This window comes from Myotis daubentonii, chromosome 6 (assembly GCF_963259705.1).
Source record: "Myotis daubentonii chromosome 6, mMyoDau2.1, whole genome shotgun sequence".
Taxonomy (NCBI): Eukaryota; Metazoa; Chordata; class Mammalia; order Chiroptera; family Vespertilionidae; genus Myotis; species Myotis daubentonii.
The window spans coordinates 41,808,768-42,385,483 of NC_081845.1; the positions used below are offsets into that span (position 1 = coordinate 41,808,768).

At 38.4% G+C, this 576,716-nt stretch overlaps 2 pseudogenes; one reads left to right on the top strand and one right to left on the bottom strand.

The window, feature by feature from the left end:
• Window positions 1–258,959: 258,959 nt before the first annotated feature.
• LOC132236465 (ferritin light chain-like) lies at window positions 258,960–259,590 on the bottom strand (annotated as a pseudogene).
• Window positions 259,591–301,588: 41,998 nt separating this feature from the next.
• LOC132237838 (small nucleolar RNA SNORA17) lies at window positions 301,589–301,725 on the top strand (annotated as a pseudogene).
• The last annotated feature ends 274,991 nt before the right edge of the window (window positions 301,726–576,716 follow it).

Genomic DNA, 576,716 nt, shown 5'->3' on the forward strand with positions numbered 1-576,716 from the left:
TGCTTTACTAGTTTGGAGAAATTTATTCTAGAAATAACTACTTCCTCTACTTTTCTGAGATTGAAAATAGATGTTGATTTACAGAGACTTTGAAAGGCTGTGATCTGAGTGAGAATACAAATATGTTGTGCTCACATTAGAGCCATAACCTCTTTGCCTTAGTGTGGTCTCTAGAACTATAAAATAGGCTTAATGTCAGAAGTCAATTGAGAACACATGTTCTCTGTTAATTGAATGTTTATGAATAGACTCCAAATAAAATGTTAGAAGTTTTTCTCCAACTGCCTATTTTAAATTGAAATTCAAAGGACAATTTTTAAAAGAAAACATTTTATTTTGAAGTAATTTTAAATTTACAGAAGACTTGTAAAGTTGATACAGAGTTTCTGTATATCCGTAACCCTGCATCCTCTAATGTAACACCTTACATAACCGTGGATCACGTATCAAGCCAAGAAATTAACAGCAGTACAATACTATTAAACTATAGACTTTATTTGGATTTTGCAAGGCTTTTCTCCTGTGGGGCACATTTTTAAATCATTTTTATTTAGAGTACAGAATTATTTTATTTAAAAATAATAAAATTATACCTTTAGGAAATTTGTCAGTCTAATGTAGACATATGCATAACTGGGAGCTGTTCCAGGAAAGTTAATGAATAATATTAAATAATTTTAAAAGATAAAGACATTAAAACATTCAATATCTTAATTTTTTTATTCTGACCAATATATTCATTATTCTGTCTAATGAATATAGTTTTAATTATATGGATATTTCTTTCAAATGAATGTTGTTTCACTTTTCTTACAAGTCAGGAGTTAGGCTGTAAAGAAATTTCTATAACAATTCTTTTATCCTGCAACCTTTAAAAATCAGTGACTCACAAGATTTTCCCTGTAAACATTGAATTTTGCATATTGTGGAAAATACTTCCAGTTTTGATGAAAGATAGGTTTTGTTTTTAAAGAGTACATAAAAAGCACAACTAGCAACCTGATGAATAAAAAGATAATTACAAAGGTGTATGGGGAAATGGTATAATTAGTATTCTTTATAAAAAGATTGTACATCAATCTTAGCAACATTAATACATTTTAAAGGACCATTGCCTTGGTCCCACTTTGCCATTTTGTGCTACTTGTGCTTGGTACAGGCATGATACCTTGGATTGCTGGCTTTTCAGATGCTTTGTTTTCATAAATACCTGAGTACTAGGCTCAATAGAATATCAAAGGATAAATGAATTTCTAACTTTAAAAAGCTCCTGATGACTTAATGTGCTAGAGAGTCAGAGAAGGAATCCTCTCTGGAGCTTCAAAAGTATTGAGGCTTTCCTCTCATGTTTTCGCAACAAAGCAAATACTATCTAACAATGTCAATATAAAGTGAAGTTTAAATACATACGAATATAAAATATTTCCCAAACTTTAACCCTAGGAGATATGTTGTGATTTTCAATAAGAGGTTTAAAAGGCAAATGCTGGAAAGATACTCAGGAAGGTGAAAGTGAGGGTAATTAGTGTGAATGTAAGGGGCCTAGATTAAAATGTCTGGGCCTGAACTTCTATTGAATGTGGCAAGGGAAACCTTAAAATTGGAATTGCATTTCTTCTTTTGTAGATGAAATACAAGGTGGGGAAAAAGTAGGCTTACAGTTGTATGAGAAATAGTTTATTCTGGTATTATTATTTATTCTTGTATTATTTTCCATACTCACAACTGTAAACATAATGTTGCCCCACTGTGTATATCAAGGAGAGGTTTACAGGAAAAGCATGTTTTCCCATTGCTTCCCATACAGTTCCGTTTGGAAGGTAAATTTTCACTGGTGGTGGGAGGATCAGTGTTGTTCGAGCCAAATTCTAATTTAAGTCTCCTTAGTTGGCATTCAGTGGTGCCAGAGCAGGGAGTTTGGCCTTAAAACTACAGCTATTCCCGAAAGGAAGCCTATTTAAAAGAACTGTTGGTGATGAAAGGTTGGCATCCCTATTGATTTTTATGTAGGCCAGTGTTGTGGAGAGATTAAAACAAAGAGCTGGAAGTAGGGGAGCTCTCTGAGGCTTCTTTCCTTTGGGTTGGTTCTGTTGAGCTGGTTCCTCTCATGGTGAGGCCACGGGGCAGGGGAGGAATGCTTTCCAAGGTTGTTTAAATGTGTTTTTTGTCTTTATATTTGGAAGTTCTCCATAGTCCAGAACTGCCTCTTTGAATTTGCAAAGCTTGGTATCACTGTGGTTGCCGTGGTCAAGAAGACCTACTGTGTAGTGCCTTGTTACTAATAGCCAGTGGCAGTGTTATATAGGGGCTGTCTCTTTTGATTTAGTATTCTACTTACTTTGGGATTATAGAAGCAACCTTGTACAATGTTCCTGAGAAATTCCTTAGCTTTTCAAAGTCAAGCAAGGAGGTGTTATTCATTTTGACATGGGAGTTCCTTTTTGGCTCACCTAAGTAGGCTTGAGTTTATATTAGATAAACAATGGTGATTAATCCAAGAGTAGTTCAATTTGAATCACAAACCTTAATTTATTTAATTTTCTTTGCTGATATTAATTGGTAGTTTATCACATTTTATTTGCCTCTGTGAGTGGTGGAGTCCAGCTGGGAACTTAAGGGGGCTACCAGGGAAAAGAGCTGCTAAAGGAGAGATTGGCTTTAGTATCCCCAATTGGTGGGTGGCTGGTGATGTGCTTCTGTTCTTTAGATGGAGTGGATGCAGTATCCCTGAGCTTAGGGATGCTTCAAACTAACCCCATCACGTTCTGAGTGGTTGAGGAAATAATTAAAATTATAAGCAACAGACACTTACCTAGGGTTTAATATCCCCTGTGATGTTATTATGAGATTATATTAAGAATAAAATGTAACTTAATGGCCAACTGTTATTATTGTCCTTTAATTTGCCACCATTGCATGCAGCCTCATCCCAGTCCCTTCAGCAGAGGCTCAAGGGGAGACAACATATCTGTATATATAAAAGCCTAAGCAACCGTACAACCGAACAACCGGTCGTTATGATGATGCACACTGACCACCAGGGGACAGACACTCAACACAGGAGCTGCCCTCTGGTGGTCAGTGCACTCCCACAGCAGGAGCACTGTTCAGCTGACCAACAGGTGCTAGATGCGGGGCTCATGGCTGGCGAGTGCAGCTGCAACGGTGCGAGCCTCTCCCACCTCCATGGCAGCACTACCGAGCTGCGGCAATGGCAGGAGCAGTGGGGCCGGGATGAGCGGGACAGGGCTTGGGCTCCTCCCTGGTCGCCTGCTGCTTCGTGCACTGTTACATCCCTTGGGGGATGTTGGACTGCCTGTTTGGCCTGCAAGGACCTGGCCAAAACTGGCAGGCTGACATCCCCCAAGGGGTCCTGGATTACAAGAGGGGGCAGGTCAACCTGAGGGACCCCACTGGTGCACGAATCTGTGCGACCGGGCATCTAGTTATTATATAAGTAGGATTGACTGAAAGCAGAAAATGTCAAAAGGAGGCTGGTCACAATTTGAAAGAACTTTCTTGGTGGCTATATCAGCAATTTTTAACCAGTGTGTGTGCCACAATAATTTTTAAAACATGCAATACATGACTATTTAGCCAGGGACACTGACCTCTTTTCCCTGAGATTGTCAAATACAAAAATAACAGCAGGCAATGCAACAGTAGCCACCTGTTGCAAATGAATCATATACCTATTTTTTGTCAGATCAGCAAAAAAAATAACATTTTTTGGTGTGCCGCAGAATTTTAGTAATTCATTTATGTGTGCCATGAGCTGAAAACGATGGAAAATTATTGGTCTATATGAGTTATGTATTACTCTGAAGCTTAGCTGCTTAAAACAACCACCATCTATTATCTCACAGTTTCTATGGGTCAGGAATCCAGACATGGGAGCCTCCTCCTCAGTTTCTCTCATAGGCTGCAATTAAAGTGCTGGCTGGGAATGCAGTCTCATCTGAGGACTCAACTGGGAGAGGATCTGTTTCCAAACTCATGTGTGTGGTTGTTGGCAGGATTCAGTCCTACTTCAGTGTCCTGCCCCATGGGTCTTTCTATATAACAGCCGACAGCATGGCATCTGACTTCTATCAGCGTGAGCTAGTGAGTAAGAGAGGACATGCAAGACAAAAGCCATGGTCTCTTTGCAAATTAACCTCAGAAGTGACATCTTATCTCTTTATCTGTATTCCATTCACAGAAGCAAGCTTCTAGGTCCAACCCATACTCTGGAGGGAGGATTACACAAGTGCATGAATACCAGGAGCTGGGGTCATTGAAGGTCGTCTTAGAGTCCCAGTGATGGCGAACCCTTTGAGCTCGGCGTGTCAGCATTTTGAAAAACCCTAACTTAACTCTGGTGCCGTGTCACATATAGAACTTTTTTTTGATATTTGCAACCATAGTAAAACAAAGACTTATATTTTTGATATTTATTTTATATATTTAAATGCCATTTAACAAAGAAAAATCAACCAAAAAAAATGAGTTCGCGTGTCACCTCTGACACGCGTGTCATAGGTTCGCCATCACTGTCTTAGACTTAGAGGCTGCCTACACTTTACACTAGGGCTTTTCCTATTTCAAAGAAAAATGGAATCACTATCAGTTATGTAAGTTGTTATCTGTTTAGAAGTCACTGAGTAGGTGAAGGATAGGTCTGAAGTAAGGTTATTATTGGGGGAAATGTGGCTAAACCTAGTGGAGCATGCTCTGCAATTGCACTTTCAGTAAACATTTTTCCTTCACTGAGGTCAAGGACCTACTTGTTAGTCTGAATCCAGTGTTTTTAACCCATCGTATCCTTCCCATATTAAGGATAATCTATAATGTCAGTTGTTTTTTTACATAATTCTATAAGGTAATTGGATTTTAAAAATCTGAGAAATTAATTCAGAATGATATTTTAGTAAATGATGCTTTTTAAATGCCTTCACTTATCTAGGTCATTAATTGTATTTTGTCATGGAAATTCCCTGTGGGCTCCTCATTCTTCAAGTCTTCAAGCCCTTAAATGTCACTTCCTCAGAATGGTCTTTCTCCACCATCTTCCTTAAATAGTCCCACACTCTACTTTGTTTCTTTTTCTCCACACCATTCAGTTTGTTACCTTCCTAGCACTTCCCATTATTTGAGAGTGTTCACCTCATTTCTGTATTTATTCTCTCTCTCCTCTCACTAGAATTTAAGCTGAAGGAAAGTATGGATATTATTTCTTTTGTTTACTATTATATCACTGATGCTTAGAACAGTATCTTAGTCCATAGTAGGTACTTAAGAAATATTTGTTGAATGACTAAATATGGAATTTTAGAAACTAAAGCAGAAATAGGGAGAGCTGTCCAGGGAAGCCTTTAGGTTCTCCTTCCATCACACCTCACTCCTTCAACTGTTTGACTCAAATAGATTATGCTGTGACATCACTGGCCCTTTGAGTCTGAAATTCAACTGTAACATGCTCCTAATATTAGCTGCTATAGTTAGGAGGCTCATAGAGGCATACTTCTAGCTTTAAAAGCTACAAATGTATGATTCTTTTTTTCTTGACCAACGAAAAAAGAAAAAAGAAAAAGAAAATGTAGGCTTTGACAGAAGGAGCACACAATCTTTGCAATTCAATTGTCTTCTGATTTCTACAGTGATGTCTCCTGCTATCAGATGTGATGACCAGATTCTAGGGATCCTTGAATAATTGTGGGATTGCATGGAAAATGACAGAGAATAAAAGCAAATTATAAGAAAACAGATTCCAATAAATCTGTAGAAGGTGATTGCTTAAGGTTGAGTTTTTTTTGTGTGTGTGTGTTTTTTTTTAATTGAGGATAGTCTTGCCCTGAACAGAGTGGTAGTTTAAATAATAATAATAAAAAATCTTATTCTTTCTTTGTTTTGGTTTAATTTTCCCTTAATGTAGAGCATGGCTTGATAGTTGTGTATTGTGGTTTAATACAGCTCATCATTGTACCGCTTTTCCATTGCAGCAAATTGGGTTGAAAGCTTGAGGGATTTCTCCTGCAGTAATTCCCCAGATCTCATTCCTGGTCAGGACTGTGCAGTTCATTTCCATTAGCAGATAGTCCTCCTTTTTCTTCTTTGCTTCCAGACTCATAATTCTATGCTTATCTGCACTGAACTTCATTTGCATTTATTAGCTGGGTAGGTACTTGAAATATCTAAAACCCTTTTATCTGGCTGCTTTGTTTCTCATTATTTGCTGTCTCTTCCAATTTAGTATTAACTGCAAACTTGAAATGTTTTTTCTGAAACTGTTCAAATTCTTTGCATACCAATGTATAGCCTGGAACTGATGTTTGCTGGGGGTCCAGTCGGTAACCTGGTTCTGCCTTGAAAAGCTATAACTTTTCACATTTTACCTATTTCACTTGGGTTATGAACTGTTTATGTAGATTTAGACATTTGCTTTTTGGTTGAACATTTGGACCAGTGAGCTCTGCTCTGGTAGACAGTGTTCAAAGGAACACAACAATGAACAAAACGGGCTGCTTGCCCTCATGGAGCACAGAGCTTGTTTTGTATAGCGAAATGAATATATTGTCCATATCATTTTGCCCTCCACCCAATACCCCAATTTTGCTGACCTTCCCCTTTTTAGGCTTTGGGACTTCATTGAATAATATTATAAAAAATGACGTTATGAAACACAGGATTATTTTAAAGACATTTTAAACTTAGAGTCCAGGAAGTGAGGTAGAACGGCAAACCTAGGGTTTTGTGAAAGTGCTAAGGGAAGGGTGAGGATAGGCTGCAAGGGCCGCCCAGTGGAGGGGCCAGACTCAGACTTCAGGAGCCATCCAAGACTTGGAAAAAAAGGGGTGTGAAGAGCATTTGGGAGGACAGGAAGGAGTTAGCCAGGAGGGTACTTTTGGCTTCTGGAAATTGCGTTTGCTAGCATACTATAATATGAAAGACTTGTTTCTGTTCAGGACAGCAGTAGTAATGTTCATTAGGGTAATTGGGGGCGGGGCGGGGAGGGACTCTTCAGAGGAGACTGAAGAGTCAGCAGACACTGGGTATTGAAGGGTTGTGTGCTCTATGGAGACATTTGGACCTCATTGTAAAGATCATCATGATCCACTGAGCGAGTTTAAATGAGGTGGGCAGATATGAACAGATTTGAAATTTAGAAAGTGACCCCTCTTATGTAAGTATGGGTCATAGATTCTAGAGGTTTGCTAAAAAATTCTAACTCCTAGGAGTTACTTAGATTCCTGACTTGAGTTAATTGATGAAGAGTGGCAGCACCATTCACCATGGAAAAGAATGGAGAGGAGGAGCTGGCTTGTTAGAAGAAATGAAGTCTTTGTTGAAAGCAGGTTGAATTCAAAGGGCTATTGGGATACTTATGACCAGACAGTTTAAACAATTAAAAGTACTGGCTAATATTTATTTATTTATTCAATAGAGAAGATTTATTAGGCAAGCAAAGAGAAAGTGCACTGAAAGAGAAATTTCAAAGAGCTGCCCTGGGGAGTGGGCTAAGGGCTCCTTTTAACCCTTTGGAGGTGGTTTAATGGCTCTCTTCTTCAAACTGACACGTTGGGGTTTGTCCAGTTGTCTTCTGTTCTTGTATTGAAGTTAGATGGGGCTTTCCTCCAGCCCCTTGTTCCTCTAAAGGTGGGGATCTACCACGTGGCTTTACCATGTGCCAGAGGAGAAAAGGTCAAGAGAATCACACCTGCATGACCAGAGGCATTCTAGAGTGGAGGTCTTAGGGGTGAGGTCCTGATTAACAATACTTATCTCCAATACTTGCTCTACCAGTTTTTTCCATTGCTAAGTGTCTGGGACATTCTGTCCTGGTGACCTTCGGTAACTGGCCCATGGTCCTTGCTCTGCTCATGCCTGTCTAACTGCCCACCACAGTTCTATAGAAAGTAATGTCTGGCTAATATTTATTGACTATGTATTAAGTGCCAGTTGCTTTAAATGCATTATCTCATTTAACCATTGGAATAGCCTTCCTATCCTATTTCTAGATGAGAAAATGAAGCCTGGAAAGATTAAGTACCTTGTGTAAGCACACTGACTTGAGCTTAGCAGAAAGGTCTGGATTGGACATATGTTTGGTATATTATACAAGGATAGGCAAAAGTAGGTTTACAGTTGTGAGTACACAAAACACAGAATTTATTCTTGTATTATTATTTATCATTATATATTTTTTCCATATAAACACCTATAAAACTACTTTTGCCTACTCCTGTACTGGTCGATGACATGGAAGAAGATGGAAGCCTGGGAAGCACAAACATATTGGAGTCCTGCAGAGGAAGAGGAGTCTAAGGGAGGAAACAGAGGAAGACAAAAACCAAGAGGGAAGGTGTCATGTCAGGAACACTGGTGCCGCCAGACACCAGTAGTGTCATTGATGATAATCTATTTATCGTCTTGAACATCATCTGTTTTTCTCTGTCAAATGGGGATAGTATTACTTTCAAACCTCTCTCATGCATTAGTCAAGATAGAACCTATCAAGCACTTAATATGCTACATGGCATATAGTAAGTGCTCAGTAAATGGTAGCAGCTGTTATTTCTTCAAAGCAGAAAGCAATGAGAGATAGTTTTAAGAAAAAGAGAGTAGATACCGCTTTTAAATGCTGCAGGGAATTAGATTAATAAGGGAAACAGCATAGTATGTGGGATAGAAACACAGTAGAATCCAAGATTTTTGATAACTGTGAAACAGCAGGAAAGAATTTCCCTCACTCATGCATCTGCTATGAATTTTACATTACAGAGAACAAATACCTTGGTATCAGTTTTCCTCAAAATCAATCACAGTGCATCCTGTGAGTTATGAGTGCCAATACTCATGAAATGAAATGTTGACCATTTATAATTACTTGAAAATAACATTACAATGAAAAAGTTTTAAGGACAGCCTTAAAACCTGCTATACGTCAATGATAAATCAGAGGATTTGGCAAATGACAAAGGTAACTGAAGTTCAAGATTTAAATTTCCCTTTGTTATAGCACTCTTTTCCCCACCCCCCTTCATGGTGTCGTTTTACAGAGGCCCAGTCACTTTAGGACCCCAGAAATGAAAAGAGAGATTCATATTTGCGTGACCATTTCACTCCCGGTGGAATTCTTGACATTGGATAATTTCTTTTACTTCCTCATTATATATTTTTTTCATCTGTGAAATCTGAAGGACAATTTTGGATTGAATATAAAATCTCCCAGTTTTAAAAATTATGACAACTAGTTGCCAAAATTTACTATGGGCCAAACAAGTCATATTTGTGCGCAGTCTTTGGTTCCTAGACTACCAATTTGCAGCTTCTGGTTCACACACATTTTCAATATAATTCTGATATTTTAGTAAGAAAGGATTTGAGAGCCCCTACTGTGTGTTCAACCCACAGAACTGTGCCAGGCATACTAAAGATGGGAGGTAGTTTGAGGCAAAGCTTTTGGCCTTGAGGGAGTTATACTGTTAATTGGAAAGATAGGATTTACCAATGAGAAATGTAGAATACAGATTTCTGAAAGAGTGGAGTTGTAAGGGCATTAAAAATAATCAATCCAACTTTCCTTTTTATAGTTGAGAAATCTGAATCCCAGAAAGACCAAATACACAGGGCCAGTGAGTAGCAGAGCTGTTCTTGAACAAGGCTTTCTGAGCCTTAGACAAGGTCTTTCTGGTGTATCTTCTTGTGATAATGATACTGTTGGAGTTCAGAGGAAGAGAACAGTTGGGGCAAAGTCTTCATCAAGGATACATGACTGGAGTCAGAGCCTGGAGGATGAGAGGAGGGGTAACTATTTGGTGTAAGGGGAAAACATGGAATAAAAGCAAAAGCAATGCCAAATAAAAAGTTAAGAGTAAAGATTCTGTACTAGGATGTATCAGAGGAATTGCATATAAAGTATTACTAAGCAGGTATTAGAGAACTGAAAAAACTCAAGGGGATGAAGAGGTGTTGTAGAGGCAGTAGCTGCAGAAAGCAGCCATCATCTCTAGGGTGGAACAAAGAGAAGTTGGGATTCTTAGAATTTAGAATTTTGGAGGAGTGATCCCAAGGAAATAGGACTCAATCCTCAGAAGAAGGACTGGTGCTGGCACCTTTGAGGGGGCATGACAAGGCGGACTCTGGGATCTGAAAAACACCACCAACCAACCAAACAGAATCCCAAGCCTAGCAAACCAGAACTGCCACTGCAACTAGAACCAAGTAATTGCCTCCTCTGGGGCAAAGAGCTCTTCCTGATGCGGACAGATGTGAGGAGCAAATAGGAAAGAGCAAGATTCTTTTCCTTTTCCAGTCCTTTCTCCTGATGCCCTTACTGGCAGAACCCAGCTGGCAAACAGAAACGTGACCTGCAGAGAACAAGTGTCAGCACCAGAAAGCTAAGTTGAGAAGGTGAGTGAAGCTGAGAGACAAAAGCTTTTTCATAAGCAGCACAGTCCGCTCTGATGGGCAGCAGGGAGGTATGTGATCAGAGGGAATGGTCATGTTGGGTGTGGTGGGAGATAAGGCCACAGAGGTTGGCTGGGACAGGTGATAGACAACATGCAATGGTGCAAAGAGCCATTTAGACTTGAATTTCACATAGGATTAGAGACTAGAGAGAAAGATGGGACTCTAAGTCATGATCATATGGTAGTTAATCAGTTATGTCCCTTAGCAAAGCCATTTTTCTCTATAGGTGAGAAGAGGGGCAAATGGATGTTGATTTTAAGGGAATGGATCTTTCTCAGGAGCCAATAGAAGGAAGTAGTAATAAGTCAAGTCTTGAAGCCTGGGACGAAGGCTTTGGTTAGCAAGAATTTATGAGGTAGAATTTAATGTCCAACTCACATTATTCTATTCATTGACATATACGTTTTGCCTGCTAGTCTATTGGCCTCTGAAGGGGGAGGGTATGTCCCATTCACCTTTGTATATGCTGGGCTCAGAAGATTGTCTGAAACATACTAGTCCTAAATATATTTTAAGTAGCTCTGCTGATATGATGTTTGGTAAAATGTAATATCTCTGTGACAGAGACCATGCTGTGTATCTGTCCAGGTACTCACTACAGCTAATATGTTTTAATTATTGGTAGAATAAATGGATTGGATACAGTGCCATATACTATCAAAATGTGGCAGACTTCACGAAAGTGTCTTGTGTTAGCTTTTGCTAGTAATCTTTCTGCTTAATAAACAGATCTCAAATCTTCAAATCTCAGTAGCTTATGAAAGAAAGAGGGTTTACTTTTCCTCATGCTATAGTGGCTTTGGGTCAGTGACATGGCTTTATTTCATGTTTCACTCTTATCCAGGTTGGTGGTTAGATTTTAGTCTGCTCCACATGCTGTCTTCATTCTGGGGTCTAAAATAAAGGAGAGGCCCCTACGTGGAACAACCCCATTCTCATAACAGTGGGGAACAGCCAAACTGAACTAAATCAAACCATAAAAGCACACCAAATAATTTGTCTCAGAATGAACATGTGTCCCATTTGCCAAAGAAATCATGTAGTCAATTCATGGAGCTACCAGTTGTCCGTCAAATACTAATCTAGATGTTACTGTGAAGGTGTTCTTTAGAAGTGATTTACGTTCACAATCAGTTGACTTTAAGTAAAGGAGATTATCCTCAATAATATGAGTGGCTGTATCTGATCAATTGAAGACCTTAAGGTTTTCTGGAGAAGAGGGAATAAATCCTGTCTGAATTGCCAGCCTGCCAGCCTGCCCTGTAAATTTCAGACCTGCCAATTCCCACAGTTGAGGGGCCAACTGACCTCTTAAGATAAGTAAGCCAGGTCCTTAAAATAAATTTCTCTCTCTCTCCCTCTCTCTCTCTCTGTAGGTCGACGGATCTATTGGTTCTATTTCTCTGGAATTCCTGACTGATAGTCCTGTAGTTTTTGTTGTTGTTTTTTGTTTTGTTTATTACTTTGTCCAGCATAAAGCAGAGGTAAAATATTCAAGAATAACTCTCTAGTATTAGGAGGGCTTATTTTTGGAAAGTGAAATTCTAATTATTAATAGAGTCGAGGAGAGAAAATAGGCCAGATCCTGAACCAGGCTCTCATATCAATAGTAGAGTTCGAAGCAGGAGGATTAGCAAATGGGTGAGTTAGGTGAAAATGTCATAGATTCTGAGTGGCAATTTGCTAAAAGCAACAGTTCACAAACCTAAAACAAATACCTGAACTTGTGAATAACATTCTGACTATATTATAACAGCTGGCCATTATCAATCCTAAATCAGATTTAATGAAGTGATTTTATGCTCTACCTTCTTCATCCTTCTTGGTAACTGACACAATGTCTGTGAGTGGGCTTTTTGTTTGTTTATCCATTAATTTAATATTTACTGAGCATTGTTATGTGCAAGACTCTGTCCCAAGGATGGAAATAATTAGGACATAAAAGATATGTTGTCCCCTCCCTTATGGAATTTGCATTCTAGTAAATGAGTTAGATGTGAGACAACTTGCAGATACCATTAATTATTTAGTTATGACTGGGACATGTGCTTAAAGAAGTAGAGGGCGCTGTGGGTGCTTATACAAGGAGATCCTGACCCAGCCTGTGGAAAGTGATGGTGAGCGAACTCTACAGGAAGAATGGGGCTGGTGGGGCAGGAGAGGCAGGAGAGGTGTTGCAGGCAGAGGGAATGTATGTGAAGCATCTGAAACAAGAACTAGATGGACTTATGCAACTATTGTCTGTTTCCTATAGCAACTGGAAAGTCACTGCAGAGTGTTAAGCAGAGGCATGAAGTGGTTGAAGGAATGAAGTGATGTTTGAGTTACAAATATAGTCATTGTACTAAACAGGATAGGGAGACTGGAACATTTGATGATTCTATATAATTGTCTTAATTTTAGAGAATAATTTCTTTCCTGGTGTGTGTGTGTGTGTGTGTGTGTGTAATTCTCTGTTGTATTTTATCCATTTGCTATAAATAGAAAATATTAACATGAGCAAAAACAGAGCTCAAATTTATGATGAATAAAAAATGAAAAACAATATCACTAATCACAAATAAGGACCATTTATTAAAGAAATACAATTAATATTTTAGGAAAGTGAAAGAAAAATTTTCAAAGTAAGGCTACAGATTGAATTATTGAAAGCTAGTAATACATGTAAGGACTCCCAAAATATTTCTCCAAGGTTGCCACTTTAATTATAAGCCATCACAATATCTGCACATTGTTCATAATGGATGGTTGAATCATATATAATTATAACTAATCAAAAACCATTACAAATGTATTTACTCTTTTTAAACACTTTCCTATTTCATTACAAATGGCCGAGTGAACACTTCCACAACCATTACGAACTATATTTCCATTCAATTTACTATTAAGATTTCTTGGACAGTTACAATGTGGCTTTTGTGCATTATAAATATTTCATCATCTCTCTGTGCTAATCTATTTCTCATTTGTTTGCCAAAACTTATGAAGTGCTTATTAAACATTGATAAATAATATTACAGCACCTGGTATGAAATATTGCTGTCTTGCAAATTAGCTTATTGGTAAACCTTAGGGTTGGTGATACTTTAATCTGCATTATCCAGTCTTTATACTTCATTATAAGCAATGAATATTACTATTCCATTGGGTTGGGGGGAAATGAATCACTTCCAGTGAAATCTTCACCAATTTAAACAATTTTCTTGTTCTACAGAATTAATCAGGTGCCTGTTAGTCTGCGAGAGAGGGCAAGTAGGAGTAACAGAATTCTTTTCCATCTAGAAACTTCTCAGACTCATTGGAAATCTTTGGCCTACTGTGCCCAACTTTCCTTATACATTCTTATTTTTATTTTGAATCTCTCTTGCATAAATGGGCATCATCCTGTTCAATATTTCAAAAGTTGATGGCTTGGATTGTTTTGCTATGAGTTGAGATGGACACTTAATAACTTATGGCAAGTAAAATCATGCATGAGAAAAAAATCTCTTCTATGTTTTAATTAATAGAATCATAGAATGTTAAAGTTGAAAGAGAATTTTAAAAATTACTTAACCTGGTGATGGTAAATTGCTACACATGCCCTCACATTTTTCTTCGATGGTAGACATTACTAATTGAGCACAATCCTCTTTTCGCAGGGCCTTAATGTAATCTGAGAATCTAAACACTTTCTTCCATTACCAGATTACCATTAATGGAACTTCAGGTGAAATCTATTTACTGTCTCTGATCATATTTAGCATCTCATTATACAGGCAAGGAAATGAAAGCTCTTAAGAATGAAATGATTTGGCCAAAGTCACTCTTCTGGTCAGGGACAGAGCTGAGGTTCAAGCCTAGGTCTTTTGAATTCTAAACTAGCATTTGTCCTATCATTCCCCATGCAACTTTTCTTTCCCTATACTTTTACCCTCCAAAGGCCCTTCCAAATGACCATCTTTATTTTCTCATACTGTTTCAATGATGGAAATTGGAAATCATTCTTAATTTCCCAAAATTAAGTGTTTGAATTGCGTTGTCATTTTTTTCTTCTCAGGTTTGGTGTTTTTCAGGGAAGGCTGTAGATGAAGTATGTATATTCAGCAGTATATTTGGTGGAAAATATTTTAATGTATTACAAGCATGCATACCTGATATAAAATTATATAGAATGTCAATTATATATTACTACTTTTCACACTAGAGCCACTTACCTTAATTCCAAATTTGAGTTTATTTTCTAATTGAGCAACTGAATGAAAGTTTCCCTTTTTTTTTTTTAACTAGTGAAACATTTTCAGGGAAGACAAACATAATTGCCTTCATTATTTACAAGAAAAAAAAAGAGACATACCTTATATAACTCCCTGAGAAAATTTGAGACTGTAGGGAGAAAGATGTTACCTTTTCTTTAGAGGAGGATAATAAAGGAACTACTCTGATTATATTTAAATAGATGCCCAGTGTGGTACCAACTTTATGGGTGCTGAGAACTGTAATGGGCCTCCTATTAAAAATCACATTGACCCTCCATTGACTCTAATGACTTCTGTCTTTTGAGAGTTGGATTCCTTTCTTTATTCCATATGGGACTTATTATCCTGAGGGAAAGTTAATAAGATCTCTTCCAGGCCTGTTTTGCCATGAGCCTTGTTAAATTCCAAGACTAATAGGAAATGAATTGAGCTAATAAAAAGATACCTTAACAGTTCAAAAATCTTGGGGAAATTTTTTGAAAAGACATTTGGCCATAGCATTAAATAACAACCTTAAACATTAGCTACAGAGCCCATAATGATTGCTTGTCCTGTTGATGCATGCCTATCCCCTCCTTATCTGTACTAGCTTCATGATTAACTATTTGGAATGGCATTCATGGAGCTAACTAAGAAGTTGCTTGTCAGTTAGCACAAAGTGCTGGTAATTAACTTCCTAAGGCACCTCTCCTGTTGGGCAAAAAATAGGCTCGATAAATTTATACCATGTCATACCATATGACAGAAGCTCATCCATTCTCTAATTTCAAACAAGGTATCAGAAACAGGTTGAGTTTCTTGACAAATATCACCCAGAATTGACATTTATATAAGACCAATTCATTTTATAACAGTGATGGCTCACTTTGAGAAGAATGTATAGTAACAAACTAAGAAGGTATTTTGAGCTGAAAAGGAGTGAAAATTCTTATTATTTGACATTGTTTCCAGGAACTCTTGGTAAAGTGAAATCTAAGTCACAAGAAGCCTAAGGACTTTCAGTTGCAACTGTGGACTCCTGGGGAGCTCAGGTGAGGGAGAAATGTCATTTCTGCGATTTGTAATGGGTTGGTTGGCACAAACCGCATAATAGGAATCTGAGGGAAGTGAAAAATTTTTTTTCTATCTTTTTAAAAAGCAAAAAATATGCTGCAATTATTTTTAAAGGAAAGTTAACAAAAGTAAATAGCAAGATCCCTCTCATATTTCTTCTCAGAGTCATTTATTACTAAAACACAAATAATTAAGTGAAGGTTTATGTTTTTTAAATATTAGCCTTGATGGGTCCATTTCTGTGGATACTAGGGCTGCTTCTTGAAGCACTGTATTTTCCTCTGAATAGAGATGGCAGGAGTATAAGTTGCTAAGTGTTCAACACCAACATGAAGGTATAAAAAACACTGGATTTGGAGTCAGATGACCTTCATTCAAGCCTCAAATCTGCCACTTTGCAGTTATATACTTTAGGACATGTCACATAACATTCTCTGTCCTCAGTTTTTTCATCTTTAAAATGGAGTCAATAATACCAGCCCAACTTATTCCATAGGCTTGTATGTCACATGAGTAGAGATCTATCAAATAAATAGGTGATCAGTCAAGAACTGGACAATTTAATCAGAAAGGGACTTCCAGCTGAACTTTATTTTTATTTGAAGAGTGTAGTACGTTTCTCTCTACATTTATTTTCCTTGTCTGTAACAACCACTGGACTTCTTAAAACATTATCTTGACTGTGAGATCTGAGAAGCTAACTTAGTGACCTTGAGATCTAGGAGCTAACTGACCCTGCTGTTCATTCCAGGATTAATTTCACACATCCCTCCTTGGTTCTCTTGTATTTCTTTATTGCTTATGCCTTATTATAAGCCGTGTTTTATATGGACCCACAAATACAGAGGAATCAATATCTTTGGTGAAGTGGATACATTAATATAACATTTCCAGCAATGAAAGTTATGTAGAAGGTATATTCCATTTTTGCGGTGAGTTATATATTACAGCCATACAAATAACACAAGTCAGGAGTAAAAGAAAACTACATGTCCAAAGCTCAATTTCAAATGTGGTAAGGGACTTTTTTACACACCTTCATTTACTTATTAGTACACATTGACGATAGTGGCAGTCCATACAGCAGTGTCACATGACTCTTGCTGAGCGTGTCCAAGGTGCCAGGCACAACACTAGGTGTTGACATGCATTTTACATTTACTACTCCTAACAACCCTGCCAGGCACTCCTTACACATTTCCTATTTTACAGATGAGGGAGTGAAGCTCCAAGAGTTAAATAACTTACTGATACACATAGCTGGCAAGTAGAGATGGCAAGGATATGAAGCCAGGCTGGACTGATTCCAAAGTCCAAACAATTCAGAACTGTTCACTGCACTGTCATACCTTCCCCCCAAACAGAATGCCTTTTATTTATTTTCTAGGGTACTAACTTCTTGTGTAACTCATTAGAATTTGAATCTTCTTCATTGTGTTATATTTATTTCATGTTTTTAATTTATTGGAATAACAGAAAGGAAAGAAGGAAGGAAGATAAGGAAGGAAAGGAAGAAAGAAAGAAGGTAAAAGGAGAGAAAGGCTTATGCAGGTTAAATCAGTTTTTGAGGGTTTTAGTACTCATTTCTCGACAGAATGATATACTTCTGTTTTAAAAAATTATCTGTACTCCTTCTGTAACCAATTTGTTAATCATGTTTTGGTGACTGATTTTTGGGCACATCTCCCAGAAACTTTAAGGCAACCTTTAACAAACACTAATAAGTCTGTATGCAAAAGTAGCCTATTATTATTCATGGACAGTATTATGTAGAATTAAACTTTTGGAAACTGCACCAAACACATTCAGCTCAACATGAAAGTAAGCTGAATTTCCATTTGGTTTGCTTCTCGCTGAGCCTTCAAATTATAAAGTGAAGCAAAGCCAAAAGATTAATACAATGAAAACAAAGATTGGGAAATTAAATGACACGATACAATTTTCTGCCTCATTGGGCTGGCACCAATAATATGCAAAGGAAAGTCTGCTTAGTGTTGGTTAGCTGCTATATAAATGCAGGACAATCACTCTCCTTCTTGAGGGAGACTATTTTCTTGAATCATACAGTCATTGACTCTTCCAATTACCAGAGTCCCCACGCACAGTTTTATTTTATTTTTTTAACTTCATTTTTTTCTGCTGTACCACAGTATTATTATTATCATTATTATTATTATTAGCATTTACACAGGTACATGCTTTTACATTATCTGAAATATTTTAATGAGAGCTCCAGGGCATCCATAAAAACCTGGAGCCTACTACCACACTCATAATTAAATAATAATAATATTTTATAAAATGGATCTCTATAGGTACCTGGAGGCCATAATAGTCTGTCTTTAAATCATGCCTATCAGAGAAACATTAGCTCATGGTTGATATCTCACATTCAGGCTTCTATTGGCATGCCACCCATAATGTATCATGGCTGATCATTGTCAAGATTCCTTCTAAAGTGATTTGTGTGATAAGAAACTGCTTTAAGCTACCCCTAATTTTATTTGAAATTACTTTTATCACAGTTGCATTCAAAAGCTGTCATGTCTATACTACCCAAATTCTCCAGATGATTCAAACATCCTCTAGAGAATTAAATTGTTCATTAACTTTCAAATTTCCCTCTAACACTGCCAGACAATATAAACCAGTCAACAGCAATCCATCTCCTGCCAAGTGTGGAGCATCAGACTTGATCTGAAGAAGGTACAATAAAGAACAGACTGCTGCAAGTCTCCAGCCCCTTGGAGAGAAATTGTTCTCTTCAGTATCACTTCTGGTTATCTGCAGGTACCAGGCAGAAGCCAAGAGAGGAGCTACCCACCTACTTCCCCCCAAACCCAAAGCCTTCAATAGGATTCTTGCTCTTTTCTGTCTAAGGCAAATCCTTTCACAAGGGAAAAATGTTGAAAAAAAACAATATTTACTACAGAGGCTAAGCAACTATTTGGTGGACTTGACTTAGTTATTCCTCTCTGGAGTTCCCTATAAATACTTATTTTTAGAAGTCAATTTTAGACCTTTTCCCCTTCAGATTTCTTAAGAGTCTCTGGAAATATTGATTTCCAATTTTCCATGTAAACAATCAAAATGCTTAAAAGATGTGTAAGTCCTTTCAAATAATGGTTAGTGGAATTCAGAACTGCTAGGTGGTCAGCCACAGAGGGACAGAGTTGGTATGGGTCACATGGAGTAGAGCGGAGTAGAGAGAGAGGACCCCTGTTGCTACTAGATTTTATTTTGTTTCCTTTTTCACTGTTTTGAATTTTAAAATTAGTAGCTTGGGGTTCACTCAATTTTTGCACACACACAAAAAAGAATTGTTTTTATTTCCTGGTTTTCTTCAAATTTGTATCTTGCTTGCCTCCCAGATATGATTGGGATGGAGATAGTGAAAACCTGCTTTGGGGTCATCTGCTTTGAGGCTTTTTGATTTGGTACTTTTGAAACATGATACTAAACCCTGACACACTTGTAATTAAATGATAATAATATTTTATAAAATGGATCTCTGTGCCATTTTATAAAATATTATGTCTATGGGTACTTGAAAGCCAAAATGAAGCTGAAAGATTGAGCTTCTCATCCTGGCTCTTCTCATTATTATGTTTTTATCTTCTGAATAGTAATGAACCACCTTTACCCTAGAAAAAGAATACTTCATATTTTGTACAAAATTCTAAAATGAATTTAGGAGCCACATTATTTCACTTGAGAGAAACGCACTGAAATGTTTAATCTCACTTTTTTGGACCGAATAGAGTGCACAGAGACTAAAGAATTTCTCTTTGGTTATTTATTAAAATGAAAGCTTCAGGTTTTCCTCACTGCCTTTCTATTTCTGGAGATGGCATGGCATGGCATGAGTGCGCACATGGGTTTTGGAGTATGACTGCCTTGATTTGAATCTGGTCTCTACCACTTATAGCTATTGGCCATGGGTCAATTACTTCACCTCTCCCTGCCTTGATTTCTTCAGCTATAAGATGGAAATAATGTTAGGACATTTATCATAAAGTCATTGTGGGTACAAATTGAGTTAATACATGTACAGTGGTTAGAAAAGTCTCTGTCTTTCATCCCAGATATTTTTCCTGGCCTAAATATCTTAAATAATAAAGTAGTTCAAGAAAAATAAAGGTTAATAAACAGATGGTGGCAAACCCTTAATGATTAGTAACAATTTTCTGGGCTGTGAATGCTCCTTTCGATTTCCTTTATCCAATATTTCAGAGACTCTTGATGCTTTCATTACCGCGGTGGAAGAAAAAGAAGGAATGAAACGCAAAAGTACAGTGGGCAGATTTTTAACAGTCTCCTTAGATGAAGAAACATTACAAGTGCTTCAGTCTTCAATGTAATCTATTGTTGCTGGACTTAATCATAAATTCACTAGAGGTCCAGTGCACAAAATTTGTGCACTCGAGGGTTGGGGGGGGGGTGTCTCTCAGCCTGGCCTGCACCCTCTCCCAGTCTGGGAGCCCTCGGGGGATGTCTGACTGATGGCTTAGGCCCTAAGCTGGCAGTTGGACATCCTTAGTGCTACCGCGGAGGTAGGAGGGGCTCCCGCCACTACTGCTGCGCTTGCCAGCTGTGAGCCCAGCTCAGGGCTTCTGGCTGAGTGGTACTCTCCCTGTGGGAGCATACTGACCACCAGGGGGCAGCTCCTGCATTGAGCATCTTCCCCCTGCTGGTCAGTGCATGTCATAGCAACTGGTTGTCCCGCTTTTGGTCGATCTGCACATTAGTCTTTTATTATATAGGATTTTGGCTTCATGCACTTTTTTGGTTCAGTTGAAGAGAAGCATGATACTTGTGTATTGTTAAGGAAAAAAAACTTTTCAAGGCACCTAAATGTTTCTACAGTGCTACAAATTTGTTCTCATAAGAAAAAAAAAATGATGTCTACTGAAAAGAGAAATAAAATAAGGATAGATTTTGGGACATTTCTTAACTTTTGAGACCATGTGTTTTGGCTATTACTAAAAAGCTATTGTAGGAACTGATGGTAGAAATTGCTGGGATTTCCTTGACTTCAATAAATTTTTGCTAAATAATTTATCTCCAGTGGTCTATAAATTGATGTGGACAACCCTATTCTCAGCCCTGCATAATTCGCTCCTGAATGTGTTGATTTTTCTGTTTCTATGACAATGATGGAGTCTGCAGGATTTTTTTTTGAAAATGTAAAACTTTGGGCAGAGTTTAAAGCCTATAGAATTTATTTTTATTTAAATTAAAATATATTTTGATGATGACTCTGAAAATAACATTAGTAAAATCAACATTTGTTTTTGGCATATGGAAATATACTTTAACTACAATTTCAAAATGCCAGTAGGGGTTCAAAACAGAGAATGCCTTTTTTTCACTTAATTCACACTCCACTGAGTCACAGAAATAGTAATTTTTAAGTAAGTTATCCCAGGAAACACAAGGTCAAACTACCCTAAGGTTATTTAGTATTGTTTATAAAGTTTAGACTTTTACTTCAATCAGCACATCAGTCATCGAAGGGTTAAAGATGAGCTTGGTGAAAGAAGGAGGGGACTTTGGAGGCCATTTCCTCAAGCTTTTAGCATTCATGGCAGGTTGAGTCACACCAGTTTTTATTAAATGATGCATAATTCAGTGATAAATTGGTTTAGCGCTGCCTGTTACAAGTCAGGTCTGAGGGTTTACAGGGGTCAGTCTAGAGGCACTGTGGCTTTTTCATGTCATTAGTTTTCATTCAGTTGCAATGTGTAACCACTCTGGCACATGTCTTTCATTAGTGGGTACAATGCTTGCTTTGTGTGTGAACATCCTTAGATGGTAAAAGCCAATTTAGAGCTTTCTCACCTTCCTTTTATGTGAGTGGATTCCATCAGACCCACATGTGTGTGGAGCTAAAGGTTTTTGTGATGGGGTCAGGCTCATTTCCCATTTGCATTGCATTCTGCCCAGCTGACTAGAGGCTCTCTCTGAAGTTAATGGGTGTTGAACACTGGATAAGACCATCGTGTCAACTTGCCAAACTTCTTCCTCTCTGGAAGTCAGAAAGCTCTTGGAACACTATTTCCTTTATAAAGCTTTCTTTTGCTAAGTGGAAGACAGGGTGAGTTATTTTTTCCCATTAACTCAGGTACAAAAACCAGACTTGTTTTCTACCAGCACATAACACCCCTTGCCCGCCCCCTACTGGTTCAAATAAGAAATTATTTGAATGTAATTAGATTTTGGTAAGGTTTCTGTGTGCAAATAGTTACCTGCATGTTAATTAGTTCCTTGTGGGAATATCCATCAGTAATTAATACAAAGCTGGGGATTTAAAACATTTTGTAGAGAGTCAATCGTTAACAGTGAACACATGGACATTTGGTAAAATAGATGATGTTTTCTGTCAATCTCTCCACTTTTTTCTTAGAATCATTTTTTTCTGTTGAGATAGACTTGTTTTGGAAGAGAGCACTGTAGCTGTGGTAGGACATATTCTCTGAGTGAGTCAGTTGTTCATACTTTTAAGTTCAAAATGTGTGTCTGAATACCCAGGTTAGTGGAAAGAAAAAAGCTTTGAGTTTGGACCAAGAGGAGTTAGATCTGGGTTCTATCACTTTTTGTGAATGTGATATTCAGGTCTGATTATCTGTGTCTCTGTTTTCTCAGTTGAAAAAATGGATATCATAATACTTCTTTCTCTGGGTTGTTGTAAGTATTAAATTTGATAATATATTTAAACATGCCCTGGGAAGTGCACTCATTCATTCAACAAATACTTTGAGGACCTACTATGTACCAGGTACATTTCCAAGCATGGAGGATACTACAGGTGAATGAACACACACACACACACACACACACACACACACACACACACACACACACACAATGCTTATAGTGAGATGAGCACGATAATATGCATAGTAAATAGTGTATTATAGTGTTTGTTAGGCAGGGTAAGTGCTATGGAGGAAGTAGGGTATGGAAGTAGGGTATGGAATACAGGAGTGAAGGGCTATTCTAGTGCCATAGGATATCCAGGAAAGGCTTCTCTAGGAAAGTGGCATTTGAGCAAAGACTTGAAGGAGGTAAACGAGTAAACTGTGGATATGTGGGGAAAGAACATTCCAGAAAGAGGGAACAGCCAATGGAAGGGCTGTGCTTGACATGGCTTAGCTAGTATGGTGGAGAAAAGAATAGTAGGAGATGAGGCAATAGGGGCCATTTCACTTATGACTTTTATATCATTATGAGGGTTCTGGATTTTATAAAAAATGGAGAGTAATTGGAGGGTCTTGACCAGAGGGGTGATGTGATCTGTTTTAGTGTGTTAGTTAGAGTTCTCCCGGAAACAGACTTTGAGATGTATAGCTGTGTGTAGTATATTTATTTTGGAACTATTCTCAGAAGCAACACCTGTGAGAGGGTTGGTGAGCATGACTGGGCAGAGGGAAAAGCTGAAATGTGATACAGTTGCAACAGGGTCCTCAGCTGATCCACAGGGAGTCTGGGATGGCATGGCCCTTCAGAGTTGTCCCAAACTGAGGGAAAGGAGTGAAGATTTTGTACCCCCACATTGATCAGTCATTGTTTACCTTATGGGAAGGTCAAGGCTTTAGTAAGGCAGTTCCTACTGCATAAGTTTAAGAAGGGGACTCAAATGTAAGCCTTTGGCAGCCAACATCCCCAGTTTCTGGGGTAGCAAATACCTCAGGGGGGATCTGGGTGATGCCCCATAGCATGAATTACACTAATGTTTCTATCAAGGCCATGCTGACTGCTATTTTAGAATGTGCCATCTGGATAAAGGGAGAAAGGAAAATGACCAGTTAGTAGACTGTTGCAAAAACCCTGGAGAGGATTGATGGTGAATTGGATCAGAGCAGGATGATAGCAGTGGAGGAAATGAGAAGGTACATTTTGAATGGAATACTATAGGATTTACTGATGGATTGGATGTAGGCTGTTAAAGTAAGAAAGAAGTCAAGGGTAATTTGAAGTTTTTGCCTGAACAACTAGAAGGAGAGATTTTTTTTTTTTGTACTTCTTTGTTAAAAAATCTTTATTGTTGAAAGTATTACATGTGTGATATGTCCCCTACCCCCTCATTAACTCCTTTAGAAGGAGAGATTTGCTATTAATGGGGGTAGGGAAGACTGTGAGAGAAGCAGGATTGAGTGAGGGGGAATCAGGAGCTCAGTTTTAGACATGTTGAGTCAGAGATGCCTACTATACATCCTAGTGGGTGTGTTGAGTAGGAAGTTGGATATAGAATTTGAGCAGGAGAGATATTTTGGGAATCCTTGGCATGTACCTGGTATTTAAGACTGTGAGACTGGTTGAGATCACCAAATGCAGTGAATATATGAGTAATTCTAGGGATGATCCCTGAAGTCTAGCTTCCTTTGGCTACCTTTAGGATTCATAATAAGTTACCTCCTTAGATAAAGAAGATCCTGGCTCCCCTCCCCCCTCCACCCCCAGCAAGCTGTGGAATTGTCTTACAGTGAGTTTGTGGTAGACAGAATAATGGCTCCCCAAAGATTTCCATGTCCTAGTCTCCAGAATCTTTCAATATGTTGTTATCTTATATGGCAAAAAGGGCCTTGTAGATGTGATTAAGTCAAGATCTTGAGATAAGAAGAGTATCTGGATTACAAAGGTTGTCTCAGTGTAATCATAAGGGATCTTATAAAAAGAAGGCAAGAGGGTCAGAGTTAAAGATGTGATGGTAGAAGCAGAAGTTAAAATTATGTTTTTAAAACGAAGGAAGAGGCCACAAGGCAAGGAATGCAGGCAACCTCTACAAGTTGGAAAAGGCTAGGAAATGAAATTTCTCCTAGAGCCTGCAGGAGGCATGCAGCTCTGCTAACCCTCAAATTTAGCCCATAAAACCCATTTGGACTACTCTCTAGTGCTGTAAGATAATAAATCTGTGTTATAATGTGGTAATTTGTTATAGCAGCAATAGGAAACTTAAGCTAAATATAGGCTACTTTGCCATGTAGGTCCTAAATTGTGCATTGGGGAATTAGGAATAGGTAAATTTTAAGGGTCTAAAATATTGATGTTTGCTTATAAGTGAAAATCCCTTCAACTGCTTGCTCTAGCTATCATCTATCTATCTATCATCTATCTATCTATCTATCTATCTATCTATCTATCTATCTATCGTCTATTTATCATCTATGTATCTAATCTATTCATCCATCCATCCATTATCCATCTTTTCTCTATCTGGTAAATAGAAAGAAGTTCCATATGTCCCTTGTGCCCTTGATTTTAATAATCTGTTTATCAAGCCATCAGTATTCTGTTGCCAAAAGAATTTATAAGCCAATTAACCCTGGTGGCTGGATACTTCCAGCAGCACAACATTGTCCCCCACGTCACAGTCAATGCAGGGAAAGAAGAATGCAGGGCCTCCAGGGGCTCATTATTCAGCAACCCCTTCGCCATAAAATGTGCTACTTCTGTGAAGCATCCTTTAGTTGTATTTTAATTTTATAGCCCCCTGCATTGACCATTTTGCAAAATAATGATCCTCTTTTTATCAGCCCCTCTGCTGCCAGTCAGTAATTTATCTGAACGGATTTTTTCAGCATCAATATACAGTACAGATCCAGGTGAGGCATTGGCTGTAATAACGGTGGGCCACCATGCAGCAGGCAGAATTTAAAGTACCCATCACTTACACCGGCAAAATGGATGTACATCTGGAACTCTGTACAAATTGTTTCCAAAAGAAAATGCACCGCTGAATTTGTGTACAAATTTGAATGCTAGTGTTCATCTGAAAGTCTGTGTTATATGCATATTTAAACCTATGTTTTTTGTTTGTTTGTCTGAGGAATGATGCTTCTAGAAAGGAAGCCTGGTATAATATAATAAGGTGCTTTTATTAACTTTTTTTTTGGGGGGGGAGAACAAACACCCTAGATTATAACTCTCTTCTACCTCCATATATATTTTTTTCATACTGAGTGCAGTAATTACTTTCAAGACTTCTTTCAGCAAAGGCTTAAGTTTTACCCCCAACCTTGGTGCCCTTTCCAATTTAAAATGATTTTGAAGTTGTTTGGGAAGTTCTGAGCAGATCATCATGTTATGTTCCTTGACCTAGAGTAAGTGCAAAGTATTTGCCTGCTGTTAGAAAGCTACAGTGTCCACTGTTCCTGGGGTGGCAGGACCATGGAAACTGTGGGGAGAGAAAGACCACTTTGTTGTTGGGGATTCAGGTTATTACCTTCCCAGATTCCTGCATCTGTCCTCTTCAGAGGACAGTTTTAAAACCTGTGTTATTGATGACGACTTGAATTTTATTTGTTGCTTCCCCCAACCCTCAGCCCCCTGTTACCTTTTATGTCAGCTAACTCTTAGCAATGAACATTTGAATGGGATTTTTCCACATAAGCTTAAAATATTCGAACTGCTTGTGTCAGCTTTGATTATGTGAGGGGTCATGCTGGTCATTGTTATAGTTGATGGAAGCCTTTTGGCTTCCAAATATTTCCACGTAGCAACTTTTCAGTGTGGTTTCAATGCATAACATTTAAACTATCAATGAATGATTTTTATCCTTCCAGTATTTTTGTTCCCCTCACTTTCCCCCATCTTCTGCTGCTGTCCCTGTCCTTCTTCTAGGTTTTCTAACATAGGTACTCAGGAATAGCTGATCAAGTACGTTACTTGCATCTTGTTGTGTGTGTTTTAGGGACTTGGTTAGCCCTTCTGTCTCCCAGTCCCCATGGCTACCTTTGATTTTCCCTTAAGTCTGTGATCAAATTTAATAGAGTAATGGATTCATGAATTATGATTGTGAGATTTAAAAAATGATCTGTTACTGTCAAGGCAGAGGATAGTGACTTAAAGCATTTGCTGGTGTTTGGCTATGAATTATATGACAACCCACGTACACATGTGGAGGGGGTTGTGCACCTGTAATGAATAATGAAGCTGGGATTCCCTAGGGACAGTGTACTATGGCTATATTTGCCATCTGAATGGATGGAGTTTCTTGCAATCCAAGGAGACTGTGACTTACTTCTGAAGTCCTATATGCATGATTCTTATGGTAAAAAGAAATTTTCCAGAAGTGCGAGTCTAGGGAAATAATTATTTCTTTATGCTGCTCAGACTTGAGTGGATATTCACCAGTCTTTGTTTAAATTCTTAACTTGTAAGAAAAAGTTTTAAGGTTTCTTTTTTTCAGTTGTGAATTTATAAGTATGTATTTGACTAGTAATCAAGGTATAAATAATTCACTTTTGAACATTTTGTAATTAGCTGAGACATAAAGGCTAGATCAAGAATTTCACTGAATTTCCATTAGTTTCATGCTTCCTATTAATTTTTTCCTTTGATACAATTAAAGTACTACTAAATATGCTCAAGCATATGTGCATGTATAAACGCAAGCGCTCATATAGGCAGGAGTCAGGAGTATCATATGCTGTGTCCAACCTCAAAAAAGGCTAAAAAATTAATGAACAGGGCCGCTCTGTCATGAATCCTGTTTCCTGATAAGATAAACAATGACCCTTCATTTGAAGCTAAAATTTTTAATTAAGATGATTCTGCAGTAATTATCTCAGTTGTCTGCTTCACTGGATTTTAATGAAAAAGATTGATTAGGTATAAAACTAGTAGCATAATTAAACATTCAGGGTTGCATTGGCCATTGAGGGGAAAGTAATGTGATTAAACCCTAAAGTACATCCTTTAACAAGGCATTTTAGATAGTCATATCGGGTATAGTGTCATTAAGCTTCATTTTTATGCATAGCGTTAACATCTTAAAGTAAAAAACAGGTTTAGCCACAACGGCTTATTTACACAAAAATATCTATTGAGCACTTACTATGTGCCATAGTGATACAGGGGCATAAAACATAGTCTTTAGAATTAAATACACTGTTCAAAGTCTGAGTTCCTTTAATTAGCAGAATTGAGGTATTGGGGAAGCCCATAACCACTCAGCATATTAATTGAAAGAGAATAAATACTACATTGTGTGGTTTTTGAGTTTGTAAATGAGTCAACACATACTTTGCCCTACTGCAGTGCCCAGTACTGACTAGAATTCAGGGGTCCTCAAACTATGGCCCGTGGGCCACATGCAAATACAAATATTGTATTTGTTCCCGTTTTGTTATTTTTTTATTTCAAAATAAGATATGTGCAGTGTGCATAGGAATTTGTTCATGGTTTTTTTTTTAAACTATAGTCCGGCCTTCCAACGGTCTGAGGGACAGTGAACTGGCCCCCTGTTTAAAAAGTTTGAGGACCCCTGAACTAGATGCTCTGTAAATAGGAGCAATGATTACTATAGGTTTTATTTTGAAAGTATTATAGAATTTTTTTGAATCAGTCAGTAAATGCAGTGTGTAGACTCCCACTAATTTACAAAATATTCAAGCAAAGAGAGAGGGAAAAATGGTGTTGGTAGTCAATATTATGGAGTAAAAAGCACTATGATATTTTAAAATTTCTTTGCAACAGTAATGGACAAATATTACAACAAGCAAATATTATAACAATCTGGGGGAAATTCTTTTCTTCTATTGTTTATAAGAAATGCAGAGTAGTTGGCTTCTGGATTGCTTAATTTTCTTATTGCTTTAGAATGCAGGATTCAATGAACAAATTTCTGGATCTGCCAGGATCAGTTCACATGATCTCAGTCAGTTTCTATTGGCCAAGCTTGTTTACTAGGAAGTTGGTATGGGTTAAAATATGTGTGTAGTGTTGCACAAATTAATCCATCCTAGCTTCATAGGCAAGTCCTAACCTTATAACCCTGCTTTCCGTGGCATGGTGCTGTAATGAACTGAGCTAACCATTTACAGGCAGAATCAATAGTGCTGCGTAGACACAAGTGAAGAGAATGTCAGAATACTAGTAATCCAGGTAGGTTGAAGTTAATCATCAAGTACAGCCTAGAGCTCAGAGTGAACTTCAGGCAATTTAGCCCATGAGGTGGCTACATTGCTGTGCTGATGAGGTGCTAAGGCATCCTTGAATAGTGACTGCACTTGACGCCAGAGGGCTCTGGATTTGAAACTTAGATGTTTGATTTACTAGTGGCCTAGTCTTGTGGAAGATATCCTCTCTGTCTTCTTAATAGGGACTCTGGAATCTGTACATTTAATTTGATGAGACTAAAGTGAGAATCCTGTATTATAAAGAGGTAATATGCAAATTGACCCTTACACTCTCACATCACAAGATGGTCACCCCCCGAAGGCGGGAATGCAAGGAGGTGGCCATGGTTGTGCTCATGTGTGCTATGGTTTGTCCTCACACAGCAGCAGCTGCTGTAGGGGAAGAGACGATGGGACCTGCCTAGCAACCCCGGCTCAATTGGAAACCAGCAGGTCTATGCCCCAGGCACCTCATTGCTTGGTTTTGAGGTGCATTTTTGTTTGTATTTTTTTTGCTGTGTGAAAGAAGAAAAAGAAAACAGAAAGCACGACCCCTTCTCAAACTGGCTTACTCAAACATTTTGGGACAAATCCTGGACACCCATGCCAGAGAGAGGCCTTGTACCAGCCGGCCCAGAGCTGAAAGCATCAGAGAAAAATCAAATGCTTCCTACTCAGCGCATACTAATGTTTCTAGCATGCTGGCCATCACCTTCTGTGGTACCTACACCATCACCATCACCACTGCTTTCTTTTCCAAAAGAGATACATATTCTGTGTTTCATTATTTTCTTTCCATTGAAATGACACAATATAAATTTTCATTTGAGTTTCTCAATTGTATCTAGTTACATAGCACTGTTTAGAAACTTTTCTGAGTCTGACTTTATCAATAATCTACCCAGCAAAGATTAAATCCATGTGTGTATGGTTATACATTTTTATTTTATCGGACTAACCCAGGACCATTTCAGTGATGCAAATTGTGTGCCCTCTGGTTTAGCTGAAACAGTCCTGGATTTCTCAGAAATCTTGATGAAGTCTCCCACAGTTGTATATATATAAAAAAAAGATGGTCACCCCCATGTTGTCAAAAGATGGCCGCCCCACATCATCACAAGATGACTGCCACCACATCATTACAAGATGGCCAACCCCACGTCATCACAAGATGGCTGGCGGGGGGGGGGGCGGGGGGTACAGTTGGGGGCAACCAGGCCTGCAGGAGAGGGAAGTTGGGGGGGACCAGGCCTGCAGGGGAGGGCACTTAGGGGCAATCGGGCTGGCAGGGGAGCAGTTAGGTGTCAATCAGGCTGGCAGGGGAGTGGTTAGGGGGTGATCAGGCTGGCAGGCAGGCTGGTGAGTGGTTGGGAGCCAGCAGTCTCGGATTGTGAGAGGGATGTCCCAGGGATCAGGCCCAAACCGGCAGTCAGACATCCCCCGAGGGGTCCCAGATACCCACCACCCCCAGTGAATGAATTTCATGCACCGGGCCTCTAGTCAAGTATAATAGTGGAAGTGGAAATGTCAAATTATACAAAGCATGATTCATTTATTCCTATATTTGTCAATTTATGGAACAACTGATTTATCCAAATAGTGTGCCAAGCAGTGAAAATTCAAGCACGAATAAGATAGGCCCAAGTCTTCAAGAGTATTCTGTTTAAGGGGAGAGATATAAAAACTACCATAGAAAATTACCATTCAGCGTGATAAGTGCCAGGCTAAATGTATGCCTGGAATATCTTGAAAGCCCAGAGAAGTATCTAATCCAGACGGAAGAGTTTAGGGCATGTTTCCAGGAGAGAGTGACACTTGATCTGAATTATGAAGGATGAAGACACTAGGTCAGGGAATCAAGGGAGAAATGGCATATTGGAAAGAGGGAGCTGCTTGAACGAAGGCTTGGAGGTGCATGAGAGAGCATTGTGTGCAGGGAATGACTGTGGAAAGGATGGGGCCTAAGATTTCCCTTGGGGCAGGGAAAGTGGCAGAGACAAGACAGGTGGTAGGCATGAATACTTGAGCATTATCCTGAAAGCCTTTAGGTATCACAAAGGGGATTTAGCCAGGTTCATGTGTGGTCAGATTTATGTTTTGTGAACATTATTTTGGTAGCACTGTGAAGGCTAGATTAGAGAGGAGAGATTGGAAAGAGGGAGAAAAGCTGAGATATGTTCATTCTACAAAAATTTTTTTGACTATCTGATATGTGCCAAGCAGTTTATAATGTGCTGGCATAAAAAGTCATGTAAGACATGAGGCCTGCCCTCAGGGAGCTTTTGAAATTTTGTCATAGATGCATAGGTAAGACATTAACCTCAGGTCTGTGTGAGAAGTGCATGGTTGAGGCTGTTATGATTACCCAGATGAGAAGGAAGAGCTGAATGAAAACTGTGGCAGTGAAGGTAGAGAGGATGAGATGGATTTGAGAGAGTGAAGAGGTATCAGGGGCAGGACTTGTTTAAAAATGAACAAGTAATTATGTATCTAATTAGTTGTCTGAATCTAGACCAGAAGATGGGAAGCTTTTCCTCTTGGGCATCCTTGACAGCCAGGTCATGGTACACACTGTAAGCCCCATTGGAATTTTATAAGGATCTTATTAATCTTGAACCTGAGATAGCTCCCTGGATATTCTGGACTCCTGGACTTGGTGTGCCATTAGGGAACTACGTAGAGATAAGGACTGTGTTGTTAGCCAGTTTATTTAATATTGCCAAGGGCAAACAGTGCCTCTGCTTTTGCAAAAAAAGGCTCCTCCTCCCTCCCCCCCCCAAAAAAAAAAGTACTGCAACTTTAAATGAGGGTTCAGTTCCATTGGGAGGTAGGTTGGCTTATCCCACCAGACCGTGGTCCTGTGAGGTGCTGTTGAAGGCAAGGAAGAATGCAGAGCAGGCTGCAGAAGAGGAACGCCCTAAGTCCCAGCCTTGTGTTCAGTTACTGAGATGAAAGAGGTAGCTTCCTCTGTCCTTCAATTTCTTTTTCTTTTTCACTGCATGAATATTTGAAAAGTTAAAAATTACTACTTCTCCTCCTGCCCATTCTGGCTCTTTTCTGTCTGTTTCTCCCCTTTTCTAATACATGTTGCTGTGGTCAGCTCATTTGTATTCTTTCATGATTGTATATTCAGTGTGTATGTGTGAACTGGTTAGGCGATCATTTAGTCTGTAGGTTACAGAATGACAACAGATAGATGTGGATAATTTCACACGAGACCTAGAAGAGAAAAAGGTATCACCTAGAGATTGAGGTTTTAAGACTGGCAGGCAGCTGTGAAGTGACCTGGCAAATGTATCTTTGGATATTGTTGCTAAACTTGACATTATGTTGCTATCTTTTTGGGGAGTATTTGATATTGTGCACATGGTGTTGGATGATATTAGAGGGTAGATTTTGTTTTTAACCTTCAGATGCAGAATGAAGGTTGCTTGTGCCAGGCACATTAGAGTCACTACACAAAGTAAATCAAGTCATTTCTAATGAGCTGGAGAGACTGTAAGGCAGTTTGACTATGAAGTGGGGAGGAGAGTTGCTATGAATTACTGAGAGCTGCAAGGAAGCTCTGCTCAGCCTTTACTTTGCATGATGATGTGCATCTGGAAAACAATGTCTCCATACTTCTCTCTTGTTATCTGGTATAGACTTCCTTTGAGAGAAGAAAGGAATGGTACACACCCATTCTACCTCGGAGGCTGTTTGTTAGCCAATGCTGCCCGCATAAGAGGACAGTGGTAGTCATTACTATGTTACGTGAACTTTTCTGGAGTAGATGACGGTTCATTATTTACATTTGGAAACATGGGAGACACTTTAGGAGACCTCCTTAGGATGGGAAAATACCAGACCCAGAAGAGTCTCTATAATTTGTGAGATATGAAGCTAGTTAATCTTTGTTTTGTTAACATGGAAAAAAACAAAGGCTTATAACCTGGTCATTTCTTCTCATCAAAATATTTTATAAGCATTTCATTTCACTTATTTTGCAAAACAGAATGTTCAGTTTGTGACACTCAACAGTTACTTGTCCTCTTCCTTTATGTATTAGCAAATGGGATGGCAGATGGGAAGTGGGTGACTGTTTTACATTAGTGCCTAATTGGAATGGAGGTTTTCACTTATTAATATAAAAAGATGGCTGAAACCGGTTTGGCTCAGTGGATGGAGCGTAGGCCTGCGGACTGAAAGGTCCCGGGTTCGATTCCAGTCAAGGGCATGTACCTGGGTTGCGGGCACATCCCCAGTGGGAGATGTGCAGGAGGCAGCTGATCGATGTTTCTCTCTCATCGATGTTTCTAACTCTCTATCTCTCTCCCTTCCTCTCTGTAAAAAATCAATAAAATATATTTAAAAGTAAAAAATAAAAAATAAAAAGATGACTTCTGTATAAGTATAAGTTATAGAGGCACGTGCATCTTTTATTAATGTGCAGAATTGAGGATTTATTCATAAAAATTTATCTACTATTGAAATTAGGCTTTAGTTCCCACTAGTCTGTGAATTTCCTAAGGCAGAGAATAGTGTCTGTTTCACTATGCACATAGTAGGCATTCAATAATTTGTGTAAAAATGAATTACATCAGCTTATAATGATGTTATTTGTCATCATAGAATCACACTTAGGAGTCTAAGAATTGACATTCAAATTCTTCATATACTTTGCAACTAGTATGTTGTTACCTAGGTAGTGAAATAATGAGATATGATTTTTTTCATATATGACTTTTTTCCCTTCAACATTTTAGCATTAAATATACTTTAATCAATAATATGCTTTACTAATAGTTTATTTATGATAGTGTTCAGATCTAAATTTGAATGTTTCATAAACCACAGTTGCAGTAAACATTATTCATGTTATCATTATAAGTTTTTATGCGGTCATACTGAATAAAAATGAACTTTAATGACTCCACTTGTGCAATTGCTTAAAGGAACAGCTTCTGAGAGATATTAAGTATTTTTACCTTCTTCCCTGATTATAGTTTACACCTGTCAATCTAATCTGTAACCAGTAAGGACTGTGACTGGCTTTTATTATGAAAATTAGGGACGACTAGTAAAAATACTCAGATAGAAATTAGAACCATATATATGGAAATATATATATGTGGAAATATATATTTAAATATATATAAAAAACATATATGACATCTGAAGGATTCAGGTAAATTAAGGTTTAAGAACATTAATTATATACTAAGTTGTTCTCTACATGCAATGAAGGATGTACTGTAAAGTGACCATAATATTTGGAAGAAATCATTTCTGTGACCTTTCTATGTATAATTAATAGACCAGAAATATGATAAATTTGGTAAAATAATAAAATACCTCAAAGACAAACCCCCCCCCCACATAATTTCCCCCAGGTATAAAGAAAAGCAGAAAAAGAGTGACTTTTTTTCAGTGCATTCTAGAGTCATATAGATTTTAGGGCCTATTAGTAGACAGTGTTTCTATGTTTACTTTAAAGAATTTAAAATATTTCAATCATGAATGTTTTCTTCATTAAAGAAGCAAGTATGATAAAAATTAAATGTTCTTTAGAAAAAAATCAGCATAAATATTGGAATAAATTATTACTAAACCTGACAGAAAACAATATAAAACAAAAACAACTCTCCTATGGCTAAAAAAGGGAACATGTGTAAGTTTATTTGGTATTATTGTAATTGCTAGAGGTCTTGAAAACAAAATATACATAAATAAAATTAGAATACTTTATAAGCAGCAAGAAATGTTGTTCCATATTTTTGCATGATCTTCACTAAACTATAGAAGTACAGTGAAACAATGTTTCCCTCCAATAGCCACTTTTGAGAAGGTTTAAATGATTATAGGATTGTCAGGTAGTAGTGACAGGAAATGAGTATGCTGAAGACACTTCCATTTTGACAGTTCAGTAATGACTTGGAGCTAATTTTAGTTGGTTTCTGTTCAGAAAGAAATGAAAAGATCTTTGTGAAGAATGAAAACCCTCATCTTTGGATTTCAAAGAGGAAATTATAATAAGTAGGAGCAGGTTTAATCTACAATTTTCATAGCAATTACAACAATAGAAGAAATTGTGGAGTAGGAGATATTATGTTCTTCTCCTGCCAAGTTTCAAAGCTGCTGGCCCTATCAGATGCACCCAATGTGAAAAATAACTCATAATTAAAGAAGTAATGATTGAACTAGCAGCCAAGTGCTTACTAAATCACTCTTCAGAAGTGTCTGCCATCTAGGAAAATCATGGTCCATAGTACTTGAAAATTAACCACATGGGTCCTGAGAAAATGGCACAATGGCAATACCATCAGACACATTACTCAGTGATGCAAACATTTGTTTCTTTCATTCACTAACTATTTAATGAGCTTTACTTTGTTTCAAGCATTGCTCTTGGTGCTGATTATATAATACTGAACCCGATGGCCAGGGTTCTTATCCTTTTAGAACATACAGTCTTGTTGGGGGAATAATAAAGAGTAAATAGCAATTGTATTATTGTATCCAAGAGGAAGAGCACAAAAGTAGCATGTCATCAAGATCTGGACCTCACAAAAGGTGTTCTGAGGGAAGTGCACTGGATAGTGATATCACACATCATGGCAGTCTCTGTCATTAGATCTAGTTCTGTATTGGCTGAGTGGAAGCTACTGAGTTCAGTCCACTAGACATGCAGGAATAGCATGGAAGGAAGAAAGGGGAATACGATATAAAACATTTTACTAAGAATTAACCTATGAACCAAAATTCTAAGATTCATGAAAACAACAACAACAACAAACTGATGCTAAGGAAGACTGCCAAAATATAAACAAGCAAAATCCAAATGAACAAATGATCAGTACATGAACTCATGCTGTGATTAATTAATTTTATACAATCCTGAAAAAAGACTTTGAAATGATTGTTAAAAGAACAGAAACATGTGAGACAAAACCGAAGAGGAATAAAATAATGCAATGGTAAATCCAATTAGATGTTTTGGGAATAAAAATATAGTCAGTGAAATCAAAATGCAATATATTGGATAGATTCTAGAAGGGACACAGTAAAAAAAGAAAATAGTAAACTTGAAGATAGAATTGAAGTACAAAGAAAGAATATAAAAGATTAATTTAGTACAAAGAAAAGATTAGTACAAAGAAAAATATAAAATATTAATTGAGAACTTTCAATATTAATTTAATATGTTTCAAAAAGAGAGAATGGAAAAGATATTAGAGAATCAATATGTGAAGAATAATTGTTAATGAAATGTCTTGAATTTAACATTATCACTCAAACTCTGAGTATGAAACTATAATCCTTAATAAATTCACTTTTAGTCATATTATGATGGTCATTAAGAATAAGGGAGAATCTTAAAAGTTATCAGAGAAACTATACAAATTATCTGCAAATTAATAACAATTAGACAAACAGCAACCTTTTACTCTGACAGTAGATGTTAGAGGGAATGGAATGGTATTCTAAAGTGCTGAGAGAAGATATAAGTAAACTTAGAAGTATAGTCCCCAAAATCATGTAAAAGAGTTAAAAGTGAAGCTCTATATAAAAATAATAGATGTGGAGCTGTTCAAAGGTTCCCGTGTGTGGTACTTATTCTAATTATCAGTAGGCTAGAAGTACTATATAATTCAAGATATTGCTAGAAAAATTTTTACTTGTATTTGAATCTAAATATACTAAAGTAAATCACCAAAAATAATAGCAATTCAAACAACAGCTTTTAAATGAATAGAAGGAAGCAAAAAGAAAAAAAATCAGATAGTGGAAGTAAGTCCAAGTATACCATTAATGCTATAATCACAATAGATGTTCCTTGATCAATCTCATCTGTGAGAAGTTGGATTATCAAATTGGTTATAAAACTCAGTCTGCCTACCTTGAATCCAAGAGAAATACCAAAACCAAAATAATGCTAAAAGGTTTAAATTGCAGGACACCAAAAAATCTGTGCAAAAATCCAAATTAAAGTAAGCTGAGGTTCTCAAGTAAAACAGAATTTAGAGTAAAAAAAAATTACATGTAAAATGATACACTACCAAATAATTTAAAAAAGAAATAATCTACCAAGATGTTACAACAATCAATATAGATATGTGTATATAAAAAAACACTCTTCAATTACATAAAGCAAGAACTAAAAGGAGTAACCAATAAACCCTCAATCATAAGGAAACTGATCAATAATATAAAATTCAACTGGGGAAAAAGGGGGACATCTGTAATATTTTTAACAATAAAGATAAAATTTTAAAAAGAATAAAATTTAGTAAAGTTCAGAAGCATTGAAAAGTAAAATAACTTCTCTATCTCTATCTCTCTATATGTACCACATGCACTTCTATGTCTTTATATCTATAGCATCTCCAACAATGACCTTATATAATTTATGGGTTAAGGAGGAAAGCAATGCAAAAAGCTGTATAAAAACAAAACTATATATCAAAACTTGTGAGATGCTGGTAAAACAGTGCTTAGAGGTAACTTTCATAAAAAGAAGAAATTCTGAGAATAAATGATTCATGTTCTGTCCCAGAAACTAGAAGAATAAAGACAATAAATGAACATAAAACTATTAAAAAGAAATAATAAAGATGAGAGAAAAATTAGTGAAGTAAAAAGCCAAAAAACACAGAAAGATCAACATAATCCAAACTAGTAAAGTAACTTGAAGAAATTAATTCTATAGCAAACTCCTACCAAGACTGATCAAGAAAAATGAAAAAGGCATAAACAAGTATGCGAGACGTTTTTTTAGTGAGGAGATATAGGAACTATATAGGTTATATATACTTATATTAATGAATGATATAAATAGTGAAGATTTTTAAAATCACAAGTGAATACTCTGAGCAACTTTATACAGATACTAGTGGCCTGGTGCATGAAATTCGTACACATTAAAAGGGAATTAGAGGAAATATTTTAATATTGCTATTTGCCCTTTATAATAGAAGTGTCAGAGATGAAAGAAAATTAGTAAAATGTATATAAAAATCTTCCTCCTATCAGAGTCTGGGGCATGCCGCAGGACCCAGAGTCAAGTCCCTGCCCACCTGTGTGGGCCTCAAAATTGCGCAAAACCCAGACCTGGCCAGCCCCACCCCTGTCAAGCCCCACTGGATGGGGTGCGCAGCCTCAGGTTCCCCTCCCTGGCCTGGCGCCATGCAGCCTCAGGTCCCTGCTGATTGCTTGTTATGGCTCACTATAGGAACTCTGCTTCCTCTGTGGGCGTAGCCATCTTGTATTATAGAAACCCTGCCTCTGCTGTAGACACAGCCATCTTGTGACGGCTTGATGGAGTGAGGGTCAATTTGCATATTGCCGCTTTATTATATAGGACTAGATGCCCAGTGCACGAAAATTCGTGCAAGAATAGGCCTTCCTTCCCCTGGAGGCTTTCCTCTGGTACCTGGGACCCGGGCTGGCTCCGGCCCACCCCCCCGCCCCGCCCCAGCTTTGTCAGGAATGACGTAGGGAAGACATCTGGTCTAATTAGCATATTACCCTTTTATTATTATAGATGTTTGAGAAAATACATGAAATGGATAATTTTTGAGAAAAAATATATACCAAAGTCAACATAAGGAGAATTAAATGGATAACTACTAAAGAAATGGAATTAATAATTCATTTTACTTTCTCCAAAGACACAAAGTCAAGCTAGTTTTCTAGGCCAATTTTATCTAATTTTCAAATAGTAGAAATTCTTATTTTATATACTCTAGTGACTACAAGAAGAAAAAAGTTACCTAACTTATTTTGAAAGGGCTGATATATCTTTGATACTAAAACTAGACAAGGACAATAAAAGAAATATAAATTATAGTTACAGTTATTTTTTAATGAAAACAAAACACAAAAATAAAAAAATGGAAAATCATAATCCAGAAATGTAAAAACAGTGCACCATGATAAAGTAGAATTTTCCTAAGGAATGCAAGGTTTTTCAACTCTAGAAAATGTGTTGATGTTTTTATGCATGGTATTAGAAAAATTGTTGGGACACAAGTCACATATTTCTGCACATCTTGCAAGCAGACACTGATAGATTTTGGTTTGGGAAAAAATTTTAAGCGTGTTTATAAAGTGAACAGTCTTGGAAAATAAAGGTAGTGTCTCCCTTGGAACAAAAGGTAGGCATTCTAACTGTACAGCCTAATAAAGATAATATCTCCCTCCAGAAAAGAGGGGAGGCGTTTTAAGATTTGGGTCTCGTAAGCTCAGGGGTTCTCTCTTGTAATGAACCCTACTGCTTGTGCAGTGTCCACCCAGCTCCATCTGTGGTTTTCCCATGAGACTTGGAGGCAAGAGAACCTGACAGAAATATGCTGATATTCATGCTGTTCGCGATGTCATGGGTAAAAAAAGTCTTTTGACTATGACCCTGGAGTTTCATGTCTTCTGCCAGCATCCATGAAGTTGTGGCAGGCTAACTTGAGAATCTGCAAATAAGGAAAAAGCTCACCCCCATCACAGTTCCTGGTGTTAGCTGCAGACATAGCATTTAGAAAAACTCAAAATTTATTCATGACAAAAATTTTTAGCAAACTAAGAATCAAAAGTAACTATTTTAATCACTAAAGCATATATGTAAAATATCTACAGTAAGCATAGTTAATGAGATTTTAGAATGATTTCTATTTATGATGAGATCAAGATAAAAGAACTCTGCTTATATTGGGTAGATCTTAGACAATGAAGCAAGACAAGCAAAGCAATTAGAGGTATAAAGATTAAAAAGAAAAAGATAAAATATATTAAAGAGAAATTTATTCAAGAAAATCTATAAGCAGACTAATAAAATCAAAATGTTCAGCAAGCATCCTAGGCTTATGAGCAGACTTGGCGTTAATACATCTGTATTTTCTCCTAAACTTGGGACAAGGTTCATATCTTGCTCATCTGGGTATACCCAGTATCTATATCAGTGTCTGGCACATAGTAGATGCTTATTAAATTGTTGAACAAATGAAAGTATTGGATACATAATATATGGTCATATGTATTCCTATGCTTTCAATTAATAGATGAGGAGATTGAGACTCAGAAAGCCTGTTAGGTTCAACTTTACATAGTATATATTATTCATAGGGAAGATTCAGATATTTTGAATTCAAGTCTATCCTTTCCATATACTACCTTTGATGCTAAGGTGATAGCTTTTATTTTATTAATTTCCTTATTTTATTTTTAAAAAACTTTATTGTTGAAAGTATTACATATGTCTCCTTTTATCCCCCCATTGACCCCTTCTAGGCTGCCCCTGCATCCCCCACTCTCACCCCTAGGCCTTCACACTATTGTCTGTGTTCATGGGTTATGAATATATGCATACAAGTTCTTAGGTTGATTTTTTTTTGTAAATTAGGCTGATGAATATTTCATAATTATAGCACTGATCAGATTTAATAAAGCAAAATAAGAACTTTGCTTAGAAAACAAACCTTTTTGGGTTTATTCTTTCTTTTACATCTCTTTTTAGATCATGTATTTTAGTAGGCTAGTTTTCTTTTTGTTTCATGTTGAAGAGTGTCAATAACTAGGCACAGTGCCTGAATCATCCACAGAGGATACTTAATATGTTGAGTAAATTCTGGCATCAGCATGTTCTTGTCTAAATTATCTCAAGTAATTAATTTCATGGAACGTTGCCTGGGTGGCATATTCATACCCCTATCTTCTCATTCTTAGCATTCCCAGGAATGTTTGTGGTACTGGGTAGACAATTAATACAATACCAGATATAGATAATTAGCAAACCCCTCTATATCATGCCTCTGCATTTCTGAGCTAGGGAATATCTGTCAGTCAACATGGTGGCTAAAAATAATGGAAGTTATTCTAGTTAGACTTCCTGAGTTGTATCAAAGGGCTTTACTGCCCCTGGCATCTGGTTAGGTTTGGCCAATGCCCCTCCTACTCCCACTCCTACCCCAGTGGGACATCAAGGCAGTCTATACTCTATACTTGTGCTGTCCAGAACAGTAGCCACTAGCCCAGCCGTGGGCAAACTACAGCCCGCGGGCCGGATCCGGCCCGTTTGAAATGAATAAAACTAAAAAAAAAAAAAAAGACCGTATTCTTTTATGTAATGATGTTTACTTTGGATTTATATTAGTTCACACAAACACTCCATCCATGCTTTTGTTCCGGCCCTCCGGTCCAGTTTAAGAATCCATTGTGGCCCTTGAGTCAAAAAGTTTGCCCACTCCGGCTAACCACATGTGGCTATTGAGCACTTGAACTGTCGCAATTCCAAATTGAGTATGCTATAAGTGTAAAATACACACTGGATTTCAGAGACTTATAAAAAAAGAATGTAAAATACCTCATTAATGATTTTTCTTTTAAATGTTAAAATGACATATTTGATTAAATAAAATGTATTATTAAAATTAATTTCACTTAGTATAATTTAAAAAAAATGTGACTACTAGAACAAATTACACTACATTCGTGGGTCTCATTCTATTTCTATTGAACAGAACTCCTCTATGGAATTCTTTCTCCTCCTAGACACTTGCAATCTCATTCTCCCCTCATCGGGTTTAGGGGTAGTGACGGCTCTCCTGGGCCAGCTCTGGGGTTTTGCATTATCCCTGGTTGTACCCTCATACCCTACTAACACTACTAACTTTGTAATTAGTATATTTTGTGAGTAATCCTTCCTGGACTTTTTTTCTAATAATTTCATTTTCTGTTGGGACCCTGACTTACACAATGAGTATTTGACATGGGGCCAGTAGATGAACACATTAACTATGCCTTCCACCTTTGTGGAAATGATTGATAATAGAACATTGTTGATCCATTTCTCATCTGATTAAAGATGATTAAAAATGATTGTAGTGTGAAAGTACTTTTATTATTGTTACCATTATTTTTATACTTGTTTTCATTCACAACCTTCACTTTAATTAGACTTGTACCCTCAAAAGAAATAGAAAGATTTGAAAATGACACTTCTCTGTATAGAAAGCCAACAACTCAAATGTTTTATAAACGTTTAAAATCTCCTTTGGTATTTATCTATCCAATAATGTATAAAACATTTATAAGGTCAAGAAAATGGTTTTGGAGGCTAATAATGATAGTACTAACAACAACAGTAATAAAATCACTTTGGCATATGCAGCTTTTTTTCTACTTTTAATTCAAATCAGTATTTTTGAGTTGTGGTAAATAGCAAGATAGGATACAGAGTTAGGATAAAATTAACTTATTTCTATATTCCTCCCTTCAAGAACAACAATAACACCTATTTTACAGTATCTTTTGTAGAAATAAGGCCCATTCATATACTTGGCTTCTAGTAGGAGGTTAGAATTTGTGATTCCAGTCACCTCAACACTTACCTTTTTAAAATGCTACTCGGTTTACTCTTCTCACAAAATTTTCCAGAGATGCCTGTTTCTAGGATTGCTGAATGTTTTAATGGGTAAATACTTCTGTTCTAAATTGGCACCAGAGGAAAAATTCCAGACATCAAAATTTGTATAGACTCTCCTTTTCCAGCAGTGTTCTGAGGCCATCCAGGGTTCCATAGATGGGGGAAGGCAGAGCAGGACGGAGGTACACAGGTTGGGCACCAGCTTCTTCCATCTCTTTAAAGCAGAGTAGCTCCAGTTCCACACTTAAGACCCATGCTTGAAAAAAAGTTAACTTTACTCTAAAAGAAATTTAAATTCTCTTTCATGAGAACATTTCTTCCTCTTCCTCCTTTTTTTCACTTTAGTAAAACATCTAGGATTTAATAGGGTAGGAGCAATTTTCTCATTTATAAATGAGGAAACTTAGATTTAGAAAGTTTAAGTGAGATTGTCCAAGGTCACAGAAAAAGACAAAGTAATTGTTGGCTGGGCCTAAGTCCAGGTCTCCCATCTTCTATTCAGAGTTCTTGGATGTTCACCACAGTGCTTCCACCTGCAGAGTGACACTGATCATTGTGAAACTGGGCAAGCCATCAGAAATGGAGTCTAGATAAAGATGTTTTTAAATGATTCCAAAGCAATGGGCTGAACACAAGCCAAACCAGGTGCTTAATTGCTTTTGTTACAAAGCCTGAATAGCCCAATCAAGGCGCTGCCAAATTCATCTTGGTAGCAGGTATCAGCCACTGTCATGATCATAGCTGATGAATTAGAGTCTGGCCAGAGAACTCTAATCATGTGGTACCGTACTTACTGGTTGGGGAATGGGTAATTCAATCAGACTTCCTCTCTTAGAAAGTTTGAACAATGAGACATACAGCTGGTGTCAGGAAAGTTTACAACATAAGGTAGGAAGAATAAAGCATGGAGTAGAGAGGAGTATGCAGTAAGAAGTTAGTCCATTGAGTGAGAGAGTTGAGAAGCTGAGTCAGAGTTTTTGAGTCCCTGGCAGGGGTTCTCTAAAAGCCCAAGTGCTTGTGTCTCCCCATCTCTATATTCAGTGACAACACATTGGTAGCTTGAAATTGGCCTTGAAGGTGTTTTTTTTTTCACACAAAAGAAATTAACAAAAGCTTCATATCAAGTTTCCTCATATAGAGCTTGCTGTTAGATATTTACCAGACACCATTGTGCAGAGCTCTTGAGTAGCCAGTGATGGATGCACCTTAGAAGGGAGTGACTTCTGAAGCTCCTGCTGGGTTGCCGGAGCTACTACTGTGTGTTTAGGGACGTACTAATCTCACTGAGCTGTGTGGAAAGTGAACTGCAGGCCTTGTAGACATTATCTTCCTTACCTCCAGGCAGTAATTCTCCATTTAAGGTAGCCCAAATGTCTTTCGTTTTTACAGTGTGAAAGACCACAGCAGTCTTCATGGTGCCAGGCAATTGATTTAGCTGATATTCACACCTCTATTTGTTGTTTTGGCATCATTTTTACTTGAGGCAACAACCTTTTGTAAACTCAGTTTGGATATATTTGTATCTTGATCAAGTTAGGAAATTCACATGCGCTCCTTCCTCTGGTGTAAAAGTCAGCAGAACTTTGTTTTTGAACTAGGTTCAGAGGTTCTTGCTGTGTTTATTTGCAACATATGAAATAGCTTTCAGCATGCTGACCTGTTTTCTGGGTTTGCTTCTGATATTGTTACTATCTTCTTCTATACTAATAAAAGGGTAATATGCTAATTAGACTGGATGTCTTCCTGACGTCCTTCTGGACAAAGCCACAGTGGTGGGGGCCAAGGCAGAGGCGGTTAGGGGTGATCAGGCCGGCAGGGGAGAACAGTTAGGGGTGATCAGGCCAGCAGGGGAGGGCAGTTAGTGGTGATCAGGTCAGCAGGGGAGGGCAGTTAGGAGTGATTAGGCTGACAGGGGAGGGAAGTTAGGGGCAATCAGGCAGGCAGGGGAACAGTTAGGGGCCGATCAGGCTGGCAAGGGAGCAGTTAGGGGTCAATCAGGCCGGCAGGCAGAGGTTAGGGGGGCAATCAGGCCAGCAGGCAGAGGTGGTTAGGGGCGATCAGGCAGGCAGGCAGGTGAGTAGTTAGGAGCCAGCAGTCCCAGATTGCGAGAGGGATGTCTGACTGCTGGTTTAGGCAGGCAGACGAAGGTTGGCAGTCGGACATCCCCAAAGGGGTTCCGGATGGAGAGGGTGCAGGCTGGGCTGAGGCTCCCCCCACCCATGCACGAATTTCATGCACCAGGTCTCTATAGGGAATAATTACCAAACCTGTATTGCTGGTGTTGGGGATCTCACTTTTTCCTCAAGAAAGCCGTACCCAACAGTCTTAGTCAGTCTCAGGTCTTCTGCTCTGCAAGGCCTCTTCCTTCTCTCTACCCTTCTGGTTCCTCCCCCTGTTAACATGTTGGACTCAAAAGCTCTCCTGCTCTAGGATGCTTCTGTATTAAACACAACAATCTTTGTTCATGCCTTTTCTCTGTTTCTTTAATGCATTCCCATTCATCCTTTTCAATAGATTCATACTGAAGTAGTTCTTAATGGTTTCCCATATCTACAATCTAGTATTGCTCCATATAAATGACAAATTCCTGGGTATTAGAGAATATGCTTTTCTTCTATTTCCTTTGCTGCTGCTTCAGTTTGTGGTTACTAAATAATTAGAAGAAGAACATATTTATGATTATTTTTAGCATTTAGTGAAACATGTGTCCAATAATAGACTTACAGCAATTCTTGGAGGCAAATATTTTAATCCCCATTTTTTGAATGAGGACACCTGAAAAGTTCAAGGTAGTTAAAATAATTTCTTAAGATCTTATAGTAAATGCAATTGGGAGTGTGTGTCACCACCATTCCAATATTGGGAGAAGATCCTGAGTTGGTTTTCTTCAGTTCTCTAAAAAGGGCTACTTAGGATAGCAGTCTTCAGAATCTTGGGTCCCAAGCAACTTCATTCTCTGGTCCTATTTTGTTTCCTCCCTTGCTCCAGACTGGATGAGATTTTGCCAGTACTGACTTTATATTGGGGAAGGTAGGGTTCCTGCTTAAGTTGGCACACCATACTTTGGATACCTTCTGCTAAAGTTTCTATGTCTCTTTCTGGAGCCTGGACACAGTCAGGGTCTGCAGTGTTTTCTGGGTGGGCAATATGGGATTAGACTGGAACCCATGTAAGTTCTGGTCTTATTTATTTCTTTTGGGCACTCTTTGACCTCTCTTCTAATGGGTTCAATTAAGGAGCTCTGGGACTCTAGCCTATGAAGTTGCCAAATGACTGGGCCAGTCCCAAGAGAGCAGCCTGGTGAGAAGATGGCTCTTGCTGGCTGGCATGGTATTTTTCCCCCCAAGGAATTGTCATTATGGTGCTGACATGTTGATTTCAGGTGACTTTCATGTCAAACAAGTTGAATAATCTTTACATACATTGATTAGACTATAAACAAATACAAAAGTACCTCTTATAAACCCACGAGAGGCCCGGTGCATGACATTTGTACACTGGAGGGGCTACCTCAGCCCGGCTCTTGCAGTCCGGGACCCCTCAGGGGATGTCCACCTGCTGGCTTAGGCCCGCTCCCCTTGGGGAACCCTCGCTCCTTACTGCCCGTCTGCTTGCTGCTCCTTACCTCTGGGCTCACTGCTCCTTAGCGCTGGTGCGGAAGTGGGAGAGGCTCCTGCCACCACTGCTGCGCTCGCCAGCCATGAGCCTGGCTTCTGGCTCAGTGGCACTCCCCCTGTGGGAGCGCACAGACCACCAGGGGGCAGCTCCTGTGTTGAGCGTCTGCCCCTTGGTGGTCAGTGCGCGTCATAGCCACCAGTTGTTCCACCGTTCAGTCGATTCACATATTTGGATTTTATTATATACGATTATTAGAAATCTTCATTGATAAATCCCTATATCTCATATGGCCCCATGAATTTCATAAAATATTTTAAAAATAACATTTTTATATAGGCAGAAACATTACAAAAACTATTTGCCCAGGGCCCCGTAAACCCTAGGCACAGCCTTGCCCTTTAGGGAAAACTACCCTGGCTCTCCACCCATTATTGATAGAACCTAGTATTCCTGACTTCCTTTTGCCTTAGTTTTTGAATTTCAAATACTTGGCTTATGCAAACCAAAAGCATTGACTTTTAACAATATAGCCTCAGGATCAGAGAAGATAGAGTGAAGAAATGGAAAACTGAGAGCCAAAGATCTTAAAGTCAAATGTATTATATTTTTGAATTACAAGATTCAAAAACCAGCCTGGACTGATTACAAAGTCTGTGCTCCTTACACTTTATGACATGGATGCAAATTTTATTCCAGGTCTTTGTACGATCATATTGTTGGTCATCACTCAAAGTTAAACTAATTCCAATGATTTCATGAAATAAACAGTCTGAGAGACTTACTAGTTAGCCAGATAATTGTTCAGTTTTTCTATCACAGAGTTTGGAGTGGACAGGGGCCACCAAGTGGTTAGATAGATTGGCTCAGAAGCATATAGTCCAGTTTCAAATCCCTTTCCCACCACTGACTCACGACTCTCTCTCTCTCTCTCTCTCTCTCTCTCTCTCTCTCTCTCTCTCTCTCTCTCTCTCTCTCTATATATATATATATATATATATATATATATATATATATATATATATATATATATATATATATAATTTAGGGCAAATCATGGAACCTCTCTAAACTACAGTTTCCTCATCTGTAGAAGGAGGATAAGACTTATAAGAATAATACTTCTCTCATAGGGTTGAGGTAAGGATTTATTAAGACAAAATGCTGTTAAGCCAACTCAACCATTGCTAAAAAATTATATTTTACTTGTAAAAGGAAGTTTTGCATTGTTTGTAAGAAAAATTCTAGCTATGAGCACCTCCCTTCAATGCCACAGTCATTTTGCAACTAGGGGGTGTGCAGCAAATGCTCATTGTTGCTCCATGAATGAATGAGCCTAGTTCACTGAGACAGATGAGCCATTCCAAGAGCAAGTGGGAAGGCTCAAACACAGAGAGAAGGGATTTCTTAGCAGTAAATATCGAAACACTGAGAAGTCCAATTCAACCACCATTTTGCAGGAAATGCGGGGGTTAGGAGGATATGTGAAGCAAACACCATGGGGAGGCAATCACCAAGATTCAAATTATGTAGAACACTGTAGCTTGTTTAACATGAATTTCAAGGAGGAAAAAAGAGAGTAGGAACCTAGATTAAAAGGAATAAGAGATCTATTGACCAAGCACCATGTATAGAATTTACTGAAATCTTACTTAAAACACATTTTAAAAAACATGAGCCAATTGGAGATACTTGAAGAGTAATCAAATATTTTAGGGTATTAAATAATTACTATGAATTTGTAAGATGATAAAGTTATTGGGTAAAACATTTAGAAGTATATACTGTAGTATTTACAGATAAAATGATAATTTGTCTGATATTTAATAATGTGGAGTTTGGATCACTGATGTTTTACAGATAAAACCAAGAGTTAATAATTGATACAGCAGAGTAGTATCTACATGGTGGTTTAATATACTATTATTTCTTCTCTGGTGTATGTTTTCCATAAACTTTCCATCATAACCATCATAAAAAGTAAACATGCAAATAAAAAAGAAAGAAAACAACAAGATAGAAAGATCTAGTCAGTTCAACTCTGTATTCTTTCCATTTAGTGGTAATTGTTTTTAAGGACTCTTTGGTTAGAACTTTTCTTAAATACTTATGACTATTAAATTTCTGGAAAATAACATTATTTTCAGATATTTAAAACTTTTAACCAAAGTAACACCATGTTTGACATTATTATTGTACTTTTGTTTTTCCAATTGAACTAACTGCAAAACTGTACATTTATTACATTGATGCCTTCAGGTGTATCCACAAAGGAAACCACTGGTTCTTTCAACTCATCTCTATATTAAATATAATATGAGTAAAGAAAATAAAAAACCTAGGAAATTCTAATTCAACAAATCTCTTGTTGAGTTGACATTGCCCCTATTAGGTTTCTCCATGGCCTACCCATAGGATGCATGTGCAAACCCCTTTGTTCAAGAGTTCCCCATCCCTCCATCATCCCCCTTGTCCATAAACAGATCATGTCCAGTGCCTTGGCTATGGACCAGGGAGCCTCCTGATTGAGCAAGGGTCCCAGAAGGTGAAGATATTTATTGGCTTGTGACCATAGCCTTGTATTTTGATCTTAGCTATTAATTGTGACTTTGGCTGACCACTGGGGATAGATTCTCTGAAGAATCCTCATTCATTTTCCTTCTTGTGTACTGTTGTTATTTTATTTTCCTGCTTTATAGTTTCGTGGCCTTGTTTTTCATCTCAGCAGATACCACCTAAGATTTTCTCCGAGTAAGAGTGACAAGAACTTGGGGCTTGAGGTCCAGTCCTATTTGAAAACTTGTGACCTTGAGTACATCACCTGAGTTCTGTCTTCAATTTTGTTTTCTTAAAATTGGTTAAGTAGTTAATTCTTAAAAGTCGTTAGTAATAATAACTACTTCACATGGTAGCTGTAGGGCATAATGAAATAACGGATAGAAAAGCCAAAAAGTGTGGGATAGAATCTCACACCAAAACATGCTGTATAAAATTTTCACGTGGGACATGCATTTACTATTGAAAAAAATCTAGGATAATTTCCTGTAGGTTTAAAGAAAATATGAGAACCATATAGGTTAATTATCTTTCTGAGAGGATGTAAATTATGAATTCCTAAGGCACAAATGGTTTTGCCAAGATTAGAAGACTCAACCTACTCTCTCAAAAAAAGATAAATTATGTTCTTAATAATTATGAATCATAATTAATATTGAATTTTGCTAGAGGACACTGGTAGAATATTGCTCTTATAATAGTCATTTCAGATTCCTGAAATCTTAGGAAATTAATAAAGATAGGTAGAAGAGGAGTTAAAGCTCTAAATATTTAACTGAAAAATACTTTGTTTTCATCAATCTTATATACTAGTAAATTTTATGAAAGTGAATTTTTGTTGAATTTAGTTTGTTTTCATATCAGTGGAAAGCAACATTTTATTCAATTGTTATATAATTGGCAAATTTTAACTGCCAAAAATTTTTTATAATACCTGTGCCACATTCTTTAATTTACTCCTGGATAAAATGCCAAATTATATTACTTTTAAATACTGAGCTTTTTCTTATATCTGTAGCAAAAACCTCTTCAAGCAGAATTCCTTACATAACATCTATAAGGCTTAAGTTTACATTTAAGTTTTAAAAAATATTCCTTTTATTTGTAGCATTGTTGATATTCCTGAAATAGTTCTCAAATTTTTCCACTGAAGTACAATACTCCAAGAAAATAAATGCAAATACATAGGTGGCACTCTTTCCCTTTTGACAGAGATCAAAACCAAGCAATGGAGGTAATTATAGAAATTTGGAGGACTGTCGCTGATAGGTTCTCCTACCAATAACATCATCTCTGACTGCCATGTGAAGCTACACTTTGCTTCAGCTGCAGCTGAAGGTCAATAACGGTGGCTGAGACCTCACCATGAACTTTTAGTTAATTTTAAGGCAAGAGAAAAAGTGGATTTTGGGTTGAGTACAGGGCAAAGGGGAAAAAAAAAAAGGAATGTTACCAGGTGGCACTGAAATAGCATCAAACAGCAGATCCTTCACAGGCTTTATGTTGCTACCAGAATTCTATAACTGAGTATGTTGATGTAGCGGGTTAAGGTTTCAGTAAGATGTCTGAATGTACTGTGTGTAAGTAAAATGTGACCAGCACATTTGGGATGTTTTGTTTTTGTTTTTTCTAGAATATTTCAGTCGCCTTAGGGAAATGGGGATGGCCAAAACTAATTTTTTTTACACATGTTTTGAAGGTCATACAATACCCATCACTATCTAAAATGATCCTTGTAGTTGTTGTTTTTGATGTTGTTGTTTATGTGTTTGTCTCTTTCTCTTCATTAGAATGTAAATTCCAAGAGAGCAGAGACTTTTATATACTGCTAAATCACCTGTGTCTAAAACAGGGCCCAATTCAATAAATATTTATTGACTGGGTGCTGCTGGGTGTAATTATATATTTTGATTGAATACTAGAGTGAGGTAGGCATTACCCATAATTCAGATATAAGTACAGGGTTAACTTAAAAGTCATCCATTTGTGTCGTGTCATTTAAAAAAATTTCATGAACTATGGGAGTACACTCACGAAAGCTTTTAGAAAAGAGCCTTTTTTCATGAAATATATCTGCAAAGGGCAAGTTTAGAGCTTGGAAATTTTTGTATTAGATGAAAGGTGAGAAGAACAAAGATTTGGAAGGAAGCAATTTTTGAGATGAATAGGCACCCCACATCTAGATATACAGGGCAGACAGGAAGCATGCAAGGAGGAAGAAACTCCTGGAGGTTGGCAAAGGAAAAGGGAACGGGAATGAAGGCTGAATCTGAGTGGGGCCTTATATGGGGGAATTGTGGAAGAGCAATTTCTAGAAGCACCATGATAAACGATGTTGACCATCTAGGCAAGGAATGTACTTTTGACTTTGAAGGTAATGCAGAGTGAAAGTGGAGCTTTAGATATGTAAAATCATTACAGCAGATGACTGTGTAAATAATATTTGGAACTGATTTTTTAAAGTAGGAGAGAAGAGTGTGATTATCATCACAGGAAGTATGTTTCATATATGTGAGGACAACATTAACCTGCACTGCAAAGTTAGCTTATTATGTCAATCCAGTATACTACCAGAAGCTGAAAATCTGCTGCTTCCTACAACCAGTAGAGATGTCTGTGCTAGGAAACCACAAATATTAAACTCATTAAGAAGAAGTTGGCTATCTTCTAATATTTGTAATGAAAAATATAACTTTCTTTACTTTTTTTCCAATCTTAATGAGTCTTCACTTCTTTTTAAGATATTGCCCTGGCTGGTGTGGCTTTGTTAGAGCATTGTCCATACTCCGAAACGTTGCGGATTTGATTCCTTGTTAGGGCACATACCTAGGCTGTGGGTTTGATTCCCATTTGGGGCACGTATGTGAGGCAACCAACCAATGTTTCTATCACACATTGATGTTTCTCTCTTCCTCTCTCTAAAAAATATCAATGAATATTTTCCTGGGTGAGGATAAATATAAGATATTATTTTCACATCTACTTTCCTTTGCAAGTTTTCAATTCATGCATAAGTCCAAAAGTATTTGAATTAAGTTTCTCTAGGGGTGCTTTGAAAAAAGGAATCAAATACAACTGTTCCTTTTGGCAGTGTACTATTTTACCCTCTGATAGTTTTGTGTTATTGCCTTTTTATATTGAATTTCTTTTAACCAAGTAATTCAGTATAAAAATCTAAGAAAGAAAATCTTAGAGCAGGATAGTGTATTCAGTGCAAATATAATTATTGACAGTGAACCAAGACAATGAGCTTTTGATTATTGAAAAATGTCCAATATCCATCATGGACTAAGAGCTAGCATTTAGTGTGTCTATATTTGAGGGCTTTGCACACATCATTTGCAATCTCTCAGCCACTGTTTAAGGCAGTACCTCAGGCCTCAGTTTGTGGACCTTTCTTCTCCCTTCTCTTCCCCTCCTCTCAGATTTGGATAAACTGTGGGTTATGTTAACACCTCTTTATTATTATAATATTAGAATATAAGAATCTGTTATACTATTTAGATTCCAAACTTAATACCACAAATGTAAAATGTTAATAACTTAATCATTGATTTAGCTACATGTACCATGCATCGTGCTAAGTTCTTGACATAGATTATCTGTTGAATCCTCCCTACCAACCTGTGAGATGAAGACAAGTGTTTCCTTCAAGTTCATCCAGCTAGGTCCTGGAACCTCTCCATCTTCAGATTCATACTCTCAGGACAGGAGAGATTGCCTTCCATCATAGCTGTTGTTCCACTTGATTTGTTTTCAAAAGGTTCTTTCTGCCTGGAATGGTATAATGGCAGCCGAGTCATCATCTAGTCTGAGCCCTTCATGTAATGGATGAAAAATCAGCAATCTGGAGAGGTTAAGTGACTGGCCAAATGCCACCTGCAGACAACATTCAGAATTAAACCAAGGGTTCCTCACTCTTTGTCCTGGTTTCTTCTGTCTCTATACTGTTTTACTGCTGCCTTTAAATTGTTTGGGAATAATGCAATATTTAGGGTTATCATTTTTTTTTCTTGAAATAATGAATCAGTACAAAATTTACTAGCTACCAGCATTATTTGAAGACTGTTTAAGTGGTTCTACATGCCCCAATTAGACATCCTACTCACAGAGGCATAGGTTCATATGCAGCCCAAGGCCAGTTGGTCAACCTCTGCAGCAGGCTCCAGAGCAGAAAGAGCAGAAAGTGCACGGAAATAATTCACATCAGAAAATGTAGACAGCATTTTCACTGAATTTTGAAGATAAGGTAAAGTATTCATTTTGTAGTGTTTCAAATTCCTGGACTGCTCTCCATTAAAGCTTTAGCACTGGCTTCTGAATTAAGCAACCACTGAATGATGTTTACTGACAAGAGTGGCTAACCCTCGGTTTACTGAAGCAGGGCTTTGTAAAGGGAATTAATGGCTGTGTACCTACAGGAAGTATTATACACATGCAGGCATTCACTGTTATGATCTTAGACTCCTTTTTCAGATGTGTACTATATATGCTCAGAGATGCAAAAACAAAACAGAACATTAAATCAAACATTTCAAGTAATATTTTGTGCAGACCTGGTTTAATGACCTTTTATATTAGAGTAGAGGCCTGGCGCATGAAATTTGTGTGCGGGTATTGTCCCTAGGCCTGGCCTGCGATCAGGGCCATCTTCCCCAGCTGCCTGCAGTCGGCCCTGCCCCCTGTAGCCACCCACCCCCGGTTTCCCGTTCGCCATTGGGTAATTGGTGCCTGACAGCCAGGGAAAGGGACCGAGGGGTCAGCTGTTCCCGTCCCCTTGCCAGCCCCACCCCCACTGTGGGTGGCCATCAGGCGATCAGAGCCTGCTGGCCAGGGAAAGGGACCAAGAGGTGGTCAGTGCGCTTCATAGTGACTGGTCCAGTGGTCATTCTGGTCATTCTGCCATTAGGGTCAATTTGCATATTACCCTTTTATTATATAGGATAGAGGCCTGGTGCACAGGTGGGGGCTGGCTGACCTGCCCTGAAGGGGGCCTCAGATCGGGGTGGGGGGTCCCCATTGGGGGGCAGGGCTGGCCGGGGCGAGGGGCCACGGGGTTTGCAGGCCAGCCTCGTCCCTGATCAGGATGGAGGTCCCCTATGGGGATGGGGCTGACCTGGGCGAGGGTGCCTTGGGTGGTTTGCAGGCCATCCACGCCTCCATCGGGGTTGGGGGTCCCTGCTGGGGGGAGGGGCCGGCCTGGGCGAGGGGCCGAGCAGTTTGTAGGCTGGCCACGCCCCGGCTTTGTCAGGAAGAACATCCGGAATGGCGTCCAGAAGACATCCGGTCTATCTGGTCTAATTGGCATATTACCCTATTATTAGTATAGATGGCGCTCTTGGGAAAATGCTATCACTAAAGAATTCTTTGAAGGCAGAGTTAAAGCAGGAATTTCAAGAAAGATGACTAAGGATATTTATTAATAAGTCCTAGGATATATCGTTATTCTCACACTAGAGGCCCAGTGTAGGAAATTTGTGCACAGGTAGGGTCCCTAGGCCTTGCTAGTGATCAGGGCCAAGTAAGGTCTTCCTTTCCCCTGCTGCCAGCTGCCGGCCCAGGCCTTCCTTCTTTCCGTGCCACCCCCAGTCCTTTGTTCCACGCCGCCCCCTGGTGGTCAGCACATGTCATAGCAAGCGGACGAAATCCTGGTTGGTCAAACTCCTGAGGGGACAATTTGCATGTTAGCCTCTTATTATATAGGATTTCTGTCCCATAGAGGCATTTTTAAGTCTAACTAAGAAAGCATTCTTCCTGTAGCTGAAAATACAGACAATCTAGGACAGAGTCAGATGGCATGTCGCTGTGGTCATCTCAGACCACCCCTGGGTGAAAAAATGCATCAGGCTGCCTCTGAGTGAGCTCTCTGACCCTTAGTAATTTTGTGGCAGAGACCTGGTATTAAAGATAACTTGGAACATACACAGGGAAGTTAATGTCAGCCCAGAGTAGCAAGGGACAAAGACAGTGCCTGGTCCACAGAGGAGGATTAGCAAAGACAAAGAAAGAAGAAATTAATTCATGCTCAGTTCTAACAGAGATTTTTCTTGCAGCCATACTAAAAAAATAACTTTCACCAGTTTTTTGGGATAGGACGAGCAGGAAATCAATATCAAACACACTCTATAGTCTCCCTTCCTCTTTCCCTCCCTCCCTTCCCTCTTCTTTCCTTCTTCTTTCCCTCCCTTCCTTCTTTCCTTTATTTCTATTTCTTAGTGCTTAGTGAACTAAGACATACATGAATATCATTTTTGGTTCTTACTCTGGGTTTATCCTCCTCAGTGAGGCTTTGGGTGATCTGTCCACATGGTAAAAGAGCCCTTGCAGGAAAGGTAAGACACCTGTCTTGATCCCTTTACTTGATTATTCAGGTAAAGACTCTCATGTCTAAAGTGGCAACCTGACCCAAACAATGACCCGTACACAATTTATATATATACCAGAGGCCCAGTGCACAAAATTCATACACAGGTAGGGTCCCTAGCGGCCGCCGCCACCGGTCCCACCCTGCGGTCGAACTCCTGGTCGAACTCCCGGTGGAGGGGACAGTTTGCACATTAGGCTTTTATTATATAGGATATGAGTGTGCTATATGTTTTAGACACAGACATTTTATACACAAATTGTTTAAATTTTCTGGACAAGGGAAAAGATATAAGAGCTTCTTTCCCCTTTTCATTATACTGGAGGACTATCTTTAAATTGTAATATCGCCTCGTATTCCCTCAGTCTGTCTTATTTCCAACTTTTCATCTATATTTACACTATTTCTCATCATCACAATTTCAGTTATGATCTTGACTATGAATTGTCTTTAAATATTCTATGTATTTTAAAATATGTATCATGCCACTTCTTAAACACATTCTTTTCCCCAAGTTTCACTATAATCAAAGAAAAAGAGAACAATGTTTGACCTATGTCTGTATAAAAATACAATATTCTAGTACTTGCTTGCCCTTGACCCCCTCTCTTTTGCATTCATTAAGTTGGAGTCTGGATATAGCTGATTCCAGTCTTCAATTTGCAAGTGAGGACAATGGATGATTTTTTTTCAAATTTCCCACAAATCATTATTAATCTTTGGGATTCAGCATGAGAAATCAATTTCCTAGAAATTCTTGGGAATTCCATAAATCCCAAGTTATTCTATATTTTTATTATACTTTGTGTATTTCTAAATATGAGTGAGCATAAGAATAAATAATGAACATTTTTTTCTATAATAAGGTTCTAGAAAAGTTTCAGAGATTTTCCGGTTAAAAGTGATATAATGATAACTATGAACAAATATATTGTGGCAAGATTATATACTTCCTGGAGAAATAGCTTTACCTGATTCATACACACATTTGATAACAGAAAGCATTAAAAACACCACAAATATTTAATATTTAAAAATTATCATTTTAAAATTGTATCTGAAAATACACAAAGCATTAATTGAACTATCTGATCATTATTCTCTCTGTTTTCTGACAAATAATGCAGTTGTAAAAAAATGTTCTTTCATTTTGTGTTGGCATTGCTTGGATTGTTGAAAGTGTTTCCAAAAGCATCTTCAAGTTGGTTGTTAGGATACATGTTTCTTTACATAAAATATTGCCTTATTAGTAATGAAAATATTTTATCTGCTTTGCCTTGATTTTTGTGTTGCTTTGAAATCAAATTGCTTTTTGTACTTTAGATTTTAGATGAGTTTCTGATTTAATGTTGGAGTGTTCTGCAACATTTGTATCTTCTCTTTGCATTTCTTCTGTTAACATATTTTTGAAAAACTTTAGCCTATAGGGAATATTTGAACAATGGAAAATGCCAGCAGACATTATTTGAGTGTTATTGGAATAACATAACATTTACTAGTAGATCTCTAAGCAAGGTTAACAGCTCTGTGTTAAACCAGTGTTGAAATTGCCAATTTAAGGATTTATTTTACTGTCAAAACTTTTATAACTCCATTCACAAAATTTTAAAAAGTATACTATCTGTATGAATGAATTAATATTTATTTTATTGCAAAAATGACTCAAATATCTAAGTGGGAAGGGAACTTGAGTCTTATTTAAGCCATTTTATTTTGGGGGTCTCTTTGTTACAGCAACCTTCCCTTTAATTATTTCAGAAATATTCTTAATGGTTTATATCCAGGACTATATGGATACCTCCCTTATAGCTATTTCAGAAATTATATAGTCTTCCTATAATTTTGAATGAAATACATTTTAGAGAGGATCTAGTTCAACTCCTCTCATATTGTATATAAGATATTGAGTCCTAGAAATAGGGAATGTGCTCAAAGACATTGAAATTTTTTCAGATTAATAAAATATAGTTAATATGGAAAACAGTTGTGTCTGTATAAGTTAGTACATAGAAATATACAAAATGCCTTCAAGTATGAAGGATAAAACTGTAATTTCTTTGTAATATTTATATTGGTACAGATTATATATGTTCTTTTTACCATTATAATCAGTCTTTATTATTTAATCTTGGCTTGGTGTCTAGACATCCCCATGTAGAATAGAATGAGGGACGTAAAAGTGAACTAAACTATACGCTAACCATTTTACATGTTATTTTACTTATTTAGTCACCACAAAGACCCATTTTATAGATGAGAAACTTTACCTTTGAGTGGTTAAGAAATTATCCTTAGGTTGCACAATATATGGCAGAGTTGTGATCTTTTGATAAATGGGTAAAAATGTGCAGTTAGTAAACTTTGAGAATGAATTAACATAATTTCAAAAAATTACCAAGTAATTTTCCATGATATTCTCTTGTTATTATAATGTCTGATATTAGTACATATGGCAATCCCTTAACTCACTGCAAAGGTACTGAACAAGATCACAAATTAGAAAATGAGGTCTTGATATTGCTTGATATTGTAAATTCTTTATTGTCTTTCACCTTTGGATCCTATGAATTTTTAAAGTACACAGTTAGTAAAGAAAAAAACATTTTATGCAACCAAAATTCAATGTAGTTTAGATGGAAATGGGAAATAGAGCTATGAGGAACTACAACTGAATTTTAAATTAATATGAGACTATTATAAAACAATATTGATGTTTTGAATCTCGAGCTCCATATTAAGGTCATAGTAATGGCATAGTGTTTTATGAGTCTGTGTGGCATTAGCAAAATCATCTCTTTAATCTTAACTTTACCTCAAGCAAAAATAAATCTTAATATTGTAAACTCTATGGTAACATAACTGCCTTGTTCAATATGGATTATTTTTTTCCCTAAGTGTCACTGATATTTTACAGTGGAGAGAGAGAGAGAGAGAGAGAGAGAGAGAGAGAGGAGAGAGGGGAGAGGGGAGAGGGGAGAGGGGAGAGGGGAGAGGGGAGAGGGGAGAGGGGAGAGAGAGAGAGAGAGAAGAAGAAGAAGAAGGAGGAGGAGGAGGAGGAGGAGGAAGGAGGAAGGAGGAGGAAGAGGAGGAAGGAGGAGGAGGAGGAGGGGGAAGGGGAGGGAGAGAAATACCAGTTTCTTTTGTTGGTAAAAATGGCAGATATTTCTGTTGTCTTGAGAGATGCAGTGACCTTGTGGTTGAGGGCCCTAGCCAGACAGAAGCAACCTCCAGGGAGGGAGCAAGGGAATAAATACATTAATCTCATTCTCCTCCCTTCCTCTGATTTCCTGCTAGGGCTTCCCAACCAGAAGAATGAAAGTCTAGGATCAATTGATACACGATATAGAGGTCAGCTCAGATCAGAAGGGGAAAGTGGAAAATATTTAGCAGAATCACAGTACAGATGCTCCTCGACTTATGATGGTGTTACATCCTGATAAATCCCTCATAAATTGAAAACATTGTAAAATGAAAATGCCGAATGTCATAGTTTAGCCAACTTACCTTAAATGTGTTCAGGACAATTACATTAGCCCACAGTTTGGCAAAATCATCTAACACAATGAATACACTGTAGAACACAGTTTGTTTACCCTGGTTATGGGGTGGCTGACCGGGAGCTGAGGCTCACTGCTGCCCCCCAGCATCAGGATACGGTATTGTACTGCATGTCACTAGCCCAGGAAAAGATCGAAATTCAAAATATGATTTTTAGTGAATGTGTATCACTTTCATACCACTGTAAAGTGGAAAAACTGTAAGTGCAACCATAGTTAAGTCAGAGATTGTTTATAGTGTGATTCTATGCGCGTACACACACACACATACACACACACACACACACTCACTCACTCACTCACACACACACACACAACTTTGCTAATTGTTTTCTCCCCCATTTACTGATACCAGCAACAGAATGTTATGAGTGGAGGACATGAGTATTCTGGTCAATAGAAAGAACTGTCTCCTTTGAAGACTAGGTGATATAATTTAACTTACGAGTTTGAGACCTGTGAGTCATCTGGATGAATCCTCTCAGTTCTGTACATTTGATAAAGCTGAGGTCAGTCAGATCACAGGAAATATATTAAGGCTTCTGAGCTTTCTGTGGAGACTGGTTATTGGGTCTTCTCTTGGGAACACTCAAATCTTAACACGGACCTCTTCAGCTTGGTAGAACACTTGCTTCATATTCCTCCTTAAAACATTTCACACTGAATATAGTTCTGTTGTGGAATTTTTAGTATTCTTTGATCTAGATGGTTAATAAAGCAAGTGCAAAAAAGATAATATATGATATATCTTTGAACCATAGTTTCCTGAATCCATAAAACATGAAATAGCTTCATAGATTTTCCAATGTTCCTATGAAAATTCACAATATGAATTGACTTTTATTGTATGCTCTAAATGAGAAATTGAATAAAGAGCCTATTTCTTCATAAAAATGCTTTTATAACCTTGTATGCTGTTTTAATGACATCATTGTATATTAAAGATTCAGAAGTCCCTCAGTGTTCTGAAACCAAAGTATTCATTTCAAAGTGTTATTTTTAATATTGAATTTGGTTCAAGTAAAATATTTCCTTGGGAGCAAAATTGTTTTTCCATGTTTTACAAGTTTATTTGGTAGATTTTCAAAAGAATTTGCCACTCTGACTTTATCTGCAAAAATGAAGTAAAAGTTTTAGAATTTGAATCTTAATGTCAAGCTTCATAATTATTAGATACAATACATGGAAAATACAGAAAGGAGTCCATGCATTCATTTAATATTTATTGGTCACTTACCATGTGCACCGTACTGGGGATGCAGAGATGGAAACAATAATCTATGCCCTCCTATAGCTTAGAGTCTAGAAAAGAGAGAGACAGATGAAGAGGCAACCTGTGCATACTGTGATCAGAGGTCTGAGGAATGTGACCAGAGGAATCTACTTTTGAACTTCAGTGACATGAACACTAGAATCTTTATTTTAATTTTTGTTAATCCTCACCTGAGAATATTTTTCCATTGATTTTTAGAGAGAGTGGAAGGGAGGGGGAGAGACACACAGAGAGAAACATTGACGTGAAAGAGACACATTCATTGGTTGCCTCCCTACTTGCCCTGACTAGGGCCAGAGCTTGCAACCTAAGTATATGCTCTTGACCAGAATCAAACCTGGGACCATTCAGTCTGCAGGCTGATGCTCTATCCACTGAGCCAAACCTGCTAGGGCAAGATTATTATTTTGTTGTTGTTGTTATAATCACCCAGTTTCCTGAGGCTCTGCTCATATTTTTTTCCAGTATATTTTCTCTCTGTTGTTCAGAATGGGTAATTTTTACTGTTCCATCTTAAAGTTCACTGATTCTTTTTTCTGTCATCTCTGTTCTGCTGTTGAACCCATCTATTGAGCTTTAAAATTTTGATTACTGTCATTTTCAGTTCCAAAATTTCTATTGGGTTCTTCTTTACATATCCTATTTCTTTGTTGGAAATATTTCTTTCTTTGCTGAGAATTTCAATTTTTCCATTTGTTTCAAGAGTGTTTGTAGTTTTTCATTGAGACAATTTTTTTTATGGTGACCTTAAAATCCTTCTGAAAAAATTCCAACATCTTACCTTTTAAATTTGGGCATTGGTTGATTGTGGTTTCTCATTCAAGTTGAGGTTTGCCTAGTTCTTGGTATGATGAGTGATTTCTTATTGTATTCTGAACATTTGGGATATTGTGTTATGACAATCCGGATCTTAAGTTTTGTATTTTAGAAGGCCTCCTCTGACATCCTATTAGCAGGGGAAGGAGTCACTGCCACATTACAGTCAGGTGAAGTGGAAGTTCAGGCTCCCAACTTGTTTTTCCTTGACACCCTGGGTGGGGGAAAGAATTAGGATTTCTCATTTACCGTCATGTGGGTGGGGGAGTTCAGGTTCCACAATAGGCCAACATGGACATAACCGTGCTTGTAGGAGGGGAGCCTTTTTACCTCTTTCCACTTGGACTCCACTGACACTGTGAGGTGAGGCCTCATTGCTGCTGGAGAGTTGCCTCCTTACCAGTAGTTGGGGATGGAGTCTAGGCTCCCCACGTGGCCTCCAGTGACAACACAGGGAGGGATCTTTCTGTTGCTCAGTGGGGATGAAAGTCCTAACTCCCTCCTCAGCCTTCTCTGACTCCACCATGGTGGGGTGTTGGGCATCATTACAGCCTGGTAAGGGTGGAAAGAGAGGCTCTCCACTTTGTCTTGCTAACAGGGGATGGGTGAGGTTACTGTTTTTTCCAAGCTCTGTGACTAGAGTAGGGCTCTCATCTAACCCTTTCCTGTCTTGCTAGGCTTCACTTTCCTGGTCCTTTGGCTGAGGGCAGGTTTTTAGTGAGGACTCTTTTTCCCCCTGTGATTGTTGTTTCTGTCTTTCTGGTTTCTCCAACTCCCAAGTCTGGGATATACGAGGCAAAAGGAAACCCAGGGAACTCAGCACTATGTCATTTCTTGAGTCCCAGAGTCCCTAGCCAATCTGCCTTTTCCTTTCTGTATTCTTATTTTTGTTTCACTTACAACAACCAAGTTTTTTGGCTGCTCTGAAGTTGGAGGAATAAGAGGAGTGCCTGATGACATTATTTTAACTCCTAGATTTAACAATGCCTGAAGATAACCTTTGACTTTTCAGTTACAAACGTCAGTAAATCCCCCTTTAATTTGTTAAATCACCTTGAATGGACCTTCTGTCACTTCGAGTGAGCAGAGAGTCTGGGAGCAAAGACATGGCACAAGACTAGAGCCTTTTTTTACTGGAATGCAGGTCTGTTGGCATCCATCTGGGCTAAACTAGACTTTGGTTTTCTCTAACATGAATTTTTTTTAAACAATGTCTCTTTCAACACTGAAGGTTCTGAGAATCTAAGGTACTAGTTACACTTTTGGCTTTCTTCAACCATAAGGTCACTTTTATCTGATTATATTATATGTCAAGTAAATAAGGGTAGTGGGGGAAAGGCACTATTCTCGAAGCTTAGAATTAGGGCCTATGCTTGCTTTTGGCACTAATGACAAGAACAACCTAGGGCAAGTCATTTTCTCTCTTTGTGCCTCAGTTTTTATTTCTGTAAATAGAATGAGTGCACTCTAGATAGTTTGTAGAATTTGCCCTAGCTCTCAACATTTCTATGATGCCTACTAATGAGAATGGAAGAAAGTGAAGCAAAACATTTTACACTTGGTTTCTCTGTGACTTAGTGTAAAATAGCAGAAAATTAAGGTTGACATTGTTTATTGTAACTTACTTTCACTTGCAATGCAAGAAAAGGTTATTACTGTGTTAATACAATGGAAGGTGACATTTTCCTACAGAGTAACTATAAGACCACAGTAAAGAAAATAAGTAAACAGGAGATATCTTGGCCATCTAAGGTCTCAATGGCATATGAAGGTTAAGAGCTGTCAAATACATTGCTCTTTGAGTCACAATTTAAAAAAAACTATGCCAGTGACAATGTTCATTTAAATAATTTAATGCAAGGAGCAAAATGATCAAGACAGAATGCTGGATAGACATTTCCCTATGCTATAATTATTCATAGCAATGATAGCATAAAAAATAGAGCTGCAGATTTTCTTTACTTTTGTGTGATTTTAAAAGGGTTTTCTTTTTTGGGGGGGGCACGCAGTTTTAGATACACAACAAAATTGAGAGGAAGATACAGATATTTTCCTTATACCTCGCCTCACACATGCATAGACTCCCCATTATCAACATCCCCACCACAGTGGTACTTTTGTTACAATTGATGAACCTACATTGATACATAATAATTACTCTAAATCTATAGTTTACATTAGGATTCATTCTTGGTGTTGTACATTCTATGTGTTTGGACAAATGTATAATGGCACATATCCATCATTATAGTATGCTACAGAATATTTTCGCTGCCCTAAACATACTCTGTGTTTTGCCTTTTCATCCCTTCCTTCCCTCCCTTACCTTACAACCTTGGCAACCAGTTCTCTTTTAGTTATCCCTTTTCCATTCTGTCATATAGTTGGAAGAACAATATGTAGCCTTTTAGATTGGCTTCTTATACTTAGTAGCATGCATTTAAGTTTCTTTACTGTCTTTTCATAGCTTGATAGCTCATTTTTTTTTTGGCACTGAACATTGTTCCATTGTCTAGATGGACCACAGTTTATGGAAGGCAGCTATGCTCACCACTATACCACCAACGCCAACAGACCACAGTTTATGTATCCTTTCATCTACTGTAGGGGATCTTGGTTGCTTCTGAGTTTTGGCAATTATGAATACAGCTTCTATGAACATGCATGTACAGCTTTTTGTGTGGATGTAAGTTTTCATCTCCTTTGGGTGAATACCAGAGTATGATTGCTGGATTGTATGTAAGAGTATGTTTAGTTTTGTAAGAAATTGCCAAATTGTCTTCCAAAGTGGCTGTACCATTTTGTAATCTGACAAGCACAGAATAAGAGTTCTTATTGCTCTGCATCCTAACAGCATTTGGTATTGTCAGTGTATGGCTTTTTTGCCATTTTAATAGGTGTGTAGTGGTTTCTCATTGTTTTTAATTTGAATTTCCCTTTTGACATGTGATACGGAGATCTTTTCATCTGCTCATTGCCATTTATATAACTTTTATGATGAGGTATCTGTTAAGATCTTTGGGTTTAAAGATTTTAAAATTGGGTTTTCTTATTGCTGAGGTCTGAGCGTTCTTTGTATACTTTGGATAACAGCCCTTTTTCACATATGTCATTTGCAAATATTTTCTCCCAGTCTGTGGCTTGTCTTCTCATTTTCTTGCTGTGATATTTCTTTGATTGTTCCCCTTGGCATTAATGTGAGTTTTAACTTGCTTAAGTGGCCTTCTTATATATATATATTGAATGTGGACTCAGGGGTGGAAGAGTTAACAACAACAAGTTAACTCTGTTGGTGAACAGAGTCCCATCCTTTCTGTGTAACTCCTTAGGGCAGAGCATGTTAAGTGTGAACAAGAGAGGTGTTTGCCTGTCCAAGAGGTGTTTGCCTGTCCAGAAGGCTCCCCCATGTGCCAGCGGGGCCAGCACATAATTCTGCAAGCCAGTATTCAGTCTCAAGTCAGAGAATAATTTTTAGAACTTAGAGGAGGATGTTTTATTATATTTCTTTTTCTCTTACTTTGAAGACAACCAGAAAGGGAGTTATGAAATCCATAGTATTTAAGCTGAAGAAAGTAGGCTTACTTTGAATTTGTGGTGAGTTTGAATAGTTATTGTTGCAGTTAAACCATCCTGTCCTACTTTATAAATCAAGTTTGTTTCAGGGAAGGTATTCATTTTTGAGCTAAGGAAATATAAAGCAGAAGTTTTTCCTTACCAAAATAAGCCAGGGCAGTTGTACTGCACCCGGGAAGCTTAGGTTTGTTTTCTCAGACGCTGTTCCTTGTGGTGCTCAATCTGGTTGGCAAGATGTGCATTTCAGGTACAAACATTGTTAAATGAAACACTCAACTGTTCCTTCTCTGCCTTGTTAACAGGCTGTCATTCAACACTGAATGGTGCAAAATTGATTTTAAAAATGGCAATAAAATAACGCTGCTCATTCAAAAGAGTTAACAACAACAAGTTAATTATTTTACATTTTGGCCTTTAAAAAGAAAATGGGCTTTTATGGCAATTACTAAATTGAGGAGACATGTAAATGTGATGGCTAATGCAGTGACAATTTATGCTTTAAGTTATTTTCTTACTTATAATTATGGATTTGAGTGACAAGATTGCTAGCTTCACGACTGCCAACATGTTTTAGAAGGAAAGGCACAACAGACTAAGTGCTGCAAAGTGTTCTAAAATGTACTAGGTGCCTTTCAGCTTTATGAGAATGAGTAACTGTAGAATATGGTTTATATTTTTTATTCCTTCTCATAGAAAAGTAGAGACTAGTGTGTGAACAGGAAGTTACTTCGTTGAGAAGAGTTCCAGATGAATCACAACATCCATTTCTTATGTTGTGATAGGGTTCTTCTTTCTTTGGACAACTCTGATGATTCACTGATGCATGGTCATTGTCTTCCCATTGTCATTACCTCATCTGCAGTGACATGCATGGCTCACAGCATATCTGTCCAATGCCATTAAGTGTTTACTTCTGTGCACAAAAAACTGAAGCAAGAATGAAGCTGGTGAAGCTAATAGAAGTTTAGAATTAAAAAAATCTGACTTTAGTTAATAGCATACGTTGAAATCAGTGTTCTGAGACCTCAGCAGGGGCATTCAAACTCTCTTTGATTTCAGCATTTTTGAGAGGATTTGAATTTTCTTTTTCAATTTAAATTGACAGTGAAGGAGATACCCAGGTTGTCCAAGATGTTTTGACATCTTTGCTTACTAACTGAGATGTTTATCATCACCTGACATGGTTTCTCAGCATGTCTATAGGCAATATATTATGAAAGAGGGATGTACTGTGTAGACTGTATAGATGCTGGAAGGCAGAGGGCACAGAGGCTATTCAAGTGGGGGCAGAAAGTGAGTTTGGACACAGTTGTAAACAATTTTTTGGTAGGATAAATAAAACAAGGCAACTGACTGTAGAAGAGGGTAGGGTCCTTCCCCTTAACCATAGGAACCACCACCTTGCCAATCGTTGGTGGTACATTTGTCTCAAGAGGGGAGGATACTCAACTGTCAACAGCTGTGGTGGGCCTACTCATTTCCTAGAAAGCAGAAGTGAACTAATCCCAAAGCAACCAGGAGTTTTTTGGGAGTCAGAAAATAGGGAAAAAAATGGTATGATTTGAAAAGGTAGAGAGTTAATTTTGGAATCAAGGGCAGTTGTTGCCCATGAGCCTTATGTGAAAGGAGGAATAAAAGCATGAGCATCTGCCAGTAGTTGAATAAATTTTTAGGCTAGATTATTTCATTACTTTTGGGCCTCTCTATGTGCTCTGTTCTCTTACTGATGGGTGCATGTGTTGTATAATATTTTCTACTAGTGATATCTCAGTGTAACAATGTACAAGAGACCTTATCCAGCATCTGTGGTATGACCAGGAATGCTGGATATGATGACCTGGCAATGTCCCAGGAATTTCTTGGAGAGGATTCAGGAATTGAGTCTTTTATATGGATTTATTGCATATATGTATGTATATATTAATTGTATTTAAAATCAGAATCTGTTTTCTTTCAGTAACTTCATCTCAAACATGACAAGTAACAAAATTATCCTTTTATTATTTAACAAGATTATCCTTTTATTTTCTTTCTTTTTGGGGGAAAAATTAAATGTGTAACTTAACAATCAAAACTTTTCTTTGAGAAGCTTTGCAAATATATTCCGTCCTATGCTTACAACTATGGAAGAGTATTATAAATTGCCACACTGTATTAACATGAAGCGATAAGGTGAGGTCCAAACATGCCAGGATGTCTTCATTGAAGAAAGAGCTTGATTAAACTTTGGCTATAAAGGAACTGCCTGCTTGTTCCTTGAGAACTGTTTGAGTCATTTCACCATTACCAGATTTGGAAACTGGATTTTTAGATAGCCGGGGCATGGAATAGCAGAATCTGTATTCCCCTTTCCTTTTTATTCTTGTGGATTGACTTTTTCTTAGAATATATTTTTTATGGATTTCAGAGAGGAAGGGAGAAGGAGAGAGAGATAGAAACATCAATGATGAGAGAGAATCATTGATTGGCTGCCTCCTGCATGCCCCCTGTTGGGGATTGAGCCTGCAACCTGGGCATGTGCCCTGATGGGGAATTGAACCTCGACCTCCTGGTTCATAGTTCAATGCTCAATCACTGAGCGACATCAGCTGGATTGGATTGACTTTTGATCCCCTCCACATATTATTTATTCCTCTCTTGGGATGAAGTAAAGAGAAAATAATGAAAGTGAAAATGCATATTGGTTTATTAGACTAAAATAGGGTTTTTATTTTTTTCACGATTTACCTGTATTTTATTTTACTTATTTTTAAATCTTTATTGTTGAAAGTATTACATATTTCCCATTTTTCCCCATTGACCTCTTATAGCCTGCCCCCACGTTTTTTAAACAACATAGCTTATAATGTATCCAGATATTCTTTACTCTCAATTAGTAGATAATGAAATTCTAAAAGTATATAGTTGGGCTTGAATTAAGAGATTATTCCCTTAGTAAAATATAAAAATAAATTTCATTAAATTACATTCAGGCTTCCATTTTCCAATGTGAAATGGGTGAGAAGAAAACACTGAAAACATCAGATTTTCAGAATTTAATTATTTTGCAGTTGTTATTAATCATTATCTCATGTTGTGTTTTTTCTTCATCTGTTTTTATATTCTGTAGGATAAAGTTATATTTAAATTTGTATTACTTAATCAAAACATCAGATCTGTATCTTTATTTTAATGGTTTGACGCAGAAACAGAAACAAATAAGCTTTTAGAATGTTCTGCTCAATTCATTCAAGGGACTTGAATGCCTTTTGTAACTTAGGCACCAACCTTGGAGAATTAAAGAGATGTGTGGGACTGGCCTCCAGATTTGGTGAGGGAAGAATATACTCAGACCTCAGATGCTAGTTAATGGCTCATTCATGCATCACTGTTCATTTCTGTTTGTAGATATAATCATTAATTAGAACAATTACTTTGGCTTTGATTGTAGGTTTCATTATTGGTGAGATTGAAATAATCTTAAATCTTCAAATTTAATTGCTATATCTTCTGTGACATACCCATGTTATAGCTCATATCAGATATCCTTCTAAGTGGACTGTGATGTATTCGAGGTAGAGTCATTCTTCGTTTATCCATAAGCCTAGACTGCCCAGTCCATAGCCTGACATTTGATAGATGTTCACTAAATATTTGCTGAATGATTGAAGCTGTTGTTAGAGAAAACCATTTTGAAAAATAAACAATTAGTCTTAACAGTATAAGTCTAAATCAAATCCAATTTACAAACTTATTAATTATGTTTTCCTGATTAGATATTAGCTGACATATACATCTCTATTGTGAACAACCTATAATCGTTGTGCAGTTTTTAATAATTGAAAAGACTGTTTTCCCCCTAACTCTGAGTAGGTTTTGGCAAGTATATTGCATTAAATATTAGAAATGTATTCTTTAAAAATTAATTTATATAAGCCAGTCAGTGAAGGAAAAATACCACATGATCTCACTCATTCATGGATAATAAAGACCATTATAAACTTATGAACAATAATAGATACAAAGGCAGAGCTGCCTCAAACTGATTGTCAAACTGCAGCGGGAAGGCCAGGGAGGGTTGGGGGGCAGGAGGGAGGGGGGTAAGAGATCATCTGAAGGACTTGTATGCATGCATATAAGCATAACCAATGGACATAAGACACTGGGGGGTAGGGGAGGCCAGGGGATTGTCAAGGGCGGGAAAAAAAGGGACACATATGTAGTACCCTTTGTAATACTTTAAGCAATAAAACAATTAAAAAACATAATTTATGGCATCATAATTTTCACCTTTGTTTCTAATAGGCAACCAAAGGTTACCACCAGAGTTAAAAAGGAAACCACTCTTTTAAAACCTTTTGAGTATTTCTAATACCCACCCCCTTCCATTCATGTATTTAAATCTGCAAAGTGTGCCTTTTGCCCCTGTGTACTAAATTATGTTACAGAATAGGTTTTTAATATACTGCAATGATATTTTTTATGAAGGAGCATATTACCTGTAAATAAAGCTAGCACATTATTATCTGAATAATTTCATTTAACTAAATCTGACCTTACTCTCTTAAGAGGAAAACTGAGATTGAAATTTTTTCACAAATCCTCCTGGAGTTTCTTGGATTATTTTTACTTCTGAATAACATTACCAGTATAAAATTTTATAGTTGTGCTTTCTAGGTTGACATTTTTAATATGTTAAAGACCTAAACTCTTATTTCTTCATAATATTGATGTGTATTTGCATAACTACTGGATTTTTTTGGTAGCCAGCATTTATTGAATCATTATTATACGCTAAGTGCTGAGCCAAGTACATGGATTAGCTCATCATGCCGACATTAATGCGGAGAAATCAGTGCTATCATTATTCTTACTCTACAGATGATGGAACTGAAGCTTAGGGAGCTTATGTTTTCGCCCAGTTAACATAGCTAGAGAGGAGCAGATCTAGGACCTAACCCCTGTGCACCTAAATCTAGAGCCTGACGTCTTAATCCCCATGATGTACTGTGAATGAATTCTGATACTAGTTACTTACTATATAAGTACAGAAGAGGATTCTAATGTCTTGACATAAGATTATAAGGATGATTAGAATTCATATATTGAGCTAAAAAATGAGGGTGTGCTATTGTTTTTATTATTTGGGTCAATTTGTACTTTATTCTTATTTACATTTGTATAGGCCCTTTTTGTCTGGAAATATAGTGTTTTTGGAAAATATTGAGCAAAGAACCTTGGCTGTTGTATCAGATGAAATGATTTCAACTGCAGATAGACTTGTTATAACAAAATGTTTTAAAGAATACAAAAATCTTTATTATACACTAGAGGCCTGGTGCACAAAATTTGTGCACTTGCGGGGTGTCCCTCTGCCCGGCCTGCACCCTCTCGCAGCCCGGAAGCCCTCAGGGGATGTCCAATTACTGGCTTAGGCCCAGGCACGGGGAGCAGGTCTAAGCTGGCAGTTGGACATCCTTAGTGCTGCCATGGAGGCAGGAGAGGCTCCCGCCACTCCCACTGCACTTGCCAGTTGTAAACCCAGCTTCTGGCTGAGCGGCACTCCCCCTGGGGAGCACACTGACCACCAGGCGGCAGCTTCTACATTGAGTATCTGTCCCCTGGTGGTCAGTGCACATAATAGCAACCGGTCGCTCTGCCATTTGGTCGATTTGCATATTAGCCTTTTATTATATAGGATAAGTAGAAGCTCCAAAGTAAAGTGGTTCCAAGGTCAGACAACTGAACAGTTTAATAATATCATCAAGAATCCAAATTTTCCTATTTCTTGTCCTGTCCTCCTTAGTATGTTGATACTTATTCTCAGACTTGACCCTCACTGTGTCAAGGTGGCTGCGGCAGCTTCTAGCACAGGGGTGGGCAAACTTTTTGACTCGAGGGCCACAATGGGTTCTTAAACTGGACTGGAGGGCTGGAACAAAAGCATGGATGGAGTGTTTGTGTGAACTAATATAAATTCAAAGTAAACATCATTACATAAAAGGATATGGTCTTTTTTTTCAATAGTTTTATTCATTTCAAATGGGCCGGATCCGGCCCGCGGGCTGTAGTTTGCCCATGGCTGTTCTAGCATCACTACAAATTCCAGAGCAGAAAGAAGTATTTTCTCTGATATGCCTCATTTTTAAAGTAAGGGAAAAGTTTTCCAGGAGTCCCTGCATATTACTTTTGCTAGATTTGTATCATAAGACCATTTTAAAGTCAATCACTAGCAATGAGAAAGGAATTATGATGACTGCTTTATATTAATTAGGCTTTACTCTTTCTCATAATCACCCCCCAGGACTGAAAGAACTCTAGGCACAGGATCAGCAAAAAATGAACAAAATCTGGGCTCTTCACAAATAACTCCATATGACTTTGTGTGTGTGTGTGTGTGTGTGTGTGTGTGTGTGTGTGTGTGTGTGCGCGCGCATGTGAGCATGCATTGGGGTCCAGGATGTGTATGGCTATTGGGTAGCAACAAGTAATGCCTGAAATCATTTTCTCTCAGAAGAATCAAGTGACAATTTTATTCTAAGAGATGATTGTCACATATACTGAAGTCTAATACCTAGTCTGGGGCAACCAAGTTAATATGGTTGTAAAGTTCTAAATAGCTATTAGTGGCAGTTTGGTTACAATGAGAACCAGAATAAGGATGATCAAAGATTTTATTATCAGCAGTTGACAGGGCCTGACACATTTTCAACAACGCCCTTTGTTTTCGTTTTCATTCCTGACAAGTAGCTTGTCATTGGCGTCTATACAGATGATCTTCTGGACACATCTGGAAGTCACGGAGAAAATGATGAGTGGAAGTCTGTCATTCCCCTCTCCATTCATGAAATTGATGAATAGTGGGTTACTAATAGTTTACCCAGTTTAGCTTATTAGTTTGCAAGTTTTGGAATCTTTGCAAGTTGTATTTACTGTTACTACGACTATTGAAAGGTTGATGTGATAGATTGAAAACCTCAAGAAAAATCAGGCAGTGTGGAGAGGGTTTTAGTGAGATGTTTTTTATCCAATGGATACCTGTTATTAAACTTTGCAAATAATACTATCTGTTGCATGCAGAAAGGAATATCAAATAAGAAAAACGGTATTTGCTTCAGAAAGCGTATTGCCTATCATAATCAATTATTTTTACAAACAAACTTTGAGAATTAATGCACGGTAATGTACTTAGGTTCTTTTATCCCAGTCACTACAGGGTACTCTGATAGACTTTTAAACATGCTTCTGATTTAAATTATGTATTAATTGGTTCAGCCACCAAGTCCAAAGGCCTGGTACTAATGATAAAACAAGGCAAGCAGTCTGATTAATGAAAGGAACTGGGATGAATTTGCTACAGGATCTGAAGCACTTTGTCTAGAAGCACTAACCATAGTAATTTATTGTAGGAACTTCTTTGATGGCCCTGAGTCAGGGCTGCTATTTTTTTCTGTAAGAATGTATTGACTCACATGTATAAAAAGATTTCCTAGGGAAAAGATGTTTATTTTAAAATGGAATAAAAGATATTATACTATTTTTATTAAAATGGAGAATGGGTAAAATAAGGTCAGGGTGCCCAATGGTAAATTTGTTCATCTTTGAAAATGTGGTTCTGATTAGAAAAATAGATGTTGCATTGGGTTACTGTTACATATGATACTAAAATATTAGGAAACATTCTATTATTTTTGTAACTACACCAAGTCCTTATTATTCTTATATTGTGAACAAGATCATGAAGAGGATGAAGAAACTGAAGATGTTTAAAAGAAGCTCATAGAGGACAGAACTGGAAAGAAAAGATGCATGTTAAGGTTGTTCTTGGTCTGATTGTGTAGATAAATATAGTTTGTAATGTAAATACTTTAAATATATCTTCCTGGCTCCTCAAAATTGCTTGTTAGTTTCTTTCTCTTTCATATCTGATTTAGAGACATACTTCAGCTATGTTTATAACATAATATGTTATAGTTGTGTTTGTAACATAAAAATTTCCAGTTTATTTCACATCTTGGATCAAGTAGAGGAGTTGGGCAAGAAACAGGCAGATGGCTTGTCTGGTTGCAGCTGCTCTAGCAATGGAGTTGGAGTCTCCTGGGCCCCTCTCACTCTGCATGTGGTCTTTCTTCTCCAATCTCCTTTACATTCATTCTCTCCTTTCCCTTCCCTTTTCCTTCCTCTCCCCTCTGCTTGCTCTCTCTCTCTCTCTCTCTCTCTCTCTCTCTCTCTCTCTCTCTCTCTCCAACATTTACTGAATGTTGAAAGTTCTTGTTCTGTTTTCTTGACACCCAGTAGCATTAAGCCCCCGTAGGGCTTTGCCATCACTGGAGATAATCCCTTCCAGATGGTACTGTTAGGTTACATTTAGCTGCCAGTCTCCCTCATTCCTATGCAATGAAATCTAAATAGCTATTTTCTAAACAGTTCCTCTCCTTATGACCTCATTTAACCGTAAGTACCTCCTGAAAGGTCTGTTTTCAAATATAGGGGGAAACGCACTCTAGGTCTTTCTTTGCAGAAATTCTCTTTAAGTGGAATGTGAAATCTTAAAGGCATGACTTAGAAGTTAAGAAAAAATGGGTTAGCTAAGATGTTTTGCATTAGCAATAACAGAAATTTGGTGCTGGTGCTGGTGCAGCTATTGGTAGTAGGGGTGGGAAAGTAAAAGGGATGAAGACAGATGAAGAGGAAATAATAGCCAAGCAACTGAAAATATGGCCAGATGGGCTTTAATAATAGGTGCATCTGATATTCTCTTTGAAAAATTTTTATTGCTTTGCTATGATATTAATCTACCAGCAGAAAATCAAGGTTATTCCAGATAATTTTTGAGTGACATATTTATTAAATATCTATTTGAGGAACATTTACAGCATACTTAGTGGTGCTGACGGTCATCAGTGCTTTGATGAACCATAACACAGGGGACACTTATAGCACATAGCTCAATTAGTCTGAATGTATTCTTAAAGGATGCGTATGAATTTAATAACCACTGTATGAGGGAAAGATGTTCTTGCCAAGGAATGGAAGTGAGAGAAAGAATTGTATATTGTAGGTGGCTTCATAAAGCAGGAGGGTGGGGTGTGCTGAATAATTCATGACCTCAATTGGTTTAGTCAGTGCCAATTGATAACTATGCCCTCATGTGGCCTTTATTTGGTGCCTGCTCATGGAGAGAGGAACAGGGAGGGAGGGAGAGAAGGAGGGAGAGAGAAAGAGAGAGAAGAGAGGAGAGGAGAGTGAGAGAGAGAGGAGAGGAGAAGAGAGGAGAGGAGAGAGAGAGAGAGAGAGAGAGAGAGAGAGAGAGAGAGAGAGAGAGAAAGAGAGATCTTCCTCTCCTTATGACCTCATTTAACCATAAGTACCTCCTGAAAGGTCTGTCTTCAAATATAAGCACAATGGGGGTGAAGGTTTCAACTTTTGAATTTGGGGGAGACACAGTTCAGTTCATAGCACTGATCATGTTGGATTTGATATACTTTGCCACATATTTTGAGGGGAGTTAGACAATAATGATACTACTACTACTAATAATAACAGAAACATTATAATGATGATTATAATAAACTAGTAGGCCTGTGCACAAATCCGTGCGCCAGTAGGTCACTGCCGCTTCCTATAGCTCTCTGCCCGCTGCCCTGCTCTCCTGTAACTCCCCCCAACCCCCCTCATAGCTTGTTGCCCTGCCCTCTCCTGTAGCTCTCTGCCGCCCGCTTCAGCCAGGGGGTCACTGCCCTGCTCTCCTGTAGCTCCCCCTGCCCGCTTCCTCCCTCCCTGCCCCCCCCATAGCTTGTTGCCCTGCTGCCTCCTGTAGCTCTCAGCAGCCCACTTGTACCTCACTGGCCCACCTTCCTACTGATCCGTGATCTAGTCCTGATGCACTTGGTCGTTATGCCTCAGGGCCTAACAGCTAATTACCATATTCCTCTCATTATATGCAGTGGTTCTCAACCTGTGGGTCGCGATCCCTTTGGTGGTCGGACCCTTTCACAGGGGTCGCTTAAGACCATCCTGCAATGTCAGATATTTACATTACAATTCATAACAGTAGCAACATTACAATTATGAAGTAGCAACAAAAATAATTTTATGGTTGGGTCACAACATGAGGAACTGTATTTAAAGGGCCAGAAGGTTGAGAACCACTGTATAGGATTATAATGGCTGTACCTAATTGAGTTCTCCCAATGTGGAATACACTGCTTTAAAAGGATTACATATATTAATTTTGTTTTGTGAATCCTCCTAATAACATTTGAGGTAGAGAGTATAAATGAAAATACGGAGCCACCGGACCTTACCCAAGAGCCTTGCCTAAGGACCAGGTTTAAGTCTAAGAAAGTCCATGTTGATACTGTCATTCATTCATTCATTCATTCATTCATTCATTCATTCACATTATCCCAAGCTTTGTAACATAGCCGAGTTACAGATAGGACCTCATGGAATTTTAAGAACAAACATTGGGTGTAGAGATAGAGAATAATTTGTGATAAGTGCAAAATGTGGAGAACTGATTTAAAATAAGAGAGATCAGAGGCTAGGAGACCAGTTATAAGATTGTAACAGAGTGCAGGTGACAGGCAAATGACCAGAATTTCGACTACAGTATCAGCTAGTAGAGAGGGAAGCAAGCAGGGAATATTTGTTACAGATTTAAGAAATAAAATTTGCTAATGTCAGCAGACTCTTCCTTTGTGGGAGAGAAGACAGTTGTCTAGTTCATATTTTTATTCAACTATGATATCAGCTGTGAAAGAAGAAAGTTTTTATCTTTAGTCTAACTCAAATGGATTATATTTTGATGAAAGCTTAACTGCGTCTCCTATTTTTGTATTAAAAATATCATCTAATTTTTATTGCTCTGTATGCTACCTCTTCTATTCAATTTGTTTCAAATACCCTTCCCAATATTAGAATAATCTATATCTGTAATAAGAAGTCAAGTCTTTGTCATAAAGCAACTAGGGAGGTCTGTATTCTAAATTCATTCTTAAATGTCTTATCTTTCTGTGAGCTCTCAGCACCTAATGTTACAGAATTTCCCAAAGATATCCAGTCTTTACTCAACATCTGACTGTAATGGTATTATTTGTGGGCTCATCCGTGACATCAGCAAACTAATCACATGAGTCCTACATTCATCTAGCAAAAAATGGAAAACAAAAGGGTGCTTCACTCATCTGTATGTTTAAAAATACAGACGGTCAATAAGACATAAAACTATCACAAGGCATTCTCCTAGAGAATAAGAAAAGAAGAAACACAGTATATCCTTTATTCTAAATGTCCTCCTACAATTTAATGTTTCTGAAATGGAGATTGGACATGGGTCTTACATTTGATGGCATCATAGAATTAAAGACAGACATTAACCCCACAGCCCTGACTCCAGACTCCCACCACTTAAATAATGAATCCAGGATAATCGCTCCTCTATTTACAGTTAAAGCCCCCCTCATCAAAACTGATGACATGGCAACTGAGAGAGAGGGTGGGGGGGGGTCGTGGAGAGGAAGATGAGGGGAAGAATGGTACAGAGGATGACACATTTCTGGCCTCATTATACTGCTGGTGTCAGCATTCAGTGAAACACGCTTTCTGCTGAGGAAGTCCAGATGTGTTGGGCAAATGATCAGTTCTGTTTCTGAACATGTAGGGTGAGCTTTCTGTTGAGCAGCATGTGGAGATAAGATGTGTAGGTCTTAAGCTCCGGAGAGGGCCTGGGGCAGAGATAGATTTGGGTATTTTTCACTCTGTTAGGGAGCAGTTAAAACTGTGCTTTGGTCCGGGCAGATGAGAACATTTAGAGCAGTGTGAGGAGTGCTGAGAAACACACATTACAAATTAAGTGGTTGGTGATTTTTCCCTTGAGATCATCCTCTTCAGGGAAGGAAAATGCAGAGGATTGGGAGGAGAGTGGCACAAAGTCATACCGTGGGTTGAATGTGTAGTTCAGATTATCTGTTTTAACCCCAAGTACTGATTATGGTTGCCAGAGAGTTTTAAGATTCCTAAATTTGCAAAGCCCAGTGTCTCCAGTACCTGGCATATTAGCCAGTACATGGTGCTTAATAACTACTTCTTGGATAATTACTAAAGGAGCCACAGTAGCAGAATAATTAAATCGTGCAATAATTGTGCTTTAAAAATAATCACAAAACAGTATAAGGGTAAATAATGAAAAAAATTAATACAATTCCTATTAGTCTTAGTCAGTTAGTGCTAAGTGTGGATCCTATTCTTCAACACAACTCATGTTGTACATCAGCAATTTTCAACCTTTTTCATCATAAACTAATGACTAAAATTCTATAGCACACCAACAACTTTATTTTTTGCTGATCTGATAAAAATAGGTATACTTTTGATTCATTCACACTGTATGACTATTGCTGTGTTGGCTGTTGTCATTTTTTTATTTGACAATCTGGGGAAATGGGGGGTCAGTGCTCCTGACTAAATAGTAAATAGTCAGGTATTGCATGTTTTAAAAATTTCCATGGCACACCAGTTGGAAATTGCTGTCATACATAAATAACAGGATATATATCTATATATATATATGTATATCTCTCTCTCTATATCTATCTATATATATATATATACACACACATATATATCTATATACATATATGTGTATATATTATATGTTTTGACATTCTGATTACATATCTATATGTGTAGATATGTAATCAGAATGTCAAAATACTTTAAACATAAAATAGACCTTATAAACTTAGTTTAAATGTAATTTGGAAAATTTGAGGGGGAAATTTTTTCTTGGCTTGTAATGTTTAAAAAAATGAACAAATGTGATATTTGGTACCAGTTGTGAATTTTACATATGGATATTTTTTCAGATTCAGTGTTATCTGAGGTATCACATGGTTTCAAAATAAATAAAAAGTTGCCAAAGCACTATCTCTGGTTGTCATGACCACCATCTTAGCCTCACATTGAATTCTAAACCAGTGCCCTGCTCAAAAGGCTCTCTGCACGGGTATTTACAATCAGAAGGAACCCTCATTTTACCTCTGCTTTCGGTTGCTAATACTTCCTCTAAAAAAGGAAGATAACTCATAATCTATGAAGGCCCCTAATTTTTTAGTATTTCAGGCAGTCCTTTCCAAAGCATAAGGTCAGAGAATGAATCTCCACCATAGAATGTTGTGAGTGACATCAGAGCCTTTGAGAAAAAGACCTTGGCATCACATAGGTATACAAAGGCAGACATCAGATCTAGACAAAGCACATATAACCATCATGTCAGGAAGGAAAACTTAAAATACTCATGAAATAAAATAATTTTCTTTGTAGTGACCTTAACATTAACCTCTTTTCTTTATTGGTAGATATTTCCAGCATAGATTGAAATCTCCTTGCAAAAATAGCATATGTAAAATCTTCAAAGAACACATTGATTGGTAGACTTTGGATCTATATGTTTCTTATCTCCTTAATTCCTTGCTCAGAGAGCTATGGGGTTCATCTATTTTTAGTTTTAGTAAAAATTTCCTAATCTGTGAGTTCTGGCCTAATTCATTGACTGGGACTTTGTACACGTTCTTTATGAAAAATACTCCCAATAACCAGTGAATTCTGACCTTGACTTAGTCTTGCCTGAAGAACTTTGGCTTCTAACTTTTTTGATATGTGAAAACAAATGAGAAAAGCTTGCAACACAACTTGCTTTGAATGGCCATATATTTTGAAACTTGCTAAGGCTGGTATAAAGAAGACAGAAAGCTAAATCAGCCTAGCTCAGTGTGACACTTATGAAGAAAGACTACTTGTTCCAGAAATAAAGCTAAATCTACTTATGCCAGAAAAGCCTACCTTGGGAGCAGAGTCATAAGGGCAGAACTATTTCAGAACAGGGATGGACTATTTCCAGTATCAAAGGAACTCTGTTTTTCTTTCTTTAAAACTTAGTTCCCCTTATAATCTTACTCAGAATAAGGTTTCAGTTTATGGCGAGGAAAATGGTTGGTTGAAATGTGTTTTATTTTTAGCTAAACTCTTCCATGGTTTTACCTGGCGTGTGTGTGTGTGTGTGTGTGTGTGTGTGTGTGTATAAATAAAATGAGAATTATTTTTTAAGCCATTGGCTAGGTTGGATTTTGTTTTCATTTATAATGGTTAACTTCAGATATGATGGATTTGTCTGACCCATGATTTTCATTTAATTTCAATCTCTATTAACACATATGTCAGATTGCGTACTGGAATGGCAAGAATTGGTTCATTCACAAATAAAAGTGTAGCTTTTATTTAAGATGGCTTTATAAAAATGGAACCTGCTGAAATTGTGCTATCTCTATATGGTATTAAAAAACAAACTATGCTTTTCTTTTAATTACGTAGCTTCTTGGATGGAGCTCTGGGATAAAAAATATTTGAGGCTGAAGAGACACACAGCAGCTTGAGTCATTATTGTCAAATAATGTACAAATGAAGAACAAGAAAAACTACATAATGAAAAGTTTTTCCCCTCATTTAATTCTAATATGTTATAACACAAGTGTGTTATTGGGAATCTTTTCACATGTAATTAAACTATTGAGAGACAAAAATTTTTTTAGTAAACTGAAGGCCAGGGAAGGACAGATAAAGAATACTCAATTCCACAGAGATTTTATCAGCTTACCACGATTTTCTCTCTAATTCAATAATGAGGTAAAAAAATAAAAAGACTACTGAAAGGTCTGGTGAAAGACTGCATAACTGCACAAATGTTTTGTTAATTGTGGAAGTAGCATTTTTAGTTTCAAAATGTGGTTTATGCTTTTAAAGCAACAATGATTTCTAACACTTGGGAGAGAGCGATCTGCAGCCTTTCCGGTTGTTTCTGACCTGACCTACTCCTTAAGTGAATCACACTCTGACAAAGAGGGCGGATGTCATACCAGTTTGCTCTTTTTCTTTGCTGAATATTTTCACAAATTTATTTAAAGACATTTCTGTACCACCCCCAAAATGCCAAACTGTTCTATGAATAGCAATCTTTTGCCATTAGCAGAATTGTCTTATAATTACATGTGGCAAGATATCTTGCAAGGTTAATCTTTGTAGTTTCTTGTACATGGCCCTTCCCTTATTCTATTCTGAGTGTTCCCATTGCCCCGAGGAGAAATAAGTTTATTGCAGATATGTAAAGAGGAGATTTATAACAGAAATAATACCTTTGAAAGCCAAGTCTTTTGATTTGTTAAATATTTTGTTGGCGAAAATAGTCTTGAAAATTAAAAATTTTAAAACAGAATTGGTGTTTTGCAGTACCCTAAGATTCACTGAGCTCTGTGTAAACTGCCCTTGTGGGCACCTTTATTAACATCCCTGGGGTCTCAGAAGAACCCTGACATAGACAGTAAATTCCTTGGCCCCATGGTCAAGGAACAAAAAAATCTCTAACACTTGGTCTTTGGAAGGATTTGAAAGTAGAGATTACTCTCTTTATTTAATTATTAATAGTAGCTTTTTCCTTAGCCTTCTACAAATAGGGCCAAGACTCAATTCCAAGAATAACCCTCACTTCCACTGATAAAGAGGATATCTTAACATAATAAAAACATCCCACTTAGAGAACAGCCTTCCTTTGTAGATGAATTGTCCATGCTAGATCATCAAACATCATTGCTAGTCAAAGGGAAGTCATTAGAATTGTAGACCCACAAAAGACTTCAGAGTTCACTTACTTTCTCCAGAACCCTGGCTGTATTATTCCTGGCATTTGTCATCTACTGTCTCCTTGAATAGCTTCATCAATAGAGAACTCCTCATTCATGTGCCAGTCTTTTTCATTGTTGAAAATTCTGGTTGCTAAGAAGGTCTGTATTCTATTCCATAGCCAGTTTTACATCCTGTATATTTTCTGTATGGAATAAAATGTAATGCATTACTGAACTTAAGGCCCTGCTTGGTAGCCAGCCAAAGAAAGAAAATATTTAGGGTGGGAGGATTTTATTGGGAATTTTGGTGGAAAGTATTGCATTTTCAATATGCTGACATTAACACCTAAAGATCTATCTGAAAAAAAATGAAGCAAAAGTAGTGACTGTCTTTTCAATTGATGTAGAATCTGAAGCAGAAAGAAGTTAAGTAACCTCAGTATGACACAATCAATGGCACAGGGGAAGAAGATGGGAGAGAACATTTTCAGTGGAGTGGGGATTAAGAAGTGAGATTAAGAAAGCCTGAGTTTGCCCTAGTTGATTTGACTCAGTAGATAGAGTGTTGGCCTGCGGACTTAAGGACCCCGGGTTCGGTTCTGGTCAAGGGCACATCCCCAGTGGGTGGATTGGGGGGGGGGTCATGCAGGAGGCAGCCAATCAGTGATTCTCTCTCATTTTCTCTCTCTCTCTCTCTCTCTCTCTCTCTCTCTCTCTCTCTCTCTCTCTCTCTTTTTTTTTTTCTTCTTCTTCTTCTTCTTCTTCTTCTTCTTCTTCTTCTTCTTCTTCTTCTTCTTCTTCTTCTTCTTCTTCTTCTTCTTCTTCTCCTTCTCCTTCTCCTTCTCCTTCTCCTTCTCCTTCTCCTTCTCCTTCTCCTTCTCCTTCTCCTTCTCCTTCTCCTTCTCCTTCTTCTTCTTCTTCTTCTTCTTCTTCTTCTTCTTCTTCTTCTTCTTCTTCTTCTTCTCTGAAATCAATACAAATATACTAAAAAAGAGAAAGTCTGAGTTTGAGACTCTGGTAAAATAAATCACAGAATGGCTGCACTTTTAGAATGTGAAATGTTTTATATTGTGAAATATATTTTATCAGATGTGCCTCATAAGAAAGGTTCTTGTTTGACCCTTGGATGACCATTTCCACATTTCATTCATTCCCCCAAGTTTAAGGAATTTCAGCTGTGCCTTCTACTACTTCTACTAATCTCAATAAGCAGAAACAGATATAACAGATATTTTCTTTCTGGTGGATATTTGTCAATGCAGGGCAATTCAGTGTTTATAAGCTTTACTCTGTATCTCAGCATATGCCTGTTTTGTCTGATTTATGAATAGCTGTTCCAGAAGTTCATTTCAGATTGGGATTTCTAAATCCCAGCATGTTAATGGGCCTCAAGGGCCACTGAATTCCCTTAGAGTATGAGCAAAATTTTGCAGGTATGCGCAGATCACATATTTTCTGGCCAGGAAGTCCACCGTTTGCCTGAAAGGCGGCTCTGACTCCCAGATGTTAGAAACACTGTTTAGTAATCAGCTGTTTGGAATTTTAATGCATAAGTCAGAAACAGATTCTTGCCTCAAGAAGCTTACAGCTTAGCAAGGGAGATAAAACATGCATATAGTAAGTAGCTGTAAAGGTCTGAGAAATGTTCTGACATTCTGAGAAAAAGGGATGACTTTGGGGCATGGGCATCAAAATAGCTTTATGTTTTTTTCCAGAAGGGTACATAGAAGCAAATGAAGGGAGTTACTTTAAGGTAGTTAAGGAAAGTGACCCATTTATATGTAGATGCTTACAAGTTAGGTATTTGTAAACCTTTGCTTTAATGATATGAAAATAGTCAAATTATATTTATCGCTACACATAACATTTCTCCATCAAATATGAAAAACCACGAAGAGTGAAACAAAATAGAGCTACACTGCATTCACTGTACTCTCCATTAGACTGCATCCAGATCATTTGCTAAGAATGCATTAAAAGGCAGACATACTTCATTTCTTACCAGTGTGACTAGATAGGCTCTCAAAGTCATATTTAGACAATAAGAGGTTGGTTTTTTTGCCACAGCAAACCTGGAGATTGGAAAAGAAAGCAAAATGTTCCTTGCATTCCTTTTTGGTCTCCCATCTCCTGTGCTCCTGTGTACAGAAGTGACATTCTCTGACCACTAGGTGGCACTCCTGATTTACCAAGGGCGGGGCTGGGCTAAACTGAGCTTCCACAACCTCTGAAAGAGCTGGGTACACCTGATAAATGAGTTGGTGAAGGAAGCAGGAAGTCAAATAGAGTTGTGTAAAAGAGACTTTCAGGAAATCAAATTGATGATATTTTAGGTGACAGTAACCAAAAACTGCCTGTCTTCTTTTCACATTTACATTTTTTGAAATGTGAGATGCCTTCAAGGCATGACTGTTTCTGGGCCACAGATATGGTAGATAAATGAATATGCACAACACTGAACTTTAACTTCCCTCAAAGCTGGCTTTTCTTTCACATTTTTGTGTCTCTTAGTGGGACCTCCCAATTTCCAGGCTCCTAAGCTAAGTGATTTCTGAATTACATCTTTGATTCTTTAGTTTTCCTTTCCTCTACATTATCATCCAGTTCTGTTGTTTGTTGGTAAACTATCTTCTGTTGGCCTATCTTCCTTTTCAATGCTATCAGCCCTGTGTCAAAAGTAAAAATTAATTCAGCAACCTCCTACTTGGCCTAACTCTATTCTTTGCCCTTTCAATAAAGCCTTTTATTACTGTCAGAGCTTGTAAAATATAGTTTAACCACAGTCATTCATTTATTCATTGATTCATTTTTATTTACTCCTTCAACAAATATTTTCTGAGCTCTTCCTAAGATACTGTTCTAAATACTATTTTAGACTAAGAAGGATTTCTTAAAGATCCATAAATGTGGGTTCCCACCCTCCAGGAGTTTCTATGACAGTCCTGTGCTCAAAAATTGATAAGCTTGTAAGATTCCTCAGGACAGGGAAGTAGAACTTACTAAGTGCTGAACTGACTTGATTGACTGAACTTTTGATAATTGGTTGTTGATTGCTCTTTCTATATTTGTGATTAGCAAATTGATTTTCTGTAACTTAAGCTGCTTCCCCAACACAATAGGGGCACAATACATATTTGTTGAATGAATGAATGAATGAATGAATGACACAGCTACAAACCTCTTCATCATTTTCATCAACACAATCCCAAGTAGTTCAGTAACATGGAAACCTTGCAAAGCAGTAGCCTTTAAGTATTTGTTGAAATTTCCTTAGATAGTTCTGATTTTTCCCAAGCAAAAAAGTGATTAAGAATAATATAACGAACAACTAATACCCTGCTTTTTCAAATTATAATATTTTGTCATATTTGCTTTAGATCTGTTTAAACAATTCAGTTTGTATTTTAATCAAATTGTATGTGTAAAAAAGGTAAACATTTTAAAAGCTACACATTAAAAAAAAAAACAGTAACATTTTACCTTCCTGCTCATAATTTCTTGCTCTCCAGAGGCAATGTCTTTCAAATATTTGAGTACTTTCACATTTGGCTATAATGCTACTTACTGACTTTTTAGTTTTGACTCCCACTGTGGAAGATGAAGATATAGCTCTTTTTTGCCCCTTCAGCCCCATCCATACACTATTTGGGGCAAACTTACAAAAATAATTATTAGCTATTTATCTGAAATTCAAATGTAACTGTGTATCCTGTTTTTCTATTCGTTAAATCTTGCAACCTTTACCCCATAAACCACATACATGCTTCATGCCACAAACTTTCAATTTAATTACATCTTAATTTTGACTTGATCATTTTTTAATGTTTGCATTCTGAGGAGTATGCAAATACTAATGAAAGCTGAGCTAGAGAGTGTATAAAATGTCATTTATTTTCTTTCCTGTTTTTGTTTCCTTAGATTGACAGTTGGTTTTATGCTTGCTTAATTTTCTTTGTATCTACTACTAATTTACCCTCACACTTCCCAGTGTGTAATTCTTATCTCAAAATTTTCAGCAGAGATTTATTCTGGAGACTTCTGTTCTAGTCTCATGAGATTGCTCCTTGGACCTACATTGCTGTCATATTGGGGAACCTCAGTCCTTGGGACACACATCACTGTTTGCCTGTGAAGGATTCCGTCTTTACCTTTGTTTATTCCCTCATTTTGTTGGGAACTCCATGAGGAAGTTTTCCCGGAAGGTAAATGGATTGAGAATTTGCACCTGTAGAAATGAGTTTACTCTATACTCATACCTGATTGTCCTTTTGGCCAAGAATAAGATCATACGTTGGGAATTATTTTGAAACATTGTCATATTACTTTCTGGCAATGTTGCTGTTGAGAGCTAAATGCTATCTTGAGGTTAGTTTCCTTCTGTCCCAGGTATTCTGAAATTTTACAACAATGTGTATGCCCCTGAGTAGACAATGTTTGGTGGTTCTGGATTCTTGCAGGATATATCAGCCTCCAGACACATTAAGGAAAAAAAGTTCAAACTTAATCAATCAATCAATAATATTCAGAACTAATTTCCACCAATAAAGTCAGCTTTTACCTTGATTTTATCAAATTACATGTTTTTCTTAATATTTAACACTGTGAGAAGACTTCACTTTAAAAATATGGTCCTGAAATAATCTACACTAATAAAAGAGAAACACACAAATTGGTGTCACGCTGCTATGCCCACCAGCCAATCAGAGCAACTATGCAAATTAACCCAACAAATATGGCAGTGAATTTGCATACACAGGCGCAGAGTGAAGACTGAAGACCGAAGGCTGAAGACTGAGGAGGCTTGGCTTCTCCGCTGTGGCCGGACCAAAGGCCTGAGTTCTGAGTGCCAGAGGAAAACTGGTGCTGGCAGCCAGGGGAAGGAAGGCCTATTGGGCGAATCTTCGTGCAACGGGCTTCTAGTTACTAATAAGATTCCAAAATATTTTGGAACACAAGTTACATTTTTACCTGCCATTGCATGCACCACTCCTCATTTGAAATTTAAACCCAATTTAAATTTAAAATTTAAAGTTCTAAAAGTTAAACTACAGGGGTTGTTGCCTAATGTTAACTTTGTTGAAAGTAGGAGAAGACAGCCAAATAGTTGTGACCACCTAAATTTAAGTACCTGAAGTAACACAATTTTCCTGTTTTAAAATCTCTAAAATTGGTAAAATTTAATTTTGTGGAAAAGGAGTGCTGACAGCTACAAAAACTTCAAAGCCTGGTGTGGTTTTAAAATTTGGTTCTCCCAATAATCAATATGAACTTAGAAAATGTACTTAACCTCATTGAGTGTCACCTTTTAAGTGGTTTTGATATTATTGTATTTAACCCAATTTATTAACTAACTGGAAAGGAACAAAAGGAAGGCTGAATATTAAGGCATGCCCGTATAGTCTGGGTGACATAGGGAAGGTAGTTGGCTGTCAGTCACACCTGCGAACAGGTCATTGGCCAGGATAGGCATGGCCACTGCAAGGATACAAAATCTGAGGTACTTAAACTCCAAAACAAAGGAGTTCTTTCTCTCTTGCACACTGGGTTCCTGGTTCTCTTGTTGCAGGGTGCACTCCCCTGCGTTCACCCACATGGCTCATGGCCATGTGGACCCCACACAATGGATTGATGGACTGGAACTAGTTTGATACTGGGCCAGACCCAACTCTACCATGGAATGGAAACTTTGGAGACTGTCTTTGCTTTGAGCTCTGCACCCTTTTCAGGACTGGTTTAAGGGAAATGGGACTTTCAAGCTGAGGGATGTAATTCCACATAAATAAAAATCACTCGTCCTCATGTGTGAGTCTTAGTAAATTCTTTTTCTCAAGATATAGTAAAGACCCAACCCTGAGCACCTAGTTGGGAAGGGGATCCCCCACTTCCACTAATAACAGTTTCTTTTAGGAATTTTATATCATAAAAGCCTAGGTGGCATCATGCATGATGTCATCACAAGATGGCTGCCACAAGATGGCCGGCAGGGGAGGGGAGTCGTGGGCGATCAGACCAGCAGGGCAGGGCAGTTGGAGGCAACCAGGCCAACAGGGGAGGGCAGCTGGGGGCGACCAGGCTGGCAGGGGAGGGCAGTTAGGGGTGACCAGGCTGTCAGGGGATCAGTTAGGTGTCAATGAGGCCGGCAGGGGAGCGGTTAAGGGGTGATCAGGCTGGCAGGCAGAAGCGATTAGGGGCAATCAGTCAGGCAGGCAGGCAGGTGAGTAGTTAGGAGCCAGCAGTCCTGGATTGTGAGAGGGATGTCCAACTGCCAGTTTAGGCCCGATCCCTTCCTGGGTGCTGGTTTAGGCCACAGGGATTGGGCCTAAACCAGTGGCCAGCAAACTGTGGCTCGGAAAACTGCAGCTTGCAAACCACATGTGGCTCTTTGGCCCCTTGAGTGTGGCTCTTCCACAAAATACCGACTTCTACGCATGGGCCACAAGGTTTCAATTGCACTGTACATGTGCTCGCACGTGGTATTTTGTGGAAGAGCCACACTCAAGGGGCCAAAGAGCTGCATGTGGCTCGCGAGCTGCGGTTTGCTGACCACGGGCCTAAACCATCAGTAGGACATCCCCCAAGGAGTCCCAGATTGGAGAGGGTGCAGGCCGGCTGAGGGACACCCTTCCCCCCCTCCCATGCATGAATTTCGTGCACCGGGCCTCTAGTAGTAAATAAAAAAATAACAATTGCTAAAGTGCCTTGGGCCTGCTGCCTAGTGCAAACTGACTGAAACCAGGTGGGCCAGTTCTTCCCTTGCCTGTGCTCTAAGTGTGGCTGTGATGGAGGAGAGGCATCAGGAAGTGATAGCATGGAAATGACTCCAATGGCTTGCTCTTTTTCTTCTGTGAGAAAAAGCTGAAGAACTTATGAGAAATAATATACATCTTATAACTGTCAAATTCCTATTTCAATATTTGGGTATAAAGAATGTTTAAATATTTAAAAGAACAATTTGGGGAAATCAATCATACATTATTTTTGAGACAATTGCTTTAGCTCACCAAGTTGATAAAAAAGAATATATTTTTTTCCTAAAGATTAATGAGTTTTTATTTATTTTTAAATATATTTTATTGATTTTTTACAGAGAGGAAGGGAGAGGGATAGAGAGTTAGAAACATCGATCAGCTGCCTCCTGCACACCCCCTTCTGGGGATGTGCCTGCAACCAAGGTACATGCCCTTGACTGGAATCGAACCCGGGACCCTTCAGTCCGCAGGCCAATGCTCTATCCATTGAGCCAAACCAGTTAGGGCAAGATTAATTAGTTTTTAGATTAGTTCTGGATAACATCTCCCAAAGAAAGTGAATAAACATCTATTTTCTTAGCAATAATGCATTTCACCGCATTATAAATTAGAGACCCATAATAGCTAATACTTTTATGAATAATCTATATTTTGAAAGTATTATTATGATTAGTCTCACATATAATATGATACCTTTTTTAAATGTTATGGTTTGCAATGAAACAGTTAAATTTCTCATTGCTGTATAGGTGAGCTTAACTGATAAATACCTAGCAACACAATACCATGACCTGATGATATGGAAAAATTTTATTTAGCAAATATCTGGCAAAGATATTTTTATTAGCAAATATGATTTTTCACAAGATGAAACATTTTTTCCATAATCTTTTCTCTCATCATATTAGTAATTCTTTGAAATGTCTGTTAGCATTTAACATTTAGTTAGGGAATATATGAGAGTTTATTTTAAATAGAATTATCAAAGGAAAATATGAATAGTGTGACTAATGACCAGCATCTTATTATTTTACTTGTGAAATAAAAATGAAGAAAATGTACTAGGGTTTTCAGAGTAAAAAGCCATAATTTCTTTCTTGGACAGATTTTAAGTCTGTGCCTTTTTTTTTTTTTTCAGAACTGAGTTTTAGCTGAGGGTTTACTTTTAACTTTATTTTTTAAAGGCAACAGAAATTCCAAGCAGAATTGCTGCAGTGGGCCTGCGATTCTTTCACATCACTGAACGAGAATGTTTTCAGTGCCACCAGCTCCCAGTGGGTGCATTTCACCCACCTAAATGGGATATTTCTAAACATTACCATTTCAACCAAAGCTATTTGATAGATCGCTATTATTTATTGATACTGTATAACTCTTGCTGCCAACATAATCTTAATAAGTCATTACAAGTCCACTGGGTAAGCTATTTTTCCATTTCTTAAGCTTTAGTGCCTGTGCTGTATGGATTTGGCATTTAATAAATCACTGGAGGGCCAGCAAACACATTATATTCCTGTAGTCGAGACTGTCTAGACAAAAGTGCATGGAGAGATCTTTCCACTCTAAGTAGCGGGAAAGAATTTGTTTGCCACAAATTGGTTCTGAATCAATTGCTCAGAAACTTGGCATATCCCTGGATTCAGGAGGAGGGCAAGCCTAAGTACTGCACGGGGTGCTGTTCAGCCTTCCAGTGTAATTGAATAACCGAGAAGCAGTGCCCAAGAACAATGATCCTGTGGGAAAGTGGCCTAGAATTTTACCCTTTTCAGGTTTGAGAGTTATTATGCCAGTCTTCTGTTAGATAACCTTTGTTTGCAAAAAGTATGAAAGGTCTTTTTTTCCTTCTTTTTAAAATTAAGTTTATTGGGGTGACATTGGTCAACAGAACATACAGGTTTCAGGTGTGGGTTTCTAAGCGAGTGATGCTACTGCCTGAATACAGCAAGGAAAAAACAGGCCTGAGAGAACATGATTTCTTTTCCAATTTCCAATTCATATCTGTATGTATGTATGTTTATCTCTTTTACTGTGGAGCTTTATTGTGTGTGTGTGTGTGTGTGTGTGTGTGTGTGTGTGTGTGTGAGAGAGAGAGAGAGAGAGAGAGAGAGAGAGAGAGAGACATCTTTAGTGAGCCTTCTTATTGTATTAGGGCTTGACTTTGCCCTTTCAGCTAGACCACTAGTGGTCCTCTTAAATATTACTGTCCATGTAAATCAAATTAGAATATGGTGAATTTCTAAATAATATGAGTTTCAGTGTATCCCTTGGACTAACCAGACTTTTCTATTGGTGGTGTTCTTTTATTATTTATTTTTGTCTTTCTGTTCTTTTCTGTTGGTGTGTGGCACCTAAAATTTTCTCATAGAGTATCCTCCTTGATTGATTTCCTTATATTTAAGATATTTTGGCAAAGAATTATGAAAATAAGTCTAGGATCATTTAAGCCTTAATGAAACCAAAGACATGGAATTTGTATTAGAATCATTTGAATTACATATCTTAATCATATATTACCATGACATTTGGCCCCTTAACAGGATTTGTAACTATTTGGTTCCATCTATACATAAGAAAAAGAACACTTGGCATGAATATCCATTAATTTGTGAGGTGCTCTCTCTGCAGGTGACCTGTAAAGTACACTGGTTCAGCTCTATAAAAGTGTGTTTGACGTTTTGTGTATGAACTATTTTTCTTCCTAAATTATCTACTTCTTGTGAATACTTTTCAGATACTACTGCCTTCATTTCTGCTGTTCATTTCAAGAGATTCGAATATTAAAGAAATTGTTGACAAGTAAATGAACATATTTGAAGAGTACGAATGGACATCATTGACACTCAAATTTAAGTCCCAAGTTAACCTGAGGGGGCAGAATGAACATCTTCCATCATGAACATTGTAGGTACTTCTTGAGATTTAAGAGAAAGCAGAAATCAGCGGGTTTATATATTTTTATTGAATGAATTTTTTTAGCAGTGATAGTCAAAACTTCTCTAAACAGGCTTAGATTCCATTGTTTCTTGAAATGATTAAGTATAGAAACTCTTGTGGTTATGACTCAGCCGTGGGCAAACTATGGCCCGCGGGCCAGATCCGGCCCGTTTGAAATGAATAAAACTATTGAAAAAACAGACTGTACCCTTTTATGTAATTATGTTTACTTTGAATTTATATTAGTTCACACAAACACTCCATCCATGCTTTTGTTCCAGCCCTCCGGTCCAGTTTAAGAACCCATTGTGGCCCTCGAGTCAAAAAGTTTGCCCACCCGTGGTATGTCCTCAAGGTCTTTGACTTTAAAAAACTATTCAGCCCAAATTCATAAATCTCATGTCATCTTTTGGTTACATGGTTATACTCATGTAAGACACTCTTATGAAACTGATTGAATGGTACTAAGACTGCATATTGGAATGTTTGTGTTCGCGGGGTTAGCATCATGTGGAGACACTTCAGTGGTTACCAACCTGTGGTCCGCGGACCACTGGTGGTCTGTGAAGTCCGAAAGTTTGGTGACCACTGATTAGATGATTATAAGATTTGGAGAGGTAGGACAGATATCCAGAAGGCTCTTCTTGTACCCAAGTGACTACATCTTTTCTCAAAATATTCCTCTTAGACAAGAGTTCTAGACCTCTCCTTGGAGGAAGTTTGGCAGACTTTATTTCTGTAACACATACAGTGTTGGGCCAGGAGAAGATCTAAGAGACTTTGGTAAGGGGAAAGAAGAAAGGAATTTCTGATAGCATTAATTGGGGTGGGGGTGTTGGTGATGCTTAGGGAGGGAGTGGGTAGATAAGGGTAAAGTGAAGGAGTAATGGTCTTAAGGAAAAATTTCTCTTTGTACCTATGGCTAGTTTTTCTTATTTAAAACAATATTTTTTGAGTTTTCCTATTTTTATATTTAGAATTCAAGTTCTCCAAGGACACAGACTTCATGTTTAAGTCCATGTGTCCAAGAAGGAAATACTGAATTTTTGCTTTTCATAATTAATTATAAAACATCAAACTTTTTTACTACCAACATTAGTAGAATAAAAATTCCAGAAATCAACTGTTTTTCTTCTAGTCAAAAGGAGAAAATATTGAAAAATGTCCTATAACAAGAAAATGTGTCTTTTAGAAATAAAATTAAGGATCCTTTGCAAAAATGTTCCTTTTTTCTCTTTTCCATATGTTTTGAGCATATGGAGGCCTGGAATAAATTCAATGTAGGGACCATTTTGAAAAGGTAATAAAACCAAATAATTCTTATGTATGATGGGCAAATCTCAAGAATGCTAATTTAGAAGAATGCTAATAAGGATGCTTCTACAAGTTTGGAATGCTTATCTAAATCTTCTTTCAACTGCCAGCTGAATCTCTGAACACTTTGGCCAAGCTTTGTTGGTGTATATCACCCTCTTCCTTCATTGAGATGTATCAGTGCTAACATCTGGGGCTGTTAAGTATTTGGTAAATCTGGACCACATGTAGATAGTCAATTTGGAGAAATGGGGACACCTTATGACCTAACTTTTTGCAGACCTCAGAGAACTTTATGAAAATTAACTGCCCTGAAAGAGAGAGTCTGTGAAGTGAGTGCTGAGAATCTTGAAACTACATCTCTGTAAAAGTATTCCAAACTTCTTGATTACAATAATAATCCTATATAATAAAGAGGTAATATGCAAATTAACCCTCATGCCCTCACAAGATGGCTGCCTATGACCAGGCCGGTAGTGGGGTTAGTGAGGGGCGACCAGGCCAGTAAGGGGGGAAGTTGGAGACAACCAGGCCAGCAGGTGGGGGGCAGTTAGGGGTGACTAGGCCGGCAGGGGGTGTGCAGTTAGGGGAGACCAGGCTGGCAGGGAGAACAGTTGGGGGCAATTAGGCTGGCGGGGGGGGGGGGCAGTGAAGGGCAACTAGGCCGGTGTGTGGGAGGGCAGTTGGGGGTGACCAGGATGGCAGGTGGGGCAGTAAGGGGTGACCAGGCTGTTGGGGGAGGGGGCAGTTAGGAAAGACCAGGTCAGCAGCAGGGGGGCAGTTAGGGGAGACCAGGCTGTCAGGGGGAGCAGTTAGGGGCAACCAGGCAGGTAGGTGAGCGATTATAAGCCAGCGGTCCAGGATTGTGAGAGGGATCCCGGATTGGAGAGGGTGCAGGCTAGGCTGGGGCGATGCCCCCCCCCCCGCAATCTCCCCATGCACAGATTTCGTGCACTGGGCCTCTAGTATGGTAATAATAGCTGACATTTTTACATTACTGCTTTGATATATATTTAAATTTAGCATGTTATTTACACTTAGTAGTGCATCTCAATTTGGAGCAGCTACATTTTAAGTACTTAATAGCCGTATGTGACCAGTGACCATTAATTGGACAGTACAGCTCTTTAACACCCAATCCAGTCATAAGCAGTTAACAGGATGCCATTCTTCTTACCTTCCCAGGTAATATAGGCTTGTTTTGTAAGAGTCTCCTAGAGATAGTGCATGTGCTTCTGTGTTTAACCCAAAGAAGTAACAACTGGTGAGGACTTTCTGGCAGACAGGGTTCCAGAGGAGAAAGCCCCCTGCTCTAGCTGTATATCTATTGAGCATCTGGCCCTGTGGCTTTCCCATCCTCCTGAGATCTTCATGATTGACCTTGCCCTCTACTCCTTCTGGTCTAATACTGTTACCCAGACTCCTCTTGGTAAATTAGAAATGGATTGCCAGCCTTTCCTCTGGTGCATGGCATATGGATTTCTGGGCTTTGGATGTTGGTGGAGTTACATCTTTATAAAAAGTCAAATTCATTCTTGATCTTGTCTGTTCAACAAAACTTAAAAATGGGATGTCCAGGTCCTGGAGGAAGGTGGTTTCATTGTGGTGGAGATGTTATGGCTCAGGTTTGCAGGGGAATCTGATGAGAGAGTTTCATTGCTGTACTCTCCCCTTTCTCTAATTTCCATCTCTTCAGTGCAGTGGTGTGTTTTGTTGCACTCTAGTAAAGTAAAATGGGAAGGGCAATTAACAGTAACCTTGAGAGGGGAAAAATCCAGTGCGGGAATTGAGACAATACTGTATAAAACAAAACAGTATTTAATTCTCTAATGGCTGCTCCAAAGCAAATTTAAACCTTTATGCGAAAGAGTAATTTAAATGATTCATAGTTAAAGTCGAGCAAATTTATCCAATCATCAGTCAGTATGCCAAATGATGGTGTTAGAAGAATTGCATATCATCAGGGAAAATCAAGTTATTTCACATAGCAACTGGGTTGCTATCCAAATTGAATAACCAAAATGAGAAAAAGTTGTGTTCTCCACAGCCATAAATCAACAATAGTGGGCTCTGCTGCATTTTTAATTGGCAGCATCTTCCCCCTTCTACACTCAAATATGGCTTCAGGAAGTATCTCTTTAGCTGCCTGGGCATTTTTAGAGTGCTTATCATTATAAAACTGTAGAATCAAAGGAGGTAAAAATGGGACCACAGGAGACAAAAGCTTTGTGAGATTGTAAATTATAGGCTTTAATGCCATTAATCCATTGAAAATTCAATTTCTGTGTGGTTTCAAAGCCAGTTTTTAAAGTCAACTACCTACCAATTATTGCAGAAATAAATTGGGCTGTTATGAGAATTCGTTTTCAGCTTTGAAGAATGTTTGTTTCTAATATCAAGGTTTGTCCTAATGAATACTGGAATCAGTGACTGTTTCCCAGCTGAAAGGAAATGATCACATGGTCTTCTTTTCCAGAGGCAGTTGGTATATGATAAAGAGAGTTAGTAGCACTTAATATTTTCAATACTTGCTTTGAAAACTTAAGGAAATTCATACCACTGATAACACAGTCCTCCTCTAGAAACTGATTGGGTAGTGCTCTGTGAAGACTGAAGTAAACAGACAGCTTCCTTACAGTAAACAGACAGCTATGACCCTGCAGGTCCAGGACATGCATGTCGGTGGTGCAGAGTGAGGGTGTCCTTGGCGGCCTGAGGCACAGAACTGCAGCAGCACTCCCTGTACACAGGCCAGGGCGGCCAAAGAGGCCTTATGTTTGGGGAAAGAGGTAAAACTGGAAAGTTCCTTTATTTACCCAACTCTTTAACCTGAGCTTGCAAACACCAACAATTATATTTCTGATCTAAGAATAGCATCTTAGGACCTGCAACATTTCAGATTAGCGGAAAGTGAAATGAGATATTTTCCTGCGGTGTGCTCAAATATAAAACCTAGTGGGCCAAGCAGGAGAAGGTGAGTGCATATAAGGCCTGAGAAGACAATGGGTCTGCCTTGAGAGCCTGTGTCTGGCTAAGGGACATCCACGGCTCAGGGAGAGCCGATGGTGGCATTACAGGAATTTGGGAGCGATCTCAGAATTCCAGATGTTTATGTGAAATGGCCTGATTTTTAAATGTTGGCAACAAATTCAAATTAAAAAACTAAATAAAATGCAACAAAAAACTGTGTGTGTGTGTCCAAAGAAACCAGCCTGTGAGGCGGTGCAATACCTAGCCTTCTCGTTGCACTCTCTCTCGGTTTGCTGCTTTAAAAATGCCTATGCTTAGAGAGAAAAAAATGCTCCATGATCACAATTTTCTTTTTGAAGAGAGCCTAGTGTCTTGGAGTAGACCTTTTTTACTCATCTGTTTTTATTTTATGCAAGCCCTGTTCTGGGTCCATTTTACTTTGGATTGCTTTTTCTGAGCTGTGAAATAACTCTCAGAATCCTTAGTCATTTAAGTTCTGCCCCAAATGTAGATTTTATCATAAAGCTACCTTTAATTCCTTTTCCCTTGAGCCATCTCCCACATATTTTTTTAAGCTCTGTCTGTCTTGTTTCTCATGTTTAGAATGGGTAAAAAGAGATTGATTATAGGGTCATAAAAGTAATGATGCATTTAATGAAAACATGTATTTTATAGATAAAATAAACTTTAAAAAATAACTTGAAGCTGGTACCCAAATTAATTGAATGAAATGACCTTCAGAAAGTAATTTATTTATATACAGGTCATTTGAGCCCTTGGCCTGTTTTTATTTATTTTTTTAATTTGACTTTTTATTGTGGTTTTGATGACTTTATTGTATCTGAATACTTTCATAAAATTTTAACAATTTCTGTTGAGCCTTGTAAAATTCTTTTATGATAGTTATGATGTTTTTAACTGTATATAACCCAGATACCTTGTTGCTATGGATAAATGCTTCAACAATTCCTTCATTTAAAATATATTTCTTGAGTACCCCATATAAGCTTGGAAGTGTTCTGGGCACCAAATTTCCTGCTTTCATGTAGATTACTTTTCATTGGGAAAAGCCAATAATAAGTATATAGACTTGATTTTAGTTGAAATCCAGCCTGGAAAATGGAAACAAGTCCAGAAATTTTAAACACAGGGAATTTAACAGGGGAAGATTGTTGACTGTTGCTGACTTACAACCTTGAGTTTTATGTGGGAACAGGCTATCAATTATGTGTGAGGCAGAATGAAGATGTTTTCATACATGCCAGGACTCTAAAATGATGCTTCTGAAGCACCCTGTTCAGAAAGGTACCCGAGGATATTCTTCACCAAAATGAGTGACCCAAAAAGAGAACATGAGTTCCAGGAAACAGTGGAAAGGGCTTAGGAATATGCAAAAGAAAGTCCCAGGATAGCTGTTCAGAAGTTCTTGAGGTTAGCCACAGCACCGAGAACAGGAAGACAGAGAAGTCCAGGAAACAAAAAGGCAATATTTGGGAAGGAGGAGAGAGAAGAATAGAATGGCTATGCAATCTCATATGAAAGACCAAATGAACTATACACATAAAACCATGTGGAAAACAAAACTAAGAGGCATTTTCTCAGATAAATCGGAATATTTGGGAAATATTAGACAGAGACATTGAAAACTATGTAAATAAATAAATAAAGACAATTGTGTACTTAAGAAAAAACATAAAGTTGTGTAAGAAAGGTATAATCACAATACATCTAATACTGCTCATCAGTGAACACTGGTGATTGACTTAAAATGTTATGAAATAACTATCAGGGAAAATTTGTAAAAGAGAATGTGCTAGTGGGGTGAAGAGCTCAATTCTCCCTTACCACAAAGGGAATTTCTGTTGAGCCATGTAAAATTCTTTTATCATAGTTATTCAGCCCACAGAATTGAAAGTTGTTGTCCTGTGGCAATATAGACCAGGGCTATTTTTGGTCTTAAGCCTTTACCATTCATGTATTTTCTCTTTAAGTGACAATTCTCCCCTCTCTCCTTAAATGTCTTTAAAAAATGTCAGGAAATATCCTGAAGAGATATGATTGATACAATATTTGTTTGATAATTCTCTTATAGTTTTACCTCATTTAACTCTTCCTTGTGGATTTGTCTTATTTTATCTGGGAGACCAGAAGTTCTCAAACTTTTGTTTTCTTGAATTGTCACTCACAACATTGGAAAACAACTCTTTTAGGTTAGGAAATTTAAACTGGAAACTCTTAGTTGTATGATTTATGTGGAACCTAGTAGGTACTCAAAAAAAAAATTTTTTTTGTTAGATTTAAGTGTATACTGAATTTTATAAAGCTGGTTTTAGGATCTAGACTAAAAAAAAATCTTTTTAAATTAGATGCCCTAATTTTCACTAAACAGGGAGATGGCCAATATATTGTAAATTCTTTGGCCCTTTCTTAATCTTGTCTAAGATGAAGGCCATCTGAACAAACTATTTCATTTCACAGGTGAATTGATTTAGTGATCTGGGATGCATTTGGTAGCTAAACTTCCTGGGGGCCCATGAAAGTTCACAGTGAGTCATATGATGTCTGTTTTATAGTGGAAGTAGATGATTGATAATATCTACACTCCACTTCTCTAGGAAAAGGTAATATTTTTCATGTTTTGTATTGTCAGACTCTAGGGCTTTAATGACAAATTTTTTTGAGTGCCTGTATAGACCTAATCTCTTTCCTGAAAGCAGTATGGTGCTGCTGGCAAGATTATCCATAGTTTTCCAATAGGACAGGATGAGTCAGGCTATATTATTCATATCGTCTGGGCAATGTTTGGACACATCCCTGCCATGTGGTAAAGAGTTGTACCCTTGGGGCTTGCAGATTTATTTATGCTCAATATAAATATTGCGGTGCTTTCTGTGTTTGGCAGTGTGCTAGGTGCTGGGGTTATGGAGTAGGAAGCAAAATATGCTCACATCTTTCGAAGAAAGACAAACTATGTATAAGAAGCACCATACTAGAAGAAGTGTCCAAAGGGTTGCTTGAAGAAATGAATTCTCTCCCAATGCAATGATTCTTTTTTAGTATAATTTTAGGTTTTAGGTGACTCCTAACAAGTTGGGAGAGAGATTTCTAGTAAGGAGGATTTCCAGCCATTTCCACTGGCAAATTGATATTTTAATCAACAATCTAAAGTACTTGGACTTCAAGAAAAGGCCATGGATATCTATTTTGAGAACTCTCTTTAGTAGTTTCATATTAAATGACTACTCCTCTGGAATAGACACTCCCAGCTCTACTAGAGGTCAAGTCTGAGCTCTAGAAACCTTCATGTCTATGCTGTGATACTTTAACTCTGCATAGAAATGCCTTCATAGAATCAAAATTTTACATTAGGTGTATGACATTAATTTATCAAGTACAGGTATGGAAAACATTTATAGGCCTCTAGGTCTTTTGTAAATCTATATTTGAGGTATAACTGTTAACATTTTCTTTTTTTCTCCCTTAAAAATTTCCAGTGACAAATTTATTCAGATTTCAGATTCCCATTTAGCAGGACAGCACCTGGCCCATAGTAGTTTGCCAAAGAAGTATTTGTTGAATGAGTGAAATAATAAACATTGAACCTTCTATGAGCCAGAGTCTGCTACGTAATTGATATATTATCTGATGGATATCTCTGATAGGAAACTTGTATGTGGTAAAAGTTATTAGTAAACGCTCTGAAAATCATCATGCTTTTTTTAACCTTTCTGCAAAAATATAATTGTTTTCTTATGCTCAGTTCATAGGCACAACTACATACCCTTTTCCATCCCCTACCACACATGTGCACAGGTATATGCATGTATGTATGTGCGTGTGGGTGTGTGCAGGCACACATGCACATCTTTTCTTATGAGGCTTTACTTCTTCTTTAGAGAGAAGTATGGAGTATGAATGATAAAGGACTAGAGGGATTCAGGCTTTACATTGTTGCCATGAATCTTTAATTCTGTTCTGTTTATTGTGATAAGGTTTAGGAACAACTTTTTAGCCTTCTAAATCATATATCTTCAGTAAGTCTCATTGAAACATAGAAATATCTCTGACACCAGTACCAATTCGCTCTTTTCTTTTAATATAGAGATGAAATATTATTCGCAGTGAGTAGTGGATATGTTATTAGGTCTTATTTCAACAACAAAAATGGCATCATACATGAAACTAGGTTGCATTTCTCAATCAATATTTGTTTTACCCTGCCCATCTTATAAATAGAAACAATAAGGGTGATCATGAAATATATAGATTCATTAAGTATAGCAATATCCAATTGTATTCCAAATTAAATTCAAGCAATTAAATCTTTTCCCCTTCATATTCAAGTCCTCTGGTCTAGATGCTGGGTTTCCTGTGCACAGAGCTTTACAGTTTCCCTTTTCCTTATTGTCTGAACTCCTCTCCCTGGAATAGATTTCTTTCAGTTTTGTTTATACAAATTTAGTTACCTCAATTCTAGAATTCTTAAAGTGCCTTAGGTTGAGCCGATAGCTTCCTAAATACAAACGCAGTAAATTTCACTCTACCTGCAAAACAATAAATTTGCCATAAATCAGGAATGACAGCACATTTCAGATTGGAAACATTTTGTTCCTGAGGTACTTTTCTGAAGCAACTTGGTTTTCTGACTAGGGAGACCTTTTCATCTTCTGAAAGTAAATGATGGCCCCAACATACCTTCATAAACCTCCAGTGAATGTGCAAGGGGTGTTTTACTATGCAAAACTGGAAAATAAAAACACAGATGATTTTAAGAATCCTTTCACATATCTATAAAACAGCTTTAGAGAACCACAAATATATATATTAGCAGCTTTTCAGAATTTTGGGATTTGGGATTTAGAGGCAGCCTCACATACTTTGGTCTTTATCTTCAATCACATATGTGATAAGTTTAAAAGTGCAAGCAACATTATTTGTCTTGAAAAATACTGCTCTATGTATTGGGAGTGCAGGCAGATAGGAGGGGATTTCAGACAAAGGGATAGCCCCTTTGTCCTGGGGATTGATTTTGAAATCTCAAGTTCACAAAGGAAAGCTTATGTCACAAAGCTATATATGGTTTCAAAATATTAGCAACTTTTAGGATAAAATGAGCCAAGAAGGAAGATCTTCAAGAAGGTTTATCTCTGTCCAATCTGTTCCCTGGGGAAAATAAAGATAACCACTTTTCCTTTATTTTATTAGGTCCAGGCAACCATGTGAAAAGCTATGTAATCACCGAGTCAATATTGGCCATGTAATTATAGAGTAAATATTATGTTGTGGCACAATAAGTAGCAGATAGTTATTTCTGCCTCCTGAACTACTATCTTCTGGTCATGTCCTACCTAACATTGAAAATTACATGGTGATTATGTTTCTAATACCTTTCAATACTCTTTCTGGATATTCTACCTATTAGTGGATTTATGTGGATGGTAATATTTTCTCAATTACTGTTATTTTATGTGCCAACCTAATTTGGTTCTCTAAACCTTGTAACAATTTTACAAGGATAACCAAAATAATACTCTTTGTAATGTTTCATCAATTTGAGAGGACTTTCACATATACTCCTATCACTAGGCAATAATTATTCCAAACTAAGAAACTCCAAAGTTCAGAAATATTATCAGACAAGTTCATACAGTTGAACCTTCCATATGGATGCTGATATGTAATTTTCTGATTCTTTGGCCAGTTCTGTTTCAAATTTTTCATGTCCCATCTGCAACAAACATGTGTAGATTAACTCTTGTCTGTCAGGCATTGTGCTAGGGGGCTGAGGATCTGCTGCAGCTACAAGTACTGTGTAGTTTATGGGCCGAAGGAGAGGGCAGGAGAATTGGAGGGTTAGTGCCAAACCTATTGCAGAGATCCAGAGTCCAGGGCAAAGCACCTGGAACAGAATGGATTGCAGTACAGGAGGATCATTTCTAAGGTGGTTTATATACATTTGTCATTCTTATTGACCATGTATCAGTAGGTCTGTTAACCTCAAAAGAGAAACCTTAGCCAAATAGTACCTTATTTGCCTCCTGTTGTAAGAAGTCTGGAGTGCAGGGTGGTATAGTACCCAACAATGCAATCAAGGAGCAGGGTCCTTCTCACTCCCAGTTGTACCAGTTGTAATGCTTGAGAAAGCTTTATCTATTGCTCAGACCCACTTGCTCAGCCATAGCTTATGAACAGTTAGAGTTCAGGGTGTAGAAGATTTGTTTTTTTTCCATACATGTGGACTTGGCATTGCGGGACATTTAATGAAACTAGGTTGCAGGCTTCAGGCTGAAAGCTCCTCCTTTAACAAAGTGCTATTTCCCTCATTCTCTCTTTGCAGACTGGTAGCCGTACTCTGGCTGAAAAATCAAGGAGTCATCAGAAGCCAACTTCCTGGAGAACCTCCATGTGTTCTAACACTGTCTTGGGTGCTGCCTGCTCTGCGTTCTGCACCCAGCAGGTGACTAGTGTGACCAACTGTCTCACTGGGGCATTTTAAAGGCCAGCAGATTCCCAGTCCTCAGTGACCTAGTTTCATAATTCTTACTTCCAGTTACCATATTCTGTGTTATTTAGAATTGAGGTGGCTGTGAATGACATGCATGTGACCAATGCCCTACAAAGAATCAGCCTCATATTCAGATAAAAAGGACGAGAATGCAGAAGAGACACCGCTGCTTCGATTTCATAAGTCAGAACTGAGTTGCTACAGTGGTTTCTAAGAAAGTGAGGTTTAGAAGACAAAAAGGGGTTAGAATGAAAACGTGGTACCTGCCTCCAACATCCAGCATCTAAACCTCTTTCTTGTGTTTCTAATGTTCTTTGTGGCCCAGAAACAGAGCAAGAGCTCCACCAATAACATCCACCCATCCAAGACATTAAACTGAACATTAATGATACGAAGAGATGGAGATAGTGCAGAATCCATCTTGGGAAGGGTGGTGGTGGCAGTAGTAGCAGTAGCCCATTTTCCAGAGATGCCACACAGAAGCAACAGTTCTTGCAAGCAGCATCCGAGCCCAACACTTTTGGTGCCTGTGATGTGATCTGTGCGACTGTACCCTGAGATGGTGGCAGTTGCACCTGTTAGGATAGGTAGGTGCTGCAGCACAATTCGTGGCATTGTTTCTTGTTCTCTGACTTCATCCTCTGGCCTTTCTGGGCATTCTAAAAGTTACCCAACATCACTAAATGAACTCTAAGTCTACTTAATCCTAGTCAATCCATCTGTTTGCGATTTGGCACTTTGATTCAGAAAAGGAGTAGTATGGCTTGGTGGCTGCTGGAAGGTAAGTGGACCAAGGACAGAGGAGAGTAAAACGTGATTCTTATTCCAAGACCAGGTAACTAGAAAAATGATGGCATCATTAATTAAGTTCTAATAGGTAGTAACATGGGGAGAAGTTGTCAAGTTTAGTGTGACCCGTTGGGGACACCCCAGTGGGAAAAATCTAGCATATTGTTGGTCAAGAGCTTGTGAAGGAAATTAGAGTTGAGTATATAAGGAACCCGAGCTAAGTGGCCAAACCCAAAAAGTTTGGGCTGGGTTGGAAGGTTGGTGAGAATGTAAAGTGGACTCCATTCAAATGATCTTCACTTGGGTGTTTTTTTTATTGAACTAACAAATAAGCAAAGGATATATGAGGTAACTATCTACAGGTGAATGAGTGGATTCAGTTCCCAGATGCATCCTGGTTTCCTTTTGGAGGTGGGTCCACAATTCATTGGTCACTGGAGTCCTTATGGGAAGAGAAATTTTTCTGCTTAGGGAATACTAGAGCAGTGCACTTACTGTTTTAATGTTGTTAGGCTGGTGTAGGTCTCATGTCAACGTGCTAGGGTCTACCTACCACCATATAAAGGAATCCTGGCTATGCTATAGTGATATATATATACTTTTATGTCCTGTTTCCTAATGCATCTTTGGTCTTACAGCAGGCCCTGCCCTGGTCTATCAGAGAAGTCTAAGCATTTTGTCCAGCTTAAGTAAACAGATATCTTGACATTAGAAGATAAGGCTGTAGTTATCAGCTTAGGACCTTGTTGAGGCATTAAACATCGATTAATTATGAAGAGTGCAAGAGCCAGAGCAAAGAGTATCTCTATTAAGCTGACAGGGTCTGTAAGTCTTGGACAGCAGAAAAGAGATGGTTGCAGTAACCTCAGGGCTTAATTGTTGAGGCTCAGAGTTTTTTCCTTTAATTCACTAGCGGTGTATCTACCAGCATCACTGGAATTAGCTAAAAGAAGTAGTGTCTGTAGCTAAATATAATGTCAGCTTAAAATATGGAAGAGAGCCTATTCTGAGTTGTCCAGTTGGGAGATGGGATTGGCATACACATGGCAACATTTTTAGGTGAAATGGTTAGAGTCAGTAGAGTAAAAATTTATTGCTGCATCTTCCAATGATATTTGTATGCTTTCCAGAGATGTTTCTTGATTTAATCCCTGGAAAATTGCTTGCATCTTTCAGATCAGCAGAGTGAATTTGAATTAGGTTTCAAATTTTGACAATGAGTATGAAAGAGCTTGGCTAACTATTTACAGTCTGGGTCCAGAGCAAGGTTGTGTTTTCCAGATTCCGTTGCTGCTAGGTCATGTGTGCAAGTGATGTGGGCTATTTCCAGTCCTGATCCAGGGAACCACTCATTCATGTACTCTGTGCTCCTGAAAGGAACTTGATCCCTATAGCATTATAGGTAGGAAAGCTCTTTGCTGGCCAAGAACATCTCTATTGGACTGTAGATGAGAAATAAACTTCTCTTGTGTCAAGCTGCTGAGATATTGAGGTTTACCTGTTACCTTAACTAGTGCAGACTGCTATAAAAACATCAACAGTTTAGAGCTTTGTTTGTGTTTAGCTTGACTCTTTGAAGTTCAACCAATGTTTAGTAAATCACAGAGCTCCAGTGACACATGTAATTAATCATTGCAGGTTCTTGTCAGAACTGTTCACATTCTTCTCTGACTGTTGGATTCCATTTCCCTGCAACATCCTTTATTCTACATCTTCAGGTCCATTGGTCACTGGAGTTTAATTCTATAGTATAAGAGAGAAATGTGGACTAGACATTTAACGGGGAGAGTTAACCACCTACATGAAGCTTTTTAAACTACAAGTTTATTCGAAGATCTGCATAGAGTGAAAGGGTAAACATCAATGGCTGGGTTAAGGCAGAGGTTATCGACACTACCTTTTCACACAGCTGTCCTCAGTTCACATAGATCTGCCCTAACCTATATATCTGTTCTGCAGACACTTCCTCATAATATGGCCTGGAACTCAGAGCTTCCCAACTTAGATTTAGAGAACGAAGGATAGCAGTCCTTGTATTCCACTAGTCCAAGGTCTGGAAAACTTTTTCTGTAAAGGCCAGATAGTAAATATTTTAGGTTTTGTGGGCTGAATGGTCTCTGTTGTGACTACTCTACTCAAGAAAGCAGCCTCAGACAATGTGTAAACAAATGAGGTAGCTGTGTTCCAAGAATTCTCTTTCTAAAAATAGGTGCAAACCTTTGTTTGCAAGCACTTGCCATAGATGTTCAAATTTTGTTTCTGGATTAAGCCAAACCTTCAAGGAGCTTGTACCAGAAAGCATTTCTTTGCTTCTTTTGGTTCTTTTGGGGTTTACAGAAGCGTGCTTTGATATTATATACACAGCTTGCCCTGAGGGGCATTGTAAGAAGCAGTTATCTGAACTGGATATCATGTTTCTTGTCCTTAACTATGGGAAGCCTAACTGCCACAGGATGCAGGGCCTTCTTTAGTTGATCTGCAGGAGGAAAGCAGTGACTCCCTTGACTACCTGGAAGTTCCTATCTATGGACAAAGTAAATCTTAATCAAACATGATTATCTCTTTGCTTTGGTGGCTGAGAAGCTGAAGGAGTTGCAGTCTTCCAGCAATCACATGTGCTATCTGTGTACTGATGTCATCCTAGCCTTTACCTTGAGCATCTACTATGTGCAACCTGACAGGCACTAGAGAAAATGCCCTCAGAAAACACATCTTCTTTCCAACTTTATTTACTATTTATTCTTGTTTCTGCTTTAAACATACTTATTTAGAAAAACACATTAGATTATATATGTTTATATGAGTTGCATGAAATCCTCATCTGGAGTGAGGTCAGGTATATAAAGACAGGCGAATGATCTGTTTTATAGAATGGGATGGACCCTGGTCTCCTACTTCTTATTTGTGATATTGATTCCCTTTTCCCTTAGCATTATAGACACATCACCCATCAGAAGAATTATGCCAGCCCTTGTCTTAGAAACCGTGTGTCTGAGTCTCAAAATTTTATAATCCATATAAGGAATATTGAGATTATTGCTCAACTCTGGTTATTCACTAGTTAACTGTTTATTTCACCCAAAGAAACTTAAAAATCACATAAAAACTTGGCAGTCCTGGCTCAATAGGCCTGGTCTTTGGTTCTGAGCTTAGAATTATATGATTGCTGAATTCTTGCTCTGAGTACCATACCAGGGTTTTAATGCTCACCTGGAACCCTTATTACAATAAATAAATGGAGGAGGCTGTTGACAAGGTAGTTCCAGACTTTGTCGACTTGGATTAAGGGTTCTGAATTTGGAACCTCTGAAACTCTAGAGGGGCTATCAATAGGGGTTTTAGAGAACCCATGAACCATTATATACATATGTTTATATTGTAATGTATATGTTCATTATTTTCTGTAGAGAGTGTCCATTGTTTCCATTGACATTCTCAAGGACATCAAGTTAAGATGGCCTAATGGTTTAATATGTCTCAAAACTAAAATGGTTCACCGTTGTCATTGTTAATACAGAAGCAGGTATAGTTTGGTTATGGTGAGATTTGGCAGATTATGGTTTTTGTGATAATGCATAATCTTTTGGTTTCAGAAAGTGTATAATTATTTTTTACAGGACTGATTTTCTGGGCAGTTTTCATTCTTGATAATTTATTTTTATCCCGTAGAATTTCTGCAGATAATACTTCTTCCTCTGTAAGACATCTTAACAGCAACTAGTACCCAGTTTAGTCTAATGTATTCTCTTTAACACATGAAAAATAATCAATGAGAGTTCTGGATAGAGGCTACTAGAAGGAGAATGTAGTAACCGATTGTTTCCAACCATTTGCATCATTGTTGGCATGTCTATTGATAGCATTCACAGACGACAAGACAAAGATGGAATGGGCTTAGAGCCTACGCTGCTTTTAAGCCCTGGCAGAAATAGTCTTTAAATCACACTTCAAAGTATAATTACCAACAATGAAATTATACATCATAAAGGTGAGTGAAAGCAGAAAATGACTTGTAAAGACAAAGCAATCTTTAGAGACATAGTCTGTACTCCTAGGAAGCCCTGACAGCATCATCTTGAGAAAGCTCCCTGCTACATACAGGAGGCTGCCACCCGTGATCTCACCTCGTTTCTAGTGACTGTGACTATTCTTCAGAGAACCAAAATATTTCAAAATATTGCTCTATTTTTTTGTCAGGGGGGAGCTATAGGTTTATGGGGCTTTAAGGGAGACCTAATAAGTCTGTTCTCCAAAGACATTCTGGTTTCTTTGTACTTCTAAAACCAATTAGTTATAATCACAAAGGAAAAAGACAGTGATGCACCCTGTTGGCACGGGAGGAAATCATTGACCAGACAGAAAGCTTTCCCTATGCCAAATAAGGTATATTGACAATGCTTTTTCTACCTCTCAGGAAAGAGTAATATAATTGGTCCCTGTAATACACTCACTAATTTGTTGATCCTTTATTCAGGATAAATGCTTATTTGGAAAGATGGCTAACAGAATAAGCTGGCTTTGGGATAAAGACTGGGAATAGATTAGTTTGTAAATAAATCTCAGCAAATCTGACTATAAAATGAATACAGCAGGAGGAATAATAATAATACAATTAGTAATATCTTAACTATGTACATTTACAAGATGATAATTGATAAGTGATAATTACATCAGAATATGGGCTGATTTTTCTCAAGGACATTTGTGTGGAAACCGAACATTTCTGAATTAGAATTTCTGTCATAGAGTAGAAATAAGAAGTAAGAACATGTTTTCAAATATGCAGTGAAAAGATCACCTGCTTCTCTAAAGACCTGACACTGACATTCATCATAGTGCATAAAAGAGGAAATGCGCCGAGGATGGGAAATGCAGAAGCTATTACAACAGCTGGAGAGGTGACTGTGATTCTAAAGGATTGCTTGTGTGTAACATTGGTTCTCCACTGAATTTGGCGGGAAAGTAATTTGCAGAGTTAAGACAGAAGCATTAGTTTGTGTTCTCTTATTAAAAAATGTCAACAGCTCATTGAATGCAGGGAAATTTTAGGGATTTTATTTTGCAGGAAGCCAATATAGTAGCTGGAAATGTAATATTACTAAAATGAAATACATTAGGGAATGTGAGCAACACAGGTTGGTACATTAGTTTGAGTTATTCAGCCAGTCCTGAAAAAGACAATTCACTGCATCTCATTTGAATGACAAGGCAGAGTAATTTGCAAGGGTAATGGTCATTGTTTCTGTCGCTGTTATTGTTGTAGTTGCTTGTCTGTCATTTTTTAAAATTAGCTGTATTTAGCTAAGGCAGTTTTTAAAAACTTACTGAATATCATTTTAGATAGCTGTAAATTTGGACTCTCATTCACTCATGGATTTTAAATGATGTTTTCTGCATGTTGGACAATCCGCTCAAAGCAGAGAAATGTAATCTGTACTTCAACTAGTAAGCTCATTGCAAGTCATCCTTGCACATTAAGATGGAAAGATATATAAACCAGCACTTGATAGAACTGCAAAAACTTGTATATAAATTTAATTTTCTCTGCAAGTGCAGTTAACATTATTTTTTCCCACTGGTCTGACATTATTTTTGAGGGAGAAAAAAATGTTTTGCTACCATGGCAACAGTATCCTCTTGCTTTCCATCACAAAACATGGTTTCTGAGCATAGCTAGGAAAATTGAAATGTGGGTAGCTCAAAATCATAAGCCAAGCATGGTGAGCATTCATCTACATGAATATTTGTGTCATTGTTCTTGCACTCATGGTAGGACTGGAACTTTCAGGGTCAATACATTTGTTCATGTTTTCACAGCAGCACTCATAAAAGATTATTGCCACTTACTGGGCAACTACTCTTTTCACTAAATGTCTTATTAGCATGATTTTCCAAAGACGATAGGAAATTAATAGTACAGTTTATTTTATGGTGCTGAGGATATGTAATACAAAGAAAGGGCACACATTCTAGTGAGTTTTGGAAAAGAACTGATCTGCTACCTGACCCAGAATATGTGCTGGTGGAAGCGGGTGGGGTGGGGGGGTAGGGAGAGAGGAGAGGTGGAGCATAACAAAGGCTTATAGAGAAGCTGATGGAACGCATTCTGTTATTTGTTTCAAGAGTGATTCTGAAATGGTGCTTCTCTTTGTGATGCCCTTGCAATAACAATATTATTTTTATTTTCCTTAATCTTCCACAGCCTGTGGATATTTTAGCTTGCAAGGTAACAATCTGTTTTTGCTCCCTGGCCAGATTTTAAAATTCTCTCTGGCTCTGCTCTGACACTAGATACAAACAACACAGCTTTGTTGCCCTTTAGCTCTGTTTCATGCCCCCTTTCCCTCAGTTTTTTCTTTATCTCTGTCTACATTGATTTTATTTTTTTACTTTTACAGGTACTGCTTTTAATTAAAGTGTAATGTATGCATGGTAAAAAGAAAAGAAAAACAAAAAAATTTAATCTAAAGAGCTTATCCTATCTAATAAAGAGGGAATATGCTAATTGACCCTCATGCTGGCTCAAAGATGGTGGCACCCACAGCCAATAAGTAGGGAATATGCTGATTGACTGCCCTGCCCTCAAATATGGCGGCACCCACACCCAATAATGAGGGGATATGCTAATTGACTTCCCCGTTCTCAAATATGGCGGTGCCCACAGCCAATAAGGAGGGAATATGCTAATTGACTGCCATGCCCTCAAAGATGGCGATGCCCACAACCACAAGATGGCTGGCAGGGGAGGGCAGTTATGGGCTATCAGGCCAGCAGAGATGGGCAGTTGGGGGTGACCAGGCCTGCAGGCGAGGGCAGTTGGGGGGGACCAGGCCTGAAGGGGAGGGCAGTTGTGGGGGGACCAGGCCTGAAGGGGAGGGCAGTTAGGGGTGACCAGGCCAGCAGGGGAGTATAGTTAGTGGTGACTGGGCCGGCAGGGGAAGGCAGTTGAGGGCGATTGTGCCGGCAGGGGAGGGCAGTTGGGGGCGATCGGGCCAGCAGGGGAGCGGTTAGGCATTAATCAGGCCGGCAGGGAAGCGGTTAGGGGGCAATCAGTCTGGCAAGGGAGTGGTTAGGGGGTTATCAGGCTGGCAGGCAGAAGCAGTTAGGGGCAATCAGGTAGGCAGGCAGGCGAGTGGTTGGGAGCCAGCAGTCCTGGATTGTGAGAGGGATGTCTGACTGCTGGTTTAGGCCTGATCCCTGTGGACATCTCCCGAGGGGTCCCAGATTGGAGAGGGTGCAGGCTGGGCTAAGGGACCCCCCCCCCGTGCACAAATTTCGTGCACCAGGCCTCTAGTAACAATTATAATTTCCTCCCTAAACCTAGACCCTACTCTTTAGAGGTAACTGTTTTTAACCTTTCCTTTCAAGCTTTTTGTGGTTGATGTATCAGTTTTAGCCAGTATCTCTTAATTCCCATTAAAAAATCTTTATTGTTGAAATATGTCCCCATTTTATCCCACTGACTCCTTCTAGCCCACTCTTGCCCCTCATTCCAGGCCTTCACCACACTCTTGTCTGTGTCCATGTAATAGTAAGAACTACATTGACTTTAGATCTGGAATCTCTTTGCCTAACCCTGTTTGGATGGGCAATTAATTCCACATTGGCTAGCCAGCCCTGAGTTGGCACTTGATTGAAGAAATTGCATTTGGAGGACACATACCACACCTACTAATGCCATCTCAGAGATACTGCAGTGTCCTGTCCAGGCCTTTGGGACACCACCCTGCTGGGGTGGGATGTGCCTTTGGATCCAGCTTGCCCATGGAGGAGCATAGAGATAGGTCCTTCTGGGCCACAGATTGACATGGACCTCACAGCAGATTAGCTTTCTTAAGCAGATGGCTGTATATTTTTCTGCTTTGTCAAGGACACATCTTGCAATATTTGGCAAATTCAAAGCTGTTTCACAGATAGAACTGATGAACCAGGAGTAAGTGGAGTTTACTTTCTTGTCTTTTACTATTATACTCGGGGTTCAAAATAACCATTCAGTTCCACTTTAGTATGATTACGTGTTCAGGGAGATGTTTGTTGTTCTTAACTATTGAACTGATCCTCTATGTTAGAACTAAAGGAGTGCCAGACGCTGGTTTGAGAGTTTTGATCATATGGCAGCAGGAACTGGCTTTTTAAATGGGACTAATTAGATCCACAGGAAAGGCTTTGTAGTGTCAGAATGCCCTCAGCTTTGGGTCACACCAAACTTTAATTGCCACCTCTGTCACTTACGAGGTATATCACTTTGGGTAAATTATTAAGCTTCTTTGAAATGGAGATGTAATGCTTATGTTGGCCTAATCTGAGATGCAAATGACATAACACTAGAGCAGTGAGTAGCATAGAGGATATACTTGTTATATTAATTCCTTCTCTGTAATAGGAATGAAAGGGACTTGAATGGAGTTGCAGTGTGTTTATATGCTTCTCTTTTCCTCTCAACAGAGTATCCTCCATTTAACAAGCTTTACTTTATCCAAGATGGAGTATTGTGTGTAGAAAATGCTCAAATATTATTGGTTTGGCTTTAAAAAAATTGAAACTAACTGATTCACACCAAATTGCTTAGTAGTTGTGGAACCTAAAAAAAGTAAATGTGATAGTAGAGTCTGAAAAAATGAACAGGTGGTAACCTTGAATTCCTCTCCCATTGGCCTAATAACTCTTGAGGCAGATCAGGGCATGTCTGTGGATTGTGAAATGGCTGGCCTATGGCATGGCCAGTCCATTCCTTTCCATCTTCTAAGAATTGATGTGAGTTGCAGCCAGATCAATTTGGCTGTGGCAATTGGTATTGATTCTGTAGACGGGCAAAACAAATGGATTTTCAATGTCACAGCATAGTTCATTTGCTTCTTTTAGATACTATAGCAGCCTAGGAAAAATTGCACAGTGGTGAGAGTCAGGAAATGAAGTCTCTTCTTCTGATCTTTCTTATCTTCATCTTGCCTGTGTGACCACCAACTGGACAGCTCCATGTCGGTGTTCCCATGGAGCATTGGAACATATTCCTGGACTCATCTTCTCTCAGAAATTATTTCCTACTTGTCCTTTGGGGTATTATCATGTAAGCTTGAATATGTTCAACATTTTTCTTCACTTTCATATCTCCTTTGTCTGCCTCCTTTACATTCTCCACCCTCCACCCCATTCTAATCATGCACTAATTTTGTTTCTTACTTAAGAATATAGCTCAAATTCTTACCAGAGTTTGCTATACCTTCTGCCAGTCTTCCTGTCTGTACTGTAAAGCACTTATGCTACTTGCAATCCTGTTGTATACTGCCACTTTTTTCTCTTTTTAAATGCTGCTTTGATGATTTCATTCCCTGACTTAGAATCTTCTCCAGCTCAGCACATTCCAGCCTGTTGTAGCACCTTTAAGAAACTTTCCTGTTTGGGTAACTGCAAAAGACATTTTCCTTACTGTACTTCTTGGCATGCTCGATGTGACAGAGATAGAGAACAGTCCGTCAAATGCATGTTTCTTCTTTAAAACCTGGAGTTGTCACTGAGAAGTGACAGCCTAGTCAGGAGCTACATTTCCAGTGTCTGATTAAATCCAGATATGGCCATTACCTAGTACTTACCAGTGCCATGCGTCAGCTAAGGTTGTGTGTGTTTGTTCCAGGCCAAGGTGTTTGAGAAGTGGGTGTATCTTACATAGACTTGCTCTTTCCTTCTGTTGCTGAATGAGAAGGCTCTGAGGCCTTGGGTGACAGTGGGACTCCAAGATAGAGTAACCCCAGATAACTGAGTCATGTGGAGGAAAGGCACAGACCAGGGATATCTGCATTGAACTATAACATGAGCAGAAAATAAATGTCATAGTTCTACACTGCTGAGATTTTGAGGTTCCCTACCACCCTAACTAGAAGCCCACCTTCCTAGAAGTCCCTATTTATCCGTCTCTACTAATCTGTTTTGCCACATTCATAGATGCAATTTAAGCTTCATTGCTATTAAGCCTTTATTAATAATCTCAAACCAATTTGTTTTCTCCAGTCTTTGAATGTCTTTGTTGATTATTTTCCACATTGCTATTTGTTATTTTTGTAGTAATTATATTTTTCTTTATTCTTACAACAATTATAAAAGTAAAGTCTACTATGTTTTCAAATGATAGTAGAACCAAAGTTAAAAAATGCATATGTTTTGTTTCCTTAAATTTAGGGTGAAAGCAATGTATATATCTTATTACTGTGTACTTCAAAATGCCTGGTATGCAGTGTTTTATTGTTTGATAATGTTGTAGTTTTATTTATCAGAGTTGGGATTTTTTTTGGAAAATAAATGGGCTAATCTAATCAGGCACACCAAGTGCCTTAATTTAAGATCCTACAATGACTCTAAGGCTCTAATGTTCAAACTCAGTGAAGGTGCTGCCTCTCAAATTGAAGAGGAAGGTTCATTTGTACCACTTCTGTGGAGCAGGCTTGGTAAATTCTAAGAATTCCATCTCCTGGTTGAATATCTACCTACAGGCTATATAGCTAGAGAAGTTGAGTTCTTCTAACTTAGACTTAAAAAATATCAGATTGTTTCCCAACTATTATTAAAAATAAAGTAGGAGATATGAAATATGAGAATGTTGAAGTCTAATGTTTGCTATTTTCTAGTTTTATGATATTTGGATACCAATTCCCTCTCATTAATATGGCTAGGTAATGACTCACATTTCCTCTTTGACTTTAAGAATATTACTATATCTTTCGTTTTCCTTTTAATCAACTTTTGTATTTTTACTTTTGTTGTTGGTGGGCATTGAAGAATAATTTCATTTTCATAAAAAGAACAGTATGAACTTTTGAAGCATAAATGCTAAGTATGTTAGAAAAAACTGCAGTAATTTAATAATGCAGAGGCTGTGCCAAGCAATGTAAGACTGAACAATGGTCTAGTTTGAATTTGTATAAACTACACTCCAGGTAGAGCATTCTTTATTACAGAAATGTCAGAAAGATATATCTGCAATAAAATTGACTAATGGAAAAAGTGAAATACAAAATAAACTCAGCTTCAGTGTAGCCATATTGGTATAAAATTCTAATAAAGTGGTCAAAAAGGAGACAAATTTGATTGATTGTTAGTGTATTAGAGTCAAAAAGTAAACTTTAATTCCCCATGTTTTCTTTTTAATCAGTATAACAGCAGCATTGTGGATTAAAGAAAAGTCATTTTGTAGTGGTATGACCAAAAGAGTTTGTGATAGTATAATAATCTAATAAGGAATAAGATGGAAAGGTCTTTGAAAAGACAGCTAGCTGCATGCCTAAGAATTAGATGCATTTTAAAATGAATTTTATCTATGATGCAACAAAATGTGTTCCAAAAAAAAAGAGAAAATTAAATTTGGGGAGGAGGGAAAACTTTTTTCCTCTGAAATATGCCTGACTCAATTGAGTTTATGGATGGTCTAGTCAGAACAGTAAAGTTCTCAAAATATTGTCTATACAGATTTTTTTTTTTCTTGGCTAGAGCCATATGGAATAAAATTGTTCTCTGTTTAACTTGTGTAAAATAAATAATGAGCAAACTTAAGTTTTGAAATAAATTGCTAAATAGGTGAGGAACAATTGCTATTGAATTTAAGAAACAGAATGCTAGAAGTATCACCACCAAATTATAAATTTCTAGAAAAAGGATAGGTACAGAAAAAACTATGGCTGTCTCTGGTAAGATCTGAAATATCAACATGATTTAGGGAAAAGTTACGGCCTTTTGGTAGCAATCAAGCCAGTGCCCTAACTGATATTTAATAAAGTGAACCAATCAGCTGTGCTCTGAAGGAAAAAAAAATTAATGATCTTTAAAGTGGTGTGTTGAAAATATAGATTTACCTCTTTGTATGTTTTTCTGTAACTTGTTAATACATGGCAACATGTGTCTCATCTTCTAATATTTACAGCCTAATTACTATACAGATGGTTCCCGAGTTGTGGTAGTTTAACTTATATGATTTTCCCACTTCATGATAGTGCCAAAGTGATATGTATTCAGCACAAACCATACTTCCAATTTTGAATTTTGATCTTTTCCCAGGCCAGTGCTATGTGTTACATACGATACACTCTTGTAATGCTGGGCAGTATCAGTAAGCCGCAGCTCCCAGTCAGTCACGTGATCACAGGGTTAGTAACTGGTACTCTACAGTGTACTCGGTTGCCGGTGTTTTCTGGATATTGTGTTTTGTGGTTTTGCATCATGTCTACCAAATGCCCATCTGTGAGCCCGTGTACATTAATGGCGATTAGCCACATAACCATTCTGCTTTTTGCTTTTAGTAAAGTAGTCAATAAATTATATAAGACTAGAGGTCCAGTGCAAGAAAATTCATGCACTGGTGGAGGGGTTGTGTTCCCTTAGCCAAGCCTGCACCCTATCTCAGACCAGGAGCCCTTGGGGCCTCCCTCTGCAGGAGGTGACCCGTGGGCCAATCGGGGGGGATGGTGCCCACCAGTGAGCGGCCAGCCCCACCCCCCATCACCCCGCTGCCACCGCCTCCCCTCTCTGTCCCCCTATCACAGTCCCCTCCCTCTGCCTGCTGGCACCCACCTTGGCTGACCTGGCGCCGCCTGCTCGCCGTCCCCGCCCCTCCACCCATCAGTTGTTCTCTGTTCAATCAATTTGCATATTAGGCTTTTATTAGATAGGATATTCAACATTTTGTTTTAAAACAGACTTTGTGATAGGTGATTTTGCCCATCTGTAGGCTAATGTGTTTTGAGCACATTTAAGGTAGGTTGTTTGGTAGGTTAGGTGTATTAAAGGAATTTTGACATACTATATTTTCAATTTACTGTGGGTTTATTGGGACTTAACCCCATTGCAAGTCGAGGAGCATCTGTATAACATACCAGAAGAGCTCAGAATAGAAGATTCAGTCAACTGCAATTTTTATTTCTTCAACTCATCTTTAGTATCAAAAGGGTGGGCCCACTGATCATTTCTGATCAGCCACTGTCCTTGTGGGTGAAATTAGCATTTTATGCTTGGGTATTCTTCAAAGCCTCCTTTTCCTTTAAAAATCACATATTTGCAAACATCAGTGCTGCAGTTCCTGGATCATGGCTGTACCACAACTCCTGGGATCTCAGTTCAATGTGAGAAGAGCCAGCCTTGAAGATCTCAGCAATCCTGTTCAGATGAACACAAAATTACTCCAAAAGTTAAATGTCACTAAAATATTCAACAACAAATCTTTATTATCTGGATGAGGTTTTTCAAACATTTGTTTTTTTCAAACCAAATTCTGTGTCCGATAGGGTTTAATGACAGAATATATTTGTATGTATATATACATATTATATTTAAATACTATATATGTGTGTGTATGTATTTTTAAAAATTTTTGTTTTTTGTTAGAGGGAAGTGGCTTATGAAATTGTGGAGCTGGTCAAACAGTCCCTATAAGGCTGTTGTCTCCACATCTGGTGCTCAGGCTTGATGTCCACAAGGTGGGCAACCAGGAAGGGAAGATCACAAGCAGGCTGGAACACATAGACAGGAGCTGGAATCCTACACCCATGAACTCAAACCCGTTTGCTCTGTTGCCTCTGACCTGAGTGACGAGCATGCCCTGCAGAAGCTGGGACCTTTTTTTTTTTTAAAAAAAAAATGTGTTTTTATTGATATTAGAGAGAGAGGAAGGGAGAGGGGGAGAGAGAGAAAAACATCAATGAGAGCGAAACATCATTGAACTACCTCCTGCACACCCCCTACTGGGGATCGAGCCTGCAACCCAGACATATGCCATGACTGGGAATCGAACAGTGACCTCCTGGTTCATGGGTCGACGCTCAACCACTGAACCACACTGGTCAGGTGAAGCTGGAGCCTTTTGTCATAGAGTTAAAACCAGACACTTGGCCGGGGAGTCAGAGAAACTGAAGGAGGATCTAGGGCAGGTACTCACTGCAGGCCCAGATACTGCTTCACTCCAAGTAGGTGAGTTAGCAGATCAGTAGCAACATGTGTCAGCTACAAAATGGTTGCATCATCCCTTCTCTTCCTTTGTTCACCCAAGTAGCTTGAAAGGAGAACAAGTTAGTCCCTTCATGAACTGAAAGAACAGTGTGAGGAACCTGGCCCAGACCAGACAAAGAGGAATGTGAGGTTATTAATATCAAGGAATGTAACAGTGTGTAGTTTGTGTTCCTAAATAACGTTTATTGACATGTGATGGTGCATTAAGTATTCGGCTCACATCTCTTGCATAGCTCATGTGGAACATTCTTCTACATTTAGAGAATGCCTCTTTCTCATTATTGCTATGCCTGTTGTTCTCTTTTGAATCTCACCTCCACATTTCATCAGTGGCTAAAGCATGCTAATTCTAGCATATACCTATGTCTTTTTTATTCTAGTATATGTCCTTGTGGATTATGAAATATTTGAAAAAAATTACAAGTCAGTAGTGGAAATAGATTCATCACTAATACAATTTGTTCACAGTTGACTTTTTAAATATGGCTTAAATTTAGCAGCTGGTATTCAGAGAAAAAAAGGCAGCAAATGGGGTTATGGAAAGTGGATGGAATTGATTTTTTTAAGCATAAGGAATTGTGAGGAAAAACATAGCCATGCTGATGTAAATGCAGCTTCCAGTAAATCTCATTTCTCTTAGCCGCAATTATGAAAAACCTCTTGAGCATTCCAGTCTGTTGTGAGCTGCTTTGCTGTTTTTCACAACAGAGACAATTTCAGTTATCTTAGAAATCTGGAGCTGCCTTTAGCCCAATCCCAGAAGACTGTGCTGTTGCTGTGCTCAGGGTCAGTTGTTGCTTAAACTACTTTTGGAGTCTATTCAACATGACAAGCAGATCAATCTTTTCAATTCAGAATTGATGAAATTCTACATTTTGGAAAGCATTGCCTGGAGAGTATGAATTCAATAGATTTTTTTTAGGGCATTGGTATGTCTTTCGGCTATTTTACTAGGGCCTCTAAATGTAGAACACTAAGCCCATTTAGAGCTTTTAAACAGGCTTAGTTCTCTCAATATATGCATATTGTCCCAGAATATAAGGAATTAATCTTAGAACATTGTCTTGTATATTAGCATTAGAGCTGTATTGACACCTTTTTTAAAAACTTACAAATCATATGCTGAGGTATGCATAAGTGAAAATGCAAAGGTAAAATATACTATTTAGCAAGTAGGATAGAAACTCACATTGTTTACCATTTAGACTTACATTACAATCAGAATGCTTTCATACTTCAGGCACAGTAATTATACCTAAAAAGATATTGGTATATGAGCAGTGCATCTTAGAAAGTAGAAGGCATATAGGCAGCAGCAGGATAAATGACACCAGCAGTGTAATCAACTGTGAAAATAAAATCTTGATTTTTGTCTTTATATAGTTAAAATAATGGCTTATCCTACTTAACAAAAGAATCAATGAGAAGTTCTAAATTTCTTGTTATACTTCCTAAAGTGATTTTTAATGACTTTTGGTGGACTAATATAGAATTTGCTCCCATGATTTTAGTCTGGAAATTAGGCTATTATAATGTTAAAAAAATGTCCCTGAATCAGTATAATGAGATAGGTTTAGGCAGGAAGCAAAGGCATTGACTTGCAATCCTGTCCTGATAGAAGAATGTCCTTAATAATAATTTAAAAACACCTTTTCTGTATTTAAAGATAACAGAATAATATTGTTGGAAGGTATAAAATATATCTATAAGAATTTCTTGCCGAAACCGGTTTGGCTCAGTGGACAGAGCGTTGGCCTGCGGACTGAAGGGTCCCAGGTTCGATTCCGGTCAGGGGCATGTACCTGGGTTGCGGGCACATCCCCAGTGGGGGATGTGCAGGAGGCGGCTGATCGATGTTTCTCTCTCATCGATGTTTCTGACTCTCTGTCTCTCTCCCTTCCTCTCTGTAAAAAATCAATAAATAAAAAAATTTCTTAATGATGTAGGTAGTGCCTTCCAGTAGCCCATGCTAAAATAAAGTTGAGTATTTATCCAAATGCTAAATCCATGATTTTGGCATTGACATTTTAGGTAAGCATTAGTTGAATAAAACAACTGTGAGCAAATGAAGAGACATGGATAACACCTTTGGCTGGACCACACATGATAAGGCACTGGGGTGAATTCAGTGATGCACATGTGAAACTGCACTTGTTTTGAAAAACCTCTGGTTTAACCTCAGATTATGAAGCTCATAGAATATTACAATGTTTTTGACAGAAGTGCTAATGTTGTTTGTTCTATATTATATTTGAAGTGTCATTGAGAAAGGTTTAAATATGTGTCTAACATAATCCTCCTGCCTGTGGAGAGATGGGATATGTGCTCCAAGCCTGGTTTCTAGCAGGAGAGAAAGCTCTGAACCATCTTTATGCTCTGCATTTTGATTGGTTGATGATTTGGCTTCCCAGGTTGCTGAGGATGCAAAAAGGAGTGAGGAGAACTAACCAACCACTAAATTTTGAAACACTGAGGAGGTCAGGGAAGCCGGGGTTATTATCATCTCTCAGCAAGCACATAAAGTATTAAACTTTTTCGGTTTCATTTTTGTGACAGATTTTGACAAGAACATAAAATAAAAACCTCACAAATTCCTGCTGCTGACTGTGATTATAACAGGACCAGAGAATGGTATAAATGTCAACATTTCTTAAATCAATTTGAAGATTGTGATCTTGAAGACCTCCATAGACACTGCAAATGATTACAGTAGAATTTTCCCCATTTATGATTATATTATTGGAAGAGGTAAAGGAATTTCAGTATAACACTTGACTAAAAAAGAACTTTAAACTCACCACCAAACTCGGAGGAGTCATACATAGATTGGCATAGAATTATAAGGCTTGTTTGTGAATCCTCTTGCAAAGCACATAAAACAAGCCCAATAATTTCCAAAGACCCTCATATAATAACATTTTGGTTCAAATTAACCTCAATTAAACTTTTGATGATTTAAAAAACCTTACTAAATCTTTCTGCATGTTATTTGAAATTTTTAGTTAGCCACTCTTTACCACTGGCTTTTCATGGACTTATTTTTGGCTGGAGAATAATGTCTTTGTGTAAAATATCCATGCCTTTTTTGGTTATTGAGACCAGGTAGACTCTTTGTAACTATGTGATAGGATCACCAGATTAACAGAAGTCAGCATTTGGGGTCCAACCTGTACGAAGTAGAAATTAAACACAACTGTAAACAGGCACAGAAAAACAGAGTGTGTTACCTGAAATATCTACCTCCTGAATTTCTTAAAAAGAAGCATTTTTTAACTGCTCCTTCCTGATCCTGAACAGTTTATCTGAAGAGTCCAAGAAGCCACTAGGTGTTGCTCTAAGACAGCGTCCTATAGACAAACCAGCCAACTGCTTTATGGCCTTGAGATTTCATGGGTCATTATAATTTTCCTTAAAAATGCTAAGATTAAATCTGTGGCTTAGAAAATTAGCTTTATATAGTATCATAATAATCTATTTAAATCTGTAGTGCTTACACACATATTCCCCTCACCTCTGAAATGCCTTGTAAATGAAAATCAAATGTAAAATCCTATGTAATATCAATGGTTGTGTTCATTTAATACCAAAATAAACAGTTTAAGTGTGACAAACACAGCTACCCTTTTTGCACACTTAAGTAGTCCCCAGAAGTTGATTTGGTTGTTAATTACTGACATTTCTGAACTAAGGAATTGTTCAGGGGAATGGAACCTTTGTTTTAGCAGAGGCTTTTCACCTTACCAAGCAGCTTCCTCACAGGAGCTTTTGGATTTGGGTACTGTGCATCTCAATATCTATCCCTCCCTCCCTCCCTCCCTCTCTTTCTTCCTCTCTCCCTCTCTTCCTCTCTCTCTCAATCTCAGTGAATAATCCAGTAGCCTGTCTGGTATTCTGTGACATTTGGCACACACATGAAATGAGGTGTTTTTTTTGGTTCGCTGATGTTTCTCCATAGTTGAAAACTACTCTATGCTCTAGCTTAGCAAATTTAGACTGAACATTACAAAAGCCAGGACTAGAATATTAAAAATGTTGCAATACGATTAGAACTCCAGGGAAGATACTGAATAGCACGTGGTATCTGCACAGGCGTTTCCGCGGCCTGCATTTTACAGGCCTCTATTTTTGTGAAGGAGAAAAGGACAGAAACATTATCTGATGAACAGAACATGGATGTAGCATACAAAATGAACTGTAGCTGTCTCTTTCAGCCCAAATCATTCATGGTTTCTTATCTTTTAATTAATTAGAAGGAATAGAAACAATTAAACAATAATAAATTATAATTTTCCTTCCGTTCCTTTTTTTTTTTTTTTAAATAAAGACCATGGTTGGCTGCTTTGTAAAGGACATAGTAAAAATTCTCCTGATAGAATTTTTGATTTTGCATCTTTGCCTAAGATCAACCATTGAATCAATGCATCAAGAACTTTGTTCTTGCCAAAGAAATAGGCCTGTTGATTTAATATCTCATCAATGATTCTGAAATATTATCTACTAATACAGTTTTCCCAAAGAATTATAAAAAATAGAGTTTGCAACTTCAAAAATATCAAAGCTGTAAACAATGTCATATTTTTTGTCATCTTGAATATACAGTTACCTCTAATAAAATATTTAGATTGGCCCTAACCGGTTTGGCTCAGTGGATAGAGCGTTGGCCTACAGACTGAAAGGTCCCAGGTTTGATTCCGGTCAAGGGCATGTACCCTGGTTGTGGGTACATCCCCAGTAGGAAGTGTGCAGGAGGCAGCTGATTGTTGTTTCTCTCTCATCGATGTTTCTAACTCTCTATCCCTCTCCCTTCCTCTCTGTAAAAAATCAATAAAACATATTAAAAAATATTTAGATTGAATTTGTGTATACCAACCTTATTACTATATTTGGGATGAAAACATTAACAGTATAAGTTCTTATTTATCTTGGAATTTGCCTATGATGGACACTTTTAATTTTTATCTATCTATCTATCTATCTATCATCTATCTATCTATGATCTATCCATCTATCATCTAATTTATTTTTGATGATGGATACTTAAGTACCAGGAAGATTTTCGTAGTAATGTAGTGATTAAGGAAACAGCTTTTAGAACAAGGGGGCTTGGGTTTGAATCCTAATTTTGCCATTTTCAAGCAGATTAACCCCTTTAGAGCTTCCATTTCTCAACCATTAAATTGGGAAAACTATAGTACTCATGGGGCTGTCTGTTGTAAGAATTACAAAAAATAAGTTAACATATTAAGGATCAGGCTGAGTGCCTGTGTGATGGCAAATGTTTAATAAACATTGTATTGAACTCTTTCTTTCTGTCTATCTTTGTGTTTTGTCTCAAGGAGAATCACAGTGTTCCCAGGCCTTTAAAGTGCCAAACACTTTTTCTGTTTTACTCTTTAACATGGAAACCTTTTAAAATATAGTGCATACTTTCAAGATTTGCTGTCCTGAGTGCACTCAGCATGGTTTAGCCATTTCCAGAAAGCTTAGAACCAACAAGTTATAATAATCTTGTTCTAGTAAGATTATCTTTCAGACATTACTGTTCAATAAGGGATCTTTGCCTTTTTATTAGACCATATTTTCTCTTATGTGAATGGTAATTGGAAATCATACTGAGAAGAGAAGTGAGACAATGTTTATAGCACATACTATAGAATTGGGGAAATCATTCCTTTGTTAAAGATGGAGCTGAGACCTGGTGAAGGGGATGAGGTTGGCACATAAATTCTCATGTATTTTTCTTCTGCTCATAGGCATTTTTTGCTCACCTTCTGGATATTGGCTGAACTCCAGGTGATGGAGGCTTGACAGGTGCTACCTCTGATTCAGTGAAGTGTCACATCTTCTTTTCTTGCTGGACCAAATGTGAGATTTGACATGCCACTAAATGAGAGGATATTGCCATTGCCTAGAAATGCTGCCCCTCCACCTTAAACTCCAGTATGCCATTCTTTGAACCTGACTTCCATCATTCAACCATCTCACATCAGTGCCTCCTCTCTGCCTCTTCTCAAACTTCTTTGAACTCCAGGGCCTCAACCCTTCAATTTTTCTTCATCAGCAGCTTCTTTTGTTTTTATTATCTTCCCTAGCCAAAGCAGATGAGATGATCCCATTGCTATAATTGCATTATTTTAAAAAACTTTACCTTCTTATTTATCCCCTCTGTACTTTTATTTCCCTCACCTAAATTATTATAACTGTGTATCAGTGTGACTGTTTTACAACTTGGCTGTGGGAGGCAGAAATATGGGAAAGAGATCTAACAGATCTGCAAAACTCTATAGCTTGGAGGCAGTAAGACCTCTGCAAGGACCATCAATCTATGTGTTGCTATTCCTCAACACTGTCACTCCTTTTATTTGGCATCATATTCTCCCACAACCTCTTCTCTCCTAGCAAACCATTTCACCTCCTACTTCCCAGAGAATATAGAAATTATCACAAACTTCTCAATTTCTCAATCCCTCATCCATTTTTTCTTTCTTTCCTTTCTGTGAGTCCAGTGGATCAGTTCTCTCTTTTCCTGCCTGAAACTGTTCTTCATACCATTTCCTTTTGGTCTCTTAAGCTCCTCAGCTCATCAGTATTGTACTCTCTCACTTCTTTCCAGCCTTCATACTGGATCCCTTAGAAAACATTTATTTCTCTTGGCTCCCACTGGCCAAATGTGGGTTATTTGAGCATCACAATAAGTAATGAGGGTAGCCTATAGTATAAGAGACCAATGAGTCCAAACTGATCTAAATAAAACTTGAAAAAAAGAACAAAGAGTGGAGAAAAAGCTCTTTCTTACATACCAACAAATAGAAGACAAAGTTGAATTAGAAAACCACAGTTTGGTAGTCACATTATTAATTGTTTCAGGTAAGGATCAGGTAAGGGTGCAAAAAAGTAGTGGGTGAATGTTTTAGGAGTAACAGGATATTTACATAGTCTCAAAGAGTTTTCCCACAAGATACTAATTAATTACAAAGAGGTAATTAGTAACTTTACAAAGAAGAAAACTAGCAGACACTGCCTTAATTAAATGATCATAATTAACAGCTCCAGCAATGGGATAGATCGATATCTGTGCTTCCTATTATGATGCAGTGAGGACACAACCTCATTTTTGTGCTCTTTATGTAAAAAATGCATAATATGAACCTTATCATGAAGCAACCCTAGACAAACCTAAATTAAAGGACAGTCTACAAAAATAATTGTCTCTAGTCTTCAAAACTGTCAAGGTCATGAAAGAAAAATAATACAAAGTTTTTGGAGTAAAGGAAAAGAATAAAGGGATATGGAAACTAAGTAAAAGTGCCATCTGATTCCAGATTGGAGCATGTAATAATTTCTTTTTTCCTAAAAGATCATTAGTGGGACAACTGGAGGAAATTTGCATGAGGCCTGTTGATTAGATAATACTACTGTATTGGTGGGTTTATTTCTCCAGCTTTATTGAGATACTATTGACTTATAAGTTTGGGGGTATATGATTATTTGTTACAAATTGTGAAATGATTAGCATAATAAAATTAATTAACATTTCCATACCCTCATTTAATTTCCTTTTTTTTTACTCTATTAACAGTTTTAATTATATAATATAGAATTGTTAAGTATAATCACCATGCTATACATTATATCTCCAGAATTTGTTCATTTTATGTCTGGAAGTCTATACTCTTTACCCAACATCTCTTCCTTTCCTCCATTCCCCAGCCACTGGCAACCACCATTCTATACTCTGTTTCCATGAGTTCAGCTTCATGAAATTCCACATATAAGTGAAAATATACAGTGTTTGTCTTTCTCTGTCTGACTTTATTTAGCATAATGCTCTCCAAGTTCTAAGATCATCCATGTTGTCACAAATGGCAGGATTTCCTTCTTTTAAAGGTGGAATAATATGCACTTGTGTATGCATATGTATGTTACATGTGTGTGTGTGTATGTCACTTTTTTATATCCATTCATCTGTCAGTGGATATTTAAGTCTTGGCAGTTGTGAATAGTGCTGTAATGAACATGGGCATACAGATAACTCATCAAGATAGTGATTTCATTTTCTTTGGATATACAGGGTGTTCCAAAAAATGTATACACACTTTAACAGCTGATAGCTCAATTTTGAAAATGAAATTTGTTTTAATAAGAATTGCATTTATAATAATTCAAAGTGTGTGTATACATTGTTTGGTACATCCTATACCTATGGAATTGGGACTGTTGGACCATATGGTAGTTTTATTTTTAATTTTTTGAGGCATCTCCAAACTGTTTTCCACATTGGCTGCACCAATTTAGATTCCCGCCAACAGTGCACAAAGGTTCCCTTTTTTCACTTTCTTGTCAACACTTATCATCTCTTGTTTTTTTATGATGGCCATTCTAATAGATGTGAGGTTATATATCCTTGTGGTTTTGATTTATAATTTCCTGCTTATAATGTTGAGCATATTTTCATGTACCTCTTGGCAATTTCAGTTTTCTTTGGAGAAATATCTATTCAGGTCCTTTGCCTATTTATAAAATGGATTATTATTATTTTTGCTATTGAGTTATTGTATATTTAGGGTATTAGCCTCTTATTATATATATTGTTTGCAACCATTTCTTTCATTTCATAGGTTGCCTTTCATTTTATTGAGGGTTTCCTTTGCTGTGAAGAAGCTTTTAAGCTTTTTTTGGATGTAGTCCCATTTCCTTATTTTTGCTATTTTTATTTGTGCTTTAGGAGTAATGCCTAAAAAACTCACTGCCAAGACCCATTATGGGAGCTTTTCCCTTGTTTACTTCCAGTAGTTTTATAGTGTTGGGTCTTACATTTAAGCCTTTAATCCGTTTTGAGTTAATTATTGTGAGTGGTATAAGATAGGGGTCCAATTTTATTCATTTGCATATGAATATTTGGTTTCCCCAGCACCATATTTTGAACAGAATCTTTTTCTCATTGAGTATTCTTCACTCCTTTGTCAACTTTTAGTTGACTGCATATGTTTTGGTTTATTATGGACTCTCTATTCTGTTCTGTTGTTTTAAGTGTCTGTTTTTATTTTTGTGACTACTGTTTTGAGTACTGCGGTTTTGTACTGTATTTCCAAATCAGGAACTTCGATGCCTCCAGCTTTGTTGTTCTTTTTCAAGACTGCTTTGATGATGTGGGAGTCTTTTGTAATTCCATATGAACAACTCTAGATTCTTTCTTTTTCTATTTCTGTGAAAAAGTACCATTGGAATTTTGGAAGGGGTTACACTGAGTCTATAGATAGCTTTGGGTGGTATGAACATTTTAATAATCCTAATTTTTCTGATCCATGAACTATAGATATCTTTCCATTTATGTATGTCCTCTTTGGTTTTTTGCTTGTGTATATTTTATAACTATATTCTCTTGATGATTTAGCCACTTTATCATTGTATAATGACTTTGTCTCATTATAGCTTTTGACTTAAAATCTATTTTGTCTGACATACTTATAATTATATCTGCTTTTCTTTTGGTTTTCATTTGCCTGGAATACCCTTTCCAGCCCTTCACTTTGAGCACATGTGTCCTTAAATCTGGAGTGAGTTTCTTCTAGACAGCATACAGTTGAGTCTTGCTATATAATCCATTCAGCCACCATATGCATTTTGATTGGGGAATGTAACCCATTTTCATTTAAAATAATTATTGCTAGATAAACTAATGTCATCTTACTGTTTTCTGGCTGGCTTGTAGTTCCCTTGTTACTTTCTTCATCTTTCTTTGTGAATTGATACTTTCTGTAACAGTATGCTTTGATTCCTTTCTTGTTATCTGTAGTGTATCTACTGTAGGTTTTTGCTTTTTGGTTATTATGAGGCTTACATAAAATATCTTACAGATATAACAGTATATTTGAAGCTGGTAACAACTTAACATATGATTGCATGCAAAAACTCTACCCTTTTACTCCTCCTCCTTATAATTTATGTTTTTGGTGTCACATTTACTTCTTTTTATATTGTGTATCCACTAACAAATTATTGTAGGTATAGTTATTTGAAATCCTTTTGTCCTTTAAAACTTTTATACTAGAGTTAAGTGATTACCATACTACTATGTTATATTATTAGAGTGTTCTGAATTTGACTGTTACTTACCTGTACCAGTATGTTTTATATTTTTATTGTTTTTATGCTACTAATTAGCATTTTGTTTTTTTTCATTTTAGCTTGTAGAGCTTTTTAAAAGCATTTTTTTTTTCAAAGCAGGTCCAGTGGTGATGAATTCCCTCAGCTTTTGTTTATTTGGACAGTTTTTATCTCTCTTTCATTCATTCCTAAAAGACAACTTTGCTGTGCACAGTGTCTTGTTTGGAAGTTTGGGTTTTTTGTTTGTTTGTTTTACTTTTAGCACTTTGAATATTCCATCTGACTCTCTCCTGGCCTACAGGGTTTCTGCAAGTCTGGCTGGTGCTGGGGTGGGCTGACTTTGGGGTCCGTGGTGAGGTCAGATGCTCACGATCTCCTCACACAGAGGGCATTTCTCTCTCTGCACTGGGTGCCTGAGCTGGGGGGAGGAGTTATGGGATATTGTGAATCTATGTTTCCTAACCTCTTCAATTCATCTTTTCCTATTTCTGTGCTTTATCCAGGTGCTGTAATTTCTCACCAGGAGCCCTTGTCTATTTCGAAGGTATTTTTGTGCATGGATAATTGTCCCAATTGATGTTTCTGGAGGAGTATTAGTGCCACCATTTTGTTGATGTCGCTCTCATCATCAGAGCTGTGTTGGTGTTAATGTCCTAATTTTGATAATTGTACTGTTATGTCCTGCAGTGTTACTGTTTTTTTGTAAACACATATCGAAATATTGAGAATGTTAGTATTAAAAGGGCATCATGTCTGCAACTTAATCTCATATGGTTCAAAAACTTAAATAGACACATAAAAGCAAATATAATAAGTTGTTAACATTTGCAGAATCTAGGTGATGAGTATATGGAGTAATTTTTACACTTTGTTGGATGTCTTTATTTTGTAATAAAAATTAAAAAACAACAACCATCATTTTAACCTTACATATTCTTTCTTGATATTACATGTTCAGTATGTTTTCTTGATATTACATATCCAGTATGTTTTCTCTTTATAGACAAAATTGTTGGAAAATTAATCTGCCATCCTGGTACCCACCTCTTTATTTTGCTACAGTCTGGATTGCACCTCTAAATTAGTAACATTGTTTTCTTCAAGGTAACCAGTTATCTTCTAGTTGCAAATTCCAATGAAAACCTTTTAATTAAAATTTTACTTCACTAGTTGACAGCAATTTAAATTGTTGACCTTCTTCTTGATAGCTTTTGTGTGAGCTAGAGTGCTATATGTAAATCTGTTTACATGCATCACATAGCAGGAGCATCCTGTATCCAACTGTTCCAATCTAAATGTGCCACTTTCTCTCCCTCCCTCCCTCCCTCCCTCTCTCCCTCTCTTCCTCCCTCCCTTCCCCCTTCCTCTCTTCCTCCCTCCCTCCCTTCCTTCTTCCTTTAGCCCTCCCTCCCTCCCTCCCTCCCTCCTCCCTGCCTATTTAAATGTGCGCTTTCTTCCTCTCTATTCTGGAACATTTCATTGCAGTCTGTCTGTATACCTGGGTCAGAAAGCACTCCCCCTCACTCTACCTTAAATTCTTACATTCTGAAAATCCCTCTCAACTCCATTCCTTTATCTTTATTTTCATTTCTATGTCTGTTGTTTTAGTTCAGGCCTGTTTACTTTCTTGCGTGGGCTACTTAACTATATTACAGATTTTGGCCTTAGAGTGTTGACTAGGGCTTCCTGGCTGTGTAATATCAAGTGGGTCGTCACTCCTTGAGACACAAATTCCTCATCTGAAAAATAGGTCTAGTAATGTGGACATAAGGATTTTTTTTTGCTAGCATTAGATGAGGTAACGTATCAGGCAGCTTTTCTTAGCTGCGGAGGTTTGTACCAATGCTACTTGCTTTATTCCCTAAACTCATTTAATTTTCTAGAAGTGCACTTACTGTTCTGGCTTTGCTTTTACAAAGTGCATGCTGCCAGTGTGGTCAGGAGAGAGTGAGAGCACACATGGAAGTGAGGGGTGAGGAGAGCCTGCTGGGTCAGATAAAATGCCTTTTTCTGAGCACAGAGATCCACAAAAATGCTCATGTCGATCTCTTGGCATTAACAGTCAATATCCATGTCAACTATACTTTTATTTACAATGATATGTAGCATAAAACAGGACTTCCACAACCCCTTTCTTGTATTATACAAAAGTAGCTCCTTTGTTTTTTTCATTAACTTACTAAGGAACAAATGTGCCTTGGTAGAGATTCAATAAAATCAATTAATTAGGCAACCCTTTTAAGCAACAATAGAAATAGGAATCAGGAGTTGTGTTAATGCCTTGTCTTGGGCAGACAATGCTCAGCACTTGTTCATGTACTAAAAGCACAGTCACACAGGTCAGTATTATGTGCTGAAAGACTGAATGGTTATTTTACTGAATGGATGTTGCAGCTCTTGTGTTGGCTTTATATAGCTAATTTAACTGTTGCCAGTGGCAACAGAGGGGTTCATGTCAGCTACTGATGTCATTTATGCTGCTGAAGCAAAGTCTGCGCCAGCATTTCCATTAGAAATCTCTGTGTTTAAAAGAATACTGATTGATTAAAGAAACAAATGGATAGAGGGAAGCTTCTAGAATTTTGAAGAGATGTAAACAGGGCCCCTCCTGGCCAAAAACATGAAGACTATACAGTAATTTGTTCATTTATTTATTTGACAAGTATTTATTGGACACCTACTATGCCCTAGCCAGTATGCATGCTATAAAAAGTTGACAAATTATAGTCATAGGTCCTCTGGAACTCACATGGTGGAAGAGAAATGATCCTATATAATAAAAGTCTAATATGCTAAGTGTCCAGTTGTCCAGTCATCTGTTCAACCAATAAAATCATAATATGTTAATGATATGCTAAGACCACTCAACCACTCACTATGATGTGCACTGACCACCAGGGGCCAGACAGTCGACTGGTTCACCAGTTGCTATGATGTGTGCTGACTATCAGAGACCAAATGCTCCGACTAGTAGGTTAGCTTCTGCTAGGGCCCTGCCGATCAGGACTGAGTGAGACGGGCCAGGCAGGCCCTGAGCCCTCCTGCGGTCCCTCCCTGGTCCCGATCGTGCACCAGTGGGGTCCCTCAGCCTGGGACCTCTCACAATGTGGGACCCCTCGGGGGATGCCAGAGAGCCGGTTTTGGCCCAATATCCCAGGTCAGGCTGAGGGACTCCACTGGTGCACGAATTCATGCAGCGGGCCCCTGGTAAGTGGATAACAAATAAGTAAATATATAAGTACTAATTTTGATTAAGTATGAGGCATATGAACAGATGTTATTAAATATTTTAACTGAACAGGGAGTGGAGGATATATAAATATGGTCAGAGAAACCCTCTTTTTGGTGGTGTCATTCAAACTTGAAGGGTGAAAAGAAGTTGTAAATGGTGGGCGAGTCCTAGGCAGAGAGAAGTGCATATCTCAATTTCCTGATACTAGAGGTGGGTTTGGAGTGTTCAGAGAAGCAGCAGGCTGGTTGGCTTGGCAGGGTTGATTGTTTATTTTGGTCATCATAAATTTATAGTAAAGCTAACATGTTCTTCTTTTCCCTCTCTCACATTGTTCAGCTGCACAGGTATCTACATTAATAAAAGAGAAAAATGGTAATTGGCGTACGACGATGCACTTTTCATTGGCTAATCAGGGCTATATGCAAATTAACTGCCAACTAAGATTGACAGCTAACTGCCAACTAAGATTGGCAGTTAACTGCCAACTAAGATTGGCAGTTAACTGCCAACAAGATGGCGGTTAATTTGCATATGTAGGCCCACTGCAGGGAGGCGAAAGGGAAAGCAGGAAGAAGCCCCCTGCCACTGACAGTGATCGGAAACCCAGGGGGGAGCTAAGAGCTGGGGGGCAGGGCAAAGGTGGCCCTGAGGCCGCCTTTGCCCTGCCCCCCAGCCATGATCGGAGAATCAGGTGCCTTTTCCGCCCTGGCCAGTGATAGCAGGAAGTAGGGGTGGAGCCAGCGATGGGAGCTGGGCACGATAGAAGCTGGCAGTCCCGGGAGCTAGAGGTCCCTTGCCTGGGCCTAAAGCGAAGCCCACGATCGCGGGGCCACTGCAGCTGTGGGTCCCCGCTGCCCGGGCCGGACGCCTCAGCCAGAGGCATCCTGCAGGGGCAGGGGCAGAGCCTGCGCGATCGCGGCGCCCCTCGCTGCCACTGCAGGTCCCCGCTGCCCGGGCAGGACGCCTAGGCCAGAGGTGTCAGGCCTGGGCAAGGGGCCGATCTTGCGATTGGAGGGAGATGGGGGTCAACGCCTGAGGGCTCCCAGTATGTGAGAGGGGGCAGGCTGGGCTGAGGGACACTCCCCCCCGCCCCACACCCAGTGCACGAATTTCGTGCACCGGGCCCCTAGTATGACAAATAAGACAGCTGGGTTCATTCAAAGTTGGTGTTTTAAATTTTTTATTTTGATGAGAGATATGAAGAGCTGAGAGAAGTGTAGAGGGTATAGTACTTTTGTGAATCCGTCTTAAGATCTAATGTGAAGAAGAATGGAAGCATAGACAGGAGGGATTGTATGGAATGCAGGGTAAATGAACGAGCTGACTGTAGCTGGAGAGGCAAAAACAACATCCAATGGGATGGCTGTGAGAATGGCTGTCTTAGGCAGAGGAAGAAATATTTTGGCAATGAAAAGTTATGTATATGGGGATGTGTTTAAAATAAAGACTTTCCACATAGAGGTATTAAAGGATGTAGTGTCTTCAGCAGAAGTTTGCTTGTATTAGTAGTTTTGTTTTCTCTAGATTTGACTTCATCATTCCATGTGCCTGTACATGTATTTTACTGTTGAGGATATTAGCCACTCCTCTCTCCTCATACACAGTTTCTTTTGAGTCTGTTCTTCCAAACTTTAAAACCCTTTTGGAAAGAATTAAAAACTTGTTTCCTTACCCAGTTGTTTGGGTCCTTACCAGCTGAAATGTTAATTAACAAGATAAACAAATTTAGTTAAATATTAATTTGGGATGATAGTTTAATTTGTTATTCCAGATAGCACATTTGCATTTTAGCAGAAGCTTTTAATAATAAGTAGAAAAAAATAATCTAATATAGAAATTCAAGCCAGAGTGACACAGATTTTGGTGCACAACATTTTTTTTTGCCTCTATGTCATATCCTGGGATAGTTATTTATCATTTAATTTACTTATAAGTAAGGTCAGTCCTGAAGATGAGAAGATATGAGAGTCATCGTTTTAAAGCTCTAACAGAATTGGAGACATATTTCTTGCTATAGTTTGAAGTGAGCTTAAAACTTGGTCTTATTTCCAATTTTTTGTGGTAAGGAAGCTAGGCCTAGAAAAAAAATTAGTTGTCTCACCTGATTAATTACTCCACTGGATAGTTACTAAAATCCCGGTCTATATCACACCACATGCACTGTACTTCTTACCTACAGATAAGAAAGTAAAATTAAACCTCCTCAAATAGGTGAAAAAATGCCCTATTATTAAAGACATCAGAGATGAAGATCCTACACTCTTCCAAAATACTCTGTTCAGTGTTTAGTAACTTTAACTCCAGAAAATTATCTGTTACAGTTCAACACAGTGTAGTGGCAAGAACAGGTTTAAAATGAAACCTGTAGGCAGCCTCGAACGTGGCCTCAACAGTCCTCACTTCCTCATATTCATGCCTTTGTGCAATCCTATCTCCTGGAGTGTGGGCTGGACGTAGTGACTTGCTTCTCCTGAAGAGAATACAGCAAATGTGGAGAAATCTCACTTTTAATATTAGGTTATAGAAAGACTGTGTCTCGCATCTTGGGAACTCCATTTTCTCTCTCTTGGATCACTTCCTCTGGGTGAGGCAGCATGTAGACAGCCATGAATGACAAGGAATCAAAGCCTGCCAGCAACTAACTGAGTGAATTTGGAAGTGAATTGCTCCTCTCTCTACTCATCCCCCTTCCCAACTTCCTGCCCAATTGAGTCTTCAATGAGATTGCAGCCCTGGCTAACAGCCTAGCTAGGACTGCAATTCTATCTAATTCTAAGCCAATTCTATTTTCAATAGTGATGAAGAACAGCATAATTCTTCTAAAAATAACCCTTAAATATGAACACAATAAGAAAGCCTGTTACCTCCCTTCTGATCCAAATGTGTGAATATAATATAAAATCTTTGATGTTCAAGGATTTGGCTTTATCTTTTTATTCTCTAATGCTAATTTTACTTATTTTTTTAATAATAGAAATACAGTGTTAAATCCTGTATTATCTAAATATCATTCTTTATAAAATCCTGCAAGAAAAGATGCATAGATCCATTTTTGTCAATATAATTTGACAGTGGCTTTATAAAGGTTTAATTTCAAAGAAGTAAATACCGGTTCTTATTTGACAAAACACTCACAAAAACTCAAACTAGTAACCATAGGTAAATTGAGAATCATGAAGATTATATCAGAAATGTATTTTATTACCTATTTGAACATGTCATTTTTGACATGGGGATGACCACGTAGTCAGAAAACATTAAACATGCACCAGATGTCTTTCTGCTGGGCACCCATCAGGGGTGGGCAAACTTTTTGACTCGAGGGCCACAATGGGTTCTTAAACTGGACCGGAGGGCCAGAACAAAAGCATGGATGGAGTGTTTGTGTGAACTAGTATAAATTCAAAGTAAACATCATTACATAAAAGGGTACGGTCTTTTTTTTTTTTTAGTTTTATTCATTTCAAACGGGCCGGATCCAGCCCGCGGGCCGTAGTTTGCTCACGGCTGCATTAGATAGTCAGTATGTTCTTATCGATACAAAGACCTAGGTAGGTCCCAGCATATGTTTTCCAAACAGAATGGAAACGACTGTTGGCATGCTGGAGGAATGGAGCCAATTAGCCTTCAGGGAATCCCGGCCTCCAGTTAGTTGTGGTGGTGCTGTACAGCAACTCATTAAAAATAATATGAGTGCTATGTAAAATCTTCTCTGGGTATTGATTTCTGCTTCTCAATATGTTTGTTTGAATTGGAGCCCTGATTTTTTCCACATTGTGGTTGTGGGCTATCACCTCTCCTGTGAAGCGAAAAACATGCATTTGTTTTGTTTGCTTTGGGGTGTGTGTGTGTGTGTGTGTGTGTGTGTGTGTATCATGTGTCATGCTGGCTAGTTTCCAAAGGAATGATTGTGCTTTCTCGTATTAACTTTGCTACTTCTTTGTGTTATTAAGCTACAGAAGTTAGTCAGGGATGGAACCCACATTGTAAACAAATGTTCATAGTCTTTAACACCAAAATGATCTAAAAACAGATTTTTAAGAAGCCAAAAGTACAAAAGCAGTCTGTTTTGAAGTAGCATATACACTCACTGTTCTTTATTTTCTGTCTCGTGAGTTGCCCTCATTTTCTTTTTTTCTGAAATTTTGGTAAAGATGCTGGATCTTAGCCAGTAAGGTCCCAAACCTCTTCAGTTTTCAAGAATGTGATGCAGACTAATCAGTGAGGGGAATGCTGGCAATGCCTCTTTCGTCCTTGACAGAGGCCATATAACTGGACCACTCACTGCGTGCTGTGATAGCCGGGCCAGTGATGAGATGACCTGTGGCTCAAGGCTCAGGGAAGACCACCAACTGCTTTCCGCTAGGTCAGTGACCATCTGTCAGCTGGGAAGAGTCTCCTGTCAGTGGCAGCCTGGGGGAGACTCAAAGTGCTGACCTGTAGGGGAAAGAGTGGAGCATCTCAAGAACTCACCCTATTTGCATTGTAAAGACAGAGAATGAGGTGACTAGGGAGGTGGCCTGGTCCCAGACCCCCCACAGAGAAGCAGATGCCTTTAAAGGGGTGGGAACAGAGGGCAAGACAGGATTCTTCTCTTGTTGGTTCACTGATTTTCCTACTGCTCTAAATGCAGCAGCTTTCTTTATGAGGAAACATGCTTTAGACAGGACTTAATGCTGCATCGCTTTGATTTTTATTTTTATTTGGTCTCATGAATCCTTCAACCTGATGTTAGGTAATTTGAAATAAGAAAATAAATAACTTAGGTTTCTTTGCAGAGATAGAAAGTGCCTTTTAATCCCATAATGTTTTCCTCAGTCATCACCAAGCTTAGTGAAGACAACAGCCTTGAAAACAGAAAGCTTTGCAAGGATTTGGAGCAGGCAGAGTGTGTGCTGGAGAGAAAGTGTGCAGGAGAGCATCATAGAAACAGGGCGAGGTGTGGGTCGTTATTTATTACAAAATAAATTATGTATTGACATGAGAAATTACACCATAATTCTCTGTTTGAGATGGTACCAAAGTAAATCAGTTTGTATCTAAAAGGTCACGGGGAATGTTGGCTTTGTGTTCCTGTCATGACATTTGCCTTATTGGCATTCAAGAGCATTCCCTCTGCTTCATGCAATCACTGTCTCCTTTCACTGTGTTTACAGATAATCCAGCAACTTTGCAGGCCAAATGGCTTTCTGAATGTGAGCCCACAAAGCAATGAATCAGACAGCCTCCTGCTTAGAGAGTTTGCAGCACAGTTCAGCGATAAGGCAAACATCAATAATTGCTTTAGAAGAGGAGGTGACAGGAAATTGTTCATAATTTGCCATCACAATAATTAAGAGTGGCCAGGACTATTGAAACCACTATTTAATTTCCCCTTCTTTAAAATTAGCTCTGTTATTGTCACCAACTGCGGTGATACCGATTAACACTATTTGTCTGAGGGCTTCTATTTGGAGAAACAAATCACTTGCTCATCTCCATGTGGAACCACCCAGGCATTTTGATCCAAGGTATTTTACATTAACGGCGAGGACAGGCACAAGCTTTGAAAGAGTAGCCCAGTTGCTAAGCTGTTGTTGAGCTGTGCTCCACAGGCCTCTCCTGAAACATGTACTGCATATGGTTTGGGACCAATAATCAAATGCCTTAAAGTTGGGGAAAATAAAAAGTGACTTAGCAATTGTTTAGTTGTTTTCATGCCTGATTTGGTAGGTAAAGGTTATCAGCAAAGTCAGTTCAAGTGTGTGTAGTGAGCTCAACTTTCCTTGCGGGGCATTTCATGAAGGGGAGCAGGTTAGAAGAGGCCAAAATTAGAAACCCCATCTTTGGTAAGTGAAATGATTAGTGTCATCCATGGTTTAGGTGCCCAAGGCTAGAAAGGCTATGGTTTCTGTCCTGGGTGTCATATTTCACAAACCTTCAAAGGACTCCAAAGTCTCACTGCTGTCTACACTCTACTGGTTCAGTACATTTTGCCTCTTATTGAGCTAATTTCTGTGTTGACGTCATCTCTTTTATCATGAGTTAAGCCTTTTGAAGTCAGAATTTTGATGTCCACAGTCCCTAGCATGTAGCATAAAATAGTTGTTGAAGAACTATTTGTTGACCAATGGACTGAATGATGGATGATTGACAGTGCTCTCATAGAAGTTGAAGAAAAAAGTCTGTCCACTGTAGGTCCAGAGGACAATTATTAACTGTCCCAATCTAGAATCACACTGGCTACAGAATAACAAATTAGATTCTATTAAAAGACAAAGGAAGCCAACTATTCTCAGGTGAGTTTTGCAAAACTCCTCATTTATTAATTCAACATAATGTGCTGAGTGCCCAGCATATGCCAGACACTGTTTCAGGAACTTGAGATTTATCGATGGGCAAAACAATCTGTGCAGTTGTTGAGTTTATATCCTGGTACAGGAAGTCAGAAATAATAAGGAAAGTAAGTCAGTCATGTATTATGCTAGAATGTGACACATGGAATGAAAACAATGAAGTAGGGTAAGTGGGTTTGAGCACTAGGGTTGGGGTTAGGAGTGTATGGATCTGAATTTTAAATAGCATCAGCAAAGTAGGCCTAAATAAAATGAAGAATTTGGGAAAAGATTTGAAGTCGATTAGGAGCATATTCAAAGCATAGGAATTGCCTGAGCAAAAGCCCTGAGTTGGGAGCAAGCTTGAAGTAACATTGAGGAGGACAGTGAGGTGGGATTGGAATAAACGATGAGGTCAGAGAGGTAATGGAGCACCTGACAAGGGCTTGGAAGACCATTGCAAGGCCTTTGGCTTTTATTCTGAAAGACAGCTAATTTAATTCACTCCTTCCTTTGTACTTAGAACTCCCATTTCACATTGGTACTTAATATCTATTTCAGCAAGTAACACATCATGTTAAACTGTGTCTTTTTACCTTTCTAGACTTTCAGACTCTGAATTCTATGTTTTAATCTTACTCTTCTCTATATCTGGACCAGAAGAATGCATGCACATCCTATAATAAAAGAATAATATGCAAATTGACCATCACACCAATCCTATATAATAAAGAGTAATATGCAAATTGACCATCACTCCAACACACAAGATGGCCGCCCCCATGTGGACACAAGAAGGCCACCACAAGATAGCCAGCAGGGTAGGGCAGTTGTAGGCAATTAGGCCTGAAGGGGAGGGCAGTTGGGGGGGACCAGGCCTGAAAGGGAGGGCAGTTTGGGGGGACCAGGATTGCATGGGAGGGCAGTTAGGGGCAGACCAGGCCAGCAGGGGAGCAGTTAGGCATCAATCAGGCTGTCGGGGAGTGTTTAGGGGTGATCAGGCTGGCGGGCACTAGGGGCAATCAGGCAGGCAGGCAGCCAAGCAGTTGGGAACCAGCAGTCCTGGATTGTGAGAGGGAATTGGGCCTAAACGGGCAGTCAGACATCCCTCAGGGGGTCCCAGCTTGGAGAGGGTGCCAGCTGGGCTGAGGGACACACACCCCCATGCACAAATTTCATGCACCAGACCTCTAGTCCGATATAATAAAAGGCTAATATGCAAACCGACAGAATGACAGGTCACTGTGACACGCACTGACCACCAGGGGGTAGATGCTCAATGCAGGAGCTGCCCCTTTGGTGGATAGTGTGCTCCCTCAGGGGGAGCGCTGCTTAGCCAGAAGCTGGGCTCATGGCCTGTGAGCGCAGCAGCAGTGGCGGGAGCCTCTCCAGCCTCCAAGGCAGTGCTAAGGATGTCCAACTGATGGCTTAGGCCCGCTCACCACAGGAGCCGTCAGTTGGACATCCCCAAGGGTTCCCAGACTGTGAGAGGGTGCAAGCTGGGAACACCCCCCCAAGTGCATGAATTTTGTGCACCGGGCCTCTAGTTTCATGGTCGGCAAACCATGGCTCACGAGCCACATGCGGCTCTTTGGCCCCTTGAGTGTGGCTCTTCCACAAAATACAACATGCGGGCACGCACTTACAGTGCGATTGAAACTTCATGGCCCATGCACAGAAGTCGGTATTTTGTGGAAGAGCCACACTCAAGGGGCCAAAGAGCCGCATGTGGCTTGCGAGCCGCCGTTTGCCAAGCCGCAGTTTGCCGACCCCTGCTCTAGTCTACACTAATAAAAGAGAAAAATGGTAATTGGCATACAACGATACCCTTTTCATTGGCTAATCAGGGCTATATGCAAATTAACTGCCAACTATGATTGGCAGTTAACTGCCAACTAAGATTGGCAGTTAACTGCCAACTAAGATTGGCAGTTAACTGCCAACAAGATGGCAGTTAATTTGCATATGTAGGCACAATGCAGGGAGGCGAAAGGGAAAGCAGGAAGAAGCCCCGTGCCACTGACAGTGATTGGAAACCCAGGGGGGAGCTAAGAGCTGGGGGGCAGGGCAAAGGCGGCCCTGGGGCCACCTTTGCCCTGCCCCCCAGCCATGATCGGAGAATCAGGCACCTTTTCCGTCCTGGCCAGTGATAGCAGGAAGTAGGGGTGGAGTCAGCGATGGGAGCTGGACACGGTCGAAGCTGGCAGTCCCGGGAGCTAGGGGTCCCTTGCCTGGGCCTAAAGCGGAGCCCACGATCGCGGGGCCGCTGCAGCTGTGGGTCCCCGCTGCCTGGGCTGGACACCTCAGCCAGGGGCGTTAGGCCTGGGCAGGGGTGGAGCCTGCAACCGCGGGGAGCTGGGGGGTCCCCTGCCCAGGCCTGACACCTCTGCCAGAGGCCTCAGGCCTGGTCAAGGGGCTGATCCGGTGATTGGTGATTGGAGGGTGATGAGGGTTAACTCCTCTGGCCGAGGCATCAGGCCTGGGCGGGGGGCTGAGCTGGGGATTGGTGATCTGAGGGTGATGAGGATCAACTCCTCTGGCCGAGGCATCACGCCTGGGCGGGGGACTGAGCCAGGGATTGGTGATCTGAGGGTGATGAGGATCAACTCCTCTGGCCGAGGCATCAGGCCTGGGCGGGGGGCTGGGGGTCCCCTGCCCAGGCCTGATGCCTGGGCCAGAGGCATCAGGCCTGGGTGGATATGATGGTCCCCTTGCCCAGGCCTGAAGCCTGGGTCAGAGGCGTCAGGCTTGGGCGGGGGGTGGAGCAAGCGATCAGAGGGAGATGGGGGTCCCCTGCTCAGGCATGATTCCTGGGCCAGAGGCCTCAGGCCTGGGCGGGGGCCAGAGCCAGTGATCGGGGGGAGATGGGGGTCTCCTGTCCAAGCCTGACACCTCTGGCGGAGGCGTCAGGCCTGGGCAAGGGGCCGATCAGGCGATCAGAGGGTGATGGGGGTCTACGCCTCTGGCCGAGGCATCAGGCCTGGGCAAGGGGCAGAGCCAGCAATCGGAGGGGTCTGGGGGTCCCCTGCCCAGGCCTGATGCCTGGGCCAGAGGCATCAGGCCTGGGCAAGGGGCTGATCCTGCGATTGGAGGGTGATGGGGGTCAACGCCTGAGGGCTCCCAGTATGTGAGAGGGGGCAGGCTGGGCTGAGGAACACTCCCCTCCCACACACACCCAGTGCACGAATTTCGTGCACCGGGCCCCTAGTTAATTATAAACACCATATTATTTGTTGAATTGAATTCAGACAATAAACAAATCTTAGGATCAGGGATGGCACAATATTGTAAAAGGAACACAGATCACAGTTTCTGGGGCAAGGGAGTTGGTATAAGAATGAACTGTACACTTCTTAGCTGTAGGCTAATATTTTTGGCCAAAGTCCACTGTTCTTTCCCTTTTGTGCAGTTTCCTTATCACACTCTGGATGCTTCCAAAAGGTAAGCTGTAATGCTAAAGCTGACACTATCCTCTCTAGAGAACCTCTGTGGTTAAGCTACTAGTCTCACAACCTAGTGCTCTGGATTTCAACAATGATGCACATTGGAGTCACAGGGGAGCTTTTATAAACTATCTGTGCCTCAACTTCATCACAGAGCTGTTGTACCAGGAGTTCTGTAGATGGGCTTAGGCATGGGTATATTTTTAAAGCTCCCAGGTGTTCCTAATATCCAGCCAGGGAAGAGGTATTGATATGGAGCAGTTCCAAGACTTTCAGAGGTGGTTCAAGATTTCCATGAACATTTGAGCTACTGCAAAGGAAATCTGGAAAGTTTCTACCCATCAATTCTTGGCAATGGCATGGCTTTTGTATCATGGTGCCAGCTCAATGGTATCTTGTTACCTCTGCATCTTTGTATGGGTACATTTGGTGGTGAGAGAGGAGAGAGTTGAGGAAGGTTGCCTGTTCCTTAGGATAACTGACCTATATGAGATAGTCACAGAGGCCAAATCAGGAGTTAGTTCCTGGGTCTCCTTTGAGAACACATGTCTGGTCCCATCAAGGTGAACTATTCTGAGAAGCAGTGGTACTAGCCATGCATCCCAATGAACTAATGAGACACCTTGCACCCCAAATTGGTGCCTACCATAGGTTGAGTACTCATCCCCAATGGCTTAGCACATACTAGTCTAAGGGTTGGAAAAGCATGCCTGTGACCCCCGATTTAGGCAATCTGTACATCATCTGATCACCTTGGGCTTGGTTGTCAAATGCCAGCCACCCAGGGTAGCTGGTCCTCAGTTGCCCTGTGGGCCCACTTTTCTTTAACTCAGATATGACCACTGGTGGTGGTCACTGCCAACCATGGTCATGAGTACATTTCCTCCTCAAAAACTGTTAAAGCAGACCTTTTGACAAACTTGGGAAGAGACCTTGCCTTCTTAATATACTCATTGGTCAGACATTCTTAGTGCCAGAGTAGAGCAGTGTGCTGTCAGGCTGTATGAATATGTGATGAATTTAATTCTTTTATATCATCTTTTTTTCCTTTATTTACATGTCACTAAGCACTTTTAGAGTATCTACTATGTACTGTGCTACATCCTGGGAGCACAAGGTGAGTATGACACTCTTCCTTCAGCTAACATTCTAGGCAAGAAAATGGACATAGAAACAGAAAATCAGAATATAATACTGGAGCTCACCAGGCATGGAGGGAGACAGGAGGTAAAGGTTGGGCCCTTCAGGCTATGGGCACTATAAATGAAAAGGCAAGGAGTGAGAAAATGCGTCAGGATTTGGAGAGTAAGAGTATTCCCTGAAATAGGAGTGGTGTGGTGGTGATGGAGGGAGGCTTCAGTCAGATATTGGGATCTGATTGTAAAGTGCTTTCATGCTAAGTTAGGGAATTTGGACTTTATTTTTAAAAGGCACAGTGATGAAAATGAAAAAAAGAGAGAAATATCCTTAAATGCTGTAGTCAGAAAAAAACTACTACTGATTAAATTCTGGTTCTGCCATTTATTAGTTATATAATATTGTGCTAATGATTGGAAATAGCTCAGTCTCTATTTCCTCATCTCTACAAATAAACATAACTCCTAGCTTCCAGGGTTAGTGTGAGGGCTACATGAGACAGTGCCCGTGAAAGGAAGGACAACTGCGTAGTGGGTTCTAGAGTGATGCCATCCAAGTGGGAGCCACTAGTTGCGTGGGGCCACTTAATTAAAATTAGATTAAATAAAAGGATTTATTTTTGAGATGCACTAGCCATCTTTCAAGTGCACAGTAGCCTTATGTGGTTAGAGACTATTATATTGGAAAACTCTAATATAGAACATTTGCATCATTGGAGAGCATTTTATTGGTTAGTGCTTACCTAGAGAAGTTTCCCTGCCCTACTGGAGGCATCAGGCTCCTAACTGATAAAGTTAATGTGTTACTAGTATGTGCTATGCTGTATTATTAAAAAGTTTTTCTTTAAAATAAAGTTTACCAATGGGCTGAGATCAAGATAGGGTTTCCTTCTGAGATGTCAGTCCTGTGCTGATTGCAGGGGCTGTCCCAGCAGCCCTGTGAGCGGCCCTGCCTGAGGGCTTGGAATTACACTTAGTTCTCCTGGAAATGGCCAGAGTGACAAGCAAACTGCTGGAGCTGAGGCGAAAGTTTCCCTGGGGACTTACTCTAGGATCTAAACTGTATTCTCTGTGGGATTGTCTGTAGGCTTGACTCATGCCATTTCAAATAACAGCTTAATTCATCCTGTTCTCTTTACTAAGGTTTCGTAGCCCAGAACACTAGAGATGATGGTCATTTCTACTGACAGGTGGACACCTGCACTGAACTCTCAATTCACTTCAACCTAGACCACTTGCCCAGAAAGAGTTTATTAACTTTCAGTTTCTACTTAACTTTGGTTTTGCTCAGAGAGTTAGCTAAAGTTATAAGCACAGGTCCTTTTTCCACAGGGAAGTTACTTTCAGCATTAAGAAAAAATTAAAGGGATCATTGAGAGAAGGGAATGTATAAAATGTAGTTGGTAAATTAAGTACAACAATAACAACAACAACAAAAAAAAACAAAAACAAAAACAAAACTAAACTAAAGCTTTCCTTAACAACCTTGGGGAAAAAAAGGGTTCTTGCTGACAATTGTATCATGGTACTATATTATTGCTTAATTTATTTTGTACACATAATTGACTTTTACTTGGGAAGCAAGAAAGCCCAGTTGGAAATATTAAAAAGAAGTCAAATGAGAAACCAACTGGGAGAAATTAAATCTATCAGAATGTAAATATAATAAGGTAAAAGGAACCTGGCATTTATTGAGGTCCCTATGCAGATGTGGAGGGTTTCTGGAGGAGAAGTTCCCTGTGGCCTGCACTGATTTGGGGGATTTTGAAGAATTGGCAGAGATTCAGCTGGCAATGAGAGGTGGTTAGGGTTATGATGAGAAATGGGGAGGATTTCAGATGGGGGCATATGTGCTCAGTTGTAGGGATGGAATAGCCCCCATCCTCTTTAGTAGGAAGTGAATAGAGCATTTTGCCAACACAAAGTGATCTCTATATTGTATGGATGAGAAGTAAGTTTTGATGTTGTTCAGCCCAGACTGGCGGGGGGACGAACAGACCGTGAATAATATAGCAATAATTAAGTAAGTTTGTTTACTGTACACTTTGAGTAAGTCAATGAACTAAAATATTTTGAACATACATTATTTAATTTAACCTTCACAACAGTCCAATGTGGCAGATACTCATATTCATATTTTATAGATGAGGCCACTTGAATTTAGAGAGGTTAAGTAGTCTCCCCAAATCTTAAGTGGCAGGAGACCATTCTCCATGGGTCTCTTGCATCTCTGTTCATCTTTAGAGCAGGGCCACTGGCTGCCTCTGTTCATGGATGTTTGTATAACTAATCATTTTGACAGAGCTAGTATTTCCTTTTGGGGCAGAGGGAAGGCTTATTTATTTTCTAGTGCAATAAAAATAATCTTTTCCTCTGGATCAAATGTTGATCAGGCTTGACTGCCTCTTCTAAGCTCAGAAATGCATGTATAGGAGTCACTTGATTCTTTCTTACCTTTCCCCATGGGAACTGAGGTTCAGGACCGTGGAGAAAATGGTAACACCTTGGATACTTCGTGCTATTACTCTGAGTAGTTCTTTTGTTTGTTTTTAATTAAATAAACTGACTTATTTTTAATTACATTTATTATTTGTTTAATGTACTTGTTCCTAACCTGGGAGTTTTCTGTCTTCTTCCAGCATTGATGAAACTGAAGCAGACTTGTTAGTGTGCAATTAGAGTAAATTCTCAGAGCACTCACAGGTATGACCTAAACATCTGCTAAAGTCCTTTGAAAGGATGAAATAGATGCTAGAAACAGAAAGGAAGACACAAGATTGGGAGAGAATATTTTGGGATGGAGTGTGGAGCAGGGGTAGCCAGAAAGTATAAAAAGGTTGAAGCGATACTAAAATTCTAAGCTTGAGCAGATGAATGCAGAAATTAATAAATTGAATAACTACAACTAAGAGGAGTAGCTCTTGGAGGAGTAGTGGCAGCTTCTTTTATGCTTTTAGAGTTTTATTTCTCTGAGGACAAGTGCTGAATATTTTAAAAAATTCTCTGCATAAGATCTAGCAGAAAAAGCATGCATAAAACATGTAAGCTGGATTTCTCCTCTCCTCTCAAATTAGTAGAGCTGTGGAAAGGACCTGGAGGTAGCTGCTTACTGTGTGTGTGTGTGTGTGTGTGTGTGGCCGGCCCAGGGTCAGGGAGAGCAATGAGTGGCTGGAGCAATGGGCTCTTAGCTGTTGAGGCCCTTTCTGACATTCTCGGCTGACTGAAGGCTGGCTGTGTCTCTCCCAAGGGAAAGCTTGTTTCCTAGGCACTGCTCAGAGCAATGATCACTTTAGTTAGGCCAGGTGAATGCTTTGCCCCCTTACTCTTTTCTTAGATGGACTTTCCAATAACAAAAGCACAGAATGTCATCTACTGCTCCTGCAGTGTCACTTACGATGGCAACAATTTATATACCTTTTTCTTTTGTTGCTTATATAATTTCTTGGGTTTCCTAAGAAGCAAAGAAAGGCAAAGGAAATGGCAAATAAATGGCATCTGTTTGTATCATCTCCTGGGCCCCTCTGCTTTAACCAATTGTCAGTTCAGAAAACCATATCAAGTTGTATTTTTAAAATAAGGAGAAACCGTCCCAGAGGATCCAAGTCCATGGAACCTGAGGGGCACAGTTGCAATGTTCCCAGTATTGCATTCTTAACGGGAAAAGAAAGTTGCTCAGTGTTTGCTATTTCTGAATCAGTTTGGTGAACTTTATTTACTGTTACACATTCCCTTAGTGAGTAGCAAATTAGGTAATGACAAGATTATGTTGCTGTCCACCCCAGGAAGTGTGTGGAGGCAACACTTCATGCCTCCCTGACAGGAGCCCAGGTGACTTGGGAACAGAGTAGCACCACATAGTAGTAAAAATGTTTTAATCTTTGAAAAAGGAGGCATGGTCTTTATTAGATGATTTTAGGTGTTGTAGATTAGTCATAAATGTACCTTTGTACATAGGCATAACCTGCATTTTCTTTTCCTTCTTCGTTTTTTCCTTTCTTTCCTTTTCTTTTTCTTTCTTTCTTTTTTTTTTTTTGTAGCTGTGCTATCATTTTGAACATCTCCTGTTTCTATGGATAACAGGTTCTCAGGTGAAGCGCTGAGTATGTCACTGAAAGCCCAGTGGAGTTAAGTGTGTAAAATCAGTCTGAACATATGCTGTAATGGATTTGACCTCAAAGAGCACTACACAGAGAAATTGCAGATAACCACAACTGAACTGACTTCTGAAGCTTGTAGTTCTGACGGCTGAGATACAGAGAGAACAGTGAGACCAAACACATAGAAATGAACAACTCATAGATAGCAGAATATATGAGTCTGATTTTTAAAAGGAAGTGAAGCTAAATAAAAAATAACGTATTCTCTAGCACTTTAAAAAATATTCTTTCTTTGGTCCCCCCAAAATGTCCTTGGAGTACAATCAATAATTTGTAGCACATACTGTACTTTTCCAGATCACATTGGTACCTGTTAAAATAAATACTTGATCAATATGTAAGCATTTGTATAAAATACAAAGTTAATTAAGACCTAGACTCTAAGCAGGTGATAGCACCAGGAAGGTGACTGCCTTACCTATTGCCTTGGACAAAAATAACCTTAACAGCAGTGAGTTAGGCTAAGATTTCAGGGCTTCTGTGATGAGTATCTCAGTAATTTATGGTTTATTTTTTACTACAACAGAGATAACATGTTCAGAAGCATAAAATTTGAGACATTCTGATGTATCATAGCAAGCATAATTTTTGCCATTTTTACCTTGGATACTCCATTTATAGCACACATACTTTTTTCCACTACTGAGATCAGTTTTTATGTTTTCAGTCCTTGTTTTACCAGAACCTAATCAGTCACTAGTATTTTTTGTACAGCTAACTGGGCTTAGGGTTAAAGCATGTGGCCATGAAACAACCCCAACCTAAATGGTTTACTTGCAGTATATAGCTGCGATCTTGATCTGCCACCCAGACCCAAAACAACATGCTCCAATCAGCTAGGCCATAGGAATTTTGTATAGAGCCTCAAATATACAAACACAAACATGCACACAAAGGCTTCCATAATTGAACTGTTATTCAAATGATGCTAGAAAATAAATTGTGGAAATTGTATGGACTATATGATTTCAGGTATTTCTGTTGTCACAGGTAAACATACTGTATAATGAGAGACAATGGAAATATCAGAGTGAAAAGTCCAGGTACCACAGAAAACAGAGTTGTGCCAAACAAGGCAGAGATATATGAATTAGATTGATTGACCTTGAGGTGACAGTGACCTGTGACTTTTTACATTCACTTAGAATTGTTTTCCTTTTTTGTAGTGGAATAGATGGATTTCCATGTGAAACATTTTTTGAGAACATTTGCTACCTACAGAAATGTTGCAGCAATACATTCTTACAAGTGTGAGATAATGTGCTAGTGATTACGGCTGCTATGCTGAATAGTTATGTCTAAACAATGCTTGCAAAATACTCCACTGTGTAATTTGTTGGTGGTGTTACAGCTTACTGATGGCACGCTTTAGGAAAATGTTTCTCTGCAATTCTCTTATGGTGGAGATGGAACAAGATGACTTCCAAGTTGTCTTTCCTATATTGTGCTTCTTCCTCTCTTCTGCTTCTTGGGGTTTTCCATCCTGTTGTTTGGAGTCCGAGGCCAGTGCAAATATAGGCTCAGGTCAGAAGTATGATAACTTTCATGCAGCACAGTTGCATATATGTAGAATGTCAAGCTGAAAGCCACCAGGTTTGCATTTTGGTTCATGAATAATGTAGAGCCAACTTCTGATGTGTAGGTCTGCACTTGCTCTTACTAAAGGAAACAGATAAAATGAGTGGTAGACCAGAAGACAGGGAATGTTTAATATAACTGCCAACAGAAATATTCAAGGCTATAAAACAACCAATGTGAAGGCAAACCTAGTTACCACTAACATTGTTTGGTTAGTGTTTTTTGTTTATTTCTCCCTCTTGTTTTAGACAGAGCAAAGAACACAGTACGTAAAGCATCATCTCCAAGAGCTGGTTTGTGTTTCTTCTTTTTAGCATGTCGGAGAATGAAGCACCTCAGCTTCAGTCACTATTTTGCTGGTTTTTAAAAGTGCTTTCCCTTGTTTTATGGAACACACCAAGCTGAGCACAGCATCCCGCGTGACACCATGCTGTGGGGTGTGAAGTTGAAGCCATCGAACACTCTGAATTTCCCCAGTGTGTCTCAGTGGCAGAACCCCTTGTACTAAATGTGTGTGTGCTGTTCCACTGAGAAAATTCGATGTTCAGTGGCTCTCCGAGTTTCTCATTTCATACCTATGGAGAAGAGGCTCAGTGACTGCCTATTGAGTTTTCATTGTGAAGTAATACAGATGGTCTAGTTCAAGGTTCTTTAAAAGGCACACAGCGAAAGATGTTATGTTTCTGCTTATCTTTCCTATTTTATGTGCATGTCTTCCCTTTTGAAGTGTTTATTTTGTATAATTAGTCAAATATGATACTGCTCTAATTTTGATGTAGGAAGAATACATGAAAACTAACAATTCTTCTGATGAGGGCTGCCCTATGCCAGTGTATGACAGTGACTTGTGACACTTTTGCTAGTCTCTTCTGGGTAAATGCTGAATTTGGTTCATATCTAAGCCTATAATCAGAACATTAGGCAGTCAGAAAATTGTCAGTTGCATTTTGCTTTTTCTGAATGTTGCTACATTTCTCTAGACTGACTTAATTTACCCTCTTAAAGACAATGTTAGTGAGTGCCTCAGTCTGTGAAATCTAAAATGGAGGAATTACCAGAAACAGAACTATATTTAACTATTATGCATAGTATTTTTAAATCCTTCAAAACATTAGGAAAAGCATTTTGTGTAATTTGATAGTTTACATTTTACAACACATCTGTTAAATGAATAATTATTTTATGGAAAAATGTCCCTGCTACTTCCTAGGCAGATTTTGGCAAATGATTTGTTTCCCCATAATTATACCTGTGTCTAGGCAGATAGTTGTCAAGACATTGTTTTCAATGGGTTTTTAGCTAGTAGCTGTTTTCAATGGTTTGTTAGCTAGTAGGGTAAAATGCATTTCATTTGTCATTAGGTAGAAAAAATGTTTTCTGCTGGAAGCAGAGAAATTGTAGGCAGATGACTTTCGCTTTCTTACAAAAATGTATAAATAGATACGTATTATAGAATATGCAAGTGGAATTTGGAGATTAACTTGTGACTGTAAACTATGAATACTACTTGAATCACTTCCATTTGTTTGGAAAAAATGATCAAGATAGCTAAGACTGAGAGTAGAAGAAAGTGAACGTGCCAACAATGTAAGAGTGAGTACAGACTTAAATGGAGAATCATTAATTTCAGCAATACAAAGTAACTTCACTGAGCCCATTCCCTTTCTGAAAATAAGTTCCTGTTTTATATGTAATTATTAAAAAATTAAAAATAGAGCAAGAGAGGGGGGGAAAGATAGTTTAGGCTTTTACCATATATCAACTCAACACAAAGTAGAACAAAGACACTTCTTAGCTTAGATTGTGATAACTAGTTTGCTGGATAGTTTTGAGTACAACAAAGTGATATTTTTGTATTGTTCAGGCTATTCATATATTTATTTATCTATATATTTTTAAAATCTTTATTGCTCAGATTATTACAGTTGTTCCTCTTTTTCCCCCCCATAACTCCCCTCCACCCAGTTCCCACCCCACCCTCTGCCCTTACCTGCCACCACTGTCCTCATCCATAGGTGTACAATTTTTGTCCAGTCTCTTCACCCCCCCCACACCCCCCCCCCCGAGAATGTCAGTCCACTCCCTTTCTATGCCCCTGATTCTATTATATTCACCAGTTTACTCTGTTCATCAGATTTTTTTTTATTCACTTGATTTTTAGATTCACTTGTTGATAGATATGTAATTGTTGTTCATAATTTTTACCTTTACCTTTTTTCTTCTTCTTCCTCTCCTTAAAGAATACCTTTCAGCATTTCATATAATACTGGTTTGATGGTGATGAACTCCTTTAGTTTTTTCTTATCAGTGAAGCTCATTATCTGACCTTCAATTCTGAATGATAGCTTTGCTGGATAAAGTAATCTTGGTTGTAGGTTCTTGCTATTCATCACTTTGAATATTTCTTGCCCCACTCCCTTCTGTCCTGCATAGTTTCTGTTGAGAAATCAGCTGACAATCGTATGGGTACTCCCTTGTAGGTAACTGACTTTTTTTCTCTTGCTGCTTTTAAGATTCTCTCTTTGTCTTTTGCCCCTTGGCATTTTAATTGTGATGTGTCTTGGTGTGGTCCTCTTTGGATTCCTTTTGTTTGGGGTTCTCAGTCCTTCCTGGACTTGTAAGTCTATTTCTTTCATCAGGTAAGGGAAGTTTTCTGTCATTATTTCTTCAAATAGGTTTTCAATATCTTGCTCTCTCTCTTCTTTTGGCACCCCTATAATTCGGATGTTGGTGCTCTTGAAGTTGTCCCAGAGGCTCCTTACACTATCTTGATATTTTTGGATTCTTTTTCCTTTTTGCTTTTCCGGTTGGGTATTTTTTGCTTCTTCATATTTCAAATCTTTGACTTGATTCTTGGGATCCTCTTGTCTGCTGTTGGATCTCTGTATATTATTCTTTATTTCAGTCAGTATATGCTTAATTTCTAGTTGGTCCTTTTTCATATCCTCGAGGGTCTCACTAGATTTCTTGAGGGTCTCACTAAATTTATTGGCGGTTTCCATAAAATTCTTGAAAAACTTTATAAATGCGGTTTTGAACTCTATATCCAGTCGTTTGCTTTCCTCCATTTCTGTCATTTGTGATCTGTTTCTTTGTCTCCGCATTTTGGCTGCTTCCCTGTGTTGATAGAGTGGCTTTGTGTGCTAGCTGTCCTATAGGGCCCAGTGGCTCAGCCTCCCCAATTACCTGAGGTGGACACTCTTGGTGCACCCCTTTGTGGGCTTTGTGCACAGTCTTGTTGTAGTTAAGCCTTGATTGTTGTTGGTATCACTGGGAGGAATTGACCTCCAGGCCAATTGTCTGTGAGAATCAGCTGTGTCAACAATGGGAGAACTTCTGTGCTGCAGACACCCTTATGGGGCAAGACTTTCTTCAGTGGGGCTTTGGTGCTCCCTGAGTCTGCCCCCTGAGTGTGTCCCTTATGGATCTGAGGAGTTGTAATCTGGATGGTCCCACTCTGACCACTGGGTACATGGGTTCTTGGATCTCTAAGGAGATGCTAATTTAGCCTCTGCCTGAGGCTACCCAGCTGGAGCTACGGAGAGATCTGCAGATTCCTCTTCCTTGTTTGGGGTTTGGAGGTGCTCAGATGAGGCCCAGCTGTGAAGCAATGCAAGCTGCTATGGGGCCTTGAGCCTTCTTTTGGATGTTCTGGTTCTCTCTGACCCAGCTGCAGTTTGTTAGGTAATTTTAGATCTCAAAGGGCCAGCCCATTCATATGCAAAAGTCTTTGCTGGCAGCTTGGGTGGGGCGGGGTCTCAGGGAATCAACAGGGTGGAGCAAACAGCTATGGCTGGTCCTCAGTCCTGCCCTAAGAGGCCCCCAGGTCTCAGTGTCCCGTGGTAATCACTGCAAGCACCTCTGAGAAAGCTGCCCTTAAGTTCTGCCCACTGCCAGATAGTCCAGTTTCTCCCCGTATGAGTCTGGGTCCCCAGAGACTCGCCTGGAACTAGAGTCAGGGCTGTCAGGAGCTTGAGACTCCCTCCCGTTTGAAAAAGACACCGGCGTCCTCTGTTGCCAGCCCTTTCTGTGTGCGCCTCCATACCTCTGCACTTTACTTCCACACCTCCTGAGTCTCGGTATGCTTTTCTTTTTCCTTCTAGTTGTAGAATTTCCACTCAGCCAGCCTTCCTGTGGTTCTGGGTGATGTCTGTTTTGTCTTTAGTTGTAGTTTTGAAGTGGTTGTGTGAGGCAGCAATTTCAGGTGTTTACCTTTGCTGCCATCTTGGTTTCTCTCCTCACTATTCACATATTTAAATGGGAAGTATAGGCAAGTTGTTATGCAATGTACTTGTCAGTATTTTGAAAATATATCACAAATGTATTATTCTCCCCCCCCCCCTTTTTGAAACTAGTGTTCCAAAATACAAAATTGATGAGAATGAGATTCTTCCATGGAGAAGAAATTTAACTTGAAAGAAATCTCTCCTTAAATGGAGTTGAGATTTGGGTATATTCCTATAGAATTTTTCTTTGAAGCCAGTTGCTGAGGTTTTAACCACCATATCCCTCATCAGTTATGAAATGAATGAAAATAGGTTAGTCAGTGGTTTGTAAGGGTTATGCATATTAAGAAGGAAAGACAGAAAAAGCACTTCAAATGATGTTGATACTGGAAAAGAAAAATGTTCCTACAAGGAATGAATGACATTTGCTTTAAAAAAAAAAAAAGCAGAAGGAAAAAAATGCATAATTAAAATACAGGATGTGTGCTAAGAATGAGTACTACAGAAAAAGAATTGAATGTTATAGTTTACCAAAAATATGTTGAGATGTATAAATGTGTCTGACTCCTTTTGGATTGACCTGATCATTAAGTCAAATAGTTAAATAGATTTGTGAATATAAGTACAAATTATAGTCATCACTGTGATGCTGTTGTCAGAGAAAAATTGCCAGAATATTTCTAGGTTATGTTAAGAATAGATGTGAAAAAGATGAGCTGGAAAAAAAAATCTTTCTCAACATTAGTTAGACAGTTATTAGGATACTAGGGGCCCGGTGCACGAAATTCGTGCACTGGGTGTGTGTGGGGAGGGGAGTGTCCCTCAGCCCAGCCTGCCCCCTCTCACATACTGGGAGCCCTCAGGCGTTGACCCCCATCACCCTTCAATCGCAGGATCGGCCCCTTGCCCAGGCCTGACGCCTCTGGGACCCTCATTTCCCCCCATCACTGGTTCTGCCCCCAGCCCAGGCCTGATGCCTCGGCCAGAGGCATAGACCCCCATCACCCTCCGATCGCCTGATTGGCCCCTTGCCCAGGCCTGACGCCTCTGCCAGAGGTGTCAGGCTTGGACAGGGGACCCCCGTCTCCCCCCGATCACTGGCTCTGGCCCCCGCTCAGGCCTGAGGCCTCTGGCCCAGAAATCATGCCTGGGCAGGTGACCCCCATCTCCCTCTGATCGCTTGCTCCACCCCCCGCCCAAGCCTGACGCCTCTGACCCAGGCTTCAGGCCTGGGCAAGGGGACCATCATATCCTCCCAATCCCCGGCTCCGCCCCCCGCCCAGGCCTGATGCCTCGGCCAGAGGAGTTGACCCTCATCACCCTCCGATCACCAATCACCGGATCGGCCCCTTGACCAGGCCTGAGGCCTCCGGCAGAGGTGTCAGGCCTGGGAAGGAGACCCCCAGCTCCCCGTGGTTGCAGGCTCCGCCCCTGCCCAGGCCTACCGCCTCTGGCCTAGGCGTCCGGCCTGGGCAGCGGGGACCCGCAGCTGCAGCGGCCCCGCAATCATGGGCTCCGCTTTAGGCCCAGGCAAGGGACCCCTAGCTCCCGGGACTGCCAGCTTCGACCGTGCCCAGCTTCCATCGCTGGCTCCACCCCTACTTCCTGCTATCACTGGCCAGGGCGGAAAAGGCACCTGATTCTCCGATCATGGCTGGGGGGCAGGGCAAAGGCGGCCCCAGGGCCGCCTTTGCCCTGCCCCCCAGCTCTTAGCTCCCCCCTGGGTTTCCGATCACTGTCAGTGGCAGGGGGCTTCTTCCTGCTTTCCCTTTTGCCTCCCTGCATTGTGCCTACATATGCAAATTAACCGCCATCTTGTTGGCAGTTAACTGCCAATCTTAGTTGGCAGTTAACTGCCAATCTTAGTTGGCAGTTAACTGCCAATCTTAGTTGGCAGTTAATTTGCATATAGCCCTGATTAGCCAATGAAAAGGGTATCGTCGTACGCCAATTACCATTTTTCTCTTTTATTAGATAGGATTATGCTACATCTTGTTTCTTGTGCTTTTAAAGTTCTGCAGACAAAAGGAGATTAAGTTTTTAAAAAGAATTTCATTTTTTTAAGGTTGAAAAAGGGTCAAATGAGTTTGAATCGTTAAGTGATGTAAAGTTTTTATGAGGCAAATAAATGGTAGTTGCTTCTGACGTTTCATAAACTGAATGATTCACTAGTCAATAGTACATTTATGGAAATCTAACACACTGGTAATTTGCCAGGTAGTGTATGAAATCCAGAAATGTCTTAGCATTTCCTATTATATGTGGAGTTTGTAATATAGTTATGGAAGACCAATACAACAACTGAGTTCCAGAGAAGGAGTATCATTGTGATTTGCCAAAGGGTGCTCCCTGGGGACTATGATTTACTTGGACTTCAAAACGAGTGAGATTTGGAAAGAACAATGAGACAAGAGAATGATTTTAGCAAGAGCTGCAGGTGGGGGAGAGAATTGAGTAAAGACAAAGGAACAAAGAAGGATGGCAGGAGCTCAAAATGTTTGTTTTCGTTTGAACCTGATGTAGACACAGTTCTTAATTCTGAAAATTTCATGTTTGTTTCTTTGGAGATCAACACATTGTACAGTCATCAAATATAAATGTCTAGTGATGCCGAAGTTTAAAGGAAGCAAGTCTTGCCCTTAGTATTTCAGAATTAGAAATGATGTTAAATATCATGACTCAGTTTCTCATTTTACATATGAGAGAATTACGTTAATTGATGAATTCTTATTAATTCATCTTGTTAATTCTAGGGTAAGGAATGAAAGTCAGATCTGATATAAGTTAGTGTTCTTTCGGCTAACTTCTGCTGACTTTATAAAATGAAAAGACAACTTTGATCTTGTTATTTAAAACTTCTTTGATAATTTAAAAAAAAAAAAAAACCACAAAAGTGAGGTTTGATGGTTAAACTTTGGGAAAAGATTCTGCTGAAATTTGCAAGCAATTTCTCATCATAGCTGTTTATGCATTTGATCCATTGAAATTGCTCAGGGGTGAAAAGTTCCTGTGTTGTTTGTAATAATCTTAATCAAACAGTATGAAGGCTGTCATCAGAACAAAGAAAAATGTGTTTTAGATTTTCTTTATTGACATACATTGACCTTTTAACCTCAGGGATTGATAAAGCCACCACAGATACATTCTTTCCCACTTGGCTCCCGGTCCTGGCTGCATTCCATAATTGTGTTAAAGGTGCATTAGATTCTGCTGCAGGTGCTTTTTCTTTCTCCTTCCCCAACTGGTTATGTGCTTGTCTGTCCATGGATGTTTTGGAAAATGACTGATAAGTTCCTCACCTCACACTGAAAAAAGGGGATGTCCATATCATCCATAACTACAGAGGGATGCACTGTGGAGTGATCTTTTCTGAGTCAGTAGCCCCAGAGGCACCCACCCCCAGCTGAAATGTGGAATGAATTGTTCTTGTGACAGTGTGAAAACCTTGAAAGTATAAAAGAAAACGCAAAATTAAATGTCACCTATCAATGTGTGCACTTAAAATTTTAATGTTATTTTTTTACAATTCAAATCAAGGCTAAGAGATTACCTCCTACAAATTTCAAGTGGGTTCAGTTTCAGCTTATGTTAAAAATGTCAAGCATTATTCTAGGATGCACTCCCATTTGAGCCTCTGCATCTGTTGTATAACCATAATGACCATCCTTGTTTTTTATTCATTTGTATAATTTTTCCCAAGATTGAATTACAAATAGAAGAATAAAAGAGCCTTTTGTCTACTTTCACTTGAAGTGATTAATGGACAGCTTTAATTATACACACACACACACACACACACACATATATATGAAGTAAAATATGTTTTATGATTCTTCCCACAACATATGTCATATACTTAATTGATATAGGTCACCTAGGGCATTAATAAGTATGAAAAGAGCTGAAAATGAAAGGTAATTATTATGAGGAGAGCGTCACCGAGCCACTGAGTGAATGGATTCTGGAATAATTTAAAAAAAAATATTTTAAAACTTTAAGAGATCAGAGTAGTCATAAGTTTTAAATGTCCACAAGATATTCGTTTCTTTTTAATGAGATTAAGTAGTTTTAAATCTTTTACTACTGAACAACTTACAGAATTGATGTGTTTTATTTAATTTACTTCAGTTGGCTAAATCACGTGGCTGCCTTGTATTCTCTAAAGATGCAATAATACTCATCAATTGTTTCACTAAAAAACAAAACCCATAAAATAGTTAAGATGGGGTCATGTACAAATTACAGTTAAATGATTGAATATTTTCTCTTTTTAATTGATTAATTTGGTGTCATTTTAATTCAGTTTTTGGTTTCTTTGGAAAGAGTCAGAATAATCTAGAGTGAAAGAAATACTAGGCTAGCCCTGCCCGTGGTGCTCAGTAGTTGAGCATCAACCTATAACCCAGATTCTTCCCACAACATATACCATATACTTAATTGATATAGGTCACTGATTCCTGGTCAGGGCACATTCCTGGGTTGCAGGCTCAATACCCCCTGGTGGGGGTCGTGCAGGAGGCAGCTGATCAATGATTCTCTCTCATCATTGATGTTTCCATGTCTCTCTCCCTCTCCCTTCCTCTCTGAAAGCAATAAAAATATCTTTTAAAAAAAGAAATAATAGACTAAATATTTGGGTTTTGCTCCTGACACTTTTGTTAGTTTTCTGGGAGATCTTGCCTAAATTTCCAGTACCTCAAGATTCCTATCTGGAAAGCAGGAACATAAAAGAGTTGCTATAGAAATAAAATTATTTGCATAAAAGAGTTTTTGAAATTTAAAATATTGTATGCATGTATCTTAGATTCAGTTTCAGGACATTTTTCTAATCATTCTTTCCCCTCAGATTTTCAGGATCACACTATGATAATGACTTTTTGTAATGGCTAGAGTTTCTTCTTATTGTTTTCTTTCATCCGCTTTGCTTTCTGTCTCTTGCATTATTTTTACCTTTTGAAGGTATGAGGATTCATTTCCTATGAATGTTCTACCTTCTATGTGATCTTTTCCCTCTTTATCAATTAAGCATAACCACCAGAATCCTAAGGACAATTTTTAATCTCCTTTAACTATGTTTTAACTTTATTATATACTATGTGCCTGGACTTTTTTGTGGATATGCATCAACTCTAACTATAGTATATGGGTGCAGCTGAAGAAAGGGAGTAGTTTTTGTGACTTTGAACATCTCAAAATTTTACTAAACATTATTTATTTAAAAAATGTAAGTCATAGTTTACAGACCAGAACTGACTTTTAGTAAAGTTGTGAACTTATGATACTCTAGTTGGTTTAGAGATCAGAGGCAAATCTAGAGCTCTGGATCTTTTGTAACCCATGGACAATAGGCACAGTGACTCTGTTTATAATGCAAACTCAGTACTTATTGTCTGTCTCCCTCATTTAGGCTTGGCCTTCGATTTATTCTGTAATGGAATTAAAGATGAGTGTGCTGTCTGACCTATCTAGGAAAGGCTAAGAGGAGCAATAGGAGATTAAAATAGAGATTTATCCTCATGTTAACTCTTTGCTAACCTTGTGGCTATCCTGATTATATTTAGCATTTTTATTTGTGAAGAGCTTTTACAGAGACATTCTTTCATGTATTCTTCTATTTGTTTATTAACGCAAAAATGTTTGTTGGGTACTTGCTATAAAATAAGCACTGCTCAAGGTACTAGAAATACACTAATGAAAAGGGAGGCATGCTTAACAGTGTGACAGGATTAACCCTTCTCTTGTTTGTTTGGGCCTAGTTCGTGGGGGTTCAGGAGATAATAGAAACATTAGTTACAGGGGGTCATTTTTATCCAACACTGTGACAGGTCCTATGGAAATACTCATTTAATATATTTTATTCATTTCTATAACTGGGGAATTAATAATTTACATTATTTTCTTGTTTGATCACATTATCAAGTACAGAATCCTGGAGCTTCAAAGATGATAAAATTTGAAATTTTAGTATGTTCTATGGAATCATGTAGATTATTTCTGTCCTGTTCATTTAAGGGAGAAGAAATTGTTTATCATTTCCATGGGGAATTTGCATACAGTGTTGACAGGTTTTCTGGATTTCTTTGCTTGCCAGTTTATTTTATTCATTAGATTTCACATATAAGTGAGATCATATATTTGTCTTTCTCTGGCTTATTTCACTTAGCATAATACTCTCCAGGTCCCTCTATGTTGTCTTAAAGGGTAAGATAGACTTTTTTTTATAACTGCATAGTAGTATACATGTACCACAGCTTTTTTATCCACTCATCTAATGATGGGCACTTGGGCTGTTTCCAGATCTTAGCTATTGTAAATAACACTGCTACAAACATAGGGGTGCATATTTTCTTTCTGATTGGTGTTTCAGGCTTCTTATGATATGCTAGTGGCCTGGTGCATGGATTCGTGCACATTGAAATGAAATTGGGAGCTGGCGCCTGCATGCCTGGGGAGTGTCCACGTCCCGTGAGCTGCTGGGAAGTCAGTTGGGGAGTCTGTTCACCTCCCCACAGCTTTCTGAAAAAATATTTCCAAATGTCCCTTCTGAGGCAGGGTCATGCCTTGCTGGATAAGAGGTCCCCAGTGGATGCCTTGAACCGTGCTGGATGCTTTCCACTGCTTGGAGCTAGATAAGAGACACTCCAAGGTGAACAATACAAAGTTGGGGATCTTGGGGGGTGGAGGTGCTCTGTTGCCCCCACCCCCACCCTTCAGATCCATCTCTCTTTGACTTTTACTCTGATTGTCAGTTGCCACCTTGTGGCCACTGTTATATTGCTGCCTTCCCTTGTAGCTCGGGGCAATTGGTAAGGGATGAGATTTGATCTTGATACCCAAGGCAGAGTTCCAGAAGCCCAGCCGTGATACCAGGCTTGTCCTGGCTATTCTTAGTGTCTGCGCTTCAAACGTTCTCCAGTGATTGTAACTTCAGGTTTATGGGGTATGAGGGATGTAGCAGTGCACTAAGTGGCAGGCGGCTGGGGAGGAGCCCGAGCCGGGGCCAGGTAGCACTACTGTGGAGGTGGGAGAGGCTCTCGCCACTGCAGCTGTGCTGGCCAGTCATGAGTCCAGCTTATGGCTGAGCAGTACTCCCACTATAGGAGCACACTGACCACCAGGGACCAGCTCCTTCATTGAGCATCTGCCCCCTGGTGGTCAGTGCATGTCATAGCGCCTGGTTGACTGGTCGTTCTGGTCATTCCGATTGTTCAGTAGTAACGGTTGCTTAGGCTTTTATATATATAAATTGTGAGCCTTTTTTGTGGTGAGAACATTTAAGATTTACTCTCAATAGCGTTCAACTACATAGTATATAATACAATATTGTTAACTATAATCACAATGCTGAGCATTAGATTCTCAGAACTTATTTTTCCAGCTGGAAGATTATACTCTTTGTCTAACATTTCCCTATTACACATTCCCCTCAGCTTCTGGTAACCACCATTTGACTCTCTGTAGTTTGGCTTTTTAAAATTCCACATATAAGTGATATCATACAGTATTTGTCTTTTTCTGTCTGACTTATTTTACTTAGCCTAATGCCCTTAAGATCCATCCATGTTGTCTCAAATGGGAGGATTCCCTTCTTTCCTGTGGCTGAATAATATTCAATTGTATGTACATATGCATACCACATTTTATTTATTCATTTATTTGTTGATGAACATTTAGGTTGTTTCTATATCTTGGCTATTGTAAATAATGCTGTAGTGAACATGGGAGTGCAACAAATGTGTCTTTTGAGATACTAATTGCAGTTCCTTTGTAGAACTGTTGCATCATATGGTAGTTATATTTTTAATTTTTTGAGGAACATCCATACTGTTTCCCATAGTGGCTACACTAATTTACATTCCTACCAATAGTGCACAAGGGTACCCTTTTCTTCACAGCCCCACCAACACTTATTATCTCTTGTCTTTTTGATGCTAGCCATTCCAACAGGTGTGAGATGTTACCTCATTGTGCTTTTGAATTGCATTTTCCTGATTATTAGGGATGTTGAGTATCTTTTCATGTACCTGTTGGCCATTATAATTTTTTATTCTATTTAAGATCTAGAAAAATATGTAAGAGTTATATACATTAATACACATAATAATAGAGTGAACAGCTGTGATAAAACCTACTGGAGCTACTGGTCATTGGGTGTACACACTTTGAGTTATTCAGGTCATTCCTGGCTTCTTTTGTTCTAATTGATTTGGAATTATATTCTACCATTTGGTAAATATTTTGATATCTCTGTTATCATCAACTAACCTTTGAACAAGAACATTATCAGTGCCATCCTTACTTCCCTTTCAGAGGTGACTACTATCCTGAATTATGTGTATATCAACTTTGTTTTTTTTACTTTTTTTTTTTAGAAATGGTATTATTTCATTTTGCTGCTCTGAATTTTATAAAAATAGTTTTATACTGTATACATTTGTCTGGGACTTGCCAGTTTCACTCAATGTCCTATTTCTAAGATCCACTGAGATGGTTCTGTGAAATAGCACATTCGTTTCCACAGTGCTCTACGATGGCACTCATAAACCATGTTTCCAGGCATCTAGAAGTCTGTTTCTGGGCTCTTGCTTCTGTTCCATTATGTCAAATTTTCTTTTGCAATTCCCTGCTTTAGTATCACATTGTTCTAAGTGTTCTGCATAGTAAGTGTTGCTATCTAGAAGGGCAATGCTCCCATTTTGTGCTTAATCCTTAGGAGCATCTTGGCAATTCTTGAGCTTTCATACTTTTGTAAAATTTTTTTAGGATAAGTCTTTCAAGTCACTTAAGAAGTTGGAATTTGTTTAAAAGTGTATTCAATCCAAAAATAATTTAAGGGAAAATCGATGCTTTATAAAATCCAGCCTTCTTTTTTTTTTTATTTGTCAGCATTCACTCAGAGAAATAGAACCAGCAGGAGATATTTATTAAAGGATTTATTGCAGGGAATTGAGTGACATGATTGTGGATTGTGTGACTGGCGAGGCAAGTCCAGTGTCACAGGCAGGCTATGAGGAAGGTCAGGCCGGAGCTCTTGGGACACACTGAAACTGCTGTCCACAGGTGGGATTTCCTCTTCAGGGAAGTCTCAGAATTGCCTGGAAGGCTTTTGAACTGATTGAATCAGGCCCACCCAATTATTCAGTGTAACCTCCATTACCTATAGTCAGCTGAATATGGACTTAATAAAATACCCAGATTAATATTTGACGGAATAACTGAAAACTGTTGACTAGCATACATATAAAATTGGCCATTACACTTATCATGGAAGGTTCTCCATTTATTTATATTAATTTTCCACATTTAATGCCTTTTTGTACACAAATTTTCTCTATATAGTCTTGTTTTTTAATTTATATTTTCTAGCAGTGACATCTCTTGGTGTAGAGAAATCCAATTTATTTTTGTATATGGATCTTCTTTTAGTTACTCAACTGGCTAAACTCTTATTATTTCTAATAATTTTTTAGAGATTCTTTCTGGTATTTTATATATGTAATTATATAACTTATAAAAATAACAATTTTGTTTCTTCCTCTTCAGTGTTTATTTTTTATAAATAACTTTTAAATCATGTATGATAAAATTTACTCTTTATGGTACATAGTTCAGTTCCTATGACTTTTCGCAAATGCATAAAGTTGTCTATTTACCATCATAATCAAAATAAAGAACCATGTCATCTCACCCCACCCCTCAAAAAAATTCTGTGCCACATCTGTAGTTTTTTCTCCCCTTTCTCACACACCCTGATGACCACTCATCTATTCTTAATCCCTAAATTCTTCCTTTTCTAGAATATTACACAAATGGAATCTCAGTATATGTGAATAGAAGTTATGTTTCTCTTAGGAAATTACCTATGATTGTATGTTTAACTTTATAAGAAACAGCCAAACTATTTTTCAAGGTATCTGTGCCATTTGCATTCTCACAGAGTTACAGTTATGAGCGCCTGCCACTGCCTGAGTGGGGATCAAAACCCGAAATCTTTTGGGGTATGGGACCACACTCCAACTAACTGAGCCCCAGGCCAGGGCTTGAGTTTTGAGAATTCAACATATTCTACTTACAAGTCTTTTGTCAGATATTTAATTTAAGAAGTTTTCTCCTATTTCAAGGTTTTTCTTTCTCAATAGTGTCTTTTGCAGAATAAAACATTAAAATTTTTTTACTCTCTTTTGTTTCATGCTTTTGGGGTCAAATTTAGGAAATCTTTACCTAACCTGGTGTCACACAAATTTTCTGCTGTTTTCTTCTAAATGCCTTATAGTGTTACATTTTATATTCAGATCTGTGATATATTTTTAATTAAAATACCATATAAGATGTGAAGTATGAATTGAGATTTATTTTCTTGATTAATTGTTCTAGGATTATATGTGTATATGTGTGTGTTTATGCTCAGAATTGGTGTTTCATATATATATACACACTAGAGGCCCGGTGCACGAAATTCGTGCACAGAGGGGAAGGGTTCCCTCATCCCAGCCTGCACCCACTCCAATCGGGGACCCCTTGGGGGATGTCCAACCTCCAGTGTAGGCCCGATCCCACCGGGCCTAACCTGGAGGTCAGACACCCCTCTCATAATCTGGGACTGCTGGCTCCTAACCACTCACCTGCCTGCCTGCCTGATTGCCCCTAACCCCTCTGCCTGCCTGCCTGATCAACCCTAACTGCCCTCCCCTGCCAGCCTGATCTCGCCCCTAACTGCCTCTGCCTGCCTGATCGCCCCTAACTGCCTCTCCCTGCCTGTCTGATTGCCCCTAACTGCCCTCCCCTGCCTGCCTGATATCGCCCCCAACTGTCCTCCCCTGCCAGCCTGATCTTGCCCCTAACTGTTCTCCCCTGCTGGCCTGATTGTCCCTAATTGCCTCTGCCTGCCTGATTGCCCCTAACTGCCCTCCCCTGCAGGCCTGATCTCACCCCCAACTGCTCTCCTCTGCTGGCCAATTTGGTTCTGATTGGTCAGTTTCTATGCCAGTCAGCGTCAAAGCCTCCGCCTCCTAGGCAGCCATTGGCTCCTCACAGCTGACCCAGATTTGGTTCTGATTGGTCAATTTATAAGCCAGTTAGAGTCAAAAGCTCTGCCTCCTAGGCAGTCATTGGCTCCTTACATTCACCCAGATTTGGTTCTGATTGGTCAGTTTCTATGCCAGTCAGCATCTCTGGGCCTATCAACAGGCCTGATCAGAAAGGCGGGGCTGATCAGCAGCTCCAGTGGAGGCCTAGAGAGAAATGGAGGTGTGGCTGTTGGCCAGGCCGGGAGAGAAAGAGAGGTAAGTTCTGATCAATGGCTACCACAGAGGCTACGGATCAAACCCTGCCCCCCTCTCTCTACGTCTCTCTCCGGGCCTGACCCACAGTCCCCTAGGCAGTCAGTGCTGGGTTGGAGCACCTGCAGCAGCAACCCAGCACTGACTTGCAGTCTGGTCAAGCCTTCGGGCTTTATCAGTCATTACGACCCTGGCTCTTTGTTATATAGATATGTTTTAATTCAATTTAGCTGCACATTAGTCTAGTGGGTAAGAATTAATATCACATATCCATAGTTAAAGAAAAAAATTCAGAGGCTGAAGAGCTTGCTCATAGTCACACCTGGAGAAAATAGGAGCCAAACACAGCATTTACACTTCCAATGTCTGTGAGTGAAACTCGGGAACATTTCTACCCTGTAAATCTTAAATTCCTGTTTTGTAACAACATTCTTATTGTTGCTGACAAATGACCTTTTCTTGTTTTAGAAAGCCCTCAATATTGAAGTCCTTTTGGCTGCAGTGTGGTGGTTGGCCTATGTTAAGTCTTCTCTGTACTGTTGCAGTCTGTTCTAACCACCGGAGCTCTGAGAGGCCATGGAGCCATATAGCCTTGACACTGAAGGAATTTAAGAAAAATAATGAAGTCCTGGTCTTCACCGGTCACAAAGGGTCTTATACCTTAGGGAGAGCTACAAAGGAATGTGCAAAATCCAATAACTGGAAAATTGTGCTTGTTTACTCTCAGCAAGGAGGATTGATTTTTACTTGTTCTGTTTTCAATTAATTTGCCTAATTTAACCTTTAAAAATGTTACCTTCCCTTCCAACCTCAGTAATAAATATAAATTTTTTCTTGATTTAATTTTAGTAGACTTCACATTTATTCTCAGCAATTGCTACCCTTTTGGGTTGAACTGGGATAAGGAATGGGAAAAGGGAGATCTGAAAAGAAGGCTTTTAGAACATTTTTACCAGCATGAGATTCCAGACTGATCTCTTAAATGTGTATAAATATATTCTCCTGGGTTGAGAATAGAAAGGTAGCATTGAGGAAGAATAATAAATCAATGATAAGTTAATGGAACCAAACACCTTACAGACTAGCTATTGAGTGAATGATTTCAGAGACTGTTGTTGAAAAAAATGCACCCCTTTTTTACTTTGAATTTGAAAAATATTTGTGCCTGTGCCCTACATCTCCACTCAGCTCTCTACCACAGGGTTGTAGATCAGTACTTCTCAAATTTTTATGTGCATTCAAATCACCTGGGATTCTTGTTAAAATGCAGATATGATTCATCAAGCCAAGGTGGGGCTTGAGGCTGTACATTTCTATTGAGCTCACAGGTGAAGCTGCTGCTGCTGCTGCTGCTGCTAGTCTGCATGTTGAATAGCAGGGCTATAAAATGTTGGCCCCTGAAAATATCTTAAGGACTCCACATGGGAACATAGCCTGTGCTTATATGTTCTATACACATATGAGAATAATTTAGTTTATTTTTTTGATGGAAGTTTTACAGTAAGTACAGTGGACCCTTGAAAAATGTGTGAGTTAGGGATGCCAACTTGCCACACAGTTAAAAACCTGCATATGCTTTTTCCTTATTCTTTTTTTTATTGATTTGAGAGAGAGAGAGAGATTTTTGTTGTTCTACTTATTTATGCATTCATTGGTTGCTTCTTGCATGTGCCCTGATCAGGGATGGAACCCACAGCTTTGGGGTATCAGGATGACCCTCTTACCAACTGAACAACCTGGACGGCTGTGTATCACTTTTGACTCCGCCAAAACTTAACTACAAATAGCCTACTGTTAACAGGAAGCCTTACTGATAACAGAAACAGTGAATTAACACATATTTTGTGTATTTATATGTTATATAAAAAATTCAGAGGCTGAATTTTTGCAATGAAGTAAGCTAGAGGAAAGAAAATGTTATTAAGAAAATCATAAGGAAGAGAAAATACTGAAAAAAGTCTAAATATAAGTGGACCTGTGCAATTCAAACCTGTGTTGTTTGAGTGTGAACTGAATTTATACGTAAGTAAGACAAATGAAAAACAACTACAATTCGTGACTTCGTCCATGCTAGGCACAGTGCTGAGGACTTTCCCCGTGTTATGTTCTTTGGTTCTCACATGCTCGATGAGACATCTAAATTATCGTTTTATTTATAGATAAGTCAACCAAGGTGGAAGCAATGGTTACATAACTCCATGAGGCCATGCAGTTCGTCAGGTGGTAACTAGCAAAGTGGCTGCCTTCACCGAGTTCAGGCGTTTAGAGGTTGCTTGTCTGTAAATCCTGTGTTGTTAATCACTACTTTGTTATAAAATATTGGGTAGTAATTTAAAAACCTTTCTATGAAATTAAAAGATTAAGGGCATGGATTTTATGGTCAGAAGTGGATTTGAGACCGGAATCTTCCATTTACTGCCTGTAGGACACTGAGAAAATCTTGCAGCTCCAAAGTGAGACAATGCGTGCTCTACTCTACCTGTAGAGCAGCGGTTCTCAACCTGTGGGTCGCGACCCCTTTGGGGGTCGAACAACCCTTTCACAGGGGTCGCCTAAGACCATTGGAAAACACATATATAATTACATATTGTTTTTGTGATTAACTATGCTTTAATTATGTTCAATTTGTAACAATGAAATTGGGGGTCACCACAACATGAGGAGCTGTATTAAAGGGTCGCGGCATTAGGAAGGCTGAGAACCACTGCTGTAGAGCATTTGAAAGGTGTGAAAGTCAAATGAGATTGTGATGTGATGTGTTTTGTGAAGTGTAAGATGGCACATGTTCATTGTAGTTTCCTTTTCTCCCCAAACATTCGCTGTCCATTGCATGTCAAAGATAGGCACAGTGGCTTTTAAAAGAATTAAATATTTGGCCTGGTCTCATTTGATAGTTGCAAGTAGGAAAAGCTCCATGCACATAGGGAGCTTGCTGCATCTGGGTCACAGCACAGTTAAAATATGTATAATTTAGGATGCTCCCTGCTATTCTGTCCAACGTGGGGCCTGGTTCCTTATCTTCAAGTTGATAAAGGTGGAGCCTATGGTTCCCCAGTTTCTTCCCAAATGGAAGAGCTGAGTTTTTATTTTCACATTCAATTGATGTATAGCCGCTGACTGGTTAGGTCTGCAGAGTTTGGATGATGATGATGATGATTTTGCAACTTTGCCTCTGTTTCTTTTGTGCATAACTTACTGAATTCTAGTAAAGGAATTTATCTTATTACGAGCTGCAACTGACTTTCATTGTGAATAAATTCAGAAGTAGAAAGACTTACAGAGATGATAAAATAAGGTACAATTTGCAGGCTGAGTGTTAAGGCGATAACTGGTCATTCTACAATAATTTAGGCAGAGGGCTGTTTTAGGGAAATGTAACCCAGCTTTAGTAGAGATGACAAATCTCAGAGCCAAGGAGAAGCAACAGAAGCAAAGTTATATGCTTTGCTCCTATGGACTCAGAGAAAACCATGAACAGAATAAATTCCTGAGCTCCATGGGGAGAACAGGGAAGTAAAAGTTGGCCATGACAGAGAGGAGATGCGAAGGCCAGACAAGTGCTACAGAGGAAAAGTGAATGGGCTTAGCTGCCCATGACACAGCAGGGGAACCGTGAGCAAGGAGGCGGTTTTTTAGAACTAGTAATAACTACCACTTAATGCTTTTCAATTTAGATATCACCTTTAAGTATAATGCCACATTGTATTCTGACTACATTTCTTTGTGATGGAAATTGGTACTTCCACTTAAAAAAAAAAAAGAAGAAGAAGAAATTAAGCCTCAGAGAGGTTAATTCACTTACCCCTGGAGATACTGGAAACTCCAAATTCCTCATAGTTCCTACTGTGCTCTGTAGCTTCTTTTTAGCCAAGCATATTAGAAGGCATTTATTTCACAGAGCCATAAAACTGCACATTAAAAATTGTTATATATATATATATATATATATATATATATATATATATATATATATATATATATATAATTCTTTTTCCAAAAATTAATTCTCACATCCTAGATTCAGGTTCAGTTCTCAGGTCTGCTCTAGGAGAATTCAAAATCCTGCCCTGCCTGCATCTGTGGTGCTATCCCCGGGAATCCCACATCTGACCAGCTTCTCATGGGGCTGGAAAGAATGGAAAGAACTCTGTCTCCTTAATGGAGGGTGGCGGGGGTGGGGGGGGGGTTGGGGGGGGGTAATGGGTTCATGTCTTCAATGTCCTTGTAGATCTTCATAGACTATTTTCCACAATGTCTAGAGGATGATATTGGTAAAAATGAAGGTTCTGTGAATTAACTAAATTGGTAAATTTTATAAAATAATATTTGCAAAGGTAATAAAAGGTAACATCCCAGGAGTACCATATAGGAGATTCTTATTTTGGTGGTATGTCTACTTATACCCAAGGCTGCTCTCTTTTTCCTAAATTCTCTACTAGCTCTACTTTTACAAGTTATTCAAATCCATAGGTTATTTTTGTGTTTATACTGCTTACTTGACACCCTAGCTTAAATCTGCTGAAAAGCACTGGACGATTTTTTGTGTGTGTGTGAGAGATCAAAGAGTTATTGTGTCTCACAATGATCATCTCTCTGTTCAAGGTGCTGACACTGAATTGCTCAAATCCACACACAGGCTTGGCCTGTCCAGACTCTGGGCTGCCTCTGCTACCCTGGGAGGAGGAATGTCGTGCCCTGGTCTGAGGCTGGCCTGGTCCAGGAAGCAGGTTTACAATTGCAACCTTTGATTGCTGACCTTTTGATAGAAACTCTCATGGTGCAAGGGTTGTCTTTGTTGTATATGGTTAAAAAGTCAATGTTATTTATAATCCACACATTTAAAGAAGTGTTTTATTGATTTTTTTTAGAGAGAGAGGGAGAGGAAGAGAGAATGAGAGAAACATCAATATGAGAGTGAAGTGTAGATCAGCTGCTGCCTATCCACCCTCTACCTGAAATTCAGCTTGCAACCCGGACTTGAGCCCTGACTGGGAATCAAACCGGCAACCTTTTCCAAGCATATCCTCAGGTGAGGATTATAACAAATTAGTAGAGATAATTTAAAAATATATTGTTATTAAAAAGGCTATATTTAATAGCTCCCACATTTTAAATAATTGAAAAAAATACACTTTTCAGAAACAAAGTACAGGTACTTTGTAGTCTAACTAAAACTAGACTTCTTGAAATTGGGTACCATTTCTTAAAATTTGTGTCCAATTGTATATCTTAGTTTGATATACCTGAGTTTAACATTTTTCTATTATACATTTTATTTTATATTTTATTACAGTTGTGAGCTTTCTATAACTTTACAGAAATCCAAAAGTTAAAGGATAGATAGCCAATTTATCTTGAGTTACTGGACTCAGATACTCTTCTATTTCTGCATTTTAATAAGATACCATAATTTGCCATCCAACAGGAGACCTTGTAAAATAAGAGCTCTCAATGCTGAATGCTTCTGTGAATTCTAAAAATAAGACATTGGAATGATACATATGGCATGCAAACGATTCCAGAAGTGGAACCACGTCTTGGTGAGCATATCCAGGGAAATATATGTACCCTGGGACCCCCAGGTTCAGGGGTAGTAGATATTGGCAATAAACCTGTACTTACAACGAACGTATTTGTTATCTTCTCGACCTGCTTCCTGAACTAGTCAACTCTGCATCTCCCAGAACATAGGCCCAGCTTGTTCTCTCTGCCTGTCAATCCTTTTCCCCAGTGCCCACCAGTTGAACTAATCTGCTTAAATACATGATATTTGTCTGGAGGCTTCCAGAACCCCTCTGCCTGGAATTGGGCACCCCTGCCACAGCCCTTTGCACCCGCCTTCTCCACAAAGTGCTGTCATTATTTGCATACAAGACTTTGGACGTGAACCATGTGCTATTAGTAGACCTTGTGTTCTTCAAACACAGGTACTTTTCTTTCCAGTGCCTGGAGTCTGAATAATCAATGCATATTTATGGATGGGTACTAACAATTACAATTACGTGGGGAAGCAGTGTGGCAAAACAGAAAGAACCTGAAAACAATGAGACAGACTGGCTGCATATGTTGGTGATGAGAAAACAGATGTGAAACACTGGAGTTCCCAGCACACAATGGGCATTGCTTCTCTTTGCTTCCCTCTTCCTTTTCAAATTCAGAAGGCTTTGAGATCACGTTGTTTAATTGGCATGAATCTCTCTGCAATGGTAAGGAGTAGGTGCATGTCTAATATGCTATCCTGTGGGTACATGTACACACACATAAAGAAAAGCACTTTTATATATACTCTTTGTTATAGGGACTATTTCTACCTTGGATCCTTCTAATAAAATTTAGAAGGGGATTACATCATTAACTTTTTGGAAAAATTAGTAAATTTTTTTGTCCCATTTAGACAAAGTGATTTTTTGTGGTCTTCAATAATTATTTTGAAAATCTAGATTCTTTCAATATTTGCTCCACATATGCCATTCTTAACATGTTATTAATAATGCTTTTGCCAATAAGCCATTCTTCATTTTAGCATTTTCATTATAACATCAATAGTTTTAACCTTGAAGATTGTTAATGGAGCTATATAAATTTGCCTCAAGATGACATGACATATTAATATATCTTTTTCTATATAAGCCCTTATCACCTAATCAGATATTATTTTTGGTGAATTCTAGTTAAGTTGTTACCCAAGTTAAGTCAACTCAATGCTTATACTGGCATAATATTTTTTTTTATAGTTCTGTTACTGCATTTTAATTATACTGAGTGGGACAATTTATTACTTGTTGCTAAGAGTTTAGTTCCTAAAAATGATGACTGTTATGCTGAAACTTCATGTACTTTTGACATGGTAAAATAAGTAAATTTATTAACAATTTTATCAATCTCAGCTTTATAAAGTTATCTTTCAGCCAGGTCTCAACCCTGCTTTCAGGTGGGACTTCTTTGTTTTCAAGGTCTTATGTACAGAAATATAGCTCTTTCTGATTACAAATTCTATTTCCAAATATCTCTTTCATACCCCACTCAAACTGCATTTTATTTTTATTGCAATCTTTAAATCTCTTATCTCCTCTCACTTTACTTGCCTTTCCTCTCTAACTGGACTCCATGAGCAGACAATTCCCACACATTCACTCTTACATCCCTCTCTTTCTCTTTGTTCTCCTCTCATTTCTGCCATTGATTCTCCAACTCTAATTCAAATTGCCACTGACTACTGTCCCTGAGAAAGAACTACTCATTCTTTAATTCATTCAGTACATATTTATTCAGTTTTTCTATGTGCCAGTCATAGTGTCAGATGTCAAACATAGCATCAAATAATTTTTGCATTCTTTTTTTAAAATTGATTTTAGAGATTTGAGAGAGAAACAGAGAGAGAGAGAAAGGGAGAGAGAAAGAGAGAGGGAGGGAAGGAGGTAGGGAGGGAGGGAGAGAGAGAGAGAGAGAGAGAGAGAGAGAACATTTACTTGTTGTCCCACTTATTCATGCACTCATTGATTGATTCTTGTATGTGCCCTGACCAGTAAACATCATCTCCTTTTGTATGTCTTCTGAATTTTCACTGAAAACCTTTGCCTGCATCAAGGATTTTAGAATTTTATTTAAGGCCTTGTGCTTGATTTCTGTTCATGGGCTGCTTAATTGCAATTTACTTCCAAAATAGGCTTCTATCTAATGTTCTTACTTTTCTTAATGGTACCTTATTCTTTTAGTTATTCAGACAGAGTAAGATCTCTTTTCCTACTAGGTTGACGTGATTTTTAAGCTCTACATGTTGTTGTTTTTTTATCCTCTTACATCCATCCCTTTCTTTTCCATTCTTTGTGCCATAAACTGATTTTAGATTTCTTTGAAACTTCTCTCTCTGCACTTCAAATCATTCTTTTCACAGTTGTCATGTTTATTTTAAAATATATTTTTATTGATTTCAGAGAGGAGAGAGGGAGAAGGAGATAGAAGCATCAGTGATGAGAAAGAATCATTGATTGATTGCCTCCTACACACCCCACACTTGGGATCTAGCCCAAAACTCAAGCATGTGCCCTGGCTGGGAATCGAGCCATGACCTGGTTCATAGGACAATGCTCAACTACTGAGCCTTGTCAGTTGGCCCATGTTTATTTTACTAAGGCCCAGATTTCATATTTTATATCACTGCACAAGAACCTCCTAGTCCTTCCCTTTGCCTTTTGAACAAGTCTTAGTAGTGAGTACCAATGACTAACTTCTGCATGTCCGATATATTTATAATGTGTGCCTACAACTCTTATTGAGCTGTGGCAACACATTAGGTTTATGAAAGGATTAAAGCAGATATGCTATGATCCTCAGTTTGCCCCTTGGTTTTGACCCTTGCCTTATTCTCTGCTTCTCTATTAGGTTGTGGTCTCCCCTGCTTCAGGAACCCCAAGTAACCTATAAACTACAGGCCTCACAAAAGCAGAAAACTTCTATTATGACAGTTATTGGATTGGATTGCAACAATGATCCTGAGCATGAGACGTGAAAACCAGAAAACATCCAACTGTAAGTTTTGCAGCTGTAAGAGACAAACACTTATATGTGAACTATACCACATGGGCCTATAGACTCTTCTCTCCATCCTATGAACTCTGCTTGCACTGGTGAGTTATCTGGTCTTTAGGTGCTCCATGATGTACAGAAACGGAATAGGCTCTTTAACATCTGTTTGAAACATTTGATCATTTTCTTTTAAAAGGCCAAATTTTCTTCTGTGGTAACATGATTAGAAAAGGCAGAATGTTGGTGACTTTTGGCTGCTTGTAGATCTTTTTAGAAACTACTACATGAGAAAACTGACTTCAGGCAAGGATTGGCCACTTTACAGGTAGAGATGAGAGGTAATAGATGTTTGCTAAGGGAGTTTCCCTTTGCCTATGGCATACACACTAATGTGGGAGTTTAGAGGTTTAGGGTCTCATCAGATTGAACAAGCCAACTTCTTCTGTGCACTAAATGGCAAGAAAGTTGCTGCCCAGGGATTTCTAGCTGTGAAGATCGGTTGAGTCCTGCCCAGCACATGGTCTCAGGTGGATGCAAGGCAGACATCATGAAATTGAGGGCAATGAGCACAGAAGCCTAAGACTAACGGGGGAAAGTGACAGACTTAAAACTCAACTAGAGAGCTCTGGCTGTGGTTGCTTTTACATGGAACTGACTGGAAGCAAATAGATTTGAAAGCTAGTGTGTTTGTGGGGAAATTTATTGCCTAAGCAGCCAGTAATGGGCCCAGACATTGTGATGCTCCAGTACCTAACAAAACTCACTGCTTTCCAAATTATTATAACTAATAAGTTTAATTAGCAAGTTTGCTGAATACAAGGACAACATCCAAAACGTATTATATTTCTCTGTAGCATCAACAGTTAGAAATTGACATTTTAAAAATATTTTTATAATAACATAAAAGCATCAACTATCTAGAAACAAATCTAAGAAAAGATGTGCAAGTATTCTACAGAAAACTCTTCAAAATATTAAAAAATAAAGAGAAATTAAGTAAAAACAAAACAAAAACAATCTCACTGCTTTCCTACACTGTATTTGGAGGTCTCTGTGTTACAGAAGTTCAGTCTATACCCTCACTAATACAATGCTGAAATCTAGTTAATCTTGACTATTATCCATGAAGCTTTTGTAATTCTCCCAACTCAAAGTAATCTCTGTCTTTTAAAACTCCAAATAGCACTTTGCTCCTTTCTCACAGAACTTTTTATATTTTGTCTTATGGTCATTTTTCTAGCCTTTCTCAGTAACTAGATTCCAAGCCGTTTTTTGGAGGGGGAGAAGGAGGGGAGGGAAAGCAATAACTAACTCATATACTAGATGTTTAGATTCACACATAGGGCTTGAAATATAAAAGTTATTAAATAAATATTTGCTTAATTGGATTAATTTTTATCATTTTCTAGGCAGTGTATACTCACTAGTTGGATGTATATGGGAAATAATGAGATGATGAACCCAACCAGAAATCTTTTATATAAGAATATATGAATAGTAATGTATGAGATTATATATATATATATCATACAAACTTTTGTCCCCTTGGCAATATCATCAGTCATAGATGATTGATATATTTAGTGAATAGTTTGCCTTCTTAAGTAAATTATATTCCCTGAGTGTCTTTTTATAGAAGGGCATGACATTAAATTGTAATTATGAGCTGCTGAAAATAAATTTTCCTTTTGCAACAAAGGAATTTTTTATTTTGGGGCTTGTGTTAAAGCAGACAGTTTGTCTTTGTGGTTGTGAGCAAGAGATTTGGTATCAAATAGTTCTCAGGTGGGATTCTGATTTTGTCAGTTGTTAACTGTGTGACTTTGGGCAAGAAACTCAACCTTTCTAAACCCATTTTCTCATCTGTAAAATGAGCAGAACAGCATCTACTTTACATAATTTTGTTATAATAATTAGGACTCTTGATAAAATACAACTATAATGTCATAATCACAGTCCTCCAAATTGACCAAAAAAATCATAAAATAATGAAGTATATTCTTGGAGTTCAAATTTCCTATTATCTCATTAAAATAGCATTTTAATATTTTGTTTTGAAAAGAGTTACAGTTATGTGTAATGAAAAATGGCCAGATAATTTACAAAAATGAAACCCATTAGCTTGTTTAAAATTTAATTCCCATGAAGTGAACACATTCTTTATATTTGTGCAATGAAATATTCTCCAACTTATTCTCTTAGTAACTTGGGTTATGACAGTTCATCAAGATGTGTGGTAAGTTTCCTGTCATAGATCACAACAGAGATTCAGTGCTGAAATTCCTCCACATGGCGCCTTTCTGTTTAAATAATTTAGCTGTTGCCTGCTGCATATGTGGCTCCATCATTTCTCATCATCTTTAAAGATGACATTGTAGGATATTGTTAGTTCCTCATGGCATATACTTCCACTGTTGATAAAAAGAAGTTTTAAAATGATTATCTAAAGAAGGGATTATATTTTACATTTTCTTTCTTTACCTGAGTATATCCTTTTCCTCTGGGGGCATGTCCTGGGCACTTACTTCAGGGTTAGTTCAGATTTAGGTCCTAACTAGGAGTAGGGGCATTTACAAGAAACAGAAGATATGACCCTTTTTCCCTAGGAGCTTTCCCCTAGCAGGGGAGAAAACATACACATAGAAAATGACATTAAACCAATGCAAACATCACATTCACAAGTGCAAAAGCGAAGGACAAACAGAGTTCATAAGTTCTGATAGGGTGTAGCCCTCCAGAGAGATCAGAATCAGGTGTGTTTAATTGAAGAAGGTTTTGGAATAGGTAATCTTGAATTCAGTTTGGAAGGAGCGGATAGACATAAATTTGAGTTGAATGAAAAAGGCATTCTAGGTGAGAGGAAAGAAACAGAAGTAGAAACAAGGAGTCATCGATGGTGATTGAGTTTAAAATGAGCGGGGCTTGGATTAATGATTTGTGTTGGCTTGATGCTAGTATGGCATGTATATTAAGGAAAACATGAGCCATGAATGGATATGACTTATGCTAATTTAAAAAACCATTATTTCACTAGTATAGCATTTTTTCAAATGTCTCTGACTGCAGGAATTATTACCATGTAGGCATAAATGTTCTGGAAGCAAAAATGAGGCAGTCATAATAGCCTCTAAAATGAAACAGGCACAACATCTGGGGCAGCATATGGGTGTAGCATGGAAGAAGCTGACTTAGGCATTAGTTTAAAAAACAAATTCCAATCTATGCATGCCAGTTGATAGCTAAGAATTTCTTTACTCATCCTGGAAGTACACAGCAGTAATGGAGCCACAGATATGTTGGGCTCTGGATGTGACTGCCATTCAAATGGAGGCAAAGAAAAAATAAATCACTCTGCTTGTCAAGAGTTAATGATTATGATTCTCATTTATATTTATTATGAGAGGCCCGATGCATGAAATTCGTGCAAGGTGCTCAGCCCTTGCAGTTGCGGCAGCTGCCTTGGCCCTCGCAGCCCTGGCTTTATCGGGAAGGTCATCTGGAAGGATGTCTGGTCTAATTAGCATATTACACTTGTATTATTATAGACTAGAGGCCCTCTTCAATCTGGGACCTGCACCCTCTTCAATCTGGGACCCCTCAAGGGATGTCTGACTGCCGGTTTAGGCCCGATCCCACAGGCCTAAACCAGCAGTCAGACACCCTTCTCACAATCTGGGACCTCTGGCTCCTAACTGCTCACCTGCCAGCCTGCCTGATCACCCCTAACCCCTCTGCCTGCCTGCCTGATCTCCCCTAACTGCCTCTGCCTGCCAACCTGATTGCCCATACCTTGCCCCCCTGCTGGTCTGATCGACTCTAACTTGCTCCCTTGCTGGCCTGATCGCCCTTAACTGCCTCTGCCTCAACCATCAGTCTGGCTTCCCTCTGTGGGAAACTACCTGGTGGATTAGGGGAAGTCACTGCCCCCATTATCCTACTGCTGCTGCCACTGCCAGCCTGAGCCTGGGCCCTTCACAGCCACTGCAGCTTTGCCTGGAAGGATGTCTGGAAGGTCGTCCGGAAGACTTCTGCTCTAATTAGCATATTATCCTTTTATTAGTATAGATTTGGGGACCATTACAACCATGCAGAACTTAAAGAAAACACATGGCCCTGGCTGGTTTGACTTAATGGAGGGAGCATTGGCCTGTGGACTGAAAGGTCCCAGGTTCGATTCCGGTCAGGGCCACATGCCTGAGTTGTGGGCTCGATCCCCAGTAGGGGTCCTGTGGGAGGCAGCTGATCAGTGGTTCTTATCATTGACTAGAGGCCCGGTGCACAAAAATTTGTGCACTCAGGGAGTAAGGGGGGTCCCTCAGCTCGGCCTGTGCCCTCTCGCAGTCTGGGACCCCTCAGGAGATAACGACCTGCTGGCTTAGGCCTGCTCCCGGGTGGCAGAGGACAGGCCCAATCCCTAGGTGCAGCCCCTGGTCGGGCTCTGAGCAGGGCCGATTGGGGAGTTGGGGCACCGCCCCCTGTCATACACAGAGCAGGGAGATTGGGAAATTGTGATTCCACTCTCAGTCACGCTCAGGGTAGGGCGGATTGGGGGGTTGGGGCACCATCCCCTGTCACACTCAAGGCAGGGTCGATGAGGAGGTTGCGGCACCACCCCCTGTCATGCACAGAGCAGGGCCAATCAGGGGGTTGGGGCATTTCCCCCTGTCACTCACAGAGCAGAGCCCATCAGGGGGGTTGGGGCTCTGTACCCTGTCATGCACAGAGCAGGGCCAATCAGGGGGTTGGGGCGCAGCCCCCTGTCATGCACAGAGCAGGGCTGATCAGAGGGTTGGGGTGCTGCCACTCTCACACACAGAGCAGGGCCCGTGGGGGGCAGGGGTTGGGGTGCCGCACCCTGTCACACACAGAGCCGCAGGGCGATCAGGGGGTTTGGGCGCTGCCCCCTGTCACACTGATCCCGGTGCCGGGAGGCCTCGCGGCTCCGCTGATCCCGGTGCTGGGAGGCATATTACCCTTTTACTATATAGGGTAGAGGCCTGGTGCATGGGTGGGTGCCAGCTGGTTTGCCCTGAAGGGTGTCCCGGATCAGGGTGGGGGTCCTCACTGGGGTGTCTGGCCAGCCTGGGTGAGGGGATGATGGCTGTTTGCAGCTGGTCACACACTCTTTAGGGTGGGGGTCCCCACTGGGGTGCCTGGCCAGTCTGGGTGAGGAGCTGAGGGCTGTTTTCAGGCTGGGGGTGACTGAAGCTCCCAACTGCTCCTTTTTTTCTTTTTTCTTTTTTATTCTGGGCCAGCTTTAGCTTTGAGGCTTGGCTCCAGCTCTTAGGCCTCCGCTGCTGAAAGTAGGTTTCTGGCCTTTGCTTACAATGTTGCGATCCTATTGGCTGAAGCCCGGCAGGTTTCTGGGGTTTTGTTTAGCTTCTATGTTTGTTACATAGTTGCTTGCAGCTCAGAGGCCTGCAGCGGCAGGCGGGGAACGTTGGAGTCCTCCATCACTGAAGCAAGCATGTTAGTTTCAAGCTGCCTGGCTGCCGGCCGCCATCTTGGCTGACAGTTAATTTGCATATTGCCCTGATTAGCCAATGGGAAGGGTAGCGGTCGTACGCCAATTACCATGTTTCTCTTTTATTATATAGAATGTTTCTCTCTCTCCCTCTTTCTTCCTCTCTGAAATCAATTAAAAAAAAATGGAAGAAAGAAAACACATGGTCTTCACTTTGGGCTTTGTCATTTTATATCCTTTGTGCAGTATTTTAACTTCCCTCAACTTTCCTTTACCCACCCTTAAAATGCAATCTATTTTGGGGAAGATGGTCAGGAAAGTAATTTTAGTGGATAGAAGTTTTTTTGGGAGTGGATGAGGTTGTGAAAATATTTAAAAATTGAGCATGGTGATGGTTGCACCAGTCTGAATTTACTTTAAAAAAACAGTTCATTGCACACTTTAGGTGACATGTACAGTATATGAATTATATCTCAACAAAGCTATCCTTTTATTTCTTTTTAAATAAAGACCAGTCTTATAATCAATTGCAGATGTTTTCAGACCCCCCCCACCCCCCAGAATTTGCTTACCGCGTCCCAAACCACGGCTGTGACTCCCAGTTACTTCCAGTCCTGGTGGATCTTGATGGTGTGGTTTTTGAAGGAGAAGGTGGCAAGAGACTTGTGGAATTTCTGCAACCCCATTCCCTTGGTCTCCTCATAGGAGACCATTTCCACTGTGCCAGCTCTGCTTCCTTTAACCTGTTGGGCAAAAGAATCCTGCATGCTCTGGCCAGAAATTGCATTCTCTCTTAGGTGGCCCGAATGATTGTTTTAAGGTTGTTTTATGGATTCAAAAGAATAAACAGAGATGTGGAAAGCTTTTGTTGAATTCCTTTTACATGGTTCTTCCAGTCTCATGGGAAGTGAGATGTGGCTCTGAATTCATCCCAGAGGATGTCTTTGGGCAAAAGCACCCAGAACGGCACAGCTCCTACAGGATGCCCTACACACTTTGCTATCAGGACTCAGGGGGGCTTGAGGTTGAGCGAGGTGGCAGTGCCAGCACAGGACCTGTGAGAAGGTAGCGCTTTCTACACTGCCCAGGCCCTCGTGGACTGCAGCTGCACCCGCCGAGGTGGGCAGGGTGATTCTGCTGTTTTGTTTGGTCTGGCCTCCACCCCCTCGGTCATGGACCCGAGTCTGCACTGAGATGAGACTGTGAATGGTTTAATGGTCTTACTTTTTGGTGGACAGTAGATGCACTCCCACCTCCCGGAGACTGGCAGTTAGACACTGGCAGCTTCGGAGTCACTTGCAGGGAGAGCGCGGCCCTAGGTCCAGAACAGACTTGGGCGTCCACAGCTAGGAGGCCTCCCTGGGGTCCCCCCAACCTGCTGCCGCCTGCCCCTCTACAGCGCCCACAGGTGTGCACTTCCTTCCTGTGGGCCCCCAAGCACCCAGAATCGGAATCAGAGTGGAGATGGGAGGCAGCGGAAGGGTCCACAGGGCCCTTGGGGACCCCCCACCAAGCAGGATGCCCACCCACCCCGTGGTGCCGGGAGCTGCCTGGAGAAGGGCGAAGGGTGCGCCAGGCCACCCCCAGCTGCCTGAGCCTGGGCTCTTGCAGTCGCTGTGGCTTTGTCCAGAAGGACATCCAGAAGGTTGTCCGGAAGACGTCTGCCCTTATTAGCATATTATCCTTTTATTAGTATAGATTATTTATATTTTTTCTTTTCTTAGTCAACTGATGTGCCCAAGTACCTATTGGGCTTCACCAGCCAGTTGTGCTCGTGTCATATTTAATTCTGAGCTGCAAGCAACTATGTAACAAACATAGAAGCTAAACAAAACCCCAGAAACCTGCCGGGCTTCAGCCAGTAGGATCGCAACATTGTAAGCAAAGGCCAGAAGTTGGTGTGTATCCATATCTCTTGGAAAGGAGAAAGCAAAAGCATTGGGGGGTTTTGCGGACCATGGTGGCTGCAGGATTTAGCCTCTGGTCAGAAGTGGCATTGGTGTTGGCAATATGTCCCTGCAGTAGAGTTGAGTGCTTGGCAGGAATCCAAGCTGTGGCAGGTGGTGCTCAGTGGGGGCAGTGGCAGGAACAGCAGTTGCCCCTGGCTGTCCTTAAAGGCTGGTGTGGCTGCTGTTTCTGAAGCTTTGGCCTCAAGTCTGGTCCTTCAGCTCTTCCAGAGATTCTTGTCAATCACTCAGTAGCCTTTTTATAAATTCCTTTCTGCCTTAATCACCAGAGTTAAATACCAGTGCTTGCCACCAAGAATTCTGACATAGAAGAAAGAGGGAAGGGAGTTTCTGCCAGAAGGAGGTGCAGTCCTTTGGGTTTTTGTTAAAGATAGATAAAAGTGTTAATACTGGTATGGAAGCAGAGCCCAGATAGTCAAGTTTTGAAGAGCAAAATGTTTTGAAGAAAAGAAGCTTCACGTAAGACAAAAGTTTGTGGAAAAAGGAAATTAAAGAAAACTTGAATAATTAAGGAGGCAGGGGTATGAGACACAACAAGGTCTGTGGAGGAGGCCAAAGGGGGAATGCATGGAAGGAGTAACTCATCTCTCCCTTTCTTCCTCCCTCCCTCCTTTCTCCCCCAGCAAAAGATGGCCAGATAAGAGGAGAAATTGAGCGAAGATGCTGAGAAATGTTAAAGTCCTGAGTAAGGGAAGTGGAGAAAACACAGTAATAGGGGAGTAAGGGATCTGCAGAATGGGTGACTTTGAGGGCTTATGGAGAGAGAAATTTTAGGAACTTGTGGTATGGGAAAAGTAATAGGAAGTTAAATAATAATGAATGAAACATTGCTGAGTGGTAACACATTGTAGTCAAGGTTCTGGAGTCTGAATGTGAAGTGTCATAAGATAGCCAGGCCTTAAAATGATCTAACATCCCCAAGAAGTCTGGGAGGTGGGAATTGGGCAGGAAGTGTTGTCCTAGTGGGGTTCACTTGAGGTTTGAAGATGCGGCAATGCTGGTTTAGGGGAAGGCAAGGAAGGAAAAGCGATGTTGTTGAATGTTTTTTAATTCTCAGGGGTTATTTCTCTTTCTCTCCCACCCTCTCCTCTTGAATTTATTTACCTATGACAGCTTAATATTCCCTCAGCTCATTTATCCAGGTTTTACCTTTTCTTCTTTCCCCCACAGCCTCCTCCTGTTCATCCGCTATCATTTCTCCTTGTCATTTCATGATATATGTGCCTCAGGCTCCCGTTGTGTTTGTTTCTCATACTATTCTGATACCTAATTCCTTTGTCTTCTCTCTAAAGTTTATTTTTCTCTTCCATTTTCAGAGTTTTATTTTTTGTTTTTATCAGTTTATACACTTCATATCTTATTTTTTAAGCTTCCCAATCCTTCTAGTCTTTACCTTCTGATCTTTTTTCTTCTTCTTTCTTTTCTTTTTTATAATGAATATCAATGTCTTCCTTTTTTCTCTTATACACTTCAGCCTTTGAGCCTGTGTCCTGGCTGTAGCCCTTCCCTAACTCAAGGGACTTTGGGTCTTTGTTTTCCAATTCTCTTGGCCATTTCTCACTAATTTTTTCTAAGCTGATTTTTGGCCTCCAGACTGGTTTTATTTCTAACCCAACTCAGCCTGGCACAATAATACACTTAGCCCAGCCAGATGATAAATGAATATATGAATCTTCCCTGCTAATAAGGCTGCTGGGGACACGACAAGAAAACTACAAGCCATCGCTACACAGGATTCAATCCTCTGCAGGCTTGGAAGTTTTTCCCATGCTTGGACCATGTTCCTTATCTCTGACAGTCCTTTATTTTCAAGCCTCCTGTAGTCAAATGAGTACTTTCACTATCCCATGAATTTGTAACCTGAGTTTCTAAGTTCTTGCTGTTGTTCGTATTGTTTCATTGCATGCAACATTTATTTTTCTTTTCTCTTTCAAAGCTTTAAGACCTTGCCTCCCTTGACTATGCTATTTTTTCCCCTTTGATTTTCCCTAGCATTGGATGTATGAAGCAATTTAACCCTAATTACATGGTGACCTAAGTATTTGCCTGTGTGTTAGTTTACTTTGACCAATTGTGGAGGAAAACTCTGAGAGTAGAGCTTATATCATTTCATTCTGTATAACCCACAGCATCTACAATGGTTCTGAGTGCATAGTAGGCATTTATTGTGGTTGCTTTTTTGAATTATTACCCTTATACAGCATAATTCACGTTACATTTTTAAAGCCTACTTAAAATATAAATTTTGCTTGAGATTAAATGACCAAGGGGCCTGCTATCATTTATTCCATGCACCAATGATCAGTGCAACATTTCCTCCGGTGTCTTCCTGAGCTGCAAGAACCAGCCATTCATTTAAATTGGCAACAGACATGGAAATGAATTTGTGTGCTGTCTTACCTGGTAATAAAACTTAAAGTGCAGTGTAATTTGTGATGGTTTGAAGCCGTAATGCAATTTTGGCAAGTCTCTACAAGACTTACTGCTTAAAGATTTTCAAGCCAGGAGGTTATAGACTCTCCTCCTAAAAACAATTGATTAAAACTACCTCCTTCTGGACTTGATCCAGTCTTTATTGGCAATAACTAAAGCACAGATTACATTTTTTGGTTGAAATTTTCAGGATCAGACCAAGTTGGCCTTTTTATACGGTGCTTTTTCTGGTCTATTTTTATCACCAGGTATAGTACTTCCTCTCCTAATTTAAGAGATACAAGATAATAAAAAGTCTGTCCAATTCAAGTTGAATTTGGAATTGAAGCAGCAAAGGAAATAACCTGTGACTCAAGTTAAAAAAAAAAAAACCTGATGGGAATAAGAGCATGAAATCATTTCAGCTATCCAACTTTATTTGCAGAAATCATCCTCACATTCTTGGATATGTAAATGAAAAGCAGTTGGATGTCAGCATGCTAGATTTGAGAGGTTTTCAATAGCTAGCTCTAGCTGGAAATTTTAAACCAAGGAAGTAAATATTCCTAGGTGTAATGTCCCACAATCCAGAATTTATTTATTATAAAATTAGATTCTAAAAATTAATTCTGAATTTGTATTTGTTCCTTGCTTCTAATAAAGATTTTTCTTAAAGGATTCCCAGGCTTTCTATTATGTTGGTGTTTTTAGTCCTAATGATTATTCTTAAAGTGATTTATGTCTTCAGAATTACAAACTAAGTTTGCTAGAATCCATCTTTTCTTGCTGGGTAAATATATTAGGCTCCCAGGACATATTCATGTGTTCATCAAAGGGGTAGATTTATTAGCCTCCTGCATAGTAGTAACTCCCAGTGACAGAGTAGTTCTGCTAGAATTCTCCTGGAAGGTTTACCAAAGAGAGCAAGCAAATCTTACATGATTTAATTGTACTTCTACAAACAGCTGTTGTATTTCCAAGGCATTTGCTTTATCAGGGAGTATAAAAAGTCATCATTTTCATTGGGAAAAAGGACTTGGTCAACACTTTCTTTCCTCCCAGTTGATGAGCTACTTTCCTGGTTTATCCCCTCAGCCTCTTTCCTGCCAATGCCCATAACACTTGGCCTCTCAACTGTCTGCCTCTCAATTGCAACAGCAAAGCGCCAAACATGGAACAATTCAAGCATCTTGGGTCATCCTTCTTTCCTGCTGGAGAAAATTAAACAATCATCCAAATTGGTGCAATTTTAAACATATCTACCGAAAACACCTAACTCTTGCTGTGAACCCAAGATTCCTCATGTAATCCTTCACCTCCCATTTGCTAGAGTAATAATTCTGAACCTGCATCAAATTTCTCAGTACCCTAATTCTAACCCTTGCACTCTAATATCCAGTCATTGATTTTGCCTCCTATTTCACATAAAACAGAAACAAAAACAGATGTTACCAAATATAAACTGCACATCCCATCTCCATTTATGGCCAGCCTCACTTCTTTCTTGTCCATTTCTAATAACAGGTAGCCCTTGCACAAAAGCTATCACCTCCTGCTCTACCTTTCCCCCTCCTCTTCTTTCTAAAACCACGTTCTTTCAATTAATCTCTCTCTAGTCTGTCGTCAATCTCACCTTCTCTCTTTCGCTTGGTTGGTACAGGCAAGTCACTCTTGCCCATAGTAGTCAATAAACCTACTCACAAATAGTGATATTTTCTATCCATTCATACTACATAGTTGTATTTTTCTCTTTCCTTTGAAGTCATATATGACCATGTGATGTGCTTGGGCCAATGATAGGTGATGACTTCCACTGATGGCTGAAAGTTCCAAGAGCCAAAGTGATAGAACCTCCGCTTTCCTGGGCTCCTGAGGGACTATATGTACATAGTAGACCCTTGATGACCTTCACTGGATATGGCAAAATGTAACTTCAGAGTTTTGGGGATATTATTGCAGTTTATCTTTTAACCTGTGTTAGTTAACAGACACAGTTTCCCTTATTAAAAATAACCTTCCTGAGACAGCTGACATTCTCTTATATTACATTTATTCATCCCTTATCAACTAGTTTTTTTTTTTAATAGAGAGAGTGGAACATTTATTTGCTGTTCCACTCATTCAGGCATTCATTGGTTGATTCCTGCATGTGCCCTGACTGGGGATTGAACCCGAAACCTTGGTGTATAGGGATGATGCTCCAACCTACTGAGCTACCTGGTCAGGACTCAACTAGTTTTCTTAAAAGAAATTTACTTCTTAAACTTTTTCACTTCTCTTTTATTCCTTAGTTTTTCTAAGTATTTTCTGACTGTACCATTTTATCAGAACCATTCTTGCTAAACCTGTCCATGACCTCTTAATGTTCTGTTGCAGTGGACTGATTTTATTACCTTACAGGACCTTGGGTAGCTTGTAGCACTGTTGACCTTTAGAAACTTTACATGCCATTCACTTCCAATTCTTTTTCTTCTTCCTTTTCCCTCAACCTTTTGCTTTTTCCTTGGCTTCTCTTCTACCAATTTGATGCTCAAATGTTGGTGTTTCTCAGTATTTGGGTTTCTCATTCTCTATGCTGTTTCATCTCTCTTTTCTTATAGGTTCCATCAATTACTGCTTATTCAGTCATGATTCCAAATTTACATACAATAAAGATAATATTGTGCAGCATTAAACTAAGTCATTTTGATTTTCACCATTAAGTCATGAACTTTGCTGTGCCATTATGATTATGCTGAAGCCATTTCTTTGATAATGGGAGAATTGCTCTTACATAGACAGCAATCTTCTCCAAACATTTCCAGTTGTGAGTGGGGTCACATATTACTGTCCAGTGGCCTGTTGGAGAAAAAGTGCTGGAACTTGATGTGTTTGGATGAAAATGGGCTTGAAACCCAAGTTATATGTAGAAAGCGTGGATTTGTTAAATTTCTTTATTTGCCCATTTAATGCATAAGGGATTAAACCTAAAGGATGCATATCATTAAATTCCCCCCCTGGTAAAACAAATATACTACATCTATACTAAAGGCATAGGCAGGAGGTTGAGCCAGATCACATAGAGGAAGTTTCCCTTTGTTTTTAAAAGTTCCCCCTCAGCTCCTGGAGGCTTGTTAAGCAAACATGAGCAAAAGGGAGGATGAAAGCAAGGTGGTCAGATGTGGGTTCTGATCTTCCCAGCACAGGCTTCAAACATAAGAGGAGATCAGGATAGGTACACATCCCCCCATCCCTGTTGGGAACTTTAGGAGAAGACTGCTATGTAAGGTAGACCTCCAGCAAAAGTCAGTGGCCTCAGCATAGGCAGGTGGAACCCAGTGATGGAGCAGAAAGAAGAGTCTGTTTAGCCCAGCTAAACCTCCCGTGGTGCAGACACTGAATGGAGGACGTGGGCCTGCTCTGTGGCCTGCTGTTGTGGGTCCATAGCAGAGGCCAGGAGCAGCTCACTCTAAGCTTGAAGGGCCAGAGAGTTTTAGAGGGTTAGATAGAAAGGGTTAGATCTCCCTAAGGTTCATGCCATGAAGAATAGAAAAAACTGGATCTTTAGAGATACAAATGTAATAAAAGTATGAAAACTCTATGCAAATCATATACACCAACATCTAGGTAGTGGCTAACTCCTCAAGATTCTGGTTCTTAACAAATGAAAAAATTGATGTGACACATTAATTTGCCTATATTAAATCTGGGTGGTGGCATGGTCATCTATTATATTAGTTAATGTATAATTCATTATGCCAGAATACTTCACAAATAAAAATATTAAAATTGTAATTTTGAATAATGGTAGCTATAAAGATACTTACCTATAATTACTGTTAAGCAGTGGTTCCAATACACAACATTTGGCTGATAGCTCTAAATAAAAGTTTGTGGTACTAATAAAGAAACACGATCATCACAGGATGGGAGTAGTGTGCGCTTCAGGCAGGGGAGCTGCCTTTCCTAAGGCTATTTGATGTGTTAGAAAGTATTAGTATTAGAAAGAGCAAGGATGTCAGCGTCAGGCAGATCTGTATTGACACTCAGTCGGACTCATTACCACCTGTGCGACTCCAGAAAAATGCTTTAAATTCTATAAGTCTTGCTTGTAAAGGTTATATTAACTATCTTTATTGTATAGTATTTCCATTTTTCCCGTCACTTTTAAGAGGTTTGCAAATTTCCTAACCAAAAAATGTTGAGTATTCTGCTAGAATAACTACCCTGGCAAGGAGTGTTTATTGGGTAAAGTGTACATACACATATACTTTACTTAAGAACATATATATATATATACACACACACATACACACACACACACACACACACACACACACACACACACACACCCCTTTATACTTGGGAATGGGGCTATGAGAAATCCCAGGCCTGGATTTAATTCTCTTTCTTGTTCATATACTGAACTAAGAATATAAATACTTAGTTGTTTCCCAACAATTTTTTCATCTGAAACATCCAAGTGGCCAGAAAGGCCTTGACCCCCTAGAGAAGAGATTCTGGATTTTATTGTCATGTTTTTATTTTAATGCTGAAGCTAATTTTACAGTTAATTATATAGAACTTTCATTATATATGGATCCAATTAATCTAAATCAAACTCTGTTTCCTAAGTAGAATTTCTGTAAATAGTGACATACATGTTTGGCCCAGGTGGACCCAAATTAGAATTCTATAGTTTTGACTTCCAAAGAGAGTCAATTAGGTAGGTAGCTTCCATTGTATAACCAAGCCTGAATAGGCAGAGTTCCTGTCTGGGTATCCCAGAGGTTGCACAAGTATTTCAGAATTCATACTACTCTTTCAGTCCTAAGGATGCAATGGTTATAGGTGTGAGCTTACTTGCTTTTCTTATCTCCTCAACAATTTAACGAGTCAATTAAAATTTAGATAAATTCCTGAAACCAAATAAAGAAATTCACCAATCCTTAAAACCAGATTAAGGTCCTATTTCTTCAACCTTATTTAAATTGGAAACCCTGCTGAAATGCAGGAGAGCCAAGCGATGTTGATTCTTATTTAGGTTGATAGACTTGGTGCCTAGCAAAAGGCTTGACTGGGTTTTATGTATAGTGGTTTAAGTGAATGAATGAATGCAGAGAAAGAGCAGAAACAGTGTGAGTAGGAATATACCAACACCAGAACGCACAGAGAGACTGAAAGAGAAACAGGCAACTTCAAATGAGTGCAGTAACAGAGTTTCTCTTGTTGGGCTAATAAGCAAGTATATATGTTCAAGGGTGTGGGGGAAAGTAGACTTCGGTAAGATCCAGGTAGTAGTTGAAAATATTTGAAGAATTCTTTCTCAGTCATGGCTTACAGCCAATGACCTCTAAAATACTCACCTAGCATTCATTAATCTCAATGGTCATAATAACGCATAATGGTTATACATGGAGAAAATTTCCTAAACACCCCCAAATTATTTTATCTCATTTATTAAAATGAACATACTATTATATCCTTCATACTTTCCATTGAAAATAGAATACTATAAGAATATGATATCTCAGTGTTCCTGGAGAATGAACAACTGTGTGAGATATTCTAATATAAGTAGAAAAAAATACTTGAAAGCAAACACCCAAAGACTATCAGTAATTATGAGTTAGATGCATTTCCCCCTCCTGGATAATGTATTAAAGTAATATTACTTGAATAATACAAAAATATATTTAAAAATCCTTCAACATGGTCCTAATCCGGGCTCCTGAATGCCACTCTTCTTGTATACTTTTTGCAGCTATGCAGCCTGCTCCATGGGGAAGTCCACTGAGTGTCCCACAGATGGGGGCATAAGTGTGTTTTTGAAAGAGGAGAGGACCTGATGAACTGGTTCCTGCCACAGAGAACCACCAGCTAGTCCACATCTTTCTGTTCTGTTATGTGCCAATAAGTTTATTATTGGAACTTGCTTTCGTAGAAAAGCATTTATTTACAGGCCGAATTTCACTAACTCTACTGTAACTGTGCAACCACAGGCCCTTTTCCGGTTTATCAATAAACTCTTTCCCCAGCCTGGCCTCTCCTCGCCCTGCTGGTAACCCAGTTGTTCACAATAAGAGTAGAAAGATGTAGATCTTGAGAAGTCAACCAACCATCTTGGTAGCCATTACAATTTTCAAAATAAGAGAATTTTATTAATATAATTTTATTTATGATAAAATTAATTGATTTTTATGGTTTTTGCATTACAAAATTTAACATTATTGGTACTCATCCCTACTGAGAACTCTCAAAAACAGCCCTTCATGTAAATTGTGTCCATTAACTTCATCAGAATGTCAGGGGAAATGATCATTCATGTTAGAAAAGTTCCCACCTCCATTTCAGACAAGGGATCACAGGTTCACCCAGTGAAATAGCCTGTGCAGTTGGTACTGAAGCCATAATGTTTCATAAGCATCCTTTTTATAGACAGAAGAAAACGGTAATGTAGCAACATGAATCTGAACTGTGCCCTTGACATGTTTTAAAAAGACAGGCATTTGAGAATAGGAATGCTGAGAAATCCATGACTAACTACTTCACATATAAATTATGTTCTCTTATATCACCTGTGTAATGACTGCTTACTCATGTTAATGAGCTGGTGATACAGTAAGAAATGGCAGTGCCCTTTCACAGCCACAGGTGGGAGTGGCAAGCTGATTTGTGATGTTAGGCTTGCCTTACTCTGTTATCAGCATCACTTGTTAAGCTTCTCCTCCTTCCCCACTCCCTCCCTTGTTTCACTACCAAAGCCTAGGCTGGGGGGACTTTGCTCCATCCAGACAGCATCATTTGCTGCTTTGTAAAGCTATGGCCCTGACCCAGTGATCCAGAAGTTGAGCTCAGTCATTCTGCACAAGGAAGATAACAGCTCCTGGCCCGGGTCCTATGTCAAAGCGTTCTGACCCAGTTGTAAAAGGCTGAGCTCCAGACTCCTCATTCCGCCGCCTTGTGCACTTGTTCGGCGGGCAGACCTTGAGCAATAAGTGCTTCAATGGCCGAATAGAACAGCTTGTGTTTTTTGACGGAACGTACATCGCTGTGGCTTTTTATTCTTTAAAAAAGTACAAACATTGATGCCTCCTCACATATCCATCAGGCTGGTATCTGTAGCCACAATATCACTTAGAAGCTGAGGGCAGGAGGCCGGAGGGGAGTCCACACAGGAGCCCTTTTCATCTCCTTTGTTCTCTTTCAGGAGGGGATTTTCAAAAGACCAACCCAGCACTCGGTCTCACCTGAACTGTGTGCTCTCCAGTTCCCCAGGTCCAGTTTTCCTTTGGCATTAACTCAGAATCTAAGGTTTAGCTCCAAACCACAACTCTTGGCCCCCTTGATTAGTTTAGAGCATGTGCCCTGCCTCCGCAGCAGGAGGTGTAGTCAGCAGCCCTGGCCAGGTGCATATGGCTCAGGCCAGCTCCACTTGCTCCCGCCCGGCTCTCGTTTATATTCCAGCACCATCTGAGGTCAGGATGCTACAAAGCAGTTCTGTCCATCCACTGGTAAATAAGCCTGAAATGAAATCTTTCAGCACAGATGCAACAAGGTTTATTATCAGCTGCATTTTAGGCAGATAACAACGGTGCTTTGTTAAAAGATGCACTCCCTGAAATCCTTAATGTTCTGCTGAAAAAAATGTCACTTCCTGATGGCCCAGTACAGTCATGTTTTATGATTACCTTTAGATGGAGCACTGAGTGAATGGAGGGAAGGTGGCTTCTGCATGATAAAACAGGAATGTTTTATCCAGTCCTGAGGCAGAACTGGTCCAGAGCGGCATCTGCAATTTTGAGTGGAGATTGGGGGGGGGGGGGGACTAAGGGGATAGGGGTATGAGAGTGTAATTCTACAGGCTTCTTTGGTTATTTGTTTGATGGAATTCCTGTTCAGAGTAAGTAGAAAATTAGCTAAAGACTGAGAAGAAATCAGGTGGACAAAATGAGAAAAAAACAGTAACACCCCCATTGTCCTTTTTCACTCTGATGTTTTTATGTTTTAGTCTCATAACTCCTAGGGAAACTTAGAGTGTTTGCTGAGGGCCAAGACCAACAATGAGAACAGTTGATTATCCCCAAAGGCATTGGGTCCCAAAGTATCCCCCCCTCACCCCCATTGATTTCAAACTTTCTTTTTTATTTTTTTTTTTGAGAAATTTCAAGTTACTTAGCACATTGAACTAGTTTTGAATATTTACTTGTGACTAAAAACAAGGTAAACCACTTAAAGTATCTACATTAATAAAAGAGAAACATGTAAATTGACTGTCCCTCCGCTACGCCCACCAGCCAATCGGAGTGATATGCAAATTAACCCAACAAAGATGGTGGTTAATTAGCATATACAGGCATGGAGTGAAGACTGAAGACAGCGTAGAAGGAAGCCAAGTGCTGCAGAAGGTAGCAAAGTGGCGGAGAAGGTAACAGAGCCGAAGCAGCAGAGAGGGGAGGGAGCAAAGTGGTGGAGAAGGGAGGGAGTGATGCAGCAGAGACGGGAGGGAGCTAGGCGGCTGAGAAGGGAGGGAGCCGAGGCAGTGGAGAAGGGAGAGAGCAAAGTGGCAGAGAAGGGAGGGAGCGAGGCAGCGGAGATGGGAGGGAGCGAGGCAGCAGAGACAGGAGGGAGCGAGGCAGTGGAGAAGGGAGCTCTGCAGGCTTTGCTCCCTTCTCTGCTTTGCTTCGGCCTCACAAAGCCCTATTCTTGCAGGAATAGGCCCGAGGAAGCCTTCTTCTTGCAGGAATCTTCCTGCAACGGGCCTCTAGTGACTGATATAAAAAGCTACAACACTATGAGTTTGGGGTAAGTGTATACACGTGAAACCAGCAGCCCCATGAAGACCAATTATTATTATTATTACTAGAGGCCCGATGCATGAAATTCGTGAACGGGTATGGTACCTAGGTCTGGCTGGCGATCGAAGTGTGAGTGTCTGGTGTGGAAGGGCAGATCCCAGCTGACCTCTGGGCTCTGGGCAGCATCTGGGCCCCTGGGCTCCCATTTTCTCCCCTCTGCCTGAGTCACAGTGCCCGAGTCCCCACACAGAGATGTGGTAAGTGTGGCTAGACACCATGGGCTGGGATGCAGCATGGGCCTCAGGGTCACTCAGTGGTTCTGCATGGGAGCCGGGTGCGCAGCGTGCTCTCTCCCAGCCAGCCTTGGCAGACCGGCTCCTGTGTGAACCCACGATGAGCCCAACTGGCCCCTGTGGTCCCGGAAGCCCACTGGGGCCAGTAGCACCTCCACTGCTGCCCACTGCCAGTGCCTTGTCGCCAACGCCCGCCATGTTCTGCGCCGCCATCTGGTGGTCAGTGCACCTCATAGTGACCGGTCGAACTCCCAGTTGAACTCCTGGTTGAGGGGACAATGTGCATATTAGGCTTTTATTATATAGGACTAGAGGCCTGGTGCACGAAATTAGTGCACTTGGTTGGGGGAAGTCCCTCAGCCCAGCCTGCACCCTCTCCAATCTGGGACCCCTGTGGGATTAGGCCTAAACCAGCAGTCAGACATCCCTCTCACAATCCGGGACTGCTGGCTCCCAACCGCTCACCTGCCTGCCTGCCTGATTGCCCCTAACTGCTTCTGCCTGCCAGTCTCATCACTTCCTAACCACTCCCCTGACAGCCTGATTGATGCCTAACTGCTCCCCTGCCGGCCTGATCGCCCCCAACTGTCCTCCTGTGCCAGCTCAATCACCCCCAACTGCCCTCCCCTGCTGGCCTGATTGTCCACAACTGCCTTCCCCTGCCGGCTATCTTGTGGCTGTGGATGCCACCATCTTTGAGGGTGTGGCAGTCAGTTAGCATTCCCTCCTTATTGGCAGCGGGCACCACCATCTTTGAGGGCAGGGCAGTCAATTAGCGTATTCCCTCCTTATTGGCTGTGGGTGCCGCCATCTTAGCGATGGTGTGAGGGTCAATTAGCATATTCTGTCTTTATGTAGTTAGGATATCTTCCATTGATTTCAGAGAGGAAGGGAGAGGGAGAGAGAGAGAGAGATATATATAGAAACATCAATGATGAAAGAGAATCATGGATCGGCTGCCTCCTGCATGCCCCACATTGGGGATCAAGACCACAGCCTGGGCATGTGCCCTGACAGGGAATCTTGTGCCTTGACCTTCTGAGACATAAGTCTACATTCAACCACTTAGCCACACCCACCGAGCTCTTGTTCTTATTTTAAAGGAGAGAGAATTAACATTCCCCAAACAGTGAAGTTACGCAGTGGCAGAATCTAAAGGAGGGAGGGGGACTGGTTCTAAACACACACTCATGAGGCCTCCGTGTTAATGGGTTCATCCAGGGGGGCGGGTGGACAGACACTGTCTCTGGCTCTTCAAGTGGCACTTCCTGGAGGCCCTCAGATTCCCTGCATGACCCCCACCCTCCCTACCTGCCATCGGAGCTGAGGCAGGTGGAGAATGGGAAGGGCCATCTGCAGTTCACCTGGGAGGGAACGTGGGAGGGGCAGGGAGGGGCAGAGCGGGGAGCACCACAGACCCCAGGTGGGAGTTAGAGGCAGTGATCTGGATGCTGATCGCCCTGTCCCAGCATCTCAGGAGCGTTTCTCCGAAGCACTGCAAGCATTGCCTTAGGCTGCGGGACTTAGGGCTGATCTTGGCAGTTCTGTTCTGTGATACGGGATCCTCTCTGTCCTGGAAACTGGAGTCAGGGATTGGAGTCGGACCACCTGGGAAAGCCCTTTGCATTGGACCCTGAGACCTTTTGTGTCACGTGACCTGGTTCCAAGCACAGCTGATCTGTGTGTCCAAGAGGGGGCTTCATTATCCTAGTTTTCAGCATTTGCTTTCCATAATACTGTACATTCTGTTTTGTTGTTTTATGTATCAAAAATAAAACCATTTGCTTGTTTCCAATAAGTACTTGTCATCACTTAAGAGAGCTTGGTGGTGATGGTGTGTGTGTGGGGGTGGGGGGGTGGGGGGAGGGGCAGGGGGGGGCAGGGGCATGCAAGAGGGATTAGGGCAGCCAGACAGTAATACAGGAATGACCCACCTCCTGGACCTCAGGGTGGGAGGCTGGTCATGAACATTCCATGTCCCTCGTGTGGAGCTCAAACTAAGGTCTTGGTTTTATAGTCAGACCCTCAAAATGGACGGCCCCCTGCCAGCAGCTGCTGGAGACCCCGCCTTCCCAGGGGCCAAGTGGACATGGGGCCTTCTCCCCCCTTCCCCCCACATCATTTGTCACTCTCTGGCTTCTCTTCGGTACACCCCAAAGCTGCCACCTCAGCTGCCACAATTTTTACTGTCTCCGCATTGCCTTCGGGGAGAGTGCTGTTGCCTCCTGCTGTTTCCCTGCTTCCTTTTCCCCCTCAGTCTGCTCCTGACACAGAAGCTAGTGGGTCCTCACCTACAGCCTCAATGCCTGCACTCAGGGGATGCCAGGTTCTCATGGGCCCCCCAACCCAGCCTTGACCCCCTTCCACTCAGCCTCTTGCTCATCCTGCTGCCCCTCTATGGCTGTCCCCTCTGCCTGATGCCCTTCTCCAGGCATCCACCTGGCTCTCCTCCATCTGTCCACTTTCCTTAATGAGCCTCCCTTTTCCCTTCCCTCATGGAGCCCCTATGTGGCTTCATTCCTATTTTTTTTTAATTTTTTTTTTTATTGCTTAAAGTATTACAAAGGGTATTACATATGTGTCCATTTTCCCCCCCGCCCTAGACAGTCTCCTAGCCTCCCCTATCCCCCAGTGTCTTATGTCCATTGGTTATGCTTATATGCATGCATACAAGTCCTTTAGTTGATCTCTTACCCCCCTACCTCCTGCCCCCCAACCCTCCCCGGCCTTCCCGCTGTTTTCATGGTGTCTGTGCCCTCTAACAGCTGCACCTCATGTCTGTCCGAGGCTGTTTCCTCCCTACACCCCTTTCCTCTCCTGGCAGATGGCACGCTCAGTAGGACAGGACGGCTGGCTCCCTGCTGCTCTTCAAGCACCTGGGCATGCCTAGGACATGGCGGGTGCTCAGTCAGTGATACAGGTTGAGTAAGATGCTCAGGCAGTGGCGTTAGGTGTAAAGGCAGACTCACTTGGAGCCAAGGGCGGGTGAGCTCTTCGCACAGCACTCAGGGCAGGGCCATGGGAGCCAGTTGTTCCTTTTCTCCCAAGAAGGTGGGAGGAAGAGAATGAAAAAGGAGCGGTGTGTGTTTTCCCTCAACTACTTAAAAGCTGATGATCTCATTCCATTCTGAAAGCTATGAATAGAAACCCTTAGATCAACCCTGTGAGGTGGGTTCTGGGATTATCTGAGATTCTGTGGAGAGTATGTGGCCTTTGCCCATCATAAGGACGGTGCTTAGTAACCATCAGCTTTTAGTGCTGTGATTTGTGCACTGGTGTGGAGCGGCCTGCGGGGATCAGCCTGCGGTGGGAGTCAGCCTGCTGTGGGAGCGCCACTCATCCCAGTCAGCAACTGCCAGCTTTTAAGTCAGCAACCATCAGCTTTTAGTGCTGTGATTCGTGCACTGGTGGGCGGAGGCCTGCGGGGATCAGCCTGCTGTGGGAGCACCGCTCATCCTCATCAGCCCAGTGGCTGTGGACCCACCCTCTGAGCGGCTGCTACTGCTGTGGGAGGGCCACACACTGACCACCAGGGGGCAGCTCCCGCATTGAGTGTCTGGTTGATTGGTCGTTCTGGATTTACACACTTTGGTCTGGGCTTTTATTATATAGGATTATTTTCTGTGTGTGAGAACACTTAACATAAGATTTACCTTCTTAGTAAATTTAAATACAATATATTATTGTTAATTGTTGACACTATGTTGTATAGTAGATCTCTAGAAATTTTTTATTTTGTGTAACTGAAACTTTATACCCTTTGTCCATCACCTCCTTATTTTCTCTTCCCTCCAGCCCCTGGCAACCACTATAATACTCTCTGCTTCTGTGAGTCTGATTATTTTAGATCCCACATGTGGGATGTTACCTAATCTTGGCTTTTGTGAATAACGCTACAATGGACATGGGACTAAAAATGTTTCTTAAAGATCTTGATAGCAGCCCTCGCCGGTTTGGCTCAGTGGATAGAGCGTCGGCCTGCGGACTGAAGGGTCCCAGGTTTGATTCTGGTCAAGGGCCTGTACCTAGGTTGCAGGCACACCCCCAGTAGGGGGTATGCAGGAGGTAGCTGATTGATGTTTCTCTCTCATCGATGTTTCTAACTCTCTATCCCTCTCCCTTCCTCTCTGTAAAAAATCAATAAAATATATTTTAAAAAATCCTGATAGCAAATCCTTTGTATAGATATTTAGAAGTGGGATTGCTGGATGATATGGCAGTTCCGATTTTAAGTTTTTGAGGAATCTTCATATTGTTTTTCATAATGATTGTATCAACTTCCATTCCCTTCAACAGTGTGCCAGGGTTCTCTTTTCTCTACGTCCTTGCCAACACTTGTAATTTTTTTAATTTATTTTTTGTTTGTTTTGAGAAAGGTCATCTTAACAGGTCTGAGGAGATACCTCATTGTAGTTTTGATTTTCATTTCCCTGATGATTAGTGAAGTTGAGTACCTTTTTAATATACTTATTGGTCATTTGTATGCTTTTTGTGAAGAAAGTGACTGAACTAAATCTTAATCATTTTTAATTTCTCTAACAACCCTGCAGGTGTAAAATTGGTTAAAGGAGGGGATGTTTATAAAATTAACATTTGCAATTTTGACTTTTTAAGAACAACTGCAAAAGTCCATGACCTATAGTATTAATTCATCAATTTAAAAAGCAATTTAACAATGATAAAATTTCTTTTCTGCACCAGCCACTGATCTGGAAGCCGGGGATAAAAGAGTAAATAAAGTAGAGGAGGTTCCCATTCTTGCGGAACTTATTGTTTTAGTAAAAGCATATTCTGATGAAGCAGGAATTTGAGTGAAGCTCTCCGCAAGGCTTTTGTGTGAGGTGATTCATTTTGCAGATGCAAAGCAGAGCTCATTGCTAGGACATCTGTCCTCCCGAGATTTCGCTGTTTTCTTTTAATTATTATTAAATGAGCAGTTCTGTTGAAGAGCTATGTGTCCAGATGTGTTCTTTGTGAATGTACTGAATTAGGGTCTACACTTGACTCTTCTTTTTAAGGATAAAAGTTATTTGGGAAAAATGTTAATCTAGTATTTTATGATAAATATTATTTTTAATGCTTTGAATGTCTTCATTGCCCCAGCTCCACCTTCAAAATTCAGGGCTTTCAATAGGCTGAGTTTCCTAGTACTAAGGAGGATCTGATTCAGAGTTTTTGATAGTGAAAACTCTCTGGTTGATTATCTGTATTTTGTGGCAAACCTTCCCTTCCATTTTATTATAGCGGAACCTATTTTAGATAAGTGTTAGTTTAACAGAGTTTATAAACTTGATGTTCTTTATATATATTGAAGTAATTTACTACCCAAATATTTCTTTTGAATTCTTATCTGTCCCCTCTTCCCATCCTGCTCCTACACCTTTCATCTCAACCTTCCCAGAAGTTCTAAAGTAGAAATGAGATAGAGTAAAAGAGTGTTACTATAAGAGAAAGGAGAATATATCAGCATATTGTAGTTTGCAAGAAATAACAGTGGTAAGGCAGGGGAAGAAGTATATTTAAGAGAGAATTAAGATGAAGAAACCAGATAATTTCCTTGTGTTTTCAAAACCAAATTTTTTCACAATGTGGCACCAGTTGTTGTTGTTTTAGTTATTGTTTTTGGTTGAATTAGTAGAATATCAAATCAATATTCAAATGTAACACATCCAAAGAATAACAATTATTTTAGCATTATCTCACCTTTGGATCATTAATTCTTTGGCCTCCCTATAAATGTGAAAAATCTATTCACTCAACATTACTATAACCATGGATAGGCAGCTGCCCATTAAGTCCATCAAATGATGCATCTGTGGAAACTGAGCCACAGAGAGCTTAAGTAACATGTTCAAGTAACAGGAATAGTGGCACAGGAGAGGTTTTAACCTAGGTATTGTGGCTTCAGTGACTATGCTTTTGAAGTCTACTATATACTGCCCCTTAAGAACTATGAACTTTTAAATATGTATTTATGAGTGTTTTTGGAAACACCTGGAAAGTTTGTAAAAATGCAGATTTCTGGGTCCTAGTCCCATGGATTCTGATTCATTTGGTCTGAGAGGGGTATGAAGAATCTATTTTTAACAATAGTTGTAAGTCATTCTGATGGGCATGGTCCATGGACCATTCTTTGAAAGCAATGGTTTGTAGTAATGGGAAGTATAGTAAAGCTGGTAAGGGCAAAGACTCAGATATTGAATACCCTTGGCTGGCATCCTAACTCCTCCAGCTCTGAGCATGGTGCTTAAACTCAGTTTTCTGACTGCTACAGGGAGGGTGAGGATAAGAAGTTTTTGTGAGGATTTCATCCCTCAACCCATTCAAAATTCTATGTCTACTTCTAGCACTAGTAAACTCTCAATTTGTTAGCTGTTATTAGTGCAGCATGGATAAGTCATAATTCCAGTGTTGTGTATGTAGTACCTCAAAACATATAACAGAAATGTTTTCTTACTTCACCTGAAAAGAAAAACAGATATTCTGACCTTTATTTCTAACATTCCTTTATTTCCCCCCACTTTAAAATCATTTCCCCCAAGTTTTCAACTTTAGTTCTTAGATTCCTGACTTTCTCTCTCCATTTGAAAGAGCAGTAATCTGTTTTTCTGACTTCTGTGTCTCCAGCTGAGTTAACCTGATTGTGTAGCATTAAATTGGGTCAGTTGGGGGAAAAAGCTGGGGGTGGAAGAAGATAAAAGGCTTTTACAGAAATCTGAGATTAAATTCTCACCAACTAGCGGAAGTGTCATCCAAGTTTTTGTTCTCTGTGTCTCCTTTTGTGCTAGGGCTGTTACATGACATGAAGGTGAATTATTTAAGTCTATTTTGCTCCTCTTGGTATAATCTCCATTCTTTCACATCTTTCCTGGGATGACAGACAAGCCCTCGGAGAATATTCAGAAGCCTTTGTAGTAGGATGGAACCAAAAATGAACCATTGTCTCTTGATACAAGGAATGCTGACTGAACTGCATGGGGAGAGTATGGAGTTTATCTTTAAATATTCCAATATCATTTTAATTATCAACTAGGAAAATAAAATACTATATCATGTAGCTGGGCATTTAGTCCCCACTAAGATGGAAGAATGAAGAAGTTCAAAGCAGAACAGAAAACAGAGAGCACTGCCCTGTGGCCCCATTGAGTCTTGGTGGGTCCATTGAGTCCTTGACCATATAACCATGACCCACCTTGAGTTGAGAAAGAAATACGTGAGGATGAGTTGGGACATAGAAGGAAGGGACTATTAATTGTCTTATTCCCTGTACTATCCGGAGCTGCTAAAAAATATGTGAGTTCCTAACTTAGTTTTAGCAACTTTAATTCAAACTCCTGGGTCCCAAGATACCTGTTTTCTATCTTGTGCTCTAGGCAACATTCTGGAGGGTCAAGATTTTCCTACCCTCTTATGTGGGGACATTTTGTTTCTCAAATAGTCACTGAAGCCATAATACCTAGTTTGTTATGTAGTTATAGATGGCCTATCTTAATGTTCTTATGAAGGAAGAAAATGTTGAAAACTCCCTAAGCTTGCCTCATTTCCTATTATCACCATATCTAGATACTCTTACCAGGTTTTTAAAGAAGCAAGAGAAATGCCATCAATTGATTTGCCATATCTCAACCATTTGACTTAATCCCTGTTTCTACTCAAATCATAGTTAAATGTCCTGAAGTGAGTTGAACAAACATATGTCATATGTTATTTAACATCTCAAGAAAAACGATTTAAATATGATAACGTTACATGCAATAAACACCAATTATTCAAGAAAAATTATCTTACATATAATAATGTTACATGCAATAAACATTAATATTTCAAGAATAAAAGGATTTTAAGTATAATAATATTACCAAAACTGTACTAACATAGTATAATATCACAAAAGTTATAGGAAATATTAAAAATATGCAAATAACAGGAAAAAAATAAACACAAGAAATATGGCATATAAAAAAACAGGAGACCAAAGAACTGAAGCTAATTATATGAAGTAATGTATATGAATTTACATAGCGTTTACATACATGTTTTACGTATAATAAGTACCATACTCCTTTACTTTAGACCAACAAAACTTTCTGAGATGATGACAATATTCTGTATCTGCTGTCCAACAAAGTAGCTAGCTAGTCACATATGACATCAAATTCTTGAGATGTTGCTACTGTGATTGAGAAATGTGCTTATACAGATGGGTCTGCTAATGTATCATCTTTATTAAATCACATGAAGATACAAGTGAATACCTTGAATGACCCAACCCTAGGAGACACAGTACATTAATGGTTCAGCTCATGGGGCTCCAGGTGGAAAAAATTTGTTACTTATATTGGGAATTATTATCTTAATCTGTGCTTTCTCTTGTATATGCCTATAGTGTTACTGTGGCATCTTTCTCCAATGTAGCCAGATAGCAACCAAATGAGCCACCTCCATGCTAGTGAAAGCCCTTGCTGACCACAGGGCACATTGCAGAATCGAGGGCTTGTAAGATTGTAAGAACCTGTCATGAGAGGTGGAGTGTTGGGAGAAGTCATTTGCGAGGATGCAACTACCAGTTGACCCAGGAGCTGGACCCTGGCATTCTGAGGCTCCCCCCCTCCCCCATCTTTGGAATGTATGCTTTACCCATTGTTCCACAGTTGGGAGCCATTTTAAAGGATGCAGTCTTGAGAGAGTAAGGTGTTGTTGAGATCATCTGGACTGTATATGTAACTGAATACAGTTAAGGCCTCTATATGAACTTATAAAATTCTAGCACGTGGGTGGGGAGATCTACTCGTCTTGCAGCCGACCCAAGACAAGCCTTATGTAAGTTCCCCTGGTTATTGAACCTACCACTTACCAATCTGAAGTAGTCTGCCTCTTTCTGCTCTCTCTCCTTGCCCTACATGTATGGAGCCAGTTTCAGATTTCACCCAGGAAGCTCCTGAGGTTTCGGACCAACAGCTGTTGTTCTTATAAGAAGAGACTACAGAGGTTTCTCTCTCCACATGTATGCAAAGAGGAGGTCTTGTGAGCATGCAGGGAGGTGGCTGCCATCTCCCAATCACCAAGCTCTCACCTGGAACTGAATTGGCTGACACCTTGACCTGGGACTTCTTAATCTCTAAAACTGTGAGCTATAAATTTCTGTTATTTAGGACACCCAGTCTGTGGTATTTTGTTACAGCACTCCAAACAGACAAAGACAATAGCTCCGTAATATGTTTAGAAATCAGGAAATGTGAGGCCTCCAAATTTTTTTCTTTCTCAGAATTGTTTTGGTTATTCAGGTTTGAGCTTCCAGATGAATTTTAGTATACTTTTCCCATTTCTGCAATAAATGCCAATGGGGTTTTGATAGCAATAGCATTGAAATCTGTAGATTGTTGTGGTTAGTATAAACATTTTAATATTAAGTTTTCCAACCTTTGAATAAGGATATTTTTCCATTTATTTGTGTCTTCTTTAATTTCTTTCAGCAATATTTTGCATTTTAAGTGTGCAAGTGTTTTTGTCTCTTTTTTTTATCATTGATGTTTCAATTTTTTCCATTTTATTTGTAGTGTCTAAAGCAGTGGTTCTCAACCTTCGTAATGCCACAACCCTTTAATACAGTTCCTCATGTTGTGGTGACCCCCAACCATAAAATCATTTTCGTTGCTACTTCATAACTGTAATTTTGCTACTGTTATGAATCATAATGTAAATATCTGATATGCAGGGTGTATTTTCATGGTTACAAATTGAACATAATTAAACCATAGTGATTAATTGCAAAAACAATATGTAATTATATATGTGTTTTCCGATGGTCTTAGGCAGGGGTGGGCAAACTTTTTGACTCGAGGGCCACAATGGGTTCTTAAACTGGACCGGAGGACCGGAACAAAAGCATGGATGGAGTGTTTGTGTGAACTAATATAAATTCAAAGTAAACATCATTACATAAAAGGGTACGGTCTTTTTTTTCTTTAGTTTTATTCATTTCAAACGGGCTGGATCTGGCCCGCGGGCCGTAGTTTGCCCACAGCTGGTCTTAGGCGACCCCTGTGAAAGGGTTGTTCGACCCCCAAAGGGGTTGTGACCCACAGGTTGAGAACCGGTGGTCTAAAGTTTTACATATGTCTCCCTTTTCCCCAATTGACCCCCCCCCCCAGTCATCCCACCCCAGACAAGCCCCCACCACCCCAGTGTCTGTGTCCATTGGCTATGCTAATATGCATGCATACAAGTCCTTTAGTTGCTCTCTAACCGCCCCCCCCCACCATTTGTCTTTAGATCAATCTATTCTTGTTCATCAAATTATGTTGATCATTATATCCCACATATGAGTGAGATCATGTGATATTTATCTTTCTCCAACTGGCTTATTTCACTTAGCATAATGTTCTCCAGTTCCATCCATATTGTTGCAAATGTTAAAAGTTCCTTCTTTTTTATAGCTGCATAATATTCCGTTGTGTAGATGTACCACACATAGTTTTTTAATCCACTCATCTGCTGATGGGCACTTAGGCTGTTTCCAAATCTCAGCTATTATAAATTGTGTTGCTACGAACATAGGGGTGTATATATCCTTTCTGATTGGTGTTTCTGGTTTCTTGGGATATAGTCTTAGGAGTGGGATCACTGGGTCAAATGGGAATTCCATTTTTAACTTTTGAGGAAACGCCATACTGTCTTTCACAGTGGCTGCACCAGTCTGCATTCCCACCAGCAGTGCACGAGTGTTCCTTTTTCTCCACATCCTCGCCAGCACTTGTTGTTTGTTGATTTGTTGATGATAGCCATTCTGACAGGTATGAGATGATACCTCATTGTTGTTTTGATTTGCATCTCTCGGGTAATTAGTGACTTTGAGCATGTTTTCATATGTCTTTTGGCTTTCTGAATGTCCTCTTCCAAAAAGTGTCTATTTACATCCTTTGACCATTTTTTGATTGGATCGTTTATCTTCCTTTTGTTAAGTTGTATGAGTTCCCTGTAAATTTTGGAGATTAAGCCTTTATCGGAAATATCATTGGCAAGTATGTTCTCCCATGCAGTGGGCTTTCTTGTTGTTTTGTTGATGTTTTCTTTTGTTGTGCAGAAGCTTTTTATTTTGATGTAGTCCCATTTGTTTACTTTCTCCTTAGTCTCCATTTCCCTACGAGTTGTGTCTGTAAAGATATTGCTGCAATATATGTCTGCTATTTTGCTGCCCATGGTGTCTTGTAGGATTTTTATGGTATCCCATCTTACATTCAAGCCCTTTAGCCATTTTGTGTTTGTTTTTGTGTATGGTGTAAGTTGGTGATCTAGTTTCATTTTTTTGCATGTATCTGTCCAAATTTTCCAGCACCATTTATTAAAGAGACTGTTTTGACTCCATTGTATGCTCTTGCCTCCTTTGTCAATATTAATTGAGCATAATGGCTTGGGTCAATTTCTGGGTTCTCTGTTCTGTTCCATTGGTCTATATGTCTGTTCTTGTGCCAGTACCAGGCAGTTTTGAGAACTGTGGCTTGGTAAAATAGATAGATATCTGGTATTGTGATCCCTCCAACTTTGTTCTTCTTTCTCAGGATTGCTGTGGCTATTCAGGGTCTTTTTTTATTCCAGATGAATTTTTGGAGGGTTTGTTCTAGATCTTTGAAATATGCTATTGGTATTTTAATGGGGATTGCATTGAATCTGTAGATCGCTTTGGGTAGTATGGACATTTTAATGATGTTGATTCTACCAATCTATGAACACGGTATGTTCTTCCATTTGTTTATGTCTTCCTCTATCCCTTTTTTCAATGTCCTGAAGTTTTCCGAGTACAGGTCTTTTACGTCCTTAGTTAAGTTTATTCCTAGGTATCTTAATTTTTTTTCTGCAATGGTAAATGGACTTTTTTGTTTGTTTGTTTCTTTTTCTGTGAGTTCATTTTTGGTTGTTTTTGTCTCTTTACGTTTATTTCTAAAGTAGAGGCCTGATGCATGAAATTCATGCACGAGTAGGGTCCCTAGGCCTGGCTGGCAATCAGGACCGATTGGGGCCTTCCAACTGCCAGCTGGGGCCTTCCCTTGTTCTGCGCTGCCCCCTGGTGGTCAGCACACATCATAGTGAGTGGTTGAGCTCCCGAGGTGACAATTTGCATATTAGACTTTTATTATATAGAATATCTTATTCTTTTGATGCTATTGTAAATGGTATTGTTTTCTTAATTTTAATTTTGCACTACTTGTTAATATACAAAAGTACAACTGTTTTTGTCTGTGTTGATTTTGTATCCTACAGCTTTGATCAAGTTGTTTATTCTTAAATATTTTTAATATTTGGAATCTTTATGATTTTCTATATATAAGATTTTGTCATCTATGAGCAGAGATAATTTTACTTCTTCCTTTCCAATTTGGATGCCTTGTATTTATTTTTTCTAGCTCAATTGCCACAGCTAGGACTTCCAGTACTAAGCTAAACAGAGGTGGTGCAAGTGGCTATCCTTGCCTTGTTTCTGATTTCATAGGAAAAGCTTTTAGTTTTTCATCATTGACCATGATCTTTGCTGTGGGCTTTGTATGTACAACTTTCATTGTATTGAGGAAATTTCCTTCGATTCCTCATTTGATGAGTGATTTTTTATCATGAAAGGGTGCAACATTGCTGATTTTTAGATAGAGGAAGGGGGCCAGGGGCCAAGGAATGTGCCTGTAGAAGCTGGTCTAGTGTCTGTATTAAGGGTGCAGCCCTGGGCTAATTATTTCCATTTAGTGAGACCATGCTGAGTTTCTAACTTACAGAACTGTATTATTTGTATTTTATTACTGTATTATTTGTGTTATTTTAAGCCACTAACTTTTAGGGTATTTTGTTAAATCAGCAATAGAAAACTAATAGATTATACTATTTCCATACTGGGAGTTTTCACAAATGGGCAGACTCACAGAAAGTACTAATCTCAATATATAGTGCATTGTGTTTGCAAAGCATCATATGTATCCATCCACCTATCATTCATTCAGCCCAGTGATGTTTAATCTTGCCTACTATGACCTTTCCTATATTTTGGGAAATTAGGTGAATAGATAATATTTATTCTTTACTGGGCACTTTGAGGTGGTTACTTTTCTCTTCTTTCCAAATAAAAAGTAGTGAGATTCTGATAAATTAAGTGCCTTGCCCAAGGTAACACTAATAGCCTTCTCACTACATACTCAGGGATATTTCCACTAGAAACTCTTAGAAGAAAGCAAATTCCATTTAGTCGAATATCTGTTCTGATATAACTTGAAATCTCATTGTTATTTCCTATCTGTTATATGGATCTAAGCAAGCCATTTAGGCTTTTACCATCTATGTTCCCTGTCATATGAGAAATGAATGTTCAAGCCAATAGTCCAAGGGTAAGTGAGATCTGAGTAGAGCTCATTGACATGTCTTGGAGAAAATGTTTACAAATAAATGCTATGATTATTTCTGTTATTTTAGACATCAGGATGTTCTGGGCTATATGTGTATCACTTTTTTTAATGAGCATGGAATTTAGCAAATATAGTTAACCTATAGTAGTTAGTGGTATTGGTGGTATTAAATGCAGGGAATAGTCATGCCAGCAGACAGGCTATGATAATCAAAATGCTGACCTTAAATATCATCTGCTTATTATCACATTTACTGAAAAGTTATTTTGTATCATGACTATTCTACAGATGTTTCACAGATGTCTTTAAGGACATATTTCTGCAACTTGTTATTAAGCTAACTTCTGTGCACTGTGTCACATTTCCATAGCATATTAATGAGGACATCATAGAATTGTAAATAAACATGTTTGTAGCAATCAAGATGAAGCAAACTATAAAAATGGTTATAAAGTGTAATTAACATTTTAACAGTAAAAAGCTTGATGCCTTAATACCACAGGAGATTGGTCGCAGTCAGTAGATAAAATGAAGAATTCCCAAGTGAACTTGACAGTGGATAAAACACTGCTATCAATATTTAATGGGATATGTCAGATTTTACCACCATTTGAAAGAATGCAAATAGGGGTTACCATAGAAATCACCTTGACAGAAAACCGTACAAAACGCAACACAAACTATCCCTTAAGCAGCCTTGCAGGGATTATTATGATGTCTGACTAAAGTCTTTTTATGTAATCTCTTGATAGTAGGGGAAAATGACAGTGTTTGAATGTATATATGTGCCCAGTACACCTTGAAAATTGTAAGAACAGTATAAAATTCTAGAGGCAGGGGTATTTCTTATAATTACTCTTTGATAAAGATATAAATGCCAAAGTTATTTATAGCATTAACAAAGCATTCATGATAGCTATGCTCTACGAAGAAAAGATAACCTCAGAGATGGTCATATTATTTGAATTTAATATGCTATTTTACATTTTAGTGATGATCTTCTTTTGTATCATGGCTCTGATATTTAAGCCTGGCATTTTAGCAGTCTGGTCTTTAACTAATTAGATCAGTTGACTTTCCAGATGCAATCTTTCCTTGTTGTTGAAAGAAAGAATGTTTTTTTTAATCTTAGAAAAATATTAGCCAAACACACTCTCCTTTAACCATTCTACAGTTACAACACAGGCTCAAAGCTCAAAAAATTCGTACTTGTTTCACAAAATCTTTTAGTAAAAGGATATACTATTGTAAATTTTCTTGCCTACTAAAAAATGGGTGAAATAGGAATATAGGTTATAAAAGGCATTTTTAAAAAGCCATTAGTTGCTGAACCAAAGTGAAGGAAAAGAATTATAGACATATAAATGTAAATAAATTGTAAATTTTGATAATGTAAGAAGAAATATTTGTCTGAGACCTTTTTCTTCAAACAATTTATATATGTTTGAACTGGGTTCTACTTTACCTGTTACTGAAATTGAGAGGATTAAAAATAGCAAATTTTACTTATGAAACTAGATTTGAATACCGAAAATCAAATATTTGTAAAGAGAATCTAGTAATATACTAAAAATAATATGTGAGGATCAGGTAGGCTTTATTCTGGAAGGCAAGGATGTTTCAACATTTGAAAATCTATTAAACAATGTTCAGTTATAAATGGTAAACTGGATACAAATATATACCTCTGCTCCTTTCAAAAATCACACACAAATATTCCACTTATATATAAATCCCATCTGGGGATAGTTAATGACAGTAGAGGCAACACTGGATGAGAGATGTCAGTGACATTTTGGAACACAAAAACAATGAAAAGCTAAAGGAATTCAGCAAAAATTACAAAACACACACAAAAAACACAAAACTCAAATACACAGATAACAGTATGGTGATTACCAGAGGGAAAGGGTAACATGACTTTCATGGTGAACACACAAGACAATATACAGATGATGTATTATAGAACTGCATACCTGAAACCTGTATAATTTTATTACCCAATATCACCCCAATAAATTTAAATAGCAAACAAACAAACGAATGATTGGTTGCTGACCTAGCAAATTTGAGATTGTAGAAATGTAAACCTGACTGAAAAAATCCAAGAAGAAACAAGCCAATGCAAGAAGCTAGAAATTGGGAGCTTTAAATACCTCTGAAGTTAGGAAGACAGGCTCAAGAATCTATTTAAGGAGCAAAACCACAGGTCACCTTCTCTCCCTGACTCAGCTACACAACAAATCCTCCATCATCATAACAGAAGTTAGGAGGTTTACTTGTGGAGTTTTTGAACTATGAGGTATTCTCCACTCACAGATACAAGACCTGGCTGGAAATTGGGGACAATTATGAAAATAGAAATTGAGTGTGAGAATTTTAACCCCTCTTTTCCTCTTTTGCTCATAGAATGCTATCAGCCAGCTTATATCTCTCCAGGTGGAAGATGGGAAGATTCACGGACTGGGAGACTGATGTGTGTGTGTGTGTATGTGTGTGTGTGTGTGTGTTTATGCGTGTGTATTATGTGCTTACTATATGCTGTACTCTAAATGTTATATAACTTAATTTTTATCTGAAAAAGATTAGATAGGCTTGTGACAAAATGTAGGAGGTAAGAAAATAATTCTAAATAAATAGGATATTTATTCATTTATTCATTTAACAAGTAAATATTGAGCAATGCTACATTCAAGGTCTATAAAAATATGCCTGACATTTCTTTCTTATAAGATGATTAACATGACCTTAGAGGACAGGAAAAAATAAAGTAATTGCTGACCCTGATATCTCTATTGGTATTGGTAAAAAACAGATTAAATAAATAAAAAACCTCACTATTACCCATGAACCAATATTACTTGCTTCTATTAAAGGACAGTATTAAAAAAACAATCCATGAAATTTTATGTAGTTATATGATTTTTAGCTAGTGAATTAGAAAATGAGTCATTCTTTACAATGTAATACTACTTTTTTTTTTAATCCAAAGAATTGTGATGGTTTTTCACATTGATAACTTTTATTTATGGTGAAATTAGTCATGGATATATCACTAGCCTTCTCACAACACGTTAGGACAAATGGCATTGTCCTTATTTGGAGATATTAAAACAGTTACAATGGAACTTCTGCATTAGACTTGAAATGGAGAAACTCAAGTCAGGGTCTTGCCTCTACCATGACTATTATTGTGAGCTTTGGGCACCATGTATAGTGTCTGGACCTCAGCATTCTTATCTATAAAACTAGAGACCCAATGCCTGAATCTGTGCATCAATGGGGTCCCTCAGCCTGACCTGCGGGATCAGGCTGAAACTGGCTCTCCGACATCTGCCAAGGGGTTGTGAGAGGGTTCAGGCCAGGCTGAGGGACCCCACCAGTGTACTATTGGGACTGGGGAGAGACATGGGAGGTTGGCCAGCTGGGGAGGGAGGGCTCCAGGGAGTGTCTGGCCCATCTCCCTCAGTCCTGATCGTCTGGACCCCAGCAGCAAGCTAACCTACCATTTGGAGTGTCTGCCCCCTGGTGGTCAGTGCACATCATAGCGAGTGGTTGAGCAGCTTTAGCATATCATTAGGATATTACGTTTTGATTGGTTGAACGGACAACTGGACACTTAGCATATTAGGCTTTTATTATATAGGATAAGAGGTCTAACATTGTATTTTCCAGGCACTCTTGTGTCTGTAACCTGAGAAAAAAGACTTCACTGGTGAAAAATTGTACCAGTTGGCCCCAATACTGTCACTTAAAAACGTTCTTTAAAGTTTTAAAATTCTATACTTAATTTAGTTATTTTTCTCTCCTCCCTTCCCTATCTTCTTCCCTTCTCCCTCTTTCCATTCCTCTCTCTGTCTCAAGGATTTGATTTAATAAATTACAGAAAATGAAGTCCTGAGAGGGCAGCTTTGGGGTTGGTTGGTTCAGCCACTCAACAATGACATCATTTGGAACTCATATTCTTGTCAAATTCTTATTCTCCTTCCTTCTCTATACTGACTTGTTGTTAGCTAGTTCCCCTCCTGTTTGCAAGATAGCTGTGACAGATCCATGGAAACATGAAAATATGACTATGTCAGAAGAAGAGACAGCTTTTTCCATATGTCCTTTGTGTGAGGAAACCAATACCATAGCCTTTCCCTCCAGACTTCTGGCTCATGTGTAATTGGCCAGAATTGCTTCACAGGTTTACGCTTAATTAATCACTGGCAAGGAAATTCGGGATGGATTGGGCCAGTCAAAAACACTCCCAGCCTTCCTCTCTTGCTACATGTGTCTTGAGGAAAACAGTATATTTTCACATGATAGTTGCTTTATCCCTTACTCTACTTTATCTGTAGATGCCATCTTTAACCTGGAAGTTCCCTTTTCAATGTGTAGGCTAATCTCACCATCCTCCATGGCTGTATCTGAGCAGCTGAACAGAGCTGAAGAGAAACACACAACTATAATGAATGGCTTTACTTTATGACCATAAACCTCAGGGGACTTTTAATGCTGCTTAAGAATCCTAATACCTTTCCCTAGGTATTCACTGAAGGGTTTGATACTTCTTTTATTAGCTTTGGAGATCAGGTGCCTTCAGGGTGGTATGGCCTACCATACTGGTGTTGGTTGTATTTCTTGTCTTAAACCTCTAACACCTCCACTATCTTTTAATCTCAGCTGATAACCTTGTTTCTTATTTCACTGAAGGAATAGAAGCTATAGTAGAGAAATTCCACATGCATACTCACAAAATACACAAAATTACCTGTATCAATATATTGTGCATTCTTTGTTTACAACCAATGGCTTGTCTGAAGCTCCAACCTATCTTCAGCACTGGATCTCATTTCCTCTTGTCAAGGGTTTCACTCCTAAAATGACTTATTAATATTACTTTCTGTACTGAAACTTCATCAATTGCATACAAATCCTATCTAATAAAATAGTAATATGCAAATTGACCATCACTCCAACACACAAGATGGCTGCCCCCATGTGGACACAAGATGGCCACCGCAAGATGGCCTGCAGGGGAGGGCAGTTAGGGGCAATCAGGCTGACAGGGGAGCAGTTAGACGTCGATCAGGCTGGCAGGGGAGTGGTTAGGGGGTGATCAGGCTGGCAGGCAGAAGCAGTTAAGGACAATCAGGCAGGTGAGTGGTTGGGAGCCAGCAGTTCTGGATTGTGAGAGGGCTGTCCAACTGCCCATTTAGGCCTGATCCCACGGGCAGTCGGACATCCCTCGAGGGATCCCAGATTGGAGAGGGTGCAGGCTGGGTTGAGGGATACCCCCCCCCACCCCTGTGCACGAATTTCGTGCACCGGGCCTCTAGTATGTTATAATGTCTTCCATTAGGAAAAAACTTATTTTTCTTCACATTTTTTCAAGCCACTGCATCATTTTTCTGTCCCCATTAATAGCAAAACCTTTACTCCTAGAGAGCATTATCTCTTCTTGCTGCCTCCATTTCATTTCTCTTGCTTTTAGACTAGGTTTCTATCCACACCACACCACTGAAAGGGCTCTTGTCAAGGTTACTCCTAACTGCTAAATAGCATTCTCATTATGTGCAATCTACCAGCTGCACTTTCCACAACTGATCGTCCTTCCTCCTTAAAGCACTCTTGGTGCTTGATTTCTGGGGTTCAGGTCTCTCTGTTCTCCTCTGCCCTAACCTATTCAGTGTCCCATATGGATCATTCTCTCCCCCAGCCTTAGTTAGTGGGAGCACTTCACACTCTGTCCTTGGACCTCTTGTCTTTTCTAGCAATAGCCACTCTCATGGTGCTTTATTCAGATTCATGCCTCCTTTCTTAGTCTGCTTGGGCTGCTATAATAAACTATCATAGCCAGGTGGCTTAAACAACAGACATTTATTTCTCACAGCTCTGGAGGCTGGGAAGTTCAAGATCAGGGTGCCAGCAGATTTGGTTCCTGGTGAGGGCCCTTTTTCTGTATTCTCACATTGAAGAGAAGGGGACAGAAAAATAAAGTAATTGTTGAACCTATTATTATCTTTATGGGAATTGGTAAGAAACAGATTATATTTAAAACAAAACAAAACAACAACCTCAGTATTATCCTCCTTTTCTAAGTGTCCTCTTTTTGTAAGGACACGAATCTCATCTTGGCAGCCCCACCCTCATGATCTCATCTAAACCCATTACCTCACTAAGGCCCTACTTCTCAATACCTTCACCTGAGGAGTTAGAGTTTTAAGTGTGAATTTTGTGTGTGTGTGGGGGGGGGAGGGGTGAAAGGGAGGGATCACAAACCTTCGGTTCATAACAGCGATCATATGTATTTATCCAGTCCCTACACATGTATTTACCTGCCTATTTGATCTCTCCAACTGTACTCCTACTTATTCAGCCTCTCCAGCCTCCCACATCTGCCCAAGCCCATCAGATCTCCTGTGACTCTTTGAGGATGCCATGCATACCTTTGCGGTTTTGTTCATTGTTCAGCCCTGTGCACTTTGAAGAGGGCTCAGCACATAAGAGGTGCTCAATAAATATTTGTTTACAGAAAGAAAGAATGAATGAAGCATTGAATGGCTATACAACTGATGTAGCAAAGGATTCTAAATGACTTGAGAAAGTGGAGTATGGCATAGTAGAATCATAGCTTATTGCAGTTGAAAGGGAATCTAAATGGTCAAGTTGAATTTCCATTTTGAATATTGAGAACTGAGGCAGTTTAGGAAACTGGTACAAGATTAATAGCTAGAAGCAGAGATATTTCTAATTTATAGGTACCTAAGAATCTCACTCTAGTATTCTTTCTATACATCATGCTAGGCTTCTGATTATTATTTTGGCTGTCGGTAGTATTATTTTATTGAGGTTTCTATAATTCAGTTAAAACCCATTAATATATATTTTCATGGAGCTGAAGAATGTAATATATAATAAATATATGATCTTCAGATTGTCTCAGATTTTGTTTTGCTAATAATACCCAGCCTTTTCCCCTTTACTTTTATCTGATTTACTATACCTAACGTCTCTAGCCCTTTCCTCTTCTCCGTCTACTATTATATCTATTACCATTTCTTCTATCATTTTTATTTTGATGACTTCCAAGTCTGCATATTGAATTCAGATCTTCCTTTTGAGCTCCAGGCATGCCTTACAGGCATTTGTGCTCAAATGTCTATCACAAACTGAAGATTAATTATCTGCCTCTCTTCAGTAGGGTCCCCACCACAACCATCCCTCCCTCTAACAATCCCATTCTTCCTCCTGCATTTCATGGCCTGTGGATGGTGCCACAGCTGATTAAGACAATAAAGCAGCTCTGTGGGAATCACTCTTAAATCTTTTTTCTTTCCCTTTTCCTATGTTGAATCCATTGCCAAATATGGTGCTCCTCAATCATAAATCTCTCCAATTGCTCTCTTTTTTCTACCCAAACACCACATTCCCTGAATCAGTTTCCCATGTCTCTTCCTTTCATCATGGCATTAGTCTCCATGTAGCACACCTTCCTCTAGTGTTCTACAGTGTTACCACATCTCACTTGGATTTTGCTTGACTTTCCTGTTCACCCTCCTTCTTACATTCTGGGAACTGGTTCTTCCGAGGAGTCTCTGGGATCTGCCCCTTCTCCCCCCCGACTGGGTTTGAGGCTGCTCTTTGGTGTTCTTAGTGTTCCTGTCCAGGAATCCATAACAGCATCAATGATCTGTAGAATAGTTGTTAGTTACCTGCTGAACTCTCATTAGAGTGTAAGACCCTTGAGGGCTGGGCTGTATCCTTATCTCTTGTTTATTCATCATTTAGCTGAATGTTGATTACACAAAGGACTGAATGAGAAATCTACGTACTGTCATTTCACATATTTAATGATAATGAGTATTAAAGCACATCATTTTACCTTTGACTTGTCTTAACTTTGGCCTGTCCCCACTCATAGTGCTTCTCTGGTTTTGATTATAATTATTATAATAAAATTATAGTTACCATTTTTATAGCCCTTCAGTTTCATATAATACTTAGAGACACATCTTTAAAACTTCACTCTACTGAAACAAACAAAACTTGTGAAATTATTGTGATCATGTTTCTACGAATGAGAATACTGAGAGAGGAAAACTGACTTGTTCAAGGTCACACACACATGGAAGTCAGGAACCAGGAATTTGAAACTAGTTCTTTTGTTTTTTTCTAAAGAATCTTGCAAGTATCTCTGTTTAGCTCTATACACTTTATTTATTTTACTGTTTTAAAAGTCTACCAGCCATTGTGGCTCATTTGGTTGAGCATCATCCTGTGTACAGAAAGGTTGCTGGGCATATACGTAAAGAAAGGGGAATGATCACTGTTTCTTTCTCACATCAATGTTTCTCTCTCTGTCTCCCCTCCTCTCTCCAAGCATGTCCTCAGGTAAGGATTAGAAAAACATCTACAGTTTTGCTTTGTTCACTCATCAGTTATCTGGAGAAAGACATTCCAGTGAAAAATCTTGTACTATTTCAGAATGTAAGAGCAGCAGGGAACTGAGAATACTTTTACACAAAGATGTTTTTATTTAAAGAATAAAGGGAGAAGGAAGAAAAGATGATTTAAAAAAATGGTGCATAAAAGGAAATTATTTTGGGTATTTGGATAGGCGTTCAAGTTAGAGTTGCAAATACAAAATTGTTCGTAACTGAAATTTATAGGTATTAAAATCACCTCACTCTGTCTCCCTCCCCAACCCCCCAGTTTGGTTTTCTTGTTTATTATTGTATCGGGCAGAACAACAGAAATTACTTGAAGATGGCTACGCGGGTGATATTTTAGAACAACAATAAATTGAATCACATAAGAAATTCTTTTTGTGTGTGTGTGAAACTATTTTTAGGACAGATTTATAGGCTGTAAAAATTATTCAAGCTTCACATCTAAACAAATGTTTGAGCCTTTGATGTATTTCTAGTTGTTCAAAAGGTTAAATCAACATTGTGTATTATTTTTGCATTTCTTGGTTTTGTTTATGGTTAGTGTTGCCACAAAGGACTCCATTTCTAGCCACAAGGCAGGCAAGAAAGCTCGAGGCCAGTGCTACAATCAATGCTGATGTTGCTCTTTTGCCAGTGAGAACCTGGACCCGGGTATTTCTCTAGAGTCTGAATTCTGCGGGTTATAACACTAACATCTCCCAGTACACAATGCAATCTTATTTAAGTCTGCTTCTGGGCATTGTACATTTTAAAACTATTTCACTTTCCTGAACAGGTCTCCAACTGACTTATGTTGTGAGTATGAAGTTACTTTTTAATGTAAAAGAAAGTACATTACAAGAAGCAAAAAAATAAGTAAGTAGAATGAGATATATGAGCATACATTGAAAAAAACAGCACAGAGACCTTACCTTAATTTGTTAAAGATACAAATGGCTAAGTAAAAATTGATTCTATGGCTAATTGAGTTTGAAATGTGTTTAGATGACTAAATATGCAATATCATATTTTGAAGTTTTTATTTTTAATTGCTGAGAAGTCATCATTATTGTAGAGTAAAAATAAATTTATGGAAACCTTTACATGCAGGAAAAGCTTCAGTCGTCCTCTCGTGAATTTAAAAAGGTATTTGACTGTCATCTTCAACTGGCTCTAGAAATAGAGTAGGTATTTGTACATTAACTGCAATGATGAATGGCTGATGAGTTTAACAAATGTGAATCAAATCTTCCCATTGGCGCCTCCCACCAGTATGTTTTATTTTTATCTAGTAGTGATAGTCCTTTTTTTTTAAAAAAAAAAAAATATATATATATATATATATATATTATTGATTTTTTTACAGAGAGGAAGGGAGAGGGATAGAGAGTTAGAAACATCGATGAGAGAGAAGCATCGATCAGCTGCCTCCTGCACACCCCCCACTGGGGATGGGGCTGCAACCAAGATACATGCCCTTGACTGTAATTGAACCTGGGACCCTTCAGTCTGCAGGCCAACGCTCTATCCACTGAGCCAAACCGGTTAGAGCTATACTTGAAATTATATAGTGCTTCTCATGTACCCAGCCCTCCTATAAACTCAGTCCTTGTCACAACTCTGATGTAGACACTATCATTAACTGATTTTACAAATGAAGAAAAGCAAGAATAATGTTGATAAGTGACATGCACAGTTAGTAGGTGGTGAAGCTGAGATTTGAGCTCAGGCAGACTGACTCACAGTCCTTGCTCTAACTACACAGGACAGTTGCAAAGCAAAGAAATGGTATGATCTGAGAAGCAAATTAAATTATTGAAATAGCTTAAGACATATTTAAAGTGAAATCTGTGAAGACTATTTTTATCCCATTGTAAATTGGTCTTATATGCTTTGTTTGAACTATTTTGGCACTAGCTTCAGTTACAAATATGCCAATATTCTTCCAGGGTACATAATAGCTTATTAAAAAATGTGGCTTCAAAAAACCCAGGTCTAGTTGTTACTCAGACATAGAATTTGGGGTGTAAAAAAAAAAGCAAGAATTTCCCTTTAAAGACAGCATTCCCATATAAAAATGTTGGAAATGTTGCTCTTTGAAAAGCACACATACTTGATAATCTGCCAAATAAATCTCCCTGTTTACACTCTGCTTTAGTGGTTTTTCTGTATTAAATGCAGACAAATAGAAGAACCATAGCACTTCCAAAATGCTGCTGCTTAATCCTTCTGTGCAGTTTTCTCTATTGAAGGTGTATACCTTTAAACAGATTTGATGAGCTTTCTCAGATTTTGACTCAAAGGGGCTTCTTAATTTTTAATCACCTTGTTCAGGAACAGTGTTTTCTTGGTTGCCTCCCATTTCTCTTTTATATGGGGAAATTATACACATTTTTACTAAGTCATCAATTCCTATCTGAAATTCTACTTTCGGTTTCATGCATGCACGGCTTTATAAAAGTGGGATACATTTTATATGCTTCGGGGACTGTGCAGTGAAAGCAAGATCCAACAGAGATTTGGCAATATCCAACAAATTCCTGCTGTCGGATTTTCCCTCCCCCTCTGTTTGACACGATGGAATCCCTTCACAAACATGTCGATTCAGACCAGCATGCTGCATCCTGAGTTATGAAAACAGTATCCATGTGTTAGCATTGGAAAGAGGGGACTCATCATGTGGTATTGTTCTAAAGTGAAACCTCAGTGATGAGACAAGAATAGAAGACTATCCATGAATTATCTCAATATTTTGAAGGTTGTAGCATAGGGTGGGTGTTTGACTATTGCTGCGGGATGGCAGGCTTGTTGTGATGTATGTGGGTCTAATTCTGTGATTTTGTTTTTGATGGCAGATGTTATAGGAATAATATTCAAGTTTGTGTGTGTTCTAATATCCTTGGGGTGAAAAGGAATATATGTAGAATTGAAGGATTTTGTATCTGTATTTGTTAATTGATGCTGCTGTACTTTGTACTTGATTTCAAAGCATCACACTTGAACAGACAAAGAAGAATAGCAATTATTTTTTAGCCAATGTGAGACTGGCTTGCAGTATTTCTGGCATGTGTGGGTCTCTAGACACACAGGGAAGGGAAATTGGGGGGTCGCAAACTAGGTTTTCACTGGTAGGATATTCTTATCATTTCTGGAAACCAGTAATTTTTACATGTGTTTTGTTCCAACCCTTTATGCACAATCTGCTGGCTTTAAATATGATGGAGTTAAGTAAATTGGACGTGTCTGTGACAATTGCAAGATCTGTCATACTCTCATTTTTCTATGAATCAACAATTTAAACATTTTAAATCTTTATCATAAGTACAATTGCAGATTCTACTTTCTAGTTCCATATCAGGCTGGAAATCTTTAGAATAAAAAAAAATGCTTCAACCTATATTTAGTTGAAGGGGTCTCAGTGACATGCACCAACAGAGTATGGATAGTCCATGGGAAGTGAATGTTCAGAGCACATGTCCAAGCAGCTAAAGCAACCCCTACTCTCTTAAAAAAATAACTAGCCATGAGAAATGAATCTAGCAAGACATTCTTCTATCTAAACCACCCCAAAGATTACCACTTCAAGATTAATATTTTAAATATATTTAAATCATGTCACTGTATTGATAAAATAACATTAATGGACTTCCATTGTCTAAAGGACAATGGCTATGTGTCATACTAATATTAAAGATTGGTGGAGATAATTCTCTAAGTAGACTCTCTGGGTTTTAGCTTTGGGTTTCTACTAAAAAGCACCTGCAATTGTGGTGTTTAGCCATTGGGAGAATTTCTTACTCATTGTCAATAATTGCTAACATTTTCGAGTATTTATTATGTGTCAGCTATTGCACTGAGTGCTTTACTTGCATGATCTCATTTATTTATCACAACAACACTGTGCAGCAGGTTTTATTATTTTCCCAAGATGAGACACAAATGTATGAAATTTCCCTAAGGTTGCACCGGTCAATTCAATGCATCAAATCTGATTCTAGAGTTAAGAGTGAACTGTACTGCTTCCATTGTGCTTTATTTTTTGTGTACACTATCTGTTTGGATTTTGACTTAGCTAAATTCTTGCACTTGCTACCTTGGTTGGTCTGTCTGTATGACTTTCTGATTGGTTTTGCACCTGAGCCCTATCTCACATCAAACTTGGCTTCACATTTTCTGGTTTCTAAACCACGCCACTTCTTCCAGATCCAGTGTGACCTCTACTTCTTGTAGGGGGTGCCCTCCCTGACAATACCTGGAAAAGAATTATATTAAGTCACCTCTCCATCATCAACTTTACTGACTTTTTCTTCCACTTTGCCCAGAAGTCTGGGAAATATAACCTTAACCTTCAATTGAACAAATTCCACTTAGGTGACATTTAGAAAAAGTATTATTCTTGTTCTTCTCCTTCCTTTCTAAGGGGCATCTTTATCTGTCTGCAGGCTCCTATTTCCTTTGTCCCAATAACTCCCACAACTTCCTTGTAATCGTTGTTGGATGGATGATTCTGAAATCTGGGCCATCTTCCAGAACCTATCATGCAGTAGCATGCTTTTATTTGTCAGATGACTGTTTCTACCTTGATTATATATATAACAGAGGCCCGGTGCACAAAATTTGTGCACTCGGGGGCGGGGGAGGGGGGCCTCAGCCCGGCCTGTGCCCTCTTGCAGTCTGGGACCCCTCAGGGGATGACCACCTGCTGGCTTAGGCCTGCTCCCCAGGGGATTGGGCCTAAGATGGCAATCAGACATCCCTCTGGCAGCCCGGCAGCCCTCGGGGGATGTCCACTTGCCAGCGGGGAGCAGGCCTAAACTGCAGTCGGACATCCTTAGCGCTGCTGAGGAGGCAGGAGAGACTCCCACCACCACCACTGTACTGGCAGCCATCAGCCTGGCTTGTGGATGAGCAGAGCTCCTCTCATGTGAGAGCGCCCTGACCACCAGAGGGCAGCTCCTGCATTGAGCGTCTGCCTCCTGGTGGTCAGTGTGTGTCATAGTGACCAGTCAGTCCCAGTCCTTCTGCTCTTAGGGTCAGTTTTCATATTACCCTTTTACTATATAGGATAGAGGCCTGGTGCACAGGTGGGGGCTGGCTGGTTTGCCCTGAAGGGTGTCCCGGATCAGGGTGGGGGTCCCGCTTGGATGCCTGGCCAGCCTGGATGATGGGATGATGGCTGTTTGCAGCTGGTCACATCCCCTTCAGGGTGGGGGTCCCCACTGGGGTGCCTGGCCAGCCTGGATGAGGGGATGATGGCTGTTTGCAGCTGGTCACACACCCTTCAGGGTGGGGGTCCCCACTAGGGTGCCTGGCCAGTCTGGATGAGGGGATGATGGCTGTTTTCAGCTGGTCACACAGCCTTCAGGGTGGGGGTCCCCACTGTGGTGCGTGGCCAGTCTGGGTGAGGGGCTGAGGGCCGTTTTTAGGCTGGCGAGTGACTGAAGCTCCCAACCTCTCCTTTTTTTCTTTTTTTTTTTTATTCTGGGATTTATTTACCTTCTATGGCTGTCACTGGAGCTGAAAGCCGGCTTTAGCTCTGAGGCTCGGCTCCAGCTCTGAGACCTCAGCTGCTGAAAGCAGGTATCTGGGTTTGTTTGGCTTCTATAATTGAAACACTGTTGCAACTCCAGCTCTGAGGCCCGGCTGGCTGAAAGCAGGTTTCTGGGGTTTGTTTAGCTTCTATAATTGCAACATTGTTTCTTAGAATGTAGCTCAGAGGCCGGTAGCGGCATACGGGGAACCTTGGCTTCCTCTTTCACTGGAGCAAGCAAGCCTCCTGTTCGCTTCAGCTGCCTGACTGCCGGCCGCCATCTTGGTTGGCAGTTAATTTGCATATCCTGCCGATTAGCCAATGGGAAGGGTGTCGGGGTTATGGTCAATTTGCATGTTTCTCTTTTATTAGATAGGACTAGAAGCCTGGTGCATGAAATTCATGCACAGGGGTGGGGTGCGGGGGGTGGGTGTCCCTCAGCCCGGCCTGCAGCCTCTCAAAATCCTGGACCTCTTGCGTAGGGTCTCTAGGCCTGGCTAGCGATCAGGGCCTATGGGGGCTTTCCTTCCCCTGGCTGCTGGCAGCTGGCCCTGCCCCTGCCCCTGCCGCTGCCACTGCTTGCCATCTGTGCAGCACTGTTCCCCACCCCTACCGCCCCACCACTGGTCACCTCCCTCTGCAGGCGACAGGCATGGGGTGCAATTGCTTGGCTGGCCTGGGCCTCCCCTGTGGGCGATCACTGGCAAGCCCCACCCACCCGCCACAGCGCCGCTGGTGGGGTAGCCTGAGCCTCCCTCTTTGAGGCGATTGATGGTGGGGCTCTGCAATTGATTGCAGCGCACAGGGAGGCCCTGCCCACCCTGCCGGGGTTCTGCAATCAATTGCTGCAATCAATCGCTGTGTAGAGGGAGGACCTGCTCATCCGGCCGGGCTCCATGATCGATCACCGGGCAGAGGGTGGCTGGACCTCTCTCTGTGGGACAATGGCGGGGCCCTCTAACCCCCGACCAGTCGCATCACACCTGCCTTGGCTGGCCTGGTGCCAGTGCATGTCATAGTGTGGTCATCCAGAAAGTCATCCAGAAGGTTGTCCAAATGGTTGTTCTGCTCTTTGGTTGTTTGGTCGATTTGCATATTATGCTTTTATTATTATAGATGTTACTCCAATAAATTCAATTAAAACGAAAAGGAAAAAAACAAAACTGAATTTCTTTCATCCACGTATTGTATGGTCTGCAGTTAGACAGTATAACAAAGGGGGTTACCCAGGCTGGGAGTAGTCCTTTCATATTTCTGTGTCCAGGTTTCTAAACTATAAACAACACTACCCTGTGAGCCTCTATGGGATGTGAGGTAATGATAGAGCAATACATCCCCAAGTGTGTGTTGACACAGAATTCAGGATTCAGGATACATGGCAGGTAGGGTGCTATATTAGAGATACGGGAAATTATAAAGACAAAAATATAAATCATTCTTTCCCCAGGAGGTTATAATACATTATGATCAGGAAGAGAATGGAGAACTTCAGCCATGTATGTAAAACACATTTATACTTCGTTATATCTACTCCATAATTTTTCTTCTAGTGTCATTAGTGAAAAGGAGCAACAAGGCTACTAACTTTACCAGTGACTGTGTCAAAATGGTATGTGATGTGCCTTCTTCCCATACCAACAGTCCTCACCTGTGTTCTTTGGAAAAAAAGCTATAGTGATTTCGAAATGTAGATGTAACCATCAGCCCCACTATCCCATAAATGTAAGGGGATCAGAAGATGGACCAAAGATCAAGATAAGGAAAAAAGAAGGTGGAAGAATAATTTTCCTGACCCTTTGGGACTTTGTGGTGTCATTAGTGGCTGGCAATAGAGCTTCAATCTGTAGTACAGGATTTTTCTGGATCTTGTGCTAGCTTCCTAGTTATAGCCACACAGTTAAAACCTTGATGGTGAGCCAAGGGCTCTCTCCTTGTATTGCTTCTTTCAGTTGATCCTGATCAAGAGAGTATATTTGAAGTTATATTTCTAATGCAAGTAATAATTTACAAAACTCAAGTGTCTATGTGAATTCATGTTAACTTCTCTTTGTAAAGACTGAAGGAGATAGGTATTATGGGAGGCAACACTATTTGCCATTGAAGGGAAAATTGAATAAACAACCAGTTATACTAACATGCATTAAGTACAAATGATGGGCTACACACTAGGTGTGGAGATCCAGAAATGAGTAAGACATAATTTGTGTCTTCAAGGTGGTCAGCATTCAGAAAAATAGGCAGACATATCAACATATAAGACTCATGAGAGCAGTGACTGCTACTTTCACTAGCCATTGCGGGAGCACAGAGAAGGAGGATCTCAACCTAACTGTGTGGGTTAGGGAAGATTTCCTTAAAAGAGCCCCCTTACCATCACTGTCACCATAAAAATTCATTTGCTAAATACGTAACCTTTGGGGTGTTATGTTGATGCTTTATAGATAGAATATGTATATCTAGAATATGTATAACTAAAGGCCCAGTGCATGAAATTCGTGCACGGGGGGAGGGGGTTGTCCCTCAGCCCGGCCTGCACCCTCTCACAATCCAGGACCCCTTGGGGGATGTCCGACTGCCGGGTTAGAGGTTACAAAGAAACTTTGTGAGAGAAAATAAAACAAAACAAAACAGAAGCCACTACAGCAAGAGTGGGTTCTGAGGAGCTAGGGTTAACTTTCTGTGTGAAGATTCTCCAGGCTAGGGAAGAGGGGAGGAAGGAGTGTGTGTGTGTGTGTGTGTATGTGTGTGTGTGTGTATGTGTGTGTGTGTAAGAGAGAGAGAGAGAGAGAGGAAGAGAGAGAGATACCCCCCCCCAAAGACTCCAGACTCTTTTGTTCTAAAGCACAAAACTTTGCTTTCCCCACTTTTATCACATGTTTAAACACAAACCATTGCCAAGCAACATGTATTAGGGAAGGAGAATGCAGACTTAAAGCAAAGGGTGGGGTGTCAGAAGTGAGTAGCTCTCTTGTCCCCCCAGCTTAAGCTCCTCGGGGGCCTGCCTCTTTGCAAATCCACATTTATCTCTTGGCATGAGGGAGATGAGGGAGCGCAGCATTATCCTGTGAGGGGAAGGTCACGGGGACTGCACCCAAGTTTCATTTCCTCACCCTTCCAGGTCGCTTTCCACCCCACCACTGATCCAGTTAATGGGATCAGATGTCTGCAGCTGGATGCCTCCAGGTGGAGAGCATGCTGGGGGCCGGGTGGTCCAGCTCCAAGGACACTGCATCCATGCCCCACCCCCACCAGCTTCCCACCTGCAGGCAGCAGCTCAGGGTGTTCCGCCCTGCTGCGTGCCAGATTCAATCTGACTGGGTGCGAGGAGAGATTGGGTGGCTCCGTGGCAGGCGGCTCCACAGCTAGCACCTTTGAATTGCACGCCCCTGGGGGGAAAAGAAAAGCCTCCCCAGAAAGAGGTTTTTCAAAAGCCTTCAGGGACCAGGAGGTTGGCTGGCCAGGGCCTTCCTTCCCCCAGCTGCCGGCTGCTGGCCCTGCCCCCTGCTCGCACCCGCCTTGGCCTGGCTCTGCCTGTGTCTGCGGCCACCTACCCCCAGTTCCCCATTGCCCATCGGGTGATCAGCACTTGCTAGCCGGGGGGGGGAGGGACCAGGAGGTTGGCTGGCAGGCCCGGATCAGGCAGTAGGGGTGGTTAGTGCGCGTCATAGCAACCGGTTGTACTGGTCGTTCGGTTGTTCTGCCATAATGGTCGCTTAGGCTTTTATATATATAGATATGTAGCGGGAATTCTGATCCTCTCTAAGACCTTATAATTTAACATAACCACAGTGACTTAAAATAAAATGTAAGACAATACAAGAACAGATATATTTATAGTAGTAGCAGTTGCTCAGAGTTGTGTCTATATAAAAGGCAGATAAGTCAGTGTGTCTGTGTCTGTGTGTATTTATTCCTTAGGTTCTTGAATCAGTATACAAATAAAAGCCCAAATTAATGCAAATTTTTATGATTTAATGGAGCCCATGGAAGTAGGTTAAAACCATAATTTATTACACATATTTCTCTGTAGCTGCTTTCAGATGGGAATACCTTTGCTCTCTGATGAACTAATATGCATAAGAGTGAGTTAATGTCACCTCCCTAGTCTCTGTGGCACTCTATCCCACTGTCACCTCTTTCTTTTGAACTATAACATTTTGAAAAAGCAATTGTAATTCTTTCTTCTATTATTTCACAAATGTTGTACTATCAAGCACTTTCCAGGATGTATATGTTTAAGATTTGGCTTCTGCCCTCAGATTGTGAACTATTCAGATGCTATGATAATGGACTTGAAAATCATCTAGGAACTGGTGATTCTATTAATATGAATAATGGGTGTTCTAATTTCTAGCTATAGTGCTTTTAGTGATTGCATCTTTCCACACTTCTCCTGGTAGCTGAAACTTTCTAGTTAGAGAATGGACCTTTGACACATTCCCCAAGGGAAGTAACAAGTATGTTTAGAAACTTTCATTTAAAATGCAAAATATGGGATAATAGAATGGCAATACATGTAATAACCACATGGTTTCAATTAGACTTTAGAAAAAGAACACAAATCAGTGATGAATTTGATTTTATTTTGGAAGAAAAGATGTTGTAAACTTACCAATCTTAATATCACATACCATTGTTTATAATTAAGTTGCAGTTTATAATTTTTTTGCCTTAAGAAACATAGTTTGCTTATCTATATCTATCAATCCATCATATATCTATTATCTATTATTTATCTCATTGATTGTCCTATTTGAATATATATATTCAAAATAATAGGTAATTATACATATATATGTATTCTGTTAGATAATTATTACAATTTTAACCATGTCACAAAAGTACAAATGCATATTAGTTATTCCTATTGTCCTTCCCTCTTTTATGCTAATTTTGGAATTTTCATTTGTGTTGAAGCTCATTAGAAATGAATGAAATTACACATTCAATTCTGTAACTTCTCAAATATGAAGAACATGATGGTAAAAGATTTCTTTCAAACAATATATCCCTTGATATAAACGTGCCGGGTCAGTTTCCTTGCTGTGTTTTTCAAATGGTCTAATTCCAATGCTTTCTGGAGCAGAACGTTGTTCATGTGACAGTAATTGTGACTGATTTTCATAATGCGCTGATGTTAGCGTGTCAGATCCTACGCAGTTAAATTCTGAAAAGAGATTAAAATTGGCAATGATTGGGATTTTTTTCTCCTTGAAGTTAAAGAAGGCTCTCCTTGTTATGCTTCATGTGCAATATACACAGTGCTTTCTTTAGCATCACTTAGGGGGACTCTAATTTTCCTCTCAAATTTCAGCCAGCTTATTTTTATCATTTTGTCAGTTTTCATTTCAACCCCCATTTTGTCCTTGAATTACTTGTGAAAACTCAATGTGGAATTAAATGCAAGAAAAAAATTGTTTCAACTTTTCGCCCTTCCTTTTTTAAGAAAGTGTTTTCTTCTGTCACGAGCACTGGGCCTAAAGCATGTTTTGTAGATTAATGAACAATAGGATATAAACATTGCAGTTCCATTAAAAATAAGCATTTTGTTTTGGTCTTTTGAAGGCCAGTTATGTCATGTGTATGTTTTCAATAAACTAAGTTTAGAAGATCAAGGTATTAGTATTTACATCAAATCCAGAAAAGCAAATGTAGATTTGTGCATATTGGTCAATAAAATATAACTCCTAAAAATATTCTCTTCCTTGCTCTATCACCCAATTTTATGCACTCTTGAGAGGGTATAAGAATGGACACAGCTCAAGTGGTGGTGGTAGGGCAGGACAAGTTGATGCAATAGGGACACATGACAGGACTCTATTACAGTAAGTAATGCAATTCCAGAAATAACTTATGTGGAACATATTGCCTCTGCTACACATGTCAGCAAATGGACTTTGATTGATGATGTCGCAACACAAAACCACATACTAAAACTTGGTAAAATTATCATGACAGTGTAAAAGTGTACACATACTTGCCAATAGTGTTAGTAGCCTTTGTAATTAACAGTGGGCAGAGCACGTACATTCTGTATGTAGCTCATGCCTTACAGATGTTTGTAGTTGCTGTCATCAGCATGTAAGCAAGCAGGAAGGCATGACGGATCTGGCGATCATCACTTCTGTGGGTGGAGGCATTCTCTGGAGAGTGATTATCTACAGATCACCACACCACCTGGAGTCGCCATACTGCTACTTTAAAAATTCATTAATGTGGGAGAAAAACCTGTCCATTTGTTCCTGAAGAGGAAGTTAGCAGTTTAGAATACTAAACAGTGATATCTCTGGCTATGGTTTATAGACACAAGATCCTATAGAATACTCACCTACAGGGTGTCCTCCAAAAATGTATACATGCTTTGGTAGCTCAATTTTGAAAAGCAAATGTATTTTAATAAACACTGTCTTTATTCAAAGTCTGTGTATACATTTTTGGAATACCCTTTATAAATCGAAATACTCTGTCATTTAAACAACTTCATAAACTTAAGAAAAAAGACCCAACAAATGTTCACTGCATTTCTGTAGAAGCCTTTGCTGACAGTGAAAGGGCAAAGTTGCGAGGTTTTAGATTGTTTGGAGAAGTGGTTTGATCTCATTTAGAAAAAGTTGCCTACAAATTCTGGTTTTTTAAAAAGTGAATTTGCAAACTGAAGTTAAAACATATGGACATTTGTGTTTGCTCACTTTTGTTGATTGTGAAACTACTTTTTAAATAAATTTAAAGGAAAAAAAGGAAAAGCATGGACCACCACAAAACATATACAATTTCTTTCCATATTTCTTTGCTTTAGCCCATAGAGAGTTAAAAAAAATACAATTTTGAAAAGAAACAATTATAATAGCAAATGCTTACAAATAATTTATACACTTTCTACAATTTAAAACAATTTTTCTATAATTAAAAGTCAGTCATTTATATATTCCTCTGTCTGTGTGTGTGTGTGTAAAGTTTTAGATGCATATAATTGCAATAATTTTATATTTAAAAATTATTTATACAGTCTGTTAGGCTAATGAAATTATTTTTTTGCATTGATAAGATAGATCCCTCCTGATGAAATTTAGAGGTTGTTAAATATTTGGATCTCTATTGCAAAAATTGGGAATTAATTAAGAGGTTGGATAATGCCTAACATTTTTCTTTTAAAAAAATTATAAGCCACCTGCTGTGTTTTTATTTCCTCTCTATTCCTTTTAGTTTTAAACATAAAGCAAATAGTACTACTTCATTTGTTTTAACCTTGAATTTCCAAGTTAAAGTTAGTTAAGCATGCAGAAGCATTTAAACTCCGTCAGGCCTAAGACTATGCTTGTCTCGTTCACCATTGGGCTCTCATAATACCGGTTTATCTTTAATAAGAGGTTACTTTGTGCCAATGTTGTTTCTAGCACATTCACACACAACATCATTTTGGTCTTCTTGACCATTGCTTTGTTCTGCCTCAAATAGCAGGATTAAATATTTTGGACACCCTCAGCACTGAGACAGATTATAGTATCTCATCTATTCTTTGCTATATGGATTTCATTCTTTTTAAAACAAGAGAAGTAAATTTTAAAAAGGCACAAATCTTCATAAATACTGAAATTAAGTGTTTCCATATTTTAAAAATTCAGATTTCTCTGATGGCCAAATTATGGCCAAATTCCTCAAAGTTGAGTTTTACTCATTTTAAATTCCCCCTTAGCTAAAGTGCTCTATATGTGCTTAATTTGCCTTCCACAAAATTAATCTGTGACCCTCAGTGCCTAGAACAGTCCTGGAGACATAATTCAGTGCCAGCTGATGTGGTGATAAGAACAAGTGTATTACCTTGCCCCTGTCTTCACCTAATTGGGAAGATAAGGCATATACATTCTATGGAAAGCTTAAAAATAAGAGAACATTTTAAAGGAATACCAAGAAGAGCTTATTTAAAAAACAGCATCCATTTTCAGTTTCACTCATTTGTTAATTTTTTTCTTATTTTTATTTTATTTTTGTTCAATTTATGTATTGTTCTATGCAGGGAGTTTGTGAAAAGGACATATAGAACCCATGCAAGGAATCAAATGATACAAAATAAATGAAAGAAAATACACACTCCAAGTCCTAACAAAATTTTCATTTTCAGCATCAGCAGAATAGAGTGAAAAGTGCCCCCACAGAGCATTCAGAGCACTGAGTTCCAGTCCTGACACTTACCTGTCCTCAGTTTATTTACCTGTAAAATAATACTCTGGGAGCAGGTAATATGATACTGGTGGAGATCCTTGCTTTAGCATTTTTTTAGTCTGTTCCTTTTTCTTTTTTAAGTTATTTCCCTCTTCCAGAGATATATTTTAGAAACACTGGAAATACTGACTTATGAGAAATTGTCCTAGGACATTACTGGTGGGAAAAGCCAGGGGTGTGCTATAGCATTGTTACAGTGAGCAAGGTGGGATCGCAGTGTCGACATCCGAACTGGGTCTTGTAATCCTTCAATTATCATCACATCTGTAGGTAACATTTATCACATGCAGCATTCTGTGTGATAGTCAGTGTAGGAAACGCAAGCAAGAAGATATAGACATAGACTTCCTTTACACTAAGTGCATTTTCCAGAAAAGTAAAATTTACTTTTAAAATATTGCCTCTGATTTTCTTGGTATCTAGCACTCATTAAGACCATTAATAACTTCATGATATTTTAAGTAATGTATACTTTTTTGGAAAAAATAAAAAGTAATTTCTATTATCTTAATCCAATACCATTTACTTGTCCTTTGGATTATTGTTTATTCAATAATGTAGCCTATAATTTTATTTTGGAAGAAACATTACCGCATCCTAAATAGCATGGAGTTTACGATTCTATAACATTTCCAAAACATGATTTGCTTCAAACTTTTGGTTTATGGGCTTTTCCTCTCATGAGAGTACTAACCTGAGTGTGTTCTATGAAATGTCACATTGTACAATAACTTTTTCCCCAGCTTTTGCAAAGGTGATTTTACAGTCCATGGTTCCGCCTGGCAAGATTTTCCTCACAGTTCATCTATGCTCATAGTGAACATGATAGGCCATGAACAGCTCTGCTTTTAATGGGCGTTACTATATTTCCTCAGTGACTGATTTTTATTAGTTTCTAAAGATAACAGCATATGCATGCACACACGCTGATGTTCCTGAAGGGCATTGTGATGAAAGATTAGAATGTTTTTTTGCGTGTTTTTTTTCCTGATCAAAAAGCGTGCCTTAGAAAGTATGGGTGCATTTAGTTTTTTGTCATCCTAAGAGTAAGATCTGTTGACATTGTTACTTCTCACTCAGCTTCATTCATTCTTAATGCCAATGTCATCCTGTTTGGTGGGTAAAGGTTGAGGTCATGAGGGTTATAGATGGCATAAAATTCAGGATATTCAGGATTTAATGTTAATCTAAACATTATCAAGTAGCCCATGATTTTATCACAGATTTTTAATGGCCAACCATGGAATTAGGTTCACCTCATAACAATGAAATACTCTACCTGGGGAATTGAAAATTAACACAGAGTATAGGTCGTCACTGTATTAATACCAATAGAGAAAAGAACAATTTCGAGGTTTGAACAAAATTAATTCAGCTACACCTGGAAAACTGTATATCACAGCCTTTAGTACACATATTGGCAGCAATGTAGAAGAGAAAAAAAAAATCAGGCCTAGAAAGATTGGAAAATTGAACCTCCACAGCATCCCTCATGGCTAGTAAAACAGATTTTTCATAAAAATTCTCTTCTTTCTAGGCAAGATTATCAGTTTCATCTTAGACACTGAGACCCGAGGGATGTTTTAAAACCTCAATTTTAGTTTCTATGATGGCTTATTTGTGCACTTATATCAATCAATCTTAGTATAATGTATGAAAACATTGGCCTCAGTAAGATCCATGTGGAGTCTGTCTACAAAAGTATTTGGCTTCCCTTTGGGGCCTGGAAATATTACCTTAAATGGATGCTGTGTGCAGTACATAAGGAACAACTTCTGCATGTCATGCTCATTGCAAACATGTATGTGATTCTATAATAGCTGGATACTGTCCATAATAGACTCAGTGATAACATGAATAAAATGCTCAAACTGTGGGCCTGGTTCTTAAGATATTTGTGGTCTGATAACATAGGATAACCTGCACCATCCTCCAGGTGATGGGACATGATTTATGTAGGGAAGAAAATGGTACCCAAATAGCTCTAGCTCTTAAACTTTAAGCAGTTTAAGCAGCATTTCAGTGGGCCAAAAGTCTGGGATTCACATCTAGAAGTTCATTGAAGAAGAGTTTACTAATGGTTATGGAAAAACTATAGGACAGAATTTCATATAGTTTCTTTTTCATAGGTTTGATACTTTCAACACCTAGGTAAGAAAGGGTCAGGATTTTCAGATACAAGTGTCAGAAACTCCAATATTATTTTGCTTATATTAAAAAAAAAAGCATGCTCATAACTCTCAAGTTTCCTGCAGTGTTGCTGAACCACAGACCTAGATGTCAAACTGCCTACTAGAAATTTTTACTGGATGTCCTAGAGGTACCAAGATATTTGGAGGCTTTGTTTGTATGCCATCAGCTTCATTCCAAGAGCAGTTCGGAATAGTGTTGCAGGATTTGGAAAACAAGAGTGAGATGAGTTAGAAAATAGTATAACTTTAGCCACATTTGCTTAAGTGTATTTTCCCTTTTGCAAATTATGACTTTCACCCATCTATCTGTTGGAATTAGTGTGTTTTTCTTACTTTTATATTAGTTCTGAAAATTTTAATTATTTTAATCATTTATCATGTTTGCACTAAATATTTTTAAAATTATATTTTTGTAATTATTTTAGAGAATTACAACTTTTATATTTATGTATTATGTCAACTTTTTATTTTATGATTTTATTCTACTGGTTTTCAGATAGACATTCTAAAAACTATAGGACCTAATTTTATTGTGGTAAAATTTACATACAATGAAATGACAAACTTTTATGTCTGGTTACTTTTGTTTAATATAATGGTGCAATTTTTATATTATTGTGTATATTAGAGGCTAGTTATTTTTTACTGACAAATTGTCTTCCTCTATAAGAGTACACCACAATTTTTTGTGTATCTTTCTACTGATGAACATTTGGGATGGTTCCAATTTTTGATTATTGGAACACTATACACAACTTATACAAATCTGTGTGTGTGTGTGTGTGTGTTTATTTTCATTTGTTTTGGATATATAACTGAGAGTGAAATTGCTGAATCATATTATATGTTTAATATAATAAGAAACTGAAAAGTGGAAAGGAGGTGGCAGACTGACCAGGAACTTCAAATCCAAGGAATGATATTATGGTGCATCCCCTAGCATTTCATTTTTGCCTCATATATCAAACACTTGGAGTTAAAGAAGCCAGCAAACCAGAAAGTCCTATGGGCACAGACAATAAAAAACTTAACAAAATCCTACTCCATAGCTAAAAGACCAGGAAAAGGGCAGCTTATCAAGACAATACTTTTAAACAATAGCAGCTCTACTAGAGCAGAACACCACAGAAGAATCTGTGGCTCTCATTTTTACCCACTCCAGCAAACACTTGATAAGGAGCCTTGACTTCCATCTTCATCAACAGGTGCAATGCAGCATCCTAATCCATGCTCCACCCTCTGCTGGGGTGGTGCCAGAAAGGCCCAGAAAGGAGCCAGCATTTTCCTTTCCTACCTGATAGAAAAAAAGCAAACTTCCTCCCCCTTCCCTTGTTATGTTGGTAGAGACTGCTTTAGGGAGCACCACCCAGCCATGATGAGGTGCCCCTCCCCCTAACCACTGGCAGGTGTCAGAAGAATCCTAACAATGGGTCAGTATTTTAACCACTTCTTAGCATCAATGAGACTGCCCCTGTGTTGTCTGCAGAAGCCATGTGGAGAGCAGGAAACTCCACTCTGCCTGCAGTAATGATATATTGCCTTGATACATTGCCAACTATTATAACAGCTATACAAGAGATCTCACAAACACTATAGATAACACAAAATAAAATTTAAAAATGTTTAACCCATAGTAAAGCAGAAAAAAGAAAAGAGAGGTAAGAAACAGAACATCAAAAACTAAAAATGGCAGATATAAACTCTATTAATTACTACATTAGATAAATATAGTCTAAATATGTCAACTAAGTAAACAGTCATTTAAAAACCTTGACCCAGTTATATGCTGTCTTCAAGAAATTCACTTCAAATATAATAATAGAGGGAGGTTGAAAGGATAGGATGGAAAAAGATATATCATGTAAATTAACCAAAACAAGCGGTTTGGCTATATTAATATCAGATAAAGTATACTTCAGAACAAAAAATAAAATTATCAAAGATGGGGTGACATTATACAATGATAAAAGGGTTAATCCATCAGAAAACATAGCAGTCCTAATGTGAATAAATCAAATAATAAAGCTACACATTTTGTGAAGCAAAATTGACAGAATTGAACAACAGATGAATCCATAATTATAGTCAGAAACTTCAACATCCCTCTCTCAACAGAATGTTTAGACACATATTCAGCAAAGATTAATAAGTCAACAACATCAACCAACAAGATCTAATTAATACTTACAGAGCTGTACCCATCAACAGCAGAATACACATTCTTTTCAAGTATTCATGGAACATATACCAAGATAGACCATATTTTGGATTATTAAACCTCCAGAAATTTTAAAGAATGGAAATCCTACAGAGTGTGGTTTCCATCCTTAAGGGACTCAAACTAGAAATCAATAACAGCAGATAAGAGCAAAATCTCCAAACACTTAGAAACTAAAAAACATACTTCTGAATAATCCATGGCACAAAGAAAAAGTTTTAAAGAAAAAAAAATGCATTAAGCTGAATGAAAATGTAAATACTTTGAGAGGCATGACTGAAACTGCTGATGAAATCTATGCCACTAAATGCATACATTAGAAAGAATTGTCTCAAACCAATAACCTATGCTTCATATCTAAAGATCCTAGTAAAAGAAGAGCAAAATGAATTGAAAGCAAGCAGAAGGAAGGAAATAAATTTAAGAGAAGAAATTAATGAATTTTTTACAAAACAAAACAGGAACATAGACCCTGTAATTATCAAAGACAATAATAATATAATACTATGAATAGCTTTATAAGCATAAATTTGACAAAGTAGATGAAATCAACCAATTTCTTGAAAAACACAAACAACCACAACTCAGCCAATATCAATTAGATAATTTGAATAGCCCTATGATTATAAAGGAAATTGAATTTGCAGTATTAAAAAATCATCTAAGAAAGAAATTTTTAGACCCAGATGGTTTCACTGGATAACTCGACTAAATATTTAAAGAAGAATTAACACTAATTCTGCATAGTGTATTTCAGAAAATGGAATAGAGGATACTGCTAATGTTATATATCAAACCAGATAAGTAAGTACACAAAGAAAGAAAACTACTAACCAATATCCCTTCTGTATACAGATATAAAATTTTTAACAAAAATATTGGCAAATAGAATTCTGCAATATATAAAAGAATTATACACCATGAATGTCTTGTGAAAGGGCCAAATAGGCAAAGCAGGCCCCGAATATCAAAGGAACAAAGAAGCCAAAGAACAAGGCAAAGGAGTTCGGTTTTTATCAGTTTTCAAAGTTAATAGAGTTACATACAGGAATGAAGGCTCAGGCAGTAGCAAGACAAAAGGGATCCCAGCACCTTCCACCCCCTAGAGTCCCAGGGGTGGGCAAACTTTTTGACTGGAGGGCCACAATGGGTTCTTAAACTGGACTGGAGGGCCGGAACAAAAGCATGGATGGAGTGTTTGTCTGAACTAATATAAATTCAAAGTAAACATCATTACATAAAAGGGTATGGCCTTTTTTTTTTTTTTTAGTTTTATTCATTTCAAACGGCCGGATCTGGCCTGCGGGCCGTAGTTTGCCCACGGCTGCCTAGACCAGTGGTTCTCAACCTTCTGGCCCTTTAAATACAGTTCCTCATGTTGTGACCCAACCATAAAATTATTTTCGTTGGTACTTCATAACTGTAATGTTGCTACTGTTATGAATTGTAATGTAAATACCTGATATGCAGGATGGTCTTAAGCGACCCCTGTGAAAGGGTCATTCGATCGCTAAAGCGATCGCGACCCACAGGTTGAGAACCGCTGCTCTAGACCATGTCCTCATATCTCTAAAGCAGTCAGAATGTGTGGTGATTGAAGGGACCAGTGCCAGGAGACTCTGCAGCCAGAGTTAAGAGGTAGGTAACCTCTAGGGAACTAAGGGGAATCCTGTGATCAGCATAAGTTCTGTGCACATACTTCATAGCTCACACCTGGGGGAAGGAGACAGGGTGAAGGGTCTGGGTTCAAGATGACAGTTTAGCTGCACAATGGCCAAAAGGATTTATTCTAGGAATACAAGGGTGGATCAATTTAAAAATCAAAGAATGTAATATACCATATTCACAGGCTAATGAAGAAAAACACAGGATCATATCATTGAAGCAGGAAAAGTATTCAACAAAATTAAACAGCCATTTATGAATACAAACTCTCTGAAAAATAAGGAACAGAGAGGATTTTCCTCAATTAAATAAAAAGCATCTACACAAAACCTGTAGCTAACTTTATACTTAATAATGAAAGATTGAATGCTTCATACCTAAGGTCAGAAACAAAGCCAAAATTTTCACTCTCACCAACTTTATTTAGTGATGGGAGTTTCAGTTAGTGCAATAAAGCTAGAAAGGGAAATAAAAGTCAGAGAGATTGCAAAGGAAGAAATAAAACTGTCCTTATTTGCAGATAATATGTGTACACAGGAAATCCCAAGAAACTTAAAAAAATGCTCTTAGAACAAATAAATGAATTAGCAGAGTAAGAGAATACAAAATAAACATACAAATTAATTGTATTTCTATATACCAGTAATGAGCATGTATGTGTACACCATAGTTAAAAATACAATACCATTTACAATTGCTCAACACAATAAAATAGGTGTAAATTTTACAAATCTGTATAGGACTTGGATGCTATAAAACATTAATATAAGAAATTAAAAGAAGACCTAAATAAATGGAGAGAAATCTGTGTTTGTGAATTGATTGAAACACTCACATAGTAAAAACATGTAAATTTTTCTAATGATATACAGGTCAAATGCAATTCTTATCAAAATGCCTGCAATTTATTTTTTTAAGTATATAGAAGATTATTCTAATTTTTAAAATATATTTTATTGATTTTTTACAGAGAGGAAGGGAGAGAGATAGAGAGCTAGAAACATCGATGAGAGAGAAACATCGATCAGCCGCCTCCTGCACATCTCCTACTGGGGATGTGCCCGCAACCCAGGTACATGCCCTTGATCGGAATCGAACCTGGGACCTTTCAGTCCGCAGGCTGACGCTCTATCCACTGAGCCAAACCGGTTTCAGCTATTCAAAAATTTATATGGAAAGGCTGAATGACTAGAATAGCCAGAACAATTTTGGAAAAAACACACGAAAGAATAAAGGGAGGAATCAATCTGCTTGACTTCAAGACTCATTATATAGCTACTAAAGGTCTGGTCCATGACATTTGTGCACTCTGGGTGTCCCTCAACCCGGCCTGAGCCCTCTCACAGTCCAGGAGCCCTTGGACTGACGGCTTAGGCTCGCTCCCCGCTCCCCGCAGGCCTAAGCCAGCAGTTGGACATCCTTAGGGCTATATCGGAGGTGGGAGAGGCTCCCACCACTGTTGCTTGTGCTTGCCAGCTGTGAGCTCAGCTCAGGGCTTCTCACTGAGCAGAGCTCCCCCTGTGGGAGTGCACTGACTGCCAGGAGGCAGCTCCTGCATTGAGCGTCTGTCCCCTGGTGGTCAGTGCACATCATAGTGACTGGTCACTATGCTGTTTGGTCAATTTGCATATTGGCTTTTTATTATATAGGACAGTAATCAAGACTGTGTAATATTGGAGAGGGATGAATCAAGAGAACAGAATAGAGAAATCAGAAATTGACTCACCAAAGATACCCTTGAAGGCAAGATAGCCTTTTGAACAAATGGTGGTGGAACAATTGGACATTCGTAGGCAAAAAAAGTGAAATGTGACCTGTCTCATATCTGTACAAACATTAACTTTAATGGATCATGGATTTACATGTAAAATGTAAATTTATAAAAATTTTGGAAAAGACAACATAGTTGAAAATCTTCAGTATTTAGGGGCATGCAAAGAATTCTTAGACTCAACACTAAAAGCACAGTTTGTAAAAGGGAAATTAGATAAATCAGGCTTCATCACAGTGGGAAATATTTTGCTGTGCAAAAGATTCTGGTAAGAGGATACAAGACAAGCTGCATACTTGTCTTGCAAATACGCTTGCAAATTACATATCTGACAAAAACTAATATTTAGAATATATCAATAGCTCTCAATAGTCAATAGTAAAACATCAAAAAATCCAGTTAGAAAGTAGGTGAAAGATGTGTGGAGACATTTGATGAAAGATTACATATAAATGAAAAATAAGCACAGAAAAAGATTTCAACTTCATTGGCCATTATAGAAATACAAATTAAAACCATGAATATCATTACATAGTTGTCAGAATTGGCTATATAAATTGGGAAGAATAATCAACATGTCACATGCTACACCCCCCTGCCTACCCCCCCTCCCCCCCCACACACTATTTTCTTCTTCTTTTCAGATTGATTATTTTCTGTGCCGAGCCAGCACAACCAAGGGTTCAGTGAGCCTGGGGGGCGGGTATTAGGCAGCGAAGGATTTAGAAAAGACAAACAAGATGGGGTGTATCTCCTGTGCTTGGCTAAGGCCACAGAGAGGGATCCAGGCAGCAAGCTGAGGTTTTATTTTATAGTCAGAGGTAAATAAGGTAGTGGTCACCATAGTTACAGTGTTCTTGTGAGTTTCACTTGTTTTGGAAGCACTTGCTCCACCTCCCACAGCCCATTAGCTACCCAGATAGGATCTAGGGAGCATCATAAGGTCAAGCCTAATTATGCTAAGAGGGCTGTGCCCTCCAAGCTGAGACTTTGTGGCTTTGCCAAAGGTCAGTCCAAGGCTTAACCCTATAGCCACTCCCTACAAATTTCTGTTGATCTCTCTTTAATTTCACCAACCTTTTAATATCTTCAATCGTATATTTTGCCCATCCTTTGCATTTTTCATTTCAGAGATGGTATTTTCTAGTTCTAGAATTTTTCCTTAATTCTTTTTATTTTTTATTTTTTTGATTATTCACTCTTTATGTCAACTTTAGGTTTTTGAACACATTAATAACAGTTGTTTCAATTTTTTTGCTTTTAATTCTAGCACAAACCTTGGGTGCCTATTTCTGTTTTTATTGACTTTTTGTTTTTGTTTTTCTTGATCAGGGATTACATTTTCCTACTTCTGTGCAGAGCTAGTCATTTTCGATCATGTGCTGGACATTTTGGTAATAGCTATAGAAAGCTGGAATTATGCTGTCTTCCTTTAAAGAGTGCCCAATTTTCTTCTGGCTGGGAGTGAACTCATAGTTGAATCCTTTCTGTGCTGATTTTAATTTTTCTATGCTGGCTCAGCTCTTAGCTAAGGATCTATGAAGAACTGCACACAGAATTCTGGGAGACAACTTTGCCTATCTCCTGCCCATCTGGTAATGTGTCCTGCAAATTATAGCTTCTTCAGAATCTTCAATCTCTCACCTCGGCTTCCTTAGCTCAGAGGATCTGCTGTGCTCTGCCTCAGCTCTACCTCTGTGGTCTGCCCATAGGCAGAAAGCTGAGACAAATATGAGACTCACAGCATATGTTTCCTACCATACAGAATCACAGGTTTAAATTCCTTGTTGTCCAATACCAAAAAAGTTATCACATATATTTGGCCAAGTTTTAAGCTATTTTATGATAGGAGGGCATGCCTGAGATTGATTAATCTGTCACAGCCAGGACTGAAAAGTTGCATAGAAAGATTTTCCTTTCTTCCTCCTCTTTCTCCTCCTTCTCCTCCTCCTCTTCATTTTTCTTACTGGCTGGATTTTATACGTTTAAAATTTTAAGTCATATAGAATTTAGAGGAAGCTAATGTTGTGAGGTAAATATCTAAACATTTTTCCTTAATTTATTGAAACAAAAATATCAATATTCTTTTCTCTCCTTACTGAGTTTTGCTGTTTAATTTACTGTGTACTTATCTTTGTATAAATTATATGTTTTGAGGATATATAATGTGGTGTATTCTCTTATTCCTTTTTGCTCTAATGGTTTTAATGATTATAGCTTTTTGAGAGATTTAAAGTCTGTTAAGTATGCCATTATTACTCAAATTCTAAAATTTCTTAGTTATAGTTATGAACTATTCTCCTAGGTGAACTTTAGAATTATTTTGTAACATTAAAGAAAAAATCCTATCTGTCTATTTAGAGAGAATTGTTTAATAATTAATATGGGGACACCTGTTCTTGTTAATAACATTTTATGGGCAGAATCAGTTTGAGAGAAAAGAAAAAATCATGGTTTACTTCTGAATAGATTGCCTCTGATTGACAATGAGGGCCTCTTTACCAAGGTTATTTCTATAGACTGTTAGAGATATGCCTATTATTATTTTTTAATATATTTTCATTGATTTCAGAGAGGAAGAGAGAGGGAGAAAGAGATAGAAACATCAATGATGAGAGAGAATCATTGATTGGCTGCCTCCTGCATGCTCCACACTGGGGATCAAGTCTGCAATACCAGGCATGTGCCCTCACTAGGAATCAAACTTTGACCTCCTGGTTCATAGGTCGATACTCAATCACTGAGCCACGCCGGTCAGGCATATGCCTATTATTTTTTATCGGGGATGGCAGTGATTGGGAAAAAGTAAATAAATAGAGGTAGTGATGTAGCTAACCAACCTATTTCTAAATGTCTGAACATGGAAATATTCTGTTTATACCATGTCATTTTTCACTTTGTCTCAAAAGACTCTCTTATCATAAGAATAAAATAAACCTCCTGTGATTATGATTACAATTTACACAACTTACCAGGCAATGATGAGGGAATTCTTCAACTATATGTCACAGAATTTGAGTTTCTTATGGTTGCTAATAGATATATATGTAAAATAACTCTTCATTGAAGCAAATTCCTCACATTGTATTCATATTAATGGAAACTGTGATCAATGCCATGGAAATATTATTACACTGACAACACAAAGCTTTTCCAATTTACTTAAAATTTTTGGACTTTTAAGTGAAAAAGTCTACTTGGATGATTATGATTTCCGTTTGAACGTGTGTCATTGAAGGCCAACATGGGTTTATAGTGTTGAAATCCTAATAAAGCCTTCAGCTTGAATTAAACATCTTTGAGTCATGATTGATAGAATATTGATTTCCCCTTCTGTGTTTTGAAGATTTATTGTACTTTTTACAGAATTGTTATCTATACATGTCCTTTAGTTCAATTCCATTAAAAGAGAACATGCTTTCCTTTTTTGTATGTTTGTGTACATGTTAGAGCTCACAACGACCATATTGAGACTTGAAAATATTCATCTTCTTTTTACCTAGTGGAAAGAACTACAAAACTGTGCTGCCTTTATGCACTTAGCACTGTGTTAAAACTCAGTCTAGAAAATGCTGATAATGTCAAGACTTCAGAGAAGTTATTCTGATGAAATGAGAGAGGGAAGTTAGCTTTCTAAATTACTTTGCGTTATGCACACTTGATGTCTATACAGGCATACCTTGGAGATATTGTGAATTTGGTTCAAGACCACTATGTAGCCCTGGCTGGTTTGGCTCAGCAGATAGAGCGTTGGCCTGCAGACTGAAGGGTCCCAGGTTTGATTCTGGTCAAGGGTATGTACCTGGGTTGCGGGCACATCCCCAGTAGGGGGCCTGCAAGAGGCAGCTGAATCGATGTTTCTCTCTCATCGATGTTTCTAACTCACTATCCCTCTTCTTCTCCCTTCCTCTCTGTAAAAAATCAATAACATATATATTTTTTAAAAAGACCACTATGTAGAATAAAGTAAATCACATGAAGTTTTTGGTTTTCTAGTGCATGGAAAAGTTATGTTTACCCTATACTGTAGTCTATTAAGAGTATGATAGCATTATGTTTAGGGGAGCAATGTACATACCTTAATCAAAAATACTTTATTGCTGAAAAATGCTAACCATTATCTGAGCCTTCTGTGGGTTGTCATCTTTTTGCTGGTGAGGATCTTCCTCATCTGCTGCCTGATCAAGGTCATGGTTGCTGAAAGTTGGGCTGATTCTGTCAACTTCTTGAAATTAGACAACCATGAAGTTTGTTTGCTGCATTGATGGATCTTCCTTTCACAGACAATTTCTCTGTAGCAGGCAATGCTGTTTTATAGTATTTAACCCACAGTAGAACCTCGTTCAGAATTGGAGGCTATCCTCTCAAGTCCTGCTGTATCTACTAAGCTTATGTAATATTCTAAATCTTCTGTTGTCATTTCAACAATCTTCACAGCACCGTTACCAGGAGTAGATTCCATCTTCCATCTCGAGAAACTACTTTCTTTGTTCATCCATAAGAAGCAATTGTTCATCTGCTAAAGTTTTATTATGAGATTGCAGCAATTCAGTCATATCTGCAAGCTCCACTTCTAATTCTAGTTTTCTTAACTATTTCTGTCACATCTGCAATTACTTCCTTAACTGTTAAGTCTTGAACACCTCAAAGTCACTCATGAGGTTTGGAATCCACTTCTTCCAAACTCCTGTTCATGTTGATATTTTGACCTTTTCCCTTCAATTACAAATATTATTAATGACATCTAGAATTGTGAATCTTTTCCAGAAGGTTTTTAATGTACTTTGCCCAGATTCATCAGAGGAATCACTATCTTGGCAGCTATAGACTTACAAATGTATGTACATCTTAAATAAGACTTGAAACTCAAAATTACTCCTTGATCCATGGGCTGCAGAATGGATGCTGTGTTAGCAGGCATAGTAAAAATAACATTAATCTCATTGATTATCTCCATCAGAGCGCTTGGGTGACCAGGTACATTGTCAATGAGCAGCAATATTTTGAAAGCGATCTTTTTTCCAAGCAGTAGATCTTAACAACAGACTTAAAATATTCAGTAAACCATGTTGTAAACAGATGTACTGTCACCCAGACTTTGTTTTTCCTTTTACAGAGTGCAGACAGAGTAGATTTAGCATAATTCTTGGGATTTTCAGAATGTAAATGAGCATTGGCTTCAGCTTAAAGTCACCAATTGCATTAGCCCGTAAAAAGAGTCAAGCCTATTCTTTGAAGCTTTGAAGCCAGGCATTGACTTCTCTTTAGCTATGAAAGTCCTGGATGACATCTTCTTCCAAAATAACACTGTTTCATCTACATTGAAAATCTGTTGTTTAGACTTAGGGCAGTGGTTCTCAACCTGTGGGTCGCGACCCCTGAAAATACATCCTGCATATCAGATATTTACATTACGATTCATAACAGTAGCAAAATTACAGTTATGAAGTAGCAACGAAAATAATTTATGGTTGGGGGACACCACAAGATGAGGAACTGTATTAAAGGGTCGCGGCATTAGGAAGGTGGAGAACCACTGACTTAGGGTATCCAACTTCATTATTTATCTCAGCTGGATCTTCTGGCTAACTTGCTGCAGCTTCTGCAATAGCACTTGCTGCTTCATCTTGCACTTTTATGTTATGAAGGCACCTTCTTTCCTTAAACCTCATGAGCTAACCTCTGCTAGCCCCAAGCTTTTCTTTTGCAGCTTTCTCAACTCTGTCAGCCTTTATAGAATTGAGGACTGTTAGGGCCTTGTTCTAGATTAGGCTATGGGTTAAGGGAATGTTGTGCCTGTTTGTCTTTCATCCAGACCACTAATAAAACTTGCTCTGCATCAGCAACAAGGCTGCTTTGCTTTCTTATTATTCATGTGTTCCCTGGAATAGCGCTTTTAATTTCCTTCTAGAACTTTTCCTTTGCATCACAACTTGGTAACTACTTGGAGCAAGAGGCAAAGTCCCCCTCCTTCTCCTCTTCCTTTATCCCTAACTTTATCTGTCTTTGTAAGTATTATCTCATTTATGGTCACAACGAGTCTGTGAATAGGTACTATGATTATTCTCATTTTACAGACAAGAAAATGAGGGCACTGTAAGATTATATACCTTTGGAGAATGTCCTCTAAAATATCATTCCTCCTTTCTCAAATTCTGAACCAGTTGACAAGGAAGCCAAAAGTGTCAGATAGTAGAAAGTCAAAATACCACATTTATGACTGACATACTAGAATGTGGTTTATTTCTGTAGGCAATTGAACTTGCCAAGAACAAACCTCAGGCATAGCCCTGCTAGCCTGGGCAGACCTTTCCACATGAGGACGGTATTCTGTAAGAGATAGGGCATGGCCCTAACTGGTTTGGCTCAGTGGATAGAGTATCGGCCTGCGGACTGAAAGGTCCCAGGTTCGATTCCCGTCAAGGGCATGTACTTTGGTTGCGGGCACATCCCCAGTAGGAGGTGAGTAGGAGGCAGCTGATTGATGTTTCTCTCTCATTGGTGTTTCTAACTCTCTATCCCTCTCCCTTCCTCTCTTTAAAAAATAAATAAAATATATTTTAAAAAAGAAATAAACAAACACTTTAAAAAAAAGAGAGGTAGGGCATGATGGAGCAGAGACCTTGTGCTTTCTGTTGGTGGGCTCATTCCAGGAAGAGAAAAAGGGCAGGTGCTCAGACTTGCATTCTCACTTTCCTCTAATAAGTTCCCCAACCAGATATGCCATCCATTCCCAGGGTAAGTGAGGCAGTGGAGAGAGATATGCCCAATGGTTGAAGCTAATGCAATCTCTCTGGGTGGAAGGAAAACAGCAAGAATGCAGGACAATTGTTTTCCCCAAACAGCTGCTAAGTGGTGAAGCAGATCCACTCATTGGTATACACTGGCATTCTTCCCAGTATGTCGGTAAGATAATGAATACGAAGGATTTAATACTGGTACTAGCTATTGATATTATAAATAATAGAGAGTGATACCCAGTCTTGGAGTCAGGTTTTTCTGCTTCCTGAGCTCAAACACTTCACCATTTTTTGCTTCCCAAGGTGTGCTCATGGGAAGGAAGTGTTTTTTCATTGTATTGGCTAGTGATCTTTCAACAGAGTCGCTTTGTCTTATGCTTACCTACCTAAGACAGGACAAATGAGAGGCAGAGGTCTACCGTGTACATCGATATCCTGCAGCAGCTGCACGGGGAGCCTTTGGCCGTCACTCAGTAGGAATGGTCTGTCTTGCAGTGGCTGGCAGCGACTTTAGAAAGTCAGGCTTCGTTCTTTCCCAATCAGGCTTAGCTAGGTCTTGAGCAAGACAAAAGTAGTTGTTGTTTTTTTTAGTTTTCTTTTTTTCTTTTTCTAAGCATACCACCGCTTTGTTCAGGAACACCTTGTCAGTTTCAAAGACTCACTTCTGTGGAAACTAAGCAGCTTGAGCAGAATGCTGCCAATTTACAGAAAGTTTGAAGATTCTTTGAGATTCTTTGTTGGCAGCAGCTACTTTTTCATTAATTTGAAAGGCTATTTTATGAATAGTCCACAGTTTGAAGAAACAAATAAAAGTGAATGATACTTTAACAGAAGTTCATTTTTTCTTGTGAATATCAGGGTTATAGAGTCAGTTGTTAAAATTTTTAGGGTTGTGTGTGTACATGCCATATATATGTCCATATCTCTATCTCTATCTATCTATCTATCTATCTACCTACCTACCTACCTACCTATCTATCTAGAGAAAGAAAAACTGGGATGAACCTCTTCATGCCATTTTGTGACTTTTGCTCTCTTATTTACTGGAAGTTTATTATGTGCTAAGCACTTGCTTTTTGCCTGCATTACCTCATTTAAGACCTTGTCTCTCTTGTTAACTTTTGTACCCCAGTGTCTGGTGCAATGCCTTGTACATAGTAGGCATTCAGTAAATATTTGTTGATTGTTGAAACCATGAAATACTAAAAATGAAGCCATTCTATATAATAAAAGGCGGATATGCAAATAGACTGAACAACCGGTCACTATGACACGTGCGACCACCAGGGGGCGTGTGTGGAACATGGCAGGCGTCGGCTGCAGTGGGATGTGGAGCGGATGAGTAGGGGCACCAGATCAAGGTGGGGTGCAGGTTGCTGCCATTGGGGCGAGCCTATGGTGGTTACTGAAAATTCTTTGCTCCTGTGCTTGCAACTGCTGCCACCAGCATCCCAGCTCACACCCGCTGCCGGCGCTGGAGCTGCTGTTTGCACCCACTGCCAGCGCTGGCCTCGCTCGCACTGCAGCTGGTGCTGGAGCCACTGCTCATACCTGTTGCCGGTGCCCGGCGCTGATCCCGATTGCTCAGTGCCATCAGTGGGTGTGAGTGGTGGCTGCCACCCCTGATTGCCCCTGAGGGCTTCTCCATCTCCCCCTGTTCCTGAGGAGTGATTAGGGCAGCAGCTGCCACTTGCACCTGCTGCTGGCACTGGCCCCAATCACTCCGCGCCTTCAGTAGGTGTGAGCGGGGCTGGTTCTGTCAATGCGTGGGAGTGGCAGCAGCAGGAGCGGGGCTTCTGGCAGACAGGGGATGGGGGGGCGAGGGGGGTGCGGTGAGAGGGGCCGGGCAGAGGTGAGGAGGAAAGGCCGAGACCCGCCCCTGAGCCTACCACAGCCTCGCGGGCCACAGTTCCTTTCAAGGTGCATGAATTTGTGCACTGGGCCCCTAGTTAGTTAATATGAAGTCTTAAACCAGTGATGTACATCTTTCTGATATTCTGTAGTTTTCAACTCCTGCTTCTAGCTTATTCAACAATAACATTATGAAGTTCTTACATTGTGACAGAAGGTATACAGCACTCTGAGGATATATTTAAACAATTCACAATCCCTAGATTTAATGAAGTCAAATTATTGCCCAGCATATGCAAATAGTAACGGGTGAATTTTGAGGCATTATATTTTATGATTTATTTGAGGCTTTATTAAACAGATTTTGAGGGGTCACACATCTTGCTTGAAGTGCTTATAAATACTGATTTCTAATGGTCTGAATTGATGATGTGGTGATGACTATGTTCCAAACATTACTTTGTTCTTCTCAGAGTTAATCAAAATAACATCCTCCTGTCTATTTTTGCATTTAACCAACTAAGTCAAGCAACCAGAATTTAGCTTTACTTTTGCAGAATATAAGCTCCAAAGAACAAGATAATGATAATCAGGACTATTCTTTATTATCCTTTAGGAATCTGTTTCAGTGCCAAGCATTGTGCAGGCCACTTGACATGTGATTCCTAATCCTTAAAACATCCTGCAAGGTAGGCATTGTTATTCCAGTTTCACAGACGAGGAAAACCAGTCCCAGAAAGGAGACTTGGCTTGGCCAAGATACACCTTTAGTGCCTGGTGCCCAGAGAACTCCAACCAGGTCAGACTTCAAAAGCTTCACCTTTCATCAGGCAGCATTGCCCTTCTTCACGATCTATAATCAGCGTATCAAAGAATGTCCTACATAATTGGAATTCCTTTTTATTTCATTCATTTACCAGAAGTCCCAAGATTATATGTTAAAATCCTCATCTTCTTTACAAGAAATGTGAGCTAGGCCAGAGAATCAGAAAAAAAATTATAGTATATCAAAGAAGTATCCGATTTTCACTAAATCCTAAATCTCTAAGAAAATGGAATTAACTAAATATTTAAAATGGAACAGGAAATATATAGTGCATAATAAAACATATGCATATTCCAAACAAAGAATAGATAAGAACCTTTTTTTTTCTCTTTTGTTCGGTTTATTCAACTTATATATTTTTAAATAAGTTATCTCCAACTTCTAAACATATGGCCTTTATTCTTTGATCTTAATCCTGTTTTTCATTTATAGGAAAGTGATATTTTTATGGGCCAGTGAAGCTTACATACCATTGAATGACATTTAGATACTATAGTTATTTCCATGTGAGGAGAATTAATCTCTTCCCGGAGGGGGCTCAGTCCTTCTCTCTGATGCTGGTTCCATGGTGAATATCCACAGTTACATTTGCTGCCTGAAAGAGCACAGCCTTCAGTGGTGTTTTAAATCTGAAATAGAGAAAAGGTTTTCCTAAGCTTCCATGTAACAATTTGTTGAACCACCTTTGTGGCATATTTTGTGACAGGTAATTAACAAATACATGCTTTTATGTTTTCATGGCCAATTTTTAATAGAAATTAATCTTACTTATTGTGAAAGAATTGAATGTGATATTGAGTGAGAAAGTGAGTTAAGATTTTTGCAGTTGTAAACAAAAGAAAAACACACTAGGATATGTTTGTGATAATGGAATTGTAGCTTTTATGCTGAATTAAACTTTTTAAAAAGAAGTAACTCAGGTTGATTCTTTTTAAAATATTGATTTGATTTATATGGTTTAATGTTATTTTCAGACCTGTCTCAGAGAATCTTCTTTCTTTAGACAGTGGCACACACGCTGGTTCCATGGGCAATTTTTCTTCCTTTCCTTGCCATTCTCTTTCCCTCCTCACCTTTTTGAAGCCATATATCCACTAACGATGGCTAAACTAGGATTGGAAATGCTTTCCGGTTTGTTGATTTTAGCGGGGCCTTTGGCAAAGGTCCATTGCAGACGCTAAGCTGCTCTATGAAAAATGTTAGTTTAGTGGTTGATTGGTAATTGGGAGTGGATTTGACCCCGTGGACTTGTTTTCAAATTTCCATAGTGGAACCTCTGTTCCCATTGGAATTAAATAGGCACTGAGCTTGGGCCCTCTGCCACTGGGACTGCCTGGAATTGCTTTGTCTGCCTGTTTATCTTTTGGTATCATTTTATTTGTGGTCACTGAGCACTGTTGGAAAATGTAATCTAAGGTGATAAGATTTAAAAAAAAAAAGGGGGGGGGGAGGGGAGAGAGAAAAGAGAAAGATTTAGTTTTGTTGGTGAAAATCCCAAAGGAAACTCAAATTCAGCATGAGCTGTGTTTCCTTGTTAGTGCTCACCTTTTAGATAAATGACAGCAGTAGGATGTTAGAAGCAGAGTGGAAGGAGATGATGAAAATAGTTCTAATCATTAAAGCAAGAGACAAAAACAGCAGAATAGGTGACTGTCCTCTGTGTCCGGAGCAGGTTCGGCTAATATATCTGTCCTGACAGTCAGATACATCAGGCTGCACAAATTATAGGCTTTTACTGAGAATTTTGCAGCAAGATTAAGGTGTTGATATGAATGCCTTCTGGTGACAATTATCAGTTTGAAGAAACTGTATTATACCTTGCAGAAGGAGGGCACCCATCTCAGGTCACTGAACACTCAGTCTTCTAGTTATGCTTGAGCCATCCTGTGTAGCAAAATGCATTCCTGATTTAATGGCTAAAAGGGAGGCAGGCACTTTTAGAGAAAGAAAGTGGAGGTGTGCACAAGCTCTTAAGATGAATTCTGCATATATACCATGGGGAAAAGTAGCTAGTCCAAAAAACAAATGCAATCAATGCATCCCATTGACATGTGTCCTTTAAAACACAATTATTTGTCTTCAGTGATTCTTGAAGCAGGAGAATTTTCACATTGCCACGCCTCCTCCTCCCCAAAAGATGTCAAATATACTTAGCCCTCCCCTCAGTTTTAGTGATTATGTGGAATTCTTTGGTGTTTAAAATTTTAATTTCTTTGTTGTGCTTATTTTGTGGCTATTAAAATTATTTTGAAGCATTTTATATCATATTTCCTAATAGTTTGACAAGGTATCTCTCCCTTATAAAGAGATCAATGATGAAAAAGGTGTTATTTAGATGGGACAAGGAAGAAGATGGAGAATGGGGAAGCCATTGCTGGATATTCTTATCACTGGATGTACAAAAAAGAAAGGCTTTAGTGAAAAAGGAAAAATAAGAAAATAAACACCAGGTATGCTTAGAAATGGTGTTGGGTGAATGTAGCCGTGTGTGTGTGTGTGTGTGTGTGTGTGTGTGTGTGTGTGTGTGTGAGAGAGAGAGAGAGAGAAAGAGAGAGAGAGAGAGAGAGAGAGAGAATGAATATGATATTGTTTGTTTAGACACACATGGTTCCAATGAGCCCAAAATTCCATTCTTCCCTTTAAGACTTCGTTCTTCAGATTTTCTTTTTGTCTAGTTGGTTAAGAAAAAGATTTTCGTTGGTTTTCCATGAACCTTTCACTATTTTGTTAGTATTTTTCTGTACATGTACAGAAACGGGAATGTTTTTTTAATTTTAAATATTGAATTTAAGTTGGAACAGGGGCATTTGCTTTCAGTTCTGGAAGATGAGGCCTAAGCTGCATTTCCTACATGGTCACACACATGGAACCACTCGGAGTTCACTTGCATTGGGGACCTTGGACCTTGATGGGAAAAACCTATTTCTCAATGGTCAGTGCCTCAAAGTTTGCTCTGAAAGTAATGCTCAGGGCTTGGTGGTGAGGGTAATGTGAAGTCAGTCAGCTACATGCCTTCTCTTACCACTTCCTGGCAACTAAAATATTGGAAGCATAATACAATTGTTTCAATGTGGCCACAACATAGCACCACACATGGGGGAGAGGACATGATTACATGCGTGGGCAGACCTGGCATGGTTCTGTGCATGCAGACACGTGAGAGATCACACACAGCTGCAGCTTATCCATGATCCCACCTCCCAGAAGTGATGCAGTCTCCATATGGGCAAGACCAGGTCACTGTAGCAGCCAGTTTCCAGGCCCGGCAGAACAAGCTCTGGAGGCACTGCCATCTGTGAGGGATGCTGTTGGAACCTTTGGAAGTTGCACAGCATCACCTGTGCACAGCAGTCACAGCCCTCATTGTCAACAGGAGTTGCATGATGCAGTGGCTGTTGAGACAAGTCTTGGGGCAAAGTGGTGCCTCAGAGATGCTCCCCCTGTTGGCTTAGTGCCCGTGGGGCTTGGATGCTATGGAGTGCCTTCTGTGTCAGAATTGTCAGGCACCAGACTGGGCTATGTAGACCTTAGAAACATACTCCCGAAACAGTGGAAGCAGGGAAGGAGGAGAAGTCAGATGTCCCCTTAGTGGTCAGGAAGGCTCATTTCTAACAAATGGGACTGTTCCTTGGGAATGCCAGGAATCACTGGTAGAGTGGGGTGGTGGTTAGGGAGCTACATGTCGGGCAGGAATGGATGACACCTAGACCCAAGCTATATTGTGTGTGGATTTTTTTTTTTAGTATAAAATCAATCGTTTTTTCTTTTCCTTTTTAAATTTATCTTTATTGTTGAAAGTATTACATATGTTCACATTTTTTTCCCATTGACCCCCTCTAACCCTCACCTGTCCCCTGCCTCAGGCCTTCACCAAACTATGGGTTATGCATATATGCATACAAATTCTTTGGTTAATCTTTTGCTTTTACTTCTGCTTACCTCTGTTTTGCCCCTCTTATCTGTACCCCTCCTCAGACTGGTGAAATGTGAGATCAAATGAAGTGTACAACATTAATCACCTGGCATTGCTCATATTTTGGGTGGGAATGGGCACAAAATTCCTTGCAGTTGGGCTCCAGAATCAAGAGCAAAACAACTGCTTTGAAGTTTCAAATTTCTTCATAGGACTCATTTTCTACCTTTGATATTACATTCCAATATAAACAAATACTGCCCCAAATAGGCATTTAGATAGATTTTTGGAAATATTTTGAAAACACATTGCTTTGCAGTTTTAGTCAAATTTAAGTATGATAGAGCAGAAAAGAAAAACTCATTCATTACTTTTTTTAATTTCCAACAAATACCCTAATTAATACTTGATGTGAGATTTCTAGAGACCTTCAGCTACAGGCAATATTTATAATTTGATCCATATCAAGTATAAAGGCTGCTTATCTTTTCCTTCAGAAGTTATAGGTTTGCTAAAATTAAAAATATTACTGAAATATCCTCCTTTACTTCAAAGAAGTTCTATAAGATAACAAAATTATTACTTAGAGAGAATAGTTAACTGCCATAAAGGCATGGTAAGAATGAACTGATTATCATCTGTTTTCTGGAAGCTGTTTCTTATGGCAGAGGACAAACAAATATTAGACAGACAGTTGGAATGTTTACATTTTTGGCTCAAGAACAAGTGCAGATGTCTCACAGGAGGCTGAGCATGTTCACAAGCATGTTCACGGTATGATTTATTTTTATGACTTACTGACACATGTTATAGGCAGTAGAATGGGATGTCTTCTTTTTTCCCCCATGGCTTGTTAAGTATTTAAATGAGCAGACAGAACCACACATCTCTTTCCTCCAGGCCCTGTGGGTCATGCTTTTTTATCTTTCTTCTTATTGAAATAGACAAGAATGAAAATGTTTGCAAATGGGGCTTTCTTCCTAATTTAGCAAGGTTCAAGAAAATGCTAACTTCATACAAAGTATCATCTCCAAATGCTCTTTACACAGACTCATTTTCTCACTGCAGTCTTTATGGGGCCATGAGCCAGACAGTGGAAGAAGTTGGGAGATCTCCACTTTCTCTGTATACAATCACATGGTGTCATTCACCTCTCTGATCCATCCAAGTTATAAGTTTCTGACTTTCCTGTTCTGGAACTTAAGAATCAGGAAGAAAAAAAAAAATAAAACCACTCAGGAAAAAAAATGTCCCCAAGTGAGTCATTGTCAATGAAAGGGACTACCTGATACAAATACCACATCAGCCTCGATTTGGTCACTTAAGAATTTTGAGATCAGAAGCAATTACACTCAATAACACCTTGTTTTTATGCGGCTACCCTTCATAGCCTTAGCTAGTAAGGCGGCCTGCACCATAATTTACACTGACATCTAATTTCTGTGGATCTGCAAGCAATCTAACAGAAGATGGAGCTACTAAGAAGAGAGGAGTCCAAACGTATCACTGCAGACATAAAGATTCATTATTTTTGCCAATTTCAAAAGTGAATCTTATAAATATCTATGCTTTCCCCTCTATTTTGCATATCTCTGTACTTGAATTAATTTATGTTTTAGGCGAATTATTTCTACTTAAAACTAGATATTAAACACTACAAAAAAAAGCACCTTAGTACAGTAACTAATCTAGTTATAGATTTTTCCATCTTAGAAAATTTGCTATAGCAAGAGCCAACACTAAGACCTTTTACAAAAATACAGTCCCACCAAGGACATTCTGTCGGTGGTACACACTATTTGGAGTGTCTACCAGTTTGCTCCAATTTCCCCCATACAGGGCAAGGGGTTTTGAGAGATCATCCTGGGTCCTGCCTCCCTGACACCTCTCCCTTCCTGGCTGTAGGCCATTGGCAATTGACTCAAATTTAAGTCTAATTAGAGTCCTTCTCCAAAGTTTTAAAAATTGACACTTAGGAGACATTTTGGTCCTTCTTTGATGGTGAGACCACCAGGCGAGTGGCTTGGAAACTTTATGCTACTGAATGTATGGAAGAATTAGATATGGAGTAGCCCGGGCTTTCTCAACTTTGGTTCTATGGATAGTTGGGGCCAGAAAAGTTTTTGTTGTGGGGACTGTCCTGTGTATTACAGGATGTTTAACAGCTTCTTTCACACCAAACAATCAGATTCCATTAGCACTTCCCAGTTGCGGCAACCAAAAATGTTTCCTGACATGCCAAATGTCCTCTGGGGAGCAATATTACCCCACCCCTCTGCAGAGATCCAGTAGAACAGAGGAAGCATAGGCAACACATGGAGAGAAGTAGAAACTAGAAATGGCAAATAATTTCTTACATTGTCTTAAAGGTATTTAAATTCTTGTTTTTAAGTCTCAGGTGTATTTCTGTCCTTTCCACATGAAGCAGTTGGCATAGTTTTCTTTTTCCTTCATATTTACCTTCTTAAAATTTGAGTTGGGAGGTCTGTCATAGCCAAATAAAATAGTCCTGACTGATATGGCAATAGATTGTGGTAGATTAAGCTTATTTTAAAAAGCCGCTTTCAATAGCAAGTGATGTACATACTAGAGATGTTCTTATCCCCCACCCTCCCCCCAATTTTAGAAACAGAGGTTTTTAATAAACAAGTTAATTTAAGAAGGTAGTGTTGGGTGAGTGAGTGGAATGGGGAACACAGAGTTTTAGTTTTGCAAATGAAAAGAGTTCTGTGGATGGATGGTGGTGATGATAGCACAATAATGTGAATGTACTTAATGCCATACAACTGTACACTTAAAAATTGTTAAAATGGTAAAACTTACGTGTATTTTCCTATCAATTTCAAAAAAGAAATGGTTGGCATGGGGAAGATAAAACGAGAGAAAAGAAACATTGCGTCGGGCCAGGTTTGGCTTATGCAGTCATGATGAGCTTTTTGTTTAGTAATTCATCTTGGAGCAGAGACACCACCCACAGTTTACCAAACTGACAAGATTTTGCCTCTGCTTGTGATGCTATTATTCCTTCAGCAGTTGCTTTTGAAGAAGATGTATTGAGGCACAGATGAAAACCTTCTGAAGAATTCTCTGTCAGTGTCTTTGTGCTTTAAAGCTGCTTCAGGTCACCTTCAGAGACCTCTAGACCTGGTACTGAAACGTAGGGTTCGGGGTGCAGACTTTTCTTCCCATGGGCTCTTGTCCTACAAAGTTTGAAGAATAAACTTGTGGACTAAAGGCTTCTTTAATAAAAAATGTAGTAGTTTATTGGAAGCAGATACGAACCCCATCTGGGCAGAGGTGTCCCCAAAGGGGAACCCCTGGGGAGGGGGCCCCCAAATGGGAATAGCCTGCTCTCTTTCTCTCTAATGGGAAAAATAAAAAAATCCCACTTTGTGTCCCTTTGTCTCTGGTTTATATATGCTGCAGTTCTTTGTTTGAGCCTGACCCTTTCTAATTGGACCTTTCATTAATTTAGGGCCCCCATGCTCTCCTCATTGGTTATTTTGCTACATAGTATCAGTTTCAAAGGCCAGAGCCCACAGTGGTGAAGCCTCTTTCTCTCCCCTTATCTTGCAACATTCCTCTATTCTCTGTGAAAATGTTTCCTTCTTTCCATTATCCTGTGACTTCTTTATCCTCTGTATGTCTTCCTCCCCCCTTATCCTGTGGCCTTTTTCTATCCTTTGTACAAGTAAGATACACATTTTGGCATCTCCAAGCTGCTCAGGTCAGGGCTGCTTTTGATTTACCTTATAATTGCTTTAATTGCTCAGGCCAGAGATACCTCTGTCTTTCACATATGCATTCCTCCCCCATGGACCCTCTTTATTCCTTAAGACTCCCTAAACCTGCCTGTTTTATCTCTAAACATTTTTTCAGTACTACCTACTGCCTATCCGAAGATTTCAAAGCTGTCTTGACCACGAGTGGGCTTAACCCTTTCAGAACCCTACATCTTGAGCTTCACACTGCAGAGGTTTTTTGTTGTTTTTTTCTTCTCCTCAAAAATGGCTTGTCTTCTCAATCCCAGAGATTGATTAGTTATAGGTAGAGGCATTTAGGGATGTGTCCTTAGAACACTGAAAAAGGGCAATTGCTTATCTGGGGCCATAGATTGCTTCTGATCATGAAGGGTAAAGGAGTCTATCGGCACAGATTGACAAAGATGACCATGCCAGAGGAACAATAGGACCGAAAGGAAAAAGCATCTTGAAGGAATAATGTGCTTGAAATGAGGGAAATGTTTATTTCATTTTTAATTCTTGCTGAGGTATCTTGCTATAATCTCAGCAGATATAATCTTTACAGATAAAACATAATACAAACTTTTTTTTGACTTGAGTAGCTGATTAGAAACTATTTGCATTTAATAGAAGTTTAACAAAAGTATCTAAAAGCTATTTGGGGTGGGGGTGGTGATATGGGGAAGGCAGATTTATTAAACTATAAAAAGTCCCTTAACTCAATCATTTAGACAGATAGTCAATTTTCTCAACAGAGGCCATATTTTGCCCTTAAATTTGGAGGTGGAGTTGGTGATAAGGCAGTGAGGCCATAATCCAATTTCCCTAAGAAAGTGAATGAAACCCAAAACTTTAATAAAAGCTAGAAAATGAAGACAAGAAAAACTAGCAAAATATATATATATATACCTGTTAAATTTCCTAATCAAGTTAATCTCCCCAGTTCACAAGTAAAGAAAAAAGGCTTTGTGACAACTGAAATATTTCCCATATACTCAGCTTTAAATTATGGTTATTAAATCCTAGAAATTAGTCTTATCAGTCATATTATGTGCAAGGCATGAACACAGCTAAAATGATTGCGATATTATTATAAGTATCTTTTAAACCATGAGTTCTTATAGTACAGGTATTTTCTAAGAAATATTAAGGTGCACAAAGTGCTCTGTTATCTCACTTGAACAGATGAGACACAGTATTACATCTAAGGCATTATGGCAAAAATCGGTGTCACATAGCTGTTTTCATATCCACAGGCATTTCTCATATTTATAATTTGAGGCAGCATGGTATTTTGGTGAGATAATTGGCAGGATCTACTTCTTAGTCTTTGTCTTAATTGTAAATATTTTTCACATGTGGTTTCAAGGGAGCGGATGAATATTCTGTGAGGCAAAAGAGGTGTATTTCTGTCTGTGTAGGTTTAAATACAGTCCTGCAGAGAAGCTTGAAGAGATTGGAGGCGTTTACACCTTTGTTGGACAGTGGACACCTTTCAGAATCTAGGACAATCATAAAATTGATCATCTAAATCTGAACACTTTGAGAAGGTACATGGAGCCCAATGAATAATTATTCTGAGAGAAGAGGCATAAGCAAGGATTATCCCAAGCAAACTGGGAGGGATAGCCATTTTGAAAATTTGATGAAAAGAATGTACCCACTTCGCAGAAAAAAAAATGTGTGATGTATGCACATTGCAAGTTTTCCATGCATCACTCTGCAGAGTTCACATCTTTTTAACAACCCAGATGCACTTGTTCCACATTTACTTGTTGCTTGTCTACTTTGTCCCATGCATTCTTTTTAGATGCTGGAGATACAACACAAAACTAAAAATTTCTATGCTTCTGGGGTTGATATTCTGTTGGGGAATTCTGACAACATGGGAGGGAGAATTCTAAAGATGGTTCCCAGAATTCCCATCACCTGGTTATTCAAGCAAACGCTACTCTAAATATTGCTGTGATGGAATTTTGCTAGTGTAATTAAGGGTAAAGGTCTTCAAATAGGGGCAGTACCCTGGATTATCCAGGTGGGCCCAGTCCAATCACTTGAATCTTAAAAGCAGAACATTTTCTTTGGCGGGACTCAAAGAGATGTGGTGGAAGAAGACAGCAGGAGTGATGAGCTGAAGGGGTCGTTAAAGAGATTTAAAGCCTGAGGAGGACTATAGATCTTCCGTGATGGCTTTGAATGTAAAGTGAGGGGGTCAAGAGCCAGGGAATGCAGGCAGCCCTTAGAAACTGAGAAAGACTGCCCACTGACTGCCCCCCACCAAAATGGGGGTTTTTCATTTCTGCACCCACTTAGAACTGAATTCTGCCAACAGCTTGAATTAATTTGAAACTGAAGTTTTCCTAGAATCTTATGCTAGGAGCTGAGCCGGCCAGGATCTTGATTTCAGCCACGTGAAACCTACAGCAGAGAAGCTGGCCAAGCCCACTGGACTGATCAACAGAACCGTGAGATGATAAATTTATGTTGTTTTAAGCTAAGTTTGTGGTGATTTGTCACAATGGCAATAGAAAACTAGCACCGAAAAAAATTAGCAAAATACTTACTAGTGGGTTATGAATGCTAAGGAGTAAAAAATAAGAGAGGAAGATATTAAATTGGGGAAGAAATTGAATTTTATGTGGGATTTTCAGCGAAGGCCTCATTGACAAAGATGACTTTAAAAAAAAGACGGGAAAGTTATGAGGGAGTGAGTCATAAAGGTATAGGAATGTGGGGGCGGGGCTGGGGGAGGGGGTGGGGGGAGGGCTGAGGAGGAGAGCCTTCCTTACAGAGGGAACAGTGAGAGCAAATGCCCTGAGGCCTGAGCAGGTTTGATTGTGTGAAGAGTAGCAGTGAGGCCAGTACAGCTGGGGCAGAGTGAACTCAGGAAAGTGTAGGAGCTGAAGTAAAAAGAAAAGGGGCCATTTTCTGAAAGCTTGGAGGCCATAGCAAAGACTTCAGTGCATTCTCTCTGAGGGCCTGGCGGCGGCATGAGAAGGTTTTGAGTCGGAAGGGAGTGCGTGGGCTGGGTCATTCCGGCATGGGTTGAGATTAGTTTACAGGGAGGCAAGAATAGAACCAAGAGTATCAGCTAAAACATTACTGCAAAAATCCAAGAAAGTGATGATGTTGGCTAGGACTTAGTTCTGGGTAGCAGAAGTGGTGAGATACGGTCATATTTGAATTTCAGGCTGACCACTGGTGGAGGAAAAGGAGTACCTTTCACAACTCGTACAGCAGAAAGTCGAGATTGATAGAATGTGGTGATCAAAAAGGGAAATGTTCCAATATTTTGAACGTCTCAAAATTATTCTATAATACATTTATGGTGGATTAATTTGTTGGATTTAATTGTGTGCTCACGCGCCCACCATCTTCCTCCCCCCACGCAGTGCGTGTGATTCTGGGAGCCCTCATTGTGATTTGTTTCCCTGGCAACTGGCCGCAGGCGCTGAAGCACAAAGGCCTGCTAGGTCACTGCGAGATCCTTCAGGGGTGACTGAGGCTGTACCCCGCAGACCGGAGCTGCCCAGCGGAAAGTCTCCTGGTGTTCCTTCCCCAAAGAAGACAGAAAACCTGCGGATAGAGTGAGTAAACAAAGGGTAGACGTTACCAGAGCCCACAAAGCTCAGACCAAGTTTTAAGAAGTTTGAAGGTTTAAGGGCTGGAACACAGGAATTCGGTGGAAATGTAAACTAGTGTCGCACTTACTGACCTGGAAAGGTGGTCACAGGCACGATTTAATAAGTTGACTATATAAAACATTACCGCTCAGTGCATGGCAGTTCGCGGTGTCTATAGGGGACAAAGCGGGGGTTTAGGTCAGCTGTGAGGAGGGCTTATTTGCAACAAAGATGATTAAATAATGGGAGGAGTGCCCCGGGATCTTGGGAGGCATTTTTATTCCAGCACCAAAGGACAAAATTCTGGCTTGATAGTGCGGATCTCTCCACAAGATGGCAATCATGGGTTGACTCCAATTTTTGTTTTCTCTTGATAAAAATATCTATAAAGTTTATACTTCGGCAGGAAAAAGTAAGAACCATGACTTACGTTTCACTGTCATATTTTGTATTATATTATCTATGGATGAGTTATATTTCCCCAAACCTCCATCTCCACTTACGGGGTTTTTAAAGGTATCTTGTAAGGCGGAGGGAGGCATGTTGTAATACTGGGGTGGCAAGTATCTCCTCCCTGCCTTCGCATCCCAACACTAGAACACTGTTCTTATGGAAAGCCTGAAAAACCAGAACAAGTGTCATGCGTCTTAGAAATCTAATAGGAAGTACTGCCTAAAGCTTGGTCTATCGAAAAAAAGGTGGTTAGAAATCTGGATGTTTTCTCAAACATTAAGAAATTATGATTTTAGGTCAAGGAATGTGGAAATAATATGCTTTACAAAATGATTTAAAAAAATTATTGTTCCTGTAAGAATCTTTCACCTTTGAAATGGGATGCTTTTGATTTAAAATTCAGAGAAATACATGATTATTTTTTAAAGAAGTTAATTACTTTTCCTCTTATTTAGGGATTGCAAATTTCATGTACTTAGTGGTACTTCTTGCAACTTTATCTGTAATAACTTTATTATTTATTCTATACCTCTATTTTGTCTGTGGCAACACACACACATACATACACACACACATACACATAACCCCACAAAAATCATGTCTATTACTGGTATAGTCTATCAGTTCAGAATTTTCTTTCCCCTCCTTCATGGTATTAATTCTGGGGTATAAAAGCTGCATCAGGGAGGGGTCTGGTTCCTGGCATTTGTATCATTTGTATCGGTTGTATCACTAACTTGGACATTGATATATTTGGGCCTGGGGTGTGGCTCGTCCTCCATGCTGGCGTCCACTGAGAAGTAATAATTCTCGATTTTTAAAAAATCTACCTCCTACTATGGCACTCTATCTTTACAACCACAAGACCCAGATCTTTGTAAGCCTCTCTCACTCAGCTAACTCCCATGATATTTCATTGGTGTGAAAATTCAGATTCTCTTCCATGCTCCTGGGAGACCTCAGGGTTGCTGGTCTGGTTGGATGTGCTCTGGCTGACCACGGCTCCCTGCAGGGATAGTCTGGCACTATTTCCCAGCCTGCATAGTTGGGGTGCTATATGTATTGCAGCTGACAGGCATTTGGATTCTGCCTTTATAACCTCACCTGGAGACTGGGGAGTTTTGATCTCAGGAATATAGGTCTTCGTGACACTTTTTCTTTCCCCTCCATTTCTATCTTTACCTGACCAGCAACATAGCCCTGCTAGACATCTGTACATTCAGCTATTGGCTTGTCAGTTATGAAATCCAGAAGACAGGATGTGCATGCGTTTGTGTATATGTGTGTGTTTGGGGGGCGGGAGAGTCGTGTTAAACTGGTCTGCCTTTAATGTATCTGAAAAATGGTGATTCAGGGCTAATGCGGGACACATGTTACTGAGTGAAGCTAAGAGCCCTTCAGTTGCTAGCTGTGTGAGCTTAGATACAGCTCACATGTACATGATATCAATCTGTGACTGTATGACATGCTTTTTTTTCCTGTTTAATGTTAACCAAAAACCTTTCAAAGACTAGGTTTCCTTAGTTCCTCAAAGCAGTTTATACAGAGAAACTCTATGGTTTGAAAGAATACTGTAAAATTTGCTCAGTTTTAATGGCCTGAATACAAAACTTGTGTGTATAAGTGAATACGGCTTTCCCCTATTATTCTCCATCTATAATTATTTTCATAAATTATGTTGAAACATACTTTTCAACACATCTGGGCATGTAATTAAATTCTACTTTAATAAGATTGTAAAAAGGATAAAGAGGGAAATATGGGTAAATTAGGCAGGATGTGGCGACAAATGTTATCAAAAATACTGAATAAAATTGTTACAGATGGCACTATAGATGTTGAGAGAGTTCTCAATGTAAATATTTGTTTACATGAATTTCACATGGCTAATAATACTCTAGAAGAGTTAAAATTACATGTTTCAAATAGCACTTTTGTGGATAACTACCCAGGGTTCTGTTTTACACAGCCTTCAGTACAAAACTCTTTCTTTAGGTTTAAACTAACAACTGGAATCTCATGAAATATGCCGAAGGGGGATTTCACGTGAGCTTGGCAATATGCTGGTTTCACTGCAGTTTCCTCCCCGCTGTGCTCATGCATCCAACGTGCACTTGCTCTGTGTGCGTGAAATGGCGCTGTAGCCCAGAGCGGGAGAGGCACCTGCCAGCGTGACACAAGTGGCAGCTCAACAGGCTTTCACTGCAACGTTTATAAAGTTTTAGAAAGGCCACTGCCAGCTCAGAAGATAATTATAATAAGTGAGTTTTGTCTGGAAGCCAAGGACAGAAAAGCTATCTGGCATTGAGATAAAAGACAGTGACTTTATTGTTTTACCAACCCTTGTATTTGCAGTTAGAGTCTGGCAGCAGTAGGGGATGGAAATCATGCCTTTGTGAACCCAGAACAAAGCAATTACATTTTTAGAAGAAACCATTTAGAGGACAACCAATTTCACTGCAAGCATCCCGGAATCCAACAGCTTAACATGGCTCTGCTTGGAATGACGTCTTTAAAGTTGTGTCTCTGCTGCTGTGTGACTCCCAGTGTTTACTATAATTTGGTGGCAGGAACCATATGACTTAGTGCCTACTGTGTGCGGTCCCCTGTGGCGGGCTGCTGCCACCACAGCCCTGTGGCTGCACTGTGGTGGGAAGCAGGCCTTGAAGTAGGTTCCTCTGGGCGGGGGGGTAGAAGCACAAGGGAGAAATTTCTTCACAGCAGCTGGGTAGACAAATGGCTAAGCTCATTACCTGACTCTTACTGTCCAGTGTATCACTTTTGAAAAAAGATTCATCATTCTTTTAGCAAAAGAAAAATTTTTAATTTTACTAGCAAATGAGATTTTCTCTGCTAAGCTAGTCTCAAAAATGGCATACAAGTAGCCCTGAGTAAATTCTTATGGCTTAATTAAAGCTGACGTAATATGCAATTTCAGTGCATTGTCAACCTGCGTATGATTGTTGCTTTGTTCTAACTGGCAGTGCAAATTGCTTATGAGGTTACAGGAATAACATGTGATGAAGAAATTCATGTAACAGTAGCTTTTTTATTGATTTGGATACAAGTATTGTTTTTTTGGTTTTGGCTAAGTATAAAACCACATTTTTAAAGGCATTGGGAATCATTCAGATATCACTGCAGCTAAGAACAGTCATTGGGTTTTTGTGTGTCTGAAAAGTTGGCTGTTGCTTTAATTTATATAAATTAAAAATTTTCCACATAGATTTGTTTTATGATCTTGGGTCCTCAGTCTTAAAGTAATTTTATTGGTTTCAGAATTTAATAAAATTTACAATTAAAAAATAAACCTAAAAATATATTGTTAGCTGTATCTTTTGGATAGCTCATTTTATGACCAAAAAATCCAAATGTCAGTGAAATCTCTTCATTGGTGACCGTTGATGGGTTACTCTTGCCCTAGTGCCTATTTAGAAGCAAATTGCTTGTCTGCTTCTAATGTGGATGCCGCTTGCTCAATGGTTAGTTAGACCATACTATGGCATGTTGGTTCTCAAGTTTGTGAGCAGGTTTGGTTTTTGGATTATATTTTAGCCTACTTCATGCCTCATAGATGAATTGAGAATGTCTAAGGATTATATTTCCAGTAATCAGTTCAGGAAAACTGTGGTAACATGAGGAAATTATATGACTCACTTTATAAAAACTTTCTCTTGACATTTTACATTAGCATAACAGGGAGTGAAGTAAATGGGATCCTAACAGTGTGCTTTTCTGGTGTTGGTAAGGGCTCTGGAACCAAACAGTACTCTTCACAAATATTTAACTCTTACATGGGAGGACCCTTTTAATAAAACATTTAGAGAAAAGCTTTTTGTTTTTTAAAGGGACGATATAAGCTCTCAAACTGAGTAATAACGTTTGCTTTGAGAGCAGATTTAGGCAGCAAGAAAGACTCAGACAGGGTAGAGAAGGACTAAGGAAGAGAGAAGAAATAAATGGCTGGGTGCAAAGAGCACTTAACGTCTGAAGCTATATCTGACAAGAAATGGACTCTAACTCCCAGAGGGGCTGTACAGTAAAGCAAAAGTTGTTTGGAACTCGGTTTTGAATGAAACAATATTATATGTGATCAGAGATGACTTCTCCAAAGAGAGATTTCCACTTGGCCTCAAAGGAAGAAAAGTTCATCTCAGGCAGAGAGAACAGCCTGTGCAAAGGGTGGAAGCAGGAAACATCTTAATGTTCCCAAGAGCTGAAAGGAGCTCACTGTGGGTGGGGAGGCAGGTGCTCGGTCATAGAAGAGCTTTAGATTTTATTCTGTGTTCAGTGGGAGGTCATTGATTGGATGTAAGCAGGGGAACACTGGTCTAAATGTGTTTTGATAGGTGATTCTTATCTGAGAGAGGTAAAAGTTAAGGGATCTATTTTAGATACAGACATTTTGCATTTTTTAGGCTCTTGTATTTATGATCTGAATATGGGGATCTGGCTATTATCAACATAAAGATGGAATTTAATGCCTTGAGAATGGATGAGGTTATTTAGGGTGTGAGGATAAGGAGAAGCGAAGAGGAGCCAGGGCCACAACCGAGAGGAGCAAGAACAAGAGCCTGGGAACTAGAGTTCAAGTTAAAACAAATTAGGAGAATGTGGTCACAGAATCCCAGAGAGCAGAGACTTTCAAGAATAAACAAGTCTAGTGAGAGGTCAAATGATAGGGAGGTATCTCCACTTACTTCAACAATATGGAGGCCATAAGCACCTTACACAGAGCAGTTTCAGTGACATGGGGAGGTGGTAGCCAGGTGGGAGTGAGTTAAAAAAATATTCTGAAGTGAAAATATAGTTTTTAAAGAACTATAGTTAGAAAAGAAAGCAGAAAAGGGATGTTGTTAGCTGGGGGAGGTTTGAAATAAAAATAAAGTTTGCTTTTTAAAAAAAATATATATTTGTATTGATTTCAGAGAGGAAGGCAGCGGGAGAGAGATAGAAACATCAGTGATGAGAGAGAATTATTGGTCAGCTGCCTCCTGCATGCTCCCTATTGGGGATTTAGCCCACAACCTGGGCATGTGTCTGACTGGAATCGAATCCGTGACCCTTCACACTGCAGGCCCGATGCTCTATCCACTGAACCAAACCAGCTAGGGCTCTTTTATTTATTTATTTATTTTTGTAGTACAGAAGGTATAATAACGAATTTGTATGCTATTATGAATGATCAAATGGAGAGGTAGCATTTTATAATAGGAGAAAGAGGTGATACTAAGCAAGTTGAGAAGCTGAGTATATCACACAGGTGCTTCTGTTTCAGTAGAGTCCACTCCTGCAGGGTCAGGCAGAAAAATATTTCTAGCTGGGCGTTAGGGACCTCACAGAATCCCCAGGAGAGATGAAGTCAGGCTTGGAGATGGTCCCTCCACACTGAGGAGCTTCTACAGTAAAGGCCCCTCTTTTTGATATTGGGGCTGGGCCTACATAATGAGGTTGGGCCCAACAAGCTGGAATTACTACCTGTGATGCCTTGAAAGCAAGATAGATGCCTCTGCTGTCATCCTTGACAGAAATGAAACAGGCAGAGCCCTGCTTCCTACCTGCTTACTTCCATATGGAAGTGAACCTTTTTGGTTAATGTGGAGGCAACAGACCGTCCATGCCTGACAAACCTGGGGTGGCACCATTAGCACATGCCTTCTTTGACCTTGCCTGTAACTACATACTCCTCTTTGAAATGCTCTGGCAACCACACAAGCATAGCATGGTCCTTTGCCAGTGGAACAGGCATTTCTTTTTGAGACAAGCATTGTAAGAAAAGACAGGACTCATATAGCAAAAGCCACTGGTACCTCTCAGCTCCAAGTACCTTAGTAGGATGTCACGTGTTCTTTAGACTGTGTGAACTTTTGGGGAGGATTTTTGTCACTGATAGACCAAAGGGGAAAAGATGCTTATGTTACTTGTTTAGTATAGTTTGCAGATTATTCATTCATAAGAGTGAATGAGGTACAATTAAAGGACTAAAATAATTAGCTTTTATATGTGGGTATTCTCTTTGGAATATCCATTTAATGTTGTCTAAGTCATTTCTTTAATGCTTTAAAGAGCTTTAATTTTTTCTTAGTGTTGAACTCTAACAATCTTTTAATATTATATAATGTGTAATAGTCCCCCATATAATAAAATTAAATTATGTATGTATTGACATGCTTTTTTTGAAAAGTCTTCATTTGTTATTTATTAGAAGAAGTTAAATGGAAAACTTAAATTATTTTAAAATATGTATAAAAGTTTAATACTATAACTATTTATAGATAACTAGAGGCCTGGTACACAAAAATTTGTGCACTCAGGGGTTCCTCAGCCTGGCCTGTTCCCTCTCGCAGACCAGGATCCCTTGGGGGATGTCTGACTGACGGCTTAGGCCCGTTGGGGAGCGGGCCTAAGCCACAGTCTGGCCTTTCACTGTGGGAGGCAACCCATGGGCTGATGGGGGATGGCGCCAGCCCTGCCCCCCGCCGACTGGGTGTTCCACCATTTAGTTGATTTGCATATTAGGCCTTTATTATATAGGATGTTGAATATAATGAAGACCTGTTTTATATCATAAATTATGGTCTTAAACACATCAGTGTAACTTTTATAGGTTTGTCTATATCAAAAGGTCATTCTGAATATTAAGACTAATTTTCTATGGCATACTTAGATAATCTATATAAGATTTTTGTGACATTTAATGTGAAGTATTAAAAATGGAGCCCTTTTCTTTTCTTTTTTTTTCTGCAAAAAGCTTTATTATTTCATTTGGTCCAATGCATGGGAGAGCGCTCCAGGATGGTTTAAAAGAATGGCTAGTAGTTTCAGGAAGAGGCTCAGGTAAAAGCCAGAGACGCCAGGGGGATGCAGAGGGGCCTCTGAAAGGCCTCTGGGCTCCAAAGGCTCCTAGTCATGCTTGAGAGTGAGCCTTTCGAAAACATACTCGCCCAGCCCAGTCTGGGGGGCAGCCAGCCTGTGGATGTTAGTCAGGTGGTCGCTCAACTTCTTGATCAGTTTCACCTCCTCATCCAGGAAGTGGTTCTCCAGGAAGTCGCAGAGATGAGGGTCTGCACAGATAGAACCCAGGGCATACAGCTCCAAAAGGGCCTGGTTCAGGTTCTTCTCCAAGGCCAGGATGGCTTCCATGGCATCCTGAGTTTTGTCCCAGTCATCTTGGGAAGGTTTCTGCATGTCCTGGAAGAGAATGCGGCCACCTCGCTTATTTTGCAACTTTAAGAGATGCTTAGCGCCCTTGCACTTCTTCTCTGCTAACTCACGGAAGAAGTGGCCCACCCTCCAGAGCCACATTCTCGAGGTCAAAATAGTAGCCCAGAGAGAGGTAGGTGTAGGAGGTCCGCAGTTGCAGGTTGGCCAGGTGATTGACTGATTGACCGCAGCCTCCATCTCGATGGAATAATTCTGACGAATTTGGGAGCTCATGGTTGTTTAGCAATAAGGAGTTAAGTTAGAAAAAAAACTGGTGTGTTGGCTGGTCCTGGAGTGGTTCTGAAGGTGGTGACTGGATGAGATACAGGAGAGTGGTCGGAGACTGCAAGAAGGGGCATCCCCAGGTCTGTTCTGTCCAAACACTGTTGAAGCAAGAGACATATCTGGGACCACCGAGGGCACTTCCTGGAGCCCCTTTCTTTATCAGGAAATTTGGAGTGATTTTCAATTTTAAAGAAATATCATGGCTGCATGTTTTGCCATGGCTAGTGGAAGAGAGGTTGTTGGAAAAATCCCTCTTCTTCCAACAAGCACAGAAAGTACCAGGCAGAAAATGGTGCCTTCAGCAGAAAATACACAGTTGCAAAATGAGTACTCTGAACAGTGGGAGTATGGATTAAAGCTAGGGATATAAGCTGTTGGTGGATAGCTAGCAAAGCAGGCAGCCAAAATATATCAGAGCATATTGATGTATCCATTGATCTCAGATTATTTCTGTATCGATAATAATAAAAGCGTAATATGCAAATCGACTGACCAGCAGAATGACCATCTGGATGACCTTCTGGATGACCAGCTATGACACGCACTATCACCAGGTCAGCCAAGGTGGGTGCATTGCAATTGGCCAGGGGTCTGGGAGCCCCACCATCACCCCGTGATTGCTCCACAGAGGAAGGCCCAGGCCACCCTCTGCCCAGCAATCAATTGCGGAGCTGCAGTCAGGTGGGTAAGGCCTCCCTCTGCATGGCGATCAATCTCAGAGCCCCACAGGGTGGGCAGGGTCTCCCTGTGGATGGTGATCAACTGTGGAGCCCTGGCTGGGTGGGCAGGGCCTCCCTGTGTGTGTGATCGATTGTGGAGTGTCAGGGCCAGCCTGACAGGTTGAGCTGAGCTGAGGTAGGGAGGTGGGAATTGAGAAAAGAAAGACAGGAAAGCGGGGTCAGGAGGACTCCAGCTCTCGAAGAAGTGAAGTAACTTTATTAGCCACACAATTCTATTTATACATAACACACTGAATAGGAGGTCTGTCAAGAGGAATGTATTCTTTGTTCCTCTTAATCTCTAAGGGAGAGACACAGCAGAAGGACAAGTTCTCAGTACAGCATATCTCAGTAAATAGTTACAGACTTCTTGATAAGCTATGAAAGGCTGTTCTTATTCTACAAAGGTTGCTCTAATTCTACTGATAATCGCCATCCAAACAAGTCTGGGAAAACTGTGTGGGTAAGGGTTCCAGCCTTGCTAGCCCCTTCAGGTGCAAGGACCTTGCCAGCTTACATCTGGACCCCAACAGATCCCCCTTCTTTGTTTTTCAGGCGAAGTTCATGTTTCAGTGTCTGACAGTTTCTTATGTGTACATGTCAGCAGTAATATTTCAGTTCTGGATGGTGGACAAATGGTGGCAATGCAGGTCCGACCCTCCCTGGTTGGGTCCTGGGCAACCTGCAGTGACGCACAGCTGCTGACTGCTAGCCTGATAAGGCGTCTTCACCATCTTTATTTCTGGACTGCTTCTCTTCTCGTTGTCTCATGGGGCCACTGTTGCAGGAATCCACATGGTCTTGGAGTTGTTTTCTGAAAATATACAAATGTATTCTCGACCAAAGGTTAATAAAGGAATCATATCTATAATTTAGACTTGAGATTCTTTTAATTTTTGTCCAAACGATTTTCCTTTGGCTTATTTTGACACCACGTATGTTTTTCATGGGTGTCTTGCTATTAGCATTATAAATGAAAAAATTAATTTTCAAGTAAAAATATTAAAGCAATTAAGGCATTTACTTAAAAGGTTATTATTCCACTATCCCCCCTTTTTTATTTTTTAATATTAGGAGGTTTTTGGAAATTTTTTAGTGTAGTCTTGATAACTTTTAATTTTTTGTATAAAAATATGACTGCTTTAGGTTCATAGTATGTTAAGCAATTTATCCATGAAATGAAAATTTCGGTTAATACTTCTTGAGCTAGTTTTAATTAATCTGAAAACTTGACTATTATTTTACTGTCAAATTTAATACTTTAATAACAATCTTAGTTTATACTGTAAATATTAATGGAAAGGATTATTTTGCATTCTTGAGAAGGCCTTGAGCACTCCTGCTGTTAAGCTGGATTTAGATATAGGGTAGCTGCTGTTAGCTAAGTCTCTGTTATCTGGGTATCAATCTAGGCTAGGCTAAGTCTCTTTCTGTTATCTGGGTCCTGATTTGAGCTGGGCATGGGAATTGGGAAGCAGCCATGGGGGCAGGAGACCTCCCTCAGAAGGGACGAGTGTTCAAGCCCCTGCATAGTTGGGGGGGTGAGGATCTCTGTCCCACCTCTGTTGACCCCCAAGTTCTCCCCTGAGGCCCCCTGTGACTGTGCCTGTCTTAGGTCGCCCCTCTTACCCGTCATTGACTAACCAGCCATCCTCCGGGGCCAAGCAGGGTGATGTGAGGTTTAGTTCTGTCTCCTTGGTAGTGTATGCCCCTGCGGCCTCCATGCCCAGCAACAGCCTTGGGATCCCCTCGCCTGCTGGTGGGGCCCCGACATTGATCATGGGGAACCCAGATTTCTTCTACAGAGAGGGCCCAGCTTATGCCATTGGGCAAGAGACAGATCCATGGTACCAGCCACCATGAAGCTTCAACCTCAGCATAAACAGAGAGCTTAGGTAACAGCTATGGGCAATTGGAAGAGGGACCCCCTTGGTAAAAAGGTCAAGAGAGGTCAATATAGAATGCTCAAGTGCCTTCCTTGGGGGCCTTCCACACAGTGGAAGGGATAAAATCCTTATTAAATTGCTGCTAAACATTTAAAGAATTAGTTTTTAAGTTTGGGATAAATGTACAATATGCCGTTGTAAAATATTAAAAATTACTAATGAGCTTTTGTAGAATAATATCATGTAAGGATATTCTTTGCTCTAGGCCATGGCAATTCAATTTTAAACTGGCTGTCAATTTCTTTTTGTATAGACAAGCTCTTAGTTATATTTTCTGTACCTCTCCCAGGAGCAAGTAGTGACAGTCCCCTATTTCCTTGCCCTATTTATGTTCCTACTGGCTACTATATTAGGTGGGGGATCAGCCCACGTAAGGGTTCTTACTTATGAAGGGTCAGGAGCATAAGTCTGAAATACTTCTATATTTGCCCTAGGTAATATTACCATACAAATGATTACTGCTAGCATGGCAAGAAAGATGTTCTCAGGCTTCAGGCGTCTTCTTTACTATGCCCCAGGTGGTCTCCGGGCTTTTGTTGTCTGGCTCCTCTTCCTCTTGCTGGGTTATACTTGGAAAACTTCAATTAAAAAAAAAATCCTTTTCTTTTATACTAGGTAATCTACAGGTTACTTCTTGGATGTGGATTGATAGTGCCGTAAGGCTATGTATATTAAGTCAAAGTTATTAAATATTTATGGTGATTGTACTTATTTTTAGATTTGGTATTTTAATAGCAAATCATTAGATTAATTTATAAATATTAGTGGAAGATACTTCAAAATTTTAAAATTTCTTCTTTTTATTAAATTTAAGATAATATTTTTAAATAACATTCCCTTTTGGCTTATTTGTATATACAGAGGGATTATGGGAAGTCTTCAGTAACTGTTTTATAAGAATTTACTTTACTAGGATTTAATTGCTTATAAAGATATTGGCTTCGTATGGTAGGTACTTTAATTAATAAAGTTAGTAAAGTTTTATGTCTGATTTACGAGGTGTAAACGCTGCCTATCTCTAGCCTAATTTAAAATGTAGCAGTGAGGAGCTTTTGTTATTTTAAATTACATCTTAAAATTCTATTGCTGTATTTTAAGAAATTTTAAATAAAATAACTTGTTTTGCCCTTTCTTAGAGGCAAAAACTTAAAATATATATTTATTAACTTTTATTTGATAAAGCTTTCCATGTGATTTCAAGTATATTAAATTGGCTTTATTAAAAAATCCTTTAAGAAGAGAGAATAAACTTTTGAAAACATTTCAGGGCCCATGAAATGTCCTAAAGTCATTCCTTGGTTATAGTTTTGAAATCTAACTTGAAAGACTATTAAATATGTATGTGTATATATAATTTAAAGATTATATACCTTTTATAATTATTAAGAGATATCAATTAAATTAAAACTGATCTTTGTATTTAAAAATTTTGGTTGGGATAATAGAATTTATCCTCTTTTTTCAATTAGATAAATGTTGAAATTTTATTATAATTATATGATTTCTCCCAATTTATTTAACCAGAACTTTGAACTTTTAGCTGGCAAGTTAAATATTTAGCATTTCTCAATCAGTAACATTTTTAAGAATAAACTTGAAAAATACATGACATAATCAATAGATTTAATTCTGTCCTTTAGATTTTTCATGAGGGAAATTTAGATTAATATTTTAGCATTTTGTTATTTCAGAATATCTAATTTAATTTAGTAAACTCTCAAAGCCTTGGGCTGCCATTGACTGGAAACAGGTAACCATTGAAATGTAAATTAGTTACATTCTTTCTACTAAGGATGGGAAACTGAGAAGCAAGCCTCTCTTTAAAAGTTGTCACTGGCAGGAAATTTTTGGCCTACCTGCTCTGTTGGGGGAAGGGAGGCTAGCCCTTCCTTTATTAGAAATTGCTTTGGGAAGCCAGCCTTAAATAGAGGGCGTAGCAGTCTTCTACCTGGGCTACTTAGATTTTTATAATTAATATATTTTAATAATTCTTGAGATTTAAATCTAATTTATTATTTTAAGGCATATTCTTAGCAAATTTTTGTAACAGAGACAATTTTACTGAATTTCCTTTTTGGCCTTGAAATTAACGTTTTAATATTCTTCATTAGTATTTAAAAACTGTTCTTTATTATGGAAATGCCAATCCTGCTGCTAGAATCTAGCCAGAATCTTTTTTCCTTTGGGTTAAATTTTCTATTTTTCTTAGGAAATAATCAGTCTTGGGTTTTATTTTGTATATTTGTAAAGAGATTTCAGCTCAAAACTCTATCTAAATGTCCAAAATCGGACAATGCGCGCATTAGTTTCAAGCCAGTTTTCTCTTTACACGTGCACAGAAATCCCAGACGCATTTTTAAATTTCAGATCCGGTGGCATTTGCTATAGCAGTATCAGAAATGTGGCAGCACCCAGGGCAGATAGAATGTTTTATTTCTATGGATCCAAGGTCCAGCCCGGCACTTCCAGGGGTTGCTCGGAATAGCTCTTGTATCTATTTTGCTCTCTGGGCGGGCTTGGTGCTGTGCAGCCTGCTGGCCTTGAGACAGCACAGGTACAGGAGGGTAAATAGACAATGCCCCTGTTATTTGCCGTGGCTGGGCTGGCCCCTTTTGGTAGTTTCCCGACTGGTGTTGAGGCAAAGAATTTCCCTGAATATCTGTCTTAGATTTACACTCATTTGCCCAATGTTTTCCTTTTTTACATTTAGGGCTGTTTGGGACCTCTGCCATTTCCTTTATTAATCCCTTTATTAGAAGGACACTGTTTTGCCATGTGTCCTGTTCCTCCACAAGTAAAACACTTGTGTGTTTGACTTTTCCTTGGAACTGGTGCCACACAAGGCAGAGGAGAGCAGCGGGAACGGCCCCCGCGGCTTCACTTTTTCTTGCCAAGAAGCTTTAATGTTTCTAAAAAGCGTTCCAACACATCCTCTATATTACTACCCTCTTCATTTCCAGCAGAAAAATATTCTTCCTCCTCTTCTGCCTGAACATTACCTATATTATCATCATGACAAAGAGCAGCAGCTTCCTCAAAATCCTCCTCATCTTGAGGAGTTACATTATCTTTACAAGTTACATTATTTCTTTTTAATATACTGTCTTTTTTAGACCCCTGTTTTGTGCTATCACGCTGCTTCTCCTTTTTTTCTGGCTTAAGAGACGGTGGGTTATGGTCATGCCTGGGATCTAAACAATCCCGTATCAAATTCCATAAGGAGATGCACCAACCGGGGTCTTACTTGGCCCAAGGACTTTATAATGATTGCGCATTTGTTCTCCAACTTTCTGCCACGTTTCTAAGTTAACGGTTCCTTCCTCAGGAAACCAAGGGCAGACCTCTTGAATGAATTTTAAAAAATTTTCTACTTGTCATTAACCTTAGTTCCTTTACTGTTGAGTATAAACGTTAACATTTGCCCATAAAGGGCATTTTCTCTAGATTCTAATTGCCCCATGCTTTACTCCCGATTACCAAAAAATTGCTCCTCCCTTACCTTAACGAGTGCACTCTTTCTCCGGAGGAGTTCCTCACTGTCTGCTTCCCTCCTCAGTCCCTGGTCTCGAGCGTCAGTTTGTCAGGGCCAGCCTGACAGGTTGAGCTGAGCTGAGGCAGGGAGGTGGGAATTGAGAAAAGAAAGAAAGACAGGAAAGCGGGGTCGGGAGGACTCCAGCTCTCGAAGAACTGAAGTAACTTTATTAGCCACACAATTCTATTTATACATAACACACTGAATAGGAGGTCTGTCAAGAGGAATGTATTCTTTGTTCCTCTTAATCTCTAAGGGAGAGACACAGCAGAAGGACAAGTTCTCAGTACAGCATATCTCAGTAAATAGTTACAGACTTCTTGATAAGCTATGAAAGGCTGTTCTTATTCTACAAAGGTTGCTCTAATTCTACTGATAATCGCCATCCAAATAAGTCTGGGAAAACTGTGTGGGTAAGGGTTCCAGCCTTGCTAGCCCCTTCAGGTGCAAGGACCTTGCCAGCTTACATCTGGACCCCAACAGTGGAGCCCCATGATCAATCACCTCAGAGAGAGAGGCCCAGGCTACCCGACTGGTGGTGCTGCGGCGGGTGGGTAGGGCCTCCCTCTGTGGGGCGATCGATCTGGGGCCCCCGTGATCGATCACCCCACAGAGGGAGTCCCAGGCCATCCAGGTAATCACACTCCACACCTGTCATCTGCAGAGGGAGGTGACCGGTGAGGGGGAAGCAGGGGCAGCACTGCACAGATGACAAGCAGTGGCCGGGGTGGGGCCAGCTGTCGGCAGCCGGGGGAAGGAAAGCCCTGATAGGCCCTGATCGCTGGCCATGCCTAGGCACCCTACCCGAGGGGTCCCGGATTGCGAGAGGGCACAGGCTTGGGCTGAGGGACACCCTCCCACCCCCATGCACAAATTTCGTGCACTGGCCTCTAGTTTAAAATAAGTGTAAATATTTGCACATACAAAATTATTGATTTTGTATAATTAGAAATAAGGGCTCTAATTGGACAAAGCTATATTTCAATAGAGAAAACTAGGGGGATGGATCTTAAGAGAATTCTAGATGAGATAAGCAGGTACTTGATAGAGCAAATTGAATAAAAACTTTGCCAATTTCTTAAAAGGAGAAACGAGAAGTTTATCTTGGAAGACAGAGTAGAGTGTTCTTTACTGCATTTATTTACTTATCAGTAGTTAGTAAACACATCTTTGCAAGGTGAACAAATATAATATCTTTAGAGGTACTATGAGAAAACTTTCTGAATTTACATTGAGTAACTTTAACAAAGTACAGTAGCTTACTCTTTAAGTTCACTCTTTCATTCAGTATGCTAAGTGCAGCACTGCGCTAGACCAGTGTACAAAGACGAGACAAAGATGATTTTTGCCAGTTTCATTATGCTGAGTTCACTGAGAAAAAACAAGTTAGATAATTTGGGTAATGAATAATGAACTTTAATGGACCATTATTTCAGAGGCATGGAAATGTATTATTTAAGGCTTTCTAACAGATATTGACCAAGAAATGCAAACATTTACTGGTCTTGTTAGCCAAAGAGATGAGAGCAGGAAGAGAGAACACTGGGTACAGAAAATTTCAGCATAGTATCCATGCTGGCCAGTGATTGAGTCTATCCCTCAATTTCTCCCTGTAGGCTCTGTATTGCAGTTGGGGGAACTATATAGGCTGTTTCCTTGTCTCCTTGGTCTTCTGGCTTCAAGATGGCTTTGGCCAGTGGGAAGCACTGGAGGGAGAGAGAAGAGGAGAGTAAGGGACAACTCAGTATTTCTTTCCTCCACACTCTACTTTAGGTGGTGGTTCTAGAAGCAGCTGCATCTCTTCTGAGGCTCTGTCTCCTACAAGGCAGCCCCTTCATGGGCTCAGCTTCTACAGGGCGAATTGCACTGAGGCTCAAGCTCTTGCTGGATGGCTTTCACTTTGCATTCTGGTGATGCCATCTCTCCTGTTGCGTCTCCAGCTGTAGGGGAGACGGTCTTTTTGCAATTTCTATTCTTTAGGTTGACTCTTTATCCTGTTTGGCTTCTTCTTATTGCTGGGTGACCAATCCCTTATATTGCATTTCCTCTGTCAAAATGTCTAAAGTAGTAGCTAATAGACTATCAAATGCCTTTCTAATGAGCACAAGACAATATTCTAGGTTTGAGAGAATGAACCTTCTAAAGAAATTCTACCTCTAGCAGAGCATTTTGCATTTGAGCAATTTTATTTCTGCATCTGTAGAACAGTCTTCTTAGTGCATGTTCATCAACCTCTGTTGCCTTGTTCTCAGAGTGCATTTAGACGTTTGGTTTTACTTACTTCTTCTAAAGTACAACTTTATGATTGAATCCCCTACTGACACAGACCTCATATTTACTTCAGCCATTTGGTGACCTGCTTCCTGGTATTGGCCATACTCTTTCACCTTCGATATTCTCAGGGGTAGTATCAGTATTTGGCTGAAATTTTTCCTGCCTCTCTACAGATCACAAGTTTTGACACAATAACAGCAGAGGACTACTTTGTGACCTCATGAATGACTCAGTGAAAACCTGCATACCAGAGCTCCATTGCATTGGCTACAGTCTAGTTCAGCAGTCGCCAATCAGTGGTCCGCAGACCACTGGTGGTCTGTGAGGTCCGAAAGGTTGGCGCCACTGTTCTAGTTTGCAGTCAATCTAATAGCTGTATCATACTGTTATAGCAGAAAGAACCCAGAGCAAGCTGTGGGACATGCATTGTTTTCCTGACTCTACTCTTGAACTGACACATGGCACTCACAGAAAAAGAAATAATACCTACCCTCCTTCCCAACTGAATTGTTTAGAAGGCCAAACAATAGATAAATAATATAATATAATAGTAATAGTCAGCTGCTTGATTTAAATATGCTCTCCAATTCTTACAATGATTCTGTGAGGTGTTTGTAATTCCAGGTGAGAAAATTCAGGTGGACAAAGGCCAAGTTACTTCTCTAGTTACCTTATTTGTTTATCTTCAATGCCCATTTTCTTTCCACTCTACCTATATGCCTTTAGATGTGAAAGATTATTAATCAAAATGTTTTAGGGGAAAAATGTATTATGGGCTATACAAATTCTGGAACATAGCAGTTAGACATTATCATCCTTCTTTGAATTAAGACTGTCATATACCAGAGAAAATAACCAACAGATTAGTTTTTCTCTCAACATCTAACATACTTAATTGTTCTCTTTAAACAGCTGACATACTTAACTTTTTGAGTTATTTGCTTTCTGAGTGAAAACATTTTATTTTTAAATATACGTTCACCTTACCATCTTTGGCAATACAGCCTTTCTTCTTGGGTCTCTAGCTGTAGGTCCTGGTGGGAGTAAGGAATCCATTTGATCTCTTGAGCCTGTACACAGATCCATGGTGCTGTGAACGAAGAGTAAAACATGCAATAAATCAGTGGTTCTCAACCTTCCTAATGCTGTGACCCTTTAAAACAGTTCCTCATATTGTGGTGACCCCCAACCATAAAATTATTTTCGTTGCTACTTCATAACTGTAATTTTGCTACTGTTATGAGTCCTAATGTAAATATCTGATATGCAGGATGTATTTTCATTGTTACAAATTGAACATAATTAAAGCATAGTGATTAATCACAAAATCAATATGTAATTATATATTCAATATGTGTTTTCCGATGGTCTTAGGCGACCCCTGTGAAAGGGTCGTTCGACCCCCAAAGGGGTCGGGACCCACAGGTTGAGAACCGCTGCAATAAATGGTGTTAGGTGACAGCTTTCTGCAAATCAAGGTAATCTAGCTGTCGCTCTTTGCTTGAAGAGTTCAATGAAATGCATTGGCTTAAGTTTTGCTTTTAGTGTATTTAAAAGTCTGAATACTCTAAAACAGTCACTTAAATCTTTTTTTCATATTTTTACTGCATCTGAGTGTCCTAAAAATGTATTTTGTTGCTGTTGCATTTTACCACACTTTGACTGTCATTCTGCTTGCTTCACGTTATGTTTATTGCTGTTTATTCAAATTATAATTTTAAATGAGTTTTTTAAAAATTTTTTATTGATTGCAGAAAGGGAGAGGGAGAGAGAGAAACATCAATGATGAGAGGGAATCTTTGATCAGCTGCCTGAACGCCCCACACTGGGGATTGAGCCCACAACCTGGGCATGTGCCCTTGGCTGGAATCAAACCTGGGACACTTCAGTCCGCAGGTCGATGCTCTAACCACCAAGCCAAACCAGCTAGGGCCAGATTATAGTTTTAAACTGAAGCGCAAAAGACTGATAATGTGAAGACATTAAGAAAAGGAATATTTTTTTTCCACTGACTTTCTGACATTGTTGAAAAAAATTCTCATTCTGTATATCTTTCATTTTTGAACATGCAGAGAAATTAATGAAGATGACCTTTTAGCACAAAATTATGAAATATATTAAGAGTTTAATCAATGATTGTGCACTGTCAGCTTAGGCTTGATGAGAGTACTTGGCTTACTTCATTTTTCAGGGAGAGTAAATAGGGCTCCATAATAAAACATTGATTTCAGCCGGACACTTATTAGCCACCAATGACAAAATTACAAGCCTCTTGACCACATATTTCTTTATCTTTTTTGTAATTAGATGAGAAGGGTGGAAACGTAATTATTACCATTTTCCAGGCCTATTATTCATCTTTAGAAATGTCATTAAAGACTTTGCTATTATATTTTATGAAGTAAAGTTCTTATGGAGCAGTGTAAAATGGGCAGTGAAAGGGAATTATGTGGAAAAGGGCATAGACAATCTATTTTCTAATTCTATCAAATTTACACGTTTCACTACTCCACCTAGACTTACTTTCCACATTTTGATTTATGTTCACAAAGTAATCATGGTAGCTGCAGTGTCATTGGCCAATCCTAGCTGATGAAATGGCAGATCTTCTCTGGAACAGTGTAAACTCTAGCTGCTGCATTGGAAATAGAGAAATGAAAAAAGGCAGTGGTAAGCTAGAGGGGCAGGAAGAAACTGCCAGGCTTTTCTAGAGTGATTGTTCAGAGATTAATAATGAAGACCCCCACCAGGAGCACAGAGTAGTCTAGTGCAGAGGTCAGCAAACTATCTCTTTAAAGAGTTAGACAGTAAAAATGTGAGATGTTGTGGGCCATATGGTCTCTGTTGCAACTATTCAACTTTATTGTGATAGTTTGAGAGTAGCTATTGACAATACATCAATTAAATGAATGTATCTTTGGCAGTTAGCAGACTTCAGGTTTATGTTTCTTGCTAACCATTTTAAAGATTTAAATTGATTTTTAGAGAGAGAAACATCAATATGAGAGCAAAACATCCATTGCTGCCACCTGCACACCCCCTAACAGGTGATTGAGTAAGCAATCTGGCCATGGCCCTGACCAGGGGTGAGGGTGGTGGGAGGATGAGGTTGTGGGAGGGAGACTGAAAAGGCAACCCTGTGTTGTATGGGACTGTGCCCACCAACTGATCCACACTGGCCAGAGCTGTTAAACATTTTTTAAAAATAAACTCATACTAAGGCTACTTGTAAGGTGGTGGGAGTGGAGAGAATGGTGCATGATTAATATAGTTCCCACAAGTGTTTTAAGTGGAGATTTGGCAGCAATCATACCACCTCATAAAGTGTGAGTGACTTGGGTCTTTAGGACAGTAGGCATTTTTTTTTAGAACATCCTATTTATGACACATTTATTAATATGCAATTACTTCCTACATGACTTTTCTATTTTTAGTTTCTCTGTCATTCTGATGTCTCAAATTTTTATTTCCAGGGTTTGAGACCTGCCCTGTTATATCACTACCCTGCTTTAACCTTTAATAACTCCATATTGCTTACTAAATAAAATTCAGTTTCTTCATTCAAAGACTTCAACAATTTGAACCCAACCTGTCTTCCCAGTTTTATCTTTAGCTTTGCCCAGGGGTGGGCAAACTTTTTGACTCGAGGGCCACAATTGGTTCTTAAACTGGACCGGAGGGCCAGAACAAAAGCATGGATGGAGTGTTTGTGTGAACTAATATAAATTCAAAGTAAACATCATTACATAAAAGGGTACGGTCTTTTTTTTTTTTTTAGTTTTATTCATTTCAAACGGGCCGGATCCAGCCCTCGAGCTATAGTTTGCCCATGGCTGGCTTTGCCCCAGAGGTTAAGTTCCCGCCATCAAGTGATTTTTTGACACTCCCCTGAGTGTAGCCCAACCTCCCTACCTCTAGGCCAGGGGTGGGCAAACTTTTTGACTCGAGGGCCACAATGGGTTCTTAAACTGGACTCAGAAGAAGGAGCTGTGGCCATGTTTCCCGACGTGGCCATGTTAACACTGCTGCTGGTGAAGGAGCGGAGGGGAGAGCAAGAGAACCCTCCGCTTTTTCGGCTCCGCAGGCCGGATAGAACAGCAGAACGGGCTGGATCTGGCCCTGGGGCCGTAGTTTGCCCATGGCTGCTCTAAGCTGTTATCAAGTTGATCCCTTGGGGGCTTTCTGCTTTATTTAGCTCTGAAAAGTCTACCTGTATCTCTGAGTCTTCAAAGAAGGGAATGATACCACAATGTGTCGCATGTAATTATAACTAACTAGCAGCCCGGTGCACGAAATTTGTGCACATTGAAAGGGACTTAATTAGAGGAAATATTTTAATATTGATATTTGCCTTTTCTTTATAATAAAAGTGTGAGAGATAAAAGGAAATGAGTACAATGTATATGAAAATAATACATAATTTTATTAATAAACAATAATAAAATGATACAACAACAAACTCATGATGTAAAAACAACACTGATGCAAAAAATGACTGATAAAGTGATTAAACTTATTCTAATATCTCCCTGTATACCACATTAAGAGTAAAAACACTTTCAGAGTGCTTGACTAATTTCCCTTGGGATAAAGTATTTACAACTTTAACTTTAACATCACACACTCTCCGAACTCGAGAGAAAGCAACATATAATTGACCATGTACGAAAACGGGTTCAGGTATGAATATTCCTACTCTGTCTAGAGTTTGTCCTTGTGATTTATTAATAGTCATCGCAAATGCTTGCATCACGGGAAACTGTCGTCGAATTAATTTAAATGGGAGACCAGTGTCAGATGGGGACAAATCAATTCTTGGAATCAGAACAACTTCACCCTCTGCAGATCCGGTTAATACTTCAGCTTCGATAATGTTAGGTAGTAATCTTTTGATAATAAATCTGGTACCATTACAAAGACCCCATTTACTATTGAGATTTCTCAATAGCATGATGATTGCACCCAGTTTCAATTTTAATTTATGACACGGCATTCCCGAAGGAGTAATACTACTAAGAAATTCGATGGGAAAATTTTCCTTTTCAGCATCATCTGTTGAGTCAATGGAATCATCACTCAAATTTGTGTGAAACACTCCACCAAGTATATCCAAAATTTCTTCATTTAATTTTTGAACATGCTCATTTTTTGGACAAAGAATTGCATGTTTAGGTATTTTTTTAATATTATCTATAGATATACTATTTCCAAAGGTGGCTTCAATAATAGATCCATTACAAATCATTTCATGGGGGATTTCAATAATATCTGTTCCTAAATGAAAACTATCAAATTTGCCATTCCCAAGTTTTACTAACCATTCACTATAAGCAGAATCCTCTGATCTCATATTTCTTGTAAAAGGCAACTTTCTGAAACATTTCCAAACATTGCAGTACTTTAAACTCGTTTGTACTATGGCCGATTGCATAGCATGTGGTACAATACTGAGACATTGTCGAAAATCCCCTCGAGGGCTGGTTGGGGGTGTGACTGGTGGTGAATTGCAGCCAGCTCTGATCTCCTGGCGGGAGAGCCGGTTGGGGGTGTGAGTGCTGGTGGACCACTGCGGTCGCCCCACCAGCCCCGATCTCCTGCGGGAGGGCTGGTTGGGGGCTTGGCTGGTGGTGGATTGCTGCAATCACGCCCGCCAGCCCTGGGTCGGGTCACACACGGGTCATCTGCCACACGGGTCACAGATAGCAGGCCCGGATGGCGGAGGGGCAGGCAGGATGGCGCTGTCCCATCCTGCCTGCAGTATGCAAATTAGCCGCCATCTTTGTTGGTGGTTAACTGCCATCTTAGTTGGCAGTTAATTTGCATATCGCCCTGATTAGCCAATGGGAAGGGTAGCGAAGTTATGGTTAATTACCATGTTTGTCTATTATTAGATAGGATTACTAAAAAATTAGGAAGTTATATTTTCTTTGCAAATACATAAAAGTTTAGGCTTCTTTTTAATAGTAAAACTGGATAGCTCCAAATTAAAGCAATTTAAAGTGTTATATTTGGCTCAGAAGGTATAATAAAGATATCATATTGATTTTAGCAAATTGCACAGTTTTATCTAACACTTTCCCAGTGTGAAACCATCCTCTTGTGAGGACTATTAGCTCTTCTCCATAAGTTATTGAGACTTTGGAATGATGCAGTGTTACTGGTGTTTGCAGTTTAAATAATAATAAGAATAATTATATCTGAGATATAGCTGCATTGAGTAGCAATAACACAGGGAGCTAGAAACACATAAGCCTGTGTGCAAAATAAATCTGGGTTAATGGTGGAATTCTCCTCTCCCCATTCCTAAATAGCTTAAATATGCAGAGTAATTCTAAAGAACAAAATGTTAGCATTGAACTGCAATGCCACCTGCCGGATTGATCTTGCCCCCAACTGCCCTCCCCTGCCAGTCTGATCTTGCCCCCAACTGCCCTCCCCTGCAGGCCTGATCTCGCCCCCCAACTGCCCACCCCTGCTGGCCAATTTGGTTCTGATTGGTTGATTTCTATGCCAGTCAGCATCGAAAGCTCCACCTCGTAGGCAGCCATTGGCTCCTCAAAGTTCATTTGGTTATGATTGGTCAGTTTCTGTGTCAGTCAGTGTCTCCGGGCCTATCTCTGGGCCTGATCAGAGAGGTGGAGCTGATCAGCAGCCCCCTTGGAGGCCTGTAGAGAAACAGGCGCGGCTGCTGGCAAAGCCCGGAGAGAAAGAGAGAGACATTGGCTGATCAACAGCTGCCACGGAGGCTGCGGATCAGACCCTGCCTCTCTCTTCCGGCCTCTCTCTGGGCCTGATCCGCAGCCCCCTCGGCAGTCAGCGCTAGGTCGCCACGGCAACCCAGCAGTGACTGTAGGACTGACTTCCGGTGTCCGGTCAAGCCTTCAGTCGTCGTTATGGACCCTAGGTTTTTATATATTAGGATAGAGGTGTGGTGCATGGGTGGGGTCCAGCTGGCCCGCTCCAATGGGGGCTATTGAGGGAAGAGGAGCCCCGGGTGGTTGGCTGGCCGTTCACACCCCCGATCAATTGGCTTGGCCAGTGGGGGATGGCACCTGGGAGGGGGGCAGTCAAAGCCCGGATCAGGCCAGTTGGCTACTGCAGTGCATGTCATAGCCACCAGTCGTTCTGGTCGTCCTGCTGTTCAGTTGCTGGATAGATATATATATATTCTGCTAATTCTTCCATCATCTCTACTTCTAGCTACTGAGTCCTGTTACTTCCAAAACTAGCTTCCCAAATATGTTTGCTGTCCTCTTAAAAATAAACTTTCCAACTGCCCTAGCCGGTTTGGTTCAGTGGCTAGAGCGTCAGACTGAGGACTGAAAGGTCCTGGGTTTGATTCTGGTCAAGGGCATATGCCTGGGTTTCAGGCTGGATCCCCAGTAGGGGGTGGGCAGGAGGCAGCCCATCAATGATTCTCTCTTATCATTGATGTTTCCTGTCTCTCTCTTGCTCTCTGAAATCAATGAAAATACATTTTAAAAAATACAATAAAAAGTAAACCTTCCATCTTTGAGTTTCTGCACTTTGAATTCCATTTTATTAATGAGGTGGGCTAGTCTGTAGGACCTTATTCTAATAATGATTGTTTCATGACTCTTGACTGTTAATTAAATATTTGGCTATAATACCCAACTTTAGGTTTAATCCTTACCTATCAATTCCTAGAAAAAGTATCTTTTATCCTTCTATCCTTTTCTTAACTTCGGCTCTAATTCCCTGGCTCCCAAGGATTAGTCTTTCCTATGCCAGGTATATTTATATGTCCATGTGTAAAACTTGCTTGATCTGATTCCCAACATAGTATCAGAAGCATTATAGATATCTTTGGATGAAGATGATCATGATTACTGTGTAGTTCAATCTCCATCTCCATAAGTGTGTTGTTTACATTGTTTTACATGGACAACATTAGCATTATAGCTAGGTCAGTGCCCAAATAATAGAGACAGTTTTCCATAGATGAGCAATGTGACATTAAATCATTGCATGCAGGTCTCAGCATCAATAAAGAATAATTTATGTGAGTTTGTGAATATACATTTTTTAATATTAAAATTTGGTTTCATGGATATTTGTCAAAGTTGTTGAGCCCACAAATTTATCTGTCAGAAAGGAAGCCATAGCATTGATGCCATTGCTTTATCTGACATGATTAGAATGTAAATGTTGGTATGACATAGGGCATGGAGTTGAGACTAAATGAAAGGGAGTGACCTAACCTGAAGCAATGAAGACAGATGTGGGCGAGGAGCACAAAAATGATGTCTTAAGTGTAAATGAATCATGTGAACTAATGCATATAAAGATAAGACCAGATTCTGACACTATAATAATAAATGGGGAAATAATATGTAGCATGGTGATGTTCAGGTGAAGTTCATGAAAGAAGCTTTGGGTGTACTATAGAGAAAGTAAAAGGTCAAGAGTGATGATTTAATAGATAGTTTTTCTTCTAAAAAAAATATTAGGCTAATGTTGACCTTGATCAAGAGAAAGGAAGAGGACATTTAGAAGGGGATAGGTGTAAATACTATCATAAATGTCTATAAAATACATTTTTGAAAATCTATTGATAACCAACAGAGAATAAAATTTAAAAATTTAGTTCTAGATAATGGGCCTGATTCTCTAATCTATAAATGAGAAAAGGGAAGGAGAGATTTCTGAGACTTAATTCATAAAACAATTTTTATCTATAGGAATAGTGCAGGATTGGTATTCTGGCTTTATTCTCACTGCAGCAAGGGCAGCATCTTCTTAGGAGCATCACAGTAGTTCTGAAATTGTGAAGTCAGCTCAGTGCTGACTGGACCAAGTAAGTTCCACACCCCTTTCTCAGTGCTGATCATGGCTGGGCACATTTCAGGGTTTGCGATACATGCTTTCAGGATTCAGGTCTCAAGGTAATGCTATTATAAGTATGGTTTTTAAATTGGGTTCTATTTCTAATAACAAGTTTCCATATTGTTCCTGTGACCATATCTTTACCTAGTATCTGTTCCGATAACTGGAATCCTGTAGTGTTTCCATTTCCCTGAATCTCTAACTCAGTACTTGGCCCAGTTCTTCCTTTTACCATTTGACCACTGTTTATATTTACACATGTAGTTGTTTTTGATAACCACTAAGTTGTGTAGCTAAACTTGAGATTCAGAAACTTAGTTGAAAGCATTAAAGCTAAGGAAAGACAGAGCCAAGCAATGCAATATCCAAAGCACTTTCTCCGCTGGGCGTGTGTCACATGTACTGATGCAGATACTACTGAGGAGTCTGGGCTTGCCTGGTGCTCCCTGGACTCAGTTTCTTAGGGTTGCTAGTAGACCTCTTCCACAGTCATCTATGTTGGCTTTAACAATACCAGACGCTGGCAGAGCTGGCTATTGTCTGCTCTCTTAGTTTGGGTTTCCCCTGGAAGCAAAGCCTGAGACAGGACTTGGCTATATATAATTTGGGAGGTGACCTCAGGTAACAGGAATGAGGGAGCAGAGAGACATGACAGGTGCTTTATTGATGTACCTGCAATAGACAAATGGCTTCTGTTTCACCAGAACTTCTGCAAAACAAAGAGTGTGGCTGTAGGATCACACAGGAGAGCAATGGAAAGCTGGCCTGCCAAATGGATGCCATGGCCATGTGGGACACAGCCCTGTGGAAACTGGAGAGGTGCCTTAGAGTAGGACATAATGATATCCATCAGAAGAACTAACTTCCAGGTCTGGAAGGTGATTGGAATCGACAAGCAGATAGGAACCTCTGCTCCCCTGATATGGCCACCTATGTCCATGAAATGAGTGGACATCTGAGTTCAGCAATGCAAAGATGGGCTAAATATTAACATGCTTCTCTTACACCCTCTGAGGCACAAAATGCTAAAAGAACTTCTCTGTCTGCCAGCAAAATAGACAGTGACTGCAACTTGGCATGTGGCATATTTCCTGAGGGGAAGGCCCCTGAGCTTAGCTGGCAAGCAGGCTGATGCTGGTCACCCTTGGGGGCTACAAATGGATCTTGACAGGAAGAAGCACTGCCTCTGGAGTGGGCTTTTATTGCTGATGGTTGATGACAGTGCTCAGAGCATTATGAAAGAACCTGAACGGACATACTGCACCAACTTAGATGGCCGAGCATCATTTTTCCAGACCAAGGCGCACACTTTTCCCAGCAATAGTGTCCCAGCAATAATGTATAATTGGGGAGAAGGAAAAAAATAGTATCTTAGGTTAAAGGGATGAGAAAATGGGTTGTGTAATGGGAGCTCCTCCTCAGTACTAGTTTGATGGAGAATTGGAACAGGCAATTAAAACATTTTGTCTAAATTGGGGTGAGATAAAGGCATGAGGGGCTGTTTACATGCCTCCACGAGTGTGTGCTCACACTCAGCATGAACGCAAGTAGGGCTAAAGGAATATTCCCATTCGATAGATTTCTCTGTCTTACTGGTAGATCTGGGGAAGTGAGGGTGGGGAAGGTTTGGGTAATTTTCTTCTCCACCTCAAATTGTTTTATCCCTACTTGATGCATTGGGCATAGGATCAGGGCTTCAACTCCAAGGGCTTTAAACAGGGATGATTTCTAAGCAAGAAATTATACTGGTATTTTTTTTAACTTTATGTAGAATTCTCTGAAGGCCTGATGGACAGGATATACTTCAACCCAGTCTGGCAACCCTGGGGCTAACAAATAATGCAGCTCTATTGCCTAGTGGTGAAGATAGTCTATCAGTTCTGCTCTATATAGCTTTATTTTGTGTGAATAGAAGTGCTAGACGAGTATTGCTGCCAGCCATCTAGACCAGCACAGTCACCAAACCTAATGTCCCTTGTAAAGATAGAAAAGTTGGGGTATAATTGGGGAGAAGGAAAAAAAATAGTATCTTAGGTTAAAGGGATGAGAAAATGGGTTGTGTAATGGGAAAAATTCAATAGTACATTAATACCTTGAGAGAAGTTCAGAGCCCGAGAATGACATTGACTCTCAGCCTGATTATACCAAGTGCCAGAACTGGTGAAGCCATGTATTGCAGAGACCATACCTGCTTTTGGAATCTGGCAGGATCAAACAGAATCTGTAAACCTGAGTGGCCTCACCCTGCGGGACATTTTCAATATGTGATGACTGAGTGGCTATTTAATAGCTGAGATTCTAGAAATGAGCTAGTGCCTTTTGACTTTTATGATTGTTTTACCATAAGAGATCTGTGTTTTAAGACCAGATGGTAACTTATAGGAGATATATATTTGGTGTTCAGATGACCAAATTATATATATTTCTCATACATATTTGGTTTTTGTCCACAATTCTTGGCTCAAGGCTTAGGGAACTATTACCATTTTTTAAGTGTTATGACTGAAAAGTGACTTTTGTTGTGTTAATATGGTGATTTTAGAAAGCAAGTAAGGATTGGGGTTGGTTTTCAATGGAACCAGCCATGTGATTAGAAGGTTGGAACTTCAGCCCCCCTTCTTACTTCAGGGTAGTTGAGTGGGGGCTAGAGGTTGAATTAGTGAATCAACCCATTGGCCAATGATTTTATTCATCCTGACTGAAACTAAGCTTCCATAAAACAAGAGGATGGTGTTCTGGGGGTTTTCAGATGGTGGACATGTGGAGATGCCTAGAAATTGGCACACCTTAAAGGGGCATTAAAGCTCCATTCCCTTTCCTCACACCTTGCCCTATGCATCTCTTTAATCTCTGGCTGTTCCTGAGTTATAACCTTTTAAAGTAAGCCAGTGATCTAGTAGATAACACGTTTCTTTTGAGTTCTAGCAAATTAAAATTGAACCTAAGGAAAGAGTGCAGAAACCTCTGCTTTCATAGTCTTTCAGCTAAGAGTACAGGTGACAATCTGGACTTGTGATTGGCATTTAGAGTTGAAGGGGATCATTGGAACCTCCAATCTGTGACCAGTTCTTCAGAGACACAGTTTAACCTGGGCTTGCTTTTGGCATCTGAAGTGTGTGAATGGGATTGGGGCAGTTTAGTAGGACTGAACCCTTAACTTATATAATCTGACACTATCTCTGGGTTGATAGTATCAGAAATTAGTTGAACTTTTAGATACCCTGTCTTAAAAATTGTTGGTGTAGGGGGAACCCCACTCACATGTTGGAGGTGGGCCTGGGAACTCAATTTTGGTGAAAAAACAGATGAAGGGTGTCTGGGCCTGGAAAGGAATTGCTCTGGGGTTATTTTATTTTATTTTTTAAAAATGTATTTTATTGATTTTTTACAGAGAGGAAGGGAGAGGGATAGAGAGTTAGAAACATCGATGAGAGAGAAACATCGATCAGCTGCCTCCTGCACACCCCCACTGGGATGTGCCTGCAACCAAGGTACATGCTCTTGACCAGAATTGAACCTGGGACCCTTCAGTCCACAGGCCGAAGCTCTATCCACTGAGCCAAACCGGTTAGGGCGCTCTGGGGTTATTTTAAAAATTAAATATGTATTTTCTTATTCTTTTTTTAAAATCATTTTTTATTTTTCAATTATAGTTGACATACAATACTACATTAGTTTCAGGTATACATCCCATTCCTCAAAAATTGCATAACTTACTAAGTTATCATCCTGATAAATTTCATAATCATCCAATACCATACATAGTTATTAAGAATATTATTGACTATATTTCCAATGTTGTACTTTACATCCCCATGACTATTCTGTAACTACCAATTTGTACTTCTAAATCCCTTCACCTTTTTCATCCATCCCTCTACCCCCTCCCATCTGGCAGGCATCAAAATTCTCTGTATCTATGAGTCTGTTTTTGTTTTGCTTGTTCAGTTATTTTCATTTTTAGTTCAATTGTTGATAGGTAGGTATTTATAGACATTTTATTGTTTATATTTTTGATATTTTTTCTTCTTAAGACTTTAACATTTCATGTAATACTGTTTTGGTGGTGATGAACTCCTTTAGCTTCTTCTTGTCTGGGAAGCTCTTTCTCTTTCCTTTGATACTACTAGTAAATGATAGCTTTGCTGGGTAATCTTGGTTGTAGGTCTTTGCTTTTCACCACTTTTGAGTATTTATTACCAGTAGCTTCTGGCCTACAAAGTTTCTATTGAGAAATTAGCTTATAGTCTTATGGGAGCTCCCTTGTAGGTAACTAACTGCTTTTCTCTTGCTCTTTTTAAGATTTTCTCTTTGTCTTTAACCTTTTGCATTTTAATTATGATGCCTTGGTGTAGGCCTCTTTGGGATCATCTTGTTGGGACTCTCTGTGCTTCCTGGACCTGTATGTCTATTTCCTTCACCAGGTTAGGAAAGTTTTCTGTCATTTTTTTTTCAAATAAGTTTTCAGTTTCTTGTTCTCTCTTTTCTCCTTTTGGCACCCCTATGATATGAATATTGATACAGTTGAAGTTGTTCCAGAGGCTCCTTACACTATCTTTATATTTTGGATTCTTGTTTTTCCTTTTGCTGTTCTGATTAGGTGTTTTTTGTTTTCTTATATTCCAAATTGCTGTTTTGATTCTCAGTATAATACTTTCATTATTTTTAAATTTGCTCCTCAAAATCATTATGAAATTAATTGTAAAGAAAGGATGCAGTAAGTACCTAATTTATCCTGTTTAGTAAATTTGAATACAGGTTCAGTTAAAATCCAAAAGTGTTGGAAGAGCAATAAAGATTCCTATTTTATCTGTAGTAGAAATACTTGCACAGTTTGGCCCAGTCATTCTTGTGTCAGCAGGAAGTGAGTGGAATTACATGTTGCTTTGTGACATTTAAACTAGTGGCAATTTTTTAGAGCAAATAATTCAGGTCTCTCTTTTTTCATGTATGATTTAACAAATATGCAAGTGAGACTCTAAACATGTCAGAAGAAATTCATGAGAAAAAAGCAATGTCAATCGTTTATCTATTCTGGGGGAAAAATGTGCCTGAAAATCTTGGAATCACTCATCCATTTACACTGTAATGCACAGAATCTTTGAAAAGGTCAGACATTTGGTGCCATCAAATAATTAACTGTGAGAATGACAGATGAAAAACATAATTTAGAGAAAGATGTATAGGTATTCTCAAAAATGATACTCAGAAATGAAGCAAGTTCCAAAAAGTTGTCCATGTACTTTGTACTGAAGAACAGGCACAGAGAAGCCTCCACATTAGGCATTAAGGTTTGCCCCCTATAACACCCCCACACCCCCGGGCAAGGTGTGGGAACATAATGTATGAAAACCTAGAAATGAATGGTAAAATGTCACGTTTGGGATGTTGTGGAAGCCATCAAAAATTGAGTATAACATACTACCAACCTGACCTTATAAAAATGTTACACTAAAATATTGCCTGTGGATATAACGTGGATTTGTTTCTTTGATTTCCATGACTTTGCTCATGAAACTCACATGCTTAACCTGGTCACTGGATTTATTGTATAGAAATTCCATGGTGTCTGAGTGCTTCTCTGTATGTGATGGCCTGCATACACGTGGGTTGCGTTCATGGCTGCTCTCTTTCTGAGAACACCTTCTAGGTAGCAGCAATGACAGAATTCAACATCATCAGCTGTTCTGCTCACAACCCTACATTGACTCTGAATTAGCCCACTCTCACAAGACATAGACCTGTTGCTCTGAGAATAAGCTGCTGTCTGTGAAAGTAAACCTCATAGAGTAATTCCAAAAAAATTTTTTTTAATAATTGCAGTATAAGTTTATTTTCCCCACATTGGTTATTTTAAAGGGGACAATACTCATTTATGGGGATAACTTCTGATGTATTCACTGAAAGAAAACTCTCCAATCTTATGCAAATGTACTCATAAAAATGAAATGGATATGCAAATCACCCAGGCTTAAATGTGGTTTGAGTGAGGTTCACATCTGCATTTCTAACTATCTGTGATAGAAGTATCTCTCATGTAACCTGTTACCTTTTCATCTGAATTCCTTGGTCAGGCTACCAGTCATCCTTTGAACAACAAGTGTAGCAGTCACATAATGGCTTTTAAAAGACTATTATTATGTTGTCTTTGAACTAATGCCACATATGTCTTTCTTGTGATTTCTTTTTCTGTAGAATTTGGAAATGCTTCAGATATGAGTGTGATTGTTTGTGTGTTTTGTTTTATTTCCCCTAAAAAATCCCCATGGCATTTTCTTAGCTCTCATTCTATCTGAACTCTGTGAAATGTCAAGGGCTTATCCCAAATTCCTCTTTTTCCATCATTCCTCGTGTCAGCAACTCTGCTGTATGTACTTCCCAAACATTTCCCTGAAATTTACTGCTCCCAACCTCCATCCCTGCCACCTTTATTCAAACCACTGTCATCTCTGACTGGCTTGGATACTTGCAATAGACATCTAAGTACTCTTCTGCTTCCACTCTTGGCTTCCTACAAACCCGTCTCTACACAGGCAACCTGCTGTATAGATTGGGTCATGTAGATTGGGCCATGTTACTTTCCCGTTAAAAATGCTCCAAAATCTTCTCATGCCATTTTAAATTTTTCAGTTTAGGACTTGGCTCTTTGCCTCTCCCTCCAACCTCATCTCCAGCCATTCTCACTGTGCTGTTCACAGTGACTCCAGCTATACTCTTCTCCTATCTTGGACTTGGCCTGGTTTGCTCTGGCTGGGATACTTTGCCCACTGAACTGATGGCTGACTACTTCTTATCTTTTAGATACTAGTTCAGATGCTCTCTCTTCAAAGAGCTCATTTCAGTCTCTCATTAGTATAAATTAGCTACCTAGTCACACTCCCATTTTATCACCAGACCTGAATTTTATACACTACTAATTTCTCTCTAATATTTTTCTTCTGCATGTATGCATTTCCTTTTTGTTGCACATCCCCCTCCTCCCACTAAAATATAAGGTCTATGGGAGCAGATATGACACATCTCTGACTCTCCACTGACTAGAATGGTGCTGACATATGGTAGACAGTCAATAAATATTTGTAGAATAAATGAATGGCTATCAAACATGAAGGCTATCAACCCCTTGTTGAAAAGCATGTAGTTTTTCAAAAACATCTTTTTTTAAAAAATATATATATATTTTATTGATTTTTTACAGAAAGGAAGGGAGAGGGTTAGAGAGTTAGAAACGTCGATGAAAGAGAAACATCGACCGGCTGCCTCCTGCACACCTCCCCCTGGGGATGTGCCCGCAACCAAGGTACATGCCCTTGACCAGAATCGAACCTGGGACCCTCCAGTCCTCAGGCTGACGCTCTATCCACTGAGCCAAACCGGTTTGGCACAAAAACATCTTTTTATTGATTTCAAAGAGGAAGGGGAGGGAGAGAGAAATAGAAACATCAATGATGAGAAAAGATAATTGATTGGCTGCCTCATGCATGCCCCATGCTGGGGATTGAGCCAGAAACCCCGGCATGTGCCCTCACTGAGAATTGAACTGTGACCTTCTGGTTCATAGGTCAGTGCTCAACCACTGAGCCACACCAGCCAGGCATGCTTGCAGTTTTGAATATCTGATCTCTCTGATCATTTACTCTGATAGTTTTATTCCAGTCCTATTCTGTATTTATGACCTCTCTCAACCTCAATCCTGAGACCCTTGTTACCTTTATATGATCCATCCATCCTTTTGGGATGGTTAAGAGACTGGGGTGTAAATCAGAGAGTATAGTATATCTACTACCTTGGGAAAGCAAATTATATTTTTCAAGTTTTATTTTCCAATTAATAGAACAAGCTACTAATAGTGCCTATTAAAAGTGTATATGTATATATTTAAAATTAAGACATTAATTTTTGAACAACTTTAAGTTTACAGCAAAATTAGGGTAAGTTATAGAGATTTCCAATGTACCGCCTGCCCCCACACATGCAGTCTTCCCCCTTATCAACATTCATTACCATGGTGGTACATTTGTTATAATTGATGAACCTATATTAATACATTTTAATCACCCAAAGCCCATAGTTTACATTGTGAATCACTCTTGGTGATGTAATCCTATGGGTTTGGACAAATGTCTAATGACATGTACCTATTGTTATAATATACCAAGTATTTTCACTTTCCTATAAATCCTCTGTGCTCTACCTATTCATCCTTCCCCCTTCCCTTGCACCAACCCTGGCAATCACTGATTTTTTTTTTTTACTGTATCCTTAGTTTTGCCTTTTTCAGAATGTCATATAGTTGAAATCACATAGTACATAGCCTTTTCAGATTGGTTTCTTTTACTTAGTAATGTGCATCTAAGCTTCTTCTATATCTTTTTATGGATTGGTAGTTTATTTTTAGTGCTGAATAATATTCCATCCTCTGAAAGACCCATTATTTATTGATTCATATACTTAAGAGGACATTTTGGGTCATATCCAAGTTTTGGCCATCTATATATGTAAAAGGCTAAGTGACTGACCATCCAACTGACTGGCAGTACATATGACACGCATGCATGATACATATAAAGCTCTCGGTTGTTCTGATTCCAAGAATTGATTTGTCCCATCTGACACTGGCCTCCCATTTAAATTAATTAGAAGACAGTTTCCCATGATTCCAGCATTTGTGATGACTATTAATCACAGGGACAATCTCTAGACAGAGTAGGAATATTCCTACCTGAACCTGTTTTCGGACATGGTCAGTTATATGTTGCTTTCTCTAGAGTTCAAAGAGCGTGAGACGTTAAAGTTAAAGCTCTAAATACTTCATTGTAAGGGAAATTAGTCAAGCACTCTGAAAGTATTTTTACTCTTAACGTGGTATACAGGGAGATATTAGAATAAATTTAATTAATTTACTAGTATCAGTCATTGTTTTTATCAATGTTTTAATATCATGTTCTTGTTATTTTTACATCATGTTTTTATATCATGTTTTTGTTTCTATATCATGTCTTTGTTGTTATATCATGTTGTTATTGTTTATTAATAAATTTATATATTATTTTCATATACATTTTACTAATTTTTTTCATCTCTGACATTTTTATTATAGAGAAATGGCGAATAGCAATATTAAAATATTTCTTCTAATTTCCTTTCAATGTGCACAAATCCATGCACTGGGCCACTAGTTATGAATAAAGCTGCTATAAATACCAATGTGCAGGTTTTTGTGTGGGCATAAATTTCATCTCTTTTGGGTAAATACTAAGGAATGCCCTATGTTTTTTATTTTTATTTTCAGTATTTCTGTGATAATAATTCTCTATAATATCATTCTGCAATGTATGCTGTAGACTAGTGTATTTATCACCTGGTGGTGTGGAAGATTTGGCAAGCTGAAAACTTGAATCATCATTAATTAACTAGGAGACTCAAAGGAAGTCACTTTATCTTTCTGGGATTAAGTTTTTTCTTCTTAAAAATTAGTGTGGTCAAATTTACACTTTTTTAAAAAAACCTTTATAAAACAATTTTAGCAGAAAAATAATATTCCAAAATTATACTGAACTCCAGTTTTAATAACATGCTAAAGTGGAGATTCTCTAGTTGAACAAGTTCACTAACAAGCCGGGGTCTGCTTAGTCTTCCTCTTCCCCTCCATCCTCTTTTACATTGTGGCAGCCCCCAAGTAAACCCCTGAGTTATGCTTTTCTTTTAAAAATATATTGTTATTAATTTGTAGAGAGAGAAGAAAGGAGAGGGATGGAGAGATAGAAACTTTGATGAGAGAGAAATAAAGGGTGTCCCAAAATTCACACAAGACGTAATTTTGATAGAAAACACAGGTTTATAATTAAAAATTGTAAATTTTTTTATTGATTCATAAAGTATACAGTATAGGGTTATGTATGGAATAGCATATCGGGTAAATGGCCTCCACAGCTTTGCTGGCACATACGCACTCTTTTGTTGAAATTTTCCATGACTGTTTTGCATAAATGTGGCTGAATTTCGATGAGGCTCATTTTCATCTTGATGGCTTGGTTAATCAACAAAATTGTCACATTTGGGGTTCAGAAAAATCCACGAGTGATTGTTGAGAAACAATCCACGCATCCACAACGTGTCACTGTTTGGTGCGGATTTTGGGCTGGAGGCATCATCGGACCATTCTTCTTTGAAAATGTGGCTGCTCATCAATCCACTGCCTCCTGCATGCCCCCTTCTGGGGATGGAGCCCACAACGCCGGCTTATGCCCTGACTGGGAATCAAACCTCAATCTCTTGGTTCCTGGGTGGATGCTCAACCACTGATAAACACAAGCTGGGTTGTGCTTTTTTTTCATTTTGTAAACATTTTCAGTGGATATTACTTTAATATTTTATTTTTATTCACTAGCCACAGTCGATTTAATTTTTAAAATTTATTTCTATTGTTTATAAATTGCTACTTTATCTTCTACTACAGTTCATAACTGTAGGCTTAATAGCTGGTATCATTCTCTATTCTACACATGTGTGAAGTTTTATAATCACAGCGTCACTCAAGTCACTTTGGTTGACTTTGCTTTGTTCTTATTGGTTGGCATATCAGATGGTAATGGCTGTTCCCAAGAGTGTAGTTTCCAGTAACTGTTCTTACAATGGAGAAATATTTTGCATATTTTACATGGTACATATTTATTAAAATAAATGTTTGAGAATATTCATTTCACCATATTATGTGAATATCTAAAATAGCTATATCGTATTAAAAAAAAAAGAAATATACATTTCTTTGTGTGCTGTCCTTACATGAGACAAATGTGAATGATTTTGGAATGTGTTCCTGTTCAGTGCTTTTCCAAATCCTCATATAAAATGTTTCATACTAAGAAGGATTCCCTTTTTGTCCAGAAAAGTCCTTAGAGTGGCAAGTTTTTATATAGTTGGGATAGACACCCACTGAAAATTAATTTCGTATTTCAACTAATCAAAGTAACTCTTCTAGAGAAATCAATCCTTTCATTTTAACACGAAAATCACTCCCTAAGTTATCTTTTCTGTTTTTTAAAATATGGATTTAGTTATTATGTATTCTGTTTTCTTAAAGCAAAGTGTACATGAATATTAAGTCCCTTTTTTTCTTCTGATCTTAATTCTTATGATCAGTAGAAACTGTGACTAATGTGGTGCCATTGCTGTAGTATTATTTTTAATGTAGTTCTGAATTATAACTATCTTTTCCTTTGAAAATTTTTATCCTTCAGTTCTATGTATACTTCTTAGCTTTCATGTGGATAGGAAAAAGTAAAAGGTAAACATTTGAGGTAGAAGACTTTAGTGCTCTCAGTTTCTCTTTCTAGCTTGCAAATCTGTATTCTATATAAATATATTTTCTCCCGCTTGTTATTAAAGGTATAAACATCCTTATAGAGCACTGTATTCTGGGATGATCCAGATGGGAGATGGATCCTAAACTCTTGGGGTGTTCCTGCTTGTCTAGCCCACCCATGGCACTTTATGGCACTTACAACCACCTCCTGCCCTGCACGATCAAGATGACCCTAATTATGCGTTTTTCCCTGTATGAAACAGTGGCCTTCCCTAACCATAGGCTAGGCATGGATCTGTCAGGATCAGTTATATTCCTACCTGCTGCTTTCCGCCACAGGGTCACTCCCTTGTTTAAAGATATATTTTTCATTGCATCACTTAGTCTCTGAGATACTAGATGTTTTACTTACTTTTCTTTGTCTGTCTTCTGTTAGAATAGAAGCTTCATGCAGATGGGTATGCTGTGGGTTTTACTCATTTCTCTATCTCTGGTTCCTAGAATAACAACACACAAATGGTGGGAACTTAGTATTTGTTGAAGAGTGAATTAATAACTGAATCCTCTATTGTCTACTGCATGCCTTTGTAAATATTACTTTCCCCTTAATCTCTCTAGATCATGTTTATAAGAGAGATTGTGCATTAGTTAAGATCATGTTAGCTGCTACAAATAAACCTCCTAATCTTAGTAACTTGACATAATAATTTATTTCTATAAGACTTCCATAAGGGGTCTAAATGAGTGTTCATGGTCATCTGGCAGCTCTCCTCCCAGCAGAGACTTGAAGATCCAGGCCCCTATGCCCTTTGGCTCTGCCTCTGTTAACATGGACTTCCAAGGTGACACTGCTTTTCTACATTAAGCCAGCAGAAGGGGAAAGACCATGACTCACAGCTTGAGACATATATCATCTTAGCTCACATTGGCCTAAACCTGGTGATAGTCCTCCTCCACTGATAGGTTGAGAAATGTAGACCTGATAGTCCCAGAAGAGGAGGAGATAGGTTTGGTCATTAATCAGTCTCTGCCACAAATGGGTTCATCCCATTTAGGGATCATTGTGAATTAAGTAAAACTTGCCTGAACTGTGTCAGTGTTATTCCAATGAGATTCTATTAAACAGAGACCAGTGGAAATGATGCCAACGGACTAGCTTCATTGGTGAACCTGAACAAACTCCTGCTTGCAAAAGTGTCGTCAGCAATGCTCAGTAGATTCTCTTTGTCTCCTCCTCTCTCAATTTGAGGCATGTTTTTAAGCAGTTTGTAATTTTCAGGATGTCACGACCTCAGAATCCAAACTTGACATTTTTCTTGCCTTCCCTATGTCTAATACCAAGAACCATGTTCAGTGTTTCTGATTTCATTCACCGTGTGGCTAAGGCTAAGCAGTGCCAAGCCCTTAAATATGAATTTTAGGAGGCAAGAGTATGCTGTACTAAATTAAACTCCTGAGTTCTCATCAGTGAATTCTGATCAGTAACGAACAGCAACCACATTTGGGAATAGAAGCTGGGGTTGTAAGCTGTTACCCAATCTCATGCCAAAACAGAGTCAAATAATTCCTATTTATTTCAAACACTAAGTGGGTAGCCAGATGTTTGCACACAGAAGGAAGTATTTTTAAATGACAGCCTTTTTTATGACTATTGAACTATGTGGGAGTAAAATGTTAGGAGACTATTCAAACAAATATTAAAAACCATTTTTAGGCACATTAACCACTGAAAAAGAGAGGGAAGACTTCCAATGAAAAAAGCCACAAATCAAGTATTAGATAAATATATTCAGTGACCTAAAAATAGCAGTTACCTTAAATGCCACTAGGCAATCACGTAAAAGATCAGGTGTTCCTGAAGGAGATTTGGTAATTCATACAGACATCTCATTTAGTTTTAATTCTACATGAAAGAATAACAAGCCTAACTTTTTATTAGGGATACATGGTAATGCCAGAATCTGGGATGCAAGGGTGTAGATGACAACCCATTTTTATGCTCCTTCATGCATCCTTGAGGGTTCAAACAGAACATGCCTCATTGATTTAATCACATGGTGACTAAAGCAAAGCATTCCTTATGATTTGCCCCTCATATGCTCCATTCATCAACAGTTACAGACCCTAAGGATCCAAAGATGAGTGAGAGAAGGCCTCCCCTGCAGAAGCGTGAGTGTGTAGCCTTATAAGAGATAAATATGTCAGTGTACAGCTGTGATATAAACAGAGGTGCAGACAGGTGCTGGACTCACGGGGATGTGGCGTCAGGACAAGCTCCCAGGAAGCCGTGGACTCTGTGTCTTGTCTTCCAGGAGCCTATACTCAGCACTGGGTCAGGACAGGGATGGGTTGCCTGCTCACAGGGGCTGAAGAAATACTTTCCTTTCTTCTGATAGTTTCAAGTGAAAAGGACTACGGCAGTAATGAGAGTAGAAGCTGCCATGCTCAGGTTTTCTGGCATTGGTGATAATCTTCAGGCTAAAGCTAGAGGTTTTTTTTTTAAATAATCTATAGAACTATTGACATTTGGGCTGGAGAATTTTTTGTTGGGTGCAGTTGTCTTGTGCATTGTAGAATTTTTTGCAGCATCCATGGATTCTATCCACTAGTTGCTAGTAGTGGCTCTCTGCCTCCTAATTGTGACAAAAAAAAAAGTCCCCAGATGTGGCCAAATGCCCCTAGGAGGAGAAAAGTCACCCCTGTTTGAGAACCGCTCAACTAGAAGGTATATCTTTTCTTTAGGCTCTGCCTCCTACTTTGTGCATACTGATGATATATTTACTTGCTGGTGGATACTGTCATTTTACACTTTTCTCTTAAATATTTAATAGTTTCCTCATGTTAAATATGCAGTAAAGGCAGGGAGTGTGTCTGCTTTAAAAAAAGTGTGTGGTTTTATTTAACCACCGTCCTCACGGTGCCTCATATCTTGATGGGGAGGGGGAGGGGCACAATAAAAATTTGGTAATGAGAAGTGAACATGTAAAAATGGTCGCATGTTCTTTCCCTCCCTGCATCTGTACTCCCCTGTCTTCCTAAGGGGTTGGATTTTATTGCTGTTTGAAAATAGAGGGCCAACAGAAATCTTAATTATGGTAGTGCTCTTATGCTAAGTCACAATTTCATTATGAAGGAAATAGCCAAGTGTGAGGACTGTAGTTGTAAGTGGTCTAGGAAGGAGGCCAGTTTCTCTGCAGTAAAGACTGAGGCTCACACTGTGGGGACAGGGAAGAGGCATGAGATGCTTCTGGGTCCTTATTGCTGTGAATATGCTGTGGCTGTCAGTGGGCACCTGAAAGTGACACAGTTCTGGGCATCACCCTTTAGCAGGGTGACAGACAAGGTGGGGCACACAGGCGAGCTTGAGCAGGAGGGAGAGCCTTGATGGCATGTCACATGGCTTAAGCTCCCGAGAAGGAAAATGCAGTGAGACTGATCACTGCTTTCAACTCTTTGAAGGGTTGTCCTGAGGGAGATGGATTAATTAAACTTGACCTTGTGTGGCCCAACAGAACTAGTACCACTGGTTTAAAACATCAGATGGGCAGCTTTCGGCTATAATATACGGGCTGACATTCTTTAGTCAGAGCAGTCCTCAGAGGGAACAGTCAGGAAGGTTTCCTCTGGTTCTGAGATTTCAAGTTCTGTTGTTATGACTTTGTGTCAAGGCTTTGCAGGGTCTGTGATGTTATATGATATTTATGTAAGTAAAGCAGCTTTCTGTCACTCACTCTGAATGGATTAGAAAGACACACTGCAAAACCCCTAAATGATAAGACATTATTTAATTGTGAAGCAATAAAATGAAATTAACATCTTTTTGTGTGAATTAACTGAAACAAAAGGAAATTAGCATACATACCCTAAATCCACAAGATATCCAAAAGGAGTTTTATGCTTAAAACATTGATTTCTTTTTCCCTACTTTGCCCTTGTGGTGTTCCCATATAATATTAGCTCCTTGTGATGTGTTGCCTTATTTTCTCGTTAGTTCAGTGTCAGAATTTATATGAGTTTCTAATTACTGTACAATGCCAGAGTACATAAAAACTCTTTCCCTTTAATTGTTTTATTTTTATCTTCCCAACTAGATAATGTTTCTTTTGAACAAGGACCAAATACTTTGCTTTTTATTAAAATGGCTTATGAAAGTGCTCTTAAGCTAATTTTGCTGGTCTAATAAAGATCATAATTAAGACACAACCTTAATCCCCCAAATTATTTTATAAACAGAAGCAAACAATACATATAGCTACATTTATTAAACTAACAAAGTAATAAATTTAGCAGTAATATTTATAAAAGGTCCCCTCTCTGCCCACAAGAGTTCTGGGTACTATGAGGGAAATGAGAAGTGTCCTAAGATCCTTGCTTTTTTAATAGCTCGAAGTCTAGTTTGGCAGACAGAACTAAGATACCAGATACATTAAGTTCATGCATGGCAACACACAGAGGTGATTGCAGTAGTAGATGGGGTTGCTTTACAAAGTAAGTTAGCCAAGACATAGAAACAACCGAAGTGTCCTGTGATAGACGACTGGATAAAGAAGATGTGTTACATACACACAATGGAATACTACTGAGCCATAAGAAAGGATGAAACAGAGCCATTTGCAGCAACATGGGTGGACCTTGAGAACAGTATGCTAAGTGAAATCAGTTAGTCAGAAAAAGCTAAGAACCATATGATTTCACTCATGTGGGATATAAAACTGAAACCTGGACACACAGTGTGGTGGTTGTCAGTGGGAAGGGGGTGAGGAAAGAAGGGGGTCCTAATATATGCTGACAGGAGAATATTTGACTTTGGGTGGTGGGCACACAGTACAATATACAGCTCTTGTAACATAGAACTCACATCTGAAACTTACATGTTCATGTTGACCAATGTCACCCTAATGAATTTAATGAAAAAGTAAATTAAAAAGGTTATGAAGGATGGAAAGACAAGAAATACAGAATGCTGATAAAAGGGAGAATTACAGGAATGAAAACCTGTTGGAGCGAAAAATAGTGTTATGCATTCAATTGTGTCCTCAAGAAAGATATCTTCAAGTCTAATCACTGGTAACTCTGAACGTGACCTTATTGGAAATAGGATTTCTATTATAGATATGATCAAGCTAAATAAAGGAATGCTGGATTAGGGTGGGTCCTACGCCAATGACTAGTGTGCTTACAAGAAGAGAGAAATTTGGACACAGACCCAAACAGGGAGAGAATGCTATGTGATGAAGGAGGCAGAGATTGGAGTGATGATGCATCACAAGCCAAGGAATGCTAAGGAGTATAGCAACTGTCAGAAGCCAGGAGAGAGGCAAGGAGCAGATTCCCCGACATGTCCTTCAGAAAGTACCAAGTCTGCTGAAACCTTGATTTCAGACTTCCAGTCTTCAATCTCCAGTACTATGAGACAGTAACTCTCCATTGTTTTAAGCACCTCATTTGTGGTAATTTCTCATGGCAGTTCTAGGGTATAAACACACCTGGAGACAGAAGAGTAAAGTGCATGGGGCCTGGGGGCAGAGAGGATACCTACATGAATGAAATGGTGGGTGAGTGATGGGGAGGAAGGAGCAAGAGATGAGTTGGACTATGTAAACACTTTCCAGAAATAGCACTAAATGTAGCCAATACTTTTTTATAGAACTTACTACCCACTGGACATCATTATAAAAAATACCTTTCATAGATTATCTCACTCAGTTCTCACAGCCCTTAAAGTAGTAATGCGATCATTGTTTTATGGATGAGGACTCTGAGGAAAGATGATTAAATAGCTTCTCAAAGATACATAGCTAGTAAGTGATGGAGTCAGGATCAGCATCTAGAAAATTTCCTCTCTTGATCTTACCTGCATTTAAAGTGGGCTGAAATGGAGGAATTGTGTCTTCCTTTGGGAGTAGACAAACTCTAAGCCCCTTATTTTGCCTTCCTCAACAGCCTTCTGTTATTTAAAATATTATTTTTCTGATAGAATCTTTCAGACATCATCTTCTTTTTAAAAATAGATCTTTATCACTGAAAGTATTACATATGTCCCTTTTTCTCCCCCCATTGCCCTTTCCCCCTCCCCCAAGCCTTCACCATCCACTGTCAGACATCATCTTTTGATGGTATAACAATTTGATCTATAACTATCTATACATCAGAACTATTTTCTCTCCCCTTAATACATTTTATTTTCAGAACAATGTTTAATAATAAGTTAGTACCTCTCTGTTTTAGGTCACCCAATCACCATAATTTTGCTGATTTCTTTACTCTTTTTGTCCAAAGAGTATGTTAATTGCCTCAGGAGTCACACTTTCCCCAGCGTGGTTATAATTAATTGAGAAGACAAGGCCTGGATAGCCAAAGCAGAATCACTTCTTGTCATCCATAGTAATTCCCCCCCTAAGGATTTTCCCAGAGTGTTTCTAATTAGAGGAAAATGAGCCAACACAGTAGATCCACCAAATCTGACTGCCAAGTTTCTTTCAAGTGACTTAGTTTACTTCAGGTTTTAGTTGTGTATATGTAGTTATACATGGCAAGAGTTTTGTCTGGAATCTTATAAATTTAAAGAGAAAAAATCAATATGAGTATCATGGTTAATTTAAATTAAGCATCATAGGACATGAACTAATTTTTTATAATGTTTAATGAAAATATAACAAAGATATTTTATAAAAATACTAGAAGCCCAGTACACGAATTGGTGGGGGGAAGGGTACCCTCAGCCCGGCCTGCGCCCTCTTGCAGTCCGGGACCCCTCGCTCCTTACCACCCGCCTTCTCGCTGCTCCTTACTGCTAGGCTTGCTGTTCCTTAGTGGAGGCTGGAGAAGCTGCCGCCACTGCAGCTGAGCTCGCCAGCCCTGAGCCCAAGCGCTCCCCCTGTGGGAGCACACTGACCACCAGGGGGCAGCTCCTGTGTTGAGCGTCTGCCCCCTGGTGGTCAGTGTGCATCGTAGCAACTAGTCATTCCGCTGTAAAGGTCACTTAGGCTTTTATTATATCGATAGTTAAATGGATAGTTTATTTAGGCAGGGAAGAAAATTCCATAACATTTAATAGAGCAAATAAATGCACAATGAAAACAGAAACAATAAAGCTTTTTAATGAGAAAAGCTGAATGCTGTTTACTGAAAATAATTAAGTAGTCTTCAATTTAAAAATTATTCATATGTTGGGTAATAGGATTAGTTGAAAAATAACACAAACATTTGACTCTCCTGACATTTATCTCTTGCTTCAGTGTGGTGTCAAGGAATACATATGTGAATATAATTTCTAATAATTTAATTTGGTAGTTTATAGATTCTCAAGATTGGGATGATAATATGAACAAGTCACTGATATACAAATTCTTTTATATCTTAGTCAATTGGCTTTCCTCTGAGATGAGAGGAAACCCTAGAGGTAAACCCAAAGGTAAATTTTCTATACTGATTGGCAAAAAAGAGTTTTAGATGTGAAACCAGCTGTGGGCCTGCCCCATCAGCTCCCTGGGAGCTGGCTCCTCTGCTGGGCTGTGAGGAGTGATCCCAGTTGCCCGGTGAGTGTACTAAATATATATTACTATGAGGTCAAACTTTTTCTGCTTCTATTTCAGAAATGAACAAAGACAATAGTAACTGACTTTTTTTTCATCAGCGGCAAATGGGTTCTGAGATATCATTGGCAACTTTTGGATTTTAGGAGAAAATAATCTATTGCTAATTGATCATTTTTAGGGAAGACTAATATGCATTTCTTGCTCACGGTTTAGTTGCTGGGGTCCAACCCCAGCAGGTCCAGGGGTCCCCAAAGGTGTGGACGGAGTTGGCGAAGAAGGAATGACACAGAGGCAGCGTTCAGTTGATCAGCAGCCTAGCCAGGATCTCTAGCCAAGTTCTGGTCAGGATCTCCAGCGAAGTTCTGGTTAGGATCTCCAGCCAGGTTCTGTGTCCATGTTCTCTTGATAGGTTCTCCAGGTTCTCCAGCCAGGTTCTGTAGCCATGTTCCCTCGCTAGGTTCTCCAGCCAGGTTCTGTCTAGGTTCTCCAGCCAGGTTCAGTCACCAGGTTCTAGTCAGGTTCTCTTGCATGTTCTATCCAGGTTCTGTAGCCAGGTTCTGTCTCTAGGATCTTTTGCCATGTTCTTCGCTAGGTTCTGTCTCTAGGTTCTGTGGCCAGTTTCTGTCCAGGATCTTTTGCCATGTTCTCTCACTAGGTTCTGTCTCTAGGTTCTGTGGCCAGTTTCTGTCCAGGATCTTTTGCCATGTTCTCTCCAGCGAAGTTCTTCTGTCTCTAGGTTCTGTGTAGCTTCTGTGTCTAGGTTCTGTGTGGGTTCTGTGTCTAGGTTCTCTCTCTCTTGGTTCTGTCTTCTAAGTTCTGTCTCTTGCTGCCTTGTTACATCTGTATTTATACCAGTTGATTCAATCCTATCAATCTCTATTACAAAGGTTAGGGCATTTCTTATCTCCATTCCAGGGAGTAAAGATTATGTAGCTTAAGCATGATTGTTCGTAGTTAAAGTGACTAACTACCCGCCTGGCACTTAGTTGAGGGGTTTTATTCCCTCCCTAACTTCAGGGGAAAATCCCTACCTGGGGAAACAACCTTTCTCAGAGAGGAGACCTTGGTTAAAACACATAGTGCCAAGAAGGTGAGCAAACATTTTAAGAACAGTATGCCATATATGCCAGGTCCTTTGAAACAGCAAGGATGGACCGGGTCCCGCATTTAGTATTGGCTGCCAGTTTACTATAACAACAACAAGGATGGACACTTTAACTGGAGGATACGTTTCTTAACTTTTAAGAACTATGTAACACATGTTCCTTAAGTAGAGGGAAATTACTTTTATCTAAATCATATAGTTAATTAATGGTACACCTGAGGATGGAAGTATAACCAAGATACTTTGGATTTTGGGAGTGGGGGGCATAGGTTTGGGGTGTTCATGGAAAAAGTATTGAAGAGAAGATCTGGGTTTTATTACTAACTGTGCCATAGAATCTAGATGAACTAAAATAATAGGGAAACCGTTCTTTATCACACATGAAGTTTATTTTGCTGGCTGCTTGAATTTTTTAGCACCTCAGTTTTCTATATTTATGATAGAAGGATTAAGTTTTGTTTTTTATTTGTTTGGTTTTTTTTTTTTTTTTACCTCTGAAGCAGCTGTCAGAGCGAGGAGTCCTTCATTCTATAAATAATTTCATTCACAGTTTGGCCTATAAGCACCCTACATTTCAATGTTTTTTTTTTCCAATTCTTATGTATTTTAATACAATGTCACCTCTTTTAAAGTTGGGACTAAATAATTGCCTCTCATTCAAGGCTCTTGAACTTAAAGCTAGTCCCAATGCTAAAACATCACAGGGCAGCTATAGGGATCAGCGCCTGAGTGGACACTAGGGCAGGCTATAGTCAGAGAATGACTGTGCAAACATATTTCCCAGCGTATCAAAATTGTCCATTTTCTCCAGCAAACCTCATGGTACCGTTTTCTGCAGCAAAAGGCACACATGCCACCTGGCCTGAGTCTTTGGAAGGTCCTTCAATTTTGCACGTTCATGCCTTTCATTTCTTCTTCATCTCTGAGACCCCTTCATCAAAACAGTGAAATGATACTTGCTGACCTGCATATTCTTTGGCATATCTTTCTTTTTTTTGGTTAACAGCATACACATAGTTTATTTTACTCAAATCCTTTGTCAGTAAAAGAATTTCCTTTTCTGTAAAATGTATAATTGCACCTATATCTGTATCATGTGGTCTCACTCTTGTGATTACGAACTATCCATGTATACAGCTTATTTTACCACAGTTCCTAACTCTATGGAGTTCTGAAACACATGAGTTCTTTTCAACGATGCCTCCTGATACACAGCGTTCCAGTTAGTGGAGTTTTCCTTTTCTTACTCCCAATCAGAAGAGAATGGTAATTCTAACTTCAAAATGCATTCCATGCCCATCCATGACTTAATGTCACAACCCACTGAGAACCACGCCAACATTAGAATCACAGCCAAGCCTGTGTAGTGATGAGTGCTTTTGGCACAGTTCCAATTGGAACTGATTCTTCTCCCAAAAGAATGTTTTCTGTTTCATACCATTCACAATTGGAAGACGTTTTGATTTAAAATATTTACTTTAAATGTTAACATTATATCTATTTCACATATTGGAATTTCTATTTTTCCAATTAAAAAACAAGAAATATGTTATGTACCTTATATTTAACTTTTAGTTTCTTTAAAATCTTGATTCTACATGTTAGGAATAAAATACATATAATGATGAGAAGATTTGATGAAATTTATTTTCCCAATAACACTTATCACTTCTGTTTTCTTTTATTGTTGTAATAAGTCATTGGGTGATGCTTGATTATTTTCCAGGCTAGGTTTCCAGTTGGCTCCCTGCTTTTCCTGCCTCTCCTTGTTTAAATTGTTTGAATTTTCCTTTCTTGAAACCCAAGCTGCTCTTAAGTAGGAAGAAACATCTGGTATCATTAAAAAAGATGACTCAATCTACCACTTTCCTGGGAAATGCTATTTAAAAACCTTTTCTTCAGAACAACCTCTTTGATTTATCATCCTTTTCACCTTCAAAGTTTCTGTGTCTTTCTCCTCATCTGCCTCTGGGTTAGCTCAGAGCTGTCACCAGAATCTGTATCATCATTCTTTCTCCCAGCCCAGTGTCTGGGTCTGACCTCTACTTCCCGCATGTCTTGGTCTTTGTTAAGCATTTCAGGATCAAATTAAATTTCATGACAGCAGCCCTGTGCTATTAAAAAGCAAAAAACCACAACTACCTAGTTCGGAGGTACAGAGTTTTGAGCAATATTCAACTTGATAGCAATCAATATATGATTTATGTAGCACATTACTTCCTCATGAAGAAAATAAAATCCCTTTAAAATCATTAAGTAATTTATCTCTACAACAGACCCTCTGAGAAATAATACAATCACGGTGTTGAGAGGACTCATCAAAGTCCACCTAGCCTCTGTCTTTTGGGTGGGACGCCTGTCCTTTCAGAGGGATTCCATTTGTAAGCACTTCTATGGAAGTCAGGTTCCAGAATTCTTTTCTTCACCCGTTTCAGTGAGTCATGGTAGGTTGGCCCCTCGGCAGAGGAGGGCACTTTCTGTTTGTCATTTTGCACTAGATGTGAGGTTAGGAATAAAAAGGCAAACAAATAGAACTTTGTACCATGGGGCATGATTAGTCGCTATAATAATTGTGACCATGAAACAGAGCTTTCCCAGAGTTCTCAAGAAAGCAGGTGGGGAAAGATTTATGTGTAAGGCTGCTATCTTAGGTAAAGTAGAAAGAAAAGGAAAATACCTTTGGGTACTGACAGTGGTTAAATACCAGAAAAAGAACTGTTGTTTTCCACTGTTTCTGCCTCCTTGGCATGTGTTCTGCCCTTACCCTCACCCTTTGATTCTCTGAAGTTATTTATTATATATCTTCCACTCTCCCCCTTACTTATATTCCTCCAGCTAAGTTCAAACTTGACATCCCACTTGATGTCCTTGAAATTCTCCAGGAATAGTCTTTATACTTCTTCCTCTGCCTGAAATGTTCTTCATTAACATATGCCTCTAGCTGGCTTCTTTACCTTTCTCAGGTTTTTACTCAGTTATCACTTTCTCACGGAAACCTTTCATAAAAACCTTTCCAAATTTACATTTGTCCCTGCCGCACATATATGCTCCCCATTGTACTCCTGGATTAACTATTCTTTTTAATACTTATCACAGTCTAACATATTATGTAATATATTTATTAATCATGTTGGTTATCTCCATCTTTCTTCCCACTAGAGCAGATTTCTGTCTACAAGCATCTTCCTCTTGATGTTCATAACCCATTCCAGAAAATCATGTGTTCTATGTGAAAATGTTAACTGGGAACCTATTCCTATTACCAGTAGGGGGAAAATGTGATTTCAACCCAAGACCCAACATATAGCTAAAACATTGATATGTAAGTAAAAAACTGTCATATAAGATGTGTAAATGCAAGAAAAAATCCTTTTCTGTTCTCTAAACAGGTAATACAGATGTTAACAGTTGCTTTGTATTCCGGAGCATGTCACTTCTCAGAGCAAAAGACACCCTAGTCACATCTGTGTTGACAACATGATTCTTTAAATATTGGCATGTGATTTTGTATCTAACAAATGCTGTCACAGTATGACTTGAGATTTTCATGCACAATGTTTTGTAAAAAAAACCCCACAACATTGATATTTGAGTTTGTTTTTTTAAATTTTTAATTCTAAATATGTTTCATTGAAACCGATATTTTCTATGAAGTTTGACTATAAAAAGCCTAGAGGTGTTCTACCCAGGAAACATTAACCAGGGCAACATTATGCAAATTCTGCTAGAATTTTGTTCCCTGTTCCCTCCACAGTTCTTAGAACCGTGTTTGGCAATAGTTAAGTGTACAAGAAACATTTGATGCATGAAGTAAGAACATTGTGCGTTTATTAGGCTCCGATCTCTAAAACAGATGGCCATGATGCAGACCTCAACTGTATCTGCACATAGTGGAGAGAAGCTTGTGTTAGGAAGGAAGTGGACTCTCAAGACTGGGACTCTGCTAACTACACTTTGTTGATAAGATGTGACTGACCCATGGCAGCAATGACAGCCCTCTGGAATCCAGTGTCTAGCTCTGCATGAAAGAACACGGGAGGGCTTCAAAACCTTTAAGTTCCATTGCAAGCTAAACATGTTATCATTTGTAAAATAGAAAAAGATATTACTTCCTCAATGGATTTTGAGCAAATTGAATGAAGATTACATTAAAATCACATCACAGTGCTTGACACATGGTTAGTGCCCAATAAGTGGTAGCTATCATTGTTATGATTTTCATTATGTTGCATCTGTGCATAATGGTGCATCTGTTCACTTAATTACCCATTTTATTTTAGCTACTGTTGAGTTTAGAATGTAGTAGAATGCTAGCTTTATAAGTAGTTTCAGAGATGATTGCTGCCAATTGTTTATAAGTAGAAAGACTGTATAGGCCTGCATTTTGTTGTGATGAGATCATGAAATTATTTTAAAGAAGACATTAGCCTTCAGACTTTGGAAACTACTATTGGACATTCAGTGGTTTTGGTTTATTCATTTTTGTATGTCGCCTGACTTTCATTAGTTTGAATAATTAAACATGAACCTAACAAAACTTTCAAACAAGGAAATTCTTTTATCTTGGGACACTTCTTGTTTCAGTCCTTTTTTTATTTTACAGTCCTTGTGTAGAGGGTTACTTTTTTTCTGTCCCACCTCTGACTTTCCAAATTCAGTTTTTAATTCTTATGTTGAAAAAGCTGCCCCTAGAGGCGTTGCAGGTGTGGCTGCCCTGCCGCGCCTGTGTCATGAGGCGGCAGAGAGCAGAGAGGCTCGCCTAAGCCCAGCGTCCTGGCCCCTGGTCGTGGGCGCCTGGATGGTTGACGGCCTGACACGAAAAAAAAAAAAAGAAAAAGGATATTTCTAGGTAGGACTTATGATATGTGTGTTTGAATATTTTCATGCTTTATTAAAGTAAGAGGCGACAGTAGCAAAGAATAACTACATAGAGTAGAATCCCAAAGCTTCTTTAAAGCATTGTCTTAGATGTATCCAGAAAGGTATGAGGATGGAGGGGAGAGGCTTGACATGAGAAAACAGGTGTTATTGTAATACTCAGGAAGACAGTTTTAAAATAGAAAAGAAAGAAAAAAACAAACAAAACCTTTTTTATTTATGGAGAAACACAGGGAAATTTTCAAAGTTTCGGTTGTTAAAAGCAGTTGTTAAAAGTTGTTTTAGAGTCCCCCTCCCCCCCCCCCCCATTGGCTTTATCACTGGATTTCATCAGCTCAATAACTGATTTCAAACTAAGGTGATTTCCTTTGAATGCTGGGCTCCTTTTATGAGAGTACCAACAACAGATGAGCAAGTATAAAGGGAAAATTCTCCTTTATTTCCTGGAAAATATGACTGCACCTTTGATAATATAGATTCATACTGATAGCATCATTAAAGATCATTCCAGGAGAGGGATAACAATAAATTATAGAATAATTTGAGAGTGGCAAAGAGCTAGTAACCTAGAAGAAAATGATTGTATACATATGTCTTTACATAAATATATACATTGCTACCCTGTATGTTACTATATAGAATTTTGAAATGAATGTTAAAAAATCATTCAAAAGTGGTATGGACATTTCTTAACATGCACCTCCTATTAATAAAAATGTGAGGGAGAAATGTGTCAAGGACATGGCCATTCATTCAGCCGAGGAGTGGTCACTGCTATCTGTTTTACAAATGATGGGGGATCTGGAGAGAGTCTTTGCACAGGAAACTCTAAGACACTATGCCATCTAATTGCAAAGATTGGTGACCTATGGGCTGCAGACAAATCAAGACTGCTACCTGTTTAGATATGGCTTATAAGCTGAGGATGGTTTTTACCTTTTCAAATGATTCGGGAGGTGGGAGAGGGAGGAACTCACTGTTATGCCCAGATTTCAAAATCCCCCAAGACAGACCACTAGGGAGCCGAGTCCAATGCAAAAGCATAGAGTCTTTTATTCAAGCCCAGGCTTGGTCCCCCTCTGCCTCCATTACTGGATGCAAGAGAGCCCCGAGTCCCAAGAGAACAAAGGTTATATAGGGCTAGTCATTTGGGTGGGCTTAGGTAAGTGACGTGAGTTACAGAGATTGGTCACTCTGGTCAGGGTTTTTCAGCAGGGTTTTACAGCACAAAGGTCAGGGAGTGACCAACACATTCTGAGGTTTGAGCCGTCCCCCACTATAGCCTTATTAGGACCTTAGCTGCGTTCCTGGAGCTTCATTGGTCCACTCTTGTGGTGGCTGGGGGAGTTAGGATATTGCTGGCATTCCTGTGGTCACTCTCAGAAAGGGAAGGGGGTTTTAGCCTGAGGGCCCAGCCCTATAAGATAAAGTGGAGGAGAGTTCGTTTCTGCTTTGTCTTTTCACTCACAAAAAGAATAATATTGTATGGCATGAAAATTATGTAAATTTCAACATCCATATGTAAGTCTTATTATGGGGCTGCTCAATTTTTGATGTATTATCTATGGCTGCTTTCACCCTACAATGGCAGTTGAGTAGTTGCCACAGGAATGCACTGAATGGCCCCCAAACCCAAAGGTGTTTATTATTTGGCACTTCATGGGCAAAATTTACTGATGCCTAATTAAAGGAATACACAGTATTTGAAATAGCATCTAGGGCTTTGCTTTGCCTGAATCTTCCCATGTAGAATTAATTCCCCAGGCACTGGGATTGGTTCTGTACTTTGTCAGGAATGATTTGCTGTTGATGTTATAGCTTTTCTACCATGATTATTATACAAGGGGCCCTACCTGTCTTGGTTTTTGTGACCAAGTCTTCACCTATTTTACTGCGGTTTACATACCTGGGATTCTGGTTTATTGCTGTGGACTTCAGACGTTCTCATGGGACCCTGCCATTATCCTCATACTCCCCTGAGCCTGTGGTTGTGTCTCACTCTTATTAGTCCTTCTTAAGACATTCCCTGTATATCATTTTGGTGATTGTTTCCATGCCATCTGTTATCGACTGCTCTAATGCAAACTGCTTGCTGTCTTGCATTTTAGACAATGAGGCCGGTTTCATTTGTCATTAACTTCTGACTTTCCTCTATCCCCATTATAAGTAGTTTCTTAAATGACTATTCCTAGTTCTGTGGGTGTAGTTCTTTAACATAGATATCCAAGACTTGTTTCTGATAGTTGGCTATCAGAACTGAACTTGATGTGAGCCTTTTAGAAAAGATGGCCCTGTTGACACTCTCATCAAGGCCGTGTAGGCTGTGAGTTCAATTCCCTGTGCCAGCCCTCAGAGCAGCAGATGCAGAGGGGAAGACTTGAGATCTGCACTCAGTGGAAGGACGGAGAGTTTGAGGCCCTTGCAGTCTTGGCTGTGGGCCAGTCAAAATCTTTCTGAGACTAGAAGTTTGAGTAGTTTTAACAAGCCTTCATTGCCACTATCCACACAAGAATTAATCATTGGAAAGGAATCAGGGCAGGTTGTACCTTAGGACTTCTCAACCAAGTCAGTTTGTACTTTTGATTAACTAAATTAACTTTCATTACTTTATAAGAAGAAACATATGCTCTATAAGTCTGACCTTTTGACTATTTCTAGGACTTCACATGTGTGGCCTCACCCTACACTGATAGAGGAGGAAGAGTTACATGTACTTGTTTTCTGGCTCTGCCATTGTGACTTTGAGAGATTTACTTTTGTTTTCCAATTCTTCATGTTCTCATCTGTAAAATAGGGTAGTACCTGCTTCACTATGAACATTACTGGAATATCATGTGTGCAATGAATAATACATAAGACACTAAATGAAAGTTAATTCTAATTGGTAAAATTGTAACTTTGTCTCCTCCATGGAACCAAGAGAAAAATGGATTTTCTCTATCTTGGTCAGAGTAATAAAGCAGCAAGCAACCTTCCCTTAGTGGCTTTGTATAGTTAATAGTCTTGAGAAATTAGCACCGTAGCTCTGAGAAGAGCTGGGAAAGTTGGGATGAGTGTTGAAGGTAAAAGAAAAGAGAATCAGGGCTGCTAATTCAGCTGCAGTTTTAATTACTTAAACTGATCTATGAACATCTCAAATTAGGGTCCCTCAGTTACGTAAAATAAAATGAAAAATGAAAAAAGGAGTGGTATCAGAGAAGGAGATGCCTAAAAGGAAAATGAGTTCTGACTTTAAAATGACCTTAAAGATCTGACTAATGGTCCTGTTTGATTGGTTAACAGATGGGCTGAATACACTCAGGTTGTGAAGAAATCAAGAGGTCACAAAAGTACAACTATCAAAAATCAGGCAATGAGCCAAAAAAGGCTATTATTCTTTAGGGTTTAAATTGAACTAGAGGATTTAATATGGCAATATCAACCCTATCTAAATGTCATAATCTTTGAACTGCTGTTCTCATAAGACACTAAAGAGCTAGGTTTATTTTAAATGGAAGACAGTTGAACTGGACAGTGCAGCCTCAAAGTGCACCTTCCTGGTCATAAATGTCTGGCCAATAGCACTGTGCATTGTGCTCACAAAGTTTCCATCCAGTATCCTCAAATGGTTTGAGCAGGTAACCTCAGTTCACCTGGAATAACTGATTTCCTTAATATGATTCTTTCAGACCTAGAGGTTTGAAACTAAGGAAAGGTTGGCCTTTTGCCTTCAAAGCACTTAGGTCTGCCTTCAAAGGCAAAAGGCCTCTAAGGGAAGATTGCTTACTGCCTTGTTACTCTGACCAAGATAGAGAAAATCCATTTTTCTCTTGGTTCCATGGAGGAGACAAAGTTACAAAACCTTTCAATAAGTTTTTTTTTTTTAAGTAAATAACTTTGTGTTAGTATTTATACTTTTATGTTAAGTTTAGGAGTGAATTTTACTCTCAATTGGGACAATCTGTTGGTGCAAACCCTTAATAATTCAATTTAAGACTTGAAATTTCTTTTAAATAACTGATTTGGAAGTTTTAAAAGATCTTTAAAAGAACTCAGCTATTTGTATGTGTATAATATTCGTTACAAAATATTTTTGAGGTGTTTAAAAATAAAACAGCAAAAAATAAAAGTGCACATTACATTAATAAATATTTAAATATCTAAGTACATTTATTTAAATAAATTTTGAATGGCATTCATTGTTAAAATGTAATTTAAACTGTTGATTCATCCTCTCAGCAAATTATTTAATGAATATTTACTATGTATCCTGCAACTTCCAAGATTTGGACATGCAGAAGGGAATAAAACAAGCCATTGTTTTAAAAGAGATTAACTTCTAGCATGTGGCGATAGAATGAGAAACAGACAATGAATATTTATGAATAGATATAATAGGTCAGGCAGACCTAAGTGCTTTGAAGGCAAAAGTCCAAGTAAGAATGAAGCACAGAAGAGAATGGTGGAAGGGGAAGTGTGTGGGCTATTTTATACAGGAAAGGCTTCATTGGTGACATGATGTTTGATTAGAGATCTAACCTGAAAAAATAAGCAGTGGTCATTTCTGGAGGAGTGAGTTCCAGAAAAGGGATAGCAACAAGGAGGCCAGTGCTCTGGCGAAGAGTGATTGAAGATGCAGAATATTAGGATATCAAGGGGGTTATAGAGCCTTGGTTCACTGAAACCTTTGTAGCTGATTTAAAGGAATTTGGATTTTCCCTCTGAGTGAGATGAGGAGCCCTTAGAGGATTTTGAATAATGGAGTGACATGATTTGATTTATGTTTTAGAAAAATTGCCCTGGTTGCAGTGTCTCCACATGGTAGGGGATCAAAACTAGGAGGACCAGTTAGACTATGGCAGGAATCCAGGTGAGAGAGGTTGGTGACTTGAAACAGTGTAATAGTCATGGAGGTGTTCAGATGATGAATATATTTTTAAAATGCAATCAGCAAGGTTTGTGGAAGGATTAAATGTGGAATTTGAGGGAAAGAGGGGAGTTATAAATGATCCAAGTTCTTCTGCTTCCACGTGTAGCAGGATAAGACCTCACCAGATTTTCTGCTTGCAAATACACAAACAACTATAAAAGCTGGGACTCCTGCAAAAAGGAATTCTCTGAAGCTACTGGAGAGTGAAGAGAAGTAGATAGATTTTAGTGAGGAGTTCATCGTTTGTTTGTGTGTGTTTTTTATTGTTGTTTTTTTGAGGAGGGGAGATTATCAACTACAATGCTGTGTTCCCTCTGTGAGGCTTATAGTCTAGGGCTAAGTGCCCTCTGAGTGATACAGTAAATACTTATAGTGACATAATCTACCTCATATAGTGGCAGTAGGGGCTCAGACAGAAAAAAATCACCTGTCTTTCTAGCCTGGGAACCACAAAAGTGAAGCTGGAAAACCATGAATGTTGAAGAGTATAGAAAATCCCAAAAGGTAGAGCTAAGGAGAGTATCTCCAAACTCAGTTTACCTACATCAATGACTTCCCCCTGACAGATGTGTGTGCAGAACAGACTTGGAGCAGCTCAGATTAAAAACACACATAACATCAACAAACAACAAAATTAAAAACAACAACAAAATAAACTAAAGATCAAAGTGAGACTGGAGCTGTTGCTCAAGAAGCAAGGTTGGAAATTCAAGTCCAGGTAGGAAAATACCTGCTAAAACATCATTCACCAGAGAAAAACAGAAGAATTCAGATTCTTTAAAAATTAACATTCATAATTTTGAAGATAAACTCCAAAAGTACTCAATAACAAAGCACCAAGAAAATGGAACACACTCTCAAAACAAAATAAAATCTACTGAATTGACTCCAAAATCTACCCCCTGTTGGAACTTACATAGATTTTAGAGGGCCTAACATTCCTACTCCCTATGAACTAAAATGAAACATGTTTTTAGTGAATAAAATTATAGCAGAGAAATAGACACAATAAGGAAGTAATACATAGAAATTCTAGAACTTAATAAAATTCTATATAATAAAAGCCTAATATGCTAAGTGTCCAGTCAATCAACGAATAATATGCAATAATATGCTAAGACCACTCAACCACTTGCTATGACGTGCACTGACCACCAGGGGGCAGACAGTTGATCGGTTGACCAGTCGCTGTGATGTGCGCTGACCACCAGGGGGCAGTCAGTCAATGGGTTGACCAGTTGCAATCACGTGCACTGACCACCAGGGGGCAGACACTCCGACTGGTAGGTTAGCGTGCTGCCGGGGTCAGGCCAATTGGAACTGAGCAAGACAGGCCAGACATGCCCTGGAGCCCTCCTGGGGTCCCTCCCTGGCTGGCCAACCTCCCATGTCCCTCCTTGATTCCTATTGTGCGCTGGTGGGGTCCTTTGGCCTGGCCTGTGCCCTCTTGCAATCTGGGACTTCTCAGGGGATGTTGGAGAGCCAGTTTCGGCCTGATCCTGCAGGCCAGGCTGAGGGACCCTACTGGTGCACAAATTCATGCACTGGGCCTTAGTCTAAAATAAAAATATAAATTGGATGGACTTATGGCTGAATGAAGTAAGTGAACTCGAAGACAGAGCAATCGAAATTATCCAAGGTGAATAACATCTGCATGTGCTGCGACTGTCACAAACTGGGTCCATGTCTATGTGAGCCTGGGTATGTGCAGTGAGTGTACAGCTGTCATGTTCATTCATTTCAGTTTGTGGGATGCTGCTAGTGGTGCAGGTGATCATATAGGTCCCCAGGATTATTGAATAACTAGAGACCTGGTGCACGAAATTTGTGCACTGGAGGTGGGGGCGGGGGGCGTCCCTCAGCCCAGCCTGTGCCCTCTTAAAGTCTGTGAGCCCTCGGGGGATGTCCAAATGATGGCCTAGGCCCGCTAACTGTGGGGAGCGGACCTAAGCTAGCAGTCAGACATCCTTAGCGCTGCCACAGAGGTAGGAAAGGCTCCTGCCACTGCCGCTGCATTCACCAGCCATAAGCCCAGCTTCTGGCTGAGTGGCGCTTCCCCTGTGGGTGCACTCTGACCACCAGGGGGCAGCTCCTGCATTGAGTGTCTGCGTCTGCACCCTGGTGGTAAGTGCATGTCTAGCAACCTGTCATTCCTCAGTTCAGCCGATTTGCATATTAGCTTTTTATTATATAGGATAGATTATTCACAAATGAGGTGGGGGGAGGAGTTTCACTCTCATGGAGAGCTCATTTTTAGATTTCCTTCTACTATACACCTTGGTCCTCTCCACAAAAGATTTTCCTTTTGCCTTACATTTTGAATTCCGAGTTACCATTCTGCCTTTTTTCTTATCTCAGTCCATATTAATTCTCATGGGGGAAACACTAGTCTGGTAAGTAGGCCTCAGAGAAGGGAATTAATGCTTTGCAATTAGGTCAGCAATTCCTTTGGATCTTTCTTTGAATTTTTGTGGAGGCTAGGGAGGGAAAATGGTCCTGGAGGTAAAAGAAGGAGAGAAGCAATGGGGCACGAAATTAATGGAGCCAGGTCTTGAAGAGGTGTAGATGAGCATAAGAACACAATCGAAAGGATTCACCATTTAAATGGGAAGGAAGGATAGAAACTTAGGTTCATCATTCCCTTCAAGGTATAAGGAAGATGAGAGAAATCTTCATTTCAGTAGGATATCTCAAAGGATTCTGTCTGGTCCTCTCTCTGGCATGCATAAGGGCTGTGCTTTCAGTTTACCATCATTGCTCTAGGGGCCCAAGTTCCAATTATTTCAAAGCTTTCTGTGAGTTCTAGCCAACTGAATTGAGGTTGTCTACACTGTGTGCTTCAGATGGCTATTGGTGGTGGTAATGTTGGGGGGATGTTGAGTGAAGTCTAGTAGCACAGATGTGTAGCAAGTGTATGACTTGCTAGTTTGGTTGTTTAACACGTTAAGCACCAAGCCTGGTTTGTCTTCTTTTCCGTTTAGCCCGCGATATCTGATTTCACTGATATGCTGGCAGCACCAGTGACTGATGAAGTCCAGACGGAAAGTATAGTGTTAGTCACTGGTGACTGACATGGCGCTTAAGACCTTTACTGAGTGGCTGAGGCGGGAAGAGGCTGGGCTTGTTTCTGTGCTACTCACAACCTTCTGTCTAACTTGTTCCTGTTTCTGCTGTCTCTTGGATCCTCTTTTTTTTTTAATTTTTTATTGATTAAGGTATTACAAATGTGTCTTTATCCCCCCTCCCTCCACCATTGTCCCCTCATCTTGGATCCTCTTATCCTCAATCTTCTATCTTCATTTGGAACTGAATAAGAATGCACTTGATTCTAATTCTTATATTACATTGAGTGTGCTTCTACTTTTATTGTGTTCCAGCCTTGAAAGCCGTGGGAAAGTAAATCATTTCTAACTGAAAGTATTTGAACTTTAATCTTGTACAAGTAAAGAGGTTGAGCATAATAGGGGATGGGAAAGCACATCACCTAATACTTCAAAATATCATCCAGACAGAAGAACAAAGTCTGAATAAAAACACAGACAAATTGACACAAAGAGAAAGGAAGTTGTGGGTATTTAAATGAGGTGATTGTTTTCAAAGATAAACTAGTAAAGGTTATAGGTTGAGAATAGAGAAAGTAAAGGAGTTAAAATATTTCTCCTTTTGCAATGTTATGTATATAGAATCTCAAAATATTCCATTATGTGTAAGGATATCTAGTGAAAGAAAAAATACACACCTTCTTTCCAATAGATAATAACCCCATTATCTAGATTAACATCTTCAAAATAAAGAACATTTTCAGAGAATTACAATTCAAAAATGAGAAGGATGAGCTTACCTTCAGAGTTCAGTACTATTCTGAGTTGTAAAAGTGCTTTTTTAAATCTCAAATGGAAAAAAAAAGAGGTCTTGAAGTCATGCAATTTAATTTGGATTCAGATTATAAATATATGTATGGTGTCTGGCCATCAGACTCAGTTAAAGAAACTCTGATTTGAAGTTGTTTTTCATGCTGTGACCAATAATATCTCCTTCTTCCCTTTCTCAATTATGCCACACTGCTCCTTTGTACTGTTAGGATACCAGGATTCCACAGCAAGGTATTATTTAACATTAGAAGAAAAATTATTTGGCTTTATAGCTTTAAAAGGACCATGTGTCAGGATGTTATTCATGAAAAGAATTTTCCCAGAGCGGGGAAAATAAGCAAAGTTTTATAAGCAAAGAATGACCACAGGGAATAAATAGTCATGATATACACCATTTGAAGAACTTTAACAAAGTAATATTTTATACTGTAGGATATATCTCTTCCTAAAACCTGCTAAGAATGTCACAACCACTGATTTCTATGGACATGAAGGTTATAGAGTGTCATTGGCAACAACCTGTCCTTGGTGGGTTTCTATTCCCCTTACTTTGTTGTTCTGCAGAGTAGGCGAGGGGCTTCAGGAAAAGCAGGTTTTAAGGGAAAGAAAAACATTTCCTTTCCTTTCCTTATTGGATTTTTTTCTGAATTTTAATACAAAATATTAAAATGAATTATTTGATTAAAATAATTTGATTAAAAGCCTCTACATTTGGGATATAGCTTCAGAAAATGTATTATTTATTCAACCATCTTCAAAAAAAGGTAGATAAAATACAGAAGTATCTCCAAGATAGTTTTCAACTCTGTGATGTTTGACGAGGGACACTCACCAAACAAGTTTGCTCTTGTGTATTTACCTCCCAGTTTGTTTTTGTGTATTTACCTTGCAGAAAGAGGGTAGAATGGGAGTAGAATTGTTTGAAATGAAGTCAGCTATCATTTGTCATAATGCTGTGTAGATTAGTCATATTTTGAGAATTGAATAACATTGATTGTAGTTGCTTTTTACTGAGTTATTAGGACATATGGATGAGTAAGGAAGCATTGATTAAGATAATTTCTTCTTCTTCTTTTTTTTTTTTTTTTTTTTTATCTCACTGACTTGCCTGCTAAGGAAGTTGGCCATTTTCAATTGCAGTGTCTATATATCCTAAACATACTACCGTAAACATTGTAGAAGTTTACAAATGAATGATTGCTGTCATGTAGTTAAAATGGTAACTAAAATGTTTAGCTCCATAAGCATGCTAGACATCATGGACACATAATCATAGCTAGGGTCAGCAGTCTTTACAAGAGCAAAAATGGAGCATTTGTGTTTTTACCCAACCTTTTTTATTTTTTTTTCTTGTCTAAAGCTTACTTATTTTTGATTAAAAGGTTGTGTGAATAAAGCTGTGGTGCTTTATATTATCCTCAGTTTGTGTTCTGTAGATTCTAATGTTTGAGTAGCATAAACTTTAAAATAATTACAACTTTGAATGACATATAATTATTATATAAAGTAATAACATATATCCTAGAAAGTGAATACAGTGGTATATAATTTAATATATATTTTTAAAATATGTTTTATTGATTTTTTACAGAGAGTCAGGGAGAGGGACAGAGAGTCAGAAACATCGATGAGAGAGAAACATTGATTAGCTGCCTCCTGCACACCTCCTGCTGGGGATGCGCCCGCAACCAAGGTACATGCCCTTGACCGGAATCGAACCCGGGACCCTTCAGTCCCCTGGCTGATGCTCTATCCACTGAGCCAAACTGATCAGGGCATAATTTAATATTTTGTTTCCAACTTTATAATGCTCAGATTATATAACTATGTTTACAATATAATTCCTTTAATATTTTATATACATTATCCAAGTCATATCTACATTTTTATATACATTTAGTATCTATATTAAGTGTAAGTCAGTTATTCTTCTCCCTCAAATATTGTAATTAGAGAAAAATACTTATGATAATGTATCTTTTTGGAATTATATTTCCTTTAAAACATAGATTATAATTATCTTAAAACAATATTTCAAAAAACACTCTCTTCATATAAAATATATATTTTATTCTACTGTGAAATACTTCTGTTGTGGAGCTCTAATGCTTTAAAATATCTACGTGCAAATTGATATGTGATGTGGTTTGCTATGAAGTGTGCTTTGGAGAAAACTAAGACTTCAAAGGCTTTTTCAAAATAAAAATGTCAAAATTCTCATTTGAAAAAGCTTCCTTGATTTTTCAGATAGAAATTTTTTTTTTGCATTTACTGTATATTTTTTTAAATGTATTAAAAAAGCTGGTAGTATTTAGGAAACAATCATGTTTATTCTTTACTAGAGGCCTGGTGCATGAAAATTCATGCACTGGAGGGGAGTCCCTCAGCCTGGCCTGCCCCCTCTCACAGTCCGGGAGCCCTCAGGGGCGGGAGGCGACCTGGTGATCAGGGGAAGGCGACGCCCCATCACACCTCTGTTGCTGCCACTGCCGGCAGCGCAAGCCTCAGCCGGCCCTGGTTACCTGAGCCTCGGGTGGCCCTGGGCTGCTGGGCAGCCGACATCTGAGGCTTGCCTGCGCCTTGGGCCAGCCTTGGGCAGCTGGGGGGCTGAGGGGATTGGGGGACTCCAGAGGCTGGTTCCCCAGCGGGGCTGAGGGGACTGGGCGCCGCCATCTTGTGGCTGTGGGCACTGCCATCTTTGAGGGCAGGGCAGCATTTAGCATATTCCCTCCTTATTGGCAGTGGGCACTGCCATCTTTGTGACAGCCTGAGAGTCAATTAGCATATTCCCTCTTTATTAGATAGGATATGTTATATTTTGTGAAGAATAAATACCTCAACAACTTTTATTGAGACTCTTTCATAATTTAAGTCTAGGCAAGAGACATAAATTCTATTATTACCTCACTATTTCATGAAGAATTCATTAGAACTTTAATTCTAAACTAGGGGCCCGGTGCACGAAATTCGTGCACTGGGTGTGGGGGGGGGAGTGTCCCTCAGCCCAGCCTGCCCCCTCTCACATACTGGGAGCCCTCAGGCGTTGACCCCCATCACCCTCCAATCGCAGGATCGGCCCATTGCCCAGGCCTGACGCCTCTGACAGAGGTGTCAGGCCTGGACAGGGGACCCTCATTTCCCCCCATCACTGGTTCTGCCCCCAGCCCAGGCCTGATGCCTCTGGCCCAGGCATCAGGCCTGGGCAGGGGACCCCCAAACCCCTCCGATTGCTGGCTCTGCCCCTTGCCCAGGCCTGATGCCTCAGCCAGAGGCGTAGACCCCCATCACCCTCTGATCACCTGATCGGCCCCTTGCCCAGGCCTGACGCCTCTGCCAGAGGTGTCAGGCTTGGACAGGGGACCTCCATCTACCACTGATCACTGGCTCTGGCCCCCGCCCAGACCTGAGGCCTCTGGCCCAGGAATAATGCCTGGGCAGGGGACCCCCATCTCCCTCTGATCGCTTGCTCCACCCCCCGCCCAAGCCTGATGCCTCTGACCCAGGCTTCAGGCCTGGGCAAGGGGACCATCATATCCCCCCAATCCCCAGCTCCGCCCCCCGCCCAGGCCTGATGCCTCGGCCAGAGGAGTTGACCCTCATCACCCTCCGATCACCAATCACCGGATCGGCCCCTTGACCAGGCCTGAGGCCTCCGGCAGAGGTGTCAGGCCTGGGCAGGGAACCCCCAGCTCCCCGCGGTTGCAGGCTCTATCCCTGCCCAGGCCTAACGCCTCTGGCTGAGGCGTCCGGCTCGGGCAGGGGACCCGCAGCTGCAGCGGCCCCGCGATCGTGGGCTCCGCTTTAGGCCCAGGCAAGGGACCCATAGCTTCCGGGACTGCCAGCTTCGACCATGTCCAGCTCCCATCACTGGCTCCACCCCTACTTCCTGCTATCACTGGCCAGGGCGGCAAAGGTGCCTGATTCTCTGATCATGGCTGGGGGGCAGGGCAAAGGCGGCCCCAGGGCCGCCTTTGCCCTGCCCCCCAGCTCTTAGCTCCCCCCTGGGTTTCTGATCACTGTCAGTGGCAGGGGGCTTCTTCCTGCTTTCCCTTTCGCCTCCCTGCATTGTGCCTACATATGCAAATTAACCGCCATCTTGTTGGCAGTTACTTTGCATATAGCCCTGATTAGCCAATGAAAAGGGCATCGTCGTACGCCAATTACCATTTTTCCCTTTTATTAGTGTAGATTATAATTCACTGGTACATCCATTGGAAACTTTATATTAATTAGGGGTGAATCATCATCCCCTTATGGGAAATTTTGAGAAAAGCCTTAACTTCCAAGGTGAAAGGGGCTACGATCAGTATTTACTACTCCTTTTGTTAACACTAAGACTACATTTTAAATATAATACTTTTTTTTAAGAATGATCTTTCTTTTAAACCTATAAATCTGTTATGTGACTACTTTTTGAGGGAAAGGACTTTGTCCAGGTTTTTCTCTGTGGCTTTCTGGACACCATCTCTAAAGTGTGAACATGGTGAATAATTTCGATGATTATCTGCTGAAGGTATTAATAGGGATGATTTTAAGGTTATGTCTTCACTGTTTGCTTATGGGACAGGTATTCTTCAGATATTTTTGTTTGACTTCTTTTAATAAGCTTATCTCTTTGATCATAAGTTATACTTTTTTTTCCACTTTTATATAAGCATGGAGTAAGCTCTTTATAAATATTGTTGAATGAACATATATAAGGTTCTACTTTTGATAGATAGATAAGATTCATGGTTTCCTGAGGTCTGTTCAATGGCAATCATATTATACTAAACATGCCTCAAGACATAGTATTTCTAACTCTGATACTTCGATATCTGGAAAAAGTGCTACACAAGTTGACCAAAGGCAAAATGGGTAATTTTTCAAAGTTAGTCATAGTACTACTGTAGTGAAATGTAATAAGTCTGTTAACCTGTTAATAAAGTAAAATCCAGCGGGATTTTTAAATGACACAAAAGACAATGGGAAAGTTATAGTCTGGTAATGACAGCTGGCAAACTTGACTTAAATGCTTTTAAGGACAAAATTGATAACATCCACAATTGGCTGCGGTTCAGCATCCAAATTCCAGTGTGCTGTCAACCTGTGTGTTTACTATTGATTAACACTCTAGCCACATTCTTTTCAGACATTTTGATGTAGAAAAGTTATTTTATTTTAGGGATAGCACCCATATAGCTTTCCTCCCCCAGACCTGTGATAAAATATATAAAAATACAAAAAAGAATGAAATGTTGCCATCAATAAAGTTAATGTTTCCATTAATCATATCTTATAAATGTAAGGAAATTGCTGTGGGATAAAGGTGAAACAATTTTAGTAAAAATGAAGGAAATTATTTAAAAAGAATGTACATGCTATTGGGATAAGTACTGAATGTATATACACAAATACTATGTGGCTCTCTAAATAATATTCACACACTTGGATCACATATACAGAATCAAGTGAATTCAGCATAAGTGATAATGTCTGTTCCACCTGAGCCACCTGAAGTTGTGCGTTCTAACAATTTTGAGTATTAAATACTACTCAAATTTCGTTCATACCAAAAAAACAAACTAAACAAAACAGCTCTGTTCTCCAATATTCATGGAAATCTGGCCTCATTTTTAAGGGATAATTGTTTTTTTTTTTCACTTGATAGGCATTTATTGGATGGCTCATATATGCTTTATATTGGTTTAGGAAAAGAGTAGAATATGCAACAGACAAAAATCTTGTATTCTATGGAGAGTGAAAAAACAAATTATAAGAAGAAAATATATGGTCACACTGTAATAAGTACTTTGGAAAAACAAAGCAGTAAAGAGGGCCAGAAAGGTAAGAGTGTGGCCAGATACCTTCACTGAGATACCTTATCTGAGTAACAAACTAAAGAAAGTGAGGTAGTGAGTCCTGGAGGACAAGGAAAAGCATTTTGGCAGCAGGAACATCTTCCAAAGATGATAGCCTGACAAGAAATGTTAAGGGCCAGTAAAGATCCTAGTGTGGTTTGGGCAAAGCGAGTCAAGGGAGCTTGCTAGAGTAGGATGTCAGAGAGGTAATGAGATTGAAGGGCAAATTATTAAGAGCTTTGTAGGGTACTATCAAGGTAGTTGGTTTTTACTGTGTGTGAGACTGGGGAACCACTGGAAGATTTTGAGCAGAAGAGTGATTTTTACATTAGGTTTCTAATTTAAATGAATCACTCTGTATTCTGTGTTGTGATCAAATTTGTAGGAGTCAGGAATAGAAGCAAGGCAACAGTTAGATAATGGAGTGGTGCTCAAAATAAAATATGCAACCTCCGAGGCTTTCCTAAAAACTTTGAAGCATGTAAGGCTTTAAAGGAATAAATTTCCAGGTCAACTAACTGCCTACAATTTAGCTGCCTGATAATGAACCTGAGGTGAGCATTATGTTTGCTCACCATTCTTTTCTCCTGTCACTTTCAAAGGAAAGGCTTAGTTCTCAGTTTGTTCTAGATTACACTTACTGTGGTGCATTGCCCCAGCAGGTAAAAATGAAGGGACACTTTCAGATATTTAGATTTGACATTCTCACCTCTACTGCCAGAAAAACCACCATTCCTGTGCAAGTTCCCTTTGAGAGCAAAAACAAAGTGAGAATAAGGAAAGCATCTTATTTTATTCTGTAACAGAATTATATGGAGCCTCTGTTTTATCCATTCATCTATCCAGCTGTTCATCTCTATATCATGAAATTTGGATGCAGCAAGATTGTTTCTACATGAATCGTTATTAAAATAATCATTTAAATTGAAAAATCAAGCCAGACTTTTATTTATTTATTTATTTATTTATTTATTTATTTATTTATTTATTTATTTATTTGAAGGAAAAGGTTTTTTTTTTGGGGGAAACTTATTTAATGAGAACTGATTTTCTTAATTTCATATTTTCCTTAAAATTAATTAACGAAATCTGCCGTTCTCTAGCTTGAGCAAAAAAGACTATTGTAGAACCTGTGATAAGAAATATTTTATCTAAAAAATTGTTTTGCCTATGTTATTTAAAAAATATATTTTGTTTTTTTTCTTGTTATTTCTAATTGTATCTTTCTAATGGTGGAATAAGAAGCTTCTAAGTGAAAGAGTAATAGGCATATTGAATAGCTATTTGGTGGATATTGGTAATGTGCCTTTGGCAGTATACTCTCCATAAATTATATATCTAATGACTCCAGTGATTAGACAAAAGAAGAAGGGGTTGATTCTCGTGAGCTCAACAAAATTAAGTATGTATCAATTGATTATTAAATTAATTTTTAATGCCAGAACACTGTGAGTTTTTATCATAAAACTTGAATGGCATTCAGGTAATTTAGTAACATCAAAAAATTTATATTTCAATCTTTTTATGTGACTAATGTGTCTCAGTACTTTACAAAAATAAAAAAAATTAAAATTAATGGCTGATAAACCTTGTCATTACACAATATAAAAGTTACATGCTATACAATATAAAAGGTTATATAGAATAATTGGGGGGAAAGCCCCCATCTATTGGATGAGGATAGGGAGTTCCACTAAAATACGATATTTTTGCTTTTTCCTTAATAATCATGAAGTATTTAAAGTTTTTATTTTCATCAATTATATTCCACTAATAGTTGGAAAGATAACTTAATTCAAAATAACTTTTAAAGTAATTTAGAATGTTACAGACACAGGAAATGAAATGCAATCAAGTTATAAACATTTTTATTGCAGAGAAGTTTGTTTAGGTGATTAATAGAAGATGCTAAACCAACACTATCCAATAGCCATAAACATTGTGTGCCTACCCCGCAAAGTCAAATCTCCCTTTGTCACCATATTTTTGAGCTCCTTCACCCTTTACTACTTACCCAGCCCCCTTCCCTCTGGTAATTGCCACACTGTTGTCTGTGTCTATGAGTTTTTACTTGTTTGTCTTGTTTGTTCATTTGTTTTCAGTTTAATAGCTCACATATGAGTGAAATCATATGGTTCATAACTTTTTCTGTCTGACTATGCTTTTCATAATATTCTCAAGATCCATCCATATTGTCTCAAATGGAAGTATTTGATCTTTTCTTATGGCTGAGTAGTATCTCATTATCTATGGAGGGATACTTTGGTTGTTTTCATGTTTTGGCCACTGTGAATAATGAAGCAATGAACATAGGGGTGCATATGTCTTTGTGAATAAGTGTTACCAATTTTTTTGGTAGATACCCAGAAGAGGAGTTGCTGTGTCATATGGTATCTCTAATCTTAAGTTTTTGAGGAAGCTTTAGACTGTTTTGCATCGTGGCTGTACCAGTTTACATTTCCACCAGCAGTGAATGAGAGCTACTTTTTCTCCACAACTTCTCCAACACTTGTTATTACTTGTCTTGTTGATAATAGCCATTCTAATAGGTTCTAAATAGAACCTTGTGTTGGTATCTCATTGTAGTTTTGATTTGCATTTCCCTAATAGCTAGTGAAGTTGAACCGCTTTTCATATATCTGTTGGCCATTTGTGTGTCTTGGAGAACTGTTTGTTCAGGTCTTCTTCCCATTTATTATTTTTGTAAGTCATACAAGTTCTTTATATATTTTGGATAGTAATCCTTTTTTGGAACTGTTGTTTTCAAGTATATTCTCCCACTCATTTGCCTTTTATTTTGTTGATAGTTTCTTTTTCTGTGCAGAAGCATTTTAGTTTGATATAGTCCCACTCATTCATTTTTACTTTTCTTGACTTTGGGGTCAGATTCATAAAATTCTTTCTAAGAGCAAGGTCCATGAGTTTAGTTCCTATGGTTTCTTCTATGCAAAGTATTGTTTCAGATGTTATATTTAGGTGTTTCACTTATTTTGTGTTAATTTTTGGATATAGGGAGAAATATCAGTCTAGTTTTATTTTTTTCCAATTTATTTTTAAGCTTTGGGTCACTGTCCAATTTTTCAAGACAGAAAAATACATAGAAATGGTTGCTTTTCAACCCTGAATATATTGCTAATGAAGGGCTCCTTGAATTCTCATTAGGAATATAAAATGTTTAGAGCCCACAGAACACTATAAAGATTATTTTTTAAAAATAAACCTTATGCTGTACTGTGTTTCCCTTGAAAGACTTCACAAAATTGTGATATCTCAATGCCATTGGGATCACTAATCATGTTTGAGGCTTGATAGCAAATTGTTAGTGATGGTTTGGCAGACTTCAATCTGTAATAGTAAGCATTTTCTCAAACATCATTAGGATTGCTTCCCTTTATTTGGGACTACTTCTAAATTACAGTTTGGTGCTGTGCCTGTGTGATATATATGTTTTAAGTCCCTTCATTCAGTCCCTACCACAGTAAACTGGAGATGACATACATATCAGATCCTATTCAGCTTTAGCTTTCTACAGAGAGATGGCAGTTTAACTGATTTTAAATTGTGCTGCCATCCAATTTTTTTTTTTTTCAGGTTGAGTGCTTGTAAGTCTGAGCTCCTTCTCACTAAAGTCTCGAAGGGAAATTTAGAGCAATTCCTTTCTAGTGATTTCTGTTGATCTTCTATCTCCCTATGGAATTTTTAGTTTTGGAAGAAAGCTATCTCTAGGTGGTAAAACTCTTATTTATCTTAGAGTAACTGAAATCTTAGTGTTTTTTCCCTGCTGCCCTTCTGTGACATTTCCTCTGGATGAGTATCAAATATCAATGTATCCATGATTTTGTTCTCTTGCTTCAGGATTCTAAAGTCTTATGTTGTGTTAAAGGAAGTCTTTAGACTTTTTGTAGTTGTAATTTATAGCCTTTGGTGAATTTTCTTTAATATTCACGTTTATTACCTCTACCAGGGCAGATCTTTTGCTTTGGGTGAACCGAAACTCTTGGAGCAAATTTCCTTTAAATTGCTGCAATTGCCATCTTTCTTTACACTTAGATTCAAGTAGTATTTATATTTCTTAAATCTTTTATTTATAAAGTGTATTAGATTTCATATAAAATAGAAGATTTTAGGTTTCTTGGTTTGCTTAGGGGCAGTTTGTCAGGATGAAATGAATGAAATTTGGTATTCCTTAGGGATGAGACTTATTGAGATTAGGTATGTGTATTGTGAAAAACACTCAGGTATGACTGTCAGTCCATTGCCTGCCATGTGCAAATAAAGCCTCGCAATGGAGCTTTTACTAGAGACTTTTGGACCCTAAATTTTGCATATTTTAAACTTTTTATAAGACCTCTGATGTTTGTGTATGTGCGTGTGTGTGTGTGTGTGTTACTTAATGTGGAGCATTTGTAGTAGAGGCAAAAATCTACTGGTGTTTTTTCTTGTAACACATTCTTAGACAGTTAAATTTTAGTCTTTTCTGAGGACATTTTTCTCTCCATTTATCTTTGTTTCTCACTTAACTGTCTTCATATAACTTGCTCATTTATACTATCCACACACACACACAGGCTGTGGCAAAAGTAGGTTTACAGTTGTTCATATGTTGAATAACCCAAGAATAAACTGTGCCATGTGCTCACGACTCTCACCCTGCGTTTGACCCGCCGTGTGTACACCCTCTGAGTACGTAAACAATACAAACATTATTCAGCTCATGTTGCTGTGTATGAAATGAGATATGGCCTCTATAAACCTACAGAGTTACAAATTAAAATTAATGGATAGATTTAAAAAACGCATTAGCTACAATCCTTGAAGATTTAGTCATACCCTGTGAAAAATGATGACATTGTGCAAGAACCCAGAATGTAGTGTGTGCGTGAGTGTGTGTGTGTGTTTGGCAGGGGAGGATGGAGAGAGTGAAATATATCTGTCCTCAGTCACCATGTAAAGATTGAGTACTCTGGCCAGGCTATCAATTCTTAGTTTGATATCATAGTTAATTCATGTGAGCGGTAAAATAAATATTGGAATGTGTTGTTTTTAATCTTTCATCTTTTAAATAATATTTTGTTAGAGTGATTTCTACACAAGATTTTTTTTTGTTATTTATTGCCTTTTGGTTCCTTTATTATTATTTTTTTTAAAAAAATATATTTTTATTGATTTTTTACAGAGAAGAAGGGGGAGGGATAGAGAATTAGAAACATCGATGAGAGAGAAACATCGATCAGCTGCCTCCTGCACACTCCCCACTGGGGATGTGCCCACAACCAAGGTACATGCCCCTGACTGGAATCAAACCTGGGACCCTTCAATCTGCAGGCCGATGCTCTGTCCACAGAGCCAAACCAGCCAGGGCAGCCTTTTGGTTCCTTTTATGGTAGTTATGGGGTTTCCTATAGAAATCACTTGGATATAGGATTTCTTTAGGTCATACTAGTATAGAAGTTTAGTTTCAATCATGTATGATGTAGTCCACAATGTTATATAGATTAGGGCTGGGGAACATCCAGCCAAGGGGCCATATAAGGCCTGTGAAATCATTTGGTCTGGCCCTGCCAAGGCATTAGGGGTGAGTCAATTAAATGTTTGATCGAATATAGCAGGCAAATTTTTAAATTGATAATGTTGTATGGCCTGCAAATAATGTTATAAATACCCGGATGTTCCTTGGAAGAAAAAAGGTTCTCCCTGATAGAGATTTGCCAATATACTCATTTTATGCACTCATTCACCTATTTCACATTTCTTGAGTTCCACCTGTATGCCAGGAACTTTCTTAGGAACTAGAGACATGAATTTAGGTTATAATTCTCACCAAACTCAATCTAGAGGAAAATACCATCAGATAAACTGATTCATCTGTTTGCTATCAGATTATTTATATAATACTAGACTCCCAGTGCACATGAAGTCATGAGTGAGTAGCTTGCTTCTGCTTGTCTCAGCTGGCCGCCCCGCCCATTGCCACTTGTAGCTCGGTGCCCCGCCCTCTGCTGCTCATAGCTCTCCACTGCTTATAGCCCTCCACTGCTCATAGCTCTCCAATACGAGTAGTTCGTGCCCCGCCCCGCCCACTCTGAGAGACTGGTCGTTTGGTCGTTATGGCATTACAGCCTGACAGCCACGAGCCTTTTATATGACATAAGGCAGAATGATTGGTATGCATAATAACTCATAAGTTCTTTACAAAGTTTTTAGTGATGGCCTTTAGATATCATGTTTATTCCAATATTATCATTTTTTGAAATTGATAATGGCCTTGAAATTTAAAAAAATATCTCTTCTGATTAAACAGGCAATTCTCCAAATTGGGATTGGAGTGGCTTTTGCTATTTTAAAAATGAAATTTACCCAGAGAGGGAAAATGATTTGTTTCACTTAAGATTTAATTAGGAGGTAACTTAGAAAAAAATCTTCCAAAATATTTTAAGCAACGTGACAAATGAAATCTCAATACCATTTGTAAAAGTGCAGTGTAAGATGAAAGTTTCCAAACACCCATATACACATGCATGTGTATGTGCTCACATCTCCTGCAATTATAGTCCACCATCATCTGAATACCAAAAGAATGGTGAAATCTACAAAAAGTAGAGGTGCCTTTTTAGGAGAACTTTCAATGGAACATCATTACAAAGGAAGTTTCACTTACACAATTATTTTAGAAAGACCAAGAAGCATGCTGAAGTCACTACTTGTTTATTGACCTAAATATAATCTCTTATATAAAAGGCCATAATGCCGTCATGACCAAATGAGCAGCAGCTCAATGTGTGGCTAGTAACAATTAATACTACTAAGGTGTGGCTGTTTTTATAGTTCTCAATAAGGGATGCTTTCAAAAGCATGCATTTATTTTTAAAAAATTACATAAATTTTATGTAAGCCAGATTTAAATAATTATGACATAAAAAGACTAATTGACTGCACTACTATATGCATTTCATTGAATTCTAAGTCCCAGTTACCTATTTCTTCCTCTGTGAACACTTTTATGGAGGTTCTTTTGTTATACTTTAGTGTCTTGTGTTCTGTATTATGCACATAAATAACTCAGTGTAATTATTGGTTTGTATGCCATCTCCATTGGCCATTATGTTGAGGGGGGTAGGAGATTTTTTTTTCCTATTGTATTTCTAGCACTTAGCATCTATAAACAGTCTTGAGTATAGCAGGTATTCCATAAATGTTTGCTAAATGAGTGGATGGGTAGTTGGAATGCATTTCAAGTTCTTTTACTTTACTATACCTTTGCCAAAAATTGAAAAGGCACATTCAGAACAATAATCAATAATGCCCAGAACAGTTTTCTTCTCCTGAGAACGCTTGTACACAGTCAGTGACAAAAATAAAAGGTAAATTCCTAGAAATGACAGAAATAGTTCCAGGTATTTACAAGGCAGAAGAATATTCCAGGTGTGTACATCAGTCCACTTCCCCATTTCTTGTATGGATATTGGATGTTTTCTCAATCACACAGAAAATACATAGTTTCAGGTAAACTATTTAATCGCGCAGAAATTCTGTAATCGTCACTGAGAGGAAATAAGGACAATGATTCTTTTTCCCCACACATTGAATAAAAACCTTTGTTACCTCCCTCAGATTTTTCTATTCTGTTTCTTTTGGAAAAAGTTGGTTTGTCTCAAGTAATCATTGTGATATTGTGATGTATCATTTTTCTTAACAAAAAAGTCTCAGTATTTCTGAATTTATACTCCGAAATAGTGGTCCTCAAACATTGTCATGCATTCAGATCACCACTGTGTCTTGTTAAGCTGCAGATTCTGCCTGGCTGGTGTGGTTCAGTGCATGAGCATCAACCTATGAACCAGGTCACAATTTGATTCCCGGTCAGGGCACATGCCTAGGTTGTGGGCTCAATCCCCAGTGGGAGGCATGCAGGAGGCAGCCTATCAGTGATTCTCTCTCATCATTGATATTTCTATCTCTCCCCCATTCCCTTCCTCTCTGAAATTAATAAAATATATTTTTCTTTCAAAAAGATGCCAGTTCTGATCCAGTAGGTTTGCCATGTGGCCTGAGTTTCTGCATTTCTAATTGGTTCCCAGGTGACCACACTTTGAGTAGATATTAAAACTACCCAAGATACTTGTGGAATAGTAGATATAGCAGACAGGTAGAGAGTCATACTCATATCTCTAGGTAAGATCCCAGGATAATATCCTGACAACATGGTTTGCTGCTTGCCTTTCTGCTGTTTCTTCATTGTGTCTGCTTGTTGAATCATTTTATTTACAGAATTTGTACTCTTTAATTCAACCTGCTCTATTGATTGCAAAGAATCCATAAACAACATGATGTCAGGTCAGAACTTCAGACCTCTAGGACATTTAAAACCTAATAGCCAGTAAGTATGTATTACAAAGAACTACAAATAAATTAACTCTTGGTTTAAAAATTAATGCATTCCTTTGTGACATGGGAGTGGTTTACTTGTGTGCCCAAGCTAATTGTCATGAAAAGTGGTTGAATAACACTTTTTGTAATCTATGGACTGAGCTAACTTTAAGCAGTATTATAAGGCTTTGGTCTATACCAGTGATGGTGAACCTATGACACGCGTGTCAGAGGTGACACACGAACTCATTTTTTTGGTTGATTTTTCTTTGTTAAATGGCATTTAAATATATAAAATAAATATAAAAAATATTAGTGTTTGTTTTACTATGTTTGCAAATATCAAAAAATTTCTATATGTGACACAGCACCAGAGTTAAGTTAGGGTTTTTCAAAATGCTGACACGCCGAGCTCAAAAGGTTCACCATCACTGGTCTATACCCTTGGTTGGCAAACTGCGGCTCGCGAGCCACATGAGGCTCTTTGGCCCCTTGAGTGTGGCTCTTCCTAAGCCTTAGGAGTACCCTAATTAAATTAATAACAATGTACCTACCTATATAGTTTAAGTTTAAAAAATTTGGCTCTCAAAAGAAATTTCAATCGTTGTACTGTTGATATTTGGCTCTGTTGACTAATGAGTTTGCCGACCACTGGTCTATACCATAACCAAAGTCTTGTATTTTAGAGTTGTAAGTCTCTCTCATGAAAAACTTGTTTGCATTCTAGAATTCAGCTGAAATAAAAGCAATACAAGGTACATTGGGCAAAAATGTTTAAAGATGTCAGACAGTAGGGTAAGATTCTTGTAGCTCAGTGGGACACAAATATTTATTAGGTTAGTTTTTTCCTTTGTTTTCTGGGAATAGCATCTCTCTGTGATTTGTGGAAACAATATTTTGCAAGGTGGAGGAGAAGGTGTTAGTCATTGTGCAGAATGATGCAGACACACATGTAATGTAAAGTAGGTTATGAAAGGCTGAGAAAAATATTTTCCTACCAGTGAGGGCTCATATCTCAGGACTGTGTTTATGCCCAGGCAGGCATGTGTACCAGGCCTGTGCCTACTAATCTGTCATAAAATACAGTAATTTCTGATTTAAAAACTGTCAGAGAATATAGTTAGAGCTATATTTATAAGTTTAAGACCTTTTTTTTGGAAGTTAGATCTTAAGAATTCTGTTGTTGTAAATACAAATCCCTTTCAAATGTGAAGAAGTTTTGAGTTCTTTCCTCTGGTCCCTAGGGGTTGGGCACCATAGTAGTATTGATTAATAACGATAGCATTTAAGTCTTTTCTAGAGCATATTTCTGGAAGATACCTGATAAGTATTCATGAATCAAAAAGACAAGTGGTGGATGAATGCTCTCTAGTTCATGTTCATCAAGAAGAATAATTACTACATTTTACATATCCGTGTTGGGATAATATATGCATGCATAAAAATAAACACAGTTTCAGTTCATTGAAATTTTATCAGAAGAATGACTTTGAGACTGTAAGCCAGGCTTTTGCCTATTATTAACCAAAAGACTTCATTAGGTAACAGGGAAGAAAAATTTGAAAGTACATTTTGTAAAAAGAAATGCTTTCATTACAATGAATGGTTTTTCACAGTTGTTCAACCAGATGGGAGAAATAGCTTTCCATTATACCTGCAAGTATCTGTTTATAAAAGTACAGAAAACGCTTATATTGCAAAACTTCCTGTTAAGAACTGACGTGATTAAAACTTGATATTTTGTGTGCATGTGGGTGGCACTGTGAACATCATTTCATTCTTGGTATAGTGATACACTTCGGGAGAGTAAAATTTTATTTTCCTTATAATCTTCAAACTGAAGTCGTATCTCTATCCTGAACTTCAAATGCAAGTCAAGCTTTCCCTTTGAAATAGATACTAAAGTTTTTTGCCCTATTCTCAGGAATGATGAATGCAATTAGACTCTTCCCCCAAATTTGCTACAGTGTCTTTAAGTGATGGACTAGCAAAATTGCAATAAGAGGGAATAATAAAACTAGCCTACACTTTTACTAATGATGTATTAGTGGAAATATTTTCTTTTGTTATATATGTTGGAGAACACCTCATTTACCCTTACCTAAAGTGATGTATTGTTATTTGTGATGTTGTGATTGTTTTAACACCCCCTCCCATGTGTATTTGTATGTATACAGTTCCTCAAATCATATAGTATTTTTTTCCAGATTTCGTTTGATGTTTCCTTTTTATTTTTAAGCATATGTAGTATATCTAAATGACACTGTTATAGTTCCTTAGAAGTTCTTTAGGGTTATACATCTATAGATAAGTTATATCAAAACTCTATGTAGCAGGACACCTTTATTTTTATAATCTAAATGACACTTTTAGACATGAATAACAGGTGGGTGATTTGCACCCTATGTGACTGTCTCTTCAGCTAACTTCTGCTTAGTCTGTCTCAGTGGTGTCAGACCCATTCCCCATCCTGCTCCTGTTTTGCCTGCTCCAAATTTTGCGTGGATATGGGGATGTTAGAAGAAGATCAAATAGCAGATTAAGCAGGTTGCCAGTGCAGCTGTAAATGGAGATGACCAAAGTGAAGGAGGGCTAAAGGTGGGTGGGAGGCAATCAAACAGAACTGCATCGACCCTGTAGTACAGAGGCATGGATCTGAAATGCACAGATCACTTTAGTTGGCTTCATACGCCCTAAAAACCAGTTTGTTAGAAAATGATGACTAGTTCTGATACAAAAAAGTGCTTTCCAAGCCTGAGCTTTACAAACCCTTTCATCAGGCCTGGTAGAATTCAGTGAACGAAAGGACGGGCAGTACTGTGTTAGGAAATGACAGAACATAAGGCTGGTCTGAAAAAACCCTTTAAAATACCTGCCGCTCATGACATTACAGAAGCAGGTGAAAGTGCGGAATTAGTGGTTGAAGTCAGGAATATTTAGGTGAAAGGATGACTGGATCTGTGGCGCAAGCTTACAGAAGGGTTTGAAATGCGTGAGGCTCAGCACTAGCTTTGCAGCATGCAGAGAAGGAAGGAGCTAAGTTGAAGGAGCCTGCACAGGATGATGAGTGATTTTTTTTCTTGCATGGAATGACATCCCGGGGTTTCCAAAGTCCCATTTCCCTTAATTCAGTCCCGTAAGAAGTACAGCTGGGGATTCAGTTGAGCTAAGAGCAAAGCCAGTGTCCAGAGTTTCTGTTCCATGTTGGAATTGGGCCCAGTACAGCATTTGGCTAGTTGCAGTCCATTAGTCCTTTGTGTGTGGGGACCACATGGATATGGGCCAAGTGGACTAATGCAGGGAAACTAAGAGAGTGTGCACCCTGCAACAGGAGTCCCAAGAGAATCAAGAGTGACCAAGAATATAAAAGCACACCAAGAGAGCGAGTTCCCTTGTTTAGGGACTTAAGTATCCCACATCTTCCCAGGCTTGTGGTAGCCATGCCCGTTCTGACCAAGAACCTCTCTTCTCAGGTGTGACGACAGAAAGCACCTTCACTAGTCCCCCCCTGACTTCACTGGGCATGTGTCTAATCTACCCCTTGTTCACTTCCTTCCCCCAGAGATTTGGGGAAAATAGACAGGTGGCCTGCTGTGGAGTGTTAAACTGCAGCTTCCTGGCAAAACTTCACAAATGACATGCCTGTAAGACTTGGCCTTCCCTTTGCTCCTTTCCTGTTATTTATAATAGGGTTAATTACAATGGTATCATGATGATAAGTGGTAAATTATTATTATAAGGAAACATCAAACCAAACTTCTATGATTATTATGATCATTTAAAAGTCTGTTAGTAATACAGACAATAAAAAATAATGAAGTGTCCTATATAATAAGAGAGGTATATGCTAATTATCCATTACGTCATAATATCACGACCAATCTACAAGTGGTGGAGAGCTACAGGTGGGCAGGGCAGCAAGCTATGAGCATATGAGCAGTGGAGAGCTACCAGCAATGGTGGGCGGGTGGCCAGCTGAGGCAAGCAGCAGTGAGCTACTCACACACAGATTCATGCGCAGGGCTACTAGTATTTATATAATACTTGGGAAAAAAGTCCATTAAATACTATGGATAAGCAATACTCTCTGATTTCTAGTTCTCATAGTCTATGTAAATATTTAAATGGGTAAAAATGGAGAATAACAGCAAGGGAATTACCCTTCCTTAAATTTCCATGTACCTGTGAATAGAGTTGTCATTCCTGTCAGAGAAAACCATGATTCTTGGTTGAGGGATTCTGGAGAAAGTGGGGCAAGTGATGGGAACTGGAAATTAAGTGCAAAAAAAAACAGCCTCTTTCTACAAAATGATGAAGGCAGAGCTTTGCTTTTCTCCATGGGTGACTCTTCATTCTCTTTAGGTGCCCCAGAGTTAACTCTGAAGTTCAATAGGTATTTTTTTAAGTTGCCTTAAATGTCTCAGTCATTGCATTGTTTTCTTTTCTTAAGAGAAGATGCTGACTCTATCTCACCATGCTGGATATATTTTTAATGTGGAAGAAAGTTTTGCAAAAGAATCATTTGTGCACCAAAGAAGAGCAGAGTATATATATTTTTTAATTTTACTGATTTTTGTTTTTTACTTAATTTGACATACAATATTATGTTAGCTTAAGATGTATAACACAGCGATTAGACATTTATATAACTTATGAAGTGGTCAGCCTAAGTCTAGTACCATTAGACACTATACATCAAGCTTGTCAAACTCAAAGGCCAACACGGGCCAAATAAGGTTTAAGTTTATGTGGGCTGCAAAAATCAAAAGCTTCAATTTTTATAGAAATGTAGGTTTATTTTGATAAAGACATGCTAATACAAAGACCTGAAATAAATGAGTAATTGTTAACATAAAATAATAGAACATTTTAATTAAAATTAATATTTTTCTTGAACATTACTTACCAGACACTGAATAACTGCACAAATTAATGAGCATAATGCAAATGAACCTATTTTTCTTGTTCTCGAAAAGCGAAATATTTCCTGTTGCGCACACCAAACAAGTCAGTACAAGACTAATGACATGGCAATTGGCTGCTAAAATATTCCCTGCTAGTATTAGTGGAGAGAAATGGTGAGCCTTGGGAGTAGCGCGTAAGGGAAATGAATGCAACACGATTATAATAATCAGTCATTAGCATATGTTGTAGTTCGTTATTAATAATTATGTATAACAGGATATTGTAAAAATTAAGATATGGATTTTTTATTAAAAACGTTTCTTACATACCGTTATATTGGCTGGGCCACAAAAATATTTGTTGTGGGCCACATGCAGCCCACAGGCCGTGAGTTTGATATGCTTGAAATACGTAGTTATTTTAATATTATTTTTTAAAATATATTTTATTGATTTTTTACAGAGAGAAAGGGAGAGGGATAGAGAGTTAGAAACATTGATGTGAGAGAAACATCGATCAGCTGCCTCCTGCACACTCCCCACTGGGGATGTGCCCGCAACCAAGGTACATGCCCTTGACTGGAATAGAACCTTGAGTCCGCAGGTCGACGCTCTATCCACTGAGCCAAACCGGTCAGGGCGTTATTTCAATATTATTGTCTATATTCCCTATATTGTACTTTACATTCCTATAACTGTCAATTTGTACATGCTAATCCCTTCCTCCTTTTCACCCATCTCTCCACCACTCCTCTCATCTGGCAGCCATCAAAGTATTCTCTATATCTATGTGTTTGTTCCTATTTTGTTTGTTCATTTATTTTGTTATAGTCCACATAGGAGTCAAATCATATGGTATCTGTCTTTCTCTGACTAATTACATGTATCATCTCCTCTAGATCCATTCATTTTGTTGCAAATGGCAAGATTTCATTTTTTTATGGCAGAGTAATATTCCATCTTCTCTATTCATTTGTGATGCACTTGGGTTGCTTCCATGTCTTGGCTATTGTAAATAACACTGCAGTGAACATAGGGGTGAATATGTCTTTTTGAATTAGTGTTTTGGTTTTCTTTGGATAAATACCCAGAAGTGGAATTGCTGAGTCAAATGGAAGTTTTATTTCTAATTTTTTAAGGATCCTTCATACTGTTTTTCATCGTAGCTTCACCAATTTATAATCCTGTCAGTGGTGATGAGGGTTCCCTTTTCTCCATATCCTTGCCTTTTCTCCACATCCTTGCCAACAGGTTGTTGATTTATTGATGATAGCCATTCTGACAGGTGTGAGGTGATATCTCATGGTGGTTTAAATTTGCATCTCTCTGATGATTAGTGACATTGAGCATCTTTTCATATGTCTGTTGGCCACTTTTATGTCCTCTGAAGAAATGTCTATTTAGGTCCTTGGGCAGATATCATTTGATGGTAGAACCTTGCATACAATCGCCCCTAAGTCAGAGGAATTCTGTAGGCTGGTTTCAACGGACTGTGCATGTTCATTGATGTTGAGAGCCCATTAGAGTCTGTGCATTAGATACTGCAAAGATTCCACAAATTCTGTTGTTTTTGAAAGGACTCTCCAAATCCAACAGCATACTCACATAAAGCTTTTATTTACAGGCAAATGACCCAGTGCAGCAAGAGCAAAAGTAAAGGCAAGCACTGGGGGTCTGAAAGACATCCCGTTGTTTTGTTGATGGTTTCTTTTGCTGTGCAGAAGCTTTTTATTTTGATGTAGTCCCATTTGTTCATTTTTTCTTTAGTTTCAAGTGCCCTAGGAGCTGTATCAGTGAAGAAATTGCTTCGGCATATGTCTGAGATTTTGTTGCCTTTGGATTCTTCTAGAATTTTTATGGTTTCCCGTCGTACATTTAAGTCCTTTATCCATTTTGAGTTTATTTTTGTGTATGGTGTAAGTTGGTGGTCTAGTTTCATTTTCTTGCATATATCTGTCCAATTTTCCCAGCACCATTTATTGAAGAGACTATCTTGGCTCCATTGTATGTTCTTGCCTCCTTTGTCAAATATTAATTGAGCATATTGGTTCGGGCCGATTTCTGGGGTCTCTATTCTATTCCATTGATCTATATGCCTATTCTTGTGCCATATTTGCCAATGACATATCTGATAAGGGCCTAATCTCCAAAATTTATAGGGAACTCATACAACTTAACAAAAGGAAGATAAACAATCCAATCAAAAAATGGGCAAAGGACCTAAATAGACACCTTTCAAAAGAGGACATTCAGAAAGCCAAGAGACATATGAAAACATGCTCAAAGTCACTAATCATCCGAGAGATGCAAATCAAAACAGCAATGAGGTACCATCTCACACCTGTCAGACTGGCTATCATCAACAAATCAACAAACGACAAGTGCTGGAGAGGATGTGGAGAAAAAGGAACACTTGTGCACTGCTGGTGGGAATGCAGACTGGTGCAGCCACTATGGAAGACAGTATGGAATTTCCTTAAAAAACTGAAAATGGAACTCCCATTTGACCCTGTGATCCCACTTCTAGGAATATATCCCAAGAAACCAGAAACACCAATCAGAAAGGATATATGCACCCCTATGTTCATAGCAGCACAATTCACCATAGCTAAGATCTGGAAACAGCCTAAGTGCCCATCAGTAGATGAATGGATTAGAAAACTGTGGTACATCTACACGATGGAATACTATGCTGCTCTAAAAAGGAAGGAACTCTTACCATTTGCAACGTCATGGATGGAACTGGAGAGCATTATGCTAAGTGAAATAAGCCAGTCAATAAAGGAAAAATACCACATGATCTCACTCATTCATGGACAATAGAGACCATTATAAACTTTTGAACAATAATAGATACAGAGGCAGAGCTGCCTCAAACAGATTGTCAAACTGCAGCGGGAAGGCCGGGGAGGGTTGGGGGGCAGGAGGTAGGGGGGTAAGAGATCAACTAAAGGACTTGTATGCATGCATATAAGCATAACCAATGGACATAAGGCACTGGGGGATAGGGGAGGCTAGGGGACTGTCTAGGGCGGGGGGATAAAATGGATACATATGTAATACCCTTTGTAATACTTTAAGCAATAATAAAAAAAAAATGTGTCAAAGGCCTCAAAAAAAAAAAAAAAAAAAAAGACATCCCAGTGCAAGCTTTGCAGGGTCCTACTCACCCAAGGACGCACTTTGTTTCTAAATTAAACCACCAAGTTCTGCTGAGGAGCCTTGGCTTTGGGAGAGTCCAAGGCAGAAGTGCCCAGTGGGGCCATTTATGTCCCTCTGGTCATGAGGTCAAACCAAACTGGTTAAAAAGATAACAGATAAAAACCATTATTGAACTAACTGGCTGTAGGTGGTTTCCAGGAGAGTTTGGGACTTTACACTGCATATTATAAATCCCATTGCATCTCTCTTGGTCAAAGGTCAAAGCAGACATGTAGAGTCCCTCAACGATAAGGATAGACCTTTCCCAACTCATTTGTAAATTATACAGCTTAAATCATATCCTATAATAATATAAATTATGTTCTATTTAGATGCTTATTTGTGTTTCCCAGGAAGAGACATTTGAATATGTATTGAAATAAATAGGGCTAAATTCTCCCAGGAAAGAAAAAATTAATATCTACAAAATTTTAGAGCTGAAAACTGAGCGGGAATTAGAACCCGAGTCCCTTGTATTTAATGTCAGTGTTTTCCACACTAATCTCTACTTGAACTCCTTATAGTGTAGAATAAATATACTTTTCTTTTAAGCACAAAACTGATGTGTTGGATAGGCCTGCGTTGGAAACCTAGAAAGAAACCTTTACCACGTCTATACTCAAAAGGCATAAAAAGTCATTTAAAGAAAAAGACACAATGCATTTAAAAATTAATAGTACCATATTTATATTAGTAAAAATGCATCGTTATATTAGTAAGAGTTCATTCTTAAGATTTGAGAGAGATTCACTGCTGCAAAGATAGTGAATATGTGAGACAGGTCTTTTGTTTTCAGTGATATCAAATTACCCCCCCACCCCCCTTCCTTTCTCAGGAACCACCACCATCATGACAGGACTGCTTTCAGGGCCTCTTTTGAGGAGGAAAGGAATCTGATAGCACTGTTTATATAAAGGTGCAAAGCACTTCATTTTTTACTGTTCCAGGGATATTTGTGTTTTAAAATAAGAACTCATGAGGAAAATGTACAGTAAAGCCAGCGATTTCTGGCAGAAACAGTGGGCACAATATGTAACAGAATGAATCTCTGGATGGCGTTTGTCCTCGGGCCCCTAACTTACACTATTACCTCTTCCAATTACTTCTGTGATGAATGATAGTGCCTTGAATATCCTGAAATAGAACTGTGGCCTCCTAAGGCCCAATCAGCTTGACCTGGACAAAGGCCTTAATTCTCATCTAAAATGAATTGATCTCCTGTTCCAAAAAAAATAAAATAAAATAAAAAATGCTAAATACTGAATTTTTTTCTTGAGAAAAAAATGATTAAAATGTATCTTTGATTTTTATTTTCTAAAGCTTCATTCTTGGCCCTATGAAAATTTTGAAAAAGATATGTTTTTTAAAAACTTAATAGAATGAGATAATAGAGTTTTAAAGTTATATTTTGCATCAAGATAAAGTTGTTTGGGCATTTTAGTTTTCTCTAGAACTTTTGAAGAAATAAAGTCTTAGAGATTTTTATGCTGTGAAAAATATGGCCTCACATAAACCTGGGACATAGTTAATTTCTGAAAGACAAACGGTTTATTTTTAGCAAGGAGAGGTCTTGTCATTGAGTTACAATCCTGAAAACAAGGGGAGAGAACAAAATAAACTGCCCAGAATAGTTATCATCAACATGTGTATTTGAGGTAATGACATGAGCACTTTTACTTCTGATTATGTTGCTTTCCTACATCCCACTCAGCTTTTTCTGCACAAATAGATGGTCTGTTTAGAATCATATCACATTCAAAATGGATGAGATTGTGAGATCATGTTTTGACCAGCCCCCCGGTTTAGAAAATTCAAACTCTCACTAAGGAGCTCACTGAAAAGATAATAAACATTTCTACAAAGGCATATTTTCCTTGGATTGATTTGAAGAGCAAATCAATACCACAGAGCAAAAGCAAATGCTGAGAGAAGGGGCAAAATGATTGTCTTAAATCTATAGTTAAAACACCTGACTACTTCAAAATGGGCGTGTCATTTTCCCAGTCCTGGTGAGGCCAGATCTTTAGCCAAGTGGTAATTTTGGAACTGTTCATCCTGGGGATGAGGGCGGGCTTAGTGAGGGTGGGAATGAGGACCTAGCTGCTTGTGAATTTGTGTCTTGAGCTAAAGAAATATAGACTTTATCATTCAGCATCTGTGCTAAAGTTAAGGTGGCCATTCTCCAGGATAAAATAAAAACACTCTGGTCCTGTCAGTTTATTCAAACTATACTAATGATATTGTCAGCTTTGATGCTATTTGCTGTTGTTCATACATTTTTCTAATTGCATTACCTGAAAGCAAATCACTGCTAAGCAAGAGCTGTGATTATTCTGTCTAATGATCCCAGATCTCTGCAGTACTTAAATATTGAAATTTGGTTTATATATTTCTCCTGTTGAGTTCAGGTTTAGGATATGAATTCAATTTATAGTTTTATCAATTTTCATGTCAGAGAGGAGAAATTCTGAACTGGTGACCACATTGGATACATTTTGTTTGGCCACTTTAAAAGTTGTTTTAGTCCCAGCCAACATGGCTCAGTGTTTGAGCATCGACCTATGAATCAGGAGGTCATGGTTAGATTCTGAGTCAGGACATATGCCTGGATTGCAGGTTCAATCTCCAGTGTGGGGTGTGCAGGAGGCAGCCAGTCAATGATACTCTCTCATCTATCTATATAATAGAGGAATATGGAAATTAGCCGGGACACTGTAACATCACGACCAAACAGCAGGGACCTGAGGCTGCATGGTGCCTGGCTGGGGCTAGGGACCGCAGGCCATGCCCCCCGCCCCATGGGGCTTGACAGGGGACTTCAGGCTGTACCCTCCGCCCCGGCAATGGGCCCAGAAACATCATGTCACGCCCTCAGCGCCAGGCCAGGAGACCTCAGGCCATGCCTCCTGCACAGCAGGGCTTGGTGGGGGACCTCAGGCCGTGCCTCCCACCTGGCGGGGCTTGATGGGGACCTCACACTGCACTGCACCCCTTGCCAGGAGGGAGTTGACGGGGACCTCAGGCCATGCCCCCCGCCTGTGGGGCTTGACAGGGGACCTCCGGTGGTGCCCCCCTGCCCCAGTGACAGGGCAAGGAATCTGAGGCTGCGTCCTCCACCCGGCACCAGGCTGGGGGACCTGAGACTCTGTCCCCCACCCGGATGGGCTTGACAGGGGTGGGGACAGCCAGGTCTGGGTCTCTTGTGTTTTCGAAGCGCCTGCGGGTAGTGGGCAGGGACTTGACTCTGGGTCCTGTGGTGCACCCCAGACTCTGACAGGAGGGAGATTTTCATATACATTTTACTAATTTTCTTTCATCTCTGACACTTCTATCATAGAGAAAGGGCAAATAGCAATATTAAAATATTTCCTCTAATTAATTCCCTTTTAATGTGCACGAATTTCATGCACTGGGCCACTAGTCATTGATGTTTCTCTCCCTCTTCCCTCCCCCTCAGATCCTGCCAAACTCATTTCACTATGCATTGAAAATTCCTATCTCTGTGGGCACCTACTACAGATGACTAACAGTAGCTCAGATATTATCTATTTCTCTGCATGCAGATAATTTATTTTTTGTTTTTAGAGGTATTCAGGACCAGGACATTGACCCTGAGTTTACATTTTTATATTATCAATGGTCAAGGTCTGACCTATTTGCTATAGCATCTCTGTAATGAATGAGTCCATGCATCACAATATGCACGTGTCTGCCCAACCTAGACTTTTGTTTTCTGAGCCACTGGGTAAAATGAGAAGAGTGTGTTACGAATATTATACTGCCTCATTTGTGAATGATGAGTATGTCAAGTGTCCCTAAGAACCCCATCAGATTTGGTGATTTGCAAGGAAGACTCTTGAATATGTAGTCATATTCATGGCTTAGATTTATTACAGCAAAAGGATACATGGCAAAATTAACAAAGGAAAAAGGCAAATGGGACTAAGTGTGGAGAAAACTACTACAAGCTTCAAAGAGTCCTGTCTCTGTGGAGTCATAAAAGACATGCTTAATTCCGCCAGCACCAGATTGTGACAACACGTGTAAAATGTTGTCTATCTGGAAACATAATTAGAGACTGAAGGCCCAGGATTTTTACTGGGGATTGGTTGCAGGCACCCTTTGCTTAGCCTGTACTACAATTTCCCAGAAGGAAAGCAGGCATTTAGCATAAACCACATTGTTTGCACAACCTAGACACATAAACCAACCACTACCAGTTGAGGAACAGGGGAACACACCTAAAATCTAAGTTCTCTGATCAGATGTCAGCCAAGGGCCAACTTTGTGAGTAGGTCTTTCTAAAGACAGATTAATCAACTTATTCATTCACATTATTCATCAACTCATATTAGGCACAATTTCATTGGGATACAAGATCACTGCTTTCATAGAAATGAAAAGGTTGCGGTGAGTATAGAGACATTAAACAAAAGACTTAATGAGTAAAATATACAGTGTGTTAGAAGATCAGATTGTTGTAGGGGAAAAATGTAAAGCAATTTAAGGACAGCCAGGGTTTGTGCTTATGTTGGGGTGGGAATGTTTGGTGTAGGTCTTATCGAGAGGATGAGAGTTGAGCAAAGATTCAAAGGAGGTTAGGGAGATAGATAAATATATGGGCAGAGCATTCCAGGAAGACCCAAAAGATAAATAAACCAAAGCTCTGGGGTGAGAGAGGAACTGACATCAGAAACAGCAAGGAGACCGATAGGGCTGGTGCAGAGTGAGCAAGGAGAGATGAGATGAGATGAGATGAGATGAGATGAGATGAGATGAGATGAGATGAGATGAGAGGCAATGGAGGGCAGAGGATGTGGGACATGAATCCATTATAGAAATTTGGACTTTCACTATAAAAAAAATGGGGAGTCATTACTTCTTTGAGCGAACAAGTGATATAATTCTGTATAGCACATACAGAACATGTAAAAACCATAAGTGCATAAATCACTGAATTTTTAGAAAGGAAACTCACCAATGTAATCTGCATTATGTTAAGAAATACACTGTTACTAGTACCCTTAATCCTTCCTTTCTTCTACTTACCAGTCACTACTTCCCACCAAGGAAAATCTCTGACTTCTAACACAAAAGATCAGCTTTATGGTAAAAAGTCATAAATTATGTGTTTTTTTGTATCTAGCATACTTTTGTTTAACACTTGTGAATTATAGTTGTAGTTCCTACATTCTTATTACTAACTAGTATATATGATGCCACACTTTTTCCAGTCTCCTGTTGATAAATATTTGATTTGTTTCTATTTTTAGACTATTATAGTGCTCCTATAAACATTCCTGTACATTTTACAATGCATGTATTAAGCATTTTTTATTTAACATACACCTAGGAGTGGAATTACAGTGTCACAGAGTATACTTATGTTCAAGTTTAGTGGATACTGCTTAAGGGTTTTCCAAAGTGACATTAATTTACATGTCTATCAGCTAGACTTGTATTCTAATTGTTTCATATATCCTTGCCAATACTTGGAACTATCTTTATTTCACATTTTAGCCATTCTGGTGCATGTGGAATGAAATTGCATTGTGATTTTAACTGTCATTTATATATTTACTAGGAATTTGAGAACCTTTTATAAATTTAATAGTTACTTAGATGTCTTATTTTGTGAAGTACCTGTTCTAGTTTTTTGTCCATTTCTTAAAATTGGTTTCTTTCTTTCCCAATTACTTTTATATTATAGATATGAATCTGTGGTAGGCAGGTTAATGGCCTCTAAAAATATCTGTATCTCAACCCTTGTCACATGTGAATATGTTGCCTCCCATGACAAAGACACTTTATAGATGTGATTAAAGGTAAGGGACTTGAGATGGAGAGATTATCCTGTTGGGCCCAGAGAAAATAAATGTATTTTCTTACAGTTCTGTAGGTCATGCACACATCTCTCCCTGGGCTAACTTTTTAGTTATAGAAATAAAAAACTGATATAAGTCCATTGTATTATATATTTATTGCAAACATCTCCTAGTTTTTGACTTATTTTTTTCACTGTTTCAATGATGTGATTTTAAGAGTTCTTAATTTTTTTTAATCAAGTACTCCTGAATGCCAGAATCTGCCAAATTCCCTCCATTTTTATTAATGTAAAATTGACATATATATAACATTGTATAAGTTTAAGGTGTTTAACGTGATTGAGGCTAGTTAACACATCTATCACCTTATATAGTTACCATTTCTTGTGTGGTGAGAACATTTAAGACATCTCTCTTAGCAACTTTCCAGTATATAATATAGTATTGTTAACTGTAGTTTCCATGTTGTAGATTATATCACCAGAACACATTCTTCTTATAAATGGAAATTATACCTTTTGATCACCTATACCCATTGCCCCACAATCCCACCAATCTATTCTCTCTATAGATGGACAACTACCAATGTTCTTTGTTTCTTTGAGTTTGGTTTTTAGATTGCATATATGAAATCATATGGTATTTTTCTTTTTCTGACATATTTCACTTATCATAGTGACCTCCAGGTTCATCTGTTTTGTCACAAATGGCAGGATTTTCTGTTTTTAATTTTCTGTTTTGGACATATACCATGTTATCTTTACCCATCAATGGACAGTTAGGTTGTTTACATGTCTTGGGCTACATTAAATAATGCTACAAGGGAGACATTTTTAAGAATTAGAGTTAGTGCTCTTTATGCCCTGCTTAAGAAAACTTCTGTTATAAAAATATTATCTCATCTTTCCTTCTTACATCTATATAGTTTTTCACTATTATATTTGTTTTAATAATGGAGTTTAGTACCAACATAAAAAAGACCTAAATCTGAATCCTGTAGCCTTCCAAAAGAGTATTATGGGGATGATATAAGACAAGCAGGGAAATATTTTTTAATCCAAGTTAAGAAAGTGTGTAAATTGGGAGATACTAAATTTATCAAATGCTGATGCTATGCTGAATAAAATGAGGATGCAGATTGGCTATTGGATTTAGCAACATGGAGATCACTGAACAACTTTATAAGAAGCAGTTTTAGTGGAGAGGTAAAGGGCAAAAGCCAGATTGAAGAATGGGAACAAAAGGAATTGAATATACTGAGTATAGGCAATTTTTGAGTCATTTTGCTCCAAACTAGACTAAGAAAACATGGTGATGCGGATAGTGAGATTAAAAAATATTTTTTAAGATTGGAGAAATAGCAGTATGTTTGTATGTGCAAGGGCATGACCAAATAAAAGAAAAAAGAATGATGTAGTAGAAGATTGAGGGAAAGTTGCTGAAGTATGTTCTTGAGTTAGTAAGGAGGAAAGGGATCTAGTAATTTTCCTCTTTCTCTCCTACCTTTGTGTGCAGTGGACATCCTTATAACTATGTCTATAAGAGCTCTGCTTTCAGAATACCATTATAAAATGGTTAATAATTACTGTTGGAGCTACTATAGTAGGTATTTTTCAGAGGAAATTAAAGAATATTCTAAAACTGCACTCCTTTGGTCCAGTAACATCAAAATTTAGAATACAGAATAATAAAGCAAGAAATAAGTAAAATAAATACTTGAGGAGCAAATGAATATTACTAAGCTCAGGTATTTTAATTCAGAGGATATTAACATTACCCAGGTTATTATATAAACTAAAGAGTAGATTTACAAGCCAAACACAGTGACAGCAGGGAAGTGACAGAAATCAACAGAGGGGCTGGACAAAACATCTTTTCACCAACTTTGAAGATGAAAGAAAGAGAACTACAGTGGGGCCTTGACTTACGAGTGTCCCGACGAACGAGTTTTTCGAGATACGAGCCATCTCTCGGCCGATTTTTTGCTTTGAGTTGCGAGCTAAAATTCAGGTTACGAGCCAGCTTCAGATACCCCACCGCTAGTTGGCGCAGCGAACGTCACAGTGAACGCCACAACATCAGCCCAGTATCACGTGTCTCACTCGTTCACAATTGATTTGACATACGAGTAATTTGAGTTACAAGCTCTGTCGCGGAACAAATTAAACTCGTAAGTCAAGGCCCCACTGTAAATGTGTTTTACAGGCAAATAAACTCAAGTTTAGCTGGAGCACCAGAGAAAAAGGAGTGAAAAGAAGCTGTCCTCCCCTGGCCGGTTTGGTTCAGTAGTTAGAGTGTCAGCTTGTGCACCAAAGGGAAGAGTCACATACCCAGTCAAGGGGCAAGTACTTGGATTGCAGGTTCCCCAGCCCCAGTAGGGGCATGTGTGTGGGGAAACAACCAGTGAATGTGTCTCTCTCATATTGATGTCCCTCCCTCCCTCCCTCCCTCCCTCCCTCCCTCTACTCTCGCCCTACCCCTCTCTTTAGAAATCAATGGAAAAAATATCCTCTGGTGAGGATTTAAAAATAATAATAATAAGGGAGCTGTCCTATGTGGGCTAAGGACTAAAGTAGTAGTAAACCACTTTAAGAGAAATTCTGGTAGACAGCTCACTTTCATAGAAGGAAATGATAGTAGAAATACGCAAAGTTGTTGGTATAAATATATGGTGCTGTATTGTTTATAAGGCCAAAAAATAAAATGACTGACAAGAAGGGAAATTTAAATGGACCATAGTTCAATTATAAAACTGATTTACATGGAAATATACACAGTATAGAAGTGATTAATATAGGAATATAAGCAGGTATATGTGTTTGATATAATTTTTATAAGAAATATCCATGCAAAGCCTTGTATTTTTAGGTTTATACATTAAATATTAGTAGTAATTATTTAAGAGTATCTTGAATGTTATTTTGTTTGTATAACTTCCATGTTGTCTGAAGTTCTTGTCATGAGTATGTACTATTATTTTTAATTTTTTAAAAAATTTTAAATTAAGTATAATAGACTGATAACATTTTCATTATAAAAGATTCTATGTAATTCATGAGGTTAATGCTCTTACCATTTTGAAGTGTATTCTTTCTAAGTATCTTATAGAATTTATTATAAATCCAAGTTAATTTTAACAAATGCTTGACATAAAAATTTTTCAATTACATTTACATTGAATAGTATTTTGTATTAGTTTCAGGTATACAGCATAGTCGTTAGGCAGACAATCATATTCTTTACAAAGTGATCCCTTAGTATTTCAAGTTCCTGTAGCCTTCCTAAACTAAGAGATTTGTGGAGATAAAGAACAAGCAGGGAAATATTAACCATAGTCCCTATAATGTACTTTATATCCCCATGACTATTTTTAACTACCAATTTGTACTGCTTAATCCCTTCACCTTTTTCACCCCAGTCCCCCAACTCCCCTTCTGTCTGGCAGCCATTGATTTATTCTCTGTATCTATGAGACTCATTTTTTTTTAAATTTTGTTCTTTAGATTTCACATGTAAGTGAAATCAGATGGTATTTTTCTTTTCCTGACTTATTTCACTTAGCATAATACCCTCTAGGTCCATCCATAGTGTTGCAAATGGTAAGATTTCATTCTTTTTTATAGTTGAGTAATATTCCATTGTATATGTGAATCATTACTTTTTTTTATCCACTTGTCTATTGATGGGCACTTAGATTGCTTCCATATCATGTCTATTGCAAACAATGCTGCAAAGAACATAGGGGTGTATATATTCTTTCAAATTAGTGTTTTGGGTTTTTTAAGATGTATATCCAGAAGTAGAATCACTGGGTCTTAAGGCAGTTCCATTTTTTAATTGTTGATGATCTCTATACTATTTTCCATAGTGGCTGCTCCAATCTGCATTTCTACCAATAGTGCACAGAGGTTCTTTTTCTCCACATCCTCACCAACACTTGTTTGTTGATTTATTCATCATAACCATTCTGACAGGTGTGAGGTGATATTTCATCGTGCTTTTAGCACTTCTCTGATGATTCATGACTTTGACCATCTTTTCATATGTATTGGCCATTTGTATGTCCTCTTTGGAGAAATGTCTGTTCAAGTCCTCTGCCCATCTTTCAATCAGATTGTTTGTTTGTTTGTTTGTTTTTAGTGTTAAGTTGTATGAGTTCTTTGTAAATTTTATTAGATGTATCATTGGTGAATATTTTCTCCCAATAAGAGATTGTTTTTACATTTTGTTGATGGTTTCCTTTGTGGTACAAAAACATTTTAGTTTGATGTAGTGCCATTTGTTTATTTTTTTCTCTGAGGAGATATATCAGGAAAAATATTGCTAAGAGAAATGTTAGGAGAGTTTACTGTCTATGTTCTCTCCTAGAGTTTTATGGTTTCAAATCTTACCTTTAAGTCTTAATCTATAGTGAGTTTATTCTTATATATTGTTTTTAGAAGGTAATCTAGTTTTATTTTTTTTCATGTATCTGTTAAATTTGCCCACCACCATTTATTAAATACTAGAGGCCCAGTGCATGAAATTCATGCACCGGTAGGGTCCCTAGGCCTGGCCAACAATCAGGGCCAATTGGGGCCTTCTGGCTGCCAGCCGGGGCCTTCCTTTGTTCCACACTGCCCCCTGGTGGTCAGTGCACATCATAGCGAGCGATTGAACTCCCAAGGGGACACTGCATATATATCCACGTACATGCCTAGCAGCAAGCAAGTCCTTTTAACCTCTCTGTTAAGATGTATCCTGGTTTCAAATATGTTAAAATTTGGAGAAAGGAGTATGCATACAAATGGAGGAAATACAGTACTTGGAGTACAATTGAGGACTACTGCAGAAGTGTTTGTAATAGGCAATTTTGGAAAAACAGAGCAAAACTCAAATACATCCTCTGTCTCATCCTGCCCCTGTCATTTGAGCAGGTAGATTGCTCCACAGCAACCAGGTCCAGTGTATCTGGGACCCCAAAATCAGTCCTATCTCCCTGAAAAGGAAGCTGACCCAACTTTTTGAAGTTTGTGGGGGAAGGGTATGTGGTTAATGGGCATCTTTTTTTTTCAGCTGTGACTGGTGCAGAGCAAGAGGCTGCATCCTACCGATTGGAGCATGTGGGGAATATCCTGCTTCTGAATATATAAAAAGTAAATGTCTTGCTACCAAAGTCAAGAAATTTATTAAACGGTTAATGACAGAGAAGCTTGTTTTAGAAGATGCCCCTTCTCACTACTCCCAGACATGCCTCCCTTGGACTGACGACAGGCAGGGTGGCCTCCTACTCAACAGATCCGCCTTGGACGCTGGTAGGACCAGAGATGGTGGCGTAAGAGCACTCACTCTTGAGGCTTTCAGCTCCAGAGGGTGTCTGTTTGGAGGAGGACTCGTAACAGATTTTGTTCTTTCCCAGCCTTCTACAGACAAACCATATTCCCAAGCAAAACAATCATTTTTCAAAAGACACCCAGCGTTGATGTCGGCCTCCAGACTGGAGGTGGGTCTTCTCCAAATTCCCAAGGAGAAGCGGCCTAGGGCGGGTCTGCTGCTCCTGATCAACCAACACGGCCTTTCTCTGCTGCACCTTTCTGAGCTGGGCTCTGGGCACCACAAATGGAGCATTTACCTGAACCTGCTTCCCGCACACCTAAGCTATGGTACATCTTATAGGAGGCAGCTTCAGTGCCAGGTAGGTGGTGGCCAGGTCCTCCGGCGCCTCGCCTCCTGGGCTGCAGCCGACCTCTCCCAGCGCCCCAGCCTTGAACGCGCCCCACAGTTGTCCCCACCACCGATCGCCTCAGTGCAGGCCCCAGCAGCCCGGGATACAGCCCACCCAAGCTGGCCACCACGCCCACTGCCGCTGGTAGCTCTCCGCTGCTGCCACTCCAGGCACAGGATGCTATGGGCACTGCCATCTTTGTCAGGTTAATTTGCATACTCACTCCTGATTTGCTGTGGGCATTGCGGAGATATGATCAATTTACATATTTGTCTATTATTAGTATAGATACTATCTTTACCCCATTGAATGTTCTTGCCTCCTTTGTCATATAGTAATTGACTAAAAGTGTGGTTTTATTTCTGGACTCTCACTTCTGTTCATTGATTTATATGAGTCTGTTTTTATGCCAGTACCATGCTGTTTTGATTACCTTGTAGTATATTTTGATATCAGGTTGTATGATACCTTTGAGTTTCTTCTTCTTTCTCAAGATTGCTATGGCTGTTCAGGTTTTTTTGTGGTTTCATATAAATTTTTGGATTATTCCTTCTAGTTCTATGAAAAATGACATTGGTATTTTGAATGAAATTTCATTGAATCTATAGATTTCTTTGAGTAGTATGGGCATTTTAATGATATTAATTCTTCCTATCCATGAGCATGCTATATGCTATATATCTTTGCACTAGTAGCCCGGTGCACAAAAATTTGTGCACTCAGGGGGGGTATCCCTCAGTTATTAAACATTTATCGGCACAACACTGACCACATTGGTGGTGGTGGTGGTCTTGTCAGAATGTGTTATATTATGCAGATGAAAATCTATTTAAACAGATTTGATGTAGATATTTTCAAAGATGGAAGAATTGTCCCTGTCAGCTATTTTAGTTGATTCATATCTTCACTAATTGTCATCATTGCAAAGTTTTCAGTCCCCATCATGCGCTGTCCCTGTCCTTTGTAGCCTTTGTTACCTTAAGGAGGACTCTAGTTTTCCATTTATATGTTTAAGTACCAACCTTACCAGCTTAAAAATGTAAGCTTTTAACCCTGCTCTCTCTGATCTGTATCCTTCCGATGAAAAGTGGAGTTGGGTTGCAGCACAGGAGAGAAATTCAGAAGGTGAATACTGAAGTAATGACTGCAGTAGGAGAAGAGGGAACCTATTTCCCTGGCCACAGGCACTGGTGCCCTGGACCACAGGGCTGGCAGCTTCTCCGGGTGGCTTCAGCTTGGGACCTTGGGCGAGTGGCTTGTCCATCTCCTGGGCTGCAGCCAGCTGCAGGCGCTGGCACTTGGACCAAAGGTGGGTGGCTTCTTCTTCTGGCGGTGGCTTCTTCTTCTGTGCTTCCAGGGAGGGCAGTCAGTTATGTGTATATGTGTGTGCATACAAACATAGGTGTGTACACGTGTGTATGTGGAAATCTGCTGGGCAAGTCAAAACCATAGAAGAGTTGCTCCCTATATCTTGAATCTTCCAGAGATATCCCCCACTTTTTTATTCTATCACTACTGGAGAGTTAGTGTTTGTAGCCAGCCAGCCAGTGACTCTCTCAGTGTCTATTTCTGACTTCTTCTTTCCCTGTCTGTCTTCCAACCCCTAATTATATTTCGACCTGGATGCATCATTTTTACTCCCAATATGCTGTATAGAGAAGGAGTCAGGATGCTGTCTTCCCATGAATAGTACTCAGTAACAAACCAATTGCATTTTAGTTGGGCAATGCCCCTACACACCCTTCAAATCCCTTGAACCATGCATTTCTGTTTCCCATTTTATTTGTTGGATTTTTCTGCTGCTCCTTCTCCTCACCACACCACCCTTGGATCATAATGTAAAATTCTTTTACCATGTCAAGAAATTATTAAAAATACAGGTACTTTGAAAAAAAAATACAGGTACTTCTCTGAACACCGGCTGGAGTGGGGCAGGGAAGAGGCAGCTGCTGTCGGCTGCCTCTTCCCTGCCCTGCCTGGCTTCTCCAATCACCGGCTCTTGCCTGCCGCCTGGGTTTCCGATCACCGTCAGTGGCAGGCGGCTTCTTCCGTCCTTCCCCTTTCACCTCCCAGCATTGCACTTATGTATGCAAATTAACCACCATCTTTGTTGGCAGTTAACCGCCATCTTTGTTGGCGGTTAATTTGCATATTGCCCTGATTAGCCAGTGGGAAGCGAGTGAAGGTACGGTCAATTACCATGTTTGTCTATTATTAGATAGGATATTCTTCAATGTTTTTAGTATCTTACAATTTTTCTAGTACAGGTCTTTTAACTCCTTGGTTAAATATATTCCTAAGTATTTCATTTTTTATATGCAATCATGAATGGGATTATTTTCTTAGTTTCCCATTATTTTTAAAAAAATATATTTTATTGATTTTTTACAGAGAGGAAGGGAGAGGGATAGAGAGTTAAAAACATCGATGAGAGAGAAACATTGATCAGCTGCCTCCTGCACACCCCCTACTGGGGATGTGCCTGCAACCAAGGTACATGCTCTTGACCAGAATCGAACTTGGGACCCTTCAGTCCATAGGCCAACTCTCTATCCACTGAGCCAGACTGGTTAGAGCTGAGTTTCCCATTCTGATAGTTCATTACTGGTGGATAAAAATGAAACCAATTTCTGAACATTTAATTTGTATCCTACTAATTGTCTGAATTTATTTGTTAATTCTAACAGTTTTATGGTGGAATCTTTAGGGTTCTCTATACACAGTATTATGCCATATGTAAATGATGACAGTTTTGCTTCTTTTTTTCCAATTTGGATGTCTTTTATTTATTCTTCCTGTCCTATTGCTGTAGTTACGACTTCCAGTACTACGTTAAATAACAGTGGTGAAAGTGTACATCCCTGTCTTATTCATGATCTTAACAGAATCACTTTCAGTTTTTCCCATTGAGTAGCATATTAGTTGTGGATTTGTCATAATATGGCCTTTGCTTGGTATTTTATTACTATTATCAGTTTTTTAAAGTAAAAAGAAACTTTGATTTATTTTCCTCCTTTTGCCTTTCACAGGCCATGCTTCAGTACTTGCTGTGACATCCCTTTCCTTTCTTTGTTTAGCTACCAAACCTCTAATCTCCCATCTTAAAAGTCAGCTCAGAGGACAGTTTTTCCTTAAATTGTTACCCTAAATTGGCTCTTTTCCCTATTAATATGCTTTGAGAATAGGGTATTTTGTCATTGCTTCAGTTTTTCCTCTAACACATTTAGTCAGAACTTATGCATTTAGTCAGATCAGTCAGCTGCTCAAGGACAAGAAAATGTCTTGTTAACCTTTGTAACTCCAATGCTTGCCGCAGGATAGGCTCTTAATACATGTTTATAGAGAGAATGCAAAAACAATAGTTGTTTAATATTTAAAATGCCAGCAGTAGAGGATGTCAATGGGGGAAATAAGGTGACATATTAATACTTTCAACATAAAGATTTATTATAAATAAATACATAAATAAAATGCCAGCAGTGAGTGCCTGTCAGAGGTCAGTCACTTTTGCTTTATTACATAATCCTGATTCTTTTCAGCTAGCCATCATCCTTGTAGATTTTTGAAAACAGAGATTGAGTGTAGTTGAAAATAGAGTTCCAATAGAACCTGCTTTTCTATTAGTTTAACTATTCATACATCACTGTTTTATAATTTTTTAAGTAGAGTTTGACAAGAAAACATGTTGATGTTGAAGAGAAAGCAAATGTTTTGTCCAGTTGTACTAGGATGCTTCCTAGTAAAGTGGCACTTGACCATGACAAGCCAGAATAGCCAGGCGCTGAGGCTGGGACTCAATAGAGGTGCTAGAGGTCTGGGCCTCTGCACCTTGTTTGAGCTAAAGAGCAACCTGGTCACTTTGGAGAGCTGAGCAGCACAAGTTAACTGCTGTGCCTCCAATAATAGGCAGCATAATTTGGTATAGGGGTGAGATAAAAAACTTTCTGAAAGAGTTTATATATAGTCAGCATTTCAGAGGAGGGTCACGTATATACCTGTCTCCCTGTGGAGTGAAACACGAGCAGGCATTCTTTTCTTTTTTTGACGCTTGAAAGCTGCTTGAAACATAGCATTACTCTTCATTTTGTACCTTTTAGATTTTTTTTGAAATTTCTAACCACATGAGAATTTTTTAAAATTCTATCTTTATTGTTGGAAGGAATCTTGAAGAGGCTTGTGGGACCAGGACGCGGTAATTACAATAGAGCATAAGAAAACACAGAGGAAGGGAAAGGATTTATAAGTAGGACTGCCAAATAGAAAAATAACTTGAAACTTGCTGAGCAAGCCATGGGAAAATTTCTGCGTTTTTATATTAACAAAACCCTATAGCAGTGATGGCGAACCTATGACACACGTGTCAGAGGTGACACGCGAACTCATTTTTTTGGTTGATTTTTCTTTGTTAAATGGCATTTAAATATATAAAATAAATATCAAAAATATAAATCTTTGTTTTACTATGGTTGCAAATATAAAAAAAATTCTATATGTGACACGGCACCAGAGTTAAGTTAGGGTTTTTCAAAATGCTGACACGCCGACCTCAAAAGGTTTGCCATCACTGCCCTATAGAGTTGCCATTTAAAATTATTTTATCTGAGATATAGACATGAACATAAATAAATTTTTCTAAAATTTTGATTTTTTTAATGCCACAACCAACTAAATAAGATATGAGGGGCAGCTGAAAATGCACATAAAATCTCAAGAAGAAAAAGATTTAAAATAAGTGAAGGATCATAGGCAAAATAATAAAATGAATCAAAAAAAGGAAGGTGATTCAAGGTGGAAGGTTGATCTACAAAGACATTTAAAAATATATTTAGCATTTCTGGATTTCCAGTAGCAAATGAGAAGACAGCAAATGATTTGTTACACACAGCATAGGACTTGTAAAACAAAAACATATTTGCTGTCAATACTGAGATGCTAGAGACTTGTTACTTGTGCATCTAAGGTCCTCAATAACATCCTCACAGTGTGTGTCTTGAGGGTGCTTCTCATAAAATACTTTCCTTGTAGTCTAAAGGCATCAGCCATGACATTTTTCAGGGTCGTCACTGCTGATGTTAGCAAATAAATCACCATTAAATACTATGTTTTAGAGTTTGTATAGAAATGGATGCCCTGAATATCTATTGTGGACCCTAATATGTTACCTTCCCATTTCTCACTCCCCCACAAGTTTTGGTTGCTTTCTCTTCTCCATGATTTGCATAGTAGTAAACCTGCAAGATGATTTTGCAAAAATAGTCCTGACCTCTCAGCAGCATCAGGAATAGGAGTCTGATCCAAGATGGATCAAGGTGATCTTTACTCTAGGTTCTATTCCTTGCCCATGTTTATCACTTCAGGCTGTTGCTTGAGCAATCATCATCCTTTCCCCGGCTATTTGGAAGAGAGGGAGGAAGGGGGAGAGATGGAGAGAAAATAGATGAGAGCCTCTTTTCTGGGTGTCAATGCTATAAAAGAAATGCATGGATAGTTAAGATTAGATATGGTCAGACAGCCAAGGAGCAGAAGTTGGCCTGTCGATGGAGGAAACAGTAAATCCAGGTATACAGAGAATAGCACACATGAGACAAAGATTTGAACCCCTGTTCTTGGTTTCCAGGAGACATCTGTTTCCTATGAGGAATGGAAGGAAAGAGGGTTCTGCCATTTAAATTAGTTTAAACAAATGAAAATTCCCTCTGACACTTATGTATTTACTTTTATTTCTCTAGACTGAGTTTTACTTGGTTTTGCTGCAGTGAGCCGGAGTTATATTCCCTGACAAGTGCCTGGAGAACAGGTGTTCTGTGTCCGTGAATCAGTGCCAAGACATACATTTTAACAACCAGCTAAGTTGGGAAAGAGCACCAACAGTCTTTTATGAAAATTGAGGTCTCTAACAAGGACATATGTTCAAATAGGATGTAGCCTGGAATGTTATTTTTTTAATTTTAATTTGGAATCGTATTTTAATATTCCTGCTGGAGAGTTTCAGGATCAAAAGTTGAAAGACTCTCTTGGATGAAGTTCAAATGGTCTATTGACTTTAGTGAAAAGCTGGCTCCCCTTTCTCTCCTGTCCATTTTTGTATGGCTATTTGTGGAAATGTGCCCTGTAGGTTATGATCTTGAAAGCCAAGACCATGTGTATTTCTCTTTGCATCTCCTGTAAGTGATTGTAGGGTGTCTGTCACAAAAGGTATGCCCAGTAGGAATTCCCAAATGCTCCCTTTTCAAGGTCTTTCTAGAAGGCCTTAAATAGACAATAGTTGCTTTGTGGGGAGAAACAGAGGCTTTGATCCTTCTTATGTAAAGTCATCAAATATCTTCATTGGCTGGAATATCTCAGAGGTTTCCATTCCCATTAAATCATATCAACCCACTGTTACATGTGCAGCAATAGTAAGACATCTTGTGCTTCTCTGCTGGGAGTAAAGTAGGGACGACCATTCTCCAGCACACAATCAGGGGCACTATAGAGTGTCTATCTCTGTACCAGAAGGCTCAACGAGAGGCAGGGAGAGGGAGCACATGCTATGACCTACATTTAGCAGAGGCTACTCTTTTGTACTCCTTGGAGGAGAAAAGCTGAACTTCCCTGAAAGTGCGTAGGGCTGATATTGTTCACCCTGAGTTCATCTATTAACTGGGGGCCAGGGATGACCCCCTCTTGCCCCATGAAATTGTTCAGTACTTTAGGCAGAATGAATACTTGCTCCCTCCAAAACATTTCTTAGCCCGAGAAAGCGTTTATTTCTAAGAGTATGTAAAAGTGTGTAAAATCAAGGCAGAAATCTGCACTCTTCTGTGCTTAATATAGATTCAGAATCTGCAACCTTTGTGGGGTTATTCAAAATTAGGCCAGGCTCCTGGGCTCTGGGCAGATTGCTGGACAGACTTCAGACAGGCAAATAATGGGCTAATGCAGTGCATAGTCTCCATCAACTCTCTACAGCTCAGACTGAGTAAAGATCGTTTAATAATGGCACTGTTCTCCACAAGAAAATGTATCCATAGAATTTCCAATCTCCAATGGCATTCTCATGTAAAACTGACTTTAATCTGAAATACCAGTGACATAGATTTAGACAAGTTTCCCCTGCTATGAGGCAAAACTCATTATGATGCAATCATTTTAATCGAGAGTACATACGGGTTATTAAGTATCAAACTGTGTGTGTGTTTATTGCTCATTACTATATTTAGAGGTTTAAATAGCTGTACTGCTTTGAGAGGTAGTTAAAAGCTTTCAAATATTTAAAATTCAAATGGCTAAACTGTTGGTTTATTCCAAGTTCATGATTTTGTTTAGACAGGAGCAAGTTTTTTTTTTAATTTATTGATTTTAGAGAGAGGAAGGAAGGAAGGGAGAGAGGGAAACATTGAATTTGCTGTCCCATTTATTATCATGCATTCATTGTTGCTTCTTGTATGTGCCCTGACTGGGGATCAAACCTGCAACCGTGGTGTATCGGGACGACACTCTAACCAACTAAGATACTTGGGCTTGGCCCAAAACTTTTCATCAGTGCATTGCAGGCACATAATACAGAGAAGAGGTTTCCTGTATTACAGTGTCACTGTGCAGGGAGACAATGTGAAGTTACAAAGTTGAAGCCTTTATCTGGACCAGTCAGGCTGCTTTAGAGGGAAATAAAGGGTGAGTTTTGATTTACCATGAAGGGGTATCTTTGTGGTCATGACTGGGTAGTGCCAGAAATCTGTAATTATCAGAAAAAATATCTGAGGCTGATTTCCTTTTCAGATATCACTATCCAGTATCCCAAGTGAATATATCTATCAGTCACAATCACTTAATAATTGCTCTCTTTACTCAGAGTAAACCTCAGATTTAAAAAAATAATAATAAAACATATAGGAGTGATAGGCTTCCAAAACTGGTTATAATTGAACTTAATTAAGCCTTTCAGAGATATATCAAACTATGATAAATGCCCCATCCCTGTTTAAGAAACAAAAAGATAAGGAAACTTTAGTTTTGTTTTTCTGCAACAAAAGAATAGCATTAATTGCAAAGTAGACACTCATTGGAAAACAGAGTTGTAATTTTGAAGATTCTAAGACAAGCTTCTACCATACATGGAAAAATTAATAATTGACACCTTTCTCTTTTGAAATGACAGTCCTGATCATAGCTATTCGTAGTACTCTCTTACCCTCTCATTGCGGTTCTGGAATGAGTCTCAAACAGTATTTTTTTAAATGAAAATGCTGATGTATATAATTCTATAATTAACATATCACCTTTAAATTAGGTTTCTTCTAGTCCCCTTTTCTAAGGCCCTAAAGGGCCTCGGTATCCATAATAATTCTGATCTGTGCCGGGAGGGAAATCTCAGCCCTCAGGGACTGGCTGAGAACCGGCCCAAGAGGAAACTGCTGCCCTCAAACAGCCTTTGCGTGTGGTGACTTCACAGTGAGCAGGCGGTGCTGAATGAGAATCCTCCTTAGCAGGTGATGCTGAACATTACATCGTAAACCAGGGGTGAGCAAACTTTTTGACTCGAGGGCCACAATGGGTTCTTAAACTGGACCGGAGGGCCCGAACAAAAGCATGGATTGAGTGTTTGTGTGAACTAATATAAATTCAAAGTAAACATCATTACATAAAAGGGTACGGTCTTTTTTTTTTTTTTTTAGTTTTATTCATTTCAAATGGGCCGGACCCGGCCCGCGGGCCGTAGTTTGCCCACGGCTGTCTTAAACAGTGCTTACTAAAAGCAGGTCACTCAAGATAGAATTATAAAGGCAGTAATTTATCCGCTTGAACAATCACCTTAACCACTGGTGAGCACAAAATCACTTAAAAGTGTCACCAGTACGTGTTTTCCTTTTTTAATAATGTGAAACTTGGGTGAGGTTTATTAAATTTTATTTCTACATGTAACACTTTATTACATTGGGGAAATATATATGTATTGCATTTCTAGCTGCTGGGACCAGTTATACCCTCCCTAACTATTGACTTCCCCCCAAATAATAGGTGTGAACATAGGGGAATATAGAAATTCTGTAAGAAGAGGTGTGTCTAACTCCTACACCCTAAAAAGACTAATGCTCCCTCAAAGTTATTTAATGATAAAAATGATTTCTTTAGTGATGTCTGGTTAAAGGCAATTCTTTATATTTTGACACATCTTATTGCATATTTGGATTATTGTTTATTCAGAAACAACAGAGCAGTCTGTTGTAATCTAGTGCTTAGAGCAAAGTCACCTGGAATTAAAATCTAATGTCACCCCATTTACTCAGCCATTTAATGAATATTTACTGAGTTCTTCTGATGTGGAATACATTATTTTAGAAACACTGAGACACAAATTCAATCCTCATTAGATTGACACTATATTAAGGAAGATAAGAACTGTATGAAAATTATAATAATTTAATAATAAAATAGTCACATTTCAAATTGGGAGGAATGGATGGATTATTCAGAAGTTGGTGGACAGCATTGCTGATGGAACTGTGAACTAGTGCTAACTGTATGGGGAGAAATTTAGCAACGTCTGTCAAAAGACCCAAGAATTCTACTGGATTCCGAAATCCTGCTTTTTGAAATTTGTCTTGCAGACATACTCACGCAGGAAAGGCATTATATATTTTTTGAAGATATTTATGGCAGTGCTTTTCTTAGTAGTGACAAAAAGAATAGAGACAATTAAATGTGTCCATCTGTGGACTTTCATATAATGTTAAACAGAATAAGCCACCGCTGGGTAAGATGCGCTGAGAAGGGCACACTATCACTTCATGTTATCCTTATCAAGAATGCACAGATTCAATCTGAACATGAAAAAACATCCCACAACTTCAAACCAAAAGACATTGTACAAAATACCTGACAAGTACTACTCAAAGTGTCAGCATCATGAAGGAAAAGGAGAGATTGAGGGAGTGTCAAAAATTGCAGGATGCTAAGGAGATATGACAACTGAATGAGGCATGAAACACTGGACTGGATCCTTGAACAGAAAAAGACCATTAGAAAAATAGGTACAATTTAAGTACACGGAGTTTACAGTTAACAGAATTATAACAATTTTAATTTCTTAATTTTCCTAATTGTACTATCAATGGATACGCAATCTGTTAATCTTAGGGAGAGCTGGATGAAGGGTGGAGGAATTCCTGTACTGTTTCTGTAACTCTTCCATATGTTTGAGAAAATAATGTACATGTTTAAAAACTGTTAGATACTGCTCATCCCTGCCTATTTCCCATTGTTCTGAGATAAAGCAGAACTGATTCTCCTATAATTTTAAACTATTTTTGGATTTGAAAACTAGAATAAAATAACTTTTTTGCTATTTTATAATTATATATTTCTTGTTATTTAATTTTTTGTTAACTTTTATATATTCTGTGGGAGTTGTCAGTTTCCATATAGAAAAAATTTCCCTGAGATCTAAAATAAATTAGTGAATATTCTTTCTGTCTTTGCAATGATAAATCAATAAGTCAACTTAGCAAAATATGCTGCACATGGCAGATATTATGTAGCTATTATAAAAATATGAAACAATCAATATAGGGCAAAGTAGGTAAAAAGTAGTCTACAGTCTACTCAAAAGTAAATTAGCTACAAGCATAGATAGTTTTTTAAATGGATTTTCTACTAAAATATTTTTGAAGACACACTTCTTATTAAAAAAAAAAAACACACCATTGAACTCTCTCATCTTGCTTTGTGCCTAGTTCCCCATAGCATAAACTAATTGTTAAGAGTGATTTTCTGTCATTACCTTCCACGTAGTTTTTCCTCATTTTCTTGTTTTATGCCTCTGGGTTATTTATTAGTAAGACAGAGTGAATGGGAAATGGAAAATGCTATTGTCTAGCATGTACTAATTACTCTCTGTTTTGGTGTGAATAGGGAGGGTTTTAGCTTGTACCAGTATGTGTATAGGTCAGCATGCAGAGGATTATGGCCATAGCATTTTCAAGAGAGACACTGTCTCTTGTAGGGTCTCTTCAGGTAAGCACACCTTTGATCAGAAATGACTTAAATTATTTCACTTGGGTTAGCCTCACAACTTTGTAACTGCTCCATTGATTTAGGCATCCTTCAGCCTCAAAACATAGTTTGGTTGCAAAAGTATTGACTAGCATAGAATTGATTGCTGAAATTTAGAGGTATTACAAAAAATCTGAATTTCCAGCTTTGTGCATAATAAAAAAAATATCTGACAATGCTAAATTCATCTTCCTGAATAGCAAACTTCTGCTAGTGCTGGGTAGGAACTGGCCTCTGTGGATGGAGCAAGCACTCTCCGCTTGCCACAGACCCAAACCCTCCCTGATGTCTTTTATCATCCTACATAAAGGAAATGAAATCTTTTGCACCACGATGAATGAAATTCTTGGTGCTGTAAATTACCAACCTGCCTGTCTATGGAGAACTGTCTCCTACATCTTCTTAACTTCTGTGGGGTGCTGTGCAAATAAATGCCTGCCCAGTGCAGGGAGCAGATGGTGATACCTTTCAAGGTTACTTCACCCTTAGCTCATGTTTTTCTACACAGTATACAAAATGAAGAATCTTCCTGCACATAGCCCTTCCATTAATTTTTGTTCATAATGCTATTGAATACAATTTTACTTTGACAATAAACAATTATAATTTTAGAGTGCATGCATATTATTTTGCATTAAACTGATAAAATGTAGGTCTAACAATTTTAAAAAATACAAAAAACAAAAATACTTTTAAGAAAAATAAAATAATTTAATAATTCTGCCTACCATTCCACTCGGTAGTACTTGCCCCAAAGTGAGAGATGAATCACTGATTTCTTCAGGCGCTCTGATTTCCCTAGAGCTTCTCATTGTGTTATCATTGTGATCCTCTGAATAATATTCTTCTGCTTGAAAAGACATTTAAAAAGTAACATGGCCTTTAGTGAAACAACCGTAATATGCATTTCAGTTTTCTTCATAAGTGAAAGAAGTTCATCTGAATAGGTTGTACACCCTATGATTCCAACTCGTGTGACATTCTGGAAAAGGTAAAAGTATGGAGACAGTGAAAACATTAGTGGTTGCCAGGGCTTAGGAGAGAGAGTGGTATGAACAGGTGGAGAAGATTTATAGAACAATGAAACTATTCTGTATGATACTACAGTGGTGTATACACTTCATTATATATTTGTCCAAACCCATAGAATGAATGATACTGAAAGAGAACCCTAATGTGAACCATGCAAACCGAATGGACTCTGGGTGATAATGACATGTCAGTATAGGTTTCTCAATTTTACCATTCTGGTGGTGGGTGTTGATCATGGGAGAGGCTATGCTTATGTGGTGGCAAGAGAGTATATGGGGAAAATCTGTATAATTCCCTTAATTTTTCTGTGAACCTCAAGTTTCCCTAAAAAAAACCCACCCAAGTGTTTAAAAAACTGTGCCATATAGCAAGGAAAAGACTTGTACCCATGTCTTATAAGACTCCACTAAATGTTCTTTCAGCTGTGAAAGACAGTCATGCTGTCATTATCTTGAGTTTAGTTTGGTTGATTCTTCCTTAAAAAATGTATATACTAATTCAGATTTCTATGAATTATGTTTTCCTGTCCCTCTTAGTCTCCCCCACCCAAAGTCTGGGTCGCTGGACTTACTTTATCGAAATGCTGTGTGACTCTTTTTTCTCTTATGGGAGCTTTCGCAGCCAGTTTTGTACTTCACTCTATCCTGGGTCTTTCTCTTCCCTTGTCATGTAGAAGTTCCATTACTCATGTGCTGTCCCTTCTCTTTCAATTGTCTTACAAGTACCTTGCAACAAGGAATAAATTAAAAGTCTCATGGCTTTAAATTTTTTTATTTAGGAGCTTAGAAATATGAGTATTTAAAGACAAATGTCAAAATTTGACAATTCTGTTTTTGTTTTCATTCAGATCACATTAATATCTTGCTACTGTGCCTTTGAATGTGTAAATAAAACATATGCTTTGGATGGCAGTATTTAGAATCAAAGATTATAAATTACCTTCTGGTCATAAATACCAAATCCATAATCAGTAATAAAGCTGTATTCTTTAATTACTTTGCTTTTACCATCTGCCAAGGAATACATTTAAAAAAATGTAGTAAACGAAAGGCGTGAGCTATAAACCCTGACTGCAGTTCTCAGGAAACATCCCTAGGAGCTTTCCTTTGCGATGAGTGACACAGGACTTCAGGGGAAGATTTGAGGGAAGGGAAAGGAAACTGTCATAGCCAATTGAAAGGCAGATGTGTGATGGTTACAAGGCAAACTTTTACAACTCCTCTTAAGCTCTCTTAAATTTTAAATCTTGATTGGACTATAACACAGCATTGATATCCAACCTTCCTGCTATAATTGCATTCATGTAAAAAAGACACATACATTATAATTTGTTGAATTTTGAAGTGGAATTGCTTTTGCTCAAGTAGTAAGATGTACACTCCGGGCAAAATTATATGACAGTAACTGCTGGGCTTCAAATTTTGAAATATGCTTGGGTGCTACACTGTTTTCCATCAACTGAGGTACATAGAATATTCAAGCTGGAAGGATTTGGAAAGCATCTAGTAAGTTAAAATAAAAATTATGAAAAGCATGAGGATGGATTTAGGGCACTTCTTGTTTGAAGATTAAATTTGTTGTTTCACATTACTATATCTCTCAGAGGATAAGATTAACCTAAAAAAAAAACACTCAATATGAAGTGACACTATTTCTATTGCAAGAGGAAAAACAGAGTAAAGACTGAATCCACCTAAATAAAAATCATGTTATCCATGGTTGAGGTTATTCTAATGAGCTTGCCAGGTATTATGTAGGAGTTTGGCAAAAATTTCTCATGTAAAAAAAAAGAAAAAGGTTTTCATTTAGTTTATATCACTAATCATTCTGATTTATAACAATTAAAATTGTGTTAGACAATGTGGTCATTAGCATTAAACTTCTGAATTTTATTAACATGGATTTATACAATAATCTTTAAAGAGCAATTTTAGGATATGGCTGAGTCATTTTACCTTCATATTAAGGATTTTTAATTTTAGGAATACCAGGATTCTAATTTTATTACTAATTTTTAAAATTTCATTTATTATATGTTTGTTCTTAGAATGAATAATGTTAGAATAAGGATACAAACTTTCAATTTTGTATTATTAGTGTATTTTAATATTCAAGGATTTGCTTTAGTATGGCATTCCAACATTGCTTTTTGCTTTTCAAAGGTATCTGGATCAATTATAGCATGTGCAGTCTTACACAATAACAAGGAAACTAAAAATAGTAACAGACACTTTATGAATAAGCCCCAGTGTGAACTTTGAATGAAGGGTGCGTGATGATACTTAAGATAAACAAAGCTAAGAAAAGGAGGGCCTAATATGTTTCTCTCTCTATAAATGTGAGGAGCTAAAAAATCCTATAATAATAAAGTCTGAGAAATAAGAAAACCCTATATAAAATAAATAATATTCAACAAATCTATCAAATTGCCTAGCATCTATGTTCAAAGGTGAGTAAGGAAAGAGCAATAAGTATTTTGAGCTTTGTAGAGATTAAGAACTAATAAATCAATAGCCAAAGGGCTCCTATAGTTATGAGACAAAAATTTCAGTATTTGAAATTCCACAAAAGCAGCTGTGTGTCAGGATAGTGGAGTAATATGAAAATTTTTTCCTATAGAGATTCAAATTCTGGTTTTGCTTTATATTAGCTGTGTGATAATGGATGTACTACTTGAATGTCAGCCTCAGTTTTAGTTCTTTATCTTAAGGGAGATTTCAATAATGCATTTAAAATGTCAATATATGTTAGTTTCCTTTTTCTATAAGCATTGGATGTGAGGGGAATTACATGGCACACTACTGCTTAGAAATTTGGGACTCACATTCTATTAGGTAAATAAAATTTAATAAAGTTGAATATTTTCACAAATGTTAGGGTGAAAGGAAAGAATGCAAGGACACTTTTGAAAACCCAGGCATTAGTTAATTTATCATGATTAGAGACAGAAGGAAAAGCAATTTAGAATAATGAGGTTTGGAGGGGAGAACAGATAGCAAAACCTCTTCTTCCTAATACTAAGTGAAGGGAACATAAAATGTTACAAAGGAGAGGTAAAAAACTGAAAAATAATCAATGGTGCTATAAGCTAAAGTGCTAATGCTTGGGGATTTATGTTAGTTAGCCCAAACTTGTGAGCTGCTAATGAGGACCTAATCCTGTCTGGGGCAGACAGGAGATTGTATTTTAATGGTAAGAGAGACAGGGAACTGTTGACTTGTGATCAAATTATTTCACTAACTTAAGACTGTTTTGTGAGGAATATAGAGCAAATTGATTAATAGTGTTTTGGGGTAATATTGATAACTTTTCCTTTTGATTTTTATAAATTTATAGATTCTTTCTGCTTGTATGTAATAACCAAAGGGGCAAGATTTAAGTATGTAAACAAAACAATTAAAAGATGAAATACAGTCAGATGATTTTACATTTAAATATACCAGGAGGCATAGATTAAGGGTACAGCTGGTAGTTAGACACAGCTGGATTTCAGCCCCTGTACTTCCATTTTTTGTGATATTGGTCAAGTTATTTAGCAGTTTCAAGCCTCAGTTTCCTCACTGTAAAATGAGGCTACAAATATAATCCACCTCACTTGGTCTGCATGTAAGTCATGGTCTGCATGTAAATTATTTTACTTAGATAAGCTTTTATCATTAGTTGTGACTAAATAGCAGGGGGGAATGTAGGTATATGGAGGAAGAGAGAAGGGAAGAGAGGAAGAGAAGGAAAGGGAGGAATGAAAGAAGTTAGGAAGCATGGGAAGGGAAGAAAAATAGTCAATTAGAACGAAATTATTATTATCACTGTGTTTGAATTTGGAATCTCTGAAGCGATATACTACATAAAACAGATGGCATTTTTACCAAGTTTTCTTAAATGCAGTTTCTGCAAGGACGCATTAAAATATTGAGAGATTTCAGATATGCATGTCTAAAACTTACAGTGAATATAGAGGTTGGCCACTACCAAATCCTGTCCATCAGCTTTAGAAGCTTTTAAATCAAATTCACTTGTAAAAGAATTCAAGTAATTTATAATAGCCAGTTGAAATGTCAACTAGAGCCTGAAATTAAGATTTATTTATGCACTAGTGCCAAAGCAATTGAAATATGGCCTCCTTAGAAAGTGTCATTTGGGATGTTAATGTTCTTAATGGTAGATCAGGAGTGGGTGAAACAGATGTGATGTAACACTGCCAATTCATCTTTACTTGAAATAGAATTTAAGAAATCAGTTTTCTCTTTTAAATATACTTTTGTACATTTTATTTTTGCTTTCATATCTTCATATTACAGGCAGAAAGTCTGGAATATAAATGTTTTATTTACATTGCTTAAGGACTATGGTTTAAAGAAAATCCCATTTTGACACAAATCCAAGAAGCCATAAATATTTATATAATCATAATATTTTCTGCTTTAAAATTTACCATAAACAAAGGCAATAGATAAATAACAACTTGGGGAGATATACTTGCAGCTCATGTCTCACAGAAGGAGCTAATGGATACAAAACTCCTACAAATTAGTGAAAAAAATTCTAAGTATATAATAGAATTTGCCAATATTGTGTTTGCTTTTTTTTACTGCATCTATACTAGTCTGAAAAGTGGGAAATTATATCATAGTTTCAACTGACATTTCTCTTATGAAAAGAAAACCTCTCAGCCTCATTACTAAGAACCATTTGTATTTTTTCTGGTTGTTAACTATCTCACAATTTGTCCATTTTTCTAAGGGTAACACACTTTCATACAATGATGGAGGTAAAAATTGATCTGATTTATAAGGAACAAAATTGTCAATAATTATTAAAATTTTTAAAAATGTGCATCACCTTTGATCTAGCAATGCTCCTCTTAGATTTCCTCAAACAGATGGCTCTACTCACACAAAGGAAGAGTGGACAATTTACAAAGATTCTCATTGCAGAGTTTTTATAATAGCAAAGGACTGGACACACCCAAATGTTCCTAAATAAAGGACTAATTAAATAAAGTCTGATATATTTATATAGTGAAGAACTATTTAGCTGTTAAGAAGGATAAACTGGGCCTATAGGCACCAATAAGAAAAATGTCCAAAATATACTACATCAAAAGAGTAATATTCAGAATGGTATATGTGGTGTGCCAAGGCTATATAAAAATTACGTCATATATATGCTTGTGAATTTGGAGAAGGGCAGTTGCAGGACCATCCCTGGTTCAGTCATTAGCTAGGAAGACTCAGGACACAGTACAGTCATGCACCTTATAATGACGTTTTGGTCAGTGATGAAGGTGGTATACCATATAGCTTAGTTGTGGGGTAGGTTATACCTTCTAGGTTTGTGTAACTGCACTCTGATGTTCACACAATGATGTAATCGCCGACACATCCCCAGCATCAGCGGCCCATGACTGTATATAGTTAGGTTCATGACTTGGATTTATTACAGCAAATGATACAAAGCAAATTCAGCAAAGGGAAAAGCACATGATGTATTAGGTGTACCAGTTACTAATGCCGATTTTGTAATCAAAGAAAACATGATAATTTCAAGAGAAACATCAAAAGTGCTTTTATTCAAAGTAATGTCCATCGCTAGCTACACATTTCCCCATCTTTCAGGTAATTTGTGGATACTGTCCCAATAGAACTTTTCTTGTTTTGAGGCAAACCATTCAGAGACCAAATTTTCCATTTATTCGTACGTTTTGAAGTGCTGCTCAGAAAGTGCATGTGCCATTGATCAGAACAAGTGGTAATCTGAAGGAGCAAGGTCTGCTAAATACAGTGGGTGGGTTATACTTCCTAGGCAAGATCTTTTAACGTGTCTTTAACTGGTTTTGAAGTGTGTGATGGTGCGTCATCATGAAGCAAAATTACTTTGCCGTGTCTTCTAGCACATTCTGGTCATTTTACAATCAAAATGTGGTTCAAATTGATTATTTGTTGTTGGTAGCGATCAGTGTTAACAGTTTCACCTGGTTTTAGAAGCTCATAATACACCACACCTTCCTGATCCCACCAAATGCAGAGCATTGTCTTCTTTCCGAAGCGATTTGGCCTTGCAGTCGATGTTAATGGTTGACCTGGATCAACCCATGATTTTGTGCTTTGGGATTCTCAAAATAAGTCCACTTTTCATTGCCAGTCACAATTCGATGCAAAAAAGACTTTCTTTTATGCTGTTGAAGCAACATTTTACTGATGACTTTTCAGTTTTTCATTTGTCTTTTGTTCAGTTGATGTGGCACCCATTTTCCTTCCTTTAAAATCTTTCCCATTGCTGGTAAATGATCGGAAATTGTTTGCTGAGCAATGTTTAATCCTTCTGCAAATTTTTTTTGAGTTTGAGACGCATCTTCACCCAATAATGCTTGTAATTGTTCATCTTCAAACTTTTTTGGTTGACCTGGATGTTCTTTGTCTTTCACATAGAAATCATCACTTTTAAAGCATTTAAACCAGCATTCACAAGTATCTTGAGATGGAGCATGTTCACCATAAGCTTCCCGAAGTATACGATAACTTTCAGCATCACTTTACTTCAAAATAATGAATTAAAACTTCCCGTAAATGCTCTTTTTTTGGCAATGAGAACCTGAACTTTGGCTTTTATTGAATATTTTTAAGTCTGTCATGACAACCCTATAGAGTCAAACTGTAGGGCTATTGTGTTTTTTCTTGATTGATTTCCAGATATATAAAGACATTTATTAAAATGGATAAAATTTAAAATATGCAGAGTGGTTATAGAATATATATTTTGAGGGCTTCTTCAGTGTGAGTAGGCCTCCTTATCAAATGAAATACATCAATATGACTATCATAAAATCTCTTGGATCTATCATAAAATCTCTGATGGAAACCAGTCAAACAAAACACTATCTCTTGGCCTTTCTGATGGAAGGAGATTGGGCAAAACAACGCTACTGTGGATCTCTTTTGTAATTTTGACTTAATGGAATTTTAAACACATTAACAAGGGTTTTATTGTTTTTTAAATTCTTGAAGCAGACTACTTTGAAAGATACCCTAATAAATTTTTATTTTATTAATATATACAATATAACAGTTATCTTTATTATTCCTCTTTATCAAATATTTAAGAGTAAAAAATATAAGTCATGTAGAAAATTTTAGGGCTATCGTCATCCTGAGGAGGGATTTTTTTTTTTTAAAAAGCAATAATAACAATAATGATATTTTAAGGATAATTACAACTAGAAATATATTTATCCTTTAATTAGATACATAAAATCAATATTATGTGGATACATATATCCTAAGCTTTTTAATCTAAAATTTCCTATTTTTTTTTTAATTTGAGAGATTCCATTGATGTAAAAATGGAAGTTATGGTAGAGAAGTGATAGAGGAGAATGTGGCCACATAGGAGATGGGGTTGTTGGGACTGGTCCCTAGGGACCAAAAGATATATGGCTCTCATAAGATCAAGACATCCAAAATAGGCTACCTATTCTCAGCATAGGTTGTAAAAGATCCTGTTGTAATATATTAGAGCCTGTAAGCAGCACCATTTGTGGGTAGGAGTCTTACATTGTTCTAGAGTCATTAGAATTAAGATACCCAAAGATAATATAGTAAAAATGGAATCTCCAAAAGACTCTAGTGAAAACAGCAAGACAAATCCTCCCATGGTGAAGTCTAAACTACTTATTTCATGCCAGGACCATGCCCATGCTCAGCACACACAGAAGAAATTTTATTTTAAAAATGAGCTCACAGGCAAAAAGTTATTAACATACAAAAGCTTAATGGCATGAGAAAGAAATCAGAAAAAAAGATAATAAAAGTATACTGTAGAAACTGAAGAATGAAGAGAAATAAAAATGAGTATGTTTACATTATTAAAGAAGTAAAAGAAGTATTAGAATTTATCCAACAATAATATATTATGAAAGTAAGCAGAAACAAAAGTAATCAAACAGTATTTCTAGAAATAAAAAAAAAATACTCAGTGAAATTTAAAACTTGATAAAGGGATTAAACAGACTAGATATAGCCAAAGGAAAAATAGTAAATTTGAAGATACAATTGAGGAAATCACCCAGAGTCAGCACAGAGAAATATTGAGGTGAAAAATATATTTTAAAAATTGAGACAAATTGGAGACAAAAGTTTGTGAAAAATGTCTAATAGAATCTCAAAAAATAGATAGTAAAGAGATGGGAACATAAAACATTCAAAGCCATGAAGGCTCTAACTTTCTGGAACTGAAGGAAGACATGAATATCATTATTCAAATTATGTTTAGCCACCCAGAATATTTGGTCATTTTACTTTTTCTGCTTAAGACTTTTCAATAGCTCTCTCCTGCCCATAAATAAGATTAAAGCACTTTAGCAAGACAAATGATAAGATCCCTACTCTGTCTTTTCTTACCTTAATTTATTATCATTCCCAGACTCAGCAAACATTATGGAGTTAATCCACAACCAGTTTCACATCTCTTTCCCATTATTCATGAATCTACTTGAATAAAATTCCTTCTGCGTTCACTATCATCTCTCATCCCATTCTGCCTCCCTCACTTCCAGGCTAAGCTTTGCCTACTTTTCCTTTAATGTTAATTTTAGATATTATGCCGGGCGCTGGGGCTGGGGTCTCCCTTCTCTGTGTCCCACACGGTGGGGGAGACGTGAACTGGTTCATACAAGTTAGGAGGCGCTTTTGGGATTAAAGAATTATGAAAGACAGACACAAAATAGGTTAAAAGGTTGGGCTAGGTGTGGTGTCTGACCTCTGACTCAAGGGACCAGACAGAGAGAGCCTGCCCTCTGATGGAGAGACAGACACAGAGAGAGTGCCAGCACCAAAAGCTGTTTATTATATACTCGAATTTCAGGAAGTTACATCACATCTGGGTGGGCCTTGAGCTCCACATCATGAGATCCATCCCCTTAACACTGGGAGGAGAGTCAGACTGAGTGGTGTCCAATCTTTTGGCTGGGCCCGCCCTCAGGGTGTGGCTCTGCCCTTGCTCTGAGTCCTAGCTGACATATTTAAGCTAAGTGTTTTTGCCAAAGGCCCTTAACAAGATATCATTCCTCCAGACTATCTGTTGCTGTATTTCCTAGACAGAGTAGCTGTTCCTCTTTTCTGTTTTCTTTAACCTCTGCCAATTAATTTATAGTTGGGTGGAAAATATTTCAGTCTAAATTTTAATTAAATAATGGGTTGAATAAGGAAATATGTCCAGGTATTGAGGTCTCTGGGTAGATGATTTAAATGGAATATAAAGAATCTCACAGGAGTTTAGGAGATCAAAGAACTGTTAATGTATGTAATTAATTATGCACCTAGGACAGTGAGCGGCAAACTCATTAGTCAACAGAGCCAAATATCAACAGTACAATGATTGAAATTTCTTTTAAGAGACAAATTTTTTAAACTTAAACTATATAGGTAGGTACATTGTTATTAACTTAATTAGGGTACTCCTAAGGCTTAGGAAGAACCACACTCAAGGGGCCAAAGAGCCGCATGTGGCTCGCGAGCCACAGTTTGCCGACTACGGACCTAGGACATTGCTACCACTTATGACAGGGACAAGAGGATTCTGATTTAGTGCTCACGTCCTTGATAAAAGTGGGATAACAATCAGCCAAGTAGCTAATGGCGACAAGGAGTGGAAGAGGATGGTATCTGTAGATGGAATCATGAAAGTTTTTTCTGGAAATAAAAAATTAATTTCGTGGAAGTGATCATCCTGAGGAAAATACAGTTGATTATTCCCTCCCACCAAAGCCAAAATGACTCTCTACTGCAGCAAAATAGGCAGGCCTGCTCTAAAGTCAACTATAAAAGAAATGGTGCATCAGCATGGGAAAGCCATGTACTTATAAATCAAGGTACGAAAATGTACGAGATAGATGTGAGTAAAAAGACAGTAGCAAATGTATTGATTTGTAAATTAGGTGACATTAACTAATCAAATTATGATACTCTTTCTTTGAAATACATAGCATAATAGATGATATAATCCCAAATATCTCTCAAATTATTAGATTGACATGGATTTGGTTATAGTCAATAGATTCACTAGAAACTGAGAAATTCTAAGTCCTGTAGGAAAAGTGCTGGCAAATTTTACTTTGGGATATAGCGAGTGTGTTTCTTGATTTGGTGAACCCAGAGTCAGTCTCTTATTATTTGCGAAACTGTAAGTCAAGCGAAATCATCAGATCTTTGTCCAGTCCTCCTTTGAGAGGAGCTAAATAGACTTAGTCCTATCAAAGAGTAGTTTAAAACTTTGATCATTTTTCATTCTGTATATAAGCAGAGAGATGGTGAGAGTCAGGTAGCTTGGAAGGAAGACATTTATAATATTCGAGTGGGATCAGTTCCAGTGGTAGGTGTCAGTGAACCTGCCAGCCTGCTGAGTCTAAAGTAATTGTTGCTTGCCTAAGGCTTTCCTGGTTCTTTGGGTGATAGATATTGACAGGTAAGAAGAAGCTTGTAAAGAATTTCATTTCTGATTTATAGAGTTCCTACATGTGCCTGTGTGTTTCTGTGTGTGTGTTTCATGCGGGTGATGTATTTCCACTTTAGAGCTGCTTACCTTGTGTTCACTATTGTGTTACTCTCTCCCCAAAGATCAGAGTGTCTCAGGCAATGAGAAAAGTGATGCTTTACTCTGAGTAGGCTGCTCATAAATGATCCCTCTGTCAAACCAGAACATAAATGAGTGTTTCCAGGAGCCTGTGGATGAGCGATGTCTGTGGGTACCAGGATCCTCAAAACATGCTTTACCTCACTTTGGAGAACTGAAGTGGAGACTGCTTCTGTCCTCTTTAGTTACCAACACGATTTGGGCAAAACACAGATTCTCTATTTTCCTACTAAATATACAGCTAGAAAACCCCATTAGTTATACATAGGAATATTTTAATGAAAACTGAATAATCTGACTTTTAAAGGTGATACACTAAAACCATGGGTGTGGCAGGAAGCCTAACTGAGTGAGCATAGTGCTATAGTTTTGTTCAGTCAAAGAAGGATTTTAGAATTAGGAGATGCAAGGAATAAGGGATTGGAGAAAAGAAAAATTAATAGCACATTTAGAGTCTGATGACTGAAATGAATCAGTTTTAAAAACTCTCAACATTGAGCAGTAGGATGTTGATCAAATAAGGTAAGGTGATACACATATTCCATCTCACACACAGTGTTAAAATGAAAAATATTCAACTGTTCTTTCACTAAAGTTTTTGAACTTTTTTCCATACTAAAATTACAAGAAAATGCGATCTAGATCTATAAAAAAATTAGTCTATTTGGAAATATACATGTCTAAATAGTAACTGCTTTGCCTTTTTGGAAGCAGATATGGTCATGTCTATAATCTTCTTCCAATTAATTATGCAAGTCCCATTGTGCCTTTATTCTTTCTGATTTTTCAAGCATCCTAGAGTTTGTGTAGGCCAAGGGGATATGACCAATCTATGAAATCGGATTACTTTCTTTAAGCAAAGCACAGTGTCTTTTGTAAACATTGTTCTTCAGAGTCTGATGGATACTTGTTCATAACCTCGTGATGCCTTGCTGAAGGGGTACAGTTTGTTTATTCTCAAGGTTAGCCTTTGTTTCCAAGCTATTTGAATCAAGTGTGCTCTTCGAATTGGCTGTTCCCCCTGAACTGCTTGTCTGTTGTACTGAACCAGGTCATAAGCAAAAACTCCTTCATCACTCATGGTTATTTCACTGTGGGGATTTTGAAGTCCTATCCTGGCAGTAGAAATTAATTAGGACCACCATGTCCAACTAATTTTTTTTTAAATTCTGAATCTCCTGGAGAAGTGATTGAGGTCTCAGGCACATCCCTCTCAAGTAGGCCTCTTTATTTCTTATACAGATTGGCTTACCCACTCTCCCATGAGCAATCATGTAAATGGGTGCATGCCAACGTCATGGGGAAGGGCAGCTTTCAACAATTGTATTACTCTTCACTCATGTAATGGGCATTTCCCACTTGGCTTATATTTGTACTAAAGTAAAATAGTTCTGTAATAATAAAATCTACTTTAAAGTTATTTTTCTGTACCTATTTGTGGATGTAGAAGTAGTTGACTTGTTTTTTCATTCACTCATATGTAGTACAGGATAGCAAGAAAGGTTTCTTGAGATGTTAATCTCTATTTTGTCCTCACTACTTTTTATGGTTTCTCACACATCTCAAGAAGGTATCCTGGCCTATCTGTGGCCTTTCCTCCCTGTTGGCTTTGATTCAGCTAATTAATGAGTGAATATTAGTATATTCCAGAAAGAGGAAAGAATAGAATTGAGGATTAGATTTTAGGGTCAGGCTTGAGTGAAAGCAAAATACCTAAAAATATATCTAAAGAAGGGATGAGAATGGAAGAAGGAAGAGATTTCTGGAATTGTGAATCTACCCAGACTAGACATATAGGCCTCATTTACATGCAGGGGACTATGTGGGGGATTTCTCCCCATGTTGGAGTCATCAAACACCATGAATTACAAGTCGGGACCTGAGCTGTCCACTTTCAACAAACTAAGATAGTGGACTTGTTGACAGAGATAAGCATGCTCTGAAAACTATGGGACATTTCTGCAAATTACCTGGACGTAATAAGATTCCAAGACCCTCATTTCCAAACTTGAGAAAATCCCAATAATGATCGAGAATGAATATTCCAATACTGGGCCAATGCAGGAATTGAAGCAAATTTTATATCATTCAAAAAAATAGATTTTTGTTTCTTACATCCAGGTATTATTAATTAAAAGCATCCTTATTACTAACAAAACATAAACATTTTCTAGTGGGGCTTTCAGAAAGGAGGTAATAGTTGAGATGAATCTTGATTGGTGAGTAGACTTTCACTAAATAGAGAAGAGAGTGTAGAAGTTTCTAGGAAGAGGATTTGTTTTAAGGAAAGGTGTAAAGATATGACATCTTGAAGCATCTTAGGAAATAGTAAGCAATCCAGTGTAGGCTTTCAGGTTGTAAGAAGGCTGTATAAAGCCACTAGAAGGTAGGCAGAGCTTCTCTGAAAGAGACCTAGAATGCCTATGTCTAAAGACAATAGTGTTTTTAAGTAGTAAGTCATATGCTATGTTCATATGTTCATTATTTATTAAAAATTTATTGAGTAACTACTCTGTGGCATAAACTGTTCTAGGGGCTTGGAATTTAATAGCAAACAAATTTCCTGCTTACATTGTAAAGAAGAAATAAGACTATAAAAACACCATCAAATAGGTAATATAATGTTGGAAGATGTGATAAATGCAAGTGGGAAAAGGGGAATAATGAGTGATATTTCATTAGCTAGAAGGGTGAAGGGAAATAAAGAAGAAAACCATACAAATATTTGATGCAAGAACAGTCCAGTTAGAGGGAGTGACAAGTACAAACGTCCTGAGGTAGGAGTGTGTTTGGTGTCTTCCAGCAATGGTAAAGGATGAATGGTAGAGGATGGTGCCAGCATAGAAGCTAAAAAACAATAAATGTAAGGGCTTGTAGAGCATGGCAGAGATTCTGCATTCTATATTAAGTGTGCTGAGAAATACTTGTAGAGAGCAGAGTTAGCATAACTAACTCCAACTTGAGTTTAAACCTTATCATCTGAACAGGTGTAAATCTGGGCCTACAGCCAAGTCCTGGGCTGCCCACAGGTACAAGTAATCACAGTGACCAAGCACTTCCATGGACATTGCCACATATTTTGATTTGGACTTCCAGGGCTAATCTCAGGAGACCACAAGCTAATCTAGCAAGTGCAGATGAGGGGAGGCATCTCAATAAGCGTGAAACTCAGAACAGTGGCACTTGCTTTCACCCTTCTGTGAATGAGCCATGCTGACAACTTGTGATTATTCTGGGGTCTTGCTGTCTTGAGCTAGTTCAACAGTCTTCCTTACAAGACAGACCCCTGGACATGAGGCCTCTGTGACTCTGAGTGATCAGCAACCACCGCTGTGAGAATAGCCAGATCCAGAGGGCATTTGAGACACTTGGACTTTGAGTTCATCAACCCCTAATACATGTGTATGTGTGTGTGTTCTGTTGAGCTAAGTTGACAGCATAGTCACCAGTATTGGTTCACCGTTCTTACTTGGTATCAAGAATCTAGAGGACCCAGTGAACACCTAGGGTCCAGGCCTAGTTCATGCACCCCTCATACTATGTTGGGATCAGGACATCGAGTGACACCAAGGAATATTAAGGAGCCTGTCAGCTATTGTGCAACTGGTTGGCTAAACAAATATATAATTTGGCAGCAAGGAAAGAGAAAAGCTTGATTGATGGTACTACTGTTTACTGTTGGTTAAGCTGGGAACTTGAATTTGGTATAGTTAAAGGGTTATATGAAGGTTGCAACAAAAATTGCTTGAAAATGCTAGTATGAGGAAATAAACTAGAAAGTTGATATTGAAAAGGAGGCCTAAACTGTATTGTCAGTGGGTATGAGATGGAGTGCAAGTTCATACGAAACTGCCCGTACAAATATGTGATGATGTACATATAGACCTCACCATACCTAGAAGTGTAGAACCCCTAGTAAGTAGGGCAAATAAATAGGAAGTGTCAGTCTTACTGTTAAAAACCCTATTACAGGTGGATACAGATGGATATAAAGGAAAAAATGTGTCCAGGAGAATTATTCAGAGAAATAAGTCAGCTGACAGTAAACTTCAGAGGAATAAAGAGATAGTACCAAAAAACCCACACCCTAAGGATCTAGGGGACTGTGATAATCCATTTGATAATGGGTATTTTGCTAGACCTGTAGTAAGTAGGGAAATTATTAATTATATCCATAGAGATGGTCACCCAATAGAATACTAGAAGGCAGAGGATATACAAGACAAGAGTTACAAACAATGAGTAGATTTTCAGCAAGGAAATTGGGCAGACATTTATTAGCTTGCTAGTATTTAGAACAAATTGTTTTTGTCCTAAATAAAATTCTGCTGAGAGGAAAGAAATGAAGCTAATTTCAGGCATGAAAAACAGTATTTACTAAACTCAGAGCTGCTGAGCTAACTGTCCAATATCCAAACCACGCCTACTTGTTATGGGCTTGGATCGCTAGAGCATGGAGAAATGCATACCCAAACGTAGATATGATAACATGTGGTGACCACATGAGACGAACACAAATGAGCAGCATGTGAAGATAGTGAGAAAACTAGCCATTTTGTCACTGGTTTACAACTGCTCAGAGTTAAACATACCTTTACAGGTCCAGCAGTGCCAGCATTTAAGAAAGCCATTTTAAGAGGGCCACCACTGAGAATTAAAATGCCATATATGCATTCCATTTCACAGGCACAAACAGTAGAAGATATTAAACATTTTTAAACTAGAAAATGATTTAAATGAACAACCAAATTTACATTTGGTACAAAACAAACATCACATTATCAGTAGAAAAATATCCTTTCTTTAAGCAAAGGATATTTTCCAAACCATCAAACACACAGAATTTCAAACCATACAACCAAAACAAATGCTTTACACCATCTAGAAACCATCAAGCAGGAGGAAAATGCAGAGTTATCAAAAGAAAGAAACACCTGAACACGATAGGACTAGAGAATTTACTAATACATTTTCAATCACTAAAAAACAGGCAATCCCGGGGGTGGAATCCCAGGCAGAGTAGAAAGTAAGATATGAAAATACCCCATTTATCAAGCTAAAAACACAAATAAGTATCAGGGTAAAATTACAGAATTTTTATTGATACAGGATCACAACTTTTAAAACAATAATTCAGAATATGTAAAATAATATTCTAATACAGGTAGAAGGACTATGAGGAAAAGTAACCCATTGTTGGCCCAGAAAATTTCCTGTGTATAATTATAACCTGGAACCCATGGAATTACAAGGTCATACATCACCAGATGTAGAGAATATACAAGGGATAGCCATGCAAAAATCCGAGGAGACTTCATTCCTTGGAAAAAACTTCAACAATATCATGTAAAATTAGCTGAAGTGAAAATTAAGCCTATAGATTTACCTAAACCATCTTCCTTAAAGGTAGGACATGAAAAAATCAGAAAAAAATCTAGGAACTATTAAAAGAAGACATTACAGAAAAAGGCAGATCTCATTTGTATAATAAGCCTATATGGCCAGAATTAAAACCATAAGGACAATATAGTCTGATAGGAGATTATAGAAACCTTAATTAATGTTCACCTAATATGAATGGAGTATTGCCTGATGCAGAAGATGTTAATAATAGAATAACTAAGTGAAATTAAAAATATTTTGTAACCATTGATATGTCTGATATTTTCTTCATTATTTCTATATCTGAAAAATCTGGATAATATATAACTTTTTCCTGTTAAAGAATATCAATTTAAAAGATTACCACAGAGTTACTGAATAGCCTGGTAATAGCACATACATTATTAGCATCACAGATACACACACAACAATTCCAATCACTAATAATCTCCTACACAGATGGTACTATCATGATGCATAATGACAATTACTACAAACAGAAAAATTAAATAGTACAATTTAGAAGGATGGACTATTAAAATAATGACAAAACTAATGGTCCAGGTACCACAGTGACATTTTTAGCAATCAATTGGTCCTTCGAAGGAAGACATGTACCACAAACAGCAATTGATAAAGTTAATGCATTAAAAACCACTAATAGCAAGACAGAGCACAGCATTTTATAGGCATGTTCAGATACTGGAGAAAACATATTTCATACTTAGGTATGATTCTTAGACCTATATATGATGTAACAAGAAAAGCCTCAGATTTTGAATGGACAGAAAGACAACAACAGGCATTTAACTTCTTGAAAGAATACATCAGTCATTTTCAAAAACTAAATTCCCTATGTCCTGGAGATCAGTTAAGAATAGACAGGCAATAGAGTGGTGAAGGCCTGGGGTAGGTGAGCATGGGTGGGCCAGAAGGGGTCAATGGGGGGAAATGGGGACATATGTAATACTTTCAACTATAAAGACTTTGTTTTTTTAAAAAAAGAATAGATTTAGCTTATTTTAATGACTTTGCATCATGGGCTATATGGACAAAAAGTCCTCAGGGTAAATTATTACTTAAACCAGTGGGATTCTGGACCAGATGCTTTCGGTATACCCCCACCAAATATACAAATTTAGAAAAAAAATTATTTGGCTATTATTTGAAGCGTAATAAATGGCAGCACCATTAGCTGGCAATTCACCATTGCTACTAAGATCGGCTATTCCGGTCCTGGCCTGGACAAAGCTTAGTCCTGAAGAAGTGGCAGGAATATGTCTGAACCAGAAGGTCCTTACACGGAAGTGGTGCATATAATCAAGAGATGCCAAAGCCAAGGGGCAGCCTCTCTTCCTCACAGAGGAAACACACTGAGAAGAAATAGACTTGCCGGAAATACTTCCGAGGGAGGAGCACATCCATACCCCCACAGGGAAATGGGGCTACTCCTGGTCTAATACTCGGCCCAATTCCTGGTTTACAGACGGATCGGATCCTTGCACACTATACGTGGACAGACCGCATGGACAGCGGTAGCTTTCAGGCCCAGGGACAATCGGATCCTCCGATCCACTGGTTAGTCTAAAAATGCACAATGTGCAGAACTCGTAGCAATCGTATTGGCATTGACATTCCTTTGCAGAAAATCAAAAGAAAATTTATTTGTACTGCTTCATAGGTGGTGGTAAATGGGATAGCAATCTGGTCACAGAAATGGGAAACGACTAATTTTCAAATAAGAGGCAAAATGTATGGTCACATGAATATTGGCAGGAGCTGGAAAAAGCAAAATACAGACTCCAAATATATGTGATTCACATATCGGCTCATCAGAAAGATTCCGAAGCCAAGAATAGATTTAGTAACATAGCAAATCAATTAACAAGAGGCAAGATAAAACCAGAAGAGATAGAAAAGGAAAAAAGTTAAGATGAATACTCCTGAGAGTAATAGACCTAAAAATGAGTTAAAATATCCACCAAATTGCAAGATTCTGTACTATATCCTATAGTTAAGAGAGCCTAGTGAAGATGACATAAGAAAACTACACATAGAATTCGGACATCCAGGAACATATGCTCTAAATACATGGAACACAAGAAGAAATCTCCAAATATCTTGGCAAAGATAAGAATATCCATACAAGGATGTGAGAATTGCAAAATTTTAGCGAACAATTTAGACATAAGACACCACCAGACACATAAGCTGGAAGGATATTGTGGTGCAGATTGACTTCAGAGGACCAATGAAATCAGGATTTCAACAGAAATATGCATGCACAATGATAGATATACACACAGCAATAAGTATGGCTCTGGGTCAGAAGAATCCAGATGCCAAAACAACCATAAGAGCATTGGCAAGATGGTGCAGCCATTATGGGACACCTCAAATAACAGAGAGTGAATGATCAAGGTTCCCATTTTATGGCAGGCAGCAAAGGAAAAAACTTGGCAGAATGATTAGACAGACAGTGGAATTTTCATTTGCCATACAACCCCACTGCATCAGGCAATATTGAAAGACTTAATGGATTGGTAAAAAGGAATTCAAGTTAATTGACTCAGCCAAAAGCCGGCAAGAAATATTCAATTGTGCTATATTCCACTTAAATCAAAGAGAAAGGCTAGGGAGAGAAACACCACACAAGTATTTAGAACAAAATCCTAGTTAGTTAAATATAGAAAAAGAAAGAACCTCATGCCCTATGCCTTATGAGGTGACTGAAAAAGATCATAGGGGATATCTCTCCCCACAGGAAAGCATAACCAATGGAGAGAGAAACACCTATTGGACAATTGGAGGAAAAGGAGAATTAAACAACTGCATAAGATTATACAACTATCACCCTAAAGGACAAGATAATTTTCCTTGGTTAGTGGTGATACTATCATTAGCAATAGTAAATTTTATATTATGAAATGTTGATAAGGCTTATAAAAATAGTATTAAGAGAAGTGTTTTTCATGGCCTTAATAACCCCTGATTCCATATTGATGGAATCCACACAAACCACTTAGAGAAAACGGCAGTACTTATACTGAATTACCAATATTTATTAAACCCATGACATTTCCTAGCTGTTACATTGAAGAAAACATCCCTGGATGATATATAATTCAAAGAGGACACTTTAATAGCACCCACTGCCTAAAAACAAACATAGGAAAACCACCATGGACCAGGTGGTTTTGAGACCAAAACCAATATTTATACAAAAACAAAACAAAACAAAAAACACCAAAAAAAACCCTGACAGGTTATATCTAGTAGGAATATTGTATAAACCTAAAATTACAAAATATCATATAACATTCACTAAACAGCAGTTCATGCCTAGTTACTTACTGCCAGTTTGTGTCACAATTGACAAAGAAAAATACAGTACTCCAGTAGCACTATCCATTCTTCTAAATACTAAATGTAAACAAAGAAAATTGCAATTAGGAATTGGATTACTTGCTACAGGATTGTTAACCAATCTGTTATGGTCAGGCATACAAGAAGGAGAAATAGCACAGATTAGAATTCAACTTTTTGATCAACAAAAATTTAACTTACAACATTTTAAAGACATCCAATATGAAATTGAAAATATACTTCCAACACTCTCAAGACATTAGACATATTATGGAAGAGTAAGGGCTAAGGGAAGTCTCTCCGGAGAGAAAGTAGAAACCCATACAAATATTTCATACAAGAACAATTCAGTCAGAGGGAGCAGCAAGTGCAAAGGTCCTGAGGCAGGAGTGTGTTTGGTATCTTCCAGCAATGGTAAAGTATGAATGGTAGAGGATGGTGCCAGTATAGAAACCAAGAGACAATAAGATGGGACTTGTAGAGCATGGCAGAGATTCTGCATTCTGTGTTAAGTGTGCAGGGAAATAGTTATGGAGAGCAGAGTTATCATAACTCCAACTTCAGTTTGAACCTTATCATCTGAACACACATAAGTCTCAGCCAACGGCCAAGTCCTGGGTTACCAGCAAAAGGGAAGCGACCTGCAGGTGCAAGTAATCACAATGACCAAGCACCTCCATGGACGTCCCCACTAAGAGCAGAGACACTCGCTATTCCCCCTCCTGCAAATGAGCCATGCTGATAGCTGTTGCTTATTCTGGGGTTTTGCTGTCTTGAGCTAGTTCAGCAGTCTTCCTTGTAAGACATGAACCCCCTGGATGCTGAGCTTTCTGTGACTCTTGAATGACCAGCAACCACCAATGTGCAAATAGCCCAATCCGGAGGATATTTGAGACTCTTGGACCTTTGTCAACCCCTAATACTTTGTGTGTGTGTGTGTGTGCGTGTGTGTGTGTTCTATTGTGTTTATAATTTGGATTAAATCTGCAAGTAACAAGAGCTGAGTTGACAGCATAGTCACTGTGTTGGCTCACTGTTATTGCTTGGTGTCAGGAACCTAGAGGGCCAAGTAACCATCAGGGTCCAGGGACGTTCTGATCAGGCACCCCTGATACCATCTGGGGGTCAGAACATCAAGTGACTTATAGGAAAGACTATACTCACAGCTAGAGTGCTCCTGACAATATTGGAGGATTTTGAGCAAGGCTGTGACCACATGACGTTTATGCTTTTAAAGGATAGCTCCTGTCTGCTTTGAGGAGAACTGACTGTAGGAAGTGCAAGAGTGGAAGCAGGGAAACCAATTGGGATGCCTGTGCTGTAGTCCTGGACAAAGAGGCGGTAGCAGTGGGCAGAGAGAGATAAGGCTCAGGGGCAGGTTTGGGGTCAGAAAGTAAAGAGCCGCTTTTAGTAATACTGAAAATAGTTTATTCTGTAATGTGCTTTAGCAGGCAATGGAGAGCCAACTGGCCCAAGAGAATGGTAAGGTAAACCACTGCTGGCTTTTTGCTGCAGTATTTCACTCAGCATTAACCCCTGTAACCTGAGGAGTCCCACCTAGGGATGTGGAGGGTGTGACATTAACTACTGATGCTTGATTGCTTCCCCTGGAAACTGACACAACCCTATTTGTCTCAGCCACTGCACCAGTCAGAGGTATACTCAGTGTTCAGCTGCAGCAAATGCATAGGAATATCTTTTCTCCTGCCTCGTCTTTGACCCCTGCATAACTGTTTTAATGTAACAGCCCTCGCAATCCTCCTCAAACGTGAATGGGTTATAAACATAAAAGAAAGAGTCCATAATTATTAGATTTTTTGATTTAGTTATAAATGTTTTAAGAGTATATGATAATTAAAAATCAATCTTAATTTTGGTTTGTTACCTCACAAGATTTTAAGTCATTTAACAAAATGTAGTTCATACTATAAAAGAAAGTATAAAAATTAAGTAGATCACTTAGTGCAATTGCTAATGGTCAAGAAAATTTAACACAAGCTAAAACAAAAAGTTCCAAATATCTTAAGGCACAGTTTTGGAGAAAAATTTCACATTGTTATTCTCAGTTAAATTTTATTTTCACATTTCAGTAGACAAAACTCTACAGTGCCCCTAGGCAAGTACACTATTTACAGTAAACTTCTTTGGTACATGTCTAAAAGATGTCAAGTAGTATTTTAAACTGTTAGGCAAATCCTGCTTCTATATTTCACATGTCCCTTAAGGGAAATTAAACCTTTCATTGTTATTGTTTATAGCCTATCTTAAAATAGGGTGAGTCACAATTTCTCACTGATTTGACTTAAGCAATGTAATATATGATCTATGTTAATATTTGAACATTTCCTCCAAAGTTGGTTCTTCTATAAACATAATTATTCCCATTATCTCCTTCCAGTTGTTCAGAACATTCTCTGTAGTTGACCCAAACTTTCTCAGTACAGGTGACCCAAATTCAAACTAAACCCCTACAATCACACAGAGAATGACTTATGCCTGTGGCTTTATCACCCTTAGTCTGTTGATTAGTATCCTCAAAAATGTCACTTACCACTGCCCAAGTGAAAGCTTATTTTTAATTTGTTGCCCAGCATAAACCATTATTCATCTAAAGGACTCTTAGTCATCCCTGCTTTCCAAAATTTTCCTCTATTAATTACTAAGATTTTTATCATATTTTCAAAATGGGTTCATTTGCATTCTTAAGCAATAAATCTCATTTTATAATTTATTGCCTATATTTGCAATATAAAGGTATTCAGACAGCTCCAACTCATATTTGCATTTTTAGATTTTTAATTTGTTTAAAGCACAACTGATAATAAATTATATTATGCTGTTGATATCTCATATAAATGTTAAAAATGTACAACTTCAAAATCCAGAAGAGAAGATGTTTAAATTGATGAGGTAAATGTGGTAATGAAACGTGGGGTTTGGGGTGCAGACTTTTCTTCCTGTGGGTTCTTGTCCTCACGAAATTTGAAGAATAAATTCGCAGACAAAAATGCTTCTTTAATTAAAAATGTAGAAGTTTATTAGAAGCAGATACAAACTCCATCTGGGCAGAGTGTCCCCATAGGGGACCCCATGGGGGGCCCCCAATAGGTAAAGCCTGCTCTCTCTATGGGAAAATAAAAAAATTCCCTCTTTGTGTCCCTTTATCTCTAGTTTTTATAAGCTGCAGTTCTTTGTTTGAATCTGATCTTTTCTTATTGGTCCCCTTCCTTAATTTGGACCCCCCCCCCCGCTTTCCTCATTGGTCATTCTGCTACATAGAATTAGTTTCAAAGCTCAAAGCCCAGGTGGTACCCCCCATTTTCTCTCCCCTTATCTTGCTGGTTGGAGTCACTTTTGATTTATCTTACAGTTTTCTCCCAGTTGTGCTGGCAGAGAAAGCCTTATCTTATAGCTCTCCGAGCTACTCAGGTCAGGGTCTAACTTAGGAACACTTTGGTTGCTTAGGCCAGAGATACCCCTGTCTCTCCTGGGTTTATGACTATTTTAATTGCTTAAGCCAGAAATGTTTCCATCTGCCTGTGGTATTTATCCTCTGTACAAGTAAGATAAGCACCCTGGTGTCTTCAAGTCTCCATCTATGCATTCCTCTCCTATGGACCCTCCTTATCTCTAAGACTCCCTAGACTTTCCTAATTAAACTAGCTACCTAACCCTTTCAGTAAGTAGGTCACAAGAAAAAGAATTGCCAAATGATAGCTTTTGCTCAAATGACAAAGCTCAGAATGGATTTGTATTAAACAAAATCTGTGGGGTTACATGATGTTTGCCAGATAATTTTTTTTAACCTCAACACAGGAAAAGACAAAAATGGCAAAAGTTAATGAATGGCATTTCTATGATGTGTGAATTGTTTTTATTTTTTCCATATATTTTCCAGTGTTAAATGGAGCAAGACTTTTTAATGTCTTTGACAAAAGCCAATAATTGTAGAAATTACTACTTTATATAGAAAAATTACTTTTAAAATTAACCAATGCACAAAAACATTTATATGAGCTGTAGGCTTCAAAGACAAGGAATTGTGATATTAGCAGAGTCTGAAGAAGATGAAACTAATATCAGAGGGATGCAGGAGAAATATTAAAAGTCAAATCTTGCTATGTCTAAGCTCAGACACAAAGTCAGTTTCTCCCACAGTAGGAATAACGCTAATATTGATAAACCTCAAAGTATGAAGGTGAATGATGGGAAAACATAAATACATATTAAACATTATTAGGAAAGGGCTGGGTTAAATACAGGTTGCACTTATCAGTTAATTCTTTTCAAGTAATCATGAAGCAAAGTAACATGCTAGTTATCACAGATTAGAATGAAACTGAGTTTTTAATGACAACATCTGAAGTCCAAGAGAAGCATGTAGTTGAAGGAGAATTAAACCTAAATTATAATCACTTGGTGACCTAAACAGTGATTATTAGGAGATAAAACTTCCTGAGACTAGACCAACTAATGTTTGAAATGCATATTTGTTTGTTTTTATGGGCTAATGTTTATGCCTTCTTAAAAGTTAAATTCTACATTACTAAAGGTTAATAATCACACGTGCTAAAATTTTTAGAGGACCAGTAAATAACACTATAACACTTGTGCTTTTTCTACCCAAGACCTGAACCAACCAAGACAAAGGGATTGGGCAGATGGTCATCAAAATTGTCAGCCTTCTCACTGATGGAGCTTGTAGAACAAGTCTTGTTTAGGGGAAACATAAGCTTCCTAATAATGAACCTCTGAATCAGGCATAGTTACAAAACTGGTAACAGCAAACTTGGAAATAACAGAATTCCCTTAAAAGATCAGGAATGTGGCTGCCACATTTGTCACATGGTCAAGAGAAAAATCAAAGCTTATGCTCCCTGCAGGCAACCAGATGCCAAAGAGCAGGGGAGAGAGGGCGAGCCATGTTTGCAGACCCATTTTCCGCTCTGTATACACTAAGGAAGTAGGGCAAACATGGGCCAAGAGTGAAGAATGATGGAGACTCCTGGAAGAGGGAAAAGGGTACAAAGTTTCTCTTGTAACTATACTCTTGAGAAAGTTGTGAATTCAGCCACAGAAAGACCTTACAAAGCCAGAAAGAGCCCAGCCTTAAGTGGTCTGGACAATTGCTACTTCTCTGCCTCCTTTTGAGACTGGAAGACAATGAAATCGGACTCCCTTACATTATGGGAAAAGCACACTCGTGGCTGACTTCTGAAAGATGATGATTTTATCATGTTCATTGCATTGAAACGAACTCTGGAGAAACGTGTTTTATAACCCCACGTTTAATTCTTTATCTAATATTACTCCTCTCTGTAAACACAGCCAAGACTAATCCCCAGAAATGCAGGGGTTTTTTTTTTTCCAAAAAGGCAATCAAGAATGTCATATAAAATGAATGCCAGTATTCACGGCATGTGAATCCAAGTTCAAAATTCTTATTTTTCAACAAGTCTGGGAAAATTTTGATGGGTTGCTAGACTATTTTTTAATCTCCTCCAGAATCTTTTCCAACTTAGGTTTCAAGCATGAAAAGACAGCCAATCAAGTTCCAACAAACGCCAAGACTCTGAAAAATCATCACTTTAATGGACATACTTTCATTCTTTTTCTGTCAGTGATAAACAGAATGATTATGGCAGGTCCTGTGGTCATTGTTACTGTGTTTCCAGAAGCACAGGAGCTGACAGGAGATATTTCATTAAATCTTTCCTCATTTCCTCCTGTTTTTCTTTATTCCTAATTTTATTTTCTCAATATTGTAGCTGACATTTTCTTTCAGAAGAATGTGTTTTTATCATTCTCAGTTTTTAATAAGAACAGTAGTATTGTGAAAGTATTAATTCTTCTTCTACTATGTACAAAGAACTGTGAACAGTGGGCGAAAAAAAGCCTACAATCAGACCAATGAGCTGGTGATCATTGCATAACTAGACAAAAACAACAGTGAAATTGTAATATGTAAGATCCTAATCCATGATATTGAAATCCACTCACATATATTCAAAGCCAGACTCTAATAATGCCCTATGTACTTCAAATATTTGATGCTTCCAATTCAATGTATCTTTCCTGGTAAACTGCCTTATCCTGCAGAAGAAAGACCACCTTTGGAGTTAGAAAAATCTGTATTTTAATAATACCTAATCTGTATGGTTATAGCCTGGTATTTAGCCATTATGAGCCTTAGTTTTTAATTTTAAATATGATAATAAAAATAATACCCTTGCCTTAAAGTATAAAGATTAAACAAAATTTACATAAACTATGTGACACAGTATTAGTCATCCAACAAATATTTATTGAGTACCTACTATGTGTCACACACAGTTTTAGGAACTGAGGGTACAGAATCAAAAATACACAGAAAAACCTCTGCCCACTATTGCAGCTATTTTTAGTGATATCATTATTGCATTACCTCCATGATTCTTTGTCTTTTCCTCACAATTTGTGACCAAATCCCATTTCTTCTGTTCCCTCCCCCCCCCCCATACCTATGTACTAGATCTGTACTATCTGTAATAGATCTAACAAAAAGCAGCTTCACAGGAAGATCTGATTATAAATTCCTAGTTGGGAAGGTCATGGTGAATAGTCCCACTTCAGGCATATAACTTATTTAGTAAAAGGTTTATTCTCATTTTAAGCAAGCCATGTCCATTGTTTTTGTGCACCTAAGTTAACACACCTTTGAAATGCTCCTTTTATAGATCCCTCAGATCAGGGCATAACCACCCTCAGAGTAGCACATAATCTTGTTAACAATCCTGTGCCATGCTTTCTCCCACCTACATGTAATCTTCCTTTTGTTCCCTTATTTATTTTAATTGTATAAAATAAACTGCAAAACTTCTCCAAAGCATTTGAGATCTTGCTTCCCAGCATTGTCATCAGTTTGGCTCAAACAACCTCAAATAACCTCAACTAACTGTTACAAAAATGTCCTACAGTTTGAATATTTCTTATCCTGACACTATCAAAATGAGTGTAAATTCTATTTTAAATTACTTTTATTCTTTGTGGTGAACTATCCGCAGCTTTCTCTTTTTACATTTTATTGCTTATATTTGTTTAAAAAGTTTTATTATTCACTTATTTCCTGATAGGCACAGCTTCACAGCTCTCTCTCTCTCTCCTGTTTTAAAATTCAAGAGATACATCCCATTGTCAATTTTTAAAGAGTCACAGGAGTTAACTTGTTCTGACTGGAACACTTAAGCTGGAAGCTGAAGGACAGGCTCCGAGTTCCCTGACCTGCTGATCTTAGATGAGCAGGAAATCTACTCATCTTATTAATTTTTTATTTTAGTTCATTTGATAGTTAGCAGGTTTCCTGGTGTGTGTTTTTTCTTATATATATTTTTTTCTACACGTTAGTTCATTTGAACAGAATTTAATTTCAGTCCATTAAAACACAAAATTCAACCAAGTAAATTTGAAGGTGTAATTGGCTTTATTGAGCCATTCCTGAACTGGCAATATCTTATCTAGCAACTGTAAGGGAGCTTCAAGGGGTTGTACAAAACAGAAGGATTGTATAGGAACAAGGGGTGGGGCAAGGAAACTATTAGGAAAAAAGAAAAGAATGGATTATTTTTTTATGCCAGGACATCATCTTTTTTGGGCGAAGGGAATGGCAAGAACTTTATCATGCAGATTGCCTCTTCTTACCAGGGGGAATTTAGTGGCCCATATGACAGATGACCTCCTTGGTGTTGACCAGAAAATTTCAGACTGGTTGATTAAGATGATATTTCTGGTGAAGTTCAGAGCTGCAATTAGGTCATGGGCTTTAGCACAGATGATGCCATTTGGGGCCTGTGGTTTTTTTTGACAGAAAGAAAATGGTTGCCATTGCCAGTCATTTCCCATTCTAAAATATCATGTAGATGCTAATGAACTGAGTTGGAAATTAGATTTTACCATCAGTAACATTAAAAATGTAGAGTATGTACCACTGAAACAAATAATATATATGCTCTTTTTAATTAACCAAACACACTTTTTGGGTAGTAAATGAACCATATAATTATTATAGTTTTATAATCACAAAGCAGGAAATATATTTTATGTAACAGTTTTACTTTAGTAAATATTGTATAAAGTGGTTAAAAGAATTAATATAGTTGCAGCCTGGGTAGCACCATAAAAACTAGAAATATCATTGTAAAATATACTTTGAGCAATGGGAATGTGATTTTGATTAAGTGTCCTCCTGTGTTACTTAAATCCTCTACTGTCAGCAGTAGTATTGATGGAAAAATAAACTCAATTGTGCTTTGGGGCCAAGGCTAGTGCTGCAAAGGCAAGATAATTGCAAGATAGTTTTCCATAAGTACCTGTGCTTGAAAATGGGGGTGTACTTCATCACTGTGCTCAAATGAGGAGTAGCATTTCCTATTCCCACTGGTACTTGTTTTATGTACTTTGGTATTATTTTAGATATACAATAAAACCAATTCTTTTAAAATAAATATGATTATGAAAGTTCTGACAAGCATGAAACTATACCATGTGAAAGCAGTAAGCACAAAAGTAATGGAGTGGAATTCATGGTCTGTTTTCTGTACCTCTTTTGACTGATATTTTTATGGAGGAGGTTTTCTTCAAAGAATGTGTCATAGCCATTGCCAAGAGCACATACATTTACTGCACAGCTGCGTGGTGTGATCTAAGAAATGAATGTGCATTGGAGACTGAAGTTTTTGAAAAGATCCCCTCCGGTATGCAGCATCCTTGTAGCAACCACTTCTTAAAATAGTTGTTTGTGTGAGTAACATTTTAGTTTTATAATAAGACATATTTTTTAGGAGAAAAAAAAAACAATTTCATGCCAATTTACATTTATCTGTGAAGTTCTAGAAAACAAACATTTTTTTTTCTGGTTTGGTGGAGGACTCTGTGATTCTTGGGTGACAGAGAAGCACTATTTTAGAGATAGGAAGGTACATCTAAATGAATATATCCTCAAATTAAATTTATCAGTACAATTTAAATAGAAAAACAAATGGCCCTTAAAATGTCTGTCATGTTACAGACTAGGAGCATCCATAACCAGTGCTGTGTGGCAACGCGATGATTCAAATGATTACAGAGCAGGTGGCATTCAGCATTATCAGAGACCACACATCAGTCATTCAAGAAGAGGAGTCAATCAAGCTTGTCTATTTGCCTATTAAAATGCAGCAGTCTGCAGTCTTGAGCTACTTCTAAAGTATAATTTAAAGGCCACATATTCTCTGGTGCTTTCAGGAAAAAAAATACTAAAGTCTGAAATGACCCTTTTATTCTCTGCTCACAGTGAAAGTAACAACTAAATCAGTCCAGCCTTCAAAAATCTGTGAGTCAACACAATATAGAGAAATGAAGGACAGTGATCAGCCTGAGTTAAACCAGTTTATAGATCCTTTTCTGAACTGTGAATAGTATATTTTATTGAGTTTTTTTTATTCAGTGACATTTCTGATTAGTTTGCTGGCCTTTTGAAATAAGCTGCACATAATCGTTCTTAACACCTTTCTTTCTGGAGAGTTGTGGATGTATTTGTAGCTCCTTCCTAATAATGGTAGGGCATCTGTCTTGCTGCCACTGTCTTTTTTCTGAATATAAAGTTCTGGCTATTGCCTGAGGGTAATATCCCACTGAGTGTGTTACACCTCAAAATTCATATGGTCGCAACTCAATCTGACATTCCCCTTCCACCTTTCTCCCTGCCCCTGCATTATTGGTGGCACCACTCATCTTCCAGTCATTCAGGCTCACAGCCAAGGGGTTAGCCTCGATTGACTGATTGATGAGTTTTGCTTCGGATAAAAATTTCAAATTCTTACAAAACTTTTGCAAGAGTACCAGCTATATGCCAGCTATCCATATTAAGGAGCTTTTCACATTTTGCCTCATTTATTTTTATTTTTCTCTTTCTCTCAATGTACACATAACTTTCAGAATGTTTTAGAGTAAGTTGGAATATTATGTCCCTTTGCCCCCAAATACTTTAATATGTATTTTCTCAGAATAAGAACCATATATTGCGTCACCACAGTATAATTATGTGACATATGTGTGATAGAAGTATTTGATAATTATCAAAGGAAAAATTAATATTGATAGAAGACTATTATCTGATCCACTATATTGTATTCCTGACTCAGGAATCCTATACTGCATTTAGTTGCCACCTCCTTGAGTCTCTTGTTATTCCTGGTGTTAGGAGGGCTGTGGAAGAGAACCTGTCAATATCTCAGTAGATTCAGGGGGAGCACTTACCTCAGTGAACAGTCAGGTTTCAGTTAGACAAAGGAGAGAAGAGAACCATTAGAGATGCAATGGGAATTGTAGGGATTTTACTAATGATTAGCTGTGAATTCCAGATGACCCAAGGGGGAGGGCTGGTAGATTGAGGAGGGGATGTACAGAACAGGTAGGGTGAGGATATCTGAAGAAGACAATTGATGTCTCTTGTGGAGGTTGCCGTAAGTAGGGGAAAGGGTATAATGAGTATTGAGAGAAAAAAAACGGCTTGGTATCTTGCCAGGATCATGCAGACTCTAAAACTTCCCCTTGGCTTCAGCAAGGGAGCCAGAGTTGGAGCAGACTTACTTCAAGTACATGAGCTCCTCCTTCATCTCTCAAGACAGAGGGAGAAATGCTGATGTATATACCATTTGTTCTAGCAATGCTGCTTAGGAATGGAAGATAAACTAATTAAAAGTGAATGAACTTCTTTAATTTTTATAATGAATCTATTTTCTCTTTTGTATTTCAAAGCACATTACTGGGTACTTAACAACAAAAGACATTCACATACACCAAATAGATAATTTCTAATAATAATGACTAGTGAATAATCCACATCACCCTGAGAATTAAAACTGAAGCCTTTTCCTCAAAACTTAATAATTGATAAGCTTCACTATTCTTTCTGCTTAAGTAGAAAAGCCTTTCTAAATACTTAAACGACTAGTCTAGGGAAATAAAAGAGTGTAACATATTTCAAAGAGAAGGCTGGTATTTGTTTCCCAAGAAGCTTTATACAACTAACCAGTGAGGTGAAATACTCAGAAAAGTATATTTAGACTCTAGAACTATAGTGAATATTTCTATTTAATGACATTTAATTTGGTGAAAAAGTATGAAGAGCTAAAATAGGGTTTATATTAACTATAGTATATTAAATTTTTGATCTACATTTTGGGGAGACTTAAGAGTTCTGCCTATCTATGAGTAACACTTATATTTGCAGGATTATTCCACCTATGTGTTATTAGTGGGCAGCAAGGACCAGGAGGGGATTTCCTTTACGTCATATATGTAGTTTCTCTTTGCAATTTTTGTACCTTGTTCATATATTGCCTATTCAAAAAAGAGATAAAATTAACTACACTTGGTTGGAAATATACAAACATCTTGTTATCAAAAATTCTCCAGTGCTAAGTATTCTATATTTCTCATTTTAGTTAATCTTCACAGTAACCCTTTAAAGATTATGTAATTGTTATCTCTATATTTTATAGCCAGAAAATTGATGTTTACATAGATTGAGCAAGACTGTGAACTCAGGGGTCTTCATGCCCCTCTTAGTAGGGAATACCCTGAGCTCAGCCAGCTGGAGGAGAGAGCCGTCAGTCAGGTGTCAGAGGAGCCCGTTACTGCAATAAGCAAAACATGAAGGAGTTAGCTTTTAATCACTTACTGCAATGGTAAAAGAAGAGGCTAAAACTGGGAAAAAAATGCTGACCCTCTCCCCCACCTTCCATTTTCTCCCACATAACCATAACTGCACACTGATCCAGGGTCAGGGAGATCAGCACAGACATGGGGTGGGGTGTTCTCATTCCTGAGAGTGTACACAGAACAAAAGGCTCCCTGGCAGTTTTATGGAGGAGTGGGTCTGGAGAGGAGTGAGGGGGCTGGGCTAGGAGTGGAAAAGGACTGGGTCATAGGCCAGAATAGGGAAAAGTGCCCTGAAGACCTCTTCCCAAGGCCGGAAATAAGAGACCTCAGAATGTAAATAGGTGAAGATCATGCGTGGCCAAGAGTGCCGGAGTCCATGACTGTATCGCCTTAAGACACTACAATGCATTGGTTGTGCACCACGTCTGGTGTGGGGGCAGCAGCCTTCCCCTGCGAGGCCTTCCAGGGAAAGTCTTTGTAATTGATTATGGACAGATCTGAAAAATCACATTGGTTTTTAACCAGCAGCCAGACTCCTCAGGAACCTCATATGCTTTTGCACAGAACACAGAAATAGCCAGATATGATTGGACAACTTCCCGTGAAAGGGCCTATGACATATTAATGATCTCCTGTTTCTTATTTAGCAATTTCCTTTCAAAGGAATTCCAACCATCAACATTTAAGCACCATTAAGTATCTTCTATCTTAAAAGAGAACAAGCAAACACTGTTCATCCCATTAAAGCAATTTACTAGCTGGCTGATGAATACTAGACTCTTGCTTGTGCCATCAGTATCCTTAAATCATTTCCTAATCTTCCCGGTTCCTTCCAAGTTCATAGATGAACTGACGGTAAACCCAGAAAGAACAGAGCTCTGGTGAAAAAAATATATATATAAATTAAATAAGAATATTTAAGATACTTTGTACATTTTTGTTATAAAAATGTGAATATGGTAAAAAGTAAGATTAATTTCCTGATATTTCAGGTCCAAGTTTGCTACCCTCCATAGCCCACTGTTAGATAATATCTAGATTCGACGTGGCTTAGAAACCCCCTTGTGAGAACAATTTTGAACTTTTCCCTTTGAACTGATACATTTGTCTCAATGTCTACAGTTCATTGATAATACTATATATATATATTACTCAAGGAAAGGATGCTTTAAAATGTTTAAGTATTTGAAAAATGATGTCTGGAGATTTCTGAATCTTCAATGTTTTCCTGTTGTTCTCCACCGACTGCTATTCCCCTAGCCCACAAGCAAAGCTTTTGTTTAGTTCATTTCTTCAGGGTATTATCCATTTCAAGTGATACTGAGTGGAAAAGGTTTGATTTCCTTAAGGAATAGCCATTGCTGTGTTAGCCAGATTCTGTGGATGGCTTCCAATGACAGTTACCTGCATCAGAGGAAACCTGACCTTGGCAGGCCCCCGGGGATCTGGTTGAAGCTCCACTGATGGTGATGGTAATGTTGGCAGGTGGAGAGGTCATCAGCCCTAGGCAGGTGGTGACAGTGTGCAGAGAGAGAGATGATAAGGCTTTAGTGTGGGGAAGATTGAGACAAAGTTGGATTGAAGAATTCAGTTTGAACTGTCATGCATTTCAAAGGTGACATTTTATCTCAGAGTAGAAACTGAAAGTGTGTTGTTGGTTTCAACACTGGCTCTTACGCAGGACTGTTGACTTTGTAGGAGAGAATCTGGAATGAAAGTTCTCTCTGAGTTCAACATAGAAAGAGAGGAAGAGAGACACTGACATTTGAATGTTTGAGATTGGGTAGCTGATAGTAAGTGGCTCTTTGTTTAATGGGTGGTAACCAAAAACCAAGTCGTTTTTGTTGTTTAAAAAATTGTGTCAATCTGTGGAAGCAAGTAATTAGGAAGGGGAAATGTCTTGTTGATTCCTTGCCGGAACTATTGGTTGTTGTCCTCCCCTCATCCTTCACTGACTGGGAAGTCCTTTAATCCGGGAAAACTCCTTCACTTCCATAATCTAGCAGTATTATTGAAAACCACAAGAGTTGTTTTACTTTCATATTAAAAATAAATATTTGATACCATTTCCTTTTCTGAAAGAATCAGAACAGTAGGATTTTGAAAAAGAAATAATATAATTTATGTGAATCAGAACAGACACAGGGGGGGAAGCTGGGGAAACAAGGTCTATTAGGCTAATTACAAAGTTATATCTAGATCAGCAGCAGATGAACACTAGAGAATTTTTTCATATGTGCCCTCACATATTCATCTATTTAAAATTCAATTGCTAGTCATTTAATAATTCACCTACATTATGCAAGGCAGTGGAGTTATAACAGGAGTACAATGAAATTGGCTTCTTCTATCATGAAAGGCACAAGTGAACTAAGATTTATATTAACATTTATTTAGCTTAAACTATCTTAAATGTTAAAATGGAAGGTACAGGTATTCAATACATTTTTTCCAATGCATGAGAATGCATCTCAATTAGAATATGTCTGATTTTTAATTGTCCTTTTTTAGTCTGTTTTCATGATTTCAATATATAAATTCCATGATTTCTAATAGTATATAAATTGTCACAGTTCAGCTCTGCACTTGCTCTTTATTGCTATGCAAGTGGCAAACTGTGGTTTAGAAACTATTAACTCTATAGTTTTATATATAAAATTCCAAATATAGCTCTTGACCTGATCTATAGTTGGGGTCAAAGTATATTAGAATTAAACTAATACATTGAGATGAATAGTTCTGAGACCTTATGTTAACGTAGAACTATGTGGGAATGTGGTCTCACAGGTTGTTGTTTAAATACTGTTACTAGGCTTTCATTGAAGTAAAAGATTGAACCAAACCAGAAGAATGGTTATTGGTGAGTAGGCATACAATTTTTGCATGAAAAAATATGTTATATGAAATATTACTATAGTTTGATTAAAGCAATGGATATGAGCAGGGAAGTTGGAGTCACTTAACTTCAACAGTTTATTTTCAATTATCCTTATTCTTGTAAATAGTGTCTTCCACAGATTGTTCCCTTCCTCCACTGCATACAAGCTATCCACCTTCAGACTCACCTTCTACTGTTTGCACCTGTAGATGAAACTTGCTCTAGTAACATTCACTCTGCCTAGCTCCTTCATGCTTCAGGATGAACCCCTGAACAACAGTCTTTACTTAGTAACTGGTTCCTTGAGGATGTAAATAAAAAAGTAATCTGCTGAACTACAAAATATAATTATTCCTTATATTTTCCTAGAATACAACACTTTCAGAGAGGTACAGCCATATTGACTGCTCTTTTATTTGTATTCCATCTCAATGTGTCTTCATGATTTCAAATAATGACACTATTTTATGTAGCTTTTCTTTGTTGAAGTAGCTAGCTAGTTTAAAATGAAGTCCCTCTTCTCTCCCACATACTAAGAAACTGCCTTAGATGGTAAATTGAACCTTGAGTGTTGAATGTCCATCATCAAGAGTAAGCATATAAAGAGTAAGTCACACATTCCTGATTGCATTTTCTGTTGCTCAGCTGCCTGAACCTATTCATATTCTTGTTATTTAACATGATATTTGAAGCCTATATTTAAATAATTCCTTCTTCAAAACATGTTAACGTATTCCTATTTGAGAAACATCTTGTTGTCACATTAGCTGAAGCACAGAGCAGTTATACTCAGCATGTCAAAATATAGCTAATATGTAATCAACACTAGGTCTGGGTAAACTGTTTGACACTTATTTTTTCTTATTATAAGAAGTAGTGTCTATTAGGTATTTTCATTTTAAAATAGATAATCTTAGGTGTCTTTGCTCTATTTTTTTTCCTGAAATTTTTATTGTTCACATTGGGAAAAAATCAGTTTTTCAGTTAAGACATATTGAAAATTAAGTTATCCTGGAAAGAATAGTTATTACTGGAAATGTTATAAAGTAGATACATAAAGATTAAGCTGGATCCAATACATCTGTAATGATTTTTTAACAATATATCCTTATGTGAATATGTTATATAAAAAGTATAAAATAAAAGAAACAAACTAAAAGTCATAAAATAATTCTAAGTTCTTTTCTTTTGGTATATTTTTTCAAAATAGTGAGTACCTATGTATAAACCAGATAAACTGTTGCTTTGAACTGACAATATGCTTTTACTGTTGCTGAAAATGAAGTTTGGATTTCTTGAATCTTGTAGAAAACTGCCAATTCTCAAAAGTGCTGCATTCACCCTAGCCCGTTTTGCTCAGTGGATAGAGTGTCAGCCTGTGGACTGAAAGAGTTTGATTCTGGTCAAGGGCACATGCGTGGGTTGCAGGCTTGATCCCCAGTAGGGAGCATGTGGAAAGCAGCTGATCAGTGATTTTCTTTCATCATTGTTGATTTTTTCTCTTTCTCTTCTTCTCTCTTCCTCTCTGAAATCAATGAAAAAAATTTTTTTTTAAAAAGTACTTCTTTCTATCTAGGGTGGAAACTCATATTTGATTTAGGTCCTGCCTTTGCTCTGAAAGGAACCTTTTGGGGAGTCTTTTATTCAGGACTATGTAAGGCAGGACTTCTTCATATTCCTACGGGGATATCTTGAGCAGGTCCTACATATGGTTGTTTTTTTATAATGTTGATGAGGGGAGAAAACAATTTAATTCCTGGCCAGGGCCATAGTATGTGTGGAATTTGCACATTCTTCCCATGTCTGCCTAGGCTTTCTCCAGGGAATCTGGTTTCTTCCCACAGTGAAAGATATGCATGTTAGGTGAGCTGGCGTGTCTACATTGTCCCAGCCTGAGTGAGTGTGACGGTGTGTGAGTGTCCTCTGTGATGGATGGGTGTCTTGTCCAGAATAGTTTCTACCTGGTGCCCTGAGCTGTCCAGATAGGCTCCTGCCTCCCACACCCTGAGCTGGAATAAGCAGGTTGGAATAGAATGATCTCGCATGTTTTCATTAATCTTTTAAAAATGAATTATAGGTCACATTTATAGTGTTTAATGCTAGAAATGTTTTAGGGTTTTGTTTTCTACTCTATGGCATATTTATGTTATCTAGCCTTTAATAAAATTTGTTTAAATCGTAACTTCTGTGTTAACTGAGCTCTGTGGAGAAGCAAGAAGGAGACTGTATTCATATTTGTGGTTCATTAGATTTGAAGATAGCTGTAATTGCACAAAAATATTGGTTTCCGGGTGCCAACAAGCTAGGAGCAGTAGTCTAGAACAAGAGGTAGAAAGTCTCTTTTCACCCCTAAATTTAGGTGTTCAACCATGTATAATAATTTATTTATGAAGTTTGAATTTCATGCAAATCTGGAACATGATGTAAAGAAAGAAACATTTTCCCTCCAGTAATAATTATATCACCATCACCATAGAGTAAATAATCTTTTTTTCTCTTTTTTAAAATTATCATCAGATATTTTGTTTAAACTTTTATTCATAATTTTAAATTATAGAATGTTTAAGATAATAAAAACTAATATTTGTGACCTAATATGATTAATTTTTACAAATGTGTCATAAGTGCTTAAAAGAAAGTTGCACTCTCAGTTTATAGATCACTTAATTATTTTATTATAATAGTAAAAATTCCATGGGGCAGGACTTGCTTCAGTGGGGCTTTGGTGTTTACTGAGTCTGCCTCTTGAGTGTGTCACTTATGGATGTGAAGAGTTGAAATCTGGTATCTGACCACTGGGTACACTGGCTCCTGGATCTCCCAGGAGGTGCAAAGTCAGCCACAGCCTGAGACCACCCAGCAGGAGCTACAGAGAGATCTGAAGATTTCTCCTCTTTGTTTGGGGTTTGGAAGTTTTGGTGCTCTCTGACCCAGCTGCAGTTTGTTAGGTTAGGCTGGGAAAGGACAGGCAATTCATATGCAAAAGCCGCTGCACAGCTTGGGTGGGGTTGTAAATTGGGTGGGGCAGGGTCTCAGGGAATCACTAGGGTGGAGCAAACAGCAATGGCTGCCAGTCAGCCGTCTCCATGTCTCTGTGTCTCTGCGTCCCACACCCCATGCCCCCATATAGTAACAATGATCCCTGTGAACACCTCTGCAAGAAAGCCACCCTCACTTTCCGATCCGATGCCAGACAGTCCAGTTTTTCCCCTTAGGAGTCTGGGTGCTCAAGTCTCGCCAGAAACTAGAGTTCAGAGCAGTCGGGAGCTTGTATCTCCCTTCTGATTGAAAAAAACAGTGCACCCAGTTGTCAACCCATTTCGTGCACGCCTCCGTACCTCCGCTCTTGGCGCCTCTGCACCTCCTACCCAGTTTCAGTGCACTTTTTCCTTTCCTTCTACTTGTAGAACTTCCACTCAGACAGCTTTCCCGTGTTTCTGGATGATAGCCGTTTTGTCTTTTAGTTGTACTTTTGATGTGGTTGTAAGAGTCAGCACATACAGGTGTTTACCTTCTGCTGCCATCTTGGTTCCTCCTGGAGTCACATTTCTTATTATCAAAATGGGGGATTGCAGACAAGCAAGTGGAGGAGGCTAGAATGATCCATATGCTAATGGATTACAGTTGAAGACCTTAGTATGGCATCATGTTCAGCTTGATCTAGACACATATGGAAACATATAAAAATATTTAAAGGATTTGTGTATATTCACAGGATAGTATGAGCACATATGTTCCTCACTTTCTCAGCTAAGGGAACAGAAGCAATATCCCAGAAGCAACAAGCACACCTGTTACCCAGATCTTTGTTATTAGTGTCACTCTTCAATAAAAGGAATCCGACTACTTAGAAAAGTGTCTAATTCTAGGACTGGGGCAGGAAATATACAAGATGATCCCAGAGCATTTTTTAGTTCTAGAAAGTAAGAAATGCTTAAACAGACAAACAAACAAATAAACAAAACAGTGATGGGGGTATGTCAAAGTGAAACCAGAGCCAAATGAAACAGCTCCCAATTGCCAAACTAGTATTACTGTATTATAACCCAAAATACAAAATCCTTAAGCCCACACTAACATTAAGAAAGTATTAAATAAATAAAGAGGGGAGACTAGACAGAGCTCTCATGGAGAATCCCAAATAATTTATGTAGCTACTCTGTCCTCAGGGAAATGGAGCATAACTCTCTACTCCTTAAGACTGGGCTGTGCATCTTGACTTACTTCCGAAGAGTACAGTATGTAAAGGGGGGAAATAAGTTTATTGTGTATAAACCTAATAAACACTAGCTTAGTCAAGTGATCAAAATGAACATAAAAGACACATCATGTAAATAGTTATGTATACTTAATATGTGATAAGAGTGACATTTTATCTTTGTGGTGTGCCTTCCCAAATCTGAAAACACCAGTGTGATGACAAATTTATGTGTCAGCCTTACTGGACTGTGGGATACCCAGGTAGCTGGCAAAACATTATTTCTGGGTGTGTCTGTGAGGGTGTCTTCATAAAAGATTATCACTGGAATCAGTAGACTGAGTAGAGAAGATTGACCTCACAATGTGGGTGGGCATCATCCAATCCATTGAGAGCCTGAATAGAATAAAAATGCAGAAGAAGAGTGAATTTGCTTTCTTTCCTGAACCAGGACATCAGTGCTCCTGGTTCTCAGTCCTTTGGACTTGGACAGGGGCCTACATCATTGGCTCTCCTAGTTCTAAGACCTTCAGACTCAGACTGAGTTACAGATATCTATCTTGCAATCAGCAGATCCTGGGACTTTCCAGCTTCCATAATTGCATGAGCCCATTCCTACAATTAATCTTCTCATATATCTCTATATATCCATTGTTTCTGTTTCACTAGAGAATGCTGACTAGTACACACATTCTATTAAAAAATCAATATAAAGTCCCAATTAAAAGATATGCTACAAAGTACCTGACCAATACTGCTTGGCCATGGCCCTGTCAAAAATGGGAAAGTCTGAGAAATTGTCTGAGCAAAGAGGAACCTAAGTGAGCATGTTAAGTAAATGTAATGTGGGGTCCTGGATGGGATTCTGGGAGAGAGAGAGAGAGGGAAAAAAAAGGACATTAGATAAGAACTAAAAAGGGCATCAGGTAAACAAAATCTGAATATTGATGTTAGTTAATATTACTGTATCAATACCTGTTCGTTAATTGTGACTCATGTACCAAACTAATATAAGATGTTAATAATGGAGGAAACTTGGTGAATACATCACTCCACCCCAGGCTGGCGCAGTGCTGCACTAGGAGAACCCTCCTCTTGTCCCTACTGATTGTCCAGCAAGAAAAGAACTCAAGGTAGACTTCCAGCTTTCCCAGCATGTGGGACACTTCCCAGAATGCCGGGAGCCGGTCCATCCTTGCTGTTTCATCGGACCTGGCATATATGGCATACGGTTCTTAATATGTTTGCTCACCTTCTTGGCGCTGTTTTAACCAAGGTCACCTCTCCGAGAAAGGTTGAATCCCCAGGTAGGGATTTTCCCCTGAAGTTAGGGAGGGAATAAAACCCCTCAACTAAGTGCCAGGCGGGTAATTAATCCCTTTAACTACGAACAATCATGCTTAAACTACATAATCTTTTCTCCCTGGAATGGAGATAAGAAACGCCCTAACCTTTGTAATAGAGATTGATAGGATTGAATCAACTGGTATAAATACAGTTGTAACAAGACAGAAACACTCAGAACTCAGAACTTCAGACACAGAACTCAGAACACAGAACTAAGGACACAGGGCTTGGAAGACAGGACCAAGAGAGACAGAGCCTAGGCACAGAACCTACACAGAACTTCTCTAGAGACAGAAGAACTTCGCTGGAGAGAGCATGCTGGAGGATCCTGGACAGAGACTGGCCTCGGAGCCTGGAGGCGGAGCCTGGCGAGAGAGCATGGCAGGGGATCCTGGACTGAACCTGACTGCAGAGATTGGCAAGAGAACCTGACTAGAATCTGGCGACCAAACCTGGCTGGAGAACCTACAGAACCTGGCAATAGAACCCAACCATGCTGATCAACTGAACGCTGCCTCCGAGCCTTTCCTTCTTCGCCGACTCCGTCCACACCTTTGGGGACCCCTGGACCCGCTGGGGTTGGACCCCGGCATCTGGCGCCCGAACAGGGACCCCTAGGTAAGCGCCCTGCACTCGGGACGGATCGGACTCCACCGTAGGAAGAGGGTGGATAGTCTTCGCCGACTCCGTCCACACCTTTGGGAACCCCTGGAACAGGATTCCCATAGGTAAGCCCCCCCCATTGAGAACCCCCACACTCGGGACGGATAGGACTCCACCAGGGTGCTACAGACCCCCCTATAGAGGATAAGTAGGGTAAGAAGGTGGATAGTACAGAACTTAGATTGAGAAGATGTGCCATACTGAGTCCAAAGAAAGAAGACTCTGTATTGATTCTTAGATTGAGAAGATGTGCCATACTGAGTCCAAAGAAAGAAGACTCTGTATTGATCTTTAGATTAAGAAGATGTGCCATACTGAGTCTGAAGAAAAAAGACTCCGTATTGATCTTTTAACATATATGCTTGTTAGCAGAGGAATTAAGGTTACTCCCAGTCAGACAGAACATTTTATACAAGAAATACGTCCATGCTTTTCTGAGGAAGGAAAGGTGCCGGAAAGGTAAATGTAGAGGCATGGGAGGAGGTAGGCCCAAGGAGCCTTATCCTTAACCCCACTGCAGCCTTTCCACCCCGGGAAAGTGCAGGATTGGCAAGCTCTCCCTGGGGTGATAGATCAGGACTCAGGTAATAGCAGAAAGCGCCAATCCTACTCTTAAAATGGATACAAGAGAGCGTTTCAGGTTTTTCTTTTTAATGCTTGCTTTTAAAAAATAAAAAAGGGGGAATTTGCCGGGAGCCGGTCCATCCTTGCTGTTTCATCGGACCTGGCATATATGGCATACGGTTCTTAATATGTTTGCTCACCTTCTTGGCGCTGTTTTAACCAAGGTCACCTCTCCGAGAAAGGTTGAATCCCCAGGTAGGGATTTTCCCCTGAAGTTAGGGAGGGAATAAAACCCCTCAACTAAGTGCCAGGCGGGTAATTAATCCCTTTAACTACGAACAATCATGCTTAAACTACATAATCTTTTCTCCCTGGAATGGAGATAAGAAACGCCCTAACCTTTGTAATAGAGATTGATAGGATTGAATCAACTGGTATAAATACAGTTGTAACAAGACAGAAACACTCAGAACTCAGAACTTCAGACACAGAACTCAGAACACAGAACTAAGGACACAGGGCTTGGAAGACAGGACCAAGAGAGACAGAGCCTAGGCACAGAACCTACACAGAACTTCTCTAGAGACAGAAGAACTTCGCTGGAGAGAGCATGCTGGAGGATCCTGGACAGAGACTGGCCTCGGAGCCTGGAGGCGGAGCCTGGCGAGAGAGCATGGCAGGGGATCCTGGACTGAACCTGACTGCAGAGATTGGCAAGAGAACCTGACTAGAATCTGGCGACCAAACCTGGCTGGAGAACCTACAGAACCTGGCAATAGAACCCAACCATGCTGATCAACTGAACGCTGCCTCCGAGTCTTTCCTTCTTCGCCGACTCCGTCCACACCTTTGGGGACCCCTGGACCCGCTGGGGTTGGACCCCGGCACCAGAAGACCCAGTTGAGTCTCTCCTCACAGGGATCTGTATGGGGAACCTGCAGTGCTGAATCACTCAAGATCAGACAGAGGCAGGGAAGGGAAGAGTGTTTAGAGTACCCAGAGCTGGGATCTTCGTGGACATCATTCTTTCAGGAGGTGGCACCTGAATAGAGATTGCAGCCAGTGGCTCTGCTCATTTGCAAAGCTGACCTGTGGCTCTATCAGGCCAGGGAGCTTGGTTGGCACTTCTGTTTAGTTTGGATCCCCAAGCAATAGGCTACACAAGTGGTATATTTCAGGCCCCACCTGGACAGGGAAGCAAGTTAAAAAAAAACCACCCAACTTCTGAGCATAACCTCCAGTCATGCCCTACTGGGAACTCTGGCTACTAAAAATGTGCTATACTCACATAACACTGAAATATTATTCAACCATGAAAAAGAAGAAAATTCTACCATTTCCAACAAGATTGGTAGACCTTGAAGGCATTACACTAAGTGAAAAAAGTCAGATAGAAAAAGATAAGTACTATATAATCTAATTTACCTGAGGAATTTAAAAACAAACAAACTCATAGAATCAGAGAGTAGATTGGTGGTTACCAGGGGTAGAGCAGGGTGGGGAAAATGGGTGAAGGTGGTCCAAGGGTATAAACTTCCAATGGTGAACAAGTTCTGGGTTCTAATGTGTAGCATGGTGACTATAGTTAACAGTACTTTATTGTATACTTGAAAGTTGCTAAATGACTAAATCTTTAAAGTTCTTACCACACACACATAAAAAAGGAAACTGTGAGGTGGTGAATGTGTTAACCTTTTTGTGGTAATCATTTTGCAATATATACTTATTTCAAATCATCATGTGTACTTTAAACTCACAGGATATTATATGTCAATGTTATCTCATTATAGCTGGGGACAAAAGTAGTAGAGGGAACTGGCTTGAGATAAAACAGAACTCTACTATCTGACTTTTCTGTAAAACTACTTTAACTCTTGAAAAGTTGGCTACCTTATTTATTGATGTAATGATACCAGGGTACCTCATAGGATTATGCTGAATATAAAATAAGATAGAGTATATTTGCCATACTCAAATATCCCAATAGGCTATGTGTACCTTTTTATTGTCTGTGTTTGAATGTTTGTTTTTTTGGTTGTTTGTAGACTAGTTTGATGTAGAGCAAGTGACACTTCACCAGCAATGAAATTCAATATGCATATTGTATTCACTCACATCACAGGAGCTCAATCTTGAAACAGAAAATATGCCCACTTTTATAGAGCAAGCCGTATAGGTGGCTGCCAATCGTTCTCTGCAGAAAACCTTTACAACTGTGGCTGAATACACAATTTTGACCTAACAATTGCTTTGTAGTCACTAAAGCATGGAGTATTGTGAACAGACAAAAGAGTGGCATGTCTTGACAGAATTCCATCTGTTAAAAAAAGGAAGAGAGATCTTAATTAAAGTGCTGTTTCTGCATTCTATTTCTAATTCTATTACTGCTTTAGTAAGCATCCAGCTAAAACATTAGAAATCATTTGTATGTTAAAAGTGTATCTGTAAAAACCAATTCAGTTTGAATATTCTGTTGCTCAAATCCAATTTAAGAATATTCAACTACTGAAAAAAAAGTCCATGCCTGTGATTTATTTATATATAGATGAACCTAGAAAGTGAATATATGATTAATTGGCATTTGCAAATATTTCAGCCCATCATGACCATGTTTATGTAGTGATGAACTCTATTTCTTTGTTCTCTCTATAGAAATTCAGCTTAGAGATTAAAATAGGTTTACAGTTGTGAGTTCGTGAAACACAGTTTTTTTCTTGTATTATTTTTTCTTGTATTATTTCCCATACAAACAACTGTAAACCTACTTTCGCCCCATCCCGTGTAATATGCACACTATGAAAGACTATAAGACATGGTGAATTTGAAATAAAGACCCTGAATTCATCCAGTCTCCTAAGTAATAATAATTTCACAAAGGTGAGAAGATGCATATCAAATCACCACATGAGTATAGATCTCTATGTAAGACAAAACACTAATAGAAACATCTCAAAAATAAAACATTGAATTAATGATTTTTTTGCCAGCATACAACTGAAACTGTTGCCCCATGAACCTTATCTGCCTCAGAAAGGCAGTTTTTAATGGAATAAAGGAAAGGGAGCCTATTTTTTCCAATAACTATAACTGGTTTGACTTCTTTAAAATAACTAGATTGACAATTACTTTTAACATGACTCGGGGACAGCTTTAGTCATAAATTAGTTAAATAATACATTTTTAAAAATAAATCTTTATTGTTGAAAGTATTATATATGACCCTTTTTCCCACGTTGCTCCCTCCACCCCCCCCCCCCACACACACACAAGCCTTCACCACCATATTGTTTGTGTCTATGGGTTATGCATATGAGTTCATTGGTTGATCTCTCCCCCCTCCACCCTTCCCTGCATTGCCTCTAAGGTTGGACAGTCTGTTTGATGTTTTTATGTCTCTTGGTCTATTTTTATTCATCAGTTTAAATAATAGATTTTTGACCAGCTCTTTAAGAAAACAGAAGATCCATTATGCTTAATTCATCGGTAGCTGCTTTTTATTTCTTTAATTCACTATGTCAAACATTATAATTTAAGCATAATTTGTTTTTGTAGATTATACCTGACAACAAGACAAGAGAAATAATGATCCTAACAACTACTATCAATATACATTTCTGAACTGGAAAATTCAATCTTCTCATAAATGAGGAGTTCACCTCACAAGTACTGGTAGCACTGTGAATGAAAAAAATATTACCAGTGTGACTTTTTGAAATAGTCTAAAAATGTAAAGACATAGTATTTTCATATGAAATATCAAAATACTCATTTATTGTACATAAATTAACTAAGTACTTTATTTAATCAACTTTTTTAAAGGGCTAAAAATGTAACATGAGGTACAATACATTAAAATCAAACTACAAAACACATTTACTACACACAGGCTCATGGGTTCAAGAAGGTTTATTCTGTGTCATCTGAGTTCTGAGTTCATAATGAACTACTATGGCATATCAACACATAGGCTATAAACTGAACTTTCCTATTAGTATGTACTTTGAGCCTTTCAACCTTAGTTTTAAAAAATCTGCAAATATAGGATAGGATATAATCTTGTCATTCCTAAAAAATATCCTTTAGTTATTTTTCACATCAACCCTTTTATGACAATTGGCACAAAGCAAGAATTCATATTTTAAAATTACTACATTACAATTATGTAAGCAGGGCCCATTTCATATTGGGTACAATGATAACAGTTACACATAAAATAGAACGGAATGCCCTGGGAGTGATATGCTTGTTTGACATCAGTATGCATTTTGTTAGCAACAGATAGAGCAGAGACCAAAGCTTCCATCCACTCTAAATTGACTTTGGCAATTACACCCCTGGTATATACTGTTTATCTTTCCTCTATCCAGTATAAACACCATACCTGTCAGGAAATATAGACTTTTGATGTGATCATTTATTGATTTATGACTGTGAAGAAGCCATAGAAATAAAAAATAGGGGAATAAAACATAGTTACTGATTAAAGTGTGAGCACCATCTAGAAATAAACAGAAAATTTATTTTAGCATTGAAATTTAGAGAACTTATCTTTCGTTTGGGTTTAAGCATTAAAGTTATTAGGAATTTTACTAAGATGGAATATGGCAATTATTACATACTAGTGCACATTGAGAGGGAATTAATTAGAGGAAATATTTTAATATTGCTATTTGCCCTTTCTCTATAATAAAAGTGTGAGAGATAAAAGGAAATGAGTACAATGTATATGAAACTAATACATAATTTTATTACTAAATAAACAATAATAAAATGATATAACAACAACAAACTCATGATATAAAAACAACACTGATGCAAATAATGATTGATAAAGTGATTAAACTTATTCTAATATCTCCCTGTAAACTACATTAAGAGTAAAAACACTTTCAGAGTGCTTGACTACTTTCCCTTGGGATAAAGTATTTACAACTTTTACTTTAACATCACATGCTCTTCGAACTCGAGAGAAAGCAACATATAACTGACCATGTACGAAAACGGCTTCAGGTAGGAATATTCCTACTCTGTCTAGAGTTTGTCCTTGTGATTTATTAATAGTCATTGCAAATGCTGGCATCACAGGAAACTGTCGTCGAATTAATTTAAATGGGAGACCAGTGTCAGATGGGGACAAATCAATTCTTGGAATCAGAACAACCTCTCCCTCTGCAGATTCGGTTAATACTTCAGCTTCGATAATGTTAGGTAGTAATCTTTTGATAATAAATCTGGTACCATTACAAAGACCCCATTTACTATTGAGATTTCTCAATAGCATGATGATTGTACCCACTTTCAATTTTAATTTATGACACGGCATTCCTGAAGGAGTAATACTATTAAGAAATTCGATGGGAAAATTTTCCTTTTCAGCATCATCTGTTGAGTCAATGGAATCATCACTCAAATATGTGTGAAACTCTCCATCAAGTATATCCAAAATTTCTTCATTTAATTTTTGAACATGCTCATTTTTTGGACAAAGAATTGCATGTTTAGATATATTTTTAATATTATCTATAGATATAGTATTTCCAAAGGTGGCTTCAATAATAGATCCGTTACAAATCATTTCATGGGGGATTTCAATAATATCCGTTCCTAAATGAAAACTGCTATCAAGTTTGCCATTCCCAAGTTTTACTAACCATCCACTATAAGCAGAATCCTCTGATCTCATATTTGTTGTAAGAGACAACTTTCTGAAACATCCCCAAACATTGCAGTACTTTAAACTCCTTTGTACTATGGCCGATCGCACAGCATGCGGTACAATACTGAGACATTGTCGAAAATCCCCTCTGAGAAGGAGAACTTTCCCACCAAATGCAACATTCAAATTCATAATTTCTCTTAGTAATCTATATATGGCATTTATAGCATGACTGGATGCCATGGTGCATTCATCAATAATAAGAAGTTGGGCCTTTTTAATGATTTTAGCAACTTCGCTCTTTATATCGAGTCTAGAAATTGAAGTTTCATTTAATGGAATCGGGAATTTATATTGGGAATGAAAGGTTCTCCTACCAAGAAGTAAATTTGCAGCAATTCCTGTAGATGTTGTGGGTAAAACTGTACCACCACGACCTCTAATATACTGTGTTAAAACTTTATACAGATATGTTTTTCCACTACCATCTGGACCATCCAAGAAAAAGCATTTGGGGTGTAGTTTGATCTTCAATGGCTGAAGTTATAGTCTGAAAGGCTGCCAACTGTTCATCATTCAGAGAATTTATCAAAACCTCTGCCCTTTGTTGCTCGTACAATTGATCACATGTATCTGCATTCATTAGTAAAGGATAGTCCGGAAGTTTGAAATGTGAACATTTCATTCCATGCAATGTGAATACCTCCTGAATTTCGTTAAGGGCATGCATTTCACAATTTACACAGGCACCTTCTCTTCGGTGTAATTTCCAACAGAAATCTTCAATAAAATGAGATTTATTCTCATCCCATAATTTGTCTGCAGCAGAAGGACATCTAAACACACACACACATATCCTATACTAATAAAAGAGAAAAATGGTAATTGGTGTACGACCGATACCTTTTTCATTGGCTAATCAGTGAGATATGCAAATTAACTGCCAACTAAGATGGCAGTTAACCGCCAAAAAAGATGGCGGCTAATTTGCATATTGCAGGCAGGATGGTACAGCGCCATCAGAGAGCGGGTTGAGGGCGTGAGTGCTGGTGGTCGCCCGGGACCCGATCACGCGGGCCTGCGGGGCGGCTGCAGCGGTCGCCCGGGACCCGATTCCGTCGGCAGACCCGGACACGGGCCGGCAGGGCAGCTGCGGCGTCCGCCCTACTCAGGCCGCAAACCCGCGATTGGGGCGTGAGTGCTGGCGGTCCCCGGGGACCAGATCCCGCTGGCTGACCAGGACACAGGCCGGCGGGGTGGCTGCGGTGTCTGCCCTACTCACGCCCCCAACCCGAGCGGGTTGGGGGCATGAGTGCCAGCGGTTGCCCGGACGCGATCCGGCCAGCAGACCTGGACATGAGCCGGCGGGGCGGCTGCGGTGTCCGCTCGCACTCACACCAGGACCGATCCGGCCGGCAGACCCGGACGCAGGCCGGCGGGGCGGCTGCGGCACCGGCCTGCGGTGTCCGCCCCACTCACGCCGCCAACCCACGTTTGGGGCGTGACTGCTGGCGGTCCCCGGGGACCAGATCCCACTGGCTGACCAGGACACAGGCCGGCGGGGCGGCTGCGGTGTCCGCCCTACTCATGCCCCCAACCCGCCCTCGCCAGCGGTTGCCCGGACCCGATCTGGCCGGCAGAACCATCTGGACCCCAGGGGCGAAGCATCCAGGCCCCAGAAGGAGACCCAGAAGGTGACCCAGGCGCTGGGGCTGCGTTGCCGCTGGGGCACGCAATCCGGTCCCCCGGGGGCGAAGCAGCCAGGCCCCAGAAGGAGACCCAGGGCCCGGGGCTGAGTTGCAGCTGTGGTACGCAATCCAGTGCCTGGGCTGAGGAGACCCAGAAGGAGACCCAGGCGCCGGGGCTGTTTTTGCCGCTGGGGCACGCAATCCGGTGCCCAGGCTGAGGAGACCAGGGCCCGGGGCTGCATCGCAGCTGAGGCACGCCATCCCGTCCGGGGGCGATATAGCCAGGCCCCAGAAGGAGACCCAGGCCCCAGGGCTGTATCGCTGCTGGGGCACGCGATCCAGTGCCTGGGCTAAGGAGACCCAGGGGCCTCGCAAGAGGAGAGTCTCCATGGTCAGATGCCATGGTGTCGGGACAGGAATAAAGACCGGAGGTGACTCAGATGCCTGGCCACAGGGTTAGACCAGCCAGCAGGGCCTTTCAGTTGGGACTGGGGTGGGGGTGTGGCGAGGGAGGCAAGCTGGAAATAGAGAACTACAACTCCCAGGAGGCTTAGCGGCCAGGGCCTGGGTGCCTGGCTGTGAAATCGGATGGGCTGTAGTTTCACAAGCCACTTTAAACTAGAGGCTTGCAAGGTTGGAAGTTCTGCACCGGAGCCAGGGAGAAATGGAGCTGGAGCAAAGAGAGGGGTCCATGGCAGCTGTGGGCTTTGAGGAGTTCTAAGCACCTCCCGGCTGGGAGCTGGCGCTGCCTCCGCTGAAGGTGGTCACATCCTGGAGAGCGAGCTTGAGACCGAAGTGGAGTTCGTGTCTGGGGGTCTGGGCAGCTCCAGCCTCCAGGAGTGAGACGAAGAGGAGAAGGCAGCCTGAGGCCAGCAAGGGCGGCGCCAACAGGAACTCAATCGCAGGAAGTACCAGGCGCTGGGTCGGCACTGCAGGGAGATTGAGCAGGCGAAGGAGGGGGTCCTGAACAGGCTCCATCAGATGATATAGAGGATAACATGGAGACTCCAGCAGGAGCGGAGGTTCCTCATGAAGGTGCTGGACTCCTACGGTGACAGCTACCGGGCCAGCCAGTTCACCATCTTACTGGAGGACGAGGGCAGCCAGGGCAGAGACACCCCCAACCCAGGCAACGCTGAGAACGAGCCTCCAGAGAAAGAGGGGCTGTCCCCACCCAGGAGGACGCCAGCGCCCACAGAAGCCAGCAGCCTGGCCCCTGGCGAGGGGCCCAGCAGTTGGAAGAGGCGGCGAGTGCCATAGGAAGGGCACTGGGCGGGAGTCCCGCTGACTCCGGAGCTGGCCCCCGTGCAGATAAAGGTGGAAGAAGACTTTGGCTTCTAAGCCCTCGAGGCTCTGGACTTAAGTTGGGTTTCTCAGGGGCCAGACAAGCTGCTGCCCTACCCCACCCTAGCCAGCTCCCCCTTTGACTGACCCCCCAATAAACGGACCCGATGCAAAAAAAAAAAAAAGCTTATAGAAGCATGTTTATAGGATCAAATAGTATAAATATAGATGTAACAGGACAATAAAAAGAGAACCTGGCTATGATGATAACCTGAATGCTGCCTCTGTGTCATTCCTTCTTTGGGAACCCCTGGACCTGCTGGGGCTGGACCCCAACATTCCTCTTCTTATAAGGACTTCAGTGAGATGGGCTAAGGGTCCCACTGGAACTGCCACAATTTAATGTAATCCCCTCTTTAAAGATCTTATCTCCATATACAGGTACATTCTGAGGTTCTGGGGATTAGGATTTTAACATACATTTTGTTGATTACCCAAATCAGCCCTTAACAACCAGCATGTTTCAGAAAGTAGATTCCTACAGGGTTATTTACCAAACATTCAGAAGTATTTTTAAAAGAGCTAAGCCCCTCGCCCACCGTGTGGGCCCCTCCCAGCGAAGAGCGAAGGCCTGGGTTCCGGGCACCGGAGGAAAACTGGTGCCAGCAGCCAGGGGAAGGGGCCCCCAAGGGGCCCCAGATTGCGAGAGGGCACAGGGTGGGCTGAGGGACCCACCCAAGTGCACAAATTTTTGTGCACCGGGCCTCTAGTATATATATGCAAAAAGTTGCTGTAGTTGTTTGGGCTTATTAAGGATGATTGCATCATCAATCGTATCTTTCCAGATAGTGTCATCAAGTAATAATCCTTGGTGTTTAGCAGCTTCATGAAATGTATCATAAGTTACACCTCCTACAGTTCGCAGATCCTCAAAATTTACCGCACCTTTTACATGCAGAAGCAAAAGTCTAAGGTAATATCGTTCTGGTTCTCTAAAGCTCACAGTGAACAGTCTACCTAATACTTTACTCCCACCCTTTCGGCATTTTATCCACAAAGAATTATTAAACACATAATGCTGTGGAATCTCCCAATATTAATAATTACATGCATCAGAGTCGACATGAATGTTAGCTATTACTTTGCCAAAGAAATGGAATTTACATATATCATTTAAAAGAGCATTCAGCTTAATATTAAAAACTCTGGCTACCAAGTCAGGTCTGTTTTCAACTTTTTGCCAGCATTGTAAATTGTTTGTAATATCTGCCCATTTGGGGTTGCATGTCATGGTTATAAATAAATCGGGCTTACCATACTTCGTTACAATTGCCATAGCATCCTGATATCGCTGCTGCATATTTCTGGGACTACCCTCAAAAGATGACGGAAGTATTATCATTTTACCAATTGGCACATTGTCATTTTCAGATCTAGATTTGAGATAGTCCATCAAACCACTATATTTTTCAACTCTCAACTTAGATTGGTTTGCTTTGATGAAATTTATCCGATTGGCCTCCATTTTTGAATACGAATCCACAATAAACTGTTGAGTTAATTTTCCTGTATTTAAAATAGGATTGAACGTGTCCCTCACAGAGAGATGAAATCCATAATACTGCATTTGTGTGACTCGTGTCCTTACAGTTTATCTAGTATTATTGTCGACTACACTGTTGTCTCTGAGTCTTAATGCAATATCTGTTCCCCAGCCTTTTTCACCATGTGGAAAAAGAATAGGATATGTCATTGCATCTAATGTAGGAAACAGGATACTGATTTGTTTCATTTTAGTGGCGCTTGGATTATTAGGATCTGGTTTACAATGAATGAGCAAGTCCCTTTCAAAAGGAGGTTCTCCATCTTCGTTTCTGAATATGACAGCAACCTCAGTTACACAGGGAGAATTATATCTACCTGGGTCACTGTTATGATCGTATTTAATTGCCGCTGTTACCTCTGTGGGAGCAATACCTTTTGCTGATGCTTCAGATTGGGCTTCCTTTTCTACCTCAGTAGCATCTTGCACAATTTCATTGATTTCATGCATGAGGTTGTTGATGTTGATCATGAGCCTTTCTGAGCAGCCCTGGTTTTCTGGCATTGCTAATCTTTTACTTGTAGCTTCGGCTATATCCAAAATATAGAGTTGAGCAAACTTCTGAGAAACACCATCCGAAGGGTGTAAAGTTCCAGTATGGTGATAAACTTGTTCATGTATTCTAAAACAGTATGGCCCATATCCTGATGGCGATGCAATATTAGCACCCATGGAAGCAAAAGCAAAAGAACTATTTATGGATCGAATATTTTCCATGAACTTTTTACTGTCAGAATCTTCATTTGTCATTAATCTTTTTAAATATAGCGGGTAATCTGGAAAATGTATATCATTTGGACAGACTTTCCCTTTGCTACAACATCAAGTAAATTTCCCATTGGATGGTTTTTCATCCGAGAAATTTAGGGATAGGCAAAATTCACATCGAACAGTCATTCCACCACAACTATGTTCGAGAATTGCATCCTCATGTACTCCATTTTCACTGAGAAGGCACTTCCTACCGGTATTGGTAGTTCTTGTTGATGACTGTTCTCTAGACATATTCTGTCGTCGCCACCACCTTCTTTCAACTTCAAAAGCACGTTTGTCTTTAGACATTTTCTGTTGAAGACGCTGCTGTTTTTCGGCTTCAGAGCAATGCTTTCTAGTAGCTGCCCTTCAGGTACATTCTGTTGCAGACGCTGCCTTCTTTCAAGATCAGACGCACGTTGCTCTGCAGACATTTTCTGTCGATAATGCTGGCATCTTTTGGCTGCAGAGCTATGTTCTATCAACCGTTTTTCTTTGGACATAGTCCCACCTCTCTACTCTCATGGTCTGAGATGCAGCTGAATGAGAGTCCTGCCTGACACGCTGCTGAGAGCTGTGTAACTAACGGCTGATTCTGGATGATTCTGTGGGGGTGGGACTTCCTCCTCCCTGCTGTCAGTTTCCACAGCTGTGATGAGGAAGCTGGGGTAACAGAGGAGCCACGCTGTCCCCCTGGCCACCTGGGTCACACGCGGGAGGGCCGGATGGAGGCCTGGAGGGTGGTGGATCGCTGCTGTCCCATCTGGCCACCCTGGGTTGCAAGCGGGAGGGCCAGATGACGGCCAGGTGGGCTGCGGATGGCGCTGTCTCGCCCTGCCTGCAGTATGAAAATTTAATGGCCATCTTTGTTGGGTTAATTTGCATATTCTTCTGATGGGTGTAGCGAAGGTATGGTCAACTAACATCTTTGTCTTTTATTAGAGTAGATGTATTATGGATTTTAAAAATGCATATGTATATAATATTTGTCCAGTTGAAAATACTAATGTGAAAAAGATTTTTGGATTTTAAAAGATTTAGTCATCTTTGAAAACGTTGTCACCTGTTTATCTAGTTAAATGTTTTTCCATATTTGGTGCCAATGTCACAGAATTGAATCTAGTTGAACTATATGGGATGGGAAGGTATGGACTGCATGTGGTTTACCTTTGCAGACCTGTTACCTAATCTGGTCCTGGTGCATGGCAAGGTCTGAGTAAATATTTTTTTATATTAATATTGAATGAATGAATGAGAAAAATATTCAATTTTGAGAAAATATTTACTTTAATAAAAACCAGTTGTTATAAACAAGCTGAATATGCCACTCGGTACCAGAAAATAGACTATTAGGATAAACTTTAAGCTGCTCATACTGAGATCTGCTTGACATTTTGACTGATTTCTTAACCAATTTTGTGTTGTTGTTGTTTTTTGATTTTATTAATTTACTATTTAAAAATCTTAAAATACGCCTTAAATGTTCTGCTTACTGTCAAAGGCACTTTAGAGTGATCAAAAAAAAAGGGAAATGTTTTCCAAACAATGTTCAAGTTGTAGCTTGAGGAGTATTAGCCAACTTTTACCAAAATTCAGTCTTGTATCAAAGCAGCTTTTTACCCATCGATTTTAATTTAGAGCCTCCAAATTCTCCTGTTCTTACCAATAGAGAAAAAAATCTATAACCTCCCCACATTTGAAAAACATAAATGAGATCTTTAAATGGGATCAGTTATGTAATGTCTATAACGTAAGTTAAAGTTATTTTAATATTTTAACTTATGAAAAATAAAGGTATGGTGGCATCATTATTTTATTTAATGCCCATTTAATCTTGATTCCCTTATATGATCTGAGGGTGACAGTAATATTACAATATGACTTCTACCTTTAATGCCCCCTTTTTACTCAACCCAAATCTGCCTCTCACTTCCTGCTCAACTCCCCCTCCCCCCATACATACACACTATGCTACTACATAAAAATTTCATTAAAACCCCCAAGGACAATTCTTTCTAATCATGCCACTTAATCCCAGATGTTAGCCTTTTGTCACCCAGCCTCTCTCAGATTCTTGTTCCTTGACTGCTCGCCAATGCTCTTACATTAGCTGATGAATTTCCTTCACATATGCTTTAGGCTCTTTTCAAACTGCTATTTTTTTCCACTGGGTCTTGGGCCAAGTGAGGCCACATGTGATCCCTTTAGGAGGGAAGTCTCAGTTTCCTATCGCACTTCTGGTTTCTTAGATATTAGCCTTCTTGGTTTTCTAAGCCAAATATTTTAGAGACTCACCTCTCTGGTGCAGCTGCTAGGGGCTGAAGTACCAGAAGGGACACTAACCTCTTCCTCCCTCTGAGAAAAGAACCTATATGGTGAGATCCTTCCAATTGTGTGCTGCCATGCTTGGTGTGTTTTTGTTTGTTTGTTTTTTAGCAACCTTATGTCTACTTCTTCTACCCTTGGATGTGGTCCTTTTATATTTTTATATTTTGTTGTGGAGGGAAGTTCACCTATTTCAGATAATTTCCAGAAGGAAGTGATCCCTAGTAGCTGTATATGTGGTGTGTCTGTAGGAGGGGGTACATTCAGGATTCTTCCTACACCTCCATCTTGCACTCCCCCCCCCCTTGAATTTATTTCTAACTAGAATTATGATTCATCTGTTTCTTCCAGTTCTCATATCCACTCTCTGCATTTGATTATTACCCATGGTTATAGATGAAGGACTTGTCACTGAGAGAGGGCAAGCCAGCTTAACACAACCAGTAAGACTTGGAGCCCGAATTGGAGCCCAGACCTACTGACTCCCACATCCTTTATCATTACACTACTTCCCGGACCAGAGGAATTGGGTGCTCTTCTCAGTGAAAGGAAAATGTGAATATATATCAGCCTAGTGATGAGCAGCTACTGCTTATTTTTTCTAGTTAGTCTATTTGACTTAAGGTAGAAATTTCCTAAATAGCAGAAGTACTAGCTAAGTGATCAAATGTTTTTAGGTCCCAAACTTTAAGAGCCATTTTTATTTATTTACTACATGGAGTTGCCTATACCCAATGTTCCTCACAGAAACACAGATGTGAGAATCAAAATGCTCTGGCTTCAAATCAGAGCTTTGGAATATTAGGTAAATAATTTAACTTCTGTGAATCTCAAGTACCTCATGCAAGAAAATGCACAGCGTAACAATAATATTTCACAGGATCCTCAAGAAGATTAAGTAAGATAAATATGTATTTTTGCAGGTATTTATTCCTCAATCAACATTAGCAACCCTCCTCATCACCCCCCCAAAAAGCTTGAATAATTTTAGGCTCCTATTTCCTGCAAAAATGATATATATATTTTAAATATATTACATTGAAGTCAATTATTTGAGAATTATAGATAAGTAGATCAGTATCTGTAAACATTACAAAATTAGTGTTAGGAATCATTGCTCTGCAAGATAATGTATTTGTTAAGTTAAAGAAAATAATTACTGTTCTGGTGTTTGTTGGAGAAGGAAATTAATTAAATTGTTAAAGTTTTCACTTTCCAAGTAGTTTGACATCATTTAGTAACAACATTTAAGCAAACAATTTTCAGAAGTCTCATTCAGTCACACAGGAACATCCCTGATAATCTGCACAATGAGTTATTCCCTTGAAGTCAAATCACAAAGCATTTGGATACAATTTGGAAATGCTTTTATTGCAACAATGAAGAAAGGAATTATGTAATTTTTAAAAAACATCTCATGATATGAGCTTTGAACATTTGTTGTCCTTGTTATTGATTTCATTTTCATTGAGTTATGCAGATAATTCCTTTTCTTTTCACTCAACCCTCCCCAACCCTATTGTCTTTTGCACATCAGTTGTAATGAAGAGATGTGCAGGACCTAGTATATTTAATTAAGCCAACTACTATGCTGACTAATGTGAGCATGCAAGTGAAATAATATAACTATTAATTGAGTTTGGACCTGTTATTTAGGGTTTTTTTTAAAGGCAGTATTTTAAAAACGGTTCCTTTGTTGAGAGAGAGAGCATGTTTTTACCTTTTTTTAGGTGACAGAACAGATGGCTGTTCTTTCTCTGATTTTCCCTTTGGTACTTTGACTCTGTCCTTGAGAATAGCTTGCTTTCTTTTGTCCTTGTCTCTTTGTAATAACAATCTCAAGGTCACAAAAATATAGGGAAAATGCTGTTAGAAAACCCACAAAAGGAGTAAACTGAATAAGTATATAGCAATAATTTTAAAAATGATGTTCAGATTATTTTCTGATCATTAGAACATCTGTACTTCCTGACACAGCTCTGGTCATCAGAGTTGGTCATCATCTGGTCATTCTTTAAAATGAGTATCATAAACAAAAAATTAACATATTTAAAAGGTTGTCCTCTTTCAAGTTAAATCCGAACTTGGAGTTGCCATTTATCTTTTCTTTAAATACCACTCTTCCCTAGGAATTTGAAATAGAGGCTTCTGATATATATTTCATCCCTTTCAAATTTTTGAAACAAAATCAACTTTTGCATATGCTATTTGATCAAATATTATAATTTAATAAAAAAAATTATAAATATTTATTATATTTATATGGGAGATAAATCAGTTCAGCATTTTTACCTTAATCAGTCCACCAACACAAGTTTATTTTATCATGAATTATAATTGACATAAGTCAAGATAGTAAAAATTAAATTCCATATACAGGCATACCTCAGAGATATTGTGGGTTCAGTTCAGCCTGGGAAGAGAGGCCTCGTCCAGCAGCTGGCAGCCAGGAAGGGAGACCCCATCTGGCAGCTGCTAGGGACCCTACCCATGCACAGATTTTGTGCACTTGGCCTCTCGTAATATAATGACTCCTAAAGCTTTGAATAAAAAATATGAAAGTTTTAAAAATTGCATATTGGGGTTCCAGAGCCCTAGAACCTATTTTATAATCCTCTCATAGCAGCTGCCTTGCCTGTTCCCCATACAAACATCACTGATGGAAGAGTGCTGTGTTATTCCATCAGGTACAGATCACTGTTTCTTTTACCTCTAACGGTTTTAGTCCTGCAAATAAAATAAAGCTTAGGAATGCAGCTAGCGTGTCCAAAATGCCTATAGCTCATTCACATTCGCAATGGAAGTCTACTGTTGAAATGATTTCTTAGCTAACTCTTGATATGTTCTGCAAACCATGAAAACATCATTGAGAAGTGGTTCATGCACATCAGTGAAAGGGGAGAAATAGCCAGCGGGAATTACTGTAATGATATGTGATTGCAGGGGTTTGGTGCAGTGGAATTTTGATATGCATAAAAGTAAAATCAGATCTGATGTGCACATTATTATTCCTAAATACCACTTATTCATGAAAAATGATATCAGATCATGTTGTCAGGAATGTATAAGTGAAAGGAATAATTCTCCACAGCTACAGGGAATTCTTGCAATGCTTGTCAGAAAACAACTGCAGCAGAGCTTTAAGCAATTAAGAGATTTATCTTCTAAGGTGACTTTTTTCCTATTCTAGTCAAATTGAAGATATTAAAAATAAGGCTGGCAACATGCACATTCATGTGTACTTGTTACATATGGTCCCATAAAAATACACATTTAGGAAAGACATTACAACCTCAGTTTCTTATAAAGACAGCAGGACTTAATGGGCCAAAAAGCAGGTGTGTAATCCAAGGAGAAATTGCTCTATAACCATGCAGTGCCATGCTTGGGCAGAATCATGGTTTTGTTTTTCTTTCCAATATCATTGCACAGTCTATTTAGATGCTTTCTATAAAATTATGGCCAATGATCCATGTTTGGGTTGTGTCAGAGTATATTATTAACAATAAGTCAAACCATTGCCAAAACCAGTGAAGCTCTTTTGTAAAGCTCAATGTGGGGAGCAGGTGTAAAATGTTTTATGGACAAATTATGTTACATTAGAACATTGCTACATGTCATGTAGTATGTTCTTTTGTGTGGGTTTTTGTTGTTGTAGTTAATCTCATCTGAAAATATTTTTCCCATATTTTTTTTCTGCAAAATGCTTTATTGTTTCGTTTGTTATAATACATGGGAACGGGCTTCAGGGTGGTTAAAAGAATGGCTAGTAGTTTCAGGAAGAGGCTCAGGTAAAAGCCGGACACCAGGGGGATGCAGAGGGGCCCCTTAAAGGCCTCTGGGCTCCAAAGGCTCCTGGTCATGCTTGAGGGTGAGCCTTTTGAAGAGATACTCACCCAGCCCAGCCTGGGGGCTGGCCAGCCTGTGGATGTTAGTCAGGTGTCGCCTACTACTTTTTTTTTTCTTTATTGATTAAGGTCTTACATATGTGTCCTTATTCCCCCCATTGCCTCCCCTCTACTCATGCCCTCACCCCTTTGATGTCTGTGTCCATTGTTTAGGCTCATATGCATGCATACAAGTCCTTCGGTTGATCTTTCCCCCCTTACCCCTGCCCTCCCCTACCTTCCATCTGAGGTTTGACGGTCTGATCAATGCTTCTCTGTCTCTGGATCTGCTTTTGTTCATCAGTTTATATTGTTCATTCATTATATTCCACAAATGAGTGAGATCATGTGATATTTATCTTTCTCTGACTGGCTTATTTCGCTTAGCATAATGCTCTCCAATTTCATCCATACTGTTGCAAATGGTAAGAGTTCCTTCTTTTTTAGCTCAGTGTAGTATTCCATTTTGTAGATGTACCACAGATTTCTTATCCACTCATCTGCTGATGGGCACTTAGGCTGTTTCCAGATCTTAGCTATGGTAAATTATGCTGCTATGAACATAGGGGTGCATATATCCTTTCTGATTGGTGTTTCTAGTTTCTTGGGATATATTCCTAGAAGTGGGATCACTGGGTCAAATGGGAGCTCCATTTTTAGTTTTTTGAGGAAACTCTATACTGTTCTGCACAGTGGCTGCACCAGTCTGCACCTACCAGCAGCGCACAAAGGTTCCTTTTTCTCCACATCCTCACCACCACTTGTCATTTGTTGATTTGTTGATGATAGCCATTCTGACGGGTGTGAGATGGTACCTCATTGTCATTTTGATTTGCATCTCTGGGATGATTAGTGACTTTGAGCATATTTTCATATGGCTCTTGGCCTTTCTTATGTCCTCCTTCAAAAAGTATCCAATTGGGTCCATTGCCCATTATTTGATTGGGTTGTTTATCTTCCTTTTGTTAAGTTGTAGGAGTTCCCTGTAAATGTTGGAGATTAAACCCTTATCAGTAATAACATTGGCAATATGTTCTCCCATGCAGTGGGCTTTCTTGTTGTTTTGTTGATGTGTCTTTTGCTGTGCAGAAGCTTTTTATTTTGATGTAGTCCCATTTGTTTATTTTCTCTTTAGTTTCCATTGCCTTAGGACAGTGATGGCGAACCTTTTGAGCTCAGCGTGTCAGCATTTTGAAAAACCCTAACTTAACTCTGGTGCCATGTCACATATAGAAATTTTTTGATATTTGCAACCATAGTAAAACAAAGATTTATATTTTTGATATTTATTTTATATATTTAAATGCCATTTAACAAAGAAAAATCAACCAAAAAAATGAGTTCACGTGTCACCTCTCACACGCGTGTCATGGGTTTGCCATCACTGCCCTAGGAGCTGTATCGGTGAAGATTTTGCTTCGGCATGTGTCTGAGATTTTGCTGCCTGTGGATTCCTCTAAGATTTTTATGGTTTCCCGTCTTACGTTTAAGTCCTTTATCCATTTTGAGTTTATTTTTGTGTTTGGTGTAAGTTGGTGAAAGGCAAAATTCAACATTGCTGATATTACCAAGTGATAGTGAGGTTCCCCCAAGAGAACCTATTGTAAGAGCTCCAGATCTGATTGCTCCCTGAATTGAGCTTATGCACACACATGTATCCCTTTCTTTTGTTAATACACATGACCTAAGTGGTGTAGAAAAAATGGTTCATCTAGAGCTGTACTTGGTTTTCACTGCTAACCCTGCCTGGGAAATATGCTAAGCTGTTTTTGTGCACGTTACCTGCATTCTGTATCTTTTCTTAAATATAAGGAAATATATGGAAGCCTACTGTGCCACTTGAATTTGAAAATTATTCTGAATCCAAGAGCCCTATTGCTGGTTAGAGCAGCATGGACATTGCTGGAGCTGTGGGTAAGAGGGAGTCATTTTGAAACACCAAACGAGTACTAATATAAAATGAATCTAGAATGCAAGCTATATGATAAAACAAGGACTTTGTACTTTCTGAGTAGACACCAGCTAGACTTCTCACTATGTGCTTAAGCCTGAATTAACCAAATTTGGGATGTTACCCAAAGCAACAGTTTTAGTCTAAATGTTGTTTACTACAGCAGTCTTATCACATAGAAGAGTTATTAACATAATATAGACATTGAAATATTTGTTGATTAAATAAATCATTAAAAAATATCTTATTGAACTCTGCCCTGTTTGGGGCACATTTATAATATGAACAGTGATTAAGGCTGTGTTGCTCTCTGAGGAAGAGTACCATAGGTTTTGGTTCATTTTATTGGGACCAAGAGAGAGGCTGTGAGATTGTCAACTTGTATGCACACACATGAATTTCAAGACAGATGCAGACTTTTATAAGAAAGAAGACTGTGTCCATATTTTTGCATTGAATTGTATAAACTAAAGAACAGAACTGATTGCTTGTGCAAGATTTACATATCCAGGCTAGGGCCTGCATGAAAGATCCAACTGAAAATGTGTGCTCCTTTAGAAACAGGTACACAGTTGATAATCTGTCTAAAACAGTGATGGCGAACCTATGACACGCGTGTCAGAGGTGACACACAAACTCATTTTTTTGGTTGATTTTTCTTTGTTAAATGGCATTTAAACATATAAAATAAATGTCAAAAATATAAATCTTTGTTTTACTATGGTTGCAAATATCAAAACATTTCTATATGTGACACGGCACCAGATTTAAGTTAGGGTTTTTCAAAATGCTGACACGCTGAGCTCAAAAGGTTCACCATCATTGGTCTAAAAGGTGCAGAAAACCCAGGTGTACTTCAAAGAGGTTTAATCAATTGAGCAGCTCATGGTAACTGAGTCATGATAGCTGTTATACTTGTAAATAGGGTGCTTTTTATAGCAGAATGGCTCAAGTACATGTGTATGGCATGATGCAAGGAACCATTCTAGGAAGGTGATGTCTGTAGGAAAATGCACCCCCTCCCCCAAGATAAAACACACACACACACACACACACACAAAAACCCACACAAAAAAAACACCACACTAAGAAATGAGCACAAAGTAAACCTGGACACTAGACAGACTAACCAGAGGGTAGGTTAGGGAATAGGCTTTATAACTAGGATAAGAGAGAAATGGAAAGGAGAGAGCTGTATCTTAGAATAAATATGAATATTCTGGGCTCAGCACCTGTAGCACTATGTGCTAGGGATATGCAAGAAATTCAACAGTCATGGATGAGCCATTCCATGAACCCCAATCTCAGAGAGTGACCAGGTAGGTAGAGTCAGAGGCTTTCACTCTTAAGGTTATATTCACCTGGCAGTTCCTGCTGTATCTTTCCACGCTGTCTTTCCCTACTGTTTCATCATGTTCAGTGTTGACCCACCATTAGCAGGCTTAATCATATAGCAGAGTTCTGAGTCAACCCTGAACCCAGGAATTAGATTTGCAAACTCAACCTTGGACTGTTTGAAGGGCAGAATGAAATTACCAAGCCACTTCATTATTTTCTATTTGGGAACCAAAATTGAAACTTTCATGAAATATACTATTAATTATTTCTTTACCTAAACTTAGAAATTGTCCTAGCCTTACCATAAATAGCAAGAAGTACAGACCATACTCTGTAAAATGCACTTTTGGAGACACCTCACAGAGAATACAACACATGCTTCAGAAAGGCAAAAATTCTTCTATTGGAGCAGAAACAAAGTAAAATTCTTATCAATGTTCTCTTTATAATATGAAACAGAATTGAGCTTACCTGTACTTTACCTAAGCTTTATTAAAGAAGATGCTGTTTAAAACTACCACCCCTTCCTTTTGCTTCTTAGCCCAGGTCATTGTACTCATTACAGTGGCACAGAAATTTACTGGACAGGAAAAATAATCATATAGAACCTGATTTGGGGCATGTTTTACTAGAGGCAAAGGTAGTTTTATGTTGTTGGATAATGAGAAATGTATTCACGTGCTGGCTTTAGTCATCTCTTATGTTTTAGAGTTCAGCTCAGGTGTGAGATGGCCTGAGTATGCTTCCTGGAATTAAAAGTTATGGAGTTTCCTCTCAATAATTCTATTCTTTTTATGTCTAGAAGGGCAAAATTAAAATAACCTCCCAGGCATAAATTTGGAAATAATCTCGTTTTCTGCTTCCTGCTAAGATCTCCCCTTTAGCCCAGTTTAAATATATGTCTGTTAAAATAAACTTCCTGTGGCCACAGCCTGAAGTATTTATAGATGACATGATTACTCATCTATTTGTACTTTCTTTCAAGAAAATTCATCAGGAATACCAAGGGAAATTGTTGGTTATTTTCTGTGGCCACCAGCTTTCTGTTAACAACTTATTTTCTTCACACCAGCAAAACAAATCTATCATTGCTGAATTCTTAGTTTCAGGGCTATTCTACAGTTTCTTCATGGTGTATGATCTGAAATATGTACCGATTACTTGGTGAAAGCCAGAGATACATAAATTAACAATCAATAGGAGTTATTCATCCATTTAGATACTGTATAGATTTTTTCTAGTCAGCAGCCTATTATATAATCTACATAAAGATGTGATTAGTGTAATTCTGAGACAAAGAGTAAGAACAAGGCAGAGATCATGTGTGTGGACAAGGGAGAACCCACAAACATGCATGTAAATTCATGAATCAAGGGAAGTTGGATGTTATAGCAAATGTAAGTAAATGAGACAATAAATTAACAACCAAGTCAGAGGTTTCGTGGTCAAGGCCAAATAGTGAATAAAGTGTACTCCGTTGCCAATGAAAGAACATTATAGGAGCCTAAAGTCTGAATAATCTATGCCAGAAATTAGAGGTCAGTAGACATCCATATCCCAAGTCTAGAAAAAATTTGAGGTGTTCAGAAATTTGTAAGAAACCATAGTCAAAGGAAAATTGGGGATAAGAATTTTATAAAATGCTACTAAAAGGAATGGAAAGTTCATAAGTATCTGTTATAGAAAGGTTATAAACAACTTTACTTTCTAAGCAGCTGTAGAAAGGTAATGTAGTTTGTCTAGAATTTGGAACATGGTCTAATTTTAAGACAATACACATTGTCTTAAAATTTGCCTTGGGAGTCAGGCTCTGGTTCTGCACATTCAGGCTGACTTCACCAGGGGTGGCACCATAGCCAAGATTATAAAGATATTTTTATGTCAAGGATTAGAAAATATATATGTACATACTCAAGTGAGAATGGAAACAAGGTTTAAAAAATTCATTTCTGATTCATAAACTGTGCTTTTACCAAAATGTTAGGGCAAAAAAATTTAGTCTTTGCCTGAAAGAATTTTGCTTACCTAATTTTGAAAGACTCCTTTGAGAGTCTGCCTCTAGAGCAGCGATTTTTCAACCTGTGGGTCGCGACCCCTTTGGGGGTCGAACCACCCTTTCACAGGGGTCGCCTAAATACATTCTGCATATCAGATATTTACAATATGATTCATAACAGTAGCAAAATTACAGTTATGAAGTAGCAATGAAAATAATTTTATGGTTGGGGGTCACCACAACATGAGGAATTGTATTAAAGGGTCGCGGCACTGCTCTAGAGAGTTTATTTCACAGTCTCATAGACTTAGCTGGCTTAGGTTTTCTTTACAATTAAGCAACACTTTCTCCTGTTTAATTTAACCTTAATGAAGACATTGTAACAAATTTTTACTTTGTGTCCTATAGTTTTTCAACTCCAGGATTTCAGAAACTTAAGAACTTTCTGGAAGTCCAGATACAGGCAAATTTAACAAGTAGTCCCTTTGCTTGAGACTCAAATATAAGGAGAGAATATGAAGAATGTGTCATAATAATTGAATTGTGACTGTATTTTTTTTAACATCAACAAAGACAATTGCCTGAACTTTGAGAAAGTCAGTTATATAGTTTTGTTTATTTTTATTGTATGTTAATAAAACCTAGAGTAAACATTTTATGAACACTGATCAATAATTACATCTGGTACATTTATCTTCCTGTTATACTATGGGACACTGGGTCACCACTTATGGTTTCCCATGCTGTTATTGCTTCTGGATAACTCCTACAAAATATATCAGGTTCAAATAACAAGTATATGAAATAGGGATTTCAGTGGCTGCTGCTATTTTTATTTCATGTCTAATTCCCATAGAGGAATTAAAGTTTTGGAGCAGGCCAAGCTCTTTTAAAAAATCATAGCAAATAATTTGCTCAAAGTCATACTCTATTAGGAAGTTGCAGAACTAGATATAAAATATTTTTTCTCCCTTAAAATTCAATCATTTCCCCCCTAAAACAGCCTGCTTTACAAAGTTAATATATATTTTGCAATAGTTATCACTAAGGGAGGAATATCTCAACATGCATATGTCCTTTAATATGGGTAGGCCAAAAATAAAATACATAGATATTATAATTTAGAATTAACCATGGACATGCTATCTATATATACAGATGAACCTAATTCCTATAGAATTAACTTCATTTTATATTTTTAAATTATAAATTACAAATTATAAATTAAAGATAATGTATTAATTTCTTATTAACAAGCTAAACCACAATACATTATTACATTTAAGAAAGCTATTTATATATTTAGTATTTTAACCAATCTGTACTTTAGCACCTAAGAAGTTTTTTTAAATAAACTTTTAATTTTTGTAGTTGGACAAATCAGATACTATTAATAAATATTTGTTTCTGTTAGTTTAAGATTATCTTCAATAGCTTTTACACTTAGGAATCAAAATGTACTTAACAGAAATACCTAATTGCCACACTTTAAAAATAACTGACATGCCCTAACTGGTTTGGCTCAGTAGCTAGAGCGTCGGCCTGCCGACTGAAAGGTCCCAGGTTCGATTCTGGTCAAGGGCATGTACCTGAGTTGCAGGCACATCCCAAGTAGGGAGTGTGCAGGAGGCAGCTGATCAATGTTTCTCTCGAATTGATGTTTCTAACTCTCTATCCCTCTCTCTTCTTCTCTGTAAAAAATCAATAAAATACATTAAAAAAAATAACTGACATATCATAATCCATTTGGAAGGAAAGGAGTTGGTAAGGTTTATCCTAAGGAAACTGTAAGTGAATTTTAGCTGTGCTTAAAACCTATTTGCCTCTTTATTTTGTTTACTTTTGATTTCAAAAGGAAAAAACAAGTTGCACTTCCCATATTTACCTGCACATGTGCAGAGTAACTCTGGAGGGTCTGTGGCAAAGTATGAGGGTGGTTCTCTATTCCAAGCCTTTGATTGAGCAGTGGGGGCAGAACGGGGGAGATGGGTAACTAGGTTGGGAAGAAAACTTGTCAGGTGTACCTTTTCATATTTTCTTGTTTTAGAATCATGTAAACAAGTTTTTTCAAATAATTAAATTTAAAATTAATTTATAAAAGAAGAAAACAATTCCTTTTGTGTTATTTCTCATCCACAGAGATCTGCTGATCCAGTTTGCTGAGCTCAGTGTTTGTAGTTTGCTAAATGGCAGATGATCTTTTCCTCGTGTGTCCTTTTACTATCTGGCTGCCATAGCGCCTGGTGAATTTGTCCTAGTCTGTCTTTTAGTTCAGTTTACTTAGAATATAATCTTATAGATACAACATACATAAATTTGATAAAACAGCAATGCATGATAGACTCAGAAGCCATATTTAGGAACGTATTAGTTTTATATAATGATGGTAGAAACAAATTAATGTTATGAAATAATGTTGGCATCAAATATTCATTCTGAGGAGGTCCTAGAAAATGACATTCCAGCTACTTTAATTCCATTATTTTTTTTTCTCATAGATAGCTCCAAAATGTAATCTCAGGTAGATAGACAAGTCTGTATGACTAATTTTCATATGAATTGCAAGATTAAGGGAGGCTTTGCACCTGGAGTCAATAAGGTAGATTAAAATGAGCATCACAGCCCTAACCCGTTTGTCTCAGTGGATAGAGCATTGGCCTGCGGACTGAAGGGTCCCAGATTCAATTCCAGTCAAGGGCATGTTCCTTGATTGCAGGCATGTCTCCAGTGGGGTGTGTGCAGGAGGCAGCTGATTGATGTTTCTCTCTCATTGATGTTTCTAACTCTCTATCCCTCTCCCTTCCTCTCTGTAAGAAAATCAATAAAATATAATGAAATAAAATAAAATAAAATGAGCATCACATGTGACAGGAATAGGTACCTTAGGAAAGCCTAGGTTTTGAGAAGAACTGAGGCCCATGTAGAATGTAAAACGTATTCTAGCTTTTCTCCCCCGTGAAGATGGAACAGCAAGTTTAAAAAGTGAATGGTCTCTTTTATGGGTGGACTTCAGTAGTAAAGTAAATGCATCCTCTTGCTCAGTGCCAAAGAAAGAGAATAATTTTGTGTATTCTGTTATGTCAGTCCTGTGGTGAGTCCTAAAGCATAAATTGTAGACAAATCCCACAGCAGTAGTAAGGCAGACAAATTGCCTTTATATATTTTAACGCATAAAAGTTAAGAGCAGATATAAGGAATAGCTAAAATTCATATGAGCTCAGGGGCTAAGTTGTAGTTGGTATGGCAACTATCTCTTTGAGTTTTCTCACCTTTGTGTAAAATAAAATCCTAGTTCTATTCTTTTCATTAATGGAAACACATAGCAAGGTGCTTGGTGGATATGAGACCTATATAGAGACAAGCCCTTGAGTCCAAGTGGTTGAAATGCTAGGAAGGAGGCTGAAGCAGTCACATATTTTATTAAAGATTGTATCTCTGGGAATAATAGACACCAAATAGAAATAACAAATCATCAAACTTATTGGATTGCGTTTTTCTTTTGATTACCTATTACTTAGATATTACCACACATTTATTTAACCATTCATTCATTTAACAAATATTTATTAAGCAATTGTTATATATTTGATGCCATTTTGAGACTTTGTGAACAACAGTGAACAAAAGACACAAAAATTTCTGTTCCCATTGAGGTTTCATTCTGTTGGAGTAGATAGATTAAAAGCAAAATAAATAAACTATAAACCATATCATATTGTTATCAATTATATGGTAAAAAAGAAAGCAGGCAAGAGATATATGAAACTTCAGGGGAGACCAAAATTTTAGATCAGTGGCCAAGGAAGGCATTACTGGGAAGCTGATTACTGACTAAAGACAAAAAAGAAATGAGGGGAAAAGCATGGGTATATCTAGGGAAAGCACAGCATTCTGGAGCAGCTTAGTAACTAGGATAGAGAAGTTGGTTGTGAAGTTAGAAAGTGGGAGCACAAGGAGAAGGAGTGAAAACTTCCTGGGGCTTTAATAGGAGAGGGTATTGAAATGAGAGTGCTTTGGGGAGGACAGATGAATATCAGCATCTCAATTTTGGACATAATAAGTTTAAGATGTAATTAGTAATTCTAATTGGAAAGGTCAATTGGAGATAAAATGTGTAAGCATCACTCTGGTGGTATTTAAAGCTAGAAGACTGGATGAGACTCCCCAACAGGTAACTAAGACAGTGGTCGGCAAACTGTGGCTGGCGAGCCACATGCGGCTCTTTGGCCCCTTGAGTGTGGCCACGAAGTTTCAATCGCACTGTACGTGCACGCCCGCACGTGGTATTTTGTGCAAGAGCCACACTCAAGGGGCCGCAGTTCGCTGACCACTGGTCTAAGAGATCAAGCTTTGAACTGCTGTGAGGGTGCATTCAGGTGTCAGAGCAGCCTGCTAGCCCTTTGTTCCTGGTATTGATATCCATATGCTCTCTAACTACACGCCTTCCAGTTACTTGGTGCTTTCAGCACTTTTTTTTGCATGTAATTCAACTTTTAACATATGTAAAGTGATTATCACTATCAGGGTAAAGTAAGAGGAAGGGTCAAAGTTTGGTATAAAACTCTTGTACATGTCAAAAAAATCCAACTTAAAACTGATGATGATAATAATATTTATAAGTTAGTGAGCACGTACTATGTTCTAGGACAGGGGTCCTCAAACTTTTTAAACGGGTCCAGTTCACTGTCCCTCAGACCGTTGGAGGGCCGGACTATAGTTTAAAAAAAAAAAACTATGAACAAATTCCTATGCACACTGCACATATCTAATTTTGAAGTAAAAAAACAAAATGGGAACAAATACAATATTTGTATTTGCATGTGGCCCGCGGGCCGTAGTTTGAGGACCCCTGTTCTAGGAACTGATTATTAACTCATCTAACCCTTATATCAACCACTTGAAAAAAGTAATATGTATCTCTATTTTGCATATGAGAAAATTAAGGCATGTGAGCCTAACTTGTCCAAGGATAGAGAACTAACATATGAAGCATACAAGACCCTAACTCAGTCACTCTAACTCCAAAGGTCTCCAAAACACTTAATCATGCACTACACAGCCTTACATTAAGGAAGATAAATATATTTTATTAACCTACATATCGTTATTGAACCCAGCTAGTAATGAGGCTCTTGGGTGATTATTTAAGTGTAACTATTGATAACTTCATACTGAGAATATTCTATATAGGTCTAAAGGAACTCCTGATCAGACATAATATACAAGTTCCATAGCCTAACAATGTGACTAATACTGTTCCAATAACCCAGTTCATTGTAGGGAACTTAAAAAAATTATATCTCTTTAGACCATCCTTTTAGTTAGACAAACATTTAAAAACATTCCACTTTTCGGGAAATGGAAGAAAATGAAAGTGGGGGGAGGTTGACAACAGCAACAATGGGCAGCCTTAGAACATAAGTTCCAGGATGTAGTGTTGCAATTTTTCACTTTCTCTTTTTTTAACTGGAAGATTGGAATCACAAATAAGACAATGAAAAATGTAAAATCTGAGTTTTTTCTTATTACATTTTTGAATCTCGGTTTCTATAACTCATAAAGAGACTCTGAAGTGAATGCAATAGAGATCAACAATGGTAATTTGAAGTAACACCCATGAAGAAGTGCTCAGGGAGTGAGGAATTATTTAGTGTGAAACAGAAGATTGGGGAATAATTTAAACATTGTTCAAAGATATGAAGAAAAATTATTGCTCCTTCCTATTGAGAGCTAACAGCAGGAAATGGGCTTTTGCTGCTATCTGAGGAATTCATGTTATTATAGAAAATAGTTTCTTGAGGCAAAAGTTTTTAGGTATTTTTTTTTCCCAGGAATGCATTATTGAAAGAAGTTTGTGGATCTTTTTTTCTGAAGGTCTTTAAACACAAAATGTTTCCTCATCAGTTTGGTGTTATTGAGATATAATTCTATTTAAAAAATGCAGGGTTAAAAATGATAGCATTTCCTGAATTCTTAAAACCTAATAATGGAGTCAAGATTATTTTTTTCTGTGAAACAATTGTGATAAAGATAAGAATGTGGATGAAAAAAAAGGGGTTCTGGAAAGTAACCTCACAGGGTAATCTGATCATAAATTCCTAACTTAACTGGGCAGGTCATGGTAAGTAGTCACTCCCTCTTGGCATATAACCTTTTAGTAAAAGGTTGATCTTTACCTTAAGCAAGCCTGCCCTGTCCATCGTTTCTGTGCATCTAAGTTAACAGCTCTTTGAAATAAGCAAACCACCCTCAAGGAGCACATAATCTTAACTATCCTAAAATCTAATCTCTGCCTTGATTTCCCCCATCCTCAGGTAATCTTCCTTGGGTTCCTTCTTTAATTTCAAATGCATAAGTGATGCTGCAAAGGTTTATTCTCCAGAGCATTTTTGATCTTGCTCCTGGATATGTGTTGTCAGTTTGGCTCAAATAAACTCATAAAAAAATTCTGTACAGATTTGGACCTTTCTTACACCAACAAAAATAAATGTAGTAAAATCTATCATTTTTAATGTTTCATCCTTAGCAGGCTATTTGCATGTGTCTGTATACACAGAAATTTGTCTTAGATATGCAGGTATGCACATAAGAAAATTAAAATGATTAAGTGGGATAAGTAAAAACTTCTCTAGGAAAACCATATGACATATTGTGATACAACTTCACCTGCCAAACATAAGAATCCGCCCCTCAAATAGAAGGAAGCCAATTCATTGTTAAAAACAACTGAATAAACATTGTGCTGTTCTGAAATATTCCCCTCAGGTTGCTCACCTGCCTGCTCGCTCTTCCTTCTCTACACACATGCTGCTCTTTGGGAATCACCACTTGGAGACATGCTTCACAAAGAGCACATGACTGTTCTCAGAGCTAGTCCAGGGCTGGTCCAGCACTAGGTTGCTCTGATTTAACCTGCTGCATTAAGGGGAGGACTCACAAGTTATCTATTTCTGGCAGCTTTTTAAAAGCTATCATTTGTGTGTGCTGAGGACATTTTATTTTTCCTTATAGAATGACACTTTTTTAAAAAATTGCATACTTTTTAGTACCATATGCCGCACAAAATGAAGGATTTTTTATTTTCCAGTTTCAAACCCATTGAAATCTCATTAATTAGGATGGCTGATACCAATTTAAAATTTATAATAATTTGGAATAGGGGACTGATTGAAAATTATTTTTACTTCTCCCTCAAATTGTTCTAAATTGCAGCTTGAGCTAAAATACTTAAGTGAGTGGGTGATTTTGAAACACCTACATGCTAATAATTTACATGCTAGCTTGAAGGCATTGCCAATTTTTGTTGTTTAAGACTGAATGCCTAGCATCTCTACTAAGAGGTTATTATTAGTCCACATTAGAATATTGAGTCCCGTGGTTTTCTAAGCAGGATTCAAATGTGATTTCTTTCCCAGGTATACAGTTCTAAAATATCTCATCTGTGTATTGTGTTGTGTGTTCACCACCTCAAGTCAAGTCTCCTTCCATCACCTTTATCCACTCTTGACTCTCTTCTACTTTCCCCATTCCCCTTGCCCTCTGCTCATCACCATACTATTGTCTGTGTCTATGAGTGCTTTTTGTTTGGTTTTGTTTTTGCATAATCTCTTCACCTTTTGCATCCAGTCCCCCAACCTCCCTCCCCTCTGACAGCTGTCAGTCTGTTCTCTGTGTCTATACATCTGTTTCTATTTTGTTGGTTAATTTATTTTGTTCATTAGATTCCACATGTAGGTGACATCATATGGTACTTGTCTTTCTCTGACTGGCTTATTTCACTTAGGATAATACTCTCCAGGTCACAAAAGTATGATTTCTTTCTTTTTTTATTCGTGAGTAGTATGCCATTGTGTAAATGTACTACAGGAAAGAGAAAAGACAACCCACTAAGTGGGAGAATGTATTCACCAATGATACATCTGATTAGGGGTTAACATCCAAAATTAATGAAGAACTTATAAAGCTCAACACCAAAATAAACAAATAATTCAATTAAAAAAGGGCAAAGGACCTAAATAAACACTTCCTCAAAGAGGACATACAGATGGCCAATAGATATATGAAAAGATGGCCAATGTCAGTAATCATCAGAGAGATGCAAATTAAAACCACAATGAGATATCACCTTACGCCTGTCAGAATGGCTACCATCAACAAATTAACAAATGCTGAGGATGAGGAGAAAAGGGAACCCTTCAGCACTGTTGATGGGAATGCAGATTGGAAAGTAGTGTGGAGAGTAGTATAGAGTTTCCTTAAAAAATTAAAAATGGAACCAGCGATTCCGCTTCTGGGAATAGACTTGAAGAAACCCGAAACACTAGTTCAAAAGAATATATGCACCCCTATGTTCATACATTGTTTTTTATTGAAGGTTTCCTCTTCCATAAATAATTAATTGGTATCTGAGTTTTTGTTATGACATTTAGGAGAGAGAAGAAAGAGAGGAAGGGAGCTTGAGAAAAGTTGTATCTTATTTACACCAAACGTATTCGATTTCCCAAATTCTCCTTTATAAATAAGTTCAACTATTGGAAAATGACGTGCTGTGCACATGAATCAGTCTGCACACAGACCCACGCTGCTCTGGATGTGGAATCTGGCTCAGAGGTGCCATTTGACAGCTTGTATTTGCTTACTGGCTGTCCCACAGCAGGCAGATGTTTGGGTCTGGAATAAGAGTTGTTTATAGATATTGAGAGTTGTCTGTTGGCACCAGATATGTAAACATTTAGAATTGCGTGGAGTCTGGTTCCATGAGACATCCAAAAAATTTCACTAGACAATAACTATTTCTCTGTCTTCAACAAAGCTATTTTTCTTCTTCCCATTTTCTCCCATGCCTAAACATAGTGAATCAAAACCACCCAAGTACCTTTTTATCTATTTCTGTATTTCACTCTGCATAGAACATGTTCTCTCTTTCCCTAAAATATTTAAAGAAATGGATCCCACATGATCTTATTATTTCATTGTTATGATTAACAATATGTTACAGATATTATGGGGCATGCCATGACCCATTTTCCAGAGATTCTGACGATATGTTTTCTTGTGTCTATTTATTTCCTTTTGTCATATTAGTTGGAATTGAACAATTGCTTGTATTCAACCCCAAGATATGATTTCACACACTAATATAAATTTGTGTAAGCTTGAATAATAAAGTGTTGTAAATTTCCCATGTTGTTCAAAACTGCTCTCATAAAGACTGTTGTAATAATCTGGCTTTCCAGCATTCTTTAGAATATGCCATCTTATTAAAATCCTCTGCATGAACATGCTCTGCATTAATTACCTCCTCTTCTAATGTTGGGTATATTATTTCTTAGCTGCTCCCATCAAAGTCTCTAGGATACTTATTTCCCAGAAAAATCTCTCTCATATGTCTATTTATATTATTTCTTAGATGCTCCCATCAAAGTCTCTAGGTCTCTAGGATACTTATTTCCCAGAAAAGTCGCTCTCATCTGTCTATTATCGACCTCACCATACCGGTATTTGTGTTAAGAAGACTCAAATTATTAGCCCAAAAAATGTACTTTAAAAATATTCTGTGAGGAGTCATAAAAGACTTTATATTTGTCCTAACATTATTTGTATTTGTCTTCTAGGTACTCCTTTTAGTACCGCAGTACACATTTCATATCAGTTTCACTTTTCCTCTAGCCAAATTGAGTTTCATGCTTGTTATAATAAAAGTCTTTGGGAATTGTGCTCTTGTGCCCCATCAGTACATAGCATTTCAATTTCAGTTCCTTTGTTTAGGTAGTGAAAAACTGCTCAAACAATGCAAAAATCCTGAAATATCCCCATACATTTTGATGCCACCAGGAGAAATGGAAAGTCATTGTTGTTTGATTTATAATTTTTAAAATTTAGGTGTTCTAAGTTTCAAATTCATCTTTTTAAATTTTTATTCTTTTTAAGGCTGCAGGAGTTTCTAGTTATATAGCCAGGTCAGTGGCAGGAGGTCCCTGTTGCTGCTGTTCTCTCCACTACTTTTGTGGCCTACCCATTCTTCCAGCCACTCCAATTTGGTTCTAACCCACTAGTCTTTCACTGAAATGGTTCTCATTTTATTTGGCTAAATATACTTGTCAAATTTTGGAACTCATCTTTCTTGATTCTTAGCAGCTGTCCCCATTGCTTCCTCCTTTGAAACACAAGTGTCCCTTGGCTCTTTTCTCTCTCTCTCTGACAACTTCTACATGTCCTTAGCAGCTTTCATTGAACTTTAAATCTTAACTTTTTTCAAGGCTCTGTACTAAGCTTTTGTTCTTTTCTCCCCCTATACTCTATCTATCACAGCTAGAACTAATGGCTTCATTTATCTTTTATGTCTGATAGCTCAAATTTAAAATCTTTCTCAGAGCTTTTAAAAATGATCTTCAGTACATATATCTAACTGGATGCATCATGGGTACCTAAGATTCAACATGTCTCAAACTGAACATATGATTCTCTCTCCATCTCTATCCCTACCATAAAGGTTTATTCTTCTCAGGTAGTGAATGGGTCCAAATTCTACCAGAAACCTGAATAATCCCTGGGTCCTTCCTCTTCATCCACATTCTTACCTAATCAGTCACCAGGTTATTTCTATTCTACCTCTGAAATATACCCAATTCAGCCTACTTCTCTCCACTTCCAGAGTCACTACTTTATCCTGAGCCACTATCATGTCCCACCTTCCACACAGTCATATCCTTATAAATAACATACTGGATTCTCTTTAATTGGTTCTTTGGCCCTAACTGGTTTGGCTTAGTGGATAGAGCATCGGCCTGTGGACTGAATGGCCCTGGGTTTGATTCCAGTCAAGGGCACATGCCGGGGTTGCAGGCTTGATTCCCAGTAGAGGGCGTGCAGGAGGCAGCCTATCAATGATTCGCTCTCATCATTGATGTTTCTATCTCTCCTCTCCTTTCCTCTCTGAAATCAATAAAAGTATATTTAAAAACAACAGTTTAATTGGTTCTTTGTATTGCAGTCAAAGCAAGTTCATTTATAAAAAGCATATCCAATCATATTGTTACTGGATAATTGAACTTCTCCATCGCTGGTGAGAGTGGGATACTTGGGGCGCCGTTGAAATAAGCATTTCTAGAGGACCCCACGGGAGGATGAGATGTGGTAAAAGGCTTTATTTTCATGGAGTTACATTTCTTTGGTTCCAGAGTCCCATTTCCCTTAATCCAGTCTCGAAAAAGGTGCAGCTGGGGCTTTAGCGGCACTAAAAGCAAAGCCAGTGTCCGGAGTTTCCGTTCCAAGATGGTTCTGGGTCTGATGTAGCATCAGGCTAAAGTCCATTAGTTCATTATATGGAGTCCTCATAGCTGGGGGCCATGTGGGCAAGTGCAGAGTATGAGAGCCTCACAAGCCAGGAGTCAGGGGCAAGGGGGGAGAGAGAGAGAGAGAGAGAGAAGGCTTTCTTTGTTCAGGAGTTAAGTATCTCAGATTTCGATCCCTTGCAATGGCCACTACTCGCTCACAGGTGTGACTGATAAGTAAGCATCTTCCCATGTCACCCAGATCTTACTGGGAATGTGTCTAGATTACAGCTTCCCTTTGTTCCTTTCCAATTATTAAATAATAACCAAATTATTATAATGGTATCAATATAATTCCTGTGCTCAAAGAGTTGTTTAATGTCTACCTAATTGCTAACTTGGCCTACAGGCCCGTAGGATTAGTCCATATAAGAAGAAACATCAGAGAGTTCTCTTCAGTTTTCTCTCTCCTTGAGCATGTACAGAGGAAAGTTCATGGGAGTACACAGTGAGCCATCTGTAAGCCACAAAATGACCATCACCAGAAACCAATCTTATTGAACCTTGATCTGGAACCTCTAGCCTCCAGAACTGTGAGACAAAAATTCCTGCTGTTTAAGCTACCCAGTCTAATGGCAACTTGAGCAGATTAAGACAGACTTGTGCCATTTATATATATATATATATATATATATATATATATATATATATATATATATATCTCATTCATTATTATTCTAACAAATTAGTAAATCAGTCATTTTATGACTGCCTTTCCTTAAAAGAAGGTAGCCTACGTGAGGGCTAGGATTGGGCTTGTCTTGTTTAGCACTTGGCTTCTAATGTCTACCTGTGTCATAGGTAGCCAACAAGAAAATGTATTAATTGAGTGAATGTCCAGGAAGAAATGGTATTAAAAGGGTTAACTCTTGGACAATGAGTATTTAGAAAAGAGATCCCAGACTAAAGATATTCCCAATTACATGCAGATATAAGGCAAAAAAGGATGGTAAAATAACATATAGTAGGACAATAAAATAAGTTTATTGCAGCAGGGCCCCTTGAAAATACATCAGTTCTATCAATTGCTAAAATCCTATATAATAAAAGGGTAATGCGCAAATTGACCCTAATGGCAGAACTACCAGGAACAACCAGTTGCTATGACGCACGCTGACCACCAGGGGGCAGACACTCAATGCAGGAGCTGCCCGCTGGTTGTTCAGTGTGCTCCCACAGAGGGAGCTTCACTCAGCCACAAGCCGGGCAGTGGCAGAAGCCTCTCCTGCCTCCTCCGCAGCGCTAAATATGTCCGACTGTGGCTTAGGCCCACTCCCCACACAGAGCGACCTAAGTTGTCAGTTGGACATCCCCTGAGGGCTCCCAGGCTGCCAGAGGGATGCCTGACTGACAGTGATCGGGCCTAAGCTGGCAGGTGGACATCCCCCAAGAAGTCCTGGACTGTGAGAGGGCACAGGCCGGGCTGAGGGACCTCCCCTCACCCACCCCCCCAGAGTGCATGAATTTTCATGCACCGGGCCTCTAGTCTATATATAAAAGCCTAAGCAACTGTTATGACTGGCCAGTAGCTATGACACACACTGACCACCAGGGGGCAGATGTCAACACAGGAGCTTCCCCTTGGTGGTCAGTGCACTCCCACAGCCAACCTCCTACAACCAGCCAACCTCCATAGTCCCTCTCCCCAGCCAGCAGGCTCCCATTGGCTCCGTTTGCTTGCCAGGCCGAGGGACCCCACCCATGCATGAATTCGTGCACTGGGCCTCTAGTAAATACATAAACATATAAAGTTCAAGATCCAGCATGGTTTTATCATCTGTTTATAACATTTTACCCATTCCTTTATCCTCCCAATCCTCCTGTTATTTTGGAATAAATATAAATTATTGGCAGTGTTCAAATACTACAACTTGAAACTATTGCTCATCTATGTATCTGCCTAGAATAATATTCTCCCTCCTCCTTCTATCTAGTTGACAAATACAACTTTTAAGTCACTGTTCCTCAACTTCTAAATTTTTTGGATCAGCTTCAAGATATGTGGGGACAATATAAAGTTATATGCCCCTTTTATATAAATGCCACAGGTATGTGTTCTTGTGAGATAAGGTGAGAGAAGGCTTGGAAGGTATATGCAATAACTTGGAAATATGAAAAATAAACTCTGGAAAGAGGTAATTTTATCCCTTGTAAATTAATTATTAAGGAAAAAATAGGCACCCCTTTTTCTTTCCCTAATGCATTGCTGTCAGAGAACACTGCCTAGAGTGTTACATGGGCTTAAAGTTATCACAGTCTGTCTTCTACTCCTATTTTCTACAGTGTATTTATTGCCTCACCTTCTTTTACGCCTTTGTAATGCTAAATATTTCAAGGTTTGAATTAGCCATTCACTGCCTTAAGCTCTTCAGAGTAGTGAAAGTTCAGTATTAATCAAATAAATAAATTCCTAACTCTGAAGCTAGAAGCTGAATGACAGTTATACTGCTAACCAGAAATTTTTAGTCAGTGGTAAAATATTAAATGATTCAAGTAGAAAGACATATATCAAAACTATTATTAGAGCTATTAGATTTAAAATATAGTTAATATTAAAGAGTTTTCAAATGCATACATAACAGAAAAATTTACAATGATTTGACTTCTCTTGCCAGAACAGTTGGTCAAATTTATAAGGTTTTTTTAAACTCGCCATATTTTTCTCAGTTAATACCTTTGAATTATAAAGTTGAACTAACACATATTAATATAAAATATGGATAATGCATGTACAGATTTAAAATGAGTTAGTTAAACTAAATATATCCTGACTATTACTCATTTCAAACACATAATCATTTAGGGTAATGGAGGCCTAGAAATAGAATTTATTAGGCATGGAGAAAAACCAAGCCATACTATCCAAACAAAGACTTATTTTCTGTAGCTGAAACTTCTAGTACCTATCAGGTACTCATTTTCCATTCTCCTTAGGAAGAGAACAACTTGATTGAGCTTAGAAAGGTGCCTCACCAGAACATTACATTTTCTCATCACTCCCACAGGTAGTGGTGACTAATGAGACCTAAACAGGAGTTACTGTGTAGGCTTGTAAGAGCACTCATTTAAAGGAAGCTGAGTCATCTGGGAGAATGCCCCCATTTTACCCTTCATTCTTTTTCCTTCTTTTCTATTTGGAACCCAGTATATCAGTTTAAAGTAATAGAATGAGCATAAGCTTTGAAGTTACCCTGACTTTTTATATTTTATTTTTTAATATATTTTTATTGATTTCAGAGAGGAAGGGAGAGAGAGAGAAAACTAGAACCATAAATGATGAGAAAGAATCATTGATTGCTGCCTCCTGCACACCCCCTACTGGGAATCAAACCCCCCCGCCCCCCAAACCTGGGCATGTGCCTTGACTGAGAATTGAACTGTGATCTCCTGGTTCATGGGTTGATGCTCAACCTCTGAGCCACATCAGCAGGGCCAACCTGACTTTTTAAAAAATGTCATATAAGACATATTCCAGAGCTAATCGGCGTAAGCTTTTTGACAACTAGTAATTTATTTTTCTCTTAAAATTTTTTTTGGCAAGAACTTATGTATAAGAAGCCAATCCTTATATTTTTAAATATCTCTCCTATGTTGTTGTTTCCTTTTATTATTTTTTTAAGTATAGATTTTAAAAAATTATTCTATGGTTAAAATCATTGATTATTTTTAAAGGAAAGTCCTTTAAAGTTTAAACAAGAGGAAGAAGAAGAAAAAGGTAAAGATACAAATTATGAACAACAAATACACATCTATCAACAAGTGAATCTAAAAATCAAGTGAATAAATAATCTGATGAACAGAATAAACTGGTGAATATAATAGAATCAGGGGCATAGAAAGGGAGTGGACTGACTATTCTCAGGGGGGAAAGGGGTGTGGGGGTTGCGGGAAGAGACTGGACAAAAATCATACACCTATGGAAGAGGACAGTGGGGGGGGTGGGGCTAAGGGCAGAGGGTGGGGTGGGAACCGGGTGGAGGGGAGCTATGGGGGGAAAAAAGAGGAACAACTGTAATAATCTGAACAATAAAGATTTAATTTAAAAAAAAAGTTTAAACAAATCTACATATATCAAGAGCTTTAAGTATTTAAATATACCATGCCTAGAATTTTTGTTTTCTAAATATTGTCTTCTTTATTTATTAATTTTACTAGAGGCCCGGTGCACAAAAATTTGTGCACTCGGGGGGAAGGAGGGGGGTCCCTCAGCCCAGCCTGTGCCCTCTTGCAGTTTGGGACCCCTCGGGAGATAACGACCTGCTGGCTTAGGCCTGCTCCTGGGTGGCAGAGGGCAGGCCCAATCCCTAGGTGCAGCCCCTGGTCAGGCTCAGAGCAGGGCCGATTGGGGAGTTGGGGCGCCCACCCCCTGTCATGCACAGAGCAGGACGGATTGGGAGGTTGCGATGCCACCCTCAGTCACGCTCAGGGTAGGGCCGATTGGGGGGTTGGGGCACCGCCCCCAGTAACACTCAAGGCAGGGTCGATGGGGAGGTTGCAGCGCCACCTCCTGTCATGCACAGAGCAGGGCCAATCAGGGGGTTGGGGCACTGCCCTCTGTCACTCACAGAGCAGGGCCCATCAGGGTGGTTGGGCTCCTTACCCTGTCACGCACAGAACAGGGTCGATCAGGGGGTTGGGGAGCTCCCCCTGTCATGCACAGAGCAGGGCCCATCAGGGGGTTTGGGGAACTCCCCCCTGTCACGCACAGAGCAGGGTCGATCAGGGGGTTGGGAAGCTCCCCCTGTCATGCACAGAGCAGGGCCCATCAGGGGGTTGGGGAGCTCCCCCTTGTCACGCACAGAGCAGGGCCTATCAGGGGGTTGAGGAGCTCCCCCCTGTCACTCACAGAGTAGGGCGGATCAGGGGGTTGGGGCGCCGCCCTCTATCACCCACAGAACAGGGCCGATCAGGGGGTTGGGGCGCCGCCACTGTCACACTCAGGGCAGGGCCGATGGGGAGGTCATGGCTCTACCCCATCACACACAGAGCAGGGCCTGTGGGGCGCGGGGGTTGGGGTGCTGCCCTCTATCACCCACAGAGCAGTGCCGATCAGGGGGTTGGGGCGCTGCCACTCTCACACTCAGGGCAGGGCCGATGGGGAGGTTATGGCTCTACCCTGTCACACACAGAGCAGGGCCCGTGGCCGGGGGGTGGGGGGGGGGGTTGGGGCACCGCACCCTGTCACACACAGAGCAGGGCGGATAGGGAGGTTGTGGCCCCGTCCCCTGTCACACACAGGGCCGCAGGGCGATCAGGGGGTTTGGGCGCTGCCCCCTGTCACGCTGATCCCGTTGCTGGGAGGCCTTGGGGCTCCTCTGATCCCGGTGCTGGGAGGCATATTACCCTTTTACTATATAGGATAGAGGCCTGGTGCACATGTGGGGGCTGGCTGGTTTGCCCTGAAGGGTGTCCTGGATCAGGGTGGGGGTCCTCACTGGGGTGCCTGGCCAGCCTGGGTGAGGGGATGATGGCTATTTGCAGCTGGTCACACACCCTTCAGGGTGGGGGTCCCCACTGGGGTGCCTGGCCAGCCTGGGTGAGGGGATGATGGCTGTTTGCAGCTGGTCACACACCCTTCAGGGTGGGGGTCCCCACTGGGTGCCTGGCCAGCCTGGGTGAGGGGCTGAGGGCTGTTTTCATACTGGCGGGTGACAGAAGCTCCCAACCGCTCCTTTTTTTCTTTTTTTTTTTTTATTCTGGGACAGCTTTAGCTCTGAGGCTCTAGCTCTTAGGCCTCCGCTCCTGAAAGCAGGTATCTGGTTTGTTTCGGTTCTATAATCGAAACTCTGTATCAACTCCAGCTCTGAGATCCCGGCTCACTGAAAGCAGGTTTCTGGGGTTTTGTTTAGCTTCTATATTTGTTACAATGTTTCTTTTTTTTAAAAAAAAATATATTTTATTGATTTTTTTACAGAGAGAAAGGGAGAGATAGTGAGAAACATCGATGAGAGAGAAACATTGATTAGCTGCCTCCTGCACACCCCCTACTGGGGATGTGCCCGCAACACAGGTACATGCCCTTGACCGGAATCGAACCTGGGACCTTTCAGTCCACAGGACAACACTCTATCCACTGAGCCAAACCGGTTTCGGCTGTTACAATGTTTCTTAAACTGCAGGCTCAGAGGCTAGCAGCGGCAGGCGGGGAACGTTGGTTTCCTCCGTCACTGAAGCAAGCAAGCCTCATGTTAGTTTCAAGCTGCCTGGCTGCTGGCCGCCATCTTGGCTGGCAGTTAATTTGCATATTTCGCTGATTAGCCAATGGGAAGGGTAGCGGTCGTATGCCAATTACCATGTTTCTCTTTTATTAGACAGTATAAAAGTGAGCTAGTATCACCAAGAAGCACAATGTAAACCGGAGGACTGGGGGAATAATAAATCCCTGGGCTGCTGGATTGCATTTCCTTGGAAAGAGGGGTTGAAAAACCTAAGAATTGAGCTTCATCATTGATTATGGCAGGGTTTCCCCAAGATTCCAGAGCAAGAGTTGAAGAGACTATATAGTTGAAGAGAACATGTTGACTTTTTGGGGTAATTGACACCAAGTTTTATTGCTGTGGATTCACAAGCAATGTGTGCTACTTCATTAAAGCCAATTCCTTCCTCTCACTTAACTCTCCTCCCCTCACCACCCCTAAGCGCCAGCCTTAATGTGCCTTCATAGTTACCTTACGCTCTCAGAGACTTCTACTTCAAATAGATCACTCAGGCTCCCCACATAGACTTCACGTATCCCCCTTTCATCCCATTGGTTATATTATTCCTTTTTCTTGTTTAGTTCTAACCAGCTTGGAATAACGCCTGATCTACTTCTTTCTGACTCCACCTTTCAAAACTCCTCTCTTTAAAGCAAAGTTCAGAACACTCTCTCTTTCCAAAGCCTTTCTTAGTTCCCTTAGGGAACACTAACAAGATGTAGTCTTTGTGTCCCCCAAGCCTGCACAAGTGTTAATATCTGTCTTAGAAAACTATTTTTGTACTTTATTTATTTTTTTTAAATATATATATTTTTTATTTTAGAGAGGAAGGGAGAGAGAGAGAGAGATAGAAACATCAATGATGATAGAGAATCATTGATTGGCTGCCTCCTGCATGGCCCCCATTGGGGATCAAGCCCGCAACCCGGGCATGTGCCCTTGACCAGTATTGAACCCGGGATCCTTCAGTCTGCAGGCCAACGTTCTATCCACTGAGCCAAACCAGCTAGGGCTGCACTTTATTTCTAATTATATTTTTGTATATTTCCCATTTTAGCTTCTCAAGTTTAGAAAAAAATATTGTCTTATTATTTTTACTTCCACACAGTACAATGTTTTACACACATTTGGAATTCCAGCTTAAAGTAATTGTGTTGGATTTCATTTACACAAAACCCTAGAAAATGCAAGACACAGTGACAGAAAATAGATCAGTAGTTACCTGGGGCTGGGGCTGGGAATGACATAGAAAGTGGTGGTCAGAGAGGAGTGTGACAGAGGGATTGCAAAGGAATATGAGGAAAACCTTAGGGGTGATGGATATATTTACTCTCTTACCATTATTGATGTATTTATGGGTGTGTATATCTAGGTAAAACATTTAAATGAGTGTTGTTTCTTCAATTTCACTTAAATAAAACTATTTACAAAAGTGATGTTTATGCAATAGAGTGCTTTGTGAAAGGGCTGTCAGTGAAGGTTGTTTTTGAAGATAGCAATCAAGTCGAATCCTGATGTATGAGAAAGAACTAAACCCATGGAATTGTGGGGAAAGATTTATCCAGATAGAGGTGTGAGAATAAACAAGTCATCTTTTCTGTCAAAGAACAGTTTAGACAGCCACCATTTTGGACTATGTGACTTGGCAGCCACCATGTTGGTCGCATGACTTGCAGCTCCCCTGGCGGCTGCCATCTAAATGTCAAAGGCCAATTCCCTCCCTTTGAATTAGCCAATCTTGAAAGACTGTGCGGATGAGCTCCAATCAAGAGTAAGGGACAGGTCACGTGCGTTAGGATTAAAAGGCCGAGCAGACCACCTGCTCAGTGTGCACGTGTTCCCAGACCATGTGCTGCACACTCTTCTGCAGGAGGAAAGGTACTTGCCCTGCTGCCTGGCTCCCAAGTATGTTTTGTGTTCTACCAGGACCCCTGAATTGTGGGGCTCACTTTATTTCTTACAGAGGGAACAGCTGCAAAGTTGTAAAAAACTTAAGAATATTAATGAAAATAAAAGGAACAGAGAAAGTCAGGAGTGGGAGACTAGCAAGAATAAAAGTCGGAATGGTGTGCAGGGGCTCCTCAAGATAAAGAGTTCAGATTGTATTTTAAATAAAAAGGAAAGTTACTAAAGACTTTTAAGCAGGACCTTGTATTGACATAATCCAATTTATGTAGTAAAAAGATTACTCTCTCTGAGTTATGTGTACAATAAATCCATGTGTCTGTGTGTCACATGGTTTTTGGGGTGTTAGGATGGGGGTGGAAATTAAAGTAAAACTAGAAAGACCAGGTGTCCTGGTGAGATGAGAGACTGTGTAGCCTGGATTTGGATGATAGAAGTACGATAGGGAAGTGTGAATTGATTCCTGACATATTTTTAAAGATAGAAGTGAAAGCACTTGCGAATGGTTTTAATAAGTGTAGAATCAGACAGAGAGAAGAATAAAGCATTATGATTAATTTTCTGTCTCTACGCAACTAGATAAAAGTAGTTTGAACTTACTTAGACGGAGAAGACCGCAGGAAGAGTTATTTCTAATGGGAAAATCAGAGTTCTGATTTAGATATGTTATATTTCAAATGGTTATGAAATGTTCAGGTAGAGATGTCGAAGAGCCTGGGAACTATAAAGAAGGCGTAGGGTGGAGATAAAGTATAGTTAGATTAACACACACCCACCCACACACACAGAAATTTAAATAGTTTGAACAGCTTCCCCTTTTCATCTCACTGAGAAAATATGCAGGATGAGTGTGAGCCTATAGAGGTGATCCCAATGGGTCTTGAGCAGTTTCAGCCCCTACATACCTCTCACAGTGAAGGTACTTGCCAGATTTTGAGATTTTCGTGTGTAAAGTCATGTCTTTGTTATTACATACATTCTAAATACAAGTCAGATATTTCATTTGGTTATCAAAAAAACAGCAACCTGTTAGTTCTGGAAGGATAAAAAGTAGTAGATTGTCCTCTAAGGAGATTACTTAAAAAAAATTTCAAGGGTAATATCGAGTATTTAAGTCTTATTCTCTGAATTCCAAAACAATTAAAAAGTATATCAATGAATCATCAGTATATTGATGGTATTTAAGACCACGGAAATGAATGGGATCATCCAAGAGAGAGATAAAAGATTCCCTACCAAATTGAGTCACTGAGAAATCTGGTACAAGAAGAAAAACTAATGACAATGACTGGTTAGGAGTAGACCACGCGGCTGGGGAAAAACTAAGAGTGCATAAATGCCAAAACCCAAGAGGAGAGGTATAAGAAGTGACCAACTACATCCAGTGTGGCTGGATGTTGAGTGATATACAAAACACACATGCCCTGTTCTTTGTCATACCCAGTGCCCCCCACAGAGCATAGCACTCAGGAGTCAGTAAGGTTTTGCTGTTTAAATGCTGTAACACCGCATCATAAACTCCATAAGTGAATATGATGAACATGGTTTATTATTGCAAGGATTTTTACACTGCCTTACCAAATAGATATCACTAAAACACTATATGCACAACTACTATGGAAAAAGCACATGGGTTTGGGGAGTTTAATTGCTGCATGAATACCAGTCAAAATAATCCAATCACTATAATTAACTATTGATTTTAATAGGTTCCAACTAGTCCCTTTATTCTGAGATTTAGAAAACTTTTTGCCAATACACATGGCGGGGCAGGGAGGGGAGGGAGGAGAGAAGAAGAAGCAGAACTGAAATGGTGGCATAAAGTAGAAACTTTTCAGTTTACCAATCAGCTGGATGAGTGGTAAGGGCTGACCTCTGTATCATCTTATTTCAGAAGGGCTGCAAGTACAAGGCAGGCATTCATATGCAGTATGCTTTAGAAATATTCTTTTTAAAAATTAATTTATTTTATTGACTATTAGGGAAAGAGAGAGAGAGAGAGAGAGAGAGAGAGAGAGAGAGAGAGAGAGGGAGAGAGAGAGACATAGACATAGGTTTGTTGTTCTACTTGCTTATGCATTCATTAGTTGATTCTTCAATGTGCCCTAACCAGGCATTGAACCAGCAGCCTTGACAACTCTCTAACCAACTGAACTACCTGGCCAGGGCTAGAAATATTTTTTTTTTAATTTTTTGAAATTCCTGTCACTGAGATCTATTTGTAGAAATATTTCATTTTGAATAGTCTGAATAGTCTATTAGTATTTTAATGTATTTCAGTAATATGGGAACGGGAAATACAAGATAAAAATAGCTTCAGTTATTTAAGAAAACACACACTAAGAAAAAACAAAGCCCCAACTCTCCTTCCTCCACCAGAATAATTGATCTTTTTCTACGGTAATGCCTTAAAGGCATCTTCCTAAGTATTTCTCTTGATTTATGACTTCTTTTCTATTAAAGCTTTCCCAAGCAGGGCCTTCTGACTGTTTCATGATTGACAGAGTTTAAACCTTTCCTAAGACATCAGTCTCAAAACATTCTAAGATTGTGATAGATCACAGAATGAAGTTGTTACAAAGGAATTTAAAAATATAAGCCAGTAAACTAGACCCAAGTAAAATGTAGGTTCTATTCAGTTATAATCTTTTAGGTTGTAGGTTCTATTCAGTTATAATCTTTTAGGTTCAGGGCAATGTTTCTTCATTCTAACTTTAGAAATGTGGGTTTTAGTCTTCTGATATAAATTATTTTATTACTAATTTGTTTTAAAATAGACATATTGAATATCTAATAATATAGGTTGAGAAGTAAAGATTTTACATTGCTACATGCTTAATTATAAGTTAGCTTTATGAAGATATTTATTATTTTGATTAAGCAGTTCCTACATTATATGTAGAGAGGTGGCTAGATAGAATTGAGAAGATGAATTTTGGAAATAACAGCATTAGATTAGTGAAGTAAAGACTCTAGTTATTAAAAGTACTACATTTCCAATGATTTTAATCTGATTAAACTATTAATAAGTATGATAAAAGAAAATATGTGAATAAAGTTGGTAGAGTATATAATATATCCATTATTAAACATAAATGAACTGCCCTAATGAGGAAAGTTTATTGTTTTAAAATATAAGTTAATGCATAGATATTGAATTTCTATGAAATATGTTTTGTATCATTTTTATGGAATGTGTATTATTAATTGCTCAAACAAAAATTTACTTGTCATTGCTCTCTGGAGGTGTTGAATTTCCAAGAATATTTGAAAAGTCAGAAATAGTTTTATAATTCTAAATATGTGTTCTTTACAAGTACATACAAGCCCCATTGTGTAGATCATATGAAAGATAGTTGAATCATTTAAATTGAAGAAATTTAGATAAGAGGGAGAGTATGTAAAGTATAATACTTTATTTAGAACATTGGATGGCTTTGGAATAAGTTTGATTTACTATTTTATATAGCAGTGTGCTAAAGATATTAATATTTATACAAAAGAAAAAGCCTTTTCCATGTGCAAGGCCAATATGTCAGAAGATGGCAAGAACGCAGTTAAGTGAGGAAGAGGGTATCAATGCAGATCTAAGGGTGATGATTCATGTCAATTTAGGTGTAAAGTGTCCTAACTCTTCACCAATGGGCTAGTAGGAGCATTGGGAATGTTTTGAGCTCTGTTTGGACCAGTAAGTTTAATGCTGGCCCCAAGGACAGTGAACAGGAAACCAAATCACAATGTCCAAGAAGACCCAGTATACCCAGTTAGTGTGAAGGTATGAGAATACCCTGGGAAATAGTTTTATTCCTATGTAGTTTGCTTTATGTGAGGAGATTGATATTTGGGTTGAAGTAAAACCCCAAGCCATGGTTGGAGGTACAACCATAGGTTTAACTCCTTAGGAGATGGGACCTATTTTTATGTTCCCAGTCAAATCAGGTTGGCACAAGAATGCAATTACACCAAATTAGTACAAGTAGAATGAGAGAAATAGGTGAGAGGTTCTAATCATTGGACAGGTGTGGCTAGGGCCTTACTAGACCCATTGAAGGCTGGGGTAGCAAAGGAATTCCAGATTTTGTCTGGTGGTGGTTTGTGGCTTCAAATGTGCTAGACTGGCCTTGAACATCTGATTCAGCATCTAGCTAGAGCAGGGGACTTCAAGGAACACTCCTGTTATAGGATTAAAGATGAGAAATACATTTACAGGATTTATTGAAAAAAATCTGCAGATAAGTGGACCTGTGCAGTTCAAGCCTATGTTGTTCAAGGACCAACTATACATGTAAGAAATAATCCTATATAATAAAAACATAATATGCAAATCTACCAAACAGTGGAACGACCAGTTAGCGGGGGTCGGGGCTGGCAAGCAGGCAGCACCAGGCCAGCCAAGACGTGTGCCAACAGGCAGAGGGAGGGAACGGCGATGGGGGCGGGGGGAGCGACCAGTGGCAGTGGAGGGTGATGTGGAGGGCTGGCACCATTCCCTGATTGGCTCATCTGGTTGCCTCCCCCACAGAGGGTGGCCAGGTGGCAAAGAGGGGTGATGGGGGTGACGCCATCCCCTGATTGGCCCAGTGACGGCAGTGTAGCAGTGGGGTGATGAGGACGGCACCATCCCCTGATCACCCATCAAGTCACCTCCCATAGAGGGAGGCCGGGCAGCAGCAGCAGGGGGAGCGGGTCTAACTTGTCAGTAGGACATTCCCTGAGGACTCCTGGACTGTGAGAGGGCACAGGTCAGGCTGAGAGATCCCCCTCACCCTGCCCAGTGCATGAATTTTCATGCACCAGGCCTCTAGTCTATATAATAAAAGTCTAAGTGATGATTACGGCAGAATGACCAGAATGACCGGTAGCTATGATGCACACTCACTACCAGGGGGCAGACGCTCAATGCAGGAGCTGCCCCCTGGTGGTCAGTGTGCTCTCACAGGAAGCGCCGCTCAGCCAGAAGCTGGACTCATGGCTGGCGAGTGCAGCGGCAGTGGCGGGAGCCTCTCCTGCCTCCACAGCAGTGCTAAGGAGCAGTGAGCCAAACAGTAAGGAGCAGTGAGCAGGCGAGCAGTAAGGAATAAGGGGTCCCAGACTGTGAGAGGGTGCAGACTGGGCTGGGGGATGCCCCCCGCCCCAGTGCATGGATTTTGTGCATCGGGTTTCTAATGACATAAGATGGGAATACAATACTACTATACCCTAAAACTTTAAAGTGTTTTCCAGAGGCAAGTCATATTAGAGCTCTTTGTTTAACATTCCAGAAATTATTTCTACATAAAAAATTATATATAATTTTTTCTATAAATTATAGATAAACATATAATTTTACATACACATATATGCATATTTTATGTATACACTAGGTGTACCGGTTACTAATGCAGATTTTTTTCAATAGATGGAGTTAAACATATGTTGATATGTATGCGATTTGATATGTATGCTATTTTGTTGCATTGACAACAAGCTTCAAAACTTCATATGTCAAATTTTCTGAAGGTGTTAACATCATAGATATTTTTACACTTAAAAATGACGAATTTCATGCCAAAAAGCATTTGTGGGAAGTTTTAATTCATTACTTTATTTTGAAGAAAAGTGCTGCTGAATACTTTGGGAAGCTTATGGTGAACATGATCCATCTCAAGATACTTGTGAACACTGGTTTAAACGCTTTAAAAGTGATGATTTCTATGTGAAAGACAAAGAACGTCCAGGTCAACCGAAAAAGTTTGAAGACCAGCAATTACAAGCATTATTGGATGAAGATGTGTGTCAAACTCAAAAGCAACTTGCAGAAAGATTAAACATTGCTCAGCAAACAATTTCCGATCATTTACAAGCAATGGGAAAGATTTTAAAGGAAAGGAAATGGGTGCCACATCAACTGAACAAAAGACAAATGGAAAACCGAAAAGTCATCAGTAAAATGTTGCTTCAACTGCAGGAAAGAAAATCTTTTTTGCATTGAATTGTGACTGGTTGTGAAAAGTGGATTTATTTTGAGAATTCCAACGCACAAAATCATGGATTGATCCAGGTCAACCATCAACATCGACTGCAAGGCCAAATCGCTTCGGAAAGAAGACAATGCTCTCTGCATTTGGTGGGATCAGGAAGGTGTGGTGTATTATGAGCTTCTAAAACCAGGTGAAACTGTTAATACTGATTGCTACTGACATCAAATAATCAATTTGAACCACACTTTGATCATAAAATGACAAGAATGGGCCAGAAGACATGGCAAAGTAATTTTGCTTCATGATGACGTACCATCACACACTTCAAAACCAGTTAAAGACACGTTAAAAGATCTTGCCTGGGAAGTATTAACCCACTCTCTGTATTCACCAGACCTTGCTCCTTCAGATTACCACTTGTTTTGATAGATGGCACACTTCAAAATGTACGAAGCACTTTCTGAGCAGCACTTAAAAACGTACGAAGAAGTGGAAAATTGGATCTCTGAATGGTTTGCCTCAAAACAAGAAAAGTTCTATTGGGATGGTATCCACAAATTACCCGAAAGATGGGGGAAATGTGAAGCTAACGATGGACATTACTTTGAATAAAGCACTTTTGATGTTCCTCTTGAAATTATCATGTTTTCTTTGATTACAAAATCCTCATTATTTACCGGTACCACATCACATTTTTTCTATTTCATTGTCCTTTTTTGACACCATTTGTGAAAGCTATATCCATTAAGGAAATTAACTCCAAATGTGTCACAAATGCTGAAAAGATTGATTTTACAGTTTTTAATTTGCTTTTGTTTATGCTGTTTCTTTAATCAGGTAGGAACATTAAAATTTTAGGTATTTAAAAATATATTTTTGCATTATGATTCTCAGATTTTCTTATGATTAGAAAAGGTTTCCTAGTTCAAGATAACTTACAAAACTTTCTTAGATATTTTTACATAGTAGTTTCATCCTTCCTATAATAATAAACCTCCGATATTTCTCATTATTATTTAAATTTTTCATCTAGCTGGAATTTATTTTGATATAACAAATAAAATTGGGACCTAACTTTGTTTTCTTATCCAGAGTAAGTAATGTTCCCAGTATAAATGTTTATCATTTACTTTAAGATTCTCATTTTTGTTCTAATAATATGTGAATTTTTTTCAAAACAAATTGTAAATAAATAAAACATTTCTAATTTTTTTCTTTAAATATTTCCTTTTCAGTTATAGGCCTTAAAAAATACCTAGACAGAATTTTGAACTGATAGTCTTATAACTGAATAATCTTATAATAATGCATCAGGTTCAGACTTTTGCCATGAAAATTTTTTTTAAAGTATATTTTATTGATTTTTTTATTTTCTTTTTTTATATATATTTTATTGATTTTTTACAGAGAGGAAGGGAGAGGGATAGAGAGTTAGAAACATCAATCAGCTGCCTCCTGCACACACCCCACTGGGAATGTGCCCGCATCCATACGAGCCCTTGACCGGAATCGAACCTGGGACCTTTCAGTCCGCAGGCCGATGCTCTATCCACTAAGCCAAACCAGTCAGGGCCCATGAAAATTCTTATTTGTTTTACACAGCTTAGCTGAAATTTCTTAGGAAATTATCTCCTCATTTTTCTTAGTTTAGCTATGATTTTGCAAATTATGTGCAATAATAAGGTATCTTTGGTTAGAATAACCTTTTAATTTTGGAGTATTTTTAGATTTACAAAAAATAATGCAAAGATAGTATAGAGTTCCCATATCTCCCAAAGTATTAACATCTTTTATTACATGTAATATACAATTACATTATTATTTTAATGTCACAAATAATGAAACAGTGTGGATACATTATCATTAACTCAAGTTTATACTTTATTCAGTGTCCCTTGGTTTTTACTAAGGATAAAACAGAGAAACAGAGTTGCCCCATTTAGAACACCATATTACATTTTGTTATTGCTATGGTCTGAATATTTGTCTCCCACCGAATTTTGGATGGTAAAATCCTACTGTGCATTAGGATGGCATTCGGAGGTGGGGCTTTTGGGAAGGGCTTAGTCCAGGAGAGCAGGGCTTCCTGAATGGGATTAGTGCTCCTATAAGAGACCCCTGGCCACCCCACCAGTGAGGATACAAGAAATCTAAGAACCAGAAGGCCCTCACCCAACCATGCAGGTGCCCTGATGTTGGACTTCCAGCATCCAAACTATGAGAAATAAACTCCTGTTGCTTATCAGCTATAAGACAGTTGTAATGTCTTCTCAGACCCCTCTTAGCTGTTAGTTTTACAGACTTCCCTTATTTGATGATATTGGGAGTTTTGAAAAGTACTTGGCAGGCATTTTGCAGAATTCCCCTCAACTGGAAATTGTTTGATGTTTTTTTCATGATGGGTCTTTGGGAGGAGGACCACAGAGGTAAAGTGCCATTTCTCATGACATCATATCAAGGATACATAGTAATGGCGTATCACTTGTTCACCTGAGGTAGTGTTTGTCAGTGTTCTCCACTGCAAAGTTCTTTTTTTCTCCCCTTTCAATACTCTACTCTTTGGAAGGAAGTCACAATACACAGTCCATATTTACAGAGTGTGGAGTTACATTGTCACCTCCCTGAGTACAAAGTGTCTAAATAAATTATTTGGAATCTTTCTACCTGGGACATTTTCTAGACTTCTCGGTTATTTATTAACTAGAGGCCTGGTGCATGAAATTCTTGCAGTGGGGGGAGGGGTCCCTCAGCCCACCTGCACCCTCTCGCAATCTGGGACCCCTTGGGGGATGTCCAACTGCCAGTTAAGACCCTGAGGGATTGGGCCTAAACTGGCAATTGGAAATCCCTCTTGCAATCCGGGACTGCTTGCCTGCCTGCCTGATCACCCCTAACCACTCTGCCTGCTTGCCTCTAACCACTCACCTGCCTGCCTGATCACCCCTAACTGCCTCTGCCTCGGCCCTCGCTGCCGTGGCTTTGTCCAGAAGGACATCTGGAATGATGTCTGGAAGATTGTTCAGCTGTTCGGTCTATTTAGCATATTACGCTTTTATTATTATAGATCCAGTCATTTATTTATGTAAATATGGAATCCTATATATTTATTTTATACTTCGTGTCCAGTTTTTAAAAAAATTTCAAAAGAATGTATTGTGATTCAGGAAAAGAAAACAGTAATTGGCTCTCAGACAGCAGGGCCAAGGACAGATACATGTTGATGTGAGAAACAAGGAGTAGAGCCTGAGTCACTGCCTGGGAGGAACAGCTTCCAGAAGCAGTGCAGGGGTAAAAGGATTAAATGGTTAAAACAAAAAAAGAAAAGAAAAAAATAATTTTGATTTACTCAAAATTTGACTAGGGTGATAGGGCCAAGGCTTGTTATTTTTTCCCCTAATACCTACTTTCCTCTTCTTCTAACAGTAATCACACCACAAACTTAGCTGGGTTTAAGACAACCACAATGAAGACTGTATTTCTCCGCTTAAGATGTATTTATGTGTGGCCCTGTGACCAAGTTTTGACTATTGGAATATTAAGAGAATTGATGCTTATGACCCTGGGTTATTTCTTTAATGATTAGAAATGCAAATATGGTGGAGAGCAATTTGGAGCCATGTTGGGTTGCAGTGATGTAGGCAGTAGTCCGGGAATGAGCCATAAAATAGGAGGATCCTAGGTGACTGACACTGAAGCCACCAAACCAAGCCTAGACAGCAGCGCTTGGACTACTCATGACCTGGTCTGCATCTGAGCAGGAAGAAAGAAACCTGTATGTACTTTAAACTTGCAATATTCTATTATAATTAATTATAGTTTTATTTATGAAAAAAAGTTATTAAGAACAAGGAAAAGAGAGGGAATTAACTTATTTGCAACTACTTATATTAGTTTAATGGTTTTCTAAAAAGGCAACCAGAAAATTGTGTATTTAAGGCTTTTTTTCTGCTTAAAACATATGTGATCAGCATTTTTCCCCCCCTTAGAGAGATTGTCTAAACTCTAAAAGATGATGGGAGCCCTTTAAAAATGTTATGGTTGAACAATCTTACTGCAAGTCCCTGGGTGATTCCTTTACAGTGGCTATTAAAACCCAAGGCTAACCCTTCACAGTGGCTCTCCCCAGTACCTGGCTGGGGATCAATGCCTATGTGCAATTGTGAAAAGTATTACACTTTAATTTCTGACTTTTAGAAAGTTCCCAATGTATCTGTTCTAACTACATGATAGATGCTTTTTCATTCTCTACTTATTGTAAATATTCACATTATGTTTAAGTTAGTCTATAGAAGTACATTAGAAAATATATGATTAATCAAGAAATGCCTAAGAAGTAAAGAGAATCTAAATTTTTTCTCAGTCTTACTGTCTGGCAAATGATTTTGAATTATATTAGATGATATAAGTGATGTTTTAGGATGAGAAATTGCAGAACTAACTCATCTCAAAATAAATGTCAGTTTGGATGAATGTTTTTCATTATAACAGTCTAAGTATTTTTCTATGTGTATTATTTGTTGCTGGTGTCCAAAATTTAGCATTTCAAAGTATGTGAATTTTTCTGATTGCATTATTGCCAAGAAGAGATTTTCCCAGGAGCTTTTATGACTCAAGTGGATTTAACCTAAATCCAAAATTTAATTACAAATAAGGTTGTTGTATTGACTCATCCTTGAATTCCAATTAGGTGGAAACACAGCATATGGGCGCTCTCCACTTATAGATTAGGAAACATTAATTTCAAGATATTTCAGTGTACTTAAAAAGGATCCAAATCACAGACTTTCAACATTTTTATTTTTATAGCCCTCTTTGGCATAACATATATTTTCTTCCATGCTGTCTAATTGTCAGGATTTAATGATGGAAATAAACATATCATAGTATACTGGCTTAGAGGGTTCTCAAACAAATTCATGTTAAGATCTGGTAATTTCAAAAGCTTTGTAATTCAGAATATGTTGAATTTTACTAAATTAATTCATACAAAGATTTTGTTCTCTTGTCCTTTGTATGTTAACTGTCAATACAAAAGGTTAGTCTATATAAAAGGCCTCAGATGATTATCCTGATCCCTGGAACTTTCAAGACATTACCCTGCTGCCCCATCACAACAAAGAGACATTCTGTGATAGGTGCAAATACGGCTTCCACAGCTACCTTTAATTGCATAATTTGTATTAGAATCTGGGTAGCGCTACTGCCTACAGAGTGAAAAACAAGCCAGTGTAATCTAATCAGCATGATCACTGAATCTTTATTAGTCTTTGTTTAGTTATCCATTAGCATGCAAAGAAATCCATCTTTATGCTCTTTTCTTTCATTAGTGCACCTTTTTAAAGTTTCTCCAGAGAAATTGAGGAAACTAGAAAATAAATCATTTCCTTTAAAATCTGACTGGACACACATTCTTCTCTTGATCGTGTGACTTTGCCTTGAACATTCTCCAGCTTTTACTAATATATGTCTTTGGCCATGCATATAACTGGACTATCCTTAGCATGCGCCTGACATTTTGTTTTTAAATTTAGTTGGAGAAAAGGGAGGAGCTACACGTTCTCTTCTTTCTCCATCTTTTATACCATTTGGAAATATCAGGACATCTTAGTTCTAATTCTTTCACTAATAGGTGAGTGTCAAATCACCACCCCCATTTTAGGCCTCAGTTTTCTTATCTGTAATATTTAGGGGCTTGACAAGAATTTTTTTCTAAAGCCCCTTAAGACCTAAAAGTCATTGAAATTAATGAATAGATATAAAGTTAGAATCTTTTATTCAAAGCATTTTGAAGGTGTTTTCTGGCAGTTCTTTCTGCCTTAGGGAGAACCACATACAACTTTTATATATTTGTTTGGAAACAGCACATCATTTCAATGGTTTAGTCTTTAAGATCACTTCCTAGTTGTATCAGTTTCTATTGATGTTGTAATAAATTACCAGAAACTTAGTGGCTTAAACCAGCACAAACTAATCTTAGAGTTCTGCACATCAAAAACCCAAAATGGGTTTCATGGGACTAAAATCCAAATGGCAGTGGTGGCTATGTGATGCTTTAGCTCATTGCTCCTTTCTCCATCTTCAAAGCCAGTATTCTAGCTTCTTAAAATCTCCCGCCCCGCCCTCCTCATACCTGCTTTGCTCTTATAAAGACTTTGGCAATTATATTGGACCCACCTGGATAATCTAGGATACTTTTTCTATTTTAAGTTCCTTAGTCACACCTGCAAAGTCCCCTTTGCCACATTAAGTATATTGTCACAGTTTTTTGGGTTAGGATGTGGCATCTTTGGGGAGTTAGTCTTCTGCCTACCATACCAGTGAACCCCAGTTCTCTTGCTTGATTTTCATTTCTGAAGCTAAGATTATTAACTCAATATCTTGGTAAATATTGCTCCTTAAGATTGGCTGGTTTTCCCAATATCCCAGTTTCTTTCTCTTCCTAAAAATAAGCACAAGTGAAATAGGCAAGAGAAAATAAAAATGGCAAGCATAGGAAAGTATTAACATTTATGAAATCTATAGAGTTTTCAAACGTGGATCTTGGTCTTTATTTCTTGACTTCCCAAGTAAGATGTTCGGTGGTACTGAGGTATCATTCCTTAGAAATGGTCCTAGAAATATCCTTTAGAGCAAGCATGTCAAACTCAAAGGCTGACATGGGCCAAATAAATGAGGCATGCGGCCCACGGGCCATGAGTTTGACATGCTTGCTTTAGAACTCAGACTCTTGCTCAAGAGAGATTTAGAAGAAAACCACTGTGTTTTCAGTCTGTCTATGGCATCTTTATTCACATTTGGAAGAATGGGAAAAGGAAGTGTTTATGAAAAACCCTCTTGGTTTTTTCTTGGATCAAATGCCTGACATAAAATCATCATCTTTCTTCCTAGAGCTGCTCTCACTCACTGGTGCTGGAACTAGTCACTATTAGACTAGCTTCAGTGTAATTTGTCCATCTTAGTTTCTTTTTGTAATTTTTTTTTATTTCTTGATTTTAGAGAAAGGAATGGAGAGAGAGAGAGAGAGAGAGAGAGAGAGAGAGAGAGAGAGAGAGAGAGAGAGAGAGAGAAACTTGTTTTTCACTTATTTATTCATTCATTGGTTGCATCTTGTATGTGCCCGTTCTGGGGATGGAACCCACAACTTGATGTATCAGAATGACTCTCTAACCAACTGAGCTACCTGGTCAGGGCCATTTTAGTTTCTTTTCTACTTTTATAAAAAAAAGTTTTAAATCAATAAATTGTATCTAAACTTAATATCTTTTCTTGGTTATTCAAACAGCACCATTGATTTGATTATCTTTGTGTGCCAAGTGCCTATTGCTCTAATCTGAGTTTCTTTCTCAAACACAGCTCCATTAATTGTCAAAAACCTTCAAGACTCTTTCTATGTATAAAAATAAATCACGTACTGTGTGATTTTAGTAGATTTGTATTAGTAGATTTGTATTTTTCTTCTTAATTTGAATAATCCTTAAGGCAAGCCCAGTCTATGGCTTCTTTTTTAACTTTCTTAATGCCCATTTTGATAAGTCAAAGCCTTTATATCTTACTATAATCAAATTTCCAGTGTTTCAATTATGGCTTTTACATTTTATCTAGTATTTAAGGAGACCTCTTTTGGGCTATGTATATAAATCTTTTTGTTTTTACTGGACTCATTTTGTTGATACTTTGTCTTTACATTTAGCTCAGTTAATAATCTGTAATTAATTTTTTGCCTCATCAGAGGCAAGTAGCTTGTCTTTACCTATTATTCTAGACTAAACTCTGGTTTCTACTACTTGAAAGTCTATTAATTTTCTATTTCTGCTATAACAAATTACTACAAGTTTAATAATTAGGAACACAAATTTATTATTTTTTTAAAATATATGTTTATTGATTTCAGAGAGGAAGGAAAAGGGAGAGAGAGACAGAAACATCCATGATGAGAGAGAATCATGGATTGGCTGCCTCCTACATGTCCCCAACCAGGGATCAAGCCCACAACCTGGGCATGTGCCCTTGACTGGAATCAAACCTGGGACCTTTCAGTTCGCAGGCTGATGCTCTATCCACTGAGCCAAACTGGCTAGGGCAAAACACAAATTTATTATCTCACAGTTCTACAATGTTTAAAGTATAGGTATAGCATTGCTCAGTTGGATCCTCTGCTTAGTTTCACAGGTTGAAGGCTGCTGGGGTCCAACCCCAGCAGGTCCAGGGGTCCCCAAAGGTGTGGACGGAGTCGGCAAAGACTATCCATCCTTTTCCTATGGTGGAGTCCTATCCGTCCCGAGTGCGGAGCGCTTACCTAGGGGTCCCTGTTCGGGCGCCAGATGCCGGGGTCCAACCCCAGCAGGTCCAGGGGTCCCCAAAGGTGTGGATGGAGTCGGCGAAGAAGAAAGGACACGGAGACAGTGTTCAGTTGACCAGCAGCCTAGCCAGGATCTCTAGCCAGGATCTCCAGCCAAGTTCTGGTCTCGATCTCCAGAGAGGTTCTGCTTCGGATCTCCAGCCAGGTTCTGTATCCATGTTCTCTTGCTAGGTTCTCCAGCCAGGTTCTGTCCAGGTTCTCCAGCCAGGTTCAGTCACCAGGTTCTAGTCAGGTTCTCTTGCCAATTTCTGTAGTCAGGTTCAGTCCAGGATCCTTTGCCATTCTGTCTCTAGAGAACGTTCTGTGTAGGTTCTGTGCCTAGTTTCTGTCTCTCTTGGTTCTGTCTTCTAAGTCCTGTGTCTGAAGTTCTGTCTTCTGAATTCTGTCTTTCTGTCTTGTTACATCTGTATTTATACCAGTTGATTTAATCCTATCAATCTCTATTACAAAGGTTAGGGCATTTCTTATCTCCATTCCAGGGAGTAAAGATTATGTAGCTTAAGCATGATTGTTCGTAGTTAAAGTGATTAATTACCCGCCTGGCACTTAGTTGAGGGGTTTTATTCCCTCCCTAACTTCAGGGGAAAATCCTTACCTGGGGAAACAACCTTTCTCAGAGAGGAGACCTTGGTTAAAACACATAGTGCCAAGAAGGTGAGCAAACATATTAAGAACCGTATGCCATATATGCCAGGTCCTTTGAAACAGCAAGGATGGACCGGCTCCCGGCAGAAGGCAAAGGGTCCACAGGGCTGTATTCCTTCCTAGAGGCACTATAAGGATGGACTTGCTTCCAGATTCATTCAGTTTGATGGCAGCATGGCTCTGGTTCCCTGGAGCCTGCAGGCGGGGGGAGGGACCCAGAGGCCAGTCCGTTGGCTATAAAAATTAAAAATATTTGAAAATAATATCTCATGCTCTTACCAAAAATTGTATATGTTTGTTTGCCACATTTTAAACCCGATTTTTCTATTGTTACTGTCATTAGATTATATATTTTTATCATCACATGAGTCATAGTTATTTAACAATTATTTGAAGCTGTGGCTTCAAATATTGTCAATTCTGTGTGTATTTTTATCTCTTTTGTGGAATAGTAGTATTTTGAGGGTGAAAGATTTAGGCATAAACAAATATTCAAACCTAAAAGTAGTTTCCAAAACAGGCTAAGGGCCAAACACCTTAGATCATTCTTATCTAATAAATACAGGCAATGTATAAGAAAATTGACCTCTTATAAAGTTAGAGACATTAATATTGTGATAAGATTACTGCCAAACTCTTGCCAATAAGTGAAATATTGGGTATAATGAGGAATTTTGCTAAAAATCATCATTTTCATATCTTAAATAAGCATACACATCAAAAACAAAAATAACAAAACCAAAAAAACCCATATCCAAAATATTCTCAATGACTAATAGCTATCTTGGACTGGGATGATGTAACCTACTTAATTTGCTTCTAATTATCATCTAATCCGGGGTGGGCAAACTTTTTGACTCGAGGGCCACAATGGGTTCTTAAACTGGACCAGAGGGCCGGAACAAAAAGCATGGATGGAGTGTTTGTGTGAACTAATATAAATTCAAAGTAAACATCATTACATAAAAGGGTACGGTCTTTTTTTTCAATAGTTTTATTCATTTCAAACGGGCCGGATCCGGCCCGCGGGCCGTAGTTTGCCCAAGGCTGAATCAAATGTGGAAATGTGTTTACTATTTTTTTTTCTTTACTCTTTGATTTATTCCTTATTCTAACAGAAGCAGAAGGGTGAGTTTATATTCTCTTAGCTCCTTATGCTGCTTTCTACCTTTTATTAGTCCATTCTGTTGCCAAATACATTTTCCCTTCTCTGATCCTTCTCATCAGCTGCATTAATATTTTCCTGTCCTTCTGTCATTCATCTTCTCAGTTATTTATGCATATCCTCTCATTTATGGAAAATGTTGTCTCTTTTTCTTCCTCAACATCCTGCCCCATTCTTAAGATAGTTCAATCTATCAACAAACCTTCACATTCTTGGTTCTTCTAAAATCTAATGATCTCTGTCTCTCCTATCCTCAGTCTCCATGTGGATCTAATTCTCCTTGAAACCTCTGCAATAATAACTGCAAATCATAGTCCACTCTACGGTAACCATTATGTTTCTCAGGTTCTCATTTGTCTATATATGCTATTCAATTTTAAAGATAACTCTCATGTCAATTAATTATAAACTCCCTCGATTTTCTCTCTGACCACTAGCAGCAGCCAATTCCCCAGTGCTTCCCTCATGATATTCTCTTTTCCTTTTCTTTCACCTTGAAGGTCACCAACATCAATTCATAGATCCTGTTTTGTATTTTCTTTTAACCACAAAAATCTAGTCACAAATTCCAACTTCTGGTTCAATCTACATTATGTGGGCAGCTGAAAAGTTACTTATATTCATGGTCTCAATTTCAACCACTCTAAGCACATTCTGTTGATCCTTTCATTTGTCCTTACCCATGTTTGTCTCATATACTCCTTGGAAATTATTCCAGCTCTAGCCAGTTTGGCTCAGCCTCTACCCTCAGACTGAAAGGTCATAGGTTCCATTCTGGGTCACACAGACTATAATTATGGTAAGGAGATATGAGTTGATATGCTTGGATGGTTTCTAATTTGTTTCTACAATCTTATATAATAAAAACCTAATATGCTAAGTGCCTGGTTATTCAGTCCTCTGTTCAAGTAATCAAAGCGTAATATGCTAATGATATGCTAAGGCCGCTCAACTGCTCACTATGATGCGCACTGACCACCAGAGGGCAGACGCTCAGACCAGTAGGTTAGCTTGCTGCTGGGGTCCGGCCGATCGGGACTGAGCAAGATGGGCCAGGCACGCTCTGGAGCCCTTCTGTGGCCCCTCCCCGGCTGGCTAACCTCCTATGTCCCTCCCTGGCCCTAATTGCACCAAGGATGTCTGATTGCCAGACCTAAGCCATCAGTCAGACATCCCCCAAGGGTTCCTGGACTGCGAGCAGGCACAGGCATGGATTTAGTTCACCAGGCCTCTAGTATAATAATATAAACTCAGGATTTCAAAGGATATTAAACATTATCTAGAAATCTCATAAGGTAGCTCCTTATGATTATCTGAGGACATCAGTAATGCTGGAAATAGGTTAAAGGCAATGTAAATGCAATGCAATCTGTATTGTGATACACATATCTTTTTATTTATTTTTTACCTTCTATAACTAGCTTGAGGATTGAAGCATTCTGGAAATTTTCAAAATACACAGAACTTCTTAAGATCTTGCAGGAACTAGCAGTGAAACCACAATCCAATTTACAGATGAGTCAAACTACTGAGAAAAGCAGGTAGCTCTGATTTAGTTACCTGTTGCCTCTAACAAATTATTACAAACTTGGCCTAAAAAAAAACAAACAAAACACTCACTCTCATTGTCATACAGTTCTGGAGGTCAGAAGTTTGAAATGGGTATTATGACGCTCAGCAGTTGTGAGTTCTTTCTGGAGATTAGGGTGAATCCATGTCCTTGCCTATTCTAGTTTATAGATGCTGCCTGCATTTCTTGGCTTGGGGCCCCTTTCATCAGCTTCAAAGCCAGCTGTGTAGCATCTTCAAATCTCGTTTTCTGACCTCTGCTTCTATTGTCACATCTCTTTTTCTGACTCTAACTCTCCTCTCTTCCTCTTTTCCTCATAAGGACCCTTGTAATTATTTTGGGTCCATGTAGGCAATCTAGGATAATCTTCCTGCCTCAAGCTCCTTAATTATATTTATAAAGTCCCTTTTGCCATATAGGGTAACATATGCACAGAGTCTGGAGATTTAGGGTGTGGGTATCTTTGGAGTGCCATTCTGCTTATCACAGATTCCCCTCAAATATTCTGATGTTGGTTATCTTGTCACTGTAAAAATGTGGAGCACTAAAAGTTATGTGATTGCTTGGGTTACAAAACCAGGATCATCCTGAAACTCTGTGGTCAGAAATGCAAGCAGGTAGTTTGAAATTTAAAAAGATGAGGGAGGGCTAGGGAAAGGGTATTTCAGAGAAATGTATGCAAGAAAAATCTGTGAGAGGGAGTTAGCAAAAACAAAAAAGTAGTGAGAGGAGGGATATAAAAAGAAAAGAAACAGATAACTTACCTCCCTGTTAACTGGAAAGTTTTATTATTCAGAGTATCACATTTATAGAACCCACAATTCAACTGAGGTATTACTGTATTTAGCAATTTCACAACGCTTTCCATTTAGAAAGCAGAATTCTAGCAACAGAAAGTGTTAGACCCTCAATATTTTCTAGTATAACTTCACTGTACACGAAGTAATTCGGGGTCTACATTTTTCAAGTGTTTAAGAAAAGTTTGCACAGTTACTTAGTGCCAAAGGCAGGATTTAAACCCAAATATCCCGATTTAAAGTTCATGACTCTTGCCACATTCTCTCGTCTAAGACTGCTTTTTTATTGGTCCCCCAGTGGGAAATAATAAAACTTTCCTTTCCTCAGGAAATATAAAAACTTTCTCAATCATAAAAGATTTCTCTGTCACTTTTCCCTCCAAAAGTGCTGTGGAAAAGTCATCTTTTTTTTCTCTTACAGAGAAGCTAGAGCTAGATTTAGCCTGAACTGAATAACATGTTTTTCACATTGTGGAATATCATATCTGTCTAGCACTGTGGGGGTGTGAAGTCACCTTCCATGCTATTGTCCTTGTTTCTCAGAATGAGGCTGTGAGGTCTTTAGGTAGAGCAGGGAATTTTGTCCCTGTTGCACATACAAAGGCATTAGAAGTAGAGTCAGGACCAGAGCCCGGGTCTCTGGGTTCTCCTCCCCAACACCTTACACCTCTGCCATTGTGGGCCTTTTTGATTCAAATAAAATATCTCAGCCACTTGCATTTGTATTCCCTTTGGGAAATAATTGCAATAATTTTTGTCCCACCACATAGGGAAATTATAAGAATAAAATGAGATATTAAATGGGAAAGCCCTTTAAGAAAATATTACGTCCTTTATAAGAAATGCAATGAGCCAATAATCCAAGCACTTCTAGCATGAGGAGGATCAGACAAACATTGCAGGGTTATTCTAGATGATTTAATCAAATTGCAGTTATTTTTCACATAACACTTTTCATGTGTAATAAGGAAAAAATGCACCAATCCTTAAATTATGCAAAATAATAATAAATTACAACTGGTATTTATTGTGATTTTGCTTCGCTCCAGGTCCCATACTATCAAGCTATGATTGGTCTGCATCACCAAATACTAAGTGATCCATCTGGTCCTTGAGAAACCAGGTCTACATGAGAACATGATAATGTCAAGTAAAAAATAAAAATAAAATGTGTACAACATGATAATGTCAAGTAAAAAAAATAAAAATAAAATGTGTACAACATGATAATGTCAAGTAAAAAAATAAAGTGTGTACAGTGTTAAAAATCCAGAAATAGTGACAATTAATACCAGGTCAGGAAAATAGTATTTAGTAAGTGTTTGTTGTGTATGTAAGAGAAGATTATGAGAATGATATCAGAGGTATGGTGGTGTGAGTGATCCAATTCGTCTCTCCCCTTGAAGTTCCAATCCTTTAGATATGAGGGAGAAATAAAGATTTTCCAGACATGCAGAAGCTGAGGGAATTTATCACCAAAACACCTCTGTTGCAGGGAATACTCATGAAGGTTATTCTACTTGAAACAAAAAACAAAAGGTCACAAATCTATGAGTAAGATCACAAACAAACTTACAGTATAAACAGGGATAATTTGTGACAACCAAAACATAAAAAGGGAGGGGGTAAAAGTCTGAATTTGCAAAGGAGATGGAGATCAGATGCATTCAAAGAAAAAGGATTACTGCATATATGACACTTCCTTTTTCATAAAATTAATGGTAACTACACATAAAAATCCCAAAACTGAGACATAACTTAAGAAAAGAGAAAAATAATATGGAATACCGCCACACAAAAACAATAGACAGAAACAGGAAGGAAAATAACCAACTGTTTACTCATATACATCTGCGGTAAATCTCTGAATACATAGCTAACTAGCTAAGAGAGGGGGAAATGCTTACTGGCATGGGGTAAAATATAGAGGAGAAGAGTAGGGGAATGCTTATTTTTGCATTTGTTTGGGTGTGGGGAAAATACCTATTAGACTCATTTGACATTTTACATTTTATACATATATACATTAAAAAACTTTTAAAATTTCAGTACTTTGGATTTTAACACATTGTGCTTACATTAAACATAAAGTACCATGTATCTCAGTTCTTCACCATTGTGTACATATTCTGTGGTCCACTTAGAAATGTCTTAGACATACTGTGTAAACCTTCGCTATATCTGCCTTGTGAATAATTAACAGTGCTGTTTCCTAGATCAGGAATCAGAGTAACTTTTTAGAACAAAAGTAGGCTCAGTCTGCATTCCCACCAGCAGTGTGTAAGGGGGAGAGATCAACCAAAGGACTTGTATGCATGCATATGAGCCTAACCAATGGGCACAGACAACCCGAGAGTGAGGGCATGAGCGGGGGTTGGGGGCAATGGGGCGATAAGGACACATATGTAATACCTTAATCAATAAAAAAATTAATTTAAAAAAGTAGGCTCAGATCCAGTAGAATGTTTGATTCCATTATTACTGATTCAACATCGTATCACGCTGCCTCAATTCAAGCAGAACACTAAAGCCACAGTGGCAATTCCCAGGAAAGTGGATTCCCTTAGTCCATTTACTGCTAGCTTTGCCGAAGACTGATTAAAATGACTGTAGTCTTTCTGTCAGTAGTGGCCTTTGATTGCAGGAACCTGCCACTGGCTGCACCTGTGAGCATGAGACCCAGTAGCTAGCGCAGCAGGAGCCCTGAACCCACTGATGGGCACTCTACTGTAATCTCAGCAGCCCCTTCCCTGTACTACCGCAACATCTCGAAGTTGGCAGAATGTGGATGTGATATCCAACTGTTAATATGCACCACAGTGAAGCTTTTACTAAAAATTATTCAGTATCCTAGGGTTCTGCCACATCACATTTGCAAAAAAAATAAATTAATTTATTATGTATTTTAACAATTGCATGTCACATGTTACATCACTTTATCTTAGTTGAAAAACACCAGCCATCTGAAAACTAGAAAGGAAATGTGGGGAATTGAGCATTGAAGTCAACAAAATATTCATCTTTACGAACTGACCAATTCCACAAGTAAGTGATTAGAGTCCCCATATGCTGACAAATTTAGGGTCTCTGAGGATAATAACATGGCACTCTCTATCTGCCAACCCTGCTCCCAAAGTAGAAAAAGGAAATGTAGGCCACCCACTGTGGGTGAAAAGGAGGGGAGATATGGGGGAAGAGACAGAAATGCTTCAGAAAAAGTAGCTGCTAGAGGAACCAGGTAATGGCTAAATTTCAGAAATCAAATGATGCTTTTTATAAAATAGTTAATGAATGAATCCCTGGCAGTTTATATCTATCATATTTTTGTGCTGAAGATTTATGAAGTAGAGCATACCAAACTAGTTTGTTAAAAATATGAACCATATCACTAAACTATAAAGTATAAATAGATAGCAGCCTATTTCCCTACCACTCTTTTGAAAGGCAAATTACTAAAGGATTAAATGTAATGAAATTTGGCATATCTCAGTACTATTTTAAATGCATCAAAGATCTAAACTCCATGATATTTCCTAGGGCAAATGAAGGCTTAACATAGTGAAGTATTCAGAAGACAAGCTGACATTCAGTCAACTCTTTAAGAATGATTTCAATTCCACATTATTTTGTTCACTATAACTTATATGCCCTTTGGTAAGCATCAAGCTAAAGGTACTGTATCACTTTTTTGGCTAAGTATATGCCAAAATTTTCATTACAATAAATTTAGCTCTAGGGTAAATTTAACATGATTTTCAAATTTAAGAACACTTTAAGAACAGTGATATGTAAATTTAAAAACGCTTTTGTTAATAATACATTTAAATTCTCTAACAAAATGTAATTTTCAAATATTTGTGTTTATTTTCAATAAAATTCAGTTTGCTATATTGAAAAAAACAAACAAACTACATGACATTATCCAAGGGAGAAAGTTAATTCTCTTAACAAAATAACTTATTTCAATTAACACCCTATTGATATTTTCCAATTGGAATATTCAGCATAACAAATTCTGTTATAGCCTAAGTGCCAGACAGTTGCCCAAATCTTTACTCAGCTCTTTCATCCTAAAACTGGAACGTTTTTTTCTATACTAAGAGAAGTAACATTTAAATTCATTTATTTTCATAGATTTGCCATTGTGTGTGTAGGATATGATTTAGATCCATAAGAATCTCCCCATTGTTTAAGTTGTAAGTAGAAATAACTATCATTTAATAAACTATTTTATTTATACACTAGAGGGTGTCCCTCAGCCCAGCCTGTACCCTCTCCAATCTGGGACCCCTCGGGGGATCCCAGACATCCCTCTCACAATCCGGGACTGCTGGCTCCCAACCGCTCGCCGGCCTGCCTGCCTGATTGCCTCTAACTGCTTCTGCCTGCCAGCCTGATCACCTCCTAACCACTCCCTGCCATCCTTATTGACACCTAACTGATCCCATGCCAGCCCGGTCGCCCCCAACTGCCCTCCCCTGCTGGCCTGGTCACCGCTAACTGCCCTCCTCTGCTGGCCTGATCACCCCCAACTTCCCTCTCCTGCTGGCCTGATCACCCACAACTGCCCTCCCCTGCTGGCCATCTTGTGGCTGTGGGTGCCACCATGTTTGAGGGTGGGGCAGTCAATTAGCATATTCCCTCCTTATTGGCTGTGGGCTCCGCCATCTTTTGTGATGGCATGAGGGTCAATTAGCATATTCCCTCTTTATTAGATAGGATGAACATTTTTGTATGGAGCATACTTGTAAGATCCTGCATGGAACTTTTTGTTGAATACAAGTCTCATGAATAATTCAGGCCTAAGTTCTGTCAACATAATACTCATGCCTGTCTATTAAACATTATACACATTGTGAACACACAGGGAAACCACCCTATTACAGAATTTAATTAACCATTTGGCAGTTCTCCACAACATTATACTCTGGGGAAGAAATTCAGGCATTCATTCATTCATTCATTCATTCATTCAGAAACTATTTACTGAACAATAACATTATCGATTACTGTGCCAGGTGTATAATATGGAAAGATAAATAAAAGACTCAGCTCTAATAAAATGCAGTGTTTAGTAGGAATAGGTATTTTAGCACATTTAGTCTAACAAGGATCCCTAGGTTTCTCATGAGAGGGATCTATTTTATTTTTCTAGACACCCCAAAGGAAAGTAAAGAAAAGGGGAAAGCCAGCACACACAATTGGTACACTGTATATTTGAATGTCTGCAGAGGGTTGCTCTCACAATCTCTTTCCTGGAGCCATTTCTGGTGCTGTTCTGTAACCAAGGTCCCCTTTAAGGAGAAAGTCAGATTATTGATTTTGCCCAGCAGTCAGTAAATTCAAATTCCATTGCAATGATATTGAACAATTTTATACTATTTAAAAATTATTTACATTTGTGTGTTTTTTTGTAAATTTTTGTAAAGTTCTTCATCTAGAGCACTTGAAATGATAGCAGTCTTTTCACTGGGTTATTTACTTTTATTTACTTTCTCCTCCTGTAAACGATGTATTTCTGGCACATAGAAGTCATATTTTCCTCATGTGTATAGCTCAGGTATATTGCATAGTATTTAACACTTGCTATTATCTTATTTCCATATGTATTGGGTCCTATTTGGTCGCATGATCTTGACCCCTGCCTGGTATGAGTTTTCATATCTATAGGGTCACTCAAAGCCTTGGTCCAGGTATCCAGGTCCGAGTTTGATGCTGACTTCTATCAGAGTCCTTTGCAAGTCCTATACTGAAAACTTTTTTTTGCCCAGCAGAAGCAGGGGTAATAAAGCAATGTCCTCTCTCTAGGCAACTGCTGCCACCCTTTCCTGAGCACTGTGGGCACGAAGTGCGTAGCAGCACTTCCACTGACTGTGGAAGTCAATGTCTGCTTTTCCTGAAATGGAGCTGAATTGGCCAAGCTGGCCCTTTAAAGTCAGGTAAGGGCCTCACTTGGCAGTGTGCGTGAAGCCCAGGAGAACAACCCAAATGATGGCTGGATAGGTCCCCAGCAAAGCTGCTCACCAAAATGGATTAAGGAAGGAGAGTCAGATATGTAAGGCAGTTCTACTTTTATTAAAACAAAGATTCTGTTGAAGAGCAGTTTAATTGTAACCGAGCTGCAGAACATGTTCATTTAGAGTAATTCAACTTCTGAAAATTTTAACAAAATGTAGACATGATCTACAAATAATAAAAATTATTTGCAATATGGAAATAGAAAAATATACTAAATGAAAATAAAAGAGGTGCTAGGTAAATCATTAGTCAATACTATGCAATATGTTGTCATTCACATTAGATTATGAGCACAATGGAAAACCTTTGCTATAGCACTAAGTGAATAAAGCCACGCCTATAGAAAGCCATTTAATAGAACTAGCCCTCCCAAGTTTGTGCTTCCTAACATTTCCTCACTTAGGAGCTTGCTGTTTACTTGATGGTAAAAACACTCTCTCCTGAACATAACATTTGGTATTTTTTTCAGGGGTTTGATGGCTTTTTTCAGGGGCTTCTGAGCGCTATAAATTCCACTTAAGAACACACCCTTTAAAAGTGAGGATTTTAATTTTATCTCCTTCTTAGGGGCATTTGCATTTTAGGAGTGGATGACTAGAGTGTAATTACTGCAATGACTGATTCATGAGCCAAGGCCTCAGATACCAGAATATGAACAGAATATTCTTCTTCAGACAATAAAGACAGTAGCTAATCCCTGGAGAAACACACAGCAAATTCCCTTGATAGCTCACGCAGACAATGGTAGAGCTGCTTCTACTTAATCTTGGGAAGTCTGATCACATCTGTGGGTTGTGTACATGTCCCTGAAGGATGAATTGAGCTCGATTTTGGAGAAAATTACTACTTTTTAAATTTTTCATAATATTTATTTAACACGTGGCAGAATCTCTCAGGAGAGTCTCACTAACTGTAAGTGATTAATGAACCTCAAGTCTAACAGGACTCACATGTGGGTAAGCTTTCAATCTGGCAACACTAATTAGAATCAAAACAGTCTTTATCTCTCTTGGTATTTGAGATTTATTTCTTGCCAACCCATCACATTTGTCTCACAATATATAGGTGCCAAGAAGTAAACAATCAAATTTTTCTCAGATATGAATCTTAATAAATTTAATTTTGAAGCTAAATATCCTACACATGTATTAAACTGTTAAAATTTTTGAAAAGACTGACCATACTAATTATTGGACAATATGTTAACTGACTGCATTTCTTTTACACTTATGTTCAGAATACAAGTGCTACAAATATTTAGGAAAATAGTTTGGCAGTTTTTTTAAAAAAAGATTAAACATATCAGAGCTAATATCAGGGCTGAAACTACCAGAATTTCAGGAGAGCTAAAATCAGATCCTGTGTGCAGAGTTTCTGTTCCATTTTGGAGCAGTGTCCAATACAGCATCAGGCTAGCTGCAGTCCAATGGTCCATTGTGTGCGGAGATCCCCATGACCATGAGCTACATGGGAGAATGCCAAGAAGCCAAGTGTAAGTAATGAACCAACCATAAGAGAACTAAGGGGAACCAAGAGCATGAGAGTGAGCTGCTTTGCTTAGGGGGTTATGTATCCCAAATCTTTGTGCCCTTGCAGTGGCCATGCCCATTCTGGCCAACCATCTCTGTCCCCAGGTGTGATTGACAGCAAGCACCTTCATTAGCCTTTAGTGGGCATTCATCTATCTTCCTTTTGTTGGACCTCTGGGGAGAGTAAAGTTGGAGCTTCCTGGTGAAGCTGCCCAAATGACATACCTATAATATCTGACTTTCCCTTTGCTCCTTTCCCATTAATAACTAGCTAATTACAATGGTATCAAAACCATCACCAAAATTAAAATGAGGAAAATATCTATTACTTCCAAAATTTACTCTGCTCTTTTAAATCTCTATTTCTGACTTTTCCTACAATAGCCCCCTCCCCATTCTCTGTCCCCAAGAAACCACTAAACTGCTTTGCGCCACTATAGATTTTTTATATTTTCCAGAAATGTATATAAATGGAATCATACAACATGTATTATTTTTTCTTCCTTTTTTAACTAAGAAGAATAATCTTGAATTCATCCATATGGTTGGATGTATCAGTAATTTATTTGTACTGCTGAGAAGTATCCCATTCTATGGATATACCACTATTTGTTTATTTATTGCCTGTTAAGGAACATTTGGGTTATTCCCAGGTTTGTCTATTATAAAGATGATGTGAACATTCCTATATAAGTCTTTTTATAAATATAGGCTTTAATTTCTCTTGAATAATTACTTTGGAGTGTAATAGCTGATTCATTTTGTTCCTTTCCTTTCCCTCTCTTCCCCTCCCTCATCCTCATTCTTCTCTCCCTCCTTTCTCCCTCCTTCCCTTCTCATTTTCTCAAAATCCGAACACACATATGTGAGTGTGTATTATGTATGTTAATATATTTGTATGTATATATACTAATTTCTTTTACTAAAAAATATATAATAGATGCTCCTCCATGTTTGTTCCTAAGAATTTATCTCATTGAAAAAATGTCAAATAGTATTTTTTACTTAATTCCATAATTTATTAACACATCTCCTGATGGATGTTAATTTATTTTCTAATAAAGCTGCTAAGAATAGCTTTTAAAGGGACTGGTATGTAATAACTGTATAGGCAAATCAAGCACAATTAAGTGCATATAATTGATATTAAATCAGTGTACTAAATGTTTATGTAAGATTCATTTTGTCATACATATTGTATAATATGACATAAGCTATTCATTTGTTTCTTTTCCTCTTTTTTTGGACCTTAATTTTCAGTTAGTCATAGGCTTACATCTTATCTTCCATCATAATGGCAGAAATTAATGAGCTGATAGCACTCTACTCAAAGACATTATTATTGCACTGAATTACTTCAGGAAGTACAGATTCCCTCTCACCTATTAAAGGTTTTAAAAAATAGAAAAGTAATAGTTAACTAAAATGTGTTTTCTTTCTTAGCCCATAAAACTTTCATTTACTTAATCTGTTAAACCCTTTTGTAAATACAGTGATTTTGAAGCCTTTCAGTACTGTGTGATACATATTTTGGCATTGTAGCTATTCCGGATTTCTTCCATGGTACTTTAATTTTTTGGTTCAGTGAGCAAAACTAAGAGTTCTCCAGAAGGACTTGTACTTAAAACAGTCAGGGGTGTACTGCCTGATGAGACATTCAATCTTTTCCCTTGATGAGGGTGTCCAGTCAGAAAAGCCCTTTTGTTTTAGAACTCAGGAAAAAACTTACCACCCAAACAGCAAAAAGCAATGAAGATTTTCTCAGTGCTATGCAGTGTCACAATCTAATATGTGTTTAGTACATGTTTTCAGAGGCTGTTGCTTGTGATGATGAAATAGACATCTTTGTTTTCTTCATTTAACCTCTCTAACTTAAACAGACTAGTGTTAAGGAATTCTATGTTTTATATCATTACATTCTCAAAAACAAAACAAAACTGAATATGGTAGGCCTTAGTAAATTTTATTTATGGAGGAGAAACTGGAATCTTAGGAAAGTTAGTTAATATCCCCAGATCCAACAATGGTAAGTGGTACAACAAAGATTTAAACTCATGTCTTTTTGGTCCACGAGCTCATAGATACAGAGAACAAACTGGTGGGAGAGGAGTTAGCCAAATAGTCTAATGAAATAAGACAGATTTATAATTTCATGAATCAACTCTACTATAAAGTAACTAATATTTGGAAGGTAACATCTCTGGCACTGAAATAGGTAGATAAATAATAAACTTATTGTAATGATGAGTTTCACCTCTGGTCATGATGAACCTAGCTTCCAATTTTATTATAGTTCCTTAGCCTGGCTGTTATAAACTAGTTAGCCTGGATATATTGTTAGCTATTCTCAGGCCACGTTTTCTTACAGGAGTATTTATGAACTGCATTAAAGACAGAATTATTTTACATATAAAATTGAAATTATATTAACCAAAAAATTTATATTAGTAAAACATAATGACCCAACCAGTGTGGTTCAGTGGTTGAGCGTCAACTTATGAACCAGGTGGTCATGGTTTGATTCGAGGTCAGGGTGCATGCCTGGGTTTCAGGTTCCATCCACAGTGGGGAGCCTACAGGAGACAGCCGATCAATGATTCTCTCTCATCATTTCTCTCTCTCTCTCCCTCTTCCTCCCTCTCTGAAATCAAGAAAAATATTTTAAAAAACACATAATAAAGACTGAACACCTATAGCAGACCATGCAGTCATATTAAAAGTAATATCATATAATGACTTACTTTTACATTTTTATTTTGACCTTTAAGATTTCAAATATTTACACATGTTATTGAATTGCTTATTTTTATGATATCTTTTATACACAATTAAGGACTTGAGTGGCAATATCATATGTATAAATAATTTTCAAGTTCCCACCTAATGCTTTTACAGGTGTGTATTTTGGGGGAGTACTTAATGTTTATTTTAGTGGTATTGTCTAAAGAGGTAGGCCACCAAAAGGATAACACCATAATACCTCATCATAGCGTGTTCAGAAAAGAGTAGGATAATTTCTGGGTACAGAGAAGAATATACTAAAATAAGTATGTCCCTGGGTTTCCACAGCTGAAGGGGTGAAAAAAGAATGAGGAGGGGAGTTGGTTATGGGAGGTTACCCGGTTACTGTAAACAAAGATAAGGTTTTATACAGGTTTAAGTCAGTGCCTTGTCCATCGATAAGAGTTGCTACAGATGTAAACACCCTCCTCCTGGTACAGAGAGAGAGAGACCCCCACAAATGGAGATTGTCCTTCTAAATATAAAAATGTAATGTCTACTCAGTTTTCTGAGCTTTTTGCTGTTTCTTAAAAATAATCAGCCTAAAATAACCCTTATGCCAAAGAGACATATGTTGGGGGGTGGGGTGGATTTTGCTCCACTTCAGGGTCTATCTAAAAGATTGAGATTTGTCTTTTTAATCTCTTAGCAAATCATCTGTGATACATGAAACACGCTGCTTTAATGCTGACTTAATAAAAGTGTTTTCTCGCTCTACTACCTTTGTGGTGAGGATTTCTGGGTTGGGAAATGATTTTATTTTAAATTCTATATCCCCTTCAAGGGTTGGGTAGGGATTGCATATCTAAAGTACCTTAACATAACTAACAAAGTCAACTTTCTAATTACAAGTTGAACAAAGCTGTAGCAGAAATTCTGTAAGTCTTCTCATCTAAGTGTTTGACCAGTAATCAGTGACTGTGATGTCTGCAGCTTAAGCACAGGTAGCTGAACAAGGCTACTCCAAAGTTCCTTTTCGCCAGATAATCTATGATGTTCTCTTACTGATTTTCTCCATTGAGTAGAAAGCTTGATTCAATGAACTTCTCTCATTACATTCAATCACATATCCTATATAATAAAAGGCTAATATGCAAATCGACCGAACAGTGGAATGACTGGTCGCTATGATGCCCACTTACCACCGGGGGCAGATGCTCAATGCAGGAGCTGCCCCGTGGTGGTCAGTGCACTCCCACAGGGGGAGCGCTGCTCAGCCAGAAGCCGGGCTCAGGCCTGGCGAGCACAGCGATGGTGGTGGGAGCCTCTCCCGCCTCTGCAGCAGGCAGACATCCCCTGAGGGATCCTGGACTGTGAGAGGGTGCAGGTTGGGCTGAGGGGACCCCCCCTCCCCGCCTGTGCATGAATGTTGTGCACCCGGCCTCTAGTTATATATAAAATTTTATCGATTCATTATAACTATGTGTCACTACAAATTACTGTTGCCACACTAAGAGGTTTCTTTGCCTGAATACATCAAAGCCCAATAAAATGCAAACAGGAGTTTGCAGCAAAGAAAGTAAAGGTTTACTTAAGGTATGGAGCCAAGTCAGGAGACACAGGTGAGTCAGTGCTCTAAAAGCCTTGAGGGAATAGATAGGGGGAAATCATTAGTCATGGTGTCTAAGGGAATAGGTTTGTGGACCCTGCTGATTGTTGGGGCCAGGGGAGGGAGTGGTTGACCACTGTATCAGGTCCTGGTGTCAGCCTTGGAGTCATTCTGTCCGGTTTTGTGAGGATGTGGTTGGTTAAGGTTGTTCTGCTTTCATGGACCTGTGGCTGAAACAAAACTGAGGTCAAGATGTTATCTTTTTATTTTGACTGAAACTCTGGTCCCTTGATCAACAGACTTGAGGCTTTAGTCTTCAAACAGTTTGAAGCTGACCAGAACCTGATGTCCTGAGGACCAAGGGAGTGGATGTGCAATGTGTACAAAAGTGGAAGGGTCCGGGTGAAAGGAGGCAAGTGAATTATGGTGTGATTAGACTGGACAAAGCGAGCTTGAATGAAAGAAAAAGTAATGTTAAAGAAATGAAGTTTTTGTGTGGTTCATTATCTTGGTGTATTAACAATTTTAGTCCCTAATTTATATCAAGGATCATGCAGGTGATGTTTTTCTGTGTGTGCACCAGACATTAAAAAATAGGAGGGATAGTTTTGAAATTTGGTTACTGATTAAATCCTCTCCCAAGTGTTTCCCATTGCCTATTTTCTTGCCATATTTCCCTCATTTCTCCTTTTTGCCTTACTGTCTTTGCATCCCCCACTAATCTGTTATCCACCAAAAGACTGTTTCTTACATATACAATTCCTTAGAAATTCACATTGGTGTCTTCACTTCCTTCTGATAAGGGTTTAGGGTTTTTTTTCTAACCATCATAGCCACTTGGGCTTTGTTCGCTTTTCTTAGTAGTCAGTCTCTCAATATGCATGCCAAACTAATGGCAAATACCGTCTTTAACTCCCATCCCCGTTAGCATGCTCAAATGTTATTAGCTCTTCTCCAGAAACATAATTTCTGTTTATCGAGCTTCCTGGGTTCGGGTATCCTCTGCAGCAATCCTTAACCAGCTGGATACCGTGGAAGTCTGTGGGTTAAATCCTTTCAGGTTCCACCGCCGTCCTGCCCAGATGAACCACTGTTGAATCTTCACTTGCTACTGTGCTGACAGCACTAAACAAAGAGCCCCTGCGTCATTAGGTAGCTTTTAAAAATCATCTTAATTGACTCCTTTTGATACTACACAGTAGCTACATCCCGCAGACAAACTGCTGGAGATGCAATGAATACAATGCGATTAGAAAGGAAAAGGAACGTTTGCCACCAGAACAAGGCACATAATGAATGAGATATGGGAGGGGCCCCCAAAGGCTTTTGGGTTAGGTCTTTTCTCTCTCAAAAATATTTCTTATTCATTTAAACCTCTGGCTTAAGAAGGCAAAGAAACAATGGCCTTTTACCAGTGTTTGTGAGATGACCTTTTCTGTCTCTAGTGTCGGAATAGAAAACTATAACTCCCTGAGCAAGAATCAAAGAAACCTAGTGGGGAAAAAAGCAGCAAAACCCCCAGGCAGAGCAGGCCTTGGACCATTATTTCCAGAAAGAATATATGTAAACTGGAGTTCCAGAAATAACATAAAGTCAGACTTCATGAACTATTCATCACATCTGATTTAATGGGATCATTAAACTGGCATTCGGCATGTGCTAATAGCATCTTATGCGCAAATACATTTTTTTCTTTTTTGACTGTTGAATGAATAATGATCCATGATTTAAGTTTTATTAATGGCTCCTTAATATCAACTCTTTCGGCAAGAAAAACTGGTAAAATGTATGGCATTTATTCTATATTAGCTGCATGAAAATGTGCATGTTTGTGATCAAGGTAGGTTTTTACACTGCAGCTCTAATGATATCTCATGAAAAGTGGATGGTTACAAGGAGTGCATCATGAGCATCAGATGGCAGCATATTAGCCAGAGGTGGAAGAAACAGTACAGAGGCCAGGACATTATTGCTGATTTATGAAGCAAGCTAACCTTCGTACTTTTCATAGAATTCATCATTTAATGGAAGCTTCCATAAGATACAAATTGATGGGCTAGGATTTTTCTTCTGTGTGTAAGAAATTATTCTCCTGCAAAAGAGCAGAGAGAGGACTTTTTTTTGTCCCACTCTCACCTATGGCTCTTCCTAAATGTACATTCTCTGTACTATCTGGTGTGATATAGGAAGAGCACACTATTTCCTTTGGCATCTAGCAGTAAGCAGATGTCCAGATGGGTGATAATGTTATGTTCCTTCCCCTAAAGTTTGTCTCAGCCTCCTAATCTTGACCATATTAATTAGAAGACTAGATTTGTCTCTGATCTCAAAGGGAACTTCATAATGCAGGAAGCATCAAGTGAGATGATACACTATCAAACTAATCCAAGAGAGGGGCTGGCCCTTTTGCTGACACAGTGTATAGTGTTCATATAAGTTGGGGTTAGAATGACAATGCAAAGTGCAGACATCTATGTAATTGAAATAGGAACAAATTTGAAGATTGTGTTTCATTCCCCACTTGAGATTATAAAGCCCATTTTTTAATGTTTTGGTTATATACCTTGGAACACCTATAATGCCTCTGATAAGAATATTTCTATGATGATGAAGATGATGATACTATTGAGTCCTTCTGGGTGTTAACAACTATTTTTGGATTCATTATGCAAATTTGCATAGTCTTTTCCTCCCCAATACTTCTGACTCCATGTTTCAATAGCTTCTTTCAGAGAAAAAGGATACTGAATTAGCATGTCCATGTTGGAAGGAAACAGTTGATTTCATACATGTCCTGTTCTTCTCAAAGACCTCCACATGTTTCTTGCTGGTTCCTTTTTTCCAGCCCTCATTTTCATGAGCAGTAACTAGGAGACATATGCTTTCCAAAATGAATCTATTCTCCCAGCTCCAGAGTAGAACTAATCCCGTGATTACCAAGCTTTCTACATCCTGCCCCCCTGCAATGATCATGCTGAAATGGAAGTAGGGAGCTGGAAATCTGTTTAGCATTGCAGTTATGATTATTAACATTATTTGTAATCTCTATTTATATTGTCTCTGAGAAAAATTATGAATGATTATTTCCTTGAATACTTTAAAAATGAGCAAATGGAGGGGAGAAAGATTGGAATTTGCCCAATGGTGCTTAAAATTAGGTGAGCATTACAATCAACTGTGGAACAATTTAGAAAGTACTCCTGTATGTCTTTTAATAGATGGGACTCAGGAATTTATGTTTTTAACAAGTGTTTCAAGTGGTTTGAATGTGGTGTTTCTAAAGCCTATATTTGGAAACCTCTATCAGACAACACAATTGGTTGTAACCAGGGACTATGTTATCCATATTTATTGTTTTAGTTCACTTCAGTAATTACTCTTTTATAATTCAAAATTGGCTTTCAATCAAGAGCAATAATTTTATTTTCAAAGTGTTAAAATGAGATTTCTCTTTTCCTCAAGGCAATTTTCTTTCATCTTAAAAAACAACAGTAAATCAGCACCCTTATAGTTATGTTCTATTTTTGTTTTCTTTTTGAACAGTTTTGTTTTTTCATGCTGGGGTTTTCTTTTCATATTTCAATTTTTGATATCATAGGCCAGGTGTCATATTAATGCACGATTTTGTCCATGACTGAATTAAATTGCTGCTTTAACTTCAAAGGAATCTTTCAATGTTGTGTATAAGCCTCAGCAGTTACACTAATTCTCATCCCCATGCACAAGTGTGGCAATACCAGGGTGAGGAGGGTTAATTATGTTTACATATTTATTAATTTTTATTAATACTTAAAGAAAAAAATGTAATCTAATTGAAAATATTTCCTCATTAAGGAAATAATATTTCCTTATCATCATGTAAACCTGTTGATAAGAATATTATTCATTTGAACAATCACATCACCCCACATACTTCTTTGAGTTAGAAGTACACATTTCTAGTCTATGAAGCAAACACAGAAAATGTTTTTTAAAACTATGCTAAATATTTCTGAGATTTTGATGTTAGATAAATTATCTAGAGGAAATAACTCTCCTCTTTGTTTTCTTTAGTACCAAGTTGTTTCCCAGGAGATAACAAAAATAATTTCAGTGGTTTCTGAATAATTTTATTACCTGGATAAGCCATTAATAGAAACTTGACAAGTTATAAGAACATTTCTTTATAAAATTGAGTACAGTGCTCCGAAAAGATTACATATCCAACAATAAAGATCATAAAGATAATTGGGGACAAAACTTAGCATTTCAGAAATTTGTGTAGAGCAACCATATCTCATGAGAGAATGCTGAATTATATACTTCAGAATGAATATTAAGTTGAAGCAATATTACAACAATGCCATTTACTTTGTTGATGTTGTATTGAATTATGTTATCCCAAGGCAAATCAGCGAGTCTGTCTAATGCCATTAGTATGTTGCTAGCAAAAATTTAAATAAAAGCCAGCCCATTAGCAGGGCAAGAATGGTTGAGTGAGGAATGATGGCCTTGATGAGGGCCTTGAAGATATTAGCCAAAGGCATAAGGTTATAAAGTGGATTTTGCATATTTGGTTTCCTCCTTTCTAAAAGCAGAGATATTTGTGATAAAATGCTAACATAAATCATCTAATAAATGTATCATAAAAGTGAATTTGGTTAGAAGTCTGGACTGAAACAACATTGCCTAATGAGAGGTATTATTATTAGGAAAGTGAGAGCTAAACAGAGGGGTATGTATGTGTGTGTGCACGAGCTCATACATGTGCAAGCACACATTTGTAAAGTACTCAATAAAAGTGCTTATGAAAAGGTAAACTACCAGGAGTTAGGGACAACAGTTGCAATCATTAATTCTATGCCTCTAATATTTGAAGAAGGGAAACTGATGAAGAAAAATGCTACATTAAGAGAGAGCAGGCATCTCTAGAAACCAACAGTTACCCAGCAAGGGCCTCAGAATGGTAGATACTCTGGGAGTTTACTATATTTCAGAGTCTGTTCTCTGTTCTTGCATAATAAAAACCTTGTTTATTTGTTGTTTGGTTCACTGACAGTTGACTAAGCTATGGAGGATTTGTTCAAACTGACCAGACTCTTAATAGTCTATATTATACATGAATTACTCTGCTCATTTAATCATTTAAAATTAAAAAATGTAACATAAGAAAAACAGCATGATATCACAACAAAGATATTATATGTATCCTTGATGGTTAACATTACTGAGATCTGATAGTCTCCTACATTCACCTCCAGAAAAACCTGCTAAGGAAGCCTGGCTAGTTGTTATCCCCTCCCTTAGACAACGCTTATGACCAACCAAAAAAGTGTTATTCTTAAGCTTCCTCCTTTCTGGTTTTTTTTGTTTTTTGTTTTTTGTATTTCTTTTTTTTTTTTTTTTTTTTTTTTTACCTATCACTCTGCTTTATAAAGAAGCTCTTTATTCAGACTTGATATCATATAACTGATAAGCCTGACAATTAAATATGTCAATATACTCATATTCATCATGATAACAATTGTATTATGTGTCTTTGTGTCCAGTCTCACCCTAGTAGAAAAGAGGAAATGTATAATCCACTGCTATAGCCCTGGCACTTACCACAGTAACTAACATGCCATATCAGCTTAATAAATATTTAATACTTTTCAAGTATTCTTTATTTAAAAAAAATAAACTTACACTGCTCCTAGGGCAATGGAAACTAAAGAGAAAATAAACAAATGGGACTACATCAAAATAGCAAGCTTTTGCACAGCAAAAGAAAACATCAACAAAACAACAAGAAAGCCCACTGCATGGGAGAACATATTTGCCAATGTTATCACCAATAAGTGTTTAATCTCCAACATTTACAGGGAACTCATACAACTTAACAAAGAAAGATAAACAACCCAATCAAAAAATGGGCAACAGACCAAAATAGATACTTTTCAAAAGAAAACAAAAGAAGGCCAAGAGACATATGAAAGCATGATCAAAGTCACTAATCATCCCAGAGATGCAAATCAAAACGACAATGCAGTACCATCTCACACCTGTCAGAATGGCTCTCATCAACAAATCAATAAAGGACAAGTGCTGGTGAGGATGTGGAGAAAAAGGAACCCTCATGCACTGTTGGTGGGAATGCGGACTTGTGCAGCCACTGTGGAGAACAGTATGGAGTTTCCTCAAAAAACTAAAAATGGAGCTCCCAGTGATCCCACTTCTAGGATTATATCCAAAGAAACTAGAAACACCAATCAGAAAGGATATATGTACCCCTATGTTCATAGTAGCACAATTCACCATAGCTAAAATTTGGAAACAGCCTAAGTGCCCATCAGCAGATGAGTGGATTACAAAACTGTGGTACATCTACACAATGGAATACTATGCTGTGGTAAAAAAGAAGGAATTCTTACCATTTGCAACAGCATGGATGGAACTGGAGAGTATTATGCTAAGTGAAATAAGCGTGTCAGAGATAAATGTCACATGATCTCACTGATTTATGGAATATAATGAACAACATAAACTGATGAAGAAAAACAGATCCAGAGACAGAGAAGCATTGATCAGAACATCAAACCTCAGAGGGAAGGTAGGGGAGGGTGTGGGTAAGGGGGAAAGATCAACCAAAGGATTTGTATGCATGCATATAAGCCTAAACAATGGACACAGACAACAGAGGTGTGAGGGCATGAGTAAGGGGGTTTGAGGGTAATGGGGGGGGGGTAAGGACACATATGTAATACTTCAATCAATAAATTCAAAATAAAAACAAAAAAACCAATAAACTTTCATTTTTAGATTATGGTGTTATATGTTAATTCTTTAATTGTACAAATTGAAATCAAACCATGCAGGGTTTGACTCCAGTTACTCTCAGTGGTTTAACCTTAGAAAATTATTTCCCTAAGCCTCATTTTTCTTATCTGAAAAATAATACTGATAATCGTATCTACTACATAGGATTGTTTATAAAGAGCTTTGCAAGGTAGCTGGCCAAGAGAAGGTACTCAATACATCTTAGCTTACTAATAGCATTTAAGGTAAATTATTTTACAGTTGATGGATCTCATTTATTGCATGTTCATTTTTCCTCATTTAATCAAATTTTCAATGAATAACATTCACTTCAAATTTCCCATATATCTTTCCTCTCCTTCTCTACTCCTGCTACCACAAAGAACCACATACAAGAAGCAAATTGAAAACCAACTAACTTCTCTGGAAATATTGATTATAATGAATTGGTTGTAAACCTTCAACAAAATCTATATGAAATCAAGACAGATTAGTATTAAATGGTAAAATGTTGAGATGTAATTCATCTTAACAAATATCTATTAAGAACTAACTCGATCCTCTTTGGTGTGCTAGAAAAAGAAGGGAATAATTACATTTATTGATTGCCTACTTCTAAACTGCTTTGTGCTGGATACAACATATATCATATTTAAGTCCTCACACTTATACTGTGGAGTATGTATTCTTATATAAGTGACAATCCCAGGTTAATCATGCTTTATCTAAAGCTAAACCTCTTTGTTAGGCACTATAGCAAAGATTGAATGAATGAAGGGAGGGCTTTAAACAAAATTATCTAATATCATAGAATGGTAGTATAGACTGATGGTTTCCAAACATTTAACTCTAGAAGAGGACTATCTAGTAAAATAAAAATCCAATATACAAAAAAAGACACAAGTGAGTGCTGCTTTGCTTAAAGTAGAGGTAGTGGACTTTAAAATCACCTGATGTTTTCTTCCACACTTCACCATGGAAAAACCCCTTATTTCCCTCTGTACGAACTCCTGGAGATTTAGAAACTGGTTTCAAAATAACCCTCCACAATTTACAGATTTGGAGTAAGATGAGCCCAAGAGATGTTAAGTAAGTAGTTGCCTCATTTTCTGAGTAATTGTAATTTTCTAGGTAATTAGATGTTGCGGTCAAGGAATTTTAATTCCATTCTGTGTCAGAGGTATGTTTCATAGGAGAAAGTAATCATGTTGGCCAAAGTTTCTTGGATGAAACATGTATATCATTTATATACTGAACACTTAATTTGGATAAAGGAATGCATTTGAAAATTTTAATTAATGAAGCCTATAAACTATTATCTATACTAATAAAATGGTAATACGCAAATTGGTCACGACGCCCTCACAGTCACGAACAGATATGCTAATTAGTCACGACCAGTATGCAAATTGACCATCACTCCAACACACAAGATGGCCCCCCCCATGTGGCCACAAGATGGCCTGTAGGGGAGGGCAGTTGTAGGCCATCAGGCCAGCAGGGGAGGGCAGTTAGGGGCAACCAGGCCTGCAGGGGAGGGCAGTTGGGGGTGACCAGGCCTGCAGGGGAGAGAGGTTGGGGGCGACCTGGCCAGCAGGGGAGGGTAGTTGGGGAGTGATATGTTACATGGAATGAGGCCAAGGCTCACATGACCTGCACAACCTCGATGAGATGACATGATCAGGCAGGGATTAGTCAGAGAAGATTCTTCTGAGCAAATTCTATGGAAGCTTTGTGACTAAAGAATATTAGTTATATAGGGTGTTGGGCAAATAAGTTGATATATTCAGTGTAATAGGAGCCAGGTTCCACAGTGTTGGAGAAGGAACCTACAGGTATGGAAAATGTAAAGGATAAGATAAATCCTGGAGGATGGGATTGAAATTGGTGTCTAGATGTAATCTCATATTTTGTGTAAGTATATATTTGATATTATATTACTTATGTGTTTATTTATAATGGCTAGATGTAGAAAAAGATATTGAATATGTGTCTTCTGAAAGGGCTAGAAGCAATGACATGGCAGTACTACTGAGCACACCTAGCACTCAGATCTTTATCCATGCTCTATTAAAGGAAATCAGAGCTCCTTGAAGAAATGACAGCACTTTAGGATATGACTGGGTGGGGCAGGTATGAGTCTGGGAAAATCTTGTCAAAACTAATAGAAGTACTCAGAGAATGATGGGAACTTGTCAGAACAACACAGATTTGAAGAGGCTTTTACTGGCCAATTTGGGAAGATTTGATAGTAGTGTATTACAACATTGTAATCAATGGGAAGATCTGAGTCTATACTAACATGAAGATGAGAGAAAGAGAGAGAGAGAGAGAGAGAGAGAGAGAGAGAGAGAGAGAGAGAACAGAGAAAGAAAATGATGGGGCATTAAATAAATATGGAACATGTTAAAACTTTTGGAATCTAAATAAAGGGTTCATGTGAGTCCTTTATTCATTAAACTCCAAGTTCTCCCTTAAGCTTCTAAATTTAGATTAATTTTTTAAATATTCCATTTATAAATATAATAAATTTTAACCAATTTTAGTAGCCTTTGAGCAATACATAGTCCTATTTATAAATCATACCTTCAAATATTTTAAACTGTATTTATAAATTTTTGTGTTATCTCTTTTTAAATACAGGGGTGAGCAAAAGTAGGTTTATAGTTGTTAATATGGAAAAAGACAAACAGGTTATAATTATTATGGTAGATTTATTTACTCAAAAGAAAGTCACTCATGACAGTAAACCTACTTTTGTCCACCCCTGCATATTGGCTAAGAATGAAATACTTCATAAGTTTAATAAAATTTATTCATATATTTATTCTTTTAATATATATATATATATATATTTTTTCATTGATTTTTTACAGAGAGGAAGGGAGAGGGATAGAGAGTTAGAAACATTGATGAGAGAGAAACATCGATCAGCTGCCTCCTGCACACCCCCCACTGGGGATGTGCCCACAACCAAGGTGCATGCCCTTGACCGGAATCAAACCTGGGACCCTTGAGTCCGCAGGCTGATGCTCTATCCACTGATCCAAACCGGTTAGGGCCATATATTTATTCTTAAATGATTCAATATAACAAGTTAACTTAAGATTTCTACTAAAATCACAAATCTGCGTCAATTATACATTTTTCCAATTATACGTTTCAATTGGAACTACAATAACTTACATTAATAATCCAAAAATCACCTAAACATTAAAAATAGTTAAAATCTACACAAAATGCAAAAATATAAATAACATGCTATCATTATTTTTTTAAATAATTCTGCACTTAAATTCAAATATTCCTGGGTCTAAAAAATGAGTACCTATAAAGAAAATAATTATGTCATCAGAAACTATTTTTGGGAGTAAACTTCTGTGGTAGAGGGTCTCTGAGCTTTATGATCTCCTTCCACATTGTACCAGTGTTGGTCTTTGTGATCAATAAGGATACAGAAGAAATGATGGTATGTCACTGCCAAGTTCGGGTTATAAAGCATACAGCAGGCTCCACCTTGATGGTTCTCTCCCTTTTGGATCACTCACTGTGAGGAAGCCCCTGTTTTGTGAATAGGAAAGTTAACCCAGTGTAGAGACCCTATTGTAGGAACCCGAGACCTTCAGCCAATAGCCAATGAGGACTGAGTTCTAGCAATCATGTGAGCATGAAAGCTGATTTTCCAGCACCCATTGGGCCTCCAGACATCTGAACCCCAGCCAACACTTTGGCTTCAACCTAATGAGAGATTCTGAGTCAATATCACTCAGCTAAGCTACTCCTAGTTTCCTGTCCCTCAGAAACTGGGTGAAATAATAAAAGTTATCAAGTGCTAAACTTGGGGTAAGTTTTTATGCAGCAATAGATAACTATGTACTTTTCATGCATATTTCCTGAGTGTGTCTTCTCAGTTCCTGTAGTTTACTTAAATGACCAAAAGTTGCAGCTGATTTGTAATTGAATTTTTGTATTCAATGTTGATGAAATGCACTGAGCCCTGTTTACAGTTGCCATATCAGTGGTCCCATAATTGGAGATAAGCACCTAAGATTGAGGTGGTTACATAATTCACGTTCAATTCAAATTCTGAATTATCCAAATCTTCTTACTAATAATAAAAGACTGCAAACTTCACCCAGCCTGCTTCTATTCACTTGACTGGATTTTGTATTTCTTTGGCTTTAAATATATGCAGATTCATTCTTACCAAGGTCTGAAGATCTTTGAATTTAAAAATCTTACTTTTTCCTTTTCATATACTTTTTGTCTGATGGTGTCTTACAACTGTTACATATTTTAAATTATATTCAATGGAATTCTGAGTATCTCTTATGGGTATTTCCATTTAGGCACAACCATTATTGTAATTATATTTTCCTATACAGTTTTTATTGTCTTATCTCCATGCCTTAATTAACTTGACTTCATTCCATCTAAAATAGTTTCTCCTCTATTCTATCAAGTGATCACTAATCTATCTTTTAAGGACCACTTCTATCAACCATTCTTGGCAACCATACTTTCTATTTAAGAGAGACTTGAACTCTGTGTTTCCATAACCTAATGCTTATAAATGAAAAAAAAATAGCACAACATTCTGCAATTTACTTTTTTTGCCTTACGTTCCCACAATGCATGCTATAAAGAACAGAGTTCCTGTGAGCTCACCTCTGCATACCCTGTAGGATATAACACTGTTTAGCTAGAAAGATGTAACCCAATTAAGCCACTTTAATGTGGTTCAAATTTGTTGAATGATGGTAGTAACTTGTTTTCTATAAAATCACCATTTCCTATTACACTCTAAAGAAACATTACATAATACTATACCAGAATATTTGGGACCTAGACAATGTGAGAATGAAACTGTTCCACATGCTTGTTTTGGTGATGTTTCCTATCTATAATAATAAAAGGGTAATATGCTAATTAGACTGGACGTCTTCCGGACATCATTCTGGACGTCTTCCTGATGAAGCCAGGACCTAAGGGAAGCCAGCCAGGGTCCCGGGTACCTGTGGGCAGCCAGAGGAGGGAAGCAGCCCCACTCCCGGTACCCGAGGGCAGCCTGACAGAAGCCAGTGCTGGCAGCTGGGGGAAGTAAGGCCTACTCTTGCATGAATTTTTGTGCATCGGGCCTTTAGTGAAACAATAACAAACACTCTTTATTAGATGTCATGTGGATAGTCCTAAGTTTATTTGAGCATTCAGAGTGTGTGACATGTAGTCAATATTTGGTAAAAATATGTTGAATAGATGACTTAATTAATAGTAGCTCAGAGAAGTGCATGATGCTGAGAAATACACACATACAAAAACATCTTCAAGATTCTTTAACTGCTCTGTGTCTTAGCATGCATTGCTTCATGAGCCTGGTGAGGCTCTTCTTAAGAGTAGAGTTCAGAATCAAGAATTACAGAAATAATTTTCCCCTTGTATTTAGCTAAAAATTTTTAGAATTGAAAATAGAAATATAGGGGAAAATTTGTTCTTATCACCTAGCCTGTGGTAAGTAAAAATAGTCTATTTTAATTTGTACATGTACATGCAAAACACTTTTCCTTTTATAAAGATTGAAAGTTTATTTTATTCAAACATTTCCTGAAATAACTTAAAACAGCAAATTGACTTCATTAACTTATATTATTTCATGATTTGTATCTTAATTTTCAAAAAGAGAGAATTCAAATTTAACTCCATTTTAACTTTCTTTTTTGCCTACAACTAAAAATTTGCTATCTACTCAGATTTTGCTGTTGTGTAAATTAAACCTAAGTGTATGATCTTGAAACTATGTTTAAAAAGAATGCATTTCAGTTGGAACATATTGCTGAACAGAAAAAGAAAGGAAAATTCATAGGTCATTGTGTGCAACACAATAGTAAAACATTTTATTTACTGCATAACTCTCTCTGGATTACTTTACACAATGGGAAAAATAGTGTAGTGTCTATTTAGCTCTCTTGATTATTTCATACAATAAAATGGGGTATTTTTCTTTCAATACCAAACTGACAAGCTATGGGTAATACCTCAGCAAACAAAATAAAGTGCTATTTCTATTTACTCTTAAGAGGACAGTATTGAAAAATACTTTGTTTTTGTAGTGGTGGTGCAGTGACAGACTAGATCTTAGTGACTACCTGCAGTATCTCTTGGTGTTCAATAAAGAAGAAATGAAGAAATAAAATTGCCATTTTCTTGGAGTTCTATTTAAGCTTTCATTCCCATGGCCAGTATAAAGCCTGTTTTTTGGGAACAGTCTTCGATTGGAATGAGATGCTTGGTCTAGCTATAGGAAGATGGATGGCCTAAAGAGTTCTTGCTTTGCTAGCTCTCAGAGAGTAACAGTAGCATGTGTGCCTGTTTTTCATTTGTTAAAACTTCAAAGAGATTTTATTCTAGCAATGCATGCTATTTTCTGTTGAAAGTTTTAAATAAGATTACAGTGGGGTTAGTATGCATCAGGGTTTATGCCTAGGGTACTTGAACCTTGAATATATTTTACGGTTATGGCAAACAATAGTCAATGCAGAATACTAGAATGATCTAACAATTATTATAGCACAAAGAGAGGAGATGCTGGGTAATTAAAGTTTAGTTCATTGTATGTCTAGGATTTTGACACAACTCAGTTAAGTTTCTAGTGCTGGGAGAGGTGAGAATACATTCTCACCGTAAATCTGTTTCATCATTCTACCTGTTATGGCTCTTCAGCTTTCAAATCCACTTTCTCTCCTCACCTTTTACTTTTTTAAATTGACACTGTTTGTAAAACCTTCAGTGGATTCCTGTGTCTCATAAGATAAAAGCCAAATAACTATCCTTTCTGTCATATAGCTCTTTGTGTCTCATGGTCTTTTATGGTTTAGTTTGTATCTTTACTTATTTCCCCTCAGCTCTTATCACAGGATATCTATAGTGAAGCCATAGCAGGCTGCTTAGAACTGCTAGGAAAGACCCTGCTTTCTGACATCCTATAGCCCTTCATAAATCCTGGTCTCTCTTTCCCTGGATTGTCTGTCTCTAATTTTATACACTTGGGAAACTTTTATTCAGCCTTGAACACACAGTTCTGATGTCATCCAGAACTGATTTCTTATGCATACGTTCATTATTATAATTATTGAATGATTATTCTCTTTATCTATCTTTCTTCTCCTATATAATCCCTAAAACTGGGATTATGTTTTACTATTTTTGCATCCTACACATAGTACCTACATGTAATCCCTGGCACATACTAGATGCTCAATAAATGTGATTGAAAAGCATTTCACCACATCGCCGTGGTGCCTGTGTCTCTCCTAGTTAGCAAGCTCTACTAAGAATCTATTTATAGAGTTTAATTTTCTTTCATTTCCAATCTTTTAATGCTCCATTTCTTTCATTTTTTCCCTAAATCATAAGAACTACATTACTTGCATAGCAATGTCTCCATAGTATAAATTCAGATATTTTACAAGTGCCCTATTTAAATGAACCTGAACATCAGGAATTAATTTAAAAGACCTTCAGCTACTATAATGCTACTGCAAAGTCCATTTGCAACCCACATAAATATTGGATGTAAAATAGTTAAGGAGTAATATCCATCTGAGCTATCATGTACGGTATGTTGCAGTATTCATTGTCTACATGTTATTTTAATATAATTTTAAAGTTCTTTTATCCCATCTAAAGTAATAAAAATAAACCTGCATTGGCACAATGTGGAAATTGGCACTGAGCTACTGACCAAAGAGCATAGAAGATTCAGAATGGAATGGAAAAGAAAGCCATGGGACCCCAAATTGTAAAAGGAATCAACTTCCCGGTAATATGTAACCAGTGCTTCTAACATATGGCAGATCATTAAAAATTTCTTCTGAATGTAATTGATTTTTTAAAATCTAATTAAACTTCATTCAAACTCATGACCATGATTTAGTATTTCCTCAAATAATAAGGTATAAGTAATCAAAATTCCATCAAAGAGTAGCATGCATAGAAAAAGATAACCAAGACAAAACAAAAAGATCAATCAGGATCACAGACAATATATTTGGTTCATGTATTTCACCAGACGTAAGTTTAGAATTAGAAATTTGTATCAGAATTAGAAATTTGTACCTTAAGTAGACTGCATAGTCTGCTACATATATTTATGCCCATGTTAACTTTATAGTAGGAGTTCAAGGCATTCTCAAGCTTATGTGCTAATTTTATTGATAGAAGAGTTCCTAAGTAATTCTTGTCTATGGACTAACAAGTTTTGCACTTGATTTTCATGTGAAATGCAGAAAAAATAAATAAAAAGAAGACGCCAAAATGACTTTACAAACCCAGCAACAAATAAATTCCCTGGTAATAGGTAACCAGTGTCTTCTAGAATATAGCAGATTATAAAAAGCTCTTTGCAATAGACATGCAGTGTATAAACTTTGAGTGTAGGGACAGGCATGATTATATCATCAATGTATCACTGCATGCAATGTGATTTTTATTGATATGCATCCAACTAAACTTAAGACACCAGCAAAGTGTTGATGTGGTTCAGCAAACACAACCAAAACAGTAATTTCAAAGCAGGGAATTTTAAAACACTTGTAAACAAAGAGGCTAAAATAAAGGACTATTTTGGTGTTAAATGGACAAACCAGAGGTATCTTTCAAAAAAATGTTTTAAAATCATTTTTCTGTAGAACATTGTCCTATTAGAATACATTGTCTGCTAAAAAGTGTCCAGTAGCCAGATATATGGGAAATGATGCTAGAATTATTTGCAAATTGTTCTAGCTTTGCTTGTGGAATCTAAAAAAAACAAATAAATAAACATAATCCCTCATTGAAGAAGTCACTCCATGAAGATAGTCACTGCTTTCCTCCAAGTCATTTCTTTTTTCTTATAAAAGCAGTTCTACTTTCTTCAGTTTTCTCTTGCTGTGGTTTGAGAACTTTTTGTTTTAAAAAAACTACTGACAACTGCAGTTAGTCATTTTTCCTGTTATATACGTTGATTATATTCAGTGGTCTTAATTATTCCTTCTGTGTGAATGGCTACAAAATAAAAATTAAAAAGCATTTTCTAGAATTTTAATGCTGTCAATGTATTCTAGAAATAAAGGGAGCACCAGACAAGCTCTAATTTAACATCCCCATCTATGCCCTAATTCACTTCCACTCTTTTCTTAGTCCCCACAATACTTGCCTTGTTTAAGGTCCAAGCACAGAGGTACACTTTGAGAAACATTTGGATGAAACATGGTAAGAAGTTGAAATATATTGAGAAGCTCAATCCCTGGACACCCATATGAAACTCTGGAATATAACCTTTGGAAAACTCTGATAATCTTGTAAATTCACTAGAAATATCAGAATAGGAGGTTATATTGTATACATTCAGAATCCAAAAGATAGACCCATCTTCTACTGTGAAACAATGGCCTTTGTTCATCAGTGTCTGTTATGGTGGATTCTTGAGTTTGATGAAGTGAGACTCTTTAATTTAATTCTGAGTACAGCACATTGGATCTTAATGGGCCGGGTTTTCCCTATTGACTAATTCACTTTGCCTATAGTTAGATGCTTAGGGAGCTACTAAAAGTCCATTAGATTGGAATGCAAAAAAAAATGGGTCCCATGTGACCTAAGAGAGATAATATACCTCACTTGTGGAGTTACAACTAAGTTCTTGGGTCTTACTGAAAGTTAAAAGGATACAGAAGTAATAAGTATTTAATTTCTTTTAAACTTGCTTTTGGGTTTATAAAAACTAAAATAATGTCCATCTGAGTAAAATAATAGTTCTGCCATTGCATCAAACAAATATGTTTAAATGGATTTTCACCAAATTCAGAGGTTAGGTTTAGAGTTCTAACTTAAACTTGAGGCTGCATGGCATATTCAAGGTTTCCATGCAGATGGCAGAATAGCACTCCTTGCACAGGGCCTGGCATAGAGTAAGTCCTCAGTTTTTACTCAGTAAGTTCTCCCTGTTTCATCATTTCCTTCGTTGTCATTATCTACATCATACTTATCAGTTACAAAATCAATGGCTCTTTACTCTTTTACTAACCCCATATTGCCCCTTCATCTTTTCTTTGAAGTTTTTTCTAATGAAGAAAATTTATGAGTGAAATTTTACTTAAATTTTATAAAATCATTTTCACTTTCATTCATATTTCCTGGGAAAGGAAGAGGTATAAGAGCAGGGTTATTTTGAAAGGAAATGGAAGAACCAGCATTCTTTTAAGTCTCACTGCTCACATTTCTAGCATCCTCCTAGCCCTACATGCATGCAAATTCTGCTTTTGGTTTATATTTGTCATGATGAAAAAAAGAAATTGATTACCCAGATCTATAGCACATTTATTATATAATTTTTACTTATAAATGTTAGCTTCTAGCTCATAGTAAACTTATGGCTTAGAGGTATGAGGGAACAATGTGTTGCTGACAAAGAAGCAATTCATAATTTTTATTAACATCTTTATTTCTGTTTAACCATAGAATATAAAGTTCCACCTAAGCCATCAGGCTTTTCCAGGACCTCTCCTTCAGTACATGAGCTACATTTGCTTATGCTCTGATAGAACATACAAAAAACTAGCAAACTTCTTTACCCTGGTCCCCTCAACCCCCTTTATATTTCAGAAGTGTTCCTTATTATCTTGTGTCTGTTTTACCTTTCCTTCCACCATAATTTTCCCAATATTTATAGCATCTGTTTTTTACCTTTTTTCCTGGCATAAGAAATTTATTTAGAAAGTCATAGAAGTAGAAGAAGTGAGCCAGCTGGGCTGCATGGACTCAGGAACAAATTACAGAGGAAGGGCTCTTGGAGCTTAGGAGAAAGAAATGCAACTGTAATGTATCTGGGAGAAGAAGAGGTAGAAAGGCAAGAATGAGCTCTAGAGAGAGCTTGCCTGAGGAAGAAGGGGGTGGGTAGAGGTGCTGGAGAGAGAGAGAGAGAGAGAAGCACAGTATCTGGTTTTTGATGGCCACTCTCCTTAATTGACTGGTATTTTTCTTATAGTAAAAATTATTTGTCATGATAATTTCACAATATTTAAAATGTCAATGATTTTCATCATTCTAGCAACTCATCACCTAGGAAATGTAATGCTGCCAATTCAAAAACATCATGAAGAAATCAGTATCATAAAAATGATTCTACATTAATAAAGTCTATAGAAAATAAATAGGGAGCAATTGAGAAAAGGAAAACTGATGGAATGGAAATTACATGCAAGAACCAGTCGCAATTAAGAGCTACTTAAAAAACAGCCAATTATGTAAGAGATCTTTTCATCTGAGAATAGAAGCCAAAGCATTTATAAACTTTTTCATCAACTAAAAGTGGAAAGGCTATTATAGCAATGAGGAAGAAACACATTTGTGGAAGTGATTAAGGATCCGTACATAGAAGACAGAAATGATTAATTGCACTAAATAATATCAAGCAACAGACCCAAAGATTTTTAACCCTAAAAATGCTATCTTTGAATTGCTTGTAATTGCATTAACCCATAAATGTATTTGATGAAGGCAGTCATGTTTACTTAGTTTATATTTTTACTAGAGGCCCGGTGCATGAATTCATTCACTAGTGGGGTCCCTTGGCCTGGCCTGCGGGATTGGGCCAAAACCGGCTCTCCAACATCCCCAGAGGGGTCCTGGATTGTGAGAAGGGTGCAGGCCAGGCTGAGGGACCCCACTGGTTCACGATCCACACAGGAGGTTGGCCAGCCAGGGAGGGACTGCAGGAGGGCTCCAGAGAGGACCATGGGAGGGCTCCAGGGTGTGTCTGGCCTGTCTTGCTCAGTCCTGATCAGCCGGACCCCAGCCAGTGTGGCTCAGAGGCTGAGCCATAAGCTAACCTCCTAGTCTGACCATCTGCCCCCCCTGGTGGTCAGTGCACATCATAGCAAGCGGTTGTGTGGCCTTAGTATATTATGCTTTGATTGGTTGAACGGACGACCGGACACTTAACATATTAGGGTTTATTATGTAGGATGATTTTGCTTGCTTGACAATAAACAAACCGCTTTATATCCACTAACTTTTTGGGCATTTGACATTTTATTTTTGCAACTTGTTTTTAGATATAACTTTCAGGCATACTTATAAAAAAACCACAGTATGTTATATTTGGCATCTAAGAGCTATTCTTATCCATCTGTTTGCCTTAAAGTTGTAACTAATTTGAACTTAAAGTTGTAACTAAAATGAACCTAAAAGTTCAGTAACTTTTAAGATACTGAAACCAATTTCTAACTTTTTGAAACTGCAATCTTCTAATTATACTACTAGTTATGTTAGTATACTGCATATGTTTGTTATGGTAGTTCAGTAAAGTTTTTAAATTTGTTTTATCACACAATCTTTACATGATCCCCATGGGTAAGCAGAACAGGTGGTGTTATTGTTTGACACAAAAATAAGGTACAAAGAGGGAAAGTGTCTTGCCTGAGCATTCATAGCAAATCATATATTGGGAAGAATGAGAATCTATGTCTTCTCTGTTTTATTCAGTATCTTTAACATACCATTGTTCTGTCATCAAATTTTTCAGGATTTACTTTGGTTTTAACCATTTATTTTATTCAAAATAATTTATAAAATACTGAGTATGTAGACACATATTCCACTATCAAAGATTTTGCAAATTACTTTACTACTAAAATTTATTGTCTTAAAATATTCCAGAACGTCAGCACTTATGTATTTGGGACATGGTACAATGTTTACTTTTTATAAACTAATCTTTTTAAAAATATGTTTTAATTGACTTTTTTAGAGGGAGAGGAAGGGAGAGAGTTAGAAACATTGATGAGAGAGAATTATCGATTGCCTCCTGCAGCCCTCTACTGGGTATCAAGCCCACAACCTGGGCATGTGTCATGGACTGGGATTGAACCAGTGGCTTCTTGGTTCATGGCTTGATGCTCAGCCTCTGAGCCACACTGGCTGGGCTGTAAAGCAATCTTCTTAATGTGTGAGCTTCAAAGAGCAGTTTTATTCCCTCTTATAGTGTCTTGTACAGATACTTGTGACTTCTAACTCATGAAAGAGTATTTTCTACTATAGTTTATTTTATATAGTTTTTTTTTTACTTTGAACTCATAAAATGCTTGAAAACTGCAATAAAGGACACATAAAATATGAGAAGTAAAACCCAAATCCAGATAAAAAATAGGAGCTCCAGGAATGAAAAAAAAAAGATCAATGACAACACTCACTTAGCATTTACTATGTTGGACACTGTTCTAAGTAGTTTGTGTAAGAGACTGAGTAGTTGCTGTGTTAAGCACTTAATTTCCTTATGGCCAAATTAAAAAGGAAGAGACATGTAGAGAGAATGGGAGGAAGGGGCAGGGGTGAAAAAAGGAAAGAAGGGAGAAAGAGAGAGAGAGAGAGAGAGAGAGAGAGAGAGAGAGAGAGAGAGAGAGAGAGATTATTAAATGATGCTAGTTATCAGTTAATGAACCAGGCTACCATGAGCCAGCTCACCATGTTGTAATTGCAGCAGTATAACCTATTTTCAAATCTTGCTAAATGCACCCCAAAATACATCCATTTGTAAAAAAAAAAAAAGTAATTACGAAAGAGGGCATCAATAATAAATAATGTTGTCAGAGCGAAAGTAGAGATAAATGCTCTACCCCAGCATTGGGCAAAGCTTTTTCTTAAGAGCTAAACTATAAATATTTCAGTCTTTTTAGGTTATGCAGTCTCTGTTCCAATTACTCTATTTTGTCATTGTAGTATGGAAACTGCCCCAGATAATATAGAAACAAATAGCTGAGTCTGTGATCCCATAAAACTTTATTTATGGGCACTAAAACTTGAATTTCCCATGATTTTCATTTGTCATATCCTTTGATTTTTCCCCCCAACAATTTAAAAATGTAAAACACAGTCTTAGCTTGGGGGCCATATAAGAACAGCTGCACCAGATTTGGCCTATGGGCAGTAAGTAGTTTACACAATAAAACGAAATTAAAGTTTTAGACAAATAGAACGGAATTTTCTAAGGTAGCATAACTACAACTATTTTAGTTTACCATCTAACTCTAGATAATAGTCTCAAGTATTTAAATTTAAACATCAAGAATCTGAAATTCATGGACGCTGCATTGAAAAGAAGGAAAACCCCAATCATATGAGTAATTTGTTGTAATTAAGAAATGACAAGAAGAATTTTATCTTCTATCATGTGAGGTACATGTACATAAATCTAAAATTATCTACCTACATAAAGTTGTGTGGTTAAATAAATCATTATCTGGTTTATTCATGAAAATCTTGCTTTACTGCATTGTTCTGGAGAATTGGGGCTATGGAGGTTTTTTTTTTTTTAATTTTTAGAAAGAGAGAAAGGGAGAAAGAGAATGCAAGAGTAAGTGAGAGAGAGAGAGCTTTGTTGTTCCACTTATTTGTGCATTTATTGATTGCTTCTTGTATGTGCCCCGATGAGGAATTGAACCCACAACCTTGGTGTATTGGGATAACATTCTAATTGACTAAGGTATCCAGCCAGGGCCAGTGCTATGTTTTTACCTTTGCTTCTTCATTTCACTTTGCACATATTGAAAATTAATGACTGTTTTTATACCTAAATAATAAGGTAGTGCTAGAACTTTATTGTAACTACCCTTCACAAAGAGAACAAAATAGTTGTGATAGATTGATTCAACATATATTTATTGTATACTTTAAGCTATGTGCTGTTTGTTCTAAGCAGTGGGATTCTGATGATAGCACTGGTGGCAAGAATTTTTTTTGATCTGTGTCAAGACAGACATTAACAAAAGTGACAATTACAAAACAGTTTTGAACTCCAGAAAAGACTCAAAATAATTGAAAGAGTCCAGTTGGACATCATTGTGTTGTTATAGATTAGCTAGTATGATGGACTTTTTCAGATGCATGACATACATTTTGCAATACTTATATAACATTGATAAACTAATGGATTAAAAATGCAAATAACTCTACATACATGGGGTAGAGAATGCTTTGCTTACTGAGTTATAAATAGGACAACATTCCACTGACATCCTTCTGGACAAATAAATGTCCTGTTGAAGGGACTGAGACTGGTTCCCATAAAAATGCATTAAATTTCAGTACCTGTTTGGGACATGTTTGCCTCTGCCCTGCAGTATTTCAGGAGGTCGTAAAAAGAAACTTCTTGAAATATGATGTAGAAGGCAACATATAATCAAAAATAATTTCAGGGCATTGGTCATCAAAATAAAAATGAGTTAGGAAGAGGATCAACATTGAAAAATGGATTCAAAGATGTCACTTTGCACCTCTGTGTCCACATGTTCTCTTTCCTAAAAGCCAGCTGCCTTATAAAATACCTGGGGTGGAGGTATCATACTGATTCTATTTCTCTACCCCCTTCCCCTTTCTTCCATTTTTCAAAAGAATGGTTACCTTTCTCCCAACCTGAAATTTTCGGAATGGTAAACAAAGAAAAATTTCAAGTACTGGCCCTAGCATGTTTGGTTCAGTGGATACAGAGTCGGCCTGTGGACTGAAGGGTCCCGGGTTCAATTCCAGTCAAGGGCATGAACCTTGATTGCAGGCTCCTCCTAGGGTGCATGTGGGAGGCAACCAATCGATGTTTCTCTCACATTAATATTTCTCTCTGTCTTCCACTCTCTTTAAAAATCAATGGAGGAATATCCTTGTGTGAGGATTAAAAAAAAATTAAGTACTGGAACCAGAGGAGACTCCTTTAGTACAAGTTGCCTTAACTCATTAAATGGCTATCCTTTGAAATGTTCCCTTAATGAGATTTCTTTGAGAGAAGTAGAATATGAGTATAGTGTCTGGAAGAAAAAGGAGCAATGAAACTTTTCTTTTAAAGGAGAGGTTGTTCAGGTATTTTTTGAAATGAATGATAATACAATGACATATTTCATTGGATATGTTTGAGTTATATTGACAATTTATATACATATTTTATAAATATAAAATGTTAGTATTTAATGTAGACTAGGAAGTACAACTTTTAAACTTAATGAGCCAAACCTTAGATGACAATTTAAAATTGTGAGGAGAGAGAGAGTACACATTTTTAGAACTTAGTTAACAGGCTCCTCAAGCAAGAATATTTGGAGACCATCACTACATGTAGTTAAATATTATTTTTCTGAATTATACAGCAACCAACACAGAAGAAACCTGCATGAGGTTTGCTGGGAACCAAATCATAATTATAAGAGAACTCTGGTTTAAATATCGCCTCTGCACACATCACGTGGAGCTCCGACTGCATCAGCCTCCAAACCTGAATTCAGAACAGGCCTCCCCAAGATGTGCCACTTTGGTGTGAGGATTATTTTGAGTTAAAGGCAATTGAGACCCTTCAGACTTAAGAGAAACTTGTACCTCTCCCTTAAATTGGGGCCTTGCCCATAATAAGAGTTATGACCAAAAATAAAATGTTATGATTTATCTGTATAGAAGAGCAAACATCTGATTATCAAACATCTGATCTTCTTTTTGTCCTGTAACTTACCCTCCTCTCCTCTGAAGCCCCAGGCTTTGCTCAAGATGGCATATATGGCTCATATTCCCTTTCTGTTGTCTAACCTCCCATGCAGGTATGAACAAAATGAAATTTGTTTTTCTCCTGTCATACTTTCTCACATCCAGTTGATTATCAGACCAGTTGAAAGAATCTTTATAGGGTAGAAGAAAATTCTTCCTTCCCAACACAATTCTGAGGGGAAAATGGCATCAATTGTCTGTAGTCTGAAGCCTTGCACCTTTTTAGTTAATGATAATAAATGAATAGCATCAGATAATAAATTGTTGATAAATAGAGGAATAAAGCCAATAATCTATTTAATAACAAGAGGTCGTTAAAAAACCAGCCACTTTATTGAAGGAGCAACAATATAGAGGTCTTATAAAGACAACTCGTTTTATGATTGGTTTCTTAGAGTTAGATTTTCTTATTTGGAGAGAGGTTTCCTTTTTCATTAGCAGAGCTTGATTACTGTGTTTGTGTGTGGGAAGGTCAAGGGGATTTTTTTTTCTTGAGGAAAGAACACTAATTTAATGTTGTCTGCTCCCTTTGTTCCTTTATTTTTGATGTTCAAAACTAATTTCTTCCTCAACAGGCAATCTTCAGGTGGAAATATCCCTGTTGACTTCTGTCCTCAGTTCTGTGTTAAAATGTTTGTGTGCCATTTTTTTTTAAGTTCACAAGTCTAATTTTCTCCCCAGAGGGTGTTCACAATTTCTTCAAAGACTCCAGTGCTTATCTGTTGTTTGAGGTTTTCTTTAACAGGGCTCACACATTTTGCCTTCAAGATCTCCCCTGGTCCTCTCAGTGAAGAAAAGGAGACCCTGCCTAAGGTTGCTCTGAACCGACTGCTGTTAATTAGGGAGGTTAGAACACAGTGCATTTCACTCTGCTGTTTTCACATCTAATGGTTTACTCAAAATATAAATTGAAAGCAGCAGGTGCCTGATCTGAAAATAAATATTTTTCCTCTTTTTCATTCCAACCTTTTTAAACTTAGAGGTGATAGCACTAAAAGTACAATTTATTTTCAAAAGCAGATTGTAGAATGTTATAGTCTGTGGCAGGGCTCTGTGGAAGGAGATCACAGAAGTCCAGGTCCTCATTATAGGAGGGTGTTTTCCAGATTGTAATCCTGGAACAAGTTGGGCTTACTTCTGTACATCTTAGACTCCAGTAATATTCTTTATATTGTCTAGACGATTAAAAAAGAATAGGGAGCTTCAATACTCGGCACCTATGAGATGCCAACTCCCCCAGGCACGCACCTTCCCAGCACTCCGCTACATGATGTTCAGACCCGTTTTATCATGTAGGCCACCATGTTATGTCCTGTCCAGCAGACTCCAGTCCTCACAGAGCTCCTGCAATGCCTTGACACACTCACTGTGCCTTTAGAAGTCATTCCTGTATCATTCTCTTCTGCAAAATTCCCTCATCATCTTGCTCCACTCTCATGAAACCTGTCTCTTCTCTGAGGACCCAGCTTTCCTGCATCACTCTTAAGTGGTGGATATTTTCCTCTGCCACACTTGTACCTCTGTGCTTGGAGGTGGGAAGGTTTTTATCCAAAGTCCTCTTTGCAACACTTCCAATGATTGCACCCCACCCACCAACACCACCACTTTATCTCTAGTAATTTGCATAAAGCTCCTGTTGTCAAACTTTACTATTGTCCTGCCTTGTTACAAGTCATGTATTTACTTTATCTCTCCCTGTCCTCAGTTTTTAGTCACTCTTCATTTTTTAAAGATTTTGTGTCATGACTCATTGATGCTTTCATTAGCACTACCTAGGCAGTGGTTCTCAACCTTCCTAATGCCGCAACCCTTTAATACAGTTCCTCATGTTGTGGTGACCCCCAACCATAAAATTATTTTTGTTGCTACTTTACAACTATAATTTTGCTACTGCTATGAATCGTAATGTAAATATCTGATATGCAGGATGTATTTTCATTGTTACAAATTGAACATAATTAAAGCATAGTGATTAATCACAAAAACAATATGTAATTATATATGTGTTTTCTGATGGTCTTAGGCGACCCCTGTGAAAGGGTTGTTCGACCCCCAAAGGGGTTGTGACCCACAGGTTGAGAACCCCTGACCTAGGCCATTGTTCTTGAAGATTTGAAAATCAGTGTAGATGGTCTTTCCAACACCTTAGCCTGCTGTTCTTGACCTTCTCTGCTTCTGTCATTCCCCCTTCTTCAGCCACTATTTTCATGCCATGTTCTATACCTTATTATTAACAACTAGAGGCTCAGTGCACGAAAATTTGTTCACTGGGGGTGAGTGTGGGGGTGAGTCCCTCAGCCCGGCCTGCACCCTCTCACAATCCAGGCCCCCTCGGGTAGGATCCCTAGGACTGGCCTGAGATCAGGGCCTATCAGGGCTTTCCTTCCCCTGGCTGCAGGCAGCTGGCCCCACCCCCACTGTTGCCATTGCTTGCCATCTGTGCAGCGCTGCCCCCAGTCCCCTGCCACCAGTGGCCTCCCTCTGCCGGTGACAGGCATGGGGTGTGATGGCTTGGCTGGCCTGGGCCTCCCTCTGCAGGGCGATCACTGGCCTACTGCACACCTGCCACAGAATCACTGTGGTGGTCTGGACCTCCCTCTTTCTTTGCTGGGGGACAGGGCCAGCCCTGTGAAGGGCCGTCTGCCTACCTGATCACCCCTAACCACTGGTCTGCCTACCTGATCACCCCTAACCAATCTGCCTGCTGCCTGATTGCCCCTAACCGCTTGCTTGAGGGCAGGGCCAGCCCGGCAAGGGGCCATCTGCCTTCCTGATCACCCCTAACCACTGGCCTGCCTACCTGATCACCCCTAACCACTGGCCTGCCTACCTGATCACCCCTAACCACTCTGCCTGCCTGCCTGCCTGCCTGCCTGCCTGCCTGATCACCCCAACCACTTGGTTGGGGGCGGGGCCAGCCCAGCGAGGGGCCATGGTGGTTCTGGTCTCTGGTTGTTCCCGTCATTACACTTATGGTGGATGGCCTTTTATTATATAGGATAATTATACCTCCTATAATCCCATTGCAAGTATCCCATTCTCTGAGCACCCAGTTCTGTCTTTCTAGTTCATTACCATTAGTAGCCCCCAAATTCAGTCCTCCCCTCTTTTTATTTATTCAGCATAATGACTCACAGTTATTATGATAACCTTACTTTGTGTCTTCTCTTCACTAACCGACCTTAGCTAAAATAAATTCTTCTCCTACCCTGTGCATGTGCCCGTGCAAAGAAACATGGCTGAAGAAAAATATAAACAACACATACACACAGATACATGCTGATTGATTTCATTCAAGGTTCATGATCAGTATGAGGCCTGGCCATTATGCTATATTTTTCTAGTTCAATTAATCTTTTCCTTACATTCCTATTTTACAAATCTTTATTGTTGAAAGTATTACAGATGTCCTCTTTTATCCCTTTTCATAGTATACTATTTAGAAGGAAGTCACTATTCAAGCCCATATTTGAGGAATGGAGATTTATATTTCCCTAATATAGTGGGGGGTATTTAGATAAATCTATTTGGAATTATTATGCATTGAAGGTTTGTCTACTCTCCCCAATTTATTTAAAAATTCAATAATTTATTTATATCAACATAGACTCATAAATATTTATTTTATATTTAGAGTTATCATCCAATACTACTTTATTTTATTGCTCAAATTACCTCAGGTGTGGCCATTAAAAGCCCTTTTATTTGTCCTCTATGTCCTTGAACAGATCCTTATCATCCCCCCTCCCTTTTAGAGTGTGTGTGTGTGTGTGTGTGTGTGTGCGTTGAACACTTCCTTACTTTCTGGTACTACTAAATGCTCTGGGCTCATCTTGTGTATTTCCTGCTTTGGGGAAATATGACAAACCCACTCCTAGAATTATCTATTTTTCCAAGGAGTTCTGGTTCCTTTTGTTGGAGAATGGTATTATAAACCAAGATTAGGATGCTAGGTGTGCTCATTGTTACTGAGTCTTGTCTTTTCATTATTGATTAAGGTATTACATATGTGTCCTTACCCCCCCATTGCCCCCCCCCCCTCCATCACTCATGCCCTCACCTGCCTGGTGTCTGTGTCCATTAGTTAGGCTTATATGCATGCATATAAGTCCTTTGGTTGATCTCTTCCCCTTACCCCCACCCTCCCCTACCTTCCCTCTGAGGTTTGACGGTCTGATCGATGCCCCTCTTTCTCTGGATCTGTTTTTGTTCATCAGTTTATGTTGTTCATTATATTCCACAAATGAATGAGATCATGTGATATTTATCTTTCTCTGACTGGCTTATTTCGCTTAGCATAATGCTCTCCAGTTCCATCCATGCTGTTGCAAATGGTAAGAATTCCTTCTTTTTTACAGCAGCATAGTATTCCATTATGTAGATGTACCACAGTTTTGTAATCCACTTATCTGCTGATGGGCACTTAGGCTGTTTCCAAATCTTAGCTATGGTGAATTGTGCCACTATGAACATAGGGGTGCATATATCTTTTCTGATTGATGTTTCTAGTTTCTTGGGATATATTCCTAGACGTGGTATCAACGGGAAAAATGTTACTGAGTCTTAATGCTTTTAGGCACTGTCAGCCAATAGCAAGGAAATGTATATCTGTATACTAACTTGTGTATGTAAGTTAGTATACACATATACATGTAACCATTCCTATCTATGTTAAGCTAAACATGAGTCGTATTGATGTGTTCAACTCTATTGCAGTATCACATGGACCATTCTAGCCTCCCCTCTTGTAAACTCCCATACTAACCTAATTCCCACCATCCAACAAACACTTTAATCTTTAATTCCAATATACATATATAATAGTGTCAGAATTGCTAACCTATAACCTAGTGGGAATCAATTTTATCAACTAGAGTAGAGTTCTTATGTACATTTCTTTTGTCTTTAATGTTACACACTCCACCCACTTGCAGTTCTGTACATCTGTAATCCTCCTCTACTACCATTACTGATGGGGTTCAATGAATTTCTATCATATTTTTAATACAGTCAGATTGTTTTGTCATATCCTGCATTTCATCCTGGGATTTCTCTGACCTCTTACATGATTTCTCAAAATTTGTGTACATTAATCCCTCGCTGGGTAGCTCAGTTGCTTGGAGTGTCATCCTAATTTGCCAAGGTCATGGACTCAATCCCTGGTCAGGGCACATACAAGATACAGTCAGTGAATGCATAAATAAGTAGAACAACAAATCTATCTCATTTTTTTTCTCTCTCTAAAATCAGTAAATAAAGAATTAAAAAAAGATTTGTGTACATTAAGTTTTACTCTTTGTGCTGTAAAGTTCAATGGCTTTTGAAAAATTCAATGCTATATCTGACAATATCATCCCAAATAGTTTCACTACTCTAAAACAATCATCTCTGCTTCACATATTTAACCTTTCTTCCACTCTTAGCCCCCTGTCAATCACTGATCTTCTTTACTATCTCTATAGTTTTGCCTTTTCTATAGTGTCATGTGGTTGGAACAATATATCATGTATCCTTTTCAGACCACTTCTTTCAATTTGTATTATGCACTTAGGATTTATCCATGTCTTTTGGTGACTTAGTATTTCATTAATTTGTGTCTTTTTAAATTTCTTCTTTAAAATCTATAGAATTCAAGGGTGAAATCATTTGGATCTAATGATTTCTTTATTTTGGAAACTTATTAATTATTGATTCAATATATTTAATAGATATAAGGCTGTTTAGGTTATCAGGTTATCTGTTTCTCTTTCTGTGGGTTTAAGTGCTTTGCATCTTTCAAGAAATTGGTCCATTTCATTAGATTATTAAAATGGTAGTAATATGTTGTTTATAGTAGTCTTCTATTATCTGTTTAATGCACATGTGTTTAGTAGTGATGACCTCTTTCTCATTTCTCATATTTATAATTTGTGTCTTCTCTAGTTTTCTTTTTTATGATTAGAGGTCTTTCAATTTTATTGATCTTAAAAAAAAACACAAATTTTTTTGGTGATTTTCTTCAATATTTTCCATTTCTAATTTCATTGATTTTTGCTTAATTTGTATTATGTGTTTTATTCTGATACTTTTGGGCTTAAGTTACTTTTTGATATAATTTTAAGTGAAAGTTTAGGTTATTGATTTTAGATCACTTTTCTTATATGTGCACCTAATACTATGAATGTGCCTTTAAGCACCACTTAAAATTGAAGCACCCCACAAATTCTAATGTTATAATTTTACTTTCATTTTTTTAGAATATATTTGTATTGATTTCAGAGAGGAAGGAAGAGGGAGAGAGAGATAGAAACATCCATGATAAGAGAGGATCATGGGTCGGCTGTCTCCTGCAAGTCCCCCACTCGGGGCTGAGCCCACAACTTGGGCATGTGCTCTTGACCGGAATTGAATCTGAGACCTTTCAGTTCACAGGCCGACGCTCTATCCACTGAGCCAAACCCCCTAGGGCTTACTTTCATTTTTTAAAATATATTTTAATTTCTTGAGATTTTTATTTGCCCAATATGATATTTAGATGTATGTTGTTTTTTGTTCAAAAAAAATTTTTAGGAGTTGTTCCATTAGTTTCTAGTTTAATTAAAATTAATTGGTTTCTAGTTAAATTCCATGTGTCTCAGAACAAGCTTTGTGTTAAATTTGTTAAGGTATGATTTATGAATCAGAATGTGAGTTACCATGGTGAAAGTTCAATGGAAGTTTGAGGAGAGTGCATATTCTGCTGCTGTTGGTTAGAATAATCTAGAAATGGCCATCAGATCCAGTTGATTGATAGCTCTCTTTTTATGAACTATGTCTTTATTGATTTTCTGTCTGCTTGATCTTTAATTACTGATAGAGAGGCATTGAATTCTTCAATTATAATAGTGCATTTGTCTATTTCTCCTTTCTGTTCTATCAGTTTTTGCCTTACATATTTTGACACTCTGCTTTTAGGTGCATACAAGTTTAAGATCGTTATGTCACATTAGAGAACTGACTCATTCATTATGACACTTTGCCTATCTTTATACCTGATAATTTTCTTTGTACTTCTTCCTTTTCTAAAATTAATATAGAAATTCCATATTTCTTTTGATTAATGTTATGTGGTTTATCATTCTCTACCCCACACTTTGAACGTATTTGAATCTTTATGTTTAAAGTAAGTTTCTTGTAGCTAACTTATAGTTAAGTCTTTTTTTGTTTTATCCACTCTGACAATCTCTGTCTTTTAGTTGTATATTTAGACTGTTCACATTTAAAGAAATTAATTGATGTATTTAGATTAATATCTACGATGTTTGTAACTGTTTTTTGTTACCAGTGCTCAGTTTTCTATTTTATTTGACTCCATTTTATCTCCTCTCTTAGTGCATAAACTATATTATTTTAAAAATTGTTTTGGTTTTCTAAATATATATTTTAATTTAATATCCATTTTAAACTAATCCAAGCATAGTGTCAAATGACACTTTTCTGCTTCATGCATACTACAAGCACTTTTTTAAAAAGTATATTTTTATTGATTTCAGAGAAGGGAAAGGGATAGAGATATAGAAACATCACTGATGAGAGAGACTCATTGACTGGCTGCCTCCTGCACACCCTACACTGGGGATTGAGCCCACAACCCGAGCATGTGCCCTGACTGGGAATGTAACTGTGACCTCCTGGTTCATAAGTCAATACTCAACCACTAAGCCACACTGATCAGGCTACTACATGCATATTTTAATTCTTCCCTATATCCCCTGTGACACTGTTCTCATTCATTTCAATTATCTACATACTATAGTCACCAAATTCATTGTTATTGTTATTACTTTAAATAAACAGATTGCTTTTGGGTCAATTAAGAGTAAGAAAAAAAATTTAAAAATTTAACCTTTATTTTTTTCTTCTCTGATTCCATTCCATTCCTTATCTTGTTACAAGTTTCTGGCATGTCTCAGTTTTCTTCTGCCTGGAAAAAAAAAAATCTTACAGTACAGGTCTTCTGATGGTGAATACCCTGGGTTTTTGCCTGATGAGAAAGTCTTCATTTTACCTTCACTTTAGAATAATTTTACTGTCAGTCATTTTGATGAGTCTTCAGATATTTTACTTCAAATATTTCTTTTACTCTCTTTCTTCTCCTTTTAATATTCCAATTAACCGTATATCACACCTTAAAAAATTTCTCACATATATAGGATTATGTTTAAATATTTTTTTTTCTTTTTGACTTTCAGTTTGAAAAGTTTCTATTAACTCATATTTGAACTCACTGATTCTTTCTGCACATTTGTTGAGCCTGCTAATGAGCCAAAGATGTTCTTTATGTTACAGTGTATTTTATTTATAGAATTTCATTTTGATTCTTTCTTAGAATTTCCAACTCTCTGCTTACATAGCCATCTGTCTTTGTAGGTTGTCCAGGTTTTTCATTAGAGACTTAAACGTATTAGTCTTAGTTATTTTAAATTCCCTGTTAATTCTAACATCTATATCTATCTGAGTCAGGTTCTAATCATTACTTTGTCTTTGCAGATTGCTGTTCTTGCCTTTGATGATTTCATACATTTTTGTTGGAAGCTGGACATGAGAGAATATGCAGCCGTGGGCAAACTACGGCCCGTTTGAAATGAATAAAACGAAAAAAAAAAAAAAAAAGACCATACCCTTTTATGTAATGATGTTTACTTTGAATTTATATTAGTTCACACGAACACTCCATCCATGCTTTTGTTCCGGCCCTCCGGTCCAGTTTAAGAACCCATTGTGGCCCTCGAGTCAAAAAGTTTGCCCACCCCTGCACTAGAGATACACAGGCCTTTGTGAGGATTTATGCTGAGCCGGAAGTTGAGCTTTGTGCTAGTGGTTTCTATAGCAATAGGTGCCGCAGGCTTCCTGTGCCTCCAATGGCCTTGCTTTGTTTCCCATCAGCCAAGCCTGGCCAGGTTGGAAGAATCACCTGTCCAAATTGTAGACTTGGTGGCAATAAGAAACAACTATAGTTTTAAACCACTAAAGTTGGGTCTATTTAGTGTGAGAAAAACTCCCAAAATAAATCATATGCTAGGCCAACTATATATCAGTTAGGCTACATGATGTAGAATTATTTTATTCATTTATGGAAAGATAAATAAAGCTATTTAAAGGGACAATCTCACTTGTCTATGTTTATTCAGTGTCTTTTTTACATAGATGCAGAATCCATAGTAGTAATGCTAAGAATAGTAACAGTAATAATAATAGTAAACACACATATAAAACTTTGTGTATAATAGCTATTAATTCTCAAAACAGTCCATGGGATAGGTATATTATTTTCCCCATGCAATTCTATTCTTGCACGTAAATAATGTAATAACTTGGGTCTATGTCAATAGTGAGTTAGTTCTCTTAGTTTTCCTAACTATCCTTCATGTCTCTCAATCTTCTACTCAAAGGCATGGCAGTAGTGCAGACTGTAGTCCCACCAGGTTTACTCTATGTAATGTTCTTATTTTCCTTATTTTATTTTCCCCATCAACATTTATCCCCCCTATACCTTGCTCTTGGCCACCTGCCTCTTGGATCCTTATCATTAGTGTTCAACGGATCAGGTTTTAAATACCCCCAATGCATAAACATTCAAAGATCAGCTGAATGATAGACACAACTTACCTGGTGAAAATATAGGGAGGACATGGACCCTCAGAATCAATGGTCGAGAGAAGGGGTTTAAGCTCATGCATGTGATGCATATATATATACATAACATAAATTTGTGGAAAGAAATTTTTTCATTCTCCAGAAGGTTTTAAAAGTGTATAATTATGTATATAATTGGCAACAAGACACCTGTACTTCAGGCTTCTGCCAATATAAATGATACAGCCACTAATTTGCTTTCCCTAATACGTCATAAACTGAGTTAAAAAAATGTTTAAAAATAATACTAATGAAGAACTGCAAGATAAATAATAGTTCACCAACACTTTTTCTATATTAGTAGCAACTGAGCTTTTGAGGTTGAAGGTCCTTGAGGATATAATAGAAGTTATGAATTCTCTCTCCAAAAAATGTGCAAACATCCAAATATGTGTTCAGTTTTAGAATTCCTGTACCCACCTGTAAAGCCCATCTTGGGGCCTCAAAATAAGAACCTCTATTCTAGATAGAGAAATTTTTTTGCAGGAAACTAAAATATAGAGCTTTAGAGGTGTGTATTTAGAGGACATTGTTCATACAGTACAACCATTTCCCATCGCAGCCCTTACCCTGTCCCACTGCAGGGCTTGTAATAATTTCTAAAGTGAGTTCTGCTGTTATGGCTTGTAGGGAACTGTCACAACTGTTATGGGGCATTGTACCACACAAAATTGTGTAGTAACTTCTACTCTATTTTACTGTTTGACTACCATTTTCCTTTTAGTTTATTTGTGCTTTTCTCTGATCTCATCCCTTTTTATTGTGTGATTTTAGTTATGTGTGATGTCTCAAATCCTTTGTGGGATGAACTAGGTTATAAATTCATATGTAAATAAATAAAGAGATAAATATATCTTTTGAAATATTCAAGTCACCAATGTTGTTCTTGTACTTTGCAAAAAAGGATGGATTTCACCAAGGAATTAGTCAACCTTTTCCAGGTTTTTTCAAAAACAAGTCTCTTCACATTGAGATTTTACAATCAGATTGGCATTTGTTTGTGCAACATTATTTTGGAATAACACATCTCTAGATTAATAGAATTTGTACTTGTGTTGCTGTGTCTGAAAATGGAGTAATACAATATGCTAACTCTTTTCTCTGAGGAGTGTGCCTTTATATATAAAAGACTTGAATTTTGAAATAAAATTATTTGTGTCTAAAACAGCAGCATGGGTCGCTATTCTCACTTCATGTTGTTTGCCTCCTAAGTTTACTAACTTGAGTGGCATCCATAAGCATTCTGAGAATGCACCAATAAAAGTTAAGATGGTCATGATTAAATCAACAGACATATGATTGTGACTTTCTGCAACTACGACTCTTTAAAGTTACTACAGCATCCGTGTGAGGACCAGCTTGTGGGCTCTCAGGGTCTGGTTAGGCCAGTTTATCAGGGCATGGAAGTGAAGACTGTAGTCCCACCAGATTTACTCTATGTAGAATTTTTATTTTTCTTATTTTATTTTTCCCCATCAGCATTCATCCCCCCTATACCTTGCCCTTGGCCACCTGCCTCTTGGATCATTATTATTAGTGTTCAGTGGATCAGGTTTTAAATACCCCCAATGCGTAAACACTGAAAGAGCAGCTGAATGATAGACACAATTTATCTGGTGAAAATATAGGGAGGATAGGGACACTCAGAATCAGTGGTCTAGAGAAGCGGTTTAAGCTTATGCATGTGATGCACATCCATGCGTAACATAAATTTATGGTATGAAAGAAGGAGCAGAAAACTCACAGACCATTAGAACTTACCTTCCTTTCATAAATGAGAAATCTAAGACACAATAAGTTTTCTAAGATTAGAAAGAAGTATTGGAAAACCAATAAATAGAAGTCAGATTTCCCGATACCCAAATAAGTGCTCTTTCTGTGTCTTATAATGTAGCTGTTTCTTTTACAAAAGCATTATTATATTCCCAGACTTCTTGGTTTGACCTTTCCATTCCAATATCCTCCTCGATTCTTAGATTCTATGAAAATGCAATTTTGCCCAGTGATGATACCTTTGCTCATGGAATGTAGCCAGAAATGAAATGTTACTGATTTCTTTACTAGTGCAAAACAGTTTTTATTTTAATTTCTATTACATAGTTACTTTAATGTGTACTATATTTACATTTTAACTAATCCAATCAACTCCGTGAGAACATTTGAAATATAATGTGTGTGTTGCACAATGTATAGTTCTGCATATTCTAAACAGCCAACAGTTTGTTTTTTGAGTCAATGGATGGCTGAATAAAGAAAATAAGATTAAAATTATAAATTCAATTATTAGTGAATTTTTAAAATATATATTTTTATTGATTTCAGAGAAGAAGGGAGAGGGAGAGAGAGATAGAAACATCAATGATGAAAGAGAATCATTGATTGGCTGCCTCCATCATGCCTCCCTCTGGGGATCAAGCTGGAAATCTGGGTATGTACCCTGATGGGGAATTGAACCATGACCATCTGATTTATGGGGTGGTGCTCAACCAATGAGCCACAACAGCCAGGCTCGATTATTAATTTTATTGGCAATTTGATACAACAATTTAAATCAGTGGTTCTCAACCTTCCTAATGCCATGACCCTTTAATACAGTTCCTCATATTGTGGTGAACCCCAACCATAAAATTATTTTCATTGCTACTTCATAACTATAATTTTGCTACTGTTATGAATCATAATATAAATATCTGATATGCAGGATATATTTTCATTGTTACAAATTGAACATAATTAAAGCATAATGATTAATCACAAAAACAATATGTAATTATATATGTGTTTCCCAATGGTCTTAGGCGACCCCTGTGAAAGGGTCATTCGACCTTCAAAGGGTCGCGAACCACAGGTTGAGAACCACTGGTTTAAATCTATATTGAGAATAAATGTAAGAATATTACAAGGGATGATATTTGGATCATTTGATATCATTTGTGTTTCATAGAGGCTTTGTATAATTTTAGTGTGTAGTTTCACAGACTGAAATTATTTAGTTATTCATTACTTCAGAGAATAAACTTTTTGATGGTATTTATATGCTGCCTACATATTTGGATATATTATTCACTTCTCTAGCTATTTGTGTCTAGTGTTTTAAAGATGCATAATTTTTCTGTATCTAATCATGACATTTATCACAATACTCAAATTCTATGTTTAGAATGTGTAACATTTTTAAATGCAACCTTTCCCCTAACTTAATTATGTGTTCTGAGGGGCCAATATATTTCTGCTAGGAAATTAGTTTCTGATCTTTCTTTGAACGGTGCATAAGATCCAAGATTTTACTGTAGAAAAATATGTTTTTTTATATCTCAGATAATAGGCCATGCATAATTAGTTCAGAATTGAGATGATAAATCCATGGTGTCAAGGACTCAGGTTTTTATAAAAGTGTTGCTCTAAGGTCTTCAGTAGGACACCCCCCTTCAGCCAGTAAGAAGTGTAAAGAAAAGGGAAAACAAAAAAGGCTTTTCATTTAAATTTAGAAAATGTCCTAAAAATCACATGTACAGGATCTTCTCAAATCCCACTGACCCTAATTTGGCTACTTGATTACTGAAGCCTGGTAATTCAGTCTTTATCCAAGTACAGTATCCAAATGTCTCAATATAATTTCCTCAATTATGTTAGACGGGAAGAAGAGATACTGGACCCAGGGTTTAGATCCTTTGATATTGTCTCACAATTCTTGGATACTTGGTTCTATTTTGTTTTTGTTTTCCATTCATTGTTTCCTCTATTTCAATGTAGAGAATATCTATTGATCTATTTTTAAATTTACTGATTCTATCTACTGACAAAGAATTCTATTGTGTTCTATCTACTGACAAAGAATTCTTCATCTCTGATATGTATTTTTTTTTAAATCTAAGTATTCAATTTTGCCACCTTTCATAGTTTCTATATTCCTGCTGAAATTCTGGTGACAATTCACACATGTTGTCCTTCTTTTCCAGTGGGTCCTTTAACATATTAATGATAAAAGTCTTTGATAATCAGTTCCAATATCTAATTCATCTCTGTGTCTGGTTCTGTTGTCTGCTTTATCATTTGACAAAGATTCATTTTATTGTCTTGCTATATTTGTATATACGTATGTGTATATGGTCATTTTTTATTGAATTCTGAAATGTAGAGACTGAGACAGATAGCTCCTATGCCTAGAAAAGTTCATGTCTCTTCTATTGTCAGTCTATTATTATGGAGAGTTGAGCCAAACCAGAGAGCAGTTGAGCCAAATTTGTTTTTTTTGCTGTGGTGGTCGTTACCTTTAATGAATCACAAGGTTCAAATTCCCCAATGTGAATGTCATGGTGGAGAACAGAGATGCTGAGAAAGACCCATCATTATGACCCAGGTAGAGAGGACCTGCCTAAAACTCAAGCTGGATGATAAAATCTAAGAAACAGCTCTTGTTCCTAACACATGCCTCATGGAGCAGGAATGTAACGAAATCTCACTGACTTCTTAGGCTCCACATGAAATCAAAGGTAGCCACATAATTTCCAGCATCACAAAAATCCCAAGGAGCAAATTTCCTGCCCCTACAGCAATAGAAGGTAAGCTCTTTCACAGGGCAGACAAGTTTGCTTCTGTACTTCCATCAGAAGTTATGAGCTGGTGGCAGCCAATTTACCCCTTGTTTCAGCAGAGTTCTGTTGCTTGTTATTTGAGGCAAGACTTGCGATAGAAGGATCGGTTTTTGCTTCTACCATTTACCTTTGCTGGGAGTAGAAGATAGGTTTGCCTGCTTCTTATCCAGTGGCTTACAATTTTCAATTCACATAAGAAAAAGTTCAAGAAGTGAGTATGGATTTGTGCCTGTGAAACATGAAGAGGGAACTCTATTTGGTCTCTCATCTGCCCCCAGTCTTCTCATGAGCACATGGTGAAGGCTCATGATGAAGAACTGGAGGGTGATCACAGAGTAAAATTGTCCCAGGTTTTCTAAACTTTCACCTTTGTCATCTCTTGGTCTTTAAGAACAAAGTAATGTTTAAATTGGTTTCTTTTACTTTCTTTTTATGCTGGCCACTTACTCTTGTGCTCAGTTCATGTGTCCCTTCTTTCTTTAGAAGGCTTTTAATCCTTTTGAATTTACTTTGCCCATCTCCTCAGTTCTCAGATAGGCTTGAATGTTATGATTTTGTAATTTTTTGGTGTTTTGTTGTTGCTTTTAGGGTAGAAGTGATGTTCTTTTGTGGATTTATCTATCATAAGTTGAATCAGAACCTTTACTGGAATATAGCTTATGTTCAGTATTACCTTTACTAAAATCATGTCTTGGAATTCATACATTAGAATTTAGGGTACCAAGTGTATGTGATCCATTGCAAAACACACTCAGTAATTTTCAGTTGGAATATTAGTGTTAAAATTATTGGACTTATGTAGTGAACCTAGCCTAATTTTAGCTAGTGTGTGAACCTAGTTAAATCTCTCAATATTTGGATCTCAACCAGTTCTCTGCTCTTTTTCATATATGTAATTTATGCACTTACAGGGGTGGGGTGGGTTTTTTGTAATGCTGGAAATTATGTGCTCTAGTGACATGCATACTTTTAATCATTTGCAAAGACCACAGGTAGTATTATTAACAAATGTTAAACATTTATTGTGTTCTATTTAGAATATGTAGTAGACTCATGATATGTCTGAATATCTTCTGGGTAGTCAAATTCATTAAAATAGACACATATAGTCAAATGGTTTCTTTCTAATGATATTTAGTTTGAAATTTATGTATTTTATTTAAGTTAACTCAATGACTATTTAACCTAAAAGTTATTTTTTTCACTACAATATAGAATGACATTTAACTACTGAGACATATTTGAAAATAAATGCTCAGCTACTATAGTCATTTTATATTCACTGCCATAATGCTATCATGATGTTTTTATGTGGTAGTATTTGGGTGTAATTTCACTATAAGAGCCTATAAAATCCTCTATCTCTTATCTAGATTTACTCAAGTGTATTTGTCTTAGTATATCTGGATCTGGCAGCATTCCAGTTCCTTTGATATTTCTGAGAGAGTGATATTTGAAAAGTGGAGACCACTGTGCAGGGAGAAACAAACCTACCCATCAGGCAGTTTATTAGATGCCCTTAAACTGGTTCAGGTTCAGTAGTTTGATTTTGAAATTGGATTTTTCTCTAACTCTTCAAATTTTCTTTTCTATAACTTATATAAGGTCAATTAGACCCAAAGGGGAAATATTCACACCTAATGTGAAAACGCAAATGATTGGCTTATGGTTGTTGTGAAAGTGCCAGAGATTACATGTGTTAGTATCATCTTACATTGTAGAAAAAGCTAATTTGATTAATTGCGAACTGCTTTCTGCAGCTGTGACTGCCCCTTTCAAACCAATAGAAAACAACAGGAGGCCCAACTGTGAGCATTCTTTTGAAAATTCTATTTACAAAGTGTATCCATTAATGAAGTACCCACAGCTTCCTGGGAATTAAACAAAGTCAGATCTGGTAAAGTGGCAGTGCTACTACACAGGCCTTGTTCACATCCATCGGGTCCATTGTATTCAACTCCCAGCAGAGTGGACGTGGTAGGTTTTCTTAGAAGTTTGATGAAGTTTTTCTTTATATAGATATAGATAAACAGCCTAGCCAGTGTAATCACCAAAAACCAGGAGTACATGGGCTTTACAATAAATATTCAAATGATACTATGTCTTAAGGAACTACAGGCAGTCCACGGGTTATGTTGGACTTGATGTACGTCGTTTCATGGTTATGTCACCATCTCCCATTTATTTATAAAAAAGTTCTGTCATTTTGACGTATATATATATATATGTGCTTTATGTTTTTTTATTATTTATTTACCCCAAGTATTTTGCTTTCATCCATTTCTTTCATTTGTGACTTGTTTCTTTGTCTCTGCATTTTGGCTGCTTCCCTGTGTTGATAGAGTGGCCTTGTGTGGTAGGTGTCCTATAGGGCCCAGTGGCTCAGCCTCCCCAATCACCTGAGATGAAACTCTTGTTGCACCCCTTTGTGGGCTGGGTGCACAGTCCTGTTGTAGTTAAGCCTTGATTGCTGTTGGTATCCCTGGGAGGAATTGATCTCCAGGCCAATTGGCTGTGAGGACCAACTGTGCCTTCAGTGGAAGAACTGCTGTGCTGGAGACACCCTTATGGGACAGGATTTGCTTCAGTGAGGCTTTGGTGCTCACTGAGTCTGCCCCTTGTGTATGTCCCTTATGGATGTGAAGAGTTGTAATATGTTATGGTCTCATACTGACCACTGGGTACACTGGCTCTTGGATCTCCAAGGAGGTGCTAAGTCAGCCATTGCCTGAGGCCACCCAGCAAGAGCTACAGAGAGATCTGCAGATTCCTCCTCTTTGTTTGGGGTTTGAAAGTGCCCAGATGAGGCCTAGCTGTGAAGCAAGCCTGGCTGCTGCTGCTGAGCCTTGGGCCTTCTTTTGAAAGCTTTGGAGCTCTCTGACCCAGCTGCAGTTTGTTAGGTATTTGCTTCAAAAGGACAGGCCATTCATATGCAAAAGCTGCTGATCTCAGCTTGGGTGGGGTTGTAAATTGAGTGAGGTCTCAGGGAATCACCAGGGTGGAACAAACAGCAATGGCTGCCGGTCAGTCCTGTATTTAAGAGGTCCCCGCATCTCCGTGATCCACGCCCCTGTGCAGGAACAATTATGGCTGCGAGCACCTCTGAGAGAAAGCCGCCCTCGTGTTCTGGCCCAATGCCAGACAGTCCAGTTTCTCCCCTTATGAGTCTGGGTCCCCAGAGTGTCACCCAGAACTGGAGTTCAGAGCAATAAGGAGCTTGTATTTCCCTCCCAATTGAAAAAAAACAACAGCACGCCCAGTTGCCAGCCCATTTTGCACACTCCTCTGCACCTCCACATCTCCTACCAGTCTCAATGCACTTTTTTCTTTCCTTCTAGTTGTAGAACTTCCACTCAGCCAGATTTCCCATGGTTTTGGATGATTGATGTTTTGTCTTTTAGTTGTAGTTTTGATGTGGTTGTGAGAGGCAGCAAGTACAGGTGTTTACCTATGCTGCCATCGTGGTTCTCTCTCTGTTATCTTTCTTTTAAATTTTTGTTACTGTTTCACTTCATTACTGATGTGTATGTGCTCCATGTGAGTGATATAGGTGCTTATGTAGGTGGGTTCCAACTCACGGGGAAAATTGTGTTACGTTGCACTGTAGGAATGAATCTCCAATGTAACCCGAGGACCTACTATACTTTAATTTGGTTCCAAATTTTTTATGAACTTATTCCAACTTACTTGAAACTTATTATTTATGGACTTGCGTTAGTTGGATAATTTTAATTGTTTATTTCCTCAAAGAGATTGTAAGCTTTTTGAGGGCATTCCCTTTTTTTTTTTTCTTCTCATATCTTATTACTTAGTGGGCTCTTTATAGATAGTGATTAATTGATTAAATATATGAATATTAGAAAAAATGTGGTAAGATAGATTTACACAAGCCTAACATGTAAAATGAAATCTTTATTTGTTCTTTAGATATAAATTTCACTCATTCTTATATACTTTTAGCATTTATAAATATGATATCCACCAATAAAATATAGCATGTGTTTATGTTTTATTATATTCATCACTTTTCTTAATGAAACACCAAACATATTAAACTACACTGTAACCTTTAGTCAAATTATATTTCTTTAAAAAAGGAAAGCCCTGTTTTATTCTGAACTAAAGCTCAGCATTATAAGGCATTTAGAAAAGGTGAGAAGAATTCTACCTCATTGTAATGACTCCAGCAAAACTACAACTAAATAATCTCATAGTTTTTATTAATGGACTCCTAGTCATGAAGGGTGCATTTTTCTCTCTTTGTAGCCTGCTTTAACGCAATGAGACTAAAATATATGTAAGGGTTTCAGTGGAGTTCATTTTACCTGTTCAGGATATTGACTTTACTTCACACTCTAAATCTTTCCACAAATATCCAAAATTGCCCCATTCCTATTGATTTATCTCAGATCCTGTGCAATGTAGTAGGGGGATAAAATTGGTAAGCAAAATAAATAGCATAAGTACACATAGTCTTTAGGTAATTTTTCCTGTTCAAAGAAACAGAAAAGACTCAAGTCTACCCTATACTCTGTGAACAATTGTTTTTAGTTTATTTCCCATCTTTCCAGTATACAAAATATATATACAAATAATCAAAGCAGCATCAAATTATGGATCCCTCTGAAGACAAAACAAAAATATGAAAACAAGTATTTTTCAAAAACATAAAATATATATTGGTGGTGATTTTTTTCCTTCTGAAAATAGTTATTGTGATTTTTTTGTTAAATTAACATTTCTTAGATAGTGCCCTGGTGTATTGGATGGTGAGCCATATTTAACAAAGATTGAACGTGAAGGGAAAATGAAGTATTTTATTACTCACAGGTTTGGATGAGGTGCTCAGCGTGCCTGGAGGGGCCATATTGGGAGGACAAGGCAGGGTGCAGGCAGAGAGCACTGAGCCAGGACCTGGGACACATGACTTTATCAAGGTGGGGCGCTTTGGGGTTCCCAGGCTAGTGCGGGATTCAAACCAAAAAGAGCAGGGCTTTGGTCAAGATTCATGGGGGTCTTATCTAAGGGGCACACAGACAGTGAGGCCCTGGGAAACCGGGGAAGATGCTTATCACATGGGTCCTTGGGAGAGTCATATCAGGAACTTACATTTACTTGTGACCTTAGAGGCTGTTATTAGGGCCTGTGCTCATGGGGTGGGGATGGGGAGTGGGAGTGAGGGCTAGTGTCAATTCCGGACTCCTGCAATGCCACCAAAATGGATGGTGAGGCAGCAAAATTATGAAGTAATTTGATATCTCCACAGTCATTTAACACACCTAGCAGTGTACTAGAAAAATCTAAGAAAAAGGTAATCATTGGTACAGACTGTTTGGGCTGTTTAGTAAAGACCACCATCCTAGCAGATGAGATAGAGACTTGAAATCACTTTTAGGTTACGGGAGTCATTAACGTCTGCTATGATTTTCATCCTGGAGAAGAATTTTGTAGTAACACAAAAATTTTAGCCCTAACTGGTTTGGCTCAGTGGATAGGGTGTCAGGTTCGATTCTGGTCAAGGGCATGTACCTTGGTTGCAGGCACATCCCAGTGGGGGGTGTGCAGGAGGCAGCTGATTGATGTTTCTAACTCTATATCCCTCTCCCTTCCTCTCTGTAAAAAATCAATAAAATATATTTTTAAAAATTTTATGTACAAAATTGATCTAAATATTTATAAAGGAAGAACAAATTCCTTTGAACAGAGAATAAATTCTCAGAGAACAAATTCTATTGGGAGCTAGGGAGTAAGGGAATGTGCCAAGCAATTTAATTCATAGAAGCCCAGAGGGAAAGGGGCATTATTGTGTAAAAGTGCTACCTGAACCTGGGTAACAGAATTGTCCACCTTCTCAAGATATCTATCTATAATTCTGGACTTTATGAAATGAGGAAACCGTTGGTTACAAATCACCAAACTCAAGCTTTGCAATAACTATGTTATTTTTATGATACATTAACTTGATGGTGTACCCTTGGCATGGATAGGACTCTCTAATCGTTTTTCATCTAAAGCACATATTTTGGTTAAAACTTCACTTCACCAGAGCCTTTGCTTAGTAGGGCTCAAAGGAAGATTGCTCCCTCTGGCCTGGAATTTCTCCTTGTGCTGCATGCATTCTCAGCGGTGGGTTCTCTGTGGTTCTTGTTTCACACTGAACTACCACAACGGCAGTCTCCTGTAGTGATTAGTTCCCTAACTGGTACTTGCAAAAAGTGTTCAGTGTTTGCAGATAAAAATTTTCAAACTTCACTTCCAGAATTGAGTATCTGATCTTACCTTCCCTCTCTATGCTCTCCAAAATAGGAATGGCTTCGGGTAAAGCCATCTGTCTCTCTGTTTACCATATGTATTCTCTTCCTTTGTGTTAAATTGCCTGCCCTTTCTTTTCTGTGGTAAAGGGAGATATATTAATGAAAAAAACACACAAACCTTAAAGGGAATAGTGCTTTCTCATTGTGTTGCATTATGTCACTGCCTGTGTAACACCATTAAACACCCCTATGACTTTGGTAGTTTGGAGTCATTATTTATAAATTATGTTTTATTCTTTGTATTGGCGCATGATTATATGCTATCTTTGTATTTCATTTCTTTTTCTTTTCATGTATCACTTTTTCTTATTCCCACTCTACAGACAGAAAATAATGGGTGGAAATCATTCATGCATTGCATTTCTTTTATATATCCCACAACTGAGGGCATTATAAGCTATCAAAATGTACCGTATCATTTAGCTGTAATAACCACAGCTCTATTTGAAAAGAAGGGTTCTATTTCACCCAAAGAAATTAATAAAGAAAAAGCAAATGGTGAATGATGTGGGAAATGTCCTATCAATCTGCATAATCCATTTATACAATGATGGCAGATTTGTCTCTTGAGGTTCCTTCTGCTTCTATCATTCTAATTATGGATATTCAAAATGGGACACTGAAATAATGATTGCTTGAGCATTCTGAGATATTCTCTTTTAATAGCAGGGCACCTACCTTTCCAGTTGCATTTCATGCTAATCTCTCCCTAGATCAGGCAATAGCAAAGTTTTCTGTAAATGGCCAGATACCTAATATTTTAGGTTTTGTAGGTCATATGGTCTCTGTTGTAACTAGTCAACTAGTCTTTTTAACATTATCTGACATCTATGGAAAGAAAGAAATAGATTACTGTCCAGGTAGTAGTGAGTTTGGCAGAGCGCCAGAGTTATTTTGTTGACAAACAGGTGCATAACTGAGAAAATGCTACAGAATAATGGAGTAATGGATGAAGGCTCCTGAACTGATTGGTCTGGTAAGAGTGATGTCTAGAAATTTAGTGACTTCTCCTCCATCTTCCTCCATAGCTTTCTGGTTAAAGGCATTTGGAATCTACATACTAAGGCCTACTTGAATAGTCAAATGACAGTATTTTTTTTAATATATGTAATGTTTTTATTGATTTCAGGAAGGGAGAGTGAGAGAGTAATAGAAAAATCAATGATGAGAGAGAATCATTGATTGGCTGCCTCCTGCACAAGCCCCCAACCTGGCATGTGCCCTGACCAGGAATTGGAACTGTGATCTCCTGGTTCATAGGCTGACACTCAACCACTGGGCAACAGTGGTGGGAGGTGATCATGTTCTTTAAATGAGCCTAGTTTAATCTTGGCCGTCCTTCAATAAAATGGGACCTATTTTCCTGCTGAGAATCTTTTAGAAATCCCCAATATCTACACTACCCTTATCTTGGTATTTACTACTATTTTTGCAATACGTTTCTTTTTAAGTATAAAAGGAGATGACTTTTTTGCTGTTTCCAGAAAGGTTGATAGAAATTCCATCTGCTCAATCATATTAAAGGAATGTAGTGATGATGTTCACTGTGAATACAAAAGTTTTGTAAACTATGCAAAATCCAAATAAGAATATAAATTTTTTATACAGCCTCGACCTATAGGAATGCATTTGTGTCTATAGCTGAAAATGTGGTAATGTTTCTTGCTAATTAAAATGAATTTTTATTAGTCTTAGGCTGCTGCGAAAAAAGCAAAAGGCTACAAATTTTGGTGGAGACCTAGGCAATTTGAAACAAAATTTAGTAGCAATCAAAAGCTTTCATATACTTCTAAATATGTGAATATATTAATATTTCATCTCAGCATCCTCATTTTTCTTTTTGAATATGTAAATTTTTGTTTAAAAATCTCTGTCTTCACAGAAACAAATAATAATTCCATATTCAAGTTGAAAATTAAGTTGCTATGCTTTAAAAAATTTTGTTAAGAGAAAGTAAAGTGATTTTTATTAAATAATAATTGATAATATTTAACATTAGCAAAATTTGATAAATTATCAATGAGATATGGACATTTTGGTAATATAGAAATAATTCAATTTTGAGTCATTTAAAAATTAATGAGATTTTTGGTAATAGACAAAACATTATGCAGAAATAAATAGCATTGTTTTCCTTAGCATTGAGTAAAAAATTATAACTGATAACCAAAAAAAAACAACAAGAAATTAGATGGTGTATGGGCTAATTGTATTAATCTATTGAAGTTCTAACCCCACCCAGTAACTCAGAATTTAATTATATTTAGAATTAAGGTCTTTAGAGGTAATTAATGTAAAATAAGGTCATTAGGGTTGGTCCTAATCCAGTACTACTGGTGTCCTTATAAGAAGAGGAGATTAGAACACAGACATACACACAAGAAGACTCTAATCTCCCAAGACCATGTGAAGACACAGGAAGAAAACTATCTACAAGCCAAGGAGAGAAGCCTCAGAAGAAAGCCAACTCTGTTGAAATTGATTCTCAACTTCTAGGCTCTAGAACTATAAAAATATTAAATTTCTGCTGTTTAAGGTACCCGATCTGTCTGCGGCACTTCGTTAAGGCAGCCCTGGCAGACTAACATAAATGAGAAAAATGGACTGCAGCTGCGAAGGACAGCATGGGCTTTGGCTTCTGATCCCGATATCTACACAACCACATGCGGGACTTAAAGAACCACTCTTTCCCCCTCGTGTTTGCAGAACATTTTTTTTATTGTAAAGATAAAATTGACAAAGTAAAATTTCTGTAACAATGCATAGAAGTCTATAAAAATTTAGCACAGTGGTCTATTTCTAGTGACTTAAACTTTCAAATAAATAGTAATTTTTGTTATGTTACAATTTAGGAAATGCCTCCATGTCCATCCTCACTGTTTGTTTTATTAAATGCCATATTTTGTGGGATAGGCAAAATTTTACTTTATGTTTTAGGGATAAAAAATAAAGCTCTGAGTTTGACTTAGAGTAACTCATAAAGTTGAGTACACAAGAACTGCAATATTAATCAAGATCTTTTGATTTCACATGCAGTTGTCTTTCTTTTATACCCCATTTTGCAGTCCTTTATCTTAAAATCTATAAGTCCTTAATATGTCTTAAGTGAAACAGTCTTCAAACTTCAGGTTATGACCTATTAGTGACTCATATTATCAATTCAATGTTTGACAATTACATCAACAATTTCATCAAATGGAACAGAATAGATCAGAATATATTACTAGAGCTAAGGGTATGTATGATTTCCTGACATTTTTTTTTTCTGTTTTATTTGAGCTATTTGTGTGTCTATGGATGTATACTTGCTTGTAAAATAAAGCATATTTCTTACTGTAGGTTATAGTAAGACATATTTGAGAACCATTGCCACGGTATACAGTATTTTTCTAAAAAGGCAACTTTAAAAACCTCTTTCTAATGCTTAGGGTTTGTGCATATGCTCACTTAGTTTATTCTCCCTAACTAGGAGGCAAAGCCCTGGGTGGAGGGACTACTGCTTGTTACTCCTTCCTGGGGGTGTAACTGCTGGTAGACACTTGAGAAATGTGACTGAATGACTTTAATATATGACTGTTATCTCTGAAAGTCATGAAAATTATTCTATGTTACCACTCTAGTTTCATTTATTAACATGCTGAAAATTAGGTGAACTTACGAAATAATATATTTAGGTGGTTCTTTGCATGGTGTTTTGGGTAATAAATGCTTTTTTTTAAGGCCATATTCTCTTAGGAGTATTTTCATATCTATCTAAAGATTCTAAGTGCTTAAGGGAAAGAGTCTAAATATTTGCCCTAATTAGATCATCATAGAAGGACATTCTCAGAAGCTGATATGTACCTTTCTTTCATTCCTTTGCTTTTCATAAATTTGCAAGAAAATTTTCAAATCTTGTTGATGGTGTAGGAATCATAGGCCATCCCAAAAAGTGGACTTTAAAAATGAAAAATTCCTTCTAATTTTATTGTATTTCTTTAAAATTTTTACATTGATATATTTATAAACATATTGACATAAATATATATGAATAACTGAGTATTATACATAAATATTATTCAATATGTTTTAATTATTTAATATTTAATATTTAAAAATATTTAATATTTTTAAATTTAGGACACAACGTTTTTTTAATTACTTTTTGGGGGGAAGGGACGCCAGACTTCTACTCATTTAAGAGAAACATTTTTATCAGCACACAAGTCTTTTTTTTTTTTTTCACTGATCATGCCATGAGTTCATAGGGAATGGGTTCCAGCAGCTCAGGCTCCTCCCCATTGGTTCTACGAAGTGTGCTTCTCTGGGTGGAGCAGGCTGGCACTTCAGCTGAACGCAGGTACCATTCTCTTTGGCCTCCTCCTTTTTCTGGTCATTTCTCTTCACATGTTTCAGGAAGCTCTCTTGGCTTTAGAGTGTTTATATGCTCGATATGGACATTCATTCTCTTGGCAGGAATCTTGCCCTTAATTTGCTTGTTCACAACAATGCCCCCTGCATGCTGGGTGACACTGTAGACTCTTCCAAAATGCCATGGCAACACTTGTGGGGCCTTCCTATTTGACAGAGCCCATTCCCTTGATGGCCATAATATCACCTTTCCGGTAGATTCGCATATATGTGGCCAAAGGAACAACTCCATGTTTTCTAAAAGGCCTAGAGAACATATAGGGGGTGCCTCTTCTCTTTCCTTTTATGTTAGTCTTTCCTTTTGATGAATTACCGGAAGATGGCGATTATGGCCTAAAGAACACACACACACACACACACACACACACACACACACACACACACACGATTCAGGACTATAACTTAATCCTAGAGGTAAAATCCTGTAGAGATAAGTTGAAAACTCTTGTCATTAGAGAAATATCAAACCAGATGATAAGCTTTAGATTATGATCTAAATATCAATAAAGCATAGTTATATTAAAAAAAGAAAGGGAGTTTTACTAATCAATACCTGTCATTGGAAGGACCTAACTAGTTTAAAGACCGAAGAATTAACTATCCTTTTTGATTAATATTAAAAGCAGATAGCACAGAGATGGGGTGAACTATGCACACACGTGTGTGTGTGTGTGTATGTGTGTGTATGTGTGTGTATCATAAATAATTTTGAGTTTAATAGAATCAATATTTTGAATTTATTGGAAAATAATAGAAAAAATAAGGAAAATTTCAGAAGACCAGCTAAATATAAATCCAAAGTTGTTAGAAAAAGTTCCTGTAATAGTCCTTTGTATTTACTTTGATTTCAACAACATAAAATTTAAGTGATAAGTGTCTAAAACAGGAGGCAGTAAGTTTTTTTTCTTGTAAAGGGCCCAATAGTAAATAGTCCAGGCTTTGTGGGCCGTTGGGTTCCTGCCCCTGCTTACTCTGCGGCTCTAGTGCAAGAGCAGCCACATAGTCCCCACAGAAGTGAAGAGCTGCTGGGCTACGTTACAGAAACTCACTCTTATAAAAATGGCAGTGTGCCATAGGCCATGCTTTACTCATCCCTGGTGCAATGGGAAATAAAGTGGTTTTTAAAGGATAACACTCTAATGTATTTAATTTCTAATTTTTATAAATTTTTACCATCTAGAAGTTGACATATGATAGCATTGCCATGCTTCACACGTTTTATAGCCTGAAATTGTATTTTTATTCTGTTTCTTTTGTTATAGAAACTGCCTCTGAGAGCAACACTATAAAGTTCAATGGTAAATTATAAGATGTATTGTGTGAAGGACAGCATTCTTCTAAAATCTAGAGTCATGTTTCCCAGTCAAAAAGAAAAAATAGTAAAATAAAATTATTATAATTTTTTTGCTTTAAAAGCAAATGGGTTTTAAGAAAACCTAATCCTGTGACTTTTAATGATTATATCACAATCCATGGGAACATAGTCATTGAAGTGAAGTTTACTTGGTACTAGATAAGAGAAAGTGTATATACCTTTCTTAATGATCATTTCCTCATTTCTCTTGTCATAACCCATGAATCAGCTGTCATGACCCATGACTAACTTAGTATTTGAAACTTACTACACACACACACACACAAACACACAGGGTGGGGCAAAAGTAGGTTTACATATATGAGTACATGAAACACAGAGTGTATTCTTGTATTATTATTTATTAACTATTGTACTATTTTCCATATAAGCAATTGTAAACCTACTTTTTTCCATATCCTGTATATATAATGACCTATATATGCTTTGTTTTCCACTCATCAAGTGTTAATTTCCCATATTCTGTTTTCTATCAATGGCTACTGTCCAATAAGAAGAAAAAGTTTAGAGTTGCATTTTTAACCTGAGTAAAAACTCTTTTACTTTGTCTTACATAAAATCCCAAGGGGCATTATTACTTTTTCTAAATGATTACCTGAATGGCCTTGCCAGTATGCTTGCTAATTTTTAAAGTAAATTATATAATGTGAACTCTACCTTTAAGGAGCAGTCGAAGTTCATCTTACTAGTCATTTTTGTCATCTACACTAATAAAAGAGAAAAATGGTAATTGGCGTACGACGATACCCTTTTCATTGGCTAATCAGGGCTATATGCAGTTAACTGCCAACAAGATGGCGGTTAATTTGCATATGTAGGCACGATGCAGGGAGGCGAAAGGGAAAGCAGGAAGAAGCCCCCTGCCACTGACAGTGATCGGAAACCCAGGGGGGAGCTAAGAGCTGGGGGGGAGGGCAAAGGCGGCCCTGGGGCCACCTTTGCCCTGCCCCCCGGCCATGATCGGAGAATCAGGTGCCTTTTCCGCCCTGGCCAGTGATAGCAGGAAGTAGGGGTGGAGCCAGCGATGGGAGCTGGACACGGTCGAAGCTGGCAGTCCCAGGAGCTAGGGGTCCCTTGCCTGGGCCTAAAGCGGAGCCCATGATCGTGGGGCCGCTGCAGCTGCGGGTCCCCGCTGCCCAGAGGCATTAGGCCTGGGAAGGGGCGGAGCCTGCAACCACGGGAAGCTGGGGGTCCCCGCTGCCCGGGCCGGACGCCTCTGCCGGAGGCCTCAGGCCTGGTCAAGGGGCCGATCCGGTGATTGGTGATCGGAGGGTGATGAGGGTCAACTCCTCTGGCCGAGGCATCAGGCCTGGGTGGGGGGCGGAGCCGAGAATTGGGGGGATATGATGGTCCCCTTGCCCAGGCCTGAAGCCTGGGTCAGAGGCGTCAGGCTTGGGCGGGGGGTGGAGCAAGCGATCAGAGGGAGATGGGGGTCCCTGCCCAGGCATGATTCCTGGGCCAGAGGCCTCAGTCCTGGGCGAGGGCCAGAGCCAGTGATCGGGGGGAGATGGGGGTCCCCTATCCAAGCCTGACACCTCTGGCGGAGGCGTCAGGCCTGGGCAAGGGGCCGATCCTGCGATTGGAGGGTGATGGGGGTCAACGCCTGAGGGCTCCCAGTATGTGAGAGGGGGCAAGCTGGGCTGAGGGACACTCCCCCCGCCCCCCACCCAGTGCACGAATTTCGTGCACCGGGCCCCTAGTATTTAAATAATTTGGTAGACAAAAAGTGTTAGGAAATTTTCTCCTCTTGGCAGATAAAAAAATGAACTAGTACGTGATAAGATACAGAGAACATCAAAATGGTTGTTAATATGTTTCTCTAATTTACAACTACAAATATGTATTATTATAAATATCTATATTAGTAGAGAAGGGAAAAATCTACTTTAAGCTTTATATACACATTCTCTCACACATACCAAGCACAAACACATAATCAAGTTATTTTGTATTGCAAACAAAATTCTTCATATTTCTATTTTAAATGAAACTGAAAGGAGGTCAGACTATTGAAACATTTGGGGCTGGCATTCATATGTTCTTTATCATATCATAAATGATACACATGCACACATATATTTATATTTCAATTTGTACAATGTGTAATAATATTAATAATAAACTTCATGTATAGGCATTTTACCATTAGTTATTAAAATAAGATTTGTACCTTACTAGTAATTAAAACATTCAAAGTCCTATTATAAACATTTACCATAGATTATTTCTCCCCAGTTAAATAATGGTGGTTTTACTAGATGATTAACTTTTATTTATAGACTAGTGGCCCAGTGCACGGATTCTTGTTCATTGAAAGGAAATTAATTAGAAGGTGGCTGGTGGGGCAGGACTGGCCAAGACTGGATGGACACACCCTGGTCTCTCCCTGCTGGCTGCACCTGGGGCAGTGCTGCTGCTGGAAGAGCATCTTCAGAATGAGCAGTGTCCCTCTGGCAGGTGGGGTCCCTTGGCCTGGCCTGTGGGGATTGGGCCAAAACTGGCTCTCCAACATCCCCGAGGAGTTTCAGAGTACGAGAGGGCACTCTGCAAAGTTGCTGTCATACAGGGTGTGGACTGCAAATGCAAGTGTGCAATAAACCAGATTCAGGGCCAGCAGTGCCCCAGCAACATAACCCACAGCCAAAGGTGGATGGTCACTTAGTCTTTCGTATATATAGATAAAACTACTATACAAATTTCTAGTAATTTATTTTTTATTTCAAATTATGGTTTCTGTTTAATTCATATTCCACCTCTAAGAAATTTAGATCATGAGACTCAAGACTACAGTCTTTAAGTAAAGCTTCATCATTAACCACTTCATTTATTAGTGAGTGAAACTTATTGATAAAATGAGAATTCTGTGTCTAAATTAACTTAAAGTGCTAGAAAGCTCTTTTAATGCTATTGATGACTGAAATGTTTCAAATCTGTAGTGCTGTATAGAAGAGAACACAAATGTAAATTATGATCCAATAATGGGTTATAAAATATTTATCAATCCTTTTAGTATATATTTTCTGACAACACTTGTTGCCGGGAGCCGGTCCATGCTTGCTGTTTCAAGGGACCTGGCATATATGGCATACTGTTCTTAATATGTTTGCTCACCTTCTTGGCACTATGTGTTTTAACCAAGGTCTCTGAGAAAGGTTGTTTCCCCAGGTAGGGATTTTCCCCTGAAGTTAGGGAGGGAATAAAACCCCTCAACTAAGTGCCAGGCAGGTAATTAATCCCTTTGACTACGAACAATCATGCTTAAACTACATAATCTTTTCTCCCTGGAATGGAGATAAGAAACGCCCTAACCTTTGTAATAGAGATTGATAGGATTGAATCAACTGGTATAAATACAGTTGTAACAAGACAGAAACACTCAGAACTCAGAACTCATGAGACAGAATTCAGAAGACAGAACCTACATGGGGCCTGGAGACAGAAGAACTTCGCTGGAGAGAACATGGCAAAAGATCCTGGACTGAACCTGACTATAGAACATGGCAAGAGAACCTGACTAGAACCTGGTGACTGGACCTGCCTGGAGAACCTGGACTGAACCTGGCTGGAGATCCTAAGCAGAACCTCTCTGGAGATCCTAGACAGAACTTGGCTGGAGAACTGGCTACAGAACCTGGCTGGAGACCCTGACAAGCGAACCCGGCTATGATGATCAACTGAACGCTGTCTCCGTGTCATTCCTTCTTCGCCGACTCCGTCCACGCCTTTGGGGACCCCTGGACCCGCTGGGGTTGGACCCCGGCAACTTGTCATGCACATTTTATTGAGTGTGAGGAGGTAGGTAGAAGAATAGTTCATTTACAACCTATATGAAAATATAGTACATATATGTATATATTTGTTGCTAGAGCATCTTGAAACTTTTGCCCAAGCACCTAGCAGAAGTCTTGGAAGTGATTATAATTTAATGACTACCTTTCAGAATGCACATAATGTTTATATTGTATTTTTTTCTCATTTGATCTTGCTAACAACCTCGTGAGACCAGTGCTCAAGATATATTTGTTAAATGAAGTGATTCTAGAGAATAATTTAAAGGCAACATTAAGTAAATATCTAATATTTTATACTTGTGTTTAATGACAAAGAACACAAAACAAAAAGAAGATCTCAATGGAATGAGATTAGTCAAGTTGAATAACTAGCATAATATATCTCCTTAATTAAATCTTTAGATAATTCCACTGGCCTCTTGAGGAAAGTCATATTTTTAAGAAAACACATAATGATTAAGTTCACTGCTTAATTATTTACAATTACATTTCATTTTGACTGTAAAATAACATAGATCTTTAAAAACATCAAAAATTTTCTTTGAAATACATTTAAAATAATTTCTACACATAAATAATAGCAGTTCTCCTTTCCAAAATAACTTTTTATTACACAGTTTTCCAATTATTGTTACAACTAGTGACCCGGTGCATGGATTTGTGCACATTGAAAGGAAATTAATTAGAAGGTGGCCGGCGGAGCAGGTCTGACGCCCTAGAGCCAACCTCCCATGATCCCTCCCCAGCAGCTGAGGAGTGAGCGAGGTCACTCCAGCAGGTGGGATCCCTCAGCCTGGCCTGTGGGGATCGGGCCGAAACTGGCTCTCCAATATCCTCCGAGGGGTCCCGGAGTGCAAGAGGGCACTCTGCAAAGTTGCTGTTGTACAGGGTGAGGAACGCAAACGCAAGTGTGCAGTAAACCAGATTGGGGCTGACAGTGCCCCAGCAACAACATAACCCATGGCTGAAGGTAGAATCACGTGGCTCAGCTAGGAATTGGGCTCCCTTCTCTTTGGTTTCAGGGTGCGTCACCCAAGAACTGCTGCAGCCAAGTCACTGCAGCTCGGCAGCTCCTGCATTGAGCGTCTGCCCCCAGGTGGTTAGTGCATGCCATAGCTACTGGTCGGACTTACACTTAGCATATTAGTCTTTTATATATATAGATAAGGCATGAGATCTTACATTTTATATTTGGGAAAAATAAAATTATAAAACTTGGGCTAAATACAGCTGCTTAATAACTCTGGCCTCTGTGTCACATAACATTTCCAATCATCACTTTGATATTATTCCACTGAATCAAGAACTGTGTAATAAGTCTCAGATGCTATTAATTGAAAGGTAAATGAATTAATTTTATTTTTCCCACAGTATACATGAAAAAGTAGTTCAGCAAAATGAAATGATTTATTCAAAGGCATAGAGCTCATCCCACATAATTAGTGTTCAGGAGTATTTCTTTTCATAGCAGCTAATCTCCATCTCTTTTCTCATTCTCCTTGGTCAAATAAAATTATCATATTATTAATGGCAGATTCCTAATATATGTGACAGGTCATATTTTAGCTAAATAAGCACTTTTAAGCTCTAGTTAGGTTTTATACTCCAGATCCTTCTATGTTCTTCCTCAAGGATGAAGACCATCTAGAAATCTTATGTATTGTTTTACTTGCTGCTGTACTTGCAGCACTAAAACAGTACATAATAAGTACTCAGTAAATATTTGTTAAATAAATGCATTCTTTACCAACTAAAGGAGAGTTTTATCTCTTCTCTCTTTCTATCAAAGTCTCAATACCCACTCTTGACCTAGAAGATTGTCATTTATTCCTCTGATGATTACATACTTCCCTCAATACATATCAGAGGCCCCCTCCCACTAAAAATGGGACGAGGTGGTATAACAATGGACAATTGTAACCCACTCCACCATTCTTTTGAGATTGTTTCTGCAAATGCTGACTCTGATTAATATGTAGCTTGTAGATAAACAGCATGTTTGTTTAAGAATCCTAAGAACTAACTCCAGAAGATATAGGTTCCAACCTTTAGTCATCCTAGTTCTGGGAGGTTTGCTGACTGTCAACCTTAAAACCAGGAAAACATAGAACCAGGATGACAAAGACCAAGGTGATGCAGACCATCACCTGACCAGTTTCCAGGTCCTTATTGGAATGGACTCTGCTGGCCTGCACACAGATAACTTTTCCACTCTTCTTAATTTCCTTATTCTGCTTTCCCTTTACTTCCTTTTAAAAACCTTTGCTTGCACTGAGATGTAAAGATGGGCTCTGCGACAAGAGTCCTTCATCTCCTCACCTAATCAGCACTTGAATAAACTACTTTTCTTTTTCATCAGCGTCTGTCTCATGAGTTTGGATTTTGTGGGGGCAGGCAGCCAAATTTGGGTTCCATACTTTTTTCCATAGTGGCTGCACAATTTACATTCCTACCAGCAGTGCACAAGAGTTCCCTTTTTGCATCTTTGCCAACATGTGTTATCACTTATTATTTTTTTTTTTATAATAGCTGTTCTAACAGATGTGAGATCTCATTGTAGTTTTAGTTTGCATTTCCCTGATGATTAGTGATGTTGAGCACCTTTTCATATACCTTATAGCCATCTGGATGTCTTTGGAACTATATCTATTCAAATTCAATGCTCTCTACTGTATTTTTAAAATGGCTAAGAGAGTAAATGTTAAAAATTCTCATTACAAGAAAAAAATGTGTGATTATGTGTAGTGATGGATGTTAACTAGACTTATTACAGTGATCATTTTTCTATATATATCTTCAAGATAAGATGTCAAAATTTTCTCTGCCTTCATTAATTAAGTGAAATTGATATGTTATTCTCTCTGTAGTTTTTACTTTTCCAGAATGTCATATAGTTGGAATCATACAGTATATACGCTTTACAGATTGGCTGCTTTTACTTAGAAATATGTATTTACTAGTAAGATTCCCCTATGTCTTTTCATGACTTGAATGATAAATATCCCATTAGATGTACCATAGTTTATCAATTCACCTACTGACAACTTAGAGCTTCTGAGTTTTGACAATCTTCTATACTAATAAAAGGGTAATATGCTAATTAGCCCGGGTTGACATGGACATCTTCCGGTCATCTGGTCCTCCTTCTGGACAAAGCCACAGTGGCAGGGGCCAAAGAAGAGGCAGTTAGGGGCAATCAGGCCAGCAGGGGAGGGAAGTTAGGGGCAATCAGGCAGGCAGGCAAGTGAGCGTTCAGGAGCCAGCGGTCTCGGATTGAAGAGGGTGCCCTGGCTGGGAATTGAACCATGACCTCCTGGTCCATAGATCAATGCTCAACCACTGAGCCATGCCAGCTGGGCTCTCTCTATTTACTATCTATCTTTTTCAGGCCCATGAATTTCACTGGTCAAGTTATTTGACTCTTCTCTGCCATTACCATCCATTATTCTGCTGTTAAGCCCATCCAGTGTTTTGTTTAGTTAGGGAGAATGTATTTTTCTGCTCTAAATTTACATTTGGTTCTTTTTAATATTTAATATTTTCAAGTTCTCTGCTGAAATTTACTGGTTCATGCATTAATAGTTTAGTTTTCTCTGCCTAATTAGCATGATTATAATAGTCAGCCTAAAGTTTTTCTCTGAAACCTTCAATATCTACTGTCTTCTGGGATTACTTAGTCTTATTGATTTTCTTTTGAGAACAGGTCAATTTTCCTAATTCTTAGTATGTTGAATAGTTTGGATTTTCTTTTGTACACTGTGAATATTTGGGAACTCTGGATTTTATTATAGCACTCTGAGGAATATTTATAATTTTGGTTTAGCAGGCAATTAACTTGGTTAGACACAAATTATAAACCTTTTCTCAATTTAGTATGGATGGCAATGAAAGTCTCACTTACTCTGACCTTTGAATATATGGTTGAAGAGTCAGTCAAAGACAAGTTTTTATTTTATTTATTTTATTATTTTATTTATTTATTTATTTTATTATTTTATTTTTGACAGTATTACAGATGTCTCCCATTTTCTCCCTTTTTACCCACTTCCCCCACTCGCTCCCCCACCCCATGCCTTTGCTATGCTATTTATTGTCTGTGTCCATGGGTTATGCATATATGTTCTTTGGTTAATCTCTTCTTGTCCCCTCCCTCCCCACCTCCTCACCCTGACTAAGGTCTGTTATTCTGTTCCATGCCTCTGGACCTGTTTTGCTCATCAGTTTATTTGGTTCTTTAGATTCCACTTAAAAGAGCAATCATGTGATATTTGTCTTTCTCTAACTGGCTTATTCTGCTTAGCATAATAGTCTCCAGGTTCATCCATGCTGTCTTAAAGAGTAAGAGAGCTTTCTTTATTTTTACAGCTGTATAGTATTCCATTGTATAAGTGCCATTTGAACCAATGATCCCACTTCTGGGAATATATCCTAAGAATCCTGAAACACCAATAAGAAAGAATAAATGCACCCCTGTCTTGATAGCAGCCTGATTTGCAGTAGCCTAGATCTGGGAACATACTGGTACAAAGTGCCCATCAATGAGTGGATAAAAAAGCTGTGGTAGAAGAATCAAGTTTTATGTGTGGAATTTGGTGTTTCCTTTTACTAGCTCATTCCTTTCTGAGATTACCCCCACCCTGACCCTCCCCTCCCCTGTGGCCCTCTCAGGCCTCTGTACTACAAACTTCTTCCCTAGGTTTGTTGACTCAGAAAGATGACTGTCTTCCTATTGAGGTTTTAGCTGCCCTGCATTACCCTGCAGCTATTGTTGTCCTAAGAGCAAAGGTACAGATTGAAAAGTGTACATTTTGCTGGTTGCTTCCTTCAAGTTTTGAGTTGTTTCCAAAATCTGCCTGCTTTGTTCAAGATTGATATATCATAGTCAACAATATTTGAAATAGATGATACATTTTCATGTGACTGGAAATATTTAATCTTGCTAATTTTCCCATAAATAAACATAAACAACTATATTATTTATATTTACCACATAAATATTTGTAGTATTTGATTTAGTAAAGAAGGAAATAAAGTAGCAGGATAATATGTACCTTATAAATTCATTATAAAACATAAGTAAAATAACTTATATAAAGTGCTCAGCAGAATATAAGACAAAAAAAATAGGTGTTCAACAGATGGTGGATCCTTATCTTTGGCCATATGTTGATGCTAAGAAAGTCAATACTCATTTATTTTATTTCATACATCCCAGGCAGAAAGTGTTGTTGGATCCACGGACATTGCGATGTGAAGAAATCACTATTAGGAAAAGTTTATCTGGAGTAATGCCCTCCTAAAGAGGATTTTGGACTGAAACTATACTGTTGTGGGGGTCTCAGCAGGTCTCTAATTCTAGCATATCCTTTGAACTTTACTAGAATTCTCAGTACATATAAAGGAAACTTTTCACTTACTTTTCCATATTTTGAGTGTTTAAACCTGAATTTTTTATTAATAAACACCATAAACTTGGTTCTATCATTTGTATACCCAAACTACTGATGCCATTTTTAGTTTGTTTTTCTTTCAGTCAATAAAGTAAGACTGATTTGGTGACTTAACAAAGGAGCATATTCTATTGCAAAAGTCATTGTATATATATATATTGCAAAAGTCATTGTCTGTGTCTCACTTAGAACTTAGCAATGTGAACAATGTGGATATATGTGTGTACATGTGCATGCACGCTAGCTGATACCTCTTTAAAAAAATATCTAATTTATACATCCCAAGTCCGTAACTTCAGCTCTAAGTCCCAAACTGTAAAGGAAATGTCTAACTGCCTTTGAGTAATGAGAAATATAGTTACATAATTCTATATTATTCTGAGGAATACTGGTACAAAGTTTTACTTAAGTTAATATATTTATAAGCTAATGCATTGTAATCAGAAGAGAATTCTACATGGTGAGGTTATAGAAATATCCTTTTGTCATAAAGCCCTGAAATGGTCTTGAGCCACGAAGCAGATTTGTCTCAGTAGAGTTCAGAAGCTGGCCAGGAAACATAAATTGCTAAGAGATTGTAAAAAGCACATTGGACTTAGGCCAGATATTACCTCCTGAATTAAAAGAGCAATTTAAAAGTCAGGACATGTCTTTATTTTTTAACCAATAGCAAATATAGGGATTTCAGATTGGGAGAAATACATTTTGATTTATTTTCTGAGGGAAACTGCAGCTTTGTCCTTCAGCCACTGGGTTTATGTAAAGCCTAAGGAACAAGTCTGCCAACAGGGCGTTATGATAATCTAATCATCATGGCGTGGATACTGCCTTGAGTAAACCACTTGCTTAAGTAAAGTGTTTTTCAATTTCCCACGAGGGGGTTGAGAATACAAAGGTATTGCACTGGTTTCCCTTGTGTGACTAGACTTCTCTGAGAAAGTCAAGCTCCTCATTTATACCTGTCAGCCTGATTTCTTGAATATTCTGAATGGGGGGGAAAGTAACAGAAGCTGTTAAGATTAATGGTACAGTTCTAATTATACAACAAATAACCATGACCTTCTAAAGTTAGGTTGGCAATTTTCCTAACTTTGATACATCTTGATTGGCGCAATGTTCAATAAAATGTAGAGAACCACTGTTGCATGCCCAGGGTCATACTGGGTGCAGCACTTGAAATTTTGCTTTAATTATTTTAAATTTTGTACATCTGCTTTGCTTAGCTTCCTACTTCACTAAGAACAATGCACATACTCTGTGAAATGTTGGTTTTTGTCTGAATTTAATACATAAATATGTTGATTATCTCATCTGGAATTGCCTTTAGAGTTGTGCCAATTAGAAGTTTACCGCCATTCACAACCCTCACCCAACAGCCAGTTTCTAGAACAGTGCCTATCACAGTGTATATTGTTAACATACGTATTTGTTGATCAGATAAAAATTTATTCATATAATTTTGTGACATGATGTACACTATGCTACAAAAATATGGCTTTTTACATCCAACACTTAACACAAATTACTTGCTTCCATGAAGAAATAAGATTACTTTCTGACTCGTATGCTATTTGGGAAAGTCAATATTATGTTGCAGTTACATATCAAGAAGCAAAGCTATAGGTAAAGTCATTTTAACTGTAATTTATAGACTATGGTCATTTTTGCTCTTTGTTCCTTTCTAGCAGAAGTTCCAGATTTTCTTTAATATGTAATATTTGATAATTTGGGTTTATTTCTAATTATTATATTTAATCTGTATAAATGTAGATAGCATTGACTTTTATGGTCTTGATATCCTTTTATTCAGTCTATTCATTTGTATTTATCATTTAGATTTTTTCTCCTGAAAAGGAAAAATAAAAAATTAGGCTTTTAAAAAAATTTTAAATATGTCCTTTACTAGTACTATACAGCAATCTAAGATATATTTAGGTTAAGCCATTGAGAAATTGTTCTTTTAGTTATTTTATCAACCTATGTAACATATAGAATAATACACTGAGATGTGAGCATGATCTCAAATTCTAAAGCAAGAGAATCTTTCCTTCTTCCTAATACCTTCACTCCTTGGGTGTACTGACAGCTTTGATATATTTGATTATATGAAAAATACTTTTGCAGATAGTAGTGCGGTGAGGGCCTGGGGAGACAGAGGTAGTGGGAAGGAGGGTTTCAATGGGAGGAAAAGGGGGACATCTGTAATAATTTCAACAATAAAGATAAATTAAATTAAAAAGAAAATCACATGACTAACGTGCTTGTTTTTTGTTCTTTGTTTAGTTTTATAGAATTGGAAGCTTTAAATATGGTGACATGAAGGCAGGGGACCCAGATATTCATTGTATTCTCATGCTTAATGTCAAGTATTTTCTTCACTTGAAGGTTGCATATGCAATTATCATGGAGGTTAGCAGTTCTGGGTGGTCTATGCATCCTAGAAGAATTCCCCATTTATTTTCTATAGGACTGATAGCCTCTGATTTGCAGTAAAACATGCTTTGTGGTGTAAAAAGAACTTTCACATTTTCCTTTTATTTAATCCTCAAAACAACCCTTAGAAAGCATTATAATCTTGAAGGTATAGCTGAGACACATAGACATTTTTAAATACCATCTAAAATACAGTTTTCTATCTTCAGTTCTTTTGAACACCGAAGTGCAATGCACTAAGGTTTCATAATACTTTATATTATAACTATATTGATTACAAATTGGATTTTTCCATCATTTAAAAAATACCCAAAGAACAAGATTTTTGTTTTTGCCTTCTTATCCCTGTATGCAAATAAGAATGAAATTGCAACTTTTGTTTTGTATGTTACTTTGAGGAAAGCACCTGCTCAATTACTCCTGACCAGCAAACTGTATGAGTCCTGTCCTTCCATACTCCCAAGAGGCTTACCAAAAGTGACTGGTACTTTCCAGGTAGAAAATATGACTTATTTTGTGTTTGTTTTCTACATGGGCTGTTTGTTTCATTAATTTTATTATATTTATTCCTTAAAAATTTTTATTGACTTTATTGTGTTGACATTGGTCAATAAAATTATACAGGTTTCAAGTGTACAATTCCATAACACATCACCTGTGTTCACCACCCCAAGTCAAGTCTCCTGTTGTCAACATGGATCCCCCCTACCCTCTTTTATTTCCCCCACTCTCCTATCTGCTAATGACCACTGTGCTCCACTGATTTTAATGAAATAGAAATCAGCATAAATTGCACAGATTAACAATGTTCTGTAAACTTGCTCCGATGAACCGTATATTTATTGTATGACATATTTTCCATATATTTGTCTATATTTTTCTACTAACCTTAAATATACTGAAGAAATATATGACTTTTTTTCATGGAAATTTTAGAAGTAATATTTCAGTAATCACAGGTGTGTAGAAGAAATATATGTGTGCCTGTTAAACTGCTCACTAGGGAAGTCAAGGCCTCTTTGCTCTTAATTTTGCAGTGGTATTTTGTGAGATCCAAGTGTCACAGGTAAAATAACTTTGACTAGTAAAACTCATACTTCCATTAGATTGTTGATAAGATGTATATAAAAATTTTTTTCCTTATTTTATTTACAACTTTAATTTATAGCTTAGCTTCCAAGCAGGTACATATAAATGTGGCGATAGGAGAGAATAACTTATGTTTAGATGGATGTTTCTGAGGTTGGTGAAAAATGTTGGTTGCTAATTCATTTTCAGAAGAGTTTGGTGCTTTATAAGAAGGATTATGCACTAGCAGATATATCTCTCTTTATGTCTGAACTTATATTTATATTGGTAAATATATAGTCCTCTATCTCTGTACGTATATCTCCATCCACATCTACACCTATGTCTGTTCATCTTTCCTGCTAAGAATGGAAGGTCTACTAATGTTATGCCTTCACATGGGGAATGGGATCTTGTTTGTTCTGATGAAACTAATGTATATTTTTGAGTCCTCCCTTTCTCTAGACACCAGTATCTTTTAGGTCAGTAAGTCTTATAATTAAATCTCGAATTCTACCTCTGAAACATTTCTTGATTACGTTCTCTACGTTCATCCCTCTAAACAAGATGACTGCAATAGACTTTAAAATTTTAAAATAAATTCACTGCTTTGAATAGCACACCTACATAATCACATTTCACTTTCCTCTGAGAGCTATTTTTCTAAAATACAGGCCAATTGGTATTATTCCCCTGTTTAAAAAAATTTTGAAGTCTCATCTTTGCCTCAGAGCTGAAGAACCATCATCTTAGCAGAGACATTAACAAGTTGCCTCAGTCCAACTCTTTAGCATTAAGTACCGCTAGTATTTCTTTAATGAATATGCACATTCATGATTTGTAATTGTGTTTACACAATTATCTCCCCTTCAAGCCCCAGTTAAATTTAACCTCCTCTATGATGTCTTCCTCAAATTCCCAAAGTAAAATGTTGTTCTCCTCTCCTCTTTGTGATTGTATCTGTTTGTCTAGATAACACAAGTGTCTCATGGAAACTAAGAGCAAGGATCCACCCTGGTCTCAGAAAAGATTAGAAAGGATCTGGAATGCCTTCTGCTTCTGTCACCTCATATTTGTGTGTCTACATTATTATTCTCTCTACTGCAGGTCAGGTTTCTCTGACTAGCACCTCTTCTTCAACATATTAATAGCCAGGTTAAGGTTGCCATCATTAAGTCTTAATTTCAGATTCTTATGGAGAGCTAACTTGGCCCAGCTTGAAGAAGATGTCAACCCCTGGACCAATTATGTCCAGAAAAGAGGAGTGGGTCACATTTGGTTCTGGGATGGCTGCTCCCACTCTAACAGGTGAAATTGCTGGAAAGAGAGACTGCTGCTACCAACTGAGTTTTGGGGGATATGGACAAAGATTGTTTCTTTAGTATTATGATGTTAAGTATTTATTTTTTAAAACTTATATAAATAAATTACCTGCCATACTTTAGTGTTAAAGCAATAAACAAAATATGTGTCACTAACATTGAGTCAAACCCATGGGACTAACTGTTGCTTTGGTTAAAAATGCACATTCCTCCATTCCCCTCTTGGCCGGTAAGAAGTGTGAGGACTCTTCTACTCTCTTCCACCCATTTCCTTAAGGAAATATTTACTGAACTCCATAGGAGAGGAACTATGTATGTGGAAGTTAATCTGACTCCTTCACTTAGTCTTCTCTATAACAGAGAGGTAACTGCTAACTTGATTGATGACATTGGAAGAGAAGAAGGCTCTCCCTGTGTCTGTGTGCACAGGGCCGTGGCCTTCTCCTCTTGCATCTGTCTTCTAAGCAGAATCCTTAGGGCAGTGGTCCAGGGCCATGTAAGAGTCAGGGTAGGACTGTGGTGTGTTTTTTGCCCCTGCACTGGAACTTCAATGATGTTAATTAGATTTTCCCTTGAGTAGATTTGGGAAGAAGTGTATATATGTAGAAATCCTATTTTCTGTTTCAACTTTGTCAATACTAAGACTGTTTTTCCCCTTTGATCTTAAATAATTATCTGAATAATATCAATAAACCCCCAAATAAAGTGCATGATCTAGAAAACCTTCAGAAATAAACCCAAACATTCATTATTTGCAATCAAGCTAATAGGTTTAAGTATTAGATTTATGTCAACTTTCCCAGTTACAGAAGTTGAAGCCATCATATTTCACTGGTTACGGATTTATTTTTTAGTTGGAACAGACTTGAGTGCCAGGAATAAGGCTTTTCAGTTAACTTTGACCTCAGGAACACAGCTGAGAAAGGAATCAGATCACCAGAAAGTAAAAGCTCTTAGTTCCTGTAAAGACTTGGCTCAATAGAGGCACGGCTTCTGTATATAAAAGAAAATAAAAGGCTCTTTGATTTTGCTAGGTGAGACCATGTTGACTACTTCTAGTGCAGTATTTCCCAGAATTTGGTTTTCAGACCAAGACCAGCAACATAACCTTATAACTTATTCAAAATGCAAATTTATGTCTGTTTCCAGAGATTCTCATTTAGTTGGTCTAGAATGGGGCTTAAGAATTTGGGGGGAAGTAATTGTTGTTTTAACATATCTTTGCAATTCTAAATTGAGTTTATGAGAGGAAGGTAAGATAATGTTTGGATTTCGATTCCTCCTAAAAATTAAAGTGTAGGAGTGTTACCGTTGTTGAAATTTGGGACATTTTGGTATTGTTCTTATTGTTATATCAAAAATATTATCACAGTAGCTTTAAGGTGATATATAGACTCAATACATTATCTTGGGTTAGCTTCTGTTTGAAAATTCATTGGATATGATTTAAGATGAGAAATAGGTTAAGGAGTATGTTCCCACCCCCAGGCATAGTTGGATTGATTGAATTCAAGCATTGTTATGCTCCATTCCAGAGCCATATTGAGGCACAAGCCAATGCTCCACAGTTTGGAATACATAAAAAAAGCTGTGGTTAGTTCTAGGTTGGCAGCCTTAGTTCTTGGGTGGCAGCAGCACTGCCTTGCTCACTGTTGGCCTCCTCCCCTGAGAGACCAGCACCCATGGACTCTTGGGCACATGGTTTGAGAGTAGCTTGTTTTCCTAGATCTCATAGTTCCAAAATGAAATGGCTGCTCCAGTATTCGAGATGCCTTCTGTCATCTTCCAAACTCTCCTGATCCACTCATCCACAAAGCAGTGAGGACCTTACTTGATAGGCAGTTTTTTTGCTAAGCGTGTGTGGCTCTACCTTGTCCCAGCTCACTTGAGTTCTCCCTGCCCACAGTTTATAGAAGATTGGCCAGGTTTCTGCTGCTAAGGAGAAAGCACAATTTCTAGAGCCTTGACATGCAACATAGGGTTTGTGGGCTAGCAGCAGCATTAGAAATCAGCTTCTTAGAAATCAGAATCTTGGGCCTCACCTGAGACCCACTGAATCAAAAACTACCTTTTAGTAAACGCGTAGGTTGTTTATATACCATTAATATTTCAGAAGTGCTGCTTTATTATCCCTAGACTTCCAAAATAGTAAGAATTAGATGGGGTCATTTTTTAATGTATATTTTTCAAGATCCATCCTGCTGCTTCAGAATCTTCAATGGAGAGTCCTGGAGAAATATGGGAAACACTAGCGGCCCATCTCTCACAGTATAGACAGCACTTCCCAATCTTTAATGTGGATGCTTATCCCCTAGGGATCTTGCTACAATGCAGCCTCTGATTCAGTAGGTCTTGGCTGGGACCTGAAAGCTCCCAGGTGATGCCCATGCTGCCAAACCATAGTCAACACTTAGTAACAAGGTCAGAGAATCAGGGCTAGTGGTTACGAAGCAGTGAACAACTTTATAAATGTGTCTGACGTGTCTTTTGAACACTCTTGGATATGAGTCCTAGGGTCTAGATTTATAGAGAGCATATAAGTAAGTCGATTTTGGAGCCAGTTTCAAACTGTTATCCAACTAAAACTTATAAGTAATAAAGCTGTTATTTTGATCTTTATATATTTGAATTTTCAGTCTATTCCTAGTAGAGTGTGTGTATATCTATGTTGGTTTAAGCCCAGGCAAGGTTTTACAGATTCACTGATTATGAGAGTCATTTACAAATCCTCTCTTCTCCACAGATAGTAGGAATAATATCAAACTTCTGCCCCTTTATCTCTTCCTAATAAACTATTTAGTTTTACATGAAGGTACCTGCACATGAGCTAAGTTTCTCTTTTTTTGCTAGATGCTTACAGACCAGATTTAATGTGGTCAAAGTCTATTGTAACTATTTATTTAATATGACCTTTCTTCTTCCCTCCCCTCCCCTCCCCTCCCCTCCCCTCCCCTCCCCTCCCCTCCCTTTTCCCCTTCTCCCCTCCCCTCCTCCCCTCCCCTTCCCTCCCTTCTCTTCTCTCCTCCCCTCTCCTTTCCTTTCCTTTTGATTTAAACTGCTATTCAGTACCCTTATTGACCCATCACCCTCTCTTTTGCATGTTCACTCCCTTAATTATTAAGCCCTTAGGCAGTGAATTTCTGGTACACATCAAATAATCTTAGGAAGAAAGCTTTAAGTCTGTTGACCACAGGGACAGAGTTTTAGCCAAACTAAAGATAACATCTAGGCCTCAGTTGTGTTTCAGCTTCTGGCCCAGAAAAGTGGAATGACCCCACTGACCACACCCTTGCAAAACCAGACAGAACAATGTACGCCGTGGCTAAAATTTAGGACCAAATGCAATCATCAAATATCCCCTAACCCTAGCATCCACCAATCAATAGACACCTCAGACCTAACCATGACCCTAATTCCCTTAGTCACCCATATAACTCATCCCCTAGAAGCCATTGAAGAGCCAGGTTTTAGTTCACCTGTGTATCCCTGTTTGGAGCCATTTCCTTAAATAAAACCTTACTTTCTTTGCTGCAAACTCCTGTTCATATCTTATTGGGCTTTGATATGCACAGGTAAGCAAACCCTTTTAGTTCAGTAACAGTGTCTGTGCTTGAATCAGAAGAGAAAAATGAATGTTTGATAACATTTTGCAGTTCCATTAAGGAATGAGAGATTCCACCAGGAGAGAGATTCTTGGAGCAGTTGCAAGAAGATGCATGTGAAGTCACTAAGTCATGGGTCCTCAGGCTGTGCTGGTGGCACAAATTTGGAGAATCTAAAATAGAAGAAAAAACATGAAAACTGTAATGGGATCTTTGTAGATAAGTATTTGCTGGGTACTGGTATGATATGTGCCTGAGTGCTCAAAAAAAAACAACAAATGCTTTGGAGAAAAACAGACATTTTGTGAAACAAAGGAAAAGTGCATTTCCCTTTTTTTTCTAGAGAAAACTTATTTGGAATAAGCATTTAGATGAAGAGGAAAGCTCTGTATGGTAAACTCCACCTTTCAGAAAAGCAATGAGGAGAAAAACTAGAGAAAATGAGTCATAACCCAAGAGTATTAAAATTATGTAATAGATCATTTTTTTTTGAAAAAGAAAAGAAAAGTAGGATTCATATTTGTTTTGGGAACTTCTCAGAAATATCCTTCAGTTTTCCAACCAGTTTTTGTTGTTCATACTGTTTTATTTGGTACTTTTTTTTTTTTGCCTTGAGAATTAGAGACGGAAACCTCAAAAACAATTAGTGAATTATGGCCCCTACTGAAAAAAATCCCAAAATGACATATAGAAAAGTAAAGATTCAAAATAAACAGACAGGAGGGTTAAGAAATAATAAGAAAATAGTAATAGAGTGAGGTAGATGATAATTGGTTAACAAAGTAGAAATAAAGATAGCCAAAATTTAAGAAGCATTCTGAGCTCGTTCTGATACCATTTTAATTATTTAGTTATGAATAATAGGGAAGGAGCTAAGGGGGAAGCCAGACATATAGGCAGGTCATTTGGGCACCTTTACCAGGAAGCTGCAACTTCGCACCCTCCACGGAGCCACCAGTCTGTTCCCCCGAATCACTAAGGGAAGAGACTGAACAGAGAGAATAGACACATGCCCAGAATGTCTGGGGGCCATAGGGAAGGTATTTGTCAGTCACACCTGGGAACAGGTCATTGGCCAGAGTAGGTGTGGCTACTGCAAACAGGGGAAGATCTGAGATATTTAATCGCCCAAACAAAGGAGTGTCTCTTGTTTTTCTTGGAACTCTTGTTGTAGGGGGGTGTTCTCACATGGCTCACCGCCTTATGGATCCCACACAGTGGACTAATAGACTGCAGAGAGCCTAATGCTAAACCAGACCCAATTCCAACATGGAATGGAAACTCTGGGCACAGGCTTTGCTTTTAGCTCAACTTAATCCCTAGCTGCACTTTTTTTCAGGACTGGATTGAGGGAAATAGGTCTTTGGAAATCCAGGGATGTAATTACATGCAAATAAAAATCACTTATCCTCCTGTACAAGTCTCAGAAAATGTTTTCTCAAGATATCATAAGGACCCAACCCCCAGCGCCCAGTGGGGAAGAGGACACCCCACGTCCACCCATAACAATTGCACACTGAATCATTCTCAGAGCATTAAATAATGCATATATATTTGCCATGTGTTCTTCATGCTTCACTTGTCTCCTAAAAGAAAAATATCCAGAGCACACCAATCAGTTGTAATTTATAAAATATGGATCATAAAATAATAATGGCATTTAGCTTAGTGCCAGTATGTTTCAGATGAAACATACTTTCCCCCTTATGTTTGTTTTCACTATTTGCAATTTTAAAATGTGTACATATTATTTATAAAACCAGAAAATAAGCTATTTTATTGAAAAAAAGAAAACAAAACCATAAAAAATAATATTATTAATAGACATATTAGATGTTAGCTTATTGATGTATAACTATACATCTAGTAAGACTTATTCTACATTCCTTAAACAAGGAATGGAATTCTTACCTCTATTTTTTTGTAATCTTATTCAAAACATACCATAAGAAACCATCTGGAAGTTCAGGACTAAAATTCATAGAAAGTATGTGCCAGTAAAATTATCAGTTATAGAAAATTGGGAATATATACAGTCTGGGATGTTAAAGTAAATTGAGAGTTGCTAAAATTTTAAGGATTTGCTACTTTTAGGGTGCAATTGTATATTACCATGGCAAAAACAAATTAAAAATAAGAGACCTCTCTCTGTTGAAATTAAGGGAAGAGACTGTAGGGGACCAGGAATTTGCTTCCCCAAAACATGTCATTTGGCATGAAGATCATTTTAGGCTGGTTGTTTTTTTAAAAAACAAAACACCCAGGAAGGGCTTTTATCTCCCTCTAAACGGCCTAAAATAATTTAGATAGAGGGCCTTTTCCAGGAAGAAGCATCACCAGAGATGCAAAGAATGTTTTGAGGTGTGGTAGACTTGTGTGGTGGGAGGTGGGAGGACTTAGTAAAGCCTGCCCATTCAAAGCCCTCCTTGTGTCCCTTTGTCTCTGTAAGGCATGGCAAACCTTTGTTTACCAAACATTTATTCCTTCATCTCCAAGTGAATTGCATTCTTCTCCTCTGAAGTCCAATACTTCCACCTCTTCTCCTTAGTTCAGAGTGACATATAAGCCCAATTAACTGTCTGTGGACTTCATATTCTTATGGAGCCCCAGTACGTACAAAAATAAATTTGATTTTTTTCTGTTAATCTGTCTCATGTCAACTTAATTTTTAGACTAGCAAGAAGAACCTAGAAGGATAGAGGAGAAATTTTTCCTCCTTCTACCTTGCCTTGTTTTCCATAGATACTTAATTTAGAATACTTGTAATTGTAAATTCTTTCTCTGTCTCTTTGAAATGTATGTAAAGTTTTTTTAAATGTTAAATAAACCTCTTGGAAGGTTTAAGGTCCAGGAATGTCTTTTTTAAGGACCTGAGAACCAACTCTTTGAAATGTAAACATCCCAGTTTCTATTAGAGTAGAAGCCTAACTTCAGTGGGCGCTTTGCTCACCTTACCATACGACCCCCTGTCACAGAGATATATGTGTATTTCTTCTTTGGATAAAAATGATTATCTAATAAAGATGGTCATCCCAACTACCAAGTAAGTTTAGTATGAACTGTGTGCGACAAATGGTGCCTCCTCATGTCTTCTTACTTGAGACTAGTTACTGTTTATTTTGAAAATGTAAGTGTAATGCGTTGTATTTGTTTAGCTCCATAAAGAGTAAGGGTTGTTTTTTTTCTCTTTTGTCTTTGCAAATTTCTTAGCAGATTACCTATGATGCACATCACATTGTTTTAATAATTATTGAATAATAAAATTGTTTTTCTTCTAAACTTGGGGAGTTTCCTGGGTGGAAGGAGATTTTGTTTTTAATTTATATTTTCCTAAAACTATATGACAAATTTCTAGAGTTTTAGAACTTCATTAAATATTGATTGTATGGCTTTTATTAACAAAATAAAAAGAAAGTCATCTAAAGATTTCAGGATCAATACATTCTTGTCAATTTACCAAAATAATTTTGTTTAAAAATCTTTCTTTAATCCTTTTCAAAATTAAATGATGTTAATGTAATGTATATATATTTTTGCTTGTCCTAATCATTGTATATTCTTGTAGAAAAAGAACTGTGTTTATACTTTAATAAATTTTCCAATTACCTACCAGCTTGTTTATTTCACTTTGGCACCCTCAATATTTCACTTGTGTATTAGGTAATTTATTATCCAATAAATTCCAAGAAATGTTTTCAGAATAGTCTATTCTTTTGTTATTTATTGTCTGCTTTCTTACCTTGTTTGTATTTTCCTGGGATAAATTTATTATTAAAAAGTTCTGTACAGTAAATGCTGTAACTTAGATACATGAATAGATATGGTTTCTGAATTTGGGGTGCAGAGGCTGTCAGGCTGTTCCTCCTAGCCTGTGGTTTTTGAGGCCTCAATTGTAGTATTCATCATTTGATTCTGATAATTTTTGTGTTTTTAGATAGTCCTAAATGTACTTATAGGAACAATTTGAGAGCAGTTCTGTTTTCTTCTTAGTGATGTGTATCTCTAAGGCCAATGATCTGCCCTCCTGCCCTCCCTCCAGAAATCAACTGTAGCTAATTTCCACAGTAAAAGAAAAAAAATCACTGGGAAGTTAATCTCCTAAAGTTTTGTATTTATTCTTATTCTGAAAGAATAGTCAAAGCATTTTGATTTGATAGTGTTACTATGTGAAAATTTTTATTAAGGCTGAATTAATTTGCAACAAACTGCTGTGAAATCTATATGTAAGGACAACAGTTGCCACTTTAAGAAAAAAGTAACGTGCACTAAATGTTTATAGAAAGGACCTGAGTGAAATAAAGTGATATCTGTTTTCGGCAAAATCATTACCTAATGTTTAATCCTTATAATACACAATAGTTAATACTTGCAAGGTGAAAGAAAAATGAGTAAAGAAATGAAACAAAATAAGGAAACGAACACATTTTAATGCAGCGGGGAAGTGAGACTGTATTTGTTTGGATTGATTTCTGAAGTTTTAGTGGCCTGTGTGCTCTGTCTATTCTAGGGGGATGTGATGATTGCCTTCCTCAGGCAAAATTCATGAAAACAAAGGCATTTTTAAACAGCTGCTTAATTTTGGACTGTGGCTGACCGATATTAGGAAAGAGCTGTTGTTCCTAATCAGAACAGGCATTGGTCTCTTTCTCATGCAAATTCTTTCTTCGAACAGCACTTTGAGTCATAATTCAGCCAAGGCTTGATTCTGGTTGTATGGGGTTGCTAGGAAACACCCTTTCCTGAATGTGGGTGAAAAGATATTTCTTCTCCACAGTATAGATTTTCTAGAATTATGTATATTAAATTTTAAGATGATGTGTGAATTAAACATTTTCATAAAATGAAGATAAAAGGGTTTGGTTCCTCAGAAATATGTAGTTATATAAAGATTGCTGGTTTAACTTTTAATCTAAAATTTCTGCATTTCAACATTAAAGAAGCAAAATTTCCTCTACATGGTAGTATTTTGGCTGTGCATTCACAAACGTGAGAGGATATTAATTAGCATGTTGTTAGAGTGTAAGGGATTTTAAATGCCTAACTGGAAGGGTGTCCACATGTCCCTGGAAAATTATAAGCAGCAATTCACAAAGCTGTAACTGATAGCCAGATGGATAAGTATGAAGTTAATGTTATTTCTTCTGGGACCAGAATGTCAAAATGAATATCTAATTAGGCTACTGAACAACTTTTAGAAACACAAAGCAGAAATAAATCAAGGAGCAGTTTTAAGAATGGAATTAAGCCATCTTAATATTGAAGTCAAAGGAAGTAAAGCTTTGGAATTAAGAGACATAAGACAAATATAGTATTTGGTTATTATACCTATTTAAATAGAATATATGAAATTTATTTAACTCTTATTAGGTATTTCAAGGTGATTTGTAAATTGGTGAAATAAGTATCATGGCTACAAATTAAACAAAGGCAAACTTATCTTGAGAGCAGGTATAATAATTGGCTAAACAGTCAGAGTCTTTTTGTTTGAAAAAATATACTCTTGATGTTTCTTTGAATCCTATAGAAGGAACAATTATTTAAAATTTATATCAATAAATACTTATTACTTGCTCTGAGGATAGAGGTAATTTAAACCCCTTTATACTCAAAGATCATAAAATTTACTAACAATGATTGATGTAACTTCTAGAATTAGCCCATAGAGTCCTCTAGCTTTATACAATATTTTTGGGAATTTAGGGTGTGTATGTTTTATAAAACAAGCATATTATATTTCAAGAACTTTATTGTCTTTTTTTAAACATATTTTTATTGATTTCAGAGAGGAAGGGAGAGGGAGAGATAGAAACATCAGTGATGAGAGAGAATCATTGATTGGCCGCCCCCTGCATGCCCCCTACTGGGGATTGAGCCAGCAACCTGGGCATGTGCCCTTGACCAGAATCAAACACCAGACCTTTCAGTCCGCAGGCTCCACAGGCTGACACTATCCACTGAGCCAAATCAGCTAGGGCAAGAACTTTATTCTTGTCTCCTCTACTCTTGATTTTAATTGTCTTTAAGGCTAAAGATTAAACAGACCATATGTGTTACTTATTTTAATTCTTTAATTTGAAACATCTTGAGATAATAAACATATAGGTATTTATTGTTCCCATGCTGTTTGTTAAAGAGCTTGAAATACACACACACACACACACACACACACACACGCACACGCACACACACACACCACATATCTTCATAGGTAGTTATTTTTTTAAATGAATAGTAATCTTCAAACAAAGATTTTCCAAGATGAGAAAGAGGGCCAGCCACTATAGTTCAGTGGTTGAGCAAAGGACCATGCACCAAAAGGTCTCCAGTTCAATTCTTGATGAGGACACATTGCCAGGTTGTGGGTTTGACCCCAACAAGGGCATGCATGAGGCAGCAGATGAATGTTGATATTTTTCTCTTATCGATGTTTCTATCCCTCTCTACCTCTTCCTTCCTCTCTCTTTTAAAAAATCAATAAAAACATATTTTAAAAAAAGATGAGAAAGAGGATAATGGGATCTTTTTGAGACATTCAAAAAATATGGTCAGACTATTCGGTTGAAAGTACTGTATTGTAGCTACAGGCTTGTGCTGTTGGGACATTCAAAACTAGGTTTAAATCCAAGATCCACCAATTCATGTTGTATGCCTTTAGGAAAATACTTACCTCTTAAATAATGTTTCCTCATCTGCAAATTAGATAAATAGTATTTCTTATGGAGGTTCCATAAGAATTAAATGGAAAATGAATGTAAACCACTTAAGAAATTGTTGATCACAGTAGGTAAACAGGTGATAATTACTGATTATTATGGTCTGGTTTACATAAGCATCAGCTAAACATGAAACTATGGGGGAAATTGGGGAAATTGCATTTCTGTCATCACATGCTTTCTTCAAAACATTATTATTTTTTCCTTAATCTTCATTATCTATCTTTTGGTACTTTTTATGTCAGTTACTTTTAGAATTATTGTTTCTTGTTCACATTCTTATACATTAAGTTGTCCTTACTATAGAAAAGAACTAGCTGCACAAACTGTGCCTTCCTGCATTTATTTATTCATTTATTTATTTATCCTCACCTGAGGATATTTTCCCATTGATTTTTGGAGATAGGGGGAGAGACACAGAGAGAGAGAAACATCAGTGTGAGAGACACATTGGTTGCCTCCTATAAGGACCCCAACCAAGATTATGGATTGGGGTCGGGAATGGAGCTTGCAACTGAGGTACAACCCTAGATCAGAATTGAATGCAGGACTCTTCAGTCCTCAGGCAGACACTCTGTCCACTGAACCAAACTGTCACTGCTTTTAAATCCATACTTGAGGCAAGCCAAGATCTTGGCAACATCAGCCTCTTCCATACATGTGTAAGTGGAGTCAGCCAACAGTTTAAACCCCACCTCACACCAGTGCATCCAGTTCATCAATAATGTCCCCTTACACAACAGTACTTTCTTCTTTAATGTCATCAGTGTTGTCCATTTCTGTTTTTGAGAAATCAGTGTCCATATTAGAAATAAACGTTTAAAATATGAATTTCTATACTTGGAGAATTTGTATAAATTGAGGCTATATACTGGTCAATTACTAGCATCATGGGCTTTGGAAAAGAAATATTATTAGCTAAGCTCAAACTTTTAAACCTGCTTTAAATTTCCAGAATTGTTTCAGATCGCAGTCTATCAAAATTGCAAGGTAGTGTGTAAGAATTATATGTTGAAATTCACTTTTCTATAGGAAAATGCTTATTCAGACCCAATCATGACATACAATAACTTTGCAGTGTTTTTGCAGTTTTGATGGAGTCATATTAATCATCTATGTTCATTATCATTCTTTTCAATGACCCATGGTCATTAAGTCAAAAGGAGAGGGAAATACATAAAAGAGGGAGATATCCACCATTCTTCAGAGCTTGGTGAATGCATCAGTTCAGGTTCTCAAAGAAGACACTAAAATGGGGTTAGACATGCAGGAGATGTATTTGGGATAAATCCTTATTAAGGATAAAGGGAGAGGGAGCAGGGGAAAGCAGGGAACACCTTTAGACTATGGTATAGGATTGAACCTTTGAAAAGAAAGCATGAAGGAAGGGGGACTGTGCAGGAAGTGCTTCAGACAGCAGTGCTATTCTCAGAAAGACTCAGTCAGGCTGAGTAGAAGCTCTTAGAAAATTCACTTAAAAGAGACCCACACTGAGCAGGAATGGTCTGACCTAAATGTCTTCCATGGTCAGTCCTTGGTTGGGAGCAACCGAGAGGAAGTGTGGCCTGGCCAAACACATGATAGTTGGAGGCTGTCAGCCAACCATGCTCTCTGCAGCAGGTCACTGGAAGGTGATATGAATCCTTGGTAAGACATCACAGTTAGTCTTCACTCAGACTCTTGTCAGCTTTCATCACAGAATATCAATAATAACATAGTGCCGTACACTTCAGTAATCTTGGTTCTTACAGGGAAACATAACTTTAAACTCATAATAATAGGTCATTTTTTATGTCAGTTGATAGGCATTTTCTCACCTATTTGCAGTTGATCTCTTTCTATAGATCAATATTTTAAAAAATACATATTTTCTCCCATTTTGTAGGTTGCCTTTTCATTTTGTTTATGGTTACCTTTGCTTTGCAGGTTTTTAGTTTCATACAGTCTGACTTGTTTATTTATTTTTTTATTTTGTAGCTTATGCTTTCAGTATCATATTCAAAATATAATTGCCAAGAACCAAATCAATAAAGGAGTTAATATCCAAAATATATAATTGTTGAAAATTTCAGCCCAGTCAATTTGCAGATCTAATTGGCTTGATTAATTCATTATTCAGGCACCATCTCATTCAGCAAGTAGAAGGGTGCTCTGAGGAGGGTGCACAAAATACAAGGTTTTTGTCTGTTTTGTTTGTTTTTTTTTTTTTTTATAGAAAGAAGGGTGTGTCCAGGCAGTTATTAGAAAAAGAAAAGAAAGGATTATTTTTAGACCTGGACATCTTTATTGGGGGCTCAGGGGCAATTGCCTCTTTTCCCTTTGGGGAATGAAGAGAGCCCTCTTGACATCACCTTAGTGGTTTTGCCTAGAAAATTCCAGACTGGTTGGTTAAGATTATATTTTTGGGAGAGATTGAAACTGCAGTTAAATCTGGTATAAAATCTATGTTTGGTATTTGGATTTTGGCACAAGTGATGCCTTTTTTGGCCTGTGACTTTCTCTTTAACATAATGAACTCATTCAACTCACTAGCAAAAAACCAAATACTCTGATATTTTTCCAAACAAGATATTAAAATGGCTCGCAGGTACTTGAAAAGGTGCTCAACATGACTAATGTTGATATTTTTCCAAACAAGATATTAAAATGGCTAGCAGGTATTTGAAAGGGTGCTCAATATGACTAATCAATAGGGAAATGTAAATCAAAACCACAATGAGATAATCACCTCACTCCTATTAGAATAGCTATCATTAAAAAGAAAAGAGACAGCCCACAGCCAACATCATACTCAACGGACAAAAACTAACACCATTTCCCCTAAGAACAGGAACAAGACAGGGATGCCCCCTCTCACCACTCCTGTTCAACATAGTACTGGAAGTGTTAGCCATTGCAATTCGGCAAGAAGAAGAAATAAAAGGCATCCAAATTGGAAAAGAGGAAGTAAAACTGTCCTTATTTGCAGACGACATGATATTATACATACAAAACCCTAGAGATTCCATCAAAAAGCTACTAGACTTAATACATGAATTTGGCAATGTAGCAGGATACAAAATTAACCCCAAGAAATCTGAGGCATTTCTATACACCAATAGTGAACTTTCAGAAAGAGAGATTATAAAAACAATCCCGTTTACCATTGCACCGAAAAAACTAAGCTACCTAGGAATAAACTTAACTAAAGAGGTAAAAGACCTCTACTCAGAAAACTACAGGACGTTGAAAAAAGACATAGAGGAAGACATGAACAGATGGAAGAACATACCGTGTTCATGGATTGGTAGAATCAACATCATCAAAATGTCCATACTACCCAAAACAATCTATAAATTCAACGCACTTCCCATTAAAGTACCAACAGCATACTTCAGAGATCTAGAACGAACTTTCCAAAAATTCATCTGGAATAAAAAAAGACCCCGAATAGCTGCAGCAATCCTGAAAAAGAACAAAGTAGGTGGGATCTCAATACCAGATATCAAGTTGTATTACAAAGCCACTGTTCTCAAAACTGCCTGGTACTGGCACAAGAATAGGCATATAGATCAATGGAATAGAATAGAGACCCCAGAAATCGGCCCGAACCAATATGCGCAATTAATATTTGACAAAGGAGGCAAGAACATACAATGGAGCCAAGATAGTCTCTTCAATAAATGGTGCTGGGAAAATTGGACAGATATATGCAAGAAAATGAAACTAGACCACCAACTTACACCATACACAAAAATAAACTCAAAATGGATAAAGGACTTAAATGTACGACAGGATACCATAAAAATTCTAGAAGAATCCAAAGGCAAGAAAATCTCAGACATATGCCGAAGCAATTTTTTCACTGATACAGCTCCTAGGGCACTTGAAACTAAAGAAAAAATGAACAAATGGGACTACATCAAAATAAAAAGCTTCTGCACAGCAAAAGAAACCATCAACAAAACAACGAGAAAACCCACTGTGTGGGAAAACATATTTGCCAATGACATATCTGATAAGGTCCTAATCTCCAAAATTTATAGGGAACTCATACAACTTAACAAAAGAAAGATAAACAATCCAATCAAAAAATGGGCAAAGGACCTAAATAGACACCTTTCAAAAGAGGACATTCAGAAAGCCAAGAGACATATGAAAACATGCTCAAAGTCACTAATCATCCGAGAGATGCAAATCAAAACAGCAATGAGGTACCATCTCACACCTGTCAGACTGGCTATCATCAACAAATCAACAAACGACAAGTGCTGGAGAGGATGTGGAGAAAAAGGAACACTTGTGCACTGCTGGTGGGAATGCAGACTGGTGCAGCCACTATGGAAGACAGTATGGAGTTTCCTTAAAAAACTGAAAATGGAACTCCCATTTGACCCTGTGATCCCACTTCTAGGAATATATCCCAAGAAACCAGAAACACCAATCAGAAAGGATATATGCACCCCTATGTTCATAGCAGCACAATTCACCATAGCTAAGATCTGGAAACAGCCTAAGTGCCCATCAGTAGATGAATGGATTAGAAAACTGTGGTACATCTACACGATGGAATACTATGCTGCTCTAAAAAGGAAGGAACTCTTACCATTTGCAACGTCATGGATGGAACTGGAGAGCATTATGCTAAGTGAAATAAGCCAGTCAATAAAGGAAAAATACCACATGATCTCACTCATTCATGGACAATAGAGACCATTATAAACTTTTGAACAATAATAGATACAGAGGCAGAGCTGCCTCAAACAGATTGTCAAACTGCAGCGGGAAGGCCGGGGAGGGTTGGGGGGCAGGAGGTAGGGGGGTAAGAGATCAACTAAAGGACTTGTATGCATGCATATAAGCATAACCAATGGACATAAGACACTGGGTGATAGGGGAGGCTAGGGGACTGTCTAGGGCGGGGGGATAAAATGGATACATATGTAATACCCTTTGTAATACTTTAAGCAATAAAAAAAAAAAAAAGAAAAGAGACAAGTGCTGGTGAAGGTGTGGAGAAACCTCTTGCACTGTTGGTGGAAATGTAAATTGGTACAGCCACCAATTATGGAAAACATTATAAAAGTTTGTTGTTGTTTTTTTTAGAACTTTCATTATTTTAAAATTCATAGAATACCTGTGATAAGATGGGAAAAATTACAGTAGTGGGACTTGAGTCCTCTGTAGAATTCCATCTATATATATAAAAGCCTAAGTGACCATTCAACCGTTCAACTGGTAGCTGTGACACACACTGACCACCAAGGGGCAGACGCTCTATGCACAGGCATGGAAACATGGAACACACTGATGAATCTCAGGGAAGGGGGGAGGGGGAAGGTGGGAAGAGATCAACCAAAGATCTTATATGCATACTCGAGGCGTGGTGCATGGATTCATACACTTGTGGGGTCCCTCGGCCTGGCCTGCAGGGATTGGGCCAAATCCATCCACCAGGCCTCTGACATCGACCAAGGGGTCCTGGATTGTGAGAGGGTGCAGGCCTTTAGTTTTAATAGAACAAGAGTTGAAGTTCAACACCTCAATTTGCCTCTCAGTTCTACTGCTTATTGAGTGCCAGATCACTTACTATCTCTGAGCTTCAGTTCCCTCTGTGTATCTTTCAATATTACTAAGGAAATGGTGTCTGAGCAGAGGCTGCAAGAACTCCTAGGATGAGCAAGGTCTCAGATATCTACATGACAGCAAGAGCTGAGGTGAGGTCTCCTCAGCCAGAGAGAACCACTAAATACTCACCAGGCTGAGGCCCAGCACAAGCCACACCAGCTGTCCACCTTAGTTGTGAGGGCCAGGCAGGGCTAGCAATGCTCAGGAGGAGAAAAGGTATTGTGGTGGAGACCAGAGGAGTAATTAATATATATGTATTCAATTTTGTAATATCTTTCACCATGTTTTTTAAAAAAATTAGCTTGTAAATATATGTATAAATTGTGTTAATCCTCACATGAGGATATTTTTCCGTTGATTTTTAGAGAGAAAGAGAAAGAAGAAGGAAGTGGGAGAGGGAGGGAAACATTGATGTGAAAGAGACACATTGATTGGTTGCCTCCCACACATACCCACACCAGGGCCAGGGATAGAACCTGCAACCCTTTGGTTCATTGGCCAACACTCTAACCCAGGGGTGGGCAAACTTTTTGATTCGAGGGCCACAATGGGTTCTTAAACTGGACCGGAGGGCCGGAACAAAAGCATGGATGGAGTGTTTGTGTGAACTAATATAAATTCAAAGTAAACATCATTACATAAAAGGGTACGGTCTTTTTTTTCAATAGTTTTATTCATTTCAAATGGGCCCGCGGGCCGTAGTTTGCCCACGGCTGCAACCACTGAGAAATACTGGCCAAGGCCTCTTCTATATTTTTGACTTTTTTTTAATATATATTAATAATCATATCTCCAGTTTCCATGAAAAACTTCATTGATTATTTTAATTTATCAGAATAGCATAAAAATATAGATTATTGTTTGGGATATTTATGATAACAAATCATATCCTCCATGAACACAGTGTATATATCTTTGTGTATTTTAATGTATAAGTATTTTTTAAAAATCTGTTTCTGGTACATAGACGTATGTATTGGAGTATAAAATCACTATGCATTCCCAGTGAAACAATGCTAGGGTGTGGTTATAGAAATTCTATCTGAATCACCCTACCATTTTTGCCCAGAATCCCAGTGAATTCTTGATTTTTATCTGAACTTATTCTGAAAAGGGTTAACTAGCTAAAGACTGAAAGGGAAGGGGTCTGGAGAGAATAGAGGCATCTTGGCCTGAACAATTGAAACAGCCATAAATCAAGGACAGAGATATCTCTGGCCTGAGCAGCTGGGGTAATAAATCTCTGGCAAATAGGAAAAAAAAAAAAAGGAAAGAGGCCACTTTACTCTTTTGAGCAGAGAAACCAGTGGTTTCATTCTCAAGGCTTGGCAGGATAAGGTTGCTAAGGTAGATCAAAAGTAACTCCAACTTGAACAGATAAGATGGATATGTGAAGGACAAAGAAAAGACACAGAATATCGGGGGAAGGGGAAGGAAACGTATTTTCATAGAGGATAGAGGAATGCTGCAAAACAAGGGGAAAGAAAGAGGGGGGCACCACGTGGGCTTTGGCCTTTGCAGAGTAACCAATGAGGAAAGCAAGGGGTCCTCATTGCATAAATTAGGGAAGGGGCCAATTAGAAAGTGTCATGAAGAGAAAAAACCAAAAAACTAAAAACAAAAAACACAGCCTTTATAATGGCTCAAGACAAAGAAAGCAGTGGCCTCCCTTCTTAGCCAGGAGAGACAGAGTCATAGGTATTTAGCATTAGGGTTTTAGAGAGAGCATCTGCTTGCAATAAAGTTGCTTCTGCTTGCAATAAAGCTTCTGTACTTCTCACCTATCACCTTTTGTCCATGGTTTCATTCTTTGAAACCATCCAGACAAGAACCCAGGAAAGAAATCACCCTTGCATCCTGCTCAATAAAAAAAGCCCGAATCAATTCTTTAAAATACTTACTTTTATAACCAAAATATTGCCACTGTGGGTTTTTGAAAAGTAATTACTTGGATATGTTATATGAAGCTTAACATTTCAAAAAATACCTGATGCATAGGGTTGTATCCTTAGAGACAGGCTAATAGTTAACAAAACAAGAAAATACCAGTAAGAATGTGCAGAAAATACATTTAATCAAACTGAGTAAATATTTGAAATGGAAGCATGCACTAGGGAATTATAATTTTGATGATGAATATTTCTGGGGTCATGCATTTACATATGACAATATTATTTATACCTATTTCATTAAATGATGTTTTGCATTTTGGAGGGAAGAAAATTAATTTGTATTTAACACATCTTTGTTTCAAGCTCTAATTTAAAAATTATACTTTGTCATCAAAAGCATAATATTCACTTTATGAATACAATTTTACTATTCTTGCTTTGAATACTGGTTAAACTATAGTTTATTTCTCCCTTTTTACATTCTCCTAACGTAACTATTTCTTGAAAGTAAATATTTTTTCAAGAAATGTTTTATACAACTGTTGATTAAGAATATAATAATATTTCTTTAAATAGAACATATGCAGCTCATTTATCATTACTTAAAAATATTTATCAACTTCTGCTTTAACTGGTAGTCATAACCAATAAACTCCAACCGCCATACTATTATCTTTTATTTCATTTCTTTTACTTCTCTTATTGGTTGATATTTAATTTCACAAGTTTCTTTTGGTTAGATTAATTTGGCTGGAGTAAATCTTGGTTCTTCTGACAGCCCATTTTCAGCGGCACTGCTCTCTCTCAGGCTGTTGATGCGGCCATCACAATTGTACATCACAGAATACCGCAGGGATATGTGCTTGATCCATTGTATTATGCTGCACAGTGATCAATTGCCTGTCCAACTTGGCTCTGCACTTATTATTTTCATGGAAATTTCTTTCTTGGCTATTCTTAGGTATGCTCTACTTCCTTCTGCCTCCACCCATCCATATTCTTTATGCATCTTAGGGGTTTAATAAATTAAACTCCAACATACACATTAGCTGCTGAAAACATTAATATCCTAACAGTCACAATCAAAACCATTCCTGTAAACCTGCATTAGAAAATGCTGATTGCAGGGAACTTAATGGAAGTGTCCTACTTTCTGGAGTCATTTGTTTTGATGAGAGCCTGAGTGTAAATTCTGTGCAAAACACAGACAGCTATTTTGCAGTTAATTATGCACAAAGTAAACAAGTACAACTGCAAACAGCAAAATGCCACCTAATAATGGATAACTCCAGATTTATGGTATGCATGCCCAATCTGTAAAGGCTTCTACTCATGAATCTAAAATGAATGGAACATTACCTAAATGATCCAAAATGAAGGATTTAATACATTGCTCTACCCTTATTGCTACTTATTTCTTGTCAGCAGATTTTTCATTTTGCCTTAATTTATTGTACATAAACACTATGCAAATGTTTGGGTCATATTTAAAAACATATGGCTTGTGCTTATGATTTCTGGTGAGGCATTTTATTACAAATTACTTGTTAAGCAAATCACTTTCTTAATTATACAGGTCAACATATAATCACAGGGCCCACATGTACTTGTTATACAAAGCTCCATTCAGTAAACACTGTGCATAATTTAAGAAATATGTGTATGTGTTGTCCCCAACATGTATGTTGGTGTTTACTGATTATTTTCATCCATATAAATTGATTTATTTTATAATGAGCATTACAAATTTTGTAAGTTCTGTTAGTTTGGGATTTTTTCTGAAATGTGATTCCAAATAAAATGTATCACTTTCATACTTCCCATATGAAAATGATAATTAAAAAGCTACCAAATACATTCAAATAAAATTGTTTTTATTAATTTATATAAAAGACTGCAATTTATTTTTATCCTTCTTGTTTCAAAAAGTTAATGACTTACAAAATGCCAAGAATGCAATAATTGAAGGAGTATGTAAATTAATATCTCAGAGTTAAGAAAAAATAAAGAATGGGAAAATAAGATGTAGCAGGATTAAGATTAATTCACAAAACATATGTTGAGAGACTTTTTAGAGTTGGAAAAGTTGACTTTACCATTCTATTAGTTAAAATAGACACAGAAAAACAAATGGTCAATGATATAGTATGTCAGATCCATCCAAGCACACTTACTCTTTGTTCTGAAGCAACAAAAATGTATCTTGTGCAACCTTTTAGAGAAAACACTCTTAAAATGCATCCATGTAGGTTCATCAATTATAACAAATGTACCATTTTGGTGCAGCATGTTGATAGTGATAGAGGTTGTGTGTGTGGTTGTGGGGACAGGGGATAAATGGGAACTCTGTACTTTCTACTCACTTTTGCTATGCACCAAAAACTGCTCTGAAAAAAAAAGTTTTTAATGAAAAGAGTTCCAAACAATATTCTCATAATTCTCATTATGAGACAGGTTGTAGACTGTTCTTTATTCAAATTTTCAGTGTAACAAGATAGCAAGCACAGTTGAGTAAAAGCTGACTCCTAGGGGCAATGAGGAAAGTGATGGGCCTAGAGAGAGAATATGAGTGTACTTTTGCTGTGCAGCATCCCAGAATGCATTCTTTAAGCTGTTTTTGTAAGTCAGTACCTATTCGAGGTTCTAAGTTGATGTATAGTCCAGATTCTTGTGGAATATGTATGTGTCTTAACTCATTACCACCCACATGTAATGAATGGCTTTATAATAGAAATCCTGTACTGGCGTGAGAATCTCTTTCCTTGAGGATAGTCCACAAGTAAGGCATGCAGGGAGAGAAGAGATAAGACTAAATAGTTGGGGATGGTCAGGAAGGAGTCTTTTTGATGATTGCAAACAGGTTGCTCTACTTGGCTTGGATGCATGCTTTTACACCCAGGCATTTGTGGAAACTCAGTACACTGAGCGCTAAGTTTCTCATTTACTTTGAGAAAAATGTTTAGGTGCTTGGCTATTTCAACTAACTGTGTCTTAGAACCAATTCTCCAAGCGATAGCTATATAATCCCTTTTTTGAAGAAAGTAAATATGATCATTTCATAAGAAGGAAAAAACAGATAACAGAAGATCTAAGTTCTTGTTTAAATCCATACTGTTATTTCATGTTACAGGACTGAAAAAGACAGAATGCCAGTTCATGGGAGATTAAAACATTAAATCAATTACCATATTTGTGTAATTCCAATTTCTATGCAAAGCATATGGCTTTTCTCTTTTTCTTGCTTGGATAGTTTACTCTCTTGCTGTTTCCCATTCTCTTCATATCATTTTCTTTTGTGGGGTGAAAGGAAACATGATAGTATTATGTACTCTTAAAATATAATTCTGGGTTGATTGCAATGAACATATGTTTATTCTGAAAATCAGTAATTATTTTCAAAAAGTGAGATCAAAGAGAGTGAAAAACATCGGAAATGTGCAAGAACGTTAATACAAAGATGACCACACAGCCTATTTGCTATATTCAATTTCAAAAAAGTCTCATTATTGGTTATAATTATCGAATTTGGGGTATAAAGAAGATAAAGAAAAAGGGGAATTGTTATCAACAAAAATTAAAATTTCATACCTTTTAATGCCCTCAAAATTCAATTTAAGTGTATAAATCAAGATATCTTCATATTAGTTATATTTCAGGCAAAAGAACCATTTCATCATTCTAAATTTTCTGAGGTAATTATTTGTGTTTTAAAAAATATTAAGCTAAATTTCACCATGAATATAACTTATCAATTGGAGTATTGAGCTAAAATTCATTTTGCTACTGTTTTTTCCCATGGCTTCATCATGTTGATCATTAGTGTTAGGTTAGGTGGCTCAGGAGGCGGTGTAGGAAATAAAGAGAGCCAAACAGTTAAAGAAGAGAAAAGGAAAAGGTTTTAATCTGCGTCCCGGGGCGACCCACGAACCCCAAAGACAGGGCCAGTGGATTCGCACCCACAGGGAGGGGGGCACTTTGCTTTATACTGTGGTTGGGTGAGGGGCAGGGGCATGAACTGAGGAAGTCCCCGCCACAGGGGGTGGTCAGGGTATTCAGGAAGGAGTCAGTATCTGTGTGAGGGTCATATAGATTCCAGGGAGAAGACGGTATCTGTGTCTGGCACGCTGATCTGTTTGAAATTCCAGGGAGGGTCCATTATCTCATCACACTTCTGTATGTATCCGATCCTGGGCTCTCTCTGACCTAGCAATTAGAAGTATAGAAATTCCTACTATTTATTTATTTATTTATTTATTTATTTATTTATTTATTTATTTATGTATGTATGTATGTATGTATGTATGTATGTGTGTATGTATTTATGTATTTATTCATTATTTTTATTTTTTAATTTAAATTCTATATTGTTTACAGTATTACATAAGTTTCATTTTTTTAGGTTTTTTTTTTTTTTAATAGTGTAAGCTTATTTTCAGGATTTTAAAAATATGTTTATCCATTAACATTGTAACTTAAACACACAAATGAGTTTTTCCTTTTTGTGTTATTTTATTCTCTGGACCAATTTTTCCGAAATTTTGAAGATTTATAAAATACTTTTGTCAGTGTCCTCATTAGAGTTGCCCGAATTCTTATAATATTAATGTTGACATATGCATTTATAAGGGCAGTCTAAGCTTGATAGTGCTCATCTGTGAAAAATGACTCTTGTATGTCTTTAAGTAGGATAAAATTTACTCCAACCAAGGAATTGTAAAGAAAACTTATTCTGTTTTTTACTTCTCATAGGAAATGCCACCGTCCATTCAATGTCATTATTTCTGTAATCCTAAACGTATATCCTTAACTGCCTTGCATCTAACTTTAATTAGCAAGAAAAAATGAGTTTCCTAGAGATATGAGGGTAACTTTTTAAAGTCACAGAGATCTGTAGTTATGTTATTTATTGCATCCACTATCCCCAAGAAGATCTAATAACAATTAAAAAAGGCTTTAAGCATTTATATTTTTGAATCCTTCCTCTTCTTACCACAACTCAATGGAAGCAGCTTCTAGGGAATATTACTGAAACTGTAAGGGATAGAAGAACAATAATAGTAAACTAGGATATTTGTGACAGTCTACTTCCCAAGATTCTAGGAAAAGGAAGAAGCAGCAAAAGAATGAGGAGGCAAGAAAATTTCAAAAATTGCTTTAAAAAGAAAACTTAGGAGCTGAATGAAGACATTTAAATTAAAAAAATAATTTATATAATAAGGAAAAAATCTGGTGTATTAATCCATGTGTGTACTATTTTTCTGTAATGCTATATAATTCTATGTAATTCCATTTTCTCTACATTTCTTTTTGTAAATATATATTTCCATCTGCTGCATCTGTTGGTGATGAAAACTTTCAGCTCCTATATGTCTGAAAAAGTTGCTATTTAGTTTTTTGTTTTTAAAGGTATTTTGGTAGGTATATAATTCTAAATAGACGGTTATTCTTGCAATACTTTATAAAGATTGTATGTCACTGTCCTCTGACTTACTTTGTTGCTGATGAGAGACCCATTGTCATTCTCCTTTTCCTCTTGGATGTAGCATATTTTTCTGTTTGTTTTAAATATTTTTTTATTATCATTTGTTTTGATGTACCAATGTATAGGGCCGTTTATTTTCCATGTTACTTGTGTTTGGGGAACCTTGAATGTTTTAGATCTGTGAACTAGTTTTCATTACCTTAGGAATTTTTAAGGCATTATTTTTTTTCAAATATATATTCTGTGCCTCTCTATCACCTAAAATGAAAAATCCAATTAAATGCATATTGAAGAGTTGAAATTGTGTCATAACTCAGTGATACTCTTTTTATTTATTCAATTAATTTCCTCTTTGTGTTTTATTCTGTATAGTTTCCATTGCTATGAATTTAAGTCCACCAATCTATTTTTTTCCAATATCTAATTTGCCATTAATCTTCACTAAGTATATTTTCTACTGACATTGTAACTTTTATCACTAGAAGTTTAATTTGATATTTTTTATATTTTTAAGTTCTCCAGTTAAATTTGTTAAATATATGAAGATAGCTATAATTACTGTTTTAGTATCCTTTTCTGTTAATTCCAATAACTGTGTCAGTTCTTGATCAATTATGATCAATTTATTTTTCTCTATTATGGGTCAGATTTCATGCTTCTTTCTATGCCTAGTAATTTGTTTTTATTGAATACCAAACACTGTGATTTTATACTGTTGGGTAACTGGTTTTGGTGTGTGTGTGTGTGTGTGTGTGTGTGTGTGTGTGTGTGTTCCTTTAGATATTCTTGAGCTGTGTTCTGGGACACAGTTGCATAATTTTAAAATTTTAACATCTGTTTTTTAACATCTGATTTGTTAGATAAGCAAAGCCCTTCTGAGTAGTGCACCCCATACTCTACAAATTATGAATTTGTCCAGTTTTGTTTGACTAAACAAGCACTATTCCATGCCTTCTATGAGTGCCAAGTATTGTTCCCTTTAATACTGTGAATGGTTCTTTCCTTGGACTTGGGTAGTGTCCTTAATACTTATGCTGATCAAAACTTTGCTGAATAATTAAAAGGGACTCTGCAAATACCTGGGATTTTCTTTTCTTTTAATCCTCATCCAAGGACACGCTTAGAGAGAGAGACATCAATGTGAGAGGGAAACATCAATAGATTGCCTTTTGCGCTGACCGATAATTGAAACAGCAATCTTTCAGTACAGTTGACTGTCAACCAACTGAGCCACTCCAGCCAGACGGGGATTTTCTTTGCAGCTTTCTTCTCCCTTGTACTCTGTCTTGAAATTCTGGCTTCCCTGGTCTCTAGGAGACCACTCAGCTCCATCTTGTCCACTCAGGAGGTGTGACTGGATTCCAGCTCCTCACACTGTGGCCTGAGTATTTTCTAAGGCAGTATGCTGTGGAAATCATTGGGGCTTATCTTACTTTCTTCTCTTTTTTCCTCAGGATTTATTGTCCTTCATTGTGTCATGTTCAATGCCTTGAAAACTGTTGTTTTATGTATTTTTTTTCCTACTATTTTCCCCCAATTGTTTGTGTGATTGATGATGAGGGAAAAAAAGCTAAATCCAGTTTCTGTTACTCTATTCATCAGAGCAGAAATCAGTATATATGGTTTTATATGGTAGGTTTTCATAATGGATTTCCTGGTTCTATACATAATGTATTTTTTTGTTTGTTTTTGTAGATATTGGCAGATTTTGTTTTAAAATGTAACAAATTTCAGTTCTACAAACAATATATGAAAGTACCATACATTTTCCTGCATCCCTCAAAAATTGTATCTTAAAGAGTTTCTAATCCGGTAAAAAGTTATCTGTCATTTTAAATTTAATAATTTTGCATTTTTTATTATTGAATTTAAACATGATTTCATATGCCTGTTAGTCATCTGAAGTTGCTCTCCTGTGATTTGTTGAGTCATATATTTTGCTCACTGTTTTTCTCTTGTGAGGCTGTTTATTTTCTTATTAATTTATAAAAGCATATTGTATCTTTGAAAAAAATGAATCCTATGGTAAAATATTTCTCTCAAACATATTTTTGTCTTCTGAATACCATTTTTATTGTTTTCTGTCTTTTTAAAAATATATTTTATTGATTTTTTACAGAGAGGAAGGGAGAGGAATAGAGAGAAACGTCGATGAGAGAGAAACATCGATCAGCTGCCTCCTACACACCCCCCACTGGGGATGTGCCCACAACCGAGGTACATGCCCTTGACCGGAATCGAACCTGGGACCCTTCAGTCTGCAGGCCGACGCTCTACCCATTGAGCCAAACTGATTAGGGATGTTTTCTGTCTTATATCTAATTTTTTATTTTTCAAATTTTTATTTTAATTAGTAGATTAAAAAATAGCACATTGTTTCTTTTTTAACATTAAGGCTTCATAGTATTTTATTTAAGCAGGACATTCTTTCCTCTGGATTGCATAGCAGGTGTTCCAGTATTCCTTTTAAGATTTAGGGTCACCTTGGCAATAAACATGGGGACTAAATCCAGAACATTTATTTCTGTGTTCTTTCTATTTTACCCTATATCTGCTACTTGATTAAACATAACTAGTAAATGAAGTAGACTTTCAATTTCCAAAAAAGGAAAGGAAGACAGGGAGACAGAAGAGAGATGAACAGAAAATAGAGACCTTTGGACTATGAATATTTATTTTTAAAATTCATATGTATCTGTTGCATCTAGATTATTTTGAGAAACAAGTTATGTTGTTACCTGTCATCAGCAGACCCACCAAGTGAGATTCAACACATTCCATAAAAATTATGCTTAATCAATCATTTTTTTTCTAAGCCAGCTAGTTATCATTCTATTTGATAACAGAATTTGAGTGTATATTTAAGTTTATAGAGTAGTGATGAAAGAAAATATAAGAGTATATAGTATAAAATGTGGTAAACTCTTTTAACAACATCATCTCAAAGATTTCATAGATGAAATAAGATAATAGCTGATTGATGTGAAATAAATTCTGAGACTATGATGTCTATCTGCAAGTTAGTTCACTTCCACCTGAAAGATTGCACACATTTCAGAGATGAATCTTCTAGTCATAGTTCTCTCACATCTCTGATTGAACAGCCATACACTAGTTAATGATAAGAAGAACTTGTGTTTTATTTAAGCTTTAAAATCAAAAGAGTTTGAAGCTTTAAATTATTTATTTTGCTTTATTTTACTTTTGAAGTTGTCTAAATTGCATTCAGTGGTATTCTTTCCTTTCCAGCATAAAGAATCCGATGAAGACAATGGCCATCCAATTAACCACTCACCTGACGCCACATCTTTTGCTTCAGAATAACTTCTAGCTTTGAGATGCACTGGAGATTGACTCTCCTGTGACATTTCCCTATCAAACATTTAGAGGGATTGTATCAAGTACATTAATTTCCCTGTCAGTCTCTCAGAGCTTCAGAAATGTCCGATAATACAGAAATATTGTAAGACACTTGTCATAACATATAAATGTTGCTATTCTGTCTGTTATACTGTCTAGTCCTGCAGCCCTATACAGTGGTGGCATTTCTATGTAATGTCTCTTTGTAAAGTAATCTCATTATGCCATTTTTTTTTTAAAAAAAAAAGGGAAAAGAAAATATGTAAGTACAGGTTGAAGCCACATATAGCAAGTAGTGTTTTCAGATATCCCCAAGTGAAATATTTCATCAGGACAAATATTATAATGTTTAGTATTTTGTTTATAAAAATAAGCATAGAATTGCTAAAATTCGTTCATTATTTCATAGAATCCATGCAAATAGATAGATAATAGATAGATAAGATTATCTATCATTTTTAGTCCAGCTTCACTAAGAGTCATGACAATTCTGTGAGTTTAATCTTATTTCTTTAAATATACTATTAGTTCCTCAAGACTTACCTTATGATTTTTATATCTCTTGTATCCCCCCATTACTTGTGTACAGCTGCATATATAATAGCAGAGTCAAAAGCACTTACTGATATTTCTTTGTTGATTTATAATTATACATCAAACATTCTCCAGGTGACATAAATGTTAGTGAAATAAATTAAAACATACCTTCAAAGAACATGTATTCAATAAGGAGGATAAGACAGAAGCATGCAACAAATATACACACATGCGTGGCGCGTGTGCGCACACACACACACACATTCACAGACCAAATAGAGATTGGGGGAAATTGTTCATAAAGAGCTTAAAACAAACTGTTATGCAAGTTTAGAAAAGAGTTTACAACTGATTGAGTAGAATAAAGAAATGTAATTTAACATGGCTTATAGATAAATTTTACAAATGTTTGGAGGAAGGTTCCATTCTACACATAGAGAAAAACATATACAAAAGTTTTAAGATGTAGGTTTTTTTCTTTGAGAGAAAAAGTAATCCATTTGATAAAAGCATAGGAAGTATTTACAGGAATAGAATAAGGTATAGTAACTGAGGACCCATTACAGGGTAAAACCATTGGTAATGAGTCGTGTGGGGTTTTTTTTTTCCTGAGCAGAATGCAAGGGTGGTTTCTTTCCCAGGTTCTTGTCCAGGTGGATTTGAAGAATGAAGCCACAGACAAAAAAAGGTGGAAATTTATTGGAAACAAGTACAGATTCCCACGTAGGGAGGGGGTCTCAAAGGGGATAACCCACTAAGCTCCTTTTTCTAAGGTTTATAAAGGCTGCAGTCTTTGTCTCTTCATACTGCCTTCCAGTTGGTCACTGTATCAGCTTAAAGCTCAAAACCCACGTGGTGCCTCCCTCATTCTCTCCCCCTTCAGAATTCTCTGTCTCCTGTGAAAATCTGTTTTCTTTCTCCCATTTGTCAGCATTCCTCTCTCTGTGAAAGTTTGTTTCCTCTTTCTCCCCATACCCTGCGCTTTTCCCTATCTCCTGTGAATGGATGTCTTCCTCTCCCCTTATCCTGTGGTACCATTTTTTCTCTCTCTGTGAATGTATGCCTTTGGCAGCTCCAAGCCCTCATCTATGCCTTCTTCCCCCATGGATTTCTTTATATCTAAAACTCCCTAAACTTGCCTATTTTACCCCTAAAACTCCTTTCAGTAAGAAGAGGAATTTATGCTTTAAGTTTGTCTTTAGGTAGGTAGATGGAGTGACTAAGCAACAACTATAAAAGCACCAAAGGGTATGTTTTCAGTTAAACTGAGAGACTGAGAAAACCCACAACCCAATTTTATCAGTACTTCCAGAAGCACAAGCTCTGGGCAAAGGGGAAATAATATTAGATCTCAGACATTTCCAGGAATTAGTCATTATCTTAAGGAAGAACCCCAAGAGGAACTCTTACACGTAGCCTGCTGGGACCAAAGCTAAGAATGGACAGAGCTTGAATTACAGGTAAGACAAAGAGACATGATATGGGGATATAAGAGTGACCCAGAAATGGAAGCTCAGGAAGTAAAACAAAATATCTATTCTTTAGTAAGTAAATAACCGTGAAGTCCAGACTGTGTCCCAAGCCAGTAAATAGCTTGTAAAGAAACTTGAAACTCAGAGCTGATATTAAAAACCCTCTTTATCCAAGTTAGTTTAGGAAAGGTGGAGAAGTCATGGGTGTAATCTACATTATACACTAGCAACACAAGGGTTCTTGAGCAGAAAGGACTGAAAAGCTACCCTGGCCCACTCATTCCATCCAGAAAAAAATGCTTATGAAGAATTCTTTAGGGAAATGTTCTCACTCAAAAAGGACCAAAAAAATGAAAATATGTAACATTCATACTAAAATACTGTATAACACAATAGAAAAATATCAATGCATTTTGTTTCTTTTTACAGGTTAACAAAACTCATTAGAAAGATGTTGCCCCAAAGTAGAGACATTCCAACATGAATTTAAAAAGAAACAAAAAAGGTTAAAAGAATTACTTCTATGAAGGAAGAACAGAAAACATACATATTAAAATTCTGAGATAATATGGTCAAATTATTGGATGGTAAACATTACCATACAGAATTCAGGAAATAAATAGAAGACAATTCTTTAAAAATCACGTGAGAAATGAAGGCTAAATTATAAAATTAAAAAAAGGAAAATGAATAGATCTCACTACATAAAACCATTAACCAGACATAAATGATTGAATTGAAGAAATTTAATAAAGATGTTATTCAAAGAGATTGAGAAAAATGATAGGTATAGAAGACAGTGAAAGAGGACATAACAATGTGAAAAATTAGATTCCCAATGCCAGAAAATAAAATAATAAAACACAACACCAAATGTTTACATTTAAATGAAAATATATTATTTTAAATGGCATTAAATTTAGATTGCCCATTTCAACCTAACATTTAACCATTAACATCAATTCAGTTGATCAATGTCCAGCTTGACTTTACATGTTTATCCTGTTCACAGAAATTACTCAAATTGTATCTATCTTGAATGCTTGAATGCCTAGTCAAATACTAAATTTCTCAGTAATTTCCAGCATCCCTAATAATTATTTGCCAAACCAGATGTGACCACTTGTGTATATAAATTTCAGAAAACTGGGTTTTATGATAGTCATTATAGTTTGAAAATTTTTACATTTTTATTTCATTTCATTTTTGTTATTCATGCGTTTTATCGATATACAGATTTTATATGATTTTCTGATGTGGCATGATAATAGGTGGCATATATTTTTAGTATTCAATACTTGTCATGTTCTGTTGAACATTGTATGTGATCAATAAATATTTGCTGATTTAATGAATAAAGTATAAGTATCAATGATTAGGTTAAGTGACTTTCTTAATTGACTCAATCTAGCTGATTACTTTTGTCATGCACTCATAAACTGTGTACACTGTGCTTCTCACTTGGAAGCTTTGGTAAGTTGAGTCATAGTAAGTAACAAATACATGTATACATGTATGATTGTATTTTTTATAAAACACATATGTGATTTTAAAATGTTCACTCCAATCTGATTTGAATGAATATTCTAGCACCTCCAAATCAAACACTGTAGGAATCCCAGCTATAAAACATTATATATTTCAGAGACCTCTCTATACTTTACATCTATGTCATTAATTTTTATTCTCTCCAAAATTTGTTCACTAACAGACTCTAATTAGAATCTCTTTCTGGCTTGATCCATCTTTTGATTAATCAGGTTGAATAAAAGAATATAGAGATTATAGTTTTTATCTCTAAATATAAAAGCCTAATAGACCAAATGACCATTCGACTGGTAGCTATGACACACACTGACCACCAGGGGGCAGATGCTCAATGCACAGGCATGGAAACATGGAACAGACTGATGAATCTCAGAGGGAAGAGGGGAGGGTAGAGGACAGGAAGAGATTAACCAAAGATCTTATATGCATACTAGAGGCCTGGTGCACAGATTTGTGCACCGGTGGGGTCCCGCAGCCTGGGTTCATTATTTTCTGCCTTCAGACCATAAGGAACAGAATTTATTAAAATCCATCTGTAACTTTTAAGTAGATTTGCATTTTAATATCTATCCAGCAGCATATTCTAAAACTTTCCTACTTTATAGGGAAAATCTTGAGTGAGATTGAAATACATCTAATTCTTTGAATAGGCTTTCTCACTCTCCACTGCTCATCCACACAAGGTTGTTTCTGCTTCCAGTACTTTCCACCGTTACTGACATGCAAAATTTATGCTTAAGCCATTAGCTTTAAATGTCTCTTTTTTGTGGGAAAGTCATATTGGATCATTTTTCTCTTCTTTCATGCTTTTATAGTCATCGATCAGAGCAATTGCTATGTTGAGTTGTACTTATTTTCTTAGATGCTTCTTTCCCACTGGATTTTAAACTCCAGTGAATGTTGCCATAATATTCATAAGCCCATTGTTTTAGATATTGCTTGGAATCTAGTTGGTACTCAATACATGTTTGGTAATTTATTTATTTTTTACTTTCTTTACATGAAATGAAACTCTCCTTATATTTTCTCACCAATGTAGCCCCAGTAAAATTGTATTTAAAATTTTTCAAATATTTTGGACATGTTGTATTATATTGTGTATTACTCTGAGAACTACTTATATCTATAAACTTCCCATTATCATTGATCTCTGGATAATGTGCTTTATCTTCATTTTTAAAAATTATGTATCCCTTTTTCTGGGCACACTGAAAAGCTACTTCATCTCTCTGTGTTTCACTTTTAACTTTGGTAAAATAGTAATAATAATAACATCTACCATGTAGAGTTGTTGTGAGGATTAAATAAATGTATACACTTAAAACAGAATGTGTCCTTCTAAATCTATCTATCTATCTATCTATCTATCTATCTATCTATCTATCTAATCTATTGTCTATTCCATAAAATCATTTCTATAATTATTATTACTATGTCCAGCTGCTTTGTAATCTACTTCCTTTACTCACCCTTGACTTTCTCAACATAGTGTTCGAATGGGAAAATGACCTTTCAATATCTCTTTGGAATGCCAACCCATCCTGAAAGTGACTGCATCCCAGGTGCGGAGATTTTCAGTCTGCCTATGATAGACATGGATTGGTGTGGGGCTTTTTTGAACTTAAAAAGTTCCATTTCAAAAAGGAAAATCAATTAGGAATCTCTTAAATTATCATTATTAATATTTGTACTTGGTAATCCACACCTGTGTTATGGGCATGTCTGTAATCTAGAAACCAAAAACTTCATGTGAAATTACTATTGCTATTATGAGTCCTTTGAGGAAATAAACAGCTTTATGCTAAGAAGTATGTATTTATAGTTGAGCTGGTATAGCTGAGAGGTATAGCTGAGAGGAAGATTGGTGATCTGACTCATCTATAAATATGTATGATAATACTTTCCTGTCAGAATTAAATATGATTTATAAGTGCCTAACACAATGTTTGACACTTAGTAAGTTATTATTAAATGTAAAATAAACTTTTAAAATCTGCTGCAAGCGCATATACATATTTGTAAATCACTTTGACATATGTATCATATTCTGATATATAAATCACATCCTTATTTATAATATACTAGAGGCCTGGTGCACAAAAATTTGTGCACTCGGGGCGGGGAGGGGGGTCCCTCAGCCCGGCCTGTGCCCTCTCACAGTCTGGGACCCCTCGGAAGATAACGACCTGCTGGCTTAGGCCTGCTCCTGGGTGGCAGAGGGCAGGCCCAATCCCTAGGTGCAGCCCCTGGTCGGGCTCAGAGCAGGGCCGATTGGGGAGTTGGGGCGCCGCCCCGTCATGCACAGAGCAGGGAAGATTGGGAGGTTGTGATGCCACCCTCAGTCATGCTCAGGGTAGGGCCGATTGGGGGGTTGGGGCACCGTCCCCTGTCACACTCCAGGCAGGGTCGATGGGGAGGTTGCGGCGCCACCCCCTGTCACGCACAGAGCAGGGCCAATCGGGGTTGGGGCACTGCCCCCGTCACATACAGAGCAGGGCCCATCAGGGGGTTGGGGCACCGCCCTCTATCACCCACAGAACAGGGCTGATCACGGGGTTGGGGCGCCGCCACTCTCACACTCAGGGCAGGGCCGATGGGGAGGTTATGGCTCTACCCCATCACACACAGAGCAGGGCCCGTGGGGGGGGGGTTGGGGAGCTCCCCCCTATCAGGCACAGAGCAGGGCTGCTCAGGGGGTTGGGGCCCTGCCCCCTGTCACACACAGAGCCGCAGGGCGATCAGGGGGTTTGGGTGCTGCCCCCTGTCACGCTGATCCCGGTGCCGGGAGGCATATTACCCTTTTACTATATAGGGTAGAGGCTTGGTGCATGGGTGGGGCCGGCTGGTTTGCCCTGAAGGGTGTCCTGGATCAGGGTGGGGGTCCTCACTGGGGTGCCTGGCCAGTCTGGGTGAGGGGCTGAGGGCTGTTTTCAGGCTGGGAGTGACTGACGTTCCCAACCGCTCCTTTTTTTGTTTTCTTTTTTTATTTATTCCTGGCCAGCTTTACCTTGAGGCTTGGCTCCAGCTCTTAGGCCTCTGCGGCTGAAAGTAGGTTTCTGGCCTTTGCTTACAATGTTGCCAATCTGCTGGCTGAAGTCTGGCGGTATTTGTTACAATGTTTCTTAAACTGCCCGCTCAGAGGCCTGCAGCCGCAAGCCTCATGTTAGTTTCAAGCTGCCTGGCTGCCGGCCGCCATCTTGGCTGACAGTTAATTTGCATATCTCGCTGATTAGCCAATGAAAAGGGTAGCGGTCATACGCCAATTACCATGTTTCTCTTTTATTAGTGTAGACTAGAGGCCCGATGCACGAAATTCGTTCATGGGGGGGGGGAGCGAGTGTGTCCCTCAGCCCAGCCTGCACCCTCTCCAGTCTAGGACCCCTCTCACAATCCAGGAGTGCCAGCTCCCAACCGCTCACCTGCCTGCCTGCCTGATTGCCCCTAATTACTCCCCTGCCAGCCTGATCAATGCCTAACTGCTCCCCTGCTGGCCAGATTGCCCCTAACTGCCCTCCCCTGCCAGCCTGGTCACCCTAACTGCCCTTTCTTGTAGGCCTGATTCCCCCCAACTGCCCTCCCCTACAGGCCTGGTCATCCCCAACTACCCTCACCTGCAGGCCCCATTCCCCCCAACTGCCCTCCCCTACAGGCCTGGTCCCCCCCAACTGCCCTCTCCTGCAGGCCTGGTCACCCCTAACTGCTCTCCCCTGCAGGCCTGGTCACCCCTAACTACCCTCCTCTGCAGGCCTGGTTCCCCCCAGCTGCCCTCCCCTGCAGGGATAGTCCCCCACAACTGCCCTCCTCTGCAGGCCTGGGTCCTCCTCAACTGTCCTCCCTGCTGGCTTGGTCACGCCTAACTGCCCCCCCTGCTGGCCTGATCACCCACAACTGCCCTCCCCTGCAGGCCATCTTGTGGTGGCCATCTTTGACCACATGGGCAGCCATCTTGTGAGTTGGAGTGATGATCAATTTGCATATTACCCTTTTATTAGATAGGATAGCTATATATAAATTTAGAAAACATATTTTAAACCAGTGTCTTGCTGACTAATTCCTATGTGTTAGGCCTATATATATAGACACTGAATCTGTCTAGTCCACTTCTGATGCGTTTCCCCCTTTGGTTCATTATAATCTTGGATAATTATGTTGTATCATTTTACTCTTCCTCTTTTAAGTCTTCAATTACAAATGAATCTTAATGATCATTTTCACTGCCTTCTGCTTTTTTTCTCTTCATACCAGATCTTTTCCTCAAAAGGTATCAAATTACATTGCAATTTGGGTATATTAAAGACTCAGAGAGTGAGAAATCTAGAAAGTAAATTTTTATATTTGACAGTTTATAGGAAATTTCAAAAGAATCACATATTATCAATAATTATTAAAGTTTTGCCCTGGCCACTGTGGCTCAGTTGGTTGAGTATAGTCCTATACACTAAAAGGTTGCCAGTTCGAGTTCCATTCAAGGCACATGCCCAGGTTATGGGTTCAGTCCCCAGTTGGGGTGCCTATGGGAGGCAACCAATCAATGTTTCTCACAGTGATGTTTCTCTCTCTCTCTCCCTCTACCTTCCTCTCTCTCTGAAATCAGTAAACAAACAAACAACCCCCCCTACAAATTTTAAAAAAATACATTAAAAATAATAATTATTATTATTGAAGTTTTTTATCCCCAAAATTCTGCTGGAATTCAAAATTTCAGACATTAAAATGTCATCATTTGAATCAATGAAATGCATCGTTTGATACAGAGAATATATTTACACTATCAATAAGTTGCCTAGACAATTTGAATTGTGTGCATTATGGAATAACTGCTAGTAAAAGAAATTAGGAAGGATTATATGCACATTTAGTATTTATCTGAAACAAATAATTTGTGAAAAATTAATTCAGTGCACAATGATTTCTTCATTTAAAAACATTTATCTATTCTCTATAATGTAATAGTCAGCTTTTGAGACACTAGAATCCTTGTCAACAAAATAGGTAGCAGAATCTTTGCCCTCATGGAGCTTATATTCTAGTGCAAATGTGATTGCACAAAAGATATATTATCACTTCTGATATATATCATATGATATTAAAATTACACATGAAAGAGTATTTTGTGAATTACCTTTGCAAAAAATATTTTGGTAGGTGAAGAGAAACAGTCTTTACCTTATACCTACTTCTGCATATATTTAATTCAAAACTCTTGACCAAATTGCAAAACGTTTAGCCAATAAAATTCTTACAGTGGGGGCTATCAGCATAAAGAGGCTTCCTCTTCCTTTGCTTTTGCCTTTGCCTGTAATGCACTCCCTAAATATTTTAATGGACATATCTCTCATTTCACTCAAGTTTTGTTGAAATTTCATGTGACGACATGTTCTTCAATTTTTCTAATATCACTTCTCTCCTGTCTATCCCTGCTTGCTTTGGTTTTTTTAGATATGTCCCCATCTGATCTATTTCATATGTTTGCTTTCTGTCTCTTGTAACACATAAATGAATGCTTCATGATAAAAGTAAATTTATTGGATCACTGCCATATGCCCAGGTTCTGTAATAGTGATGGGTACACAATAGGCCTTAAGTAGGTATTTGTTCAAAAATGTATTAAAAACATATTCAAATGAAATCTCAAACTAGTAATGTACACAAGGAATTTGGACCAATCAGTTGTTTGAAGTCTATTCTGTGTCATTCTGGCACAACAATGACCCATTCACTATAAAAGAAGTTGGGTGATTTTCAATTGCAAATTTTGGTATAAATACTAATTTATTTGCTTCTAATCATTGTACAGTTTAGCTTCATGGTTAACATTATACACAAACAACATCATCAAAATAAGCAGTTTATTTTTAAGACAAATTTTTGTAAAAAATTAGTTTTCCTACACCGTATGATATTACCATTAATTTAACCCATCTGAGAATGTAATAGTGTCTTTTGCAAGAGAGTTCTTACTGGATTGTAAAACTAATTATTGAACAAATTTTCAACAGGCCCGCCTTCTAGACAGCCTGTATAATCTCATTTCTTTAAATCTCAGGCTTTCTTTAATTATTCATATGTTTGTCTTATTAGATAAATTATATACAGAATATAGTTTGATCTAAATGCTGCCTCATTGATTATTTTTCGCAATGTGTGTCCACGTCAGCATGGTCACACAAGTGGAAGCAACAGCATATACCTGATCAAAACTGAAAGATAAGCCAGGGACAGTTTCATGTGGAGACTGAGCTCTGCATGGTGTTGGTTAGCATTGCACTCATTGCTTTGAGTCCTGTGCATTGTGCAGATGGTTACGCAAGGAATTTTTTTTGATGAATGAAAAATATTTTCTAAGTGGCATGTTATATAATAACATTTTTGGTTTAGTTGTCTAATCAAATCTTAAAATACCAGTTTTTAGAAAAAAAAATTTGCTTTACTTTCCAATATTAGTTAATTTTCTAGTGATATGAGAATCAGATAATTGATTCTGTATGGGAGACATTTATGTAGCAGTCTGAGACCAGATAGCTGAACCCTATTATTTATAGCTGAGAGGCCACATGTAGAGTGAGGGTAGTTAAATGAAAAAAATAAAAACAAAAACCAAAATACATGCACTTGAGCACTGTTAGGTATTTTACAGCCTTCTTAATCAATTCCTCTTCTGAACCAAATTTAGATTTCATGAGAAAGTACAGTGTTACCTGAATACTGAAGTAATTTAATCTGTCTCACCAAAAATGTCATGTTTCAACATATTTGGAGGAAACATAAATATTATGCCACAAAATAATTAATTTGTCTAAAGATGACTATGGAAATCACATTGATTCTAGTGCCATCTAAACATAAAAGCTCTCTTAAAATACAGGTAATTGGTGGTCTTTGCTTTTCATTCTCAAACATCTCCTTCTGTTTTAATTTTTAACTTAAATTTCTGAATTTCTAAACATTGGCCTATTGGCAATGTAAGACTTCTCATATTTATTGTCAAGAATTATGACACTTTTCCAGTAGTACGGCATTTTTTTCTCATATTAAATCCTTAAAAGAAGGGATCCTACATCTAAGTGAAATGCTGACTCAGTGGACATGAAATGTCAGTCCCACAGTGACATATCTGTCACATTAGCACAGACATTGGCTAGTAGAAGGCAGGGAGTGGTTTATAGAAAGAATTGACTTTGTGCTGTCAATTTACTACTGCTAGAAAAAGATTAACAGGGATCGCACTGTTAACTAAAACATTATAAAGGGAGAAAATAGAGGAGGGGAATCAAGTTTTCAATTTTTTACAACAATGAGGATCTTTATACAAATATCTTTATAATCAACACAGTTTTTTAGAACAGCAGGAGAGACAAAAATGGGAATACAATATTCCAAAGAGTTACAGCCCATAGGTCGACAATGCAAACGAGGTTTAGATCATCTGGAGGCTGCTGTAAGAGAACTGAGGTACAGAGGATTCAGAAGGAGTCAACTCCCGGTGGAAATCAAGTTTTAATTGGTTTCCTTGGCAATGCTTTTTTTTTTATAAGGCTGTCAAATAAAAAAATGCCTACTGACAGAATTTATTATAGTACATAACTGTGCCAATCACATGTAATGGAGGATAACATTCTGTATCTGCCAAAATATGATGTGTAGCAGTTTATATCCTTGGAACTTTAGTGAAATAGAAATGTATTTTCCTGAAGACTATGTTGAAAATGATTATTTTATTTCAAATTTTATGTTTGTAAACAAACATTAAGTTTCCATACAAGAATGGGTTTGGAACATTCCAAGTGAGTTTTAAAATATATAGGTTTTATTTATAGTTTGTAATTACTGAAAAGAAGGAAGATATTCCTTTTGATTTTAGGCTTATGGTAAGTAAGAATGATCCGTAGATTGCCCAACTGTTTCTGTAGCCATTAATACCTTTAATTTAGAGAACAATCCTTGGGGAGAGTAATGTGTTAGAAACTATAGCAGATTGGAATCAGATTAGTGTTCTAATTCATCATCTATGTGGCTAAGGGCAGATAATTTATGTGAACATTAAAAAAGGAGTTAGACTAGATAAATTGCTAAAGTCCTGTATTTCTTTAAAATTCCATGATTCTTAAAAGACTAAACTATAAATCGAAGCACCTGTATGACCATTTGTTTCCTCAAATTAATCTATTTTTGTGGTGTCAAATTATTTCTTGAGACTATGAGAGTTTGCATAAGTAGTACCAAGTTATATTTGAGCTGCTCAAAATTTTCTTCTGTGTATTGGTAGATTAAAATCAAAAGGGCAAAAAACTCTTCCCTTCTTCTTTGTGATTATTAAAACAAATTTCCACAATCTGTAGGGTTTTTTTGTTTTTGTTTTGATCTCCCTCCATTTCTAACTCCTTCACTTCTACACTCACACCCTAAGCTAACTTTTCTACTTCCCTCCATGGCTTTCCTCCCTCCCTCCTCTACTTTGCTTCATCCTGGGTGCAAGACTTTGCCCTCTTTCTCCCTCATTCCTTCCTTTTGTCTTTTATTCCTATTTTCTTCCCCAAATACTCATTGAGTGGGTAATGCACTAAACATTGTATTGGACATTAAAATAACCCAAAAAGAAACACAGTCATGGCCCCAAGGAAATCCTAGTGTGGGCAGAGGCCAAGAGGGCAGAAGGACAGGTAGAAGTGCAGTGGAGTAAGCAGTGGTTAAAAACACTGACTTTGGAGTAAAAAAATTGTGTGTGTGTTTTATGGGTTTTTTTTGTTTGTATCTATAATAATAAAAAAAATCCTAATACAACTTCATAGAGTTTCTTAAGGATAAATCTATATAATGCATGGAAGGGACTTAAAATATTGCCTGGCGTACATGAATGCCTAGTTAATACTATGATAACTTTTGGTGTTAGTGGAAGCAGTAATCATGGAAGTAATAAAGCATGACTTAATTAAGCAGTCCCCTAGTTCTGCTCATGTACGTTCTTTCCAAACATTTTGTTGCAATAAACAATTTTGTGATGAAATCCTTGAAACTAAATCTCTTTGCTTATCCTTTACTGCATTCTTATTATAATTACTAGGGGCCCGGTGCACGAAATTCGTGCACTGGGTGTGTGTGTGGGGGGGGGGGGGGAGCGGAGGGGAGTGTCCCTCAGCCCAGCCTGCCCCCTCTCACATACTGGGAACCCTCAGGCGTTGACCCCCATCACCCTCCGATCGCAGGATCGGCCCCTTGCCCAGGCCTGACGCCTCCGCCAGAGGTGTCAGGCTTGGACAGGGGACCCCCATCTCCCCCTGATCACTGGCTCTGACCCCCGCCCAGGCCTGAGGCCTCTGGCCCAGGAATCATGCCTGGGCAGGGGACCCCCATCTCCCTCTGATCGCTTGCTCCACCCCCCGCCCAAGCCTGACGCCTCTGACCCAGGCTTCAGGCCTGGGCAAGGGGACCATCATATCCCCCCAATCCTCGGCTCCGCCCCCCTCCCAGGCCTGATGCCTCGGCCAGAGGAGTTGACCCTCATCACCCTCCGATCACCAATCACCGGATTGGCCCCTTGACCAGGCCTGAGGCCTCCGGCAGAGGCGTCCGGCCCGGGCAGCGGGGACCCCCAGCTTCCCGTGGTTGCAGGCTCCGCCCCTGCCCAGGCCTAACGCCTCTGGCTGAGGCATCCGGCCCGGGCAGCGGGGACACACAGCTGCAGCGGCCCCGCGATCGTGGGCTTCGCTTTAGGCCCAGGCAAGGGACCCCTAGCTCCCGGGACTGCCAACTTCGACCGTGCCCAGCTCCCATCGCTGGCTCCACCCCTACTTCCTGCTATCACTGGCCAGGGTGGCAAAGGTACCTGATTCTCTGATCATGCCTGGGGGGCAGGGCAAAGGCGGCCCCAGGGCTGCCTTTGCCCTGCCCCCAGCTCTTAGCTCCCCCCTGGGTTTCCGATCACTGTCAGTGGCAGGGGGCTTCTTCCTGCTTTCCCTTTCGCCTCCCTGCATTGTGCCTACATATGCAAATTAACCGCCATCTTGTTGGCAGTTAACTGCCAATCATGGTTGGCAGTTAATTTGCATATAGCCCTGATTAGCCAATGAAAAGGGTATCGTCGTACGCCAATTACCATTTTTCTCTTTTATTAGATAGGATAGTTGGTGAATGCAGAATTGCTCATTCAAAAGTTTTACACTTTGAAAAGTTTTTAATATTCATTTCACCTACTTGATGGCCCCAAAACATATTTATTCCCACCGCAAAATTTGAAGACTTTTGACACATATTGGTAAATTAGTTTCCATCTCATTTGTGACAATTTATACTTTATCTAAGCCACATGTGAGAAATATGCATCACCACAGACACAAATAGCAGAATAACTTCTTGATATAAACTCTGAAATTTAGCCATGAAAATGGTACCATGTTGGTGTTTTATTTTGGATACATTTAATTACTTGTAAAATTGAATATTTATCTTTTTGGCATTTTTGGTATCTGCTTTCATAAAACAGTATGCCTCTTCTACACATTTTAGCTTTCTCCTACCTTCTAAATTTTTAGTCCTTATGTTTTGTAGCAATATTATGCATTTATTTATTTATTCACTTAAATGTATTTTTCTGAAATTTCTAGCAAATTAGGGTCATGAAAACAGGACATTTTCCTGTGTGCTTAATCTTACTATTTATTACACTGGAGAAGTCACGTATTTGTTAGTCACTTGCTTTAATGTTTAGAACACCGAGAAGAGTTAATATTAGTGATGAGGTATGCTCTAGAAAGTACTTAGTTTAGATGAGAAGAGCTCTATAGTTTCAGTGTTCAGTATAATGTTGGCCTTTTAAGATAGGTGTTAATTGTACATAAAAATGCCTTGCTATTTTCAATACAATAACAGTTTTTATTTTTTAAAGTTTCTGACAGTTAAAATTTCTTTTTCCTGTAACTTTCCTGCATCGCTAAGTGGTATTTTTAGTGTTTTGATTTTTAATAATGGCTGAGGCAAATAAGAATAATCTGTTTTTGTTTCAATATTATAACCATGTAATTAGCTAGTATCACTCTTTTATATAGAATGTTAATACTAAAAATAGGTGCAATACCAATGTTATAAACTTAGAATTATAAAACGTAAATAAGTCAACAATGTACACAATTTGTACTAAAATTGTTTATTTTAGAGGGAAAGATAAGTATTTATAACAGTCTATCCCAGGTTACTGAGATTGCCTTATCCCATAGGAGTACCCAGTGCTCACTATCACCCTTTGGAAAAACATATATAAATAGATATTATTTTGATCCATTAGTATTGCTCATGAATTGATTAAAAAACTGTGGTACATCTACACAATGGAATACTATGCCTCTGTAAAAAAAGAAGGAATTCTTACCATCTGCAACAGCATGGATGGAACTGGAGAGCATTCCAGTGATGGCGAACCTTTTGAGTTCGGCGTGTCAGCATTTTGAAAAACCCTAACTTAACTCTGGTGCCGTGTCACATATAGAAATTTTCTGATATTTGCAACCATTGTAAAACAAAGACTTATATTTTTGATATTTATTTTATATATTTAAATGCCATTTAACAAAGAAAAATCAATCAAAAAAATGAGTTCGCGTGTCACCTCTGACATGCGTGTCATAGGTTCACCATCACTGTAAGCGAAATATGCCAGTCAGAGAAAGATAAATATCACATGATTTCACTCATTTGTGGAAAATAATGAACAACATAAACTGATGAACAAAAACAGATCCAGAGAGAGAAGCATCGATCAGTCCGTCAAACCTCAGAAGGAAGGTATGGGAGGGTGGGGGTAAGGGGGAGAGATCAACCAAAGGACTTGTATGCATGCATATAAGCCTAACCAATGGACACAGACACGGAGGGGTGGGGGAGGGGTGAGGGCATGAGTGGAGGGGGATAGGGGGACAATGGGTGAATAAGGACACATATGTAATACCTTAATCAATAAAGAAAAAATTAAATTAAATAATAAAAAAAACAAATATGCTTTCAGTCAATCGAGAAAACATTTTGGCTTTGTGATGACATTTTTCTTTAAAAATAAATGCCCTTCTATTTTCTTTCCCTATTACATTTGTTCTTAATGAAAAGTCAAGCAGTAATATTTTGATGTTAATATTGTAAACCTTGGTGCAATATTCTTTTGTTTGTAGAGAGCTTGCATCCTATCTAATAAAAGAGAAACATGGTAATTAGCATACGACCGCTACCCTTCCCATTAGCTAATCAGGGCAATATGCAAATTAACTGCCAGCCAGGATGGCGGCCGGCAGCCAGGCAGCTTAAACTAACATGAGGCTTGCTTGCTTCAGTGACGGAGGACTCCAACGTTACCCGCCTTCCGCTACAGGCCTCTGAGCTGCAACTCTAAGCAACTATGTTACAAATATAGAAGCTAAACAAAACCCCAGAAACCTGCTTTAGTCCGCCAGGCTTCAGCCAGCAGGATTGCAACATTGTTTCAAATACAGAAATAAACAAAGGCCAGAAACCTGCTTTCAGCAGCAGAGGCCTAAGAGCTGGAGCCAAGCCTCAAAGCTAAAGCTAGCCTAGAATAAAAAAAAAAAAAGAAAGAAAAAAAGGAGCGGTTGGGAGCTTCAGTCACCCTCTAGCCTGAAAACAGCCCTCAGCCCCTCACCCAGACTGGCCAGGCACCCCAGTGGGGACCCCCACCCTGAAGGGTGTGTGACCAGCTGCAAACAGCCATCATCCCCTCACCCAGGCTGGCCAGGTACCCCAGTGGGGACCCCCACCCTGATCCAGAACACCCTTCAGGGCAAATCAGCCAGCACCCACCCATGCACCAGGCCTCTATCCTATATAGTAAAAGGGTAATATGCCTCCCAGCACCGGGATCAGCGGAACCGCGAGGCCTCCCAGCACCGGGATCAGTGTGACAGGGGGCAGCGCCCAAACCCACTGATCGCCCTGCGGCTCTGTGTGTGACAGGGGGCGGGGCCACAACCTCCCTATCCGCCCTGCTCTGTTCGTGACAGGGGAAGGCGCCCCAACCCCCTGATCAGCCCTGCTCTGTACCTGATGGGGGGAACTCCCCAACCCCCTGATTGCCCTGCGGCTCTGTGTGTGACAGGGTGTGGTGCCCCAAACCCCTGATCGGCCCTGCTCTGTGTGTGACAGGGGGCAGCGCCCCAACCCCCTGATCAGCCCTGCTCTGTGTGTGACGGGGTAGAGCCATAACCTCCCCATAAGCCCTGCCCTGAGTGTGAGAGTGGCAGCGCCCCAACCCCCTGATCGGCCCTGCTCTGTGGGTGATAGAGGGCGGTGCCTCAAACCCC